We start from the raw sequence: 560528 nt of genomic DNA, 5'->3' as shown, positions 1-560528 counted from the left end.
TATGCTTTCTTTTGGTCTACCTACGTGTTTCAGCCAGGTGTCCCTAAGTGTTCATGTTTCTAGTCCTCTATGTCCCTTGTTCCATTGCCCTGTCATCTCCTTATATGAAGGAGTTCCATGGTCCCCATATTTGACAATACGTCCCATAGGTTTTTTTTTTCCCCTCCTTCAAAGTTTATCGATGAGGGAAGGCATACATGAGTAGGGTGATATATATCTGTATTTGCACATGAAGCGACAAGGTATTGTAACATCTGATAGGGTAGATATGACATCGGGGGTAACAATACAGCCTTGCAACGCTCTTGTTTGGAGCTGTATTACGTGTCCTGTGTTGGTGAATGTAACAGATGTAAGACAGAAGTAATACCAAAATACAGCTAGGCCCATAAGTGTCTGGGTCAAGGTACATTATCATAATCTTGCACATTTGTGGGCTGGATTGTGCTACAGTAGGGAAGCGTGTTGGTAGACCGTGCTGTTTTGTGTGGGGTGATATGGCTAATGGTAGCGGTGTGTGACTTTAGTATTAAGCAGTAAGAAGTTGGTCAGGTATTTGACCAGTCGGCTGTCTTGCATCGTGTGGAGTCTAAGTCTGATTGCAAGGTTCAGGCGCGACCAGGGTTGTTTGGTTCGCTCTTTGCTTGTTGAAAGTCTTCGGTGTCCATGTGTGCATGGTGACGGCTGGGTGGCTTCCCTGAGGAGGGAGGAGGGGTTGTGTATGTGAATGTCTCTGCGTGAGTTTGTGTCGCCTTTCAGGTGTGTTGCTGGTGGGTTGGGTAGGGAGGGAGCTGCAAGGGCAGTTCGTTTGGCATGGGGGGGGCGTTAGCCCTTTGTAATGTGTTCATTCAAGTGTTGATAGATGTACCTAGGTGGATGTGCAATGAGCAGTATTGATGTTACCCCTTTTGTGGGTGGTACAGCATTCGCAGCATGAGGCCAGGTCAGTGATATACACACTTTTCGCTTTGACGAGTGTCAGGGGGAGGGTATGGGAATGGGCCGGTGTATAAAGGCCTCCGCCTTCACACCTCCTCGGCATATGAGCTCCCCGAGGCCCGGTCTTTTGTAGGTTCGCTCTCTGTTTATCTTGTCATTAGCCATCGAAGCCAGTGAAACCATATCTTCTGGTAAGTCTGGTTTCGTCTTCTAGCAGTCAGAATTAATTCTATGGACCTCGTGTCTTCAACCCTCGTTATCCAGTCCGTCATGGATGGGGTTGTGGTTTTCTTCCAGAACACTGGCATCAGGCTGCGTGCCACGTTGATCAGATACGGGGTTGTCGTCTTTTTATAGGTAGCCAGCTGTAGGGGTGTCAGATGCAGCAGGTAGTTTTCTGGCGTGAGCTTGACCGCGTTGTCCGTGAGCATTGTGACCGCCTGATGTTGTAGCCTTCATGGGGTTGGTAAGCCCAGGTGTAACGGCTACCCCAGTGAAGAGAGGGTATCAGCTGATGGAGACGTCCTTTTTCCCGGCAAGATGCTGTGCAGTAATGGAGTAGCCTTCTTTCTATTAGCTGCATTCAAGTAGAGAGAGAGAGGTAGAGCTCTTGAAAGAGCTAGTGAGGGGAGGCGGGGCTGGACCGCCAGGCTGAATGTAGGCAAAATGGAGTAGCTCCTGTAAAAACCTCAAGTTTTGGCCCCCAAAACTTGGCTACCTGACAACTGGCTGCCGTGCACCGGTACAAGAGGCCACCCTGGTCCCGAGGAGAGGCTTGCTGAATAGTTTTAGTCCCTCGGAGAGGTGATCTAAGTCACACGACGCGGACCGCTCGGGCGGTGAGTGAGGTGGACGGCCGCTGCCTGGCTATCCTGCCCACCAGCGGTAAGGCAATAACCCGGGGTTAGGCGGATCTGGCTCCGTTCCCCCCCCCCCCCCTCTGGGCCGGTGGGGGTGATCCCGGTCCCCACCCTGAGACCCATCGGAACACCACAATGCTTGGAGCAGAGGCAGAGAAAGCACGGCGCACAGGCCATTTCGAAGATGGCGGAGACCACGTGGCAAGCGACACTGATCACAGCCGGGCGCACTCATCTCTCCTGCGACCACACTAACAGACCGCTGAACCAGTCGGAGGGGGAACTGGCGGAGTAGGTGATAAGACCCTATGAGCAGAGCAAAAGATCAGCTAACAGAAGAATACTGATAGTGCAGCAGACATCTCAGCTTATCGCACCGAAGAAACCATCCTCACTGAATAAAGACCGGTCTCCTGACAGGCAAACACAGACCTTTGACAGCACTTAACCCTCTTGAGCCTGCATGTATATCCAACCTGGCAAGCCCAGTGCTCCAATGTCCCTAGGTGGTTAAACTGAATCACACTAATGTATGCTAGCGAGTAACTATAATTATCTAAGGTTAGAACTATTAAGCTAATCTAACATGCTAACTTATGTCAATGCTACTATATCTTGCATAACTCCTGTTTAGATGACATGACAACTTCTCTGATAAGCTTGTTTGTTTCCTTTGCATAAACAAAAAAAAAAGCGCAACATACCATCTGTACCATTATGTCTTTGCCTTAACCCGTTAAATGCCATAACCACACAATGTAACTGACTATGAGCTTCAAAAATAAAGAATTAAAAAAAAAAAAAAGAGCTAGTGATTATCGGAGCATGTTCCCTTACAATAACGAGACAAAGCTACGTTTTGAAGGGTAAAGTAGAACTGAGGTTTAATGACCGGTACTCTCCTTTTATGCAGTGCTCCCATGCAAGGGAGACACCCACAACCAATTAGACGTTAACCAATCAAACAATGGTTACAACCCACAGATTCCCTCCCCTCTGCTTGGGAGATAATTGAGTTTCTTACTGTATCTACTCAATTATCTCCAAGCTAAAACTTATACTTTTAATGCATTTTTATAACTTTCAGATTTTTCATCACACAGGAATAACATTAATATTTTTATGAACAACACAACTTGGGGAAAAACATATTAAAAGTTCGTACAAATCTGTTCAGGGGTTCCAGAAATATTAAAAAGTCTCTTTGGACCGACTGCTCGCCTGTTTGCATGCCCAAAACAGTTCCACAGATTCAGGCTGTGCGGTCGGTCTATTTCTGCCCTGAAAAATAAAGTCCCATCCGAAGGCGGCGTTCGAATCGTCGAACGCACTTAGACTTCTGTCGAAGTGTCGAAGTGGAACCAGGGTTTTGTTTCAGCGGTGTTCAATTGTCTAATGGAGGTTTATTTTACACCAGAATGACAAAGTCCCATTCGAACGTGTGTTCGAATCTTTAAACGGGACTTAGTCTCCAGTCGCAGTGTCGAAGGGTAGGGGAAGGTACACGTCAGCGGTGTTCGTTCAAATGTGTGGCCGATTTCCGTTCCAGGGATTTGACGGCCCACACCGCTAACCGAGTTCGACTGGATTAAAATGGCAGCCGCACGTGCTCGTTTGTCTAACGGCGGCCACTTCTACTGTATCCGAAGTGCCATATCAAATGTACCAATCCTTTGTACAAAACAGTTAAAGGGCCAGACGTAGTCTTTGTTCTTTAGGTACAGGCAATGTGGATGATGGCAAAACAAACAAAAGGGAGAGGTTCCCAGGCAACATGGTAGGGGGTTGTTACACCAGGCTTGTCATGATCTGGCTGCTATCAACCATGTGGAACAATGTGTTGCCCGTGATATGGTACAGGTGAGATACTGAAGGAGCGATGTCCGGTTTGCCTGATATACTTTTCCATACTGCCAGGGTGGCTGCTAATGTGGGGTGCATCCTTTCGTGTCCCCTCATCTTTTGTGGGGGTTGCCAAGGGAGAGAGTGTAGTAGAAATGATAAGAAGCTGGCGTCTATAGCGATCCAAAGCTTGTCTTCTGTTCCTAGAGTCCATTCGGTGATGCGTTGTAGGTGGATAGTTTGGTGGTATTTAACTAGGTCTGGGAGTCCCAGCCCGTCCTGTAATTTAGGTTTTGTGAGAATGTCATTTTATCCTTGCTGTACGGTTCCGCCAGACACATTTTGTGAAGGCTTTGCGTATCTGGGTTAGAGAGGTCTGGGGAATGAGGATTTGGAGTGTTTGTAGCGGGTATAAAAAGCGTGGTAGGACATTCATTTTAAGAACGTATACTCGTCCCAGCCAGGTTATGTGCGGTACGTCCCGTTAGGTCATTAAATATGCGTTCTAAGAAGGGAGGGAAGTTGTGTCTGAACAAGTGAGATGGATCGGCGGTGAGCCATATGCCTAAATATTTGATTGCGTCTTTGCACCAGTGGAACGGGAATCGTGCTTTTAGGGTAGTGATCAGTGTGCGATCACAGCCAAGGTGCAGGATCTCGTATTTTTTAGAATTGATTCGGAGGTTGGAGAGTGCGCCGTAGTCTTCGATTTCTTGCATGATGGCCGGGAGTGACGATCTTGTCTGTAAACAGCAGGTCGTCTGCGTAGGCTGATATTTTGCTCCCCCCCCCCCCCCCCCCCATTTTCCTTGTATGCCTCTAATGTCCGGTAGGTTTCAGACCGCGTTTAGGAAAGGTTCCTGGCTTAATAAAAATAGCCGGGGTGAGAGGGAGCATCCCTGGCGGGTGCCGCTGTGTATCAGAAACGGGCTGGACAGTGTGCTATTCACATATACACGCACGGACGGCCCGTTGTATAGAGCCCCGATCCATTTCCTCACATTAGGGCCGAATCCCAGATTTTGAAGCATCGCAAAGAGGAAAGTCCAGTCTAGCCTGTCAAATGCCCTTTCCATGTCGGTGGAGATTAGGAGTGCGGGTGTAGATCCAGTCCTGGCCGCTTGTATTAGGTTGATAACTTTGGTGGTATTATCTCTAGCTTCTCTGTTTTTGATAAACCCCACCTAAGCCAGGTGGATCAATTTCGGTAGGGTGGGTTGAATGCAGAGCACTAGGACCTTCGCTAATAGTTTTATGGTCGGCAGTCAACAGGGAGATCGGTCTGCAGATTTGCTGGATCATTGTCCTGTTGCATGACATGATTTCAGCCAAGCTTTAGCTGTTGGACACATAGCCTCACATTTGACTCTAATACTTTGGTGTACAGGGGAGTTCATGGTCCGCTCAGTAACTGCAAGGTTCCCATGTACTGTGGCTACAAAACAAGCCCAAATCATCAGCCCTCCACCACCGTGCTTGACAGTTGTTATGAGGTGTTTGTGTTGATATACTGTGTTCGGTTTTTGCCAAACGTGGTGGTGTGCATTATGGCCAAAAATCTCCACGTAGGTCTAGTCTGTCCAAAATACATTGTTCCAGTAATCTTGTGGTTTGTTGAAATTCTATTTGGCAAACCTAAGTTCTTTTTAGAGAGAAGAGGCTTCATCCTGGCATCCCTTCCAAACAAACCACATTTTCAATATTTTTCTTATTGTACGGTCATGAACTTGAACATTTAACATGCTAACTGAAAGGCCTGTAGAGTACGAGATATATCTATTGGGTTTTTTGCAAATTCTCTGAGCATTGCACAGTCTGACCTTGGGGTGAATATGCCTGGACATCCACTCCTGGGAAGATTATCAACTGTCTTGAATGTTTCCCAGTTTTGAATAATATTTCTTACTGTAGAATGTTGGACTTCTGAATTTTTTGGGAAATGGCCTTTCTAACTTAAGTTTGAAGGGCAGCAACAATTACATCTCTAAGATCATTGTGGATGTCTTTCCTCCTTGGTATTGTGTTATCACACACCTGAATGCTCAAGATCAGCCAACTGCTAAAACACTGGCTTTTATAAAGGTGGTCACACTTGCTGATAATCAATTTTATGGCAAGGAGGCTTTATATTTTGCTGAATCATTATTTCCTGAACTTTTCAGCAGCAAAGAAAGCTTTACTCTGTTTGTGCTTCAATGCATATGCTTAGGATACTTCTAAATTAATGGGGTAACCAGATGTAGAGCCCATGCTCACAGTGCCTAGAAGGGTATTAGCTGATGAGGCATAATGTAGGCAGAAAAAAATTGTCCAGGGTTACTGTATCTCTCATGCAGAGAGAACTTGCTGGCATTTTGGATCTGGACTGTCCTAGTGGGTATTTGAGGAGGACATTTCTAAACAATTACCACCATTAAGAACAAGTTTTTTTTGTTTGTTTTTTTTAAAAACACTATACACAATGTACACAGTAGAAAAAGACAAAGTTAACCAAACTTGCTCCAAACAGTATAAATAAAAGATCTATAAATCTTTTTTTGAAGTTGTACATACAATTGACTTCAAAAACAGAAGATTTTTCTATACTTTAATACTCACAAGGTTGGGAATCCTTGTATTGGTCACTGCTGCCCACAATTATCCTAAGTTGAGCACTCTAGTGAGCGCCTAATACTCTATTTTTTTTTTACGTCTAACACCAAACTTGCTGGCTCCTAAATTTCTAACAAAGCTTTCTTCTATCCCAGTCTACAGTGCCTTACTAATTCCTGGCCGGACTATGGCAATTTGTTCTCTGCTACGTGAAGGAAATTATGAGGATGAATATATCCTCGGAGTAGCCTGGAGCATTTCATAAACTGGAACTGGTGTAGCAGGGTCTAGTAACCACCGCCATTTAAACCCATTTAAACCCATTTCTCAATTATTGGATCCCAAGACAGACTTCTGCTTACTATTATAATACTACAGACGCTTTCACACAGGAGCAGGGACAAACAATGCACACAAAACGCAAAATACTGCAATTACATCAGTGCACACAGAGTCAGCACATAAGCACATTGTGAATTTACAGGTGCACACAGCTTCAGTGTGTGAGCAAGTTGCACACATGCAGGTCAGCAATCTGTGTACTCTTTTTACACAAACTATGCTGCATCTAATTTTATTCCCTCATTCACCTTCTCAAAAAGAATTATCAAACAACCTTAGTGGCTCCCTTTAATCTTTTATTGTCAAAAAAAACAAATTGTTGACCTTTTCACTGCGGACCTAGATTAACCCTGAGCAAAAACTAAATCTGCCCTTACGCTTTTTTAGGATCCAGACTATGGCAGAACTAACAGGATTGTTAACCTGCCGTTTCACGTATCTTTGGAATTAACGCACATTGTTTTAGGATTTCTTTGGTGCAAGTTGTTTCTGAGTAGGATAAAGGTAATACTTGCCATCAGGGTCATTTTCCTACACGGTTCCATTTTTCCCACACCACATTACATTATAGCATTCATGATGTCATTCCAAATGAACTGCTGAGCAGTAAAGAAAGCCATTATCAGGAGAGGTGAGATAGAGGACATAATGGAGGATGAGAAGTGAAGTTGAATGTGTGTGTTTACTTTTCTTGCAACACATCTTATACTCACAGCAAATATGTGTCAAAGCAGTTTATTCTTCAATATTACTCCCCAATCAATTGCATGACTACAGCACAATATTTAAAAGGAGAAAAAAATTTATTAAAAAAAATATATATATATATATATATATATTTTTAGATGGGACTATTTTACAGCACTGTGCAATCAAGAGACTCAATAGATGTGACAGGCAAATATTAAATTACCGTCGTCTACTGAGAAGCCTATTTCTGTCGACTTACAGTCTATAGGGAATAGGAAGCACAGGTGCAAAATGAGGAGGAAAAAAATGAATCTGAATCACAGACAACTAATTCAACAACACACAGCTGATGCCAATATTTACAGTCAAGAGGAACCAGTCTACCAAATATAGATACAGCCTCAGAAATGCACAAATTAAAAAAAAGACAAGTAAGATGTGTGAGATTCGGTGTACAGAGTTTAGCCATACAAGCTTTCATCCTGCATTCCACGTGATATCTTACAGGCACATCATGTCTGGGTGTCACAAGGTAAGACAGAGATCCTCCCCGAGCTGCATTCACGTGGCTGGCCCAGCAGGTGGAGCAGCTGATAAACAATTCCAGCTCTTGCAGCCATGAGGAGTCCGTCTTTTTCCTTCATGTAGCTTTTAGCATTAGGGGAGGGCTTGGGAGCAGCCAATCCTGACACACACTGTTATAGCAACAGAGCAGAATGTGCTGTAGTGAAGTGAGATAGGAAAGCAGGGGAGGGAGGGGGGGGAATGAAAATTAAAACTAATAAAAAAAGCAGAGTGGAGTTGCCCAGGTTGGAAAGAATCAATGGATTAAATAAAAGAGCCGTGCTGGAGGAAAGTTTCTCAGGACTCCTGCGAGGGGGCTGCAGAAAGCAGTGACAAGGGGGCTCTGCACAGATAAACACTCTACTGTATCTTGTCTGCGCTCAGACACCGTCCCTATTGTTTTGTGCATTTCCAAAATATGGCAAAGGTTCAGGTGAACAATGTAGTGGTGCTGGATAACCCTTCTCCTTTCTACAACCCATTCCAATTTGAAATCACGTTTGAGTGCATAGAGGACCTGTCTGAAGGTGAGTTGCAAATCATTGCTTTCAGGAATGGCAACCAGCTGAGGCTGCGTCCTGGTTCACACAAGGTTAAATTCCAATTCCCACAGGCCTGCTGCTTTTTGGTGGAGCAAGCTGGGACAGAGAGTGGGAAGGGGAAGGACCATGCGGGCGTACAGTGTAGCAATGTAACAAGAAATGCAAAACTTGCCTGTGAGTACATGGGAATGCGAAGCTCATGTGAGAGCAGGAAAAGTAAGTTTGGGGTGCCCTGGTGGCAGAAGCCATGTTAGGAACGTGGTGGGTACAAGGAATAATGACTTTCAGGAAAACACAGCTGCACACATAACAGACAATGCTGGAGGCAGGGAGGCTGCACTGACCCCTGCACTTGTCATCTTAACATGCCGTGTCAACAAATGCTAAATAGCAGGACTCGGAAAACACAGACAGGAAATTCAATTCTGCACACAGCTTAAATTCAGCTGATGCACGCACTGGAAATTACAAAAAAAAAGTGTAATGATGTCATTTAGGGGATTTCTATTGCTTGAATTTAAAGAAAGAAAAAAAAACAAGACTACTTTGCTTTTTAAAACACTCAAGTATTAATCATGCCATATGTCACACTGCATATATGTACAAAAGCAGTGCTCTGTGAATTTAATGAATAAGAATAAAGCAAACATGTTAATTACTAATTTACTTACATAGGCTAATGACTGCTTTAGTACTGTAATTTAAAGTGTTTGATGGCACACGGTTTTATTGATATTTATTTGTACAACAATTAATTCTTGCATGGTACTTTATATAAAGTATGCATAATTGTGGGCACTAATGTAAATGCATGGGATTCTATAGATTAATCCACTGTAATTAAAAGATTATTCAGATAAGTATTTGAAAGTTGCATTCCAACTATTATATGCAATATATATATATATATATATATATATATATATATATATATATCACACATACACACACACATCTGTGTGTGTATGTATGTGTCAACACGACCAGAAGGGCACATGGTATATTACTAAGGGCTACATAGTATGTTTAGAGTCTTTTTGCAGAACCCTGCCACTATGAAAGCCAAGTTGTAAACATTGTATCCATTGCTAGCACTTCCTCTATCTGTGATATATTATTCCCTTTAGGATCATCCACTAAAAATGATCCCTTATATACATTAATACATTCAGCAATTTACCAAAAAAAAAAAAAGCAGCATCAAAAATATAGGTAGTTTACAAATATATCTGTTTTGATGTTGGGAATATTCTAAAGTAATAAAAATAGCAGACTATTATTCTGCAAATGTTGCTATTGGATAAATTAAAAAAAGAAAAATTTTAAACAAATATTGCGGCCACTTTTCCATTTGGAAAATGGTTACATATAAATTATGAAAAAAACAGGTTTACCTGGCTAAAAGATGTTTAAAAAAACCAACCCAAAACAAAACTAACTGGCACATCAAAGTTTAATCCAATAATTTGTCTATTTCATGCAGCAGATACAAACCTTTTTTTTCTTTTTTTTTACGTGTCCATTCAGGTTTCGAAGATTTGAACAGAGTTCAAAATACCCAGAAAACAATCGTTTTGTCTCCTAAGTAATCCCCACTATTATAAACTAAATAAACAGGTTTAAGTTTATGTTTACAAGTGAAAACATGCTCTAGGTACATCCAACAATAAAAGGAAGATGTAAATGTATAGTTGTTTTCTAAATAACTCATGAATTAATATTTTATTAAAATATAATTGTAAATACCTACATGGTTAGCACACATTTATTTAACTTTTGCAACAAGTATTTTTTTATTTATTGAGAAAATGCAGGAACTACCTACATGATAAGATCATTATGTAGATAGCCAGCCTTGTACAATAAGGCGAATAATGCAAATTTTGCTGCATTCCCCAGTTTGTCCCATTACTTGAGTCCCCAATGTGCTCAAATGCTCCATGTTGGACCGGTGACATGATTCTTGCATTTGTAGAGCCGCAGAAGTCAGAAGCCGCGGCCATCGCCATTCATTGGTTGAGAGCTTCAGCTGGCCGCTATCAGCTCAAAATGAAATTTACATTAGCCAGTCCGAAACTCTGGTTTGGGGCTGGCTGATGACAACCCCAAAGATCAGGTAGAGTTACGGCAGTTAGAGTCCAGCTATGAAACGCTGCACATACGGAGATAAACCGCTCTGCTGCCGAAGTGGACAAGGTGCTTGGAGAAACACTGACATTTTGCTAACCTCGCTTGAGCAAAGCATCATTATTGCTTGATTATGTGTGCCAAAAGGCGTTTATCACCTGCTGATACTTCTCCTTTAAGAGATGGGATATATGTGTATATAAACATTTAATACACACACTGTTTATTGTTTCATGCAGACTTGGAATGGAAAATAATTTATGTGGGCTCAGCAGAAAGTGAGGAGTATGACCAAGTGCTAGACTCTGTGCTGGTGGGACCTGTGCCAGCGGGACGTCATATGTTTGTGTTTCAGGTGAGGAATCTTTTGGAATTAATGACAGGATACATAATGCTATACTAAAAACAGCAATAAAGTTATCACAGAAGCATACCACCTACAACCCTAGCATGCAGACGCTCTTGTAACCTTCTTGGCCTTTGAGAAAACATACTCAGAAGTAGCAAATACTGCATGTTATCATACAGAGTGGGTTCTCAACCATGGCAAGAAGATTCTGCATGCACGGCTATAAACATACCTCTGGCTGCCCTTTTTGAACACCAGAATATTGAAGCAGGTGCTCTAAAATGGCAGCATTGGCTTGTAGTAAATCTCTGATATTTACAGTACCTTCAAGGTTTAGGTTTAGCTGCTCATCTTGCTCCAAAGCAAATATTGCAACAACACTTTATAAGTAAAAACATTGTGTCAGAAGGAAACTTTACATAAGATGAAAACTGAAAAAACAAGTGTGTCCATTACCCCACTTATTAAAAATGATATCCCTGCATATAATGTTTTTGCAAGTATTTATCCATTAGCAGTTTGACATCTGTACACACACAGATGAAACAAACACCATTACAGGTAGAGAATTCCACATCCTTATTGTTCTTACTGTGAAAAAGGAAAATGTATTCCTACTTACCGTAATTTTCTTTTCCTGGTCATAGGCCATGACATCACAACAATGGATAGCTCCTCCCTATCCCTAACCAGACAGGAACCTAATTAAAACAGAAGGTATAAGAAACACCTCCTACCCGTCCCTCTTGTTTCCAGCAATATCCCAGGGCGGGATCTTTGTGCTGCCATGGCCTATGACCAGGAAAAGAAAATGGCAGCACAACAATGGGTAATACCCAAGCAATAACCAAGGGAGGGAAAGAAGTACACAAGACTTCCAAAATATGAATACAAATTGACAACACACACACACCACACACACACCTCATAAGGACATTGGAAAAACTGATTGCCCACTATTGGCACATTATCAAATTGACCAACTCAAATGTACCAAAAAAAAAAACAACAAAAAAAAATGCCTGAAAATTGATTGAGGACCAAACAGCCATTTACCAAAAGTTCCAGGGAAACTTGGCCACCGATGCTCAAGAGGGAGAAATGGCTCTAGAGCAAACATACCTTTAAGTACTGTAACCCCTAGGGTTTAGTAGCATAAAAAACAGCCAAGACTATCCATCCGCTGATGGCTTTTATAGAGGCTTGAAGATCTTTATGGTCGATTAGTAAAGTTAAACAGACTATCAGAAGAAATCGGATCTATAAAAATAGATCTTAAGGCATCTATCTAGGACAAGAGGAGAAAGTTTTATTACGACTCTACATTTGATGCAAAATAGTGCTTGAGGATCTAATATCCTTTAGTCCATGCCAATGTCACCGTTAGAGCTAACAATATTAATCAATTGTGGAGAGATATACTCTCATGGTTAAAAGGGGTGAAGATTTCAGAGCCCTAAAAAAGAATTCCACGGAGAGCAATAGATAACTGTGGGATCATATAAATACAGCCAACAGAAATTTAGATACTTCCATATTAAAGCACTTTCACGAAAAGAGAGATCAGAGAGTGCGGAGACATATCTCTGAGGGGATGTGGCCAATTCCAAGATAAGTCCTGGATTGAAGAACTTAGAACCTTCTTGGTAGAATGAATTTGAATGAAAACCTAATTAGAAATAGACCAGGAAAAAAAGGCATCTCAACTCTGTAAAGGTAGCCAAGGATATAAGTTTTTCATGGCCCTCAGAAGGGTATGAATTACTGTAGTTCAAAAACGCTTATATTTAAGCCCTTCTACATTATCGAAACCTTCAGAATGAGGAAAGTTGAACTGGACCTGATGGAAGAGGGAGGAACTATTTTGGGAGATCCCATGGAGGTACCGAAGAAGATAAGTAGAAGGGGTTATATCCATATATATGCTCCGTATGTGCCTGCCCAGCCTGCTACTCCTTGGTCACAGCAGGAAATAGGCTGATGGCAAAATCTTGCTACCCCTAGGTTCACAGCAAGTAAATCCATGAGAAAGTACAGGATACCAGAGTTGTACTTTAACCCTTTCAGCGATGGAATGCTAGCCAGTCTTACATTAACTCTTTCAGCGATGGAATGTTAGTTGATCTCATAGAATCCTTGCAATCCATGTGCATGTCTGGTCTGCTACCCCTTGTTCACTGCAGGAGACAGGACAATGGCATAATCTAGCTACCCGTAGGGTCACCGCAAGTAAATTCATATGCTCTGTATGTGCATGCCCGGCCTGCTACCCCCCTTGGTCACTTCAGGAATCATGGTGATGGCATGATCTTGCTACCCCTAGGGTCCCAGCAAGTTAGAACCCCTGGCCACTAAAGGGGTCTCTTGAGGGGGTCACCTCTGCACAGGGCCGTGTACTGTAAACTGCCCAAGGTAGAGAGGCTGGAGTCCCTTGAGGGAGAAGGTAACAAACCCTCAGGTTAGCCAAAAAGAAAAAAATCTCTAGTCTTAGAATGACTAAGTCTGTCCTAGGGATAGGACAGGAACAAAAAGACTGAGGGTTGGAGGGGTAGGGGGGTTATTTATACCTTCTGTTTTAATTAGGTTCCTGGCTGGTTAGGGATAGGGAGGAGTTACCCATTGTTGTGCTGCCATGGATATGGCCAGGAAAAAAAAATGTGTAGCCTGCTTTTGCATTATATGCTAGTACCATAATATAATTTTTTAGAATAGGTGCTAAAATTTGCACAGCATATTCAAGGTGTGATCTAACCATTTATTTTATTAGCAGGCAAGCTTCCGGTTCTCCTTTAACAGTAGGGGGAGGGGGAGGGGGAGGAGGGCAGGGCTGTATTTACTGTGTTATCCTCGTTTTATGGGGGCCCAAGAGCTGGCCGGCTGTCAGATATTCAGATAAGGCAAGGTAAGACCTCTAAAGAAAATAAGAAATCCTTTTTTGCTTTTTAAAATCATTATAATATACATTTCTTAAATTAGAGTTTTTCTTTAATGTCACTTAAATACGTGGATCAGAAATCAGATGAAGGCCCCTTAATAAACAGAAAAGCATTAATCAACAACCAACCGAGTTAAAGGGTTACTGCAAGCACCATGCCCACTTTGCCAGCTCTTCGTAAAAAAATAAAAATAAAAAAGTATATAATTTTTAACAACCACTTAATTCAGAAATATTTAAAATTCCTCAGTTACATAATAAAAACCTTGCACATGTACAGTTTTGGGCATTGAAACACACACTTATTTGTCTGTCCCTGCAAAGCTTATGGATCCTTTGGAGACCTCCTTAATGCACACACAAAAATTCTGAGAAGCGACAGGAACAGTTGTATTTTATAACGTAAATATTCTACATGCAATAAAAGTACATCTATGCAAGTGCTAGCAAGTGACTAATACAATGCAGATGTTCAATGTTTTGTCTACAAACTACTACTACAGAAAGCTATATATAACTACAGTTAATACTAAACACTTGGAAATCCTAACTGCTCTATCTCCTACACTTTGTAGGCTGATGCACCTAACCCAGGACTTATTCCGGATGCAGATGCAGTTGGTGTTACAGTGGTGTTAATAACCTGCACATATAGGGGTCAGGAGTTTATCAGAGTGGGATATTATGTCAATAATGAATACACAGAAACAGAGTTACGGGAAAATCCTCCTGTGAAACCGGACTTTTCTAAGGTAAGAAATATCTTGAAATGCTACTAAATGGTCTTGCGACACAAACAAATTTTGACATATAATAGTGGATATTGTCATTATTTTTCATAATATTTATTACAAATGGTTCAATTACATTGGAATTTTATTGAAATTCCCAAACTATTAAAAAATATAACAAAAACTATGGACTACTGTGTTTTATAAATTTATGGTAAAAAATGGCAAAAGGCCAACCTTTAAAAGGGACACTACACCAAAACCAATACATTAAAGGGACAGTTTAGGTATCATAAGGCACCATAACAACTTAATCTTAATGCATTTGTTATGGTTCCTGGATGCCGACAGCGCATTCTTATCCGCAGGGGTTAAACAGGTTTTGAACGGTTTAACCCGGAAGTTCCTTCCAGTGCCGGTCTCCCCCAGGCAGCATGAGGCTTCTGAAATTTTACTTACACGAAAAGCAGTGGCCCTGCTGATTGGTTGAGAGTAGTCAGTTTCACACTCAGCCAACCAGTGACTCCCCATTCACAAAACTGGCATGGGATAAGGTACGTTTCTTTCCAAGACTATTTTGTGAAGGGGGGGGGGGGGGGGGGGGGGGGGAGATCAGTGGGTCACTGGGCATGCATGCCCAGCGGCACTCCATGCTTCCTGTACGGGGGAAGCTGTGACTGGCGCTGGAGGAAACTTTGTGGTTTAACCAGTAAAATGCATATCTAGGAGGAGATGGTAATTGCCATCTGCCGTATGGGGCTTGTCACCTACACACAACAGTCCAGCCCCCACCCCCAATGCTTCTCTATAGAGAAGAGCTGTATTGGTTAACAGTAAAACCAGCATGGCATGGGATAAAAGGTAATCATTTATCTATGGAGATGGCACAGGGCTCAATCAGAAAATAATGAGAATAGAAGTCAAAAGGCTTCATGTGGTCAATATACATGGAATTAATTTTAAAGGTTTTTTTTACTGTTGGGCTTTCCCCTTTAATCAGTTTAATCTGTATGATGCCATTCCGATCAGCCATAACTAATTTCAGCTGATGGAACTGCATCTTCTTGCGTGATGCATACGGTCCTAATGAGATTATACACTGCATTCCTTGAGCTCTATGGAGCTAGTTTTGCACTTTTCTGCAAGATTATGAAGATAACACGGTGTCTTGTGACTTAGTTTGCCAGGACCAAAGACATAGAGCTTTAGGTAAGTATATATCCCTTCCCACACACACCACATGCAAGCAGACATGAAAAATGCAAATACTTCAGATGTGGAATTGCCACTTTAAATAGCTTTTTACTGTATCTTTGCATCTAACCTTTGTTCTGTTTAGAAATATTAAACATTATTATTAGTATTATTATTGGTATTTATATAGTGCCAACCAATACCGCAGCGTTTCAAAATACTTTGACAATTACACAGTGACACAGGAACAAAAGGAATGAGGACCCTGCTAAAACGAGTTTACAGTCTTCTAGATAAATTATAACCCAAGAAACTAAAATGTCAGAAAATGTTTGATTAGACTTCATATGCTTCCTTTAAGTTCAACAAAAGCTGAGCTACTCAGTAAAAAGCCCTAAAGCGTAGGTTGTCATTACTATTATTTTTAATTATATAGTGTCATCATAGGATCGTAGGATACCTGACAAAACCAGTGCAGCAATTGAATCTGTCTCACATGCCTGGTATTGGTACCATCAGAAAAAAAGACATGCAAACATATTTCTGGCCTAACCCCCTCCTAATGCAATGATATCCGTGGTGTGATATTTTTATCTCGACCATCACATATTAGAAGTTGTGAAACAAAACAAAGCAGAAAATTCTACCCAGAGATGGCACGGGGCCCAATCAGAAAATAATGAGGATAAAAGGCTGCAGCAGAGAGATGCCGAGTACTGCATAGGTTAATTACCAGGCACACATTTAGATAGGATTTGTAAAGGGAGTGTTATTCAGCATATCTCAGGAAGCAGGGAAGGTACTTATTTGTAATTATTAGCCAAGCAGTGTGACAGTGCCACTTGCAAAATCAACGGAATCTATTATTGGAAGTCATATAAATAAAGTCAGGAGGGCAGTGACTAGCAGCCAGGTTGATTAAAGATTAAATGAATAGCTGTATCATAGGATGCTCTTGTCTTGCATTGCAAACATTATCAACACTAATATTACCAACACAAATATTATATTTAAAAAAAAAAAAAATGTCAATTCAGCTTCCGTAGGCAGATTAATGAACGTAAGCATTACTTGCTCAGGATAGTGCACTCTACAAAATCAGTGAAGAAATGAGATTGTTCTAATGTCAGTGTTCTCCCAAACAATTCTCAAAGACACACCAAAATACTAGAATTTCTTGATTACCTAATTTAGCACAGGCTGGTTAACCAAGAGCTGGGTGTTCAAGGAGATGACGCATACACTGATCAGCCACAACATTTCAACCACCTGCCTAATATCGTGTAGGTCCCACTTGTGCTGCCAAAACAGCTCTGATGCATTGCAGTGCAGATTTTAATAGAAATTGGCACTTTTATGAATTAATCTTGTAACACACCCCTGGCTGTCAAACAGACAACCAGCCCTGTTACGTCCTGCTTGCTTAGCTCAGCAGAGCTAAATTCAAGAGGCAGGCATTTGTTAAGAGCACCTGCCTTGCAAAGACTTCTCATTAAGTTGCATTGGGAAGTCTGTGATATGCAGCATAACTTCAAATCTAATTTGTATTTTATTTCGTATTTAGACAGTGGAACGTCCCTTAAACTCCTAAATAGCAGAGAATAGAGCAGTGAGAGATTAAGCTGTAGTGGTTCTAGTGTCTACAGTATCTCTTTAAGCTAAATTCGTTTTGGTGTTTAGGGTACCCATTTGAAATTTAAAGGGATGCTAGTGTCACCAGAACAACTACAGCTTATTGTATTTGTTCTGGTGAGTGGAATCATTCCATTCAGGCTTTTTTTGCAATGAACACTGTCTTTTCAGAGAAAAAGCAATGTTTACATTACAGCCTAGTGATAACTTCACTGGCCACTCATCATATGGCTACTAGAGGCAGGGGCGTATTTGCCGCGAGGCAAACAAGGCATTTGCCTTGGGCGGCATTTTCCAGGGGGCGGCAAAAAAAGCCGCCCCCAAACGCCCAGGGCAAATGCCTTGTTAGCCTTGCGGCTAACAGACATCCTGGGCTGGTGGCTGCTGGGATGGTTGCTGGGCGGGCGGGCGGCTGGCGAGGGAGCACTTCCTCTGGGCTGTCTGCTCAGCTCCCTCGCGCGCCGCAGAGTGAGGCTGGGAGCCGGAATATGACGTCATATTCCGGCTCCGCCTCCCAGCCTCACTCTGCGGCGCGCGAGGGAGCTGAGCAGACAGCTCAGAGGAAGTGCTCCCTCGCCAGCCGCCCGCCCAGCAACCAGCCCAGCAGCCCGACCGGCAGCCCCACTAGACCCCGGGGAGAGGGAGAACCCCCCCAGCATTCCCAAAGGTAAGGAGGCTGGGGGGGTAAATTAAAAAAAAAATGAGTTAATGTGAGTGAGTGTGTCTGTTAGTGTGTGTCTGTTAGTGAGTGTGTCTGTTAGTGTGTGTGTGTGTGTGTCTGTTAGTGTGTGTGAGTGTGTCTGACTGTGTGTGTCTGTTAGTGTGTGTGAGTGTGTCTGTTAGTGTGTGTGAGTGTGTCTGACTGTGTGTGTGAGTGTGTCTGACTGTGTGTGTGAGTGTGTCTGACTGTGTGTGTGAGTGTGTCTGACTGTGTGTGTCTGTTAGTGTGTGTGAGTGTGTCTGTTAGTGTGTGTGAGTGTGTCTGTTAGTGTGTGTGAGTGTGTCTGTTAGTGTGTGTGAGTGTGTCTGTTAGTGTGTGTGAGTGTGTGTGAGTGTGTCTGTTAGTGTGTGTCTGTTAGTGAGTGTGAGTGTGTCTGTTTGTCTGTTAGAGTGTGTGTGTGTGTCTGACTGTGTGTGTCTGTTAGTGTGTGTATGTCAGTGTGTGTGAGTGTGTCTGTTAGTGAGTGTGTGAGTGTGTCTGTTAGCAGCTAACAGACACACTCACACACTCACTAACAGACACTCACACACACTGACATACACACACTAACAGACACACACACTAACAGACACACTCACTAACAGACACACTCACTAACAGACACACTCACACTCACTAACAGACACACTCACACACAGACACACTCATACACTCACACACACACACTGACAGATACGCATCCATTAGCTAACAGTTAGCTAATGGATGCGTATCTGTCAGTGTGTGTGTATTTAGAAGGCGGGAGAAGGGTTGGGTGGGGGTGGCGGGGGGGAGGGTGCCTGAGTTTTGTCCTGCCTAGGGCAGCACAAAACCAGGATACACCCCTGACTAGAGGTGCTTCCTGGGGTAGTGCTCCACCCTATGCATGGAGATACTGAACTTTCCTCATAGAGATGCATTGATTCAATGTATCTCTATGAGGAGATGCTGATTGGCCATGCCTGTGATTGGCTTGTGCTGGCTCTGCCCCTGATCTACCTCCTTGACAAGCTCAGCCAATCCAATGGGAAAGCATTGTGATTGGCTCAGACACAAACTCTGATGATGTCAGCCAAACAGGCAGGTCGGGGGCATAGCCAGCAGCAGCAGACTGCAATAAAGATAACAGCTATATTTAGGGGGTGAGGGGGCAGATGGTGTTTTAACACTATAGGGTTAGGAATACATGTTTGGGTTCCTGACCCTATAGTGTTCCTTTAAAGAGTCCCTTTTACCACATAGGTTCCCTTTAATAATGTGTCCCAGGGTGAATTTTATGTAAATCAAGTAATCTTAAATCACAATTTAAATCACTTGTCATTAAGGCTTGCTTCCATTCAAGATTCATTCTTACTGATTGTTAAGAATGAATCTTGTAAAAGCAAAAAGTTAAGAAACCACTGTGGTACTCCACAGATGTAGCCAAAATAGTAAAAAACAAAAAGTTAGCATTTAGTAATTATAAAAAAACCCAGAGTGAGGAAGACAGAATGACCTATAAGATTAGGCAGAAAGAGGCTAAGCAAGTTATAAGAGCTTCCAAATCACACACAGAAGAGAAAATAGCACAGTCAGTAAAAAAGGGGGACAAAACCTTTTTTAGATACATAAATGAGAAAAGAAAAGTAAAACAAGGATTAGTTAGATTAAAAACAAAAGAAGGAAGGTATGTAGATGAGGATAAAGGTCTAGCTGACTGCCTCAATGAATATTTTTGTTCGGTATTTACAGATGAAAATGAAGGAAAGGGACCTCAGTTAAGAAAAAGGATAAATGAGTCATTTATTACACGTGAGTTTACAGAGGAAGAGGTTCTATTTCAACTGTCAAAAGTAAAGACAAATAAGTCAATGGGACCTGATGGAATACACCCAAAGCTATTAAAAGAGCTTAGTGGTGTACTAGCAAAACCATTAACAGATTTATTTAACCAATCATTGATAACAGGAGTAGTCCCAGAAGATTGGAAGTTAGCGAATGTTGTGCCCATTCACAAGAAAGGTAAAAGGGAGTCGGGCAACTATAGGCCAGTAAGCCTAACTTCAGTAGTGGGGAAAGTGATGGAAACCATGTTAAAGGATAGGATTGTTGAACATCTAAAAACACACGGATTTCAAGATCAGAGACAACATGGGTTTACTTCAGGGAGATCATGCCAAACTAATCTTATTGATTTTTTTGATTGGGTAACTAAAATTATAGATCAGGGTGGTGCAGTAGACATTGCTTACCTCGATTTCAGTAAGGCTTTTGACACTGTTGCACATAGAAGGCTTATCAACAAACTACAATCTTTGAGTTTGGATTCCAATATTGTTGAATGGGTAAGGCAGTGGCTGAGTGACAGGCAACAGAGGGTTGTAGTCAATGGAGTATATTCGAAGCTTGGGCTTGTCACCAGTGGGGTACCTCAGGGATCTGTACTTGGACCCATTCTCTTTAATATTTTTATTAGTGATATTGCAGAAGGTCTTGATGGTAAGGTGTGTCTTTTTGCGGATGATACTAAGATATGTAACAGGGTTGATGTTCCAGGAGGGATAAGCCAAATGGAAAATGATTTAGGTAGACTAGAAAAAATGGTCAGAGTTGTGGCAACTGACATTTAATGTGGATAAGTGCAAGATAATGCATCTTGGACGTAAAAACCCAAGGGCAGAGTACAGAATATTTGATAGAGTCCTAACCTCAACATCTGAGGAAAGGGATTTAGGGGTGATTATTTCTGATGACTTAAAGGTAGGCAGACAATGTAATAGAGCAGCAGGAAATGCTAGCAGAATGCTTGGTTGTATAGGGAGAGGTATTAGCAGTAGAAAGAGGGAAGTGCTCATGCCATTGTACAGAACACTGGTGAGACCTCACTTGGAGTACTGTACACAGTACTGGAGACCCTATCTTCAGAAGGATATTGATACCTTAGAGAGAGTTCAAAGAAGGGCTACTAAACTGGTTCATGGATTGCAGGATAAAACTTACCAGGAAAGGTTAAAGGATCTTAACATGTATAGCATGGAGGAAAGACGAGACAGGGGGGATATGATAGAAACATTTAAATACATAAAGGGAATCAACACAGTAAAGAAGAAAAACTACCACAACAAGAGGACATAGTCTTAAATTAGAGGGACAAAGGTTTAAAAATAATATCAGGAAGTATTACTTTACTGAGAGGGTAGTGGATGCATGGAATAGCCTTCCAGCTGAAGTGGTAGAGGTTAACACAGTAAAGGAGTTTAAGCATGCGTGGGATAGGCATAAGGCTATCCTAACTATAAGATAAGGCCAGGGACTAATGAAAGTATTTAGAAAACTGGGCAGACTAGATGGGCCGAATGGTTCTTATCTGCCGTCACATTCTATGTTTCTATGTTTCTATGTTATTTTGATATTTGCAACCAAATGAACATTTTGTTATAAATCATTAGATATACATAGATAATTATTAAATCATTAGAAATTAAGTCACTAGGGGTAACCAATAAATGTACAGTATGTACACAAAGTCTAGGGTGCAAAGGATATTAAGAACCACCACCTCTACTGGTATATCAACAATCATATAATTAGAAGAAATACCCGCACCACCAAAATTAATACAAAAAAATCTAATTTTATTTCAATACATCTATATATACCTATAACAATAGCATATGTCCCTCAATCAATCAGCCGATGTCAAGGGTCTATAGCCGTACTTTTTAAAGCTGTACTTTTTATATCTGTAAGATACCTGTATATCGGGGTTGATTGATTGAGGTACATATGCTATTGTTATAGGTATATAGATATATTTGTATTTACTATCAATTATGTATTGAAATATTTTTATTTTTTTTATTCATTTTTGTGGTGCGAGTATTTCTTTAATTAAATGATAAAATCATTGCAAAGTTCACTCCAGTTTAATAGGTATATCACCAACATTTGAAGAACAATTTAAATTGTTTTATTTAACGAAAATAATAAAATTATATAGCAAACATATTCTTGCATTTTCTTGAACATCATTGTTTGTTAACTGCAATGGTTAAAGAGACACTCCAGGCACCCAAACCACTTCTGCCCATTGGAGTGGTCTGGGTGCCAACTCCCATCACCCTTAACCCTGCAAGTTAATTATTGCAGTTTTTATAAACTGCAATAATTACCTTGCAGGGTTAAGTCCTCCTCTAGTGTCTATCAGACAGCCACTAGAGGGACTTCTGGCTTCTTAGAACACGAAAAGTGTTTTAAATGACGCTAGACGTCCTCATGCTATGCATGAGGACCTCCAGCGTTGCCGGAATCCCCATAGGAAAGCATTAAATAATGGTTTCCTATGGGGAGGTCTTATGCGCGCGGCCATTGCTGCGCATTAAGTCTCCCCCTGCCGGCTGATGTCGGCAGGGGAGGAGAGTGGGCAGAGCCTGACCCAGCACCGAGGGACATCAGCGCTGGATTCAGGTATGTCACAAAATGGGATGGGGATGTGAGGGAGGGAGGCACTGAAGTGTAATTATATAACCAATGCTGATGACTGCAACAGTGTCCCTTGCTTTATATCTTTCAGCTTCAGAGGAACATACTGGCATCGAATCCTAGAGTAACGAGGTTCCACATAAACTGGGAAGACAATGCAGAGAAACTAGATGAACTAGACAACAGCAACCAAAACCTGCAATCCATGCTATCTACAGAGGCTATGCCATCAGCCTCCAAAGGCTGGCCCAGCTCTGAGAACTCACTGAATGTTATGTTAGAATCCCACATGGACTGTGTGTGACTAGCAAGCCGCTCAATTCTATGGTCAACCAGTTAAAGTAAACAGGACTAATGTGCTGGGTCATGATGATCCTTTGTATGAAGGTCACAAGAAAAAAAGAAAAAAAAACTTCAATGAATTAAGAAAAATGTTAACTATAAAAACTATTTTTAAGTAACCCAGCCATGTTAAAGCATTCATTTTTTTCTCATCCACAACGCAATGCAGAAAAAAGGATTACAAGATTCTGTTCCCCAAATATTTTACTTCATACTAGCTATTTTCAATAAATCTGCTCTTGTTACAAGCATATATGGTATGTCTGTTGAGCAAAGCACAGTACGATCTTTTAAAATCAAAATCTACAATGTAAACAGAAGTGGGGTCCATCAATCCTAAAGAAGAAAGCAGTACATTAAAAGTAACCTCCAGAGATAAAGGGACAGCCAAAGTACACAGAATTATTAATAAAGTTAATTGCAGAATACATGCTGCCCCACAGCATGGCATATGAAAACAGTGCAATTTTAAAAGATACACCACTGTTTTCTTTTTGCAATCCCCATGCCCTTAGTGGTTCTATAAGAAGCAATTGATTGGAAAAAAAGTAATCAATCTTGATGACTTCAGCAAGGGTTGATTGGTCTGCTGTGAGGAGCCCGTCTCGGAGCTGGAATACTAGAAGGAAGGTAAGTTGGAGGGTAATTTGAAATTACTTCATATATAATAATATTAAAAAAGGTGGCCCATAAATCAAAATACAATAATCTGTATTCCTAACACAATAGTGCCCTCTGGTCAACCCATCCCTCGTGGCTCCCCCCTCGCCCCCAGCACAGAAAGGGATAAAAACCCTTTAATCAATTACCCGATTCCAGCGCCGACGTCTCTTGATGCTAGGTCGGCCCTCCGCCTCCTCTAAAGTCATCCGACTGGGGGACCTAATGTGCATGCATGGCGAGTGCGTTAGGCCCTCCTCATAGGTAAGCACTGAATCAATGATTTTCTATGGAGATTTCACTGATGCTGGATGTCCTCATTTTTTTCATTTCAGGACTAAAGGGGATTGCTACACGTGCTGTACACGGGATGTAAAAAAATGTCTTGACTACAAGTGATAAATGTAGCCCCTGGGTCAATCTGCAGACGCTTTACAAACATTTTGTCACATCCCAGCGTGAAACTAGCACATGTAGTAGACCTCCGCTCACTGTATTCTTCAGACACAGCCTGACCCCAGTGTATTGATCTATACGTGATAGCTAGAAAGCAATTACGTTCGTTGATTATAGGTGCCCTTGAAGGCACAGATCAGCTAACATTACAAGCAGCATTATTTATTACCTATTCCTCTACCTTATGTACTCGCATACTGCTTAACCAGTGACAGCTAGATTTTGTTTACCTTTGGTAAATACAGGTGCCCTCGAAGGCACAAGATTAGCCAAGACAACAAGAAGTATTACTTTATCTCAAGCATCTAGGTATGATGATGGTAATCAGGGCTGCAGATCAGAGATAGCAAGCATTAGTCCTATAGACTCTAGCACAGGTTCCCATGAAGGCACAGATCAGACAACAGAATTTACAGTTTACCGGTACTATTCATATCACCATTACCTTTGCTAGCGATATAGTATTTGTCTTTTACTGGTTATTTTGCACTATTAGTCCTCCTTTGGACTTTTCTCTACATATCCCAGAAGCTGTTATCCAGAGACTGAGCACTGTTTAGCCGAGGGTTTCCCCTGGCACAATATAGCTAGTGTGATATTACGTGGTATACTATTGACATTAGTGACAAATTATACCTTAAAGGACCACTATGGGCACCCAGACCACTTCAGCTCAATGAAGTGGTCTGGATGCCAGGCCCATCTAGGATTAACCCTGCTTGCTGTAAACATAGCAGTTTCAGAGAAACTGCTATGTTTACAAATGGGTTAATCCAGCCTCTAGTGGCTGTCTCATTGACAGCCGCTAGAGGCGCTTCCGCGCTTCTCACTGTGATTTTCATTGAGAATGCTTTCCTATGAGACTGGCTGAATGCGCGCGTGGCTCTTGCCGCGCATGCGCATTCAGCCGATGACGTCAGAAGAGGGATGACGTCAGAAGAGCCCGGCGCTGGAAAAAGGTAGGAATTTAACTCCTTCCTCCCTCTAGAGCCCGGCGGGAGGGGGCCCAGAGGGTGAGGGGGACCCTATAGAGCCAGGAAAACGAGTATGTTTTCCTGGCACTATAGTGGTACTTTAATCCTTACAGGACACGTATTACCCACAGGTGTTGCTACTAGCACATTTTTTCCGTTTGCTTTTTTTAGCACTGTACATATTGTTAATAGATCACTTACTATCATTGTGTTCAATTATTACATTATTTCTTGTGTGATTACAGTCTACTGCCACCTAGTGATTATACTATAATGTTATGTCATGTTTTATCACCCAACTATTTTCATTTGGGCTACAAAAGTTCTCACTCCTCTAACGTTTACTCACTAATTGGGTTCATGCCCTACCCCTTTAGCCCAGAGATACTCTAATTATTCTCCCACCTTTTTTCCTTTTTTGTAACTTTTTGTGTCTGTGTGAAAAACTAAAAAAAAAAAATTATATTAAAACTTATTCTGGCCAGGTTATGCGACCAATAATAAAAAAAATAAAAATATTAAAGACTGGGCTGCTATACAGCTTCAAATGCAACATAGGTAAAAGTAATACATTTGTCTAATTTCCGTTGCACTGTTGCTGGGGGCCGATTGGCACATGTGACTTAGGCAGCCTGGAACTCTGATCGCTGGGGGCATGCCTTTTAGGGGAAGCTTGATCTCCCCTCCCTCTGTGCACTACTTTCAGTTGTTATTTTGTAACTTATGCCATCTTTCCCCTGTCCATCACATTACTCCCTCCACTCATAAGCTCAGAGCATGGCTCTCAGCCTGTAAAAGTGGCCAATCAAATGATTCTATACGAGAGACATTTAATTGGACCACACAAGGGAGGCAGAGAGGTCACAGGTAAGGACAGTGTACACATTTTGACTGCTTTGCAATGCTTCTAAAATAGAAAAAACAGTTAAAGGAACACTATAGAGTTAGGAGTTAGGACTCTTCCTAGAGTTAGGAAGTATTTATTCGTAATGCTACTGTGTTCTACTCACTATTTAGATTATGCTCGCCGTCTGGGTGCATTAAAAAAAAAAAAAAAAAATAAGATTTACTTACCTTATAAACTGCAGCATGCTGCTGAACCACATCTCCAGCTGAGATCATCAATCCTATTGATCACATCCAATCCAATGCTTCCCTATAGAGAATCATTGGGAGGCAAGTGCACATTCGCAGCAAATGCATCATTATAGAGATGCATTGAGTAAATTAAAGTTTTTGGGAAGCATTCAGCATCTAAATGCAGAGTGTGCATATCTAGACAAGGTCTTTTTTCAGAACTGGCTGTGTTAACAATGATTAGCTAACTGGGACAGGCTGCAATCACCAGAACCATTAAGCTGTAATGTTTCTGGTGGCTATAGGGTCCCTTTAAAATATAGCTTACTCATTCCAAAACAAAAGGGCATTTTAGCAGATAAACATTTTTTTACACTCACTGCAGACTGCCTACTTATTAAACTAAAGCTGCTTGTTGACAGCATCCAGCCAAGCAGCAGTGCTAAACAGCAAAGGAGTGCTTAGGTAGTAATTTTTCTCCCGCCTATTGCAGCAAAATAGTTTTTGCTATGAAATTGGTACTGGCTGTCATTCTATTTATTCCCAAACAAATGATAACTTCAGCTCATTGAAGTTGTTATGCGGTTGTAAGAAGCGTCAAGGCACCATTTTACCTTCGGCTGGTCTCCTGACACCCGATACACGTATCACTCACAGCTTTACTCTTCTCTGCTGCAGCAGTATGAGGAAGGTATAACTGGGTGGCTAGTGACATAGAGTGTCAGCTGAGGAGAAATGGTGACAGTTTAACTCATGAATGCAAGACATCGGACTGCCTCTCTTGCCCCCATAACTACTTCAATAATGTGAAGATATTAAACACATGGTACTGTTATTTTAAATGACCCGTCAAAGCAATTTAACCACTAGATGTAGCAGTTATGTTCCAGGAGGCTACAGGCGAATATTCGCATAATTTTCATTGTAATTTATATAGCACCAACATGTTCCGCAGAGCTTTACAATAATGGAAAGGGGATACTTGAGAGGTAAAAAAGGCCCTGCTGAAACATGCTTACTATCTGGGAGTCTGTCTGTCTGTCAAAACATTTTGGAGTGGGTTAACAAAATTCATGGCTCCATAGACTGTCCCTACGGCAGTGCTTACACTTACGCATTACTATTATCATGTCAATATAACCTGGACTGCAGTGATAGGATGATCATTGGGCTAACTGTCTACATAAAATAAAAAAAATTAAATTAAAAAAAAAAGACAACAGACATGGCTGCTGCACACTAGTGTGAAATAAGCTGCCTACGATAATATAACTGTCATACATTTGCTATTTTTACTGACCAATGCAATGTGTAGACTTTATTTTTTTTTCACACCTGCCTGAAACAGACATGGTCATTCTTGGAAGTCAGATGCACTTTACACATGTATGCTACACAACACTGCAGCACCGAACACACTATTACAATATGTAAGTGCTGTCCTCTATCTCTAAGTGAAAAATCTTTAGTACACTCTACACACGGCCACAAACACAAACAGCAATAATACAATGGGCAATACAGCATTGCTAAAAAAAAAAATTTTTTCTTTTTTTAATATTTGGATACCAGCCTAGTGGTTAAGAACTAATACCATTATATTTGATACCATGTACTTATGGACTATAGACTCTGCAATACACACATTATACAGTATATTGTACATGCATGCTCCACATGTCCCTAGTATGTAGTATGATTTCTTTCCTTTGATTATATTTTCCTTTTTTCATCTGATGTGGTCTAGGTAATCTTAAATGTCAACACTCACAGACATAAGGAAGTGTATTGTTGATGTCAGTTAATGAACAGAACAAAAGGTATGTAACTTATTTTAAGCGCCTATATGTGATGCTAGCAGACAGAAAAAGGACAGATGACTGATTTCAACCAAATCAGAATCAGAAAGTAATGTTAAGGCATACCTGCACTGGTGGATCCAATGCCTGCAGTAAGCACTGATCTTGGAGTGATCTTAACCGCATACTTCAGAAACTGAGATTTTCCCGTACCAGGATCTCCCACTAGTAAAAGATGAGATTCTCCTTTAAAGAAGAAAAGTGATATGTTACTAACATAATACAAACTACATTGCATGTACGCTAATGTACTGTTTACCAAGTGGTGTATAAAAACACACAATTATTTATAGAGGAAAGGCTATTAATTAGTGCATTTATAAAAATATACAGAACAATTTCTTGAGAATAAAAGAATAGCTTATTTTTCCCCAAAAACTAACAGTCCTGTGACAACAATCGCAAAAGACATGTTCCCAATTTGAGGTGTGCACCCAAATGACACAAATGACTTCAGAAGGTTTATTACTGGGTGAAGGTTTTCAGAATGCGTTACAAACTTAAAAAATAAATAAAAGCTTAAAGAGCATTAAACAAATTACACATGAAAGGAGTCCGTCATATTTTTGTCACGGTTTATAAAAGTGCCGGTTTCAGTAGAAATCTTTATTTTTACAATAGTAAACAGAAACACCTCGCTTGCTGTGAGACAGCCAAGTAGGTTACCTCCACAGAGTAACGGAAGCCGCAGGAGAAATGTGCTTAGGAGCGCCTGTCTTCGCCTTTCTCGATGAGCAATACTACAGCTTATTGAGAAGCATAGAAATGCAAGTGCCCACGCATCTCCAGCACAGACTAATAATCTGTGCCAGTGAAGATGGGAGGGTTTGCAAAGGCTACAGACAGTAGGCCTGAAGCTATTGCATGCTATTTTCATATACACTCCAAAGAAAATATGCAGAATTAAATGCATGCATGTTTTAAGTGAACGTATATCAACCAAATAGTGATTTTTAATTATTTATTCCAATTGAATATGCCTTTAATATAAGATAGAAGAGAATAATTCCCGTGTACAGAATGAAAAACAAAAGGAAAGTGGTCCTAGACTTTCAGTAAGGGGTGAATCATACCACACATGTTACCATATTGACCCATGCTATTTTATTAATTATGGGGCAAGTCTATCTGCCTAAATAGAATTTGTATATAGCAGCCTGTATAACAACCAGGTACAAAACATAGCTACAAATTCATGAAATAGCTTTTCCTAATACTAAATACTAGGCTGTTCTAGCATACAATGTAAATAAAATGTAAATTTGAAATATCCAACAATTATTTGGGCATGCACATGTCAGCTTCATATACATCTATATATCTATATATATATATATATATATATATATCTATATATCTATATATATATATATATATATATATATATAGGAAACATGGGGGGATGGTTGCACTCACCTAAACATGCTTAAATGGGGTGCTGCTGGGGGCCATATTATACAATAAACAATACACAAGATCCAGCGCACTCTCCTATCCACTAAACAGCAACTTCAATGTTGACAGATTTTATTAGTTTGTAAAAGTTTTTTTTAAAAACACCTAATCTAGGCAAAAAAATGGGGATTTAGTTACATTATATGATCATACATTGCATAAGCCTGCCATATATATTTGGGAGTCTAGCCAACTCCTTGGTTTTGCACCCCTCCCTGTTACAGGTGCCTCATCTCAGGTCCCTATTTAGCCTTGTACTGCAGAGAGCCTCAGATGGAATTTTTTCCCAAGTAAGTGGTTAATCTCATAAGAGCAGACATTAGACTGTGAGAGTAGGACCTGCCAAAGATGGGGTACATTGACGTTGTGGCAGGCTTATGCAATGTATGATCATATAATGTAACTAAATCCCCATTTTTTTGCCTAGATTAGGTGTTTTTAAAAAAACTTTTACAAACTAATAAAATCTGTCAACATTGAAGTTGCTGTTTAGTGGATAGGAGAGTGCGCTGGATCTTGTGTATTGTTTATTGTATAATATGGCCCCCAGCAGCACCCCATTTAAGCATGTTTAGGTGAGTGCAACCATCCCCCCATGTTTCCTATATATATTTGGGAGTCTAGCCAACTCCTTGGTTTTGCACCCCTCCCTGTTACAGGTGCCTCATCTCAGGTCCCTATTTAGCCTTGTACTGCAGAGAGCCTCAGATGGAATTTTTTCCCAAGTAAGTGGTTAATCTCATAAGAGCAGACATTAGACTGTGAGAGTAGGACCTGCCAAAGATGGGGTACATTGACGTTGTGGCAGGCTTATGCAATGTATGATCATATAATGTAACTAAATCCCCATTTTTTTGCCTAGATTAGGTGTTTTTAAAAAAAACTTTTACAAACTAATAAAATCTGTCAACATTGAAGTTGCTGTTTAGTGGATAGGAGAGTGCGCTGGATCTTGTGTATTGTTTATTGTATATATATATATATATTTTTTTTTTTTCTCTGATAACTTAGTTTAGCACATACCTACCTCTTACTTTGGTGCCTGCCGGATCAATCCTCTGTACACCACCAGCCAATACCATGCTCACAGCTAGCTTCACCACAAACATGCCAAAAACTTGAGGGCACAGACTAGCCAAAATCTCATTTCTTCCTATGAGAAACAAAAATGAAATGAATTTCAATATATAATTCCCTGCATAGTAATACACAAAGGTAACCGCTTAAAAAGACACTCCAGATCCCTAAAGCACAATAGCTCACTGAGGTGTTTTATGTGGGAATAGGTTTATTAACCCCTTAAGGACACATGCCATGTGTGACATGTCATGATTCCCTTTTATTCCAGAAGTTTGGTCCTTAAGGGGTTAAAGGTAAAGACCTCTCACTGAGCTGCATTGGAATGTCTGATTGGATAGACATTGGATTGGACAGAAAGTCTGGGTGGGGAGAGCTTGCAAAGACTTCAGAAAAGAAACCTGCAGCTTTTGCATGCTGTTTTTAGATAAAATGCATGCATGTTTTCATTTGGGGTATATCTACTAAACAGTGCTTTTTTATATTTGTGTTGTGGAGTGTCCTTTTAACAACGTAAACACCAATGGCATACTATGACATTCTACGCTAGCATCTCAATCATTTATACATTATTCAAAAATGGAAAGCACTGCAAATTGTAAACAGATATGAGCAGCTCTGTACAGCCCCCTCTCTAAATGAGTGTGACATTCCAGGCTGGGTTATGGATGTTAAAGATCATATTTGTATTAAGACAGAATGTTACAGGTCTATATGAAGTTAATATATGTAGCAAGAAAGAGAAGGAGACACCATAGATTCATATACATATGTCACAGGAATGTATGATTTGGATGAATACAAAGTCAGGAAATGCCTGGCACCTACATGCAGCTCAATGCCAAGAAGAACATAAAATCACTAAGTAAGGATATAGGGTATAAATAGAATGAGCACAATACATTGACCAACTGAATTTTATCTGGTATCACAATTTATATTTGTTTTTATTTCACACTTTGGACTCACTGAAAGATACTATAAAAACCATAAGGTAAACACACAAGGCAAGCATGTTCCAGAAATAATGGTAGGCAAAAAAGTTTTTCTGCCACCTTCAAAGAGCAAAGTATTAACCATAACTATTACAGTGTATTGTAGTAGTTATGGTGTCAGGCTGGACTTAAAACAAAGTCCCACACCACTAGTCAGGCCTCAAAGGTTAGTCGCCACTGCAAGTCTGGAGAGTCCATGGCATACTTGCCAGGGGTGAATTTTTACTTGCTGGGGACAATATTTGAAATGTTGAGTCCTGGTGCCAGGAGTCTACTGGTGACATCCCATGATAAGTAGTCAATTGGTTTCAAACTACACCTGTCAGATCAAATGACGTGTCCACTTTATGATCACTACTTTAGAATGCAACATATTAATGTATATTTTTCATTTCTTTACCAGTAATATTTGGCTTTCCACAGAACACCACCATTAAATGAATGCCAATCACATATGACTACTATTTTCCTGCAGCACATCCTCACAATGCTCAATCATATTACAAATGACTTTGTTTTCCTTCTTCAATAATTCTCTTCCAGCTTATACAAAAACCCAGATTCTGTTTCTGATTTGTTTATTTATATCTACCTTTTAGAACTGCTATAGAAGTTAAAGTGACCTTGTCATGACAAGTTTGTGCTTCTATTTTTTATAATTCCCTTTAAACTACAGATAAATGATATAACCATTTACTACATACTAACATTTTTATGGAAAATTCCACACCTTTCATTCCCACATTCTGCCCAATTTTTAACTTAAGAACTTTAAGAAATAATGCTCCTCACATAACATATGATGCCAACATGCAGGCTTCACTGCCAGCACATACGTGTGTGAACAGAGCCATCACCACCTAGCAAAGCTCAAGACACTTTCTGTCTGGAAATTTAAGACACAGCAAAGCTTAAAAAAATATCATTTATTTACCTGTTCAATAGAGATCATGTGGCTATTTGGGATAAAAATCCAATTACATTGCAATAAAGCAATCTTTGTATATTTGGGTTATGACCTAAACACAGCAAGAACCAGGCAAACCCTGTATATCTGTTCTACAATGCATCTCTTTTCTAGCACTGCTACAATATCAGTTATAGTTCTAGTATGAAAAGAAGACGAAAAAGGGGGGTGGGGAAAGAGTCTCCAGAAACTCAACAAACAAACTATTGTGGAAGTCCTCTGTGTGGTCTACTAAAAGAACCATTTTACAGTTTATTTCAGCCTCTGCTGCTGTTCTATGAGCACTTAGCGATCAACTGAACCCTTGTTATCATCTCTATACGTTTGCATAATGGCCTCCACTTGTGTGGAGAACATTACTTGCAAACACAGTATTCCAGTGGTGCTACAAGCAGCTATAATGACACTCGGGCAAGATCTGTTTAAGGTCCCCACTTAGATTTGGGGGCTAATCACTGGCATATTTACATCCAGGAGACAACGGCAATTTTCTCTTTCACAGAAAGTCAGAAACATAATTCAGTATGGGCGGCGCTTTGCCTGCCCTGCAGTGTTAGGAGTCTATTTGTTTAGCAGCATGGCAAGTCTCACAATGACAATCTTTGTGACGTGCCATCCATTTGAGAGATGTATGGTAGATTTATCAGCCCAATTTTGACTAGCATATAGTACTTATGGAGAATTAAATTGAATGAGAAATGGATTACAGATAAACATTTTTATCATACATTGTATTCTTATGCTATAGCCAGTCACAATAAGTTACCTGCTAAAGGATTATTTTTAAATGTCTCCCAGAACTCATCATACTCCTTGCGGACCTCTTCATTTATGACCACACCACAAGGTTGCTCATTATTAACTGCAATATAATTGGCCTTCAGGACTATTTCCAAATCACATCTTGAATCCACAACAAGAGGTTTCCATCGCTGCATAACCACGCCATACACTGTTACATCATCACCTGTAACAAGATTTGGATAGAAGTATTAATCTAGTACCCGAACAGAATCAAAGAAAAAAAACAAACAAACAAACAAAAAACAACAACTCGTTTTTGTCGCTCTGATCCGTGAATGGGCGGGTTTGCACTTGATGATGCAGAGGTGTAATGCCTAAACTATCAGTGTGGCTCCAGAAGAAGCAGCTTATGAATGAAAAACAGTTTGTTATGGTGCAAAGAACATCAAGAGAATTTACAGACTATTTATGAAGCCATGGAACATTTGTATTTTTAATGGGACTGGAAACTATACTGTATAAAAGATTATGGGGTTAGTATTAGTTTATCCAGGACTATGGAACTTTGTCCAGTGAGAAGAATCTCAGTTGCAGCTATAGTCTTCTGCCAGAAAACAAATTGGACCTCAAAGAGTTCTTTTTATTCCTTCAATTTTCTTTTTTGCAGCCTTTCTGTAAACTATAGGGCTTTTTGAAGTAGCTATGCTTAACAGGAATATTAAGCTTTTTTTATATGTACTGAGAGTGTTTGCAAAATCCATTTTTATCAACTCATTGCTGACACTTTTAATAAGGCTGGGTGCATTGTCTTACCGGACTTACAGCTGTCTACCAGGTCATCTTCCAAAACCACAGTCATTGATCGGGGGATGCTCCCAACTGACAATCTCTGAACCTACACAAAAGCACATGTATATTTTTTTATGTTTTTCTTGGTTCCAGATCAAGTTTCTAGAATTATTCAAATGAAAGATCCATGCAGCGGAAGCTATAGTATACTATAAATGCCAAACTAGCAATAATAAATCAGATTTTCTTTTGTGCCTTGCTTCCTGGTTCTCAAGACAATATGTATGGGAAAATTAAGCTTTTCATAAAAACGAATACAGTGAAAAATGTACACTGTACAGTCCTTGGGAAAAGGTTGTGTGCTTGTGAAATGTCTGCTAAAGCAAACCTTTTAATGCTGGATGTATCTGTAGAATGGACATGTCCACAGGAATCGTATGTTGTTGGTATGCTATACACTATATACTTGTTGATAAAAGGTAACAAGATAAGCATATAATAGGCAAAACAGTTATTCTAGATGCAAAAGTGCTACATTTTGAGAGACAATTTATTGGTTTTCATGTTTTTTTACCCTTATTTAGCACTTTTGCCCAGGAAAACTTGTGTTTATGCCTTGTTTTGTCAGAACGGGCTCTACCAAGATGGATGATGGTTAGTTGGTTACCCAACCTACACCAGGTGGAATGTGTGGTTTTCTTTGTTTTCTGACATTGATGTGTTACTTTTTTCATATTTGTGACATTCCCTTTTAAATAAAGTATTATAAAAAAAAAACACAACAGGGTCAAAATCTGAGTTTACTGAGCAGCACTTTGGGCTTCATTTAAAACCAAAGCCTCTTTTTTAAGGAATTTTAAGTAAGTGAAACAAGCTTCTAGAAATTGTTTTTAGATATTTTTTTGTATTGGAACTTCTTTCCAGTACTGCAGTGAGACTGCTCTCCAGTGAATTGTTAAAGTGTTGATGCATAATTTGATCTCATCTCACAGCATCTCGAGAGTATTATTGTCATTTTACAAATTTGCACTGTGCCATTTTAAGAAACTTGATGATTTGACAGCTCAAAAATACTGCACCTGTAACATATATACCACTTATAAGGGAGGTTTTGCTGTAGATGTTTTTTTTGCTCACCAATTCACTTTAATACCTTATACCTATGCCTCAGGAGATGTTTCAAACAAACATCTCTGATTTTGGTTGCTATGCTGAACTTTTAACACTATACATGGCAGATAGATTATACCTGCAGGTAACCTCACCAAAACTACCCCATCAATACAAATTGCTTCTCTATCAATACAAACATATTTAAAAGAATCATTACGCAATTATTATTCAAATTATTGCCAGGTTTCCTAAAAACTAAACAGGGGTCGGGGCTATCCACTCAATTATCGTTCACCAGCCTGACCAAACAATACAGAATGAGACTTACCTGTTCCTGGTGCCAGCCAAGGTACCCTGGGTCACTTCTGTGGCTGGCATTCTGCTTGGCGGCAGTGTCAGCTAGGCCTAACGGAACCATCAGGCGGGTGAGGCAACAGCTCCCCCCTGCTGTACAGTGCTGTGCTTCTCCAGGCTTACCATAGAGACCCATTTCTTCACCCGCTCTGGGCCGGCGTGGGTTCTCCCAGTCCCCACTGGGTTGCTACACACAATAGCTTGAACACTTGCTGCTACATCGGCTGAAACCCCAGTGCTGCTTAACTCCACAAGATGGCAGCCATGAGTCCTTCACGTGGGCTCGCATTCCCTGATCTGGTGGCACACTCCCTGAGGCGCCTCAACGTCATCTTTGACTGCTTTTGGGCTTCCCTGGCAAAATGGCAAGCAGCCTTACAGCTCAATCCCGGGAGAGAGAATGTGCAAGCAGGAGCCAGGCGGTGATTGGACCCCCTCTGGCACTTTCCTTCCACAAACACCAACACTTCTCGCTACTAGCCTGCCTGGGCCAAGGGCCAACAGGAGCAAAACCTTGTTGCATCGTCTACACAGACGGAAGACCGCCCACCACCAGCGAAGACGCACCATTAAGGCCTTCCTTTCCTCCCCTAGGGGAATGGACTTGGTCACCAGGATCACTAAAGTCTGTGGCACGAAGATGCCTACCTACTACCTGGCCTGGAGTGATGCCCTGCACCGCACCCCTGGCATAGCTGCCTCGCAGACCCTTTACACAAATGAACTGCATTTTCTTGGGTATAAGCTGAAGGCCTGTTCCTCACCAGGTACAGCATAACCGCTATGGGATTTACCTGCGAGCAACTGCTGCTCCCCCCTCCTCACCAACTCCACTTAGCTCACATACGCTTCAATCTAGATGTACCCACTTAACTTTGTGTTCCTCTATGTGTTATTTCTTGGAAGTTAAATGTTGGTACATACATTTAGCAGTAAAAGGCAGCATTGTATATATGTTTTGACGCCCAGTGGCTTACATATATTAAGGTCTGACCATCTCATGACTAAAATCAATAGGCTGAACCGCACACACATCGCCTGTCTATGACATAGATGTAATTCCTATTGAGGGTACACACTCCTAGAGTCTCACTATTGTCTATCACCTAAGCTGACTAACACATTAAGAATAAGTCTCCTGGTGGGCACTCTAACACACGTTAACATTTATGCTGTCACTAGACACTAGCTTAGTTTTAAATATACTGTTTGGATAATCGGTTGGCACATACTGATCCACTATGTCATTTATATATAAAAAACAGTGCAATTTTTCCTGATATTGTATGTCATATCACTGTGCTTTATACTGCAGTCAATCCTTTACAATGTTCATGCAAGCCTATATACCTAATCCTGCACTGCAAAAATAAAGAATCACTAAATTAAAAAGGTGCTGGATCATCTCCTGTGCAAATGTACCAATTTCCCTCAGCAACTTATCATGTCCTTGCTAGGCTCTGTTAATTATTGAAGATAAAATGTCAGATGTTGTTTGCACAATGTTCATATACTCTTTATACAACCTATTTCCATATTGATTTTTTTAAAATGGAAGAGGAAAAACAGAAATTTTTACTTACCGTAAATTCTTTTTTTCTTAATATGGTGGCAGTAACCTCTGGGTTTTGCTCCTCCCTGTGGACAAGACCTTTTAACAAGCTATTTTAAAAGGATCCTCCCCCTTTAGGTATAAATACTGAGCCCGCAAAACCTACCCCAGTACGTGACAAGTAAAGAAACCAGACCAAGCAAACATCAAATGCAAAAAATTCTTTAATAAAGAGGGAGGGTAATAATACTGCCACCATATTAAGAAAAAAAGAATTTACGGTAAGTAAAAATTTCTGTTTTTTCTGTCATATGGTGGCAGTAACCTCTGGGATATAGCAAGAATCCCTCTGGGCGGGACCTATGCCACGACGGCTTGTAACGCCTTACGCCCAAAAGCAGCTTCAGAGGCAGAGAATATGTCTAGCCGGTAGTGCTTGATAAAGGTGTTGAAGGACGACCAGCATGCCGCCTTGCAAATGACTTCTGGAGATGCAAGTGCTCTTTCTGCCCATGAGGTAGCCATGGCTCGAGTAGAATGGGCCTTGATTGTAGCAGGAGACTGAAGACCTGTGGAAGAATACGCTAAATCGATAGCTTGAATGAGCCAACGAGATAAGGTACCGCGGGAAGCTACCTTGCCCTTTAGGTGACCCTGAAAATTAACAAACAGGTGATCCGAAACTCTGAACTCCTTTGTTCTGTTTAAATATATACATAACGCTCTTCTGACGTCCAACTTTTGCCATCTGTGTTCTTGAAGGGATGAGGGCGCACTAAAAAAGGAAGGTAAAATAATAGGTTGATTAACATTTTTTGAAGATAAAACTTTCGGAAGAAAAGATGGTCTCGGGTAAAGAACCACTTTGTCCTCATGAAAAATGGTGAATTCATCTGAGGAGGATAGGGCGTGAAGTTCTCCCACTCTTTTGGCTGACGTGATGGCTACCAAAAACAATACCTTAAGAGATAAAATTTTTAAAGGAACTTCCTCCAAAGGTTCAAACGGGTTAGTACTAAGGGCCTGAAGGACTAGGGATAAGTCCCACGTCGGAAACACCGATCGTTTAGGAGGTCTCTTGAGGCTGATGGACCTAAAAAATCTTCTGACGAAAACATTGGCTGCCCAATCCTTAATAAGAAAAAAATTCAAAGCTGAGATTTGAACCTTGAGAGTTGAGACTCCCAGGCCTGCGTCAAAGCCGTCTTGCAAAAACTGAAGAATGTTATCTATTGACGGTTGCAATATCGAGACCCGGTGATCCCTACCCCAGTGAAGAAACTTGGACCAAAATCTGAAGTATATCCTAGAAGTTGATCTTCTAGTGGCGTGGAGTAAGACTGTTATTCTCTCATCTTGCAAGCCCTTGTTTCGAAGGATCAGCCTTGCAGTAGCCAAGCCGTCAACCTGAACATTTCCAGTACTTTCAAGGGTAGGTTCCTGTTCACAATGAGATGAACTGAAATGGGAAGCTCCCAATAGTTGATAGTCATCTTCTTTAGTGCCGCAAACCAGACTCTGTTTGGCCAATAAGGGATTATCGCCAATATCCTCGCCTTGTCCGTTCGTATCTTGAGGAGGACCTTTGGGATCAGGGGCAGAGGTGGGAAGATGTAAGCCAGCTGAAAATCCCACCTTATCGATAGAGCGTCTATCCAATTGGGTTGATCCGTTCTGAATAGGGAGGCGAAGTGGAAAACCTTCTTGTTTGATTCTCTTGCCATCAAATCTACTTCTGGAACTCCGAATTTCCCAGTCAAGATTCTGAATACGTCTGGGTTTAGAGACCATTCCTTTTGGTCCCACTTCCTTCTGCTTAAATCGTCGGCTATTACATTGTCGCTGCCTCTTATGTAAACCGCTGCGATGTCTTCTAGATTTCTCTGGGCCCATTCCATAACTTCTGTACAAAGACTGTAAAGCCTTCTTGCTCTGGTTCCTCCCTGTCGATTGATATAAGAGACTACCGTGCGATTGTCTGACTGTATCTTGACCGCTCTTTGAAGTAGCCAAGGTCTGAGGGGATGAAGAGCATACAGAACCGCCAATAATTCTTTGAAATTTGTCGATTCCTCTGCTTCCCTGGAAGACCATTTTCCTTGGAACATGGTGGAGCCTAAGTGGGCACCCCAACCTGAGTTTGAAGCGTCTGTGGTGACCATTAGCCAGACCTTTGGTAGAAAGGATAAACCTTTTAAAAGGCACTCTGAGGTTTCCCACCAATCTAGTTGCGTCTTCACCTGAGGGGACAGCAGGAATATTTCGTCCAGATCTTCCTCCTTTTTTGACCAGGAAGTCAGGATGTTCCACTGTAAGGGTCTGACCTTTGATCTTGCCCATTTGACCGCCGGAAAGGTGGCCGTAAGAAGACCTAACACACTCATGGCCTCTCTGAAGGAACAAGTTTTCATCCTTTGGAGGCTGGAAATCGTTTTTCGGATCTTTTTCCTCTTTCGTTTGGGAAGGAATATTGACATGGAGTCTGAATTGATCTCGAAGCCGAGAAACTCTATAACTCTTGTTGGAACACAAACTGATTTCTTTAGATTCAAGATCCAGCCATGGTCCTGAAGAAACCTTCAGGACCGAAACGAGTTGTCCGGTTTTGGAACCAGAAATAGTCTTGAATAGACTCCCCGAAATTCCTGTTTTCTTGGAACTCTTTCTATAACCCCTTTGTGTAGAAGCAGCCTGGTCTGATAATCTAGAGCTCGAGATTTTTTTGCAGACTGGTAAGTTGATAGTAGAAACCTTGATCTTGGTTTTTCCAGAAAAATAATCTTGTGTCCCTTTCGGATAATCTTTAGAACCCAGGGATCCTCTGTGGTCTGTTCCCACACCGGAAAAAAATATTGGAGCCGTCCTCCCACACCTCTGGCGTCAAAAACGTCTCCCCTTGTCTCTGAAGGATCTTTTGACCTCATTACTTTCAAATTTCCGGCTTTTATCCTTTCTTTGAAAAAAATGTGGTCTCTCTTGAAAGGATCTCCTACCCTTAGATTGGTAATTTCTGTACCCCGGTCTCCAGGAGAACTTTCTATCTTGCGGAAGTGCCTTCTTGGTTTCAGACATCTGTCTTATGATTTCCTCTAAGGGAGCGCCGAATAATTTAGATTTTTCCAGAGGAAGTTCACAAAGGACTGCCTTAGACGCTGTATCTGCCGACCAAGACCTCAACCATAGGGCACGTCTTGCCACAGAAGACAAACCCATGATCCTGGAGGCCAATTTCAGCACCTCAACCGACATATCCAAAAGGAATTCATTCGCCAAATGCATGTTCTGAAACATGTGACTCAGATCATCAACATGACCAGACGATAAATTTTCTTGTACTAAATTTAGCCACACTTCATTTGCTCTGGCTACTGCTGCTCCTGCCAGTAAGGCTTTGCATTGGAAGCCGGCTGTCTGATAAGCCCGCCTACACGAGGTTTCGGCTCTTTTATCCATAGGATTCTTTAATGCTGCAGTTTCTCCTATAGGGATAGTGGTTCTCTTGGCAATCTGTGCCACCTGAACATCAACTTTTGGGAGATCTTCCCACATAACGTCGCTAGCCAGCCTGAAGACATCCTTGAAGTGTCTGGAAATAAAGGCACGTTTTTCCGGGTTTTTCCATTCCCTAAATATAAAATCAACTAGGCTCTGTTGCACAGAAAAGCCTTTCTTTGGATTTTCTGATCCCTGAGGTAGGATTGTCAGATTTACTTCTTTAATAAATTTATGGATTGCCTCAGAGGGAAACCCCACTGGTTCACTCGACGAGGAACCTGAATCCGCTGATTCGAAAGAAGAAGAACATTCTCCCGAAGATGATTCAGATGAAGAAACTCTCTTTCTTTTATTAATCTTTTGTTGAATGGGGGCTTCTACCCTTTTTTTTTTTTTTTTTTTTTTTTTTAATTCTTTATTTTTGTTGTGCATATTATGACAAAAGAGCTTGCACAGCCATGACAGCATGGGCAAGTACAATAATGACATTAAGGAGAGACATCATCATGGCATACGTAAAAACAGCACAATTTTTAAAGTTAAAGAAATCTAGATGTTAACAATGTATGTTCACGTTTAGTTGAAGTAAGTTATACTTAAGAGGAAAACAGGCTTATGGCTCAGGTATATGATAAGACAGGTTTAAAGATCACGCTTATAAAGCCGGCTCAAAGAGCAGGCGTAGAGAATGTGTCTCATAGCAGTTTAACAGGATAAACAATAATGCCGAAATGGTTATACATGCTTATAGCAAGAAAAAGAGAAAAGAAACAATAAGAGTGAATAACGAAAATGTTTCGCCAGCTTGTTGGGTGCTTTATATCAGACATGCCAGGGGATTGTAAGTCACAGCATAGTGAATCAGGATGGGCTTTACTGCAGGTGACCCTTGGTGGTGAGGGCCGCAGGAATGCCTGGCAGAGTGGTTGCGACCAGGTAAGGGGCTGATAATGCTTTCCTGATAGAGGTAGTCCCTGGGTCAGTCCGTGCCCTTCAAGCCTTTATCCCTTGTGGCTGGGTCGTTCCGCCGTGGGTGAAGGCTATTAGGGGCTGGAGCAGTATGCTCTGGTGTCGTACGTCCGCCGCTCCCTTCTGTGTGCCGGTGCTTGACATTTAGGGGAGTGAGTGAGGGTTCTTGATGTAGGGCATTCTCCCCTGATTGCTTTTGTGGTTTGGTTGCCACCAGCCTCTGCAGTTTCAGCTGCTCGGACGCTGCCCAGCTCATGGAAGCCGCTTGCTGCACTGATATTTGAGTCAGCTTTGTCTGTGTGGGATTTCACGGTGAGGGCTGCCGCCATCTTAGACGTGTGGCCTGCGGTTGTGTTTAGGCTTTCCACTCGCATAAATAAATTTTTCCGACCCCACACATACGCCACCAACCTCGCTTTGTGTAGCGCAGTGTAGTGAGCTGATCTATCCCTGCAGCAGGTTACTGTGGTGCTCCGATGGCGCTGGATGGTTCCTTCTGTATGCAAGCTCCAGTCCGTGGGTACTTCGCTCATGTGGCTGGTGTGCGGCGGCCATCTTGGGAGGGTGCTGCCGTTGAGTTTTCACCCGCAGGGTTATTGTGTGCCGCCAGGCTTGGCATGATAGGAGTTGCTGGAGGAGATGTAGACCGGGATGACCCCCCCGGTCCAGAGGGGGGGGGGAGGAGGCTGGCCCCCAGCTGGAGACCCGGGAGAGCGGCCGTCTCTTCCCGGCTCAAGCTCCAACACGCTTCGGGCCTACTTCGGGTTACTGTAGGTCCCAGGTAGGGTCTTGAGGGGTATCTCCTCGTACCCCAGGGTCTGGGGCTCTGCTTGATCCCCGTTGCCGGTTGATAGGGAGAGTTTGCCTCTAGTTTGCGCCGGTTTTCGGTCTCCCAAAGCGGGAGCTCAGACAGAGCACGTCTGATCCCGCTGGCGGTCCGGCCCCGCCCCCGGCTTCTACCCTTTTAGATTCTTTAATCGTGTCCAAGGTCTGGGACAAATTCTCCTGGAACCAGGATAGGAAAGATTGCATATCCTTTTGCTTATCTCTTTCCAAAGAGTTTGCAGTACACTGACTGCATATTTTCTTCCTAGACCCGTCTGGGAGAGGAGTTGCACATTCGCTACAAACAATATGTTTGGACTTCACCGTAGCCTTTCTAGGCGTGGGGGTTAGCTTTTCCTTATCCATCTCTGGTGGACTAGACATATCTGTAAAAAATAAATGGAGGCTCTTAGAATATAGATCTTCTTCAGAAAGTATTTCAAAGTAAAGATTTCTTTATTAATCTTACCTCAAAATACCTCTGAGCCGTGTGGGGGGGCAGGTGACACGGCGTACCACTTCTGACCTGCATCCATGCTGTCAGTGGGTACCAGCACAGCTTTTAAATTTAAATTTCGCGGGTTTTTTTTTTTGTGTGTGTGTGTATTTCTTTAAGCTTCCGTTTGCGCATGCGTCTTTGCGCACCCGGAAGCTTAGGTGGAACGCAAACACCACCAGGGCGTGCATTCCACCGCTGTGCGCTTGCTCAGAGCGAGCTCCGCCTCCCGGAAGCGTTTTGCCGGAAACCTTCTCGGCATAAATTCAACAGCCTCTGTACACTCCGTAACGGTGTGACAACGGAGCATGGGCCACTCAGCTTACCACCAGGGCAGCTCTCGGACCGGATTCCCCAGACAACATCCCGTGTGCCTCACCAGACGACGAAAGTCCTGTCCATCCCTATCGGGACAAGAAAGAAGACTGGGGTAGGTTTTGCGGGCTCAGTATTTATACCTAAAGGGGGAGGATCCTTTTAAAATAGCTTGTTAAAGGTCTTGTCCACAGGGAGGAGCAAAACCCAGAGGTTACTGCCACCATATGACAGAAAAAATTCCATCAATAAGATTTTATTTATACTACCAAGTATTCCACAAATACTCCCAAAACACATGCACAGCTGGAACAAACACCCCATTCACATACCAAACACTAACAATAAAACATGATTGTAAGGTCAGAGCAAACAGCACTGACATCAATCATTATGACTCCATTTTATCAATGTGACATGAACAAATGGAACAAAAAACATTTAGGATTTGGGTTGAAAAATATACAGACTTTGTACAACTCTCACAAGCCTAGTGGCAACCAGAAACTATGGATTATGAAACAGAATAGAGAATTTTAAAAACCCTCGCGAGCTGCATGTTGGACACTTATGTGTTTCTAAGAATCATACACCCACAAATATGTACTTAGAACAACCCTTGAAATCACCTGTTCCTGAATTTTGATCTCCTGGTAGTCTCTGCAGCTGGCTGGGGAGGATATATCTGAGAGGCAGGTGAATTTACAAGAGTTGCAGCCTTCTTCTTCATTTGTGCACGCAGCAGGGGGTGAAAATGTGTAATATTGTTCAAAGTCAGCTTTGACTGTAATAACATGTTTACATTTGTTACACATAAAGTCCTGCTCATACTCTAGAACTTTCGCCAGACTTGTTCGAATCACTGTGCCCGTAACAGAAAGGAAATGCCCCACGTCTTTGGTCCTAGGGATGTGCTCTCTTGTTAACTCTGGGCAAACAGGTAAACCTAGGGTAAATTATATGATTAGTTGCATTTGAAATTCAGAGATGTATGTATATACACTGTGATGGTCAATTATGTTTCACATGATTTAATGTACAAACAGTAAAAAGGGTTAGCACATGAGAAGACAACTAGGGGTATTCTAACTGTCGTGGAGAACTTTTACAAATCATACAGTGGGCATACAATCTAGAAGTCTAACATTAGTAAACGCCCGAAAGGTTTGAACTACCCTTTAAAAAAAATTATATACCAACTGTTTGAGTATTTTAGCCTAAAGTTGAATTTCCTACAATCTGAAGTGTAAATTGCCAAGAATTCAAACCGAATTAAACATTTTAGGCCAACATAGCCATACTGGAATAATTCAGCTATATTCTCAGTGTAGATATTTTGTGTTAAAAATTGAAATATCCTCTGGGTGTGCTGAAGGGCTAGTGATAGCACATCTGCAACAGAGCTGAACAGCACCCAGCTGATGAGTAGTTATGGCTAGGATTTAAACAGCCTCGAAGGTCCTTAGTGTTAAAATTTGGTCCCAGAGTAAAGAAAGCATTGTGCATGAGCGCAGCACACCGCAATCTCCAGCGGGAACATATCATCAACAGTAGGTGCATTCCACCTTAAGGACCTCCCAGCAGTACATCTGAGCACACCCATGCCACTTTTGGCACGTACTAGATGGAAGTTATAAAAGCATGGAACGCAGGCACCTGAAGTGCATTCCAACGCTTGAAAAGAGAAAAGACAAGTCCACGAGCAGAGCTAGTCTTCGGACAAGCAGAGCCCTCCCTCTGCAGCCGTATCACCTCAACTGAGAAGAGAAAAAAAAAAAAAAAAACTAAAACATGAATCCTACCTACCCTGCATTAGGGAGGCAGACAACTGGGACATATTGGCTTTTGTGGGGTTTTACAATCTAAGAGCATTCTAAGTTTTAAGATTTCCTCTAGAGTTCTTACCCATCTTTCCCTGAAATGTTGGAGATATCCCTAATGTTGTGCACTGCCTCTAATCTGGTTTGAAAATACTTTGACCAAACATACACAAAAGGAGATTGACATACCAGTTATCCGAGCATGTAAATTCTGCTTAATGGTAAATTTCCCTTGTTGTGAAGAGGACTGTAGGAAGCTCATGGCTGCTCTGCGCAGAGCATTGTCGAAAACAAGAAGAACTTCATTGGGAAAAGCATTAAAATACTCTCCGATTTCCATATTGGCTTCAAAAAGGGTCATGGCATTCACAATCAGGGAGTAATGTGCATCCTTGTCATTTTCTGCTAGTATCTGTTCAAGTTGTTTCTGATGATGCTCCTGCACATATGATTCAAACACCTGACCCACCAGGTTTACTTGTTCTGAGTTGAGATACATGGTTCGCTTTCAGGAACTAAAAATCAAAGAGAATGGAAAGGAAGAATTAAATATTGTTTTTGCTTTCATTCTCAGTTACATGTGGGCATGTTTAAAAGAACACTAAACTGTTAGGAATACAAACATGTATTCCTGATGCTATAGTTCCCCGACACGATCTAGGTGTGCAATGTAATAGTCATGGTGTCTAGATCCTGTCCCTGCACTGTGACAAGTATGACACGGTCAATCTGACAGTTACTAGAGGCACTTCCTAGTAAACACTAACAAGTTTACAGCCTTCACCTTCAGCACTATCATGATGCTGAATGCAACTATATTTCCCCATAGAAAAGCATTATACTGTTCATAATGAGGAGATTCCTATAAGCTCAGCGTGGCAAATGTTGCTTACCTATGAAGAAACATTCGGTTGGCTGAGAGAAGGAGCAGGACGCTGCAGGATGTGAGATTTAGCTTTGTACAGTGGGGATTCTGAATTTAAAAGTCACCAAGAACACCTACATATGTGTCAAAATGCATGTATTTACATAGTACATTGTGTTTATTTAATAATTATAGGGCTGCAGTGATAGAAGCCAAATATATTTGTGTCAAGTAAATTGAAAGCGGACCACAGCAAGTTGCTAGAGAGGTGTCAGTTCACCTTGGTAGACATCAGCTGAAGAAAGATATCAGCTTAGACAGATGCCTGAGCACAAATTGCACATATTTAGGCAAAATATCTGAAATATCGCTATATTGATGTCCTCCAGTAATACACCAAAGAATGGTACCTACATCTGAGCTCAACAAATACATGGTGACAAAGAAATGGGACAATGATCATTTATTTCCCCTCCTGTCATGAGAGATCAAAAGTCTCACTGAACAGCTCCAATTAGATATAAAGAAGCAAACAATATCCAGACTCACAGCTATAGGAGAAAGTAGTATGACGTGACACCATCAGGGCACACTGCCTGAAAATGGCATGTAAATGTTAAGCCAAAACTGTCAAACTGGAAAAATAGCAATCCTATACGTTGTATGCAGGAATATGTTCAGGCTCCTAGAATATATAGAAACTGATCAAACTCAGCCGTAATGATTAAGGATTTAAAATTCTCAGAATCAGAGCTTTACAAATACTAAATCCTGTGTTGTTATTTAGTTTCAATCAGAATTCCAAAGACTCTAGTTACAAGAATCCCTAGCAAATAAAAGCAGTTTCACTATGATTTCCCATCTTGCCAGCCAATTCTGTCAACTACCTATACAAATATCATTTTATCTCCATGTTGTGGGCTATGAATGGTACTTCAAAGGGACAATATAGTCATCAAAACAACTTTAGTTTAATGAAGCAGTTTTTCTGTATAGATCATGCCCCTATAGTCTCACTGCTTAATTTTCTGCCATTTTGGTGTTAAATCACTTTGTTTATGCATCCTAGTCACACCTCCCTGCATGTGACATAAACAGTCTCCTAAACACTTCCTGTAAAGAGTCATCTAATTTTCAGACTTCTCTTTTAAAGTAAGTTACATTTGATTGCAAGTTAAACCAATTTAGTTTTCATGCAGGCTGTGTCAGTCACAACCGGTGGTGTGTGGCTAAGGCTGCATAAACAGTAACAAAAGTGATTAAACTCCTAAAAGGCTGTGAATTGAGCAATGAAACTTCAGAGACATGAGCTATATACAAAACTTGCTTCATTGTTTTGGTGACTATAGTGTCCCACTAAAGCCTTATGACATCGGTGGCAAAAGGCCTAGAAACGTTGTCCAGTAGCAAATAAATAAAATTTTCAAAAGTGTTTGATTCCTCCCCCCCCCCCCCCTTTACTACCGATCTAAAAATCAACCAGATTTGGGGGGCGGGGCCGGACCGGACCACCATGCTAGCTGGACGCAAATAGCTATGGCTCCGCAAGTTCTAGGCTATTTAGCAACAAAAAAATCAAATTTAAGCACTGAATTTAAGCAGGTAACCTGCAGTACATTGCCCTGACACCTCCCAGCACAGCAGACAGGTCCGACCTCGGGCAAATTCAACGGGAGAGTCGGGGGCTCAGAGGCTGGGGCCTACCTGAGCATGGAGCGAGGTGGACGGCCGCTGCTTTGCTCCTTGCCCAACTGCTGCGCTCCAGCATCTTGAATTTCCTTCTATCTGGCTCCGTTTCCCCTCCTCCCCTCCTTTGGACCGGTGGGGGATATCCCAGTTCCTATTGTGGAGGTTGCAAGTGTCACCTGACTGGGGCAACCACGACAACTAGAGGCACAGGGGCCTATTCTCCAAAATGGCTGCGAGACTGTGTGGTGCTGATTCATGCCTGCAACTGAAAGACATCATGGCCAAATACGACCGACTATTTCAGAAGTTCCTGGCTCGGATGGGGGAGCGACAGGCATACCCTCCAAAACACCCATGCAGTTTCTCAGAAAAGAAGCCTTCCTGGGCAGAGAGCCCATACCCTCAAAAGGCTTTGCGACGTCAAAAGCCATGGCCCACAGGAAAAGTCGCCTTGGACTTTGTTTGGGTGTGGAACAGTGGAGCAGGGGAGATGGCTCTGAAGCAGGCCAGGGGCTGGCTTGGCTTGGCTCCGGTGTTTGATCTCCAAGATGGAACTCAGCTGGACTCATGCTTGCTCTTCCCTAGACGGGGTATGGTTGATCTGTTATGTAGTGAAAGGCTATCACATTCATCAGGCCAACAACATGAGTTTCCACTAACCTTTATTCAGGGTCTTAACATATCACCAGTCAGGCGACTCTAAGCATTCAATTCTGCAAAATGTATGTGGGTCAGGCAGCCTGCCGCATGGCATACTTTACAGTTGCACCGGCTACTTAATTCAGAGGCCACATGGGTCCCCCTTGGAGTTAGCTAGCAGGATTCTCTCTCAAACCTTATTTGGTGTTTACTTTCAGCCCGTCTCCTCTTGCATGATGACTTGAAGTGGCAGAGATAGTTAATTTAGTACGATAAGCCCATGGTGTGGCAATTTACACCACAGTTTCCCTAATCTCGTGTGCAATAATATACTTAAACCATGTGCTGTATTTATGATTTCCATGCTCTGTTTTACATTGGTTTTTTTTCAATAATCTTGCAAATGTTGTTGTGGCATTGCAAGATTGTCTGTTAAGCTCAAGCACATGAAAAATAAAGATTGACAAAAAAATAAAATCAAACATTTTCCCACCAACCTCATAAAAGGTTGTCAACATAACTTAATTGCAATTATGCTGTTATGTTGCAAGGATGCCCTGCTTTAAGGGTTTAAAACATTAACCCCTTAAAGACGCAGCTTCAAAAACTGGACTTACCCTTAAGGACACAAGCATTTTTTGCTGTTTGTGTTCAACCTCTGTTTGCATTTTTCTTATTTATTGCACCAACACATGTTATATATCGTTTTTTAAAGGACAAAAAGGGCTTTAATTAGATGTGACATATATAAATACTTATTTATTAGAAAAAAATCCCCCCAAAAAATTTTGCCCCACAGTTTAGGCAATGATAATGTGTGTATAATTAGTGAAGCTTAAGGAAAGTAATGAAAAAATATTCAATTAGTTGTTCTGATTTTCAGAGTACATAAATGTCTAGGATTTCAGCTTATTTTGAAAGTTACAGGTCACAAAATACAAGGAGTAAAATAAAATTTTACGGTGGAGCTATTTTAGAATTTGGTATGTTTGTCTTGTAAGCTTAATAAACATCACAGAAAGCAAAATTGCTGCACACAAGTATATATATTTCTATAAAGCACAGATCACACGCTATTTACCAAATGGTATTCTGACACTTTTTAAGTAGTCATTTTGCCTCCAATCTCTGCTAAATAGTGTAGTAAAATTGTTTTTTTCAGACTTCTAACATACACACATAAAACAAGGATTTTTAATGTGCATTTCATAAAGCTGATATATACTACTGCTGTAGAAAACCCCATATTGTTTTCAGCCATATCAACTGAGTAAAATGATACCCCCAATCTATGCCTTTGCCATTATCCTGTGAAGTTATAGTGCCATAAAACAGTGATAATTTTGATAGATTAATTTGATGGGGGCAAGTCTCATTTTGGGGCATTGTAGCAGTTTAACTGTTGAATTTATCCCTCAAGGACCCATCATTCGTGAAAGTAGACACTACAGTGTATCTCATATGGTGTATATTGTGCCTTAACGTGATGCCATTTTTTCACCAGTTTATGTCAAACTTTGTGGTAAAATATATATTTTTTGCATTTTTTACATACACATTACATTTTTTGGGGTCATTTTTCAAGTCTGGTATGTGCCACTGTGATCAATGCCCCATAATTCTGCTCAGCAAACTCTTCTGAATAAGACAATACCCCGATGTATGTCTTTGCCACTATCCTGTGAAGCTACAATGCCTTAAAATAGTCCTGACCATTACAGATTTTACAATTAGAATTTTGATAAATGGATTTGATGTGTATCACATTTTAGGGCATTGTAGCAGTTTGACAGTTAAAATTACTCCATAAATGCATACCATTTGTGAAAGTAGACACCACAGGCTGTCATATGGTATATTTTGAGCTTTATTATACAGTTATGTTAGCATCAATTTCATTAAAATGTTATCATATTGCTTTATTTTTGCATTTTTATACACACGTATTTTAGTGTTTAATTTTGGAAACTTGATATATGCTATTGTAAATTAAATCACAAAATTATTCTCAGCTATATTTCCTGAGTACAAAATGACCCCCTTTGTATACCTTAGCCAGGTTTTTGTGAAAAAAAAAAAATACAGGGCTAAAATCATACCCGGCCCAGTAAAGTTTTTTTTTTAAATGGCAAATTGACGATAGGTCTTTGTTTCATTATGGGGCATTTTAGTTGTTTTATATATTTACATTACGCCATCAATACATACCATTTACTAAAGTTGACACCATGGGGACTCTCACATAAAATATTATAAGCTTTATTGAAGTGACATTTTGTTACCATTTTGTTTTAAAGTTTGTGGTATTCATTTTTTTTTTTAACATTTTTACATACACATAGTATTTTTTTTTTTTTTTAATTCTTTGTTTTACTGTGCAGGAGGTTACAAACAAATCATCTGATGCCACAACAGCGTATGTCAGGAACAACAAAGATTAGACAGTGGCATTCTAATTTGCACATTTTTATATAAGTTGCTCGTGTACCTAAGCTGTTGTATCCATCGAATAAGGGTTAGCTAGAATAGCTAGTACCAGGCAGGGTGAGAGATACAAGCAATCATCGGTACGTCAACAGATATGGTTAGGCGCTTGGCAGGCTAGGGTATTAGCTGGAGGTATACATTACTGGTCTAGTGCGCTGCATCATTTGCGTTTTACATAGGCACCGCTAAACCTTTATAGTAGTATAATGTGCAGATGTTAAGATTTCGTTAGCCAAGGATTAAAGCATATTAAAGGGTGCAGGGGTGCGGCTATCGCCTATCAAGACAGGTCTAGTAGTAGAGTTGAGCTCGTGATCCGTAACTAGTCTGTGAGAGGGGAGATTGAGTGTCTATTTTTGATTGTGATGGGGCGCCCCTACATCTGGACACGTAGGAAACAAAATAAGAAACGCGGAGAGTGAGTAGGTTAATAAGGCCCTACGCTTGAGAGAGCTAACAGGTAAGGGGGTTGGTTCATAGATCGGGTGTGGTGTGGGTGGGCTATTTAGTTATTGACTGTGTTGTAATATGTTAACCTGTTGTTACCTAGCTATGTGTGGGTAAGGAAAGCATTAGACATACTGGTTATATCCAATGTTGGCTTGTGTGGGTCGGCTTGTCCAGTGGTCGGCTTGTGTGGGTATGCCTGCTGCCCCAACGGTGGGTCTGGTAGAGTGGGTGGGGGGGATTTCGCTCATGAGCGGTGTGTGCTGGTTTAGGCGATATATAGTAGTAATGGGCTATTTGTGGTGGTGCGCGGTTCTGAAGGCATGTCATCAGGTAGATTAGTGAGTGAGGATCTGGCAACTATGTACAGAGAGCATTGAGGCTAGCTAGGGCTTAGAAACATGGCTGAGAATATCCGCCGGGTATAGGGGGTCATGTTCCAACATGGAGAGGCCTGTTGCCTGGTGAGCCACAAAGTATGTGGGTGTCTATGGAGGCATTAGAGAAGGGCGGTCTTGCCAACTGGGGGGTACTATCAGGTATATTTATGTGCTAGCCTACGGCTGTGGTCTCATGGGGACTGAGCGTGGAACATTCAAAGTAATATAATGCAGTTGTAACTATTAAAAACAGAAAACAAAAAAAAAAAAAAAAAAAAAAAAAAAACAGTCCACTGTCAGAAGAGGAATCACAATAAGAAAAAGAAGAGTTCCATTCGGGCCAGGCAGTGATTAGACGGGCCCAGAAGGAAAGTCATTTGCAGTACTTCACGTGTTGGCCGTGCTTGCAGGCACTCTGGACGGTAGTCTGGGTACGAATTCCGCTGCCCTGGCCGGGTCCCAGGACGGTGGGTTCTTGGGTCTTTCCGCCGGTACTGGTAGCGGGTCTGTGGGTAGGTCCAGCTGCCTCAGAAGTGCCGGTGCCTCAGTTATACAGCGTGCTGAGAGTGTGGTGTCCCCCTTAGTGACCAGCAGGGTGTGTGCCGGGCCCCAGCGGTAACGTATGTGGTGAGCCCGCAGGGTGGAAGTTAGCTGTTGGAAGGTCCTTCTCCATGCTAGGGTCGCCCCCGAGAGGTCTGCATAGAAGGTAAGATGCATATCTTCGAAGAGGTAGGGTGAGTTGTTGCGGACGGCCGCCAGGACTGCAGCCCTGTCCCTGTAGGTCTGAAATTGTATCACGACGTCTCTCGTGGCAGCAGTCGGCGCTTTGGCGGGTTTTGGGACCCGGAAGATGCCGTCGATTGTTCCAGCTTTTACCATCTTTGGTTGTAGTAGGGCCGTGAGAAGCCGCCGGACGACATGAGGCAGCTCAGCTTCGGGTATGTTTTCACTGATGCCCCTGACCTTGAGGTGCTTTTGTCGTCGTTTATCTTCGAGTTCTGCAAATCGCATGTCACTCAGAGACATTTGCTGCCTTATCTCTTGTACCTCCTGCTGGAGCTGACGGAGTTGACCAGTGTGGGTGCTTGAAGTGGTTTCAACAGCTCCCAGTCGTCCAGTGAGGCCCCGCAGGGTGTCCCTAAGCGATGCGACGTCCGCTGAGATTTTGGCATGGTGGTCCGCCATGAGGTCCCTGATGGCCTCCATGCTTACTGGCGTGGGTGCCGAGTTCGGCAACTGTTGTGTCCTCGCTGGCGGCGAGGATCGGCTTGCCTGGATGTGTTCCCCCCCCTTCCTCATCCGACGTCTCGGTATAGAAATCCGAGCATCCGCCATGTAGGGACGCCATGTTTGAACCCGCGGCTCCTCGGGCCTGCCGCCACATCTCGTCGATGTTCATGCTGGACGCAGGCTTCTCAGGTTTAAGCTTTTTGTTTTTCTTCCCCATTGGGAGCGTGTGGACTTAGTGATTGTTCTGGGGAGATTCCAACCTTTAAAGGTGGGTATAATGGGTCAAATTCACTATCTTCGCTCAGAGCCGAGCCGACATGCGACCACTCTCCTCCGTTCCACATAGTATTTTTGATGCTTATTTTTAAAATCTTGTGTGTCCCACTGTCATAAAATGATCTTAGCTGTACTCAGCAACATCTTCTCAGTACAAATATACCCCATATGTATATCTTTGGAAAGTAGCAATCTTAATCCTAACCTAAATCCCTAATCCTAAACCAAGCCCTAATCCCAAATCTAACCCTCAATCTAATAATAAACCCTTACCACAATCCTAACCCATACCGTAATCCCATGTGTAACCCTAATTATAACCTTAATCCTAATCTCAATCCTACCTTTAGCAATAGTGTTAAAATGATTCCCCCTGATTATGTCAGCAGAGGAATTCCCTTGCTTTATTCAGCAAGGGATGCCCGTGCTGACCCTGACCCTAATCCTAATCTGAACCATAATCTGAATCCTAATCTGAAACATAATCCCAATACTACAATTAATTATAAACCTAACCTTGACCATAAACTTAATAATAAACCCAATAATGAACCTGAGAACAATCTCTAGGTACATGTCCAAGTAACATCAACATCAATACCCTGACCAAAGGTTTTCAGCAGAACATTGCCCTCCCCTGGCCGGTCCTTGTCCCGTAGTGCGGCCCTGCTGCCCTCTCTTTCCCAGGTAAACAATGCACACACACCCGGCCATCTACCTGATCTAAAAGAAAAGTGTGATTCATAAGCCCAACTTTCTTCAATTGCTCCATGGTCCAGTACTGACGCTCACGTCCCCAGTAAAAGGTGCTTTCAAACGTGAATAGGGATCATCATAGATCATGGGCACACTGACCGGTCTGTGGCTATACAGCAAAAAGCAATGCACTGTGTGTTCTGACACCTTTCTACCATGGTCAGCATTAAGTTTTTCAGTCATTTGAGCTACAGTAGCTCTTCTGTGTGATCAGACCAAACGGGATAGTCTTCACTCCCCACGTGCATCAATGAGCCTTGGGAGCACATGACCCTGATGTCTGATCACCGGTTGTCCTTCCAGAGCCAGCTAACAAAAAAAAGTTAGTAGCAAGATTTTTTAAACTTACAAAGCTTCATATTCTATAGCCTGTTTTCAGAGAAAAGGAAGTGTTTACATTGTTTCCAAGTGACAGCAACTCAGATGGTCACTAGAGGTGCTTCCCGTGTCAGTGCTACAGTGTGCAGCACCTACATTCAGCGTCTCCACACTGTGCATGGAGGCGCTGAACATTTCCCATGCTCTGCTCTCTCGTGCACCACTTAGTGATGCTGGAATATTACTTTTTTTGCCCCAGTCTCACTAAGCGGCGTTCGAGGGAGCAAAGCACGGCCATCACAGCTCCCTCACTGCCCGGGAACAATACAAGCAGCCAGCCCATCGCACGCCTTCACGATCCCCTAGCATGCCGTCTGCCTCCATAATCCACAAACTTGCCGCCTGCTTCCACAATCCTCCAGCCACAATTTCCCAGCACTTGTAGTCCCTGGAACTAGGCTTCATCACTGCTGTGCTCCTTCCCCTGACCACTCTCCTTGTTGAGTCTTGGGTGGCAGCGGAAGCCCCACACTATGGGTTTTCAAGTATGGCTTCCGTTCAATGAGACTAGGCAGGGGAGCAATCAGGACAGAATGTCAGCGCTCCTGGTACTGGCACCACAACAGAATGCAACTGTCAGTAACTTCATAATCATTTAGTATATTGCCAAATGGGGGCCTTGACTAGTGGAACTCGAGGGCCCAATCACAATAGCGACCATTGTGACCTAGTAGTTCTGCCACGGTGTGTAGCTAGGCAAATGAAATGGAACTTTGCTTAAGGAAACACTATCTTGTTAGGAATACAAACGTGTTCTGAATGCTATAATCTTCCCATACCTATATACCGTATATACTCGAGTATAAGCCGAGTTTTTCAGCACATTTTTTGTGCTGAAAAACCCCAACTCGGCTTATACTCGAGTCAATAGTCTGTTTTATGGCAATTTGCATTGCCATAATACAGACTGGGGGAGAGGGGGGCTGGCAGAGCTGTACTTACCTTTCCTGCAGCTCCTGTCAGCTCCCTTCTCCTCTGCGCCGTCCGTTCAGCACCTCGGTCAGCTCCCAGTGTAAATGGCTCTCGCGAGATTTACACTGGGAGCTGACAGAAGAGCTGCACGGACGGCGCAGAGGAGGAGAAGAGAGCTGACAAGAGCTGCAGGAAAGGTAAGTACAGCTCTGACAGCCCCCTTCTCCCCCCACTGAACTGCCAATGCTGGACCACCAGGGAAGGAGCCCCCCTCCCTGCCATGAATCAAGCAGGGAGGGGGGACGAAAAAAAAAAATGAATAATAATAAAATAAAAAACTTAATTAAATTAAATAATAAGAAATAATAAATAAAAAAAATTAAAATATATTTTTTAAAAAAATAATAAAATTGCCCACCCCCCACCAAGGCTCTTCAACACACACAGCACTACTACACACGCTGCACTCATACACACACGCTGCACTCATACACACACGCTGCACATAAATATTCAATTAATATATTTTTTTAAGATCTAATTTTATTTAGAAATTTACCAGTAGTCACTGGTAACACAGCCTCCACGTGCACCAAGACAGACTGCAGGACAGCACGTATAATTTTCGGCAGATTTGACCAATTTTTGGCTGAAATGGGATAGGCCCATTTTCAGCCGAAGTTTCGGTGCATCTCCCTAGCTCTAAATAGGTGTGTCACCCGCCACAGTTTTGCACAAAAAAAAAAAAAAAAATACATTATTCTCACCTGTTTCCAATTGCTGAGGCTACCTCGGTGCTGCCCAGCTCTCCTCCTTCCGCAGGTTTATTGAAGAGTATGGCCTTTTAAGTACCATCTATTGCCAAAAAAATCCAACAATCATGCCCCACATAAGAAAAAGTAGTGACTTTGTCTTATGTATAACTAAAATCCATCTTTAATTTAAAAAAATATTTAGAGGAACAAAAAAAAATTATTAATTGGAAAAGAAAACCTTTAAAGTTATAGAGCTGCTTTTAACGTCTTTATTGTTTCCACAATGTACATGTTTGAATAAGGAAATGCTGGGAGGGGATGTTTGAGGCAATAAAGGCTTCAATGGTAGTTATGGGTACTTTCATTTTCCCTCCAAGAGACCCCCTCTAGTGGTTAGTTTTCTACATGAAAAACATGTAAGAGCAGAGAGAACTACTTAGGATACATCATTACAAACAGGCAGACATGCAAACAAAAGTTTGTGTATTTCCTCTATATAACTCTTTAGCAAATGTATACTTTATTTCTACAATAAATGTCACAATAACAATGCTAATGACATTTGCATGATGACCTCCTTTAAATAAAAAAATAAAAACCAACAACAATATAACCCAAAGTTAGCAGATTGTACTGGCAACATAGATGGAACTATAACAATAAGAGACCCCTAAATTGAATGACTGGCAGAAATGTACATTATTAGTCCATACAGGGAACCAGTGACATTTTAATTGTGACAAACCCAATTCACATGTTCTGTACAATTTAATATCGGTCCATTGCCAGGTTGGTATTAATGTATGACAGACTAATCTAAAGACCAGCCATGGTATTGTCTGCACACCCCATATCTACAGCCCTTGTGAAACTGCTTCCACTCCCTGCACTTACCCTCCGCACAGTGTCACTGGTCCCCAATGCTCCTCTGTCACATTGCCTACCTGCAGCTGGATCCCAGGCGGGGAGCTGCACTGCGCACGAGCAGCCAGGCCTTGCGTTCCACGCCTCGCTCTCACTGGGCATTCAGTGAGCAGACATATTTACATTGGGCAAGCCTTCCCCATTCACATGTCTAGCACTACAGGATATAAACAAACTAAGGCCCCTATATTGCACTATACATGATTAAGGAGGCAAAGGTAGGATATAATAGACCCAATAAAAATAATAGGTTTAAAAATATATACCTTCGCCACACCCGCCCTGATCCAAAATGGCGGCGGTGTCGCAGACAAGTTTCAACTAGCCTTCAGTTCTATGTGTTTACAAATCCGCACGTGAGCGAATGGCCACTCCTTCCAGTATGTGGGTGTGACAAGGGGGTGGCAAACTGTGTAGTGAGAAGTACAGTATGTTTGACTCCTTGTCTGGGCATAATGAGAAGTAAACCCTGGGAACCCTCAGCTGGGGGTAGTGAGGAGTGCAGCTTATTGGAAGCCTTGGTTGGGGGTAGTGAGGAGAAAAGCTTACTGGAAGCCTTGGCTGGGGGTAGTGAGGAGAACAGCTTATTGGAAGCCTTGGCTGGGGGGGTAGTGAGGAGTGCAGCTTATTGGAAGCCTTGGCTGGGGGTAGTGAGGAGTGCAGCTTATTGGAAGCCTTGGCTGGGGGTAGTGAGGAGTGCAGCTTATTGGAAACCTTGGCTGGGGGTAGTGAGGAGTGCAGCTTATTGGAAGCCTTGGCTGGGGGTATTGAGGAGTACAGCTTATTGGAAGCCTTGGCTGGGGGTAGTGAGGAGTGCAGCTTATTGGAAGCCTTGGTTGGGGGTAGTGAGGAGTACAGCTTATTGGAAGCCTTGGCTGGGGGTAGTGAGGAGTACAGCTTATTGGAAGCCTTGGATGGGGGTAGTGAGGAGTACAGCTTATTGGAAACCTTGGATGGGGGTAGTGAGGAGTACAACTTATTGGAAGCCTTGGCTGGGGGTAGTGAGGAGTGCAGCTTATTGGAAGCCTTGGCTAGGGGTATTGAGGAGTACAGCTTATTGGAAGCTTTGGCTGGGGGGGTAGTGAGGAGTGCAGCTTATTGGAAGCCTTGGCTGGGGGTAGTGAGAAGTACAGCTTATTGGAAGCCTTGGCTGGGGGTAGTGAGGAGAACAGCTTATTGGAAGCCTTGGCTGGGGGTAGTGAGGAGAACAGCTTATTGGAATCCTTGGCTGGGGGTAGTGAGGAGTACAGCTTATTGGAATCCTTGGCTGGGGGTAGTGAGGAGTACAGCTTATTGGAAACCTTGGCTGGGGGTATTGAGGAGTACAGCTTATTGGAAGCCTTGGCTGGGTGTATTGAGGAGTACAGCTTATTGGAAGCCTTGGCTGGGGGTAGTGAGGAGTGCAGCTTATTGGAAGCCTTGGTTGGGGGTAGTGAGGAGTACAGCTTGTTGGAAGCCTTGGCTGGGGGTAGTGAGGAGTACAGCTTATTGGAAACATCGGCTGGGGGTATTGAGGAGTACAGCTTATTGGAAGCCTTGGCTGGGGGTAGTGAGGAGTGCAGCTTATTGGAAGCCTTGGTTGGGGGTAGTGAGGAGTACAGCTTGTTGGAAGCCTTGGCTGGGGGTAGTGAGGAGAAAAGCTTATTGGAAACCTTGGCTGGGGGTAGTGGGGAGTACAGCTTATTGGAAGCCTTGGCTGGGGGTAGTGAGGAGTACAGCTTATTGGAAGCCTTGGCTGAGGGTAGTGAGGAGTACAGCTTATTGGAAGCCTTGGCTGAGGGTAGTGAGGAGTACAGCTTATTGGAAGCCTTGGCTGGGGGTAGTGAGGAGTACAGCTTATTGGAGCATTGGCTGGGGATTGTGAGGAGAACAGCTTATTGGAAACCTTGGCTGGGGGTAGTGAGGAGTACAGCTTATTGGAAGCCTTGGCTGGGGGTAGTGAGGAGAACGGCTTATTGGAAACCTTGGATGGGGTCAGGGCTGCCATCAGAAATTTTGGGGCCCCTGACAAAGCACAAGGTCTGGGCCCCCCCCCACCCGACCCCTCCCTCCCGGGCCCGCCCACGCCCTACCTAGTCCGCTGACAATGATGCGGGACTGAATGTGGTGTGTATAGTGTAAGTGAATTAGAATGTGTGTAATGGATGTAGTGTTTGTGTGTATTAGATACTGTTTGTGCAGTGAATGCAGAGTGTGTTAGTGTAGCAGATGCAGTGTGTATAGTGAACGCAGAGTGTGTTTGAGTAGTGGATGTAGTGTGTGTACAGTGATGTAGTGTGTGTTTGTGTAGTGGATGTAGTGTTTGTATGTACTAGATGAAATGTGTTTAGTGGATGCAGTGTCTGTAGTTGATGTAGTGTGTGTATTAGACGCAGTGTCTGTGTATAGTGAATGCAGAGTGTTTCAATTTGTGGTGGATGTAGTGTGTGTACTGTGAATACAGGATGTTTGTGTAGTGGATGCTGTGTGTACAGTTAATGCAGAGTGTGTGTCGTATAGTGAATCCAGAGTGTGTGCATAGTTTAGTGAATGCAGAGTGTGTGCATAGTTTAGTGAATGCAGAGTGTGTGTTAGTGTGTAATGAATGCAGAGTGTGTGTTAGTGTGTAGTGAATGCAGAGTGTGTCAGTGTAATGAATGTAGTGTGTGTGTGTTAGTGCAGCGAATGCAGAGTGTTTGTAAATGTGTAGTGAATGCAGAGTGTGTGTTAATGTGTAGTGAATGCAGAGGGTGTGTTAGTGTGTAGCGGATGCAGAGTGTGTGTTAGTGTAGTGAATGCAGAGAGTGTTTGAGTAGTGGATGTAGTGTGTGTACAGTGATGTAGTGTGTGTTTGTGTAGTGGATGTAGTGTTTGTATGAACTAGATGAAATGTGTTTAGTGGATGCAGTGTATGTAGTGGATGTAGTGTGTGTATTAGACACAGTGTCTGTGTATAGTGAATGCAGAATGTTTCAATTTGTGGTGGATGTAGTGTGTGTACTGTGAATACAGGATGTTTGTGTAGTGGATGCTGTGTGTACAGGTGATGCAGAGTGTATGTTAGTGTAGTGAATGCAGAGTGTGTGTCAGTATAGTGAATCCAGAGTGTGTGCATAGTTTAGTGAATGCAGAGTGTGTGTTAGTGTGTAATAAATGCAGAGTGTGTGTTAGGGTGTAGTGAATGCAGAGTGTGTCAGTGTAATGAATGTAGTGTGTGTGTAAATGTGTAGTGAATGCAGAGTGTGTGTTAATGTGTAGTGAATGCAGAGAGTGTGTTAGTGTAGTGAATGCAGAGAGTGTGTTAGTGTAGTGAATGCAGAGAGTGTGTTAGTGTAGTGAATGCAGAGAGTGTGTTAGTGTAGTGAATGCAGAGAGTGTGTTAGTGTAGTGAATGCAGAGTGTGTTAGTGTAGTGAATGCAGAGAGTGTGTTAGTGTAGTGAATGCAGAGAGTGTGTTAATGTGTAGTGAATGCAGAGAGTGTGTTAATGTGTAGTGAATGCAGAGAGTGTGTTAGTGTGTAGTGAATGCAGAGAGTGTGTTAATGTGTAGTGAATGCAGAGAGTGTGTTAGTGTGTAGCGGATGCAGAGTCTGTGTTAGTGTAGTGAATGCAGAGAGTGTGTTAGTGTGTAGCGGATGCACAGTGTGTGTTAGTGTAGTGAATGCAGAGTGTGTTAGTGTGTAGCGGATGCAGAGTGTGTGTTAGTGTGTAGCGGATGCAGAGTGTGTGTTAGTGTAGTGAATGCAGAGTGTGGTAATGTGTAGCGAATGCAGAGTGTGTGTCAGTATAGTGGATGCAGTGAGTGTGTTAGTGTGTAGTGTATGCAGAGTGCATGTTGTATTAGTGAATGCAGTGTGTGTATTGTATTAGTGTATGCACTGTGTGTGTTAGTGTATGCAGTGTGTGTTGTATTAGTGTATGCAGTGTGTGTGTTTGTGTATGCAGTGTGTGTTGTGTCAGTGTATGCAGAGTGTGTTGTGTCAGTGTATGCAGTGTGTGTTGTGTTAGTGTATGCAGTGTGTGTTGTGTTAGTGTATGCAGTGTGTGTTGTGTCAGTGTATGCAGAGTGTGTGTTGTGTCAGTGTATGCAGTGTGTGTGTGTTAGTGTATGCGGTGTGTGTGTTGTGTCAGTGTATGCGGTGTGTGTGTTGTGTCAGTGTATGCGGTGTGTGTTGTGTCAGTGTATGCGGTGTGTGTTGTGTTAGTGTATGCGGTGTGTGTGTTGTGTTAGTGTATGCGGTGAGTGTGTTGTGTCAATGTATGCAAAGTGTGGGTTGTGTAAGTGTATGCAGTGTGTGTTGTGTCAGTGCATGCAGAGTGTGTTGTGTCAGTGCATGCAGAGTGTGTTGTGTCAGTGTATGCAGAGTGTGTGTTGTGTTAGTGTATGCAGTGTGTGTTGTGTTGGTATGTGCAGTGTGTGTGTTGTGTCAGTGTATGTAGTGTGTGTTAGTGTATGTAGTGTGTGTGTGTGTTGTGTCAGTGTGTTGTGTCAGTGTATGCAGTGTGTGTGTGTGTGTTGTGTCAGTGTATGTAGTGTGTGTGTGTAAATTTGCAATGAGGAGGGAGAGGGGGGGTCATTTTAACATTATTTAAAAAAAAAAAAAAAAATGTAATTAATTAAATTGTTTCTCCCCCCTCCCTGCTTACCTGTGTCTAGGGAGGGGGGAGATTCCATCCCCGGTGGTCCGGTGGCATGGTGGGGCCCCCCGGCTCCCTGTTACCGCAGAGGGGGACCAGGCCTCCAGCTTCTCCTCTTCTCTCCTCCAATAACTCTCGCGAGACCCGCGGAGCGTTGCCATGGCAACCGGGTCTCGCGAGAGTTATTAGCAGGGAGGAGAAGAGAAGAGGCTGGAGGCCTGGGCCCCCTCTGCGGTAACAGGGAGCCGGTGTTCTATCAAAAAGACATACCCCGTAACGAGGGGTATGTCTTTTTTACGGGGTATGTCTTTTTGATAGAACACCGGGGGCCCGCGGCTGCACACATAGATCGCGATATTCGCGATCTATGTGTGCAGGGAGGGAAAGTGGGGCCCAGGACTGCAAGAGCAGTCCGGGCCCCCCAGGGCCGCCGGGCCCGTGACAACTGTCACGGTTGTCACCCCCTGATGGCGGCCCTGGATGGGGTAGTAAGGAGTACAGCTTGTTGGAAGCCTTGGCTGAGGGTAGTGAGGAATACAGCTATACAGCTTGTTGGAAACCTTGGCTGGGGGTAGTGAGGAGTACAGCTTATTGGAAACCTTGGCTGGGGGTAGTGAGGAGTACAGCTTATTGGAAACCTTGGCTGGGGGTAGTGAGGAGTACAGCTTATTGGAATCCTTGGCTGGGGGTAGTGAGGAGTACAGCTTATTGGAAACCTTGGCTGGGGGTAGTGAGGAGTACAGCTTATTGGAACTGTTATACTTGGGAGACTTCGCTGAACACAAATATTTATGTTTCAAAACAGTAAAATGTATCACAACAATTATATCGTGAGTGTAAGTGCCATTTATGTGTGAAAAATGCTAAAAAATTTCACTTTCACTGACGATATCATCGTTGTAATTCGTTTTAATGTTTTGAAACACTAATATTTGTGTTCATCGAGGTCTTCCGAGTAAAACAATACCCCCCATGTACAGGTTGTATGGTGTCTTGGAAAGTTACAGGGTTAAATATAGTGCTTGCTAATGAAATTCTCTGCACTTTCTGCCTGGGTTGTCATGCATGTCAGTCAAATTTTCATTTAATAAAATCACCTGATTATGCTAAAAGATTACTTAAATATACACATATAATTTTTAAATATATACATATATGTATTTAAATTGTATTTTATATATAGATAGATATATATAGAATGTCATTCTAAGTGTATTTTGTTACCTATATATATATATATATATATATATATATATATATATATATATATATATATATATATATATGTATGTGTTAAAAACAAAATACAGTTAGAATAAAATTACATATGTATATATAATTTATTTTCATTTAAAAAAAAATATTTTATTTATTTATTATTGCAATTTTACGAATATATATAAATATAAAATATATACATGTAATATATATATATATATATATATATATATATATCTTAGAATGAAGTTACATATACATAAGTGTATTTTTATTACTAATATATGTACTTATATTATTAAAATACACTACGTATGACGTCACATTTAAATAAGATGTGTGTGTATATATATATATATATATATTATATTATTAATATATGAAATATATGAAGATAGACAGAGTTAGGGAGAGGAAATCTGACGCCAAGTTTGCATTGGTTGTAGGGTAATTAGGGCATAACCCAAAATGAAGATTAGACTAGGCTTGCAAAAAACAAGACCAATACTAATCCTATTACCCTTGTTTGAATTAACTAAACAGGTATTAGGCTAGGTGCCTTGATTAAAAACACAAACTTTGAGTCCCTGTACGGGTACAGAAATCACACTCAAAAAGAAAATAAATGTAGTGAAAGTGTCAAAATAAATGTGCTTGAAAAAGTAAAGTAAATATACTTGTTTAAAAGTGTTTTTTGCAAGCCTTGTCTAATCTTTTTCTGTATATTATTAAGATATATATATATATATATATATATATATATTATATATATATATTTAATTTATTTTAAACATGTTTAATAATTTTTTTTACACTACCCACCAGCAGGGGGACTGTCTGACAGCCTAGCCCTAGACAGTCTACCTGCTGGCAGATCCACAGTCAGCTATAGGGGGCCACGTGCTCGCTCTTTGAGAGCGATCAAATGGCCCCCGGGGGCCTGATTTGCCGTGGGAGGGCTGCCTGGGCTGTCAGGCAGTCCTCCCGAAGAGGATTGCGGCGGAGGTAAGTTCCGTGGACCTCCTGGGGGCTTAAGCTGTTATAGGTAAGAGGTTGAGGGTGGGGGATCTGGCAAAGTTATGGAGGCAATTTTAAGTCATTAATATTAATTTTGTTTATATACTAGCTTCTCTGAAAGTCATGAAAATTCTGGGAGCAAGCTTGGCCAAACATTATTATAAGATTTATTCCAATGCTCAGCAAAGGGAAACTTTATACTGGAGGCTCATTTATGTCAGGGCTCAACATTTGCGGCGAGTAAAAATGTAACTTTGGTGTATATGTTATGGCTTACAGTGGCGAGTAACTTTTAAGCCCTGATTTACGTGATATACATATATATAGTCAGGGAACTGTTTTATGTGATTACGACCAGTTACAGGTCTATATGCAGGATTTTAGAGATTTATTTTCTTAGTGAGAACATGTTAACACCTTAAAGGGACACTCCAGGCACTCCAGACCACTTCTGCTCATTGGAGTGGTCTGGGTGCCAACTCCCACTACCCTTAAACTGCAATAATTACATTGCAGGGTTAACTCCACCTCTAGTGGCTGTCTACTAGACAGCCACTAGAGGTCACTTCCTGGGTTCTAGCACAGGAAACCTGTGCTAGAGCGTCGCTGGAGGTCCTCACGCTGTGTGAGGACCTCCAGCGTCGCTCAAAACCCCATAAGAAAGCATTGAAATGATTTTTCAATGCTTTCCTATGGGGAGACGTAATGCGCATGCGCGGCATTTCCGCGCATGCGCATTAGGTCTACTCGGCCGGTGGGCGAGATCAGTCTCGCCCACCGGCCGTCGCAATCACTGGGAGGAGCGTCGCGGAGGCGGAGACAGCGGCGAGGGACATTGCCGCTGTCCCAGGTAAGTCACTGAAGGGGTTTTCACCCCTTCAGTAACCGGGGATTGGTGGGTGGGAAGGAGAGGGACCCTCCAGTGCCAGAAAAACGGATCGTTTTTCTGGCACTGGAGTTTCCCTTTAAGGACCAAACTTCTGGAATAAAAGGAAATCATGACATGTCATGTGTCCTTAAGGGGTTAAAGGATAAGTGTCGCTTCGCAGGAGATAGATTTACATACACACACACACACACCACTTTTTATTTTATTTTTTTTAATTATTTTTTTAATCAATATAATGAACAATATTAATGACATACAAATGTTACAATATTATATAAACAAAAGTAAAACTGTGGAATAATAATACAAAATAATCGTCCGGAAATGTATGTGTAATATCTTCAGTAAATTATTATGGTGCAAAATGTTATAAATGTTTATAATACCTTACCTCATATTCTTCGTCTAATATAATTTCCCATTTAACAATTGATTTAAATTTGTTTCAAATGTGTAACAAATAAAAACAGTTTGTTTACGGGCAGGATCGGAAAGGTATTTTTTTATCATAGTGGAAATTTACAATTTACAATTAGCAAGATCCTGTCCGGAAAGTCCACATCTATCGATAATGGTGTTAATCATTGTCTAATATATTGGGGCATCTGAACTATTCAAATCAAACTTGTCCTTTAGTTGATGAAAAGCAAACAGTTTGTTAGATATAAAAAAATTGTCACTATGTATAACAGAGTGAGATGTCCCACACACACCACTTTAACACAGAACACAGAAACTTTGTGTAAAGTTAGTAGTAACCCATGAATCCCAGGACAAAGTACTTCAACTCTTTAGGTCAAACAATGTTGCTTCTGCTGCACTTGGATGAATTTGATTGTCTAGATTCAAATCCAGATTACAGAATGCTGTACCTTTTTTTCATCTTTCAAAATGCGAGTTGATCGGAAACAGATGGGGAAAAAATACCTTATGCACTTGGAGTCACCTTTTGTTATCGGAGTTTAGATGTTATAATGAGAAAGTATCACCTTCGTGTCCCTTATGTATATGACTATGATGTCATCAATCAGCATAATTTTTTATTTTTTAAAAAAAAATATTTTTATTGTTGTCTCAGTATATATGCGGTTGCCAAACATAGTACTGGTATAGCAAATAGTTGCCTACGCAGAGGCGCGCTTATCGGAATTGCAAATGACATAAGAGCTTACATATTGTGGACTGATCAAAGTAGCATATGGTTGCCTGCGCAGAGGCGTGTACGACATAGTTATCAAGCAATGACCAAGTTTGAGTATACATAGGCTTTGCATAGTTAAATTTATCATTAAACATACATAAACTTTGCGAGGATTTATATATCTTGGCTTAGAACAAACATGTGTTTGCCATGTTCTGGCGCTGTGTTCCAATGTTTATAACAATATAAGAGGCAATTAATGGCTTGTGTCTGGCTAATTACTCGGTCAAGGTTGCTGATGTGGATTTTCATATCATGAACAGATAACGTATATCGGTCTGCATGTGACCAAAGTATAATTATTAGCTACATCTTAACCGAAGTAAGTATGCCGTTGCATTGACAGGTCGAACTTAAGTATGTCAGTTAATAATTTAGGGCAATCCTCAAAGACCCTTTAAAGAAATGCAGTGTTGCAATAAGGAGGGATATATAAGCAGTATCATTTGTGAAGACTATCTAAAAGAATAATGTAGAAGCAAGGCTTGTTACGTTGCTTACAGCTAGTCCGAGATAGGCATTGTGTGCTATAATTAACAACCTGGAACTTTAGCCTGTATGGGCACTGCAGCCTATATAGCTTATTCATGGCTAATACAAGTTATCCAGCATGCCTCATTGGGCAGTGAGAAGTCATAGCTATCTTATAACTGCGCCTAGTGAATCATGACACAGGCATGTGATAATAAGGAATGCATAAAGAATAATAATTAATGATAAGTACTATAACAATACGGGAGCAAGGCTCGTCTTAATATCAGTTCAATGAGGGCCTCCCATGGCTTGGACGCTGTGCGTCACTCAAGATGTCGAGTCTCCATCCGTCCTTCCCAAGACGACCCCAGCCCACAACCCGAGTCCTCCGTGGTGCTGTGGGCACTCGGGAGCAGAAACAGTCCACTCGACCCCCACACCTAGAGTCCGTGGGCCACTTACTCCCTGCACCTCCCCATCACCACCTCAGACCCAGTGAAGCACGTGTGCCAATGTGTCTCCCGGTGCCGGCCACACACTTGGAGCCGGTGCGCACCGCTCCCGGCCACTGGTCCGCCGGAAGGGATGCGCTGTCTCGCTCCACAGGGCTCGCGGCATCAGGGACATGGCTCTCTGGGGACCCCACACACCCAGAGGCCAGGGCACTCACTTTTCCTGCGGGCCAGTAGTCATCGCGGGGGGTCCATCCGGCGCTCAGCAGTGCCAAATTCCGCACGGGCCGTCCAGATCAGCTCCCCATGGTGGGTATTCCTCATATTTACTCCAACTCTGGTCGTTCAGATGTGTCTTTAAGTAGAACCTATACTGGCTGTTGGACGCAGCCATGTCAGGTAACCAACCTCCTTAAGCTCTGTGATGGCTTGAGTCACCTCTTTCCCTGCCTGGGTGCTTCCTCTGGAAAGTGTGTCCTTCCCTCCGTGTTAGTGTCCTTTTCTGCTGGCTGGCTGTCCATCACACAGCTATCGCCAGTGTAGGCATTCAGCACATAGCACACGCGGAGGTTCCCGCTGTGGCCTGTGCCGTCGCCATGAGGCTGGGATAACCCCCACCGGCCAAAGGGGGGGGGGCAGGGCCGTGCCCCGGGCCGGGGGTTTCCCTGCATCGGAGCACTTATCATGTGGTGGGGTGTCTCAGTGATGCGCAGTTCCACGGCGCCATGTTGCAAGTAATGGACGCCGGCGTTCAGGTGCCGCGTGCAGGCCAGACACGGCCCTCTCTGCCTGCCTAGTATGCGGTGAGCTTCGTGCGGGTATCGAGTGGGAGCCGGAGCCTCTCCCCTTTCAGGGATGGCGGGGAATTCGGCTTTTGAGCGGTCTGGTGCTGTATTCAGTGCTTTTTCAGATGTTTAACGCTGGAGCCCAAGCTGATGGAGTCCAGTCGGCCCAGCGGTCCGGCCCTGCCCCCCCATCAATCAGCATTATGACCTCATTACTAAGTGATGAACTACATTAAGTTTAGGCTTTTTATGAGTACTTACCACGTCTATCCTATTCCAGAATTGATTATTTTTTCACAGATCCAGTAGTTTTTTAATCTTGTGAGAGATCTAGTATCATGGATGTGGTCTGGACAGATCATTCAGCTCTTATTCCTGACATATTTATAGGATGTAGAGGGGAAAACTAGATCATCATGGTGCTTGAATGAGACACATGACAAAACTATACTTTGAAGAAAACACCAGGGAAGATGTCTCTAATGACACCATTTGATGTGAGTATAAGAACGTAATAAGGGGTCATTTGATAAAATTAGGCTCTGAAATTAAAAAGAGAAAAGGTTGCTCCTTAAAACCAGTTGTATGTTGAGCTCATAAAATTATCAAAGGAGAATAAAAGCACTCCCTCTTTATGAGTTAATGAACAAATTACTAAGATCTCCTATATTAGAGACATTTTAATAGAAAAAGCTAACTTCTCGGTCTGAAAAAATGCTTACAAGTAGGCTGAGAAAAAGAACGGCTGGCTCAAGGATTGCCAAATTGATATATGAAGGAGAAATATATAAAAGTCCAAAGCCAGTTGGTAAAGGTTTCAATAAGTTTTACGAGAGACTATATAATCTCACCAATGGTTCTTCTTCCTTGGAAAATATTAGTGATTACCTGAGAAATAGATAAAAAAAAAATTGGAGGATTTGAACATGCCATTTGAGATCTTTGAAATTTCTTGTTATTGATAATTTTTATAGGTGGGCAAAGCCCCTGGACCAGATGGCTTCTCCAACAATTTTTATAAGCAATTTAAGTTGGAACTGGCAGGTCAGCTGACAGGATTGTTTATTAATATTAAGGATGCAATATAATTAAAACGTAGGCACACTAATTGAATAACATAAGGACAGGGCCGGTATAAGGATTTTTGCCGCCATAGGCAAAAAATTTGTTTGCCTCCCCCCCACGTAGTGATATCACAATGTCCTACCCATATGATCCGCCCATGTCATGACATCACATATGCCCAATTCCTGAGGGATTGCTTCTACATCAGTCTGACCATCTGGCCAGTATTAACGGTCTTTGCTGGGTCTGCCTGGGCAGCTCATTTGCCCAGACTCCAGTAAAGCCGCCACATGTGCGCATAGGCATATGTAATGTGAATATTTTCAAAATGTTGAGCGGATGTGTGGTGTGGGTGTGGCTGTGTCTGCTGTGTTGGGTGGATGAACGTGTTATAGCTATGTGTGGAGTGTATGTTGTGGCTTTCTGTGCGTGATGTATAAGGCTGTGTAATGTGTGTATAGCTGTCAGTGTCTGCGTGTGGGTAGCTGTGAGCGGTATGTGTGGCAGTGTGAGAAGCTGTGAGTGATACGTTTGGGCTGCTCTGAGTGTTATGCGTGGAAATGTGTCATGTGTGGAGAATTTATGTAGGAAGTAGTGGAATTTCCATTTAGTACAAGATGGAAAGGGAGATTCAAGTTATCTCCCCCTCAGCCCACGATAGCTTTGGGGGGGTGGGGGGTGGGGGAGTTTAGGTGCTGTAGTGAGGGTTTAAAGTAAGAGGCTGTAGTGATGGATAGGGACAGTAGTGGATGTTATGGGTAGTGGTATAGGGGCTGCAGTAGGGGTGTAGTGGGTGTAGTGAGGAGTTAGGGGGTGTAGTGAGTGGTTAGAGGATTAAATAAGGGATTAGAAGTTGTAGTGGAGGGTTAAGGGCTGAAGTGAGGGGTTAGGGGCTAAGTGGTAGGTTAGGACCTGCAGTGGGGGTGGGGGGGTCAGGGGCAGTGGTAGGGGAGCAGGGGCATAGTGGGCGGTTAGGGTCAGTAATGGTGGGTTAGGATCTTCGATGGGTGGCTAGGGGCTTAGGACCTGTGGTGGGTGGTTAGGGGCAATAGTAGGGGGTTAGTGGCAGTAGTAGAGGGTTAGGGCCAATAGTATGTGGTTAGGGGCAGTAGTGGGTGGTCAGGGGCTTTAGTGGGGGGTTAAGGGAAGTAGTGGGTGGTTAGGAACATTAGTAGTGAGGGGTTAGGACCTGTGGTGGGTGGTTAGGGGCAATAGTAGGGGGTTAGTGGCAGTAGTAGAGGGTTATGGCCAGTAGTATGTGGTTAGGGGCAGTAGTGGGAGGTTAGGGGCATTAGTAGAGGGTTACGGGCAGTAGTGGGTGGTTAGGAGCATTAGTAGTGAGGGGTTAGGACCTGTGTTGGGTGGTTGGGGCAATAGTATGGGGTTAGTGACAGTAGTAGAGGGTTAGGGTCAATAGTGTATGGTTAGGGGCAGTAGTGGGTGGTTAGGGGCATTAGTAGAGGGTTAGGGACAGTATTAGGTGGTTTGGAGCATTAGTAGGGAGTTAGGGGTAGCAGTGGGTGGTTAGGGGCAGTAGTGGGTAGTTAGGGGCATTAGATGAGAATTAGGGGCAGTAGTGGGTGGTTAGGGGCAATAGTAGGAGGTTAGGTTAGGGGTAGTGGTAGGGGGGCAAGGGTAATCTGGAACTGGAAGTGGTCCATTGGATTCAGTTGGCTTTGTCACTTGCCTTTTCCCTAAACACCCTAATTGTGCTCAGTTCCTCAAGTACAACTGCCCTTATGATCATTTTAGGTCCTGCATTTTGGATGGGGTGTGAATTTAATTTATATTTGGGGCCCTTTGTATGGCTGCACCCACCCTGGCTCTGACTGGGGGGCTCTAATCCTTGGTTGAGATGTTTGCAATGACTATATTGTTCTGGTTGTAGTTGTGGTGTGTCTCCTGGTGGGAAATTGAGGGGGGGGGGGGGCATAGGGTTATTCCTTTGTGAGGTTTTTCCTGTTTGCTTGCGCAGTGTCGTTCCACGCTTAGGTGTTCCTTGTTTGTGGATGGAGCGACTTCACTATACATGTCTTCTGAGTGCTTCCCTCTGTACATAGTGCCTCTGGACAGAGATGGTCTCCTTGTAGATATAGTTCCAGAAATGGGTATTTTTAGTAATGTTCTTTTAAATTACTATGTAAATGGTTTACATTTCCCCCGTGCCCACAGTGACTTCTCTGGTCTAGGGGGAACCACTGCCCATAGTTCCCTCTCCAGCCTCGGTTCTGCATTGCTTCAGGTGATGGGCTTATGCAACACTTCATGTTTCATATGTTATTTTAGTCCTCTATTCAGTATCTGATGGCTTCAGAAGGCATTGGTTTTGCTCTCTACATATGCATTCATGAAAGGGGTCCCTATTCAAGAATGCATCTTTTTATTGTTATACAAATTTTTGGCCTGTTTACCATCGCCTGCTGCATGGTTCCCACTAGAGTGTCCTTTGGACTGGGTGCTGCCTCAGGTGACTGGAATGAAAAACACCTCAACATATACAGTTGTAATCAAAATTATATAACCATCATTGAAAATCAGTTTAATTGTCATAATGTACAGACTTTCAGCTGTTTGGAATGAGCAAATCAAACAAAAGCAATTGAAATTGCTCACATACCACAACGAATGCTTCAAGTGGTTTTCCTGAAAAGGCAACTTAAAACTACTTCTCCCTCTCAAAATTATTTAACCCCCTGGATAGTATCCCTCACAATAGCACAAATATGCAAAACAGGCATATGCTTAAATACACATGATGCAACTAATCTACAGCTTCATTAGTTTCGCTTGAACTAGAACACGTTAATACCTGAACTGGGTAGGGGTTTGTTGAGTGTCACGTGTGACTGCATGTTAGGAATATGGCTATGTCAAAAGAATGGCTAACAAAATTAAGAGAAGAGATCATCGCCCTTCACAAACAAGGAAAAGGTTACAAAAAGATAGAAAAGGCACCGAATGTTCCTAGAAACACTGTTGGAAGCATAGTACGCAAGTTCAAAGTTGAAGGAGGAGTGGTTACACTACCTGGACAGTGCAGTGAAAGGAAGCTATCAATCATTGTAACCATATTTTTATGAAGGCAGGTTGTAAAAAATCCTTGAGTGACTGCAAAATACATGCAGCAAAACTTGGTGGCAACAGGCATGGTGGTTTCAGTGAGCACAGTATGGTGTGTACTAAACGCAGAAGGTTTTCATGCCAGAACTCCAAGACGTACACCACTACTGAGCCAAGAGCTCAAGAAAAGTTGGCTCCAGTATGCTCTAAATCATATAAATAAGCCACTGAAGGTTTAGGATTCTGTCTTGTGGGGAGATGAAACAAAACTGGAACTTTTCGGCCCAATGGATCAGCAGTATGTCAGGAGAAAAAAAGAACAAAACATATGCTGAAAAGAACACGCTACCTAAAGTTAAGCATGGTGGTGGCTCGGTGATGTTCTGGATCTGCTTAGCATCCTCTGACACTGAAAACCTTCAGAGAATGGAAGTCAAGATGGACTAATTAGAGTACCGGGAAATCTAGGAGACTAAAGGAACACTATAGGGTCTGGAACACAAACATTTATTCCTGATCCTATAGTGTTTAATCCACCATTTAGGTGACACCCCCCCCCCCCTTAGAAAATGTTAAAACTCACCTTATTTTCAGCATCGCGCAGGTCCAAAGATGCTGGCCCCGTCCCAGATCAGCCTCCTTGGTGACATCATCAGAATATAGTTTTTTAGCCAATCCAATGTTTTTCCGTAGGGAGAAGTCGTTATAAGTTGCATTTTCAGTTTAATTTGGGGAAACCACTTAAAACATTTGTTCTGTTGAGCTGAACATCTGTATATTTTGATAATAAACCTTGTTTTTAATGGTGGTTGAATAAAACTCTTTTATTTCCAGTTTTAATCCAGTTCACACTGCCTTTTCAGGGAGGTGGATGTGGTACTTGGGTCCATTAACAGGGCTTCCACACTGTTTATTACTGTTAAACTTACTGTTTATTACTGTTAAATTGTCAAAGCTCAGAATGAGAATGTAATCGTCTTTTGTTTCTATGAAAACTAACCTACCGTATATACTCGAGTATAAGTCGAGTTTTTCAGCACATTTTTTGTGCTGAAAAACCCCAACTCGACTTATACTCGAGTTATTGTCTGTATTATGGCAATTTACATTGCCATAATACAGACCAGGACTGCCGGGCTCATTACAAGCCCAGCGGTCCTGTTGGGGGCTGGCAGAGAGCAGTAACTTACCTTTCCTGCAGCTCCTGTCAGCTCCCTTCTCTCTCCTCCGGTCCGGCCAGCTCCTCTGTCAGCTCCCACTGTAAGTCACGCGAGAGCCGCGAGAGACCGCGAGACTTACAGTGGGAGCTGACAGAGGAGCTGGCCGGACCGGAGGAGAGAGAAGGGAGCTGACAGGAGCTGCAGGAAAGGTAAGTTACTGCTCTCTGCCAGCCCCCTCCTAAACAGCCATTCCACTGGACCACCAGGGAATGAGAGCCCCCCTCCCTGGCCATGAATCAAGCAGGGAGGGGGGACGAAAATAAAATGAAATAAAAAAATATTACAATAAAAAAAATTAAATTCAAATAAAATAAAAATTAAATAATAAAATAAAAAAATACTTAAATAATTTGTTTTAAAAAATATTAAAATAAAAAATTAAAAGATTAAAATAAAAAGATTAAAATAACAAATTTTAAAATAATAAAAATGCCCTTCCCCCACCCAGTTCACACACACAAACACACACTCATACAAACACTCACTCTGCATTATATACACACACACACTCTGCATTATATACACACACACACACTCATACAAACTATCTGCATTATACACACACACTCATACAAACACACACACACACTCTGCATTATATATACACACACACACTCTGCAATCACACAAACACACACACTCTGCATTATATACACACAGAGTGTGCACATATAATGCAGAGTGTGTGTTTGTATGAGTGTGTTTGTATGAGTGTGTGTGTAATGCAGAGTGTGTGTTTGTATGAGTGTGTGTGTATATAATGCAGTGTTTGTATGAGTGTGTGTGTATATAATTATAAAAATCACAGAATTTCATAGCCCCAAGTTTTACCCTCGACTTATCCAAGAGGCATAGTATATTTCACAATTGTTGGTCACAAAACTGCACTCGACTTATACATGAGATCGACTTATACACGAGTATATACGGTAGGCAAAAATGTAGATTTAGTTACGGTATTGATTATACATTACATCAGCCTGCCACAACTTCAATGTAACTCATTTTAGGCAGATATTATCCTAGCAACATAATGTATGCTCCTTTGAGGAGTCTGCACACATAGCTTGTAGTATCAATTCAACTTTTTTCCATCAAAAGTAGAAGTTTCGGGGGCAGAGCCTGGCTGCCATGCCGAGCGGTCGCACTTCGTGGAAGCGAAGTGCTCACAAACTCAAATTCAGCCACTTTACAACAAAAACCTCACAATCTACCGGTTTATACGACCCGGAGACGGAGACACACAGCTGCGACAGCTGGCGAGAGGTCCTTTGACCGAAACTGGTAGACCCATCCCGGGGACAGACCTGAGGCCTACGGGAGGCCTATTCAGGCTGCGCGGGGGAGGCGGCCGATCCCTCCGCTGCCTGGAGCTCACTAGCCTGAAGGTCCCCCGACACACCTCCCTCCCCCCTGCCGGGAGGGATATCCCGGTAACTGAAGCACATAAACCAGCCACTAAACCCCAGCGGGGACATACCTGCGCAGCCGGAGCAGAGGGGAGTAACATGGCGGACGCCACGTGTGACCCAGAGCCTGCTTCTCAGCTACCCTCCCTGGAGGAACGGCTTGACCAACTATTTGCCACCTTCTCGGCCAAGCTTAACCCTCATGAGGACGCTGCTGTAATGGCCCCACCAAATATAACCCCACTCGTGACTATACCACAACCGGAGGCTCCTCAACATGGCAGTGGCGCAGCCTGGAGAGCGGGAAGGAGAAGGCAACCAATCCGGCGAAAGATTACACGCCACAGGCCCAAACCAATACCCCTTTCTGTCTCATTAGAGATATCTTTGCCAGAAGCTCAAGGAAGCAGGCTGAAGGGTCAGTGTTAGGACCCGCTTAGGGGGGTCTGCCTTGACGTTGGCAGGCGGGCATTCCCTCCAATGGCCATTGGAGCAACTAAATGACCTCCATTTGTCTAAATATACATAGGGATTAAGGAGAAAGCGCAGGTAAAATTTTTCTTTTCTTTTTCTTTTCCAAACCAACAATGTGCCACACCACGCTCAAACGGGACTACCCCCATCAAAGCTTCACCCCCCTACCTCCGGGGAAACGCCACTCCAAGCAAGAGAAAGCAACATACTGGTGGGCCTCGAGCTCTGGCGGCAAAATACAATGGGGCTGCAGCTCAGGTGCTCGGAAGGGCGCTGAGATCTGGGGCAGGAGGGGAGACCACACAAGAAGCTCCCACAGCACATATCAGGCCGATGGCTATACCCAGAGTCCATGCACACCGAGAGGATACATCCAGCCCAGGCACGGCATCGGCTGACCCCACAGAGACTAAGATCCAATATAAGGCAGGACGCTTACGGTACCAATATGCCATCAATTGATCATCCGCAACCACTCTGTTGACTCTTAAGTTCTATCTCTTATTTTACTTTCTGTCATTATGTTAGCTAGCACGGGGGATCACAAGGGGGTCTCACTCATTGGTAAACTGTTTGAACGCTTACAGCAACAAGACTCAGACACATAAGCAAGCAAGTTGAGGATTTAACTAAACACTCATTATGTCTGTCGCACCTCGCCTACCATACAAATATTGTTGAAGCATGCTAAACTCACTGCCTATTTTTGCTATCCTTAGGTGTGATAACACGCTTAGCCAGCCATACTGCAATCCTAGGCATCTCTTCCTACACTTATGCAGCCTCAGATCATATGCACAGACCCACAGTTTAGCCTGCCTACTATGCCTATACAAATACGCACTTGCCTCATATAATAGATACACTAATTTACTAATAATCTGCTCTAATCAACATTACTCTAACGTATAAAAATGTGCCGATAATCCTAATGCTCCAACTGTTTTGTTTGATAATTTGCTCGAGGAATGCTATTGGGGCACAAAGAGCTTGTATGTTATGTCAATCAAAGCACAATAAAAATAAAGAATTATAAAAGTAGAAGCAGTGGCGTACACATGACCTATGGGGCCCCGGTGCGAAAATTGATCCGTGGGCCCCCCCCCCGCACGCTTACTCTGCGCGGGCCAGGGCCGCAACATATGGCGGCGGGCACCTGGTCGCAGGGGTTGCAGGGCTTCGACCCCTGCGACCGCGGTATGTACACCAGTGCATGCAGATGCACACACACTTAAAGGACCACTACAGACACCCAGATCACATCAGGTCAATGAAGTGGTCTGGGTGTCAGGTCCCTCTAGTTTTAACCCGGCAGCTGAAAGCATAGCAGTTTCAGAGAAACTGCTATGTTTCACTGAGGGTTAATCCAGCCTCTAGTGGCTGTCTCACTGACAGCCGCTAGAGGAGCTTCCGCGATTCTCAGACACTGAACGTCCATAGAAAAGCATTGAGTAATGCTTTCCTATGGGCGGTTTGAATGCGCGCATGGCTCTTGCTGTGCATGCGCATTCGGAGCTGAGAGGCGGAGGGATCCCCAGCGCCAAGGGAGTCCGGCGCTGGAGAAAGGTAAGTGCTGAAGACACGCACATACACACTCTCACGAACAGACGCATACACACTAGCTAACACACGCATACACACTAGCTAATAGACACACACATTTACTGACAGAGACACACTCAGCGACAGACATACATACACACTCACAAAACATACACTCACTAACAGACATCAAACAGACTCACTAATACAAACACACTCAGTAACAGACACACACACTAACACACACACTAACACTCACAGTAAAACACACACTAACACTAACACACTGTGAGTGTTAGTGTGTGTGTTAGTGTTACTGTGAGTGTTAGTGTGTGTGTTAGTGTTACTGTGAGTGTTAGTGTATAACACTGACACACACACTAATACTCACAGTAAAACACACACTAACACACACAGTAACACTAACACACACACTTACACTCACAGTAAAACACACACTAACACTCACAGTAACACTAACACACACTAACACTCACAGTAAAACACACACTAACACTCACAGTAACACTAACACACACGCTAACACTCACAGTAACACACACACTAACACTAACACACACACTAACACTCACAGTAACACTAACACTCACAGTAACACTAACACACACACTAACACTCACAGTAACACTAACACACACACTCACACTAACACTCACAGTAAAACACACACTAACACTCACAGTAACACTAACACACACACTCACAGTAAAATACACACTAACACACACAGTAACACTAACACACACACACACTAACACATTTTTTTTTAAATTTAATCCCCCCAGCCTCCTTACCTTTTGGAGTGCTGAGGGGATTCCCTGGGGTCCAGTGGTGCTGCTGGGCTCCTGGGGGGCCAGTCACCCGGCGGGCGGGCAGGTGGGCAGGCAGGCGGGCGCGCGAGGGAGCAGGCTCCCCTGAGTGCTTCCTCTTCAGCTCCATCGCGCGCCGCGTACTGATACCGGCGCCGGAAGATGACGTCATCTTCCGGCTCCAGTATCATTGCGGTGCGCGAGGGAGCTGAAGAGGAAGCACTCAGGGGAGAGAGCTCCCTCGCGCGCCCGCAGGACCGGCCAGCCGGTTGACAGCAGGGCCAGCCTCGGGGGGCCCGGAGGTGGCCAGCTCCTGGGCCCCCCAGGAGAAGAGGCTGGCCAAGTGACATACATACCGGGTCGCAGGGGCGGCCGGGCCCCCTGGTGGGCCGGGCCCGGTCGCAGCCGCGACCCCTGCGACCCTGGTATGTACGCCACTGAGTAGAAGTTTCAAGACTCCATCAGAGTTTCCACAAGAAAAACAGGTCAACGTTTCAGTCCCGGATCAGGACTTTCCTCAGGACAAACTTTAACACTACCCAGTGCATAGAACTGCCTCTGCTGAGCTGCCTTCTTCACATCTACATATAGTGCATCCTGCTGCCACCTCTTCCCCAGGTAGATAACGCACACAAATCCGGCCATCCACCTGATCTAAAAGAAAACATGATTCATCAGACCAGACAACCTTCTTCTATCGCTCCATGGTCTAGTTCTAAAGCTCACGTCCCCATTAAAGGTGATTTCAGTGCAGAGGGATGGGAATCATGAGCACTCTGACTGGTCCGAAGCTATGCAGTTAAGAGGACAGAGTCACTTCACCCAGACCACTTCAATGAGATGAAGTTTTGAAAATGCGAAAACAGCTACAGCATTTCTGGATAATCTCAATGTCCTCCACAAAAATATAATTATCAGATGACCACATTTCGATAAAAGTGGGAGTGAAGTGTGGACACCTGATAATAGTATTTTGTGTATTACTTTCAGGCCTCTCCTGGCAGTGATGATTGGCTGAATTCATGCAGTTTGGTTGCAGTTCAAGAAATCAAGGGATTAATCTATCTAACACAACTCCTTATCATGTCACACTATCTGTGAAGCAGTCTAAGTGGCATCATGTAATATATATCAAAAGAGGGGAGGCAGAGCCAACAACTGAGCCGAGCAGACGTGCTTCTGGTGTGCTCCCCACTCAACTGAGCCTAAACGCTGAATAAAGCGGATTTTACGCACCCAAAGACTCCCAAACTCAAGGGGAATCGTGCTCACGATGATGGGTTGCAAAAATAAGAAATACAGACATGAAAAAACCCTGGCGAGCTGTTGTGGAGGCCACAGAGACCTGTCATGGTGCCTTGCTCCGACGAGCTCTCCCGATCATCCAGTGAGGCTTCTCTAGCGCATATGGAGATGGCTAGCCAGCAGGTTGTACATACCCCCATGCCTCCTGCACCAGATCTCCTTGGCGAACTCCGTCGCAATATCACGGCCGACATAGGACAGTTCCAAGAGGAGCTTGGAGGAGCCTCTACACATCTCCACGATGCGGAGCTGAACACAGCGGCTCACAAAACCCAACTTTCCAGTCTTGACTTTCCAAACTACAGGTGTTACAATGCAAACACATCCTAGTTCAAGACCACATGTCAACTATGGAGGACAGGAGGAGGTGGAAGAATGTAAAGGTGCACGGCCTAGCTAACAACATGGAGGCTGCTGAAATTCCCCACTTCTTTAGGAGACTGCTGTCTGTTGAATCGCTTTAATGCCAAACAAGCTAAAGCTATGCTGTTGGATGGCTGCTACAGAATACCAGCTTCACCCAAACCTACAGCAGAGACCTGCAGAGACGCTATTATCCGCTTCCAGAACAGACAAGACAGCCTGACCTTCATGACAGCAGTTCGCAACAAATCACCATATAAGTTTGAGGATCACTCTTTAACATTCTACCCAGATCTCTCCATGGCCATGTTGGACTGGCGGAGAACCTTGTGACTTCTAACCAAGGAGCTTGCTACCCACAAAGTGCTATATAAGTGGGGCACTCCATGATACCTGATCATCCCTAGAGACCCTGGAACTTTAAAGATTATGGATGCTTCAGAGATCCCTGCTGCCCACCACACGCTGGGACTGAAAGCTGACGCAGCGGAGCTAACTCCTCCAACGACATCGCGACCACAGAGGTCCTGGGACCCTGACAGGGTTCAACCTTTTGTGCCAACTGCGCTGAGAGGGAGCCCCGCAATGGCAGTGATACCGTGAACGCAGACTGCAGGCAACCTCTGCTGCCTCTCAATATCAATGTTAATGTTATCACTCATACATTAAGTTTCACTATTTTATATGTTATGTTTCTCAAGCTGTAATATGCTGAGTGCCCCTAGAGGCTCACCTTTTAGTACAGCCTAGCTGTACCTGCTGGCAAATGGGGTATAATCCCCCATACTATCCTTACCCCACACCCCCGACCCAAGTCACCCCCATTTTGACGTATCGACCCTCTTTTAGCACATGGGTGATAGCCTATGGCGACCTGTTCTAATATACCTACCTTCAGGCTTACATGTCGCTAAGGCAGCTGGCATTCTCTACTCCAATGCAAATACCAAACCGCACATGTCTTAACTCCCTCTGGGGCGAGATACCTCCAATACTACATTTATATCTTACGATACTTAACTTTTACATTTAGCTTGTTTGTCTACCAAAAGGAAAAGAAGCTTAGCTTGTGTGTCTCTATATACGCAATTGTGGCATTTGACGTTGTCTTGTAATCACCTGCACGACAAAAAAATATAAAGAATAAAACAATATATATATCAGAACTAACTTCATTTTGTTATATTTTTTTATTACCATTAAAACCAGAAACATGGTATATAGTTATTTTTTGTGTATGATAATGAAATCCCAACATGTAAAAACACATATCAGGGAGGTGGCTTCCCCAGATATAGCCCTCCCCACACACACACAGCCATCAAACATGTATGAACACCTTGACACAAAAATACACACACTGGCGCATGCACACTAACACGAACACAGATACACACACTGGCATACAAACTTGCACATACTCACTGACACACACACTCAGATACACACTCTGACATACAGATACACACTGGCACATACACTCAGATAATTACACACACACACTATCACACACTGATACACAGACAATCTGACACACATAGACACATACATGTCATGCTTTATTTGCAGCCACTCTTCTGTTGCAACTGAGTGCATGATTCTGAATGCATGTCTAGTCCCCAATTTATTTTTCCCAGCATATTTGTCTCCTTATCTATGTTTCTCCATCCATCATTTCTGTTCACTTTTGTTTATCACCCTATCACCATTTGTATCCCCCCTTCTACCTTTTTTTTTTTATCCCATCTCTCACCCAGTTCTGCATTGGTACACCCACATATTCTACCCATTTGTGCTTCTTTTCCCCAGTTGTGGGGAACACATTTGTTCTCTCCACTGTTTCTTGCCCTTATTTTTTTATTACCGCCTTGTGTTGCCCAGTTGCTAGTTTAATCACAGTGAGCAGCTGCGGGTGGGAGCATAAGGAAGATTTTATACCAGACATATACTAATATGAGGGTCATACTGGCCTCCATAAGCAGTCTACTCATGATTAATTCTTGCTCCACTGAGTTGTTTAGGCGTCCAAATCCATTTAAAAAATTCAGCTAAACTGAACCATGACATTAATGAGCGTTAGATTTCCCAAACAAAATGTCTAACTCAGGAAACTTTGTTTGGACAAACTGAACAAGTGTAGTCACAGTGAAGTAATCATATTCTAGAATAGTTTATTATGAGTATCAAAAAGAAATACCTCAGTTACCAAACTTGTTTGTGATGTGGGTTTAATAGCAAGCAGAGGATAATTATTCGCTGGTGTCAGAGAAATTATGCCACAATGTGTACAAATGTTGTCACAAGAATATCGCAGCAATTGCTCTGGCATAAGAAAGGACCCATTTTGGAGTGGTCTGTTTCAGATATGACACCAAAATGATGCATAGCGTCACAATGTGTGGCACATTGGTGCATTAAAAACAAGTAAAATGACACCTAGTAATGATAATTTATCTATATGCCAGGAATACTTTCTAATCCCCAAATACAGCAATATAATATGGGAAGATTTGACTAAAATATGATCTAGGCTGAATAATTTAGGCAATGTCATATTTAATGAAAAAATCAATAATTCCCTGGTCTCAGTCTTATTTATTGTGATTACATAATAAAAGCTTTCATATTGCCACACTTCGGTAAACTATAAATTAAGAATAAATCTGCCAGGGCAAGACATAGTTCTGTAACCGTGTACACTGCTGGAATCACCCCTTTTCTCTACCTACAGCCATCATAACAATAAATTATTATGTTGATAAGCGGAATGCACTAACAGTAGTGGCCCTCAATTTAGTTTACACTCAAAAAAAAAAAATGTTCACTGTTTAAATAAGGCCTGTGTGAATATAAATATATATATATTTTTTAAAACAAATGATTTGTTATTGTAAGACTGCACACTCCTTCGGTCAGATTGAGTATGGTAGCACTTTGTTCTCGGGATAAGTTTTAATGAAATAAACTATGCTGTTTTCCCAATAATTATCACCGGACTGGGCTTGCTTTCCTTTCTTTGTTCCTGCTGATTGTGCTAATCCTGAACAGTAACAGTTTTGTCTAATATTTTACTTTTACGCCTTAACTCTCATATACAAGTAATTATTTCGAGGGAGGGGAAATGTGAATTGTGTCATAGTAAAAGGAATATGTATTTAAGTAAGCCGGAACTTTTCTCCATGTAGACATGATATTTCCCTTCACTCTGCCCTTTTCTTCCAGATAACTACAAACAACATGTAATGTTATTATGGACATGCCCCTTTAAAAAGTTATTATTTGTTGAACTTATATAGCACCAATATATTCCACAGCACTTTACAATTATTGAAAGGGGATATCGAAAAAATGAAGAAGGTCCTGCTCAAACAAGGTTACTATATATGACATTTTGAGGTAGGCAAAAAGTCCGTAAAAAGTCCAGCTGTTGTTAATATACTGAGAATGGTTTGTGCAAAATCAATGTAACCTGGCAGCCAAGGAGAGAGGATTGGAATGTGCATGAGTGAACAATGACGTCTTCATTGTACTAGTCAAAGAGGGCGTTAGATGCCATTGAGTGAGCTTGTGTCAAAATGACTGAGTAAGTAGAACAATGAATCTGCATCAAATTTTGCATTAAGTTTGAACATTCCTCTGTGGAAACTATTTGGATTACTTAAAAGACTTTGGGGGACGATGCAAAAAGTGTAGCGCAAATAAAAGTGTGGCACAAATGCTTTGAAGATGGTCGAGAATCTGTGGAAAGATTTGGCGCCCAGCCAGCTTCCTTCCTTAGGATGGGAAGAGATTTCATACCATCAATGAGCTTCAGGTAAATATAACAAAGCAGCTGATGTTGATTACAACAAAGGATTTTGCAAAGTGTTTTGAACAGTGGAAGAGACACTGAGAGAGTTGTGTGAGGTCCCAAGGTGCCTGAGGCGTCATTGTCATATGTACAATGTTTCTTGTAACATGTATCTTCTTCAATAAATGTCTATATTTTTTACATGGCTGGATACTTTCCAGAGAGACCTCATATGCATGTTATTAGGTATGTTGCCCAAACCTGTCTTCTACCACAAAAATCCATATTTATGTAACTGTATCACAGTGTTTTATTGCCTCTGATATTGCAAAATATTGATTTTACTAATTTGAGCTTCACTACACCAGTGTGCTACAACGCATCTGATTTCCCTGCATGATTCCAGAAACATGATTTGTTTTTCCCTTCAGAATTAAATACTTTATTTTGGAAACGCTCATGTCTATCACTTTTGCCCAATTTGCTAATTTCTGTTTTACAACGATATGTGCTGCTGTACATGATGGCATCAGATCAGGATCCAATGCCATTCTGCACTTTACGCACATGCATATAAAAATAGTATAAGATGGTGCAGGAAGAACAACATGAAGAAAACTTGTATATCAGCAGCACAACTGTTGGAACTTTTATTAATGAAACACCATGAATGAAACTACTTCCAGCTGCGCAAGCACCATGAATGAAACACCATGAATGTAACTACTGAATGAAAATGCAGATATCCAAAGAAAGTTATTACCTGAACTACATAGCTCAGAAATACCTGCTGTGTTTGTAGGATTTCAACAGCACAGAGTAATAATGGAAAAAACAGGATTAGTTGAAAAAGTTTTGCCACTTTATGGTCAATGCAGTGGAAATGGAACCCTATGTATTTGCTTCAAACTCGTAGCATTCAAGGGTGATTATTCTTTTTAGTTTTTAATATTTAATGCACTTTTTAACATTTTAATCTAAATGTATATCAGATAGAAACATAGAATGTGACGGCAGATAAGAACCATTCGGCCCATCTAGACTGCCCAGTTTTCTAAATACTTGTATTAGTCCCTGGCCTTATCTTATAGTTAGGATAGCCTTATGCCTATCCCACACATGCTTAAACTTCTTTACTGTGTTAACCTCTACCACTTCAGCTGGACGGCTATTCCATGCATCCACTACCCTCTCAGTAAAGTAATACTTCCTGATATTATTTTCAAACCTTTGCCCCTCTAATTTAAGAATATGTCCTCTTGTTGTGGTAGTTTTTATTCTTTTAAATATAGTCTCCTCCTTTACAGTTATCCTGGTTTTGATGACTTTATGTTCTTTTTGATATGTAGGAAGGTATGTGAGATTATTAATACAAATCTACTAATGAAATGTATTAGACATTTGTGTCTCAGACTAAAAAAAATATCCCTTAGCTTAGACGTTTACAGAACACATCATATAATACAAATATTCACATATGATACTGCCACAACTCATTTCAATAAAATCACAAACCAGGTATATTCTTATAAGAAAAAAATATTTTTTTTTAATCAGAAAAGTGACTTCCATAGGAAATAACACACTGGGATATAGGGTTAGATGTTATTACAATAGGAATACAATTGCCATACATAGTATATACATACCAATCAGAAGCTGAGAATCTGACTCCAGGCACATTGTTATTTCTGGCGTCAAACTATGAAAAGTAATTCAACGTAAACTAAGATTAAGCTCAATAAACTCCCTTTTATGGCAGGTGGTTCTTTAAGAAGGCATTCATATCGCTTCAGTACAAATCAATGTGTTGCAACTCATTCTAGTACTGAAGCAATGTTATGGCGCAATATTCTAGTTTCTGGAAACAACGTGTTACTACAGAAAAAAAGGAATAGGTTGTACAAGGAGGTAGCACAGTAATTCTAATAGATGATAAATCTTTACCAAAGTTGTCCAAAGAAAAAAAGAAGTCATAAAAATAAGTTATCACTCACCTAAATGAAAAAGGAACACAAAGTATAAGAGAAATTAACTGGTACAGTGCATTTTCAATTGGAGACAAATAACTCTCAGTCACAGTGTTTGACAAACAGTATTTACGGCAAAGCTTGATCACATAAGGATTTGGTCAAGGTCATGCTCTTACAAACAGTCCACATCAAAGCTGTGCCACGATAGAAAGAGAAACAGAATCAAATGTTGTCTTTAGAAAGTGAAGTATCTAGCAAACCATTCCTGGCGTTGTGGATCAGGAGATGCCATTGGTGAAGTCTCAGTCTGGGGATGGCTATATCCCAGAGAGAAAGAAAAAAAAAAGAGAGAGACATTATGAAGAAGTGTTAAGAATAGGGCAGAGCGGGTCTGGAAGAAAGCAGACTTAATAAGCAGACATACAGCATTGCTGTGCTAGAACAAATGCAAATGCACCGTCGTTCATTTCCTTCTTATTGTCCCTGTGTGACACCTTGACATCCACTCCATTGTAATACATCAGCAGCACAAGCTACAAAGCAAAGGGGAACTGGCAGAATGCAATTAAACAAATGTGTTTTACGAAAGAAATTTATAAGTAGTTTTATCATTTTTACCTACGTGTCTGTATTGTAGGCCCTCTTTTAGCCTCCTTTTCCATTAAAACAGAGACTGGTGACAAATATGACAGAAACCCTTATATGGGTTCTTATATGGTTCACACAAACACAGTAGATATTTGAATCAGGGGTATACACACTTGACTCAAATGACCTGAGTTGTATCATGCAGTGATAATTATTTATTACAATTAGAACAACATAGGGTTTAATTGTGCATAAGAGAAAGGGCTTTTATTTTACATGTTCTAAATGTATACAGAAAACTATACTGGTAATAAAAGGTATAGTTGTTGTTTTTTTTGTACTGGCTCAAGAGTACAATACATAAAAATACCATACAAGGTGTCAATACGTAAAACCAAACACACAGGAACAATTAATGGGACGTCGCAAATTAATGCAAACTTGCATGCAGGTCAATACCTGGGGAAACACCAAACATTTCATGCTTATAAATATGAGCAGTTATGTGATATAGCATTGAAGACATGTCATTGGTAGGTTCTGTGTATACCGTTTGTAGACTGTAAGCTCATTGTCTCATTTATTGTAAATTCATTTCATAATATTCTAAAACACTGCAGAATTAGTTGGCGCTATATAAATACCAATAATAGTAATAATATTATACGGTTTACAAAAATATATATTTGTATAATCATCTGTATACAATTTTATAGTCTGTCACTAGAGGGCACTTTAAGAGTATAAAAAAGCCGTAAGGTGACAATATTCATTCCATCAAAATCTAAAGTACGTTTAGAAAAGAATGTTTGTCTCTGCACCTTTGGCATAGTTTTGGCATAGTTTTACAGAGGTATAAAACACCCACTCGTGTCAAGGTTATTTTTTAACAGGATTACATTTGCATGTTTTAGCAGATGAGAAGACACAGAGTACCAACAGCATGTCAAGTGCCATTTCATTTCCATTATAATGCTGATTTATCATTCCGTAAAAACAAACTAACAACATATATACCTGTATACATATTTATTGAACACATATAACATATAACACATATAACATTACAAGGATAATATATAAACAGACATGCTGGTAAATGTGCAATTACATGCAGTACATATGCAGATTAACAAGGGTGATATTACATAGGTTAAGTAACAGATTCTTATAGGGCAACTGTCGCTTTTCAGAAAATTACACCATAATAAACCACTTATATTAACCTGACTTGTGTTAACCTCTTTCATGGGATGCTCTCTATTAATAAATAAAAACAGTTCACTTCTGGCACAGCTAGGGCACGCTTTGGGAGGAGGAACAGAAACCCTATTCAATGACAAGAAAAGTCATTAACGAGGAAAGGGGACAGCTTGTAATAATGGCTGACAGAACTAAGGCGGAGCTCAGTTCCAGGATAGAAGTGTGGATTTCTACATTCGATTTTGTTTTTTACATTTCATAACTACATATTTGTTTAAAGTGGTTAAGCAATGCTGAAAAGATGCTGAGAAGCAACAGTTTCCCTTTAAGAGAAAATTACACCAAAATCTTTGCAGGTCAAAATGAGATTAAAAAACTGGTAGTATTTCCTGCAACCTACAGTTTTGATGTGTGAAGTTGTTATTTTCTGTGAGCAAAGTCAAGTGTGTAAACCATTAGCGATTAAACCAGTCACGAACAGTTTAACCCAGAGGTTGGCTCTGTTCCTCGCTGTTTCTGTCCACATCCAATTTAAGAAAATCAACTTGAAGACATAAGGCCGGGCAAGAGTGCTACTGATAGGATTTGAGCATCAGCTTACTCTTCTAAGCCATTCATAAAACAGGTATGTACCTTATTTGTGAATAAGGAGCTACTGATTGGCTTATGTTATCAGCTGTCTGTTCTAAGCCAATCAGTGGCGCTCCAGCCTAGCGGCAGTCCGTGTTTCCTCAAGCTAATTTTCTGAAACTGAACGTGGACAGGAAAAGCGAAGAACAATGCTTGAAAGTCAACTTTGAGGTTTAACTACTCATGAACAGTCAACCCTTTATGGTAAGAAAGCGCCTGGGACCTCCTGTCACCATAACAACTTAATTTTGATAAACTTGTTACGGTGCCAAAACTGTTCCTTTAAGGCCATTTTAATTGTCTTTTCCAACAGTACAGTTAGAGCTAATATCGCATGCAATATCAGAATTTTTTACTGAATGTTTGAAATGTGCGTATAAAAGAGTTCTAGAACTAATAATAAATCTATTTTGTACTAGAAAGTTTAAGCATACACTTACTGTATAGTTACAGGAAATACTACACAATGGCAAAGTTTATTAACCCCTTTGTAACAAGGCATTGTAATGGTTCTGCCACGTCATTTGTCTTGAAGGGGTTAAGCCAAACTTTGGAGATAATTTTTTTCTTTTAAAAACAGATATATAAAAGGAGCTCTACAAAGAGGTAGTAGATATAAGAAAATGAAGTATATATCTTTTGTTCTGCACTTTTACGACCAGTGACACTATGACTGGTGAGGCAGTGCTCACCTCAAAAAGGTCTTGGCCTCTTTGGGTGGAACAGGTGTTGGAAGAGGCTTGCTGCTGTTGAACTCAATATCGTGGATGGGTGAGTTAGGAATGGGCTCCAGGCGGTTAGGGTGTCCGTTTCCCACTCCACCAGACTCCAGGGCACTTAGGTTAGGGGCACTCACAAACCTGTTTGTAGATTTATCATTCTTCTTCTTTTGCTGTATTGAAAACAACACAGGTGAGGAAAGTATCTATTATATTTATGCACCATTGCACTATATCAAATAGCCTACCATTTATCTAAATAAGCATAGCTCTACTCAAATTTTAATGAAAAGCTCTAGATAATTCTTTAAGAACAGCTACCATAATGTATTGTCAGAACTGTGCAAAGCTTTGTGGACACAAACTTAAAGCCCAAAATAAACAGTTGCTTAGTAATGATTTGGACATACCACCTTTATTTTAGTTTTATGTTAAGTGCTTTAAAGGGACACTATAGTCACCAGAACAACTACAGTTTATTGCATTTGTTCTGGTGAGTAGAACGATTAACTTCAGGCTTTTTGCTGTAAACACTGTATTTTCAGAGAAAATGCAGTGTTTACATTACAGCCTAGTGATAACTTCACTGGCCACTCCTCAGATGTCTGTCAGAGATCTTTCCTGCGTCATGGCTGCCTAAAATGCATCCAAACATTTAGTGTCTCCACCCTCTGCATGCAGACATTGAACTTTACTCATAGAGATTCATTGATTCAATTAATCTCTATGAGGAGATGCTGATTGGCTAGGGCTGTGTTTTAATTGTGCTGCCTCTTTGTCAGTGTCAGCCAATCCTATGGGGAAGCATTGTGATTGGATCAGGCTACCACTTCTGCTGATGTCAGCAGGCAGTGGGCAGGTCTAAAGGAAACAGCTGCAGCTGCAGACTTGAATACAAGTAAGATTTACTATATTTAGGGAGGCATGAGGGGACCAGGGTGGCTAGATGGTGGTTTTAACCCTATAGGGTCAGGAATGCATGTTTGTGTTCCTGACCCTATAGTGCTCCATTAAATATTCTCTTACAAAACATTATCATATAACTAATAGTTTTCTTGCTTTTTTATTGCTGTTTAGCTTTCATATATTCCAATCACTAGTATGAGAATCCCTTTAACGATTTGAAAATAATCCCTTTACATTTAGAGTTGCACTATAACTATTTGTTACAAAATTCTGAAGACAATATTTTTAGAAACAGATTCCAGATTTTTACCATGATGTTTCCAGTTAAGGATCTTCTGACAAAATTGAATTGCAAAGAGGAGGAAGTTAAATCTATACTTCACAGGCCACTAGTGAGCTTAAAACTACTGTGCTCCCATGGCTGGCACTGTTCAACTGTAACCAGCTGCACAATAATGTACCTAGATGCGTGCATATACTTATGAGTTTGCCCATGTGTATTGCAAAGTATTTAAAAATTCTGGAAATCATCCCCATTCTCTCAAACCCAAAGTTTGGCATCTGGTTAGGATGGAACCTGTTAACCTTGGATGGAGGCCTTTTACCCTCTGGGACAAACCATCTTCTCACACTGTAATATCATGATCGGTGGACCTCCCTAGAGGACCTTTGTTTAGCTCAATGCGGTAGTAGAAAAAACTATCCTTGTTAGCTACATATAATGTTTATTTTTTTATTTTCTACTCTGTTTCCTTTTTTTCCCCCTCATCCTCCTCTATCCTTTCATTTTCCCAATTTAGTGAGCACGACTGCTTTGGTGTCTATCAACTTAACTCTTATATGTATATATCTCTTGATATGTACATTGAATTGCTATACTTACCACTTACACTGTACACATCTGATGTGTTATTTCCTTCCATAAAAATTTCAATTACCAAACTGTAGTACTATTACAAATGCAATGTAAAGTTTTATTTTTTGCCATGTATTTCTTTTCCTGACTTTCTCATTTGTCAGACATCCAAATGTTATCCTGGATATCGTTACCTTTGTTGATGTACAATGTAATGGACAGATTCATTTTCTCAAACATCCATCAGATTTATCGAATATTAAAGGACATTATTTGATAAGATTATATTATAGACAACTTGGTTTGAAAGAAACTATTTATCAAATGCTCATGAGAGTCATCTCAGACTATACGCACAGGTTTCCATGGTGGAGGCCTTGAGTTGAAGTCAAACTGAATTCAGGGGATTCAACTAAGGCAGATGTAGGGTTACCGAAAGTTGTTCACCAAAATTGTGAGCTGGACATGACTAAATGTTCTATTAGTACACTTTGGGTAGGAGAATATGATGTTTGGTGTAAAGTATAACATGTAATTCTCACAGCAATATGTGTACTTTATGTTTACTAAAACATGAGAAATTAAAAAGAATATGATATTATACAAAAGTCTGGTTAGTGCACTCAAAATCTTTCCCAATGTTGGAATCACACGGTGGCAATTTAGAAATACATATTAGATTTATTCAACTCTTTTATAAATCAGCCAGTTTATTAGCAAAGGAATAGAAAAAAAATCTCATTAAGCTCATCATGTTTGCCATGTTTTCTTTTTTCTCTTTAGCATGCAACAATGCTTGATTTTGTGATCTCAATTAATACATTAGCAGGTCGCTACACTGTCGATCTTCTTGTTTAAATCACAAAAGCTGCCTATGACGCTAATTGCATTGGCATAAAATAATCTGTGGGAGACCCCTGTCACTATTGTTACAGCACCCCCTGACCGATAAATACTCCTAAATGAAGACCTCAATAAAGAAGAAAATGGTGGCACTAAGAAGCAAACGGGTGATGTAAATATATCTACTTCTCCCTTGTCCTCTGTGAGTGCCCTGTGGTAAGTAAATATGATGCATTGGGGAAGTCTTGCAAAAACTGCTAAGACCCAGAGATGACCACTTTAAGATGTTTGAACGGTTTTTAAACGTGGACGTGGCAATGTTGGATTTGCTACACAATATTTTAACTTTAATTAATGGAAAAAAGGCTGCTGAAATTATGTGATGAATTGGGTATGCACTCAGAGTGTCTCTAAATTACACGATGCCTTTGTAGAAAGTACCTGTTGTAACTATATATTTCTGGATTATTAATAAGAAAATGTTTGCATTATTTACATGAAATACTTTAGTAGGTGCTTAGTTAGTGCTTAGTATCTGTTACTATTTGTTGAAATAATTAGAATCACACAAAAAGCACATCCATGATATACTAGCAACGTTATAGGACATTTGTCTATATTTGTTTTAAATAGACTTTAAATTGTAAAAATGTGAGTTAAAAAAAGTAAAAAAAAACACAAATACTGATGCATTTAAAATAAATTATATTTCTTCCGGTACCAAAAAAAACTGTGAATTAAAGTAAAGCTCTTCATTATATTACCGTACTATATATATATTTATAAAAGGCAACCAATTGATGTACTGTTTACACTCTGTCTTCAGTTTTAAAATGTCTAAAAGTGTGTGAAGCAGTAATTTAACTATTCTTGTAAAATAATATATTTTGATGCCTAAACTTGTTCAATGAATTACAATACAAATAGTGATAGGGGATTTAAAAAAATGTAAGGATGTCTTAAATAAATTAAATCTGATGAATCATTAGAGCATGAGCTGATTACCCACAGTCATCTAAATTCTCATTACGTACCTTTACTAGTGGATTAATGACGCCAACATTTGGACTTGCATTAAAAACCTTGTTGAAGTTCGTCTCCCGGTTCACTAACTCTAGCTGGTAGAATTTTTTGTCTTCCTGGTGGGAAAAAAAGTATTACTCTCACTATGTTCCCTTTAGCCAACTCTGAATGTCCAGATAATTGCTTTCAAACATTTCACTAATTAATAATTCAAACTCAAATTGCACATTTATGAATGCCTCTTGTTCAATAATTGATTGTGCCAGTTATAATTTATGAACTGTTGAACATTTAAAGATTACTGAATTGTTAATGTCAGTGGGCCCCAGTGGTAAGCACATTCTTTTTTGTTAAAGTATATGGAAAAATACAGAAAATTCTTACAATCAATTTTTTGATAAGTTGGTCCCGTTCTTCAACCATGTCCTTAAGCTCTGAGATAATTTGAAGGTCTTCTGGCCTAGATTCTCTGTTCTGATACTTTTCTTCCATTTCTGTTAATCTTATAGAGAAAAAAAGAAAATCACAACATGATGAAATCATACCTAACTACATTACAATTTTAGAAACAAATATAAGCTTTAGTATTATTGTATGTAATGTATTAACAAAACCTAATGGTGTGCACCCTGCTACTGATTTGCAGATGTTTTAAAGGAGATCACAACTGTTTAGCACATATCATAATCAAATTGAATGATGTAAGGACCAAGATATCACATTAAATAACATGTTGCTTTTTATTGATCAGTATGTTATTTAAAAACAAGTTAAAGTTTCAAGATAAATAATCTTCCACCGTAAAACATCTGACTAGGGAATAAGTATAGTGACTGTAAAGCATCAGATATATTGTATATCTGTGAAACTTTAGTTTCTAACTCTTGAGCAAAGTTGAAGCCTTCTTGGGACAGTATATTTAAAAATGCTTTTAACCCCCTACTTTGTGAATGTGGAGATTGGAAAGGACTCTTCCGGGAGTGACTTTGTATCTTTCCCCTCTATAAAACAGTAAATAAAATGAAAGCATAAAGTGCTACTTGTGCATACAAAATGCCACTACATCACCTTGTGCTTTGTCACTCCCCGTAAAACACTGTGTCATATTAATTTTAAAATTTTACCTTTCAGTCAATTAGTTCCAGCAGCAATTCCTGTTTTCTGCCACCAGTGGCCTCAGTAGCCACTAGTCTAACCAAAAACACTCTCACCTGACTAGCATGATCATCCAAACATGCTACAAGAGGCCACACCAGACTTCAAAGGGTGCCTTTACACTGATTGAAGTTTGTGCTCTGAAGTGGACAAGACTTCTTATCCTGGCTCCTACTCTGAAATCCTGATACTATCTAAACCATCCTAATTCATCCTTTTCAACTTGCCTCACTTACTGAACACTGCTTAACCAACCTGAAGATCCTGATCGTCTATTCCTACCAGCTTTAGTCAATACTAGACCTTGTTTCATTATTACTTTATTCCTACAAATTACCGGTAACTATTTAACCAACCTTGATATCCTGATCTTCTGTTCCTACCAACTTTATTCAAATACTGGACTTTGATTTATTATTGAAAAAGCCTGCTGAACAACCTTCAAAACCAAAGAGACTGATTCTTTAAACGTTAAACTTATCAGTATAACTTGTTCCTTTATATTGTTGTTTAATTTCTATTATAGGTTTCCATACTCACCTATAATTTCATTTATAGGTTCTCCTTTGTGCTCACCTATAATTTCGTGTATAGGTTCCACTTCTACTTCTTACTCACAGCCTGTATCCTGATAACCTGCTTTGGGCATATTGCCTAAACCTCTGTTTCTGTTGCCTTTCCTTATATTACCTATACTTTCATTCACAGGTTCTACTTCTATTTATTTTAAGACTCCTACTAAATGCAGATAAGTTGCTAATTTATAGGCATTGGAAATCCGAAATCTTCCCTATGATTATGGAGTGGATAGATGAAGTTAGACAGATCCATTTATGGAGATTCTAGTAGCATTTTATATGGTCCAGGGCTCACTTGTGGCAATGCAATGCTACCACTGGGAGTGGTTCTTGAAATCACCCTCCGTTCCTTTACTTTTATGACCTTCCTTGTGATTGGCTTTTATGTGGCAGCACGGGTATCCTGTCCCTGGAGGCAACATCGTATGTCTATTATGTTTTGGGGATTTTGGTTTTCTCTCCCCATTTCTCACTCTAATTTTTTCTTCCTATTTTCCCCATCATTTGGCTACTTTATAGTATTGGTACACTGTTGGTTTTTTTTTTTTTATTTAAGTTCTTTTTATTGAAGCATTTTTGATATAACAAGAGTGAACAATAGGAATATCCATCATAATCATCAAGTCATAATACATCAAAATGTATGCATTCCTGTACAACGTTTAACATAGACTCGTTCTTTACAGTAATCCATTAACATAGTATAAGGGGGGGGGGGGAGGCAAAAGGATATGGGGTAAAAAAGGGGGGAGGGGAAGGGTGAAGGGGAGAAAAGAGAGTAAGGGGGGGGGGGGGGAGAAAAAACAGTGTTTTTCTGACTAACATTTTGCATAGCCTGAAGTTATACCTTGATTTATTAATGTCTCTTTCTGGTATGCAATTTGGGTGTGTGTGGATGAGAGAAACAAACTAGGCAAGACCACCGTTTCATATATTTAAAGCGTTTCCCGTTATACAGTTCATTATGTTCTGTCGGTTGCAGAGTCCCCAGGGGCTAATTGACTTTTACAAACACTATACCAATGAGCAGTCATGCAACTACCCTAGCGGGGTTAGCTCCATTCTTATGTAATCTTTTATATACTTAATTTTTTGTTTGTTTGGATGCATGTCGAATCCACAGTCACCCCTCTGTTAGGAAATTTGTCACCCACATATGTGATCCATGGTTTCCATATGTCAACATACCGTGTTGCCCTCCCTACAGATGTCCATCTGAGTTCCTCCATTACTCTAAAGTGTTCTACTTTTGCGACCCACTCCCTGTGCCCTATTTGCTTTGTATTTTTCCAGCTAGTCGCTATCCCTGCCTTAGCAGCCGCAAGCATAAATAGAAGGAGGGAGTGTTTGAATTTCTGCATAGGAATATCTATGTTGAGTAGTAACATCTATTATCTATTTTGCATGGAATTGCATGTCCAGAGATCTCCCTCAGGTTTGAGTTAATCATGTCCCAGAATGGTCTTAAATGGCTGCAATACCACCACATGTGACCTATGTCCCCAATCTCTTTCCCACAGCGCCAGCATAATGAAGACTTTTCTGGGTGGAACCTATGTATGTCTTTTGGTGTTCGGTACCATGTTGATAGAATTTTGTAATTGGTTTCTTGAAGGGAGATACTGAGGTGGGCATAGAAGGTCCTGCGGAAGATCAACTCCCACTCCCTGTCGCTAGTGTACAGTTTAGATATTTTTCCCATTTGCGCGTGAACCATGGAAGCCCCCGGTATGTGTGTGTCTGTAGTAGGTCAAGGCATTTGGATATTGCTTTTGTCACTGGTGTCGTACTCATACATAGTTGCTAAAATTTGGTTGTTTATCTGAGAGGGCCCTCAGGTATTTTAATGGATTTAAGAAAGTGAGACATTTGGAAGAACGGGAATTTCTGAGTTAGAGTATGTGTGAATGCTTGTGTTATGTCTGTTAATGTTACTTGTCCTTGGGTGTTCCATACACTGTCCAATGGCACGTATGGGGAATTTTCAGTCTGGACAAGTATAGGGAGTGAAATACCTCTGACGCCTATCGGGAACCTTAAATTGTGGGAGATGGGGTATCTTGGTAATATTCCTGGGGAAATGTTGGGGAGGTGTACTATTTTCTTCCACACGTATATTGTGGCATCGATAGTGTGATGGTTGGGCGTGGGGTAGTCCATGGATCCTGTGTATGTCCATGGTAAGGCTTCTAAGGGAGTATGGGAAATTGCTTGTTCTATGGCAATCCATCAGTCGGTTTGGGACTGACACGACCAATCTATTATTCTAGCCATGTGTATAGCATAGTAGTAATGGAGGATGTCTGGCAGTCCCACCCCTCCTCTGTGCTTGGGTCGTGTCAGAATGTGGTAGGCAATACAGGGTCTCTTCCCGGCCCATATGTATCTGGTGAAGAGCGTTCTGATCGTACTGAAAAATTTGTGTGGGATTCTTATTGGGCTTGTGTTCATTAGATAGAGGATGGTCCCTATGATAATAATGCCTTCTGCGGACCTCCTAACCCTCGTTAGTATATGTAACGGCTACCCAGGTAGTGAGAGGGTATCAGCCGTTGGAGACGTCCTTTTTCCCGGCAAGTTGCTGTATAGTAATGAAGTTGGTTATCCCACGAGATCCAAGAGGAGAGTTAGGTTCAGCTGTTAAAAAGCAAAGTAATAATGCAGTAAAAATCCCCTTCCAAGAACGAGACGAGGCTACGTTTTGAAGGGTCAAGAAGAACTAAATTTTAATGACAGGGATTCTCCTTTTATGCGATTCTGCCCATGAAAGGGAGACACCTACATATTAGGACAGTAACCAATTAGAAACATGCTACATCCCACACATTTCCTCCCCTCAGATAAACAGTTAACATAATTATCACACACACATTTTTACCCGAGTTTTGGAGGTACCCCAAATACTTGGGGTACATTCATAAATCCAGTATCCCCAGATAGCCCCAATCTGGGGGAACAACATATTTAAAAATCATCCCATTCGGTTAAGGGGTTCGGGAGTTATGGGACTTTAAAGTTTTGACCGAATAGTTCCATAAGTTTTGGCCTTGCGGTCGGTCCTCATTCGTGTGGTGAAAAGGCATGAAAATCCTGCCATCCGTGAGTTTCCTGATGGTCGCTAAAATCCCTGTATGTGGTATAGTCTCTCTACCGAACGGCAGCACGGTCGGTAGTTCCAGCACAAATTTACGGTGTTATGGAGGTCTCAGCGGTGTTCGCCTACTCGAGTGTCCGATTTTTGTTCCAGACACTTGACGGCAAATCACCGCTGTTCGTGAACTAAGATGGCCGCGAACACATGTAAAAGTCCCGAAATGGCGGCCACCTAGTAACTGGAACAAAGAGTTTGTGCGTTTCATACGGATGAATACCACATAATTGAATAGCAGGGTGGTCCGGTGTTCGGTAGTTTGTGTTCATTCTTATACATGCTGAATCTCTACCGTACGGATTGCATAAAATAGACGAAAGTGGTTAAATGTCCCGAACTGTGTTTAAAGTAATCCACATGAACCAGGTAAGCACATTCCATTGTGGTTATAGTCTCTGTTAATGTGCATGTACCTGGTTAGTGGTTAAAGGGCCGGTTTAGCAATAAATGTTCCCAGGCAAAGGTAAGGTTCTGTTACACTGCTCCCCTTTTGTGGAACACTCCGGCAGACCCGGATTGATCCTTTTCGGGTCAACTTGGGGCTGTCCGGCCGGCTGTCAGGGTAGGAGTTCTGTTTGCCTGGACAGTCCATCCGCGTTCCCATTAAACTTGTCAGGGCTGTATTGTATGGAAAAATTGTATGGTTGTAGCGCTAAGCTCCACCTCAGCAAGCGTCCATTATCTCCAGCTTCCCTGTTTAACCATACCAGGGGATTATGATCTGTAATAAGGGTAAATTCCTGGCCATACAGATATGGTGTAAGTTTCTTTAAAGCCCAGACCAGGGCCAAACACTCCTTCTCCACTGCCGCGTAGCTCACTTCCCTGGGTAACAATTTTCTACTCAGGTACGCGACAGGGTGTTCCCCTCCATCTTCCCCGATCTGGCTTAGAACTGCCCCCAGTCCTTACATGGACGCATCTGTATGGATGACAAATCTTTTGTTAGGGACGGGGACAGATAAAACAGGTGCGTTGATCAGAGCTTTCTTTAAGGCTTGAAAGGCTGTTTCACAGGCGGGAGACCACAGGACTATTCTAGGCAGGTTCTTTTTAGTCAGGTCTGTCAGGGGTTTAGCGATGGCGCGGTAGTCAGGGACAAATTTCCTGTAGTACCCGGCTGTCCCTAAGAACGCCAATACTTGAGTCTTGGTGTGGGGTGCGGGCCAGTTGGCCACAGCCTCAACTTTAGCTGGTTCTGGTCGCTGTTTCCCACACCCTACCCTGTGTCCCAAGTACTGTACTTCGGCCATACTGAAGTGACACTTTTCTGGCTTCAGCGTTAGGCCTGCGGCCCGAATCTGATCCAGTACGGCCTCTACATATCTCAAGTGTTCTCCCCAAGTTTCGCTATAGATCGCAATGTCATACAGGTACGCGCAAGCGAAGTCCTGGAAGCCATCAAGGAGTCAATCCACCAAGCACTGAAATGTAGCTGGGGCGTTCTTCATCCCGAATGGTATGACCTTAAATTGGTACAGGCCAAACGGGGTGACGAACGCCGACTTGGGGATAGCTTCCTTGGCCAGGGGAATCTGCCAGTATCCCTTGCACAGATCAATGGTGGTCAGATATCGCCCCCTGGCAATGCGATCTGATAGTTTGTCTACTCTGGGCATTGGGTAGGCATCCGTCACTGTACGGTCATTGAGGCGTCTATAGTCCACACAGAACCTGGTAGTTCCGTCCTTTTTGGGCACTAGTACCACTGGCGAGGCCCAGGGGCTGTTGGATGGCTCTATGACTCCTAGTCTCAACATCTCCTGGATTTCCTTTTTCATTTCCTCCTTCACTGCCTCAGGGATTCTGTAGGGGGTCTGTCTAAGAGGGGTTTGTCCTGGGGTTTCTACGTAATGGGTCGCTAGCGGGGAGTATCCTGGTTCCTGGGAAAACGTTAATCCCTTTTCAGTTAATAACTGTCTGAGCTGACCCTTTTCTGCTGGGTTTAAGCGCTCCCCTAGTTGCACTGTACTAAGCAAGCTATTGGGTTCTGTGCGTGCTAACAGATCTGGGATAGGTAAGCTATCGGGTCCTCATTAGCAGGAATACATATGGCTGCAATATCCTCTGGCCTCTCTTGATATTCTTTCAACAGATTAACATGGAATGATTTCTGAATCCTTTCATCCTTGCTGCTGGCAATCACATAAGTAGTGTCGCAGACTTGTGCTACTACTTTGTAAGGGCCCTGCCAGGAGGTCTGGAGTTTATTCCCTTTACCGGGTCTAAGCTACACAACCTTCTGTCCCACCTGGAATGTTCTTTGCCGGGCACCCCGATCGTACCAACGTTTCTGTCGACCCTGGGCCGCATGGAGATGGTCCCGTGCCATCCGAGCTAAATGCTCCATGCGGTCCCGCATCTCCACAACATATGGCACAATGGGGACCCCCTCGTGTTCCATCTCTCCTTCCCAGTGCTCCGGGATGAGGTCGAGAGGGCCTCGAACTCTCCTTCCATAGAGCAGTTTGAACGGAGAGAACCCAGTGGATTCCTGCGGCACCTCTCGATATGCAAACAAGAGGTGCGGTAAGAATCGCTCCCAGTCTCTGTATTCCGCTGTAAAGGTCCGCAGTAACTGCTTCAGGGTACCATTAAAGCGTTCACAGAGACCGTTAGTCTGGGGGTAGTATGGTGAGCTGAGGAGGGTCTTAATACCGCAGACCTTCCATAACTGTTGGGTTAGGTCAGCGGTAAACTGGGTCCCTCTGTCAGACAGTATTTCTTGAGGGAACCACACTCTGGTGAATATCCCGACTAGAGCACTGGCGACAGTGTCCGCCTGGATATTAGTCAGAGCGACGGCTTCAGGGTAGCGGGTAGCGTAGTCCACCACGGTAAGAATATATTTCTTACTGGAGGGACTGGGGTTAGGTAAGGGTCCTACCAAGTCGACTGCCACCCTGCTAAATGGTTCCTCGATTACGGGCATAGGTGACAGTCGAGCCTTAGGATGATCCCCTCTCTTCCCTACTCGTTGGCAGACGTCACACCTACTGCAGTAGCGCCGCACATCCTTCGAGATCCCCGGCCAAAAAAAAGTTTGGGTGATCCTGTAGGTTGTGCGGTTACCCCCTAAATGCCCTGCTAAGGGAATATCATGGCCAATTCTGAGAAGTTCCAATCGGTACTTTCTGGGTACCACTAATTGGCGCTTCTGCGAAGGGACACAACCTCTCTTCCTACCTTCGGTCAATCTGTACAACCTGTCGTTATCCCATACAAAACGTTCCCGCTCATCCCCCCCACTGTCAGCTAGTTCAGGGTACTTTTGGAGGGTTGGGTCCTCTCTGGTTTCCCTCCCAAACTCCTCTGGGGTATCCCAAGCTAGAGGTCTCTCTACTGTAGTGGGTCTAAGGGGCGGTTCTTTGCTTACCTGGGTCTCCCGTCCTGTTGTAGGATCGTCTGCGATACGGGTCTGTAAACGGGTGGTCACGGGGCAAGCAGCAGCAGTTGTGGGTAAGTAGGCTGAAGCCAGGGGGCCAATATCGTTGCACAACACAACTTCAGCAGGCAGGTTGTCCATGATGCCCACAGTAGGTTTCCCCGACCCGACCCCCCAGTCCAGGGGTACCCGGGCTGTGGGTAAGCGAAACACAGCCCCCCCTGCTACACGTACAGCAACTGTGCGATTCGACAGATGCTCTGGTTTCACCAAATGCCTTTGCATCAGTGTGATGGTAGCCCCAGTGTCTCTCAAGCCTTGAGCTACCTGTCCATTTACGCGTACCTCCTGACGATGATGCTGTCGATTATCGGGGGATGCAGCTTGTATCGGGTCCGCCTCATATAAGATTCCCAGGCATTCCTCGGGGCCCATCTCGTTCTGCAGGCAGTGGGCAGCAGAGGTCTGAGGTGTGTGGTTCTCTGAGTTGGGGGAAGTGCGCCTCCAATTGTTAGCTGCTGATCCCAAAGGACAGTAACGGGCAATATGTCCAGTGTTGCTGCACCGATGGCAAGTCATTCTAGACAAGTCCCGGGGGCAGTTGTTAGACCCCTGAGGTGGCCCTGGGAGTACGAGAGCGCGGAACTCCGGGCAAGGGGTGATGGCTGGGGTACGAGGTTCCACTTTGTTTGCTGGTCGTCTGGTACCCTGGCTCACTTTCCTAGTTTCGGCGTATTCATCTGCCAGCCGAGCCGCCTCGTTGAGGTTGTTGGGGCGCCGGTCTCTTACCCAGTCCTGTAAGTCAGCAGATAAATCTTGGAAAAAATGTTCTAGTATAAATAACTGCAACACCTCCCCGGTGTTTGCGTTGCACCCTCGTACCCAGTGTGATGCCACTCTTTGTATCCGGTTAGCCCATTCCATGTGGAAATCCACAACCTTTTTCTTGGACTCCCGGAAGCGGCGGCGGTAGGTTTCTGGGGTTACTGCATATCTGGTTAGCAGCGCCTCTTTGACCCGCTGATATTGTAAAATATCCTCTGGGGTGAGAGCCCGAAAAGCCTTGTTTGCTTTGCCAGACAATTTCCAGGACAAAATAGTGACCCATTGCTCTGGGGGTACTTGATGTAGCGAGCACTGTCTCTCAAAATCTGCCAAATATCCATCAATTTCTTCTTCGTTCTCCACAAATGCCTTAAATGCAGTAAAGGGTACTTTCTTTGCTGCGTTAGTTGGAGGGGGAGTATGAACTGTCTGTGTAATGGGCTGTTTTGCTCTTACCAGTTCAATTTCGTGTCCCCTCTTCTCCCGAATCTCTGCTCTCACTTCAAGGAACAGACGTTCAATCAGTTCCACTGATGTTGCTGGGTACATGGTTAATCTCCTCTATACAATGCTGGTAACTTCATCCCCCTCGCTGACAGGCGCAAGTGGCTCGGTTACTTCCTTGGACCTATCCATTTCGTCCAGCTCCAGCAGGTTAGCTATCAGCTCTCTCCGTGTTCTGTTACTGGCACTCCTTCCACGACTCTCCAATAGATCTTTCAGTGTGGGTCTCTTTACTCTTTAGTCTGGCGTACTGAGACTCCATTCAGCACTTGCTCTGTGGATGAAAGGACCATCCTGCCGCTGCCACCAATGTGACGGCTACCCAGGTAGTGAGAGGGTATCAGCCGTTGGAGACGTCCTTTTTCCCGGCAAGTTGCTGTATAGTAATGAAGTTGGTTATTCCCATCCACAAGATCCAAGAGGAGAGTTAGGTTCAGCTGTTAAAAAGCAAAGTAATAATGCAGTAAAAATCCCCTTCCAAGAACGAGACGAGGCTACGTTTTGAAGGGTCAAGAAGAACTAAATTTTAATGACAGGTATTCTCCTTTTATGCGATTCTGCCCATGAAAGGGAGAAACCTACATAATTAGGACAGTAACCAAACATGTTACATCCCACACATTTCCTCCCCTCAGATAAACAGTTAACATCACACACACATTTTTACCCGAGTTTTGGATGAACCCCAAATACTTGGGGTACATTCATAAATCCAGTATCCCCAGATAGCCCCAATCTGGGGGAACAACATATTTAAAAATCATCCCATTCGGTTAAGGGGTTCGGGAGTTATGGGACTTTAAAGTTTTGACCGAATAGTTCCATAAGTTTTGGCCTTGCGGTCGGTCCTCATTCGTGTGGTGAAAAGGCACGAAAATCCTGCCATCCGTGAGTTTCCTGATGGTCGCTAAAATCCCTGTATGTGGTATAGTCTCTCTACCGAACGGCAGCACGGTCGGTAGTTCCAGCACAAATTTACGGTGTTATGGAGGTCTCTGCGGTGTTCGCCTACTCGAGTGTCCGATTTTGGTTCCAGACACTTGACGGCAAATCACCGCTGTTCGTGAACTAAGTTGGCCGCGAACACGTGTAAAAGTCCCGAAATGGCGGCCACCTAGTAACTGGAACAAAGTTTGTGCGTTTCATACGGATGGTAAGTGCTGACCTGGGAGGTAAAATACCACATAATTGAATAGCACGGTGGTCCGGTGTTCGGTAGTTTGTGTTCATTCTTATACATGCTGAATCTCTACCGTACGGATTGCATAAAATAGACGAAAGTGGTTAAATGTCCCGAACTGTGTTAAAAGTAATCCACATGAACCAGGTAAGAACATTCCATTGTGGTTATAGTCTCTGTTAATGTGCATGTACCTGGTTAGTGGTTGAAGGGCAGGTTTAGCAATAAATGTTCCCAGGCAAAGGTAAGGTTCTGTTACAGTATACGTCTCAGGGAGGCGCATTGATATGTGTTTGGTAAATATATATTAACTAGCGTGACCGGAGAACTTCCTATGTGTCCTATTAAGATGATGTATCGTCCTGTGTCATTGGTTATCTGCTGTGTATAAGTAAAGGGGACTTGTGCCCCTATCAAAATGGCCACTCCTCTTATTTTCTTAAGATTGCAATTGTTATAAAAACACAGTGGGAATTTCTTATGTCATAGCTTTGGAGCCTCCCTGCCCCTAAAGTGGGTCTCCTGTAGAAATACAATGTCCGCATTCATCTTATGAAATTCTCTCAGTGCCATGTTTCTCTTTTCTGTTGAATTAAGACCTTTAACGTTGTAAGATACTATCTGCAATTGTTTATCCATACTATGTCAGAGAACGTCGAACCAAACTATGTTCAGTAAGTAATTATTCCCGAAGGGATAGATTAATGTCTTATCCTTGAACAATGTCAAATAAAAAGAGAAAACTATCTACAATAAACTTAAAAGATTGCTACTAGTAGCAATACGTATAGACGCAGGTGCGTCAATATAGGAGTCGGTGTGTGTTCCGTTTTCCTCCTCCTCAGTTGGCTGAGAGGGGGTGGGGAATATAAACTTTGTAATGTATAAGGTTGTTACACCGCTCTGTCCCAACTAGGTTGGGTGGGGGGGGGGCTTGGGGGGGAGGGGTGAAGTGCCGCTAAAGACCACTTATGGTCTAGCTTAGGTGTTATTTCACTGCGCCCAAAACCTATGGGCAAGGACACTCCCACCCAAACCACTCAAGGCCTGTTCCACTGCTTCCTGGCAAGATTAAAAAGGTTGAGCACGACCTCTGTGAAGTGAACTCCGTCACCCCCCAAAAAATTAGCGGCCTCCCGTTAGAACACCCTGTGGCGAACCAGAATCCCTTTGACCCCCAAGATGAACTTAGAGACCCTACTATTTAGTTTTATATGGCAGCGTTCCATGGCTCTCTGACTATGGGCCCACTGCCAGTAGTTACGTGAAATGACCTCCAACCAAATGAGTCCACGTCAGAAAACGTCAGATTATAGTGATCACTGGCAAGATAGGGGTTAATGGCTCTGAAAAGAGCCTTTGGGTCTCACAATTTTACAAATCCCTACCTAAATCTCTCTACCTAAAACACAGATTTATCTTCCTCTCTCACTAAAACACAAGTGAAGAGAGGAAAGGAGATCCACACTGATCAGAGTAAATATTTACTAATATTGACCTGATCAGACAAATGGGGATCATAGTTAGAATAAAATTGTTATGGGGCAAGCTCTGATTGGATGTCCCTAGCCTGCCTCTATGATGAGGCAGGCTAGGGATATCCCTCAAGCCCCATGACACACTGCCTTTAGAAAGGCAGTGCCATCATGGGAGCCACATGGCTGGAGAAGGGAGGGGGGTTAATAGCAATTATTTAATTTAATTTGTATTGATTTTTTTTTTTAATATAGTTCTTCACTGAGTGCCTCACCCCTCGAGGCACTCAGCACAGGAAGAGCATCGGAAGCCTGCCCTCTGCTTAACTGCCGGGCGCCACGTGGAGCAACCCGGTGGTCTCCGGGTGCCTAGCAGAAATGAGAGATATTGCACGATGCCTCAACATCGAGGCATCGCTGCAATACTATCAGAGTGGCTGGAAGTGATCACAATCGCTTCCAGCGCTCAAAATAGCCACGGACATATCAGGTACGTCCAAGGTCCTTAAGGACCGTTTTTGTCGGACGTACCTGATACGTCCGCGGTTGGGAAGTGGTTAAAAGAAGAATAACTACCACAACAAGAGGACATAGTCTCAAATTAGAGGGGCAAAGGTTTAAAAATATCAGGAAGTATTACTTTACTGAGAGGGTAGTGGATGCATGGAATAGCCTTCCAGCTGAAGTGGTAGAGGTTAACACAGTAAAGGAGTTTAAGCATGCGTGGAATAGGCATAAGGCTATCCTAACTATAAGATAAGGCCAGGTATTAATGAAAGTATTTAGAAAATTGGGCAGACTAAATGGGTCCTTATCTGCCGTCAAATTCTATGTTTCTATGTAAAGATGAAGTATAGATGGAGATGTCCTATGTATCTAGGTATATAATAAGGCACATCAAAAGCTTCAGTTTAAGTCTCACAATGAACTGGCATTGTATTTGATATAGGGCTATTGCTAAATGCCAAAAGTTAGTAATAATACTAGCATTTTCATCACGTTGCTTAGTGTAATATGCCAATAGAGTCCTGTCTTTTAGTACAGAAATAAGTTCACATTGACAAGCTGGTGTATTATATATTGATCACAGTAGACTACTGAATAGCCTCTCTGTATATGACCATACATGCTGCAGGCAATCATAGCTCAATAACCACCAACAACTTAATCAATACTTAGCTGGAAAGCACAAAATCGAGGGGCAGAGATTATTGCCATTGTTCAATGAAAAAGCCCTGCTGATAGCTATAGCTTATCAAATATCAACCATTCTAAGCAATTACCTGAACCAAAATTGTCAACATTCGGAAAAAAATCAAGGGACACATTGGGGGAGATTTAGCAAAGTGTAGCCATCCTTTTTACGTGTCATTTACTGCAAATATTAAGCGCAATTGATTAAAACGGTCAGTTTTTTATTTATTTTTAATCTCTTGCACAGCTGGTGAAGCGTTCATGTAATTAGCAGTCCACTAACTCTCTGATAACAAAAAGTGAGCCCTGAACTGCCTCCTCTATCCTTATAAAATTTGTGTTGGACAATGGGTCAAGTGGATATAATGTAGTGAGCAGAAGTCCCCTATTCACTGACATCTATAGGCAGTGGTAAGATAAATAATTATACTGAGTGCGTAGCAATACGTCTACCTGCTTCTAACTCATCCTGTCCTATGGGGCAACGTCCTGGCACCCTGCTTAGAATAAAACATACCTTTGGGGAATTGTTGTACCCTCTACCTGAGGGGCAATTGACACTATAAATGACAAATGGATTGGCCATCCTTTCCAGTGTCCTCGATGTTTGATTTTGGCCTACAGTTTGCAATTTGGTTTTCATTTTGTTACAGTTTGTTGTTAAGGCAACTAAACCCCGAAGTCTTCATGTCTGAACATCCTTTTTTAGCTGTTCCCCCCCCCCCCCCCAAGTTTCCATTCCTGACTCTTAACAAGACTGTCTATATACACCCATGCTCTCTTATCTTATTTTCCACTTTACTTTCCCTTTAGTATCCCTTTAATGTAAACCATGCTTAGCATTTAGGCAGCTGTCATCAAAGGGTATGGCTGAAATAATTAAATCCACCAAATAGAATGTGTGTTCACTTATTTATTTGGACATGTATCTACCCATCTGTCTATCTATATTTGAGAGTATTCAAACTAGAATGAAGCTAAGCTATGGAGTGCCATATATAAACAAAAATAAAAACTTGCAGAATGTAACATAGTTTTGGCAACTCATAAATGTATTTTGTAGCTTCATTATAGTGGCTATTTTTGTGTTCTGTGCTTCCTCCTTTACTTTTATGCCCCTTCCCTTTGGATTTAAAAAAAACAAAACTGCTTATTTATACATACAATCTTCCAAGCAATGCACGTTAATCAGAATATTTAGTTTAGTTCACTAAATTAATTTATTAAATATATTAAACTAAATGTAATATGAGGGTAGCAAAATAAATTTCACTGCCAAATTAATTTTGTCTACATTTAATGCTTTACATTGAGTTTTAATACAAAATTAACAAATGTGATATAAAAAAAAAAATTGTATTAACACAATTCCTTGTCATGGATGAAGGAATGCAATTCATCATCACCATGTATTGTAGTTAGGGTTTCCATAATGCTGTATTCATTGTGGAACTCCTGGTGTTAAATTGACCAAGTAATAGTGTAGGTTTCTTTGAAATCTCAGCCTTGATGAATTGATTTCACATAGGAATATATTCCATATTGTATGACTTTAGGCCCTGTCCACCACAATGCAGAAATCACACGTGTTCTGCAAAAAGGTCTTCATTTTCTAGCTACCTAATAGACTGAGTCAAAGTTGGACACATCAATTACGTGTCTTGTTCCCTACTGCTATATTTAAAAAAGTTAAAAAATAAATACAACTAAAATAAACCCAAACAAACAAATTACTCAATCTAACTCATTTTTACATCTCCTTGCCGTCAATCCCACAGTGTGCTGTGGATCTTGGCTTCACACTTAGTCTCCCCACAAACATCTTGCAAAACAGACGAGGAAGAGAGTATCCTAAATTCTTACAACCAACAGTGCTCACTCAAGGGATTAGTATACTCTCCGTACGTGACTGCAAAATGTTTTTTTTTTTCTTCTAGGAGATGTAAAAATAACGCCAAGTTCTTAAACAAATCACCTGGGGTCGTTTGCTTTGTTGCAGATGATAAATAAGCAAAGGTTATTTCTAAGCATATCCCACCCTAGCCAATTTCATTATCATTTCTAACTTTCAACTACCGTTTTGTTATCATAAAGCTTCTCTAAAATGTTTTGTGGGAAAATCCATGCCATATCAATAAGGAAATTTAAAAACAGATAGAGATGTTAGTATGATTTGAATTAAGATTATTTTCTAGTAGATTAGTTTAGTTCACTCCAACTTACGAAACTTGTAATGCTGCATTTTTGTCCGTAAGCATTGCTTGAATCTTTGCAAATTCTGCTACTATTGTTTGCTTCTCAGTGTTGTGGGTAGCTGCTATGTCATTCATCTCTTCCCCATGTTTCTTGTTTAATTCTTGTTCATGCATCCTTTTTTTAAAAAAGTAAATATACACATGCATAAAAAACTGTTTTTTTATGGTGAATTCTCACTTATTTTCTACAGCATTTACATTTTATTTTTGGTGTTTTTAGTGTGCCCTCATCACACTTTTTCATTTATTAAAACAGGTTGCAGACCTCGCACAGTTGGTAGTTTGCAGACATAGTTATATACGGTAAATGTGATGTGAAAGAATTGCTCGCTCATAGAAGCACAGCTGCAATTTGAGGGATGAATTCCAACCCAACTGAAAAACCCTCACAAATTAAAAACTAGGCAATTACTTTTATGCAGCACAGAAAACAGGCACAGCATGTAATAGTATTTTACTTCTTCACAAGAGCCTAAATGTATTCAGGAATTTTGATAATGCATTTATAACCAGCGTAAAATACCAATCTATGAAATACAGCAGCGTCCAAATATCTTAATTAACGATTGCTCGGTAAGCCTTGGCACATATGTGATAAAGTGGGATTTTGTAGGAGTGGGAAGTGGTTCATGTAATTTAATGTAGCATAAGTCAACAGTGCTTTCACTAATGGTTTCATATATTAAGTGATGTTTGCAGCTGAACGTTACTCCCTCGCAATAGCAAGATAAACATGCTATTAAATCCAAATGTTAATCTTACAAAGAAAAAAAAAAAGTCCATTAGTTTATAGTTTTTGCTTTTGGTATTTCTAAAACACTCTTTATAAGGGAGGGCACCAGGTGGTGAGTCAGACACTGTCAAGAAGCACTGTATGCTGTGAATGATATTCATGGTACTAGGCAGCTGTTAACCTGCACTGATGTGCATTTCTTTGTTTTGTTAATATGGCTGCACATGTGCATGATGGCCAAAGCTGGCATCAACCTGTATTATTTTCTATTTCTACCTTAGTGAAAGTCAAACAACAGAGTCCATATCAAGATTATCCCAATATTGCATTTTCAAATACTATTGAATAAATAATGTTGTGCTTAATTACAAACAGGTTATTTTAATTAAACGTTTGAATCACAAATTGCACATTAAAATCCATAGGTTTTCTTTATAGTTACAAAGTATTATGCATTGGTGAATCCTGCTTTTTATTCAGAAAAGGCTTTATTTTCCCCTTAAACTAGACAAACTGGACATGCATTTGTGCGAATCTCCATGGCATTGCGTTGTAAATTACAGGGTGTGCACGTGGCATCTTACACACTTGCATGCCTTTTTGTTTTGCCAAGGGTTGTCTAAAATAGCCTAGTCACTTCTCTTGCATCCTGCATGTTGTCAAGAGACCTATGAGGATGCTTGGATTGCTGCTGTTAAAAAGTGGTATGGTTAAAAAGAGGCAAGATTTTGCTTTATTTTCAAGAATTATGTACATTACAAAGCAATACCAAATCTGGGTAGTATGTCTACTGTGGAGAGTCATTACATAATAAGAAAATATGTATCTATCAATATTTTTAATTCATTTTCCCTTCCCCTCTGACATCTTTTTACCTCTCTTTTTAGTGTCCCTCAGAACCTTTAGTATTCATCAAGTGTATTTCACAGCTCCAAAATAATAAAACAGTTAAGTAATTGAAATGTAGGGAGCTTAGAAACATATATTAACTTATATATTTGTAAAGAAAGAAGGAGAGAGAGGTTATGGGTGTGAAATAAATCACCTCCAACCCTCAAAAGGAGGTTACAGGGAGTAGTAGGGGCTTAACCCCAGGTAGAAAAATTAAACAGAAGAAAAGAAATGGGAAAAAGAAAATCCGCCCCTTAGAAAGTGGGTGGAGTCTATTCCCATTAATTGGCTACTCCCTTGAAAGTTCAAGGTCACATAAGTGTGGTAATAAATCTGTGAGGAACTGACTCTGCTGGGTTTCGAACCCTGGTTTACATGCTGCTAAACCTCTTCCTTACCACTACACCACCCTGCCTTTTGCAAATGTACCTGAGATCTGGTAACCTTGACTCTATAAGCATTGGTATCAGTGACAAGTCTCTTCAGCTGTGTCTGGTCATGTGTCTGGTTCTTGGCCTATAAAAGCCACTTCCTGTCTCTGTACCTTTGCCAGATTATTGTGGTTCCTGTACTCTCTAATCAAGCTTGTTCCTGTTTCTCCTACCTGTTGCTGATTTTGGACCGTTTTGACTTTGCTGCTTCTCCTTCCCACTGACCTCGGCTTGCCTCACTACGATTATCATCTCTCTGTTCCAGTCTCCCATCTCTGCTTAAGACCAGAAGGCCACTCAAGGCTCAGGGGCTCAACCACCTGGGTAACGAGTGGCTACCTCTGGCAGAAAACATTGCTGATCTGGCTACTGGACTCCACAACTTTGTAACATCAATATCATTACAGAATAATCTGGCCCATTCATGGAGACCGTCGGATCAGATTCTGCATTGGCCCAGCAGGTTGCTTTTAATGCACAGACCATTCAAGTGCTGCAGGATCAGGTAGCTGAACTGCAAAATGAAGTTCGATCAATGCATGGTGAGCTTACCAGCTACAGGGCACATGATGTTGCGGCTGCTGCTGCTACTACTGTTACACCTGCACAAGATGCCCGCTTGCCCCTACCAGAAAAATTTGGAGGAGACCGCAAAAAATTTAGGGGTTTCCTAAATCAATGCCGTTTGCATTTTATGATGTTACCTAACCGTTTTCCATCTGAAAGAGAGAAGGTGGGATTTATTTTCTCCCTATTCAAAGATGAAGCCCTGGCTTGGGGCTCCCCTTTTCTGGAACAGGACAGTCCAGAAAGTTCAATTTAAAAGACTTTCTTGAGGCCATGTGCCTAGTTTTTGATGACCCCAATCGCTGTGCTACAGCAGAAGCCAGTCTCCTTCATTTACATCAAGGGAGGCGCTCTGTGGCTGAATATGCTGCTGAATTCAGACAGTGGGTTGCTGATACTACTTGGAACCAATCAGCCCAGAGGTTCCACTTCAGAAGGGGTCTCTCAGAAGCTATAAAAGATGAGTTAGCTCGTGTTGATCTTCCTGTTGAGTTTGATGCATTTGTACGGTTGGCTATCCGTATTGATCGGAGACTTTCAGAAAGAAGATTGGAAAGACAGGGCTCTTTTAAACCAAGTGCTACTCCTACTTTCTATTCAAGAATTTCTACTCCGACCCCACAAACACCTACAGAATCTGAACCTGAGGCTATGCAGGTAGATCTAATAAGAGGGTCACTATCCAATGAAGAAAAACAGTGGCGACGCACTCACAATTTATGCCTGTATTGTGGTAGTGCAGGGCATTATGCCATCAATTGCCCTAGCAAGTCTAAAAGAACAATAGCTATGACTGCTGAGGGTGCACAGATTCAACACCAATCCCAGATTTCAGACCAACTGGATTCTGTCACACAACCCTTGTTTTCTCTGGCTCAGGGTGAAGAGGGTATGATGACTCAACATCCTCATTTGGTGGTGCCTATCACTTTGCAATATGGTGATAATAAAATTTCAACTACAGCTATGATAGATTCTGGAGCAGGCGGAAACTTTATGGATATCAAATTTGCAGCAGGAAATAAAATTCAGTCTATCCCTAAATCTTCACCTGTGTTAATGGAAACAGTAGACGGGTCTCCACTCATGTCAGGCCCGGTTACACATGAGACTGTGCCCTTAAAATTGATGCTGGAAGTGAATCACCATGAGTCTATATCTTTCCACCTAATTTCCTCAACACAGTTTCCAGTGATTTTGGGTATACCCTGGCTTGCTCTGCATAACCCACAGATTGATTGGAAGACTAGAACTTTGTCCTTTCCTTCAGAACACTGCTTAATAAATTGTCAACCCTCTAAGGCAACAACTGTTGCCACAACAATTAATGAAATGGTTGATACAAACTTAACTAAGCTTCCTCTACAATATCGGGATTTTGCAGATGTCTGTGATAAGAAGAATGCTGATCAGCTTCCACCTCACAGGCCTTATGAGTGCCCCATAGAGCTGCTACCTGGAGCTGCTATCCCATTTGGCCGTATATACTCCCTTTCTGAGCCTGAATTGAAAGCACTTCGTGAATACATACAAGAAAATCTTGCCAAAGGCTTTATTCGACCATCTACTTCTCCAGCAGGAGCTCCTATATTCTTTGTAGAAAAGAAAGATGGCAGTCTACGGCCATGTGTCGATTACAGGGGCATTAATAAAATCACTGTTAAAAACCGCTATTCCTTGCCTCTCATTCCTGAACTTCTGGAGAGACTTCGTTCAGCTAAAATATTTACGAAGCTTGATCTACGGGGGGCATATAATCTGATTCGCATAAGACCAAATGATGAATGGAAAACAGCTTTCAGAACCAGGTACGGACATTACGAATATCTAGTAATGCCATTTGGGCTTTGTAATGCCCCTGCAACTTTTCAGCATCTAATCAATGATGTACTACGGGATCTCCTGGATCAGTTTGTTGTGGCATATTTGGATGATATCCTGATATTTTCTGATAATCTTGAAAATCACAGAAAACAGGTCTGCATTGTTCTTGAGCGCCTTCGTACCCACCACCTATACATTAAACTGGAAAAATGTGAGTTTGAACAAACAGAAATTCAATTCCTGGGATATGTAATAACTCCTAAAGGTTTAAGTATGGACGCAAGTAAAATTAAAGCTGTGCTGGACTGGCCCATCCCCAAGAATGAAAAAGATATTCAGAGATTTGTGGGGTTTGCCAATTTTTACAGGCGTTTCATTAAGAATTTCTCTGCCGTTATTACACCGATCACTGAATTTACACGTAAAGGGACTTCTTTTCAGTGGTCCAATAAGGCTGACACTGCATTTTCCAGATTAAAGACTCTGTTTACATCTGCCCCTATCCTGGTACATCCTCAGCCAGAATTGCCATTTACTGTAGAGGTAGATGCTTCTGATTCAGCTGTTGGGGCTATACTGTCTCAAAGGACTGGACCTAAGATGTTGTTACATCCATGTGCCTTCTATTCCCGCCAGATGTTACCAGCAGAAAGAAATTATGACATAGGGAATAAAGAACTTTTGGCTATAAAAGCTGCCTTTGCCGAATGGAGACATCTCTTGGAGGGAGCCACCCATCCAATTACTGTCCTCACAGATCACAAAAATCTGGAATGTATTCAATCAGCTAAGAGACTGTCAGCCAGACAAGCACGCTGGTCCCTATTTTTCTCAAGGTTTAATTTTTTGATTTCATACCGCCCTGGTTCCAGAAATGGCAAGGCAGATGCCTTGTCTAGGATAGCTGACCCCCTCCATACTACAGTAACCAAAGCCACCATCTTGCCTGAGAGTAGATTTTTAGGAGTTACCTTTCCTTCTGATCTAATGTCTCGCATTAAAAAGGGCTACGCTGATGATCCAGTTTTTCGTGATCCTCCTCGTGATCTTCATATGACCATGCTTAATGGGTTTTGGATTTTTCAACAACGTCTGTTTGTTCCAGAATCAGTGCGACTGGACGTTTTACGTCTCTACCATGACTCAAAACCAGCAGGTCATCCAGGAATCCGAAAGACACAAGAACTACTTACCCGATCCTTTTGGTGGCCTAAATATTATGAGGATGTTAAGAAGTATGTGTCCTCTTGTGATGTATGTGCCAGACATAAGAATCCTCGCTCATCCCCTGTTGGCATGCTTCAGCCTCTTCCTATTCCTCATCGTCCCTGGGGATCTATTTCCATGGACTTTATTGTGGAACTACCTCCCTCTAAGGAACACACTACCATTCTTGTTGTTGTGGACCGGTTAACTAAGATGAGTCATTTCATACCAGCTCGTGGTCTCCCTTCAGCTAAACAGACTGCTGACCTAGTTATTCGGGAAATATTTCGCTTGCATGGAGTGCCTGATGAAGTAATTTCTGACAGGGGAGTGCAATTTACATCTCATTTTTGGAAATATTTTTGTTCTATTCTAGGTATTAATGTAAATCTGTCGTCAGCTTTTCATCCACAAAGTAATGGACAGACTGAGCGAACCAACCAGACGTTAGAACAATATTTGCGGTGCTATATTAGTTACCTGCAGGATGACTAGCTGGATTTTCTACCCACGGCGGAATTTGCCTATAACAATGCCCAACACTGCTCCACTTCTCTGAGCCCATTTTTTGCTAATTATGGTTACCATCCAACCTTTCTAGTGAGTCTCCCAATTACTACTTTCATTCCTGCAGTCACTGACCGGCTAACCGCCTTACGAGATTCCCAAGAACTGTTGAAGAAGACTCTTTCGGAGGCTCAGGAATGTTACAAAAGAGCTGCTGATAGGCATAGAAAGGAGGCCCCAGTTTATCATGTTGGTGACAAGGTTTGGCTGTCAACAAAGAATCTTAAACTTAGGATTCCTTCTCATAAATTGGGTCAAAAGTTCATGGGTCCTTTTGAGATCATCGCTCAGATCAATGCTGTCACCTTCCGTCTGCAACTTCCAGATTCCATGAAAATACATCCAGTGTTTCACGTTGCACTGCTTAAACCTTTTCATGAAAATACTTTCCCTGGTCGAGCCCTGCCTGCCCCACCACCAGTCCTCGTGGATGGTGAAGATGAATACGAGGTGGAAAAAATTCTTGACTCCAGGATATTCCGCAACAAGCTTCAATATTTGGTTCTTTGGAAAGGCTATGGTGAAGAGGATAGATCATGGGAACAATATTCATGCTCCTGATCTTCTTCAGTCTTTCCATGCACAGTACCCTGCTAAACCAGGAAATAGGGCATCCAAAGGCTGCGCCTGTAGAGGTGGGAGTAATGTGAGGAACTGACTCTGCTGGGTTTCGAACCCTGGTTTACATGCTGCTAAACCTCTTCCTTACCACTACACCACCCTGCCACACATTGTGTGTTAATTATCACACACAATGTAGATATAGGTCTGCCATAATCAAGGGAGCTGAAGGAAGCCATATGGACATATCAGGGCGAAAATATTATCGCTCCGTCCAAAGAAAGGGGCCAACTCTCCCATAGGCGGCATGTTCCAGTATAGGGGTCTATCCCATGTGCAGTAAAGTCACCATCCACATTATGGCACCTATAAATGCAGCTTTTTGTTGCAGTGCTAGCAGTGCCAGAACGGTGTGTAGATTCCCTTATTAGGCGATAGAAGTAGGGTTCCACGCCCTCTCTCTTCCCCAGACCAATCCTGGAGGGGCGGGGGGGCGTGTGGAAAGGTAGGGGGATCAGTACTCAACAACTCTAATGCCCATCCGTCTGTGTACCGGAATAGGGGCGGTGACAGATACAGATGGATATAAAGTGTCCACATTGTGTGTTGATTATCACACACAATGTAGATATAGGTCTGCCATAATCAAGGGAGCTGAAGGAAGCCATATGGACATATCAGGGCGAAAATATTATCGCTCCGTCCAAAGAAAGGGGCCAACTCTCCCATAGGCGGCATGTCCCAGTGTAGGGGTCTATCCACTGTGCAGTAAAGTCACCATCCACATTATGGCACCTATAAATGCAGCTTTTTGTTACAGAGCCAGAACAATGTGTAGATTCCCTTATTAGGCAATAGATGAATGTTCCCTTGATTCAATAACTATAGGGATATGTTGTCAGTGTTGATCCCTCAGTAGGGAGGAACAGCATAGATAAACATCGCTGGTATTTAGAGATTATTACTACCATGAAATGTGTACACAAAATGATCACTATTAATAAAGAAACACTGAGTAGTGCTTGCCAGTTAAGTAAAAATAATAAATAATAAAAGGAAAAGAAAATGAAAAAGCAAACTATATACAGGGGCTAGTGCCTTATATGAATGGGGAGAAGGAAAATCCCTCATTTAAACCCCTTGGGTTCAAGGTATTAAGTTTATAAATCCACCTACATTCTTTTTGGCGTAGGACTTTGTCATAGTCACCCCGTCTTTGTTCACGCTTCACTAATTCCAAGCCACAGAAACGTATGTCTTTAGAGGACCCGCCATGACTCTCTTTTAGATGTCTGGAGATTGGGGTATCGACACGATTTTTTGGGGACCTAACGTGTTCCTTAATACGTTCTTTAAAGGCCCGGAAAGTTTTACCCACATACATCATTTTGCAGCTGCAAGTGAGAAGGTATACTACCCCCATTGAATTACAGTTGAAGAAATGGGGTATCTGGTAGGTTTGTTTGCCTTCACTATCACTTATTTTCTTTGAGTCTCTAAGAATGTATCTACATGCCACACATCTGCCGCAGGCATATGAGCCTGTCGGGACCTTCCGTCCCAGCCAAGTGGGGTTTAGATTTTGTTTAGTCGTGAAATGGCTGGGAACCAAGATGTCCCTAAGGTTCCTGCCTCTGCGAGACGTTATTAAGACCTGATCCTGAATTTACAACTGCCCATACCCCTAAATTGCAAGTAATTAACCTATCATCTTGTCAACTAGATGAATTCCAGCTCAATATTTTGGGAAAGGGTCTTTCTTTTGTTCCCACTCCAGCTTTCGACAGATTTATGTGGACCAAAGATCTACATTTATTTGTACGAAAGTTGGCACTACACAAATTTCACGAACTGAACAAAGAAAAGAAAGCCAAATCCTTAGGCCTCTCTAGCAGAGATATCGAATGCCTTAACACTCTAGTCTCTCTCCTTGATGAAAATGACCTACAATCATCAATTAAACACACCGAATTAAAACCTAAAAGCCACTTTACCCCCAACTTGTCATCCTTCAGGAATAATGATTTATTCCTTGAAGCCGTCAAAAGCGAGATTGATGGTATAGAACACAACAACCTCCACTCCCTCCCTAATGACAACTTGTCTAAGAGGGAACAGACTGCGCTAAAATCACTCAAAGACAACAATGATGTGATTATCAAGCAGGCAGACAAGGGGGGCAATGTTGTGGTCATGGATACATCTAACTACGAGAAAATGGTGAAGAGGGTTCTGAGCAATGAAGACACCTATACCATCATCCCCTCCGACCCTACTAACACCTTTCTCAATAGTTATAAAGCGATTCTGGATGAAGGCCGCAGTGGAGGGTTGCTATCGGATGGGGAATACCACTTTATCCTCAACCGTCAGCCTAGGATAGCAACCTTCTACTGCCTGCCCAAAATCCACAAATGCCTAGAGGATCCACCAGGCCGCCCAATAGTTTCTGGGATTAACAACTTAACCCAGAATGGCAGCCTTTATATTGACCAGATCCTTAGACCTTTCGTGGAACGTCTACCCTCATACATTAGGGACACAAAACAGACCCTATCTTTGCTTCTAAACCAAAGAATGGAACCCACCGCAAATCTGTGTAGTCTCGATGTGGAGGCACTCTACTCCTCCATCCCTCACCAAAGGGGGATTGAACACATTAAACACTTTCTAGACAGAAGAGGGCCCGAATACCAAGCACACACCACCTTCACCCTAAAACTTCTCAACTTCATACTGTCTCACAATTACTTTTTGTTCCATAATAAATACTACCACCAGGTGAGAGGTACGGCGATGGGCACAGCTTGTGCGCCATCGTATGCCAACCTCCACCTGGGCTGGTGGGAGGAACAAATTTGGGCTTCTGACATCCTCTCTCCCTTTAGACCTAAGATTATTTCTTGGTACAGGTACATTTACGATGTCATTATAGTGTGGAAGGGTACCTGTGAGGAATTTGATAACTTTGTGTCCCTCCTTAACATCAACGACGACAATCTTAGATTTACGGCAGAATTCGGGGGCTCTAATCTAAACTTTCTGGACCTAACCATTTCGGTCTGTGACGATGGCTCCTTGAAAACTACCTTATTCAAGAAACCCTCGGCATCTAATTCCCTACTTAAATGGGATAGCTTTCACCCTAGCCCTCTTAAACAGGGCATCCCCACTGGACAATATCTCAGATTACGGCGTAACTGCACGGATATATTGGACTTCCAACTGAAAGCCAAAACTCTGAGACAACAGTTTAAGGAGAAGGGATACCCTAATAGGTGCCTTAAGAGAGCCTATAAAAGGGCGTTGCTAACTGACAGAGAGGACCCATTGACAGAATCACCCTGTATTGAGAACACTACCAAGAAAATAATCAGGATGATAGGGACTTTCGACACCGGCTGGAATGAAGTTAAACGTTCTATACAGAAATTCTGGCCTATCCTCCTAAAGGACACCCATCTCAAAGATGTATTGAGTCCCCAAGCCACCATAACGGCTCGCAGAGGCAGGAACCTTAGGGACATCTTGGTTCCCAGCCATTTCACGACTAAACAAAATCTAAACCCCACTTGGCTGGGACGGAAGGTCCCGACAGGCTCATATGCCTGCGGCAGATGTGTGGCATGTAGATACATTCTTAGAGACTCAAAGAAAATAAGTGATAGTGAAGGCAAACAAACCTACCAGATACCCCATTTCTTCAACTGTAATTCAATGGGGGTAGTATACCTTCTCACTTGCAGCTGCAAAATGATGTATTGGGTAAAACTTTCCGGGCCTTTAAAGAACGTATTAAGGAACACGTTAGGTCCCCAAAAAATCGTGTCGATACCCCAATCTCCAGACATCTAAAAGAGAGTCATGGCGGGTCCTCTAAAGACATACGTTTCTGTGGCTTGGAATTAGTGAAGCGTGAACAAAGAGGGAACATTCATCTATTGCCTAATAAGGGAATCTACACATCGTTCTGGCACTGCTAGCACTGCAACAAAAAGCTGCATTTATAGGTGCCATAATGTGGATGGTGACTTTACTGCACAGTGGATAGACCCCTACACTGGGACATGCCGCCTATGGGAGAGTTGGCCCCTTTCTTTGGACGGAGCGATAATATTTTCGCCCTGATATGTCCATATGGCTTCCTTCAGCTCCCTTGATTATGGCAGACCTATATCTACATTGTGTGTGATAATCAACACACAATGTGGACACTTTATATCCATCTGTATCTGTCACCGCCCCTATTCCGGTACACAGACGGATGGGCATTAGAGTTGTTGAGTACTGATCCCCCTACCTTTCCACACGCCCCCCCGCCCCTCCAGGATTGGTCTGGGGAAGAGAGAGGGCGTGGAACCCTACTTCTATCGCCTAATAAGGGAATCTACACACCGTTCTGGCACTGCTAGCACTGCAACAAAAAGCTGCATTTATAGGTGCCATAATGTGGATGGTGACTTTACTGCACAGGGGATAGACCCCTATACTGGAACATGCCGCCTATGGGAGAGTTGGCCCCTTTCTTTGGACGGAGCGATAATATTTTCGCCCTGATATGTCCATATGGCTTCCTTCAGCTCCCTTGATTATGGCAGACCTATATCTACATTGTGTGTGATAATTAACACACAATGTGGACACTTTATATCCATCTGTATCTGTCACCGCCCCTACTCCGGTACACAGACGGATGGGCATTAGAGTTGTTTAGTACTGATCCCCCTACCTTTCCACACGCCCCCCCACCCCTCCAGGATTGGTCCGGGGAAGAGAGAGGGCGTGGAACCCTACTCGGACCAACCCCTAATTTCGAGACGACGGATTGGAGGATTAACGAGGGGAGGAGCTCAGTGGACCCCCCTTTATAAACAGGTCCGGGATCACTCACTGGTTAGCTCCTGACAAAGGCGTTTAGAAACGCCGAAACGCGCGTCGAGCTGATGGGCTGATTTGCTAAATTACTTACCTGGGCTTCTACGCTGTCTACACTGGTTTCATTATGCAAGCTTGAGGGATACTGCTAGGCTGCCTTGAAGCAGCAGTTTACTTGGCGGGGGAATTGTCAGTTAGTTTCAGGGCATTCACAGGCATGTTACTTTGAAAACCTTAGGTCCTGCTGGGAAGCTCTCTCTGTGGTCTTCGAGCACGGCTCACTATACGGAGGGATAACCTCACAGACCTTTAATAGGTCACTTCGAACTCTCCTGTATGCCCCTCTTTTGAGTAACCACTGCATATCCTATTTTTTTCCCCACATTTCACTCGCTGCCTCTACAGCAAGTATTCATACTAGTCTGTGCTGCTAGAACTAGAATACTTTATCTGCTACGTTTATAGCAAGTATCCACAATATTCTGTGCTGCTAGAACCAGAATAGACAGTATTCTCACCCCGATTAGGAGATATGGATGTCATTCATTTGATCCTTTTATAGGTCTCTCGATACTTATCCATCTAGGCTCCTTGTGCAAATATCTGGGTGCTTACTATAGGAGCAACCTTCCAGGTTTTTAATAGGTGGTTGTATTTATATTTTCACTTTAAACACTTGTAGGGTGTATTTGATATTAAAATTTATTTATTTTTTCTGGTAAATTTATTACCAACTAATATTATTCTAAATGTTTATTAAAGATTTATTACCACACTTATGTGACCTTGTACTTTCAAGGGAGTAGCCAATTAATGGGAATAGACTCCACCCACTTTCTAAGGGGCGGATTTTCTTTTTCCCCATTTCTTTTCTTCTGTTTAACTTATATATTTCTTCTTATTCTCAATAAATAATTAAAATATAGTCAGAGAGATTAGACAATATATGTGATCTCATATATTTCGTCTCATTGTAACTTACTTTTTTTTTCCATTTGAATAAACACAGTAACAAAACTGTAGGTAGAGACTGCGCACGCCAACCGAACTCTGAAACAGGGTTCTCAATGACCAGCTAGCGGGAGTCAAGTAAAAGGAAGCAGCATGCACTCCAAGTTACATTTATCGTTAATGTATTGAAGGCTTATCAAGACTCGAGAAAGCCTGCTGCTGCATCCAAATTGCTGCGTTTGAAACCCTCTATAAATTGCCAATATATTGAGCTTGGAATGTCTGGTCTTTCCTTTCACTTAAAGCAGGTCAATAAGTTACCAAAAGTATTCCATACACAACTACATTCTATGTATCACTTTTTTCATGATTTCAGTACATTGTCTTATTCACCGTTATATACTCAAGAGCCCTATCACTGTTAGGACTGTTCTTGCTTATTGTTGTTCAGTGTAACCCGCTTCATTATTGAATTTTTTGTTCTAGTCTATATTATTAAATTAGAAAATGAATTAAATAAATAAAAATAAAGCATTCCACAACAGTTTTGCCTCCTGTAGCTAAAAATGTCCTCTTTGGGAAAGTTTTTGATGTAACTTGCTATAATAATCCGATCTTACTCTTATAAAATGTCATATTAAACACCCTAGATATGGACTTGATATTCTGTGCACTCTTGGCCATGTGTGTTTTGAGAAATATATATTTTTAATGCAATTGTGAAAAAAAGATTGTGTGCTTCTTGTATATCAATATCATATTAACTTGCTGGTAGGTCAGCAATTTTATTGTTAAGCCCTTTCAATTGGATATGATAAGTATTTGAAGTGGGCATGAAAATGGCTTATTTATGGTAGTGATTGTGGAAAAAGAAAAGAAGGCTAGGAATTACGGGGTAGGGATAGCGGAAGCTACATTTTACTTAAAACATCGAAGCATAAGAGAAATAAGTATTTTTTTTATCATTTCAACACAAAAATATTCTCAGAATGACTCATAACTTTAATTCCTAAATTTCATGTGAAATACAAGGTTAGTTAGTTAGATTGTGTGGCCATACCTGGAGAATTTGACAAAATTAGCAATTTTTACCTACCTTGCAATGGTTTTCAATTCATTATTTTGTGAGTAAACTACATTGTTTGCATGCATCAAATGTAAGCATTTAAATGTACTATCATTGTTTTGTCATTGTAATATCCCTTAAAAGGTACATTCCAGCATTTCACCTCTAATCCATCAGCAAGAGGGTCTCCTCAACACAGTACTGATGTTTTCCAGGCCAACAGAATGCTTCTCATAAGAAGCAGTGGGAGACAGGGTGCATGCGCAGCATTCACTATGCTGTACCTGCAATGTTTCTCATAGAGGATTGATTCTTCAGCACAAAGCTATTAGGAGGAGCATTGTTCCAGCTGTCTGATGGAATTATGGATGGATGGAGCGTTGGAAGGATGAAACCTAGCACCTTTAGAAAATTGTGGATTTCTCTTAAAATCGGGACTTAAATAAAGACACTCTGTTAACCCTAAAGCACTTCAGCAAGCAAAAGTGCTTTAGGGGTTTATAGCTTTTCCTTTAAGTAAAAAGAGTAAGTACTTATTATATCATTCCTATTTCCTATAATTTGTTTTAAATATAAATAAAGAGGTTACATTATAGCTGAATAGCATTTATGCATTTCACAGTTAATTAAAAGTCAGGCAAAGTGGTAAGCATTATTGTACAGATAACAGAATATCTTTAATTTCATGCTCCACAGCTAATGTAAGAGGACATACTGTTATTAAGCATGACTAACTACTGTCTACTGTACAATAACAATAAAAAACAGAGGTTTATTCTCCAAACATTAAATACGTTGCCAATACCTCTACTGTAAAAACTCAGTAAATTGTGTGCAATTTATTTCTAAAATATTCCCAAATTTTACTGTATTTGTTAACAACCATTAAAAAGTAAAACCAAAAGGCCAATGGATGCATAATTTGGCAACAGGCTTGCAACAAAATATGTTGCATTGATTGGTAATTTATTGAAGGCTTCTCAAGGCTTCCGAAAGCCTGCTTCTGCATCCAAAATGTTGCATTTGTAGCCCTCTATAAAATATGTAAACAAAGAAATTAAATAAAATATGTAGGGTACAAATGATACTATTATAAAAAGAGGAAGCTTGGATTTCTTTCTCTTCTTATCTCGCCTGAAATATAGAAGCCCTTTTTAACAATGTGAGGAAGGCTGAACTTGATGGACGCAAGTCTCTTTTCAGCAATGTAACTATGTAGCTATGTAACAAATTGATGTATGTAGTGTACTTGGATTAATGATACATAGGATTTGCAAGGTCTGCAGTGAGGTCAACCAATAATGTTCTTTCCATAGCTTTCTGTGGATGCATTGAGCATCTACCTCTTTGCTCAACAGGGTTTTACGTTACTTGTAATTCTGTATTTAGTGAAAGCAGCATAGCCTACAATTAGATTTATTCATAAAAATTAATGAAAATATTTAGACAAAGTAATAGCCTAAGAATGCATAGCCTATATTACACATTGTGCAAAGCACGTTGTTGCCTGTAGTCCTTGAATACTGGAATTAGAGGTTTCTGTCCAGTAAGGCTATGATAATTTGAGTAATTCAGTTGATATTTCTGATTTTTGCGAATAATCCTCTTAAATACTTATGCAATATTCATGCCCTTCTCCCTTTGTCCTCAAACAGCTTCAATTTCAGATACAACAGCATATCCTTAATTCATGAAGTTAGATACATTTTTAAAGCATACAAGAATATGTATCATGCGTGACATTTGTCAAATATAAATGTACTTAAGCATCAATGTTGTTGAAACTGCTTTCTTTACCTTTTTACTTATTAACTAAAAATTTAATGAATATAATGACTTTGGTACCTTTATATCACAACCTATAAACAGGATACGAATACAACAGTCTGCTAGTTGCAATTATACTTTCGTTCACCTTTCTCTATCGATTGGAAAGTAATTAAAACTATAAAATGGATGACTGTGTTGTTCCTGTACTAACACCTCTTGTGGAAATACCTGCATGTTATGTGATGATATGAGCTGCATGCAAGTAGCTGACTTAGGTTAGATATTTCTTCATGTATCCAACAGACAGCAGCTTTTCCCTTGATGCACCTAACTTTACCATGTTCTCTCTAATTCATCTGTGAGCACTAGCCTAATTACGGACTATGGCACTAAAGCATTAGGAATACATGTTTGTGTTCCTAACGCTATAGTGTTTTTTTAAGGGACACTGTGGGCACAATAACTCCTACATCTCATTGAAGGGATTATAATGTCTGGAGTCCCCTGATGTCACCCTTCCATTCCATATTGTAATGATCTATAAAATGGTTTCCAGTAGCACATCCACCTGTGCTGCTTGGGTTAAAGAGGAAGCATTCACCTGAGCAGCAATGGGTGGCTGTGATTGAGACTGGGAGCATCACCTGACAGTTTTCAGCCTATCACAGTGCCTATTCGGATAATGGGAAGCAAGGGCCCTCATTCAGTGCTTGAAAATAGAGGACCAATGGAGGACCAATGCCAGGGCACTCTGGGCACTAAAACCAATTCTGTCAGATGAAATGGTTACAGTGCCTACAGTATCCCTTTAAATAGCTCTACTGACAGCACAATATATTTTAATGCAATACGCTGTACACTGACTTAGCCAGTCCCAGTATTTGTCTCCATACTAGTTTCTACTAGACATTTTAGTCAAACACCCCTGCTATGTGAACAGAGTAATAGGAGATAAGCAGCTACAAACAGTATAAACTTTATCTCAGCAAATTGGGATATTTAAAGGGAAACTCCAGTGCCAGGAAAACAATCCGTTTTCCTGGCACTGCAGGTTCCCTCTCCCTCCCACCCCCCAATCCCCGATTGCTGAAGGGGTGAAAACCCCTTCAGTAACTTACCTGAGGCAGCGACGATGTCCCACGTCGCTGCTTCTCCCTCCGCGCCGCTCCTCCTTCTGAGTGAGACTGATCCCGCCCAGCAGCCGGGGAGACCTAATGAGCATGCGTGGCAATGCCGCGCATGCGCATTAGCGCTACCCATAGGAAAGCATTGAAAATGCATTTCAATGCTTTCCTATGGGGAAATGAGCGACGCTGGAGGTCCTCACACAGCGTGCTAGGAACCAGGAAGTGCCCTCTAGTGGCTGTCTAGTGGACAGTCACTAGAGGTGGAGTTAACCCTGCAAGGTAATTATTGCAGTTTATAAAAAACTGCATTAATTACACTTGCAGGGTTAAGAGTAGTGGGAGTTGGCACCCAGACCACTCCAATGGGCAGAAGTGGTCTGGGTGCCTGGAGTGTCCCTTTAAGTATGATTAAGAGATATATGCCTAAAAGATGTCATGGTTTTCTATAGATTAACGCTGAAGCTGCATTTCTATAGATAACACTGCAGATACCAACACAGGACCGTGGCAAATTGTACGTTAATGTTTCTTAGGGATTTTGTTTCTTAGGTTTGTAGATGCAAAATGTGAGAAAACTCTGTTTTACTATTTAGCCTGGCAAATGCTATATTTTTATGTTGACAAATACAACAAGAATTTGTCTGTATTATGGAAGATGCTAGTATTTAGATCTGAATTATATTCCAGTTTGTTGTTTTACTGTATTGTATCTCTGGGGTTTGAAGTCACAAACAGTGATTATATGTAATGGATAGGGTTGTACAAGCATACCTAATCTGTTGATTGGCTTCACTGCGTATTCGGAGGATCTCTTTTCCCTTGAACTCCAATTCCTTAGTTAACGTGTTAATGCTCTCGTGCAGTATAACCAGTTCCTTATTCAGATTAGATACATGATGTTCTTGATGCCTCTGCTGCTCCTCGAGTTCTGATATTCTTCTAAGAAGCTCAGCCTCCTTTAAAACATGTCCATAACATGACACTTTATTCAATTAAACCTTCAAAACCGTCAAAGATTTTATTAGTAGATAGGGTTTAGTTGTCAACCAAACCAGTATCCTTGATTCATAATTACATTCTGGAAAATGAAAAGACTCTATTACTATCGGCATATATAAAGCGCCAACTTATTCTGCAGAGAAATTGGATTATTTAAAAGTTGCACTACTGAAAGCAACAGAAAATTCAATTAGCCTTGTCAGTAAGAGCAGCAAAAAAAGAAACGACTGTGGTACTCCACAGAAGTGGCCAAAATAGTCAAAAAAGCTAGCATTTAGTGATTATAAAAGAACCCAAAGAGAGGATGACAGACAGATCTATAAGATTAGGCAGAAAGTTAAAGGAGCATCAGTCAGTTAAAAAGGGGGGATAAAACATTTTTAGATACATAAATGAGAAAAGGAAAGTAAAACAAGGATTAGTTAAATTAAAAACAAAAGGAAGATGTAGAAGAGGATAAAGGTCTAGCTGACTGCCTCAATGCATATTTTTGTTCAGTATTTACAGATGAAAATGAAGGAAAGGGACCTCAGTTAGGAAAAAGGACAAATTAGTCATTTGTTACATGTGAGTTTACAGAATCAGAGGTTCTATTTTTAACTGTCAAAGTAAAGACAAATAAGTTGATGGGGCCAAAAGGGATACACCCAAATTATTAAAAGAGCTTAGTGGTGTACTAGCAAAACAATTAACAAATTTATTTAACCACTCATTACAGGAGTAGTCCCTACAGGAGTAGTCCCAGAAGAGTGGAATTTTAAGATTGTGCCCAATCACAAGAAAGGTAGTAGGGAGGAGTTGGGCAACTATAGGCCAGTAAGCCTTACTTTAGTAGTGGGGAAAGTGATGGAAACCATGTTAAAGGATAGGGTTGTTGAACATCTAAAATCACATGAATTTCAAGATCAGAGACAACATGGGCTTACTTCAGGGAGATCATGAAAAACTAATCTTATTGATATTTTTGATTGGGTAACTAAAATAATAGATCAGGCTGGTGCAGTAGACATGGTTTACCTAGATTTCAGTAAGGTTTTTGACAATGTTCCATATAGAAGGCTCATCAATGAACTACAATCTTTAAGTTTGGATTCCAATATTGTTGAATGGGTTAGGCAGTGGCTGAGTGACAGGCAACAAAGGGTTGTAGTCAATGGAGTATATTCTAAGCAAGGTTTAGTTACCAGAGGGATACCTTAGGGATCTGTACTTGGACCCATCCTCTTTAATATGTTTATAAGTAATATTGCAGAAAGTCTTGATGGCAAGGTATGTCTTTTTGCTGATGATACTAAGATATGTAACAGGGTTGATGTTCCATGAGGGATAGGCCAAATGGCAAACTAGAAAAATGGTCAGATCTGTGGCAACTGACATTTAATGTGGATAAGTGCAAGATAATCCATCTTGGACATAAAAACCCAATGGCAGAGTATAGAATATTTGATACCCTACTAACCTCAACATCTAAGGAAAAGGATTTAGGAGTAATTACCTCAGATGACTTAAAGGTAGGCAGACAATGTAATAGAGCAGCAGGAAATGCTAGCAGAATGCTTGGTTGTATAGGGAGAGGTATTATCAGTAGAAATAGGGAGGTGCTCATGCCATTGTATAGAACACTGGTGAGACCTCACTTGGAGTATTGTACGCAGAACTGGAGACCATATCATCAGAAGTATATTGATACTTTGGAAAGCGAAGGGCTACTAAACTGGTTCATGGATTGCAGGATAAAACTTACCAGGAAAGGTTAAAGGATCTTAACATGTATAGCTTGGAGGAAAGACGAGACAGGGGGGATATGATAGAAACATTTAAATACATAAAGGGAATCAACACAGTAAAGGAGGAGACTATATTTAAAAGAAGAAAAAATTTCTTCAAAAATGGCATATATATATATATATATACAAATAAAAATATATATAACTTATGATATAAAGATTACATTAATATGGTGCATTTTAGTATCACAGTTATCATTTAAATTTGTCTCTATAAATATGACTTTGGGGTACAGGCGGCCTAAAGTGCATCACAGCAGAGGATAAGATGCAGGAGAATGCACTTTTTTTTAGAACCTACCAATACTGTTTGAAGCATCTAAATGGAGAACAATAATAAGCTAAATGTCAAAAGAGATATTTACATTTACAGGTCTCCACAGGAAAATCTGCCATTAATAGTTAAACACAAGCCCCAACTGGGAAGTCTAGAAGTCCCTATCAATAACACAATGAGCCTCTATTGGACAATTACATGACTTCTGAACTTCATCAATTTGTTTTTTTTAATCTAGCATCTTTATCTTACATCTCTCTGCATACTTGTTTACCTTGCCCAGAATCATCCACTTGATTCAACCCTCAGGCTATGATTAATTCCTCAAACTCAAAAATGTTACTGTATCATTCTTACACTTACTGCTGCTGAGTGCTATGAACCTACTTTATGTAAGGAAATTTCCAGCACATCTTTTTGACTAGAGTGACTAGAGTAATAATTGAATAATTGAATAATTGACTAGAGTGTTTTCCTATTCTATGAATTTATCCTATCTTCTTCTCTGTAGACGTCTAATAACCTATATCACCAAGAATAGTTCTTTATAGGCTCACATGAGAAACTGAAGAAAACGTCCAGTGAATAAACAATGTTATTGATTTGTGTAATACATTGAAACACTATAGGTGATAATATCTAGAATGTTGTGTAATATAACTTGTGATGTAACAACCTAATGTGATATAAGATGTCATTCTCTATTGACATTGAAATGTTTAATTTTTGTTACAATTATTAGGGGATAATTAATGAACCTCTGAAATTATGTTCATTTATTTTAGGGTATAGGAAGACAAGGAAGCAACTCTTGCAACACTCTCTCCTGCGAATTTTTTTTTACTTTCATAATTACCTGCCGTCGACTGAGCTCCTTTTGCCTTTCAAGCTCCTCTGAAGCCATTTCCATTTCCTGGAGGTGATTATTCCTCAAGTGGTCAATTGCTGCTGCATGTTGGTGATTGAGTTCAGAGCGCAAGGATGCTACAGTGCAAGATAGAATTAACGTATCGATCTTAAATTATCTTTAAACAGGAGCATTGCAATGATTAAAAGTGTAAATGTTAAAGACTAGAAGCAATTTTCAGACATTCTAATAATACTACCTAAAACTGTAAATAATACAAAGTATCTGGGAAACAGATAAACCTTCTAAGGCCTATTTTTTTCAACTTGAAATTCTCAACTCTGAATTGTTTACTTTCACATCTTGCCACCATTCCATGAATCTGTTTGTGAGCAATGACATTCCACATTTGTAAAACCATGTGCCAGTTGTTAGATTGTCTGAATAGCAAAAAATGTGTATCATTCTTCGTAGATTTCACCTGACAATGTGTAATAACTTGATCTAGGCATCTGTCTTATAAACAGGTCAAAATGGGCATCACTGATGGACAAAATCACCTGAATTATTAAAGTAACACAAATTTGTATTCCTAACGCTATATAGTGCCCTGGCTGTATTAGTTACCGGCCCCCACCTGCAGGGAGTAAAAATAGGTATTTTTCTTAACTGTTCTCCCTCGCAGTGCTGGTCCCTGTGCTGCCATCCTGACTCCTTGGCTGAGATTACAGAGATCGATGATCTCAGCCAATCCAATATTTTCCCAGAGGATAGTGCACATGCAGAGTTTTACAATGCTATTTCAGAGAATTGCCTCTAGAAGCTGTCTGAGTGACAGTCACTAGAGGCATTTAAACCCTACAATGAAAACATTACTATTCTGCAGAATGGCAATGTATTTATTTGCAGGGTTAACACGGGGGAAACATGGTACCTAGGCCAATCAATTGAGATAAAGTGGTCTGAGAGCCTATAGTGTACCTTTAATAGGAGGCATGTAATGCTGTGCTCACACAGCATCTTACTTTATATGCTGAAGTTATAAGTTAAGTAAATGTAACTTTTCATTGCACTATACATACTGTTATACTGTGTTTTTATCTAAATCTTTTTTATTGCTGTAATATTTCTCAGTACTTCATGCTGCCATTCTCCCTTTGCAATAAAATGAAATCTCCAGTGCCTTTTCTCCTTTAGTAGTTTCATGTCTGTTCTATCTTACCTCTTTTACACATCATACTTAAATTATATTTCTGTTCCTGGGCAAAAATATAAGACGAAACTTACTTTGTTTTAGTCACATACTCTGTGACTAAAACAACATGGGAAATGAATGGAGCCTACCTAACTTTCTGTATAATCAGTTCATACAACGCGCATACATAGGAGTGTTAAGAATAAAACCATGTATTCCTAATGCTAGAGTGTTAGATTATCTAGGAAGTGATACAAAAAAAAAATAGTTTCACTTACCTTTTTTCCCTGGTCTCTCTGCAGCCGTCACTCCTTCTCCAGCTGAGATCATCAATACTGATAAACTCAGCCAATGAAATTTTTGGTGGACTAGTGCGCATGTGCAGCAATCAATGAATATGCCCTTCTATGAGAAGTGCCCAGCATCTCAAAGCAGAGAGTGGAAATGCCAAATGTCAGTCCTGTAGTATTTTGCAGGACCGCATTCAAGAAGTCCTTCCAGTGGCAGTCAGTCGGACAGTATTAGGCAGTAATATTAACAATGCCTTTACTCAGAAAAGCTAGCATTTACCTTAGCATATAGGGACAGCCTCTTTGCCTCAAACCCACAACAGTAAATAATCCTGCAGTGGTTCTGTGCCTGAACTACAATTAACTGATATGGTTTTAAAAGGATAATTGAGTTAAATAAATGTGTAAATAAATATTTATGGAAAGGCTAAATTACATTAGCTCAACCCATTTAAATCCTCTGTATCTTAGTAGCCTGATCTTCTGGTAAGATGCTGAACATTTTCCTAAATGCCAAGTATGATAGCACTTGGCATGTCAACTAGATTAAATTATCTTAAAAATAAGTTAAATAGTAACCACGGTCTAACAGCTAAAAGCAAATATACAGTTGCAAGAAAAAGTATGTGAACCCTTTGGAATGATATGGATTTCTGCACAAATTGGTAATAAAATGTGATCTGATCATCATCTAAGTCACAACAATAGACAATCACAGTGTGCTTAAACTAATAACACACAAAGAATGAAATGTTGCCATGTTTTTATTGAACACACCATGTAAACATTCACAGTGCAGGTGGAAAAAGTATGTGAACCCCTAGACTAATGACCTCTTCAAGAGCTAATTGGAGTGAGATGTCAACCAACTGGAGTCCAATCAATGAGATGAGATTGGAGGTGTTGGTTACAGCTGCCCTGCCCTATAAAAAACACACACCAGTTCTGGGTTTGCTTTTCACAAGAAGCATTGCCGGATGTGAATGATGCCTCGCACGAAAGAGCTCTCAGAAGACCTACGATTAAGAATTGTTGACTTGCATAAAGCTGGAAAGGGCTATAAAAGTATCTCCAAAAGCCTTGCTGTTCATCAGTCCACGGTAAGACAAATTGTCTATAAATGGAGAAAGTTCAGCACTGCTGCTACTCTCCCTAGGAGTGGCCGTTCTGTAAAGATGACTGCAAGAGCACAGGCAGACTGCTCAATGAGGTGAAGAAGAATCCTAGAGTGTCAGCTAAAGACTTACAAAAGTCACTGGCAAATGCTAACACCCCTGTTAGCGAATCTACAATACGTCAAACACTAAACAAGAATGGATTTCATGGGAGGATACCACAGAGGAAGCCACTGCTGTCCAAACAAAACATTGCTGCACGTTTACAGTTTGCACAAGAGCACCTGGATGTTCCACAACAGTACTGGCAAAATATTCTGTGGACAGATGAAACCAAAGTTGAGTTGTCTGGAAGAAACACACAACACCATGTGTTGCGAAAAAGAGGCACAGCAGACCAACATCAAAACCTCATCCCAACTGTGAAGTATGGTGTTGGGGTCATCATGGTTTGGGGCTGCTTTGCTGCGTCAGGGCCTGGACGGATTGCTATCATCGAAGGAAAAATTAATTCCCAAGTTTATCAAGACATTTTGCAGGAGAACTTAAGGCCATCTGTCTACCTGCTGAAGCTCAACAGAAGATGGGTGTTGCAACAGGACAATGACCCAACGCATAGAAGTAAATCAACAACAGAATGGCTTAAACAGAAGAAAATACGCCTTCTGAAGTGGCCCAGTCAGAGTCCTGACCTCAACCCGATTGAGATGCTGTGGCATGACCTCAAGAAAGCGATTCACACCAGACATCCCAAGAATATTGCTGAACTGAAACAGTTCTGTAAAGAGGAATGGTCAAGAATTACTCCTGACCGTTATGCACGTCTGATCTGCAACTACAGGAAACGTTTGGTTGCAGTTATTGCTGCCAAAGGAGGTTCAACCAGTTATTAAATCCAAGGGTTCACATACTTTCTCCACCTGCACTGTGAATGTTTACATGGTGTGTTCAATAAAAACATGGCAACATTTCATTCTTTGTGTGTTATTAGTTTAAGCAGACTGTGATTGTCTATTGTTGTGACTTAGATGATGATCAGATCACATTTTATGACCAATTTGTACAGAAATCCATATCATTCCAAATGGTTCACATACTTTTTCTTGCAACTGTATCTGTAAAATATTTTTTTGCATGCATCTCTCTTGTATTTGTCATGTCATATTCCCATTGCATTTCACTTTATCTTACCCACCAGCCTTTTAGCATTTAATTTCAAGCCCATTTACCTTTCACTGTCCTTCTAGAAATGTGTTTTTTCAAGAAATACAAATTAAGGGATTGCAGTCAGTGACAAGTGACGTTGTTGATACTTATTTCTCATCCTTTATCATGTACCACAAATGATACAATACAAAGATAAGCACAACTAATGTTTATGTTTGATTAGGACAAACTCCCCTATTCCCCTAATGGCATTAAAGGATCACTATAGGGTCAGGAACACAAACATGTATTCCTGACCCCATAGTGTTAAAACCACCATCTAGCCCCCCTGGGCCCCTCATGCCTCCATAAATATAGCAACATCTTACTGTATTCAAGCCAGAAGCTGTAGATCTGCATGCTGTTTGCCTAGAAAAAACAAGCAGTCTGCTGACATCATCCGAAGTGGTAGCCTGATCCAATCACAGTGCTTCCCCATAGGATTGGCTGAGACTGACAAAGAGGCAGATCAGGGGCAGAGCCAGCATGATTCAAACACAGCCCTGGACAATCAGCATCTCCTCATAGAGATGAATTGAATCAATGCATCTCTATGAGGAAAGTTCAGTGTCTGCATGCAGAGGGAGGAGATGGTGAATGTTTGGATGCATATTAGGCAGCCATGACCCAGGAAGGATCTCTAACAGACATCTGAGGAGTGGCTAGTGAAGTTATCACTAGGCTGTAATGTAAACACTGCATTTTCTCTGAAAAAAATGCAGTGTTTACAGCAAAAAGCCTGATGGTAATGGTTCTACACACCATAAAAAATCAATAAGCTGTAGTTGTTCTGGTGACTATAGTGTCCCTTTAATATCTACAAAGAACCAATTATTTATGGTACCACTTATTAAACTGTAAATGCTATCTTTCTCCTTTCACAAAAAGATGAACTAAAGGTTAGAGATATGTTTGCTGACATTAACCAAAGATACACAAATCTACCTAGCATTGCTTTGCCTTCGTCTTCCAATTCAAATCGCAGAGTTTGAAGCTCCTGCTCCATTTCCACCCGTAGTGCTTCCATAACCTGCTTGTGAGCATCTTTTACAGTCTGAAGCTCCTCTGTGTATTTCTTATGCAAGTGATCTTCAAGGTCCTATGAAGCAGAATAAAGGGATATAGTAAGAGAAAATAACTTGTATGAAGAATTAATTTTCAGCTGAAAGATAAATTACACTTAAAAACACAAGATAGGAAAAGTAGGCATATTATTTTAAAGCTCTGTACAAAGTGCTTTACTGTCAGGAGAGCAATCTCCCTGTAAAATGGTGCATCCTGCCTTAAGGCTGGTAAGCTATCTTGGTCAGACTACACAATGCACTGCATGATTAATCCTGCGTAACAAATTACGGAAAGTATTTCATCTATGTTTTCAAAGCTAGCGCAGTTAAATACAGTAAAAAAAAAAAAAAAAGCAAGATGATTATAATATGGGAACTTAGTTTGGCAAAAGAATAGATATTTATATCTGCAGTCCTTGAAATTAGCAACAATACTGTTAATTTATTGGCAGACATACAAAAGCGAGGACATTTACAGACTTTAAGACTCAAATGGAGTTTGAGATAAGATACCCCTTCAGAGACAGTATATGTATATATTTTATATACATACATGTTTACTATTTATATACGGATATATTTATTATATTATCGTTCCATTCTTTCTGTCTCTGACCTGTTTGTTTATTTCTATATAAATACAGATTTCATTACAGAGAGCCCATACAAGGATTTCACAGGCAGGGGTTCTGTGAATCTGCACATTCTAGCATCGATTACTGAGGTCTTTAGATACCTTCTTGCCGTGGTGTTCAAGCAGATGTAAAGGCTGACTTGTTGGTTAATGCAATTTATTAAAACATAAAGCAGGAGATTATTCATGATATATTTACAGTTAGTGACATATTTTTTTTAATGAACTTGCTTTTTGTTCTTGAATTTTTGCCTCCTCCATGCTTTGAAACGCAATCACGTGGGCTTCTTGTAGTGACATTTGCCGCTGTTGATGCTCTACTTCCAGCTCTTGCAGTTCTCGTGTCAGACGCTGGCGCTCTTGACTGGACTGTGACTGCAGCTGCTGCAAAGCGCTCTGGGACTGGCACAGCTGCATCTCTAGATTCTGTTTGAGCAAAGAGATCTATGGTGCAGCAAGGGAAGTAAAAAATAAATAAATAAATAAAAAGACATCTGAATTACAAGGAATATGCAAAAAAAAAAAAAAAAATGTCCTGATTGCAGTTTTCCATTCCATTTAGATAAGCCTTATTTTTCTCATTTGGTTACCACAGCAACCAATGGATCAAGTGCATTTAATTCCAGTACTTTTCTGCTGCTATTACTGTAGCAATTTGTGCTAGATACAGCACTAGTTAGATACAGATAATAGGAAAGATGTTAAGATTTATAAAAGTGTCGCTGTGACAAAAGAAGTGCCATTGTGACACCATTACCAGCTGTACGCCAGTAAAAACTGAGAAAAGCAAGTGTCAGCAGTCTTGTATATAAAAATGATGTAATTAGTGATTACATTATTGTTGCAGATGATCTATAAAACTCACAAAGCATTATTTATTGTTAAATCCTTTCATTTCTTCATCTATGCTCTTGTAGTTATAAATATATTACAATGAAAAAATAGTTTTTCAGAAAAACAATGAAATTGTGCCTATTTGCTTTTAAAATCCATTGATACATGCCGTTCAATCCAAATAAACACAGTAGCAATTAAGAAGAAGCATTTAGGTATAATACTAGAAACATCACCTTTAATAATGCAGTACCCACAATGTATCTGTACTTTAGGTTCGGTTTGTGCTTTCTTTATAATTAGATTCCTTTTAAACTAGAGAAATCGGTAATGCATTGTAAAACAAAACTGTTACCTCTGTACTCCTAAAAAACAAATAAACAAAAAACTTACCAGCCAAATGACAAAACATGTTTATGGCTTCAATTTTTATGAAAAATCTTTACTTTTTTTTTTTGCTAAACACAATAATTAGATAAATTTGAATGTAAACAAAAAAGTGCATTTAATCCTGTTCAATTGTTCCGCTTTTGAAAGAAACTATGTAAGTCGCTATCACATGCTGACTCAACAGTCAAATGTTAATTTCTGCCCTATACCCAATTTATTTATCTTCTTTCTTCTACAGATGCCAAACCCAAAATGTTCCCCTGGATATCACCCTTCATACTGAACATCAATATAGATGGATTGCATTCTGCAGCTCACCGAAATTATAAACCCTGCAGGGCAGCACTCTAGTCTACACCTGTACGGGATATATTCAAAGTAATATGTGGTGGATCTAATATCCCTACCTTCAAGCAAAATTTCACAACTGTTCTCACAATCTCGCAGAACTAAAAAAAAAGCAATATTACATCCACAAAAGACCCCTTACATTTACGTATATCAATTGTTTGCAAACAAAAAAACAGGGTGCTCCAGAAAGGGAGGGCCTATCCATGAAGACATCAAATGGAAGAAAAGAAATATCCAGGCACACCTGAGGTTTCTTCTAAAAGACAGTCTTTTTACTTGAAACAAGAAAGTGAAGACTATGTTTTGGCTCCTCTCTGAGCCTTTATCAAGTCTTGATAACTTGATGAGACATGATAAAGGCTCAGGGAGGAGCCGAAACGTTGTTCAATGTATATCAATGATACCTGACACACGACAAATGTTTTCTCTCTTGCATGCTAACGGTATTGAGAGATGCTGGACAAGTATCTTTTCTGCCCCATTAATAAGCACTGTGATCGTAAATATTATAGGGAGAGAGTACAGATTGGTTCAAACGCTTGTTTCAACCAATCAAAGTCGTTTAGTAAATAATTGATAGATTGGCTAGATTTTTTTTTGCTTAATATGCTTGTGTTGTGAGTCCACTGTTTGTCTACGTGGAACAGCACAATTATACTGTACAATCACTATGTATTCGATATGATCACTATGCCGGTTACATACCTGATAAACATGTTTTCATTTTTAAATAAATAATTTAGATTTAGTCTTTAAAATCAACTTCTTATCCACTAACTTTCTGTAAACCTGAGCAAATTAAAAAAAAAATGTAATTTACAGACTCAAAACTCCTTTGCAAATATTGTTTATATAGAAGCCATCCTGCCTGATAACTCTTTGTGAAGAAAGGCGTGCGGTTTGGAGCATATTAACATAGTTGAACAAATTTAAAGCTGACATTCAGTGGCAGAACATATTTTTTTTAATCCAATGCTAATCTACCGGAGACATTCTCCTATCTTCCTAGGGATGCAATCTTCTGAAAAGTAAATCAACACTGTATTTACACAGGATTTGCAAAGTGGCATATGATGAGGAAGAAATGCTGGCTCATGAAAAATACAAGGCAACAATATGAAGCTTGAGTGACTGGTAACAATGAGAACATGAGCACTGGCCACTTATCAACGCCAAGGCTTTCCCGACTGCCAGTTTTTACAAATAAATAAATAAGCAACCAGTCACACAAAATAAGTACCATTAAAATTCAGGTCTTCGTTCATTTTGTACATATATTTTTTTTTTTTTACCAGTTTTCCAGAGCACTATTGTGTGACTGACCGCACTTCCAATTACATTAAAACAAGATATCACACTTTACAGATACATTCAAAACCAAGGCAACAGATAATAGGTCAATTGAAACTCAATCTATTAGGCTGCCTTGCCGCTCTACAGGCTAGGCTATTAAATACATTGTATAAAACAATTTCTGCTACGATGTGCAGTTTTAGAAATATGACCTTATGCAAGCCAAGAACCAACTTGTTTAAAAAACACTTAGTGTGCTTGAAACATTGGCATCTAACACATGTGCCACCTCTACTCCACTTGTTATTTTTCAAAACTATATGTCTGCAGTTGCTGTACTTTTAAGTCTGGCTGTAAGTTTTATTATTATTATGATTGTTTTATTCTTTTTACATACAGATGGTGGAGTGATTCGAAATAGGTGCAAAAATTGAGTCAGATATTCACTGCAATTTGATGCTAAAATATACAGTTTGCATAATCTACACACCGTAAATTAGATTCTTATAAAAGGGTTACTTCAACTCTTTTTTAGCTAAAATCTTTATTTAATGTAGAATGCCCAATTAGGCATTATCCACTAGGTCCATCACCCCGTCATTGGGTAAAAAAAACCAAAAACAACAACTTAATAAATGAGCTTTTAATTTACCTGGAATCCAATGCTGGGCAACGCTCCATTCGCTGCGTTCCACCCAATATCTGACTTCTTTCCTCCCACTTCGAGGTCCAGTCTAATGCTTCTTATAGAGAAGCATTTGATCGGATTATTCTCAGCTCATGTGCTCTAAGCTGAGGGGGGTGGACGAGGGAGGGAGAGGCGGCATGAATAATAATAATTAAAAAAAAGTACAACTGTCAATGGAGGGAGCGCACCAAAGGAGAGAGGGGACTTATACATTTCCCTTGCTGGCATGCTTCCAGCGCTGCATACAAGGGTAAAACCTTACTAAGTCTGTTGCCAGTGCCCAGTGAACACCGAAGACTGATGCAATTTTTGCACATATTTAACATTAGGCAAGCTGGAACAGAATTCCAGGTGCCAAGCCACCTGCGTCAAGGTTGTAACTATTCCCCAACACAAAGGGGCATATACCTGTAACTTGAAAAATATACAGTTGTCCTGAAAGTATGTTTTCACAACACTCCCAGAATACATACTATTCATTATGTAATATTTGCACATATCAAAGCTCATCACTAATACTTTATGTTCAACCAAGACATACTTTAAAGAATCTATGAAGGTGATGATCTGTATCTCTCCGTGATTTTCAGCAAGACTTGTCATAGCCAAAAACACTATGAGGGTCATTAACTAAATGTTAGTGAACCTGAACTGCAAAATGTAAAGTAAACATAGCATATTTTGAAAAATTCCACAGTTCAGCTATAGTCACAGCTTGGTATTTTTACCTCGGTTTTGTCATCCGGTTTTAATTTGCTAAGATTTGATGTTAATTTAAAAATCTTTTATGATGGTCAAATGTATTCACTTTTAATGACTTATCCTAGTACTTCCCTACCCGCATTTAACAACTGCTTTAGTCATTACTAAAGCAGTTGATGTTCTAATTGTATGGGATTTAAGTACACCTGGTGATATTATGTAAACTCTAAAAGGACACTGTAACTGCTTCATCTCTTTGAAGAGGTTGTAGTGTCTGCAGTACCCTGTCACAATCCTTCTATTCAGTATTAAACCATATTTTATGTTTTAATGATAAATGAGAGTACCCAGCAGCCCATTCATCCCCTTTGTACTGCTTGGGCTAATGAGGGAGATTAGCCTGAGCAGCAATGAGTGACTGGCTAAGACTATCACCTGATTACTTTCAGCCTATCACAGTGCCCATTGCAAGTATGAGTCAGAATGGCTAAAGGAAGTGTGTTATGTCTGTCTCAGTTATACATCAGTGGGGGTTGGGCTGTGGGTGGGTGGCCCTCATTTAGTGTTTAACTGATCGAAAATGGATTATCACTGGAGGAAGAACATCAGGGGACTCCAGACACCTTAACCAATTCAATAAGATGATTTAGTTACAGTGCCCACATTGTCCCTTTAACTTTCCCTGCTTCAGGAGCCAGACTAATAATTAATATTAGTCTACTGATAGAAACCCTTCTACTTCACGAAATTGTCTTTTGCTTAATTTCTGCAGTTCTGTGTAGGATTAGTTACTATGGAAAATGTTTCATTAATACTACCTTTCACTCTGCTGCTTTTTCTACATAACCAATTACATATATTTAGCAGGCTTCTTACATTCGACCCATTTAATCCACAGTATATTAATGATCTAATTTAGTTATTTAGCAATGTCATTTGTCATTTGCAATTTTATTGTTGGTGTTTAAGCAGAATTAATGGAATGCAATTCAAGTCATGCTTTGTAGCAAGCTTTGCACACAGTCACTCCAACTTGTATCTACATCACAAAGCATATTCAGCATATACAAACTGCCCAAGCAAAACAGAGGACTCAATGTCTAATGTGCGGTTCTATATACACTACTGGATTCCACTGCAGTTACTGCTTATCCACTTCTGCAAATGTTGAAATTTAATGGACAAAGATTAAGGTCTGTGCTGTACATACAGCCGGAAAATGTGGAAGGCAGCAAGCGATTTGGAAACAAGCTTCTGTGAATGATAATGCAAGCATGCCTCTGTGCAAATACTGTAAGTGCACATGACTTACATTGCTGATGGATTTATGTAAGGCTTCGCCCAGACAGTGCCGCTATGGAGGAAAAGAGTGTAGGGACAAAGGGAAATCAGAATTCACAAAATGGGAAATAAAGGGGTCTTGAAAACACAGAACAATAATTACAAATTGACAACAAAAACAGGCACCATTTTATAAGATGTATGTAAGTCAGACACAAACCCACAGTGTGCAACATTATTGAACAATATTTTCAACACTACACAAGACAGATTTGCCAAAGGGATATGTGCTTTGATATATGTTGCCTAACCAAACTCAACATCAGCCTACACAGCAATGTGATCCAGAAACAGTAGTTTGTATTCAGCATTGTGACTAACTGGGGATGGCATGGGAGAAACTGGAATAAGGTCAGAATGATTTAAGGATTCAGAGGGGGCGTCTATCAAAATGGTTTTGAGACATAGTTCTGATTGAATATAAGTAGATATGTAGTACCACCAAAGTACCTCTTTAAACATCTGCTATAAGTTTATTTTAAAAAAATGGAATACAAATATTCTAAATATTTAAACATTTAAAATATACTTTATTACAATATTAATATGTATGGATATTATTTTTAAGTCATTAGATACAGTTGTGTACAAAATAAAACAAGATTTAGACTCTCTATTCAATTTCTTTCTGTATGGTGGCGGCACATACATAGCCCTTATCTGTTGGAGCGGTTACTGGCCTGTGCCCAAGGGCAACCTCACAGAGGTGTTACCATTTAATCTGTAATATCGCAGAAGTGGTCTGTGATGCCCCACAATTGCTAAAAAAAAACATTGGAAAAAAATCTGGCAAGATTTGTCAAGCACCTCTAGAATATAAGGCCTGAGGTTGAGGCCCTGCTCACCCTCCGTTCTGTGGTCTTCATAGAGGAAAGAAAAAGACCAGATGCAAAACAGGGGACATCAAAGAAAGGGACTGTGGTGGAGAACCAAAAGGAACTAAATATTTATTTCTATATGTTGCAAATGGATTGAAAGGTAGTTAATGTGTGTGTGTGTGGCTTTAGGAAATTGGATTTTGGGGAAGGCACAGACAAAACTTTGGACCCAGCATATACATTTAAGTGTTGCAAAAATGTGAAAGAGGAGTTGTCAATGGAATCTACCTGTTGGCTTAGAGGGACACTATAGTCACCTGAACAACTTTAGCTTAATAAAGCAGTTTTGGTGTATAGAACATTCCCCTGCAGCCCCACTGCTCAATCCTCTGCCATTTAGGAGTTAAATCCCTTTGTTTATGAACCCTAGTCACACCTCCCTGCATGTGACTTGCATAGCCTTCCATAAACACTTCCTGTAAAGAGAGCCCTACTTAGGCTTTCTTTATTGCAAGTTCTGTTTAATTAAGATGTTCTTATCCCTTGCTATGTTAATAGCTTGATAGACCCTGCAAGAGCCTCCTGTATGTGATTAAAGTTCAATTTAGAGATTGAGATACAATTATTTAAGGTAAATTACATCTGTTTGAAAGTGAAACCAGTTTTTTTTTAATGCAGGCTCTGTCAATCATAGCCAGGGGAGGTGTGGCTAGGGCTGCATAAACAGAAACAAAGTGATTTAACTCCTAAATTACAGTGAATTGAGCAGTGAAATTGCAGGGGAATGATCTATACACCAAAGCTGTTTTATTTAGCTAAAGTAATTTAGGTGACTATAGTGTTCCTTTAAAACGGGTTTTAAGGAATCTTTATGAAATACTAATTTTAACTAGGATAAATATCACTGAAATTCCAGGCCAGTTAAGAGATATACTGATACTAAGTAGGGTGTATTTTTCTGTATATTTCCTACACCGGACGAAGCAACTGCCGTCAATCAGTGATGACTGCACAGAATTGGCTTTATCTATGGAGGGTCCCGTGTTCTTAACGTTAACGTCAAAGCATCCCTTCAATTAAGCCCTCTCCCTGTGCAGCCGCCGTTCGTATTCTCGAAAACGGCAGCCATCTTGTTTGTGCGAAACAAAGGCAGCGGGACTTGGTCGTCGAGTGTCTGGAACTAAAATCGGACACTCGACTTCCCGAACACCGGTCCCAAACACACGAACGCTGGATCTTCATTTCCTGAACAGCTAGGAGAGTGCTATTCGGTACTTTTGTTTATTCATATGAGGGGAACAATCACTGCTAGGAGCCAGGGGGAACCGTTTGTGGATTTATTCGTTTTTTACAACTTTACAAAATAGACCGGCAAAACCACCCAAACTTGTGGAACTGTTTTGGGCAGGAGCCTCGCGGTTAACCGGTCACCTAAGACTTCCATAGAATTCGAAAACCCCTGAACTGATCTGGGTGATTTTTGGATATGTTGGTGTATGTGGGGATATGTTTTAAGGGGTGTTCTGAAAGTTGGGTAAAATTTTACTTTTTTTTGCCTGGAGATAATGAAGTTACTACTTTATCAGACTTAATAATCTCCAGGTCTAGGGGAGGGAATTATATGTTTGTACTGGGAGTGTTTAACTATTTCTCTGTTCCTGATTGTTTATTTGATTTATGTCTTGTGGGTGGCCCCCTTGCATAAAAGCCGGTGTGGCATCAGTAAAAGTTAGTTCTGTTGTACCCTTCTTGTAGACTTCGGCTGATGTTTGCGTATCTGTCTACTTCACTAAGGGAATTTACTTGGGAAGCTGTTATTCGTATGGAGATTGCTTATTTTATTTGCCGAATGGAGAGTTATAATCACTGACACTCTGCCCGTTCGGGAGGAAACTACTGAATAGGTATTGGATATACCAGGTTTCCTTACAGTATTAAGTATCCACAGACTTCAGGTGGAAGGGGTTTTCAAACACAATTTTTTCCCCACCATAACGTATTTGGACTTTGCTTCCCAAACACTACCAAGCCTCAAAAGCAAACCAGTAACCAACCTCATGCTGATGATGTGCATTAACAATGAAACAGCTGTCCATGAGTGGTTTACTGGCTTTGCATCTTTTCCTAAATTGTGTTTCAATGCTGTTGTATACAGCAAACACAAACTCAAAGGAATCCATGTTTAAACTGGAATGAGGCAGAAATGTGATTCTTTGTTAAACTAATTTGCATATGCCCACCCAGAATCGTTTGCAGTTGGGAATAAGAGAGGAGGGCAGATAGATCTTATATATGATTGTCTATATGAAAGAAGGCTATATTATTTTGTCCATTACACACTGGCTGGTGTGTCTAGTATAAAAAAAGGTTTCATAAATCCAGGGACTGCACTCAATCCATTCCAATCTAAATGTTTCCCCAACGGTGCAAAAGTAGAGCCTTTATAGTATTTCAATAAGAAAAAAGGATCCGAGCACTCCAGGTGGGATTAGATGCAGAGTTTAATAGGAATCAGCCACAATAGATAAAGTTTCAGCATTCTCCAGCAAGGGGCGAGTGCCGTCAGCCAAAGAGGACAGAAGGAAGGCATCCACAAGAAAAAAAAGAAGTAAATTTAAACCGGATGTTTTTATTTTTTAGTATTTGGTAGGCCAGCACAGAAGGGGTTACTACAACCTAAAACAAGTTACGAAAACACAGTTTTTTGGTTGGAGTAGCCCTTCAATGTGGTGTTTTGTAAATATATTTGTACTTTTGTTTCTAAAAATGCAGTCACTTTTTTGTATTTTTTCCTATCCACCTTGAACATTATGCATATTTGAATTATATTATGCTATTTTTGGGTTGCTATGGTAGGGGATACTTTCTACCTTAGTCCTCAAATCAAAGAGATTATCAAATATAAGACTGAATAAGAATGTTGTCTGCATTTTAAATGTTTCCCAAAATAAACATGGGAGACTTTGTGCCAATTAGAAAAAAAACACTTGCATGAAATATTAACCTTGAAAGATATTTGGGAAGCCACCTGGGCATGATCATTATCATATTAACTGTATAATTTATTTTAGATCCAACTAATTTACAATAAGCCAAGCAGCATATTATCTTAACACTTAATTAAAAGAAATGTATCATTAAAATCTCATGAATCAGTTTTAACTTTAAATACAGCGGTATGTAGTGTATGTTTTTTAATTGTTGTGCTCCTTTTATAGCTTAAGAGTACACTCCGAGCACCATACAGAGGGCTGTAGTGGTTATGATTTTAGTAATGCCCTTGCCGGTGGTGCAGGGCTTACTGAGGCCACCGAGCTAGCCCTGTACTACAGCTCAGCAGAGCTAACAAAAACAACTGCAATATGGGAGGCAGGGGTCCATATAGTTTGACAACCTAAAATAGGGGAGTGCCAGGGCACTACTGGCACAATAACCCCTACATTGCATACAATGTGTACAATGGTGCTTGTTGTGCTCCTTTAAGAATCATATTTTGATAGTATTTGTTTTTTCTTTAACACTCTTCTTAACACTATAGGGACACTATAGTCACAAGAACAACTACAGTTTATTGTATTTGTTAAGGGGAGTATAATCATTTCCTTCAGACTTTTTGCAGTAAATACTGTGTTTGCACCTCCACTGGCCACTCCTCCGATGACTACTAGAAGTGCTTCCTGGAGCAGTTGTGTTCCTTTAAGAATCATATTTTGATAGTATTTGTTTTTTCTTACACACTCTTCTTAAAGGGACACTATAATCAGCACTGTGCAGCACTGATATTATTATTATTATTATCGCCATTTATATAGCGCCAACAGATTCCATAGCGCATATTCAGTGTCTCCACCCTATGCATTGAGACATTGAACTTTTCTCATAGAGATACATTGATTCAATACAGGAAATGCTGATTGGCCAAGGCTATGTTTGGCTTATGCTGGCTCTGCTCCTGATTTGCCTCCTTGACAGTCTCAGCCAATCCAATGCTTTCCTATGGGAAAGCATTGTGACTGGCTCAGAACACCACATCTGATTATGTCAACCAAGCAGGCAGCTCAGGGGCAGAACCAGCAGCAGCAGACTGGAATAAAGGTGAGATTGTGCTATATTTAGGGGGATGAGGGAGAAATGGGGGCTAGATTGTGGTTATAACACTATAGGGCCTGGTATAAATGTTTTATATGTTTTATATTTTGTGTAACTTTACCTAGTGTAATTTAATAAACATTTAATATATGCATTTCCATGTGCAACTGCAGTTAAAGGGAATCCATGATCCATACTGTTACAGAGTAATGCATAGACAGCTGTGGTTAGATACATAGAATTTCAGGCAACAAAAATGAACAAAATGAATGAAGTATAATGGCTCAGCACTGTACAGAATCCAATTTTAAGAATTTTCAATGTACCTGTAGCAGCAGTATTCCTGGTCTGTAAGCAATTATACTGGCAACAAATAGCACAATTATTGCACACCAATATTACAACACTCCAATATTCAAGAGCATAAAACTCCACACTCTTATTATGAAGTATCTCTTCAAGGTTCAAACTCCGGCATACAGATAATGGTGGACCCCAGTAGCTTATATTCACCAGTTTTAATCAACTCGGCATATAAATAAATAAAATTAATAAAATACCCACCCCCCCACTCTACTGGGTGGCAGTAGGATTGGTGTTGGGTTATTAGTAGGGTCAGTAGGTTTGGGAACACTCTATTGTACGGCATTAGGACCAGAAGACTAAGTCCATCAGACCTCAACATAATATTAATATCCTCAACCAAACTCCTCATCCACAATCACCACATAAAAAAGCAACACTTTTAGTTAGAGTATTTAACATTGTTCTATAATTTGTGCCACTTCTTAAATAACATGTAAATTTAGGAATCTACAAACCTTCTATGTACTGTCATGCAAGATATTTACTATTTACAATGACAAAAATTGGTCAAAAGATAAGGTGGTAACCTCTGATTTCAAGGTAGATGGGCAGAGAAACATATGCAAACAAATTTCAATCATTCCTATGGCAATACATCTAACATAATCAAGCACAGAACTCATTTCGGGGGGGGGGGAGGGGGGGGGAGGTTAGTCTGTGCCATATACCTATCCAGCTTCTTCAGCACACTTTGAGTTTACATTGGGCTTCTTCCCTATTCGTGACAATCAAGCCACTTATGTTCCTTTTGGATTGGGTACACGTTCGCTCTTTATGAGATGTATATTCTTATATAAATGTTATTACACTATCCCTGCCCCCTCAATCGGGATTGATGTACTCATATCACTCTCAAAAGACATAAGCCGAAACTCCGCCCCCTCGGCGGCTCACACGTTGTACCTCCCACTCAACCAGCTGCATCTGAGATCACACTTATGGCTGATTAGCAAGGTAGTTAAATGCATCATCTGGGTTTGTTTACTGACTTTGCCCCTGACGATGGCGTGTGAGCACCGAAACGTGCGTCGGGCGTTTTAGCTCTTAGCACTTGTATCTTCACTTTGGTAGCACTAAGAGCACTTTTTACTAATTTGAGTTTATTTTCTTTTGTTTCCACTAGGGCTAGTTGGTTCAGGTAGGCACTAGCTTTGTGCGGTGCCGAGGTTACTCAGGGATAGACCTTGTATTAGTATCTACTCCTCTCTGTTAGGTTTACCTCACTTTGTTCCTATAGTGATATGTGTAGGGCGTGAGCCTCTATGTCTACATCATAGCTCTGTAGAGACTAATTGAGTCCCCTCTACCTATATGGTTTAACTTTAGGAAATATCTGGCTCCTATAGGGTCTGTTAAGGGCTCTAGCTTAATGTTGTGATACTATTGACTTTCAGAGACTAGGGACAGCTCTGAGCTTGTACCTATATACATGTGTGGTTTACCTCCTAGATTTACGTGTTTTTCATTGGGTTTATGATAGAGATATCAGAGTAACAGTTAGTCTCCTGTAGTTATAGCCCTGCATTTATCTTCCTGAACCACTCTCCTGCCAAGAGGAGGATATCAGGGATTTCCCCTTTTGTATATATCTATTTCCCTGCTTTTACACCACACTTTTGGTGTTTATCCTCCCCTAGTGTCTAGAATCTTTTTAAATCTAGAATCAATAAAGGTAGGGCTCCCACCGTAATATATCCCCTTGTACGTTTTCTCTCCTCTTCAGTGTGCTCTCCCTCGCTGAGTTTCCTATCCTACTGAGGAACTCATTGAGACCTACTGTCATTTGCTGTACTTACAAAGACAGTCTATAAAGTGTAAATCCAAAAATGACGTAATGCATTAAACATTCATCAAATACATAATCTGAACAAAAATAATAACATTAATAACAAAAGCAAAATGAATATCTCTACCTGGTCGAGAAGATCTTCCACTTTCTTTTGCCATCCATCCTTTGCTGTATTTATTTCCCGCTCCTTGATCTGCAGAAGCTTTGCCATAGCACTCTTCTTGTCCTCCTCATGCTGTAACTTCAACTCTTCACGGAGCTTGCTACATTCTTGCCTTCATTGTCAGCACATTAATATTGAAATAAAAGAAAGAAAAAAAAAAAACAATACTGTAATAAATTACAAAGAGCATGCAACTGTGTTTGTTGGTTACACTCTTAAAAATCCTTACCTCAGAGTCTCTGTCCATTTCAGTTCTAGGTCACGAGCAAGTTTGTCCATCTTTAACCTCTCTTCCTCTCGATTTGCAGACAACATAACCTCTTGTTCCTTTCTGTCTTTTTCCAACTCCCCCTGTAAAATTGAAACACGTTTAATTAACATACAGTTTTTGATTTGTACAGTAAAATGTTAATTACAAAACATTTGAATTATCTGCCATTTTGAGATTAAAACATATGTTATAATGTCAAACAACAGCTTTTCCCTGTAGATATTGTTTAAATTCGTCGCCATACATCATGTCATGTTTATTAGGGCCCATTGATTATGTTGCAAGCAGCTGATTAGCATAACGCTAGTTAAGGAATTTGCAGAGCTTGTAAGCAAGATGTTTTTCACTTCCTCTGGGACAAATAACAAACTAGATCTAATGATCTTTGTGCAAACTAATGCAGCTCTAATGAGATCTTCAGCAAGTGTTTTGTTTTTTCAAGTTGGTTTTTATTAGAGCACACATATTCTCTGCTCAGACACAAAGACTGGAGATACCAAATTCAGATATGCTAATAGATATTTATTAATTAGCAAAGAACAATTTGATTGAAGAAAACATAATGTCTCGGCTAGTATTAGGTGCTGTAAGTCTTGTGATTGTAAATCTTAGAACATAGAAGTAGAGAGGAGCACACTCTTTAGAATCACTCCTACCAGGAATACCTGTGTTGAGAATCCTTAGACTACACTCAGGAATTGATCAGTACTAAAACACATGGAAAAAACAGAAGTGTATTACTGAGGGTTAGAATGTTGTGCTTAAAGCGGCACTGCCGAACTTACCTTTCCTCAATCTCTTCCTCTTCTCCCCCTCTCTCGGGATCTGTTATTCTTTTCTTCCTGTCTTCTTTAGTTTTCTTTAAAATCATAAGACAAAGTAGGGACTCTTTGCCTTATGGAGGATTCCTCCGCTTGACCAGCTCTGACCAGCGGAGGAGCAAAGTGTGCTTCATTTCCGCTGGTCAGAGCAATTTTCCCATGATCCCTAGCTTTCCTCCCAGTTCCCACAATGCTTCCTGTCAGTATTGCCGAACGTCCTGTCACTTAGACAGAACGCCGGCAAAACTGCCGAATTGCATCCTAACAGAATGAGAAGAGTTTCTCCATTGGTGTTAGGATGCAATTCGGTACTTTGTTCGGATCGGAATTTCATTCTAATGAATGAAACTCCGATCCTATTCATTCCTGTGGCTGCATCTTGCAGCCGCTTAGTAGATAACTCCCTAATTCCCACGGTATCAGGGAGCTATCTACTAAAAGGCTGAAAGACCTAAATTGGTCTTTCAGCCAAATTTACTAATACTAAGTAAAGACTACTTAGTATTAGTAAATTATGCCCCTACTCGCTATACCGCGAGTAGAGGCATGTCTAGTAAGCAGTGAGCAGCCTGTGGCTGCTACCTGTATAAAAAAAAAAAAAAACAACAAAAAAAAAAACTATTTCCCCCCACCCCTAAACGACGGGTGGGGCCCTAAAGTAAAATAAGGGAGGGAGACCTATTGTCCCCCCCCGGCCCCCACCCCTGAGCGGTGGGTGGGGGCCATAAAGATAATGAGGGGGGGGGACCTACTGTCCTCCCCCCCGGACCCCACCCCTGGGCGGCGGGTGGCGGCCATAATGGTAATAAAGGGGGGGGACCTACTGTCCTCCCACCCGGCCCCCACCCGGCCCCCACCCTTGGGCGGCGGGTGGCGGCCATAATGGTAATAAAGGGGGGAGACCTACTGTCCTCCCCCCCCGGCCCCCACCCTTGGGCGGCGGGTGGGGGCCATAATAGTAGTAGAGGGGGGAAGCCTTGAAATCTTGAAAATCCAATCACAGTGCTCTGGGTCATTTTACAAGCGTGGGAAAGTTCTTTGGAATTTTCCCACGCTTGTAAAATGACACAGAGCACTGTGATTGGATGGATTTCAAGCCATCCAATCACAGTGCTCTGTGTCATTTTACAAGCGTGGGAAAGTTCTTTGGAATTTTCCCACGCTTGTAAAATGACACAGAGCACTGTGATTGGATGGATTTCAAGCCATCCAATCACAGTGCTCTGGGTCATTTTACAAGCGTGGGAAAGTTCTTTGGAATTTTCCCACGCTTGTAAAATGACACAGAGCACTGTGATTGGATGGATTTCAAGCCTTACCATCAAGACCTTCTGCAATATCACTAATAAAAATATTAACTAGAATGCGTCCAAGCACAGATGCCTGAGGAACACCACTGGTGACAAGACCTTGCTTTGAATATACTCCATTGACTACAACCCTCTGTTGTCTGTCACTCAGCCACTGCCTTACCCATTCTACAATATTGGAATACAAACTTAAAGATTGCAGTTTATTGATAAGCCTTCTATGGGGAACAGTGTCAAAAGCCTTACTGAAATCTAGGTAAGCAATGTCTACTGCACCACCCTGAGCTATTATTTTAGTTACCCAATCAAAAAAATCAATCACAAGAGTTTATGCAGACTCCTCAATTTCTGTAAGATATGTAACAGCCTGTTATGGGAAAAACATCCCAGAGTGCAAAGGGTAGTACAGGGGTTATAACAAACAAGAATAACAGAAAATAAAAGATTTGAGCATCTGGAACCAGGACTAGGAAGTTGAAGAGATAGATATGTCAATGCTAAAAGAGGTTGAACAAGAAATATGATCAATTTAAGTCAAGGTCAGTGAAGGTATTGACTGCTTGTAACGTACAAAACAAGTCAAGGGTCAGATATCCATAGACCAAATAAAGAAGCAGGAACGTGAAAGCACTTGTATTACAGGAGGAGGATTAAAGTACTCAGGGACTCTGTCTAGTTCACCCAATCCCCTGACCAAGACCCCCTATTACCACTCAGACACCCAAAATTATTGGTGGCCTCTCAGCCGTCCTACTTGGGATATATCAGGGATATTCACTAAAGTGATAACTTTAAATTTAAGAGCATAGTAGCTGAACTGGAAAAATAGAGGACTTGCAGACTAGTTCCTGTTTGGCTCATTTGGACTTATATATTAAATTCACTTCAAATTCAGTTTTAATTCCAGACAATTCTCATTTTATTAAACAATCGTGAATGTGCTCTGGCAGGTTTCTGGCCAATTCTCTGTCCAGAGCGTTTAAACTGTGTGTTGCCCTTTTAAGAAGATATTTAACTGGCGCTGGTTGTGGCATGATAGGATTTTCGGATGCCCTTTAGAAGGTTGTCTTTGGTTCAGTATTCTTTGTCCTGTTGTTCTCGCTACATTAGTGTTTGTTCCATTAATTTGTCCATTCATTTAGTTATGCCGAAGTTCAAATGTACCCTCCTGTCAAGTCCACCCATTCAAATCCTGGCTCAACAAACCCAATCTGGTTCAGCGTGTACCCTTAACATATCATATTTCTACGTATACTTTAGCTGCAATGTTACCACATTTTTCTTTCCCATTTTCCTGTACCACCTACCGCAATACATTTAATTCAGACACAGAATTATAAATAAACCAAGAATGTCATATTTTTATATACACATTAATTATATTGTGTCTTTCAAAACTACTGGACATTTCAAGCACTGTTCAGAACAATGCAATCAAAATGAGCTATGGTTTTGACAAGAATAGACAAATGAGGATACAGGCAGGCCTTTTCTTTATAAAAATCCAAACATGCATTTTTATAGCCGAATAAAACAATGCTTTTAATAGCGGGTACATATTTCTAAAAGGATTCTTTTTTTTTTTTTTTTATAGTAAAAGACTTAGCACAAAGATGGTTGTGAAAGGAGGGTGAATAGTTAGCAGCATGTTCTCATAATGTGCATGGCAGATGTAAACACATGTAAAATATGTATGCTTTTATAGATGTTGGAACTCCTGCTGCTTCATACATTTTTGAAGATCCACTGCATTTGAGTAGGATGTTCCACATACTGAGTTAGGGGACATTTTAACTATTTTTAATCAGACTACTATCTCATGCAGACTAACTCATGCATACACTGGGAAATGGCAATGCTAATGGTTTGTTTTATTCAGTTCTTACCTGGACAGCAAATAAGGAATCGCTGGTATCTCTCAGTCTCTGCCGGGTTACATCCAGCTCATTCTGAAGTCTGTCTTGAGCATCCTTGAGACTTGTTATATGGCACTCGGCTGTACCAAGCCCTTGTTCACTTTTTTTCACCAGATCCTGAAGGCGGCTATTCTGTTTTGACATAAATACACTTTTTAATATTTTAACATGTGGAATCATGCTCTGTGTATGTGTATATTTGTATCCCATCCTTCAGTAAGTCTAAAAACCAAAACCTGTTGTATAATATTATATGTATTTCCTAAAATAAAGTTGTGGCACGGTACAACAACTTTGGGTAAAATGAAAGTTGATTAACATTCACCTATATATTATGCTAGTAGAATTGTTATCAAACATACAGAATTTAAGAAAAGCATGTTTAAAAATGTGGTCCTTACACCACCTGTCAATAGTTTTTTTGCACAGAGCCACCAATGCCATTGACCTCTAAGCTGAGGAATGGGTGACAACAGGAGGTCTCTCCTACTTCTGGTTCTCCTGATCCCTATCACAGTAACGACATCACACATTCTGTAGTTGGTGTAATGCTCCTCTACAAAATAGAGAGACAAATGTAATTCCGGTCAGATGCCAATGTGAAGGCCAGCTAGCATTCCAGCATTAATTGGAGATCATTCTGCATTGGGAAGTGTTCCCAAGTAGGGAAAATAGTGCAGTAACAGGGCATGAGCAGAGGGTGGGTGTTACATTAAAATAACAATCAAGGTGGTGATGGCAACCCTGTAGTGAAAGAGTATTAATTAGTATCTCCTTGGGTCACAGAAAATATTTAATTTGATAAAATATACTGATTGCATGATGAGATGTTATGGTTTATACTGGAAATATTTAAAGTGAAACTAGCACAATAAAACTTTTAACATTTTGTAAAATATGAAATACATGTTCCTGCAAGGTTGTAGTGGCAGTATCCATTTAATTCTACTTTTTGGTATTAGTTACCTCCAAAATACAGCACCTGTATTTTCTTAATAACCTACAGGCAGTAGTTGGAATACTAGCATCAGTCCAATAAAGAAGTGCTATAAAAGTAGCAGTGATCTGTGCAAACTGATTTTTTTTTAAAGTCATAGCATCAAGAAACGGAGGAGGAGAGAATAAATCTAGATTCTCTTCTGACCTGAATACTACAACAAATCAATACTTATTTTCAGTGTTTATTCCCCTTCAAATCCAACTGATCGTGATAAGAAAAATTATGTACTACATTAATTTGAAATGCCTTTCTCGCTCTAACTATTAGTAAAGAAATAAATAATATTTGAATTATTAAAAAAAATCACTGTAGTAGTTCTGTTTCTAGATAAATGCTGTGAACTATTTTCAGTTAAACTGTTAGAGCGGCAGTATGAGGAGCAACGTTTTGTAACAGCAGATAATCCAAGAAGCTAAAAGCCAAATGTGGAGATTTATGAATGCCGAGAGCAGTGGTGTCTATTTTTTTTTCTTTAGGACAATGAATTATGAAATAAAACATCTCTGTCTGCTCACAGGCAAAGGGTGTAATGAAATAGTAATAAAAAAAGAAAGCGGTGATCATAAAAACGGTGCCATGATGATGCAGAGTTAATAATACACATAAGTAATATTTATGCATGCATGGCAATGTTGCAAACTTTTTTTAATAAATGGTACAAAAACACTTTTATGTTTATCCTTATTATACTTATATTTTAGAACCGCTGTTCTTAATGCTTATTTACTATAATAGCTATATCTTCCAAAGTGGTAATTATTATTATTAGCAGTATTGGTATTTATCTAGCGCCAACTAAATATGCAGCACTTTACCATATAAAAAGTGTATGTCCCAGTGTGGCCTTCGTGTCAGCTGAGAATACATGGATACTAGCATGCCACACTCCCATTAACAGACATACTATTCCAAGTGTTAACAGTTATATGTATATGTACTGCTGTACATACCTCTCCTTTTGTCCTTGTGTCATATTTCCACCATCCAGGGCCGGTGCAAGGATTTTTGCCGCCCTAGGCAAAAAATATTTTGCCGCCCCCCCATATGTCCTGCCCACCATGTGACATCACAATGCCCCGCCCATATGCTCTGCCATATGGGCCAACGTGAGTCTGCACAAAGTGTCTTTTATCTGAAAAGACAGTGTGTTTACATTAAAAAACCTACAGGCACAGGCTATAGACACCAGAACCACTACATTATGCTGTAGTGCTTCTGGTGGCTATAGTATCCATTTAATGTGAGGTAAATTAGAGATTAGTGCCACTAATAATATATTGGATTGCCTACTTACCACCAGATGAGGACAAGAGGCTGATGATGGGCTCAGTCTGGCTTCACAGGTCTGGTGTAGAAGAGGCTCTCTAGAGACTGTTTTTAACAGTGCTCACAACAATTAACGAACAGGAAGCAGCTCCATTTTTTAGGGCCCCTTACACAGCTCAAGGTCTGGGCCCCCAGGGGGCATACGCCTACAATGCCGACCCATAAATCCACCTACATGGCCCATCCATGAGTTGGGGATGTTTTATGTGTGCAATTTGTGTAAGGGATGTAGTGTGTTTATAGGGGATGTAGTGTGTGTTTACGTGTAAGGAATGCATTGTATGTTTCTGTGTGTGTGTGTGTGTGTGTGTGTGTAAGGGGTGCAAGGTTTGTTTCTGTGTATGTAATTGAATGCAGTGTGTGTCTGTAAGGGGTGCATTAATTATGTAAGAGAACGTAAGGGATGCATTGTGTGTTTCGGGTGTGTCTGTGTGTGAGTAGGAATGCATTGTATGTTTCTGTGTGTGTGTGTGGGGGGGGGGATGCATTGTGTATGTGTGTAGTGTAAAAGAGAGGGTTTGTGGGGTAGGATAGGGACCCCCGTTCCCCCTGTGTTCCTTCACCCCCCTCCCCCAGTGGTCCTTACCCTCCCCTCCCCTAGTGGTCCTTACTTCCCCCTCCCCTCCCCTAGTGGTCCTTACCCTCCCCTCCCCTAGTGATCCTTGCTCCCCCCTCCCCACCCCTACTGGTCCTTACCTTCCCCTCCCCTAGTGGTCCTTACTCCCCCCTCCCCTCCCCTAGTGGTCCTTATCCCCCCTCCCTCCCCTAGTGTTCCTTATACCCCCCCTCCCTCCCCTAGTGTTCCTTATACCCCCCCCTAGTGGTCCTTATACCCCCCCCCCCTCCCCTAGTGGTCCTTATACCCCCCCTCCCCTAGTGGTCCTTATACCCCCCCTCCGTCCCCTAGTGGTCCTTATACCCTCCCCCCCTCGTGGTCCTTATACCCCCCCTCCCTCCCCTAGTGGTCCTTACACACCCCCCCCCTCCCTTCCCTAGTGGTCCTTACCCTCCCCTCCTGGCCATGTAGCGTGGCCGGGCGGCGCGGAACGCGGGACAGGAACCTCTGTTTCCTGTACCCGGCCGCCGGCGGAATTACACTTCCTGTCATTCCGCCGGCGGCCGGGTACAGGAAACAAAGGTTCCTGTCCCGCGTTCCGCGCCGCCCGGCCACGCTACATGGAGAGACCGGCAGGACGGAGCGCTCTGCGCTTCCCTCCTGCCGGTCACTCAAACCCGGCCGCCCTCCATGCAGCAGTGCTGCGCCGCCTGGGGCTTGTTAAAGCGCTCAGGCGGCACAGCATGAGGAGCCGCAGCGGGGACAGGGATCCGGCGCCCCCTGGTAAGTTGCGCCCTAGGCGGCTGCCTAGGTCGCCTTACAGGTGGCGCCGGCCCTGCCACCATCTTATGTTCTTGTGTCATAGATCCAAAAGTTGGGATGTAGTTATTACTTTTTCAGTATATTCAGGTATTAAAACTGAATTTTCAAAATTACGACTAAAACAGCTGAATGTTAAACAAAAACAGCTATACTGTCAGCTTGTCTCTTTGGTCCTAATTTTAACAACAGGATTGTGTATGTTTATTCTATAGCTTTCATATGTCTTTATACCACAGTCATCCTTAATCAGAAGCCAACTTTCTTAGGTTGGATAAATTAGTATCTAAGCCTTCATTTAAAGTAGACTTAAAATGACACACTATGCACCATAACTATTATAGATTGGTGTAGTGGCCACGGTGCAAATAGGCTATAGACCAGTGATGGCTAACCGTGACACCATAAATTGTTTCTGGACTACATTTCCCATGATGCTCAGCTAGCTTTTAGAGTCTAAAAGCTAGCTGAGCATCATGGGAAATGTAGTCCAGAAACAATTTATGGTGTCAAGGTTAGCCATCACTGCTATAGACACTATCCTACAAACTGTTTGGCCGATGTTATTTTGGTCGATCCATATATCATATAGTATTGAATGTACTATAAAAACACGGGTGTAATTACCATTTGGAGGACTTTTCCCATAATAACTACAAGTCTGTTCGTCCACCCATTGTAAAGCGCTGCGGAATTTGATGGCGCTATATAAATATCATAATAATAATAATGACAGCTTCCTAATGTTATTGAAGAAAGTGATGTACAAGACTCTAAGGCAAGACTCCCATTTACTTAAAAAATATAAATCTCTATTCCTGTTATCCTCTAAAAAAATAAATATCTGTTAACAGGTCTAAATTTGCAATTATATTCATAATTCTACACAATCCTCACTCCTCTGTTTACTGAAGGAAGGAATACAAGTTTATATAGGGTTTTGCATTCCCATAATGCAGAATGATAATTTTGCTCTTCTTAGTTATTTATGCCAAATAACCGTTTTGGGAAATATTGTGAAGTGGTGTATGTAATAATTGAAAAGCAAACACTATTCATATTGTATTTTTTAACACAAGCACCACTTACTGCAGTGGAGAGTGCATCATTAAAAACACATAAAAAGGTCAACAGCGGCACAAACTCTTGTCAAAAGGCAGGATTTTTCACAATTCTGTAATAGCAGGAGCAGAGATAAACTGAAACAAGGTGAAGGCCCTAAACATTTCTGGATAACATTTGGATATAGGAATTCCTTATGTCAAATTATAGATATTTTCCATGTACAATGTTAAAGGAAAAATGCAGCAGTAGTAGACATATTTTAAACCAGGGGCGAATTAGATGTTTGTCAAGGCAGCTGCAGAACAAATATGAAAGGGAAGGACACAGTCTTGCTCAAACATACATAATTAAAGGAAACCGTTTTGGATTATGCATGACCAATCTCGCACAGTGACTGAATACACGAGTTCTGATAATTATTGCGCAAATTAAATAAAAAAATAATCTATAACTTAAATAATCGTATAAATTAAAAAATAACTTATTTTTTCAAAAAATACATACATAATTAAAAATAAAGTTCAATAATAAATATGTCAATTAAAATACAATGCTATATCACTTAAGATAATATCCCCCAATTTGTTTGTGTTTTTAAATTCAATATGACCTTCTTGTTTAATTATTTATTCATTTTGAAATTGTGATAGGTAATTAATATTGTCTGTCCAGGACCAATATATATTTATATGATGTCATCCGGTAGTCAGTTAGTTTTGTTTGCTTGGTTTCCTACCTCCTGATTGGCAGCTGTCAGTTTACTAGTCAATTCTTCTTTTAGTGTTTCCAGCTGTTGTCTCAATTGATTCTTTCCATCTTCCAAATCCAGTTTCTCTTTGTCAAATCGTTGTTGGAGCTCCTGTGAGAAATTAAGCAGAACCAAACTGAGTATCTACTGTACTCATAGAACCTGCTATTAATTGTCAATTCAGACAGCAAATGTCACCGCACACATGCCTGGAAAAATAAATAATTGAAGTAGTGGTCAAATAAGACTAGCAATCAACTCTCCAGGTTAAATGTGTATTGGCTAAATAGAAGGATGTGTTAAGGGTACGGATCCCTCCTTCTTTATGTGAATTGGTTTTCTCAAAATACTTTAATGTACATTGTACATAGCTGAACTTATCGCATTCTATAGATTCTGTTGCTTATTTATAGGCTTCGGCCATTGTATTTTACAGTGGGTATGCAATTTCTCTGCTATAAATATTCCCAGCGCATGGCAATACATTCTGATGAGGATGGACATTAATTTGCTAGATCCATAAAATGTTCTATTTATTTAAAAAGTGTTTTGCTAGGAGAAAAACCGCTTTCATTTATTTTCTGAGATGCTTAACCCCGATAGTGATCAGACTACTTTTCAATTTTCTTACAGTTTAGGACCAGGGCTGTTTTTGTGTTTAGCTGTAATTTTCCTCTTACTCATTTACTGTACCCACACATATTATAATTTATATACCATTTTTTCTCACCATTAAATGGTCTTTATAAAGATACCATTATTTTCATCATATTATAACATTTACTCTAAAAAAAATATATAAAATATGATGATTTTTTTTTTTTTTTTTTTAAACCCACACCTTTTCAAACCTTGACCCCCAAAATCTGTTACGCATCTACAACCGCCCAAAAATATGCATGCTAAATAGTTTCAAAATGTTGTCCTGAGTTTAGAAATACCCAATGTTAACATGTTCTTAGCTTTTTTGGAAAGTTATAGGGTACAAGTAGCACTTTGCTATTTCCAAACCATTTTTTTTTTACATTGTAACACTGATATTTGTCAGGAATCCCTAAATAACCCGTCACATGTATATATTTTTTTAAACAAAACAACCTAAGGTAATTAACGTGGGGTATTTTGACTCTTTTCATGCAACCATTTCACCACCAATCAATGCCCAAAAAAATAAATAAAAATGAAATAATTGGTGATTTCTTTGACACACAGAGGCGGCTCTAGACTTTATGAGGCCTTAGGCGAAACGCAAACATGAGGCCCCACTAACAAAAAAAAGTGTCACATATACACATTGATGCACTGTCTACCTGTGTATGTGCCTGAGAGTGTGTCTGACAAAGAGTATCCTTGTGTGTGTGAATGTATGTCTCTGAACATGTTTGCGTTTTTGTCTGAGACCCTATGTGTATGGGGTAGCTGCTTGAAGTGTGTTGTGTGTATGGGGGGGGTGGGGGGGAGAGGCAAGTGATGGGGGGAGAGGCGGGTGATGGTGAGTGATGGGGGGAGAGGCGGGTGATGGTGAGAGGGGGGTGATGGTGTGGGGGTGATGGTGAGAGGGGGGTTGATGGTGAGAGGGAGGGGGGTGATGGTGAGAGGGAGGGGGGTGATGGTGAGAGGGAGGGGGGTGATGGTGAGGGGGGGGTGATGGCGAGAGGGAGAGGGGGGGTGATGGCGAGAGGGAGAGGGGGGGTGATGGCAAGAGGGAGAGGGGGGGTGATGGCGAGAGGGAGAGGGGGGGTGATGGCGAGAGGGAGAGGGGGGGTGATGGTGAGAGGGAGAGGGGGGGTGATGGTGAGAGGGAGAGGGGGTTGATGGTGAGAGGGAGCGGGGGGTTGATGGAGGGAGGGTAATGGTAATGTGAGAGTGAGAGGGGGGGTAATGTGAGAGTGAGAGGGGGGTAATGTGAGAGTGAGAGGGGGGATAATGTGAGAGTGAGAGGGGGGATAATGTGAGAGTGAGAGGGGGGTAATGTGAGAGTGAGAGGGGGGATAATGTGAGAGTGAGAGGGGGGATAATGTGAGAGTGAGAGGGGGGATAATGTGAGAGTGAGAGGGGGGATAATGTGAGAGTGAGAGGGGGGATAATGTGAGAGTGAGAGGGGGGTGATGCTGAGGGTGGTGGTGGGGGGTGATGCTGAGGGTGGTGGGGTGGTGATGCTGAGGGTGGTGGGGTGGTGATGCTGAGGGTGGTGGGGGTGGTGATGCTGAGGGTGGTGGGGGTGGTGATGCTGAGGGTGGTGGGGGTGGTGATGCTGAGGGTGGTGAGGGGTGTGAGGCTGAGGGTGGTGAGGGGTGTGATGCTGAGGGTGGTGGGGGGTGAGGCTGAGGGTGGTGGGGGGTGAGGCTGAGGGTGGTGGGTGGTGAGGCTGAGGGTGGTGGGGGGTGATGCTGAGGGTGGTGGGTGGTGAGGGGTGATGCTGAGGGTGGTGGGGTGATGGTGAGGGGGTGAGGCTGAGGGGGATGATGCTGAGGGGGGGTGGGGGGCGAGGCTGAGGGGGGCTGAGGGTGAGACTGAGGGGGGCTGGGGGTGAGACTGAGGGTGGTGGTGAGGGTGGTGGGGGCTAGGGGTGGTGAGGCTGAGGGTGGTGGGGGGTGATGGTGAGGGTGGTGGGGGGGTGAGGCTGAGGGTGGTGGGGGCTAGGGGTAGTGAGGCTGAGGGTGGTGGGGGGGTGATGGTGAGGGGGGTGATGCTGAGGGTGGTGGGAGTGAGGCTGAGTGGGGTGATGCTGAGGGTGGTGGGGGCTAGGGGTGGTGGGGGGTGATGGTGATGGTGGTGGTTGAGGCTGGAGGTGGTGATGGTGAGGGTGGTGGGGGCTAGGGGTAGTGAAGCTCAGGGTGGTGGGGGTGAGGCTGAGGGGGGCTGGGGGTGAGACTGAGGGGGTGATGCTGAGGGTGGTGGGGGTAGTGGTGAGGGGGGTGATGCTGAAGGTGGTGGGGGTGAGGCTGAGTGGGGTGATGCTGAGGGTGGTGGGGGCTAGGGGTGGTGGGGGGTGATGGTGAGGTGGGTGATGGTGAGGGTGGTGGGGGGTGAGGCTGAGGGTGGTGGTGGCTAGGGGTAGTGAGGCTGAGGGTGGTGGGAGGTGAGGCTGAGGGTGGTGGGGGGTGAGGCTGAGGGGGGCTGGGGGTGAGACTGAGGGGGGTGATGCTGAGGGTGGTGGGGGTAGTGGTGAGGGTGGTGGGGGCTAGGGGTGGTGGGGGGTGATGGTGAGGGTGGTGGGGGCTAGGGGTGGTGAGGCTGAGGGTGGTGGGGGTGAGGCTGAGGGTGGTGGGGGTAGTGGTGAGGGTGGTGGGGGCTAGGGGTGGTGGGGGTGATGGTGAGGGTGGTGGGGGCTAGGGGTGGTGAGGCTGAGGGTGGTGGGGGGTGAGGCTGAGGGGGGCTGGGGGTGAGACTGAGGGGGGTGATGCTGAGGGTGGTGGGGGTGGTGGGTGATGGTGAGGGTGGTGGGGGCTAGGGGTGGTGAGGCTGAGGGTGGTGGGGGTGATGGTGGTGAGGCTGAGGGTGGTGGTGGGGGGATGGTGAGGATGGGGGTAAGGCTAAGTATGGTGATGGTGACTGGGGGGGTGAGGCTGAGTGTGTTGGGGGGTGATGGGGAGGGAGAGCCTACCTTGATTTCCCTGGTGGTCCAGTGGGCTCCCTGGTGGTCCGGTGGCCACTGCTCTCGGTCTGCAGCTCTGCAGAGCTGCAGACCGAGTAGTCTCGCGAGATTTCAGAGCGTTACCGCGGTAACCCGCGGCAACGCTCTGATTGGCCAATTCTCGCGAGTCACATGGTCTGCAGCTCTGCACACTGCGGAGCTGCAGACCAGTGTCTGCGATGGTGGCCGGGCAGCCAGGAGGGGCCTCGCACCCGGCGGCATACCGGGCAAGCCGCCGGGCCCCCTCCTGGTGTCAGGTCCTCGGTCACTGACCGAGGACCTGACACACTCTGCCAACAGGCGGTTTAGGCGGCCGCGAGGCCCCCGCCAGCGCGAGGCCTTAGGCGGCCGCCTAAACCGCCTAATTAGAGAGCCGCCTCTGTTGACACACGTAGCAATTTAAGAATACATGTACTGAGAACTTTCAGGGTTACTGCCAAAGAACACCCCAATATGTGTTCAGCAACATCTCCTGAGTACAGCGATACCACCCATACCTTATTTGGAGGGTGCGCATTCCAGTTTTCCTACTTGGAATTTTCACAGATGGTCATCATGCACCCATGTCCTATTTGGGAATTTTTTGAAGCCGGCCAATGTAATTTACTCCATCAAACCATATATTTTTTGAAAAGCAGACACCCTAGGGTATTTCAAATGGTGGTATTTTAACACATTCCATGCACTAATTCTACAACCGGTCTTTGTCAAACTTTTGGGTAGTAATTTTTTTTTGTGTTTTTTTTTTCTCTCACATTGTACTTTAGGCATGGATTCTCAGTTCCTGTTATGTGTTACTGACAAAGAACACCCCAATATGTGTTCAGCAACATCCCCCGTGTACAGCAGTGCCCCCAATGTACATGTTTTATGTTTTTTTGCAAACTTACAGGGGTCAATTGTAGGGCTTTCCCCTTTTCCATGTTTGCACATTGAAATTTGCAAGATTGGTTTGCTGGGCCTATGTTGCCTTTGAGACGTATAGCAGTCCAGGAATGAAAATTAACCCCATAGGGCATACCATTTGTAAAAGTAGACAACCCACGTTATTCAAAATGGGGTATGTCCAGTCTTTTTTAGTAGCCACTTTTCTGTCCATAATAAGCATTTATATTAGTTTTTTGCATTTTTTTTTTTTACACAAAATCTGCACTTTTACTGGTGATTTCATCGATGTGATACGTTTTACTGTTTTAAACACTCATATTTGTGTTCAGCGAAGTCTTCCGAGTATAACAATACCCCCCATGTACAGGTTTTATGGAGGGCTGGTCCAATTCAGTTTGCTGGGTCTGTGTTGCCTTTTGATACCATATGGTAGCCCAGGAATGTGAAATAACCCGATCATAGTATACCATTTTCAAATGTAGACAACCCAAGGTATTAAAATTGGGGTATTTCCAGTCTTTTGTAGTAGCCACTTAGTCACAAATGCTGGCCAAAGTTAGCGTTTTTTATTTGTTATTTATATATAATACGTGAGTGTGTGTATATATATATATATATATATATATATATATATATACACACATAATATGTGTGTGTGTGTGTGTGTGTATGTATATATATATTTCCTGGCCATATCCATGGCAGCACAACAATGGGTAGCTCCTCCCTATCCCTAACCAGACAGGAACCTAATTAAAACAGAAGGTATAAGTAACCCCTCCTACCCCTCCCACCCTCAGTCTTTTTGTTCCTGTCCTATCCCTAGGACAGACTTAGTCATTCTAAGACTAGAGGATTTTTTCTTTTTGTTACCTTCTCCCTCAAGGGAGTTCAGCCTCTCTCCCTTGGGCAGTCTCCAGTACACGGCCCTGTGCAAAGGTGACCCCCTGGAGAGACCCAGGCCCGGACTGGCCATCGGGCACACCGGGCAACTGCCCGGTGGGCCGCGGTGGCCATGGGCCCAGGCCGGCAGGGAGATCACAGGATCTCCCCTGCCGGTCTTTGCAGGGCTGGCACTATCCGAGCGCCGGCCCTGCAATAGTCCATGGCGGGCCGGTGGGGAGATCAAAGATCTCCCTCACCGGCCCACATACAGTATATTCCGGCCGCCGGCGGGGAGAGTGTGAGGGAGACAGGAGAGGAACCCGGCGGAGCTCTAACTTGCAACTCCGCCTAGTTCCTCTCGCGAGATTCGGAGCGTTGCCATGGCAACGCTCCGGGTCTCGCGAGAGTGAACTCTAGACCCACAGGCTAGAGTTCACTCACCACTAAGACCACCAGGGATGGATGCCAGCAGCAGGATCCCCCCTCCCAGGCATAAGGTAAGCAGGGAGGGGGGACATAATCACCCAAGTCACATCAGCCTCACAGACACCCCTAACACTCACAGCGCACACACACACACACTGCACCCCTAACACTCACAGCACCCTCACTCACACAAACACACACTACACCCCTGACACTCACAGCACACACACACTGCACCCCTAACACTTACAGCACCCTCACACACACACACACACACAGCACACACACACTGCACCCGACACTCACAGCACCCTCACTAGCACACACACACACACACACACTGCACCCCTGACACTGACAGCACCCTCACTCACACACACTGCACCCCTGACACTCACAGCACCCTCACACACACGCACTGCACCCCTGACAAACACAGCTTCCTCACACACACATAGCAACCTCACGGGGGGGCAATAGTTCCCCCCTTTAGTTTAAAAGCGGTGGGGGCTCGGGAGGGGGGACCCTATTTATTTATTTTTTTAAAACAGTGAGCAGCCACAGGCTGCTAACTGTTTACTATACATGCCCCTATTCGCGGTATAGCGAGTAGGGAGAAAATTTACTAATACTAAGTCATTTTTACTTAGTATTAGTAAATTTGTCTGAAAGACCAATTTAGGTCTTTCAGCCTTTTGGTAAATAACTCCCTAATACCGTGGGAATTAGGGAGTTATCTACTAAGCGGCTGCAAAAGAAGTCCCGAAGTGCCGAAGTCCCAAAATTCCGAAGTTGCCGAAGTGCTGAAGTTCCGAAGTTGCCGAATTTCCGAAGTGTCTAACTGCCGAAGTGTTGAAGTGCCGAAGTGCCGAATTCTCGAATTGCGAAAATCCCGAATTTCGGAATGCCGAACCGAACCGAAAATTTTCCCCATGCACATGCCTAGTGCCAGAGGCTTTGGCCTACTATGGCCCATTGTAAAGCACTGCGGAATTTGATGCGCTATATAAATAACATAATAATAATAATGTAATAGGGCCAGAGGATGGTCACTTTTCTGACTCTGTATAGGCCCATGGAGTGTCCCCATCCCTGGCTATAATATTAAAATAATTCCACTCCCCCAGTGACAAGGGGCCTCAAAGTACATATTAAGCCCCTTAGTTATGCTTTATTTAGCATATTCACTTTTAATTAGTGAGACAGTAAAAAATATATAAAAAAATTAAACATGTAGAAAGAAAGTTTTTATTATACTATTGAGTGTTAATTAAAAATCACCAATAATTAATCTATTTGTATTTATTTTCTCAATGTTAAATTAACTTATACAGTCCATGGCGGCATATATAAAGACTTGAAGACTTATCACTGCCTAGCTTAGTCTGTGTTCACGGTGACTCACCATCTGCAGCTTCTTTTTTTCCTTATTTGTTGCGTTTTGGACAGCCTCGAGCACTGCTTGATGTTTCCATGACATCTCTTCTAACGTCTTTGCATGAAGCTCTTTTAGCTGTACTGTCTCCTCCTCAAATTTGATGCGCAGGTTAATCAGCTCCTTCTCATAGCACTCTCGCTGGGTCTGCTTTGCTTCATTGATCTTCTGCAAAGAATCAGACAAGACAAAGAAATTATGCAATTGCTCATCCACAGATCACTTGCTAGACCCATCACTCAAAACAATAAAAGAAAGATTTAAATTCCCCACTTACATTTTTGCTTACTTTGCTAATGCAAAATACATTTATAATGCAAACTCTAGAGTTTTTAATTCCTTTATTTATAGTAACCACTCAAGTGGCAAGGAGAAATTCAATTATCAATATATAGCATGTATTTGTAAAATAAAAACTGAAATTACTGTACTCAACAAACATAAACTAATTAATTTAACTGGTTTGATTTATTTGCAAATGATGTGCTTTTATGCTCTCTTTTGGCACTTTGTATTGTCCTACCAACTGTACTGGGATGCTCTTTCTGAAGATTTAGTAGTTGTATAATTGCTCCATAAATGTTCTCTCTCTAACTAAGTGACCTTGAAGAAAATATAAAAGGTAGCTTGATGACTATCAAAAGAAAATCGTTGACATACCCGAAAATAAAAAAACATACCATAAGAAAAATGCTATTTTGTAACAAAATCATGTCCAGTATGCATATAGCTCTTTTTGTTCTGTGCTTTTGTAGGTATCCCTGGGCTTCCTCCTTACCCTTATATACAGTGAGTAAGCGCTCACATCAAACAATAGAATGCAGTGTCCACCTAGTAATAAAGAATGCTGCAAAATCTTCCCCACATGTGGTGCATGAGTAGTTAGTTAATACCGTTTCAGTACCCCTACAAACATGGGAGATAAATTTAAGCGTAAAGAATGTTTAAACAGGTTTGTTTTTGGCTTAAATAATACTAATTTTTTTTCCTCTATCTACATTAGTGATGTCCCGAACGGTTTGCTGGCGAATAGTTCCTGGCGAACATAGCGTGTTCGCGTTCGCCACAGACCGCAAACATATGCGATATTCGGTCCGCCCCCTATTCGTCATCATTGAGTAAACTTTGACCCCGTACCTCACAGTCAGCAGACACATTCCAGCCAATCAGCAGCAGACCCTCCCTCCCAGACCCTTCCACCTCCTAGACAGCATACAATTTAGATGAATTCTGAAGCTGCATTCAATTTTTTTTTTTTATTATTTTTTTTTTGTGTGTTTATTATACATTATCCTCCATAGTCAGTAACCTGTGTTTATTATACATTACCCCCCATAGCCAGTAACCTGTGTTTATTATACATTATCCCCCCATAGCCAGTAACCTGTGTTTATTATACATTATCCCCCCATAGCCAGTAACCTGTGTTTATTATACATTATCCCCCCATAGCCAGTAACCTGTGTTTATTATACATTATCCCCCCCATAGCCAGTAACCTGTGCTTATTATACATTATCTCCCCCATAGCCAGTAACCTGTGCTTATTATACATTATCCTCCCATAGCCAGTAACCTGTGTTTATTATACATTATCCTCCCATAGCCAGTAACCCGTGTTTATTATACATTATCCTCCCATAGCCAGTAACCTGTGTTTATTATACATTATCCCTCCCATAGTCAGTAACCTGTGTTTATTATACATTATCTCCCCCATAGCCAGTAACCTGTGTTTATTATACATTATCCCCCCCATAGCCAGTAACCTGTGTTTATTATACATTATCCCTCCCATAGCCAGTAACCTGTGTTTATTATACATTATACCCCCCATAGCCAGTAACCTGTGTTTATTATACATTATCCTCCCATACCCAGTAACCTGTGTTTATTATACATTATCCCTCCCATAGCCAGTAACCTGTGTTTATTATACATTATACCCCCCATAGCCAGTAACCTGTGTTTATTATACATTATCCCCCCATAGCCAGTAACCTGTGTTTATTATACATTATCCCTCATAGTCATTTATCGTTGGACCTAGGCAGCATGATGTCTTAGGCCGGCCCAGAGAGTGAGTGAGTGAATGAGTGAGTGAATAATATAATATATATGTTCAGAAACATATTAGTAATATACAGGGAGTGCAGAATTATTAGGCAAGTTGTATTTTTGAGGATTAATTTTATTATTGAACAACAACCATGTTCTCAATGAACCCAAAAAACTCATTAATATCAAAGCTGAATATTTTTGGAAGTAGTTTTTAGTTTGTTTTTAGTTATATCTATTTTAGGGGGATATCTGTGTGTGCAGGTGACTATTACTGTGCATAATTATTAGGCAACTTAACAAAAAACAAATATATACCCATTTCAATTATTTATTTTTACCAGTGAAACCAACATAACATCTCAACATTCACAAATATACATTTCTGACATTCAAAAACATAACAAAAACAAATCAGTGACCAACATAGTCACCTTTCTTTGCAAGGACACTCAAAAGCCTGCCATCCATGGATTCTGCCAGTGTTTTGATCTGTTCACCATCAACATTGCGTGCAGCAGCAACCACAGCCTCCCAGACACTGTTCAGAGAGGTGTACTGTTTTCCCTCCTTGTAAATCTCACATTTGATGATGGACCACAGGTTCTCAATGGGGTTCAGATCAGGTGAACAAGGAGGCCATGTCATTAGATTTTCTTCTTTTATACCCTTTCTTGCCAGCCACGCTGTGGAGTACTTGGACGCGTGTGATGGAGCATTGTCCTGCATGAAAATCATGTTTTTCTTGAAGGATGCAGACTTCTTCCTGTACCACTGCTTGAAGAAGGTGTCTTTCAGAAACTGGCAGTAGGACTGGGAGTTGAGCTTGACTCCATCCTCAACCCGAAAAGGCCCCACAAGCTCATCTTTGATGATACCAGCCCAAACCAGTACTCCACCTCCACCTTGCTGGCGTCTGAGTCGGACTGGAGCTCTCTGCCCTTTACCAATCCATCCATCTGGCCCATCAAGACTCACTCTCATTTCATCAGTCCATAAAACCTTAGAAAAATCAGTCTTGAGATATTTCTTGGCCCAGTCTTGACGTTTCAGCTTGTGTGTCTTGTTCAGTGGTGGTCGTCTTTCAGCCTTTATTACCTTGGCCATGTCTCTGAGTATTGCACACCTTGTGCTTTTGGGCACTCCAGTGATGTTGCAGCTCTGAAATATGGGCAAACTGGTGGCAAGTGGCATCTTGGCAGCTGCACGCTTGACTTTTCTCAGTTCATGTGCAGTTATTTTGCGCTTTGGTTTCTCCACACGCTTCTTGCGACCCTGTTGACTATTTTGAATGAAACGCTTGATTGTTCGATGATCACGCTTTGCAATTTTAAGAGTGCTGCATCCCTCTGCAAGATATCTCACTATTTTTGACTTTTCTGAGCCTGTCAAGTCCTTCTTTTGACCCATTTTGCCAAAGGAAAGGAAGTTGCCTAATAATTATGCACACCTGATATAGGGTGTTGATGTCATTAGACCACACCCCTTCTCATTACAGAGATGCACATCACCTAATTTGCTTAATTGGTAGTAGGCTTTCAGCCTATACAGCTTGGAGTAAGACAACATGCATAAAGAGGATGATGTGGTCAAAATACTAATTTGCCTAATAATTCTGCACTCCCTGTATGTAAATCGGGTTCATGCAAAGAGGGTGAAAAAGTATTAAAGAAAAACACACTTATTGCGGCAAATTTACAAAGCCAAACTTTTAAAAGCTTTCCTCATTTCTTTCTCGGGATGAGGAATATATCGGTTGTAGACTGAGGATTTCCATTTGTCCAATCTTTTAATAATATGCACTGAAGTGTCAGTGTTGAAGGAGACCGAAGCTGCCCCTATTCTAAATGAAAGACCCAAGACATGGATACAACCCAATCTTAGGAGTAGTGTTCTGATGTAGAAGATGAATTTAGCCGTAGTCAGAGGGATTCAGTGAGAGTAGTGGTGAAATGTGTGTGGCATGACTGAGTGTGGGTAAGTAAGAGTCAAGTATTTCAACTGGGCACTAGTTCTAGGTGGGATAAAGTAGTATAGCGGATGGATGAGTAGTTTGGTTCGTTTTAGAGGTTTGTAGAGAAAGTATATAGTAATCATGATTTTTAGCGATATCCAATATTTTTAAGGTGGTCCCAGTGCCACCACTCATATCTCATATTCCTTCACAGGTGTGCGTTTCAGGGCCTGCCAGGGCACAGTGTCACACCAGTGCAACTCATATCTGGTGTAACAGTAGTGTACATTAAAACAAAATTAAAAAAAATACAGGGGGCTTGTTGTAACCTTTCGGGGACCCTTGGTGTTGTACGTGGCTGGGTGGAGGAAGAGACCTTCAATGACATCAGTAAGGACAAGGAACGGGACATGGTTAGCTTGGTATCCAACCTTGTGCAAATGGGGAGTTTGAGGTTGTGCAAATGGACTGTTTGCGGTTGTTTGCGATGCGTTAAACGGGGAGTTTGGTCTGTCACTGTGAAGCGGGCGTAACCCTTACATTACCTGATCGATACAACATCATACCTGATGTTTTAAAGCACGTTATTCCAAACAATTTGGGAATGTTAGGTGATGTATGCCCTTTATGGATTAAAACCAGACTCTGCATCTACTATGTATTTTTCCATGGGAGTTTTGCCATGGATCCCCCTCATGCCACAGTCCAGGTGTTAGTCCCCTTGAAACAACTTTTCCATCACTATTGTGGCCAGAAAGAGTCCCTGTGGGTTTTAAAATTCGCCTGCCTATTGAAGTCTATGGCGGTTCGCCCGTTCGCGAACATTTGCGGAAGTTCGCATTTGCGAACGGAAAATTTCATGTTCGCGACATCACTAATCTACATACATCTCTATGAATATTTCATACCTCTCAAGTGTACCAGGTCAGGAAGGACAGTTCTGATTTTGGATCTAAATCATCCTGTCCCTTTTTACTAGGAACCCCATATTGTTAGTGTCTTTAACAGAGCTCCACAGTTATAATACTCACAGTAATGTGTGTTATACTACATTAAATGTGTTAATAAATCAGTCTTTGCAAGTAAAATGCATTATTACTGCCCTAAATTACACTTTAGATGAATAGATTTTATTAGTAAGACCCCTAAAATTTCTTAGACCAGCCACACCCCCAATCACACCTCTAAAATGAAAGTGTTCCTCTTTATCCATTTGAAATGTTGGGTGGTATAATATATATTACATTTCTGTAATTATATTTGTTTTAACACTGGGCATGGGTTCCAATATACATTAAAGTGTACAGGTTAATGCATAGACATTTGTTACTTCCTTTGACTAAACTTGAGTATCAATAATACATTATGTCTATTAAATAATTTAGACATTGCTACACTCTCTACAGCTATGCTCTCAGTTAACCTAATCTGATCTTAAATCGGAATTTCACTTTGAATACACTCTTTAGTAAATAACCATGTACCGGTATTTCCAATTTGCGCCAATCCACTTTAAGTATTATGAAGAAAAAAAATAATCAATTGCAGGTAATATTAATGAAAGTGAAATCAATTTCATTCCTCAATGTTTTAATATATGTAACCTTTTTATGCGAGACACACATAACCAAAAATAGACGTATTAATGTTTTGTCACTAGCCTATCACTCTTTAAGTAAGTCATTAAATTGAACATGACAAATGCCCTCCATTCCTGTCAGGATAATGCCAATATGAAACATAGAAACAGCCTCTCTTTTAATACAAAAGGCTAATTAGCACACCTTTATGAACTATTCATTACCACCAAGACCTGACTGAGAATAAAAAGCCCTCTGATGCATTGCATCAGTATTGTGGGCAGATATTACTCCAATTCCATCTCCCTCTCTCCTCCAGCTCCATCTCCCCTCCCCTCCCATCCAACTCCATCCGATTTTCCCCCTCCATCTGTATCTCTTCCCTCTAGCTTCATCTTCTTCCCTCTCTCGACTCCATCTCCATCTCTCTCCCTCTCTCCACTCTAGCTCCATCTATCTCTCCCTCTCTCCAATCCAGCTCCCTCCCTCTCTCCCCACCATCTCCCCTGCAGCTTCCTGTTGCCTCCAGATCCATCACTCTCTCCCATCCAGTTCCATCTTCCCCCTCTCTCTCCTCCAGCACCATCTTCATCTCCCTCCACCAGCTCCTCTTCTTCCCTTTCTCTCCTCCAGCTCCATCTTCCTCCCCTCCAGTTATTTCCTTCTCCATCTCAACTCCCCTCCAGCTCTTCTTCTTCCCTTTCCTCCCCTCCAGCTCAATCTTGCTCCATCTCCCCTCCAGCTCCATCTTCCCCTATGATGTTTTCTAGAAAGCTGAACACAATTTCAATTAGCTGAACTATCCATTCAGACTTCGCAGATCTAGCATTATATGATCTGCAAACAATCATTTTGTTTATGTTTTAAAACTTTAATAAAAATGATTGTATTGAAAATCAGCTAGAACCTTTGGTAACCTTTTCTTTTTTAAGTGAAATTCTGTGTACTTTTAAATATGTACTAAAGATTTAGCAACTGACATTACAAAGAAATTCCTTTAAATGAGGGGATAAGTAAACATAATATTAAAAAGTGGCATTTTCCTTTTAAGTGAAGCAAACAATTGTATACAAGAGATGTGGGAACTCCAAAGTTTGCACTAAATCCCATAATGTCTGAAAATCCTAGTTCTAAATAGGCAAGTCAACTGGTATTTAAAGTATATTGAAGTAAAATACAATACAGCAGGAAACTGAGGAAAAATATGAGGTTAATTTATAATAAAAAAAACAAACCTTTTCTAGTGCAAGGATCTGTTGTCTTTGACGTTCATCAAGGTTTTGATTTTTGTTTTGTAATAAAACTCTTTCGTCTTCTAGGCGGGATATTTTTTCCTTTATTCTGGATTTTTCTGATTCAAGATCTTGTATGGTCGCTTCTTGCGTCATCTGAGTGGCTTGTAGCATTCCAATATGACCTGTAGCATGGGGTGAATCATATACGTTTGTGAAATCAAACAAGGATTGTATATAAAATATAATATAAAACTTATTGGCAATAAAAACAAGCAAACTAACTGTATGCACAACACACCAGTAATGAGACATATTAAGCTGCATAGATCTCTTGCATTAATAATTTTAAGGAATGAATTAAAAGTATGCATGTGTCATATAATAAATACCTCTTCCTCATAATTCCTCAATTATGCCCCTTCTATGCCAGACATGTAACCTTACAATCTGCCTTCCAGAACCATTTTTCCTGTAGGAAGGTGAATATTTTGGCTATGCTATGTTTCTTTTCATCACCACTATGTGTTGTTACTATCAGATATCCTGTGGCTGACTTTGTAAATGAACTTGCCTCTGCCCGTATAGCATTTATGCACATACAGCCACAGGCTCATGATATCCAAATATTCACGCTGAAGCCTTGGAGGTGGGTGGTTGCTCTGCTGTGGGTCCTGGCTGGCCAATATTTACCGGTAAATTCTGGGCTCTTACATTATCTCTAAATCTGTTTAATCTTCAATCAGCAAATCGGCAGATAAACTGATTGTGAGTTAGAGAATTTAAGAGAGAATTTAGCTGATGCTAACGAAACAAGAAAAAACCCAACATGTTAGGTAGAAGATAGAGAAATAAAGTGTAAAGGCTGAAAGCAATCAAGTTTAAAAAGCACACAATGGGTCACAACAGGAGTTTCTGCAGATCAGAGGCTTAAGCCCAAGGGTAACTTTGAAGACTCCTAAACCTCCCACACATTAAAGGGACACTATAGTCACCTGAACAACTTTAGCTTAATGAAGCAGTTTTGGTGTATAGAACATGCCCCTGCTGCCTCACTGCTCAATCCTCTGCCATTTAGGAGTTAAATCCCTTTGTTTATGAACCCTAGTCACACCTCCCTGCATGTGACTTGCACAGCCTTCCATAAACACTTCCTGTAAAGAGAGCCCTATTTAGGCTTTCTTTATTGCAAGTTCTGTTTAATTAAGATTTTCTTATTTCAACTACTATGTTAATAGCTTGCTAGACCCTGCAAGCGCCTCCTGTATGTGATTAAAGTTAAATTTAGAGATTGAGATACAATTATTTAAGGTAAATTACATCTGTTTGAAAGTGAAACCAGTTTTTTTTTTATGCAGGCTCTGTCAATAATAGCCAGGGGAGGTGTGGCTAGGGCTGCATAAACAGAAACAAAGTGATTTAACTCCTAAATGACAGTGAATTGAGCAGTGAAATTGCAGGGGAATGATTTATACACTAAAACTGCTTTATTTAGCTAAAGTAATTTAGGTGACTATAGTGTTCATTTAAAGACTCCTAAACCCTGACCTGTATCATGCTCCATGTCCATCCCTTTACCTTAAGATGTTCTGTGAATCACATTATGACGACAAATCTTAAACTAAGAGTATTATATTATTTATAAATTCTACATCTACTTTATCACCTAGACGCATATTTACTTAGCGGAATAGCTTGGCCTATCAGGTTTAAAGGGACACTCCAGGCACCCAGACCACTTCTACCCTTAACCCTGCAAGTGTAATTATTGCAGTTTTCATAAACTGCAATATTTACCTTGCAGGGTTAACTCCTCCTCAAGTGGCTGTCTACTAGGCCCCCACATGCGCAACAGGTCTCCCCCGCCAGATGACGTTGGCGGGGGAGGAGCGTAAGCGGACCCTGACCCAGCGCCTGGATACAGGTAAGTCACTGAAGGTGTTTTAACCCCTTCAGCAACCTGGGATGGGGGGTGGTACCTGCAGTGCCAGGAAAACAAGATAACCAGGTACAGAAAACAGAATTCTCTAGCAAAGACTGATGAGAAACTGGACCTAGAAAGAATCTCCAGTCGGAGAGATAAACAATGCAGTCTTTCTAGTTTCAGATTGATAAGGTGCATAAGACATTAAAGGAGAAAGACAAGCACTCACAGTGAAGACATGATCTAATGCAGTTTTGGACAGCTGATGACTCATAACTCCTTGGTTGTGTAAGATCATGAATAAAGTCTTTGTCATGACAGCGGGTCCATGGTAAAATGCACACATGCTCCTTGTTTTTGTTTTTGTTTTTTTTATAGCTTGCATATTTATATAAAGTCCATTCACAGTGAAGGGCATGCAAAAGGCAAGCAGATAAGTAACAAAGCTGGTACATCACCAATGGACCGCACAGCGGGCAGGATTGCTTAAGTCTATTTTAACTGGTGCAGAGAGATCGGGGTTCCCAGTCATCTCCACTTTGCACTCTAGATTCCAGAAATACTCCAGCAAAGTAGTATTTAATTGCAAGGTTTGCAGTTTAAAGGAACACTTTAAGTGCACCGTAGGGGCTATGGTGCCACGAGTACCCTGGTGCCCCAGAATGTAAGTAGTCAAATCAATTTAGAACTGTTTGACCTCTTACCTAAGGACCGCAAGGCACCACTTCCCACTACATGAACTAGAGAGTTGAAAACTTTCTTTCAGATGCTGGGCTCAGCTTATTTGATGAGAGTGATCATCTGACACTGCACTGCAGGCTTACCTTAGGTGAACTAATGGAATCTCTTAAGCAGGACCTTCTAGCACCCTGGCTGATGTAATGAAGAGCAGCAACGGCATCTGGCGGACACCAAGTAAGAAGCAAAACCGTTCTAAAATGGTTCCACTACTTATAATGTGGGAGGTGCCAGGGGACTCCTGGCACTGTAGTGGTTATGGCACTTGGATTATTCCTTTAATACCAAACTGCAAAAAACAACAGTTACATTTTGGAAAGAGGAGGTTGCTGGCTGCCAGATCTGCAGCACAGTACTCAGCCATGCTATTTTGTAGCAAGCAGAAGGGAAGGGGTGCTCCTATTCCTTTTACTATACCCTTTCCCACCCTAAATTCCTGGAACTAAATATAATTATCCTAACTTTAGTTACAGTTTTGGTCCAACTTAACCCTAATTATCCTGACCCCAAATCCCCTAACCATAACTCCTCTAATAGTAACAAACCTCCTAATCCTGATTCATCTAGCAGGATACTCACTAAAGAGAGAATTCAAGGTGAATTCAAAGTATATTTCAAATGTAAGGTCAATATAGCTGAAATGGAAATATTCTCTAGGTCAGTTATGCTTTCATTTGAGCTTTTCTGGTTTTACATTAGAAATTCACTTTGAATTCTAACTTTAGTAAATAACCCTGTAAATCTAACTGTCTTAAAGCGGCACTGTCATGCCGAACTTACCTTTCCTCAATCTCTTCCTCTTCTCCGCCTCTCTCAGGATCTGTTATTCTTTTCTTCCATTCTTCTTTAGTTTTCTTTAAAATTATAAGACAAAGTAGGGACTCTTTGCCTTATGGAGGATTCCTCCGCTTGACCAGCTCTGACCAGCGGAGGAGCAAAGTGTGCTTCATTTCCGCTGGTCAGAGCAATTTTCCCATGATCCCTAGCTTTCCTCCCAGTTCCCACAATGCTTCCTGTCAGTATTGCCGAAAGTCCTGTCACTTAGACAGAACGCCGTCAAAACTGCCGAATTGCATCCTAACAGAATGAGAAGAGTTTCTCCATTGGTGTTAGGATGCAATTCGGTACTTTGTTCGTATCGGAATTTCATTCTAATGAATGAAACTCCGATCCTATTCATTGCTGTGGCTGCATCTTGCAGCCGCTTAGTAGATAACTCCCTAATTCCCACGGTATCAGGGAGCTATCTACTAAAAGGCTGAAAGACCTGAATTGGTCTTGAAGCCAAATGTACTAATACTAAGTAAAGATTACTTAGTATTAGTAAATAATATGCCCCTACTCGCTAGACCGCGAGTAGGGGCATGTCTAGTAAGCAGTGAGCAGCCTGTGGCTGCTCACTGTAAAAAAAACACAAAAAAACACCTAATAACCCCCCCCCCCGCGCGGGGGTTAAAGATGGGGGGGACCTACTGTCCTCCCCCCTGGCCCCCACCCCTGCGCGGTGGGTGGGGGCCCTAATAAAATAATAAGGGGGGGGACCTACTGTCCTCCCCCCCTGGCCCCCACCCCTGCGCTGTGGGTGGGGGCCCTAATAAAATAATAAGGGGGGGGACCTACTGTCCTCCCCCCCTGGCCCCCACCCCTGCGCTGTGGGTGGGGGCCCTAATAAAATAATAAGGGGGGGGGACCTACTGTCCTCCCCCCCTGGCCCCCACCCCTGCGCTGTGGGTGGGGGCCCTAATAAAATAATAAGGGGGGGACCTACTGTCCTCCCCCCCTGGCCCCCACCCCTGCGCGGTGGGTGGGGGCCCTAATAAAATAATAAGGGGGGGGGACCTACTGTCCTCCCCCCCTGGCCCCCACCCCTGCGCGGTGGGTGGGGGCCCTAGTAAAATAATAAGGGGGGGGACCTACTGTCCTCCCCCCCTGGCCCCCACCCCTGAGCGGTTAGTGGGGGCCCTAAATGAACCCCCCCCCCATCAAGGTGACTAGGGGTCCCAAGCCCCTAGTCACCCCCCCCACCCAAAACATTCTATCCCCTACCTACCCCCCTCACCCTAAAAATAGTGAGGGGGGAATAAAATAACTAACCTGTAAAAAAAAAAAAAATTAAACTTACCATTTGACGTCTTCTTTTTTCTAAATTCTTCTTTCTTCAGCCCCCAAAAAAGCCAAATAAAAATCCATCATACCCGTCGCACTTTAAAAAAAAAAAAAAAAAAAACGAGCGCAAAAAAAAATTAATCCATGTTCACCCATGGAGGGCACGCCGCGTACTGAGCTCCGCAGGGCGGATCAAGGCTTATATAGCCTTGCCCCGCCCTGCAATTAGGCTTAGAACACACTGATTGGTTGGTTTAAGCCAATCAGAGTGCTCTGTGTCATTTTACACAGCGTGGGAAAATTCAAAAGAACTTTCCCACGCTGTGTAAAATGACAGATCACTGTGATTGGATGGTTTTCAAGCCATCCAATCACAGTGCTCTGTGTCATTTTACAAGCGTGGGAAAATTCCAAAGAACTTTCCCACGCTTGTAAAATGACACAGAGCACTTGGATTTCAAGCCATCCAATCACAGTGCTCTGTGTCATTTTACAAGCGTGGGAAAATTCCAAAGAACTTTCCCAAGCTTGTAAAATTACACAGAGCACTGTGATTGGATGGCTTGAAAACCATCCTATCACAGTGCTCTGTGTCATTTTACAAGCGTGGGAAAGTTCTTTGGAATTTTCCCACGCTTGTAAAATGACACAGAGCACTCTGATTGGCTTAAACCAACCAATCAGTGTGTTCTAAGCCTAATTGCAGGGCGGGGCAAGGCTATATAAGCCTTGACCCGCCCTGCGGAGCTCAGTACGCGGTGTGCCCTCCATGGGTGAACATGGATTAATTTTTTTTTTGCGCTCGTTTTTTTTTTTTTTTTTTATGGAGGATTCCTCCGCTTGACCAGCTCTGACCAGCGGAGGAGCAAAGTGTGCTTCATTTCCGCTGGTCAGAGCAATTTTCCCATGATCCCTAGCTTTCCTCCCAGTTCCCACAATGCTTCCTGTCAGTATTGCCGAAAGTCCTGTCACTTAGACAGAACGCCGGCAAAACTGCCGAATTGCATCCTAACAGAATGAGAAGAGTTTCTCCATTGGTGTTAGGATGCAATTCGGTACTTTGTTCGTATCGGAATTTCATTCTAATGAATGAAACTCCGATCCTATTCATTGCTGTGGCTGCATCTTGCAGCCGCTTAGTAGATAACTCCCTAATTCCCACGGTATCAGGGAGCTATCTACTAAAAGGCTGAAAGACCTGAATTGGTCTTGAAGCCAAATGTACTAATACTAAGTAAAGATTACTTAGTATTAGTAAATAATATGCCCCTACTCGCTAGACCGCGAGTAGGGGCATGTCTAGTAAGCAGTGAGCAGCCTGTGGCTGCTCACTGTAAAAAAAACACAAAAAAACACCTAATAACCCCCCCCCCGCGCGGGGGTTAAAGATGGGGGGGACCTACTGTCCTCCCCCCTGGCCCCCACCCCTGCGCGGTGGGTGGGGGCCCTAATAAAATAATAAGGGGGGGACCTACTGTCCTCCCCCCCTGGCCCCCACCCCTGCGCTGTGGGTGGGGGCCCTAATAAAATAATAAGGGGGGGGACCTACTGTCCTCCCCCCCTGGCCCCCACCCCTGCGCTGTGGGTGGGGGCCCTAATAAAATAATAAGGGGGGGGGACCTACTGTCCTCCCCCCCTGGCCCCCACCCCTGCGCTGTGGGTGGGGGCCCTAATAAAATAATAAGGGGGGGACCTACTGTCCTCCCCCCCTGGCCCCCACCCCTGCGCGGTGGGTGGGGGCCCTAATAAAATAATAAGGGGGGGGACCTACTGTCCTCCCCCCCTGGCCCCCACCCCTGCGCGGTGGGTGGGGGCCCTAGTAAAATAATAAGGGGGGGGACCTACTGTCCTCCCCCCCCTGGCCCCCACCCCTGAGCGGTTAGTGGGGGCCCTAAATGAACCCCCCCCCCCCATCAAGGTGACTAGGAGTCCCAAGCCCCTAGTCACCCCCCCCCACCCAAAACATTCTATCCCCTACCTACCCCCCTCACCCTAAAAATAGTGAGGGGGGAATAAAATAACTAACCTGTAAAAAAAAAAAAATTAAACTTACCATTTGACGTCTTCTTTTTTCTAAATTCTTCTTTCTTCAGCCCCCAAAAAAGCCAAATAAAAATCCATCATACCCGTCGCACTTTAAAAAAAAAAAAAAAAAAAAACGAGCGCAAAAAAAAATTAATCCATGTTCACCCATGGAGGGCACGCCGCGTACTGAGCTCCGCAGGGCGGATCAAGGCTTATATAGCCTTGCCCCGCCCTGCAATTAGGCTTAGAACACACTGATTGGTTGGTTTAAGCCAATCAGAGTGCTCTGTGTCATTTTACACAGCGTGGGAAAATTCAAAAGAACTTTCCCACGCTGTGTAAAATGACAGATCACTGTGATTGGATGGTTTTCAAGCCATCCAATCACAGTGCTCTGTGTCATTTTACAAGCGTGAGAAAATTCCAAAGAACTTTCCCACGCTTGTAAAATGACACAGAGCACTTGGATTTCAAGCCATCCAATCACAGTGCTCTGTGTCATTTTACAAGCGTGGGAAAATTCCAAAGAACTTTCCCAAGCTTGTAAAATTACACAGAGCACTGTGATTGGATGGCTTGAAAACCATCCTATCACAGTGCTCTGTGTCATTTTACAAGCGTGGGAAAGTTCTTTGGAATTTTCCCACGCTTGTAAAATGACACAGAGCACTCTGATTGGCTTAAACCAACCAATCAGTGTGTTCTAAGCCTAATTGCAGGGCGGGGCAAGGCTATATAAGCCTTGACCCGCCCTGCGGAGCTCAGTACGCGGTGTGCCCTCCATGGGTGAACATGGATTAATTTTTTTTTGCGCTCGTTTTTTTTTTTTTTTTTTTTTTAAAGTGCGACGGGTATGATGGATTTTTATTTGGCCTTTTTGGGGGCTGAAGAAAGAAGAATTTAGAAAAAAGAAGACGTCAAATGGTAAGTTTAATTATTTTTTTTACAGGTTAGTTATTTTATTCCCCCCTCACTATTTTTAGGGTGAGGGGGGTAGGTAGGGGTTAGAATGTTTTGGGGTGGGGGGGGGGGGGTGACTAGGGGCTTGGGACCCCTAGTCACCTTGATGGGGGGGGGTTCATTTAGGGCCCCCACCCACCGCTCAGGGGTGGGGGCCAGGGGGGAGGACAGTAGGTCCCCCCCCTTATTGTTTTATTAGGGCCCCCACCCACCGCGCAGGGGTGGGGGCCAGGGGGGAGGACAGTAGGTCCCCCCCCCTATCTTTATTTAGGGCCCCCACCCACCGCGCAGGGGTGGGGGTCAGGGGGGAGGACAGTAGGTCCCCCCCCTATCTTTATTTAGGGCCCCCACCCAGCGCTCAGGGGTGGGGGCCAGGGGGGAGGACAGTAGGTCCCCCCCCCTTATTGTTTTATTAGGGCCCCCACCCACCACGCAGGAGTGGGGGCCGGGGGGAGGACAGTAGGTCCCCCCCCTTATTGTTTTATTAGGGCCCCCACCCACCGCGCAGGGGTGGGGGCCGGGGGGGGAGGACAGTAGGTCCCCCCCCTTATTATTTTATTAGTGCCCCCACCCACCGCGCAGGGGTTTGGGCCAGGGGGGAGGACAGTAGGTCCCCCCCCCCCTTATTACCATTTATGTTTTTACAGTGAGCAGCCACAGGCTGCTCACTGTTTAGTGGACATGCCCCTACTCGCGGTATAGCGAGTAGGGGCATTGGGGAGATTTTAATCTCCCTTGTGCTATTATGGGGGTCATATTGACCCCCATAGAGTGAGGGGGGGACCTGGGGGGCTTATGAAGTGGTGGGGAGCACAGTAGGTCCCCCCCCTATCTTTATTTAGGGCCCCCACCCAGCGCTCAGGGGTGGGGGCCAGGGGGGAGGACAGTAGGTCCCCCCCCTTATTGTTTTATTAGGGCCCCCACCCACCGCGCAGGGGTGGGGGCCGGGGGGGAGGACAGTAGGTCCCCCCCCTTATTATTTTATTAGGGCCCCCACCCACCGCGCAGGGGTGGGGGCCGGGGGGGAGGACAGTAGGTCCCCCCCCTTATTGTATTATTAGGGCCCCCACCCACCGCTCAGGGGTGGGGGCCGAGGGGGGAGGACAGTAGGTCCCCCCCCCTTATTGTTTTATTAGGGCCCCCACCCACCACGCAGGAGTGGGGGCCGGGGGGAGGACAGTAGGTCCCCCCCCCTTATTGTTTTATTAGGGCCCCCACCCACCGCGCAGGGGTGGGGGCCGGGGGGGGAGGACAGTAGGTCCCCCCCCTTATTATTTTATTAGTGCCCCCACCCACTGCGCAGGGGTTTGGGCCAGGGGGGAGGACAGTAGGTCCCCCCCCCCCTTATTACCATTTATGTTTTTACAGTGAGCAGCCACAGGCTGCTCACTGTTTAGTGGACATGCCCCTACTCGCGGTATAGCGAGTAGGGGCATTGGGGAGATTTTAATCTCCCTTGTGCTATTATGGGGGTCATATTGACCCCCATAGAGTGAGGGGGGGACCTGGGGGGCTTATGAAGTGGTGGGGAGCACAGCTCCCCACCGCTTCTGTCTTTACATATTACAAGGAGGGAGCTGCACGTCTGTAGCTCCCTCCTTGTAATAAACTGATCGAACAAACGAACACTGATACTCAGTGTTAGTTTGTTCGTCTGATTTTTTCTATTCATTCATTCGTCTGTCTGATGAATGAATAGATGAAATTCCCGTTCGCATGTCCAGGTGTTTCACTGGGCATGTGCGGGAATCTCACAGTCTGTCTAGTGTGGGTAGATGACGTGTCCCACAGGGACTTCACCTACCCACACAAAGATGGCGGCGCCCTGAATAAAGATCGGGGCAGAAGATACAGATTTAAAAATAGGTAATCTGGGGGGCTTAGGGGCATTTGGGGGTGACTAGGGGGTCAATTGGATGTAGTGGAGGCGGGAGGGGGGTTAAAAAAAAACGGGATTCGGCATGACAGTGAATGAATGAATAGATGAAATTCCCGTTCGCATGTCCAGGTGTTTCACTGGGCATGTGCGGGAATCTCACAGTCTGTCTAGTGTGGGTAGATGACGTGTCCCACAGGGACTTCACCTACCCACACAAAGATGGCGGCGCCCTGAATAAAGATCGGGGCAGAAGATACAGATTTAAAAATAGGTAATCTGGGGGGCTTAGGGGCATTTGGGGGTGACTAGGGGGTCAATTGGATGTAGTGGAGGCGGGAGGGGGGTTAAAAAAATAAACGGGATTCGGCATGACAGTGCCGCTTTAAAGGACCACTATAGGCACCCAGACCACTTCAGCTCAATGAAGTGGTCTGGGTGCAGGTCGCTCTATTTTTAACCCTGTAGCAGAAAACATAACAGTTTCAGAGAAACTTATGTTTCACTGAGGGTTAATCCAGTGAGAAGACACTGGACGTCCATAGGAAAGCATTGAGTAATGCTTTCCTATGGGCGGTTTGAATGCGCATGTGGCACTTGCCGCGCATGCGGCACTGATGTCGAAGGAGGAGTGGTCACCAGCGACGAGGGAGCCCAGTGCTGGAGAAAGGTAAGTAGCTGAAGGAGTTTTAACCACTTCAGCCCAGCGGGAGGGGGGCCATGAGGGTGGGGGGGACCTAATGAGCCTATAGTGCCAGGAAAACAAGTTTGTTTTCCTGGCACTATAGTGGTCCTTTAACGAAAATCCTTTAACTTAAAGGGACACTATAGTCACCTGAACAACTTTAGCTTAATGAAGCAGTTTTGGTGTATAGAACATGCCTCTGCAGCCTCACTGCTCAATCCTCTGCCATTTAGGAGTTAAATCCCTTAGTTTATGAACCCTAGTCACACCTCCCTGCATGTGACTTGCACAGCCTTCCATAAACACTTCCTGTAAAGAGAGCCCTATTTAGGCTTTCTTTATTGCAAGTTCTGTTTAATTAAGATTTTCTTATCCCCTGCTATGTTAATAGCTTGCTAGACCATGCAAGAGCCTCCTGTATGTGATTAAAGTTCAATTTAGAGATTGAGATACAATTATTTAAGGTAAATTACATCAGTTTTTTTTTGCAGGCTCTGTCAATCATAGCCAGGGGAGGTGTGGCTAGGGCTGCATAAACAGAAACAAAGTGATTTAACTCCTAAATGACAGTGAATTGAGCAGTGAAATTGCAGGGGAATGATCTATACACTAAAACTGCTTTATTTAGCTAAAGTAATTTAGGTGACTATAGTGTTCCTTTAATTCTCCTAGACCTAGATCTAATTCTTGTAATCCTGCATTGTAAATAAAATAAAAAATATAAATATATACAAACACTATGCACAATGGACTCTTTTCTATGCTTGTCACAATCTTTTACAGACAAGTCAATTTTCACTAAAATGGCTGTCGCTAATGTTACTGAATTTTTTCCGTTTCCATTCTTAACTGTTAATGATTGGTAATTAGTGGATGCTTTAAGTTTTGTCTTGCATAGAGATTAGCAGGAGATAATAAATGCTATGCAGCATCTTGTTTCTATGCTACATGGAAAAAAATACCACCTGTTCCTATAGGACTAAACATTACAAATGCCTCATCTAGATGTAAAGACAATGACAAGTTAATGACTGCACACGCTTAATACATTCAACATTAAAAATACATTAATTTTATATTTAAGTGCTTTTATGCCTACCTAAAAGCATTAAGTATGTAATTTTTTAATAAATTACTATTAAGATGGGCAAGCCAGGTGCCAAGTACTACATTCTGAATTGTTGTGAATTAAAAACAAAAGTAGGCTAAAATAGCCTGGCACAAATCAGTACTTTTAGTCTAAATTTTGCAATATACTTCTTAGTTCACAACAATCATTGTTTAAACAAATAACTGTTAAATTGACTCAGTAGAACCAAAACAACTTCAATGTCACGTGGGTTTGATATATATATCATGCCCATGCAGTCTAACTGCTTAATTCTCTACCTTTCATGAGCTAAATCACTATGTTTATGTAGCATTACACCCCTTCTGCATGTGACCAACACACATTCTCCCTATACATTTCCTGTATAGCTATATCTAATGTCTAAACTACCCGTATTGCACAGTCTGTTTAATTAAGACATTTTTATCTTCTTCTCTGTTAATAGCTTGCTAAAGCCTGAAGAAGCCTCCTCTAAAGTTCAATTAACAGAGCAGGAGATAAACAATTCTAAAGTGAACACACTGTGCGGACTGAAAATTAAGCCATTTATTCATATTGGCTGTGTGACTCAAAACCAGGGAAGTTGTGGCTATGGCATACTAATGAAGTTACATCTCTGAAAGCAATAGAAAATATCTAATTTCAGTGTGTGCATAGTTTCATATTGAAAGTGGTCATGATGCTTGGAGTAATCTATTAAAGGGACACTCATGCTACATACCTAATCCCTTTGGACTATAAATATTGTTTTCTCCAAAAGCATTTTATTAAAAGAAACTGGATTAAAAAGAAGAAAAAAAAAGCCTCTACCAGCTGTTGATATTAACAATGCTCAATGTCTGCCTTTTATCAACACGCATAGAAACAAACCCAATCTACAGAATGATTGTCAAAAATATAATGATGAAAAATCTTAGCACCCATGGAAACTGTGCGAATATGAATATATACGGGGAATGTAACATGGTATATATTGATAGAATTATATAAACCCACTGGCTTTGAGTACGAGCTCTGTTGCCTGCTGCTGTAGACGTTCCCGAGCAGCTGCTAGATCACATTCCATATCTTTGTGTTTGCTTAGTAAGGACATCTCCTCCTGCTTCACACTTTCCAGCTGTTTTTGAAGAACCTAGGGGGACATGTAAAATTCATGAAATTTACACCATCACACTGTCAAGAAGGGAAAACTTTGCAAGCTACAGAATAGTTATGGAATACAAACAGTATCATAAGATACATGGGGTTTTATTTATTGTGTTGCAAAGAGCCTAACAACAACCTAGTTCCAGTTGCAAATTTATGTCAGCAGCAGAATTTAAATAGCTGTTACAGAATACAATTTTAATATTCACTTCAGCATTACAAAGCAATTCACTTTATGATTCAAGCTTTCTAAAATAGTATTACCTACTTTTATATGAACTATGAATTGACTGTACAAAACAATTCATAAATAAATGAACAAATGAATAAATACACACAACAACCAACAACTGTGTAAATAACGCAACAAGCCTTACTGCAGCATGAATGGTCCATGTGGGAAGATGGTGTGAAAAAAGGAATACAAACTTAACCATGTTCCCACTTGAATGCTTGTTCTACTTACTGACGTCTTGTTTGGTACCATGTTATAACTTATCCTTTGAATTTATTTTCATAGTTACATAGCTGAAAAGAGACTTGCGTCCATCAAGTTCAGCCTTCCTCACATTTGTATTTTGCGGTTGATCCAAAAGAAGGCAAAAAACCCGGTTTGAAGCACTTCCAATTTTCCAACAAACTAGGAAAAAAACATTTTCTTGACCCCAGAACAGCAGTCAGATTTATCCTTGGATCAAGCAGCTATTACCCTTCATTGAAAAATTATATCCTTGAATATTATGTTTTTGCAAGCATGCATCTAGTTGCTGTTTGAACATCTGTATGGACTCTGATAAAACCACTTCTTCAGGCAGAGAATTCCACATCTTTATTGTTCTTACAGTAAAAAAATCTTTCCTTTGCCTTAGACAAAATCTTCTTTCTTCCAGTCTAAACACATGACCTATGTCAAGTCCGGTTTGTAAATAGATTTCCACACAATGGTTTGTATTGGCCCCAAATATATTTGTATAATGTTATCATATCCCCTCTCAGGCAACGTTTTTCTAAACTAAAGAGGTTTACATTTGTTAGCCTTTCTTCATAGCTGATATATTTAATTCCTTTTATTAATTTTGTAGCCCGCCTCTGCACTTTTTCTAGTGCCATATATCCTTCTTTAGAACAGGTGCCCAAAATTGCACAAAATATTCAATATGTGGTCTTACCAGTGATTTATAAAGAGGCAAAATGATATTCTCATCCCGAGAATGAATGCCCTTTTTCATGCATGACAATACCTTACTGGCCTTAGCCACTGCTGATCGACATTGCACATTGTTGCATAGGTTGTTGTCTATAGCAATCCCTAAGTTCTTTTGTGTGTTGTAATCCCTAATTCACTTCTATTAAGGGTATACGTTGCTTGTGCATTCTTTACGCCAAAGTGCATAACTTTGCATTTTTTTTTAATTCTTTATTTTTGCAGTGTATCATTATGTATACAATTTCAAGTAAACATTGTAAAGTATAAAGTAAGATAATGCAATGGTGATGTAGAATTATTAAAAAATCTTATTGTATTTATATTGAATTGCTGCTCTAACTCTGTATTAACCTGATACTGTGACAAATCCTCCATTTTGTCCTCATAACCTGACTTCTTCATATAAAAACTACATTACATGACAGTATTTCTCAGCACATCTAATACAATAGACAAGGACTGTATTCTCCATAAGGATATGACTAACCCAGGAACTGTTGAATTTCCCCTAACTCGCAACATAATATAATTTAAAGGCCATGAGAACACAGTAGTAATGAAATGTTCTATTCATAAGAGACCTTGCACCTAACCACGAGATTTGACATCACCGACCGAGTAAAATGACGCTCAAGACCCCTTGTCCCCCACCCGTGTCCGAAAAAGTACCACCTCTTGGTGGGTGGACACGGAACTAACCACTTAGCTGTTGATCCAATTAATTATATTGATAGGTGGACACTAACCCAGACACTTAACAATTAATCCAATTAATGATGTTTATTCACTGATATCTTGATAATCAATGATGACGAAAATGTCTCTTAAAAGGGCCTGCGCGCCCGCTGATTCTGCACTTGCCAATAAATTTCCTCGAAGTTATTTTAACCTGAACTCCGTGTGTCAGACTGAATTACTTCAGCGTATATACGCAATTCAATTCTCTTTAATTTGGACAGGAACAGATAGACACTTAAACATTTTGGTTTACTGAAAAAGTACCATAACAACTTTGGCGCCCGAACAGGGACTCCGGGCTATGTCTGGCCGGTGAGCCGTCCTAAGGAAGACAAGGGTGGACGGAGGAATCCAGGGGGAAGGAAAGGGAGACTGATCACCTCCAGTTACACGGTAGAGACTTCTGCAGAGCCACCGGTACGTTCCGGCCCCTTTGATTGACCCGTCCACGTGTCTGTGACTGCTTCCCGGGAGGACATCAAAGACAGGTAATATCTTGCCCGGAGTCTTATTACCCATTTGTTACCTGCATTTAGTCTATCTGTTGCCTGGGTGTGTCTAGTTTGGTTGCCCGGGCTGAATGTTTATTTGTTTCCCCTTTTTGGGATAAAGGGGGGTGGTGGACCAGTGGTAGTTTGCTTGAGGGTCCTGTGTTTGTCTGTTTTCCCCTTTTTGGGATAAAGGGGGGGTGGACCCGGGGGATTTGCCTGGAGTCCTGTTGCCTGTTTTACTCCTTTTAGGAGCCACGTGTTTGTGGCTGTAGGGAAAAAGGGGGGTTGACCTGTGGATGTGTTCCTGGGGGTCTTCTTTGCCTGTTTACTTCTTTTAGGAGCCTCGTGGCTGTGGCTGTAAGGAAAAAGAAGTTTGTGGAATTGTGGGATCTGTGTAGAATCATAGTTTCCTGTGATCCAATTTTGTGTCACTTTGATAGCCTAGCTAGCTTCACTGTGCGCTTTCGGACCATCCAGCTCTAGTTGAGTTGGGGACGTCCTGACCCGGACCATCCAGCTCTAGTTGAGTTGGGGACGTCCTGACCCGGACCCTTCGGCTCTAGTTGAGTTGAAGGTCCACTGATTATTTTAACTGTGATAGGAGACTTAGCCTTGTGGCAGGGGACTCAGTTTCCTGGGGGGATTCAGGCAGGCATTGCTTGTTTTCCGCATCACGTGGTAGTGAGACTTATAGAGTGGGTTTTATAAGGGCACTACGGGAGTGAGGGTGGCGTGGCCACTTTAAGTGGACTGCTGTAACGAGGGAGGCTAGAAAGGATTTCGGACCGGTGTTAGCTGTTATCCTTGGCCGCTGGTAGTGAGACTTGAGGAAGTCATTCTCCGAGCGGGGACACTACGAGGTTGAGAAAGGTGACTTTGGAGTAAGCACATGTAGAAGGAAAGGGATTACTGTTGATTTCATTTGAACTGTGATGCATGCACTGTATTTCAACTGTACTGTTGTCTTGTTTGTTTAATGTGGAGTCATTTAAACTCCTGTATCTGTCTCTAAGGATTTTCCTTCCCTTACTCTTTACCTTTTCTACACTTCCTGTACTATTGTACTATCCACTCCCATTCCTCTTAATAGAGAAGTGATTGGTCACACACTTCTCACCTCGCTCCAATCCGTGTCTACCACCCCGGGTAGGCGGATTCAGTGACTAGTCTACGTTTTGGGAAGACGCACTTGAGAAAGACCCACGATTCTCAGGTGGCAGTCGAGCATTGTAGACGTTCCGGTTCAATTTTCCTTATCTTTCCCTATATCTGGGACGCTGGTGTAGGGGAGAAGGGATCATGGGGCAGGATTTAGGTAAGCCCAGTAAGGGCTGGTTAGCATGTGATTTAGTTGATGACAGAGAGGGTGAGGAGATGGTTAAAGGTGTTGAAAAGATTGCAAAAGTTTGTAAAATAGCTGTGCCGACATGTGGTAGATTACAACCAGAAAGTTGGCGTAGATTGTTGATGGAAAAGAAAGGCAAGCTTGCAAATTATAATTTATTAAAAACAGCTGAAGCATGGTACAGAGTAGCAAAGGCTATTCAGCAAGAAGGTTGGGTTGAGGAAGAAATAATTCACAAGGGTGTGAAATTGTTTGTGTACCATAATAATTGTGTTGCTGGGGCTCTTCCTCAGCCAGCGCCCCAAAATGGCGCCCGGGGGATGTCTATCCCAAAGGTCCAGTCAGCAATGGGAGATTGCCAGCTGACTATGTATCCCACTCCCAATCCTCCCAATCCCCGTCCCGTCACCTCTCCCGTTTGCCCGGTCCTAAATTCTGATGGATCCTACTTTTCCCCTTCTCCCTCCCTAACATTCCCATCATCCTCATCCATCCCCAAGCCGCCTTCTGAGTCTAATGCTAACATCTCATCTGCCATTCCTTCCTCACACTTTGTCTCCGTAGATAATCCTACCCTCCCATCTGCATCTGCCCAGTTCACTAACCCCTCCTCTCCTGCCACTGTCAATCTTGCTGATCCCACTCCGGCTCCTCCTCCTTCAGGCACCTTTACTGACTCTTCCCCACCCTCTCCCTCGCCCGCCCCGACCACAGCCCAGTTTCCCACCCCCTCTGCTAATCCCTCCCCAACCTCACTGCCCACTCCAGGTTCCGCCCCAACTCCCACCCAAATGGCCTGGCCATACCCCTTCCCATACCCCTATCCTCACTGGCCATACCCCTTTCCCCAAGCCACTCCCCAGGTTCCGGTCATGCCCAGTCCGGTTCAGTCTGCCCCGGATGTGCCCACATCCAACATGGCCGCCACGTCTTCCCTTAACCCCAATGCAACTTCCTTCCCTGCCTCCAATGTGGCGGCCCCCAGCCATTCAGCACCCCTGATGCCGGTGCTTCCCGGTGATTACCGGTCCCAAGATTATGACCCAATGGCAACTCCCGCCTCCGGAGCTCCCTCCTATCCCCCGGCCCTGTCTCCTCAGGTGATCCCCTCACGCAGAAGGTCCCAGATAATAGAGCTAGATGAGGGAGAGGATGACAGGCTGTCCCAGGTTTCAATGGAGGCTGCGAGAGCCCACCGTTCTATTGAAGATCCCTTCGGCCATCAGGGTCGGGGAGAACAGGCCCCTCCTAAATATGTCGCTTTTAACCCCACACAAGCTAGTGCTTTAATGAAATCTCTCCCTGACCCAGAGAAACAGCCTATGCCTTTTTACCGAGGGATAGTTCAGATACAAAAGACTTATTCCGCCGCCTGGCGTGACCTACTGAGCATTTGTGCTATTAAAGCAGGGGATGCATATTGGCCCAGCATGGCCCGCCACCTCAGTACAGATCTGCTTACAAGTGATGTTGATTATCCCTCCGGAGTAACTTTTTGCAATCAATTAAGAGATTGGGCTAAGGATAAACTTGCAGATCAAGCTGCTGGCCTTACTGATGTTGTGCAAGACAAAGGAGAATCAGTGGAAAGGTTTCATGCAAGATTATATCAAATGTTTACAGATTTGGGATTTGATCTCACTGACAAAATTCATTCACAAATGCTATCAGGTGCGTTTGTCCAAGGTGTTAAAGATTCCATACGCAAGGGAATCATTGCTGCACGCCCTGAATACAAGGTTGTTCCCCTAGATACGTTACTCCTAGTTGCTAGAGGTTTGGAATCTGCCCAAACCCCCAGAAGACCCAATTCAGCTCCTCTCATGGTGGCCCGTGCCACCCCCATCACCCCTGGCACCATGGGTGTCAAGTTAGAGGACGTAACATGTTTTAATTGTGGGGCTAAGGGACACTACAGAAGTGACTGTCCAGAACCCAAAAGGGAACCGGGGGAGCCCAAAAAGTTTCCTACAGGGGAGCCCAAAAAGTTTCCCAAGCCTGCCCCGGCCCCTAAGACCATGAAAACGGTTCCAATTGTTGAGGAACCAGATGATGATTAGGAAATTGGCAAACCTGTGTCATTAACCCCTGTCATGGCAGTGTTTACAGGGGATAAGGGGGGGGGGGGCACTTGCCACAGTAACTTTACCCATTGAAGGCCAACCTACCACATTTCTTATTGACACAGGCGCAGCCCGAAGTGTTCTCAGAGAACAAGACCTGCCAGACCCATCTTTCTTGTCAAGTATTGATGTCTCCTGTGTTGGAGTGGATGGCCAACCGAGACACAGTCCTCTAACAACCCCTCTGCGGGTTGGCACAAGCTTACTTGCTCGTTTTGTAGTTTCCTCCACATGCCCAATTAACCTGTTAGGCGCTGATGTCCTTTCACGCCTGCAGGCGTCTATAACCTTCACTCCAGATGGACAGGTAGAAATGTCTACACCTCTATCTGTTTCTGACACTTCAGCCCTGTGCTCCATACCTTTGATGCTGCAATTAGATATATCCAATGAGCAAGCAGTAGAACCTAGGTCCAATTTCCCAGATGAGTTAAAAACTCAGGTGCCTGCTAAGTTATGGTCCTCAGGCCCAGAGGATATAGGTCATCTAAATGTCCCACCTGTGGTGGTTAAGCTTATCCCAGGAGCTAAGTTACCAAGGAAACCACAATATCCTCTAAAACCAGCACAGGCTGCAGCCATTTCTATTCACATCAAAGCGCTCCTGGAAAAGGGTGCTTTAGTGGAGTGTAAATCAGAATGTAATACTCCATTATTTCCTGTGAAAAAGAAGACTCTAAAAGGTGAGCCAGTAAAGTACAGGATGGTTCAGGATCTCCGTGCAGTCAATGAAGCCACTGTCCTGGACACCCCTCTTGTACCAAACCCCCATACCCTGCTCTCTGGCGTCCCACCTTCTGCAAAATATTTCACAGTTATTGATCTAGCTAATGCCTTTTTCAGTGTTCCACTAGATCCATCCTGTCAATACCTGTTCGCCTTCACCCATGAAATGCAACAATATACATGGACTGTCATGCCCCAAGGGGCACAAAATTCTCCAAGTCAATTTGCCAAAGCCATGTGTACTATTCTTGACCCATGGCAAGCTGAACACCCAGAAGTTGTTTTACTCCAGTATGTGGATGATTTGTTGCTCTGTGGAGATGATATACCCACTACTGAAAAATGTTCAATCAGTCTGCTTTGCTATTTGGCAGAACAAGGATGTAAAGCTTCGCTTCTCAAGCTGCAATTCTGTCAACCCTCTGTGATTTTCCTTGGACATTGCCTATCTCAAGGTACCAGACATCTCACTCGGGACCGAGTCAGAACAATTCTGGACATTCAACCCCCAAGGACTTCAAAATCTCTTCATGCCTTCTTAGGCCTCATTTCCTACTGCAGAGCATGGATCCCAGAGGCCTCTCTGCTTATGCAACCTCTCTACGATGCACTCAAGTCAGATCCATTCGGCCTGACCAACGAAGCTCTGGACAATTTCAAATCTCTTAAGCGTGCCATTGCCTCTGCTCCTGCCTTGGGCCTACCTGATTACTCCAAACCTTTCAAATTATTTGTCTCTGAAAGACAAGGCCACGCAACAGGAGTTCTCACCCAAACTAATGACTTAAGAGGCCGCCAGAGGCCTATTGGATATTTCTCATGTCAACTGGACATTGTGGCCAGAGGGACCCCTTCCTGTCTCAGGGCTGTTTTTGCTGCAAGAGAGCTCATAGAAAGAACCTCAGACCTGGTCCTTGGCCACCCCCTGGTTGTTTTGGCCCCTCATGACATTTCTGCCATCATCAACCAAGTCCAGCTCAAGCACGTGTCTCCAGCCAGACACCTACGCCTCCAGTGCCATCTTCTTCTACCTGACAACATTTCCATCCAAAGATGTCAAGTTCTTAACCCATCCACTCTTCTTCCACTCCCTGAGGGGGGTATCTATTATGGATTTATCACAGATGAAACCTACATTTACCTGCTTTGTGGATGTATCAAGAAAGTCATGCATCCACATTTGACATTTTATGAAGATGAAAAGCCTCTCTGTGAAGGCCCAGATTACGCCTTCTGTACCATGTGGTACAAACCAGACATTACTCCCGAGCCTTGCTATGAAGATGAGCTCTACCATTGGACTGATGTTAAGCTCACTGCTCAAGATTTCTATTGTGACTCTGAAGGCAATAGCATGGTCTTGGTCCAATTACCTCAACAACTTAACTACCTTTACCGCCATTGGGATACTGCTATCCCACATATTCCTGTTACCAAATTGAAGACAAAGTCATGGAATGATCTTGGGCCCATGGCAAAGTTATGGGCCACCATGGATGAAGAACAGCTACAGGAAAATGGTATTGTCAAATACCCAACAACTGACCTTCTGGAAGCATGGCCACGCCACTTCCTAGAAAAAGAATTTAAAGACCTAGTTATAACAAATGACTATGACCCAGAAACTCCTCATGACTGTTTCGAACAGATGAAAATGGAAACAGTACACTTACCAACTGTGCATGAGAATCCATTACCGGATCCGGATTTTACTCTGTTTGTGGACGGTTCAAGGTATGCTGATGAAGAAGGAAAATACCATACAGGATATGCCGTAACCACAACAGGGGAAGTTCTCAAGTCATCACCTCTACCGCCAGCAATGTCTGCGCAAGAAGCTGAATTGCAAGCCCTGACTTCAGCATGCAAGATTTCCAAGGGAAAGCGTGCCAACATCTATACAGATTCAAGATATGCTCTGGGTGTAGCACATGACTTCGGCCTCATTTGGAAGACAAGAGGATTTCTTACCACTGCCGGTACACCAGTCAAACACAGCTCTGCAATCAAGGAACTAATGGATGCCCTCCTACTCCCTGAAGAAGTGGCCGTTTTGAAAGTAAAGGCACATGGGAAATTGGATTCAGATGAAGCAAAGGGCAACCATTTGGCCGATCAGGCTGCTAAGCAAGCAGCCAGAGATTTGCAGGAAGTGGATGAAGAAGTGTCCGGTCAAGAAGAAGAAATTCCTATCTTTACCTTACAAACTCTTCCTACTGACCTAAGAATTCTACGAGAACAACAGGCTATAATTACCCCTGAAGAAATCCAGAAATGGAAGAAGAAAGGAGCTGTCCTAAAGGACGGAATTTACTACAACAATTCTAAATTTTGCCTTCCAAGAAGCTTATACCCAGCAGTTGTCCAATGGGCCCATGGGCCTGCACATCTGTCAAAAGACCTAATGGCCGCCCTCATTCAAAAATATTATGAAGCACCTGGAATCACAACCCTGATCAACAGCTTCTGCAGGGCCTGTGTCATTTGTGCAAAATGTAATCCAGGAAGACCAATCAAGGTGCCTGCAAAGCACCTAGCAAAACCCATGTACCCATTCCAGAGAATTCAAATTGATCATATCCAAATGCCCAAGAGTGGGTCTCATGAATATGCACTAGTAATGGTGGATATGTTCTCAGGCTGGCCAGAAGCCTACCCTGTAGCCAATATCACTGCAAAAACAACCGCAAGACGCCTACTTACAGACATTGTATGTAGATTTGGACTTCCAGAAGTCATTGAAAGTGATCAAGGCCCAGCCTTTACAGCAACAGTGACTAAAGAAATTTGGACTGCTCTGGGAGTGACCCTAGCCTTCCACACCCCTTACCACCCACAAAGTAGTGGTAAAGTAGAGCGCATGAATGGCACTCTAAAAGCCAGAATGTTAAAAATGTCACAAGAAACAAAAATGCCCTGGCCAGAAAGTCTGTCAATAGCTTTGTTCAGCGTTAGGCACACACCTAGAGGGAAACACTCGTTATCCCCATATGAAATTCTATTTGGGACAGCACCCAGGCTAGGTTGTTATTATCCACAGCAGTTACAGCTTCAATCAGATGTTTTAGTAGACTATGTAACTGAACTTGCAAGTGCCTTGAACAAAATACATGCCCAAGTTTTCTCTTCAATTCCAGATCCTGATCTGAACACAGGTACCCATAACCTGCTTCCCGGAGATTGGGTTCTGGTTAAGAAGTTCGTGCGGAAAAGCTCCCTGGAACCAAGATTTGACGGGCCATTCCAAGTTCTCCTGATCACCGCAACTTCCGTCAAATTGGCCGGCAGGCCACATTGGATCCACGCTTCCCACTGCAAGAAGTCTCCTGCCCCAGAGGAAGCAGATACCGCACAACCATGTACCTCTGGTACATTGTCTCCTTAATTAGTTTAATTAAGGCCCAGCAAGTAGCCATCACTAAAGATGCTAGTGGGTACACCTTCTGGTATAATTCATCATGTACCCGTGTGGCTACCTATACCTTTGATTATTGTGACATCGTAGAATGCCCATTCACTACAACACAAATCCAGAATATCTATAGAGATATCCCTCATGTAAAAGATCCATATGTTTGTGTAGTTGACAAACAATGGGGGCATGATTGTGGCCATTGGGGGGCGGCGGGATGGAATGCCGGGCCTTCCTGGGGCTACAAGCCAAAAAGTGCCTTATCTATAGTAGATGATCATGGTAGGTCCCTCCTTCAAAGAATGACTCTGAGAAAGCCTGGAGGAGGCACACCAATGAAATTAATTCTTAATGTTGAGCATCCAAGCCCAACAGATGCAGACCAGTATGTATTGGGAATGTACTGGAAAAAGGGTTCCTATACTAAATTAGGGCATTTCTACCTTAAAGATATGTGTAATTCCCCTGAGTGGCGAGGAGCTACTCATATGGTCACAAACCCATTAAAACCACACATCCAGTCCTTTAAGGACATGATGGCCATTGCTAACCCCACCTTTGAAGATACTATGGCCGCTGAAACAGGTTTTAATGATGTTAACCTATGGTTAGAATGGATGAAATATAATGCCAACAAACATAACCGAACCGCATGCTATGTGTGTGGTGGTGCCCGGCCTCATCTGGGCACTGTACCTTTAACCCTGCCAGTAAATGAAGAAAATTGCATTTTAAGTCTTTTTGCCTACCAATATAATTTCAACAGGTCTCAATGTCAAGCATGGACAGCGGAGTATCCTCTTATAGCCAAAAATGTAAGACCTCCTCATGGTGTTACCGTATATAAAGGTAATTACACTTGCTATGTCAAACATGATGGGATTGGTAAATTTGTGGGTAACTTTCCCGCAGGTTATTGTACTATATACAGAACTGTTCCTGTACGTTTGCTGCAGCAGCACACTAGGTCACTGGGAGATATTTACTGGTTGTGTGGGGATTTACAGTTAAGATCCAGAATGGACACAGAGTGGTGGGGGGAGTGTACATTGGCCAAGGCCATTATGCCTATACACATTATTTCTGACACACACACCAACACCCATGAGTCCAGCCACACTAAGGCCAAGCGTGAAGCCCCAGTAAAAGGAAGTTTTGACCCTCACATTTACATTGATGCCATTGGGGTGCCTAGGGGGGTACCCAATGAATTTAAAGCAAGAGATGAAGTTGCTGCAGGATTTGAATCAATTTTTACCATAGTTACTGCAAACAAGAACTTAAATTGGATAAACTACATTTATTACAATCAACAGCGTTTCGTTAATTACACCAGAGATGCCCTCCAGGGATTAGCCGAACAATTGCAGGCAACATCCCAAATGGCCTTCCAAAATAGAATAGCCCTGGATATGATCCTAGCCGAAAAAGGAGGGGTATGTAAAATTTTGCCCGACACCATGACATGTTGTACCTACATCCCAGAAAACACAGGTCCTAATGGTAAAGTTACATTAGCCATAGCAAAATTAAATGACCTCTCAGAAGAATTAAAAAGGAATTCTGGGATAAAAGATCCCTGGGACAGATGGTTTGGTTGGATGACGGGTTGGAAAAAGGCTTTAATGCATATTGGTATGGCAATATTAATTTCTCTTTTTATCTTTGCTCTTCTCTTTTGTTGTGTCTTCCCCTGCCTGAGGAAAGCTCTCACGAAGACTATTGACCAAGCGGCACCCACTTTCACACTACTTGATGTTGATGACCAAGATTTCCAGGATCTCAACTCACCCTGTTTGCCGCTGCAATCCATCCCTTTTGATGATAAAGTGCGAGAGTTCTAGGAAGGGACTAGATTAGGGACAGCATCTGTCGGTGAATGGTAAAGGCCCCATGTGGAGAAGTGGTGGGTTAGCTGCCATGGGATACCCTTGGGTGTGAAGTGTTCGAGAGCCATACTGACAGATGAGCTAGCCTAGTAGGGTCAGAAAATAGGGACAGACTTGCACTTTGCATTAACACCTAGCTAGCGGCCACGGGGTTTCTGTGCCTTTGGGCTAACACGTCTTCTGGTATTAACAAATAAAGTTTTTATCTCTTAGAATCTAACATTTCATAGGGGGGACTGATGTAGAATTATTAAAAAATCTTATTGTATTTATATTGAATTGCTGCTCTAACTCTGTATTAACCTGATACTGTGACAAATCCTCCATTTTGTCCTCATAACCTGACTTCTTCATATAAAAACTACATTACATGACAGTATTTCTCAGCACATCTAATACAATAGACAAGGACTGTATTCTCCATAAGGATATGACTAACCCAGGAACTGTTGAATTTCCCCTAACTCGCAACATAATATAATTTAAAGGCCATGAGAACACAGTAGTAATGAAATGTTCTATTCATAAGAGACCTTGCACCTAACCACGAGATTTGACATCACCGACCGAGTAAAATGACGCTCAAGACCCCTTGTCCCCCACCCGTGTCCGAAAAAGTACCACCTCTTGGTGGGTGGACACGGAACTAACCACTTAGCTGTTGATCCAATTAATTATATTGATAGGTGGACACTAACCCAGACACTTAACAATTAATCCAATTAATGATGTTTATTCACTGATATCTTGATAATCAATGATGACGAAAATGTCTCTTAAAAGGGCCTGCGCGCCCGCTGATTCTGCACTTGCCAATAAATTTCCTCGAAGTTATTTTAACCTGAACTCCGTGTGTCAGACTGAATTACTTCAGCGTATATACGCAATTCAATTCTCTTTAATTTGGACAGGAACAGATAGACACTTAAACATTTTGGTTTACTGAAAAAGTACCATAACAATGGTGCAACATACAATATCAGGATAAAGTACACAGTTTTTTTTATATATTTATACATGACATGGTGGGTCAGTATGTGTCAAATGATTTTCCAGATGAGCTAATGACAATTTAGTGACAGCATTATAAGCGATTAAGCTACGATGTCCCCCAGAAGTATTAATCTTAAGACTTAGTCAGGCTAAGTGGCTAGTGGGGTGTAAAGGTTAATTAAAACTTTAAGTATGCATGCTGAGTAGGTCGAGTTATGGCTACCTGTAAGTTGCATTAGCAAGAGTTGAGGTTACAAGCATATAATTAGTTGACCAGTCTGGCTAAAATGCAAGCGTGCTTGTGTTTTAATGTATCATAAAGTAACATCGCTATAACAGGGTGGCTTAAACAGACTGTTCCTTCATTTCGATTGTCTAGCTTAGCTAGCAGATTTAAGTACTAAGGGGTACTGGTCGCTATTGGTGAAACGCGTTCTGGAGGAACAGTGAGCACGCAGTATTATCTATTGGACTATAGCCGAATAAGTGTTATTCTGATTATATATATTTTTTATACTATATGTTTAATTATACTTTTTACAAATAAATTATATTTTTTACACTTACGGCTTTTATTTTTACCTGCTTTTATAAAGAAGGAATGTGGTCCTTAACCACATACATCCTATAAAGTGAGACGATATATTGGCTCAGGGTTTGTGAGTATATAAGAATTACCTCATAATACATACCCAGTATACAGACTGTACTACGCTATATTTTCCTCCTATACTTATTATCTAGGATATAACCCCTGGAGAAATTTGGACTTAAAGGAGGGTGAGGGTCGCCTCTACGGACCCAAAGGCGCATATACCTGAGCTAGTGTTTTAGCTCAGAAAAGTGTGTTATCTACACATTTATTTTCTATTATTTTATTGTATACAGGTTACACTATGATCTGTATATTTGTGTTTTTTATTTAAGGTATATCTGAATACATTGGGACTACATATAAGTGCATATGACCCCCTAAGGTATATCCAGTCTGTTTTATACACCAGTATATCCACTACTATTAGAGCGCTACACCTGATATTCCTTCTCTCCAAAGTAATATCTTGCTCACATTGTATTACTTTACAGAGTTTTGTGTCATCTGCAAACACTGAAACATGACTTTCAATGCTTTTTTTCAAGATCATTTATAAAGATGTTAAATAGAAGGGGTCCCATAACAGAACCCTGAGTGACACCACTTGCCACCTCTGTCCAGCTTGAAAATGTACCATTAATGACAACTCTTTGTACTCTATTTTCATTCTTGAATATTATCCCTTAATAACCTTTTAAATATTTCCCAGCCACAGATGTTAAGCTCACAGGTCTATAATTTCCAGGCAAGGATTTTGAACCCTTTTTGAATATAGGAACCACATCTTTCACTTCTGTACATACTTTATTTATCTCATTTATATAGGAAACTATAATTTTTATGTGTATTCCACTTATCTGTTTTATTTGACAACAGTTCATACATTGTTGTATTTATGTCATTATTATATCTTTTATACTAAAAAAACATTAATAAAAAAATGTGATATGGCAGATTCTACATTGATAATGACCCAATGTAATGTTAATAAAGCAACAAGCCAGCCACTAAAATCTCCTTGTTAAATCAGTTGGCAGAACTTTCCAATAGGAAATACATATATGTATGAGTACTCTTAAATGAACTACTGAGAAACTACCGTCTATATACTTTTTAGATTTAGCCCCTTCCTTTAATAAAAACACACATGTAAAAAAAGCCATTAAACGTACCTTTATTCCAGCACTAAAAGTTCATTTGCATACTGTAACATTACACTGTGCAAATGCGCAATGCACAGACATCCCAAGTCTCACAGTAGTGCCGGAGACTCACGCATGCGGAGTGCGGCTCCCTGACACCTGCAAGTCATACACAATATCCCGGAAATTACAAACACAATATGATGTGTGTGTGATTTCCATTATATTGTGTATGATTTTAGAGGTTCAAGGTATACGTACATTAGTGCGTGCAGGCCTTGTCTATTGTGTAGCTTGTTTTTAATTACCCCTGTGCATGTGGGAGGCAAGGGTAACAAGATTAACAAGTCAGAGAAATCCGATAGCTGAGTTTGAATAGTAGAGGGCCTAAGGTTATGGCCTAGTCTGTGGTTGCTTAGGTGATGCCAGGCTGAGCCGCCCTTTGTCGCTTAGGGGCTTGGGGCATGAGTCCCACTTCGCAGCAGGTGACTAATGTCATGGATATGGGTGGTCCTGACTAGTATCAGCCTTGTGTAGGGGAGGCATAGGTTGTGGTCTGTGTCGAGTTTGATTTGTGTTGATGCTGTCTGGGGCCTGTGTGTGGGATGGTGTGCCTCAGTTTGTCGGGACATGATGGGAATCCCAGGAATTTGTCTGTGTGTTTGAGGGTTTGTGTCTCTCCCAGCTGTTGAGGGCTCACTTTGTGGTTTGTGGGATCGTGTGAGAGTGGGTTTTTAGCATATCTGGTTGTGGCAGGCTTTTATGCATTGGTCAACTTAAAACTTGTGTGAAAACTATGTAGAACTGATTAAGGAAACTATATAGTAAGGTGTATGTAGGCACTATATGGTGCCCGAGTTCGTTTGGTTTCAAGTCAGGTCTACTCTGTTGTCTCTTCCTCTGGGGACGAAGGGCCGTATTCTTTCTGGGTTCCATTGCGGTGCGGCTGAGGAGGTATTTGGTTGCCTGGGTTGTGGTGCTATCCCCAGGGCTTGGAGGAATGGCTCCGCTTCGTCTAATGAGGACAGTCTCAGTGTGGTGCCTTCTTTGTTGACGGTTAGGGTTCTGGGAGTTTTCCATCTATAGTCGATGCCCACTTCTTGTAGACAGTGTGTTACTGGGCCCAATGAACGTTGCCACGACAAGGTGTTACTTGTCAGATCGTGATAGAAGGAGAGTTGCGATGATTCAAAGGTGAATGGAGTTTTACCCCTAACTGCGGCCGTGATCTGATTCTTGTCCGCCAGGGATTGGCACCGGACGATGACGTCTTGAGAGGCTGCGGTTTGCGCCTGTTTGGGCTTCTTGATTCTGAAAAATCCGTCAAATGTTATTTTCTTCGCCTGGCTATGTGGTAAAAGCGTGTTAGTGAGGCGACGTAGGTAGTGAGGCAGTTCTGTTGCGGTGATGGAGTCGGGGATGCCCCTTAGCTTCAAATTGATGCGTCTGGTACGTTCTTTGGCCAGATCAACTCTTGTTGTCAGGGTAGATTGGGCTGATATCAGCTGCTGAACTGTTTCTTTTAACCCCTTTACTTCCTGCTTCAGGTCCAATATGTCCTCCTCAGAGGCTTGTGTGCGGGCTGTCACTGCTTGCAGTTCAGTGCGCATTAAGTCTATGTCCGCAGCATGCATCTGCCTCATCTCATTGTGTATGATTTTCACCGCCTAACACACCCATACTACTCATTAAACAGGGGGCTGGTCAGGTGCTAGCCCTTTAAAAGCTGACCGAGTCCCTGTGATATCAGTCGGCAGGGAGAACTGGAGGGAGGAGGCAGCAGCATGGAGGTACAGGAGAGTCTGGAGTGCGCTGCTGCTGCATGCTCACTCCCATCAGCCTCGGCCAGAACTCCAAGCAAGCCACCCTCCTGTACACAAATGTAAACAAACAGGAGGGTGGGTGAGTGCCAGTGTGTGTATCTGACTACCAGTGTGTGTCAGTGTGTATCTGAGTGTATGTGCGAGTGTGTGTATATCTGAGTGCCAGTGTGTGTTTGTGTGTGTCAGTGTGTGTCTGAGTGTATGTGCCAGTGTGTGTATCTGAGTGTCAGTGTGTGTGTTTGTGTCAGTGTGTATATCTGAGTGTATATGTCAGTGTGTATCTGGGTGTATGTGCCAGTGTGTGCCTGTGTGTCAGTCTGTATATCTGAGTGTGTGTGTGTTTCAGTGTTTGTATCTGAGTGTCAGTGTATGTATCTGAGTGTATGTGTTAGTGTGTGTCAGTGTGTGTATCTGAATGTATGTGCCAGTGTGTGTTTCAATGTGTGTCAGTGTGTATGTGCTAGAGTCTGTGTATGTGCAGGTATGTGTGTCTGTGTGTGTGTTGGAGGAGGGGGGAGGGCAGTATCTTGTGAAGATACCTCCCTGAAATGCATTTTTGCATGTTGGGATGTCTGAATGCAGGCATTTACAAATGGTAAACTAAGTGACGACTCATCTTGCTGGTCATTTAGGACAAGCAGGTGCACTGTCTACAATGTCCTAAAGTTTCTTTTGGAGTCATCATTCAGTGAAAAGGAAGCAGCACTAATGGCTGTGTGGTTGACACTAGAACCAATATTTTAGCCACACGTAAAGCATGTCAGAAAATAAAAATAAAATATTTGATAACACATGAAGACCAACCATGTCATTTGTGGGACTGGATTATTTATTTATTTTAAATTTCCACCTCACATTCTAAGTATTATGGGAAGGAGCATGAGCCACTGTGAGTCAACCCACTTGGAAATATAAATCCTCAGCTTGCCTCAAATGGTATGGGCAAATAGAGAGGTGGGGCACTACTCTTTCTTCACAGGCATCAAGGGACTAAGACTATTACATTTAGATTTTTGAGAGATTTTCACCTCCTACACTATTCCTCTGGACAATAATTCCACACAGTGTCCCATTCTAATTAGGAGTCCTGAAAACCTCTGCATACTTTAGAGCAATGCATTTATTTGTTTTTGTAAAATGTTTATAGAGCAACAGAAGAGTACCACACAATTCATAATATTCACCTTACAAAGTATAGTTTTTAAGACAGTGATAGACTTATAATGTGAAGACAGTTGCTTGATATTTTGTTTTTCAAAATAAATACATCAATAATCAGCATTAGCAACAAGACAGACAAATACTGTGGAAAGAGAATAGAGAGGGTTATGAAAGTATATGGGTTTTATTACATGGGATTTCTTTCCAAGATGAATCTAATGCATATACAATGGGATTCATTCTAAAGAAGATTTAAAGGTTTACTCCAGGCACCACAATCACTTCTGTGATTTGAAGTAGTCATGGTGCCTAGAGTTTGTATGTCTAGCGCTTCACAGTGAAACAATGCAAATACGACTATACCTTTTTACTCCCAGAGTTTTAACTCCAACTTCGGCAGCATCATGGGTGTCATTAGCAAACCTTGAGCAAGATCTGAGCTGGCTATTGTCAATTCTGTGTGAATGTAGATCCACAGCCACTCATTCATTGGGTGACAGCGGTCAACTGATGCTCTCAGCCAATGAATAAGCATCAGAATCGACACCTGGCTTCTGCCAAATCTGGATGTCATAAACCCTGCTCACCAGGAGACCAGGTTCTTGTGAGGGCAAATATGGTAGTTGAAAAATGGTTTGCCCCGTTACTGGGGAAAGGCACCATCATAACCAATACAGTGAGCTATAGAGGTTATGATGGATGGAGTAACCCTTTCATTTTTGTCTGGAATATTTGACTAAAAGTAGGTGTATTGTATTGCCGGCATTTCAAAAAGAATAGAGAAATGCTTTGTGGTTCCAACCAATCCATTGTAAATGTAAAATATTTTAAGATTTCTGCTCACTCACAGCTTGACAAATATTTATTTCAGTAAGTATTTCTATTTACTACAAATTTATATTAAAACATTGTTATTTTCTTTAGTTTAGCTGATGGCAAAAAAAATATATATAAAAAAAAAAACCTAAGCTGTATTGAACAAACCAAATTGTACTGAAACTTGACAGGTGAATTGTATTCTGCAAGTTTGGCCTTTAGGAAATACTCTTCATATTCCAAATATTCTTTATATTGTGTCTAATTTCAATGGCATTGTTTTGGAAACTGAATACGTGCCTTTTCTTGCTCCATGCATCACAATTTCTGACAATCTGTAATGCGCCACTAATGCGTGACATGTTTTTAACTGAGCAGTGAGAGGGCAGCACCTTTACTCTAATCTAGAAGCTGTGTGAATAAACATTGTAAAGAGAGTGCATTCCAATATGGTGGAGATATAATCCAAAAAGTGAAATTGCAGATTAGCATTACCACTGGCGTTTTACCTACAAGAATTTATTGTGTTTGGTTTGAGCTGCCAGTCTTATTTTGGAAACACATTTTTTTAAAAAAAAATTCTTTATTTTTACTGTGCAGGTGGTTACATGTTATCACATACGCCACAACAGCGTGTCGCAAGGTTCACAAGAGTTAGGTAGTGGCATGGAAATTTGCACTTTTTTATATTTATAACAAGCTTGGTTCAACAATAGACTGTGTGCACTTCTATGTATTGACATAAAGGTTATCAGGTATAGTGGGTTTATGTGCACATGTTTAAATTTGAAGATTAACGATGGTGTTCTGGCATTACATCACAATTTTGATTAATTCAAGATGATGCATAGTATCTTAAGACATACCCAGTGGATTACAGGACGCTGGTATTGCGCCTGTGACGAGAGCAATCTCGCCACATTACATTGGAGGAGCCTGGTTGCCCGCCTGCTGCCTTTGGACTATGGCCCTGGGAGATTGGGCCCTTTAAAAACAGTGTTCGGCACCTAAACTATGGTACTATAAAGGGATACTTATCTGTACGAACACCGCTGAGACGTCCGTCTCCTGGTTCCCATTCGTGAGGATGTAGCCGAACAGCCATACCTTCGGTATTTCTATGTGAACTGTGGTAACCCAGATAGCTAGGCCATGGAGCCTATTCGTGTGATTAAAGACTTTAGCTCCATGGCGATTAAACTGTATTCGTGTGGTCTGGGTGCCATTCACCTAATAATGTGCACCCAGACCTGAGCTATCTGGGGATATGTAACATGTCTGTGTTTGGTGTAATAAAAGTGACTTTATATATTTTAAAACATAATCCTGTATTTAGGTCCCCACATGTGTAATGGAGTTTTGTCTTTGACCTGGGAGATAATTGGATTACTTCTCCAATTATCTCCAGGGCAGAAGGGAGGAAGCCAGGATGCATTGTGGGGATGTTTTACTTCTATTTGAGCCAGATTAAAATACTGCCAGCCAGGGGGAACAAAAGATACTTTTACTAACTTTTGAACCCCTGGTCTGATTCATGCCATTTAATATGTTGTTCCCCTGAATGGATTGATTGTGGATATGTATTTTTATGTGAATGTGATGTATGGTTTTAGAGTTATGAAAGTTGGGTAAAAAGTATGTTTTAACTGTATGTATAATGGGATTATGTGTCACACTAAGGGGAGGGGATGTGTGGGTTGCACCCGTAATACTATTGGTTATTTTATGCCTCCCCCTGGGTGTGGCTTGTATGTGTACACTTGTAATAAAAAACAGGCTGGGTGTGCCAGCACCTCAGACCACTGCTTGACCCTCAACACGGAGCCTTGTCTCGTTCTTGGGGGGATTCACTGTATGCTGCTGGAGATTGATTGCTAGGAGTGTAAGCTGATGTCTGCTTTTCCTGTTCGTCTGCTGGCAGCTATTCGTGAGGTTCCAGTTGGAGTGCCACCTTATTCCCTTGTATGCCGTTCGGGAGTTGGGTGCATTCATTTATATCCAAATTCGTGAGTTTTGGTGTTCTGCAGTAGCTGTGCCTGTATATCTGGAAGGGGAAGATCTACTAAACGGCGGTTTGACCCTTTTATGCCTGGGGGTGCCTTATAAGGTAGCCAGCCCAGCATCTAAGTGCACAGATTTAACTAGGTGGCGTGTGTCGCGGTGGCGAGTCAGACCTCAAGTTAGGGGTGGTAGTAGTATATACTTAGGTAGTAAGAGAGAGGGGGCTCTCTCTTACTACCTAAGTATATACTACTACCCCCCCTCCCCCCCCATATTGCTTGGAACCCTGTAAACTGGACTAGGCAATGATATTATGCACACATACGTTCATATGTCAGGCTACTTTAGTATGTTAAGTTAGTTTACGTTAGTTTTGAGTCCTGCATGTTGCCTCGGTTGCCGTGTTAAGGGAGTAGTATTGTCCCGTGGAGCCCAGCATCCTGGAGCTCAGTTATCTCTGTCCCACCATGCCACACTTTGCCGAGATAGGGGAAGTCCTTGGGGTCTGTGTATATCGCTGATGGGGTGTTGACAGTGTAGCCCTGCAGTCTGTATGCTTTGCGACGTCTCCCGTCGTGGTGCAAAGTACATCCTTGTGGTTCCATGCGGTGCAGGTACTAGTTTGCTGTGCCCTCGTATCTTCTGTTTGTTTCGGGCCCGCCATGGAGCTGGGGCCTTGAAGTGCATCCCAGAAGGTATTAGTTGTGTTGCTTTCGTGTGGGTCTGCCTCTGGGTGCAGTGGGTAACCTGCAGGCTTGTGCTTGTGAGCGCTTAGTGTTACAAGCTGTGTTTTTTTGCAGGCCCTCTTTGTGATTTCGGCACACATAGCGCCCGCCATCTTGTTGGGGTATTTAGTCCACGGCTCGCGATGGTGAAGCTGCCGGGTCCTGGTTGGCCTGTTGTTGTTGTTGCCACTGGGTCGGACTGGGATCACCCCCGCTGGCCCAGAGGGGGGGGGCGGGGCCAGGTCCGCGCCAATCCAGGCCTCCGGTCGGGTGCTGCTGGGCAGGATAGCGGGGCGGCGGCCGTCCCTCCACTCAGCGCCTGAGAAGGCCACATCTTGGGATACGAAGTCCTCTCCCCCAGGGGACTGTAGCTCCGGGAGCCAGCCTCTCCCTGGGTCCAGTGACCCTTTTGCTCCGAAAACCCATGCTGTCGGTCTGTATTTTCACGGAAAAACATGGTTTTGGAAGGTTAAGAAATGTTAGTTTGCAGGAGCTGCTTGTGTTTGCAACCTTCCAGCTCGGCGGTCCGGCCCCGCCCCCTGGAAACACATTTTCATACAATAGTTAACAGAAGAATTATTCAACAGTAATAATATTGTAAAAGTCTGTAAATTACAAAAAAATTGCATTTTATTTGTTAAAAATCACAAGTGTCATAATCACAGTGTTATTAGCTAAAATATAAAGTGTCTGGAATTTAAAATGAATTCAGAGTGAATTTAACATTTTAAACCAACATTACTAAATTAGAAAACTCGTCATCAGCTATGTAAATTTTAAATTCGCTTTGTATACCCAACCATTCACACTTTATTGAATAACACTGTCAGATTTTGACTTGTCATTGTTCAGGCCCCAGGGAGAGTGCGCAGCTTAGCGGACAGGGGCCCATGTATGAGTGTGGGATGGATAAAGCATGATTGGCTATATGCTACATGTGGGAGTGTGAGATGTGAGGAAGTGGGTGGTGACAGATTAGACTGACCTCAGTGCCATTTAGGAGCCAGGCCAGCAACAAGTTTCCCGCCCACCCTCCCTTTGCTGTTTTGGGCCCGGGGGGTTGTCACAGCGAGGCGGGGGTGTGTCCTTGCCAAATAAGGGATGGTTTGGTAGAGTATATGAAAAAGGGGGATAATGGCCGGGTCTCATCCTCCCCCTGTCTCTTATGGTGAACCTGGAGGAGGTACCAGGTTGGACGTGTCCCCACTGGGTTGTAAGTCGACCAGTGGGGAGCATTATGGTTGGGCCCCACCGAGTGGGTGGGGAGCCCTGAAAAGGAAGATGTTTTTATTATGCCGAGGGGGGGAGGTGAGAGCCTTGGGGAAGTTAGATTGGCAAGGACGGTTTCTTTGGTTACTGTATGACTATATGCAAATTGTTTATGTTAATTTATGATAATTATTATTTCGTTATATGTTAAAAGGAGTTATACAGTATTTGGTTGTGTTAATAAATGCTGTGGCCTGTTTTCTCCAAGAAGTTGTCTGTCGTTATTTGAAGGGGTAAGTTATGGTTTTATGGGGGATGAAGGGAATGCTATCCAATGCCCACTACGTACATACATGTTTCCAGTGTGACGTACCAGCTGATTTGAAGAAGACTAATCCTGCAAAGTTCATGAGCTCCAGCATTCTTTGAGACAGTGTCTTTTCTCTCTATTACTCATGTAGTCTACCAAAGATCCAGTTATAAGCTTAATAATAAACAGAATTATTTATTTTCTTCAATAGTTTAAGATTTGGTTCATCCACCGCTAGTTTCTACAATAAAATATCACACTTTGCATTCGGTTCTAATGGAAAGTGCCTCCTTAACTAGCCTCACCATGATGATTACAGCAATGTATGCCCTAATATCTATTCCACTTGAAGGATCTGGTTGAAGCTGTCCAAAGCAAGAGGCTAATCTGAATCAGACCTTTGCAAAATAATCCTGGATATCGGGTTACTATCATCTCATGACAATAGCAGAATAAAATCATAAGCCCCAGTTCCATTGTGTGTTTAGACCCTTTTACTCCAAGGATCAGAACAAAATAGCATTGGAAAGACTTGAGGTGATATAGTAATATAACAGCATTAGCTAATCTATAAATAATTTATAGATGAGCTGAGTGCTGATACCAGGAGATTTTCACACTTTTCCTGTCTCTTTGTGTATATACTTTGATTTCATTATTTTTATTTCTTTAGAATTAAAAATATAATGGGATTTTATTCTGATTAAAAATATATATATTTTCATATTTGCAACTTTACTGGCTCCACCATATACACCTTTGGAGATTGCTTGATTCCCCTAACAGAGGTTTACATTGCTAGTGTGTTATTCATTTTAATTTCTTGATATACGAACATTGCTGCAAAAACAACTACCGTGTGAATTGGGCAAAGACATTCACCTGGGGCACTGTTTCGCTATGGGTAGAGTATCCAGGTATGTTTATTCGGACTGCAATTTGTAGCCTTAAATATAGGCTTCCACAACAATTCAGGATGATGTTTTATCTAATGTAATGTAAAGTCATTAACATTTTTTTTCTGAAAACAGTGTAATGTTGTATAGACTCCTAACATTTTTTAGGAATTGCAAATTTTAGACTATAAACGGCCAAGTGTGAAAAACAGCTGAGATGGAGACTTATCAACAGCTGAGATGGAAATCTGTGGTTAACTGTGGCACACACACTGCAAGACACACAGAAACACAATGCTTAACACCCACACACAATTGCACTGCTAACACAATTACACTGCTAAACACACACACTACTACGCCCATACACTGACAATGCTGTTATTTTTAGTCACCCTCCCTTTTTCTCACCATTTAGCAGCAGGAGTGGGACTTCCCTATGGTCCAGTGGGGATTGGCTTGGCCAAATACTGGACAAGAACAGGCGTTCGGCAGTCTGCTCTCCTCTTGTTGTTCTTCTTCTCAAGCACTGGAAGGAAGTGATATGGAAGTGATCACTTATTCCTAGTTGACAAGTGAATTGAGGGCTACCTGTCACCATCCACACCGATTGGAGACAGATATCTGAATAAGTTTCACTTAGACTAGTGATCTTGTTTGGGTCTGGCAGCTTTGCGTACCATGCAAAAGCACTATAGGTTGCCTACCCCTGGTCTATATCAACATGCCATTGTGACAATAAAAGGCTATTGAAATTGTAATAGTTGATTTTTACACTTTTGGTGAAATTCCCCTCTTTTAAATAATAGGCAGAAGTAGTGAATGTACTACTTGGCAGTATCAGTAGTATTGACCCCAGCAACAATATGTGCCCACTCCAGTGTATAAGTGCCAATGCTAATAAATTCAACAAAATGATGCTCAGTGTTGCATATATGGATTCTGGAGGGGGGTGGGGGGGGTCATAAATTGTGTTACAGGGATGCTCCACACCAGAGTTGATTTCTTGTTCTCTATGCTTTCTGGAGAATATGCATTAGAAGAAAAGGCAGCAGTAATACAAATATAATATATATATACACTAATTTCTGAATGTCCACTTTTTTTGTTCCAAATCCCCAGGATCTGTAGTTTACTGAAACACAAGCATTGACTGTTAATGCTAAGAAAATCCTTGCCTGTTCACTGTTTTTAAAGAAACACTCCAGGTGCCAAGAACTTGGTCATCAAAATAAGGTTGTTATGGTACCAGAAGGTGCTGGCTCACCTTTAAATAGTCTGTGTTCCAGTCTGTGATCTCTCTGCCCCTCTATTCTTCTGCTTGCTGAAATTCTGGATACTGTAAGGCTCGGGCAGGGGCACCGCTGATTGGCTGAGAGGGCTCAGCTGATGCTCTCAGCAAATCAGTAGCTCCTCATTCATAAAAAGGCCTGAAAAGAGTGAGTTCCTTTCAAGCCGCATTTATATGAATGGGGAGCCACTGATTGGCTGACAGCATCAGCTGGCCCCTCTCAGCCAAACAGCAGTGCCCCTACCTGATGCTCTCCAAGCCTTTTGGTTTTCAGAATTTCATCAAACAGGAGGACAGAAGAGCAGAGAGTTCTAGAGCTTGAATACAGACTTTATTGTTGATCTGAAGGTGAGATGGTGCCCGGAGTGTTCCTTTAATGGAGTACTAAATATATCCCAAACAACAGCAAAGGTTTCTGGGGTATGTAGTTTACGACAGCTTTCAAGTGAAAGTTCTAAAGACCCTGTAAAGTCTATTAAAAGAGCAGTTTTTTGTATAACCGCACAGTAAATTTTATTACATGGCCGGAGGCTTCACATTTTGCTTAAAGGTACATCATAGGCACCCAGACTATTTCAGCTCATTGAAGTGGTCTGGGTGCAGTGTCATAGGTCCCTTAACCCTGCAATGGTAATTATTGCAGTTTTTGATAAACTCCATCTTTAGAGTGACTTCCGGGTAGTTAGGCGACTTTTGGTCACCTAAGTGAGGCTGGACTTCCTCACGCTCTGCATGAGGACAACCGGCATCACCCATAGGAAAGCATTATAGAATAGGAGGAGGGGAGGAGAGGCAGAGCCTAATCCAGCACAGAGGGACATGGATGCTTGAATCAGGTAAGTGACAGAAAGGGTTTTTTACTCCTTCTGCACTACAGGGTGGGGGGAGGGAGGCACTATAGTGAGCTACAGTTTTCCTGGCATTGTAGTTTCCTTTTAAGTCGCGCTTTACTTAAACTCCACAGCAGCACCCCTAAGCTCCTGACCCCTAATTATTCATTTACTGTCATTCTTTTCATATAGTACTATATCTTGCACCTCTGTTTAGTTGCTTGACTTTACTTTGCTCTACTTATTTCTTTCTCCCTCCTTTTACTAATATATATTGCTTTCTGACTAGCTACAAGTTTCATTAGAATGTTTCTTTCCTAGTATATTTGTCCCCCTTTTCTAAGATTCTCCCTGTTTGATCGTTGTGCCTCCTTTTTTAGGCTTTCTCTGAATGTATCAATACACTGTTATATATTATCACTGGCATATTATCAGTGTCACATACAAGTGTCACATATAATATTAAGGTAATAGATTATCCTTAGATACTTCTCTTCCTGTCATACCTTACACTACTAGGTTTGAGGGTGAGCCCCTCTTCTTTATATACAGTCTACAATTAGGGGTGAACCCCCTACTGTCACAATCTGCTGGTGCAACTATCCCTAGGGTTTGGGATGCGCACCCATTTACAGTATATTTTTTCACTGGACGCTCCAAACCTACATAGTGGCCTGTTCTTAACGCTCGACCTACTTCTGTCCTTAGGTGCCACTCTATCCCTCCCTTCTTCCACAATTGATGCACTTACTCAAGAGCAAAACCTGCAAGCCCTTATTAAAGCGGCAGTCGCCACCTCCATGAAGAAGACCCTGGCAAGTCCCTAGAGACAAGACCCCACCTGGGGCGCCCTGCTCTGTAGATCACACGCTACTGGAAAGGGACAGTTCAGAACCGCAAACCCAAAAGGGTAAAGTGTCTGCAAAACACTATAAATGGCCGGTACCTCTAGAGAATCCTACTATCCTCCTGAATTGTCGGATGATTGCTCGGCCTCAGAAGACAAGACTGGTTGTCCAGGAGCGGATTTAAAAGGATTCACCCTACATTTAGTATTTGTTAGCCGAACCCTCACAGTACCTGCCATCCTCATTGCCAGTTTCATCAGGAGGCGATGACATTTTCCCAGAAGCCTTGCTTGGGTCAACTCCTATTCGACCCGCATTACATAAGACACCTTCAGTCAAGTGAATGGCTGCTACCAGACCATCTTGCCCAATATATCCATTACTGGATCCATAGACTAGATCAGGAGGTACGCAAGTGATTACGAGCAGAGTGCCCTAGACCGTTATGACCCCAGAATTTGACATCTTGGTATACATTTTTTTGGACAGGACTGGCTGCGACCCTAGCTGGCTGCTCACTCTGGACAAGCTGCTGGGTGTCCTTGGCCCCCTGGCCAAAATACTCCTATTGGCCGATGAAGCCCTCCCGTAGGGCGGATCCCTGGACCCGTCCATGATCAAGGGCTGTGCCTGCTGGGCAATGCAAATGTATGGCTGCCTGCGCATGGCTCCTGCGCATGGCTGCCAAAGTTTAGGACCTCAGGTCCAAGGAGCTAGGTCTCTTGGCCAAGGGCCTGTTGTTTCGAGAACTGTTCATTAAGGAGTTGCACAAACATGTCAATCTATACACCTGTGCTTAATAAAGCACAATCATCTATGAAGAGAGTGATCCACTAAGCTACCTCTCCAGTTTTTGGCAAGGCTGGCCAAAAGCCGACTAACGAGGATCCCACTCTCCATCCTTCTTCCCAAGCTACCCCTCACATTGCTTTTCCAGCCAGAGATCAAAGCGTGGAAGCAGAGCCGGAGGGCAGGTTAGACTACCTACAGGTAATCCCTGAAAAAGTCCCCATCCAGTGGGACAAATCTCTTTGGATTATTGGACTCTACCTGGAATTTGAGATTTATTTTATAACTGTTTTATTTTGTTTTTTTATCTACTGCCTGCTGCTATCTATTTACCTCTGTGGGATTGCCACGGTCCCCCGTCTGTGGAGATATGCAGTTTTATTTGCTCTGTTTGTAAGTTCAATATTTCTATTAAATTGATTTTGTACAGTACAGGATTGCACTATTTTTTCTTCTTTCATATTATCATATACACCTATTGGAACAAGACACTGGATATTCCTGGATATATTTTTCTGGTCAGAAGTCATAAACCTGCGGAGCCTGAACACGTTCATTGTATACAGGCACTTCAAGATGGAAGGCATTCATCTGCTTCAAAACATGCTCCATCCTGCAGATTGGTTCACTCGACCTAAAGGACACGTATCTGTCTGTACCAGGGGATCCATTGAGTCATTGTTTCCTTTGGAAGGACAGGGCCTGCCATTTCACTTGTCTATCCTTTGGCCTCAGCTCCGCCCCTTGGTGTTTCACTAAGCTGTTGAAACCAGTCACACACGCCTGCGTTCCAAAAGCGCTTGATGTCTCATTTACCTGGTCAATTTATTACATTTCTGCAACAATGTCTCCAGGCTGAAATCTCAGACCCACTTTCTAATCTCCTTATTCAAATCTTTGGACATCGTAGTCAATCTGCAGAAGTCAGCCCTTGCTCCATCCCATGGGTTTTGAGATAGACGCATGTGTTTTCCCTTTCCCTCAATCCAAGATCTCAGCAATTTGGAACGAGCTATGGAGAATCCAACGGCAGGAACAGATTCCTCTCCGCCTGCTAGCTCACTCATTGTGGGTCTTCTCTCAGCCTCTATCCAGGCGATCTACCCAGGACTCCTCCATTATCGGGCCATGCAACGCCTGAAAGCACTCCTGCAGGAATCATCATATGACCAAAATGGTTTCTCTCACCTCGGACGTCAAAGATGAACTCTGATGGTGGCTCCTCCACATGTCAGTGTGGAACGGCAAGTTGATCTTCGGTCCCACCCCAGACCTTATCGTGGTATCAGACATAAGCCTATAATCATAATATTATTAATGAAAGGAGGCTAATATTTTCCCATCCAGTTTATTCCCATCCCTGTTTTTCTTAAGGATTCACTTCTGGATGTGATGGGTAGGTATACCTTTGAATCTATTGGTTCTGTTTTTATTGAGTATGTCATGTTCTTGCTCATCTGACACGTCGCTTATATGACGCTTATGTTACTGTACTTATGCCTGTAAGGTTTGCATACTTTTAGAATTCCATTTCCTGATTAAGCCTTGTTTTCGAATCGTTTCAGTTTAACGTTTTCTCCAGATGCCAAGCTTGAAGACCTTTCTACTGGCTGTGGAATCTTCTCAACTTTTCTATGGTTATTTCCCAGTTTTTACGGCTGGTTATCTTTCGTTCTCTGTTCCTGTTTGTTTTTAGTTTGCAGCTGGAAAGAGGAGGAGTCAATAGTGGGAGGGTAATTTAATGTCTGTTGTTTCCTGACTGGTTTGTTCTGTTTCTAAGTTAAACTTGTGCTGCTGTGGAGTTTAAATAACGAGAGACTTAAGCAAAATATTCATTAACAACATGGAGGTGGGGAGCGACATGAGCAACCACATTTGAAGGTGGCCCGTGGACCGTTGTGGAAACCGATTTCCATATCAATTATCTGGAGTCCCTCGGGAAGTGATGAAACATTTACAGTTTTTGTTTCCAATGCAACATCAATGAACTTGACAGTGGATTGGTTCTCCGGGCATTGGAGAGACGCCAGCAACTGGCAGTTCCACCAGCCAGTCTTCCTCTGCACCTCACATTTGAGTGGCCCATTCAAGGTGGACCTCTTCATGTCCAGATGAACTACAAGATTTCTAGGTTCTTCAGCTGGCTTCTCGATCCCGAATACTTGGCGGTGGACGCCTTTATCCAGGACCTCCTATCAGACTCACAGGACCAGCCTCATCCTTTGGTGGTTGAAGGCCAGCTCTGTTTTGCGGCTTGGACTCTTTCAGGGGAACCTGGAACATTGGAGGCCTATTCCAGATGACAAGGGACCTTCTCTGGAATTCCTGGGCCCCAGGAACTAGGACATTGTATTTGTATGCTTGGAACACTTTGCATAGTTGGTCCCTGACCAGGGCAAGACCCTTTAGTCTGCAGACTCCTCCGAGGCATTAAACTGTCTCACCCTCCGACACCTAAATATTCACGTTTGGGATGTGAGCCTTGATTTCATTTTCAGAAGAATTGGCCGGATAAGAAGTATCTCTCTTTTCGCCAGTGAAATTCACCCTGCTGTTACGTCTCGTTTCTTTTAGTCAGGTTTTGGACTTTCATTGCTGATGCCTTCTTTTTTTCTCCTGAAGGAGTTATATTTTCTATTTCCAGGCATATGAAGTGGGGCACATCTGCGATTTTCTACCGTTCTTCAATTAATTCCCTAAACCAGTGATGGCGAACCTTTTTGAGCCCGAGTGCCCAAACCGTAATACATGGCAATTTTTTTCCTCAAAGTGCCAAAACGGCAATTAAACCTGAATACTGAGGTTTAAGTTTAGAAAAAACTCATACAGTTGTCCGAACTAATTAACATGTTTGTGTGTGTGCTCGGCAGTCTGTCTGTATGTGTATTAAGCAGTCTGTCTGTATGTGTATTAAGCAGTCTGTCTGTATGTGTATTTAGCAGTCTGTGTGTGTGTGTGTGTGTATTTAGCAGTCTGTGTGTATGTGTATTTAGCAGTCTGTGTGTATGTGTATTTAGCAGTCTGTCTGTGTACTTAGCAGTCTGTCTGTGTACTTAGCAGTCTGTCTGTATTTAGCAGACTGCTGAATACACACACAGACTGCTGAGTACACAGTCTGCTGAATACACACACAGACTGCTAAATACACACACACAGACTGCTAAATACACACACACACACACACACACACAGACTGCTGAGTACACACACAGACTGCTAAATACACACACACACACACACACACACAGACTGCTGAGTACACACACAGACTGCTAAATACACACACACACACACACAGACTGCTGAGTACACACACACTGCTGAGTACACACACACAGACTGCTGAGTACACACACACACACACACACACAGACTGCTAAATACACACACACAGACTGCTGAGTACACACACACACAGACTGCTAAATACACACACACACACACTGCTGAGTACACACACAGCTGAGTACACACACACACACAGACTGCTAAATACACACACACAGACTGCTGAGTACACACACACACAGACTGCTGAATACACACACACGCTGCTGAGTACACACACAGCTGAGTACACACACACAGACTGCTGAGTACACACACACACAGACTGCTGAGTACACACACACAGACTGCTGAGTACACACACACACAGAATGCTAAATACACACACACACACACACACAGAATGCTAAATACACACAGACTGCTGAGTACACACACACACACACACACACACACAGACTGCTGAGTACACACACACACAGACTCCTAAATACACACACACAGACTGCTCAGTACATACACACAGACTGCTAAATACACACACACAGACTGCTAAATACACACACACACAGACTACTGAGTACACACACTGCTGAGTACACACACACAGACTGCTGAGTACACACACACACACACACACACACAGACAGACTGCTGAGTACACACACACACACACACACAGACTGCTGAGTACACACACACACACACAAGACTGCTGAGTACACACACACACACACACACAGAGACTGCTACGTGTACACACACTGCATTGAGGGGTACAGTGTATGTGTTTGCGTTTGGGGTGATGTGTGTGTGGGGGGGTGGTGTGTGTGTGTGGGGGTGTGTGTGTGGGGGGGGGGGGTGTGTGTGTGTGTAAGTGGGGTGATGTGTGTGTGGGGTGGTGTGTGTGTGGGGGGGTGGTGTGTGTGGGTGGGTGGGGTGTGTGTGGGGTGATGTGTGTGTGTGTGTGTTTGTGTGGGGTGATGTGTGTAGCGCAGGGGTGCTGTGTGTATGTCCACCCTCCCCCTCACTGTTTTCTTTCCCCCATCCCTCCCTCAGTTTTTTTCACCCATCCCTCCCTCAGTTTTATTTCCCCCATCCCACACACACTTTTCTCCCCCCCATATCTCCCTCAGTTATCCCCCCCTCCCCCCCCCATCTTTCCTCGGTTTTCTTCCCCCTCTCATCTCTCCCTTAGTTTTCTTCCCCCCTCCCATCTCTCCCTCGGTTTTCTTCCCCCCTCCCATCTCTCCCTCAGTTTTCTTCCCCCCTCCCATCCCCACTTGTCCTTGATCTCCTACCTTGTAGCGTGGCCGAGCGCACCGCGGAGCTCAGTTTCCTGTAACCGGCCGGACAGGAAGTGCTCTCTCTGTGAGCACTTAATTTCCGTCCGCCCGGGTACAGGAAGCATGTACCGCGGCGCGCTCGGCCACGCTACACAGTGTGCCTGGCAGGCGGGAACGCTATGCGCTCACCTCCTGCCGGTCACTCCGGTTTTGCGCCCGCCGGGCCGTTGCACCCTAAGGCGGCCACTTGTGCCGCCTTATGGATGCGCCGGCGGAGCGCACCCTCCCTCCGGCGACCTGTGGCCGCGTGCCCACAGAGGCGGCTCGGCGTGCCACCTGTGGCACGCGTGCCATAGGTTCGCCATCACTGCCCTAAACTATGTGTGGTTTCTACTCTCTCGTTACTTAGAGGCTACTTCTCTCGTTTACCCTCCTTCCAGTCAACTTCTGATTTCCTACATCCGTTCTCACGGACCGGTCTCTGCCACTTCTTTGGCATGCTGGATGAGATGGTTGCTGTCCTTAGCAGGTGTAGATTCTACCTCCAGAGTGCAGTTGGTCAGGGGTGTGGTGATTTCAGAAACCTTGATAGCAGGAGCCTCTCTAAAGGACATCCTATATTAGGTGGACTGGTCTCAGGAAGATACTTTCCGTTGTTTCTGTTTCTGTCCTACTGTTAAGGCATATTTTGCATTACTTGCTGAGCGTTAAAACAGCAAAATATGAAGCGTCCTGCCATGTAATAAAATTGTACATTTTAGTGTACCTATAATCGTAATTTTATTAATGAAAGAAGGCTAATATTTTCCCACCCAGTTTATTCCCTTCCATGTTTTTCTTAAGGATTCACTTCAGGATGTGATGGGTAGGTATACCTTTGAATCTATTGGTTCAGTTTTTATTGAGCATGTCATGTTCTTGCTCATCTGGCACATATGTCGCTTATATTACTGTACTTATGCCTGTAAGGTTTGCATACTTTTAGAAGTCCATTTCCTGATTAATCCTGGTTTTCAAATCGTTTTGGTTTAAAGCTTTCTCCAGATGCCAAGCTTGAAGACCTTTCTCCTGGCTGTGGTATATTCTCAACTTTGCCATGGTTATTTCCCAGTTTGTACGGCTGATTACCTTTCGTTCTCTGTTACTGTTCATTTTTAGTTTGCAGCTGGAAAGAGGAGGAGTCAATAGTGGGAGGGAAATTTAATGTCTGTTATTTCCTCATTGGTTTGTTCTGTTTCTAAGCTAAACTTGTGCTGCTGTGGAGTTTAAATAAAGAGAGACTTAAGCAAAATATTCACCTCCTGTCATTAACAACATTACGATTATAGGTACACTTAAGCTAGCATAAACTACAATTGTGGGTTGTGCATTATTTTATATTTACATCATGTACCACACTTTAGTGGTCCTACAGTCAAAGACAACACTGCAAATTACTTTTATCTCTATGGGCGCACACATACATCACTATGAAAGAAAGCTAGAACAGACATACAAGCATTAGAACCATCTTAGAGCCGTGGCGGCATCCCAACGCAAAGGTCCTGTGGAGGTAAGTGTGCTTCATACTTAACGCCGATCACTTGTCACCAGTAAGGGCTTCAAAAACATTTAATGAGGTAAAAGAATTTCAGAGAAATGGTAGCTCCATGTAAACTTCCTATGTAGCTTTATTCATATTTTATTTTTATTTTTTTATTAATTCAAAACTGAGCAACTATGCAAGCATATTGCTCTCATGAAAAACTAAAGAGAGACTCTTACAAGATTTGTAAAGCTTGAGCAAGCCATGAGGAAACACACTATAAACATAACTGCCTGAACGCAAAGAAAATGAGTTAAAATTTCTTGTGATTTATTGGAGTGTACAATCAGTAGATGTTTTGTTGTGCAAGTTTTCCAGTGCTGACTTCCATCACAAACATAATAGGTTCTCTTTAAAGCATAGTAGAGTCAAATAGTAAGAAACATAAAGAAATGAATGCAGAGCTTTCATTCAGTAATTCATCAAAAGAAATATGTAACATTGGTAGTGCTTAGGAAGCAAAAACTAAAATAGATCAACTAAAAACAACCTTTTTGTTTTTTTATTTCCCAAGCACTACCAAGCCTCAATAGCAAATCAGTAACCAACCTAATGTTGATGATTTTTAATAACAATGAAATAGCTGTCCATGAGTGGTTCACTGGCACTTCCTGAGTTGTGTTTCAAAGCTGTTGTATGCAACAGACACATACTCCAAGGAATCCATGAAGAGGTTTTCATCCACACTTTTCCACACCACAACTTATTTGGTCTATATATATATATATATATATATATATATATATATATATATATATATATATATATATACATATACACACACACAATTATGGGAAAAAGAAAGTACACCCTCTTTGAATTCTATGGTTTTACATGTCAAGACACAATAATCATCTGTTCCTTAGCAGATCTTAAAATTAGGTCAATATAACCTTAGATGAACAACAACACATGACATATTACACTGTGTCATTATTTATTTAACAAAAATAAAGCAAAAATAGAGAAACCATGTGTGAAAAAGTAAGTACACCAGCTTGTAGAACCACCTTTAGCAGCAATTACTTGAGGTAATTGTTTTCTATTTAACTTTATCAGTGTCTCACGTTGTTGAGGAATTTCTGACCCACTCTTCTTTACAATGTTGCTTCAGATCATTGAAGTTTGCTGGCATATGTTTATGCACAGTTCTTGCTTTTGGAGAGATGGCCTCACATTTGACTCTAGAATACTTTGGTATACATAGGAGTTTATGGTCAACTCAATAACGGCAATATTCCCATGTCCTGTGGCTGCAAAACAAGCCCTAATCATCATCACTCCTCCACTACTATGCTTGGCAGTTGGTATGAGGTGTTTGTGCTGATGTGCTGTTTTTGATTTGCGCCAAACATACAGCTGTGCATTATAGCCAAACATCTCCACTTTGGTCTTGTCTGTCCAAAGGACATTGCTCCAGAAGTCTTGTGGTTTGTACAGATGTAACTTTTCAAACATAAGTTGTGCTTCCATCTTCTTTTTAGAGATAAGAGGCTTTCTTCTGTCAGCCCTTCAAATAAACCTTACTTGTTCAGTCTTTTGCAAAAGTGTACTGTCATGAACTTTAACATTTAATATGCTAAATGAGGCCTGTAGAATCTGAGATGCAACTCATGGTCACGGTCTGACTTTGGGATGAATTTGCAGAGACGTCCACTCCTGGAAAGCTTGGTAACTGTCTTGAATCTTTCTCATGGTAGAATGATGGACTTTAAATTGTTTGGAAATGGCCTTATAACCCTTCCCAGTTTTATGGACAGCTACAATAGCTTCTCTTAGATCATTGTTGATGTTTTCCCTCCTTGGCATTGTGTTAACACACATCTGACTCCTCCAGAGAAGCAAACTGCTACAACTTTGGTTTTTATACAAGTGCTCACAGTTGCTGATGATCACTTAACCCCTTAAGGACTGGACTTTTTTTGCGATGTTGTACATTTGCGACCAGGCATCTTTTTGACACTTTTGTGGTGTTTGTGTTTAGCTGTAATTTTCCGCTCTCTCATTTACTGTTCCCATACAAATTATATATTGTTTTTTTCAGGACAAAAGGGGCTTTCTTTACATACCATTATTTATATAATCTCATCTAATTTAATTTAAAAAAAATGAAAAAATATGATGAAAAATTGAAAAAAATACACGTTTTTTGAATTTTATGTGAAAAATCTTTTACTCATCTACAAAAGCGAATGAAAAAAACTGCTAAATAGATTCAAAATGTTGTCCTGAGTTCAAAAATACCCAGTGTTTACATGCTTTTTGCTTTTTTTTTGCATGTTATAGGGCTATAAGTACAAGTAGGATATTGCGGTTTCAAAACATACATTTTTAAAATGTATCAATAGTGACATTGTAACACTGTTATCTGTCATAAATTGCTAAATAACACCCCACATGTACATATTTTTTTAAAAGTAGACAACCCAGGGTATTCAATATGGGGTATGTCCAGACTTTTTTAGTAGCCACTTAGTCGCAAACACTGGCCAAAGTTAGCGTTCATATTTGTTTGTGTGTAAAAAACTAAATTGAACGCTAATTTTGGCCAGTGTTTGTGACTAAGTGGTTACTAAAAACGACTGGACTTACCCCATTTGCAATACCTTGGGTTGTCTTCTTTTGCAAATGGTATGCCATCATGGGGGTAATTCTCATTCCTGGGCTACCATACGCTCTCAAAGGCAACGTAACCAACCTGGCCATTTTCAATGTAAAAATATTTGACCTATATATTTGACCCTGTAACTTTCAAAAAGGCTATAAAACCTGTACATGGGGGGTCCTGTTCTACTCAGGAGACTTTGCTGAACACAAATATTAGTGTTTCAAAACTGGAAAATGTATCACAACAATTATATCATCAGTAAAAGTGCTGTTTGTGTGTGAAAAATGCAAAAAAAAGTCACTTTCACTGACAATATCATCGCTGTGATATGTTTTACTGTTTTGAATCACTAATATTTGTGTTCAGCTAAGTCTCCCGAGTAAAACAGTACCCCCCATGTACATGTTTTAGGGTGTCGTAGAACGTTACAGGGTAAAATACAGTGATGGCAAATTAAATTCTCTGGTCTTTCGGCCTGGGTTGGCAGGCAGGTCCCTTAAATTGCAATCAATAAAATAACTTAATTATGTAAAAATATTACCTAAATACGCACGTAGAATTTAAATATATATGCATATTTATATATTTGAAGTCTACGTGTATATTTATATAATTATTTATGTAATTTTGTATATCGACATATGAATAGTTCGCATTCTTTTTATTTATTTAAATATACATAGATATATATACAATTTCATTCTAAGTGTATTTTGATATAAATATATATATATTAATATCAAAATACAGTTAGAATAAAATTTCGTATAGATATATAATTTTTTTCAATTTTTTATTATTATTTTTAATTTTTTTAATTTAATTTAAATTATTTATTATTCGTATTTTATAATAATATATATATACAATATATATAGTTATTATATATATTATATATATACGTGTGCAAATTAATTATAAGTGTATTTTTATATTAATATATGTACATATTAATATAAAAATACACTTAGCATGACATTATATATATGATATATAGACATATATTATATAGGTATAATATATGTCTATATATCATATATATATACACATATATAATAATATTTTTTTTTTTATTACCTTTCACTTTACATTTTTTTATGATTTTACACTGGCAGGGAGACTGCCTGTCAGCACAGACAGTCCCCCTGCAGGCAGAGACTAGGACACCTATTGTGACCATGTGGTCGCCCTGTTGGGCGATCACATGGCCCCAGGGGTCCTAAACCGCCATGGGGAGACTGTCTGGGCTGCAGGCAGTCTCCCCACACCGGGAGCACCGCCGATCGCCGCCGGGGGAACGACGGCGATCGGGTAAGTACATTTTAAATTTAGGACGGTTCAGGACCGTCGTCGGTCGGCAACGCAAAAATGCCGATGACGGTCCTGAACCGTCCTGCGTCCTCAAGGGGTTAATCAAGGGCAGTTGAGTAGCAGCACCTGTCTGTTACTTAGCCTCTTAATTACTATGTAAGCAGTAAGGGTGCACTTAGTTTTTCACACATGGCTTCTTCATTTTGGCTTTATTTTTTGTTACATAAATCATGACACGGTGTAATATGGCATGTGTTGTTGTTCATCTGAGGTTGTATTTACCTAATCCTAAGGAACAGATGTTTCTTATTATGTTCTGATATGTAAACCATATAATTCAAAGTGGGTATATTTTCTTTTTCCCATGAACGTATGAATATATATACACACACATATATATGCATATATTTATTTTGTGTACGTTTATGCATAAGTTCCATTCACAGTTATGCATAAGAAAAACAAAGATATAAAGTAATTATAACCAGCTGCAAAATGAAGAGGAATATGTTGGAGTGCTGAAGATGATACTAAAGTAGGTGATGAAGAAAATCTAGAAAAATCTAGAAAATGTAATGGAATGGATTATAAATGGAGATGAAAAGAATATTATGAGACAGTGGTATGATTTCAAGTACTGAAGTTCAATATTCAAGTGTAGTACATTATCTTTAGCTGTCAGAATATAACCTACAGGTTCAATAGAGATAGCAATTGCTTCAGGCAGCACGTATGCGTGTGTGTAGCGCTCATAAGATGCAAGTGACTTTTATAGAGATAAAATGCAATCATAAGTATAATCAGTTCCAGATCTGAAAATATGTGTAAAAGAAATAAACCTGGCACATAAATTTGATATAATCCCAAACACTTTTAAAAGTACAGAATATACAGCTTCCTGGCTGTCCAACTGCTGAACTCCTGCATAAGAGCATTCAAGCCTTTTAAAAAAAAAATAATTGTCACTTCTGAATGTCACAACTCCTTGTTAATGCTTGGAATAGCTGTCATTTTTGACACATATCAAATTTTTTTTCTTTGTCACCACAGACTCCATGACATCACTGTTCCGCCTTCTCATCTTACCTCATCTGATGTTCCTCTTACCATTTTCAGTTGGGAATCCCCAAGTTATGATCTGGGGTACCTCAATGTCCTAGGTCTCCTAGGCATTTCTTTGTCTGATTAGATTGATGTCCCTGTACTGGAACTCAGCTATGTGTAGCGATGTACAAGCTCATATTAACTCCTTACAACCACTTTGTTTACTAAGATTTTGCAACTTTGTAAAATTCTTAAAGTTCCTTCCATAATTAGTTTAGGGTTGAAAATAAAATCCTAATGATATCCTGAAATGCTCTACACAATTATACCTGAAACTACATACCCCTGTTGGTCTGCAAGCACAAAACAATACATTCACTGTGCCAAAAGGGAATGCAAATACACTTACAACGCTAACCTACATTTCTTGTTCATGGCTGCCACAATCTTATGGAATGCCCTTCCTCAACTTTCCATGTGTAATGATTCCCAAAAAATCAAATTCAAAAAAGGAAAACACATTGAAACCCTGATCCAACAGCAAAACATTTTTCTCATTCCGCAGATTGCTTAGAAGAGATCCTCATGAGTGTACCTGAAACTTACTTTTTAGGGCAATGGTTTCCAAACTCTTAATCTCTAGTTGATATCATGACCAAATCAGGATTACCTGAATAAGGGGCTACATAAAACTATTTTTTCAGCATAGTTTGATGTTGCTCTCATGTACTGATCACAAAATTGTGAACTCAAACAACGTTTTTCTTTGCTTCTCCAATACAGGAAATGTTATTTTCATGAGTTGTCTAGCAGGAATCAGTTTATTTACCAACCTTTGCATCTTCTCTGTTCCCATTTTAAATTATTCATATGCTCACTTCCCAACTGTGGCCACCTATCATTTTTATTTATCATGCCCACCCCCTATACATTGCTAGCAATCCCAGTTTCTATCACATTCTCTTTACATTCTCGCCATGATTTTGCTTTCTTCTCCTATGCAGACTTCTTATGTCCTTTTCTCTATTGTTTCCACCCTTCAGGGTAGGTTCCCTTGTAAGCACATGCCCTAGATCCTTTATTTCCTCTGACTCCATTATACATGTTTTCTTCTAATATGCCCAGATACCAGTTTCTCTCTTACGGGCTCACAAAGCCTCAAAATGTTTGGATATTTGGGAATGCCAGACTACTGCTTCCTTATACTGGTGTCAGCATAAAGAAAGTTAAAGGTAGTACACATATAAAGATTACATATCAGCAGTTCAAACATCATCTAACTGCATTTTGAATATTATATGTTTTAAATTGTGATATTTGTCTCACCTGAACATTGTTTTCGGCTGTGGTGAGTGAAGATTGAAGTTTTTGGCACTTTTCTCTCAGGCTCCCTGCTTCTTCTTGTACAACTTGAAAGTCAGTTCTAAGAATTCCAAGGTTCTTTTGTAAAACAGCCTCTTGGTTTTGAAATTCTCTTTTTAACTCTGCTTCTTTCTGTTTGCTAGCATGCAGGCTCTCAGCTGTAAAGAGCTGAGATCTTTTCAAAGCATCCAACTCATGTTCATAAAACGCTTGGGCTTTACTGAGTTTTCCTTCATAGTCTTCAACTAATGTTTTTCTTTCAAGACGTAGGTCTTCCAGCTTCTTGTTAAATTCCTCTATCTGCAACTTGTGCATTTCCTCCAGAGTTTCCTGACCCTTGTTTATTGTAGCATTTTGGCTGTGCTGGGCTTTTAAGATATCTTGGATTTCTAGTCTATGAGTAGTTCTAAGTTCTTCAAGGGCTGAGCGTTTGTCTTTTTCAAACTGTAACTGAAGTTGCATGAAACTCCGTATCCTCTCCTCAAACCTTTTTCTTATCTCTTCCACCTCTCGGGACATGGTCACAACTCGCTGGACATGTTGGGCTTCAGCACAAAGTTGCATATCTTCTACTCTGTGTTTGTACACCTCAAACTCTGTAAGAGCTTGGTGCTTCATTTTTTTGTGCTCCTCTAATGACTCTTCTAGAGCTTGGATCTTCCTTTTAAGATCAGTTTCCTCTGAGACTTTAGTCTTGTATTGCAGTATTTTCTCACGTGTTTCTGCTAGTATTTGCTGTATTTCTTCTTCATGAGCTTCTTTGATGGCTTGTATTCCTGATTCATGTTCATCATTTCTAGTGTTTAAGGCATATATGACCTAAAAAGAAAAAAAATCAATATGTAAATAATATTTTAAGTAGAATGCAAAATTACACAGTCATTTATGCAAACAGTAGTACTGAAATACACACTGGTTTATTGTCAAATTAATATAATTGTTATAGAATGAAATAAAACAATAATATTTTAGATAAATACTCAATATAACCATATAAACTAAATTTAAAAATTACTGTCTTATTTAGTATTAAAATATTTTCTCAGCATATAAGGCACACCCAAATATTTTATCTAGAAATTTAGAAGGAAAAGTTCAATAACCAGTACTATAATTTTAATTCAGTATTTACGTGTATAGAGGATGTAGCGTGTGAGGATATAGGGGATGTATTGTGGACGTGTGAAGGGAGGGGATGTAGTTTGTGTTTGTTGGTCATGTTGTGTTTGTTTACAAATGTAGGGCATTTACTGTGTGATTAAAGATTGTAGTTTATGTGTGTAGAAATTTGTAGAGTATGTATAGGGAATCCAGTCTTTATATTCGATGTAGTGTGCGTTTAAAGAATGTAGTGTATGTATGCATTTGAGTATATAATGGAGGAAATGTATGTAGGGGATGTATTACGTCTGTGTGTACAGTGGCTGTAATGTGTGTGTAGTTATGGAGTTGAATAGAGCAATTACATTTTTTATGATTATATAAATCTGTTTTATTTATTTTATAATTGATCCCCCCCACTGCTTCTTACCGTTGGGCGATCAGAGACATGGTGATTGCTGGTTGTGTGGGACCATAGCCTGCACTTCTGCCGGATGCAGACTAAGTATTCTTCTTGTAAAGACTGGCACTGTAGTATTGGAGCGTTGCCATGGTAACCCACGGTTATGCTCTAAATGGCCATGGGTCGCAGGACGCATACTCTCAGTCTGCACCCAGCAGAAGTGCAGACTACAGTCTCCCAATACTCCCCCAACAATAGAAGACTGCCCCGCAGCTGTGTGTGTACATATAGATCTCTCTTTTCTTTTTATAAAGCACATACGGAAATACAGGGACTACTTTTTCTTATGTGTAGGAGTCAAGTTGACAAAAGTTGACAATGGGCGGAGCTTATATCAAGGTTCTTTTTCAGTTACCAATCAAATTTACCCATAATCCATCAGTAAAATTATACCACAAAAGGGCAAACAGCAGACATCATGGGCAGAGGAGAACAAAATGCCTACACCTAGGTATCTGGCACAAAGAAGAAAAGATGCTACATACAGTTGCTACATACAGTTGCAAGAAAAAGTATGTGAACCCTTTGGAATGATATGGATTTCTGCACAAATTGGTAATAAAATGTGATCTGATCATCATCTAAGTCACAACAATAGACAATCACAGTGTGCTTAAACTAATAACACACAAAGAATGAAATGTTTTTATTAAACACACCATGTAAACATTCACAGTGCAGGTGGAAAAAGTATGTGAACCCCTAGACTAATGACATCTCCAAGAGCTAATTGGAGTGAGATGTCAGCCAACTGGAGTCCAATCAATGAGATCAGATTGGAGGTGTTGGTTACAGCTGTCCTGCCCTATAAAAAAACACACACCAGTTCTGGGTTTGCTTTTCACAAGAAGCATTGCCAGATGTGAATGATGCTTTGCACAAAAGAGCTCTGAGAAGACCTACGATTAAGAATTGTTGACTTGCATAAAGCTGGAAAGGGTTATAAAAGTATCTCCAAAAGCCTTGCTGTTCATCAGTCCACGGTAAGACAAATTGTCTATAAATGGAGAAAGTTCAGGACTGCTGCTACTCTCCCTAGGAGTGGCCGTCCTGTAAAGAAGACTGCAAGAGCACAGTGCAGACTGCTCAATGAGGTGAAGAAGAATCCTAGAGTGTCCGCTAAAGACTTACAAAAGTCACTGGCAAATGCTAACATCCATGTTAGCGAATCTACAATATGTAAAACACTAAACAAGAATGGATTTCATGGGAGGATACCACAGAGGAAGCCACTGCTGTCCAAACAAAACATTACTTCACGTTTACAGTTTGCACAAGAGCACCTGGATGTTCCACAGCAGTACTGGCAAAATATTCTGTGGACAGATAAAACCAAAGTTGAGTTGTTTGGAAGAAACACACAACACTATGTGTGGCGAAAAAGAGGCACAGCACACCAACATCAAAACCTCATCCCAACTGTGAAGTATGGTGGTGGGGGCATCATGGTTTGGGGCTGCTTTGCTGCGTCAGGGCCTGGACGGATTGCTATCATCGAAGGAAAAATTAATTCCTAAGTTTATCAAGACATTTTGCAGGAGAACTTAAAGCCATCTGTCTACCAGCTGAAGGTCAACAGAAGATGGGTGTTGCAACAGGACAATGACCCAAAGCATAGAAGTAAAAATCAACAACAGAATGGCTTAAACAGAAGAAAATACGCCTTCTGAAGTGGTCCAGTCAGAGTCCTGACCTAAACCCAATTGAGATGCTGTGGCATGACCTCAAGAAAGCGATTCACACCAGACATCCCAAGAATATTGCTGAACTGAAACAGTTCTGTAAAGAGGAATGGTCAAGAATTACTCCTGACCGTTGTGCACGTCTGATCTGCAACTACAGGAAACGTTTGGTTGAAGTTATTAATGCCAAAGGAGGTTCAACCAGTTATTAAATGCAAGGGTTCACATACTTTTTCCACCTGCACTGTGAATGTTTACATGGTGTGTTCAATAAAAACATGTCAACATTTCATTCTTTGTGTGTTATTAGTTTAAGCAGACTGTGATTGTCTATTGTTGTGACTTAGATGATGATCAGATCACATTTTATGACCAATTTGTACAGAAATCCATATAATTCCAAAGGGTTCACATACTTTTTCTTGCAACTGTATAAATAAAGGCAAGTAACAAGTAAGATACAGGAAGCTTAAGGAAAATAAAGCTGGAACCAGGTGAGGCCAGCCGCTACAAGACTAGTGTGGCAGGGAAGAAAAGGTGAGTAGAATCACCTTTTCAGAGCAATCTAAGGAGGGGCGGTGACCAAAACAGTCACACTGGGACTATAGTGACATGGATACATGTTTGTACAATACTGACAGAACAGAGCCCACAACTCTAAGATTGAGCCCCAATCTAATCTATTTAATCCCCAGACACTATAGTTACTGTAGCTTATTGAGGTGGTTAGTCCCACTTAGTCCTGCAATGTAATGATTGCAATTTCTCAAAAACTGCAATGATTTACACTGCAGGACCAAGATTGTCTCTAATGGCTGTCAACCATATGGTCACTAGAGGCACTTCTTGGTGGCTAACTGACACTGGATGGCCTTACACTCTGCATGAGGACATCTGGGGTCAGTAAAATCCCTGTAGAAAAGCATTGAAGCTCCAGGGGCACCCTAATTATGAACCCAGTCCCAGTGATGTATCCCACAAGTAATTGATATGTACTGTAACACGGCTCAATTTATTGTCTAATCTATACCTGCCTATCAGAGTGGAAAATCCTGTAGTAATCCATAATTATATAAAAATGTGCAGAGTCCTCAACACCATAAATATGTTTTACTATGTCTGTTCATATGTTTGTTTCAGCTGTTGTGGCGAAACAAATCTGTATGCACAAATATGCACAAATAAAATAAAGAATAAAAAAGAAAAGAAAAAGGAAATTGCTTTCCAATGGGGGGGTGGGGGGGGGGCATAATGAGCTCACTGCACATGAGCATTAGCCCCCCGTCAGATGACGTAATAGGAGACGGAGTGCCGCCGACCCAGCACCGATGGGAAAATCAGGTAAGTGTTAAAAACGGGGGTGCGAAGGAGGGGTGGACCAAATATATTTCTTCTTTATGTATTTTGATCTTTTTTTCTTAAGCTCACACTCGCAGCTCCGCAGATCAGGTGACCCGACCCGTGGCACCCTCTTGGCACTACTCCTTCTCCAATATATTATATCACAAAACCCATCGTTTTTACACTTTAATGCATTAATAAAGCTTGTAATATTATTTTATCCTTTATAGTTGGCTTTGTGTTTTACTTGTGACACTTTGCTAGAGCCCTGTTAAGTGTTGAATGTGTCAGTGTTATATTATTATATTTTGTTTTATTGTTTCTACTGCTTTTAAAAGCATACTATAGTGTCAGTAATACAAAGCTGTATTTCTGGCACTATTGCTCCCTCTGCCAATCCCCCTCCAGAAAATAAAGGGTTAAAAACCCTTTATTTACTCACATTTTCCCAGCGTCGATGTCCCTTGGCGCAGGGTCAATGCTCCGCCCCCTCTGATGGCCTGCTAGTAGCGGGCACAATCTGATTGCAGTATGTAAAATTCAAATATAGACGTAAAGGAGTAATAATATAAAACTCACATTTGCCAGAGCTAATAACCAGCTCTGGGGTGAAGCGCATACAGCGGTTTAATCCCCGCTTGTGGGATATAAATGGATTCCTCTCCGTCACTGTTGTCCAATTCTCGGATAAAAAGAGACAACCAATAGTGCTCACTGTATGGTAATATTGATAAAAGAATAAAAGAATGTACTTACAAGAAAAGAGCAGACCAACTGCTCTGTGATGACAGCGTGGGTGGATTTATCCCCACCTAAGGATTTCTTTAGGTACAGGAAACTTCCAAAGATGTATTTCAGAGGTTTTACATAAAACCAATAAAAGGTGAATAAGATAATACTAAAAAGCCAGGGTAAAATAGATTATGTGTCTATAAAAAAGGTAATTGGCACAATAAAATGACCAAAAATACTTTAATATATATAAAAGAACACAATATTAGATATCCATAACGCGTTTCGTCAAAAAGACTTTTTCAAATCCATTTGAAAAAGTCTTTTTGACGAAACGCGTTATGGATATCTAATATTGTGTTCTTTTATATATATTAAAGTATTTTTGGTCATTTTATTGTGCCAATTACCTTTTTTATAGACACAATCTATTTTACCCTGGCTTTTTAGTATTATCTTATTCACCTTTTATTGGTTTTATGTAAAACCTCTGAAATACATCTTTGGAAGTTTCCTGTACCTAAAGAAATCCTTAGGTGGGGATAAATGCACGCACGCTGTCATCACAGAGCAGTTGGTCTGCTCTTTTCTTGTAAGTACATTCTTTTATTCTTTTATCAATATTACCATACAGTGAGCACTATTGGTTGTCTCTTTTTATCCGAGAATTGGACAACAGTGACGGAGAGGAATCTATTTATATCCCACAAGCGGGGATTAAACCGCTGTATACGCGTATACGCTTCACCCCAGAGCTGGTTATTGGCTCTGGCAAATGTGAGTTTTATATTATTACTCCTTTACGTCTATATTTGAATTTTACATACTGCACCATTGGTTGTCCTTCTCTCTTTTTATCTTTCATATAAAGTGGATCCACTGCAATAGTAGAAGACCTCATCACTAAAGACCATTTGTAAGGATAATATATTTGGACTTTTGCCTTTTAACTGGACTTTTTATTACCGATTGTGGTGCAGCCTTTTTTATTGTTTTTCTTGTCTTATTTTAAAGGGTTTGAGGGATTCCTTTTAAGGTTGCTGCCTATAAGTTAAGTAAGCGCTGTCTCATTCTTCCATTTTTTTCAACAATCTGATTGCACTGCAAGTGCTGCGCGCACATTGGACTTCCCCATAGGAAAACATTGAATCAATGCTTTCCTATGGAGAAAAATCTGATGCTGGATGTCCTCATGCAGAGCGGAGTGTTCAGGCAGTATCAGCAGGACCAACCTAAACTCAAAAAGGAAACGGTAAGTGGGGAAAAGTTAAAAAAGTGCAGGCTAGCCACTCAATAAGGGATCACTTCCAAATCCCACAAATGCAAAAAAACAGAGGTAGTATAGTTTGGAGAACGTAGAACGGTGAGGGCGCCACTATCACAACTGTGTGAAAATATTAACTCGGACGGCAGTGTATAGCAAGCAATAGAAACATAAGAGAAGAAGAGAAGAGAATACATAGTGAAGTATTTAATGGTAGACAAAAATAAATGTAAAAACAATAAAGATAAACTCACAAATAAAATGGCACAATACAAAAGCTTTTTAGCCACTAATGGGCTTAGTCCCCATGCGCATGCACAGAACAGTGGAGAATGCAACGTCAAACGTTGCTACGTGACCCTCCGAGCATGCGTTAGCTTTCCAGTCTGAAACACAATAACTTTATGGATTATATGCGCCCGGAGACATGAGTTCCGAACCGAACATATAAGTCGTACGGAACATAGTGTGATAGCGGACTGGAAAAGAGACTAACAGTTTGGGTTGCTCTAGTTGCCTTCTCCACTCCACCAACACACCTCAAGCGCTAGAAACCTATTATCTCCTACATTCTTTACCCAGGTCATGTGTGCCAGGTGTGCAACTAGCCCCCAGCACACAAGTTTCAAGCAGAAACACTACACGCACTACAGATTGCTACTACGATGACCAGAAGCAGAATTGTTCTTTACAATTGTTAAAATGTGAGATTTTGTATGTTCTAAGTAATTATGGAAAGATTGCACAATGAAGTGTGAATTGTGTAAATGTTCAGAAGAATACCTATTCCAGCAGCGGGGTTTTATCTGTGCCACTAAACTGGGCACTCTTTGTTAATCCACCAACTGATGATATTACATTTTCATTTTGGCTTCATTCAACCCCCGGCATGAATCTGCAACAGAGGGTGCTGGGCCGACATAAACATAGTAGCAGCTGGCATGTGATTATTTTCCTTTGCAGAGCTTGCAAACTAGCACATACAGACAGATATTATATGGAGATAACAAGGACCCTGTTATAGTCTGCGATTGGTTCATCCACCCCTACATAAAATAAGATAAAATTAAAAGAAACAAGTCAAGAAAAAATGGAGTACAATACTATGACCATTTTCTCCTCACCCTAAAAGGCAGACGTACAGCAACTGCTGTAATTAAACATTTACCTCCCCCCACACGCACAAAATGACAGGGCATGGTCTTTGGGACCGTTGCACATTATTTTTGAGTGAACCCACCACTGAAAATGTCCTTCTGGTCTCATGAAGATTTCTGACATCCTTTTTAAATTGCATCTATAGTTTTTTGTTTGTTTGTTTTGTTTAATATTGTACTGGTTTGCGGTGGTTAGATGAACTCAGCTGTTCTTTCCACATCACTAAAATGCATATAAAGATAGCAATCAGTGTTATATCAGGAATGTGCAGGACAAAAACCTCAGGCTCAGATATTGCAAGAACTCAATTATGGCTAAATCCACCTAGCTGATTACTATTTTTGTCACAAAGTAAGGGCAAGAGAAGGCAAGAAGCCTGACAGTGACATGACTGACAACCTGGCGACATACTGTGATAGGCACAACAAACAGTTTGAGAAGCCTGACTTTGATTCTAATCATGCCGGATAGCTTTGCTAAACCAGCTGTCAATGTACATAATGCCTTGGGAAATTCCAAATGAATAAAACACGTTGCTTGCAAGTCATCATATAAATACATCAAATAAAGGAAATATGCATACATGAATCAAAATCAAGGCACGGGAGATTACATTTACTTAGGCCAATGTTATCGGCTACTGATTTACCTAATTTTTTTTTACCTAATTAACTACTTAATCAAAGTGAAAGACAGACCTGCCATTGTGATGAGGACCCATTAATATTTTTTCAGTGGATTTGAGTAGATATGTGTCCTCATGGCTAGCTCATTACAAAATACTTGCACTTGCAATAACCGCATATGAATCTTACTGATGTAGAAACCCTGAAAACATTAACGTTGATTTTCCTATTGTCAACCCTGTAGCATTTATCCAACTAATAAAACCTTCAAATTGTCAGGATGGACTATAAACCAACACGAAGTACTTAAGGGAACTAAGTAAAATAAATAATAAACAAGACTACTAAATCATTTTACCGGGCCTTAGAGTGGCCAAGCATAATGCTATATAGAAAAGCTCAAGACAGGCTAAGGTCAGGGAGACAGAGACTGCATAAACAAGTATACAAGCCAAAGTTGAAGGAAAATAGAATGGAAAATGGTCATGACACAAGCCGAGGTCAGATAACTAAGATACAACTATAATAAATGCGCTCTCGGATAACCACTAAGGGAAACCATGACAGGTCAAAGCATAAGAGCCAAAATGAGCTTATATAGCCCAAAAAGGGCAGTAAGTGGTTATTAGCAGTCATGTGATGTGTCAATAATCGGGTCAGGGAAGGAGGAACAGTACAAAGGATTCAATTTGCAGCGGCTGATGTCAGGAAGAACACTGAAGGAGAGTATGGTCACAGAGGGAGGAAGACGGAAACAGTGTTACAGGCAAGAAATATGCCGTGCAGTAATGCGCCATACCGGAGCACACCCAGCTGTCGCCGTGACACAACTGCAGCTGTATGTCTGCCATGTCTGCATTAAGTAAATCTAAAATGCAAATGGAAACTATTTATTAATTTATTAATAGACGCACATCAGCTACTATGACGTCAGTAGGGGGCTTGGAAAGCCACGCTGGGAGCTCTGCCCGCTGCTGCATTCCACACAAGTAAAAGTTACTTGAAAATTATTTTTTATTGTAATCAGATAGGGGGGACTTAAATAATAATGCCCAATATGATTTTTTTTTAATAATATGTTTGTGTTGGAGTAACCCTTTCAAACAAAAAATTGGAAATAACTGTAGATGGATTGAGCAACAAAGTACAGTCAGCCAGCAGCTACAAAAGCCATCAATATTTTGTTATGTTGTATAAAAAGTATATTGATTCACATGACAAAATATATTTTTGACACTTTACAATAAAAAAAATAAACAACAACCAAATCACCCACCCATAAATTTAAGTAAGTAAAGATAAAATGACTACAATTCAGACACTTTTCTGTGAAACTTTTTTAAATATATTTTAAAAATATATCTGTGTCAGTGTTAATTTTAGCGGCAAATTTCTATTTAGTTTTAGTTATAGTCTTTTGACTAAAAAGCCGTTTTAGTCGTATTTTAGTCATCTGAATTGTTTTTGTTTTAGTCAACGACATCTCCAGCAGACATGACTAAAATCTAATGTGTTTAGCTAAAGGCTCTATCTGTGTCTTTTGCCCCTTTCCAAGCCCTTCTGTGTCTCTTTGCGTCCTCCCAGCCCCTCTAGGTGTCTCTCTCCCAAGCCCTGGTCTATCTCTTTGCCCCTTCAACAGGCTCTCTGTGCAGTAATAATTGTGGTGGCAAATTTCTATTTAGCTTTATTCATAGTCTTTTGACTAAAATGCCATTTTAGTTTTAGTCAAATTTAAGTCATCCTAATTTTTTGTTTTAGTTTTGTCTAGTTTTAATCGACTAAAATTGTTAGTCGATAGAATTAACACTGCTCTCTAACATGTCACCTTTTTGTGTCTGTTTCTATGGGATGTATTTTTGTGCATGTAAGTTGTGTTGTCTCTTACTTATAAGAATCTATCTGTGTCATTACTATAAGATAATAAAAACAGATACAAATCACAACTCTGTCAGCTTTGTATGTTTTCTTCTGCATCTGTCAGAATCCCAAATGAATTTCCTAAAAAAAAATATCTATGATGGCATCAATGTTTAATAACCTGGATGATTCATTGACTTGCTATGTAAAGGTTCTACATTTTCATTCACCAGAATTACACAAATGTTCTATTTTAAAAAGAACTACCACAAGCCAAATTTTTAAAATTCATTATTTATTATTTAAAAGTGCAATACATCCCAAAGCAACATAAGGGTTAATTATATGGTGGAAGTTGCCAGCCAGCCTTAACATAGAAAATAAACAAAAATAAACAAAAATACTATGGGGGTCCAGAAGGTCTCCATATTACTATAATGGATGTATTTTACCTCACTGCGTCTCCAAATGCCATTTGGGGCATTTCTGCTAACATGTTAAACTTTAGACTAGAAGCCATTGCTGCCCAATTGCTAGAAAAGGCCCATTCACTGTCCACCACCCTGTCCCCAGCCGCAGCCAGCAGGTGGTGATATGTATTAAAAATAAATATGGGGCAATCCCACCGCCCCCATCCTTGGTCAACAAGTAAGGGCTTGTATAAGATTCAAGCAGGCACCCTACCCATTGGTGGTGGGTGCAAGCCCTAATTTTACAACTGGTAAGGTGGACATTCTATTGCCACCACCCAAATAGTTTTATGTATTTCCCCAATAAAATAAATAACTCTACCTTCCCTCCCCACCTAATAATAGTAAGGGGGGTAAGAATTTTCTAGTGATTACGCAGCAATGGCTGCCTAGGCTCTAGTTTTACATGTTTATTAGATATGTGGCATATAGGGGCATCAGAAGGTAAAATATTTCCATTATAGTAATATTAATCCACGTAGGCTTTTTATTTATTTATTTGTCATTGTTTTTAACCTATTTAATATGGTGGCTAGCTGGCAAGTGCTGGGCAGCAACTATATGCTTTACCCTATCGCAGCCAAGGGTTTTTGAACTATTTGTCCAGCGGGCAAATAGTTCTGATTTAATTTACTCTGGGCCTGGATTTGAAGCATCTAGGTCAAGCATGTCAAACTCAAAGGCTAGCATGGGCCAAATAAACAAGGTTTAAGTTTATGAGGGTCGCAAAGAAGCAAAAACTAAAATTTTTATAGAAACGTAGGTTTATTTTGAAAAGTACAGTATAAAAACCCCAGCATCCCCCTCTACTATATTCCAGCCCCCCCTCTACTAAATCCCAGACCTCCCCTCTACTAAACCCCTGCTCCTGTTTAAAAAAAAAAAAAAAAAAACAATAATAGCCAACAAGCAGACTCCACTCACATTGCCGCTGCCAGTATGCGACTCCAGAGTCTGGCCTCTGGTAAACCCCCAATGGTGCCGTCCACACCCTGTGCCAAAGCGGATCCTCCCACTACTCATTGAAACCCTGTGGGGATGGAGCACGTCGACATCACGTCGTAATGTGATGTGGCTTTGCGTGCCTAGGTGCACCTCCACTGTCCAGCTGCGGCCATCACAACACTGACCGACACATTCACTGACACACACACTCGCTGACAGACAGACAGACACACATTTACACATTCTTGCACACACTCACAAATCATTTTATTTATTGCTGATTGCTCTTTACCTTTGGGACCTGGGGCCTCTCCCTGGGGTCCAGTGGGGATCTTCTATCTGGAGGTCTCACCTTCTGCTCCTCACTGCTCAATCACGCATGTAGTTTAGTGATGCCAGGCCAGAATGATGTCATATTCCAGCACCCGGCATCAGCACAGAGGGCGCGTGCGAGCAGTAAGGAGCAGGAAGAACAGACTGCACTCGCTGCTGCCAGCTTCCTCCTTCCTCTCCACCCGGCCTGGTACATTTTAGCAGAATAGGCACCTGCAATGTGGGGAGAGCAGGTGCCTACTGTGTCTTAACAGTAAGCATCTACTCTTGGATCTCTGGGTCGTAAAGATATTCATTATGGTCCGCATGCAGGCCGGGGGCCGCGAGTTTGACATGCTTGCTCTAGGCCCACATGTAATTTATTCGGTCCAGATTTCAGTCATGCAGCTACATTCGATCTGTCTGAAATCTAAACTAAATTCAGACCCATTCGGGGTCTGACAAAAAATGCAGAGATTGTTGAATAGCATGAAGTCGGATGCAGCCAGATGGTTTAGACTCATTCTGCTTAGTGCCATTCAAACTTTAGAGAATAATTTAAATGTAGAAGTAGATTAGATAAGTGTATTTTTGGTGACAGATTCATTTCAAATGGCAGATAATTGAGCAACTAAACTGCAGGATTATAAACTATACACCAACACTTTTTAAATTTAGGCAAAGTTTTGATACAAACAAACAAAATTAAGCCCTGAGCTCAAAACTACAAACATACAAAATTACAGTTACAGCGCTCCACCCACCCCAGGTGTTTCCTATCAAGGGTTGATAGTTTTGTAGGAAAGCTATAAAAACACCCTATCCTCTGTCTCATTAGATATTGTATCACTTAGCTGAAGACAGCAAGGTGAAATGTTAGTATAGGATACACCTTAGAAGTTCTGCCTGGACGTGGCTGACGAACTTACACTTTAACGCCATTGGAGTGATACTGAAACACCTCCAGTTATTTAAATGTGCATAGTGATTTGGGATAGTGGGCAAATTACTTTTGTCTTTTTTTTTTTTTTTTTTTTTTACTTCTGCATGGCATTTTTTTTATTCTTTATTTTTGCTCCACTCACAAGCATGAGAGAGCTAATGCAGAAAGGGTGTAATAAACATTATAGTGAAAATATGGAATGCATGAACATAAACAGTGAGAGACAAATGTAACGTCCTGTATAAGGGGCCCGTGAGTAGAGGGTTTTTAATAAGTATGCTAGATTGGTCTTCCCTGCCAAGTCCCGATACCCAACCTTTTGTTGGGTAGCTGTTGGCTAGATCCCTAGGGGACCATGTAGGGTCAGATATTGCTGTGGGAGGATAGGATGGGTCATAGGGTGAACTACCACTTGGGTTTAGTGGTGTACCTGGATGGCATCGCTATTCGATAGCACCGGTTGTTAGGCTAAGATGCAGCGCACGCGAGAGGGGAGGCAAGTGGCAACCAGCCCTTGAGAAGGGAAGTTTTTTGTCCAAAACCAGGATGCACCACTGCCCTTGAGGTGAGCCTTGTGACACCCCCGGGTATTGCTTGATAAGTTAGGTTGCTTGTGGTTAGTGGGCGTGTGGGGGGTCGATTGCATTGGGCTGTGGTTCTAAGTGCCTTCTGGTGGCTTGGGACTTAGCACAGGACGTAAATTATAAGAAAATGGAATGTCTAACAGAAAGAGAAGTCAACTTCAAACCGCAATGGTTTGTGATCCTGGGTAGGAGAGAGGTGTGGTACAGGTGTCAGTCCTTATATCTCAGGTGGTGATTGCAGCATATGCATTGGCTGTTGCACTTTGCGACACGAACGGTTTGATTGTAGCCGGGTCTCAGTTGTGTGTGGCAGGGTTTGTCCCGCTGGTTCCTGGTTGAGGCATGGGATTGTCAGATAGTCTCAGCTGGCTGAGGAGGGCGTTCGCTCCCTAGAGGTTAGTTACTGAATGGGTCGCATCTCCTTGGAGATCTTGGGGACCTCCACCTATACAGTAAGTTGTGGCTTCTGAGAAGAGCAGTTACAGGCTGCATGTGCCTCCTCCACTGTAGGGTATCCCCAGGTAGGTCAGCGTAGAACGAGAGGGATGCGTTCTCAAAGGCGCTCTTCGGGTCAGGTGCTCTTCGGGTTTCGGGACTCGAAATATCCATCGAGGTTCACCCGTTTGGCTTGTCTTGGGACCAGGAGGACTCCTAGTAGTCGCCTAATGAAATGCGGGAGCTCTGCCACTGGGTCCTCTTCTGGCACCCTTCTGACCTTGAGGTTGTTGCGGCGCCCTGAATCTTCGAGCATGGCATACCGCTGGTCCGTTAATGAGTGTGCGACTTGCTCGTTCAGTGGCTAACCTCCGCCCCCTTGTCTTTGGTTAATAAAGATGTTTTGATGCCTGAAGTGTCCCTTTAATCAATGTACTTTCTGTTCACATCATTTAGGGATCTTTGCACTTAAATAAATAATATTTGGATTCTGTTTTGGAAAAATGCTTTTACATCTTAGAAACCATTTATATTTGTAAATTTTAGCTGATATCATGATAATACCTTGTATTATCTGTATTTTCCTTTGTTGATATAAAGGAAGTTACTTGTTAGTCAATCATGCCATGGTTGGATCATCAAAATAGAAAGATTGTTGAGCTCTGTTACATTCACTGTGTGATAGAGGTTGGCAGATTAATGGATTCTAATTTCAAAGTCTTGTTTCCTGTCTGTTCTGCTCGGAGGGGAGCCGCTATCCAATTGGATTATACTGCCTTATTTTTAATCAGAAAGAGACAGTTACTCTAAGTCTTAAAAAATAATTTTCTATTTTTGATATGTTGTAGCTATTTCACAAAATTGTAATGGCTAAAACAATTTAGTTGCCCACAAACATATCTGATAATATCTGTTTACATTGCCCCTGGCTCAGTGCTGCACAGAAGGCAGCAGTGCCGTTTAGGATCTCCACACTCTGCATGGGGACGCTGAATTCCTCATAGATATGCCATAGAGATACCAAAGGGGCCAGTGCCGGCAGACCCGCACGGCGCTGGAAATAAGGTGAGTTTTTCATGCTTTTAAGGAGGGTAAAGGAGGGGGGGCAAGCCACCTTAACCCCTTAAGGACCAAACTTCTGGAATAAAAGGGAATCCTGACATGTCACACATGTCATGTGTCCTTAAGGGGTTAATGGTGGGTTTTGCACTACAGGGTCAGAAATACATGTTTGTGTTCCTGACCCTATAGTGTTTCTTTAATAGCATATAAATTATTCTAGAATTAATAATAATGAGTATTGTAGCCAGAGAAGTAAATAAAAGTAGCCTTTCTGCTGTTTGAAACCCAACAGTTATTCGTGCCATCTGGCTCACTGTATATTTAAATGTTCCGCCCGGTTTTGAAATTAGCTTGAAGAATTAAAAAAAAGAGTAATTTTGTTCTTTAACTATTACTAAAGACTTCAATCGTTTCGCTGCGTAATCTCTTGTCCCAGTTTGAAGTAAAATTATTAGTACTATAACAATGTAACTTTACAGCTTCCTAACCCAATTTAAAACTTGGCAATTACTAGATATGCTCAGCCAATATTGCGCCAGATGGCAACCCTACCTGTAACACATTGCAGAGATTAATCGGAGGTTCCTGCAGGTTATTTAGTTTAAAGCAGAATTATAAATGTCTATAAATGGTAAATGCATCATTTATTTATGGACTCTAAGCTCATGTGTAACAGTGTTCATTTTGTCAACTAACAATTTTAGTCAAAATGTAGTCGACTAACAATTTTTGAGATTTATTCAACTAAAAATAGACTAAAACTAAAATGGCTTCTTAGTCAAAAGACTATCACTAAAACTAATTTGACATTTGAAGCCAAAATTAACACTAATCAGAAAGGGAGTCAGTAAAAGGTGCTTATTGTATTAGTGCTAAATAATTTTCTGGTACTGTGGGTATATAATAACATGCTCACTGTAAGATATGTTTCCATAAAATAGAACTACCGTATATACTCGAGTATAAGCCTACCCGGATATAAGATACACTTATTGTGTATAATCTCCAAAGCGACTTTTATCAACTGGCTTTGATAAGGGATAAATATGACAGTTAACCTTTATAAAAATGTAATGCTTACACTATCACTTTAATGCTTTGTAAGCAGTCTTTGATCTGTCATTTAACTAAACTTGGTAGTGGACAACTCCACTCTTCAAGAAGGCTTACATAGTTCCATCTCTATTCCTCTAATCGCTATCATGCAATACTTTCTACCTGTAACCCAAGCTGTTGTCAGAATGCTCAAGCATATATGTGGCAAGGAGTTCCCCAAGGGATTCGTCACAACTCTTTGCTAAACTACGGCGGATAGAGACAACTAATCCGTCAATCATATGATGTTTCCTCCTACCGACTCCTCCCCTATTGCTACCCCGGACCATGTGATATGGTACGTCACACGTGACGCGGGTACATCCCGAAAACGTCACCGATGACGATGGGGGAATCCTGCACCCGATTGGTTAACGGGCGTTTAAAAGTCCCGGTTTTTCGCCAGGAAAATTGCTCAGCCCCTGACGAAGGTGTTACTATACACCGAAACGCGCGTCGGGCAACAAGCTCGTTGTTTTTCTCCTCACTTCACCAATGCACTTATGCACTTGATGCACCTAAGGATATCTACTTGCACCATGGGTTTTTAGACCCATCTCTCATTTTTAGTGCTAATCCTAGCGAGTAAAGCTTAAGGCTGATTAGGCAGGTTGTTTTCTAATACCCAGATTCAGACTTAGTTTAGAACACCCTCGAAGGTGTTTCCAGGAGACTAGGGACTAGTATAGAGGTTTCTTCAGTAGGGGATGTTTCCTTCTCCCCTTTCACTATTTTACTCCTCTACTAGCCTAGCACCAGTGGTAATTACTTAAACTATAGACACTAAAAGGATTGCCAGCTACATTGAGATAGATAGCAATCCATCTCTCTTTTTTCAAGTACCAATCACTGTGTCACCTGTATCTCCTGCCTGCAGCTATATACAGATATAGGGAAAGTTCGTGTTTCTTTGTTACTATTTAAAGACCCAATAAAGATTTATCACTACTATTAGTGTAACAAAGGGCACTACATTGATTATTTAGGCAATATATTCTTGCTCCCTTATAATCATTATTATTTTTTCCTTTTTCCCTCTTATATCCATGCTATACTCTCTAGGACATGTAGGCAATTGTTATTGTTACTTTAATTGTCATTGTTTCTTCATTGCCAGCACAGGAATACCCCTTAGGGGATTTTTCCTCTTTCTTTTCTCTTTTTGGTTCATTAATCTATCTGGGTACAAGCCCTTTGGTGGGACTGGCACCACCTCCTGACCACACTCCCTTGTCGCTCCTGCCCTCTCGATACCATCTTTGAGGACAGCTGGCAAAGACAGGGTAGTAACTGTTTATCTATAATTTATTCAACTAAACCTAGACTAAAACTAAAACAATTCAGATTACTAAATTACGACTAAAACTAAAATGGCTTCTTAGTCAAAAGACTATCACTAAAACTAATTTGACATTTGAAGCCAAAATTAACACTAATCAGAAAGGGAGTCAGTAAAAGGTGCTTATTGTATTAGTGCTAAATACTTTTCTGGTACTGTGGGTATATAATAACATGCTCACTGTAAGATATGTTTCCATAAAATAGAACTACCGTATATACTCGAGTATAAGCCAACCCGGATATAAGCTGAGGCCCCTAATTTTACCCCAAAAAACTGGGAAAACGTATTGACTCGAGTATAAGACTAGGGTGGGAAATGCAGCAGCTACTGGTAAATTTCTAAATAAAATTAGATCCTAAAAAAATTATATTAATTTAATATTTATATACAGTGTGTGTATATAATGAATGCAGTGTGTGTGTATGAATGCAGTGTGTGTATGAATGCAGCGTGTGTGTATGAGTGCAGTGTGTGTGTGTATGAGTGCAGTGTGTGTGTGTTGCAGAGCCTTGGTGGGGGGTGGGCAATTTTCTTAATATTTTTTTTTAATTATTTTAATAATTTTTTTTATTATTATTTTTATTATTATTTTTTCTTTTATTTAATTATTATTTTTAATTATTATTTTTTCTTTTATTATTATTTTTAAAAAAATCATCCCCCCTCCCTGCTTGATACATAGCAGGGAGGGGGGCTCTCACTCCCTGGTGGTCCAGTGGATGGGCACTGTGTAGGAGGGGGCTGGCAGGGAGCTCTTACTTACCTCTCCTGCAGCTCCTGTCAGCTCCCTCCTCCTCCGTGCCGGTCCGGTCAGCTCCTCTGTCAGCTCACACTGTAAGTCTCGCGAGAGCCGCACTATGACCCCGCGGCTCTCGCGAGACTTACACTGGGAGCTGACATAGGAGCTGAACGGACCGGCGCGGAGGAGAAGGGAGCTGACAGAAGCTGCAGGAGAGGTAAGTAAACGCTCTGCAGCCCCCTCGTACACAGCCCCCTGTCTGTATTATGGCAATGTAAATTGCCATAATACAGACAATTGACTCGAGTATAAGCCGAGTTGGGGGTTTTCAGCACAAAAAATGTGCTGAAAAACTCGGCTTATACTCGAGTATATACGGTATCTAAATTTTGTGGAACAAGGCAATGATCACTAGAGTTTGCAGCCCAGTTGTTTTGGAGTTACATTTTCATGATACTCAGTCAGCCTTCAGGGTGAAAAAGCATTATTGGTAATGGAGTTCAAAAACATCTGGGGCTCTAAGGTTACCCATCACTAAACTAAGTTTAAAAACATCTTACATGTTTTGGCGTTAAACCTGGTTGCAGGTTACCCCAAGTAATGACATTAAACAAGCTCATCACAAAGACGTGTGTTCAGTAGAAAAGAGACGTTGGAAGCTTATTAATAAGGAGAGGATCCAGGACAAAAAGTGAGGGTAACCCTAGTAGTAAACGTAATAGATAAAGGAGAGCAAAAACTGTCCTTGCTAGAGGGTAAAGGTAATATTAAAACATTACTTTTATTAGATACAAAGGCTGAAATAAGACAAAACTAAATAAACCAAAATACGAAAAATGCTAAAATGGTTGTGATGATAAGTCGCTCAGAAAATACTATTTATATGTACCAGTGTTAGATATACAAGTAGTGGTAAGAATAATATAGTAATATTACAACAATTGCAACAATTAAAGTAGTGTGAGGTTGCAACAATGTACCCAAGGTCAGCACAAGCCCTAAAGGAGAGCATTTGCTATTAGGTAAATGTTCAGTACATCAACCACCAACAAATGAAATCTGTCCAGGCTATATGCAATAACCTTTGTGGTTACGGGCTCTAGCAGCCCTAAAGTGCATTCCTCTTGTCATTCTTTTTACTTCATCCAAATCGTATGTTGTTGTTTTTTTAACTAACCTTAATTCTGGTCAGATTTATATTTAACTGGAGAGATCCCCCAGAGGAAGGCTTCACAGCCGAAACGTTGGGGTTTCATTTCTCCTGCTCTTGGTCAGTATACCTTTATTAATGGGGTTTTGCATTTAGCACTTTACTTACATTGTGGTTTTGGTACTATATACTGGTTTAGCACTATACTATGCACTTTCTCTCTGCTATAATGATATCTTATTGTATTTTCTATGCATGAATAAATTATCTTTTTATGTGCAAAACTGTGGTGTACCTTGGGATCATTTCTTATTTTTTTTAAATTATATTTAACCTGAACCATGTGACACATTTTTGTGCACCTCTGAGACCTCAACTTCAGATTCTTTTAGAAAACCATCTTCCAATAATTACAAATTATGTTTTTTATGAATTCCCACAATCTTTTTTTTATTTTTTTTTTTACAATTTTTATTTTTGTTGTACAGAGTTAAACAGCAATAATCGTCGACATATTCTCATAATATCAAAAAAAATAGGTAACAAAAGTAATAAAAGTAATATTAACGTACACGTCTAACCGTAACCGAACAATTTTTTTTCTAAAAGCCATGCTTATTTGTAAATTGTAGGCTGCAAGCTTTATATCGGGAAAATACATTTAGAAATAAGTTCTACCTGATTTAGCAGTAGGAGAGACAGGATAAATTAGAACTGTTGTGACAAACAAGAGGGAAATACCACTGGGCAATACAAGATAGACTTCAGCATACTTTCAGTGCGAGCAGAGTAAGAAATAAAGCGAAATAAGCATATTTGAAAGTATGCATGAATTAAAGAAACACAGCCTTGCTATGGGTAGAGATTATGGACCATTCAGCCAACTCCTGTAGTGGGAGAGACACTGCCACAGGGCGAACATAGTCCATTCATGCTGATAGGGCCGGCAACATGGGCCCAAGCCTCCAAGCCAGCCAGATGCTTCCCTGGGACCAATCGTGTCCGGCAGCTGTAGCTTGTACCTGCAATCTCTCGGTCCCGTGTACCCAGTGCTGCAATGCTGAGATCCCCTGAGTGGGCAGGCTGGGGTCTGATAGCCGGCGCTCGATTCCCTGTGGCACACTGATGAGCAAGAGCAGTTGTGGAGTCTGTGCCTTTGGAGCTTGTTCACCCTTTCTGTCGGTCTACTGCGCCTTTGTGATGCCATGCGGGAGCAGCGTTGCCATGTGATGGTGGCTCACTGACTGGTTCCAGAAGGCTTCAGCATTTAGCTTGGCCCAAAATTGTGCACACAGGCTATCAAAAGCTTGCAGGAGCGGGATCTCACTGATGGATGGCCGAAGGAAGGCCTGTGTGGCGGCCATCTTAGACAGTAGGCCTTGATCCTTCAGAATGCCTTGGGGTGTAATGCTGTGTAGTTTAGGCCGAAAGAATGCCCCAGTGGGGATCGGGATAACCCCCACCGTTCCAAAGGGTGAATGGGGAGGAGGGGGGCAGAACAGGGATCAGAAGCAAGCGGTCTCCAGACCAGGGCAGAGGAAGTGGCTGGAATATGATAATGCATTGATAAAGGAGGAAGTTCGGACAGTGACAGACAGGGTTCGCACCTCCGAGGAGGACATTTTGGATATACGCAAGGACATGACCACAAGACACCATCAGGCAAGTACAGTCTTTCCAACAGACAATCAACACACAAATGTCTGCTATGGAAGATCGTTACAGACGACAACATATTAAAATTCGTGGCATACCCGATAATGTCCTATTGGAAGAATTACTGCATTACCTGAAACGACTGCTCGCAGTAACACTACCTCAGGCTTTGGCAAGAAAGATAACCCTTGATGGGGCATACTGCCTTCTAAAATCCCCTAATGCGATTCCTAACGTAATGAGGGATGTAGTGGTTCGCTGTTCCTCATTACACGACAAGGGACATATCATGATAGCAATTCGAGACAAGACCCCTTACTCATTCGACAACTCTCACTTCACATTCTATCATGACCATACTAGGTCCATGCTCCAGTGGCGCAGATCCCTCAAGCCAGTGACAAACCGTCTGAAAGAATCTGGAGTGGCCTATAAGTGGGGTTCTCTAAGGTCCCTCATGGTGACCCAACAAGGGACTGTACATCTTCACCATCACAAGGCCCCTGCTTTCTTACAAGCTTTGGGACTGCCAGCCCTGCCTCCAGAGGCGATACACACAACACCAACCTGGGATCCCTTTGTCCTGCGAGGTCAAATGGGGGTTCGCCCGGACACCCGACTCTTGACAAGCCCGAAAATGTCTTTTTTATTTTCATTGTTATGATTTGTTTCATGTTCAAGACTGTTCGGTATTTTTTTTTTTATTTTCTCTTGCCGCACCGTAGATTGCCATCTTTATAAGCGAGTCACCCAAGTCGGGTCAACTCACCTTATCCACTCAAGGGAGCACAGTTTCAATAACATAAGCTGAGTTACATCCTTAACCCCCCCCCCCCACACCCCCACCTCCTTGGTTAGGGGCAACCCAAGCATCCATGAGCACAGGTGACAGACCTTCTGTAAGGCTCACGATTCCCTAACTAAGTTCTATGTCCACCTTGCCTTTATTCTCCTGTCACTCTACGCTCATGTCATATATAGCCTATCACTTGAAGAAGGATGAACAAAAGATGGTCTTCTCCAGATGAATTAAATTAAACAGATTTTTTTTGGATAAAGGTTACAAAACTGATCTCCTTGATAACGCATTCAAAAAAATTGTTGAAATACCTAGAGAAGAATCTCTGATTAAGAAGACCAAATAAGAAGATTTTATAAAAATTCCCGCTTTTATCACTAAATTTAGAAAGCATTTGAAAAAAATTAGGTTCAATTTAAATAAACAATGGAATATCTTACAAGAAGATCCTGTTCTCAAGGGTTATCTACTCTAAATCTTAAAAACACCTTTTAGTTTAGTAAAACCAGAACCATAAAATAGGTTTTTATAAATGTATAAAATGCCTAGCATGTAAAAATAATTCTAATTGTGAACCTATAAGTAAGGAATTTTATGACGGCAAATTAGAGAAAAGATATACAATTAAAACTAGGGATGTGAATGGGAAAAATATTCAGTTTGACATTCCGAAATTCGGCACTTTGGGTAAGTGTAGGGCTAGGTTGAGGTAGGGTTAGGGTTAGGTTTAGGGGTAGGTTTAGGGTAGGGTTAGAGGTACGGTAAGTGTAGGTTTAGGAGTAGGGCTAGGGGTAGGGTTAGCGTTAGGAATAGGGTTAGGGTTACCCTACCCTAACCCTACCCCAACCACTAACCCTACCCCAACCCTATCCCAACCACTAACCCAACCCTCTCCTGCCACTTTTCAGAAATCCAAAGCACTTCAGAAATTCAACAATTCGGTTCGGCATTCCAAAATTCGGCACTTCGGAAGCATCAGAAAGTCCGAAATTCGTCAGAATTTGCATTCGGAACAAAGCGAATTGCACATGTGTAATTAATTAAAACCCATTTAAATTGCAACACTTCTGGTGAAATTAATTTATTGGAATGTCCTTGCAAATAACTATATGTTGTATGTACCAAAAGAACCCTAAAAACAAAGATAGGGGAGCACCTCAAGAATATTAAAATGTTGACTGTCACATACCCTTTACAGACATTTTAACTTAACACACAATAAAGACCTATCAGGTCAACAATGTATGGGTATATAGAAAATATCCCCACATTGGCGAGGAGGACATGTAGATAAAGAAATTGACAAAATAGAGGCGTTTTGGATTTACATTTGCTTTAACCTGGTGGTTTAAATGTGGATTTTGTACCAATTACTTTTTTTTTTTTAAATCTGTTTTTATTAGATATCTTGTTTTTTTAAGAAATTAATTGTCATAAGGAACAAAAAAAGAAAACAGCTCAAGACACACAGGTCTCACTGTAAGGACAATATTACATATTACAAAGTGCAATACAAATCATGAGCAGCAAGCTACGGTATATAAAGTACACCTGCAAAAGCAATATTACAAGATTGGCAAATTGGCATATTCCCTTCTAGCAGTCGGTCTATCAAGGAGACCACTTTTAAGTGCCACATTACCCTACTTTGCAAAGAAGGCTCCATACGATGTCACATTATGAGGGATGACTATGTGGATGAGTCCCGTCACCTGTGTGCATGCATAGTGGGAATCAAATGTAAAGGAGGGCTGTTCTGGCACAGCATGACATAGCCATTAGTGTCCGAGAGTTTATAGTCGAAACTTTCTTCTCCATTCAAGCATGGAGAGGTTTCTGAAGAGAATGTCCAGAGAAGTACAAGTCAAAAAGTGAGAGAGAAAGAGGGACATAGATAATTAAATAAAAGAGAAAACAAAAAGGAAAAAGAGATTAGATAAAGCAAACAAGAGATTGAACATGGACCCAAGGTAGATGCTTCCCCCCAATCCGCCAGTCAATCTTTCTTCCCCTGTCTTGCTCTGCCATTAACACAAACCATGGTTGCCACCATTCTACATGTTTGGTACCTATGCCAGCAGGAGCAGCATCTGCTGCCTCCGCATTTTGAATTTCCTCAACTTTCTGTAACCAGCGTTTTCGTGGTACTTATTTCTTTTTATGACCTCTTTCCGCAATTTGTTTTATATCATTTGACCACTCATTTGACCACTCTTTTATATCATTTGACCACTCTTTAAGTTGCTTCTTGTCTTAATTTTTTTGTAATCAGGAGATATTTTTTTGTACTATTGTTTATTGGAGAATAGCCCTCTTTTAGATTAATTTAGTTTTTCTTATTTTAGGTAAGGGAACAATACGTATATCCAATCTCTCAATTGGAAAACATTATGTTCTCTATCCAAATAATTTTTATTCACTATAATTAGGAGTTTAGATTTTATTTATCATATTTATTTAAAATTTTATAATACGGTTTCATATCATATGTGTCTAGCACCTTGTTCCACTTCACAGTATGATGTAAGTCTTTGTACAATTATTTTAATTTATATATTTTATAAGGGGAATAATCCTCCTTTACATTCACCTAGTTATTCTTTTAGAATACATGAGTACGTGGTAAATCCGCAATCTTCTCTTATTTAAATACTTTTTGTTCCTGATCTAAATCTTATTATTATTTTATCTTAAAGAACTGTATATAAGATCCTTTATGTTATGTTTCTTTTAACATGTGTTATGCATGCTTAAAATTATTTGCTGGATGGCTTTATTTTTCTTTTTTAGTATCAATCCTATTTTAAAAAACTTAGTTTAAACAATTTAAATGGGTACCTGACCCTTTAAAATATGCTTTGTTTTCAGCTATAAAAGACAGGGGAGGAGAACAAATTCTACCTCTGATGAACTGTCCCTGGAGTCACGAAATGCGTCAGGAAAAGTTCCTTTGTCATCAGTTACTCATGACAAAGGAACTTTTCCTGACGCAAAAAGTCCATCAGACGGAGTGCCCATACTGCTCTTACCCAAATCAAGATCACGATGGTCTGAGTGCTGTTCCTGAATAAAGCATTCTTTGAATTTTTTTTATCCTCCTAGTACATCGAGCCAGCAGAGGGGGAAGAAGAATTTTGATACGACCTTTGTAGGAACGGTACTCTATGACATGCAATTCCTGACTTGGCGAATTGCTAGTGTTTTTAATCTAATTAATAATAAACAAAGTGATTTTACACTTTATTCTTGGATATTCTTGGATATTTAATACAAGACTAAGTTCATTGCCAATTTTTACTACCAATTTGATGGTTTAAAGGGAATTTTTTCATTTTGAGATTCGATATACTCACTGTATTGGTTATCTCTGTGAGGTACTATAATAGACAGCAAATAGTGCTTTGAAATTTGCTACAATTTATGTCTACTTTGTAGCACAATATAACATTTCCCAAACCTGATACCCACATTTGTGACTGTATATAAGAGAACTTGATTGAGTGGACTTTACTTTGCAGTATACCCCACTGTACATGTTTTAATATTTAGATTTTATTTATTTTTTTATTTATTTTTTTTGCCTTTACAGGTCTGGTATTTTTTATACGTTTTATTTTTGACAATGATGTAATGTGATTATTCTAAGTTTTATTTTTGACAACGATGTAATGTGTTACAGTGGAAAAAAAACACACAAGGCTGAATGGGGATCTACCGCGGGATCAGATGGAAATCTAAAGCAGCAAAACCAGTAAAAACTGTTTAGCCATCAACAGCAATGGCCAATAAGTATTCTAATAACGTGTTACGTTTCCTTCAATGTTGGTTCTGTCATGTACTGCTTAGCAGAAAAGGCAAAAATCATGTGCCTTTTTTATGTATAACTTTTTTGTTTTTATTTTAAGTACCTAGGTGTCAAGAATAGCAATAACTCAATATGCAAAATGCAAAGTAAATCTTAAAGGGAAACACACAGGTCATTTGAGTGGTCAGGCTCTTGGAGGGCAGTTAGACTAAATGTCTGCAGGCAGACAGAAAACATGAGATAGGCTGATGACAAGGCTAACAGAGAAACACAGAATCGATAAACAAGCCAAAGGTCAGGATAACAGACAACAGGAATGGTCCAACAAGCCAAAGTCATAAATCAATATAGACAATAGATACTCGGAGGCACTCTCGGGTAACAAGAACGACGACAGGCCAAGAAAAAAAGGACAACTTAAAAGTATATATACCCTATACTTGTGATTCGTTACAGAAGGCTGTGGTTTCATAAGTGAATACCTGGTGACAAATGGAAGGGTTCCATGTCATAAAAGATGTCAGAACAAGGCATCGGGAAGCTAGTTATAAGTGGGGGTTGTTTCATGTGCATTGGAGTACAGAAGTGACGTACCTTCAGTGATCGCACGGCATCACAAGGGACAGGTATTGTGACATCAGTTAATACCTGAAGTTAAGTGAATTCCATTTCTGCAAAAAAATTTACAAAATGCTCCAGTCTAGTGCAACATACAAACAATATGACAACCATTATTTCTGTAACATTTCTCACCATCAAATTATACTTTCTATATTAAAGTAAACAGTTGTATCAATGTATGTCTACTATTATTGTTACCCTAATTTTTTGTATCTCTGATTCTGAAATGTACTGAGTTTCATATCTATCTAGTTCATTGTGTTTTCTCAGAATTCTTGTGTCTCATCCTTAGCTAAAGGCCATACAGACCCAAGAACTCAACTTAATGGAGGCACGCCTTGGACGATGAAATACTCAAATAGAAAATTTGAGTTAACACTATTTTGCTTAGCACCCAACTTCGGCATCCATTGGTTTAATCTCCAGTACTTAGTTTTAACAGAATCCGGACTATTAACCCTACTACATTTAGATTTTGGTTTCCACTCAACAGTCTTCAAGGTTTTACATGGCGCAAATTGTTAATACTACATAAGCTACATTTCCCTACACGTATTTAAACAATTGTTGTGCTAATTAAAAGCCAGAATGTTAATGATCTTAGAGCCACACATTTGGAATCCAAGTTCTGGGTACCCTAAATATTTCAATCAAAGTGATGACCTATGTACATTAATGGAGTGTAGTTTCTCTGTATTGCTAAATAATAAAATAGCTGCAAGCAACAGATTACATTTCAGTACAGTGTGTGAAAGATTAACATGACAGCGTTATCAAAAGGAATTCATTTGGATCTATTCAGCCTTGCAGCAATGCTAAATTGTGCTATTTTAATATGCCCCACCCTATGTGTCTTTCCAAAAACAGCACTCTAGCATTAAATGATCTGTGAGTTCTTTCAGCCCCCTTAAGACCATTTCACAGTTTGTAACCCAAGTAAATTATTGCTAAAGCCAATATTTATGTTAGTGAAATAGTTGATTTCATGCAATTCTACCCCATACTCCTTACATTGAACAGACTTAAAGGAACACTATAGGGTCAGACACAAGCATGCATTCCTGACCGTAAGGACACAGATATGTATACCTGAGCCTATAGTATTAAAAAGCCTATCTGGTTCAACTGTTCCCCCCTGCCCTCCTAAATATAGTAAAATATTACTTTTATCCCAGTCTGGTGGTGCCGGCTCTGCCCCTGGTCTGCCTCCTTGGCTGACATCATCAGAAGTGATGATCTCAGCCAATCACAATGCTTTTCCACAGGAACATTTTGATTCTCAGCCAAGGAGGTTGACCAGGGGCAGAGCCAAACACAGCCCTGGTCAATCAGCATCCCCTCCTAGATATGCATTGGTGCATCAATGAATCTCTATGATGATAGTTCAGTGTCTCCATGCAGATGGTGGAGACACTGAATTTCAGTGCTGCACACTGTGCAGCACTGCCCCATGAAGCACTTCTTGTAGCCATCTGAGTGGCCACTGGAGGTGCCCCTAGGCTGTAATGTAAACATTGCCTTCTCTCTAAAAAGACAGTGTTTAGACACCTTAACATGCTAATCTCAAGGCTAAGAGTAATGTAGTATGGGTAGGAAACCAATGAAATACAAGTAATCCTAGGGATGAAGACACAGACTAGCTAATATCTATGGCTATTAGGAAGCTAACTTCAATATGTAGCATGGATTTTGAGAGGCAAACTCCAAGCACTGAATCCAGGATACTCTATAATAAGCTTGTATTTTTCCAGATTAAAACGTCTCGAATGACCAAACACAATCTTTTACACTTGAAAGGTAGCATTGTTTCACAGTAGGGTATTGTTGACATTGCTGCAGTAAGCCAATACATGGTAATACATAGTTTATAGGCAGACATGGTGGTTTGTAGTAGCATGAATGTGGGTTGTAGTAGCAAGGGCATGAAACATCTGAGAACAGATTCATTTTAACAATATGTATCTAATTCTAGCCCAACCTGAATGTTCAGTACCAAGATTTCAGGTCTATATAAATAACTAAAGGTTGAACAAGACATTTCTAAAATATATGTGAGATGTCTTATGAGATTATTGCAAAAGGTGTCTAAAAAAACATGTGCCACAGACTGTGGTAAACAGATGGATCTCTAATTGGGGAATTGCTTTTTTCCCGCACCTTCTGGGGGTTGAGCATATATTAATGTTAATGAGTTGTATTTTGCAGGTTCTGAATGATCCAGGTGGACCAAAATAAGGATTACTGAAGATAGCTTATTAGGATTCTCACAAGCAACTGGAAATTGTAGAGTTCAATTTGGATCTTTACCCTGCTTTAGAGAAAGGCAATAAGACAATTACAATGGTTTATATAGCACCAACATATCCCACAGCGTTGTACAATAGATAAACAAAGACAAAAAAATTAATCCTAACAAAACACATTTGACATGTGAGAATACTGTAAAAGACCTTGGTAGTATATGTCATTATGACACAGATGTAAAGAATTATGATGTCACTTAGATGAGAGCATATCTGGAGAGGCTGAAAGAAGAGGAACTGGAATAAAGTCAATGCCTGGTACCCTAAAAGACGGGGGGTAACCCCAAATAGGAAACTAATAAGCAAGGAAAAATGATAAATTAGTGTACTCAGATAAGAGTAACAGCTAACTACAGGATAAAACCATTAAGTAGCTACCAGACTAGGAACTTAGGAAGAGAAAAAGTAATAAAAGAGAAAATAAATAAATGTTATTGAATATAATAGAATAAAAACTGGGTGCTCGTGTACAAAAGGTGAATAAACTAACAGGTGTTTGATGAAACTCAACCAGTTTGCTGTAACGTGAAATGCTGCTATTACTGCAGAATAAATCTCGAAATCTCAACTAGTCTATATTACTATAATGGGCTGCCTCATATGATTATATAAGTAATAGCAATAGATTAATACTCCATTGTAGACTGGTTAAGAGTTAAGTAACAGCACAACCTGTTTCGGGATCATGGTGAGCTATGGAGCAAAACCTGATATAGGTATTACCATGCACACGTCTGTGCCCAGGTATGTTACTCAGTCTGATGCGGTAAGCGGGAAAATAACATTGCAGTATGAATAATTAAATTGTACACGAGCACCCAGTTTTTATTCTATTATATTCAATAACATTTATTTATTTTCTCTTTTATTACTTTTTCTCTTCCTAAGTGGCTAGTAGCTACTTCATGGTTTTATCCTGTAGCTAGCTGGTACTCTTATCAGAGTACACTTTTCCTTGCTTATTATATCTGGAGAGGCTGTAAAAGTCCTGATAAAATTGCTTATCCCTGCTATAGAGTCTCTATAAGCGCTCCTTCAACACAGCACTACATTACAAAAGATAAAAGGAGAAATTAAATGTGCTAGATTTTATGGAGAAACTTTCTTTGAATAGAAAAGCGGATATGCTTCACTAGCTTTATTGTATACCAATGTATGAATTCCTGGGCAAAGGCTAAATTCTACTGTTTAAATGACTAGCAGTGGTTAACTTATTAATAAAATCACTACCAGAATCATGACATATCCTGAAAAGCCAAAGGAAACTTGCAAATTTGTCAGATGGAATCACAGTCATTTAAATTAGGCTACAGTAAAGCAAAATACCAAATGAAGTACAATGACTATCATTCATTAAGCTGCAATAGAATGAGTAACACAGATAGACCTCCATTTTAAATAGGTGATCACAGTTAAAGGAACACTGTACTATCTTTCAGTTTATTATAATTCAGATGTATTTTATATATATTTATATACTGTATATCACCAAACACCATTCCAATCATTTAATTATTAGTAATATTTACATTCAAAATAAGTATTTACCTTGTTTTCTTACAGTTGTTTACTTGACCTCGTGGCATTACACCCCGCCCCCTTTCAAGTCATCAGTTACTTATCGTTCGGGTCCGATCACTAGCTTTTCATAGAGAAGCTTTGCGGACCATACGTGCATGCTACACGCCAATCAAATGACACTCATAGGGATTCATTGTATTCAATGATTTGCTATGAGAAACTGTGAAAGCTCTACTGCGCATGCGCTTCAATTGTGCGTTCCCGAGCAGTGAGCTGAATCAGAGATCGGCTCACTGCTGTAAAGTCCTCCATAGTTAGATTGTTCAAACGGGTGAAAACCGGGGGGGAGGGTGGGGGCCCTATTGTTCCTTTCCCCCCTGGCCCCAACCCAAGAGCGCTCTTCAAAGCCTTCATAAATAATAAAGAAAATTGTTTGAAAAATAAGAGAAGGATGAAAATATTTAAGGCACTCTAACAACTTAAATTAGATAAACTTGTTACAGTGCCTTCAGTGTTCCTTTAAAGCAGTGCAGCCCAAATGTTTTGTTAATAAGAAAACTAAAACATGGCATAGAATATTACTTGTACCGTAAGACCAGTTGCTTATTAAAATGTAAAAAAAAAAAAAAACATGAAAAAGAAGGGAGGTGATGGTAAGGTGTGTGTACCCAATAACAGATACAGGTGGGTCACAGGTGAAACAGTGATGTGTGAGTGTATGGTTGTGATGTATGATACTGTGTAGACAGAAAGTCAGTGTTAAAGGTCATTTATGCGCTCAGATGGTTGACAAGCTGATTATAACCTTTTTAAATAATGGATCTAGGAAGGTTTAGCTGGGACAGTTTGACAAAGACGAAAGGTATTGTAAATTCTCAAATGCCAAACCCCAAATGAAATGTTAGCTGGATGCTGTATTGTTATGAAACATTATTCTGCAAGAAAAGTAACAGGCAAAACATTACCTTTGATTTAAATTATTAACAAAGTCAAAACCAATTGGAGAGAGAATCTTTACTGTTTATGTACAATGTGGGCTTATTAGTGCAGGGGGACATATATCTAACACTTGTACTTGCATATTAATATTGATCCAGTCATCTGGAGTTTTTGCAAAAAACACAGATAATAGAAGTGACTGTAGTGGTTCCCAAACCAGCGGATATCCATCATTGGTCTGACCCTTATTTAGTGTTAAACTGCTTGACTCCAGCCATTATAACTATTTTAATTAGATAAAATGGTTATCGTGTCTACAGTGTATTTTTAACCCCTTAAGACCGCAGCCAAATGTACAAGTTGTGATCCAAAAAAACGTAAACAAAACCTGGCATTTGCGCTATATGTCTGTCCAACCATAATTCACCTCTTTCATATTAAATGCACCCCCCATTATAATATATCATTTTATTCAGGGGAAACAGGGCTTTCGTTTAACATCAAATATTTAGGTATGGAACATAATTTAATATGAAAAAAATATTTAAAAAAATGGGAGAAAATAAGAATTTTTTAAATTTTTTTAGTTCTACGTGACATTCTAACTGTGAATGTCATAATACTGTTTGCTTTTACTGCAATACAATACACATATTTGTATTCAGCGATGTCTCGCGTGTAAAACAGTACCCCCTATGTACAGGTTTTATGGTGTTTTGGGAAGTTACAGGGTCAAATATAGCGTGTTACATATTTCAGTTTTTTTACATTGAAATTCGCCAGATTGGTTACGTTGCCTTTGAGACCATATGGTAGCCCAGAAATAAGAATTACCCCCATGATGGCATACCATTTGCAAAAGTAGACAACCTAAGGTATTGCAAATTGAGTATCTCCAGTCTTTTTTAGTAGCCACTTGGTCACAAACACTGGCCAAAGTTAGTGTTAATATTTGAAAATGCAAAAAACTAATTTGAACGCAAATTTTGGCCAGTGTTTGTGACTAAGTGGCTACTAAAAAAACTGAACATACCCTATTTGCAATACCCTGGGTTGCCTACTATTGCAAATGGTATGCCATCATGGGGATAATTTTCATTCCTGGGCTACCATACGGTCTCAAAGGCAACCTGGCGAATTTTAATGTGAAAAAACTGAAACGCAAACCTTATATTTGACTCTGTAACTTTTGAAAACACCATAAAACCTGTACATGAGGGGTACTGTTATACTCAGGAGACTTCGCTGAACACAAATATTAGTGTTTCAAAACAGTAAAACGTATCACAATAATTATATCGTCAGTGTAAGTGCCATTTGTGTGTGAAAAATGCAAAAAATGTCACTGTCACTGACGATATCGTCGTTGTAATATATTTTACTGTTTTGAAACACTAATATTTGTGTTCAGCGAAGTCTTCCGAGTAAAACAGTACCCCCCATGTACAGGTTTCATGGTGTCTTGGAAAGTTATAGAGTTAAATATAGTGCTAGACAATGTAATTCCCTGAACTTTTGGCCTGGGTTGGCAGGCAGGTCCTGCAAATTGTAATTAATAAAATGACCTAATTATGTAAAATTATTACATAAATATATGCGTAGAATTATTATATATATATGTGTGTATATATATATGTGTGTATATATATGTATATAATTTTTTTTTATTATTTTTATTTATATATAGGTATATACATAGTGATATATACGTATATACTTATGTATATAGATATATATATTATTTCGTTCTACATGTATTTTGATATCAATATATATATATTAATTTTAAAATACAGTTAGAACGAAATTACGCATGTTTATATATTTTTTATCTATTTTTTTTATTATTTTTTTATTATTTTTTTATTTATTTTTTTAACGTATTTATATATTTATTTATTTTTTATTATATATAAATATATATATAATGAAAATTATATATATATTTAATCAATATCATTGTACGTGTATTTTGATATTAATATATATATAATTATGTATATATTAATATTAAAATACACGTAGACAGTGTATGCATATTTATGTGTATGTGTGTATATGTGTGTATATATATACTTAGATCATATATATAATAAATATATATATGATCTAAGTATATATAATTTATTTTTACACTGTTTTAACATTTTTTATTTTTTTTTCAGACAGCAGGGGGAGTACCTGCCATTACAGGCACTCCCCCTGCTGGCAATGCCTTGGACGGCTATGCCGTCCATGTGATCGCGGGGTCCTCGCAAGGACCTCGCGATCACATGGCCCTGGGCGGCTGAAGAGGACGCAGGGGGACTCCCTGGGCTCCCAGGTAAGTCCCCCATACCGCGATCGCCGGCGTGGGATCGCCGGCGACCGGGTAAGTACATAAGATCGCAGGACGTACTATGCCGTCCTGCGGCTTTTAGAGCCACCAAAATAAGGACGGCATAGTACGTCCTGCGGTCTTAAGGGGTTAAAGAGGCACTCCACTGGCAAAATATAAACAAAAATAAATAAAATTACATTTTCTGTTTAGAATAGCCCAAATGAAAACATGCATGCATTTAATTATGCATTTTGTCATTAGGTCAATATCTAAAAACAGCTTGCAAAAGTTGAGCAGAACTATTGTCTTCTATACAGACCAGACTAGTTGTACGTGTCCAATCACATACTTTCCCATGCAGCTTAATGAGAAGTCTTTGCGAGGCAGGTGCTCAGAATTAGTTGCCTGCCTCTCCATGAGCTAAACAAACCAGGAATATGGCATGCCAAGAAGTGTAAAGGAATGTAGAGCTACTCAGTCATATGGAATCCATGCAGGATGCAACAGAGTATCTGGAACAGTGGAAATTAAGAGAAATGTTGCCTACCAACAGAAAATTAAATAGATTTACTCTGGGGAGGGGAATCTTTGCTGAAAATGCAGGCACCAGAGGCAGAGGGACACTGTAGTATTAGAAATACAGTTTTACTTCCTAACACCCTAGTGTTCCTTTAAGATCAGTGGAGTTAAATACTATCTGGACAATAATTTAAAACTAAGTTCCTGAATTGGCATACTTGGAGAAGCACAATGAGTAATTTGAAATGTCAGAGGTGGCATTATTTTGCACTAGAGAGCATGCTCTTTTAACATTAATTAATGGCCGAGGGGCCTGGATCGGATAACAAACTCTTTGCCCTTTATATATAATATTTCACTTTCATTAAAATTGCCAAGTCCAAATAATAAGAAAGATAAAATGTCAAAAAGTGTTTTTACTATCCAGAAATGTTTTAATTAGTTTGCATAATTCAGCCACTGCACCCAAACAAGGAGAAAAGGCTTGTACTGGATCAAGACTCCACAGGAACCAATCTAACCGTGACACCATTCAATATTTAAAGAGGCTCTGTCCCTTCTCAATATTTCATAAATTTAAAGTAGATACTTATAAGTAAGTTTTACTTGTGTTCGGGGCTACATGGAATATGATATGAAATAAGATTGTTGTTAGCAAACCTGTGATAGGAAAAAGTCGGTTGAGGTGTGCCGAAACCGACGTATGCTGTAGGCCGGTAAATAAAGTGGGCAAAAAGGAATACATATCATGCTCAAAATACATTAATTGAGTAAAGAACATTATACCACGTAAGTACATTAAGATGACATTTTCCACACATGCCCTTCGTGTTTCCTGTACTGGTTGGGATATGTATGTTGTATATGCTGATGACTTTCAGTGACCTAGAGTTTAACCCCTTAAGGACACATGACATGTGTGGCATGTCATAATGCCCTTTTATTCCAGAAGTTTGGTCCTTAAGGGGTTAATGACATGGACTGGAACGTACTGGCTCGATGCCGTAGATGCGGCCATTATCCTACACGAGTGTCATGAATAAAGGCTAGGGTTCATTCAGAGCCCTGTTAAATGATAACCGTACATATAACATGCCTTAGAGGTAGTGAGGATAGTCCCATGAAGTGACAGTAACGGAAGAGATGCAATATATGGTACGGTGAGGAGGTAGGAATCGAAAACCTTCACCGGCACCATTATTATTCATGGGATAGTATATAATGTGGATGGGTTGACCCAGTTGGTCGCGGGTAGAGTCAGTATATATATAATGATCTTGATGTTTAATTAGGTAGGAGCTTCAAAGGCAACCTTGTGGATTGTGTTGGTGACGGTTCACCAACACAATCTCTGATGGTGAATTCTCGTGGCCTCATGAAGCCTTAAAAGGCCAGGTAAATAGCGGTTTCAGAATTAGTGAGGGATTTGAAAGGGGCTAGCAAACTAGACAGGTTTGGATACCCAGTTATATTAGTTATATTAATAATTTCATGTCATGGGAGCAAATATTGATTTGATGTAGATTGTTCTTAAGTTTACTCACTTTGCATTTTGTTAATTGATAAAAATTAAAAAATTAACATTTCTATTCTTGCAAGTATTCTTACTTTGCATTTTTTAACATCTGACTAAAACATTTGCACAGAAGTATAAATATGAAATCGTTTTTTTTTTTTAAATTGTTTTATTAGGCTATGCACTTACTTATTAGAGGGAGGTGGGTAGGTAGCCACAGGGTGGGGAGTAAGCCCTGTATCAGTGGCAGAGGTTTAGCATGCTCTGGTACTATACTTAGCAGACCAGAGGTGTAGCACCCCCTAGTCTCTACCTACTAGTGCCAGAGAGATTGAAAACCTCTGGTCCTATACTTTTTTTAGGGCACGCTCTGGCTTGTTAAAAATATGGAAGGAATGGTTGATTCTCTTTTGTTACTTGCTGGTTTTACAGACCATAGCACGTATTCTTTGCCATTCTGCTATTTTTTTCCAGGCACTGTGCAAACTGTGCATTTATTCTGGAAAATAAATAGTTACTATTGTAAGTGGATTCCAGAGCCGTACTTTTGAATGATTTACAAGCATAACTCATTATTTCAGATATAGAGGTCTCTGTGGTAAATCAATGTGGTGGTGTATTAATGGTATTGCCAATTTATTTGTTTGGTTGCTAAAATGTGTAAACATTTTTTAATAAAAAAATATTTGAAAATAGGCTATGCATTACTAGATATCTCATAGCTCAATGATTTTTTTTTATTCTTTATTTTAAAGATTTTGTTTTGTGGGGGAGGAGTACATAAAAAACGAGTCTGGGGGTTATAGTTTATAATACATACTTTGCATAACATGCATAAAATTATTGTGACCATCATACAATTTGAACACGTATGCAGGGGTTTCGTCAGTGATAGCTCCAGGTTTTAACGGGCTACTTTAACCATCATAACCACTACATACCAGTCTAGTGACAATAATGCTGGGAGTACATTATTCTGGTAATGGGGAAAACTGGGCTGAGCAGTAAAAGCATCAGATCCTGCTACTCATTCACTGGTGTCCGCTGAATGACATTCTGTACATATATATATATATATATATATATATATATATATATACATACATGCACAGATTTGGAATTAGCCTGCCCAAAACTTTTGTTTGGGCTGGTTAATGACACCCCAGTGATGATGCCATAAGCACCATAACCACTTCAAATCAATGAAGTGGACATTGTGTTTGGAGTAACCCTTTAACTGAATTACTAAAATAAATAAATGCTAAAAACAAAATAAAAATGTTAGTGGGTTAATGCCAAAAAGCCAAGAGCCACCTCTTCAGATGTTACCTTAAAAATGTTTAATAAATAAATAGACGTAAACACACACGCACGCAAACATGCACACACGCGCTTAGTAGCAGAATTGACACTATAATGCCCAATTTAGTGATTAAACTGTGTGTTTTGTGAGGGATTGGGAAGGCCCAATAAATAAAAGATTACTAGATTACTAGAGCGAAAATTGCCTAATGCAGCTTATCGTTCCAGTAGAAGAACGTGTATATAATAATACAGAGAAAGACATACAAATACACGTCTCTTGATTAAATGACAGACTTACAATTCTCTGCAAGGGTAAAAATAGCTCAGAACATGGATTGGTACTTTGCAAATCACGATAGCTTTTGCACAGAATGAACGAATAAACAGATATACTGATGTTTGCAGTAAGCATCCCTTTTGAAAAACTACAAAGATATAATTTATTCGAAGTAAAATAATGCAGCCTTTTCATCAGCCTTGGATTTTCAGAATTTAGATCATGTGATGGATACAATCCTGGATTAAAATCAATCTAAATCTGTTTTCTGATATTTAAACTGGATTTCTATTAATTTAATCCATTTTAATCCACCTTTTATTAATATAAACCTTAAAAGAATGCATTCATTCTTTGCATTAGTTTTTTTTCTATTTTGTTTTTACAATAAAGCATTCAACATTCAAAATTGCAATATTTGCATTTGCATTTGCATCTACAGTTGCAATCAAAATTATTCAACCACCAGGTTTGTTGTCAACATTTACAGACTTTCAGCTGTTTGCAATGAACAAATCAAAGAAAATCTATTGAAATAGTCCAACACAACGAATACTTCAAGTGGTTTCCCCAAATTCAAATAAAAATGCAACTTATAATGACTTTTCCAGTCTCAAAAATATTCAACCCCCTCAATAGAATCCCTCACAACAGCAGAAATATGCAAAACAGTTGTTGTCTCAAGTACACCTGATGTAACTAAGCAAGGGCTTCATTAGTTGCACCAGGTGGAACACTTGAAAAACATGAACTGGTTAGAGGTTTGTTGAGTGTCACGTTTGACTGCATGTTAGAAATTTGGCAAAAGTCAAAAGAATGGTCTACAAAGTAAGAGAAGATCCCTTCACAAAAAGGGAACAGGATACAAAAAGATAGTGAAGCCACTGACTGTTCTTAAAGACACCGTTGGAAGCATAGTTTGCAATTTCAAAGTTAAAGAAACAATGGTTACACTATCTATACAGGGCAGAAAAATGAGGCTATCAATGGCTGCAACCAGATTTCTGAGAAGGCAGGTTGTGAAAAACCCCTTAGTGACTTCAAAAAACCTGCAGCAAAACTTGGTGGCAACAGGAACTAAGGTTTCAGTGAGCACAGTAAGGCGCGTACTAAACGAGCAAACAAGGCAAGGTTGTGCATGGAGCAGTATCAGGTGTCAAGCAGCTGAGAGCCGACCACCCGAACATCTACACAGCCATGTTTACTAAGATGTTTACTAAGATTGACACCGCTACACTAGATTCTTTGATCAGAGGTGCTGTATGGCAGAAAATGGTGGATCTCTTTGAAATTAGTGTTTTTATGTCACTGGCTTTATTATCTTTGTTTTAAATAAAACTAGTTTTTTACCTTACCTGGACCCTGATGTTATCCTTGAAAATTTTATCCGGAAGAGCCACAATTTTTACCTCATTGCTGGGGAGTAAACCACCTATGCTACACAGGATTGAGCAAAAATCTAATTTATTGCTCTTATTAGGTGAGTTTACCTCCTTTTATTTTACTTTAACACTAAAAATGCAGAGAGCACTATTTGCTATTCACATAACCACCCATCTGTTTTGGTGAACAGAAAAAATCTGGTGCTTCAATAAGTCCGTATTCCTGGACCAAGAAGTAATTCAAGAGGTGAACTCCTCTCTCACTAGTTATTTTGAAAAAAACACTAATTTAGATACGTACCCAGGATAACTTTGGATACCACACAAGTGTGTAGTCTGAGGGCAACTGATACATGCATACACTGCAAGAACATCCAGTCAGAGAAGATGCTGGATATTCTACACAAAATTACAAACCAAGAGACTTGACACAAACATTGTGCGAACCACTCTAGCAAGAACTCCTCCTGGCAAGGAAGGAATTGCCAGCTCTACTCACACATAAACATTACCTCTCACTTCAAAAATCCCAGCACCTGTTTTATTTGCACTCCAAAAAGTGCAGTAGGATATGAGCCCGTAAATTATGAAAGAGACAGGAACAGTTAAATATAATCCATATAAAAATTAACCCAGCAATTCCACCTCCTGCCCACGGAAGATTACAGCTGCGTTTTATTATTGCTGTAAACTCAGGTTCTTAGATGGAAGGAATAACTATGAAGCATGCCTACATTGAGGAATATCTCTCTACAAAAGTGGCACATACTCTTTAGGCTACCAGAAGCAGAAATAACAATCAAAGAAATACAATAGGCAATCAAGACCTCCAAGACAAGACAAGCTCGGGACTGGATGGATTTCCACTCAAATTATTATAAAGTAGCATTTGGGGAAACCTTAATTCAGCGCCTATTGTCATCCTTCAACTCCTTACTTCAGAGGTGACACAGATTCCTTCAGGCCATATCACTATTCTGCCCAAGGTAGGTAAAGACCCTGAACTGTGCTCCAGTTATAGGCAATATCAATGCTGAACTTGGACTTTAAAACTGTTGGCCAAGATACTGGCATTTCACACAAAGCCTGTTTTTTTTCAACCTCGGCTCAGATTGTAGCAGACTCATTTCCTTTCTGTTCGGTTGTCCGTACCCCCCATGTTCATTTCCCGAATGGATGATGTGTGGTCCCCCTTTTACACTCCCCCCCCAAACACTGACCACGCCTGGCTGTCAACCACAAACAAGCAATTAACTCAAGTGCTTTCCCTGGGTGGCCGAAATTTGTATAACCGAACGTACGTGCTCCAGTGAATAGTGGGCATTTTGTCTCCCGAACACAGGCAGCGGTACCTGGTGGTCGAACACCTGGAAATCTTTTTGTCTATAGTATCCTGTGAACCCAGGCACAGATTGTACCGCTGCACGCTGCCAATATTTTGCCGTCCTCCACATGTTCTGCCCACCATTTGACATCACAATGCCCCACCCATATGATCTGCCATAAGGGCCAACGCAAGTTCTGCACACAGAGTCTTTTATCTGAAAAGGCAGTGTGTTTACATTTAAAAGCCTGCAGGGACAGGCTATATAGACACCAGAACCACTACATTAAGCTGTAGTGGTTCTGGTGACTATAGTGGCCCTTTAACAAGGTAAATTAGAGATTAGTGCCACTAATAATAAATTGAATTGCCTACTTACCACCAGATGAGGACAAGAGGATGATGATGGGCTCAGGCTGCAGTCTGGCTCCACAGATCTGGTGTAGAAGAGGCTCTCTGGACAATGTAACAGTGCTCACAAAAATCAACGAACAGGAAGCAGCTCCATTTTCTGGGGCCCCTTACACAGCTATAGGTCTAGGCCCCCAGGGCCTGATCGTGTGAATGCCTACAAGGCCCGCCCATAAGTCCACCTACATGGCCCACCCATGAGTTCGCTCACAGGGAGTGGAGTGGAGTGTATGTATGTAGGGGATGTGTTATTTTAGAGGATGTAATGTGTGTGTGTTCTTATAGAATGTAGTGTATAGGGATACCAATTTGTGTAAGGGATGTAGCGTGTGTTTGTGTGTAAGGAATGCATTGTGTGTTTCTGGGTGTGTAAGGGATGCATTGTGTGAATCTGTGTTTGTAGGTGTAAGGAATGCAAGATGTGTTTCTGTGTATGTAATGTAATGCAGTGTGTGTCTGTAAGGTGTGCATAGAGTGTGTGTAAGAGATGCATTTTGTTTTTGTGTGTAAGAGAAGCAGTGTGCGTGCGTAAGGGATGCATTGTGTGTTTCTGTGTATGTGTAAGGATGCATTGTGTATGTCTGTAGTGTGAACGAGAGGATTTGTGGGGTAGGATAGGGGCAGCTCCTTATTTTTGTTATAGTGCTCTCCCCTCCTGTCAATTAGTGATCTCCCCTCCTGTCCCTTAGTGCTCTCCCTTTCCCCTCTTTCCTTTAGTGATATCCCCACTGTTCCCTCCTTAGTGTTATCTCCCCCTCCCTGTTGTGCTTCCTACCTAGTTTTGTAGTTTGGCCGGGCGTCACGGACCACGGTACAGGAGATTCTGTTTCCTATACCTGGCCGGGCTGACAGGAAGTGCTCGGTCCGCACTGCTCGGCCACGCTACACTGAGTGACTGGCAGGAGGGAGTGCTGTGCGCTTCCTTCCTGCCGGGTCACCCAAATCTGGCGCCCTAGGCGACTGCCTAAGTTGCCTATAGGATGCGCCGGCCCTGTTCGGGGGATAGTAACTACCAATTGGGGGGAGCATTCACTTCCTAAACGTCAGGGGGAACATTCGTCAGTGTTCACACAGGAACTCCCGAAAGTGGACCGGCCATTGCCCCCTCTTCCCTGGAACAGTTTTGGGCTATCACCTCATGGCCAGCCGGTCAGAACTTTATCCGGATGGCAATTCTGTTCTACCGAATGCATCTGAGCGCTTTTTGGACAACTTGGGAACTCAGATTCGGTCTATTCAGGTATATATGATTTGTGGGGTTCCTGTGGATTAGGGCTATTTTATGTATTTTTCATATAGTTTTCTGTAACTGAGAGATAATTTAGTTACTAAGTTTTGACTTACCGTAATTATCTCCCAGACACAGGGACGCCTGGGAGGGGTTAGGGTTGTTTTAAATGGAGACCCCATGCTGGGGGTCTGTGCATAAAAGGCTGAGTTTGTGCTGAATAAAACCAGTTGTACTCCCAGAACTGCCTTCCGTCCAGTTACTGGGGAGGCATAGAGCTAATCACTTCCCAGCACCTTGTTCCAGAGATCCAGTGGAGAAAAGTCCTTGTCAGGACTAGAGTTTCGCTACACAGATCAAAGTGGTTTTGTACACGGCAATACAATACGACTTTTCAACATAACTTGAGTAATGAGTAAGATAATGTCACAATGAGTAAAATAATGTCTTATTCCCACAGCCACCACTAGTGACAGCTCTGGGAAGTGACAAAATCTGAAGGCGGCTGTAGCTCCACCTTTTGTCTAATTGGGTTTTTTACAAAAAGACAAAATACTTCATTGTATATCTTTTGACTGCATTGGAATTTCAAGTAATCTTTATGAAATGCCAATTATTATTATTATTATTTATTTTTTTACAGAGCCCCTTTAAAACATTGTATTACGGTTTGAGCTATGATTACACAAATTTGCTAAACTACTTACATGCTAGCAACAAAATATTACAACTTTTATTCAAATCAATAAATGGACAATACTAATGTTGTTTCATGTTTCCAAAAACGCATTGATAGAGCAGTTCAAAGGGTCTGATATGCAAACATTCATTTCCAGCTCAATTATAGCACAGGGTAGAAATCTATGAAATAAGGCCAATGATAATGACATTTATAAAGCCTAACCAATCACAACTCCCATACCTGTCCACATTAGTTTCTCACAATGAAAAAATTATGTTAGCTAGATGTATCTCATATTCTTTTTATGTTAATTTTTAAGATTATTTGTAGTTTTAAATAATACAGCTGATAAGTTAAAAATCAATAAATAACAAATGTATACCAAAGAATAAAATAATGTAATTATTAGTGTAATCTTACAAAAAATCTGTCTATTATAATAATAATAACAAAGTATTTAACCAGGAAAGGTACAATCAGATTACCCTGGAATCCAAGTACGTCCATGGGATGTTACTTTCACCCAACATCCAGGGGATGTTATAAATCAGATCGCTTTGTGAATTCAAATTAACTGAATTCCATAAGGCAGTGGTTTCGAAACCAGTCCTTAAGGCACATTTATCAGTCCAGGATTTAGGGATTACCCAGTTGTGTCTAGGGTGTTTTTAGAAAGAGGGAAAAAAACACACCTTAGACACCACTGGGTAATCCATACATCCCAGACTGGTGGTCATGCCTTGAGCACTGGTTTGGAAACCACTGCAATAAGGAATAAAGTGGATGTCTGGTAAGGCTATGCTATAAATTGAAAATCTCTTGCAAATCAAATTAAAACGGTTAGAGTTATTCCAAGAACTGAAGAGTATCGGCTACGAAATGTCATTCTTTAAAGGGACACTACAGGCACTGTGACCACTTCATCTCAATAAAGTGGTCTCAGTGCAGTGCTACTGACTTTTAAACCCTGCAATGTACAAAATTGCAGGGATAAGTCCATCTCTAGTGGCTGTCTTCCAGAGGCACTTCCTACTCCCTAACGGAGTTTTACTCCATAAAATGATGTTGGATGTATTCACACTTTGCATGAGGATATCCAACGTCTTCAAATTCCCCATTGGAAAGCATTAGATCAATGCATTCCTATGGGGACGCTTTATTGCTCACGGCTAGCATAGCTCATTAGGTCCCATAATTGCAGGACATTGTGGAGGAGACCAAGCAAATTGAGGTATGTAAAATATAATGTTTAACCCTTTAACCCAACGATGTGTGTGTGTACAAAACTAAGGACAATGACACTATAGCGTTAGATGTCTATGCCTAACTGTAGTGTTCCTTTAAGCCACAAAAAAATAAGTTGAGAAATTTGTTGATTTGGAGACATTTCCCCATTCACCTCACTTGACTTAAAATTCACAGTCCCCTTGTTGATTCTCCACAATTGTTTGGTTAGTAAATTGCTACGTATAATGTTCACAAAAGGAGCAAGAATAGATCAAATTCTGTTATAGCAGCTACTCACTAGACAGTCACACAAATTAATTATTCTTGTCTGCGACATCTGTGGTAAGAGTTCACTTAAAGCAGAAGAACACAATGATCAAAATAAAACAACTCTGTACACCTGTCTGACTGCTTAACCATCATAAAATATTTATGTTATAGCATATTAAATACAAAATGCATAAATCTTAAGTGATGGAAATAGGTCAGTATGAAGCCGCCTAAGCCTTCTAGTAAAGCCTTTATTCAAAAGAAACACAGAGGACCTTACTCGGTACAAAAATTAAATGTATGTATGTATATATTTATACACATACATACATATACCTAGATGTTTGTCTATAAAAAGCATAGGATCACATTAGCGATACACAAGTCTTAAAATTAAATTGCAAAACATTGCCATCCATATTTGATAATGTAATTATCTCCGTACTCCCTGCTGCAAGTATGCCACGTACATTAGTATAGTCCTAGCAAGGACTGTACACTAGAAGAATAGACAATGCTTCTCGCACAGTTTGTGATGTATGCCCTTTCCCTCCATCCAGCCCTTGTTTTCTATCTGTAGCAATTTGCAACTTTAGACTGTAATGCACAGTTTAATGACACCATGCTTTAGAGTGGATTCTAATTAGTCTACATGTCCACATTAGCCCAAGATTAGTGGGAGTTATGCACCACACTCTGCAATTTCGTTCATCCCTTGTCTCCATAATGATATTGCCTTATGATGGCATTACTTTTATGAACATGTTGAAAAGTACTGCAGCGCAGAAGGCAATGATGTACTTTTCTGAGCTAAACTTGTTCTAGAGTATCTGGGTAATGGAGCAGCAAAGCAGCATCAATTATAGTCATCTCTGGGAAAGGGAGTGATATACAAAACCAACAGTGTAGTAAATGTGTATACAGAAAGACAAGTACTTCATGAAGCTCAGATTATACATGTATATAGACAGGAAGAACTGACAAACAGAAACATCTGGTTTTACAAACCCTGCCACAAGCTTGCAAATAATGCATAATGGATAGACAAAAAAATGTGTTATATATGAGAAAGGGTTATGAACGAAAATTTGCATTTTCTTTTTTACATATTTATTTAGGTTTTTTTACATACCAAAATTTCCCTTGCTACACCTTTCCCATCATCTTTTTATTATTGTATTAGTTTTGTTTATTCTTTTTCATTGTACACACATTTGCCATTTCCATTATATAAAAACAAGTGCATCTTTTCTTTACAATATTTTTGTTTTTAGACACTGTCATAGGGGCACATTTTCAGAGACAGGAAATCTGCTTTCACCTTCTTCCATTTTGTTTAAAGTAACACTATATGCACCCAGACCACTTCAAGTCAATCAAGTGGTTTGAGTGCCATGTGCACCACCTTTTAACCCTGCAGTTAAAAACATTGCTGTTATGCAGGGGAGACCAACACAGCAAAGGGAAAAAAAAGGTAAGTTAACTACCTAAATGGTGACTAGGGCACTGCAGCGTTAAGAATACATATTTATGTTCCTAACGCTATATTGTTCTTTTAATGTACAGAGAAATAATTCTAATTGTGAATGCACCTATTTTTCCTAAAAGTTATTTTGTGAATGTAAGCCAGTATAAAATCATCATGATTAAAAGGGGCAAAGTAACAAGATAACAATAATAAGAGAGGAATATAAAGTAAAGGAAATACGGATAATTTTTGCATACAACAGAAAAAGAAGTTGCTATAAATGGAACCTCTGAAAGTTCTTATAGGTTCAAAGTACATTAGCCCAGGACCTTATGTAACCTGCATTGATTTTGACAAGTACTGTTTTTGAGAAGGGTAGAAGATCCCTTGATATGAGAATTTGATTGGAGTAGGAAATAATCCAAATGTGAAGAGCTCAAATTCAATCAATTCTGAAAAAGGCAGAACTATTATTGGGGAATTTTGCATAGGAGGAGCAGATATAAGGACGATCTAAAGGTTTATTGGGATTGGTTCAACCTCTCCAGTTGGTAGATTTAAAGGGAGACTCCAGGCACCCAGACCACTTCTGCCCATTGGAGTGGTCAGAGTGCCAACTCCCACTACCCTTAACCCTGCAACTGTAAATATTGCAGTTTTCATAAACTGCAATATTTACCTTTCAGGTTTAACTCCTCCTCTAGTGGCTGTCTAGTACTTCCGGGTTTATAGCACAGATTTTAGAGCTATAGAGTCGCTGGACGTCCTCACGCTATGTGAGGACCTCCAGCGTAGCTGAAATCCCCATAGGAAAGCATTGAAAGCATTTTCAATGCTTTCCTATGGGGAGGTCTAATGCGCGTGCGTGGCATTGCTGCTCATGCGCATTAGGTCTCCCCCATCGCCGGCCGCGCTTGCGCAAAAGGTCTCTCCCACCGGATGACGTCGGCGGGGGAGGAGCGTTGGCGGACCCTGAACCAACGCCAAGGGACATCGGCGCTGGATACAGGTAAGTCACTGAAGGGGTTTTAACCCCTTCACCAACTTGGGATGCGGGGTGGGAAGGAGAGGGGACCTGCAGTGCCAGGAAAACGGTTTGTTTTCCTGGCACTGGAGAGTCCCTTTAATATTCCACTAGACTTAGTGGACTGGGTGCAGTAGTCCTGTAATTTTAACCCTGCAACGTAAAACTTTGCAGTTTTGTAGAAACTGCAATGTTTACTTTGCAGGATTAAACACACTTGTGTCGGTTTTCCAGATATCCACTAGAAGCAGTTCTGTTGCACTGACCGAATAATAATCGGTCACGTGACGCTGCAGCTCATAGGAAAGCATCATCAGGAGAGGTAGAGAACCTGTCGCGGGAGGCAAACGGGTATTTTGTCTTTTATCTGGTATAAGGTAAGTCAAATTTATTATTTAAAATTTTTATGGCAAACGGGGTTGGGAGAGTGGAGACTGAATTTATATAGGGCCTGGGGCCCTATAGAGTTAGAAATACATGTTTCCATTCCGAATACTATCATGTTCCTTTAAAAAAGGAAAATCCCATACAATGCTTTTCAATAGCCCAATGGGGTTTGAACCCTTGTCAGCAACATCCCCTCATTATGTTCATTTAAAATATTATTAAGATATTAAATTACCATAAATGTCTTACACTGTCCATACCGCTAACATTTCAATACCATTCTAAATTAAGATTTAGAGACCTCTTGTTCAAACTAGGATGGTATTTGGCTGCTCATATATTTTCAGTTATGGCAAATCTCAACAGAATTATATCATCTCTATTGGCTTTACCCATACATCAACAGCTTCTGTGTTCAGGGGCGGACTGAGAACCCTCAGGGCCCCCGGGCAAAATAAATCAAGGGCCCCCTTACAGGCCCCACCCATACTCCGTAGCAAGCGCCACCCATGTCCCGCCTCCATGCACCGCCTCCAGCCACACCCTACACAATCTTTAGACACAAGGAACAAAAGTGCAATAATCCCTTCAAGGCCCCAGTAGAGACTACAATTGAGGGCTAATGGGCCATGGAGGGGGGTCTTTCTAGCAGAGGCTATCTCAGTGTCCTTTAGAGAGTGTGTTAGAAAGAATCCCCTCCAGGCCCTATTAGAGACTACAATAAAGTCTAATAGGCTTGGAAGGGGGTCTTTCTAACAGAGGCCATCTCAGTGTCCCTGCTGGAAACAGTCGCCTCCAGGCCCCAGTAGAGACTACAATTGAGGGCTAGTGGGCCATGGAGGGGGGGGGAGAATTCTAGCAGAGGCTATCTCAGTGTCCTTTAGAGAGTGTGTTAGAAAGAATTTCCTCCAGGTCCCATTAGAGACTACAATGGAGTCTAATGGGGCCTGGAGGGGGGTCTCTCCAACACTATTCACAATATAGCAACACAACATAGCTCGCTGATACCTAGGCCAAGTTGGCTCCTCTTACCTTAATTACTGTTGTTGGCTGGCAGTCTGTGGGCTTGCTGGAAGGCTGTGGGCTTACTGGCTGCGGCTGGCAGGCTGTGGGCTTGCTGGCTACTGCCGGCAGGCCGTGGGCTTGCTGGCTGCGGCTAGCAGGCTGTTGGCTTGCTGGCTGTGGCTTGCTGGCTGTGGTTGGCAGGCTGTGGGCTTGCTGGCTGTAAGCCTAACTGGTGGCCTGTGGGCTGGCTGGCTGGCCTGTGGGCTGGCTGGCTTGCTGGCTACTGGGTCACTTGGAGATTATTTAAAGAAATAATCCATGCACAATAACCACTACTGCTCTGTGTAGTCGTTATGGTGCAAGGAGGGCCGGGCCCCCCTCCCAGAGTAAGTAGTCAAACCGTTTAAGAACAGTTTGACAACTTACCTGGGGTCTGCTGGGATATGAGGCTGTTGTAGGGTATAGGAGCAGTGGTGCAATGTGTAAGGGGTGCAGTGTGTGTGAGGGGGTGTAGTGTGTGTGAGGGGGTGTAGTGTGTGTGAGGGGGTGTAGTGTGTGAATGTGTAGGGTGTGTGGGGCAATGTGTGTATGAGGGGGCTGTGTATGTGTGTGGCAATGTTAGTATGGGGGGCTGTTTGTGTATGGGTGGGCAGTGTATGTGTGTGTGTGTGAGGCAATGTGTGTAAATGTGTATGGTGTGTGGGGGTAGTGTGTTTATGGGGCTAGAGTTCACTCTCACCACTGCAACCACCAGGAATCCCTGGTGGTCACAGTGTTGAGAGTGAACTCTAGCCCGTAGCTCCAGGGCTAGAGTTTACTTTCGCCAGAGCCGTAACGTTGCCGTGGCAGGCTGAGCTCCCGGGTCCTCTCTTCCTCCCTTCCTCCCTCCCCTGCCGGCTGCCTGCACGGTGCCTGCGGACAGGGGAGGGGGCAATTGCCCTCCTCTTACTCCCCCCTACCCCTCTTACCCCCCCTCCCCCCCTTCTTACTCCTCCCTCTTCTTACTCCTCCCTCTTCTTACTCCTCCCTCTTCTTACTCCCCCCTCCCCCTCTTCTTACCCCCTTCTTACTCCCGCCCCCCCTCTTCTTACCCCCTCCCCCTCTTCTTACCCTTCCCTCCCCCCTTCTTACTCTTCCCTCCCCCCTTCTTACTCTTCCCTCCCCCCTTCTTACTCTTCCCTCCCCCTTCTTACTCTTCCCTCCCCCCTTCTTGCTCTTCCCTCCCCCTCTTCTTACCCCCTTCTTACTCCCCCCTCCCCCTCTTCTTACTCCCCCCCCTCTTCTTACCCCCTTCTTACTTCCCCCTCCCCCTCTTCTTACCCCCTTCTTACTCCCCCCTCCCCCTCTTCTTACTCCCCCTCTCTTCTTACTCCCCCCTCCTCTCTTCTTACCCCCCCTTTTCTTTTTACCCCCTCCCCTCCGTTTCTCTTTTTGCCCCCCCTCCCTTCCCTTATTGCCCCCCCTCCCTTCCCTTATTGCCCCCCCTCCCCTTTTCTTTTTGCCCCCCCTTCCCTCCCTTTCTCGTTTTGCCCCCTCCCCCCCTCCCCTTTCTCTTATTGCCCCCCTCCCCTCCCTTTCTCTTTTTGCCCCCCTCCCCTTCTCATTTTGCCCCCCCTCCCCTTCTCATTTTGCCCCCCCTCCCCTTCTCATTTTGCCCCCCCCTCCCTTTCTCATTTTGCCCCCCCTCCCCTTCTCATTTTGCCCCCCCCTCCCTTTCTCATTTTGCCCCCCCTCACCTCCCGTTCTCATTTTGAACCCCCCACCCCTCCCCTCCTCTTTTTGCCCACCCCTCCCCTCCTCTTTTTGCCCACCCCTCCCCTCCTCTTTTTGCCCACCCCTCCCCTCCTCTTTTTGCCCACCCCTCCCCTCCTCTTTTTGCCCACCCCTCCCCTCTCCTCCTCTTTTTTGCCCCCCACCACCCCCACCTGTAGCGTGGCCGAGCTGCTGTGCGGTCCGCGCGCCCGGCCGGAGTGATAGGAAGGTGCACACACACTGAGTGTGCACCTTCCTGTCAGTCCGGCCGGGTACAGGAAACAGAAACTCCTGTTCCGCGCGGAACTGAAGTTTCTGTTTCCTGTACCCGGCCGGACTGACAGGAAGGTGCACACTGAGCACCTTCCTATCACTCCGGCCGGGCACCGCGGACCGCACAGCTACCGGGGAGGGGAGGTGAGAAGTTGCAGCCGCCTGAGGCTCTTAAGAAAGCACTCAGGCGGCTGCAGCATTTAAAGGGGCGGCTGGGCCCCCTGATGGCGGGCCCCCCTCCCGGCCGGGCCCTCGGACCATGTCCGAAGTGCCCGACCGGTCAGTCCGCCCCTGTCTGTGTTTGAGGACTTTCTAATGCCTAACTGCCTCCAGCTGCTTTACATACCATGTCTGTAAGATGCCCTGCCAACTGCCTGTCTAAAGAATTAATTTAATCATTTTATGTACACATTCCAGTTGCTTTAGTAACGGCTCTGCAGCTATTGGCTGAACCTGTTCTGTAAATATGAATTACTGCCACTGGTAGAATAGTTAAACAGATCTAAAATTATGTTATTATATATTTATATATTCTTCATTCATTATATGGCACCCATGTTCAGTTTGCATTACATAGATCAGTAAATATACAATACACAAAGGGCTAATTAAAACATTAGGATTAAGTGGAGCCGGAATAGATAATTAAGGACAATTAGGACAGGACAGACAGATGTCAGGACAGTAGGCGCACAGTTGAGCAGCAAGGATCCACAGACATGGTTCTTATGTTCTAATTATTTCGGGATCTTGGGACTATTCTCTTACTATCCTACTATAAGTTCTATTACAATAAAACACAAAGTCTTAAGGCAATAAACAAAGTTTATTCTTAATGTTTCAGTCAGGGAAACAATTACATGCCTCTACATTTTATAAATGTTTTAGCAGTCTTACATCATTTATTAGACTTCTCAAACACATCAAGTTGGATGTTTCTGAAAAATTCACATCAAATAGGCAGGCAACATTTGAATATGAACACGTAAGATTATCATAATTTCCATTCATGGTTAATCAAGCATATAAATAATGCTTTTCTGGTATCACATTGAGACACAGCCTATGCTCATGCATTTTATGAAAAGTGTAGTATAAAAGGTTGGATACTAGTAAAAAAAAAAAAAAAAAAGCTTCAGACAAATCACCCAAAATCTGAGAGTCATTGCAGTAAATATCGGACATTAGCTTTTTTTTTTTTTTTGGTTATTATTACGTTTTCCCAAGGTGCATTGACGAAGATGCAATAACTTCAAGGGACACCCCAGAAGCCGAAGGCACTTCAAATTGCTGAAGTGCTTTCTGTGTGATTAGGATGTCCCCCTGTGGTCCCAATACATACAAGTGGCTATTTCAAGGGAGATAGTCATTTTTATTAAATTAAATGCCCTCCTTGCCAGCCAGGATAAATTCCTGATTCAAGCATCGCCTGCATTCGGTTCTACAACACTTAGAAATGCACTGTTCGGTGGAAACGTTCCCACTAACAAGGGGATCAAACTCCAGGGTAAGACTATATACTCTGTTCGGTAGTTTTTTTTTCTACTACCGAACTAGACCGACCACAAGCCCTGATTCTCTGGAACTGTTCTGGGCATAGGACCATGCGGGCGGTCAGTCGGTGAAACTTCCAGGAAATTCCTGAACCCCTGAATTGATCTGGGTGATTTTTGCACATGTTGGTCACCCAGATCAGGGGATGTAACTTGCTGTGGGGATTTTGTGTGTTTTAAGGTATTTTGGGGGTTTTGTAAAAATGTTTGTTTTGTTTGCCTGGAGATAATTGAGTTTAATACAGTGCTTGACTCAATTATCTCCCAGGCACAGGGGAGGGATTGACCTGTTTTGTATCGGAGTGTCCTGGACCTGAGAGCCAATGTAATCGTGTGTATGTTATTACTGACGTCTACTCTGTAGTCCAGGGGGGAGTGCCGCTTGCATGGGGATCTGCATATAAGGCCAGTTGTGGCTGCCATTAAACAGATTTTACCCTTCATGAAGTCTAGGCTCATGTTTGGGGGATTGGAGAGCTATATTCACTCTGGGGATTGCTATAATCACTATACTCACTTGAATCACAATGATTGCTCTTGTAAGAGCAGTCTGCTTTGCTCTCTGGACTAGGGGAGGTCTACCCATTGAAAGTTGGATCCTAGTCTTGGGTCCATGCGTGGGTGGAGGACAGCGAAACCTCAACCAAGCTGCGGCGGTTTGTGGGGGTTTACGGGGGTTATGGTGTTCCAGTGCGGTGCTTATGGTACTCAAGGATTACTAGGAAGCAGCGATTGACCGAGGTACCCGGTCGGGGTGCCAGGTGGTCCGTCACACAGATCACTACCATACAAGATTAAATGAGCTAATGAAGTTCTTTTCCATTACAGCTGTGTAACAGGAGAGGAGCTAGGGTTAAAACTGTTTAAAGGACCACTCCAGGCACCATAACAATACAATCACACTGACCAGGCGGTCCTTTGCAATGTCATTCCCAAAGGGGTTAAATCGTTAACAAAGGTTTAACCCTAAACTTTAAAAGATATTCCTGGTGAGCTGTAATGGTGCTTGGAGGGTTCCTTTAACAAAAACATGTATAGAAAAACACTCAAATCTTAGTGAATGATTTTGTGCACACCAAAATTGTGGAGTTTGGAAGTATGCCAATAATAAGTGAAAAAATGTAAATACTGGATAAATATATATCTAGTTTGGGTTTAACTAACTTAAAGGAACTGTATAGGTAAAAAAAAAAAAGCACTTCCCCCCCAACATGAAACTTACAGTCACTAAATGCTTTTTTCCCTACATAGCGTAAAAATGAAGTTTAGAAGTACCTTTTTAATCTTTACATTGATCAGATTTTCTGCTCCTCCTTGGATTGCATGTAATTTCCCCCTTTGCTTTTTCCCTGCTTCCTGTATTTCTGCTGGATTGTTCACCAATGACAATGCTCCAGTTATTCTTTATGAGAATTAGTAATGGCACACTTTAGTGGGTGTGTCGGTGCTTTGTGATGAAATTTCCGTCACTCAACACATGCCCACAATGCCTGCCCAAGCGTCCTCGGGGTCTTAAGCAGTCAGACATTAGAACTTTCATACCACATCATACACACGAAACACTTCCTCACCATGTTAGGTATCATATAGTGTCATATGTTTATTATAAATAAATATAAAGAGACAGACAAACTCATAAATACCTGTAGAGTTTTGTGTTATCCATATCTATCTCTAGCGTACTGTGTGTGTGTGTGTAAAGCTGATGGGCGTACTGCGAATGAGTATGACCGCCGCAGCGTTGGCCTCTCCAGTCCCTGTTAAAAAAAATAACCATTCTGGCTCCCAATAAAAATTAATTGAAACAAAAAATATATGAGTGCCTCCAGTCCCTGTTAATCAACCTCCCTACCCCTTGTTAACACCTTATCTGCCAATCCATGTTAATTACCCTCCCTACCCAATAAATATATTACATTCTGTGAGACTTGAAATTGCTGTTTAGGGAATTAGTGAGTGCGCTGGATTTTGATGACTTGACTTGGCCCCAGCAGCACCCTTACAAGTATGGTATGCATATTCAGGTGAGTGCAGCCCATATATATATATATATATATATATATATATATAGATAGATAGATAGATAGATAGATAGATAGATAGATAGATAGATAGAAGTAATAAGCCCTTGCACTCCAACTCAAAAAAAACAATAATACCCGGTGCTTTGGTAGCTAAGCAATATATACAAAGAAAATACCGGCACTCCAAGGATTTCCAGAGTATAATCTTCTTTATTCTAAATGACATCTAGAATAAAGAAGACTCTCTGGAAATCGTTGGAGTGCCGGTATAAATATATATATAGTCAATACAATGTTAAAGCCATAAAACTTGCTTTTCCCACAGAAATCACAAATTTGAAACACAATTTAGGAAAAAAGCTGTTGTATACAGAAAACACAAACTCAAAAGAATCCATGTTTAAAATGGAATGAGGATTTGCCTCATTCCATTTTAAACATGGATTCCTTTGAGTTTGTGTTTTCTGTATACAACAGCTTTTTTCCTTCTTTGTTGAACTAATTTGCATATGCCCACCCAGAATCCTTTGCGGTAGTAACAACACTGCAAATTAGTGATTTCTTATGGCTTGACTGGTGTGGGGATTTTTTCTAACATTGTATTGACTATCCACAGACTTCCAGTGGAAGGGGTTTTCAATCACAATTTTTTTCCCCACCATAACTTTTATGATTTTTGCTTCATGTATATATATATATATATATATATATATATATATATATATATATATACACACATGTGTATATATATATATGTATGTATGTATGTATATACATGCACACATGTATACATACACAAACATATGTTAAAATTCTATGTGTGTGTGTGTATATATATATATATATACACACACACACACACACACACACACATATATATATACACATAAATACATACACAAACATATGTTAAAATTATATATATATATATATATATATGTGTGTGACGAAGTGCCCTTCGCCACTTGGGCCTGGAGAGGACTGCTTGCCAGCCTCTTGCCATGTGATTATGGTCCCTGGGAGATTGGGCCCTTTAAAAACAGTATTCGGCCCTAACAGAGTGCATGTCACTCATTCTGGCCCTTTAAATACAGTGGGGCCATTCGGTACTTGCCCTGTGTGACCAGTGATACCCCCAGATAGCTATGCCATGGAGCCTATTAATATAATGAAAGACTATGGGAAAGACTTTGGCTCCATGGCAATTAAACTGTATTTGTGTGGTCTGCGTGCCATTCACCTAATAATGTGCACGCAGACCTGAGCTATCTGGGGATATGTTACATGTCTGTGTTTAATGTATAAAAAGTAACTTTGTGTATTTTAAAGTGTTTCCCTGGATAATTAGATTACTTCCCCCCATTGTCTCCAGGATAGAGGCCTCTGTGAAACCTGTGTGAGCCAGATTTTGCCATGCTGCCAGGGGTTAAAAGATACTTTACTAACTTTTGAACCCCTGGTCTGATTCATGCCATTTTTTAATATGTTGTTCCCCTGAATGGATTGATTGTGGATATGTATTTTTATGTGAATGTGATGTATGGTTTTAAAGTTACCGAGTATGTGTGGAAACTGTATTTTTACTGTATGTAATAATTATGTTAATTGCTTATCTGAGGGGAGGGGATGTGTGGGTTGTACTGTTACTTGATTGGTTGTTTTATGCCTCCCCCTGGGTGTGTCCTGTATGTGCACAACTGTAATAAAAAGCAGGCTGGGTGTTCCAGACCTGAGACCACTGCTTGACCCTCAACACGGAGCCTTGTCTCGTTCTTGGGGGGATTCACTGTATGCTGCTGGAGATTGATTGCTAGGAGTGTAAGCTGATGTCTGCTTTTCCTGTTCGTCTGCTAGCAGCTATTCGTGAGGTTCCAGTTTGGAGTGCTATTTTGTATCCAGTTCGGGAGTTTGGTGTTCTGCAGTAGCTGTGCCTGCCTCTCAGAAAGGGGCATATCGCCTAAACGGATTTTAACCCCTTGTCTGCTGAAACGGTCCGTTACAATATATATATATATATATATATATATATATATATATATATATATATATATAGAAAAAATATATGGATTGGGCACTCACCCTTAAGTGACTGGAACAATTCTTGCCTTTGGTGCTACCGGCGTCCAAGGTATGTATACAAACGAAAAAATCAGAGCACTCAAAAAGGACTTCTTATTCAGTGTTTACTGTGATAAAGGTTACATCAAATCATATCAAATCGACGTTTCGACCCCTTAGGGTCTTTTTCAAGATCAAATGTGGTGTGTGAAAACAACGTTTAAATGGCAAAACATTAATGAGCAACTCACCAATCTCGTGTGTGCGGCTACTCGAACCCGGAAGTGTTACACCCCTTCGTGTGACTCCTATGACGTGCGTGCGTGTGTACGTCATGGTTGCTAAGAGATGGAGTATAAACTCCGTGAAAATGACCGTGTGGTTGCTAAGCGATGGAGTGTAAACTCAATGGATCAACAGTGAGTATACCGGAAAGCCCGTGTGACAAAACATATGGTGCAGGACGAATTACGAGATCCCACAAGGAGATCATAACGTGTAGAGTAAAAACAAATGAATATGAGCACATATTCAAACGGAGGATTTCTGGTATGTCAAAAAGTATATCGAGTCCGGCCCAATGCCGGAACAGCTAAACCACCTGTGACAAGTGATCTAAATATGTGTGTGAAGGAGCGTGAATATAAAAACGATATACGGCCAAGGGCCTCAATGACATATATATAAAGGGGTTAAAAAATATCTTTTTACATAACTATGATTTTATTCATTTCAATTTGAGGGACCTGTCTAACAACCCAGGCAGAAAGTCCAGAAATTTAGTTTGAAAGCATTATATTTGACCATGTAACCTTCCAAAACACCACAAAACCTGTACATGGGGGGGGGGGGGGGGGGGTAATTCTTGTACTCAGGAAACACAAATGTGAGTGTTTTAAAACAGTAAAATGTATCATGGTGATGATACCATCAGTGAAAGTGATGTTTACGCATGGAAAATCAAAATAACAAAACAAATATGTGCTAATTTTTGCCAGGGTTTGTGAATATTTGGCTACTAAGAATGACTGGACATATCCCATTTTGAATACCCTGCATTGTCTGCTTTGCAAATGGTATGTCATAACAGGATTAATTTTCATTCCTGGGTTGTTATACAGTCTCAAAGGTAACATAACCAATCTGGCAAATTTCAATTTATAAGCCGAAAAAGGGAATGTGCTATATTTGGCCCTGTCACTTTCAAAAACCCATAAAACATGTACAAGGTGGGTACTATTGTACTCATGCGATGTTGCGGAACACAAATATGTGTATTTTATTGTAGTAAAAGCTAACAGTATTATGACATTCACAGTTAAAATGCCATAGAACTAAAAAAAAATGACTTAATATCTCATTCTTTTTAAAATTTTATTCATATTAAATTATGTTTCATATATAAATATTTGATGTGAAGTGAAAACCTTGTCTCTCATGAACAAAATGATATATAATAAGTGTGGGTGTACTTAATATGAAAGAGGGGAATTATGAATGAACCGACATAGTGCTCAAATTCCATGTTTTGTTTTGATTAGACCTTGTACAATTGCCTCTATCCTTAAAGGGTTAAAGGATAAGTTAACTGTTAAATAATGTGTCTATCATTAAAATACTTTGCGAAGCATGCATAATAATAATAATAAAACATAATAATTTCTATAACAGACTTTACTTAGCCCACGGTTCGGGAGCAGAAAGAGGCAAAACAATGTGTCAGAAAAGTAGGTTATCAGTCATATTTAAAAAGGACAAGAGAATGAAATCTAAATTAAAGTTCAGATCAAAGAGAACATCTAGATGAACGTCTACTACAGCGATGAACATAGAGGAGGACAGGAAGGAGCTAACACATAAGAAAACCTATTAATGCCAGAAGGGCTTTTTTTGCAGGCATTCATAGTAAGGAAACACAAAGATAAAGCAGCGCGCTTACAGCAGCAGTAGCTTAGTATCCAACAGCTCAAAATACATAGTAAAAACAAAGAGAAAGTTACCTGCGCTAAATAGGGCTATAACGCATGCACATCACTTTGCCGATATCAGTTAAAAGGCAAATCTGTTGAGATAGGAAGGGGTGCTGCCCTTATAAACTCTTATTAAGACAAAGATATCTTGCAAAGATTTTTGTATGTGTAGAAGGTAAGTTAGAAAACCATGCTAAAACAGTTTGACTTATTACTATGGATGGTGCAAGGGACTACGCCCTCCTTACTTGGAGTGTCCCTTGAATAAGACTGGAAACAATGAATGAAGAGGGATTTAGATATACACAGTGTATTCAGAAAGTATTCAGACAACTTGGTTTGTTTTTTATGTTCTTGTGCTACAGTTGTTTTCTTTTTCCACCCAACTCAATCTACACTCAATACCTAAATGCTAAAACACAGATTTTGAAAAAATATATTAAAGAAAAAAATTAAATATGACATTGACATAGGTTTTCAGACCCTTTCCTAAACCACTCGAAATTTATCTGAGAATCCCATTTCTCTTATTTTTGAGAGGCTGCACTTTGAGTCAATCTGTGTCAAACTCAATTGATTGGTTATAATTTGGAAAGGCACACACCTGTCTATATACAAGGTCTCACAGCTGTAATGCATATCTGAGTAAAATTCATAAGATCAAAGAAACCGCTTGCAGAGCTGAGAGACAGGATTGTGTCAAGGAGCAAATCTGGGGAAGGCTACAAAAACAAATCCGTAAAACTGAACGTGCCCAAGACCACAGTGGCCTGCATAATTTCTGAATGGAAGAAGCTTGGAACAAGCACTCTAAGGGCTTTTCTTGGCTTCCTGGCCAAACTGAGCAATAGGGGGAGAATGGCCTTGATAAGAGAGGTGAGAGGTAATGTGTCAAGATAGGAAAAACTTGCAGAAGGACTACCATCACTGCAACATTCGCCCAATTGACCTTTATGTCAGACTGGTCAGATGGAAGACTCTCATCCCTCGTAATTTGCACACAAAAAAAACACCTAAAGGACTTTCAAACTCTGAGAAAGAAGATTATCTGGTCTGGAGAAACAAATGTTGAACAGTTTGGCCTCAATTTACAGCATCATGTAGTAGCCATGGAGTAGTCAACCTTTTAATACCTACCGCCTACTTTTGTATTTTTGTTGATGGTAAATGTTCCTAACCGCCCACCAGTGCCGCAGTAACTAATTTTATAGTACAATATTTTTTTTTTAAATATCTACTTACATTTATCTATTTATTTATTTTTGTACTATTTTCTATTCTACTTTTTTTTCTATGTGTGTCTGTGAGATGCTGTGTGTGTGTGTGTATGAAGGGTATAGTGTGTGTGTGTGTGTGTGTGTGTGAGAGAGAGAGAGAGGTGCAGTGTGTGAAGGGTGCTGTGTGTGTGAGAGGGGTGCTGTATGTGGGTGAAGGGTGCAGTGTGTGTGTGAAGGGTGTGGAGTGTGAGGGGTGCAGTGTGTGTGTGAAGAGTGTTGAGTGTGATGGGTGCTGTATGTTTCTGAAAGGTGCAGTGTTTGTGTGAGAAGTGCTGTGTGTGAAGGGTGCTGTGTTTTATGAAGGGTGCTGGGTGTGTGTGAAGAGGGTAGTGCTTGTGTGAAGGGAGTAGTGCATGTGTGAGGTATGGAGTGGTTGAGGGTGCAGTCAGTGTGTGTGTGTGAGATGGGGCAGTCGTGTGTGTGAGGGGTGTGGTGTGTGAGGGTTGTAGTGTGTGTTTGTGTGTAAATGTTGCATAGAGTCTATGCTGTGTGTAGGTGGGTGAGATTTGAAAATCTATCTTATTGTCTACCCATCCCTTTTTCTTACCTTTTACCGGGGGGGTGGGGGGAGGGGGCATAATGCTAGAAGCCCTGGTGGTCCAGTGGTGGCATGTTCACTTAAGCCTGCAGCTTCTCCAGCTGACTCTCCTGTCCTCCTGCGAGCACAGCATTGTATTGGAGCGTTTCCATGGTAACACGTGGCAACGCTCCAACCAGCCTGCTTGTGGGAGGAACACAGAGCCTCCCAGGTCCTTCCCTCACTCTGCTGGAACTAAGTGCCAGCGGACCAGTGAGGGAAATCTTTGATCTCCTTACCAGCCCGAGAGGGCTTACACCACCGCTCACCTAAAATCACAAACCACCCACTAGTGGGTGGTAGGGACCAGGTTGACTACCCCTATACTAGCTCAACGTTGAAGCATGGTGGTTGTAAGATTATGCTTTGGGGGTGTTTTACAGCAGAAGGGACTGGGAGAGTGGTCAGTGTTGAGGGAAAGCTGATCTCTGAGAAATACATCAATATCCTTAATGAAAATCTGGTGCAGAGCGCGAAGTCAAAGGTTGTACAATGTCCCCAAGTAATTCTTGCATTGTCTTGGCTTAGGGTTAACTATGTAAATGTCCTTGAATGGCCCAGCCAGAACCCAGACTTGAACCTATTTGAACATCTCTAAAGACACCTGAACATGAATTTCCACCAAAGGTCACCATTCAAAGCTTGAGAGAATCCACAAAGATAAATAGCAGAAACAAAATTACCCATAACCAGGTATGCAGGTATAAGTTTGTCGCATCAAACCCTCTAAGAACTGAAGCTGCAATAGCTGACAAAGGTGCTTTAACTAATTACTGAGATAAGGGTCTGATTACTTATGTTGAGGTGATATTTCAGTTTTTTGCTTTGTCATTATAGAGTATTGAGTATAGACTTACCGGTATGTGGGAAAAATAAGCCCAAGGCTGCAATATAATTTAAAAAACAAAATATTAAAGGGTCTGAATACTTTGTGAGTGCACTTTAGTTCTTTTCATATGATTAATCTATGTAGAAATTGACAACAAATATTGCAGCGTTCTGAAATATGTAATCAAACATATAAATAATCAATAACAAAACAAACTTAACCCCTTCAGGACGGAGTCAATAGTGCACGTTCTGATCAAAACAAAACGTAAACAAAAACTGGAATTTGCGCTATATGTCTGTTCACCCGTAGTTCCCCTCTATCAAATTATATGCACCCACACTTATTATATATCATTTTGTTCAGGAGGAACAGGGCTTTAATCTATCATTAACTATTCATATATGGAACATCATTTATTATGAATAAAAGTAAAAAAAAATGTGAGAAAATAAGATTGTTTTTTAAATTTGCATTTCTGTCTGACATTTTAACTGTGAATGTCATAATACTGTTAGGTTTTACTGCAAAAAAAAAATGCACATATTTGTAATCAGCGATGTCTCACGAGTACAACAGTACCCCCCATTAACAGGTTTTATGTTGTTTTGGAAAGTTACAGGGTCAAATATAGAACATTACATTTTCAAATTGAAATTTGCCAGATTGGTAATGTTACCTTTGAGACGGTGTGGTAGCCCAGGAATGAGAATTACCCCCATAATGGCATACCATTTGAAAAAGTAGACAAGCCAAGGTATTGAAAGTGGGGTATGTTTAGTCTTTTTTAGTAGCCACTTAGTCACAAACACTGGCCAAAGTTAGCGTTCATATTTGTTTTTGTGTGAAAAAAGCAAAAAACGAATATTTGGCCAGTGTTTGTGACTAAGTGGCTACTAAGAAAGACTGGACATACCCCACTTGCAATACCTCAGGTTGTCTACTTTTGCAAATGGTATGCCATCATGGGAGTTATTCTCATTCCTGGGCTACCATACGCTCTCAAAGGCAACATAACCAATCTGGCAAATTTCAATGTGAAAAAAATGAAATGCAAGCCTTATATGTGACTCTCTATCTTTCCAAAACACCATAAAACCTGTACATGGGGGGTACTGTTCTTCTCGGGAGACTTCACTAAACACAAATATTAGTGTTTTAAAACAGTAAAACATATTACAACAATAATATAGACCATAAAAGTGCTGTTCGCTTGTAAAAAATGCGAAAAACGTCACTTTTACTTAAAATATCATCGTTGTAATACAATTTACCAGTTTGAAACACTAATATTTGAGTTTAGCGAAGTCTCCCGAGTAAAACAGTACCCCCTATGTACAGGGTTTATGGTGTCTTGGAGAGTTACAGGGTCAAATATAGTGCTTGCAAATTAAATTCGCTGCACTTTCTCCCTGTGTTGCCAGGCATGTCAACCAAATTTTAATTAATCAAATCACATAATTACGTTAAAAGATTATTTAAATATGCATGTAGAATTTTAATATATATGCATTTATAGGTATTTAAATTCTACGTGTATACTAATGTAATCTTTTATGTAATTATATGTATTTATCTATATATATATATTTGCGGTTATTTGTATTTTATATATATATAGATATATATAGAATGTCATTCTAAGTGTATTTTGTTACCGATATATATATATATTAATAACAAAATACAGTTAGAATGAAATTACATATGCATATATAATTTATATTAAATTTTGTTTCAATATTTTATTTATTTATTTTATTATTTTATTTATTTATTATTTTAATTATACGTATTTATATATAATATATATATGTACATCTATTATATATATAATATATATACATATTATATATATGTAACGTCATTCTAAGTGTATTTTAATATTAATATATATACTTATATTAATATTAAAATACACTTTGTATGACGTTACATATATAATATGTATATATATTATATATATAATATATATACATATTATATATATATGTAAAAATATATTTAATTTATTTTAACACTTGTATTTTATTTATTTTTTATACTTCCCACCAGCAGGGGGACTGTCTGATATTTCAAACAGTCCCCCTGCTGGCAGATCCACAGCCAGCTATAGGGGGCCATGTGATCGCTCTTTGAGAGCGATCACGTGGCCCCCGGGGGCCTGATTTGCCGTGGGAGGGCTGCTTGGGCTGTGAGGCAGTCCTCCCGAAGCGGATCGCGGCGGAGGTAAGTACATCTTACCTCCTGGGGCTGCAAGCCGTTACGGCGTGCTATGCCGTCATAACGGCTTTAAAGCCCACTTAACCCGTGACGGCATAGCACGCCGTTAACGGCGTTAAGGGGTTAAAGGGACAATTTAGGCACCCAGACCACTACAGCTCGTTGAAGTGGTCTGGATGCATAGTTCCAGGTACCTTAACCCTGCGAAGGTAATTTTTGCGATTTTTAATAAACTGCAATAATTACCTTTAAAGACTAACTCCACTTCTAGTGGCAGTCTACCAGACAGCCATTATAGGGACTTCGGGGTCGTCAGGCGACTTTTGGTCACCTTACTGATGCAGGACGTCTTCACGCTATGCATGAGGACATTCAGCGTCATTTAAAACCCCATAGGAAAGCATTAGACATGCTTTTCCATGGGGAAATACTAATGCAAGTGCGGTGATTGCACATGCACATTAGGTCTTCCCCGCCTGTTGACATTGGTGGTGGAGAAGTGGAGGTGGAGCCCAAACCAGCGCCGGGGGACACCATTGCTGGAATCATGGAGGGAAGGGGTGCAACCGAGAGGGGCATTAACGTGCCAGGAAAACTACTTTTTTATACTGGCACTCAGTGGCGTACATACCAGGGTCGCCCCTGCGACCGGTATGTAGCCACTGTGGCCAGCCTCTTCTCCTGGTGGGCCCAGGAGCCGGCCACCTCAGGGCCCCCCGAGGCTGGCCCTGCTGTCACCCCACGGCCGGTCCTGCAGGCACGTGAGGGAGCACTCTCCGCATACTGATACCGGAGCCGGAAGATGATGTCTCGCGAGGGAGCTGAAGAGGAAGCACTCAGGGAAGAGTGCTCCCTCGCGCGCGCGCCCGCCCAGTGACCGGCCGTCCAGGAGCCCAGCAGCACCACTGGACCCCAGGGAATCCCCTCAGCAACCAAAAGGTAAGGAGGCTGGGGGGAATTAAATTAAAAAACACGTGTGAGTGTTAGTGTGTGTGTTAGTGTGAGTGTAAGTGTTACTGTGAGTGTTAGTGTGAGTGTGTGTGAGTGTTAGTGTGTGTGTTAGTGTGAGTGTGTGTGTGAGTGTTAGTGTGTGTGTTAGTGTGAGTGTGTGTGTTAGTGTGAGTGTGTGTTAGTGTGTGTGTGTGTGTGAGTGTGAGTGTTGGTGTGTGTGTGAGTGTTGGTGTGTGTGTTAGTGTGTGTCTGCTAGTGAGTGTCAGTGAGTGTGTCTGTTGAGTGTGTCTGCTAGTGAGTGTCAGTGAGTGTGTTACTGTGTGTATCTGTTACTGAGTGTGTTTGTGTGTGTGTTAGTGAGTCTGTTTTTGTCAGTGAGAGTGTATGTTTTGTAAGTGAGTGTGTATGTATGTCTTTCGCTGAGTGTGTCTCTGTCAGTAAATGTGTGTGTCTGTTAGCTAGTGTGTATGCGTCTGTTCGTGAGAGTGTGTGTGTGTGTTTTCAGCACTTACCTTTCTCCAGCGCCGGACTCCCATGGCGCTGGGGATCCCTCCGCCTCTAAGCTCCGAATGCGCATGTGTGGCAAGAGCCGCGCACGCATTCAAATCGCCCAGAGGAAAGCATTACTCAATGCTTTCCTATGGACGCTCAGTGTCTTAGAATCGCGGGAGCGCCTCTAGCAGCTGTCAGTGAGACAGCCACTAGAGGCTGGATTAACCCTCAGTGAAACATAGCAGTTTCTCTGAAACTGCTATGTTTTCAGCTGCAGGGTTAAAACTAGAGGGACCTGACACCCAGACCACTTCATTGAGCTGATGTGATCTGGATGTCTGTAGTGGTCCTTTAAGTGTGTGTGCATCTGCATGCACTGGCGTACATATCGCGGTCGCAGGGGTCACAGCCCTGCAACCCCTGCGACCAGGTGCCTGCCGCCATGTGTTGCGGCCCCGGCCCGCGCAGAGTACGGGGGGGAGCCACGGATCAATTTTTGCACCGGAGCCCCATGGGTCATGTGTATGCCACTGCTGGCACTATAGTTTCCATTTAAACATAAAAGATATGCCCTGCTCACATGAATTTCATATTTATAAAAGCTATTGAGTGCTGCATGCTGTATGTCAAGCAAACTGTGGTTATTGTACTGAATATGACATTTGTTATAAAACATTAATAATACTCTTTTCTACACTGAATATGGCCTTTGTAGTAAAACATTAATATGCTTTCATGACACATACATATAAGAGAGCTACATAAAAACCATATATGGATAAAAAACATGTATGAATTTATTTGCTAAAATGTAAATTGTAAGGGAACCATAAGGGAAATGTTGAATTATGTCTTAAACTGCAGAGCTGTTTCAATTCAGCTATTTCCAAAGTCCAGCTGTTTTCCTAAATGTGCCATTCCTTTGTGAAGTTTAGTGAACAAACCTCTATTCTTATTTTTACTTTTATGTCTAACTATATGTGCCCCTATATCAAAGAATCATAATTTAGACAAATTCTACCCTTTTTAAAGATAATTTAAAGGGGCATTAAAAGGAACATAATCACTACAGCATATTGTAGAGCTTATGGTGACAGATGTGCCCTGGTGTTGTCCCCTGGGTAAGCATTCAATTGTTTGCAATTTTTCTGGTTTCTCTAGGTATCCAGCATCCCCCTCAGATATTGCGAAAGTGATTATAATGCGTAGTGTGCATCTTTTAAAACTGAAAAATGCTATATTTAATTGCAGACACTCATACTGCAAAATACACATTCTGTAAATTTTTCAACATAATAATAGTTACTGTATGTCTAAATGGGTATCTGTATGTCTGTATGAGTATCTGTTTGCATGTGTGTCAGTGTGTGCCCCTATGTATCTGTATGTGTGTTACTGTTGGTATCTGTCTACATGTCATTCTGTGTATGTGTGTCTGTGTTTGTATCTGTAGAAATTTCATTTTGTGTGTCTGAATGTGTGTCATTTTGTGTGTCTGTATTTGTTAATATACGTATGAAGGGAGTGGGCATGAGGCAGGAGGGAAGATGCATGGGGGGGGGGGGGCAGGACAATTATCGCACAGGAGCTGTGGTTTCTAGTTACGCCTCTGTGTGCACCTCATATTTAGCGGAAGGTGTGAAGGACAACCAAAGTCAAGATAATAGAACAAGGGTACACCATTTGAATACAAGGGAAATGGGCTGCAGTCTCACACCTTCCTTCTATAGATAAAAATGGAGGATGGTCTGTTAGGAAGTATGTTGGCATAGTACTAATGAAGTGAGGCACCAGGCAGAATCTGTGCGTGGCCATTTCTAACTCAGCAGTGAGTTTATGCATGGGCTGGTTGCCCACAGTCCAGAGACTAGATTAGCCCAGTTGTATATTCCCACGATGTGCTACAGCACAAGCTGCCAGACTCTGATGAGTATATATATGATATCCCTGGAGGTTTTTGCATGTGACCACATGGTGGAGTGAGACAGATTTCATGCTTTTCATAACACACACTAGTTGTCATTGGTGGCAATGGAGTAACGGTAAACAAACTTTGCATCTCTTTGGCATACACAGATCACTGTGAATGTTTGTCATGCTGTGCAAGTCAAATTTATGGAGGTTGCAGAAATAACTGGTGACACACTTCACAACTCCAGTAGTCTCCATCTGTCAAACCTGTATATCGCATGCTTTGTGAGTTTTAAGTACAAAAAAGGCAATTCATTCGTACTTGCTCTACAGGTCAAAATTTGACTGTCCTCCCCTGAATGGAGAGAAGAAAACTTGCATTATGGCAAGGTAGTGTCAGGATTATCTATTACCCAACATGAAGAACTAGTCAGGCTACCTAGGGGGGTGTAGAGCGATGACGTAGCGTGAGCGTGTACGTCCTCGGGGAACTTGGTTGAGGGAACGATGGAGGGAGCTGACTAGGAGTCAGCGAGACGGTGGATCTCCATGGCATGCCACGGATCCCCACTCAGGACTAAACAGGACCTGATGCCAGGTCAAGAGAGGGGGAGCGACCTGCAATCACACAGCTAGCCACGACAGGAGGAATTGGCAAGCATGACAGCCCGGGAAAACATCTAAAAGCTAAGTGTTGAATACATCAAAGTATGCTGACAACAACCAGGGGAACATGGAATTATCAATACTTAAAGGTTTGGTCAGTAAAACTGCAAGGTCCTGGAGAGAAAGGATCTAAAGTCTATGTAAAATTTGATCAAAGGGTTGTTTGTTTACTTGATAGTTCTAAGTAGGCTGGGGTAAAACCCCATGGAATTTCTGCCTTTCCGTTTTTTTTTGTTTTTTTTTCTCTGGGCTGCTCCTTCCAGCCCCTCTGCACACCGTCCTTATTCATTTGCCAAGTATCCTGGCCCTATTTATTTATTTATTTATTTTCTTCCTGCACTAAACCCACTACCACATCAATAGTGGAAATTAGTGTATGCTTATAAGCAAAAGGTAAAGGGAAAAAAAAGGGTAGAAAAAGGGAAAGATAAGAAGGGCTAAATATAATTGGGCATAAGCGGAAACGGGAAGGTATGGGGGAAGATAACACAACAATTTAAAGATACTAACATACCAAACAGATAATAATCTTTAGGAGAAAATAAATAAAATGGCCACAAAAAAGACACAATATGGTAAACAACAAAAAGAAAAAGAAAGAAAACCTGAAAACAAAACAGAAAAACGCCTCTCCTTTTTTTTTCACCACAGCAGCAAGGCAATAATACAAATATGGAAGAATCTCTCCTGTCAAATATCCCAACAGAGCAGGGCCGGATTAAGAGCACACTGGGCCTGGTGCTGACAATTATGATGGGCCTAATTACGGAATCTTATTGACCAAAAACACTAAAACAGTCATACCTCCCAAGCGTCATGGATCTGATAGAGATGGTGCTGGAGGGAAACTCATAGGATGCGGCTATAAGAAAACACATACTCTATTCTAATCTCTCTCTAATTTTTGCTTTCATCTTTCAAGTAAATCCATAACCCCTAACAGCAGTGTCCAGTGAAGCAGGAAGTCAATGGGCGGGGTAAAAGGTGGGCCACTGGTGCGAATCACGTGACCAGACCTGCCAAAAGGGGAGAACATGCCCAAAAAGGGGGCATGTCTGTCCAAAGAATTTGAAGGACAGCCTGGCATGAATGCATGTCAGGCTGCCCGCCAATCCTGCAGGCTATCCAACTAAGGGCATACTATGCAGGCAGCACCCTAAGCTTGACATAAATGCGTCTAATGTTGCGCTCACTCCATGCTTTCTAAGGACTGTCCCCTAGCACTCACATGTCCACTTGTCTCCTTACCTTCTTACTAGCAGGCAGAAGTTCCTGGTATATAGTCTGAGACAGAGAAAAGGTGTATGTAGTGAGTGTAGAAGAAAGGGGACATGCCACAGTGTTAGAGAGACCAGCGTCTGCATTACCTAAACTAATTTTATTGTCAGCCAGTCCACACAAGTTTTGTTCCCATACATCCCTCTTAAGCTTTCAAACTTAAAGGAACACTATAGTCACCATAACAACTACAGCTTATTGTATTTGTTCTGGTAAGTAGAATCATTCCATTCGGGCCTTTTGCAGTAAACACTGTCTTTTCAGAGAAAATAACTCCACTGGCCACTCCTTAGATGGCTGCTAGAGGTGCTTCCTGGGGCAGTACTGCCTAGTGTGCAGCACTGCCATTCAGTGTCTCCACCCTCTGCATGCAGACACTGAACTTTCCTCATACAGATGCATTGATTCAATTTATCTTTATGAGGAGATGCTGATTGGAATTGTGCTGGCTCTGCCCCTGATCTTCCTAGTTGACAGTCTCAGCCAATCCTATGGGGAAGTATTGTAATTTGCTCAGACCACCACTTCTGATGATGTCAGCAGACAGTCAGTTCAGAGGCAGAGCCAGCAGCTGCAGACTTGAATACAAGTAATATTTTACTATACTTAGGCAGGCAAGAAGGGGCCAAGGTGGTGGTTTTAACATAATTGGGTCAGAAATACATGATTGTGTTCCTGACCCTATAGTGCTCATTTAAGCAAGAGTATGTGAAGAGTAGTTAGGGTTGCCACCTTTCTTGGAAAAAAAATACCAGTCTTAATCATTTGTTTAATCACAAGGAGTGACATCAGAGAAAATTCTGTAAAATCACCAACAAACTACTCACAGTTTGATTCTGCTGTATAGATGGATTGCTCCCAGTGTCTCAGTCTCGCAAGTCACCCAGTGTCTCAGTGTCCCTATGTATAACAGTGTCAGTGTCCCCATGTCGCCCAGTCCCCTAGTCTCTGTGTCCCCATTTATCCCAGTGTCCCAATGTCTCAGTGTGTCCCCATGTCACAAGGATACTGGGGACACTGAGAGACATGGGGACACTGAGAGACATGGGGACACTGAGAGACCCGGGGACATAGAGACATGGGGACACTGAGAGACCCGGGGACATAGAGACATGGGGACACTGAGAGACATGGGGACACTGGGAGACATGGGGACACTGAATCATTTAGGGAAACTGGGAGAAATAGGGACACTGAGACAATAGGGACACAGACACTGGGAGACATGGGGACACTGAAACATTTGGGGACACTAAGACACTAGGGACACAGAGACATGGGAACAGACACTGGGAGACTAGGGGACACTGGGAGACTAGGGGACACTGGGACACTGGCTGGGAGACAGACACTTGGGGACAATGGGAGACATGGGGACAGTTGTGGACATAGACATGGGGACACTGGGACATATAGGGACACTGGGAGACATGGGGACACTAGGCACACTGAGACACGAGGGACACAGACACTGGGAGACATGGGGACACCGAAACATTTAGGGACACTAAGACACTAGGGACACAGACATAGGGACACTGGGAGACATAGGGGCACTGGGAGACTAGGGGGACACTGGCTGGGAGACAGACACTTGGAGACACTGGGAGACATGGGGACAGTTCTGGACATAGACATGGGGACACTGGGACATATAGGGACACTGGGACACATGGGGACACTTGGAACACTGAGAGACATGGGACACTGGATGGGGGAAATGGGGACACTGGGAGAAATGGGGACATAGTGTCTCCGTGTCCCAATGTCTCAGTGTCTCCCAATGTCCCTATGGCTCACAGCATCCCCATGTGTCCCCTAGTGTCTCAGTGTTCCCATGTTTTCCAGTGACCCCTACTGGCCGGTGCTGGTATTGCAGAGTAATCTCCATTTATTTTGAGAAAAATACCTGTATTTATACCTGTAATTTGTATTGCCAGTATTACTGCAATACTGGCACGGCCAGGCAGCCTCAAATACCAGTCAGGTGGCAAACCAGTAGAATACCAGTCAGATGGCAAACCTAAGAGTAGTGTGTGTAAAAAAAAAAAAAAAAAAAATATATATATATATTTTTTTTTTTTAATGGGCCTATTCCATGGGCCTGGGCCTGGGCCTGGAGCTGCAGCTCCATCAGCCCCTATGTTAATCCGGCCCTGCAACAGAGGGAGATATTAACAAGGGACAGACGGAGGACAGCCAAGAGACAAGAGAGGGAAGGAAGGAATATAACCACCAGGATAATCAATTTGAGAAACTTAGAGAGGGAATACAAGCCAACACCATGGATATTAAGAAAGAATTGCTAACTCTCAATGCACGAATACAAGGAACAGAAAGAAAAACTAAAGGCAATGAAACACAGGGAAAAAATCCACAGAGAAGAACACCTGACATTAGAAAGAAAAAGAACGGAAATGGAGAACAAACTGATAGACCTGGAAGATAGATCAAGACGAAACAATTTAAGATTCAGAGGAATATCAGAACAAGTAGCTTCAAAAAAACCTGGAGCCGTACATAGAAGTTTTTCTCAAACATCTAGATGTGGAATGGGACTCCAGAATACCTATTATCGAGAGATGCCATGGAGTAAATAAACCGAGAGGAGTCCCAGACCACCCTCCAAGAGATGTGTTGATATGCTGCGCTTCTTTTAAACTCAAAATTTAAATAATAAGAGCTATAATAAGTAAAAAATGCGCAGAATAATATGAATCCCTGAAAACATTTTAGGACCTGTCATGGCCAACCGGACAAAAGAGGAAAACCTTCTCTGACAGTACGTCAATTTTGAGATACAATAACATCAAATACAGATGGGGGTTCCCCACGAAAATGATCATATCACATGAAGGAAAGGCTATACCTATTGACCAAGCAGAGAGCAGAGGATCTAAAAAATTGCCTAACTGCAAATAATATTGGAAGTGGCACCAAGCACCCACCAATGTACAATGCGGCTCCAACTGAAGGAAAGAAGAAGAAAAGGAGAAAAGAAAGAACACAAGAGACACTTAATTTATAAGCATGGGAGAGGTTGTGAAAGCACAAAGGGAAAATTGATAACACAAATAAAGAAAAGGAGAAAAGTATAAATACGGTAGGATAAGATGAAGCACACAGATAATAAGTTAACCCCTTAAAAACTGGACTGTTTTTGCGATGTTGTACATTTGCGACCAGGCCTCTTTTTACACTTTTGTGGTGTTTGTGTTTAGCTGTAATTTTCCGCTCTCTCATTTACTGTTCCTATACAAATTATATGTTGTTTTTTTCAGGACAAAAAAGGCTTTCTTTACATACCATTATTTATATAATCTCATGTAATTTAATTTAAAAAAAAACAAAATATGATGAAAAAAATGAAAAAAATACATGTTTTTTGAATTTAACTTGAAAAATCTTTTACTCATCTACAAAAGCGAATAAAAAAAAAACTGCTAACAGGTGGACTCAGGGGCGCGCGATGATGACGTAGGCACGCTACGTACGGGCGCTCGATAGGGCGGAGCTATGAAGGGCTACAGCGGGTAAGCGTGGCGTGGCGGGAAGCGGCGGGAAGTTAGGAGAGGACCTACGCGGTGAGAAGTATCCAGCATCCAGCATCCAGCATCCAGCAACGCTGAGCAGTGTTGGAGAGAGGGTGCCCGATATTCGGCAACATAGCACGGAAGAACGGAAGAACACTACAGAGGAGCTACAGAGGAAAGGGGGAGGACAAGCGGAAAACCGCAGCACTACCTCAGCAGATAAGTGAAATAATATTGCAAAGAGTGTATAGAGCGTATGTAAGTAAGAAGGAGTCATGGTGGCACTATAAAGGCACTATAATTGTACTATTAGCACGCTGAATAACACTCTTGGAAGTCACTAAGCTGAAGGTAGTAGCCAATTAAACCAATCATAATAGTAACGAGTTGACCGGCCCCTAAACCTGGATAAGCTGCATAAAATCCTCAATTAGTATTTTTCCCTCCTCTGTTACAAGCTGGCAAGTTCCTTACTTTGCAAATCCCCTTCCCACTTTTCTGGCACATTTTCTGGCGGATCAGCTAAACAGCTAAACAGCAGACTAAACAGCAGACTTAGATAGTAGAAGTCTAAATGCAGAGATGGCCTCTAAAACACAGGAGAAAGTTACTGTAAAAAGGGACAAAAAAAACCTTAAAATGGGAAGAGAAGTAACTAATTTTTTCTCACCAGAAAGTAAAAAAAAAGCAGAAGAGGATGTTTTAACAATTTCAAGATCAGACCAGACATTAAACAGTTCAGAAATCTGTGTGAATAATCAAATTTCGGCAGAATTTCTGGAGAGTTGTCTAAATTCTCAGTCAGAAATACTAATGAAGCAAATAAATAAGAATTCAGAGGAGATTCTAAACCAAGTGAAACTCCTAACTGAGAAAATAAACATGGCTGAAGAAAAAATAAACTGTCTGGAATTTCAAGAGAAAATATTGAAAGATCAACATACCCATTTGGAAAATAAAATTAAAAATTTAGAGACAAAAGTAGGAGATCTAGAGGATCGCTCTAGACGAAATAACCTGCGACTAAGAAATATCCCAGAAAAAATCACCCAGGATAAGATTCCAGAATTTTTGGATAATTTATGGAAAGCCTGGGGGATAGAGAAAGAGAAATTCACCTATTCCATAGAAAGGTGTCATAGGCTGTACAGAGCCAAAAATATCCCAGAAACAAAACCAAGAGATACAATCTGCTGTTTCCAATCATTCCAATTCAAAGAGGAAATTTTAAAAGCAAGTAGAGTCAGGAAGCCACATGGGGAAGAATATAAGGATATAATTGTTTTCGCAGATTTATCTTATCTCACCAGAATGCAAAGGAAAGCATTCGCCCCTGTTACAGAAACTTTGAGAACTAAGAAGATCAAATATACATGGGGGTTTCCCACTGCAATAAGATTATACATATACGATCAGTTAGTGGTCCTAGACTCAGTAGAAAAAGCAGTTATTTGGTTAAAAGATAAGAAGCTGATGGAATAGGATAAAGCAAGAAGGGTGGGGAGGAGAGAGGGGGTGGGAGGGGATAGAGGGAATTCTTTTTTTTTTTTTTTTTTTTTTTTCCCTTTCACTTGTACTGTATATAGACTTTTACATGTATATAGAACAATATAGAATTAATTTCATCACATCTGGAACTGAACTAACATATAGAAATAAGGGTAATTTGAAGCGATTGGTACACCTATAAATTATGCAATTTAGTAAGGACAACAGAGACACATGGTGATGAAAGGAGAGATATCACACTATCACACGCATCCATAATAAATAGAACTAGCCTAAATATATGGAAATTAGACATGAGTAATTTGAACCAATAAGGCACATTTAAATAAAAGGAGAGAGGCACTATCACCCGACTATAAATGAATAGAATTAAATATAAAGCCAAAAGGAGTGAGGCACTATAAGAAGAGAAGAAAGAATATCACTTGATTAATAATGAAATAAAATTAATTTTTAAGTTAAAAGGATAGAGGTATCACAAGAAGTTAAGGAAGATTACCACTTGATTAAAAAAGGAAATAGCATGAACCCATAAGATAAAGTTAAGATTTAGGGTTTTTTTTTTTTTTTTTTTTTTTTTCTCCCCTCCCCCCGTCCTTCCAGTTACCCACACCACCACGGCGGCCCAACACAGCTCGCCCATAAGTTCTAAATAGAACTTAGTGATTGCCTTGATAAGGCAACCAAGTATGTACAGAAGACAGTCCCTTATAATTAGAGACTCCAGTATAAAAGTTAGTATGAATGGGTGTGACTGGTGTAAGAATATGAATGGTGTATTGCTACGAGTTTATAGAATCTTCCGGAAAAAAAAAAGGGCATAGAGTCAATGAACCAGAATAGAATATGGTAAGATTTGCTACGATTAACATACAGGGCTTAAATATCCCACACAAGAGAGTGGCCTTCAGAGAGTATTTAATGACAGAGAAAATACAAGTATTTTTGATACAAGAGACGCATTGGTTATCAGGAGACAGTATTGGGTGGCTTGGCAATAACTTCCCTTTAATAGTATCCGCCTCTAAGAAGGAGGAAAAAAAAGCTGGTGTGGCTATAGGTTTTTCCAAAACACTTCAAGTAGAAATCAAACATAAGGACATCGATATAGAGGGTAGATATATAGTATTGATTTGTGAAATTAATGGGGAATTATATACAGTGATTAATGTATACTTACCGAATGTAAATCCGATGAGAGTGTTCTCTCACATATTAGAAAGAGCGGATAGAGTAGCCATGGGCTGTGTGATAATAGGGGGAGATTTTAACTGTGTTTTTGATTTTGAGTTGGACAAATCTAATATTAACAAGATTTGTGTGGATAAAAATGCCTTGAGAAACGCCAGTTCCTTTCAGAATATAATTTATAAAAATAATCTCTATGATATTTGGAGGGTCAGGAACCCGCTCGCAAAGGAGTTTACATTCTATTCTTGGCCGCATAATACCCATTCAAGAATTGATTTTTTCCTAGGAGACCCAAAAATAATAGATAAAGTAATAGACATACGTATAAATATAATGATTTGGTCAGATCATAATAGCGTCATAATGGATATAAAGGACGGGACACGCCCCTATCCTAGAACTACTTGGAAACTAGATGATTCAATACTATATAATAATGAATACCTAAATTTATTAAAATCAGGGTCACAACAGTTTCTAGAAGATAACAGACCTGAAGACACCTCAGAATTAAATAACTGGTGTGCATACAAAGCCTTTATTAGGGGACAATGTATAAATATCAAGAGTAGAGTAAGGAAGAAAGACGGACCGGGTTTATCTGAATTATATATTCAGCTGTACAAAGTCTTTAGAGAACACAAATTAAATCCAGATAAAGAAGGACAAGTAAGGATCAATAACCTTAAACAAACTATTAAGAAAAAAATATTAGCAAATATCGAAAAGAAAATGATTAAATTAAAAATTAGATATTACTACCGACAAAACAAAGCAGATAAAATCTTATCAAATCAACTGAAAAAGAGAACGGCAGAAAACCGCATAGATAAAATGGCATATGAAGGAAATATATATAGAGCCCCAAACGAAATCGGAGAGATCTTTAATAATTTCTATGGATCACTCTATAATTTACCAGGCAGATCTACGGAGGAATCCATAGACAGCTATATAAAAGATCTTGAACTACCAAAAATATCACAAGATCAGCTAGACTCAATAAACAAAGACATCTCAAAAGAAGATGTAATTGAGGCAATAAACAACTTGGCGAACTATAAAACCCCAGGACCTGATGGTTTTAGTAATAAGTTTTTTAAGTTAATGAAAGATGTAATTGTTGAGCCACTAACAAGATCATTTAATGAAGCCGTAAAAGTAGGAGCATTCCCACAAGAGATGCTAAGAGCCAACATCTTACCAATTCTGAAACCAGGTAAAATAGCAACAGATGTCAAAAGCTACAGACCGATCTCACTGATAAATGTAGATGTTAAGATCTTTGCTTCAATCATTGCAAAAAGATTAAAAACAGTTCTGCCTGAAATTATCAACTCTGATCAGGTTGGATTTGTTCCTGGCAGAAATTCAGGAAACAATGTCAGAAGGCTATTAGACTCAATGGACCTGTCTGATAAGACATGCAATACCCTCCTGATCCTGTCATTAGACGCAGAAAAAGCGTTTGACAGGGTCAGTTGGGGATTCATGTTTAAAGCGCTGAAGGCCTTTAATATAAAAGGATGGGTCAATGAAGCGATAGGTTCCTTGTACAAGAAACCAATGGCAAGATCCATAGGCCAAAACATTTGTGCAAACTGGTTTAGTCTGGAAAACGGCACAAGGCAAGGGTGCCCCTTGTCACCAATTTTGTATGTTATAACAGTAGAAATTTTTGCTTCAAAAATCAGACAAAATTTACTAATCAAGGGTCTACCAATCCCTAAAGGGGACCTAAAGATCTCTCTATACGCGGATGACACTCTATTGTATATTGTCGACCCAGAAAAATCCCTCCCACATGTCATAACAGAAATAGAACAGTATAGCACAGTATCTAATTATAAATTGAATCTCTCTAAATCTACTGCAATGTATAGGAATGTGTCATCGGATAAGATAACCAAACTACAAAATGAATATAACTTCGCCCAACCAGAAGAATTTACTTATTTGGGGATAAGAATAAATAAAAAATTAGAAAGAATCATGGAATCTAATTTTATCCATCTTTTGAAAAACACTAATAGAGATTTAAAGGAATGGCGTCAGGCAGAGATATCATGGTGGGGTAGAGTGAATACCTTGAGGTACTATGTGCTCCCTAAGTGGATTTACCTATTTAGGATGCTACCACTATCTATCCCTAAACCTTGGATAAAAATGATTAAATCTTCTTTTGCTAATTTTGTGTGGAGGGGAAAAAAACCCAGAATCAAATTAAAAACAATGAGCTGTAATATAGACAAAGGGGGACTAGGTTTCCCAGACATGGAAAAATTCTATGAAGCAGGAATAATCTATCACACTGCAATGTTACAAAGGGAGATATATCAAAAGGAGGCCTGGGGGAGGATAGAATTAGAAGTATGTCAATCTAAAAACGTATCTAATATCATATGGAACAATAAAGCATACGACTATTCGCTTTCATTCGTGCTAAATCAAATTATCCCTACATGGGAAAAAATAAAGAAGAAAGCAGATATTAGTAATAAGATTCTGGGGTTCCAAAATATAGAGAGTCTTGAAATAGACATAAGTAATATCTCTTTAAAAACATGGAGAGAAGTAAATATTGGGAAGGTAGAAGACTTAATGCAGAATGGTGAATTAAAAACTTTCGAGACATTGACAAGGTTATTTCCCCTCCCAGACATAGAGGTTTTCTCTTATTTAAGAGTTAGGAATTATATGAAGCATAAAACTTTTTTAAACAGCGGTGATACATACAATGTCTTAAAAGGGATATTCTCTCAAAAAGAGTGTAAAAACCTTTTCGCTAAATGTACAAAAGTATGTGATACAATACAAACAGAGAACCGCCCCACGGCAATAAAAAGCTGGGAAAAAACTCTGAAATGCACTATTGAACTAGAAGAATGGTACGATGCTATATCAAAAACAAATAAATATGTACACTGTCTCTCTCTGTTGGAAACTCACTTTAAAGTGATTAATAATTGGTATCTGGTTCCTTCAAAAATATCAAAAATGTTTAACAACAATAATGATCTTTGCTAGAGATGTGGAAAAGAGAAAGGAGATTATCTCCACATTTGGTGGAGGTGTAAAAAAGTAATTACCATATGGTCTATGACAAACTCATTGTTAATCAGTTTAAACGGCGTAGGATTAAAAGTTAATCCAGATATGATGTTACTCCATATAAGGTGGCCCGCTCTTAGTAGAATGAATCAAATTTTGACAACACATGCCTTAATAGCAGCAAAGATCATTATTGCTAGGAATTGGAAAAAGACACAAATATTTACAAAGATTCAGATTATTCAGCAATTAAAATACCAGATCCAAATGGAAATAGGGATGAAAAAAATTAAAAACCAGTATAAAGAACTTGATAAATGGGAAGTATGGCTCAAAAATTTGGAGAAACTAGAGACAGAACTCTCTTGGTAATAAGCTAGAAAAATGAAAGATAAGAGGATAGCAAGGGCACAAGAAATAAGAAAGCTGAGAAGAGGAAAAGAGAGAAAGAAAAGGGTAAAGAAAAGGAGAAAGATAGGTAGCAGTACTGTATGGTGTGAATGAGAGTATGAATGAGGTCAAGATGCTGTTTTTCTTTTGTTCTTGGCAGTTCTTTCCTCTTCGTTCTTCCCTCTTTCTCTCGGCTGGTCCCGTCCCCTCTCTAGATAGAAGACCCTTGAAAAAACAATGACAAGTAATACGAAAGGAAGAAGAGAGGGAGGCAGGGAGAGGGAGGAGGAGTAAGAGGGGGAGGGGAGGGAGGGAGAGGATAGGAGAAAATAATAAAAGCTCAACTTGGGTCATGTAGTTAACTGCTGTGTTTATTAAGTAGAGTTGAGCCAGCAAATGTTTATGATGACCAAGATACCCGGCCACATATGAAGATATACTTGAATTACAAAGAGGCGGGTATAGTCTGAAACAAAAGAGAAAAAAAAACAAAAAAAAAAAACAAAAAAACAAAAAAAAAAAACTGCTAAATAGATTCGAAATTTTGTCCTGAGTTTTAAAATATACAGTGTTTACATGCTTTTTTGCAAGTTATAGGGCTATAGGTACAAGTAGGATATTGTGGTTTCAAAACATAAATTTTTTCAAATTTATCAATAGTGACATTGTAACACTATTATCTGTCAAAATTCTCTGAATAACACCCCACATGTACATATTTTTTTTAAAGTAGACAACCCAGGGTATTCAATATGGGGTATGTCCAGTCTTTTTTAGTAGCCACCTAGTCGCAAACACTGGCCAAAGTTAGCGTTCATATTTGTTTGTGTGTGAAAAAGTAAAAAACTAAATTGAACGCTAATTTTGGCCAGTGTTTGTGACTAAGTGGCTACTAAAAAAGACTGGACATACCCCATTTGCAATACCTTGGGTTGTCTTCTTTTGCAAATGGTATGCCATCATGGGGGTAATTCTCATTCCTGGGCTACCATACGCTCTCAAAGGCAACGTAACCAACCTGGCCATTTTCAATGTAAACATATTTGACCCATATATTTGACCCTGAAACTTTCAAGAATGCTATAAAATCTGTACATGGGGGACTTTGCTGAACATAAATATTAGTGTTTCAAAACAGGAAAACGTTTCACAACAATTCTATCATCAGTAAAAGTGCTGTTTGTGTGTGAAAAATTAAAAAAAAAGTCACTTTCACTGACAATATCATCGCTGTGATAGGTTTTACTGTTTGGAATCACTAATATTTGTGTTCAGCAAAGTCTCCCGCGTAAAACGGTACCCCCCATGTACAGGTTTTAGGGTGTCTTAGAAAGTTACAGGGTAAAATACAGTGCTAGCAAATTAAATTCTCTGCAATTTCGGCCTGGGTTGGCAGGCAGGTCCCTCAAATTGCAATTAATAAAATGATTTAATTATGTAAAAATATTACATAAATACGCACGTAGAATTTAAATATATATGCACATTTATATATTTGAAGTCTACGTGTATATTTATTTAATTATTTATGTAATTTTGTATATAAACAAATGTATATTTCGTATTATTTTTATTTATTTATATATACATAGATATATATATATATATATATACAATTTCATTCTAAGTGTATTTTGATATAAATGTATATATTTTAATATCAAAATACAGTTAGAATAAAATTTCATATAGATATATAATTTTTTTTATTTTTTTATTATTATTTAAAAAAAATTATTTAATTTAATTTACTTATTATTTGTATTTTATAATAATATATATATACAATATATATAGTTATTATATATATATATATTATATATATACGTGTGTAATTTAATTATAAGTGTATTTTTATATTAATATATGTACATATTAATATAAAAATACACATAGTATGATATTATATATATGATATATAGACATATATTATATATATATATTGGAAGGCATGGCCTGAAGTTGTGGGAGGGGCTATAGACCTACAAAAGGGACTCCCCCTTTCCCTACTTACCTTTGTGGGTCAGACGAATAGCACTTCCAGGTCATACAAGACGCCATTTTGATTTCACCTTTGCTCCATGAGGTCTCATACTCCAAGCTGTGTCCAGGAATCCTGCTGCAGGGCTTTCCGTTAATCCAGTGGCTTTCTTTCCGGTCAGCATCACATTTGGTGCCTCAGGGACTCTCAAACCGTAAGTTGACCCACCTCTCGTGCCAGGATTAGTTCCCACGGCGTTCAGCACAGCACGGGTCCTCACTTAACGGTTTCCTTTCGTTTTGCACAGTTATTTCATTACCTAATACTCACCTAGCTGTTCATGTAAAATCTGTTGTTTAAAATCTGTTGGGTTAAAATCATCTGTGCGGTTAAAACTACAAACGAAATACAATTTTTCTCCTACACACTGTGCCCTACCGGTCTTTGGGTGTACTACAGGCTTCTGAGACATTATCGCATTTCATGTACAAACCAACGAACCACTGCATTTTCGCCCACATACTGACCCCTACTAGTCATTCGGTATACTACAGGCTTCTCAGACATTATTGCATTTCATGTACAAACCAACAAACCACCGCATTTTCACCTACACACTGACCCATATCGGTCATTCGGTGTACTACAGGCTTCTTAGACGTTTTTCATTTTCATGTACAAACCAATAAACTACGGCATTTTCACCTACACACTGACCCCTACCGGTCATTCGGTGTACTACAGGCTTCTCAGACATTATTGCATTTCATGTACAAACCAACGAACCACTGCATTTGCGCCTACACACTGACCCCTACCGGTCATTCGGTGTACTACAGGCTTCTCAGACACTATTGCATTTCATGTACAAACCAACGAACTACTGCATTTTCGCCTACACACTGACCCTTATCGGTCATTTCGGTGTACTACAGGCTTCTTAGATATTGTTTGAATTTTCATGTACAAACCAATAAACCACTGCATTTTCACCTACACACTGACCCCTACCAGTCTTTCGGTGTACTACAGGCTCTCAGACATTATTGCATTTCATGTACAAACCAACAAACCACTGCATTTGTGCCTACACACTGATCCCTACCGGTCATTCGGTGTACCACAGGCTTCTCAGACATTATTGCATTTCATGTACAAACCAACGAACTACTGCATTTTCGACTACACACTGACCCCTGCCAGTCATTTCGGTGTACTACAGGCTTCTTAGACATTGTTTGCATTTTCATGTATAAACCACTAAATTTTCACCTGCACCCTGACCCCTACCAGTCATTCGGTGTACTACAGGCTTCTCAGACATTATTGCATTTCATGTACAAACCAACGAACTACTGCATTTTCGTCTACACACTGACCCCTGCCAGTCATTTCGGTGTACTACAGGCTTCTTAGACGTTGTTTGCATTTTCATGTATAAACCACTAAATTTTCACCTACACACTGACCCCTACCGGTCATTCGGTGTACTACAGGCTTCTCAGACATTATTGCATTTCATGTACAAACCAACGAACTACTGCATTTTCGCCTACACACTGACCCCTGCCAGTCATTTCGGTGTACTACAGGCTTCTTAGACGTTGTTTGCATTTTCATGTATAAACCACTAAATTTTCACCTACACACTGACCCCTACCGGTCATTCGGTGTACTACAGGCTTCTCAGACATTATTGCATTTCATGTAAAAACCAACAAAACACTGCATTTGAGCCTAGACACTGACCCCTACCGGTCATTCGGTGTACTACAGGCTTCTCAGACATTATTGCATTTCATGTACAAAACAATGAACCACTGCATTTTGCCTACACACTGACCCCTAACGGTCATTCGGTGTACTACAGGCTTCTCAGGCATCATGGCATTTCATGTACAAACCAACGAACCACTGCATTTTCGGCTACATACTGACCCCTATCAGTCATTCGGTGTACTACAGGCTTCTTAGACGTTTTGCATTTTCATGTACAAACCAATAATCCACTACATTTTTACCTACACACTGACCCCTACCGGTCATTCGGTGTACTACAGGCTTCTCAGACATTATTGCATTTCATGTAGAAACATACGAACCACTGCATTTTTGCCTACATGCTGACCCCTACTGGTCAATCGGTATACTACAGGCTTCTCAGACTTTATTTCACTTCATAAGCAAACAAACTAACTACAGCATTCTCGCTTTTATACTGACTCCTACAGAATATTTGCATGGTTGCACGCTTAAAGTCCTTCCAATTACATACTTTCCATTCTGCTTCTTTTTTTGATTAATTCTTGCATTCTATTCCCTCCTCTCCAATGTACATCTATCTTGTCGATTCCAAAGGCACGAAAAGTCGACCATTCAAATAAACTGCATGTATTACAGTGTCTGGGTACACTGTGGTCGGTTTTTGTTTTATTTCTTATATTAAGAAAATGTTCTCTGAACCTAATGTGTAATTTATGGGTGGTCCTGCCCACATATTGTGCCCCGCATCCACATTGGAGCAGATAAATAGCATAAGTGACAGTACAATGTAAAAATGTCTTAATTGAATATGTTTTTTTGGATATATGTGCCCTTGAAATCGACAATCGTTTTTTCTAGATGTGTACATGTGGAACATATTCCACATTTGTGGAAGCCAGGAGTTTTTGAAGATTCTAAAAAATGTTTCTTTGGTTTAATAGTGTTTAGAAGACTAGGAGCCAGTTGAGACTTTAAATTATCAGCTTTTTTATATATGACAAGGGGTTTGTTTGGTAAAATTTGACCTAATACTTCATCCTGTTTGAGAATGGCCCAATGCTTTTTTAGAATATTTTCAATCTTTTTAGCATGTGTATTGTATTTTGTTATAAATGCGAATTCGAACTTTCCTTGATTGCCATTCCCTTTTTGTTTGTCTATCAAAAATTCGGATCGATTCTTTGTTTTTATACTTTGTATCTAATTATCAATTCGTTTCTTATTATATCCCTTCTCTACATATCTTTTTTGTATGATTCGAGACTGCTCTTCAAAAGAATGTTATTCGGAGCAGTTTCTTCTCATCCGGATAATCTGTCCCTTAGGGATATTATCCAACCATAATGGATGATGTAAACTATTATTTTTTATTGCAGTGTTACAATCGTTTTTTTTAAAAATGTCTTTGTTCTTAATGCATTTTTTTCGATGTATATAGTCAAATCTAGAAAATCTATTGATTCATGGTGTATTAAAGAAGTACATTTTAGATTGTAATCATTTTGGTTAATGTCCCTGATGAAATCTATGAGGCTATTGTGATTACCTTCCCAAACAATAAGCACATTGTCTATGTAGCGTCGCCACAGGACCAGGCTCCCCCCAAGATGGGATCTTAAAGCCATATGATGCGACTCCCAATGGGCCACATATAAGTTGGCAAAACTTGGAGCGAACCTGGTCCCCATGGCGACGCCACATAGCTGTGAAAAGAAAACCGAATCGAACCCAAAAATTTTTTTTGTCAATACAAACTGAATGCACATAACCAAAAAATCTATTTGCTGGATGCATAGACCCTTTTGTTGGATCAAAGTATCTTTTATAACCTCCATTAGGTTCAGAGAACATTTTCTTAATATAAGAAATCAAAAAATCGACCACAGTGTACCCAGACACTGTAATACATGCAGTTTATTTGAATGGTCGACTTTTCGTGCCTTTGGAATCGACAAGATAGATGTACATTGGAGAGGAGGGAATAGAATGCAAGAATTAATCAAAAAAGAAGCAGAATGGATATATAATTTAAGAACATTAAAAATGGATTTAAACCGGCGGAGCCTAGCTTCCAAGCGGAACAGACGTGCAGAAAACAAGCTCCTGACCAAAACTGCCATTTGGGCACAAAAAACAACAAATCTCGAGCACGTCTTCGCTCTGGAGGACATCAAGCATAGAGGGGACACCCGGGGGAACATTTTAACACCCGAATCAAGTTTGTCAGTAACCGGGAACCCTGAAACCCTGCCGAGGCCTACCTGGGACCGAAACGGGGAGAGGCGGCCGCTCTCCTCGCTAGAGCATAGGCCTACAAACTACTCTCACCTCCCGAATCCTACCCCCCCCCCCTCTAGACCGGCGGGGGTCATCCCGGTCTAAACAGGGCGACTGGACCACAAGCTACTAAACTAGAGCCAAGAGGCCAGACCGGGGAAACCTGGTGAACCGCGCGGCACCTCAAGATGGCCGCCGCAACGCAATTCCAGTGCATCCCTGCAAGCCAGACAGACCAGAGCTGGAAGGAGGCCTTTGAGGCTCGCTTCGACGCTATTTGCCAAGCCTTCTGGGACCGCATTGCACAGCGTGAATCCCTGACTACACCGTCCGAGATGGAACCCACCCACCAGGCAGCAGCGGACTCATGTCCATTTTCTGGGCTGGGAGCCCAACTGGAGAAACCTCCAGGCCGCAGTCCAACTACCCGCGGGGCAGACCACGAGTCGGAAACCCCGGGGACCCACGATCCAACCTCACGTCGAAGGTGGATCCACGGACAGAGGGCGCCAGCTCCCAAAACAGCCCGGAGCCGTATGGACGGGGACCCGTTCCGCTACACACAACTTCTACACTACGAGCAGGGCAACCCACACTCCCGCATACCGGAGAAAGGCATCGATATGACCGACCGGGATTCAGACCTTCCACGGTGGCAAGCAAAGGGCATTGGCTGAAGACGGCTAATTATACACTTAATGGCCCATCTACTAAAGCCAAACACCGGTCTGGACTCTGACAAACCCAATGTGGACACTGTTAACCTATTAATAAGCGGTATTTTTCCTTGTCCACTGCGTAACCCTGTATAACCCTGTATTAGCCTGTATTAGCATGTATACTTGTATTATACCTGTATTACACCTAACCAACGCTGTAGCTTCAAGCAGATAAGCAAACTATTTTACATTCAGTGCTGACGCTTTATAGCATAACCAACTGTAGTTTGACTAGCATCTTCACTGTATGACCCTCTTGTATCTAAAAACATAAAATGGTGCATTGTTCCTATATACCCCATGTTACTTATGTTTTGAATCATGCAAGTGGACTGCATTTGGGGCACCACATGCCTGTATGTTATCTTAAAATGCACTGCAAAAAAAAATAAATAAAAAAAATAAATAAAAAAAAAAAGGGTTTAAACCAAGACATTGATTTAACCAGTTTAATTTAGCTTTATCCAATGAGGCATAGACCTGTTTTCCTTTTCTATCTTTTTCCTTTTTTTTCTCTTTTCTTTATTCTCATTTCATTAAGTGGAGTTTGGGATTCTTCATTTTATTTTATTATTAATTTTTAATTTTTATATCCATATATATAAAGTCCACTATTTGGACATATTATAATATGTACAACAATATATGGATACTAATCCTTATTTTTATTTGATAGATGGATATTGAATCAAGTTCATTCTGCATGTATTGTATTCTTTGTCGTTTTTTTATACATTCTGTAACATATTTATATTTACACAAATTTTGCTATGTATCAGTATAATAACGTTATTTGTGTTGTTCACCCTATATATTGTGGGTCAGAATTTGAAGATTATAGATTATAAATCATATCTGGAAAGAAAGCAATGATACAACCATTTGTATCCATTCAAAAAAAGTATCTATGTTGTCAAGCATGCCATATATTTGATATGACATGCACCACATTATAGTATATTTCAGTAAATCCACTGGGTCCACATATATATAATCTTGTTTCTTTATATAGACCTTGAGGGTTTATGATTATTATAATCTTTAGATCCATATTTTTCTTCCCCCTTTTTTTTATTTAATTTTTTTAATTTTTATTTTTGAAGGATTCTATCTCTCAGTTATGTATAGTGGGAACTTATTTTATATGCTGCTGTAGAGGGGAAGCCTTTTTCTGCTGCACAATCACCAGTGTTAGCAGAGGAGGGCTCCTCTCATTTGGATGCATTCTATTCGAAAACCGGAAGTGATGTCATGCGTTGCAAGGTGGGGCGCAGGAAGTCGGACAACCGGAAACCGGAAGTAACATGTGATCGGATAAATTTTCCCAGCGAATTTGAAAACTGACATGGTATATAAACCAAGAAGTGTACAACATGATTACATCCCTGAGGAAGTCACTGCAGTGACGAAACGCGTTGGATACCACACCTTGGACTTTTTTTATTATTTACTATTCCAGTTCTATGTTATTATATTCCACTTTTGATTTTATTTCATTTTATTATTTTTCTGCATCTCTACCCTGGGATTTCTTTCCATTTCCAGCTGGAGTCCTGGTCATTTTATTGTGGAGATATGCTGTTTTACTACTGATCTATTGTAAGTGCAATCTGTTTGAATACATTTTGTTATCTTTACCATCTGCACTATTCTTCTTTTTCTTTCATCTATGAGTCTAAGAAGAAATCATATTATCGTGTAAACAAATGAGTTTGGAATTCTCCTTTTATACATCTTGTGGGATTACCATCTGTGTCCACTGCTATCCAGTCCCAATCCATACATCTGGTCTCTGGTTTGGACAGTACCCCTGAAAGGGTGACAGGCGTGAACATAATTTCTCTTTTGTAAGTTCTCTACCACGTGCGCTACTTATCCTATTCTTACATACTTCACAATATTTTGTCTTTTGTCATTTTGTAGATTACACGTTCATTATCAGCCATATCCAGGTTGTATTGTTCTGTACCACCCTCTACTAGTGTATACTACCCTTGAGCTAGTTTATAATCTCATTTGGTACATCTTTAATAGAAATGTAAAAGAAAATAGAGCATTGCATGAAAAAAAACAACTTATAGGTGATTTCCAATGTTTTATCTAATGGTACAAATTCCTTGTTAACTTCAGCTATCGGTGTCCAAAATATACTAAATGCTTGGACTGGAATTGCTTGGCACTGTGTCCGACATTTGCCATCCAAAACAAAAAAATGCCAACAGCTCATTTATTATCTGCTCAGTAAATGAAAGACTTGAAATTGTGGAACTAATTTTTGCATTTAGCAATGGTAATTATTTATTAAACAAACTTTCACGTCAATCAAGCCAAGTATAATCACATTAATCAAGAGGCAATCTATAATAACATATAACACTACGATCAATGAAAAACAATGCATATGAAATCTGCTGTAATAGTTTTGGCTGGGTAATTTATTTTGTGCACGTGCCTTTCTTGTAAGTGCACATTATCCTAAATATAGGGATTTTTCTTTGTTTCCATACAAATCCTTTATAAATATTCCTCAGCATTTTAAACCACAAGAAATATATATTTTCCTATCCTGAAGCACACAGGACTCATTAAATATTCTTAAAACATAAGAAAAAGTATCCCTACTGGGATTAGTTATAGGGGGTGTTGCTGTAGTTATCATAATTGTATGTGGCAGATCCTTCACTCCTACAAAATAAACTGCTATTACTGATGCTAAGAGCATCAGCATTATTGAAGTATTAGTTTTGTTGGTGCTCCTGGCCTTCCACATATTTGACCCCAACTGAGATGTAGTATCAGTTTCATAATGGATGGGGGACAATTGTGTCTAAACTTATTTAAATTGTGAGCAATCACGCTAAATGTACCTGAACAGGGTAACAATGCAATAACTTGTTAATGGATTTTTAACGGATTACCTTAGGAGAACTATCACAGTATGAATATTTGTTAAAAGCATTTTCCCTTTAACCCGATAAGGACAAAGGCAAATGTTTCTGAACCAAAATAAAACCACTTTTTTTTCCTTAAGTGCCCCTATACATAAATTATATTGATTTTAAAGGACAAAAGGGCTTTCTTTAACATCCTATATGTGCATCTAATACATAATTAAAAGTGAATAACATGTTAAAAATTAGGGGGAGACACATTTTTGCTTATAATAATTTGTATGCATCCAGTACAACTAAAGAAAAAGAGTTATATATAGATTAATGTATCAGTTCTGACTGTTAAATGCCTCCAATGTCCAGGATATAAATACATTTTTGGTAGTTAACTCGAACCCTACGCCAATCCCCTCTCCCTTAACGCTATATCAAACTTAACCCTACACCAACTCTACCCATTTACCTGCCCTAACCTTAACCTTACACTATCCCTAACCCTAAAACAGCATTAACCCTAACCCATCTTTAAACCTTACCCGAACACTTCGCCTACACAAATACTGACACTAACACTAATCATAATCCTATCATAACTCTACTCCTAGCCCTAACCCAAATTTTAAATTAAACCCTAAATAAACCCTTTGCTAATATCAGTACTAATAGCAGCAGATGGGCTTTCTAGTTAAAACAGTAGAGAGTTAGATGTTGCTGCCATTACATTTCTATTGTTGCTGAGCAGCTGGCAAATCAGGATGGGAAAATGTTGGGAAACCCTGTCAGAGTCTGTCTAGACACCAATGCCTTGAGCACCTACTAGCCCAAAAACAAAGCGACTGAGTGTGATCTGCTCAGCTGCGGTGTTCTCAGTGCATTTAAAGGGCTGCATGCAGTGCTCAGTTGGAATGTTGCATACAGCTTATCAATCAGCCTGTGGCCACCAAATGTGACCCAGGATGACAGTGGGTCTTCAGTTATCGATTGATACCTGGAACTCCCTCGTGTTGTCAGGGTATTTATATCGGCAGACATTTTGTGCTATGATAGAAATACAAAGTGTATATTCTGAAGTCAATCTAAATAGACCAGACTCCATTTTGTATCTGCAAGTTAACAAAGAGACACAGAATTTCTATCCTTTCTCTAAAACTGACTGCTTTGCCAGAGCTGAATGGAATGTGTAAGATAAACAACCAAATAGATAAGAGACTGTCTAGGTACTAATGCAACTATAATAAATTCTATTTCCAGACGTAGGTGACAGAGAGGATTAAATAACTAAATTTTACTTTCGATATTGTACAACGTCCCATTATAGTTTAAGGTGAAACTTAGTTCACAAACTATCAATTTTAGGAATTACTACAGAAAATGGAGACGCATAGTCTGGATAAGTCCGAAGAAATCCTCTTGATCTGACAGATTAAGTTATTGGCTACATAAATGACGTCAAATATAGCCACCAGGAGAAGTTAACTATTTCCTGGATAGGTATGTTTAGTGGAACAAGGCTGCCCTCTTGAGTCCAAATATTAAAATGATTACCTAGAAGGCAACCACACCCCACATTTGTGATTGGCTATTATTTAGAGGAATTTCCCCTTTAAAAAGTTAAGACAAGGGAAGAGAGAGGAGAGATTCGGAAATTCAAAGATTGAAGAGAAAGACATTACAACACTCTGGGGATTGAGAGAGATCCAGGCAGAATCGGGCGATCAGAGTAACCAAGAAACTCTTACACTCCATGCAGAGAAAGAGACCCATGACACTTAGCTACCTGAGAACATCTGATGAAAATATCTACTTAACTGGTAAATATACAGGCATTTAATTAATTAATTTAAATTAATTAAAATTAATAGCATGATATATGACTGGATAAATCATGATTAGATTTCATATTTAGAAATCTTAATGATTAAAGAATATATATGGTTATAGCATCCCATCTGCAGCTGGGATTAATATAGCCATTGATGTATTTGTGTGATTAATATCACGTTAGCATATCATGACCATTTATCCAGCTGTATTGATTGGCTCTAAAATAAGATAAAATATCTGTTTAGACAAATTAATAAAATATCAGCTAATATAACATAGTAGATTTCTCTCATTGGATAAAATCAAGGAAATGGTTGATGACTGGTTAAATGTTATTTTAATTAAAATCACACAAGAGTAGATCTTAACTACTTAGGAGGTCTAGCCAGCACTGCAAGGGTTATTTCTAACTGCTAGCTAAGTTCTATTGCCCTACACTGCAGCTCAGTGTGAAACTCACATTCCTTCTCTGAAACCTATCCTAAATCAGTCTTGACAGCGAATGGAGTCTATGCTGTACTAACCAGGAAGTAAATTGCCTATTGTATTGCATATTGTTTTATACTGAATATTCATTGATTATTGCCATATTGTATTGCATATTGTTATACTCGAATTCCATTGATTATTATCATGCATGTTACTCATCATTATTAATTTAAATTGTTAAAAATAAAATTATATTTTTATAACAATTTGTGATATTAATTATGTGATATAAATTTCATTTAACACGATAACGATTAGGGATCTGAGAATTGAAATAGTGGGCAATTTCTCATCTGTTTACTATTATTATCCCATAAATATCCCCACAAATTGGAGGCACCGCTGCTGAGATCGTTTAAGTTGAAATTATATTCCATATACAATAATAATATTTGTGTAATTCATGCAATTAATCTTAATATAGAAAAGAGTTTTGTATTGAGATTAAATCATTGTATAAAAAATGGACAGCGATAAATCTGTAACAGATAATTGTGAAATAATTGAAGACTTAAGAAAAAATGCTCTAATCAATATTCATAAACATATGAAAATTGATTTAAGCTATGATGTTTGGTTAAAAAGTATTGAATGGGATGCTAAATGCACGATGATAACTGATGAACACATACTAAGACACCTTAAAGTAATTGCTGAACAAAAGAACATAGAGAAAAAAATGGGGTACATAATACACTCCTGGCCTTTCTTTATATCAGCACTTCTTAAGGCGTTAGATAAAAACAAGGTATTGAATACCAAACTGGACACGTACAGTAAACAATTTGGCATTCAAGATGGGAAACTCCAAGATTTACTTGCTGAGCATAAAACTCGTCAGGCTGATCATGAAAAAGAAATGACAGCTTTGATGGATAAATATGCACAGGAAATAAATCAGCTCAAAATGCAATTGGGTGAATATGAAAAGGAAAGCCAGGAATCAGGCAGTGAGGTTGATAGCCATCATTCTGTGCCAAAAAGTTGCACAAAAATGAAAGAAAAGACTATCTATAAATCCCCTCCTTGTCATGATTTTCCCACACCAGACCAGGTTTTCATAAAACAGTCTGTAAGGAATGAGGTGAGTAATTCAGGAATATCACCTGTGAAACAGAATTCTCCATCTCCTGGCATTGCCAAACAACCTTGGCAATCTTGGGCAGAACAGTTTGAAAAAGCTGTCTTGGACAAACTTGAGAGGGAGAGTCCAGTTCAAGGTGATAGGAATGAAAACAGACATGATTCTGTACACTGGCAGGATTCTGATGCTAATCAGAATTATGACAGTGAACGAGAAGCTCAGAGTGATGAGAGTGAAAGTGATTGCACTGTCCACTCTGAAGGCCATGTGACTGATATGCCATCTGCACTGTTATACGGGTCTAATTCCTCTCCAGCAGCCAGATCGCATAGACGCGTACACAGAAACAGAAGTCGTAAATCAACGACGCCTGTTTATGAATCGCCAAAGGTTGTTAAGTTCCTTAGAGAGACTGTCCCACAATTTTCTAGAGGTTCAGGAAACATATCTGAACATCTGGAAAATTATGATAGAGCAATGAATTCATTGGGCATGTATGATGACATTCAAAAGAAATGGTTCATTACATGGACCTTTGATTCAATGTGCCGTGTTTATCTTGAAAGTCTTCAAGCTATGCAATTAATGTCCTGGTCCAAGATGAAATATGAAATAATCATGGAATATGGTAAGTATAAAACCGTTGCTTCTGCAAAGAAGGCGCTTTATAACTTAAAGTGCCGTCCAGATCAAAGCCCCAGAGAATTTTTAGTAATTCTTAAAAATGCATACTCCGTGGCCCAAAGAAAACCCAGGTATGAAAGCACAGACTTCAAAGATCTGTATTTTCATGCCATGCCGGTAAACATACAAATGAATCTAGCAAGAAATTATGACTGTAAGTTACCATTAGAATGGCTAGTCAGTCAGTGCATGAAATTGTATACTATACACCATGCACATGACGAAAATCAGCCAAAGGTTAAGAAACCTGGTGATAAAATGGTATCAGAGACTAAAATTCAGTTAGGTTTAGAAACCCAACAGAAAAAGAGGACCTATTCTGAGGTTTTGAAAACACCAAAGCCTCAGAAACAGGAAAATACCAGAAACAATTCTGCAAACTCCTCTGACAATAACTCTGAAAAATCCAATGCCAATGGGAATAAACGCCCCATGGTTAATAAAAACCAAGGCAATTCCCAATGGAGAAGGAATCCTCAGGGAAATAGGAGATATGGAAACAGAAACAACCAATCTGCTTCCAATAACTCCCAACAGTCTCAGCCATCCCAGACAAATTCTAATGGGCAAAGACAAAACGGCAATGGGGGAAATAATTTGCGTCGTCAGGTTGGTCAATTGACAGATCAGATGGGCAAATTAATGGAGCAAATGACAAAGATCAACCAAGTCTTTGAAAATAATCCTTTTTTAGGAACAGCTCCCAGGATAGAGACACCTGTGCAATTGCAACAGCATCAACAAGTGCCGCAGCAAATATAGCTACAGTGACTAAACAGGATAGGTTGTCAGTAGATGTAATGCCTAACCCTGTTTCCTTTCCAGGTACTAACAGTCAAATAAACAATAGTTGTGTTAGGAAACCTATTGCCAATCCCGTCACTTCACTTCCGGGTGAAGGAGGCGCAACGTGTTCCTCTGTTTTTTCATTTCAGCCAAAGGCTAAAATAGCCCCAGCAACCACTAGTTTCCAGGATCCAGCCCTGAAAGGGTTAACTGATGAGATGTCGACCACTAGTTCCCGCTTGACAGTTCAAGATAATCCTAAAAAGGATGGGCCTGTGGGTAAGACTGAGCATTCCTCAGTACAGGTGGAAACTACTGCTGTGACCGGTAATGTATGGAAAACAAGTAATATGTTGACACATTCTAAATTCTTATGTGAATTAGAAGAACATGAAGGAAGGTACTACATGTCTGTAGAAATACAGGATTCGCTACCCCAGCCTTTCAAAGGGTTAATAGATACTGGTTCACAAGCCACGATCTTATCCAATACCTACTTCCAGCAGGTAATGGACTTAGCAACGGATAAGCCGAAGCTAAGAGATTTCCCCAATGCTCTATTGAGTGTTGGAGGAAATGCACTTCATGTTATTGGCAATACCTGGTTAAAGTTTAAAATAGGTAACAAAACCTTTAGACACCCGGTGATAGTGGTAGATCTCCCCTATAACCGACTGATTCTGGGTATAGACATACTCAGAAGACACAATTATTGACTGTGTGAATGGAATTGTATGGTCACAAGCTAAGGTTCCTATAACCTATGAGAAATCACATGTACAATCTGATCGTAACTGCCATGTGATAGAAGAAAGACCTGACTCGATAGAGGTACATTTTAGGAATAGTCAGTCACCTGACGTGACTATCCTGCAGGTGAATGATGCAATCGCACCTGTAGACGAGCATTCCGTAAGAATTGCTCCAGAGAGAATCCAGAATGTCTCTCTGGAAGGTGATGTTTTAACCATTTCTCTCCACAGGGACTATGTTGAATCTGTAGATCTGGCAGGTCATGCTCAATTCCTTGCCAGAATTGAAAGGGTTAATAACAACTTATTCTTTCCTATTCAAATAAATGACTTAGGAAGAAATAGGAATGCAAAGCTGGTCTTACAGAGTGAGAACAGCTATATTAGCAGAAGTCTGTTAAAGCAGATCGCTAATCCTAAAATGATCAGGTACGCTTCCCCACATGACAGGTGGATCCAGAACCTGGATGGCGAATCAGAGAGTCACAATGTGATAGCAAAATGTTTACTATCTATTTCCATGGGAAATAAGACAGTTAAACATTTATTCCTAGTGATAGACGAACCTCGCTATCAGGTTTACATTGGCAATGATGTCATACATCGCTTTGCCATACACCTTGATCTGATTAATTCCAACTTGTGGACAAGGTTAAAAGGTAATCCTTGTGGATACCTACACAAGGAAAACGCCCTGAAATCAGGACAAATACTCCCATATGCGGTAAGTATCCAAGTTCCTGATGACATAACCATTCCACAAGGGACAAGTAACTTTCTTTTACCCCTACAGCTCAAGGAGGGTCAGAGATTAGAAAACTCTGATGCCCTAATCTGTTTATCCAACAGGATACAACAATTAGGGATGGTGGTAACACATACACCAATGGTAAGTATTGGTAAGAATCCCACCTATATAATGGTCAACAATGTTACACCCAATAGTGTTAATTTACCAAAAGGAACATTATTAGGTCTAGCATTGGATGCTGAGTACTATACATTTGGTTTCCAAAACCAAATTATAGGCCTCATCCCTGAAGAATACTTAACTGAGGACGAAATTGTCGATCAAATATTCCATTCCTCCCCAGAAGGATTATTCACTATCCTATCTGTGTATCCCTTCAACGTCGAAGACGGCTCGTGTAAAATCGAAGAAGCATCAATCACCTTCGATCATCCGCTCAATGAGCAGGAATCACAAGAGTACCACGACCAAAGAGAAAAGGTAAGTCAACACCGAACTGACCTAACTTCTAGGCTTGAAGAAGCTTATGAGATAGGCCAGCCTGAAATCTTTCCAGGATTTCAGGAAAGGCTAGAAGAGCAAATATCTTTAGTTGACGGTTGCTCCAACGATGCTGAGCGACAGCAGCTAAAGGAAATCCTTTTGGAATTCCAAGATATTTTTGCCAAAGATTCCTACGACTGTGGGTTAACTAACCTCCACGTAGCCAGAATACAAACTGATCCAAATTTATCACCTGTATTTATCAAACAATATAGACTCCCATTAGCGTCATACGATGGTCTACAAGACATCATTCAGAATTTAAAGGAAAGGGACATTATACGTCCAGTGCACAGTTCGTATAATAATCCGATCTTGGGGATTCTGAAACCTAATGGACAATGGCGTTTATGCGCTGACTTACGACAGCTAAATAAACGCGTCTATATGTCTGGTTGGCCAGTGCCATACATAGACCAATGTTTGGTACAAATGCAGGGATCCAAAATATTCACTGCCATTGACTGTGCGCAGGGATATTGGACTGTACCCGTCCATAATGAAGATCAATACAAATTGGCCTTCACATTTGGAAAACAACAGTATACCTGGACCCGTATGCCATTCGGTTACATAAATTCTGGTCATGAATTCGCTGTGTTCATGCATAAAGCTATGCCTGACGCACTCGAGAGAGGAACGTTATCATATGTCGACGATGTCTTGCTGAAAAGCACTTCCTTTGATAGGCATATCATAGAGATTAGACATGTTCTCACTCAGTTAAGAGAGGCAGGGATTAAACTGTCTTTACATAAGGCGCAATGGTGTCGCACCCATGTCAATTTCCTCGGACATGAGGTAACCTCTGAAGGATTAAATCCCCAGAGGAAGAAGGTTGAAGCCGTACTAAAGGCCAAAACACCTTCAAACATCAGGGAATTAAGATCGTTCCTTGGTATGACTAACTACTCCGTAAGTTTATAGATAACTATGCAGAAATAACGAAACCACTCTTACACCTGCTTAAAAAGGAAACTACCTGGAACTGGAGGGAGCCTCAGGACCTAGTGGTAAGTGAACTGAGGAGGAAGCTCACTCAGGCACCCTGTTTAGCATACCCAGAGGGGGGTAAACCCTTCTATCTGGAGACAGGATATACCGATTTAAGCATAAGTGCTGTACTGTATCAGAAGCAGGACAGTTTAAACAAAGTTATTGCATATGCTAGCAAGACTTTGTCACCTGTTGAAGTTAAATTCAACACGTGTGAGAAGGCGTTATTGTCGACTGTCTGGGCACTACAAAATTTTCGTAGCTATATCCAAGGTGAGAAAATAATTGTAGAAACAGCTCACCAACCTCTACAGTATCTGCAGAGTGAAAGAATTAGAGACGGTAATCTCTCTAACAGTCGGATTACTGCATGGACTCTATCCTTACAGGGATGGCCGTTAGAAGTCCGTTATAAACATAATAAGAGAAGCCCAGTTGCCCAAGGTTTAGCAGAATTACATGACTGTACTGCTCCATCTCTGGATGATAATGACACCGGAGATGACTTCCTAGAAGAGCAATTGTTATCCCCTTATAAAGTTTATGACGAGGAATACTGTGGACCACTACCGTGGGTATACATTGATGGTTGTTCATATCACCACATCGCTGGTGCTGAACGGAAGTTAGTTGCAGGTATCGGAATCGCCTGGATAGGTGATTATCCCAATGTATCCATAGGATACAGTATTGGTCCCAAAAGCAGTCAGATAGCCGAACTCTGTGCAGTATATAAGACCATTCAAATGGCAATAGAATATAGTATCACAGAATTTGTTATCATAACTGATTCCAACTATGTTCGCAACAGTTTCGTCAAATATCTGCCTAGCTGGAAACGTAACCAAATGCTAAAAAGCAATAACAAACCTGTTAAACATGGGAAATTGTTTTGTAAAATAGATGAACTGGTTAAGGAACATGGTTTAACCATATATTGGAAGAAAACCAAAGGCCATTCTAAGATAGAAGGTATTGACAAGGATGGTAATGACTTAGCAGATTCACTGGCAAAACAAGCAGCCATCAATGGTGAAACCCTAAACATTGATGATCTCATGGGTTCAATTCACATTGAAGCCATAACTAGACGACAGGCTAGAGATAATGCCGACTTAAATGTCGTGCAATGGAGTCAAGAAGCTCCTAGTGAGGACCTGATTACCAGTCAGAAGAACGATCCTGTCATTGGTATATTCTATAAACATATAGAAGACCCTATTGTCAATCCCATCACAGATGAGGATTGCAAAAATAATGAAGGTTTACGAATCTTGATGAGATATAAAGTCCAATTTAGTATCATGGATGGGTTGCTGGTCAGAACTTCTAAACATGGTATTCAACAATGGGTAGTCCCAACTGTATTCCGAGGGTTAATGCTCCAACACGCACATGATGCACCTACATCTGGGCATCGTGGTGATAAGATCACATATGAGATATTGCGTGATTATGCATATTGGCCACACATGTTAAGAGATGTTAAGACATACTGTCAGGGATGCTTGATTTGTCCGCAATATCAACCCCATGGTCCAACCCATCGTGCACCACTTCAGAAGAGGGGGGTGTCATTACCCTGGTCTGATATCCAAATTGACTTTATAGGTCCTGTAACAAGATCTTCAAGAGGTAACAAATACATGTTAACCGTTACATGTATGTACACAAAGTGGATAGAATGTTTGCCTTGTAAAGAGAACACGAGTACCGTGTGCGCCACTTTGTTGATTAACCATGTCTTTTCCAGGTTCGGTCTGCCTCAAAGAATTGAGTCAGACAGAGGTAGTCACTTTACCAGCGAAGTAATGGCTAAGATGTGGAATATTCTAGGTGTTAAACGAAAGCTACATATTGCATACCGCGCTGCGTCTAGCGGGGGGGTAGAGCGTAATTAACCAGTCTATCGTTAATATTCTGAAAAAGTACGTTAAGGAGTCTGGTAAAGACTGGGACATTAAATTGCCCCTAGTTTTAATGGCGATTAGAGCTACACCTAGCACTGCTACCAAATTGTCACCTTTTGAATTGATGACAGGAAGAAAAATGGTTTTACCACAGCATTTATAATATCGTACTTCGGATCATAATTTGATCAATGCTGCCACTACGCATCAGTATATTGAAGATTTGCGCAAGCATTTACAGCATGCGTTTGCTTTTGCCCAAAAGAATCTAGAAAAAGCAGCGACAGGGGTTAAGACCTATTACGATTTAAAAACCACGAAAAAGGAATATGAGATAACAGATCAAGTCTATCTGTATAATTTTGCACGAAATCAAGTCAAGGAAAATAAATTTTTACCTTCTTGGAAAGGGCCATATGTCATCATTGACAAAATTTCCCCAGTAGCGTACAAAATAAAAATTCCTAAGGATGGTAATTTTATTGAAAAGTGGGTTCACATTAACCAGTTGCGTGCTTGTCATCCAAAATCTCAATTAAGGATTATAGGTGTGGATTCGGATGCAGAAGGGTGAACGACTAACCTGGATGAATGCTTGATTCACGTGGTATAGTATGATGTGAAATGTTGTGATGTGTCATGATCTCATGTACGTTCATGTCATTAACCATTTCCTTGCCATCCAATAACTACATTTTCTAAGCAGGTTACCAGCTTGTTTAGTTGCTATAGGCATATCGCTGAGGAGTCAGTAACAAATGTAGTGAGGGATGAAGTTATAAAAATAGAATTAGAGAAAATACATATATTGATGTATCGTAATAATGTGTTGTCCTAGGCCAAGTGATGTCACACTGTTATAAGTTTGTATACTTAACAAACCTTGAATCATTAGTAGATAAGTCTGAAACCAGTTCCTAATCCGTGACTGTCGAAAGATGTCCAAGAAGGATGTGGCGTGTTTCTGGATCGTACTGCTCCTGTGCCAAGAGCTACGGACCGACCCGATCGCAGAGATGGGACCATCCTCCGGCATCCTGATTCAAGAGACACCAGGATTCATCTTGACAGAGAAGAGGATCCTTACCCAACGTGTGTTCGTCAGCTTGGACCCCAAGATTTCCATCGAGAAGGCGTACAACATTTCATCGATGCAGCTTCCTGAGTTACAGACTTGGTACCAGATGCACCTCCAAAGAGCACAGGACCATGTGCAAAACATCTTGGAGCAAGCCCGGAAACCATTTGTATCCAGTTCTATTTCAATGAGCAACCGACCCAAAAGGTTCCTCACCGCTATAATTGTTGCATTAGTTTGTGCCACTGTTGGTGCAGTTGTCGCAACTGGAATGTCTGCAGCCAACTCTATTACTGTCCAAAAGCTGGATATGGAAATCTATGCGCTAAAGCAACACATTAACGACATTCATCAGGTGATAAAACAGCAAAGAACACTTCTCCAAGACGTGTTAACTATTGTGGAAGACACAGTTGTTACAACAAATTTGCATTCGGAGTTAATTGCCAAATCCACTGAGTTGCACCAAAGTCATGACTTATTTAAGCGTGAACTTCTATTTCTGCATGACCCAATATTGTTCCACACACTTGCTTTTCTCGACGAAGTGCAAACTGAAATGATCGAATTGGCAGGGGGACGCATACCTCTGTATTTTGTATCCAAGGATATTGTTCATGCGATGCTTGCCAATGTGGATGGAGAAACAATTGAGCCCATGCAATTAAATCTGGCCTTTGAGATGGGGAGCGCTATACCTCTCTTAACCCCTTAAGGACCAAACTTCTGGAATAAAAGGGAATCAAGACATGTCACACATGTCATGTGTCCTTAAGGGGTTAATTGACCCGGAACGTATGGAGATTTGCTTTTTATTGGCCATACCATATGTAACTCCCAAAAACATTTTTCAAATGAAAACAATTTACAATGTTGGTACATGGAAGGAAAATATCCATGTAAAAGTCCAAACCCCAGATGTTTTGGCTTTTCAACCGTGGATACCAGATTGGTATTCAATACCCATTTTGAATGACTGTGAGAAATTCAAAGACAATAATTTCCAATGTGATGGAAAACCTTTTGTGTACGATTCTACCAATGCTTTGTGTGGAATCGAGTACCTTAAACATGGCTCTGAAACATGTCAAGTGACTATGTCAAAAACCGACAGTAATTCGTTAGTACATGCTATCTTAGTAAAAGATAAATGGTTGGTAAGCACGTGTCTTAAAAACATGAGTGTTTTTCGCAGGGACCAGGTGACTAATAAAGTAATTGCCTTACCAGCACCTGTATCATTGATCAAGGTTCCCCACGACTCTCGTATCACCATCGGTGACGTTACGCTATACCCAGTGTACACTGACGTCCTTGAAAGTGCTATTGAGATGGTGGATCCCTTCCAGAATCTAGATATCCCTCTAGATCCTAATCTAAAGTTCTTGCTGGACCATAAGCCCAACCACACTATGCAAATGTCAATCAAGAAAGACAACATTTCTGTGGACACATTTAAATACTCTGAGTTAGATACTGACCTTATTGATCGTGTTGACTGGTTCATCCATGTTAAGATTGTTATTGGGTGTGTTATGATAATGATGTTATTATGGTTAATTGTACTAAGCATAAAGTTCAAAACACTTACAGGTACAAAAACATACGAAAATGTTCATTCCACGCATGAGCCTGTGTCAGAAATGATGTGATTGCACACTGTCTTGTGACTTCCATAGTGCCTATTCATAAGCTAAATTATTTGGCTATGACAGGTACTAAAGGGGGGTTATGTCAGGGTATTTATATCGGCAGACATTTTGTGCTATGATAGAAATACAAAGTGTATATTCTGAAGTCAATCTAAATAGACCAGACTCCATTTTGTATCTGCAAGTTAACAAAGAGACACAGAATTTCTATCCTTTCTCTAAAACTGACTGCTTTGCCCGAGCTGAATGGAATGTGTAAGATAAACAACCAAATAGATAAGAGACTGTCTAGGTACTAATGCAACTATAATAAATTCTATTCCCAGACGTAGGTGACAGAGAGGATTAAATAATTAAATTTTACTTTCGATATTGTACAACGTCCCATTATAGTTTAAGGTGAAACTTAGTTCACAAACTATCAATTTTAGGAATTACTACAGAAAATGGAGAGGCATAGTCTGGATAAGTCCGAAGAAATCCTCTTGATCTGACAGATTAAGTTATTGGCTACATAAAGATAACGTAAATGACGTCAAAAATAGCCACCAGGAGAAGTTAACTATTTCCTGGATAGGTATGTTTATTGGAACAAGGCTGCCCTCTTGAGTCCAAATATTAAAATGATTACCTAGAAGGCAACCACACCCCACATTTGTGATTGGCTATTATTTAGAGGAATTTCCCCTTTAAAAAGTTAAGACAAGGGAAGAGAGAGGAGAGATTCGGAAATTCAAAGATTGAAGAGAAAGACATTACAACACTCTGGGGATTGAGAGAGATCCAGGCAGAATCGGGCGATCAGAGTAACCAAGAAACTCTTACACTCCATGCAGAGAAAGAGACCCATGACACTTAGCTACCTGAGAACATCTGATGAAAATATCTACTTAACTGGTAAATATACAGGCATTTAATTAATTAATTTAAATTAATTAAAATTAATAGCATGATATATGACTGGATAAATCATGATTAGATTTCATATTTAGAAATCTTAACGATTAAAGAATATATATGGTTATAGCATCCCATCTGCAGCTGGGATTAATATAGCCATTAATTTATTTGTGTGATTAATATCACGTTAGCATATCATGACCATTTATCCAGCTGTATTGATTGGCTCTAAAATAAGATAAAATATCTGTTTAGACAAATTAATAAAATATCAGCTAATATAACATAGTAGATTTCTCTCATTGGATAAAATCAAGGAAATGGTTGATGACTGGTTAAATGTTATTTTAATTAAATTCACACAAGAGTAGATCTTAACTACTTAGGAGGTCTAGCCAGCACTGCAAGGGTTATTTCTAACTGCTAGCTAAGTTCTATTGCCCTACACTGCAGCTCAGTGTGAAACTCACATTCCTTCTCTGAAACCTATCGTAAATCAGTCTTGACAGCTAATGGAGTCTATGCTGTACTAACCAGGAAGTAAATTGCCTATTGTATTGCATATTGTTTTATACTGAATATTCATTGATTATTGCCATATTGTATTGCATATTGTTATACTCGAATTCCATTGATTATTATCATGCATGTTACTCATCATTATTAATTTAAATTGTTAAAAATAAAATTATATTTTTATAACAATTTGTGATATTAATTATGTGATATAAATTTCATTTAACACGATAACGATTAGGGATCTGAGAATTGAAATAGTGGGCAATTTCTCATCTGTTTACTATTATTATCCCATAAATATCCCCACAGTGTGAACAGGGATTAAACCCTGCTCAACCAAAATAATAGGAAATTCCATACCGTCCAAACAACATTAGAGTCTACTGTGTGGAGGACAGCATAGAACATCCTAATGTTATGGAGTTAAAGGGACACTATAGTCACCAGAACAACTACAGCTTATTGCATTTGTTCTGGTGAGTAGAATCATTACCTTCAGGCTTTTTGCTGTAAACACTGTCTTTTCAGAGAAAATGCAGTGTTTACATTACAGCCTAGTAATAACTCCACTGGCCACTCCTTAGATGGCTGTTACAGATCCTTCCTGGTTCATGGCTGCCTAAAATGCATCAAAACATTCAGTATCTCCTCCCTCTGCATGCAGACACTGAACTTTCCTCATAGAGATTCATTGATTCAATTCATCTCTATGAGCAGATGCTAATTGGCCAGGGCTGTGTTTGAATCATGCTTGCTCTGCCCCTGATCGGTCTCTTTGTCAGTTTCAGCCAATCCTATGGGGAAGCATTGTGATTGGATCAGGCTACCACATCTGATGATGTCAGCAGACTGCTTGTTTTTATGAGGCAAACAGCATGCAGAGTTACAGCTTCAGGCTTGAATACAGTAAGATATTGCTATTTTTATGGAGGCATGAGGGGCCCAGGGGGGCTAGTTGGTGGTTTTAACACTATAGGGTCAGGAATACATGTTTGTGTTCCTGACCCTATAGTGATCCTTTAAATACAGCATTTAATTATCAAAATATAGAAAACGAAGAAATTCCCCTTAGCCCTAGATCAACAAGGTTTGATCTGTGGTTAGGGAAATGGGTCAGAGTGGGTGGTACCAGCTCCACCTAATGGGCATGAACCCTTAATTGTAGATATAATGAAGAAAGCGCACTGTATGCTGTGGTAGTGCCCCTTGAAAAAAGGGGAGACTACCCAGCAAGCTGGTAAGATGACAGATGAATATTGATATGAGCCTAATCTACCTTAAGATTAGGAGTCCAGTGGATAGGGGTGAACTAGGGGAACAAAAAATATATATAGGAAAAAACAGCAATAGATGGTGCTGGAAGTAGTGGATACAGTGCAAGAAAAAGTATCTCGAAATCAACAGTGTTACACTGAAACTTTATTAACTGCTTATAGAGAGGGATACACTTGCCACTGTGTATCCATACATACTTCTGTATCCTATAAATGTTTGAAAAGTCTGTCCCTGGTATGCAAATGAATACTTTGTTCAGAGTGCTATTCCCAGGGAAGTATGCGACAATCAACCCCTAGACAGTATAATCCCTTAAAGATATAAATTGTGCCGTCTATATATGTAACAATGAGAGGCACAATATTCCATAGGGAGAGAAAAAGGGAAAACGTTTAGCCAATACTGATGCACAGTAGTAAAGTAAAAGAGAAGATGTCTAATGACAGACACAGGTAGCGATGATAGTACTTTATAACGAGAGAAAGATCTCTTTGATAACACAGTTAAATCGCTAAACTGCTGTGATTCTCTTAACTTCTAATATGATCCCTTAAAACTATCAATCGTGCCGTCTATACGTATAACAATGAGAGGCACAGTATTCAGTAGGGAAAAGAGGAAAGAGAAAAACGTTCAACAAGTACTAATGCACAGTAATACAGCAAAAAGGGAGGATGTCTGCTGACAGACACAGGCAGCGATAACGGTAAAGTGTAATGAGAAAAGGTTAATCTTGGGTAACACCAATCGATCGCTAAACTGCTTAAAATCCCTTTGCTTCTGCTAATAGACACCTTCGTGGGTGTTCTAACGCTAGATGGTTAAACTAGAAACTGTTCCTATCAATGGTATCGGACTCCAAACCAAAATTAGATGATCAATAAGAGTGGTTAACAAAAATTAAACATAATGAAAAAAGTGCAGAGAGGGGTTTCCCTTAGTGCATATTCGGTGGTGCACGTGAAGTGTCCAAGTACCGTGAGTGGGAATACCCCCCGTCTTAACCCGACGCGCGTTTCGGAGTCTGAAAACTCCTTCGTTCCCCTAGTTCACCCCTATCCACTGGACTCCTAATCTTAAGGTAGATTAGGCTCATATCAATATTCATCTGTCATCTTACCAGCTTGCTGGGTAGTCTCCCCTTTTTTCAAGGGGCACTACCACAGCATACAGTGCGCTTTCTTCATTATATCAGCATTTAATTATCATCTGATTTTTTTCCCTGTCCCTGTGTAATCAAGCAGCTGTTTTGTACTCTGACTTCCCTAACATTATCCTTTCACAATGGTAACCTAAATGGGCACACTAAGCACCATAAAAACTACAGCCCTATGTAGAGGTTTTAGTGCTAGCAGGCTCAATCCCAGGTTTCAAAACAGAAGCCTTTCCATGTGCACTGGTGTGGCTGGCCAGAGCGATAACCATTAAGCCTTGCATGCATTCACTCCCTTTGGATATTGACAACTTGCACCATGACTAAACTCCTAAAGGCCTACCCGCCCTATCCTGACGTCATTCCTCCGAATGTTGGCTTTAATTAACCAAAGTAGATCGCACAAAAGCAAAAAATTCCCAAACTGCCACCTGCCCCAGATTATGGTTTACTATCAATAGAAGAAAATGTGTGGGGCTCTACATCCATCCCCACTGATAAACATAAAGACATATGTGTAGCCACATGCACATACAAACAAAGATAACTAGCCACTAGCACAAATAAATTACTTGATAGATAAACTAACCTGCATGCTCACATGCAAGGAGATGTACAATAATGCATACATAGACACAGATTAACATGCATTAATAAATTCACACTAATACACATACACAAACTAAACACAGACTCACTGTGACACTCAGGCACACAATGACACTTACACACAGGCTCGCACAAACTTTTACTCAGACTCACACTAGCACTCAGATCCAAACTTACACTGACACCCAGACGAACACTGACACAGACTCAAACTTAATCTAACACATACACTGATAGGCATATGCATTGTAATCACCTCATCCATTTTATCTCTGCCCAAGGAGTGGAAGAGGGAGTTGTAAGGGTATATAGAGAGAGAGAGAGAGAGAGAGCGAGAGCAAGAGAGAGAGAATTTTCTATTCTCAGTCAATACAACAGCCAAAGCAAAGCAACACAAACCAAAATGTACTGCATATTCACATTGTCATGTTTTATTCCTTTAAAATAGCCCCCATTATTTTCATATATTTTTATCGACAATCTATTTCTCCAATGCTTTGTGTTAACATTGTTTATTATAATACTGAATGTTTTAAAATTGAGTCAGGCTTCATTTGAGCCCTATATTTACAGGCAATGTCTGTAATGAGCATGCACATAAAAATTGCTTTTGATATTTTAAATTTGCATTTCAAAAACTGTATTTTAACTTTGTCAACAACACCCCAGACAGATTTATTGTATTAATTAAATTGTATTAATGTTTAGATGGATTTTTCACACCTTGAAAAATGAGAAAAGCTATTTGTCAATTGTACATCTCCATTACACAAGAGACAGAGTAGTCTTAAAATAATTGTTGTCCCTTCATGCACTTCTACAAATTAAAAAGTAAATGCAAAACTAATATACTGTATATCCATGACACACGATCCTTCTCTGAGCTGTTTTTTATAAATGCAGCAGACACCTCCTATGTTACGGATACAATTGAGGATGAGCTCATTGCCACTGGAGAATGTTCTCTGTGTGCTAGAATAATACCCCCAAAGTTGGCATCCCAAGAATCGGGAAACCAGTGTGCAGGGTAGCAGGGGGCTGGCCATTGATGCAACCTGAGTCACGGGCTCAACTCAAAGAACTGGCAACTCTGCCTGACATGAATGTACCCAAGACTGTTCGTAGTCCTCTTGAACGACAACGACTTAAATCTGAGATTTATCTCTGAATTTGGGGGTAGAACACTAAACTTCCTGGACTTGACAATCTCAATTACTAACCAAGCAACTATCCAGACTATACTTTTCAAAAAACCTACAGCCTCCAATAGCCTCCTATATTGGGACAGCTTTCACCCAAGGCCCCTTAGGCAAGGCATACCCATTGACCAATACCTCAGGGCCCGCAGAAACTGTAGCACCATTAAGGACTTCAAGAATAAAGCAAAAGTCATAAAACAGCAGTTCAAAGATAAGGGCTACCCCAATAAATGCTTAAAAACTGCATAAAGGAGAGCTTTGGCGGCTGATCGAGATATGTAACTTGGCAGTAATCCACCTGAAACATCCACCAACACCCCACGTAGGATTGCAACATATGACGAAGGGTGGGACCGAGTCAAGACTGGTATTCAAAAATTCTGGCCCTTCCTAACGGATGACACACATCTTAAACGAGTACTTGGTCCAAAAGTTGAGATCACTGCACGCAAGGGAAAGAACCTAAAGGACCTTTTGGTCCCCAGTCATTTCCAACCCCAGCGTCCCAGTACATATACTTGGCTAAACACCACCGTCATGGGCTCCTTCAAGTGCGGGCGATGTGTTGCCTGCAAATTTATCAAGCGCGATTAGAAAAAAGTTAGTGACAGTGAAGGTAAACAGTCATCTTGTTTTTTAACTGCACGGAACATGTAAGGTCTCCTACACTTACTATAGAGACCCCCGTCGCCCGTCACTTGAAGGAACACCCCAAAAGTTACTCAAAAGGTCTCCGATTTTGTGGGCTGGAACTGGCGAGACGTGACAAAAGAAGGCGTGACTATGATTCTTGAGACAACGCAAAAGCTTTTGGATATATCGGTTGAAGACCCTCCAACCCAAGGGTCTAAATGAAGGCTTCTCCTTTGCACCGTTCATCTAACTCACCTGCTGGCCATATTGCCACACATTATCTATGGAAGTGCATCAGACAAATTGGTTGGATTTGGCATGTGTCACATCATGCCATGTTCTGTGGAGATGTCTGGCTTTGGCTTCTGGTATCCAGTACTCTTTTTGCATTTCTTGTTTAGTTTTTCTTGTTTTTTCTGGTCTTCTATTCTATGTCTGGTTTTCTTTATGCTGTTTTTTTCTGGGTTCATTCCTGTAATCCGTCCCTGGAATTCCCAGTGTCCAAGTTTCCTTTAAATGTTTGTTTGATGTTGCTACACCCGTTTGTTTTCCATCATTCATTTTGTTTCAGTGTCCTGCAGGCAGTTGCTTAAGCCTTTTATCCTTTCTTGCAGGTAAGTGCTATATGTCTTTCTTATGGTTCTTTTAGCATACATTAGGCAGAGTAGGACCTGCCAGATATGGGGTACATTGGCGTTGTTGGCAGGCTTATGCAATGTATGATCATATAATGTGACTAAATCCCCATGGTTTTCATATATAGTACTTAGTTATTTCTCCTCTTGTTTTGCCCATCATATCTTGTCTTGTTTTAGTTTGTATTCCCAGTCCATGTACAGTCCTGTCCTGTCCCTGTTTAGTTAATGTTCCCTTATGTATTGTGTACATGTTCTGGGTTTAGCGTCCTATCCTTCTCTGGTTCTGGGTTCTACTAGTTCTGTCTTGTTTTCATGTTTGGTGCCTGTTCTAGTCTTGCCTTGTTTCTGTACTGGATACATTCTTGCTGCAGAATGTATCCTAATCAGCTCCTGGGAGGTCTGCATATCTTCTAGGTCTTGAGATCTGCAGTAGCTGTATCAGGGACCTGGTATGTGGCCGCACAAACGCTGGTGCTCAACACCAGGGGGCGTGTGGTTACCCTACACCAGGCCCTGATATTCCACTTCCACGCTGAAGACTCCCAACATCATCATCAGGCACTCAAGGGTCCCGGTTTCCAGACCGCCACCCGTGACAGCATGTAAACCTATGACACTTTATTTATATATGAGCTATGTTTGGAGGTTGGACCATTAGTAAATACAGCCTAACCAATATACATTACCATTCTGTCACCTTAACGATTAAACACTATTACTCCGAATTTTCTGTGTAAATATAATCAATTTTCCTTATTTAGGGTTTTATTAATTTTTAGATACATTGTGGTTGTATTTTGAGGTTTAAACATTAGAAATTACATTCTAACTAATATACATTTATTGTTCAACCACTTCAATGATCAAATAATGTTGCTTTGAACCAACTATTTATACAATATTCCCCATTAGGGATCTATAAGAACTGTCCTGTACATTAGCTACGTTTGGAGGTTGGACTATTAGAAAGAACAACCTAACCAATATGCATCTTAATGATTAAACACTATTATTACGAATTTTGTGTGTAAATTTTATTTATTATCCCTTATTGGGGATTTACACGTTTTTAGATACACTTTGACTGTATTTGGAGGTTGAAACATTAGAAATTACATTCGACGAATATACTTTCTTAGTTCCACCACCGCAATGATCAAATAATGTTGCTTTGAACTAACTATTTATACAACATTCCCCATTAGGGATCTAAGGGAACTGTCCTCTCATAAGGACTACTACCCAATTGAATATTTGGCCCTGGAGAAGTTGATATTGAAGTACCTCTCTCAGTGGTCAATTAGATACACGCCACTCATAGCGAGTGGCCTGCCTCCCTGTGGACGCAATTTGCGATTAACGCTGACGTCACAGAACAAAGGGGCGGGTCCCTATGGCTATAAAAAGTGGCGCGCTTAGTCTACATCCGGCTCTTGACAAACGCGCATTTCAGCGCTGAAATGCGCGTTGGGCTAGATTCCACAATTGTGGATTTTTTACTTTAGGATCACTGCTGGATGCCTTTCTAGTTTAGATTCTCTCTGTAGAACTGTGGGAATTTAACCACTATATAGCAGCTATCATTCTAGCTAGACTTAGAGCTGCCTTGAAGTAGCAAGTGCTAGGCAGTTTATTCAGAGATTGCTAGTTGGAATAGATGTAGCTAGAACAGGGACAACCCTGAACCAGCTGGAAGCTACTATCATTAGATCAGCAAGTTTGATACTAGCTACTGTTCTGTCTTTCACACTATGAAAGATATCTCTGTTGCACCTGCTATCTAGGCAATATATCTGGGGGTTTACTTTTGCCGGTTTAGCAATTTATTTGGAGTACTCCAATAACAGATGTACTCAGGGCTCCTGATAGAGTATCATACCAAGCATTTTTTTCCTTTCAGAACATATTAGATAGTAAATTTGGTTTATATTCTTAGCTGTCTAGTACTATCAAAGCACTTTCCCCCATCTAACACCGTGTTCCTTTGCAGGCTACTGAGCGAGTTCCATTAATGGCTTGCAGTATAACATCGTACTAATCTATTGCACTGTGAGTAATTGGAATATACTAATAGGGGATTTATTTACTACTATTATTCTTTGTACTTCCATCACTAGCTTCCGATTGCTATTTAATTCAATCTGGGGCCTGCTGCTTTGGATCTCCCCACGTATCCCCTCACATCACCACCAGAAATTCTTTTGAGTTCTCATATTGTTTCAGAGATACCCATGCATCATGTTATTTGTAAATTTGTAACTAAACTTGATGGGTATCCTCCATAACATATATATTTATAAACTCTCTTTACATTATACTTTCCGACAGTATCCAATTTCTATCAACTTCAGACCAGATCGGTTTTTATTTTCGTTGCAATCCTTTGCAATATTATATGAGGCTTACTATAGTCTGCATCTTCACCAAAAGTAGAAGTTTAACTTTTTGGATACCATCATTAGGACCCAGCAGTCTGTCCTATTTTAATATTTTGTTTTCCCTTTCCTATTTATCCAGTTAGGGATTTAATAAAAAAAAAATCTAATAGTTTTTTTGCTCTTTATTTAATAAGGCATCTTATGCCTACTACTGGACCAGCCGCCTATACTAGGGTATTAGGACTGGCACCGGGGTTGCCTTTTCGTAAATCTGTTCCAGTCTTCCTTATCGTTTTCCTGTTGGGTTATGTCCTTAGTACAAACAGAAAAAATAAGTGCGCTAAAACAATTTTTTATAAAGTGCAGATTTCCTCACAATATCAATAAAGTGAAAATAGTGCAAAAACTCATTCCACTCTTTGAAAAGTGCAGTGTGCATATATATTCAAAGTGCTTGATGCAAAAACATCTAGTGCCAAAAAATCCAATAGAGTACACTTACTTTAATCACATATTTGAAGTGACTCTCAGTTGCAAATAATAGTACATAAAAGAGAATAAAATACAAAAACATATATAGTGAAGTATTGTTTTAGTAAAACAAAATTTAAAGTGTATTTAGAATGCTCACTCACAAGTGGAGAGCAGATGAGCCTGCTCTACTTGAGATAGCTCCAAATATAGAAATATCCACTGCCGCCAATAAGGTAAAACAATTTATTTCCACGATTATAAAATCACTGGGTATTCGTGAAGACTCTCCTTTCCAGAGTTCATGCAGCCGCCGGCTGAAACCAAACAGTCTGTGCACGCTCGAGTTTGGCAGTGTCCACTGAATACTTCCGGGAGGCGGGACGTGCATGATGACGTCACGTAGCGAGTCAGATGATGCGTTTCACCAAGGGATTGGCTTCTTCAGATCTTCTGGGGAGGCGGGACGTGCGTGATGATGTCACGTAGCGAGTCAGATGGCGCGTTTCGCCGAGGGATCGGCTTCTTCAGATCTTCTGAGATCTGAAGAAGCCGATCCCTCGGCGAAACGCGTCATCTGACTCGCTACGTGACGTCATCACGCACGTCCCGCCTCCCAGAAGTATTCAGTGCACTAGGATTTTTGAGCACTAGATCACTTTAAACATTTTGCATCAAGCACTTTGAATATATATGCACACTGCACTTTTCAAAGAGTGGAATGAGTTTTTGCACTATTTTCACTTTATTGATATTGTGAGGAAATCTGCACTTTATAAAAAAATTGTTTTAGCGCACGTATTTTTTCTGTTTGTATTCTATTTTGTGTTTCATGACCTAATACACATATAGGTGCTGCTTTTTGTGTAATAAGGTCACTATTATTATAATTTAAGCGCCTTTTTTACTTGTTTATTGATATTTTATGCCCTAAGTACCCTACAACCAGTACAATCTCGGTGAAAGTTTTTTTCTCTCACTGTTGTTGTAAATTCCTAAATATCAGTAATACAGGCCAGTCCACTGAGGACAGACAATGCAGACACTTCAGTGCACTCTGCGTGCCTTAGTGCCCATAGCATAGTGCATGCTACACATTTTGGTTGCAGTTCCCTGGTGTCCCCAAAAGCTGAACACCAAAGAATGGATCCAGGACAGGACCATACAATCTGAGTAGTTGGGACGCCTGCAAAATCCACAGATTTCTTACATTTAAAGGAACAATCAACACACATAAATCACTTCATCTTGATGGAGTCAGATTGCCATTGGGGGAAGAAACACCTCACTGGCTGTGAGACAGTGAAGGAGATTTTCTTCCTCTTCTGTTAGCTCTACACATTACATGGAAACAAAGTAGAAGAACTTCATTAATTCACACATATCATGGCAGATTCCCTTTGGAAGAAATCCCCCACACACAATGAATATACCATTTATCATGGTGATAAATGAAATAGTGTACATATTTTATATTACCGTACCCACCTTTGGTCCAATGCTCTGATGGGCCCAGCTCTTAAATTAATGTAACACCCACTTATGGTCCCACCTGCACTCTGGTTTGATTTACTCTGATTAATGCAGTCTGTGGTTGCTATACCAGAAGGCAGGAGAACTGCCTGTAGGAGGGTTCTTTTACTCTCCCCATCAGTCAATTTTGTTTGTATAGAGGTCTATGCCATCTATATGCTGAAAAAATGATTGACCGGTAGAGGAACGACCTATTCTAAAGTAGTTTATATTCTTATAAACTATACATTTTCTAGAAATTCTGCTAGCACAAGGTAAAGATAAATTTATAATACTTTCTGTCATGGACCATGGCAAGGAGTTCTTCTTGCCTGGATGGGAATTCTACAAGGGACATTCATTGTTTCATGTTGTTTGATTATATGGACAAAATGGAGTTCAGTATTTGTTTGCTTTGGTGAGGCTGAGGCTGAGGGTTGTTTTCAGCATGAAAAACAAGGGGTTATGGGAAGAGAACTTGATGGGGATCTGTATGTCCTGTTAATTACTCTACTATGTAAATCACCCTCTGTGGGTATAAATAACTCTGCACAGTTGCAGTAAAGTCAGTTCTGTTTAGCCCCTACAGGTAGTGTCTACTCATGGTGTGGTGCAGGTGTAAGCAACCTTCGGCACTCCAGATGTTGTGGACTACATCTCCCTTGATGCTTTGCCAGCATTGTGGTTGTCAGAGCATTATGGGAGATGAAGTCCAAAACATCTGGAGTGCCGAAAGTTGCCTAAGCCTGGTGTGGGGTAAAGCTATAATCACTCGCTACATTTTACATCTGGATAATGCTCAGAGTACTTTAAAATGGGCATCTGAGTGCCCCTAAAGACATCAAATACTTTGGCTCAGCAAGGCTATACAGGATTGGCCAAGAATAGCCTAGGAAGCCGGAAAATAACAGGGGTACTCCACTGGAGTACCCACAGGCTTTCCAATTTAATACGTTCTAATTTAGTAAATCTATAAGTCTATAATATAATGGTAATGATGAGATCTATTTAATACTAAGCAGGGTTGATGTATTTGGGTAACTCCTGTGTTTTGACTCTAGAATCTCTAGAAACATACATATTTAGCATTTTGCTGCAAGGACTTGCTTGCCTTGTTTATTTCAGTGATAAGCCCATGACAAGCAGAGCAGAGTGCTGACACATTACCAGAACAGGAATGTCTCATCTCACTAAGTCACATTAATGTACAAAACTGTTCATAATATGCCTATGACTTTCCAGAAAATCCACACATTTTATTGACCGCATTATAATATTTGTTAACCTGCTGTGCTGTAGAGCTCTCATTTAATTGAAACATTGTCCAATCATTTGCCTACAACAGCACAGAAACAATATCCTTGTAATTAGACAAGAGCAAACTGTGTCAAACTCAATCAGATCATCACTACTCTGGGTCCTGGTTTAGGTTCAAAATGCTCAGTATAAATTCCTGTATATCTTTTCTCTTTAGCATTGCAAAACATACATGCATTTTTATCATCTGTTTATCTAAACAAAATAAAAATTGCCCAATTATGTACAGGTGGTCCTACCTGCTTTACGACTGCTTGGATTTACGACTGGGGATTCATAGAAACATAGAATGTGACGGCAGATAAGAACCATTCGGCCCATCTAGTCTGCCCAATTTTCTAAATACTTTCATTAGTCTCTGGCCTTATCTTATAGTTAGGATAGCCTTATGCCTATCCCACGCATGCTTAAACTCCTTTAGTGTGTTAACCTCTACCACTTCAGCTGGAAGGCTATTCCATGCATCCACTACCCTCTCAGTAAAGTAATACTTCCTTGATAAATAGAAAACAGAGAGGGTGGAAAACATGTTTTGTACACTATTAAATTCTTCCAGAAGCAACAATAGATAATAAATCAGATGGAATTATGCAAATATGTGGATTTACAAGACAATCCTTTCTGCTTGAATTGTTTTATCCTGGATTTTTTCTTGAGAGATCAAAGAAAGCAGACACTACATGCAAATGTTTGATGTATAAGGGACAACTCGAAGTCAGCCAAATATACAGTTCACACAGCTCATTCATGTTTTAGGCAATATAGAAGATAAATAAATAGTCTAAACCAGTACACTTTCACTAAGAGAACTGTCTATGAAATCTAACAATTGAAATTGAAAAATTAAAACAAACATAAAAAAAACCTTGGCCTTTCCTGTTTGCGCTGGAATCTGATCCCCAGCTATGTGCAATCGTGCTTTAGTTCACGAAAGAACCTATTGTCACTCTCCCTCTAAGTCTGAACTTGTACTCATGGGCTGCTTAGAGTCATGTCTCCAGGAGAAAATAATCTGAAAGGTACACTATAGGCACCCAGACCCCTTCAGCTCATTAAGTGGTCTGGGTACAGTGTCCCTATTGCACTTAGTGTTGCAATGTAAAACATTGCAGTACTAAGTCTGCCTCCACTAGAGGCGCTTCCGGAATGTTATCGGCCTTTCGGTCTACTAACCGCCGCTGGACGTCCTCACACTCTGCATGAGGTAATCCAGCGTCAGCTATTTCCCCATAGGAAAGCATGTATTCAATGTGTGCCCTCAGAAGAGGACTAGTGTGCCCTCATCGAGATACATTTCTAACCCTTTATTCACCACAGTGTGGGGGGAGAGGTGGGTGGATGGGGGGGGGGAGGGGGATGAGGGGCAGAGGGAGCTATAGTACCAGGAATACAGCTTTGTATTTCTGGCATTATAATATCCATTAAATTCAGATTAGGCCTATCCTGTCTCAGGGCATTTGCAGTGGGTAACCTGTGATCCTGCTTCTAATCCTAGGGCCAGCACACCCAAAATACCTCGTATAAAAAAGAAAAAAATGCTCAGGCACTCACTGTGTTGAGGTATAAGCAGGATTTTAATGCTAGACAAAGACCTGAGTGCAGTTCAAACGTTGCTGTGCACTTGATGTTCCATTAAAATCCTGCTTATACTTCAACACATTGAGTCCTGAGCATTTTTTCTTTTTCATTCCATCTTCTTGTGACTCAGGTTTGCTTGCACTATTCCAGTCCAATACCATTATTGCTAGCTGTACTACATGCAAGTACATTGCCTCTAATTCTTGCTATTCTGAAAAGGACATACTAAAATGCATTTCTCTCTCTGTACTCTACTAATTTAGCATTGATGCTGCCTACCTCATCCACTGTTTGTCAATCATACATTATTCTAGCAATCCTAGCCAACACATACCATGGTAAAATAACAAAAATAGCCTGTTTGAACGTATTCTTAATAAAATTATTTGAGAAAGAATTCCAACTTCCGAGGCCAGTTTTTTTTTTTTTGACAAATACTTAAGGACTTACTATTAGTTTTGCTGCCTCATGATTACCTCACAAACTGGATGTATTCACTTCCTCCTATGAACTGTGCTCCATTTTCATTTGCACCTAGTCAACTTATGCCTTCATATGTTGATTATATTGTATACTACAAAGAATGTTCCTTCATATGTGTATTCAAATACAATTGCGTGTTTGTTTCCAAAGCCAGATACCTGATATGTAAGGGTTTCTTAAGGGAACTTGGCATCCAGACCATGTCATTGAGATGAAGTGGTCTGGGTGCATACAGAGTTCCGTTAAAGGGACACTGCAAACACCATACAAAAACTGGTGCCAATTGAATGTTTACTGGTGAAAGGAGATCTCTTGATTATGTTTGTCTACACGGTTGCTTAGAACTACAATCATTAGCTAAATGTGCTGCAGCTATAAGCCTGCCCTTCACCTTCTTACATCAAAAAAGAAATCTACTCTTCCATCTTAGCAGTCAAAATATATGTATTGTGTACTCACAATACAATATTGGCACATATTCAATTACCCACCTCTTTCTAGCTCTTTGTCCTGTTATGGCTGTTATTGGCTTATTCATCACTTCCATTCATCAGAGCTAAAAGTCTGTTTTCTTTGTACAGAGTAAAAAAAAAAAATCAAGGATAAAAATATTCCTTTTGACTACCTATTACCACACTGGCACTTCCACTAACTTTGACTGTTAGATCGACTGTTTCATTCATTCTAGTGTGAGACTGGTGGTTGCGGTTAGTGCACAGGGTACTACTGCTAGACACTGACAGTTAACACCAATTTGAAAAATAAAAAAAAATAAAAACAAAAAAAAATATATATATATATATATATATTGTAAACAAAGGGTGCACTCACAGGTCTCCCCAATTTTTTAACTGTGTTTTACTATTAAGCAAAGAAATTCCAAATCAACTGTGCATAAGAATCAATGTTTTGGCTCCTTATATACAACGTGGGTTGTACCACATAGGCATTGCTTTATTTTTTAGTCTATTTAGTAGTGGAGTGCAAAGCCAATTTAGTATGTGTGTATATATATATATATATATATATATATATATATATATAGATATATAGAGAGAGAGAGAGAGAGAGAGAGAGAGAGAGAGAGAGAGAGAGAGAGAGAGAGAGAGAGAGAGAGAGAGAGAGAGAGAGATTGTAGCCATATTAGTCTAGTGATGTAGATGTAAAAAACAGATAAAATGTGTATCTTGTAATACCTTTTTTATAGGACTAAAATTATTTTTTAATGACAAGTTTTCGGGAGAACCTCCCTTTCTCAAGTCTGAATCATTTCTGAGCAAGACGACACTTAGAATTCAAAGTTGAGTTGTGATACAGGGGTTATAAAGTGACATGAGTGTAGATAAGACACAGGTTTGTTAGAAAATAGACACCATTTTTGCATAGGGTCATAAATATCTTTCTGAAGAGCAGAGTGAGGGGGGAGAGGGAGAAAAAAAAAACAAGCAGACAGTGCAGAAGATGGTACACTTTATACATACACACACACACACATAAATATGTATGTGCAAAAGCATAAACGCATGAACACATATACATACACATAAACACATATACATACATGCACATGAACTCATAGACACAAATATAAATGCACAGTCACATATGTAAGCATACATGCATAAAAGTATGGGAAAGCATAGGTCTACACATAGTACTTCTAATATTGAGAGGAAAGTGGCACTCCACTCCAGCAGCCTGACATACAGGAGGGACAGATGTATTAACATGTTCCTGATTTGCAGTGAAAGAGGCATGCTGGTTGAAGAAGATGTGTACATTGAACCTACCCATACTGTCATTGCGTGCTATTCCCAGCAGCAACATAACAGAGCAGTTCAATTACCCACCCCTTTCTAGCTCTCTGTCCTGTTATAGCTGTTATTGGCTTATTCATCACTTCCATTCATCAGAGCTAAAAGTCTGTTTTCTTTGTTCAGAGTAAAAAAAAAAAAAAAATCAAGGATAAAACAAAACAAAAATTATGGCATAAGTTTAAATCTACACTTGGAGATTTGATTTGGCCTGAACTGCAATTCATACAAATTCAAACTAAAATTAAATCACTGTTGTTGTAAATTCCTAAATATCAGTAATACAGGCCAGTCCACTGAGGACAGACAATGCAGACACTTCAGTGCACTCTGCGTGCCTTAGTGCCCATAGCATAGTGCATGCTACACATTTTGGTTGCAGTTCCCTGGTGTCCCCAAAAGCTGAACACCAAAGAATGGATCCAGGACAGGACCATACAATCTGAGTAGTTGGGACGCCTGCAAAATCCACAGATTTCTTACATTTAAAGGAACAATCAACACACATAAATCACTTCATCTTGATGGAGTCAGATTGCCATTGGGGGAAGAAACACCTCACTGGCTGTGAGACAGTGAAGGAGATTTTCTTCCTCTTCTGTTAGCTCTACACATTACATGGAAACAAAGTAGAAGAACTTCATTAATTCACACATATCATGGCAGATTCCCTTTGGAAGAAATCCCCCACACACAATGAATATACCATTTATCATGGTGATAAATGAAATAGTGTACATATTTTATATTACCGTACCCACCTTTGGTCCAATGCTCTGATGGGCCCAGCTCTTAAATTAATGTAACACCCACTTATGGTCCCACCTGCACTCTGGTTTGATTTACTCTGATTAATGCAGTCTGTGGTTGCTATACCAGAAGGCAGGAGAACTGCCTGTAGGAGGGTTCTTTTACTCTCCCCATCAGTCAATTTTGTTTGTATAGAGGTCTATGCCATCTATATGCTGAAAAAATGATTGACCGGTAGAGGAACGACCTATTCTAAAGTAGTTTATATTCTTATAAACTATACATTTTCTAGAAATTCTGCTAGCACAAGGTAAAGATAAATTTATAATACTTTCTGTCATGGACCATGGCAAGGAGTTCTTCTTGCCTGGATGGGAATTCTACAAGGGACATTCATTGTTTCATGTTGTTTGATTATATGGACAAAATGGAGTTCAGTATTTGTTTGCTTTGGTGAGGCTGAGGCTGAGGGTTGTTTTCAGCATGAAAAACAAGGGGTTATGGGAAGAGAACTTGATGGGGATCTGTATGTCCTGTTAATTACTCTACTATGTAAATCACCCTCTGTGGGTATAAATAACTCTGCACAGTTGCAGTAAAGTCAGTTCTGTTTAGCCCCTACAGGTAGTGTCTACTCATGGTGTGGTGCAGGTGTAAGCAACCTTCGGCACTCCAGATGTTGTGGACTACATCTCCCTTGATGCTTTGCCAGCATTGTGGTTGTCAGAGCATTATGGGAGATGAAGTCCAAAACATCTGGAGTGCCGAAAGTTGCCTAAGCCTGGTGTGGGGTAAAGCTATAATCACTCGCTACATTTTACATCTGGATAATGCTCAGAGTACTTTAAAATGGGCATCTGAGTGCCCCTAAAGACATCAAATACTTTGGCTCAGCAAGGCTATACAGGATTGGCCAAGAATAGCCTAGGAAGCCGGAAAATAACAGGGGTACTCCACTGGAGTACCCACAGGCTTTCCAATTTAATACGTTCTAATTTAGTAAATCTATAAGTCTATAATATAATGGTAATGATGAGATCTATTTAATACTAAGCAGGGTTGATGTATTTGGGTAACTCCTGTGTTTTGACTCTAGAATCTCTAGAAACATACATATTTAGCATTTTGCTGCAAGGACTTGCTTGCCTTGTTTATTTCAGTGATAAGCCCATGACAAGCAGAGCAGAGTGCTGACACATTACCAGAACAGGAATGTCTCATCTCACTAAGTCACATTAATGTACAAAACTGTTCATAATATGCCTATGACTTTCCAGAAAATCCACACATTTTATTGACCGCATTATAATATTTGTTAACCTGCTGTGCTGTAGAGCTCTCATTTAATTGAAACATTGTCCAATCATTTGCCTACAACAGCACAGAAACAATATCCTTGTAATTAGACAAGAGCAAACTGTGTCAAACTCAATCAGATCATCACTACTCTGGGTCCTGGTTTAGGTTCAAAATGCTCAGTATAAATTCCTGTATATCTTTTCTCTTTAGCATTGCAAAACATACATGCATTTTTATCATCTGTTTATCTAAACAAAATAAAAATTGCCCAATTATGTACAGGTGGTCCTACCTGCTTTACGACTGCTTGGATTTACGACTGGGGATTCATAGAAACATAGAATGTGACGGCAGATAAGAACCATTCGGCCCATCTAGTCTGCCCAATTTTCTAAATACTTTCATTAGTCTCTGGCCTTATCTTATAGTTAGGATAGCCTTATGCCTATCCCACGCATGCTTAAACTCCTTTAGTGTGTTAACCTCTACCACTTCAGCTGGAAGGCTATTCCATGCATCCACTACCCTCTCAGTAAAGTAATACTTCCTTGATAAATAGAAAACAGAGAGGGTGGAAAACATGTTTTGTACACTATTAAATTCTTCCAGAAGCAACAATAGATAATAAATCAGATGGAATTATGCAAATATGTGGATTTACAAGACAATCCTTTCTGCTTGAATTGTTTTATCCTGGATTTTTTCTTGAGAGATCAAAGAAAGCAGACACTACATGCAAATGTTTGATGTATAAGGGACAACTCGAAGTCAGCCAAATATACAGTTCACACAGCTCATTCATGTTTTAGGCAATATAGAAGATAAATAAATAGTCTAAACCAGTACACTTTCACTAAGAGAACTGTCTATGAAATCTAACAATTGAAATTGAAAAATTAAAACAAACATAAAAAAAACCTTGGCCTTTCCTGTTTGCGCTGGAATCTGATCCCCAGCTATGTGCAATCGTGCTTTAGTTCACGAAAGAACCTATTGTCACTCTCCCTCTAAGTCTGAACTTGTACTCATGGGCTGCTTAGAGTCATGTCTCCAGGAGAAAATAATCTGAAAGGTACACTATAGGCACCCAGACCCCTTCAGCTCATTAAGTGGTCTGGGTACAGTGTCCCTATTGCACTTAGTGTTGCAATGTAAAACATTGCAGTACTAAGTCTGCCTCCACTAGAGGCGCTTCCGGAATGTTATCGGCCTTTCGGTCTACTAACCGCCGCTGGACGTCCTCACACTCTGCATGAGGTAATCCAGCGTCAGCTATTTCCCCATAGGAAAGCATGTATTCAATGTGTGCCCTCAGAAGAGGACTAGTGTGCCCTCATCGAGATACATTTCTAACCCTTTATTCACCACAGTGTGGGGGGAGAGGTGGGTGGATGGGGGGGGGGAGGGGGATGAGGGGCAGAGGGAGCTATAGTACCAGGAATACAGCTTTGTATTTCTGGCATTATAATATCCATTAAATTCAGATTAGGCCTATCCTGTCTCAGGGCATTTGCAGTGGGTAACCTGTGATCCTGCTTCTAATCCTAGGGCCAGCACACCCAAAATACCTCGTATAAAAAAGAAAAAAATGCTCAGGCACTCACTGTGTTGAGGTATAAGCAGGATTTTAATGCTAGACAAAGACCTGAGTGCAGTTCAAACGTTGCTGTGCACTTGATGTTCCATTAAAATCCTGCTTATACTTCAACACATTGAGTCCTGAGCATTTTTTCTTTTTCATTCCATCTTCTTGTGACTCAGGTTTGCTTGCACTATTCCAGTCCAATACCATTATTGCTAGCTGTACTACATGCAAGTACATTGCCTCTAATTCTTGCTATTCTGAAAAGGACATACTAAAATGCATTTCTCTCTCTGTACTCTACTAATTTAGCATTGATGCTGCCTACCTCATCCACTGTTTGTCAATCATACATTATTCTAGCAATCCTAGCCAACACATACCATGGTAAAATAACAAAAATAGCCTGTTTGAACGTATTCTTAATAAAATTATTTGAGAAAGAATTCCAACTTCCGAGGCCAGTTTTTTTTTTTTTGACAAATACTTAAGGACTTACTATTAGTTTTGCTGCCTCATGATTACCTCACAAACTGGATGTATTCACTTCCTCCTATGAACTGTGCTCCATTTTCATTTGCACCTAGTCAACTTATGCCTTCATATGTTGATTATATTGTATACTACAAAGAATGTTCCTTCATATGTGTATTCAAATACAATTGCGTGTTTGTTTCCAAAGCCAGATACCTGATATGTAAGGGTTTCTTAAGGGAACTTGGCATCCAGACCATGTCATTGAGATGAAGTGGTCTGGGTGCATACAGAGTTCCGTTAAAGGGACACTGCAAACACCATACAAAAACTGGTGCCAATTGAATGTTTACTGGTGAAAGGAGATCTCTTGATTATGTTTGTCTACACGGTTGCTTAGAACTACAATCATTAGCTAAATGTGCTGCAGCTATAAGCCTGCCCTTCACCTTCTTACATCAAAAAAGAAATCTACTCTTCCATCTTAGCAGTCAAAATATATGTATTGTGTACTCACAATACAATATTGGCACATATTCAATTACCCACCTCTTTCTAGCTCTTTGTCCTGTTATGGCTGTTATTGGCTTATTCATCACTTCCATTCATCAGAGCTAAAAGTCTGTTTTCTTTGTACAGAGTAAAAAAAAAAAATCAAGGATAAAAATATTCCTTTTGACTACCTATTACCACACTGGCACTTCCACTAACTTTGACTGTTAGATCGACTGTTTCATTCATTCTAGTGTGAGACTGGTGGTTGCGGTTAGTGCACAGGGTACTACTGCTAGACACTGACAGTTAACACCAATTTGAAAAATAAAAAAAAATAAAAACAAAAAAATATATATATATATATATATATTGTAAACAAAGGGTGCACTCACAGGTCTCCCCAATTTTTTAACTGTGTTTTACTATTAAGCAAAGAAATTCCAAATCAACTGTGCATAAGAATCAATGTTTTGGCTCCTTATATACAACGTGGGTTGTACCACATAGGCATTGCTTTATTTTTTAGTCTATTTAGTAGTGGAGTGCAAAGCCAATTTAGTATGTGTGTATATATATATATATATATATATATATATATATATATATATAGAGAGAGAGAGAGAGAGAGAGAGAGAGAGAGAGAGAGAGAGAGAGAGAGAGAGAGAGAGAGAGAGAGAGAGAGAGAGAGAGAGAGAGAGAGAGAGAGAGAGAGAGAGATTGTAGCCATATTAGTCTAGTGATGTAGATGTAAAAAACAGATAAAATGTGTATCTTGTAATACCTTTTTTATAGGACTAAAATTATTTTTTAATGACAAGTTTTCGGGAGAACCTCCCTTTCTCAAGTCTGAATCATTTCTGAGCAAGACGACACTTAGAATTCAAAGTTGAGTTGTGATACAGGGGTTATAAAGTGACATGAGTGTAGATAAGACACAGGTTTGTTAGAAAATAGACACCATTTTTGCATAGGGTCATAAATATCTTTCTGAAGAGCAGAGTGAGGGGGGAGAGGGAGAAAAAAAAAAAACAAGCAGACAGTGCAGAAGATGGTACACTTTATACATACACACACACACACATAAATATGTATGTGCAAAAGCATAAACGCATGAACACATATACATACACATAAACACATATACATACATGCACATGAACTCATAGACACAAATATAAATGCACAGTCACATATGTAAGCATACATGCATAAAAGTATGGGAAAGCATAGGTCTACACATAGTACTTCTAATATTGAGAGGAAAGTGGCACTCCACTCCAGCAGCCTGACATACAGGAGGGACAGATGTATTAACATGTTCCTGATTTGCAGTGAAAGAGGCATGCTGGTTGAAGAAGATGTGTACATTGAACCTACCCATACTGTCATTGCGTGCTATTCCCAGCAGCAACATAACAGAGCAGTTCAATTACCCACCCCTTTCTAGCTCTCTGTCCTGTTATAGCTGTTATTGGCTTATTCATCACTTCCATTCATCAGAGCTAAAAGTCTGTTTTCTTTGTTCAGAGTAAAAAAAAAAAAAAAATCAAGGATAAAACAAAACAAAAATTATGGCATAAGTTTAAATCTACACTTGGAGATTTGATTTGGCCTGAACTGCAATTCATACAAATTCAAACTAAAATTAAAATTTCCGAATCACAAACAACTTGTTCCTTGTTTTGGCTCAAGATTTGTAGTGCCATTCTTGGCTCAAAAAAAGGGTGATGGAATGGAGAAGACATTTTTTTTTGTTGTGGGGACAAATAGGCAGATTAGATTAGTTTGCCATGGTGGACAACATGTCTGCCAAATCATGTGGGCTGTATCTACTGTACGAGCAAGATGTAGGATAAAAAGATGATTGATGGTCAGTGGATATCTAGTAAATGTTGAGATTTTATTCACATATTAAATGACACCTTACCAACAGAGTGATAAAAACAATATATACTTCTAACACTTGCACTGCAGCTATAAACCATGGTGAATGTTTCTATATTTAATGTGTGTGTATATATATATATATATAAATATACATACACATTAACTATAGAAACATTTATATATATATATATATATATATATATATGTATATATATATATATATATATATATATATATATATATATAAAACTAGTGGACTGTTGGTCTTTGCTATAACTTTTCTAGTTTAATTCATGTGGTTATAGTTCAGAATTCACTATTAGTTCAGTAGACTTACTTGGCTACTGGTTGTTTGTGACCTCTCTTGCCTCCAGGGCACCATACACTCTTATTAAAAGACAATCACTTCTCCAAAACTGACTACTAATCATCTATTTAAGGGGAACCTGCACTCCCCGTAAGTTTTCATATTCTGTTTAATTATTCCCTATATTTGACAAATTAAGTTTTTGTGAGGTCTGAAAAATAAAATAAAATGTAAAATGTATCAACATATATCCTGGAATTGTCAATTATCATTATTAATGTTGCCCTTTCCTGCTACTGAACGTAGTTACTGGAAAAGGAAAAACCAAAACAAGATTTATGTTCTTTTTCTCATTTGCATTGCCTGGACTAAACTACATTGTTATGTTGCTTGCAATATATTTCAAGTATTTATTTTAATTAGATGTGTTCTATTTAAGGTTCTATTACTGCTGAAGATTGTTTTCAGACAAATATAAATAATGTTGTTTCTTAGAAATGGCAGTTGTTTACATTGTCCAAGAAAATGGAGGGCAATTATGTGCTAAAATCACAAGTTAAAATGTAGTGGTTTTGGTACTTCCCCCTGATCATATATTTAAAATAATAATAATAATAATAAAAAAAAAAAAAAAACAGAGCCCCTGCCCTGCATTGCTCTAACATCTCGCTCCCAAGCTGCGCACCTCTTCTCTCTCTGCAGAACCTCAGGGTGGCTCGGTGGCCACTCTCCCCGAAGTCTGCTCTTCTGACGGCTGGACTAATTCGCATGGCATTCGGAAAGATGCTGCGACATGCGATCTGACCCGGTCAACACTCAATTCAGAGGATTGCAACCTGATATCATACCGCTGTGTTCCCTAAGTACGTGCCTAGCCATGTGCATTTTTAAAGGGAAAGGTGAGTTTCTGTTACACAGGGCATGTTGGTGATGCAAGCATGATGTGGAGGAAGCGTACTCTCTCTTCCCTATAAGTAGACAGCGCTCCCAGTCTTTCCTGCTCAGTGTTACTGTGATTCTTGTTCAGTACAGTTGTCCATTTTGCTGCTGCTGATTACACGTGTTGTCTTCCTGGTATTGAACCCTTATTATTATTATCATTGCGATTTATATAGCGCCAACAGATTCTGTAGCGCTTTACAATATTATGAGAGGGGGGATGTAACTATAAATAGGACAATTACAAGAAAACTTACAGGAACGATAGGTTGAAGAGGACCCTGCTCAAACAAGCTTACAGTCTATAGACCCTTGGTCTGTTATCTGTTAATTAAAGGGAAACTCCAGTGCCAGAAAAACGATCCGTTTTTATGGCACTGGAGGGTCCCTCTCCCTCCCACCCACCAATCCCCGGTTACTGAAGGGGTGAAAACCCCTTCAGTCACTTACCAGGGGCAGCGACAGGTCCCACGTCGCTGCTTCCTCCTCCCCCGCCGCTCCTCCTTCTGGTTACGTCGGCCGGTGGGCGAGACTGATCTCGCCCGCCGGCCGAGGAGACCTAATGCGCATGCGCGGCAATGCCGCGCATGCGCATTAGCGCACCCCATAGGAAAGCATTGAAAATGAATTTCAATGCTTCCCTATGGGGAATAGAGCGACGCTGGAGGTCCTCACACAGCGTGAGGACGTCCAGCGACGCTCTAGCACAGAAAACCTGTGCTATGAAGCAGGAAGTGTCCTCTAGTGGCTGTCTAATAGACAGCCACTAGGGGAGGACTTAACCCTGCAAGGTAAATATTGCAGTTTTAAAAAAACTGCAATAATTACACTTGCAGGGTTAAGGGTAGTGGGAGTTGGCACCCAGACCACTCCAATGAGCTGAAGTGGTCTGGGTGCCTGGAGTGTCCCTTTAACCTGTGCTGCCCAACCTGTCCTCTCGCTATCCTGAGTACGCCTTTGTCTCATCCTTACCGGCACATTACCTTGATTTCTACACAGCCTGCTGCTGCATATTGGGCTCTGTCTACTAAACCCTTGACAAATCACATGTAAAAGCAATAGGTATTTTCAATATTTTATTTCCTCTCCGGTGAGTAATTTCCAGAGACGTGACAGTTTAGCCTTAAATCCAGTTTTCTGATCTTTCCACGTCAACTTCTTCTATCTGATTTTGTAAAGAAATCTACTGTTCAATTTAAACACAAATTCGGTTTTTCAGATTTTACCCCAGATAACCTCTGCAGTTAAAATTCATGAAGAAATAGCTTTACATGTTTCAGAAGTTCAGATTATGTTTATTATATTTGAATACTTAGTTCCTACTACAATTGAAAGATAAAGTTATATGTCATCTGCAGTAGACCTTAGGCAGTGCCATCTGAATATATTCCCAAGGGTAGCATGTATATTACAGATGCCACTGATAATAAAATACATTGTTTTTTTTTATAGGTTTTTGGTGCTAAAAATCATATTTCTGATTACCCCCTTTGTTAGCTTTGTTTAAATGATTCCACTATGACAGATAAGAGTCATGTCACACAGGCCACTATACTGTCTAAATGCTAGATTAAGATTCTATGTTTAATGGCAAATGCAACTGAAAGATCCAAGAGAAGATACAATTGCTGTAATCACATCTGAGTCTCTAAAATATTTGCAAAGACCACTTTAGGTAACATGACTAATTAAATGAAAGAGCTTCGGAAGCTCAAGGAATCAAGGTGAAGGGTCAGTGTAGGACCCGCTTAGGGGGGTCTGCCTTGACGTTGGCAGGTGGGCATTGCCTCCAATGGCCATTGGAGTAACTAAATGACCTCCATTTGTCTAAATATACATAGGGATTAAGGAGAGAGCGCAGGTAAACTTTTTTTCCTTTGGTTTTTTACTATATATTGGGGCTGATGTGTACTGTGGTCGTTGCTGCTGCCCAGGAGTGATGGGAGTGAGCGCAGGACTTATCTTTTTGTATTTGTACAAAAAACTGCATGGCGAGCAAGGGAGCACACTTCCATTCCACATAGCTCCATCTGGCTTGCCAGGACAACATTTCTCATCGCCATTGTGACCTTTTGCGTGGGACTTGTCGAGCCCGGTATTAAAGGGTCACTCTAAGCACCATAATCAATTAATCTTACTGAAGTGATTATGGTGCAAAAACCCTGTCTCTGTTTTCTAGAGATAAATCAGATCAGTTTTGTGATATATGTATGTCTGATGTCAGCACATAATGCACAGCACACACAACATGCTGATCCCATGCACCGTGGTAGGTAGGCAGGGTGAGTTACATACAAACTATCAAAGCTCCTGCTTCCAATCTCTTTAACTCCAGATGAGCAAAAAACATAAATTCCCTTACTAGGTGCTGAGGTCAGAGTGGATAAAAACAAAAAATAAGTCAATCTGTTGGGAATTTATGTCCCATCCAACCGAGTGCAAGAAGTTGCCTGCTTCTGCTGGATTGCAAGTCCGATCATGCTCAGTGAGATTCTAGTTTAGGCTGGTGGGAGTTAAACTATACATGTGGTGTAAATTGACAGTGAGGATTGATCAACAACATAAATGGAATAGAACTCCAGTAAAACTCATAAGCTGCAGAGGTCAGTGCTGCAACTAATGAAAAGGTAAGTTTTTAGGGCATAGAAAATATATATATTTTCCACATTTTAGTAAATTTATATTAATTGTATCCATTTTTTTTTACATACAGTGTCCATTGAACGCACTGCCTTTTTCCTTTTTTTTTTCTGTCTCATTGTGTACATTACAGAAAATTAGTGCCTACATTGACTTATTGCAGGTAAGAAAGAAAAAAAAAAATCATGTTAAAAATATTCAAGAAATGGTTTCAAACCTACTGTTTTCGGTATATCTGGAAATAATTTAGATACTGGATTATTTTGTTTTTAAAACTGGACCAACTATTTTAATGCATATTGAAAAGAGGCTGTGCACACAATACATAAAATCTTTAGTTATCAACACGTTAAAGGTTGCTGATTAGCTGTTAACACAGTCAACACTATTACAATATTACAATCTCACTGTTTCAATATTTGTTGACAGCACTTTCGCCATTTCTGTTTCGGTGAAAAAGGGCTCTATACCTTACATTAAGTAGTCAAGCTTAAGCGATCACATTCCTTCCGAAGATAATTTACCATTACATTAATGGAAGCATTAGACACTTATTGAATTCAACATTACAAGGCCTTGATAAGACACAGAAAACACTTTTCTAACAATTAACCAGTACCATATACCGTCAAAGTATTAATGCATGAGCAGAACAAACACTACAACCAACTCTCCTGAATTGATGAAGTGTAGAAGAAATGTCAACAAACATATGATTACGTATTCATCATTTAAAGCAAATAAAATACAAATTGTAACAATAAAATTACAGCAACATCTCAAACACAACAAATACACAGTGAAAATGTCTAATCTGAAACACACAAGAATATCAATGTCACCTATTATCACCACTGCATTATAAAAGCTGTCAAAGAGGCAGGTTATATTATTCCAAGATGGATCTATTCTGCTTGTCATTAACCTTGCGAACTGGAAATATCAAACTTGAGATGACACCTGACAATACTGAGCTCTAACTTTTGGAATGTTCATTTAACCCTATCACTGCCCCCCTTCCCTCTCCCCTCCCCCCTGCTGTCAGGGGAGAAAGGGACATAAATACATATATAATGCACCTGTCCATTATATATAGACAGAAGTAAACACACTAATATCAAACATTTTTCATAGACATTTTTAGCTACACCTGTAGAGGGAACGACAGCCAAAGAGCAGAGACTCTTAAATATGATTAATATAGCAGGGTGTATAGCCATAGCACAGGCATGGCTAAAACCTGAGGTTTTAACGCAGGTCATAGACAAAATAAAGGAAACACCTTATGGACAAGTTGACAGCACAGGTCAGAATTTCTTTCATAATGCATAGATAGGTACCATGGGAACAACATAGCGATTAATAAAGTGGAGAGCTATTGTGTCCGTGAGCACTTGACCCCCCCCCCCCCTCACCCCTCCACTCGGCACTTATGTTTTTATTTGTGTTTACCGTTTTGTTACTTGTTTACTACTAATGGTGCATTTAAAATCTAGGTTGATAAAATCTAGGTTTATGAAGGACCCCAGTCTGATGAACTGACTGGCATGTTAACGTGCAAAATTATACATAGAATGTGGCCATTCACCCGCATTGTGGTTAAAGAGAGTGATGGCGGCAGAAAGGTAGCAACTACGAAATGATTATAACAGAACTAGCTTTGCTTAATGTACATAAGCATGGCAAGTCCTTAAAGGGACACTAAAGACACCCGAACCACTTCAGCTAATTGAAATGGTCTGGGTGCACTGTCCCAATCCACTTAACCTTGCAATTGTAATTATTGCAGTTATTAATAAACTGCAAAAATTACAGGGTTAACTGCACCACTAGCTCTGCATGAGGACATCTAACATCATTTAAAACCCCATAGGAATGCATTGAGCAATGCTTTCCTATGGAGTAGTCCTAATGCGAGCTCAGTGGTCGCTTGCATGGAGCATAAACCCCCCCTGCCGACATCGGTGGAGGAGGCATTGAAGGTCACTATAGTGCTTGGAGAACAACTTTGTGTTCCTAGCACTATAGTTTCCCTTAAAGAATAATTGGAACATACTACGAGAACTACATGGGGACACTTGAACCAAAGGAACCAGTTGTGTGTTATATTGTTTTTATTATAGGTTATACTTATTGTAAAATCTGCAGGCATCTGTAACCCACTGTATAACAAACAACAATATTTAAATAAAGAATGAAAAAGAAAAAAAAGAAAATAGGAACCGAGGGGTTTGTTCCGAATATATAAACAGTAGGTACTAAGTATGGACACTTGAGAGTTATGCATCAATAATGATTTCGGACTTCAGTGCTGATACCAGCAGAAAAAGATGGTGAACTTTTTTGGATTGTGACTGACTTAAAACCACTCACATGATAACGACCAAAATCAGCCAATGTTATTGACTGGATACAAATGCGACCTTAACATTTAGATGTTCTATGCAATAAATGCATCAATGATGAGAAAGGCCTTCAGTACAGATCAATTCAGATCCTTGTGTTCTTAAAGGACCACTATAGGCACCCAGACCACTTCAGCTTAATGAAGTGGTCTGGGTGCCAGGTCCATCTAGGTTTAACCCTTTCTGCTGTAAACATAGCAGTTTCAGAGAAACTGCTATGTTTACAAATGGGTTAATCCAGCCTCTAGTGAAAATCACAGTGAGAAGACGCCAGCGTCCATAGGAAAGCATTGAGAATGATTTCCTATGGACTGACTGAACACGTGCGCGGCTCTTGCCACGCATGCGCATTTAGCCGATGACGGCGAAAAGGAGGAGGAGAGTTCCCCATGCCGAGGAAGCCCGGCGGGGGAAAACAGGTAAGATTTAACCCCTTCCACCCCCTAGAGCCCAGTGGGAGGGGGGCCCAGATGATGGGGGGGGGACCTAGAGACCCTATAGTGCCAGGAAAACAAGTATGTTTTCCTGATACTATAGTGGTCCTTTAAAGCATTACTGTGTTAGAGAGTGGAGTAGATTACAATTTATTATTATTTTTCTCCAAAGCTGCTGATTGGTTCAAAATAAATAATTATTTATATACAGCCGCAACTTTCAGAATAGATGTCACTAAATCAGAATTGTACTTTTTTGAAGTGAACATGTTTGTGCTTAGTGAGTGTTTTTTTTTTTTTTAAATGAATAAAACCCTAGCAGATTAACTTGGTTAGTAATCATAACAGGGGTCTACCGCTTTTTTTTTTATTCTTGGGATTATAGTTTTTTTTCAAAACAAAGAACACATCTTTAAAAAACATTCACCCTTTATTAGAAATATTTATTTATTTTGTTTGCATGATTGAAAGGGACATTTTGTCAACCATCTATAAGCAAACATACATGTTTGCATACAATAAATGAGTATGGAGAGGGAGGAGGTTATTATTTAAACCATACTAAACTGTTCTAATATGAAGTCATGTTTCTAGTTATATAGAGAGAAATTTAGAGGCAATGAGCTGGATATGGAGCAATTAATATCTCCATTCCATCGTTTCCATGATGGGTACCAGACGGAAGGGATGTACCGAATTTAGACTGCAGCTGGACTTTGACACATATTTATTTTTTCATTTGGCGCACCTATGTCACGAATAAGACAGTTAAACAATATGTGTCTGTACATAGATGTTTTATGTTCTGCTAATTAATAAAAGGAATTTCCAGCTGAGAAATTCTCTTTAAAATATAATTATTTTCCTAATGCAATAATAACATTGAAATTTGAGTTAAGATTTTGGTATGAGTATGATTTTTTTTTTTTTCTTTATAGTTTTGTTCACATCAAACAAAAAGGTGTATTCATGCCCACATGATCCTAGCTGAAAGACAGGCATGGACTGGTCCAATATGTGCTCAAAATTCCAGGGAGGAAGCTAAGTGTACAGTGATAATGACAACAGCTACACAAACTTGGTCACACAAGACAAGATGCAGTCACTAAGGTGAATTTAAGGAAATAAATCTGACAACATACAATGCACTTGCAAAGGGGTTGCATAAATCGTCAGTGCAAATGCAAATGATGGTTATTTATTTTGTAAAAGTCCACACTGCTCAGAAAGGAATGGCGTGCTTGAAAATAGAAATAGCATCCAATCACTATTAAAATCCTCTTAAAAATACAGTGTATGTATCTGAAGAATAGCTTTCATTGGATGTAATTGGTACCATCCACAGGAATTTGTATCGCAGTAGCAGTATTTATCAGTGTAGGTTACCTACAGATGACATCCGAACAAAAAAAACTTTCTACAGGTATGATAATAAACTAGTAATTTATTTTTTTCATTGTAATTTGTAATTTCAGAGTATAAAAACTACCTTCTTTAAAACAAAATGGATCATATAACTCTGGATCATATAACTCTAAATACATTTTATAACTGTAGACTATACCCACATCTGTCTTTTGAGCAGATGGGCAAATAATACATAAAAAAAATTAAAACTTATATGTACTGGTTATTATCCTAAATATGCAAGAAACTAACAGTAACCGCTTGGCAGGATACATATATTAAATAACTTCAAATAAATAAAATACATAAGAAATCAGTTTTGTTTCTTTTCAGATACTAATCTGTTCGACAAATTAAATGACCTTATATATCATTCTCATTACAGGAAACATCAAAGAAATAAACTACAATAAATGCTCATGCATAGTAAGAAATTACATTTATGATATATTTGTATATTAATTTGCATAGGTATATTTTTGATATGAGCTATTGTGAATTACGTGAACCTTTTTAACATATACTTTATCAACTAATAAAAGGATAGCATTTTCCAGTCTGAGCATCAATGGTACCTCTTGATATAGAGATGCTATTGTCAAACTTCTGAGCAAATATCAGTGGTGTAATATGTGCTTGAAATTAACGTCTGCTCACCCAGCTCGTCATGGTAGAAGCAGCGCTTTGCTAATAATGTAAGTACCATAATTTGAATTTAGATACAGATGTTACCACTTATCATGTCCTGTACAAGTGTCTGCATGCTCTACCTTGGTCAGCTGTGCTATTTTCTTGCTCATCTTGAGATGCAGTTCTGCAGTATACTCCATGCTCAGGCCGGCTTGATGTGCCATCACGCCAGGAGAAGAGGGCACAAACTTGGCAGCACCAGCAGAAGCCCCTCCACCGTAATAATGCTGTTGCTGCTGCCAGCTCATTCCAGTCGCCATCTTCACGTCTCTAAAGCCCTCTCTCACCTCCCCTAATAAAATAGTGAGGGAGGGTATGAAATTAATGATACTCCAGTGATAATAAAGCTGCAAAGGAATATGAATTAAAATAAAGCAGTGTGCCGATGTGCAGCCTGAGGGAAGTGACTGTGCAGAGTGACTGAAGCAAACACTGCCCTCCACCCCCCAGTTCTGTGTGTGTGCGTTTGTGTGTGTGGATAACACAGGCTGGAAAGGGGAATCCAATGAAAGCAGAGGAAGAGAGTGAGGGAGGGAGTGCATAAGTGAGCAATGTGTCTGTATGTAGCCACTGTGTACACACACAAATATATATATATATATACACACACACACACACACACACACACACACACACATACATACATACATACATACATACACACACAGGAAGATATGTACACTTGGCTTAAAAAACCCCACAAGAAAACTAGGTTAATTATTTTAAACATTCACATAATCTCCATATTAGTGAAACATATTCATCAGGGATTACATTACCGTTTTTGAACTATCATGAGAATACTAAAAGAGAGAATATTTATTTGTGATGACATGCATTACATACAGCTGACATAACACAGATATGTAGATTGGATGAGCCATATTCACTAATTCTGAATAATAATTACAGGGAGACTTGGTTCTTATCTGTAAACACAATTTATTAGGTGTAATATATGTTTCAATGTGCAAAAAATAAAATAAAAATCATAAAAGACAACAAGGGTATATGCTTGCATGCAGTGTTCACATGTCTAGTGTAGTGCAACTTTTGTTTTTATTTTAGTTGGATTAACCCCTTATAAAGGACCACTCTGGACACCACAACAACTTTATTGCAAGGAAGTTCTAAGGCGTAAGGAGGTCCACATTGAGAAAAGAGAGCGTAAAATCTTTTTTACTCTCTTTTCTCAATGGGGAGCAAGGCTGACACTATCAGCATTTCAGCAGTGCTGGTCAGAGTCTTACTGATTGAAGCTTTGGACATTAAGTGGAAGTTCAGGGATTAAGTGATCGGCACCAGTTTAACGATGGTGAAGTTAAACCAATCGTTAGTTATTTAAACCATTCAAGTAAACTGGCATCCAGGACCGCACTATACCAACTTCTTGTTGATTAAGTGGTTATGGTGCCCAGAGTGGTCCTTTAAATGGCAGTGAAACAAACACATAGGAAAATTGCACTGAATCTTGGAAATCTTAGAAAAGCAAAGGGACACTCAGGAAACCAAAACAACTTTATTGCCTGTTTGCTCTGCCTCCATTACCTAAGGAAGCCTCAGACCGGGCGCCACTGATGCTCTCAATCTTTCACTAGCTCCACATTTACAGAAATTAGTGAATAAGATATTTATCTCATGATTAACAATATTCTGATTAAGTTATTATGGTACTCAAAGTATCCCATTAAATGAAAACTATAGTGCAAGTGATAAAAAATATGTCTAACACAATAGTGTCCCTGTTCCTACTCTTATTCTGGTGCCCACAGGGGCAAAATTGAAAAAATAAATAAATTTTACTTGCACTTCTTCAGAGCTGTGGCTTACTTGGCACTGCTCACTTCCCCACCTCCCGAAGCGTGGTCCAATCCAATGTTCCTCAGAGAGGAGCGTTGGGGGTCTAATACACCTGCGTTCGCATTCAAACTTCCTCATAGGAAAGCATTGAATCAATGCTTCCTTATAGAGACTTCCATATCACATGACCAAGCTTTACTTGGTCATACTAACAGCGACTATAGGTGGACCTAACTGCAATATTTTACATAACATAAAAGGACAGGGACATGTCACTCAGATCACTTCATGGAAATGAAGATATCTAGGTAACTGTAGTGTCCTTTAATTCACCTCTTTCATATTAAGTGCACCCACACTTATTATATATCATTTTATTCAGGAGAAATAGGGCTTCCATTTAACATCAAATATTTAGCTATGAAACATAATTTAATATGAATAAATTTTACAAAAATGGTGGCGGAGCCTTGCAGCAGCGGCGAGCCTGTTCCCAGCTACGAATCCCATCAAAACAGAGATCTCTTCACAGATCTCTCGGCGAACACCCTAGCATGGAGATGCACCTTCTGTCCACTCACTACTCTCTTGCGACAACACACCATTCAATACAGGTGTCTACCCTCCAGAGCTCTATCAGTCCTCCACAGAGACAAGACGCTCACAATCCACATGAGAGCGAGGCTCTCGTCCAGAAATTGGGACTCCCAGCTGCAGCACTGACCCAAGGAGAACAGAGAATAGAGCCCATGAAGGCACACATGGAACCCGGCAGGGGCCCCCACATTTGTCCAAAGAACATCTACACCGGACTCATACGCTCTAGCCACAACCTAACTGCAGGACTGACCCCAAAGGACACAACCTACTGCATATCTTTCAGTGCACACCACTAGATGAGTATACTACACCTAGTAACATGGGCGCAGCCACTACAGTATAATAGACATGACCCTCCCCAGGCCACACAACAGAATACCGGGAGACACATCCCCCCTGCCCCCCCATCAAGAAACTACCACGTGAAAAAGAACCCCCTACTCACAGATAAAGCCAGGCCCGACTAGATTCCCCAAGAAAATATACCAAGGGCGCACAACACATACACACCAGGGCCCCACAATGAACCCGGTCACTAACTATGTCCTCTCAGTCACCACACAAGTTTTCTCTGTCCAATTCAGTGTCCATGAGCATACACATCCTCTCTGCAGCACGCAACACACAAGCCATCAGGGCAAAGCCACAAATGGGACATACCCAGGCATATACCTACTAGCTGTGAATCTCAACCGGTACTCTAGTTCAATAAGGACATGGGGCAGACCTCTAAGGTATCCTGCCACGGTTCACCCCTGTGCCAGATAATGGGACCCCAATCTAAGCAAACCAAGCTAGCATTAGCCTACCTCTATGGGCCCTTAAGCTAGCCCATCCTAAGCATTAAGCGACCAACTTGAGCCTACCCTTATAAAACTAGGTAGCATGGGTTACTGCTTGCATACTAACACGATGATGCTGCAACTATTACTACCACACGTTTCATGTTTGTTATATGTTTTTATTTTTTAATTCTTTATTTTTGCTTTGATAGACAAGCAATGAGACGATAATACAGTCTTATGCAAGGCTGTGACAGTATAATGTCGGTTTATGGGTTAAAGAAAGCAAATTTGGGTGGTTAGTACAGTCACTATACATACATTATGCGCCATGTTTGCATTGTCATCAGGATTTTTCTTTTATGTTTTCAAGCAGGAGCAACTATATACAATGGTAGTATTTTTGAGGAGTAGGCTTTGTTGGCTGATTGCCGCGATGAGACTCTTATGTAGCGACAGTAGTTTCAAGGTCGTTAAAGACAGTGGTGGAATAGTTACTGTACGCATTAATGTCATCAATCTTTCGATAGGTTTGTGCCAATTTACACCAGTCCCCCTGAGTGGTCTGCTAATCTTAGCTGTACTCTAGCCTTTCTCTCCTCCTGCCGTGTTGCAAGTCTAGTGTGCTTGCAGGATGGATAGAGTGGATAGGAAAGTAAAGAAGAAGAATATAGTGTGAAAAAGAAAAAGAAATCATAAGGCAGTAAAAAGGAGTGATCTCTTGGTGGCCAAGAACAAGTATTTGTCAGTCGTAGTAGTCTGCACCCTGTGTCTTGGCGTTAGCCAGGTACCCTTCCTTTAGTGGTGCCGCTGCCACCCGTCGGGGTTCTGGTATGTCTGTGGCAGTGGAGTGAATCCCATCTATTTCCGCCAATGAATACATTGTGGATGATGTTTTTATTTTTTAATACCACTTGAATACTCTTCTCACAGATGTATAGGATGTTGCCGCATTCATTATTGCTCTACCGAATAACCCATCCTAAATTGTTAGCCTACAATATCTATGAATTGCTTTTTGATCTGGAAATGTTTAATTAGCCTGTTACGTACTACTACAAAAATGTGCAGTACTACCGCTTGCCATGTACAAGTCTCTTGTTATATGTTATTGCGTTTGTGGCTGCTGTTGTGGCAATGCAAACACCAATGTATCACACAAAATGCACAACAAAAAATACAGAATTAAAAAAAAAAAAAAATATATATATATATATATATATATATATATACAAAAATGTGAGAAATGTTGTTATTTCTTTAGTTCTGCATGACATTTTAACTGTGAATGTCATAATAATACTGTTTGATTTACTGCAATAAAATACACATATTTGTATTCAGCGATGTTTCTCGTGTAAAACAGTAGCCCCCATGGACAGGTTTTACGGTGTTTTGGGAAGTTACATTGTCAAATATAGCATGTTTTTTCACATTGAAATTCACCAGATTGATTACTTTGCCTTTGAGACCGTATGGTAGCCCAGGAATGAGAATTACCCCCATGATGGCATACCATTTGCAATAGTAGACAACCCAAGGTATTGCAAATAGGGTATGTCCAGTCTTTTTTAGTAGCCACTTAGTCACAAACACTGGCCAAAGTTAGCGTTAATATTTGTTTGTGTGTGAAAAATGCAAAAAAACTATTTGAACGCCAATTCTGTGGCTACTAAAAAAGACTGAAACCCATTTGCAATACCTTGGGTTGTCTACTTTTGCAAATGGTATGCCATCATTTGGGGTAATTCTCATTCCTGGGCTACCATACGCAGGGCAGGACTTAGGAGTGTGCGAGATGTGCGGCCGCACAGGGCGCCATGGACCAGGGGGTACCATGTGGCCGACACAGCTCGCACATGGCCGGGTGACCGGAGTGCAGGAGAGCTAAAACAGGTACCCGGGTGGAGGAAAATAAAATAAAATAAATTTAAAAAATCGAGGCGGTGTGTTGGCGGGGCTTACCGAGCAGCAAGGGCAGGGCTTATTTGAGGCGGAGGCGGGGCTAATACCTACCACAAGCCCCTGATAACTGCTGCACAGGAAGAGGGAAGAAGTAAAGAGTCCCTGCTTTCCCAACAACCAACTGCATCCACACCCCCTTCCCCATGCCTGCCTGTGTGTGACTGCCTGCCTGTGTGTGTGTGTGTGTGTGTGTGTGTGTTTGCCTGCGTGTGTGTGTGCGTGACTGTCTGTCTGTGTGAATGTCTGCCTGTGTGTGTGACTGTCTGTCTGGCTGCCTGTGTGTGACTGTTTGCATGTGTGTGTGTGTGTGTGTGACTGTCTGTGTGTGTGTGAGACTGTCTGCCTGCGTGTGTGTGTGTGCGTGTGTGTGTGTGCGTGTGTGTGTGTGACTGTCTGTGTGACTGCCTCCCTGTGTGTGTGACTGCCTCCCTGTGTGTGTGACTGCCTCCCTGTGTGTGTGACTGCCTCCCTGTGTGTGTGACTGTCTGCCTGCCTGTGTGTATGTGTGACTTCCTGCCTGTGTGTGTCACTGTAGCTGTGCCATTGTGCCTGTATGTGTGACTATCTGCCTTTAACTGAGTGTGTGTGTGCCTATCAGCATGCGTGAGTGTCTGAGTGTGTATGACTGTCTGCTTGTAATGGAGTATGTGTGACTGTCTGCTTGTGACTCTGTGTGTGACTGTCTGCCTGTAACTGTGTGTGTGACTGTGTACTTGTAACTGTTCGTGATTGTGTGCCTGTAACTGTGTGTGGCTGTCTGCCTTTAACTGTGTGTTTGGCTCTGTGACTGTCTGCCTGTAACTGAGCATGTGTGACTGTCTGCCTGTAACTAAGCGTGTCTGACTATCTGCTTGTAACTGTGTGTAGGCCGGCCCTGACCATACGGTCTCAAAGGTAACATAACCAATCTGGCAAATTTCAATGTGAAAAAACTAAAACACAAGCCTAATATTTGACTCTGTAACTTTTGAAAACACCCTAAAACATGTACATGAGGGGTACTGTTATACTCAGGAGACTTCACTGAACACAAATATTCAAAACAGTAAAACGTATCGCAAGAATTATATCGTCAGTGTAAGTGCCGTTTGTGTGTGAAAAATGCAAAAAAAGTCACTTTCACTGATGATATAATCGTTGTAATACATTTTACTGTTTTGAAACATTAATATTTGTGTTCAGCGAAGTCTCCCGAGTAAAACAGTATCCCCCATGTACAAGTTTTATGGTGTCTTGGAGAGTTACAGGGTTAAATATAGTGCTAGCAAATTAAATTATCTCTGGGTTATCAGGCAGGACCCGCAAATTGTAATTAATTAAATGACTTAATCATCTAAAAATATTACATAAATATATATGTAGAATTAATATATATATATATATATATATGTATACACACTTATATATACATACGTATTGTGATAAGGTGAATGGTGTTGTTTGTGAGGGAGTTTATATTTCCGCTAAATTGTCCAGAGAGGCATATGACATTTAACCCCAGGGGGAGTATGTGTTGTATGTCATATAAATTAATGTTTAGATGTGGGCCCCTGGGGAGGAGCATTCGGAGAGTAGGGTGGGCCGGTGCTCCACTCCTCAGTTTACAAGTAACTGGGAGAAATAAGGCCCAGGCCAGGGTTTTGGATTGTCTCCAACCCATTGCTCAGCTGCAGGTAATCAGCTGCAGAAGGGGGAATAAAACATGTGGACATGTGTGTCTGTGTATCTGCATGTGTGCATCTGTGTGTGATACAGACACTAACACATCCTCACGCACAGATACTTATCCTAACACACAGATACACATGCAGATACACAGAGTTACACACCCTGACACACAGATACACACTGACACACGGGCAGATACACAGACACATAGATACATACAATAACACTTAAGTATACACACCCTGACATACAGATACACACATTAACACACTGACACACACATGCAGATACAAAGAGATACACACACTGGCACAGACACAGACACTGTTTGTGTGTGTGTGTGTGTGTGTGTGTGTGTATATGTGTGTGTGTGAGGTGCTTTGTTTGTGAGGGGTGCTCTGTGTGTGTAAATGATGCTGTGTTTGTGTGTGTGAGGGTTGCTGTGTGTGTTTGTGTAAGGGGTGCTCTTTGTGTGTGTGAAAGGTTCTGTGTGTGAGGGGTGCTTTGTGTGTGAGGGGTGCTGTGTTTGTGAGGGGTGCTCTGTGTGTGGGGTGTTGTATTTGTGAGGGGTGCTGTGAGATCTATTTATAACACATATAATCATAGCCTAACTTTAACAATGCTTACTTTAGTAGATGGGCCCCCGAGATGCAAATCACAGTGATTACATTGTCTTAGCTGACAAGTTAGGCAAGTGACTACTGTGATTGGATTCCACAATGTCATACAGGCTCGGAGCTAACCTATTTCTATAGTTGGCTGCCTCACAAGTGACTTGGCCAGCAATAGTCTGGGAACCGACGATCTTGGCATGTACCAGGTAAAGAGACTGCCATTAGCCCAGCAGCTTGAGCTAACAGGAAACAGATCACTGTGACAGTAACAGCAATCTGATTCTGGCGTAGTCTTTGTCGCCATATTTCTAAATTTCTCACTTGTGAAGGGTCAAGCAAAAGTCAGGTATTTAAAGGTACTTTAAACCAACAACATACGCAGTAGGTTGTTAATGAATACAAGCATAAGTGACTACGATGTACACTGAATGGCCTTGGTCACTAAGGAGTTAAAGATAGATCATAGTTAATTAAAGTAAATTTCATAACATGAAAACAACTGTAGGGAGAAAATGTATATGTATACAGTGAGCTATCCAAATAACTAGGATATGTATAGATGAAATTGTATTTTTATCAGATGTCTTTAGATTATATCTGTATTCTATCAGAAGCTGGCAGATGTGATAAATTTGCATAAGAATATAATTTAATATATACATTTGCTAGCAGTTAACCTAGCCAAGAATGATCAGGAGATTAAATTACCGTTTCTATTTGAAACAGACCCCTTCATCCACTAATCTCTGTCTAACAGACACACTTTAAAACACTGTATTTGTGATGTGAGACAACCTAGTTCATTATCATTATCCTTCAACTAGGGCATTCGTGTGGATATATATTGAATAGGCTGGTTATCTTCAGCTTCAGGAAATTCCTGCATCAATGTGTATGCAAGTGTAAAATTGGAAAATGACAAACTGGTTATAATCTGATTAGAGCATTCTTATTCTCTGTAAACATAAAACAATAATTACAGATTAAAGGAATGCTGCAAGCACTGTATCATAAACTTTCACAACCCATTGTAGTCATTATGGTGTCCAGTTGCCATTCCAGCATAACTTGTTAAAAACTTTTTGTGCAGTTTGACCACCAGGTACCTCCAATTCTCAGAGTTGGAGAGGCTGGATGTCAGTCTACTCATTCATTGGCTGTGAGCAATCAGCTGATGCTCTCATCCAATATAATGACCACCTACATTAGCACCCCGCTTCCTGATAAGGCAGGATGAGCATGCATCCGGACCACGGTATATATTATGTCAAACCATGCTAAAAATACTCGGGCACGGTGCCTGAGCACTTCTTCTTAACTACAGTTGGCTGTAGTGATTACGGTACTTGAAGTGTTCATTTAAGTGTAAGCTGTGACTTTTAGGGAAACATGTAATATTGAGTTACAATTGATAAAATAATGCCAACATTTTTAATAATTATGTTATTTAATTTGAGCTCCCCTTGGATCCCTGGACCTATGAAACGTTGCTACCTAACAAGACCCATAGAGTTGGAATGACTGTGGATTAGCTCCTCCCCTTCGTGACCTGTCATACTGGCTACTAGGGATACTCTAAGCTCCAAAAATGTTTTGCTTAGTTTAGCACTTTAGCAGTTTTAGTGTATGGAGCACACCACTGCAATCTCACAGCTCAATTCTCTGACATTTAGTTTATGCAGCTCTAGTGACCCCTCTCCTGGCAGTGACTCCCACAGCCTAAATTAAAAAATGGTTTAATTTTCAATCAGATGTAACAGCACAGTGTCAGATAAAATCAGAGTGGACCGTACTTTCAATAAATAGACAGCTTCGGTATTGCAAATTCTTCAAATTACCGGTTTATTCAGATATAGTAAGACATAGTGAAGACTCAGTAAGCCACATACAAAATAGTGAGTCAAAAAGTGAGTGCAGAAAAACAATCTAGGTATGAGGAGGATAATAATAATATTGTCTGCTTGTAAGATGGTATTGCCCCTCTCAATTTTCTATAACCTTATGACCTTTGTTTGATGGGATCCAACTTAAATGTAAGTCTAGAAAGTTAATTTCAATTTTGTTGATATATCCAGTAAACATTAGATTTCCCTCTTCATTGTTAAAATTGTGTGCAAAGAGGGAGCAAGATTCCTCTTTCCCATCACAAATGAAGAGGAGATCATCGATATATCCCCCATACCAAACAATGTTCGAATGATAGGGATTACCAGTACTAAAAACATGGCACACATTTTGCAAATTTTGGTGCTCATAATGGCCTCAATATAGAGTGGGATCTGAGCCAGGTGTTTAGACATTGATGAACATTGAGGTATCTGTATGCCGCCCTGTCCCCCGCACCCTGCATTGGTCTTTCCCCTCTCTCCTCATTCCTCCTTTCATTTTCTTTTCCTTCTTCTCTTCCTATGAGTCCATAACAGTCCTGTTGTGGTTACCATTTATCTGATTATATATGAGGTATTGTCCACGTGATTGCAATCTGTCCACAATATACAGGACTGTGGTTTTAGCAGTCCCCTAACAGCCTTAACTGAAACATGGCTCTCTCCCTCTGACACCGCTACACCCTCCTCTCTATCCTTTAGTGGTCTTTTATTGGTCAATTTTCCACAACCCAAGACACTCTGAAAGCAAAGGTGGTGGAGTATTCTATCAGAAATTCTGCTCTCACCTCACTGCTCCTTCAAACCTCTACCCCCCCCCCCTATTTTTCCCATCATTTGAAATTCATTCAATTCGCCTTTCATTCAACTCCCCTTCCCCTACCTGTCAGCAAGCTCCGTCCTCCTCCTCGCCTCCCAGCATGTATAATGCTGCACGCTGGGACCCAGCGCATTTATGCGAATGCCGGGGTCACTCACGTGACCCGGCATTAAAGTCGCAGTACCATAATCACAGTGGGAGTTGTAAATATCTCCCACGTGTGTTTGTTAATTCTGATTGGAAGTTATCCAATCAAAATTAGGCACAGGATTTATATACTTACCTTTCCTGTCTCTCAGTGCCCTGTTGTGGTCTTGTGATACCAGTATTGCAGTTTGCTCGTGTTTCTCTCTGGTTACCGATTATTTGGCTTGTTTTTCCGATATTCCTGTATTCTCCACTCCTTTGAACTCGGCTTGTTTCTCGCTCCTGTTTTCTGGCTCTCTTTACTTGGCTTGTCTCCTGACTTTTCTTAGTGTGCTTAACCCAGTCATTCTAAGGACCGGTATTGCACCCTTCCTGTGACCTGTTAGCGTGTTAGGTTCCCGAATCGTGACACCCTTGTCCTCTTCCTTGACCACTTTGCTGCTTGGCTTCCCTACTTCCTCTCCTCCAATATTCCATCCCTAATTCTTGGGGACTTCAACATTCCCATTAACCTGCCCTTGTCCTCAGTAGCCACAAAACTACTTTCAATGATCTTCTCCTAGGGCTATCACAGTTTGCTAAGTCCCCCACCCATGCAGCTGGCAATATCCTTGATCTTATTTTCTCTCATGAATGTACAATCTCTAATCTCTGCAACACTCCATTTCCACTCTCAGATCACCACCTCTTATTATTTGCTCTCAAAAGACCCTCACCCCATCATCCTCAACCTAACCCCTCTCAACTAAGAAGACATTTGAATTATATTGACCTCCAGCAGCTATTGGCTAATATTGATCCCCAACTTCTATCCATCCCTACTTTCTCCTGTCCCTCACTGGCTATCTCCTCATATAACACTACCCTCAACTCTGCCCTGGACTCTGCAGCCCTACTCCAAACCTGCACCTTGAGGAGAATTTTGGCCAATAATTCTCTATTGCCAATATCATAGTTCTTTTCTCTGGTAAAGGACAGCTCCCACACCGGATTCAGAAGCGTCTACTTCTAGGATGAAAGGTCTAGAGGGATTTGGGTGCACCAAAATGGGAGCAGAGGCAAAAAAAATCTTTAAGTGAGTGAAGGAAGCCTTGGCTTCCATTGACCAGTTGATATTATTCGCTCCCTTTTTTGTCATCGCAGCTATAGGAGCTATAATCTGAGAAACATTTTTGATAAACCGTCTATAATAATTAGCAAACCCAATGAATCTTTGTATGGCCTTCAATCCAAGAGGTAACGGCCATTTGAAATAGAGGGAAGTTTTTGGCGGTCCTTTTGAAACCATTTAGCTAAAATGACGTAACCCAAGACTTGTATGGAAGTTTGATCGAATAAACACTTCTCTAATTTACAATACAAGCCATTGGCAAGAAGGATCTGTACTATGGTTCTAACATGTTCGTGATGTGTTTGTACATCACGAGAGTGTATAAGTATGTCGTCAAGATATACTATATCAAAGGTGTGTAGATAGTCTCTTAAAACATCACTAAAGGACCACTATAGGCACCCAGACCATTTCAGCTCAATGAAGTGGTCTGGGTGCCTGGTCCATCTAGGATTAATCTTTTCTGCTGTAAACATAGCAGTTTCATAGAAACTGCTATGTTTACTTTAGGGTTAATCCAGCCTCTAGTGGCTGTCTCATTGACAGCCGCTAGAGGTGCTTCTGTGCTTCTCACTGTGATTTTCACAGTGAGAAGACACCAGCGTCCATAGGAAAGCATTGAGAATGCTTTGCTATGAGACTGGCTGAATGCATGTGCGTGTGCATTCAGCCAATGACGGGGAAAGGAGGCGGAGAGTCCCCACCACCGAGGAAGCCCGGCGGTGGAGAAAAGGTAAGTGATTACCCCCTTCCTCCAACTTCAGGGTGGGAGGGGGACCCTAAGGGTGGGGGGGACCTAGAGACCCTATAGTGCCAGGAAAACGAGTATGTTTTCCTGGCACTATAGTGGTCTTTTAATGAGATCTTGGAAGACAGCAAGGACATTACATAGGAATATGGTATATTCATAATGACCGCTTCGAGTGTTGAATGCTGTCTTCCATTCATCTCCTCCTTTGATGCGAATAAGATTGTATGCTCTTCTGGTAAAAATTTTGGAACTACGAAGTCTATCAAAGAGTTCCGTTATCAAGGGTATGGGGTAAATGTTCTTAATAGTAATTTTATTTAATCCCCTATAATCTATACAAGGACGAAGGTCACCTTCTTTTTTGGAAACAAAAAAGAAACCGGCTCCTGCTGGTGAGGACGAACGTCTAATAAACCCCCTTTTTAGGGATTCCTTTATATATTCCTCCATGACTTTATTTTCAGTTTGGGATAGATGGTTTACTCTTCTCCTGGGTGGCATAGTGCCTGGTAGAAGTCTGATGGCGCAATCGTAGGGCCTGTAAGGAGGGAGACGGTCAGCCTCCACTTTATCAAACACTTTCTTAAGGTCTATGTATTGTGGTGGTATAACAGTGGTGGAGATGTGGGAGCATTAAGAGAACAGAGGGGTCTAACATGGCTGATACATGCATGCTTACATGAAGGGCTCCAAGATCACACCTGCCTTTCTTTCCAGTCAAGAGTAGGGTTGTGTTTCTGTAACCAAGAACTAGAGGGCAAGAAGGAGAAGAAATGGCTTGGAAGGTTATGTTTTCTTTATGCAGTAAGCCTACCGATAGGATAACAGCCTTCGTTTGGTGTTTAACAAACGGAACGGTTAAAGGTCTACCATCTATGGCCTTAACGGCCAAGGGTGTTTCTTTTTCTTCCAGAGAAATAGATGACAAACAGGCCCGGACTGGCCATCGGGCACACCGGGCAAATGCCCGGTGGGCCGCAGTGGCCAGGGGCCGAGGCCGGCAGGGGAGGTCCCAGGATCTCCCCTGACGGTCTATGCCGAGCGCCGGCCCCGTTGTGTTCCATGGCGAGACGGTGGGGAGATCAAAGATCAATAAAGTTGTCAGCAGAACCAGATGAGAGCCATAGTTTGATGACAAACCTTTCCACAGGAAGAAACCTGTATGGAGCGGGTTTAGGGAACAAAGACATTACACCCAAGACCGGTCCCCTGAACGAACTTCGGCGGTGGCGTTTTCCGGACGAGATGGGCAGTTATTATGCAAATGCTCTTTTTTACCACAGTATAAGCACAAACCTTACCTCCTTCAGTAAGTTTTTCTGTAAGCTTTTTTTGGCTTCAGAAAGTCTGGTAGCACCTAACTGCATTGGTTCAGGTGCAGGGCCAGGTGCTGGTAGGGCAGGTAGCTCGGTTTTAACAGGACGAGGAGTAAGCCTTCCCAGAACCATTCTTTGCCTATCTAGATTGAGATGCTTCTGCCTGACCCTTATATCAATGTCTGACATGAATTGTATTAAGTCATCCAGGGTTTCATTAAGATCCCTAATGGCCACTTCATCTTGTAAGGACTCAGTAAGGCCCTCAAAGAAGACGGCGATCAGGGCACTATTGTTCCAGGTTACTTCAGAGGTTAATGTACGAAATTCTATGGCGTAGTCTGACACTCATCTGGAACCCTGTTTAATTTTCAATAAAGTCTTGTCGGCTAGTCTCTTTTTGCCTGGAGGATTGAATACATTCCTGAAAGTCGTGAGGAATTGTTCAAAATTGAACACGTCATCATCTTTTCCCACAGGGGATTCATCCATGCTAAGGCTTTGACATCTAATAGGTTCAAAATAAATGCTACCTTGGACCTATCGATGGGGAATGAATTGGGAGCCATCTCAAAATGTACTCCCACTTGTTTAAAAAAAAATCTGCATAAAGATGGATCCCCGGAGTAACGGGGAGGAGGGGTTAGACAAACGGATGGAGTACAGCTCTCATCCACTTTCTGCTGGAGACAAGGTGTTCTTGTTAGGATAGGTTGCAAGGCTTAAGCAAACTGACCCATCCTATGGTCTAAGCCTTCCATTCTAGATTCATAAGCTGCCATTTGTTGCCCCAAGTTTGCAGGGTCCATGGCCCTGTCATAATGTCAAGGTTAACCGCCCCAGCATGCAAACTAAGGGGCTCAAAAGGTACACAAAGCCAGATGTAGAACCAGTCCTTCGAATGGCCGGAATTAACGTGTGAAAGTACAGAGATGAGAACAGAATGGTCGGACGAGTCAAGGTCAGGATAGGAGACGGAAGAAAAAACGAACAACAAAGCCAGGGGTTAAGGATGCCAGAAGTACGGATAACCAGGAAACAAACCAAAGTCAGATACCAGAAAAGACAAACCACGGAGAACGCACTCTTGGACTACAAGAGACCACAACAGGGCAAGGAAGTTATGAAAGAGGGAGGTATAAATAGGGCTAAGTGAGAGCTGATAGGCTAGGGAACCTAATAGGGCAGTAATTACATAGATATTAATAGAGAGCCAGTTCAAAGGTAAAAAATGTTACTTCCCCTTTAAAAAGCCTGAGACAAGACGCATGCCCCTAGCTAGTAATAGCGTGCTGTAACACTTTCTGTCATACACTTTCACCAAACATTATAAATCATTCAATTTTCCGTCTTGCATTTTATTATGGTTAATCCAGAACCCCTCATAAAACATGGTTCCCAGTTATGTTTTCTCCCTCACTATAAATAATATAGTTTGAATTTGAAGCAGCTCTTTGGATATTACACCATTTAATAAATGTGTATATATTAAAGAAATAGCAGATATATTATAGCACAGATTATGATATTAACTGTTGAAACCAGTTACACTGCTGACTCTTACCCACAACTGACAGCTAGCCATACCATCACATAATACAGACACTGTCTCCATCTTTACAGGGGTGGATTCAATATTTAGCTCTGTCTGTATATATACTCCCATACATATAACTGGGTGGAAGAGAGAGGTTTATAAAGCTGTTCATATTAGAATGGTATATATTTTTATTAACCATTTCCCTGTCTCCCAGGTTACATTTACATGCACTGACACACAGATCTATACACCACTTCTCATTATTATTTTCATGTTAGAATATCCATATAGAGCCTACATATCGTCTATGTACAGCTATGCAGCCCATACCCCCATCATCATGCGATAAATACAGTATGTACTATAGGTACCTGGCTCTGTGTGTTCATATGCTGTTGTTGCTAAGGGGAGTTAGCTTGCGTTACTAGGCACCATACGTCATCCGTCACGTTCGAACACTCTGTAGCTCCTCCCCCCTCTCCCGGCCCGTCAAGACAAAAAGGCAGCCGCGGCAGTGAGGGGGGCGGGGTTACCTGAGAGACGATGCTCACAATGACCGTGACGTCGCTGGCACGTCTCCAGCTTTCACGGAAACTCAGTGATGCTGAAGCTGTGATTTAGAAAGGACCCTGAAACAATCCAGGGAGCATTTTAAAACACGGGAATTTAAATGGGGTAGCGAAAACGGATAGCGGCTGTTAGAAACGAAGACGAATTGGTTTCCTCTCTGTGACGTCATCATGCAATGATGTCATCTTGCCCACAGACAGGTTTCCTGTGTGTGCACAGTAATGTATTTATATTGTATGATACGATTATAATGGACGGACTGATTCAGAGTTATAAACCAAAAGTGCGGATGGTTTCGGTATTAAAAGGGAATTTAAAATTCCTGGCTGAGAGGATTATGCCAATTAAGCTATGGTGGACTGATAGTTTAGTTTAAAAATAATTCACATTTTAATAGGGTTACTCACTAAACACAGAATTTTCACAAATTAAGTTCAAATGTCAAAACTAAGGCAGAAATAGCCAAGCATTATTACTCTGCAGTACTGATATCCCTAGACTAGATCCAGGGCCGGACTGGCCCACGGGGATACAAACCAGCCCTGGAAAAAAATCCATGCCAGCCCCCTCAGTCATTGCGCCATATATTGTCGCATGTAATATGTATGGCTATGTCTTGCCACGCCAGAGATTGGGTTATGTATATATATATATATATATATATATATATATATCTCAAATATATATTGCTTTTTCTAATATAAAATATTGGTCCTTTCAGAGTAAAACATTTAATTATACAGTAAGCATACTCACATGCAGACAGACATTCTCACTGACACACACAAGCTCATTGATACACAGCCTCATAGACAAACAATCTCACTGATATACATAAACTCGTTGGCATAAAAACACAAGCTCACTCACTAGCAGGCGCACACACACACATGCAAGCAAGCTCAAATACATTGAATTATTTCTATTCCTACTCATATAGACACCCAGACCACTTCATCTCATTGAAGCCAGACATCCCAAGAAGCAGAAATGCATTTCAGATAGGTAGCATCACCAGCTACTGTACTGCCATATAAACACACGCAAGCCTCCTCCTACCTCCACTCTTCCTGAGCAGCACTCTGCAAAGCAGGGAAGAAGTGACAGGCGTCTCGGTGCTGTGTCCCAGTCACACTTAGTTCTTTAATGTAAAACATTGCAGTTTTTGAGAAATTACATTACATGACTAAGGCAGCATCTAGTGGCTGTCAATCAGACAGCTACTAGAGGCACTTCTTGGTTGTTAACTGACTTTTGGTTGCCTAACTGAGTTGGAGGTGCACAAGGACATCCAATGTCAGTAAAATTCCCATTACTTCAATGCTTTCCTGTGGGGAGGGCCTAATGCTGTGATGTCCCACTTCTGGGAAAGCTATGGATTTTCCCCCAATAGTGAGAGCATTCACAGCAATCAACTCATTGCTCACATTTCCTTGCAAACATTGTACTCATGTGTGGCCCTGTGTATGGTAAGCCAGGAAAACTGTCAGTCAGCCTGGCATGCATTCACGCCAGGCTGACACGCTCCCTTTGGGCATTGCTAGAAACACACACAACATCAATCCGCCAGGCTCACCAATTCCTGTCCTGACTTCATACGTTCTACAGGATTTTTTATTAGAAATTGGCTTTTGTCTGGGTGGACAAAATCTGGTGATATTGGTAAAAATCTGTCACAAGCAACTCCTCCGCTATTACCCGTATGCGTTCGGTATCCAGATTAAAATCAGTGCTTCTGCATCTAAACCCTATATAAAGTATAGGATTCATAATATTTAAAAAGCACCAATTTAACTACAAATCAGAAACAAATGCATCCGTCAGGATACACATTCCCATCACATAGCAGCCAGCAGGGCAGTAGTTAAAAATTATTGGTGGAGGGAGGATTAATTATCTGGCAGTTGCCACATTAAAAAAGTTAAAAAATAAATACAAATATTTAAAATATTTAGATTATATTAAATATTACTGTAAGGGAGGTTTTAAACCTCCCTATACCATCACCTGTCATGGAAGCATATCTACTAAATGACTAAAACTAGCGACTGCGCAACCATTGCTGAACAGTCACTATAAAGGCTCCTTCCCATGGCATAGGGCCAGTAAAAAACAGTTAAATAATTTTGATTACAAATGTGTGTTTTCCTCAGGGATGCCATATAGTGCTGGGGAATCTGGAGAAGGATTTGGAGAACGTTGCTTTATTTTAGAAATAGGACACAGTAAATTGGTATTGTCTCGGATATGGAATTCTTAATGTTACTATGTATAGTATATAAGTTGGAATCAGGAATACTAAACAGCAATCCAGGGTCTGAAACACAATACATTTTTTGGTGAGGTACGAAATCTGCAGGGCCATACTTACCCAGCGGGACACTGGTAAATTTCCCAGTGGGAAGCTCTTGTCTTGGGCCGTGCCATTTTACTGCGCTAAATGAGTGGCTCCTTAGCCAACCCATAGCACAACAATCTCCCCCACTGTATCCCTCTACCTACCTTGACTCCTAGTAGTCACTATAAATACACAGCCGGCGCCTACTTTTACTGCGCTGGGTATCTGTTATATAACCCCAGCAGTCAAGGCAGCAGATTCCAGAATGTGAATTGGTATCCCGGGTGTCCCCAATCTTGTCAACCAGACGTATTGCAGACGGAGCAGGAATTAGCCTGTGTACCATCAATTTATGAACTAATTTGTGCAGCTAAGCCACACACTGTGGGAAGTGTTGCTAATTATCTTACACCTCATTAAGTTATAGCTGCTGCCACTGTGTGAATTGTAATAATGCTTTCTATTCTGTAACATTCACACACCTCAGGACAGGCAGAACCCTCTAAATCTGAGATGTCATAAACTGCCAGACTGATTTATCGTATATACGTGGTGAAGTGTCTCTGTGGCAAGGCATATGTAGGAGAAATTTAGACCAATCTCATTATACAAGTTGAGGAGCACAAAAAGAACAATTGAAATGTAAATAAAACTCTTTTGAGGCTTAATGTTTCAATGCATGTAGATACACTGTACCACAACCTTACAAAGGTTTAGTGCTAACACGAACACAAAGCCATTCAAACAGGGGGTTGTTGCAAAGTGAAGAAACTCAAACAGTGTGAATTGTACAGACTATATAAATTTAAAACATTGTACTTTAAATGATTAAATGTTGAGTTTTTCACAACAGTTTTTCAATATTTTCTATTCAAATTGCACATAATTGACAGATCCCCTTTAAATAATACAGTGCATAAACAATTCAAAAACAATAGAGGACATAAACTAAAATGTAGGGAAAAAATAATACAAATAGCCCTTGCTAATGGTCCAAACAAAATTAATCCAGGCAATTCTTCAAATGATAAGTTAAATTAATGATTTGTCCCTTTGTCTGTGTGGAACCTGCCGAACTCAAGTCACATGACAGAAGTCGACTCAACTCATGAAGGGTTTTTTAACCTTATATTTGTCAGGTCCAGGATATAGTTATACTGGAAAACACAATAATATTGTACAGAACAGACAAAGGTATGTAACAATATTATTATATTCCTAATCATCATGATCCTGTGAGCCTACAGACACCAAACATAAATCACATTTGTTGTCTAGTGATTCTCTACTATATCATTGTGGCATGTGGCCAGTCCTGCATTTTGAAGTATTTTAAAAAAAATTGAAACAGCTGTGTTTCATGTCGGTGGGATATGATTTTTGAAGGGTTACTACAACCAATACTGACCATTTCAGTGATTTGAAGTGGTCATAGTGGTAGGACTCTGACCTATTCATAAAATACGGCAGTCATCAGCGCATGCAGCGTGGTGACAATGTACGTATTGAGCTTCCCCTTGCAATCAGAGCCTCCCAAAGGCACTTGGGTGACGTCAAGTGGAGGTATGAAAGACAGGTAAGTAAAACATCTTTTTGCCGATTCACTCCAAAAAAAGGGGGTGCTAATTAGTAGTGCCCTTTACATACCTGCCAATTGTAGGCCGTAGGAACTAGGACAATGATTGCGTCTAATGATGTGCTTGCACTGTGCTGCCCAGGGACATAACCCTTGTGTTCCCGAAGATGGGACACCAGGGAACTTATGTGGGACAATGGACAGAATCCCAAATGGGGACTTTAGAAGTGCTCCCTGCATGGTCTTAGAGATTGCTGCAAAGCACAAGCCCAACTAATGATGCATTCGAGCTGTGCTGCCTTGGGTCAGTTCCCTGGTGTCCCCAAATGCAGGACATAAGGGAACTAAAATGGGGACTTGAGTAGGGCTGTCTGCTGCACAGAGTGAGCCTGTATAATGATGTGCTCGCATTGTGCTTCCCGGATAGTTCCCTGCTGTCTCCAAATGTGGGAAACAAGGGAAATAAAGTGGGGTGGTGACAGGACCCCAAAATTGGTTTGGAGGCATGCCATTAGAGCCATTAAAATAATAAAATAAAAAACATACCTCCCCCCAAAAGGATTGGAGTAACCCATTCAGCTTTAGATCCTCAATAACACATATGAAACTGTTCGTAGAAAACTTTGTCACCTTTCTTTTTAATTGTCCCCAAGGTCCCTAAATTTCTCTTCCTACATTATTCATACATTTAATAAAAATCATACAGGGTTATTCAATAAAGTAAAAACATTTTCTAAGTTAGTAGTAATTCACTTTTAATTTTTACTTTAGTGAATAATCCTGATAAAGTAAGGCAGTTATTTTTTTCATGTCAAAGAACAAAGGGACAGGGCAAAAAAATGACGAGAGGAGAAGCAATAATGCAAACAAAATTCAATTACATTTTTTAAAAAATATTTTTTAAGTTTATTTGTTTATCCTTGTTTAGTCTGCCTGCAACTACAAGCATACTGTACCCTAACAAGATAAAATGTTATCCCAAGAGAGTTTTATGGGAAAAGCAGCTAGTCCCCCAAGAGCAGTTCCATTCACCACGTAGGACGCGTGGAACTGGTCTGTGTGACGGTAGTTGCCATCACCAGGAGCTTCAGAGAGCCTATTCATGTAGGTCTTGTCAGGATCGGGACAGGGATCCAACACGCAGAGTACAAAGAGTGGAAAGGTACGTATACCGGGCCTTAGAATGGCCGGACTAACGTACCGAGGGTAAAGAATAGTCAGAGACAAGCCGAGGTCGAGGGAACGAGAAGACAGATAAGCGAGAGACAAGCCGGGTCAAGGGATAACAGAGAAGCAGGGTAGTACAACGAGCCGAGTCAAAACCAATAGAGCAAACAAGAATACCAGAGCACTGAGTGACTAGACAAGCTAGAACCACGACAGGGCAATGAGCTGAAGTAAGGAGTAAGCTTAAATACCCTGGCTCTGGATGGAAATCACGCCTCTGACAAGTACCGATTGGATATCGGACACTTGAGTGACAGATTGCTCGTGATAGCGTCATGACGTCACGTATTGAGCGTCCTGCTAGAAAAGGACGTGGATTCCTCGCGGCCGGTGTTTAAGTGACTGGATGAACCGCGAGGAACGGAGGAAACAGCTCGCCTGGACGGATAAACCACCAAGTCTCTACCTCCCTTAGAGGTAGAGGCCTCAGGTACCCTGACAGTACCCCCCCTCTCAGATACGCCCACCGGGCGGAATGAACCGGGGCGAGATGGGAAGCGGAGGTGAAATGCTCTGCGAAGGCGAGAAGCATGGACGTCCTCCTGAGGTACCCAACTCCTCTCCTCAGGACCATATCCCCTCCAGTTGACCAGATATTGCAATTTTCCCCTTGAAATTCTGGAGTCAATGATGGAGCTGACCTCGTACTCCTCCCGACCTTCCACCTGAACAGGACGAGGCGAGGGGACCTTAGAGGAGAATTTGTTGCAAATGAGGGGTTTCAACAAGGAGACATGAAAAGAGTTAGGAATGCGTAAGGCAGGTGGCAGAGCAAGGCGATACGCAACCGGATTGATACGAGTGAGAACCCTGTAAGGGCCTATGTAGCGAGGAGCAAATTTCATAGATGGAACTTTTAGGCGAATATTCTTGGTACTCAACCATACCCTATCCCCAGGAACAAAAACAGGAGCCGCTCTTCTATGTTTGTCAGCGTGTTTCTTGAACAGCGAGGAACTATGTAATAGAATATGCCGAGTCTGATCCCATAATTTCTTCAGGTTGGCGACATGATCATCAACCGACGGTATCCCCTGAGAAGAGGAAACCGAAGGAAAAATCGAAGGATGAAAGCCATAGTTCATGAAGAAAGGGCTAGAGCGAGTTGAATCGCAAACAAGGTTATTGTGTGCGAACTCCGCCCAAGGAATCAGACCGACCCAATCGTCCTGGTGTTCGGAAACAAAGCAACGCAGATACTGTTCGATCTTTTGATTAGTACGTTCAGCAGCTCCGTTAGACTGAGGGTGATAGGCAGAGGAGAAGTTCAATTTGATGCCCATTTGAGAACAAAAGGATCTCCAGAAACGTGAGACAAATTGAGAACCTCTATCAGAAACAATCTCTGAAGGAATCCCATGTAGGCGAAAAACCTCTCTCGCAAAAATCTCCGCCAATTCAGGAGAAGTCGGAAGTTTAGGTAATGGCACGAAATGGGCCATCTTAGTAAATCTATCCACCACCGTGAGAATAACAGTCTGTCTCTTGGAAGCAGGCAAATCAACGATAAAGTCTATGGACAAACAGGACCAAGGTTTCTCAGGAATGTCCAAGGGGTGTAACAGGCCACATGGAGATGCATGAGGTAGTTTAGTCTTGGCACAAGTCTCACAAGCTGCGACGAACTCCTCAATATCTTTTCGAAGTGAAGGCCACCAGAAATCCTTGGATATCAGAGAGTATGTCTTGCGAGTACCAGGATGACCAGCTATTTTACTTTCATGAAAACATTGTAAGAGCTCCAGTTGAAGTTCAGGAGGAACAAAGTTTCTTCCCTCAGGAGTGTTTCCGGGAGCTAGATGTTGTGACTTCAAGATCTGGTCAAGTAGCGGAGAATGAATTTTGAGACTGGTATTAGCAATAATATTGCATTTGGGTACAATGGAGGACAAAAGTGGTTCAACTGAAGCAGAGGGTTCATATTGGCGAGATAGCGCATCAGCTTTAGAATTCTTTGACCCAGGTCTGTAAGTCAGAACGTAATTGAAATGGGTAAGAAACAACGACCAACGAGCCTGCCTGGAGGACAGACGCTTGGCCTCTCCGATATAGGACAAGTTTTTGTGGTCTGTCAGAATGGTAACAGGATGTAATGTACCTTCCAATAAATGTCTCCATTCTTTCAAAGCCTTGATAACCGCTAGTAATTCTCTGTCACCAATGTCATACCTGCTTTCAGTACCGGTCAATTTTTTTAGAGAAAAATCCACATGGATGTAATGGTTTATCAACACCCAACCTTTGAGATAGAACAGCACCTAAACCAGTCTCTGATGCGTCTACCTCAAGCAAAAAAGGCAGAGAAGTGTCAGGGTGAACTAAAATTGGAGCGGAAGCGAAAAGCTCCTTGAGAGTCTTGAACGCAAGGAGAGCTTCAGTAGTCCAATTCTTAGTATCAGCCCCCTGTTTGGTCATGTTAGTGATAGGTGCAATAATGGAAGAATAGCCCTTAATAAAGCGCCTATAATAATTGGAAAAACCAATAAATCTCTGTATGGCTTTAAGACCTGTGGGTAAAGGCCACTCTAGAATGGATTGGAGCTTATCCGGATCCATCTTAAATCCCTCCCCAGAGATCACATAGCCGAGAAAGGTTACCTGGGTTTGATCAAAGCTACATTTCTCCAACTTGCAGTACAAGCCATGCTGGAGAAGCTTGTGCAAAACCCTCCTGACTTGCTTGTGATGAATCTCAATCTCACTAGAATGAATGAGTATATCATCTAGGTATACAATGACGCAATCTTGCTGGAATTCCCTAAGAACCTCATTTATCAGATCCTGGAACACAGCTGGCGCATTGCATAACCCAAAAGGCATAACAGTATATTCATAGTGACCATATCGAGTATTGAATGCCGTCATCCACTCATGTCCCTGCTGGATTCTCACCAAGTTATATGCCCCTCTGAGGTCTAACTTGGTGAAAATTGTAGAGCCCTTCAAACGATCGAAGAGTTCGGTGATCAAGGGAATCGGGTAGGCATTTTTAATGGTTATTCAAGCCTCGATAATCAATACAAGGTCTCAAAGAACCATCTTTCTTTTTAACAAAAAAAAATCCAGCCCCGGCAGGGGAGGAGGACCTCCTGATGAATCCCTTGTCTAAATTCTCGTGAATATATTCCTCTAGGACTGAGTTCTCCTTTATAGATAATGGGTATACATGACCTCTGGGAGGCATGGTACCAGGGAGTAGGTTAATTTTGCAATCAAAGGACCTGTGTGGGGGTAAGGTATCGGCTTTCTTTTTGTCAAATACTGCCTTTAAATCTAGATACTGAGACGGAATTTGTGTTTCTGTAGGATTATCAGAGGTATTCGATGTATTAGTTAATCCAAGAGGTAAGACCTTCCGCAAGCATTTTTCTTGACAATTCTCTCCCCACGAAACTATCTCCCCTGATTCCCAATTAATAATAGGGTTGTGTCTCCTCAGCCAGGAGTACCCCAGGACTATGGGAATAGACGGAGAAGAAATGAGCATTAAGGATATATCCTCTTTATGCAGGATGCCAACAGTCAAGTTAATCGGTATGGTCTCATGGAAAATAACAGGCTCAAGTAACGGTCTACCATCGATGGCCTCGACAGCCAGAGGTGTCTCTTTTAACTGGGATGGAATAGCATGCTTGGCAGCAAAACCCTGATCTATAAAGCTCTCAGCAGCTCCAGAATCGATTAGTGCCATAGTCTTAACTACTCCCTTCTCCCACTTTAAAGAAACGGGTAACACAAGCCTGAGCTCCTTGTAGTTGTGAATAGAGGACAAAGTAGAAACACCCAAGGCCTGTCCTCTAGAGGAACTTAGGTGCGAGCGTTTCCCGAACGATTGGGACAATTTAGGCGTAAATGACCCCTGACTCCACAATACATACATAAACCCTCCCTTCTCCTGTACTGTCTCTCCCTTTCAGTGAGATGAGTACTGCCTATCTGCATAGGTTCAGGAATACGTAAGTCTTCGAACTCAGAGATTTGAAAGGTAGGTGCTAGTTTAAAGGAGGGTCTACGGGTCCTATCTCGAGTGTTCTGCCTCTCTCTTAAGCGTTCATCAATACGAGATATAAAAGAAATTAAATCCTCCAAATTTTCAGGGAGTTCTCTAGTAGCGACCTCGTCAAGAATTACATCTGATAACCCATTCAGAAACACATCTATATAAGCCTGTTCGTTCCACTTAACTTCTGCCGCCAAGGATCTGAACTCTAGTGCATAATCCACAAGTGTTCGATTGTCCTGTTTAAGGCGCAACATTAATCTAGCTGCATTGACCTTTCTGCCAGGAGGGTCAAAAGTTCCTCTAAACGCAGCTACAAAGGCATTATAATTATAGACTAGTGGATTATCATTCTCCCATAAAGGATTGGCCCATCTCAAAGCTTTTTCAATGAGTAGAGTAATAATAAATCCAACCTTTGCTCTATCTGTAGGATAAGAGCGGGGTTGTAATTCGAAATGGATGCTAATCTGGTTTAGAAAGCCACGACACTTCTCCGGTGACCCGCCATAACGTACTGGTGGGGTAATACGGGAAGAAGCACCTACAGTGGCTACCTCTAGACCTGAGACTGCAGGAGAGATAGAAGGAGTACGTGTCTCCTCAGGTGGATTACTAGCACGAGACAAAAGTGCCTGTAGTGCCAAAGCCATCTGATCCATCCTATGTTCCATGGCGTCAAACCTGGGATCCGAAGAACCAAGCTGACTGTTTGTACCTGCAGGATCCATTGGCCCTGTCGTAATGTCAGGATCGGGACAGGGATCCAACACGCAGAGTACAAAGAGTGGAAAGGTACGTATACCGGGCCTTAGAATGGCCGGACTAACGTACCGAGGGTAAAGAATAGTCAGAGACAAGCCGAGGTCGAGGGAACGAGAAGACAGATAAGCGAGAGACAAGCCGGGTCAAGGGATAACAGAGAAGCAGGGTAGTACAACGAGCCGAGTCAAAACCAATAGAGCAAACAAGAATACCAGAGCACTGAGTGACTAGACAAGCTAGAACCACGACAGGGCAATGAGCTGAAGTAAGGAGTAAGCTTAAATACCCTGGCTCTGGATGGAAATCACGCCTCTGACAAGTACCGATTGGATATCGGACACTTGAGTGACAGATTGCTCGTGATAGCGTCATGACGTCACGTATTGAGCGTCCTGCTAGAAAAGGACGTGGATTCCTCGCGGCCGGTGTTTAAGTGACTGGATGAACCGCGAGGAACGGAGGAAACAGCTCGCCTGGACGGATAAACCACCAAGTCTCTACCTCCCTTAGAGGTAGAGGCCTCAGGTACCCTGACAGGTCTCTCTTATGTTTTAGTCACCATGTGCCCATTATAGGTGCAGGGTGTGTAAAATATGTGCTGTTTAGTGTTAAATATTAATGTGCTCTCCTGTCTTGCTAACGCCTGCAATCAACTAGGTGGATTTGGCTGTGGAGCCTGTGCAGCGCCACCTGTTGGCTGCAAGGATCTAGCAACAGCTGTATGCACTACCTGAATAGCAAGACTTGCACATTGTAAATTCTGCAGACAGGATAGATGTTTTGTGTTCATTATTTTCTTCACCACCCCTTTATAAATAGGTTGTTATGTTATTATAAGTTCCAGTATGTTTGTCACAGCAAGGTTGATGTAACTAACATATGGACTAGTCCCAAGTAAAATAAAGTATTGCATGTAAGTTCAATTTGGAACTGGGTGTCCTGTGTGTTTTTTTAAGGGATCCCAGTGACAGAGTCTTCAGATCTTTTGGCTGGCTGCATTATCCCTCTAGCCCTGGGATAAATCAAGAGAGCTAGGCCTAGGAGCCGAAAGTTCCCTTGTAAAGGCAATAGCAATCACTGTAAGCAGAGCTTCAGAGGGGAAAATACCTGCCTGGAAGAAAGGCTGCAGCCTGGTCGGGAGGAAAAGCCCCAGAAGAACTCCAGTCAAGATGCAGCGACTGGGGCAGAAGCGCTTCAGGATTCCCAGTTTCAACTAGGAAGTGAGCTTGGTGGAGGTACAAAGCTGGGGTACAGGGAGCTCCATCACAGTCTGTAAGCTGATAGCAGCTATACTGCAGCTGCTGACAAATTCCACATATAGTCCAGATTGTGGTTTAGTGATAAGGCATCCACAAATTCTTCTGGGAGTAGAGGAAGTTCAGTCCAAATTGACATGTCACCTTTCCGAGTCTGTGTGAACAGTGATAGACATTTATATATGCCAAGGAAAATGACTGAGATGTGGACTAACTTAAAGGCCTTCTTTGATAACAGGTTGGGAAAGGAATGCTGTTAACAAAACTACAGTGTGAAAATGGTAAGTATCCTTACGCCACCTGCTGTTCTTTCTATAAAAAAACATGACTGGTAAGTAATACACACCTAGCTTTAGGAAAGATAACTTCTCAAGTCAAACATTCCAGCAGTAATGAGCTGTAAGAACACATTTAGACATAATATTGCGCATGTATATAACTGAGTTTCCTCCGCAAAGGAAATGTAACTTTGTGAGTATGAAGCTCTGGTAACCTAGTAGGCATTATACTTTTTACGTTTTTGTTTGAATTTCCTACGCAGAGAGGTAGCTTCTTGATCAGAGTGATCTCATCACTATAGGCAGTGTTGTCACCTTAGCCCCTAAACATTGAGTCATAACTAGTATAGCTGTTAACTTTGGGTTCTGTCAAATGGGTACCTCCCCACCCATACTGAGCATGTTGCTATCATGTAAGGCAAGCACCCTCCCTCACCCCCCGCGACAGTCCAGGTCGCCCCAGGCCAGGCGGAGCACTCCGACCCGGAGGTACCTCGGGCACCAGCCGCACAGCACCCGGGTTTGTGAGTTGTGGTCAGGGGGGGGGGGGAGGGGGTGAGGAGAGGAGAAGGTGAAATGAGAGATGATGATGTAAGTGGAAGTGTCACGATTCGTAGGGAACCTAACACACAGACAGGACACAACAGACAAAATTGCAATACCGGTCCTTAGAATGGCCGAGGTATGCAAAAGAATAGTCAAAGGGAAATAGAGAGATGGAATACGAAGAGAGAAGCCGAGGTCAGGGAGCAGAGAGAACAGAGTAAAGGTAAGACAAGCCAAAGTTCGGTAACCAAATTATCAGAGTATAATGCGCTATTGTGCTAAACAAAGACCACAACAGGGCACTGAGGCAAGGGGGAGGTTAACTTATATACACACTCCAATTAGTGTCAACCACAACATGGAGGTGTTTCTTCCCTCCCTTGTGGTCTCTAAAGTCATCACTGTATGCCGGGTCACATGACCGGGTCTGGCACACATACAAGGATACTGCTCTGGAGCATGCAGCATCAGAAACACGGAGCACGGCAGCAGGGACAGCTGCATGCAGCGGACAGGGACCAGATGGCGCCACTCGCGGTGACTGGGTAATCAGATGAGATGTATCAGTTGGAGCATTGTTAAACTGAAAATCCGATATATATTTTTAAATTAGATTAATATTAGTGTTATTGTGAAGTAGATAGTCGTTTAGGCGCCAACTAGGTATTTTCTTGAGTATTCCCTCCTTCTTTATTTCCCATAAAAGTATGTCATGATCTGACCAGGTGTTATTTTTGATTTCTACTAATTTTTTTTTCATTCTTTATTTTTCTCATAGACAACAGACATTCGGATTACAATATGGCACACACATAGAAGAAAGTTGCGTTACACCACTGTAATATATGGTATAGCCGAGAGGGATGTACAGACAATATACATGCAAGTACAGTACAAGCATTTACATTTGACAAAATTTCAGGGCGTTGATGACCGAGTGGTTATCGAACATTCAAGAGAGCTTGGTAGTAGCAATATACGCCTCTCTCCACTCTATGATAAACTGGTTTATATAGAGACTAAAATACCAGATGCTAGTTGGGTATAATACACTGTCTCAGGTCCTGAGGATTTTTAACTTTTTTTTATGTCAATCTTTCTTTTATTGAGGCATATGGTTATGGTGGTACAGAATAAAGAGAGGGAGACTTGCAGGGGTTATACAGGCTAATATCGTCATACCAAGTTACAAAATCTCCTAGAATTAGCAGCCTCATTTTATACTTTTTAAACAAGCTTAAAACATTGAGTTATTCAAACAGGTGGGTTATAATGTATGTCTCGGTTATCCAGCTTAATTAATGTAACGTTGATACATCGATATACATTTTGTGTAAATACATAGAGATATCAGGCTTTATAACAGTAATAGATTGGTTTAAACACGCTAAGCTTGGCAGATTTATAATTGGTCTAGTAGACTATTATCTAAGTCGGCATTCTTGCTGGGCAGATGTTGTGAATAACATAACAGAAAGCTGCGTTTTGTCGTGAAGACGCGAGTTAAGGTCACTATTAATAATAGATTTCTGTAGGCGTAAGTTTATCCACCAGGGGGCAGCAGAGCGACAGGCTCAGATATTGTAATTAGAATAAGCAGTAAGATAGGGAACTTATAATGCCTAACACAAACTTTTTTTTTCAATTATACACTTTTAAAATATGCAATAAACAAGGTGCAGTAACAGTGACCACAAAGACAAATTGGGTGAGTCTGTGATCGCAATATTTGGGAGGTTAGCATGAACTGTGCCAGGGGTGCAAGTTAGTCATTTGACCGTGCACAGTGGCTTATCAGACTGCCATTTTGTTGCCAGTGTCCCCATTTACCCGATACCAGAGTTCGGTAGGCTTTCGGTGTAGGTCTGTGAGCCGTCCGCGGCTTTCTGTGTAGGGCTGTGCGCCGTCGCTGGAGCTCGGTTACCATCTTGTCTGTGTGCGGCTTGGCTGTGCTGGAGCTGGGCAGGCGTTTGTCCTGGGGCTTTCTCCGCCGCTTGTGGTCGCTTGGGAAGGAGAATGCTGGCGCCTGAGGGGCGATTCGCCGCCACCCGTTGCTTTGCTCTCTGCCTTCGTCCCCTTCTGGAGGCTGCCCTGGGGGCTCGCTGTGGGTGCTTATATAGTTGCCGCCTTGTAGCTGGTCGGACCCATAGTGCTAGTGCCTGGACCGCTCGGTTAAAGGGCCGAATCTTATGCCGGAGTTGTGACCATAAACTAGAGCAGAGTCGGTCAAAAGACTCCTGGGTGCTTTTGGGTGGGGTGGCAAGGGTACTGCTTTTACCATGTTTTGCCCTCTTTCTCCCTACTGCTGTTTGCTTGTCATCGCTGTGTCGTGGCTGCAGCAGGCCACGTGTAGTGATGCTGAGCTCCTCCGCCATCTTGGGCGCCACCGTGTCCATTCTGCTTGGAAGGTCAGTGGCGTCTGCTATGCTGACTTGCCTTGCAGTGTCTCGTGCTGGTGGGGACCGGGATATCCCCCACCGGTCCAAGGGGGGGGGGGGGGGTTAAGTGGCGTGTGAGTGTCTCCTCTTCAGCCTGAGAACCGGGAGAGCGGCCGTCTCTCCACGGCTCCCACCCGTGCAGGCCACGGGTTGAGATAATGGCTTTTCCGCGGCGGGGAGCCCCGAAACGGGTGTCTCCGGGTTCAGCATTCCCTCCTGGATACGAGGGTGATTGTCCGCTGCCGGCACGATCCGGTGGTCGGGCGTAAGGCCCCGAATCAAGGCTTCAGTGTCGGGAGCTCCCGCCATGAGCGTCCAGCTTGCTCGGCTGGTAAGCTCCGCCCCCCTTTTAACTTTTTTTTAAAAGAACCGGAAAGAGGGTTTTGGGAAAGAAGAGAGAGAATGATTAAGAGAAAGAGGAAGAAGGAAAAAAGTAGTGAGGTAAGGAGGTCTCTGGTTGGCAATGGCTGAAGGAGCATCGTCTAGATTTAGGAGAGGGAGAGGAGGCAAGAGTAGCTTTAGTTGCATTGATGACTCCCAAACTCTAAAGAAAGCCTTCATGGATCCTCGAACTTGTGCAGTCAGTTTATCCATGAGAGTTTTCCCCAAGTTTTTGAAAGGACCATGTGTATGGGGTTGTGGTGGGTTTCAGTCAGGTTTGGCGAGTAAGAATGTCCAAGGGTTCAGGTCAACCCGTTTAAGAGAGTATTTGGGCTATTGGTGTCCGGACCTCAGTCCAAAATAATGTTACCTTTGGGCAGCTCCACCAATGTGTTCATAAGTTCCCCTAGCTCCGCAGTCTCTCCAGCAGAGATATGTGGGTGTTTTCTTCATGTGATACAATTTAACTGGTGTAGTATACCACCGGAACATTATTTTGTAAGATTGTTCTTGAATTGCGACACAGATGGATGTTTTAGAGTTAGCCTCCCAAATGTCCTGCCTGTCAGTACTCTCTAGAGTCTCCCCAAGGTCTGATTATAATTTAACCATGCAATGTAACTCTCCCAATCCTTTGTGGTGGAGCAGAGGTGGAAGTAGAGCTGAGTGATCATGCCTTTTTGATAAATTTCTGCATTGCATATTCGTTCAAAAAATGTTCGCTGGGTTTTAGCTGCTGTCTTAATAGCGGGTTGGCTAGCAAAGTCTTGGATTTGGAGATATCTGAAGAAATCTGACGGGTTTAATGTAGATCTGTTTGATGTTTTGTAAAGTAGACTATTGTTCATGGATTGCAGGATAAAACTTACCAGGAAAGGTTAAAGGATCTTAACATGTATAGCTTGGAGGAAAGACGAGACAGGGGGGATATGATAGAAACATTTAAATACATAAAGGGAATCAACACAGTAAAGGAGGAGACTATATTTAAAAGAAGAAAAACTACCACAACAAGAGAACATAGTCTTAAATTAGAGGGACAAAGGTTTAAAAATAATATCAGGAAGTATTACTTTACTGAGAGGGTAGTGGATGCATGGAATAGCCTTCCAGCTGAAGTGGTAGAGGTTAACACAGTAAAGGAGTTTAAGCATGCGTGGGATAGGCATAAGGCTATCCTAACTATAAGATAAGGCCAGGGACTAATGAAAGTATTTAGAAAACTGGGCAGACTAGATGGGCCGAATGGTTCTTATCTGCCGTCACATTCTATGTTTCTATGTTTCTATTGTATCTCCATTATATAGCTGATGAATCCTCTGGAGCCCAGCATGTTCTATACCCATAAAATATCTGTCTCTCATGCCCGGGGCAAAAGCTCTGTTGCGATATATAGGGGTGAGAGAGGAAGAAATCACCTGATATTTGTGAGCAGCCCTATCCTAGATCTGGATCGAGTTGGTCACAGATCGGCAGGTTGTATGGAGCAGTGCCCTAAACTCCTTTGGGGCTCCATTGCGGAGATCTGCTCCCATCAGTAGGGATTCTAGATCCACCCAATGTCTACTCTCGGGGAGGAGTGCCAGAGAGCTATTTGTGTATAATATAATTGAGCGGCTAAATAATAAAAGTGTAAATGAGGCAGTCCCAGTCCACCTCTTGTTTTTGGACAATATAGTATGTTACGAGATGCCGTTGGCCTTGCCATATAAATCTATCAAGGCTTTCTGGAGGGGGCCAGATCTTGTCTTAAGATCAGGGCTGACGCCAACGTTAAGCGAACTAGGCATTCGCCTAGGGCGTCTGCCTGCTGGGGGCGCCCACCAGGATGTTTCCTGGTGGGCTCCCCCATTTTGAGGCCGTAGCGCTGGGAGAGCGGCTCTCGAGCCACCCCCAGCGCTGGGACAATCCTCAAGGCACCCAAAGGTGGGGGCGCCGAGAGGATCCCTGTCACAGGGGGACCAGGAGGTGGCCATCTGGCCACCTCAGGGCGCCCCCAAACCTGTATTAGGCAAGGCATGTATTAGGCTAACCTCGATGACAGGTGCCTGCTCTACCAAAAAATGCCGGTGCCTGGAGGAGAAGGGACAGAGCAGGAAGGCGGCAAGGGAGGCTATTTTTGCAGCCTCTCACTCCTCCCACACGCACCCTCTATAATGCCGGGAGCCGGAATATGATGTCATTCCGGCCCCGGCATACTAAACGTTGCGCTGGAGGAGTGAGGAGCTCCCCCACACTGGACCCCAGGGAGGTGAGTTTTGACTGTGTGTATGTCAGTGAGTGTGTGTCTGTGAGTGAGTGTGTGTGTGTATCTGTCAGTGAGTGAGTGTATGTCCGTCTGTCAGTGAGTGTCTGTGTGTGTCTGTCAGTGAGTGAGTGTATGTATGTCAGTGAGTGTCTGTGTCTGTCAGTGAGTGAGTGTATGTATGTCAGTGAGTGTCTGTGTCTGTCAGTGAGTGTCTGTGTCTGTCAGTGAGTGACTGTCAGTGAGTGAGTGTCTGTCTGTCAGTGAGTGTGTGTTTGTGTGCCTGTCAGTGAGTGAGTGTATGTCCGTCTGTCAGTGGGTGTCTGTCAGTGAGTGAGTGTATGTCTATCAGTAAATGTCTGTCTGTGTGCGTGTGTGTGTCTGTCAGTGAGTGAGTGCATTTTTGTCAGTGTCTGTGTGTGAGTGAGTGTCAGTGAGTGTGTGTGTCTGTGTGTCTGTCAGTGAGTGTGTGTGTCTGCCAGTGTGTGTCTGTCAGTGAGTTAGTGACATGAGAGGGCGGCAGAAATCCTTGCATCGGCCCTGCTTAAGATGGGAATAGGTAAGGCTTGGAATAGGAATAAAATTTGAGGGAGGATGTTTATTTTTACTGAGTGAATTCTTCCAATCCATGAAATAGGCTTATCTGTCCAGGTTTCCATTCTGGCTTATCATGGGTGTGTAGTTCAGTCAGTGTAGTTGGGACCGGTCAGCCGGTAAGTTAATACCTAGGTATTTGAAAGTGGTGTGTAAGTGGTAGGAGTTCCCATTCTGGATCGCATCTACTGATGAAAAGGTTATGGGAAATGCACTAGACTTTTCCATATTAACCTTGTATCCAGAGATAGCGCTATATGTTATGAGGAGAGGAGCCAGGGCTTGCATGGAGGCTACGGGGTCTGTTTAGGTGTGGAGAACATCGTCAGCATATCCAGAGACCAGGAATCCTTTATCTCCTACCCTTGTGCCATATATGAGGAAGTGTTCGCTTATCGCCAGTAGAAGAGGTTCGAGCGTCAGAACGAAAAACAATGGGGAGAGGGTACAACCTTGACGGGTGTTGTTTCCCAGGGTAAAGAGTGGGCAAGTCGCTCCCGAGATTTTTACTTGTGCCGTGACGTTGGTATACAGCGCTCGTATCACAGTAATAAAAGGTGGGGTGAATCCCAGGTGGCGTAGTAGCTTGAACATATATGGTCATTTTACTTGGTCTAAGGCTTTCTCCGCGTCGAGAGCACTAAAGATGGTGTCTTAGATGATGCCAATTTCCAGATTACGTTTATATTAACGCCGATTGTTCTCAAAGAGCTGCCTGCCAGGTATGAATCCAAACTGATCTGCGTGGATTAGATGTGATAAGAAGGGATTCAGTCTCCCTGCAAGTATTTTGGCTAGGATTTTGCTGTCATGGTTTATTAGGGAGATGGGTTGGCATGCCTGAGGTAGTGTGTTATCTTTTCCTGATTTAGGAATCAGGACAATATTGGCCTGTGTTATGTCACTATCAGGGATACTTCCTGTCATGATTTTTATAATTTTTATAGTTAATATTTGCAAGTTTCCCCATACCATATCTATCCTGAATGAGAGAGATGTACTCTCGAGAAATGGGTGTAGTCCTTTTTGTCTGGATGATAAGAGCGCCAAATATCAAACCAATCATATATTAATTTAAAATTTTGGACAAGGCTGTGGCTTGTTTGTTTAATTTTTTCTTTAAGGTTTCTCCTTTCATTTGTTTTCTATCCTTATTAGGATCTAGAATGAAGTTAAAATCACCCGCAATGATGATACGTCCTGACTTATATGTTTCTACAATAAAAAATGTTTTTCAAAGCTGGAATTGGTTATTTGGTAAGTAGAGATTTAATAAAGTATATTTTACATCGTCAGATTACAAATTAGGAGTATATATATCCCTTCAAGATCTATAGATTGGTGGAGAATTTCTACCTTTAATTCGTTTGAGAATATAATTGCTACTTTTTTTTTTCCGGGTGGGAGGAACAAATTATGTTTGTGTAATTTTTCCACCAAAATTGTTCCTATCCCTCAGGTACCAGTGGGTTTCTTGTAGGAATGCAACATGTGTGTTGAGGCTTAGTTATTAATCTGTGGGTAAGTGTTAGTGTTTCTTTTGTATATGATACTGGAGCACAGGGGGTTTTCTTGAGGGCTGATGACCATTCATATTGAAATACACCTTACCCAGGAGAAAATCAGGACATATGGCAGGTGAGAGAGTTGGTTTATACTGAAGTCCGACTTCCAGGCCACTTGTTTGTGACTTCTCACACCTTGCAGAGTGGCTCAGTTGGGGTCCCAGCTTCAAAGAGGAATTTGGATTGTAAGCTCTGACCTCCCAGGCAATCAATTTAGCTCCTTTTGAAAATATACTTTTGAAAGTGTTTAGAATATTGTATAGTTTTCTGTAGAGGGTCCTGGAAGGAAAAAACCCTGTTTTCTTGTATTGTAAACCAATACAAGAAAACAGGAAACCATGCAGGGGACTGGGCATTAGACATGTGGGTTCCAATAAACCTCAGTTGACTCCCAGTGTTTTGTCTGGTTACTGGGGGAATGGGTATTTACTTGTGTTGATGGTTCCAGAGTGGCTGAAGGAAGGTAATAGCGGAGGTAACCAGTCGGGAAACCCAGGGTCTGCTACATCTAGTGGCAGCGGTGGGATGGTACTTCCTAGCCGAACAGAACCAGTATTCGTTAATCGAACAAGCATGGTGCCCAGGCAGAGTTCGACAACATGATGAAGGAGCTGCTCGCTCTCTATGAACTCAACCCCTTCTAGTATCTCATACTGCATACGAGGAAAGTAGTGGGCGAGTACGGCAGAGTATGTTATTGGGAGTAGAGACAGTCTGTCTCCCTCCCCAGCGGCGGTGTGCATTCCAGGGAGAGAAGCATGTCGTCCTTTCTCCCCAGCGGCAGTGCGAGTGGAGACAACCGGTCTCACTTCCCAACGGCAGTGTGGGGTCCAGGGAGAAGAGACAGTTGGTCTCTCTACCCAGCAGCAGAGTGAGTTATTGAGAGTGGAGACAACCGGTTTCACTCCCCAGCAGCAGAGTGTTACAGGGAGTGGAGACAACCAGCGGTGGTTTGAGCTCGAGAGAGAGGAGGTGGTCGACCTCTCTCCCCAGCGGCAGTTAACCATTGAAACGGTTTCGTGGATGAGACTTCAGTCGCCATGGGCACCCTGCAAGTGGAAGAGTTGGCTCCTCCGACTCTTCCTGAGGCTGATCCCAGCAACCTGTTATGGTCTGGTCAGTGGATAGCAGAGGAGACTACAGCCGCCGCTACCCCTTCCCTTAAGGATGCACCTGCATCAGAGCAGAGCACAGCCAGCATCTGCTCTCCCCTGGTTCCTGAACCTAGCCATCTTGCAGGGAACAGAAGGCAGTTTGGTATGGAGGTTTTCAATCACATTTTTTTCCTCACAATAACCTTTTTGGTTTTTGCTTCCCAAGCACTACCAAGCCTCAATAAGCAAACCAGTAACCAACCTCATGCTGATGATTTGCATTAACAATTAAATAGCTGTCCATGAGTGGTTCACTGACTCTGCATCTTTTCCTAAGTTGTGTTTCAAAGCTGTTGTATACAGCAAACACAGACTTATTTAAATGTAATGTTTAAAATGGAATGAGGCAAAAATGTGATTATTTGTTAAACAAATTTGCATATGCCCACCCAGAATCCTTTGCGCTTGTAACATTACTGCAGATTTGTGATTTCTGTGGGAAAAGCAAGTCTTATGGCTTGACTGGTGTGCAGATTTTTGTTTAACATTGTATTAACTATCCACAGACTTCAGGTGGAAGGGGTTTTCAACCACTATTTTTTCCCCCACCATACACTTTTTGGTTTCTGATTCCCTATATATTTAATTATATTTTTAATTTTTCACAAGTTAATTATCCTATTCTTTCCCCCCATTTTCCTTTGTTTCTCTCTTCTTATCCCTTTAATTTGTGTTTATATTGGTGTACTTAATTTCATTACCTCCTTTTGACAAATCCCACTATTCTATCATACCCCTCTCTCAAAAAAAAAAGTGTATCTTCTTTCTTCTTAGCCACCTTCGCCTCTTCTCTCCCTCTCCGTCCAATTTTTTATCTTGTGGCATCAGAGCTTCTAGTTGCAGTTAGAGACCATTACATTGACAGTGTCTTTTGCTTTGTCAATAAAAGAGGACATTTTCATTGATTCATCATTTTTGATACATTTTCAGGCGAGTCGATTAGTTCCTGTTGATTTTTACAAAACACTTTTAGGTTAGCTGAATAGCTCCATTGATATTTTATGTTATGGCTTTTAGTGTAGTTAAGTTTGGTCCAAAGCTCTTTCTCCACAGACGAGTTTGAAAGGACAAATCTTGAAAGATTCGTAATGTCTTTAAATTTGCCTCTCGGTTTGTCTCTGAGAGCTTTGAATAATTTGTCTTTAAATGCAAATGAGTGGAAATTTGCCAGGGTGTATATTGGTTGTTTCTCAGCAATAGCCTTTGGCTTCTATAGCTATGTGTCCTATTTCCATAGTAAAATCATATAGCTCGAAGTCTGGTGATATAAACGTAAACATTTTTTCAACTCTTTGATCATTTTTTGAGTTATATTTTCTGAAATGTTACGAAAGCGAAGATTAGATCTTATTTTTTGTATCGGCTCTCAGTCCTGCGTGTTGGGTTTAATTTTTGGCAAATTTTTCTTCTAATGAGGACATCCATGCTGCCATATTTCTAATGTCTTCTTTTATATCAGCTAAACTTTGAAGAATTTCATCTTTCAGGATTAGGGCCAGATTGTATAAAGACTTTTTTAGAAAATCGTGTGATATTGTTGGATTTCCTGCTTGTGACTCTCCCTCTAAATAGCTAGAACACTCTATATCTTGTGCTTCTTCTCTTATTTTTTCAGAGGGTGGGGTGGGGGAAAAAAGCCTGATAGTCTTTTATCAGGTTTCATGTCTTTTTCTGCTTTTTTTTGTTCTCTTTATATTGGGGTTTCTTTGTTGCCATGTTATTTACTGCTTTGGTTTCATATACTTTAAATGGGTAGTGAATTGTCACTTCTAATTGATCCAAGGAGCTGTTTAGTCAAATTGCTCTGTTTTTTAACTTTTGGTCATCTTGTGCTTAGCTTCTAAATGATGTTCCAGTATTGGTTTTAGGCTAATCTGCTTTACTTATTGTCCTGGTGTTTTATAGCAGTATTACCAAAAAGCCAAACCGTAGACAGAGAGAAAACGTATTTTTACACTACACCTTACCCCTTCCCCTCTCTGTACCTTTAGTGTCCAAAGCTGTTAATTCAGGTTTAATGTCTCTTCTGTATATCCCACCGTTTGCTGCCCCTTCCAACGGCCCTAGGAGGATTGGGTGCCCGCTCTAATTGCTCTCACTTTCTCTGCTCAACTGCGGCCAAACATCCCACCCGTCTACACCACATGTTGGACCTCCGTCAGCCTGAGCACAGACTCCTTCGCTTGGTGGCGTATGCATGCTTACGTCATCACCGCCCGATCGCTCTATGCTTTCAAAGGACTGTCCCCTAGCACTTACATGTCCACTTATCTCCTTACCTTCTTACCAGGGGAGGGCTGGCAGCCTTAGGCCTGGGGGGCAAAACCAGTCAAGTGGCCCATTGCGCCACCAAATCAGTTCACCATCCATGCCCACCTTTTTCTGGTATTATAACGGATATTGATGTTATGCTAATCAGTAGCTCTTTGCCATACCCGCTCCTTCACGGCTCTGACTTTCAATGTTGTCAGAGCACAGGCTGAGAATCTCTGAGCCTGTGCTCTGACTCACTAACTGAGTGCCGGAACCACGAGGGAGAGGATATGATCTGACTGCACCTACTGCTGGTGCGCACCAGTGGACCACCAGCGAATCGTTTAAATTAAATATGCTGGTGTCCCCAACTTGTGAGCTGTGTTGGCTACCGGGCGCCTCTGTTGTCATGGCACCCTGCCTGACCGCACAGCTTGCATACCCCATGGCTGGCCCTGCTGACACACACTGACGTTACTACTTAGACATCCCTCAATATTAATACAGACATCAGAGTAAACACCAATAAACTGTGGAAACAGAGCTGATCCCCCCAAATTTATAAAGGTTTGCTTAGAGGATTTATTCAAGATTAAATCATGCCTCCTCCTCTCTCTCCCCCATGCGCTGCTCTGTAGGCTGGGAGGAAGTGAAGAGTAATCACAGTCTCCCAGCACAACGCCACCTGTGGCTGCATGGGGAACAGCTGTTTAATGTAATGCTTGCAGGACGGCTAGCTGCCGCAGAACCTCTTTGTTTCCGTCTCTGCAAAGGGCTCCAGGCACTGCTTGTTGTGAGTGTGAGCCACTGTAAATTAGGGGCAGAGGGCACTTGCACTGCGGTCAAGACGGGTCTGGGCAGAAGGAGAGTGCAGTGCAATCAGTGCACTCCCCTCCTGTGGGTCACCAGTACACTGGTGCACCTGCCCAGGATCAGAGCCGGTGCAAGGTTTTTGCCGCCCTAGACAAAATATAAATTTGCCGCCCCCCCATGTGACATCACAATGCCCCACCCATATGATCTGCCATATGAACTAACGCCAGTGCTGCACACAGTGTGTGTTTACATTAAAAAGCCTGCAGGGACCAGCTATAGACACCAGAACCACTTCATTAAGCTATAGTGTCCCTTTAATGTGAGGTAAATTATAGATTAGTGTCACTAATAATATACTAGATTGCCTACTTACAATTAGATGAGGATGATGATGGGCTGCAGTTTGGCTCCACTGGTCTGGTGTAGAACAGGATCTCTGGAGGCTGTTTGCAACTGTGGTCACAAAATTCAATGTTCTGGGAGAATTGGAAGCAGCTCCATTTTTTGGGGGCCTCTTACACAGCTCAAGGCCTGGGCCCCAGTGCCTGACGGTGAGTATGCCCATAAGGCCCACTCATAAGTCCACTTATATGTTCCACCCACCCATGAGTTCGCTCACAGGGAGTGGAGTGTGTAGGGGATGTGTTATGTGTTATAGTAGAGGATCTAATATGTGTGCTTATGGTATGTAGTGTATAGGGATACCAGTTTGTGCAGGTGATGCAGCGTGTATTTGTGTATAAGGGATGTATTATGTGTTTCTGGTTGTGTGTAAGGGATGCATTGTGTGAATCTGTGTTTGTATGCATAAGGGATGCAAGGTGTGTGTCTGTATGTGTGTGCATTGAGTGTAAGAGATGCATTGTGTTTCTGTGTGTATGTAAGAAAAACAGTGTGTGTGTTTGCATGTGTGTGTAAGGGTTGGCATTGTATGTTTCTGTGTATGTGTGCAAATGATGCATTGTCTTTGTGTGTAAGGGTTGCATTGTGTGTTTCTCTGTGTGTAAGGGAAGCATGTTCTTACTACCCTCCCCCTCTTCTTACTCCCCTCCCCTCTTCTTCCCCCCTCTTTTTCTTGTCTCCCCTCCTTCTTACACTCCCCCCTCCCCTCTTCTTACTCCCCCCTCCTCTTACTCCCCCCTCCCCTCTTCTTACTCCCCCCTTCTTCTTACTCTCCCTCCTCGCCTCTTCTTACTCCCCCCCTCCACTTACTCCCCCCTCCCCTCTTACTCCCCCCTCCCCTCTTCTTACTCTCCCCCCCTCCCCTCTTCTTACTCTCCCCCCTCCCCTCTTCTTACCCCCCTCTTCTTACTCCCCCCCTCCCCTCGTCTTACTCCCCCCCTCCCCTCTTCTTACTCCCCCCTCCCCTCTTCTTACTCCCCCCTCTTCTTACTCCCCTCTCCCCTCTTACTCCCCCCTTCTTACTCCCCTCTCCCCTCTTACTCCCCCCTATTCTTACTCCCCTCTCCCCTCTTACTCCCCCTCGCCTCTTCTTACCACCCTCCCTTCTTCCTACTCCCCCCCTCCCCTCTTCTTACTCCCCCCCTCTCCTCTTCTTACTCCTCCCCTCTTCTTACTCCCCCCCCTCCCCTCTTCTTACTTCCCCCTCCCCCCCTCTTATTACTTCCCCCCTCCCTCCCCTCTTATTACTTCCTCCCTCCCTCCCCTCTTATTACTTCCTCCCTCCCCTCTTCTTACTTCCCCACTCCCTCCCCTCTTCTTACTTACCCCCTCCCTCCCCTCTTCTTACTTCCCCCCTCCTTCCCCTCTTCTTACTTCCCCCCTCCCTCCCCTCTTCTTACTTCCCCCCTCCCTCCCCTCTTCTTACTTCCCCCCTCCTTCCCCTCTTCTTACTTCCCCCCTCCCTCCCCTCTTCTTATTCCCCCCTCCCCTCTTCTTACTTCCCCCCTCCCTCCCCTCTTCTTCCTTCCCCCCTCCCTCCCCTCTTCTTCTTACCCCCTCCCCTGTAGTGTGGCCGAGCTGCTCTCCGGTCCCGGCCGGAGTGATGGGAAGGTGCACGCTCAGTGTGCACTTCCTGTCAGTCCGGCCGGTTACAGGAAACAGAAACTCCGCGCGGAACAGGAGTTTCTGTTTCCTGTAACCGGCCGGACTGAAAGGAAGGTGCACACTGAGCGTGCACCTTCCCATCACTCCGGCCGGGACCGCGGACCGGCTCGGCCACGCTACAAGGGAGTGGAGAATCTGTTATGCAGCTGCCTGAGCTCTCTTTACAGAGCGCTCGGCGGCTGCAGCATTTAAAGGCCCGGCCCGCCGCGGCGGTCTTAATGGGATTTAGGGCGGCCTGGGGGGCAATTGCCTCCCTGCCCCCCGGCCCAGCCCGCCCCTGCTTCTTACTAGCAGGCAGAAGCTACTGGTATATAATCAGGGACAGAGACATAACATTACATACATATAACATTATATACCTTAAAATAACACTAACATAACCTTAACATGGGGACACTGAGACACCAGGGGCACTGTGGGACTATAGGACACTGGAAGACACGGGGACACTGAAACACAATGACACTGGGAGACATGGGGACACTGAGACACTAGGGACACCAGTTGGGAGAAATGGGGACACTTAAAGACTAGGGGACACGGGGAGACATGGGGACACTGTGTCCCTAGTGTCTCAGCGTCCCCATGTCTCCCAGTGTCCCCTAGTGTCTCCCAGTGTCCCCTAGTGTATTGCAGAGTAATCTCCGTTTATACTAAGAAAAATACCGGCATTTGTATTGCTGATATTACTGCAATATCGGCAATGGCCAGGCAGCCTCAAATACCGACTGTGCCAGTACAATACCAGCCAGATGGCATCTCTAAGAGTAGTGTGTAAAAAAGAATCAGCCCCTATGTTAATCTGGCCCTGGGTATATAGTGTGTGTGTGTGTCTAGTGTGTGTGTGAGGGCAGGGGGTGTAACGTATGTTTAGGGGGTATCGAGTTTCTGTACTGTGTGTGTTTGTAGATGGTATAGAGTATAGTATGTTTGTGAGTAAAGGGGGTGTAATGTGTGTGTGTGTATATAAGGGTGCAGGGGGTATAGTGTGTATATTGCGGTATACAGTGTATGTAGTGTGTTTGTGTGTAAGTGCCCATGGAGAGACGGCCCCGTTTTCTTCCTTTGGGCCCTCTTGGGCCCGTGGGGAGATCAAAGATCTCCCTCACTGGTGCAAAGGCCCTCAGTTAGTGGGAGAGTAAGGGCAGGAGGGACCTGGGAGGAAGATTGCTCCTCCTGCAAGCATGCTGTGTGGAGCGTTGCCGTGCGTTACCATGTCAAAGCTCAGGCACAGCATTCTGCTCGTGGGAGTGAAGACAGCCTGCAGCCAGAGGAGCTGCAGGCTATAGATCATAGATCACCACCGGACCACCAGGACTGGCAGTGCCCTCCTCCACCGTACCCAAAGGTAAGAAGAAGAAGAGTGGGGGGACGACTTAAAGATTTTATAAATGGATATTTATTATTATTTTAAAACATTTTGCATAGTGCGTCTTATGATGCGCTCGCTCCACGCTTTCTAAGGACTGTCCCCTAGCACTCCCTGGTCCACTCCTCTCCTAACCTTCTTACTAGCAGGCATAAGCTCCTGTTGTACAGTCTGGGACAGAAAAACAGTGTATGTAGTGAGTGTAGAAGAAAGGGAACATGCCACAGTGTTAGAGAGACTGAAGCAGCAAGAGCATTTGCATAGTGCACAAAGTCAGCTTTGCCATAACTAATTTCATTGTCAGCCAGTCCACACCAGTTTTGTTTCCCTACATCCCTCTTAAGTTTCCATACCTAAATAAAAGCACCTAAATCACTGGGCCTATTCCATAGGCATGGGCCTGGAGCTGCAGCTCCAACAGCCCCTATGTTAATCCGGCCCTGTATAGCAGGTAGGATGGAAGGCAGTGCAGAGTGTTTGTTTATAGGGGGTTTGGATGGCAGGGGTTGTGGTGTTAAAATAAATTAAGCAACTATCCTACCTCGGGAGAAATGAGTAGCCCCTAATAGCAATAGGTTTGTTTTCTCAGGAAGTCCTGCGTTAGAAAAATGTGGAGCTAGATGTACAGGGAGAGGGCACAGTGTGTTCTTTAAAACTTGCTTTTAACAGATTCTTGCATCATTCAAGGTAACAGTCTATAATAGCGTCCAAAGTTTCAGGTAAATCATTAGCTGCCAATTTATCAATGAGTCTGTCAGAAAGGCAATTAAGAAAAGGTCCAATAAACCCCTCATTTGTCAAATTTACTTCAGAGATAAGAGTTTGTTCTATAGGCTACATTGTTCTATAGACCTGGACATTTGTTTCATGTTCATTAGAGCTGTAGAAGCAGAGGAATGCCTGTCTGGAGCATCATAATTGTTTTTAAAGACTGTACTGTATCCGTTATAATGATAAATTATAGGTTTATTTTTCTCCCATAAAGGTGTAGCCAATTCTAATGCCTGCCTGTAAGGTGCTTCAAAACCAACCTTACTACAATCAGTAGGAAAAGCAATAGTTTTAAATAAATCCCACATTGAGCCATACACCCTCTGCATGTTTGATCACTCCCAAAATGCTTAGGATGAGTAATATGAGCGGGAATATGATGCACCTTGAATTGTTACAGCTCTAGCCACAGGTGTAAGAGGTACATGTTGAGGCTGATTAGCAGGATCAGTTATGGTTTACAAGGTGTGCATGGCTTGTGTCAAATAATCTAGATTGATCTAAATAAGTGATTCTGCTCTCATAGTTGGCAACAGCTTGCCCTATATGTGTGGGATTCATGTGGACAGGTAACCAGGGGCCTTGACAGGTAAGCATAAGATGCCAGACGCATTATAGGTGTGCAGACAAAGTAATCAAGTGCAGGTAAGTTGCCCCTAACTAATGGGAAATACAGGGAAAGAAAGGAGTATTAGCAGACGTTAGAAGGAAAGAAAGACAGCAGATCGGTGTAAAAACTAAAATTAGCCAAAGTCATGAACCAACAAATCAGGTAGTCAGACAAGCCAGGGTCAGTAGCAGGAAATTGGGTAGTGAGCCAAGCCAAACTCGGTATATTGGAAATAGTGAGACAAACTTGCTTCAAACAGGAATGGTCAGGTACAAGCCAGTTAAAAATCTGTCAGGATTACAGTATGATCCAGCACGTAGAACTGTGTAACAGAGGAGACTAATAGGTAACGTATACCAGGCCTTAGAATGGCCAGACTCGCGTACCAAAGCATAGTCAGGAATAGCCGAGGTCAGGGGACACAGAAAGGGACACAACGATAAAGGAAAGCCAGAGGTCAGGGATACCAGAAAACAGGGAAGTCAAAATCAATGCCAAAGTCAAATAACCAGAATAAGGAACGCGCTCTTGGACAACCAGTACGGAAACCATGACAGGGCAATGATGAGAGGTATATTTTGGTTTAAATACCTGCTTTACTTTTCTGATTGGCTGAAATCGCTCTTTGAGCCCAAAACGTGCGCGGGCGTGACGTCACATGCACGCCGCCGTCGCCAATCACGTGAGCGGACGTGGGGGTATATTTTGCCGTGGATCCGCAGCGGCCGGCGTCCACCAACATGCCACAAGTGCCAGACATGCAGACGCACGCCCGCTGACCACAAGGTGAGGAAGAATATGTTACAAAATCAGGAACAGAATAAACACCAAACTTTGAGCCAAAGGAAAAAGCACCAAACTCTGAGCCAAACGAACAGCACAGAAAGGACCACAAACTGGCAGATTGCCAGAGGAGAGACATCCTCTTATAAAGGCTTTGATTGTGATGTCATAATCATGAGCCCTAACATTTAAAGAGACAGTGCCAACAACAATGATGGAAAAACCTGACACAAAATTCATAAAAAAAAAAAAAAAAGTAATAATAATGAGGTACAATAATACAATCAAGAGATTTTACTATACTTGAACACTATCTTAAGAATCACATTATTGATAGTGTGGAGAGAACAAGAAAATAAGCTATGTATTGAAAAAGATTTGTATTAGTTGTATGAATAGAAATTAATTTGACAGCTCTTTCTTTTTCTTTCTAGATTACTTAAAACGCAACTGAAATATATCTACAAAAAACAGGATACAACTAATAGGGTAATAAAGTATGGAAAATGTCAAGGTCACACTCACAAAATTCATTAAAATTCAGGCTCATCAATATGATGTTGATTTCTATATCAGATGTTTGTAGGCATATGTAAAAGGAAACAAAAGCAAACATAGTGCAATACTGTATATATAAAAACAAACACTTTATTATGTTACACTCTGATAGAGAATGAATTATTTTACCTATGCAATGCAGAGTGAATATTCCCTTAGACATACAGGGCTATAAATATAACATACAAAATACACAATCCAGCTCACTCGCTTATTCACTAAACAATGATTTCAAATCCTACAGATTGTAATAGTTTTATTTAACCCCTTAAGGACTGTGCCAAATGTACAGGTTGACAGGTTGTGATCAAAACAAAAACCTGGAATCTGACTTTATGTCTGTTCAACCGTAAGTCACCTCTTTCATATTAACCCCTTAACGCCGTTACAGCGTTCTATGCCGTCCCGCATTAAAAGGGCTTTAAAGGCGTTGCGGCGGCATAGAACGCTGTAACGGCTTAAGCCCCCCGGAGGTCCGGTGTACTCACCTCCACCGCGATCCTCTTCTGGAGGGCTGCCTGACAGCCCAGGCAGCCTTCCCCCGGCAATTGAGGCCCCCTATAGCTGGCTGTGGATCTGCCAGCAGGGGGACTGTCTAAAATGTCAGACAGTCCCCCTGCTGGTGGGTAGTGTAAAAAAAAGAAAAAAATTAAACATGTTTAAAAATAAAATATATATATATATATATATATATATATATATATATATATATATATATATAATATATATACATATTATATATATGTAACGTCATACAAAGTGTATTTTAATACTAATATAAGTACATAAATTAGTATTAAAATACACTTAGAATGACGTTACATATATATAATATGCATATATATTATATATATAATAGATATATACACACATATTATATATATATATATATATATATATATAATTACAATAATAAATAAATAAAATAATAAAATTAATAAATAAAATATTGAAACAAAATTTCATATAAATTATATATTCATATGTAATTTCATTCTAACTGTATTTTGTTATTAATATATATATTGGTAACAAAAAACACTTAGAATGACATTCTATATATATCTATCTATATATATAAAATACAAATAACCGCAAATATATATATATATATATAGATAAATACATATAATTACATAAAAGATTACATTAGTATACACGTAGAATTTAAATACCTAAATATGCATATATATAAAAATTCTACGTGTATATTTAAGTAATCTTTTAACATAATTATGTGATTTGATTAATTAAAATTAACATGCCTGACAACACAGGGAGAAAGTGCAGAGAATTTAATTTGCAAGCACTATATTTGACCCTGTAACCAAGACACCATAAAACCTGTACATAGGGGATACTGTTTTACTCGGGAGACTTTGCTGAACTCAAATATTAGTGTTTCAAACTGGTAAATTGTATTACAATGATGATATTTTAAGTAAAAGTGACGTTTTTTGCATTTTTTACAAACGAACGGCACTTTTATGGACTATATTTTTGTTGTAATATGTTTTACTGTTTTAAAACACTAATATTTGTGTTTAGTGAAGTCTCCCAAGAATAACAGTACCCCCATGTACAGGTTTTATGGTGTTTTCAAAAGTTACAGCGTCAAATATAAGGCTTGTGTTTTATTTTTTTCACATTAAAATTCGCCAGATTGCTTACGTTGCCTTTGTGACCCTATGGTAGCCCAAGAATGAAAATTACCCCTATGATGGCATACCATTTGCAATAGTAGACAACCCAAGGTATTGCAAATGGGGTATGTCCAGTCTTTTATAGTAGCCATTTGGTCACAAACACTGGCCAAAGTTAGCGTTAGTATTTGTTTGTGTGTGAAAAAAGCAAAAAACTAATATTTGGCCAGTGTTTGTGACCAAATGGCTACTATAAAAGACTGGACATACCCCATTTGCAATACCTTGGGTTGTCTACTATTGCAAATGGTATGTCATTATGGGTGTAAATTTATTTCCTGGGCTACTGTACAGTCTCAAAGGCGAATTTCAATTTCAAATGTAACACGCTATATTTGACCCTGTAACTTCCCTAAACACCATAAAACCTGTACATAGGGGGTACTGTTTTACACGTGAGACTTTGCTGAATACAAATATGTGTATTTTATTGCAGTAAAAGCAAACAGTATTATGACGTTGACAGTTAAAATGTAGAACTAAAAAAATAACAACATTTCTTATTTTCTCCCATTTGTTTCATATTAAATTATGTTTCATAGCTAAATATTTGATATTAAATGAAAGCCCTGTTTCCCCTGAATAAAATGATATATAATAAGGGGGGTTGCATTTAATATGAAAGAGGTGAATTACGGTTGGACAAACATACAGCGCAAATGCCAGGTTTTGTTTACGTTTTGTTCTGTTCACAACGTGTACATTTGGCTCAGTCCTTAAGGGGTTAAAGCGTAATAAACGATATTGTGAAGATAGATAAAAGAAGACATTCTACTTTAGACCATAAACGTAAGGATCATAAAGTAATACTACTCTGTGTTAGTTATAAACAGGCAACACTCAACAGAATAATAGTAGTCATGTCGGTTGCTAAACAATAGAGTGCCACTCAGGCATATAACAAATCGCTAGGTTCGCCGTTTAGTGTATGTGGACAGGCTTACTCATTAAGTTAGGGCAGGTGGTGTGGTATGCCCCATGGGATCACTTGAAGGCTGTGCGGCCAGGGAAGTATTAGCCGCAAGGCAAACAAGGCATTTGCATTGGGTGGCATTTTCCAGAGGGCGGCAAAAAAAGCCACCCCCAAATGCCCAGGGCAAATGTCTTGTTAGGCTTGCGGCTAACTGACAAGCCGGGCGGTCAGTCGACACTGGCGAGGGAGCACTTTCATCTGAGCACTCTGCGATCGACCGCCCAGCAGCCACACTAGACCCCAGGGAGAGGGAGAACTCCCCCCCCCCCCCCCCCAGCATTCCCAAAGGTAAGGAGGCTGGGGGGGGTTAAGTTATAAAAAAGTGTGTGTGTTAATATGAGTGTGTGTCTGTTAGTGAGTGTGTGTGTGTCTGTTAGTGAGTGAGTGTGTGTATCTGTTAGTGAGTGTGTGTGTATCTGTTAGTGAGTGTGTGTGTGTGTCTGTTAGTGAGTGAGTGTGTCTGTTAGTGAGTGTGTGTTTGTCTGTTAGTGAGTGAGTGTCTGTTAGTGAGTGTGTTTGTTAGTGTGTGTCTGTTAGTGTGTGTGTCTGTTAGTGCGTGTGCGTGTATCTGTTAGTGAGTGTGTGTGTCTGTTAGTCAGTGTGTGTTTGTCTGTTAGTGAGTGTGTGTCTGTTAGTGAGTGTGAGTATGTTTGTTAGTGTGTGCATGTTTGTCTGTTAGTGTGTCTGTCGGTTAGCGAGTGTGTGTTTCTGTTAGCGAGTGTGTGTTTCTGTTAGCTAGTGTATGCATATCTGTCAGTGAATGTGTGTGTGTGTATTTAGAAGGCGGGTTGGGTGGGGGTGGCGCCTGTGTTTTGTCCTGCCTAGGGCAGCACAAAACCAGGATACACCACTGTGTGCGCAAAGGGTAGAAGGGCAGAATTGGGCAGTCCATGTGGGTTGTTGGCGTGCAGTGGGGGATGACCGTCTTGTCACCGAAAGTAAGCCTCTTAGGAGGGAGCTGCATGATAGAATGAGTGTCCGATCAGTTTGTGGGTAGTAGGTGCCACCAATGCATTGGGCTAATTCTCTCTCCCGTTTCGCCGGTCAGCCTATGCCTTGTGTGGATAAAGTGCAGGTCTGCGCCTGCGGATTGTGGGTCAGGTAGTTCATGCCTTTTGGTGACGGACACTCACTACCCATTGAAAGAATTGTTGCACGTTTGGTAATAAATTTTTCCTCTGCTTATGTAATTCATACTAGTTAAGTGCTTACGGCAACCCTTTAGACTTATATACCTTTTGGTACCCTGGCGTCCAGGGCTCCCTGTTCGGTACTGGCCTATTTCAAGGAATGTGCATTTAGGGTGGGGTGACTGTAGCTGGAGTTTTGGACACAGGTCACCCACTTATAGGACAACTATAGTGCCAGGAAAACAAGCTTGTTTTCCTGGCACTATAGTGCCCTGAGGGTGCCCCCACCCTCAGGGTCCCACTCCTGCTGAGCTGAAGGGGGAGGAAGGGGGTTAAACACTCACCTTTCTCCAGCGCCGGGGACTCCCTCGGCGCTGGGGACTCTCCTCCTCCTTTGGTCATCATCGGCTGAATGCGCATGCGCGGCAAGAGCCACGCAAGCATTCAGTCAGTCCATAGGAAAGCATTCTCAATGCTTTCCTATGGATGCTGGCGTCTTCTCACTGTGAAAATCACAGTGAGAAACACGGAAGCGCCTCTAGCGGCTGTCAATGAGACAGCCCTTAGAGTCTGGATTAACCCATATGTAAACATAGCAGTTTCTCTGAAACTAGTCGCGTAGTCACATGTTCTGATCCCAGAATGGAAAAAGTGCGATGAAGAAAATGTTCTCAGTTCCAATAGTTGAAAAAGGCAAATTAAAATAATACAAATGCTGCAAATAAAGTAAATTAAAAAGTATAAACAGCCCTATGCGTTTTGTCCTATACTTAAGACTTCATCAGGGGACATAAATAGTCTGTGTCTGTTTCCGTGATGAAATCAAAAGTATTTAAATGTGCCAATTTATAGGTCTCTTCCTCCGTTGGCGGACGGCCATTGAAACAATCCGCTTGTGTGGTCTCACTTGATAAGTTTCCCTAAGTGATCTCCTTATATTGGAGATCTCTGGGCTCCAGTGGAACGCATATGCGCTTCACTAACGTCATCATTGTTGTCCTCAATCAAAATTTCCTCTCTTAAACCATGTGGCAAGGGTCAGTCTATAACTGCAGAAATCTTCTTTGGATCCATATGAAAGCCATTAGCAGAGATTAGAAAGTCCAGGAATTGTAGTTCAGTTTGATCAAACAGACATTTCTCAAGCTTACATTGAAGACCATTAAGAAGTGTCTGTAATACTTGTTTGACATGAATGTGGTGAGTACGTAGATCAGGGGAATAAATCAAGATGTCATCTAAGTACACAATCACGAATGAATGTATAAACTCCCTTAAAACATCATGAAATATAGCTGGAGCATTACAAAGACCAAAATACATCACAGTATACTTAGCAAGAGTGCAAGAGTTTTCTAGATGAACTGGGCACTGCATTTTTACCACTGCCATGTGTTTCATAGGTCCTGGGAAAAGTCCTGAGAAGACCCTGGTAATAATGAACCAAAGACCCATTCACTTCCCATAGGAAGTCAATAAGACGATATATGATATAACCCTCTCTGAATCTATCTGTGGGAAAGGATTGAGAAGACCTCTCAAAGCAAAATTATACCTGATTAATAAACCCCTGCAAGTTTGAGAATCACTTCCATATCTGTGAGGAGGGGTAAGCTTAAATGCCATTATGTGAGTTTTGATTGGTCCATTTCCAGCTGGAAGTGACATGAGGCCCCCATTGCCCCTTTAAGAATGTGCACTGGACGCAAGCAATATTCTTTTCTTTATAATTTGTAATGTGCAAATGCCTGTTAGATTCGGCATGTGAGGCCCATTTGGAGTTTCCTGAGCTGCACATATGACTGGGTAATTAATGCTACATTTACATAATTAATTTTATTGTTTTAACTCAAAATTACTAAATATGTAAGTAATATTGCTACATAAATTCGAAAAAAAAAGTGACTGGTAGGAACACTCTAAGCAGTGGTGTAGTGGTTATGGTACCAGAAGTGCCCTGATACCATTGTAGAATAGTTTGACAATTTACCTGGGACACGCCAGGCATGCAGGCCACACTCATTAGCTGAGAGTGGCTAGCTGTCACTCTGCGTTTAATAAGCGGCCCTGCATTGCAAGACTTGTTGATAATAACAGAACCTTCTTGCATTCGCTTCTGACACAAGGGGAGTTGGCAAAGTAAGCTGTCAAACCACTCAAATGTTTTGACTACTTACTCTGGGTGGGTGCTTATGGTGCTTATGGTGCTTAAAACAGAACAATAAGGACATTTTACAAGCAGACAGAAATGTGTAGTTTACTAAAGAAGTAGTGAGATTTAGATAAAATTATCTTCATAACAGACATACGGTACATAATTTCAATGAGAACAGCCAATGTGTATGGAATCTTCAACATTTCTGCTTTGACTTCATTTTGTAATTTAGTTAACAACTTAGGAATTCTTTGAAGCATTATAAATGGTCATATTAATAATTATGGTGCTGTACGTTTTCCTTTAAACTATGGATTTGCTGATAATTTTAATAGTTTGGATGGCTACAGTGACATCTAATGTTGAACAGTGAGTATGCAAGATTGAAACTGTTTGAATGGCAAACCTTTCTAGCACACAGAAGACATCAAAGAGTTAGGTCATTAATTAGTTAATTAAAATTTTCAAAGCCAAATAAATTGCAAACACCTGGTAATGCTGAGATAATTAAGAAGTCGATAAAGTTAAAGTCACCCTAATACATTTGATGTAATAATGTTTTGTCCTCATTTAAATGCTGTATTTTTGAACGCTTAAATATTTGATATTAAAAAAAAAAATCTTCAGTATTTTGCACCATATACCTAAATCCTTTGCCACACGGTATCATATCTAGAACAATCACGCACTTACCAGTATATGTAGACAACTCATCCACTGACAACATTGAGTACGGAACTCTCGGAAGCCAAGCAGCCAAAAAAAATAATATAAGAGAGCACCCAGGTATAGCTTAGTGAGAATATCACTACATATATGTATGTATTTTTCTGTGACTATCTATTGCTCATAAACCAAACGACCTCTTAACATGACAAAACTAAGTTCTTGGACATTTGAAAGGTCAATTCAAATGCTAGGTGTACCTTTTGTATAACAGTAACTATTTATGTAAATATGTGTATAGTATGAAAGCATGTGTATGAAAACAAGTGCGTTTTGATAAGGTTACTCCAAAGGTTACTCCAAACATAATAACCACTACAGCCCACCAGATTAAGGAACATCAGACACACAAAAATAGATTTACATTATCTTAGCAAACAAATATGGGGATTCAGATCCACCATATGGCCATATTGTGTAAAGCCCACCACTACATCACAGTACCCCAATATTGGTGGGTAGTGATGTCGCGAACATAAAATTTTCGATTCGCGAACGGCGAACACAAACTTCCGCAAATGTTAGCCAACGGGCAGGCGAATTTTAAAACCCACAGGGACTCTTTCTGGCCACAATAGTGATGGAAAAGTTATTTCAAGGGGACTAACACCTGGACTGTAGAATGCCGGAGGGGGATCCATGGTAAAACTCCCATGGAAAATTACATAGTTGATGCAGAGTCTGGTTTTAATCCATAAAGGGCACAAATCACCTAACATTCCTAAATTGTTTGGAATAATGTGCTTTAAAACATCAGGTATGATGTTGTATCGATCAGGTAGTGTAAGGGTTACGCCCACTTCACAGTGACAGACCAAACTCCCCGTTTAACGCACCGCAAACAACCGCAAACAGTCAATTTGCACAACCGCAAACTCCCCATTTGCACAAGGTTGGATACCAAGCTAGCCATGTCCCGTTCCTTGTCCTCACTGATGTCATTGAAGGTCTCTCTTCCTCCACCCAGGAAGCGGGAGATGGAAAAAGATGCTTTGTCGGTCCTCCTACTTCAAATCTGGGGCACTGCGCGTGCAATCTAATGTGCCACCAGATAGGAGAGGTGTGTTAAGTAGTACTATTCCTATCAGTTTAATCCCTGTTACGTCTCCTATCAGGGGACGTGTATATAAGGCATCGATTTTAGGAAGCGGGAGATGGAAAAAGATGCTTGGTCGGTCCTCCTACTTCAAATTTGGGGCACTGCGCGTGCAATCTAATGTGCCACCAGATAGGAGTGGTATGTTAAGTAGTCCCCCTCATCAGGCCTTTTTTAGTCAAATGTATCGCCCATTGTCAGTCCCTTCGGGATCCATCCCTCATTCATCTTAATAAAGGTGAGGTAATCTAGACTTTTTTGACCTAGGCGACTTCTCTTCTCAGTGACAATACCTCCTGCTGCACTGAAGATCCTTTCTGACAGGACACTTGAAGCGGGGCAGGCCAGAAGTTCTATCGCAAATTGGGATAGCTCAGGCCACAGGTCAAGCCTGCACACCCAGTAGTCAAGGGGTTCATCGCTCCTCAGAGTGTCGATATCTGCAGTTAAGGCGAGGTAGTCTGCTACCTGTCGGTCGAGTCGTTCTCTGAGGGTGGACCCCAAAGGGCTGTGGCGATGCATAGGACTTAAAAAGCTCTGCATGTCCTCCATCAACAACACGTCTGTAAAGCGTCCTGTCCTTGCCGGCGTGGTCATGGGAGGAGGAGGATTACTTTCACCTCTTCCCCTGTTAGATTCCCATTGTGCTGTGACATCACCCTTATACGCTGTGTAAAGCATACTTTTTAATTTCTTTTGGAACTGCTGCATCCTTTCCGACTTGCGGTAATTCGGTAACATTTCAGGCACTTTCTGCTTATACCGGGGGTCTAGTAGCGTGGACACCCAGTACAGGTCGTTCTCCTTCAGCCTTTTTATACGAGGGTCCCTCAACAGGCACGACAGCATGAAAGACCCCATTTGCACAAGGTTGGATGCCGAGCTACTCATGTCCTGTTCCTCGTCCTCAGTGATCTCTCTGATGGTATGTTCTTCCCCCCAGCCATGTACAACACCACGGATACCAGATAGGTGACAACGAGCACCCTGGGATGCCTGTTGTGGTTGGTCTTCCTCCTCCTCCTCCACCTCAAAGTTACATTCCTCCTCTGACTCCTCTTCCTCACAATCCTCTTCCAGTGTTGCTGCAGGTACAGCAAGCAATGCTGATAAGGCTGTTTCTGGTGGTGATGGTGACCACAACTCTTCCTCTTCATGCTCATCTACAGCCTGACCCAGCACTCTTCGCAGGGCATGCTCCAGGAAGAAAACAAATGGTATGATGTCGCTGATGGTGCCTTTGGTGCGACTGACTAGGTTTGTCACCTCCTCAAAAGGACGCATGAGCCTACAGGCATTGCGTATGAGTGTCCAGTAACGTGGCAAAAAAATCCCCAGCTCCGCAGAGGCTGTCCTAGCACCCCGGTTATACAAATACTCGTTAACGGCTTTTTCTTGTTGGAGCAGGCGGTCGAACATTAGGAGTGTTGAATTCCAACCGGGCTGTCGCAAATCAAGCGCCTCACTGGCATGTTGTTTCACCGCTGGATATCGGAAAAGTGCGCCATGGCCGTGTAGGAACGCCTGAAATGGCCACACACCTTCCTGGCCTGCTTAAAGACGTCCTGTAAGCCTGGGTACTTATGCACAAAGCGTTGTACGATCAGATTACACACATGTGCCATGCACAGCACATGTGTCAACTTTCCCAAATGCAATGCCGCCAACAAATTTGTTCCGTTGTCACAAACCACTTTGCCGATCTCCAGTTGGTGCGGAGTCAGCCACTGATCCACCTGTGCGTTCAGGGCGGACAGGAGTGCTGGTCCGGTGTGACTCTCTGCTTTCAGGCAAGTCAACCCCAAGACGGCATGACACTGCCGTATCCGGGATGTGGAACAGTACCTGGGGAGCTGGGGGGGGGTGCCGTTGATGTGGAGCAAGACGCAGCAACAGAAGAGGCCTCAGCCGAGGAGGTTATGGAAGAGGATGGAGTAGGAGTAGTAGAGGAGGTGGCAGCAGGCCTGCCTGCAAGTCGTGGCGGTGTCACCAACTCCTCTGCAGAGCCACACATTCCATGCTTGGCAGCCGTCAGCAGGTTTACCCAATGCGCAGTGTAGGTGATATACCTGCCCTGACCATGCTTTGCAGACCAGGTATCAGTGGTCAGATGAACCCTTGCCCCAACACTGTGTGCCAGACATGCCATTACTTCCTTTTGCAGAATCGAGTACAGGTTGGGGATTGCCTTTTGTGCAAAGAAATTTCGGCCGGTACCTTCCACTGCGGTGTCCCAATAGCTAAAAATTTTTTGAACGCCTCAGACTCCACCAGCTTGTATGGTAAAAGCTGGTGGGCTAAGAGTTCAGTCAAGCCAGCTGTCAGACGCTGGGCAAGGGGGTGACTTTGTGACATTGGCTTCTTACGCTCAAACATGTCCTTGACAGACACCTGACTGTGGGCAGATGAGCAGGAACTGCTCAAGGCGAAAGGCGGAGGGGTGGATGTTTGAGAGGGTGCAAGGAGGACAGCAGTGGTTAACGTGGCTGAAGATGCTGGACCAGGAGGAGGATGGCGGCTTTGAGTTTGTATGCTGCTTGTACTCATGTGTTGAAAGTAAGATACATTTTTAATTATGCATTGACTTTTGTTAATCAACATATTAATTGCGTGTATGTGAAAACAAACAGAGGCTCCTCATTGGACTCAGATTAAGAATCAACTTATTTTTCACTTAACCTTGTAAAAAGGATCCAATGTCAATTACTCAAAAATACCAAACTTGACTACAAATTGGATTATAAGAGAAAGAAGTCCCTTTAAGGTTTAAGGTGTTATAGGAACCTAGAGAGGTTAACCCTTTAAGGCAATAATGTAAAAAATGAAATGTCTATTGAGCTATGAAAGACCCAAAAGGCACAATGAGGTCCCTTTAAATAATCAAAAGAAATAATTTCAAAAATCAGTTTATAGAATACAATTATAAATACTGGGACTATGCAAAAAGAAAGTTGAAAGAACCAATAAAAAAGCCAATAAGGCTTTGTGGGTAACGTGGGAGGGTAAGTAGGGGATCACTTAGGTAAATCAATGTACATATACAATGAGCAAAAACTGGAGGAAAGGCTCTATGGTGCCTATAATTGTAAAAAGGGAACTGAATCAGAATGGCTTAAATCCTTGCTGGAAAAACAACAGGCTGTTCACTTTTTAAACAGATACATTTAAATAATAATCAGCCCACTTGAAACAATTTGGCTAGATACACAGTCAGTCAGTGCTAGTGTATAGACAGCTTATTGTCAGTGACAGCAAGCCATATACAGGCAGTGGTAGTAATCACATGGAAGTTGTTTGTTTCCAATGTCTACATAGACATGCCCTTACATGTTTACTACTAGATAAGGGTTCATTCTGGATTGTTATAGCAAGGGCTCGATGATATATTGGGCATTCACTAGCAGGGTGTGTATCTATTTTTTGTTTTACCTTTACCACAGACTAAGAGTTTGATGAAGAGGATCTATCAGGATATCAGTCTCTTCCATGAGTAGTAGATAGGTTTAAGCTGGGGAACTTTTCTGGATTTAGCAAATCTCTTCTCTCCCTTTGCTTTTTGACCCTGTCCTCTGTGCCTTTTAAATGATTTTTCCCGCCTGTCTTACCCTGGTATGTAGGTGTACCCTCTGCTCTATGGTGAACTGATTGTAGAGCTATGTTACACTAATTTCATCCAAAGTTTATGAAATTTTTTATTTTTTTTGAACATGCACATTGCTTATTTTGTAAACATGATATGTACAGTATGACCCCCTTAGCATACCATTGCATACCAAATTTAGCAAGATAACAGTTGTTTCAGGAGTATTGGTACCTCTGAAAGACCACTGTACTGTCTCCTTTGCTAGTGATGGATATAATTGTGGTACTTAATAAAGCTTTACAGTATTTGGACAGTACTAGGGTATAAGAACACTCACCAGAAATGACATCCCTGCGTCAGTCTTTCCTTACACCAGAAACGGTGCTTCTGCATCAAATATTAAATTACCTGACAGAAACAAGGTCCAGTAATGTCCCTGTTGTATCGCACCTATTGTACTTTTTGCTAAGGGTTCATTTTTATCTTGCTCAGCATCGACTAACATTGGCTGAGTGAGTAGGTTATTTTCATGTGATAGATTTGGTTGTTACTTTTTTTTCATTTCTTTTTTCTTTGCTTGTAAAGTAGTATAATAGGTTTATTGTGCAGTGTATGTATTTAATTCAAATCAATTAAACTTCTTGGTAAAAGTTTAAAATCGAACATGTGAATGTTTGAAGATGTATTTTTTGAAGATGTATTTTTCTCTTTTGATTTTTATTGTGAAGCAAACAACAAATAGGACAAAATAACAGAAATAGTCAATCTGCATAACTATTCACCCCCCTAAAGTCAATACTTTGTAGAGCCACCTTTTGCGGCAATCACAGCTCCAAATTGCTTTGGATAAGTCTCTATGAGCTTGCCACATCTTACCACTGGGATTTTTGCCCATTCCTCCTTGCAAAACTGCTCCAGCTCTTTCAAGTTGGATGGTTTGCGCTTGTGAACAGCAATCTTTAAGTCTGACCACAGATTTTCTATTGGATTGAGGTCTGGGCTTTGACTAGGCCATTCCAACACATCTACATGTTTCCCCTTAAACCACTCAAGTGTTGCTTTAGCAGTGTGTTTGGTGTCATTGTCCTGCTGGAAGGTGAACCTCCGTCCTAGCTTCAAATTACGCACAGAGTCGTACAGGTTTTGCTCAAGAATATCCCTGTATTTAGCACCATCCATCTTTCCCTCAACTCTGACCAGTTTCCCAGTCCCGGCTGCTGAAAAACATCCCCACAGCATGATGCTGCCACCACCATGTTTCACTGTGGGGATGGTGTTCTTTGGGAGATGTGATGTGATGGGGTTTGCGCCAGACATAGCGTTTTCTTTGATGGCCAAAAAGTTAAATTTTAGTCTCATCAGACCAGTGCACTTTCCTCCATACATTTTGGGAGTCTGCCACATGCCTTTTCGCAAACTAAAAATGTGCCATTTTGTTTTTTGCTGAAAGTAATGGCTTTCTTCTGGCCACTTTGCCATAAAGCCCAACTCTATGGAGTGTACGACTTATTGTCGTCCTATGTACAGATACTCCAGACTCTGCTGTGGAACTCTGCAGCTCCTGCAGGGTTACATTAGGTCTCTGTGCTGCCTCTCTGATTAATGCCCTCCTTGCCTTGTCCGTGAGTTTTGGTAGGCGCCCGTCTCGTGGCAGGTTGCTGTTGTTCTTTCCATTTGGTTATGATAGATTTGTTTGGAGAGTTCCTTGGTCTTCATGGCAGTGTTTGGTTAGTAGTGCCTCTTGCTTAGGTGTTGCAGCCTCTGGGTCCTTTCAAAAAAGGTATGTATATGCAGGGCTGCCATCAGAAATTTTGGGGCCCCTGACAAAGCACAAGGTCTGGGCCCCCCCGACCCCTCCCTCCCGGGCCCACCCACGCCCTACCTAGTCCGCTGACAATGATGCGGGACTGAATGTGGTGTGTATAGTGGAAGTGAATTAGAATGTGTGTAATGGATGTAGTGTTTGTGTGTATTAGATACTGTTTGTGCAGTGAATGCAGAGTGTGTTAGTGTAGCGGATGCAGTGTGTATAGTGAACGCAGAGTGTGTTTGAGTAGTGGATGTAGTGTGTGTACAGTGATGTAGTGTGTGTTTGTGTAGTGGATGTAGTGTTTGTATGTACTAGATGAAATGTGTTTGGTGGATGCAGTGTCTGTAGTTGATGTAGTGTGTGTATTAGACGCAGTGTCTGTGTATAGTGAATGCAGAGTGTTTCAATTTGTGGTGGATGTAGTGTGTGTACTGTGAATACAGGATGTTTGTGTAGTGGATGCTGTGTGTACAGTTAATGCAGAGTGTGTGTCAGTATAGTGAATCCAGAGTGTGTGCATAGTTTAGTGAATGCAGAGTGTGTGTTAGTGTGTAATGAATGCAGAGTGTGTGTTAGTGTGTAGTAAATGCAGAGTGTGTCAGTGTAATGAATGTAGTGTGTGTGTTAGTGCAGTGAATGCAGAGTGTTTGTAAATGTGTAGTGAATGCAGAGTGTGTGTTAATGTGTAGTGAATGCAGAGTGTGTGTTAATGTGTAGTGAATGCAGAGGGTGTGTTAGTGTGTAGCGGATGCAGAGTGTGTGTTAGTGTAGTGAATGCAGAGTGTTAATGTGTAGTGAATGCAGAGAGTGTTTGAGTAGTGGATGTAGTGTGTGTACAGTGATGTAGTGTGTGTTTGTGTAGTGGATGTAGTGTTTGTATGTACTAGATGAAATGTGTTTAGTGGATGCAGTGTCTGTAGTGGATGTAGTGTGTGTATTAGACACAGTGTCTGTGTATAGTGAATGCAGAATGTTTCAATTTGTGGTGGATGTAGTGTGTGTACTGTGAATACAGGATGTTTGTGTAGTGGATGCTGTCTGTACAGTTGATTCAGAGTGTATGTTAGTGTAGTGAATGCCAAGTATGTGTAAGTATAGTGAATCCAGAGTGTGTGCATAGTTTAGTGAATGCAGAGTGTGTGTTAGGGTGTAGTGAATGCAGAGTGTGTCAGTGTAATGAATGTAGTGTGTGTGTAAATTTGTAGTGAATGCAGAGTGTGTGTTAATGTGTAGTGAATGCAGAGTGTGTGTTAATGTGTAGTGAATGCAGAGAGTGTCTTGGTGTAGTGAATGCAGAGAGTGTGTTAGGGTAGTGAATGCAGAGAGTGTGTTAATGTGTAGTGAATGCAGAGAGTGTGTTAGTGTGTAGCGGATGCAGAGAGTGTGTTAGTGTGTAGCGGATGCAGAGTCTGTGTTTGTGTAGTGAATGCAGAGTGTTGTATTAGTGAATGCAGTGTGTGTATTGCATTAGTGTATGCACTGTGTGTGTTAGTGTATGCAGTGTGTGTTGTATTAGTGTATGCAGTGTGTGTTGTATTAGTGTATGCAGTGTGTGTGTTTGTGTATGCAGTGTGTGTTGTATTAGTGTATGCAGTGTGTGTTGTGTCAGTGTATGCAGAGTGTGCTGTGTTAGTGTATGCAGTGTGTGTTGTGTTAGTGTATGCAGTGTGTGTTGTGTTAGTGTATGCAGTGTGTTGTGTTAGTGTATGCAGTGTGTGTGTGTTGTGTCAGTGTATGCAGTGTGTGTGTTGTGTCAGTGTATGCAGTGTGTGTGTTTTGTCAGTGTATGTAGTGTGTGTGTGTGTGTGTTGTGTTAGTGTATGTAGTGTGTGTGTGTTGTGTTAGTGTATGTAGTGTGTGTGTGTGTGTGTGTTGTGTTAGTGTATTGTCAGGGTACCTGAGGTCTCTACCTCTAAAAGAGGTAGAGACTTAGTAGTTTATCCGTCCAAACGAGCTGTTTCCTTCGTTCCTCGCGGTTCATCCAGTCACTTAAACACCGACCGCGAGGAATCCACGTCCTTTTCTAGCGGGACGCTCAATACGTGACGTCATGACGCTATCACGAGCGACCTGCCACTCAAGTGTCCGATATCCAATCGGTACTTGTCAGAGGCGTGTCTACCATCCGGAGCCAGGGTATTTAAGCTTACTTCTCACTTCAGCTCATTGCCCTGTCGTGGTTCTAGCTTGTCTAGTCACTCAGTGCTCTGGTATTCTAGTTTGCTCTATTGGTTTTGACTCGGCTTGTTGTACTACCCTGCTTATCTCTGTTATCCCTTGACCCGGCTTGTCTCTCGCTTATCTGTCTTCTCGTTCCCTCGACCTCGGCTTGTCTCTGACTATTCTCTATTACTCTCGGTACGTTAGTCCGGCCATTCTAAGGCCCGGTATACGTACCTTTCCACTCTTTGTACCCTGCGTGTTGGATCCCTGTCCCGATCCTGACATTACGACAGGGCCAATGGATCCTGCAGGTACAAACAGTCAGCTTGGTTCTTCTGATCCCAGGTTTGACGCCATGGAGCATAGGATGGATCAGATGGCTCTAGCACTACAGGCACTTTTGTCTCGTGCTAGTAACCCACCTGAGGAGACACGTACTCCTTCTATTTCTCCTGCAGTCTCAGGTCTAGAGGTAGCCACTGTAGGTGCTTCTTCCCGTATTACCCCACCAGTACGTTATGGCGGGTCACCGGAGAAGTGTCGTGGCTTTCTGAACCAGATTAGCATCCATTTCGAATTACAACCCCGCTCTTATCCTACAGATAGAGCGAAGGTTGGATTTGTTATTACTTTACTCATTGAGAAAGCTCTGAGATGGGCCAATCCTCTGTGGGAGAATGATAATCCACTAGTCTATAATTATAATGCCTTTGTAGCTGCGTTTAGAAGAACTTTTGACCCCCCTGGTAGAAAGGTCAATGCAGCTAGATTACTGTTACGCCTTAGACAGGACAATCGAACACTTGTGGATTATGCACTAGAGTTCAGGTCCTTGGCGGCAGAAGTTAAGTGGAACGAACAGGCTTATATAGATGTGTTTCTGAATGGGTTATCAGATGTAATTCTTGACGAGGTCGCTACTAGAGAACTCCCTGAGAATTTGGAGGATTTAATTTCTTTTATATCTCGTATTGATGAACGCCTAAGAGAGAGGCAGAACACTCGAGATAGGACCCGTAGACCCTCCTTTAAACTAGCGCCTACCTTTCAAAATTCTGAGTTCGAGGACTTACGTATTTCTGAACCTATGCAGATAGGCAGTACTCATCTCACAGAGAGGGAGAGACAGTACAGGAGAAGGGAGGGTTTATGTATGTATTGTGGAGTCAGAGGTCATTTACGCCTAAATTGTCCTAATCGTTCGGGAAACGCTCGCACCTAAGTTTCTCTAGAGGACAGGCCTTGGGTGTTTCTACTTTGTCCTCTATTCACAACTACAAAGAGCTCAGGCTTCTGTTACCCGTTTCTTTAAAGTGGGAAAAGGGAGTAGTAAAGACTATGGCACTAATCGATTCTGGAGCTGCTGAGAGCTTTATAGATCAGGGTTTTGCTGCCAAGCATGCTATTCCATCCCAGTTAAAAGAGACACCACTGGCTGTTGAGGCCATCGATGGTAGACCGTTACTTGAGCCTGTTATTTTCCGTGAGACCATACCGATTAACTTAACTGTTGGCATCCTACATAGAGAGGACATATCCTTACTGCTCATTTCTTCTCCGTCTATTCCCATAGTCCTGGGGTACTCCTGGTTGAGGAGACATAACCCTATTATTAATTGGGAGTCAGGGGAGATAGTTTCATGGGGACAGAATTGTCAAGAGAAATGCTTGTGGAAGGTCTCACCTCTCTGCTTAACCAACACCTCGGCTAACTCTGACAATCCTACAGAGACACAAATTGCGCCTCAGTATCTAGATTTAAAGGCAGTATTTGACAAAAAGAAAGCCGATACCTTACCCCCACACAGGTCCTTTGATTGCAAAATTAACCTACTCCCTGGTACCATGCCGCCCAGAGGTCATGTATACCCGTTATCTACGAAAGAGAACTCAGTTCTAGAGGAGTATATTCACGAAAATTTAGACAAGGGATTCATTAGGAGGTCCTCCTCTCCTGCCGGGGCTGGATTTTTTTTTGTTAAAAAGAAGGATGGTTCTTTAAGACCTTGTATTGATTATCGAGGCCTAAATAAGATAACCATTAAAAATGCCTACCCGATTCCCTTGATCACCGAACTCTTCGATCGTTTGAAGGGCTCTACAATTTTCACCAAGTTAGATCTCAGAGGGGCATATAACTTGGTGAGAATCCAGCAGGGACATGAGTGGATGACGGCATTCAATACTCGATATGGCCACTATGAATATACAGTTATGCCTTTTGGGTTATGCAATGCACCAGCTGTATTCCAGGATCTGATAAATGAGGTTCTTAGGGAATTTCAGCAAGATTGCGTCATTGTATACCTAGATGATATACTCATACATTCTAGTGAGATTGAGACTCATCACAAGCAAGTCAGGAGGGTTTTGCACAAGCTTCTCCAGCATGGCTTGTACTGCAAGTTGGAGAAATGTAGCTTTGATCAAACCCAGGTAACCTTTCTCGGCTATGTGATCTCTGGGGAGGGATTTAAGATGGATCCGGATAAGCTCCAGTCCATTCTAGAGTGGCCTTTACCCAAAGGTCTTAAAGCCGTACAGAGATTTATTGGTTTTTCTAATTATTATAGGCGCTTTATTAAGGGTTATTCTTCAATTATCGCGCCTATCACCAATATGACCAAACAGGGGGCTGATACTAAGAATTGGACTACTGAAGCTCTTCTTGCGTTCAAAACTCTCAAGGAGCTTTTCGCTTCCGCTCCAATTTTAGTTCACCCCGACACTTCCCTGCCTTTTCTACTTGAGGTAGACGCATCAGAGACTGGTTTAGGTGCTGTCCTATCTCAAAGGTTGGGTGTTGATAAACCATTACATCCATGTGGATTTTTCTCTAAAAAATTGTCTGGTACAGAGAGCAGATATGACATTGGTGACAGAGAATTACTAGCGGTTATCAAGGCTTTGAAAGAGTGGAGACATTTATTGGAAGGTACATTACATCCTGTTACCATTCTAACGGACCACAAAAATTTGTCTTATATCGGAGAGGCCAAGCGTTTGTCCTCCAGGCAGGCTCGTTGGTCGTTATTTCTTACCCATTTCAATTACGTTCTGACTTACAGACCTGGGTCAAAAAATTCTAAAGCCGATGCGCTATCTCGCCAATATGAGCCTTCTGCTTCAGTTGAACCACTTTTGTCCTCCATTGTACCCAAATGCAATATTATTGCTAATACCAGTCTCAAAATCCATTCTCCGCTACTTGACCAGATCTTGAAGTCACAACATCTGGCACCCGGAAACACTCCTGAGGGAAGAAACTTTGTCCCTCCTGAACTCCAACTGGAGCTCTTACAATGTTTTCACGAAAGTAAAGTAGCTGGTCATCCTGGTATTCGCAAGACATACTCTCTGATATCCAAGGATTTCTGGTGGTCTTCACTACGAAAAGATATTGAGGAGTTCGTCGCAGCTTGTGAGACTTGTGCCAAGACTAAACAACCTCATACATCTCCTTGTGGTCTGTTACACCCCTTGGACATTCCTGAGAAACCTTGGTCCTGTTTGTCCATAGACTTTATCGTAGATTTGCCTGCTTCCAAGAGACAGACTGTTATTCTCACGGTGGTGGATAGATTTACTAAGATGGCCCATTTCGTGCCATTACCTAAACTTCCGACTTCTCCTGAATTGGCAGAGATTTTTGCGAGAGAGGTTTTTCGCCTACATGGGATTCCTTCGGAGATTGTTTCTGATAGAGGTTCTCAATTTGTCTCACGTTTCTGGAGATCCTTTTGTTCTCAAATGGGAATCAAATTGAACTTCTCCTCTGCCTATCACCCTCAGTCTAACGGAGCTGCTGAACGTACCAATCAAAAGATCGAGCAGTATCTACGTTGCTTTGTTTCCGAACACCAGGACGATTGGGTCGGTTTGATTCCTTGGGCGGAGTTCGCACACAATAACCTTGTTTGTGATTCAACTCGCTCTAGCCCTTTCTTCATGAACTATGGCTTTCATCCTTCAATTTTTCCTTCGGTTTCCTCTTCTCAGGGGATACCGTCGGTTGATGATCATGTCGCCAACCTGAAGAAATTATGGGATCAGACTCGGCAAATTCTGTTACATAATTCCTCGTTATTCAAGAAACACGCTGACAAGCATAGAAGAGCGGCTCCTGTCTTTGTTCCTGGGGATAGGGTGTGGTTGAGTACTAAGAATATTCGCCTAAAAGTTCCATCTATGAAATTTGCTCCTCGCTACATAGGTCCTTACAGGGTTCTCACTCGTATCAACCCGGTTGCGTATCGCCTTGCTCTGCCACCTGCCTTACGCATTCCTAACTCTTTTCATGTCTCCTTGTTGAAACCTCTTATTTGCAACAAATTCTCCTCTAAGGTTTCCTCACCTCGTCCTGTTCAGGTGGAGGGTCGGGAGGAGTACGAGGTCAGCTCCATCATTGATTCCAGAATTTCAAGGGGAAAATTGCAATATCTGGTCAACTGGAGGGGATATGGTCCTGAGGAGAGGAGTTGGGTACCTCAGGAGGACGTTCATGCTTCTCGCCTTCGCAGAGCATTTCACCTCCGCTTCCCATCTCGTCCCGGTTCCTTCCGCCCGGTGGGCGTATCTGAGAGGGGGGGTACTGTCAGGGTACCTGAGGTCTCTACCTCTAAAAGAGGTAGAGACTTAGTAGTTTATCCGTCCAAACGAGCTGTTTCCTTCGTTCCTCGCGGTTCATCCAGTCACTTAAACACCGACCGCGAGGAATCCACGTCCTTTTCTAGCGGGACGCTCAATACGTGACGTCATGACGCTATCACGAGCGACCTGCCACTCAAGTGTCCGATATCCAATCGGTACTTGTCAGAGGCGTGTCTACCATCCGGAGCCAGGGTATTTAAGCTTACTTCTCACTTCAGCTCATTGCCCTGTCGTGGTTCTAGCTTGTCTAGTCACTCAGTGCTCTGGTATTCTAGTTTGCTCTATTGGTTTTGACTCGGCTTGTTGTACTACCCTGCTTATCTCTGTTATCCCTTGACCCGGCTTGTCTCTCGCTTATCTGTCTTCTCGTTCCCTCGACCTCGGCTTGTCTCTGACTATTCTCTATTACTCTCGGTACGTTAGTCCGGCCATTCTAAGGCCCGGTATACGTACCTTTCCACTCTTTGTACCCTGCGTGTTGGATCCCTGTCCCGATCCTGACATGTATGTAGTGTGTGTGTGTGTGTGTGTGTTGTGTCAGTGTATGTAGTGTGTGTGTGTGTTGTGTCAGTGTATGCAGTGTGTGTGTTTTGTCAAGTGTATGTAGTGTGTGTGTGTGTTGTGTTAGTGTATATAGTGTGTGTGTTGTGTCAGTGTATGTAGTGTGTGTGTGTCTTGTGTCAGTGTATGTAGTGTGTGTGTGTGTGTTGTGTCAGTGTATGTAGTGTGTGTGTGTGTGTTGTGTCAGTGTATGTAGTGTGTGTGTGTGTTGTGTCAGTGTATATAGTGTGTGCGTGTAATGTCCAGTGAGGAGGGGGAGGGGGGGCATTTTAACATTATTTAAAAATAAATAAATAATTTAATTAATTCAGTTGTTTCTCCCCCCTCCCTGCTTACCTGTGTCTAGGGAGGGGGGAGATTCCATCCCCGGTGGTCCGGTGGCATGGTGGGGCCCCCCGGCTTCCTGTTACCGCAGAGGGGGCCCAGGCAGCACACAGCTTCTCCTCTTCTCTCCTCCAATAACTCTTGCGAGACCCGCGGAGCGTTGCCATGGCAACCGGGTCTCGCGAGAGTTATTAGAAGGGAGGAGAAGAGAAGAGGCTGTGTGCTGCCTGGGCCCCCTCTGCGGTAACAGGAAGCCGGGGGGGCCCGCGGCTGCACACATAGATAGCGATATTCGCTATCTATGTGTGCAGGGAGGGAAAGTGGGGCCCAGGACTGCCAGAGCAGTCCGGGCCCCCCAGGGCCGCCGGGCCCGTGACAACTGTCACAGTTGTCACCCCCTGATGACGGCCCTGTGTATATGTAATGACAGATCATGTGACACTTAAATTGCACACAGGTGGACATCATTTCACTAATTATGTGACTTCTGAAGGTAATTGGTTGCACCAGAGCTTTTTATGGGCTTCATGACAAAGGGGGTGAATACATATGCACATACCAATTTTCTGTTTTTTTATTTCTAAAAACTAGTTTTATGTATATATTTTTCTCATTTCACTTCACCAACTTAGACTATTGTGTTCTGATCCATCACATAAAATTCAGATTAATAAAACATTGAACTTAAGGCTGTAATGTAACAAAATAGGTAAAAAGTCAAGGGGAGTGAATACTTTTGCAAGGCACTAGTGATGTCGCGAACCCGAAATTTTCGGTTCGCGAACGGCGAACGGGAACTTCCGCAAACGTTCGCGAACTGGCGAACCGGGCAAACCGCCATTGACTTCAATGGACAGGCGAATTTTAAAACCCACAGGGACTCTTTCTGGCCACAAACATGATGGAAAAGTTGTTTCAAAGGGACTAACACCTTGACTGTGGCATGCCGGAGGGGGATCCATGGCAAAACTCCCATGGAAAATTACACAGTTGATGCAGAGTCTGGTTTTAATCCATAAAGGGCAGAAATCACCTAACATTCCTAAATCGCAATCAATATGGATTGACACCTGACATATGACATATTGGAACCTTGACATATGGATTGACACCTATCCTCAGAGCCCCTGATGCACACGGACACAGAGCAGAATAGGGACTGTTCCCCTTACATAGGGTCACTTGGCAGGTATGGATTGACACCTGTCCTCAAAGCCCCTGATACACACTGACACAGAGCAGAATAGAGACTGTTCCCCCTACATAGGGTCACTTGGGAGGTATGGATTGACACCTATAGTAAGGATCCCTGAAAAACACTGACAGAGCAGAATAGAGACTGTTCCCCCTACATAGGGTCACTTGGCGGGTATGTATTGACACCTGTGCTCAAAGCCCCTGATACACACTGACACAGAGCAGAATAGAGACTGTTCCCCGTCCTCAGAGACCATGATACACACTGACACAGAGCAGAATAGAGACTCTTCCCCCTACATAGGGTCACTTGGCAGATATGAATTGACACCTATCCTAAGGATCCCTGAAACACACTGACACAGAGCAGAATAGGGAATGTTCCCCCTACATAGGGTCACTTGGCAGATATGGATTGACACCTGTCCTCAGGGACCCTGATACACACTGGGGGGGACTCCACCCCCGGCCCCCACCCCTGCACAGTGCGTGGGGGCCATAAATCACAATGGGGGGACCTACTGTCCTCCCCCCCCGGCCCCCACCCCTGCGCGGTAGGTGGGGGCCATAAATCACAATGGGGGGACCTACTTTACTCCCCCCCGGCCCCCACCCCTGCGCGGTGGGTGGGGGGCATAAATCACAATGGGGGGACCTACTGATAGGAGTGGTGTACTATTCTTATCAGTTTAATACCTTTCGCGTCTCCTATCAGTGGACATGTATATGGCAGCCATTTTAGGAACCGCACACCTGGGACCCGAGCAAGGTCACCTCGTTCAACAGGCGACAACATTTGTCCCTGGAAAACTATCCTGGACATTCTGTACAATTTGTATGGATATGGCAGCGATTTCTGTAACAGGGAGATGGAAGAAGATGCTTGGTCGGTCCTCTTACTTCAAATTTGGGGCACTGCGCGGGAAATCTAATGTGCCACCAGATAGGAGTGGTGTGTTTAGTATTCGTCCTCAGAGACCCTGATACACACTGACACAGAGCAGAATAGGGACTGTTCCCCCTACATAGGGTCACTATGTGCCTTTTTTTTGGTTTGGTTTTTGAAGCCACAGTGCAGCACCAGAGGGTCTAAAAATTAGGCATGTACACATGCCTGAAAAATTTGGTATTGTTGCAGCCGCTGTAGCAGCGGCCAGAAAAATTGTTGTTTGTTTCACAGGCAGAAAGTGCCCTAAAACATGGCGGCTTGAACCCTAGTTGGTGGCGGATAAGTCACGCAAGTCAACCGGCATTCAGAGCTAAAATACAGCAGCGTGTGGACCATTTTTAGCCCAAGGCAGCTCATCTTAATCGAATGTATCGCCCAGTGTCAGTCCCTTCGGGATCCATCCCTCATTCATCTCAATAAAGGTGAGGTAATCTAGACTTTTTTGACCTAGGCAACTTCTCTTCTCAGTGACAATACCTCCTGCTGCACTGAAGGTCCTTTCTGACAGGACACTTGAAGCGGGGCAGGCCAGAAGTTCTATCGCAAATTGGGATAGCTCAGGCCACAGGTCAAGCCTGCACACCCAGTAGTCAAGGGGTTCATCGCTCCTCAGAGTGTCGATATCTGCAGTTAATGCGAGGTAGTCTGCTACCTGTCGGTCGAGTCGTTCTATGAGGGTGGATCCCGAAGGGCTGTGGCGATGCGTAGGACTTAAAAAGGTCCGCATGTCCTCCATCAACAACACGTCTTTAAAACGTCCTGTCCTTGCCGGCGTGGTCGTGGGAGGAGGAGGATGACTTCCACCTCTACCCCTGTTAGATTCCCGTTGTGCTGTGACATCACCCTTATACGCTGTGTAAAGCATACTTTTTAATTTATTTTGCAAATGCTGCATCCTTTCCGACTTGTTGTAATTCGGTAACATTTCCGCCACTTTCTGCTTATACCGGGGGTCTAGTAGCGTAGACACCCAGTACAGGTCGTTCTCCTTCAGCCTTTTTATACGAGGGTCCCTCAACAGGCACGACAGCATGAAAGACCCCATTTGCACAAGGTTGGATGCCGAGCTACTCATTTCCCGTTCCTCCTCCTCACTGATGTCAATGAAGGTATGTTCTTCCCCAAGCCACGTACAACACCACGGGTACCAGATAGGTGACAACGAGCACCCTGGGATGCCTGTTGTGGTTGGTCTTCCTCCTCCTCCTCAAAGCCACATTCCTCCTCTCACTCCTCTTCCTCACAATCCTCTTCCAGCTTTGCCGCAGGTCCAGCAAGCGATGCTGGTAAGGCTGTTTCTGGTGGTGATGGTGACCACAACTCTTCCTCTTCACGCTCATCTATGGCCTGATCCAGCACTCTTCGCAGGGCATGCTCCAGGAAGAAAACAAATGGTATGATGTCGCTGATGGTGCCTTCGGTGCGACTGACTAGGTTTGTCACCTCCTCAAAAGGACGCATGAGCCTACAGGCATTGCGCATGAGCGTCCAGTAACATGGCAAAACAATTCCCAGCTCCCCAGAGGCTGTCCTAGCACCCCGGTCATACAAATATTCATTAACGGCTTTTTCTTGTTGGAGCAGGCGGTCGAACATTAGGAGTGTTGAATTCCAACGTGTCGGGCTGTCGCAAATCAAGCGCCTCACTGGCATATTGTTTCGCCGCTGGATATCGGCAAAGTGAGCCATGGCCGTGTAGGAACGCCTGAAATGGCCACACACCTTCCTGGCCTGCTTCAGGACGTCCTGTAAGCCTGTGTACTTATGCACAAAGCGTTGTACGATCAGATTACACACATCTGCCATGCACGGCACATGTGTCAACTTGCCCAACTTCAATGCCGCTAACAAATTTGTTCCGTTGTCACAAACCACTTTGCCGATATCCAGTTGCTGCGGAGTCAGCCACTTTTCCACCTGTGCGTTCAGGGTGGACAGGAGTGCTGGTTCGGTGTGACTCTCTGCTTTCAAGCAAGTCAAACCCAAGACGGCGTGACACTGCCATATCCGGGATGTGGAATAGTACCTGGGGAGCTGGGGGGGTGCCGTTGATGTGGAGCAAGACGCAGCAGCAGAAGAGGACTCAGCCAAGGAGGTTATGGAAGAGGATGGAGTAGGAGGAGTAGAGGAGGTGGCAGCAGGACTGCCTGCAAGTCGTGGCAGTGTCACAACTCCTCTGCAGAGCCACGCATTCCATGCTTGTCAGCCGTTAGCAGGTTTACCCAATGCGCAGTGTAGGTGATATACCTGCCCTGACCATGCTTTGCAGACCAGGTATCATTAGTCAGATGGGCCCTTGCGCCAACACTGTGTGCCAGACATGCCATTTCATTTTGCACAATCGAGTACAGGTTGTGGATTGCCTTTTGTGAAAAGAAATTCCGGCCGGGTACCTTCCACTGCCGTGTCCCAATAGCTACAAATTTTTTGAACACCTCAGACTCCACCAGCTTGTATGGTAAAAGCTGGCGGGCTCATAGTTCGGACAAGCCAGCTGTCAGACGCTGGGCAAGGGGGTGACTTTGTGACATTGGCTTCTTACGCTCAAACATGTCCTTGACAGACTATGGGCAGATGAGCGGGAACTGCAATGACGGCATTCTGGTGATGGACACAGCATGCGTTGATTGGCGTGCTGTCTGGCTGACCCCGGGTGCCGATGCATGCTGTCTGACTGTGCCACTAGCTCCTTGCGACGACCTCCCCCTGCTTCCAACTCGTCTCCTCCTCCTCCTCTCTGTCTCCCCATCTGAACTTTCACCCTGTTCTTCTTTTTGCCGAGCGGGCACCCACGTGACATCCATGGATGCATCGTCGTCATCAACCGCTTCACTTGTATCTGACAACTCAGCAAAGGAAGCAGCAGCGGGTACAACATCATCATCATCACACCGTACGTCCATGTGTGTAATGCTGCCTGCCTGAGACATATCCCTGTTATCTACATCCTCTGGCAATAATGGTTGCGCATCACTCATTTCTTCAAACGGATGTGTGAATAACTCCTCTGACATACCAAGTAAAGCGGCTGTGGTGCTAGTTTTGGTGGTGGCGGCAGGCGGGTGAGTGGTATCTTGAGAGGTGCCTGAAGCTAAGCTGGAGGAGGATGGTGCGTCAAGGTTCCGAGCAGAGGCTGTAGAAGATTGGGTGTCCTGTGTTAGCCAGTCAACTATGATCTCAGAACTTTTCAAGTTCAGGGTACGTGGCCTCTGAAAACTGGGCATTATTCTAGGGCCAAAGGGAATCACAGCACCACGACCACGATGGCCCCTGCGGGGTGGCCTGCCTCTACCTGTCATTTTTTAGGGGATTAGTGGTACTATGCGTGCAAGCTACTGTGAGACCAGATATGAGTGGCAATGTGCACTGGCACAGGTCTGCAGAGCACAGGCTGTAGGCCTGACACACCCGCTTGAAGACAAGTAACTGCTCTTCAATCTATTACAGTGAAAAAAGTTTTTTGGTTTTAAATGCACGCTATAGAGACACCAGATACGAGTGGCAATGTGCACTGGCACAGGTCTGCAGAGCACAGGCTGTAGGCCTGACACATCCGCTTGAAGACAAGTAACTGCTCTTCAATCTATTACAGTGAAAAAAGTTTTTTGGTTTTAAATGCACGCTATAGAGACACCAGATATGAGTACCAAATTACACTTGCTGAGGTTGGCAGAGCACACGCTGAAGGCCTGACACACGCTTTAAGGACACTGACTGCTATTAGCTTACACTGGAAACCTTTTTTTCTTTGTAAAAGCACGCTATAGAGACACCAGATATGAGTGGCAATGTGCACTGGCACAGGTCTGCAGAGCACAGGCTGTAGGCCTGACACACCCGCTTGAAGACAAGTAACTGCTCTTCAATCTATTACAGTGAAAAAAGTTTTTTGGTTTTAAATGCACGCTATAGAGACACCAGATACGAGTGGCAATGTGCACTGGCACAGGTCTGCAGAGCACAGGCTGTAGGCCTAATAAAAACCTGCTTTAAGGACACTGACTGCTATTAGCTTACACTGGAAACCTTTTTTTCTTTGTAAAAGCACGCTATAGAGACACCAGATATGAGTGGCAATGTGCACTGGCACAGGTCTGCAGAGCACAGACTGTAGGCCTGACACACCCGCTTGAAGACAAGTAACTGCTATTCAATCTATAACCGTGAAAAAAGTTTTTTGGTTTTAAATGCATTCTATTGTGACACCAGATATGAGTGGCAATGTGCACTGGCACAGTTCTGCAGAGCACACGCTGTAGGACTAATAAAAACCCGCTTTAAGGACACTGACTGCTATTAGCTTACACTGGAAAACTTTTTTTCTTTGTAAAAGCACGCTATAGAGACACCAGATATGAGTGGCAATGTGCACTGGCACAGTTCTGCAGAGCACACACTGTAGGCCTGACACACCCGCTTGAAGACAAGTAACTGCTATTCAATCTATAACAGTGAAAAAAGTTTTTTGGTTTTAAATGCACGCTATTGTGACACCAGATATGAGTGGCAAAGTGCACTGGCACAGTTCTGCAGAGCACAGTCTGTAGGCCTGACACACCCGCTTGAAGACAAGTAACTGCTATTCAATCTATAACAGTGAAAAAAGTTTTTGGGTTTTAAATGCACGCTATTGTGACACCAGATATGAGTGGCAATGTGCACTGGCACAGTTCTGCAGAGCACAGGCTGTAGGCCTGACACACCCGCTTGAAGACAAGTAACTGCTCTTCAATCTATTACAGTGAAAAAAGTTTTTTGGTTTTAAATGCACGCTATAGAGACACCAGATATGAGTACCAAATTACACTTGCTGAGGTTGGCAGAGCACACGCTGAAGGCCTGACACACGCTATAAGGACACTGACTGCTATTAGCTTACACTGGAAACCTTTTTTTCTTTGTAAAAGCATGCTATAGAGACACCAGATATGAGTGGCAATGTGCACTGGCACAGTTCTGCAGAGCACAGGCTGTAGGCCTGACACACCCGCTTGAAGACAAGTAACTGCTATTCAATCTATAACAGTGAAAAAAGTTTTTTGGTTTTAAATGCACGCTATTGTGACACCAGATATGAGTGGCAATGTGCACTGGCACAGTTTTGCAGAGCACACGCTGTAGGACTAATAAAAATCCGCTTTAAGGGCACTGACTGCTATTAGCTTACACTGGAAACCTTTTTTTCTTTGTAAAAGAACGCTATAGAGACACCAGATATGAGTGGCAATGTGCACTGGCACAGGTCTGCAGAGCACAGGCTGTAGGCCTGACACACCCGCTTGAAGACAAGTAACTGCTATTCAATCTATAACAGTGAAAAAAAATTTTTGGTTTTAAATGCACGCTATAGAGACACCAGATATGAGTGGCAAATTACACTTGCTGAGGTTGGCAGAGCACACGCTGAAGGCCTGACACACCCGCTTGAAGACAAGTAACTGCTCTTCAATCTATAACAGTGAAAAAAGTTTTTTGGTTTTAAATGCACGCTATAGAGACACCAGATACGAGTGGCAATGTGCACTGGCACAGGTCTGCAGAGCACAGGCTGTAGGCCTAATAAAAACCTGCTTTAAGGACACTGACTGCTATTAGCTTACACTGGAAACCTTTTTTTCTTTGTAAAAGCACGCTATAGAGACACCAGATATGAGTGGCAATGTGCACTGGCACAGGTCTGCAGAGCACAGGCTGTAGGCCTGACACATCCGCTTGAAGACAAGTAACTGCTCTTCAATCTATTACAGTGAAAAAAGTTTTTTGGTTTTAAATGCACGCTATTGTGACACCAGATATGAGTGGCAATGTGCACTGGCACAGGTCTGCAGAGCACAGGCTGTAGGCCTGACACATCCGCTTGAAGACAAGTAACTGCTCTTCAATCTATTACAGTGAAAAAAGTTTTTTGGTTTTAAATGCACGCTATAGAGACACCAGATACGAGTGGCAATGTGCACTGGCACAGGTCTGCAGAGCACAGGCTGTAGGCCTAATAAAAACCTGCTTTAAGGACACTGACTGCTATTAGCTTACACTGGAAACCTTTTTTTCTTTGTAAAAGCACGCTATAGAGACACCAGATATGAGTGGCAATGTGCACTGGCACAGGTCTGCAGAGCACAGACTGTAGGCCTGACACACCCGCTTGAAGACAAGTAACTGCTATTCAATCTATAACCGTGAAAAAAGTTTTTTGGTTTTAAATGCATTCTATTGTGACACCAGATATGAGTGGCAATGTGCACTGGCACAGTTCTGCAGAGCACACGCTGTAGGACTAATAAAAACCCGCTTTAAGGACACTGACTGCTATTAGCTTACACTGGAAAACTTTTTTTCTTTGTAAAAGCACGCTATAGAGACACCAGATATGAGTGGCAATGTGCACTGGCACAGTTCTGCAGAGCACACACTGTAGGCCTGACACACCCGCTTGAAGACAAGTAACTGCTATTCAATCTATAACAGTGAAAAAAGTTTTTTGGTTTTAAATGCACGCTATTGTGACACCAGATATGAGTGGCAAAGTGCACTGGCACCGTTCTGCAGAGCACAGTCTGTAGGCCTGACACACCCGCTTGAAGACAAGTAACTGCTATTCAATCTATAACAGTGAAAAAAGTTTTTGGGTTTTAAATGCACGCTATTGTGACACCAGATATGAGTGGCAATGTGCACTGGCACAGTTCTGCAGAGCACAGGCTGTAGGCCTGACACACCCGCTTGAAGACAAGTAACTGCTCTTCAATCTATTACAGTGAAAAAAGTTTTTTGGTTTTAAATGCACGCTATAGAGACACCAGATATGAGTACCAAATTACACTTGCTGAGGTTGGCAGAGCACACGCTGAAGGCCTGACACACGCTATAAGGACACTGACTGCTATTAGCTTACACTGGAAACCTTTTTTTCTTTGTAAAAGCATGCTATAGAGACACCAGATATGAGTGGCAATGTGCACTGGCACAGTTCTGCAGAGCACAGGCTGTAGGCCTGACACACCCGCTTGAAGACAAGTAACTGCTATTCAATCTATAACAGTGAAAAAAGTTTTTTGGTTTTAAATGCACGCTATTGTGACACCAGATATGAGTGGCAATGTGCACTGGCACAGTTTTGCAGAGCACACGCTGTAGGACTAATAAAAATCCGCTTTAAGGGCACTGACTGCTATTAGCTTACACTGGAAACCTTTTTTTCTTTGTAAAAGAACGCTATAGAGACACCAGATATGAGTGGCAATGTGCACTGGCACAGGTCTGCAGAGCACAGGCTGTAGGCCTGACACACCCGCTTGAAGACAAGTAACTGCTATTCAATCTATAACAGTGAAAAAAAATTTTTGGTTTTAAATGCACGCTATAGAGACACCAGATATGAGTGGCAAATTACACTTGCTGAGGTTGGCAGAGCACACGCTGAAGGCCTGACACACCCGCTTGAAGACAAGTAACTGCTCTTCAATCTATAACAGTGAAAAAAGTTTTTTGGTTTTAAATGCACGCTATAGAGACACCAGATACGAGTGGCAATGTGCACTGGCACAGGTCTGCAGAGCACAGGCTGTAGGCCTAATAAAAACCTGCTTTAAGGACACTGACTGCTATTAGCTTACACTGGAAACCTTTTTTTCTTTGTAAAAGCACGCTATAGAGACACCAGATATGAGTGGCAATGTGCACTGGCACAGGTCTGCAGAGCACAGGCTGTAGGCCTGACACATCCGCTTGAAGACAAGTAACTGCTCTTCAATCTATTACAGTGAAAAAAGTTTTTTGGTTTTAAATGCACGCTATTGTGACACCAGATATGAGTGGCAATGTGCACTGGCACAGGTCTGCAGAGCACAGGCTGTAGGCCTGACACATCCGCTTGAAGACAAGTAACTGCTCTTCAATCTATTACAGTGAAAAAAGTTTTTTGGTTTTAAATGCACGCTATAGAGACACCAGATATGAGTGGCAAATTACACTTGCTGAGGTTGGCAGAGCACACGCTGAAGGCCTGAAACACGCTTTAAGGACACTTACTGCTATTAGCTTACACTGGAAACCTTTTTTTCTTTGTAAAAGCACGCTATAGAGACACCAGATATGAGTGGCAATGTGCACTGGCACAGGTCTGCAGAGCACAGGCTGTAGGCCTGACACACCCGCTTGAAGACAAGTAACTGCTTTTCAATCTATTACAGTGAAAAAAGTTTTTTGGTTTTAAATGCACGCTATAGAGACACCAGATACGAGTGGCAATGTGCACTGGCACAGGTCTGCAGAGCACAGGCTGTAGGCCTAATAAAAGCCTGCTTTAAGGACACTGACTGCTATTAGCTTACACTGGAAACCTTTTTTTCTTTGTAAAAGCACGCTATAGAGACACCAGATATGAGTGGCAATGTGCACTGGCACAGTTGTGCAGAGCACACACTGTAGGCCTGACACACCCGCTTGAAGACAAGTAACTGCTATTCAATCTATAACAGTGAAAAACCTTTTTTTGGTTTTAAATGCACGCTATTGTGACACCAGATATGAGTGGCAATGTGCACCGGCACAGGTCTGCAGAGCACAGGCTGTAGGCCTAATAAAAACCCGCTTTAAGGACACTGACTGCTATTAGCTTACACTGGAAACCTTTTTTCTTTGTAAAAGCACGCTATAGAGACACCAGATATGAGTGGCAATGTGCACTGGCACAGTTCTGCAGAGCACACGCTGTAGGACTAATAAAAACCCGCTTTAAGGGCACTGACTGCTATTAGCTTACACTGGAAACCTTTTTTCTTTGTAAAAGCACGCTATAGAGACACCAGATACGAGTGGCAATGTGCACTGGCACAGTTCTGCAGAGCACACGCTGTAGGACTAATAAAAACCCGCTTTAAGGACACTGACTGCTATTAGCTTACACTGGAAACCTTTTTTCTTTGTAAAAGCACGCTATAGAGACACCAGATACGAGTGGCAATGTGCACTGGCACAGTTCTGCAGAGCACACGCTGTAGGACTAATAAAAACCCGCTTTAAGGACACTGACTGCTATTAGCTTACACTGGAAACCTTTTTTCTTTGTAAAAGCACGCTATAGAGACACCAGATATGAGTGGCAATGTGCACTGGCACAGATCTGCAGAGCACACACTGTAGGCCTGACACATCCGCTTGAAGACAAGTAACTGCTATTCAATCTATAACAGTGAAAAACCTTTTTTTGGTTTTAAATGCACGCTATTGTGACACCAGATATGAGTGGCAATGTGCACTGGCACAGGTCTGCAGAGCACAGGCTGTAGGCCTAATAAAAACCCGCTTTAAGGACACTGACTGCTATTAGCTTACACTGGAAACCTTTTTTTCTTTGTAAAAGCACACTATAGAGACACCAGATATGAGTGGCAATGTGCACTGGCACAGGTCTGCAGAGCACAGGCTGTAGGCCTAATAAAAACCCGCTTTAAGGACACAGACTGCTATTAGCTTACACTGGAAACCTTTTATTCTTTGTAAAAGCACGCTATAGAGACACCAGATATGACTGGCAATGTGCACTGGCACAGATCTGCAGAGCACACACTGTAGGCCTGACACACCCGCTTGAAGACAAGTAACTGCTATTCAATCTATAACAGTGAAAAAAGTTTTTTGGTTTTAAATGCATGCTATTGTGACACCAGATATGAGTGGCAATGTGCACCGGCACAGGTCTGCAGAGCACACGCTGTAGGCCTAATAAAAACCCGCTTTAAGGACACTGACTGCTATTAGCTTACACTGGAAACCTTTTTTCTTTGTAAAAGCACGCTATAGAGACACCAGATATGAGTGGCAATGTGCACTGGCACAGGTCTGCAGAGCACAGGCTGTAGGCCTGACACACCCGCTTGAAGACAAGTAACTGCTATTCAATCTATAACAGTGAAAAAAGTTTTTTGGTTTTAAATGCATGCTATTGTGACACCGATATGAGTGGCAATGTGCACTGGCACAGTTCTGCAGAGCACACGCTGTAGGACTAATAAAAATCCGCTTTAAGGACACTGACTGCTATTAGCTTACACTGGAAACCTTTTTTTCTTTGTAAAAGCACGCTATAGAGACACCAGATATGAGTGGCAATGTGCACTGGCACAGTTCTGCAGAGCACACACTGTAGGCCTGACACACCCGCTTTTAGACAAGTAACTGCTATTCAATCTATAACAGTGAAAAAAGTTTTTTGGTTTTAAATGCACGCTATTGTGACACCAGATATGAGTGGCAATGTGCACTGGCACAGGTCTGCAGAGCACAGGCTGTAGGCCTAAGAAAAACCCGCTTTAAGGACACTGACTGCTATTAGCTTACACTGGAAACCTTTTTTTCTTTGTAAAAGCACACTATAGAGACACCAGATATGAGTGGCAATGTGCACTGGCACAGGTCTGCAGAGCACAGGCTGTAGGCCTGACTGTAGGCCTGACACACCCGCTTGAAGACAAGTAACTGCTATCCAATCTATAACAGTGAAAAAAGTTTTTTGGTTTTAAATGCACGCTATTGTGACACCAGATATGAGTGGCAATGTGCACTGGCACAGTTCTGCAGAGCACACGCTGTAGGCCTAATAAAAACCCGCTTTAAGGACACTGACTGCTATTAGCTTACACTGGAAACCTTTTTTTCTTTGTAAAAGCACGCTATAGAGACACCAGATATGAGTGGCAATGTGCACTGGCACAGGTCTGCAGAGCACAGGCTGTAGGCCTGACACACCCGCTTGAAGACAAGTAACTGCTATTCAATCTATAACAGTGAAAAAAGTTTTTTGGTTTTAAATGCACGCTATAGAGACACCAGATATGAGTGGCAAATTACACTTGCTGAGGTTGGCAGAGCACATGCTGAAGGCCTGACACACGCTTTAAGGACACTGACTGCTATTAGCTTACACTGGAAACCTTTTTTTCTTTGTAAAAGCATGCTATAGAGAAACCAGATATGAGTGGCAATGTGCACTGGCACAGGTCTGCAGAGCAAAGGCTGTAGGCCTGATACATCCGCTTGAAGACAAGTAACTGCTCTTCAATCTATTACAGTGAAAAAAGTTTTTTGGTTTTAAATGCACGCTATAGAGACACCAGATACGAGTGGCAATGTGCACTGGCACAGGTCTGCAGAGCACAGGCTGTAGGCCTAATAAAAACCCGCATTAAGGACACAGACTGCTATTAGCTTACACTGGAAACCTTTTTTTCTTTGTAAAAGCACGCTATAGAGACACCAGATATGAGTGGCAATGTGCACTGGCACAGATCTGCAGAGCACACACTGTAGGCCTGACACACCCGCTTGAAGACAAGTAACTGCTATTCAATCTATAACAGTGAAAAAAGTTTTTTGGGTTTAAATGCAAGCTATAGAGACACCAGATATGAGTGGCAAATTACACTTGCTGAGGTTGGCAGAGCACACGCTGAAGGCCTGACACACCCGCTTGAAGACAATTAACTGCTCTTCAATCTATTACAGTGAAAAAAGTTTTTTGGTTTTAAATGCACGCTATAGAGACACCAGATACGAGTGGCAATGTGCACTGGCACAGGTCTGCAGAGCACAGGCTGTAGGCCTAATAAAAACCCGCTTTAAGGACACAGACTGCTATTAGCTTACACTGGAAACCTTTTATTCTTTGTAAAAGCACGCTATAGAGACACCAGATATGAGTGGCAATGTGCACTGGCACAGGTCTGCAGAGCACAGGCTGTAGGCCTGACTGTAGGCCTGACACACCTGCTTGAAGACAAGTAACTGCTATCCAATCTATAACAGTGAAAAAAGTTTTTTGGTTTTAAATGCACGCTATTGTGACACCAGATATGAGTGGCAATGTGCACTGGCACAGTTCTGCAGAGCACACGCTGTAGGCCTAATAAAAACCCGCTTTAAGGACACTGACTGCTATTAGCTTACACTGGAAACCTTTTTTTCTTTGTAAAAGCACGCTATAGAGACACCAGATATGAGTGGCAATGTGCACTGGCACAGGTCTGCAGAGCACAGGCTGTAGGCCTGACACACCCGCTTGAAGACAAGTAACTGCTATTCAATCTATAACAGTGAAAAAAAGTTTTTTGGTTTTAAATGCACACTATAGAGACACCAGATATGAGTGGCAAATTACACTTGCTTAGGTTGGCAGAGCACACGCTGAAGGCCTGACACACGCTTTAAGGACACTGACTGCTATTAGCTTACACTGGAAACCTTTTTTTCTTTGTAAAAGCACGCTATAGAGACACCAGATATGAGTGGCAATGTGCACTAGCACAGGTCTGCAGAGCACAGGCTGTAGGCCTGACACACCCGCTTGAAGACAAGTAACTGCTCTTCAATCTATTACAGTGAAAAACTTTTTTGGTTTTAAATGCACGCTATAGAGACACCAGATACGAGTGGCAATGTGCACCGGCACAGGTCTGCAGAGCACACGCTGTAGGCCTTATAAAAACCCGCTTTAAGGACACTGACTGCTATTAGCTTACACTGGAAACCTTTTTTCTTTGTAAAAGCACGCTATAGAGACACCAGATATGAGTGGCAATGTGCACTGGCACAGGTCTGCAGAGCACAGGCTGTAGGCCTGACACACCCGCTTGAAGACAAGTAACTGCTATTCAATCTATAACAGTGAAAAAAGTTTTTTGGTTTTAAATGCACGCTATTGTGACACCAGATATGAGTGGCAATGTGCACTGGCACAGTTCTGCAGAGCACAGAAAAAAAAAAAAGCAGACTGATGTTCTAGCCCTAAAAGGGCTTTTTGGGGTGCTGTTCTTACAGCAGAGATCAGATGAGTCCTTCAGGATTGTATTGGACACTGAATACCCTAGCCTAGCTATCAATTTCCCTATCAAATCAGCAGCAGCTACCCTTTCCCTCCTCTCAGTAAGCATGCAGCTTCAAAATGAATCGAAAATGGATGCTGGGAGGGAGGTGGGAGGGCGTGGAAGGGAGGGTCTGCTGCTGATTTGCTGGAATGTGTCTGCTGACCGTGAGGCACAGGGTCAAAGTTTGCTCAATGATGACGAATAGGGGGCGGATCGAACCGCGCATGTGTCCGCCGCCGTGGCGAACGCGAACACGCTATGTTCGCCGGGAACTATTCGCCGGCGAACAGTTCGGTACATCACTACAAGGCACAGTACACACTGAGCACCTGAGAAAGGAGAGGGGGGAGGGAGTTGTTAAGAACCTACTCCTAACTGTTTCTCTGAGTTGCTAAAATATAACATCCTCTCTCACATGCTCTGATATTCCACAGATCTTCATGTTTTTGAGACCAAGCCCCTGGCTCATTTAACTTTAAAGTAACTTTAAAGTTCCATGTTTTGCCCTGTCATAGTTTCCATAGTGGTGCCTCTGAGGGTGCGTTATTTCTGTGTATTGATTCCTGTTTTTTCTGACTGCAACCTGACTTTGACTACCCTGGTTTGCTTACTCGTTATCACTGTCTTCTGTTGTTCCATATCTTTGCTAGTATTTGACTATTCTATGATCTGTTCTACAAGTCCTTGTTACTTTTCTATCAGCATTAAGCCTGGTCAACCATAAAGGCAGGTAATAACATCTGTCCATCTCTGTTTCCTACCTACCTAGGCGTGACCAACACTCTGCGTGTTGGGCCGGTGATATAGTGACAGAAGCTAATCACAGGAACCTGAAATATTAACTCACAAACAACGAACAGCTATAGCATTAACCAGTAAAGAAAAAAGAGTTGAATTAACCCTTGCTTATGGGACATTCTGACTCGTACTGAAAAATTTAACTAATGTATATACTTTGCATGTAAATGAAAATATAAAAAAATATAAAAAAAATAATGATAATTGCACAACAAATAACTAAGTTTTAATTAGCTATTTGTTAATGCAAATATTGTAAATGTAAATTGAAAAATAGTGAGAAACTATGTCAACCAATCCAATTTTAATGGGTTAGGGACATAGTGGTCAGTTTGGTGGTACTAGAACCACCAGTGGGCCTGGACCCTGGTAACGATAATTACAAAAAGGTGAATACACCCCAAACAAGGGGGGATTCTAATCTGGTGTGTAAAGACAGTAAATAAAGTGCATACAGCTTTGATAACTTCCCTTCAGAAGGGGGTGGTAGAAAGGCAGTCTAAATTCCCACAGCTATGCAAAATGTATCCAGTAAAATAGAGACTTTATTGAAACAATAGGATACAAATTGAAAAAGACAGGACGCAAAAATTGTTGCAATGTATATAAAGCTAAATCCTTGATCTATTAAATTCAAAATGCAGCCTTGTAAACTGCTAGAATAGAATGACAGGATAAACTGGTGGACGGAAGGTTCACAAAACAGTGAACTAGTAGTTATGGCCTAGAAACTACAAACAAAGGAGGTAGAGGGCAAAGAGGGTACTGGATAGGAGTTAAAGACTAGAGTGGAATATAATAGCTAGGAGTATTATTCCCGGGGTAAAGGCTGCATACAAGTAGTTCCCATTAGTAGCAATGAGGAACATAAATCCTGCAGATATCCTTTAGCCCATGCTAGCAAGTGATCCGTATCTCATAGAACCAGGGAGTGTAAAAAAGGGGAGGGAAGTAGGAAGGGGATAATCATCCATACAGAGCAGCCAAGTGTCGTAGATGCTATATTCCCTGCCACTGGTCCCTGAATCTCCTAGTAAACACCTTCTTGGGTGTTCTATGCTAGTACATCATCTCCCCTAGATAGCTACCTCTGCTCCCATCTACCAATAATCAAAAAGAAAAAAGGTACTAAACACTAAGTAAGTTCATGGTGCTTAAAGTTCTCAAAATCAAGTGAGAGTAAAAGAGGCCCAAATCGCATTTCGCTGAGCCTTTGTCAGGGGCTAATCTTTACTCCGCGGGAACCGGGTATTTAAATGCATGAGGACCAATCAGCTATTTCCACGTATCCCTCAAGGTCCCGTCTCCTAATCTAAAATAGCGTCACTGCCCGAAGTGGAAGGGGGAGGAGGTGGGGGTGGTGTCTGCAGACAGGCCGACCAGATCCTCCTCCCAAGTGACTCACCGTTCAAGCCGCAACCCATCTCTGAAGCTCAATTGTTGTGGGTGTATTAAGTGGTAGCTCCATCCCAAGTCTATCACGACGTTCCTACCCCGTGTATGTTCACCTTCCACACTTCATGTTCTTCCGTTCGTTGCTGCTGGATCTTGTTTGACATTCTGTATGGTTTTAGGACATGTTCAGAAAGAATCATTACATCTCCTTCCACCTGCTCATTACATGTCGAGCTGGTACTTGCTGATGTAACTAAGTATTGGGAGAAGCTGGACCATAGGTGAAAGTCACCTTATGATTTACAAATGATGCCCTTAAATAGTCAATTTAACAGTATTGTAGAGGCATTGATGACTAGATTATCTTATAGACCTCCTGGAGGTTAATATGATCTGCTGTTGGGTGTCCTCAATTTCTAATATGATGTATCCACATAATTGGGATTCAGTTGTCCTTCAAGTCATTGGTGAATATATTCAGTAATTGCATAAACTCTTTGTCCCATTATTTGAGATTTATTACTATGATAAAGATTAAAAAGTGAAAATTAAAAAATTAAAAAGATTAAAAAAAAAGATTAAAAAATGATTATTTACAGTGATAAGTTACAAACATTATCAATTGCTGTGATATTAATAATTCTGATATTTTAGAATTTTTCAGAGATCATTAATGAAGGGGGATCCTTTTAGTCCGTGGGGGGATAAAGTTTTCAAGTGGTAAATCCAGAAGCATTCTCTTCTCAGCAGAGGTTTTCTATAGATTGCCCTTCCTTTGGTCCAATTTGACTAGTTCAATGCCCATGAACTTCAGTACTATAGGGTCCCCATGGTGAGCGGATTTAACGTGCCTCAAGATGGGGGTCTCTATATTTCTGGTGGCCCTTACCAAATTGATATGCTCCAAAATTCTTTTTTTGAAGGGCCGAAAGGTCTGACCCACATATAACATGTTGCACTGGCACGTGATTACGTATACGACCCCTTTGGTGTTACAGTCAAAGAAAGACAACGATCAAAACTTTTCGGTGTGGGAGCTGTTTTCGAAGCATTTGGAGTCTTTGCAGAGAAAGTAGCATGCTTTGCATCGTCCACATTTATATGACCCTATCAGTTTATATGACAACCAGTGTGTGGAGGATATTCTTTGCTGGAAATGGCTGTGTATCAAGGCATTCTTGAGGTTTTTACCACTTCTTGCTACGATGCACGCGCTCGATGGAACTATATCCTTTACGTGTTCATCCTGTTTAAGGAGAGGCCAGAACCTATTCATAATTGTTTTCACTTGGTCCCAGCCTGCATCAAATGTAGCCACGCATCTGAGTTGTTTTTGATCAGTGTTGATATGAGTAGATACGGAATCTTATGAAGCTTTCTCTTTATGTTAATAGAGCCCGTAATGTAGTCTCTCTTAAGGCATTTGTTCGGATATCCTTTAGATCTGAACATAGCGTGTAACTCTTTCGCTCTCTTTTTGAAATCTTCAAAACCCAAACAATTTCACCCAAGCCGCTGGTACTGACCTGTGGGAAGTCCCCTTTTCTGCTGAACAGTGTGATAACTCCCCCATTTAAGTAGGCTATTGGTGGCTGTACTTTTTCTGAATAGATCAGTTTTGACTCTTCCATTGGGCTCAGGAGTCAAGGTTAAATCCAGAAAATTGAGGGATGGACCACCCACCTCCGCCGTGAATTTCAGATTCAGGTCATTGTTATTGAGTGTCTGTACAAATTGGAAAAAATCCTCGACTGTCCTTATCCAGATTATCACGATGTCATCAATGTATCTCTTCCATGAGTAGATACATTGAGTAAAGACATCCTGTGGATCAGCAAAGACTACTAGTTCCTCCCACCAACCCAGGTGCAGGTTGGCGTACGAGGGTGCAGAAGACGTCCCCATCGCTATCCCCTGCACCTGGTGGTAAAACACTCCGTCAAATATAAAGAAATTGTGAGCCAAGACAAATTTCATAAGCTATTGTAAGTAACAGTGTTTCATGAAGATGTTGGTGAGGTAGGTGCATGCTAAGTAAGACAAGTGTAAACCCTAGAACGGTGTCTTAAATACCACTATTAGACATTAATACACATATTGCTGTATGCATTTTATTCTTATATGTTTGCCAAAAATAAAGCATGGGCTAAAAATACTACACAGTACATGAAACATAATTAATCCATTGGATAGAGATTTTAACATCATTGGCGATTAAACTATTTTTTAAAGGTCAGGAACATTTTGTCTGAAATACATTTCAAATATATTGACATTAACAATAGGAGTAAATGTGTCATTTCCACTGGCTGCAACTGTATTATTTAATTACTTGGCTAGTATATGTTCAATCTTATCTTACAATTTACTTTCCTATAAAAAATAAAACCCAAAACTTGAGTTGGATGTATTTTCAGAGTTAAGTGGCGGTCATCAGAATAATTAATTCCATTTTACTACCTAAACTTGAAACGCTTTTGGTAACCGTATACCCGTTTCATATACAAATCAATTTGTAGTTTCCATTTTAACTTTTTCTAGTTTCTATGTCTTTACAAAGTTAATCCTTGTCTTGCCCTTGACACACTGGCACAATATAATGGAATTTGTAGTTTTGAGAGCTAGCTAAGGGCTACTTTTTCCTCTTACACATGTCAAATGAATTTACAGCATAGCCAAACAGATATCAACATTATTCTTATCATGCTCTGCGATCACCAAGTAGAGTGCCCCCTTTCTAAACCTAAATAATGTAATGCATGTTTTTTTTTTAATGCCTCATATCCATACATATTTACTATGTTTAACCTATTTATATAAATCAAACAAAACTTTAAAATAAACCATACTGCTCTGTGTATTTCACTTTATGCAGTATTGGTTCAGGGCGGAGAACACTATATATTGAGTAATGGCCCGTACCGTTTCCATCAGCACCCAGACCTGTGAGGTCTGGGGTAACAAAAAGTATTGGCTAGTGGATGCCATGCTGCCTAGACCAATGATAACTGAACCAAATTTTACCAGAAAATGGATAAACCCCCATCCCTCCATAAGACCAGGGGGTGACAGGTTCCTAGTTTCAAATAGCTATCCCCTGGTGGTTAGGGGTTCTCAAGAAAAATGCTTGAATAAACAAACCCACAAATAATCCTTGTTTAAAAAAAACCAACAAGAAATCTTTACTATTTAGCATGCATACTTGTTTATTTTTAAGAAATTGGGCATCCTCTGGTCCTTTGGGTTTCTTGAACAGGGACTGAGCATTACCTAGTCTAGACATGACTGATCTAGGGGACCACAATATCCTTCACCCCATACACCAGGAGCTCTCAATCCTTAGGTTGCAAAAAAAAATTTAAAAAAAAATCAATCAGAGGTATAGCAGGAACAAATGAACAGTTTAGTACATTCTTTTGAGGAAAAAAAAACAAAAAACACACCTGCAAGAATAAAATGAGGCCACTTTAAATAATTGATCACTTCATTGCCATGGACTTCTATGTAATGTAGCAATCTCTTGTTTGTCCTTCAGCGCTGGGAAGAGGCCACCATGAATTGACACAAACACAAAGTGTTCATAGTGACTTCTCCAAATATCTTTATTACATATCCAAATATATAGTATTTTTTTTTAACGGGGAGTGATTTTATTCTTTATCTAATCAGATAGTTACACCTGGTCTTAATTTATAGAGAGGGTAGTAAAAGGTGGGTGAGGAGTTTGGTTACTGCTGTTACTAGGCAAATCAGCAGTAAGGGGGGTGTTTAATTTGGACTTTACTGCTGTTACTAGGCAAACAGTACTAAGGGGGTAGGAGATAGGAAAGAAGGTATAAAGTCCAAACTTGTAAACAACAAACACCCTCTATACATTGAACAGAACTTAACTTGTGTGTCTATGGGCTTATACACCAACATATTAAAATCACAGAAAACAGTGTTAGGTGATCATAGGATTCATTCCATGGTAAATAAAAAAATCCTTCACAACATCCAGCCAAGTGAAGAACAATCTCCAGGAGGTAGGCATATCATTATCTAAGTCTACCCTAAAGAAAATACTTTACAGAATGACCAGATTAGACTTTGCCAAAAAAACATTTTTTTTTTAAAGCCAGCTAGTTCTGAAACAGCATTCTTTGGACAGATAAAACTAAGATCAATCTGTAACAGAATGATGGGAAGAAAAAGGTATCAAGAAGGCTTTGAACGGCTCATGATCTGAAGCATACCACATTATCTACAATCCAGCTGGAGGCAGTTTGATGGCATTGGCATGCATGGCTTCCAGTGGAATTGGGTTACTAGTGTTTATTGATGAGGTGACAGGAGACATAAGCAGCTGGATGAATTAGGAAGTGTATTGGGATATACTGTCTGCTCAGATTCAGTCAAATTCAGTTAAGTTGATTGGACAGTGCTCCAATCCACAGATAAGGCAATGACCCTAAACATACTGTGAAAGTAACCAAGGTGTTACTTAACCCCTTAAGGACACATGACATGTGTGACATGTCATGATTCCCTTTTATTCCAGAAGTTTGGTCCTTAAGGGGTTAGGTAAAGAAGTGGAATATTCTGCAATGGCTGAGTCAATCATTTGATCTCAACCTGATCGAGCATGCATTTCACTTTCTGAAGAAAAAACTGAAGGCAGAAAGAACCACAAACATACAACAAATGAAGACAGTTGCAGTAAAGTCCTGGCAGTAAAGGAGGAAACCCAGTATTTGGCGATGTCCATGTGTTTCAGACTTCTGATTTGTGATTCTCAACAAAGTATTACAATTTTAAATCTTATTTATGATTGTGTTAATTACACGATTTTGCTATTTCATGACGAAAAGTCATGATTTTATGAAAGACACGGAGGCGAGTATTGCTTAACCCTTTATTTACTGTCCACCAATAGCAGCAAAGAATACAACAGTAAGAAAAAAATGGTAGCCATAGTGATAGGCCACACCCATACCAAGTCCCAGTATAATAGTCAGCACATCCCCACACATTTCCTCTTTCTTTGGAGATGCGAGACAATAATAATCAAACAGGAATGATGAAACAGTCCAAACCAAATAGAAGAGGCAATCCGAAATCCAGCTGGACTCCGATCAAGAACCATAACGAAACTGACCGATTCATCAGTAAACAAGATTCAAACAGTGAGGGACCCATCACAGCATTGTCCACAAACTTCCTGGCCACATGGTAAAGCCAAGAGAGAAGTGCTGGAGACCCTTGATCAACAAGGTATCAACCTGTGAAAACACAAAAGACAGGAGCCGAACGGTTAAATCGGTACTTGAACCAGAGTGCGTATGCCAGGACATAATTTTATAACTAGACAGAAGCAACATAGTGTGCATAATTCATCATAGGCATTTCAAATAATCACGTAACATGAACAGGTTAATAAATGGTTGAAACTATACAAAACCCAGAGCGCATAATGAATACCTACGAACCCTGGAAATCTGCAGGAGAGAAGAAACAACCGGGTAGGGTAAAGCAGTAAAATAACAATGAAGGGTGGGACAATACTCGCCTCCGTGTCTTTCATAAAATCATGACTTTTCGTCATGAAATAGCAAAATCATGTAATTTTATGTCAAGACACGGAGGCTCATATTGCAAGTTTAAAGCTGATCAATAACTGGCGAAAAAACGTGCGGCAAAGGTCGAAAGTAAAACTCGCGAAAAGTGTATTCGTGCGACCAGTCGGCCATTCTCATCAGGTCTTCCAGACGTGCACCTGAATTCACCATGGACATGGCCGATGCCCCTCGGGTTGAGTGGGCACCAAAGATGGACGTATCCACACCGGCCAGAGACATCACCCATTTCACTCAGCGAGCCAATGTAGTACTGGACACAGGGGAGAAGGGGCGACGAAATGAGAGAAACAGCTGGGGAGACGACGTATCTCGATGTGCGCTCGTTCGAAGTTCCTATTCCCGTAGGCAGGCCACCGGACATAGGGCTGGAGTACCAGGGAAGCTTGGATAAGAAACCGATCGAATAGCGGTCTTGGTGCGTCTGGAGATGTTAAACATTACCCCGTCCGGAGTGAAAGACCTAGCATCATAGTCCAGGGCACGAACATCCGATACCCGTTTGCATGAAATGAGACGGAACAGGGAAACCAATTTGGCCGACAGCTGTCGCAAGGAGAGCTCTGCATTAGGAGGAGAACAGCGACAAAACGCAGGAGACGTCCAATGTAGATGAGTAACGAGGTCTAGGGGGGCGTGACAGGCGTGAGCCCCTAAGTAATTGGCACACTAATGGATGTTGGACTGCTGGGTAGCCGTCAAATCCTTGGTGAGCCGAGGATATGGCCGATCTGTATGAATTAATCGTGCGATAATCAGCAAAGTCAGGAATAGGAGGATCGCAGTCACAGGTGCAGAAACTGGATCCAAGTTCTGAGCCAGGCACCAGCCAGTCCAAGCTCTCCAAGCGGTCCCATATGCTCGTCTAGTACCGGGAGCCCATGCGTCAGCCAGGAGGCGTCGAGTTGTGTCCGAAACCCCTTTGATTTCCCAGGGACTCCCAAATCCTCCATGCTAGCAGTATTAACGACCCGTCCGCCAGGAGGGGATGCTGGAGGCCCGATGGGTCCAGGAGGAGGTTCGGTAGAGACGGCAGCAGTCTGGGCATGTCTACCGCCAGTTCCAGGAGTTGTGGGAACCAGGATTGGGTCCCCCAGAATGGGGTTAGTAGGATCAGGTCGGCCATTTGGCGGCAAACTTGGAGCAGGACCCGAGGTATCATGGCAAACGGGGGAAAGGCATAGAGGAGAGAGCCAGTCCAGTCTTGTAGGAAGGCGTCCACTGCCTCTGTGGTAGGGTCCGGGCGCCAGCTGTAGAACCGGGGTAGTTGGGTATTGAGCCTGGACGCGAAGAGGTCAATGGCAAAAGGACCCCATATGGACGATATAGCGGAGAATACTCCCACATCCAATCTCCAATCGCTGTTGTCCGACAGATCGCGTGAACTCCAGTCTGCGTGAGTGTTGTGGAGCCCAGGGAGGTATTCTGCCTGGACCACTACGTTCTTGTCCAAGCAATAGGCCCAGAAGTCCTTCGCCAAGCGGGCCAGGATTGCAGACTGAGTGCCACCCATGTGGTTGACATAGCGGACCGCTGAGATGTTGTCCATGCACAGGCGGATGCAAGAGCTGGCAGTCCCGTTCGCAAAACTCCGGATCGCGAATGAACCCACTAGGAGTTCCAGAGCATTGATGTGGAGGTGGGATTCGTCTGCCGACCAGCGACCCCCGGTAGTCACCCCGTTTCAATGGGCACCCCAGCCGTGGTTGGAAACCGAAGATGGCGTTGCCATTCCAAGCCGAGAGGTTGTGGATCCACCAGGTCAATTTGTCTCGAGTCTCCGAGTCCAGGGAGATCATGTCCGTATAGGGCGCCCCCCGCGAAGGTGTGCGATCTTCAGGCGCCGGAGGGCACGGTAATGGAGCGGGGCTGGAAACACCGCTTGGATTGATGCTGCCAGAAGGCCAATGATTCGTGCCAGGTGGCGTAGAGATAGCTGGGTGCGTGTTAAAGCGCGGTGCAGCTCCTTGCGGATTGTCCGTATCTTGGAGGTAGGGAGGCTCAGTGACTCCGCTTCGGAATCCACCTTGAAGCCTAGGAACTCCATGAGATGTGAAGGAGACAGGCATGATTTTTCCCAGTTGAGGAGAAAACCCAGGTGGGAGAGGAGGTCCATTGTCCATTGAAGATGCTTCCGAAGGACTGAACGATCCTGTGCCATGATGAGGATGTCGTCCAAATAGACGATTAGCCGGACTCCCCGACTGCGCAGCCAAGCCAAGTTTCGTGAAGCACCAAGGGGCTGATGACAGTCCGAAGGGGAGGCACGTGAAGCGCCAGGTGTCTCCCTTCCAGAGGAAACGTAACAGGTCCCTGGAAGACTCGGCCACTGGGACCGTCAGGTAGGCATCCTTCAAGTCCAATTTTGCCATCCAGTGTTTAGGGCACGGAGGTTGATAACTGGGCGCATTTGTCCACCTTTCTTTTCCACTAGGAAAATATTGCTGATCACCCCTGTGGAGAACACCGGGGCCATCTCTATCTCCCCTTTTGCGTGGAGGGCTGTTCTGCGTCTATCAAGGCGCGGTCGGTTGTAGAAAGCAAAATAGGTCGAGGCGGGGGTACGTGACATGGATTGTCGACCAGTTCGATGTGAAACCCCCGAACTGTGGTCAGAACCCAGACATCTGAGGTGATGGTTGACCAGGTGTGGAAAAAATGACGGAGTCTGCCCCCTACACACATATTGGAAGAAACATGAGGTAGATGTAAGCTTACCGTAAGGGCGTCTGGAACTGGGGTTCCCTCTGAAGCGTCTGGAGCACCATGGCCTTCCACGAGAGGGGAAGAAAGGAGACTGCTGTCTCGTCTCCTGGTAGGGTGTTCTCTGAGTGTAGGAGCCTCGTCCCGATCAACGGGCATGGTAATTGGAGCGGCCGGACAGACGACCCCTGAATCTGCCGGCCCTGGTAGCGACCCGCCCCTGAAACACCCTCTTCATGGAGGATTGGGCTTTATCTAGGGCCGTGAATGCACCCACGAAGCGCCCCAGGTCCTTAATAAAAGAGTCCCCAAATAAGAGGCCCTGGGCATCCTTGCCTGCCTCTGTGAGGGCGAGGTTGGCCAGTTTGGGTTCAATTTTGAACAGAATGGCTTTACGCCTTTCAATGGACAGGGAGGTGTTTACACTGCCCGCAATGCAGATAGCCCTCTGCACCCAACCACAGAGTTCCTCCGGGTCAACCTGCCGGTTCTCGGCTCTGGCGATTTCAGCCAGATCAAACAGTTTGGCAAAAGGGCCAAATATGTCAATATTATCTTGGCACGATTTTAGTGCAGAATCTAGACCCTTGCGGGGATTCCAACCCATTTTAGAGAGGAATTGGGTAATCTTAGGGTCCACTACAGGGGTCTCACAGACTTTGCTAGGCACCAATGGTCTTGGGCATTCTGCCCTAAGTTTATTACGCGTCGCCTTACTGAGGGGGAGTCATACCCAGTTTTCAAGGTACCGTGCCACATGGTCCGCCGGGAGCCATTCCGCCGACCTCGGATGATGGAGAGCATCCGGGTCAAACATGGGTTCCCCGGATGGATCCATGAGGGTGGAGCCCGCAGTAGCGGGGGAGTCGCTCCTAGGGCCACTCGCAACCACCGTGGAGTGAGCAGGGCCAAAAGGGACAGATTTCTGCCCACAAAATTCATCATCAGAGTCATCCACAGACTCAGCGTCAGCCTCCTCACTAGACCCGATTTCTGAGTCGGAGTCGCTCTCTTTTTGTGCTCTAGCACATTTCCACTGCCGCGCCCGTTCTGCCTGGCGCGGAAAGACTCTCTTGCGTGACATAGGCACGCTGTCATGGGTGGCTATAGTCACACCAGTCATGTTGGTTCTGGAGGCAGGGAGAATTGAGTGACTGGATTTGGCAGTAGCCTTTTTGGGTGCCTCCCCTATAGGGTCAGTAGCCGGTTGCGCTAAGCGTGTCGGCGTGGCCGAACCTTCTGCGGCCAAAGGGCGTGCAAGTAAGGCCTGTGATATGGTCTGGGAGAGGACAGAGGACATGGAGCCCATAGCAGCCATAATGGCGTCAGAGACTGAGCGCTGTAGCGCCAAGGACTGGGTCTCATCAGACAGGGGCATAGGGTCCCCAACAGAAGAAGGAGAATCAGAATTGGAAAATGGGTTATCCAAACCCTGGGGCATGTCCATCTCCCTAGGGGAGGAGGGGCTGGCAGGCACTTTAGATCTGGGCATGGTAGTGCTGTGAGATATCCCCCAACAAAAAACTTAAACAGCAATATAACCAGTATGGGATAAAGCTAAATAGAGCAGAGGAGACTAGTAGGAGTTTATCACCCCAAACTAGTATGACCTAAGAGGGTATAGATAGGGAGCTCACCAGGGTCCAGACCGGCAGATAGGAGAGAACACGCACAAAGTCAGAGAGACAGGAAGTCAGGAAATGGCCGCCGGCAATCTCGCGAGATTTGCGGCCAAAATACAGTCAATTCGTCAAGTGAAAACAGCCGAACGTTCGGCTAAAATTAGACGAATTCAATGGGATAAATAGATGAAAGTAATGAATAGGAAACAGACGAATTAAGCTAAGTGTAGAAAAAACAGGCGAACGGCATGTGTTCATGAAGAATCTACTGAATTGGTTAGAATTCTTACACGAAAACAGCCGAACAGGACGGAAAACAGGCACAAAATGGCACCAAATAAACGGAGAGAAGGAGAAAATGGAGCCAAAGGGTAGTGAGGAAAGCTATAATGAGATAAGTTAGTAATCAAAGGAGGCAAGTGAGCATGGATAACACACAGAATAAAGCATAGGGAAGGTCTGGAACCCTGGGCTCAAAGGTAACCAACATAATATATAGTATAAAACAAGCATGTAATAAAAATTCCTTAATAACTGGATAAATGAAAGCAGACAGGAATTATCAACAAAAGGAGTAGTAGAAGTTCAAATAACAATAAATAACTCATATAAACAACCAGAAATCAATAAGCGAATAGTAGTATGTATGAGAGAAAATTTGTCATGTACTTCTCTTTGGTCGGAGCAGCAAAGAAAGAGGAAATGTGTGGGGATGTGCTGACTATTATACTGGGACTTGGTATGGGTGTGGCCTATCACTATGGTTACCATTTTGTTCTTAATGTTGTATTCTTTGCTGCTATTGGTGGACAGTAAAGAAAGGGTTAAGCAATATGAGCCTCCGTGTCTTGACATAAAATTTGGCCACTTACATTTGAGCTCCTGTGGTGGAGGAACTGTGCATGACAATTGTTGAAATTCCTAAACGTTTCATATAATATTTTTGTTCAAACCCTTGAATTAAAGCTGAAAGTTTGCACTTTCAGACGTGACTGGTCCCTCCTCAACCACTTTTTCTTTTTGAAATTTATTTTTTTAAATTTACAACAGATAGGCCCTCTTTTTTTTTACATGCCTACCCGACAGTCGGTTCTGGCAAACCACTCCCAACTTTTCCCAATGGTTAATTGGGCCAATCAAGGCTTTGTTCACTGACCACAAATAAATATTTATACACACACAGAATCATTTTGTGTTGTCACATACTTTCTTATTTTTGATGGATGGATACTACATTATATGCAGAAAAAAAGTATATCACACAAGAAAAATTTTCTGTGAGAACCTATGGAGTAAAACACCCATTTTTGTAACATGTGTATAGAATATAGGGATGTGATAGAATCATAAAAAAAATATTGATACATTAAAAGCTAGTAGACAATCCACTCAGGAGGGATTATATGTAGGTTTCATGGGAAGCCTGATCATAACATAACATTGCATGGGAAACATAGGCATGAAATAAACATGGTTCCATTTTCAATCAGGAGTTAACTTACTTTAGGACTTTATTAAACTTTAATAACATATAAGAGGCTCCTGCAGGGTCTAACAAGCTATTACAGTGAAGGAGACAATGCATTTTAAATGAAACAGAATTTGCAATAAGGGTGTAAAGTGTAATCATTAGCTCTCACTTTTCGGGCCATGTTAGGAAGGCTGTGCACTTTATGTACAGGAAGGTGTGCCTAGGGCTGCATAAACAAAGTCATTTAACTCTTAAATGGCAGAGAATTGAGCAGTGAGACTGCAGGGGCATGATATATACACCAAAACTGCTTCATTAAGCTAAAGATGTGTTGGTGACTATAGTGTCCCTTTCAATTTGAGATTAACTTTAAATTCACCTTAAATTTTCACTTTTGTCAATAGTCCTGCTTGTCTCTAAGATGATCTGCAGATCAGTCTGTTAAGTTGTGTACAGTACATTATTCTTCATATTTTAGTATTCATTAAGACTGCTTTAGTAATGGTTTATGTGGAACACTGCAGTTATTGGGTGAACCTGTTCTGTAATTTTGAGTCATCAGTGTGTGGATGAACACATTTAAAAACAATGTATTCTCATATAAATACTTGAGATACCAACAAATACATTATGCTGTATGATTATGCAGAGTGAGTCAAAGTCAATAATCACCCAGAATGCAAGGAAGGCACTTAATGTTAGCGAGCTTAATCTTACATTCTGCATTTAACAGATAATTTTATTGTTAATGATATCTCACCCAAACTAACTTTAAACTTGCATATATTTCTTTAGATTTTGATTTGTGAGTGAACCAACTGTATTCTAGAAATCAAGCACATGATGGCGCCAGAAATCTGTGAAACTAATTGTGTGTCCCTTAACCGTAAATGGCACATGCAAACCTATATTACATTTGTATAACAGTAGTGTAATGTAAAATATTATGCAAAGAAAAACAAGTGTAGGTCAGGAAAACTACATATTAATGTGGTTACAACAAAGAAGCAATCATATTTGGAAACTAACAATGCAAAGCCAGGGGTGTTTCCAAGTCATAGTGTACTATATTTTCTTACCAACAAAATGCATGTAAAATGTTAAGATAGCTGTGCACATTATGTACACTAACAGGAGCAGGAAGTTATATTGTGTACTGTAGGCAACTATTATTCATTCATGGGATAGTCGTATTTGAATTCTAAGTATTCTAAGTGACCTTATAGGTCATGATTGTAAATCATCACATTTTCCACATTTAATGATCCCTATACATGTATATCATTAAAAATAGCACAGCCCATTAGTATAATTTTTTGGCAGGGTTATGCAAAAACCTCACAGGTTTGCAGATTTTCTAGGAAATCTTACGATCTCGCTCCTTATTCCTTATACTACCTGTCTCACCTCACACTTCTGTAGTTCTGCTATTTCACCTCCATACTCTGCAGCTATGTACTAACTGTGCTGACATGAGAGGAACTGCATTGCAAAGTGTCAGTCACACCATGCACTGTGTTCTTCTAATGGTGTGACATCACCCACCTTGACATATAGGATTTGAAAACCAATGACATTATCAGGCAGACCATGTAATATGCAGCAATACACAGACACACACACATAGCCATACCCGTGGCTTGGCATCATTAATTATGTCTCCATTTCTTGTAATTCATGGTTTTCATCCAGAAGTGAGACTCACATCACTCTCAAGCAGCCCTGGACATGTTTATTGGGTATATTGTGTATAACAAATGGCAATACATTACAAATAAAATACAAAAACAAAAAAAAATATTTACGGTTGTAACACTACAAAATGTGGAAATATCCAAAGAGAGGTAAAAAATATATACATTCTCTCTTAAATCTTGATATCGCAAATGTTTTTTCTTCAGTTTTTTTCTTGATTGATTTTTCTCCTCTCAATATCTGCATGCATCTCCACCTACAACTGTTGTTTTATCTAACCCCAGACTCTCTTAGAGCCTGTGCCCCAAACAACAGCATTCATAAGTTTTCACTCAGCACTCAAAAATAACAAATCTTGCAGCCAAAGCCATGTGCATAGGTAGCATTTCTGGAAAATCTATTCTCACCCACCCCAGTGTACCTTTATGGATAGTACCAATAACCTATTCATGCAAACACACCAGTTATGTCTGACAACCTCTCCTCACCTGCTCAAATATCACACTGCATGCCTTTTAAACAAACTCCTTATTTGCCTAGTAATATTTTTCTCCCTTATGTTTTACACTTTTACCTTCACTTCTCTAATTGCTAAAATCGCTCTGTCTTTTTGCTTACCTGCTCCTCCTGACACATCTTTATTGCCTCCACTTTAATTCGCTCCCCTCTCTGTTGATCCCATACACTTTTCTAATATATATCCACCCATTCTCCACAAATTTCATTTAAAGCCTCTAAATACCAGCCACACCCCAGATATTTAAATCTTAATATGATCTTCTTTGCCTGTCTATCCTTCTGCTTCCGGCTCCCATGACAACCTCCTTTGTCCACCTTTAGCACTGACCATTCTAGAGGTGCTTGTGGAATGTTACCAGACTTTTGGTCCACTAGCTGATGCTGGACGTCCTCACGCTCCGCATCCCCATAGGGAAGCATTGAATTAATAATTTCCTATAGGGATATAGCTGACAGAGTGCAGATATTTACAACAGTAGCCCATGTTTAAGGAAAGTGAGGACAATGCCAGATGCATTAGCCCCCGCTTGTTGAGTGACATTGGAGGAGGCGGAGCTGCAACCCAGTGCCGAGGGACATTGGTGCTGGGATCCGGTTAGTAAATAAAGGGTATTCACCAGGGTGGGGAGGTGTGAGGAAAGGGGAAGGCAGAGGGAACTATAGTGTCAGAAATACAGCTTTGTATCCCTGGCACTATAGTATCCATTTAACAATCTAATCATGGCTAAATCCAAAGGCAACTGTTCCATATTAATTCTTCTAGACTTCTTGGCTGCCTTTGAAACTGCTGATCATGCACTCAGCAATTCTTCATTCCCCCGGTCTCTGCGACACTGTCCTTTACTGGTTCTCATCCTGCCTCTAGCAATGTTTATTCAGTGTTTCCTTTTCTAGTAACAAAACCTCCCTTCACCCTGTCTTGATTCGAGATTCTGTTCTTGGTTCCCCTTTGCTTTCTGTTCATACTGCCGATCTTGACAAACTTATTAATTCCTTTGGATTCCACTACCATCTGTATGACACACAGATTTATCTCTCCCCCGATCTTTCCCCTGCTGTCCTAGAACACATCACAGGTTGCCTCTCTTCCTTCTCTGAGTGGATGACCTCCCACTTTCCAAAGCTCAAACTCTCTAAAACTGAGCTTCTTTCCTCCTCATAATCTCCTTGCAAGTTGATGGCACACGCATCAGCCCATCCTTGCAAGTTTGCTGTCTTGGTGGCATCTTTGATTCTGGGCTCACTTTTACGTCTCACATCCAGTCTGTTGCCAAATCCTAACAATTGCACTGGAAAAACATGTGCCGCATTTGCACCTTTCTTATGCAAGATTTTACTAAAAAGCTTGTTCATGCTCTTACAATTTCTTGCATTGATTATTGCAATTCTCTCCTAATTGGTCTCAACAGAAACCATACTGCCTCACTACAGTCCATAATGAATGCTGCTGCCAGGCTGAGTTTTCTGTCCTATCACTCCTCTGTTAATCCTAACATTGTCTTTCTGTAACCTATAACACTGTTTCTCAACCCTCCACAGAGAAGTACCCCTGCTGGTCTACAAAAAAATCCCAAGTACCCCACCTGGAGAATGTAATTTTTTTTTTTTTATTTAAATTACAAGTAAAACGTGTAGATCTGATATTTAAGTTAATCCTGATTAAAGGTAGTAAAGAATATTTTTTTTTAAAATAAATGACATAATGTGAATATTGTGTATGTAAGGAGGAGTCAATTAACAATTAATCATTAGTATAAAAGTCACAAAATGAAAATGCAATACACGTAAAATAATTACCCAGAGGATACTGACACACACATTTACACACAGAGGAAACTGACACACACATTCACACAGAGGAAACTGACACACACAAATTAACACAGAGGATACTGAAACACACTCACACACATAGGAAACTGACAAACACACATTTATACAGAGGATACTGACACATACATTTACACACAGAGGAAACTGACAAACACAGTAACATAAAGGATACTGACACACACATTTACACACAGACAAAACTGACACACACACTAACACAGAGGAAACTGACACATACATTTACACAGAGGATACTGAAACACACTTACACACAGAAGAAACTGACAAACACACATTTACACAGAGGATACTGACACACACATCTACACACTGAGGAAACTGACAAACACATTAACATTAAGGATACTGACACACACATTTACACACAGAGGAAACTGACACACACACATTTACACAAAGGATGCTGACACACACTTACACACAGAGGAAATGCACACTGACAGACAAACTCTGTGATTTAAAACACAATAACAGACACATACATACTTTAACACGCATATTCACTGACAGACACAGTCATACTGATCTGACACACACACACACACTGGCAGATACATTCACTGACTTCCTTTCTAATACTCACTGACACCCACTCTCACTTATTTAACATACACATTCACTGGCACACACACACACATTGACAGACACATGCACATTCTCTCACACACACTCACAACTTATTTTTTAAAATTATTTTTATTTAATTCTACCGAGCCTCCCTACCTTGGCAGAGCTGGAGTGGGTCATTTCCCTGGGATCTAGTGGGGATTATCTTCCAGGCCCTCTCTTCACTTCCACTTCCATCTCATGTATATTGGAACAAGAAGGAATAAAGTGCAAATTGTAAAATAAAAGCAAGTGTAGAAAGAAGTCTCTATTACTTACACATGAGTAAAAAAAAAACGGCAACTAAAACAGTCCTAAGCATTTCATCACCTCCAGGGACTTCCTAAGGGACAAATGCTGCTGAGTACACAATCAAATGAACAATAAAATGAAGAATAAAAACATATTTTAAAACATGTTTGCATGCAGACATAAAACCATAAGGTGGAAACTATACTTATTTTTTCTGTTTTAAAAGACCAGAAAGTAGCTCAATGTTTTCAAAGATTTAATTTATCCAGTACAACAAACAAAAAAACAAAAACCCTATACCCTGTTGCCCTGTTATATTTATCCAAATTGCCAAAAGCTAAGTGTCCGTGACAGAACGATTTTAAATATTATACTAAGAGTATCTGAGGGAGTTAATTCACAATATATACAGAGCATCATAAATTGAGTCATCTAATAACAACTTAATCCACCCCATCAGTGAGCTTGGTCCTTGTCTTCATTTGTTTCCAACTTACTGCCACCTATCTCTGTATCATGGTAAGTGGGCTCCATAGACTGTTATTCATGAAAGACACATGTTCTATCCTACTGCGCTATTTTCTCTAGCCACCTCACTACTAATCTGCCACTTGCCACATCATTGATTAACTAATTTGATGCTAGAGATTTGTTTTGCTCAAAAACAGTTCAATTAACAGTTTTTAGTAGAGTGTGGCAGTTCTAGATAGACAGCGCTTGAAAGAAATTACTTTTTAGTTTTTAGTAGGAGAACATCTTGTGACGTTGCAATTTTTGTGGCTCTGGTCCATTGTGTGATTACCAAAGTAAACTTCAGAACAGTAAAAAATTTGCATGTAGAATGCTTTAAATGACACATAGGGGATGCCAAGAAAAAAGGAAAAAGAAAGAAAACAAGAGATTAAGTAGAAATTGGTTGGGAGACAAAAACTGAAGCAATTTTATTTTGTTTTTAAGAAAATTGCAATAATGAACAGGTTGGGACACGCAAGTCCCTAAGGTTGAAGTTCTTAATTGTTCACGCAGGACCTTCAACTTGGCAAATTGGGCAAGTGAATAATTTATGGGGAACAATGAACAAGAGATGTTGTGCATATTTAAACACCATGACATAAAGACAAATCCGGCATGATTAGAACATTTATTTGAATAAACCACACATAACAAACATAATTGTTTGTATTATTGAGGGTGATGTATATGATTGAATTTTTTCAATAGTTAAGTTAAAAATGTAAAAGAAAGGTGTATACTATTAATTTGCACTGCTGATATTGTCCATCATTCATACTGGAAATTTATATTTCTTTACACTGACTGCACCCCACTCAAATCTCAGACTTGTCAGATGGATTTGAAATTGTTATATTTGCATAACGAGTACCTGACATTTATGTAAATTAAGCAGTGGTATCACAAAGAAGAAACTGTAGAGTTTATTTGAGACGTGAATCAGCTCTAGTGGGTCTTCTATAACAGTTCCTAGCTTTAAAGGTTGCAAAACTGACAAAGGGATCTTGTAGGACAGATTAGGGAAGAGCCACAGTATGAGCTGTGAGAGAGTCTCTATAGGCTAATGTTAAACTTCCGCAGCAAGGCTGTTTCACTGAATCCATGCATTTTAAACAGATAAATATAACACTATAGCTTGATAGCTGCTCTTAAACAAAAGGTCACTACATGAACCTGTAAATACACAAAATTAATATTCTTGAATTTACATATACTTTTTTTTACAGGCCAGGCTACGATTAGATCTTTGTTTTCCAATGCCTTGACCTTTTCCCAAATGCTATACGACAAGAATTTCAATATATGACAAGAAATGAAGAGGGCAAAAGAACGTTCCGACCCTTAAATTGAGAGCTCAGCATTTTAAATCTTTGCAGTTTTATCAAGATATTAAAGGACCACTCTAGTGCCAGGAAAGCATACTCGTTTTCCTGGCACTAGAGTGCCCTGAGGGTGACCCCACCCTCAGGGACCCCCTCCCGCCTGGCTCTGGAAAGGGGAAAGGGGTAAAAACGTACCTTTTTCCAGCGCTGGGCGGGGAGCTCTCCTCCTCCTCTCCGTCTCCGTTCCTCCCCGTCGGCTGAATGCGCACGCGCGGCACGAGCTGCGCGCGCATTCAGCCGGTCACATAGGAAAGCATTCATAATGCTTTCCTATGGACGCTTGCGTGCTCTCACTGTGATTTTCACAGTGAGAATCACGCAAGCGCCTCTAGCGGCTGTCAGTGAGACAGCCACTAGAGGATTAGGGGGAAGGCTTAACTAATTGATAAACATAGCAGTTTCTCTGAAACTGCTATGTTTATAAAACAATTAGTTAACACTAGCTGGACATGGCACCCAGACCACTTCATTAAGCTGAAGTGGTCTGGGTGCCTAGAGTGGTCCTTTAAAAGTATATTGCACCAGAAACAGCCTTATCAGCATCGCTTGCTGGACCTGCGGCAACGCTGGAAGAGGATTGTAAGGAAGAGGAGTCAGAGGAGGAATGTGGCTTTGAGGAGGAGGAGGAAGACCAACCACAACAGGCATCCCAGGGTGCTCGTTGTCACCTATCTGGTACCCGTGGTGTTGTACGTGGCTGGGGGGAAGAACATACCTTCAGTGAGATCACTGAGGACGAGGAACGGGACATGAGTAGCTCGGCATCCAACCTTGTACAAATGGGGTATTTCATGCTGTCGTGCCTGTTGAGGGACACTATTATAAAAAGGCTGAAGGAGAATGACCTGTACTGGGTGTCCACGCTACTAGACCCCCGGTATAAGCAGAAAGTGCCTGAAATGTTACCGAATTACCGCAAGTTGGAAAGGATTAAAAAGTATGCTTTACACAGCGTATAAGGGTGATGTCACAGCACAACGGGAATCTCACAGGGGGAGAGGTGAAAGTAATCCTCCTCCTTCCACGACCACGCTGGCAAGGACAGGATGCTTTACAGAAGTGTTGTTGATGGAGGACATGCAGAGCTTTTTAAGTCCTACGCATCGCCACAGCCCTTCGGGGTCCACCCTCAGAGAACGACTCGACCGACAGGTAGCAGACTACCTCTCCTTAACTGCAGATATCGACACTCTGAGGAGCGATGAACCCCTTGACTACTGGGTGTGCAGGCTTGACCTGTGGCCTGAGCTATCCCAATTTGCGATAGAACTTCTGGCCTGCCCCGCTTCAAGTGTCCTGTCAGAAAGGACCTTCAGTGCAGCAGGAGGTATTGTCACTGAGAAGAGAAGTTGCCTAGGTCAAAAAAGTCTAGATTACCTCACCTTTATTAAGATGAATGAGGGATGGATCCCGAAGGGACTGACAGTGGGCGATACATTCGACTAAAAAAGGCCTGATGAGGGGGACATAACAGGGTGTCGCGGCTGCCGGCCCGCCGAGTGATATTTAAATCCCTAGGTCACCCCAGTACCTTGCCCTGTCGTGGTTTCCTGAGAGTGCTTTATCATTGTGAATCTGATTTCCTGGTATCCTTATCTTGGCTTTTCCCTGGTTATTCTGAATTCTGGTTTCCCTGACTTGGCTTGTGTAAACGGTATTGTGTATTTTCTAGCTTCCTTGACCTCGGCTTTCCCTTTGACCATTCTCTGTCTCTAGCGTATTAGTTCGGCCATTCTAAGGTCCGGTTTACGCTCTGTCCTTTTATTTTCCTTTTCTTGCCTATGTATATGTTTATGGACTGTTTGCGGTTGTTTGTGGTGCGTTAAACGGGGAGTTTGGTCTGTCACTGTGAAGCGGGCGTAACCCTTACACTACCTGATCGATACAACATCATACCTGATGTTTTAAAGCACGTTATTCCAAACAATTTAGGAATGTTAGGTGATTTATGCCCTTTATGGATTAAAACCATACTCTGCATCAACTATGTAATTTTCCATGGGAGTTTTTCCATGGATCCTCCTCCGGCATGCCACAGTCCAGGTTTTAGTCCCCTTGAAACAACCTTTCCATCACTATTGTGGCCAGAAAGCGTCCCTGTGGGTTTTAAAATTCGCCTGCCCATTGAAGTCTATGGCGGTTCGCCCAGTTCGCCTGTTCGCGAACATTTGCGGAAGTTCGCGTTTGCGAGCCGAAAATTTTATGTTCGCGACATCACTCCATTTGATTACTAAATCTGAAGTATAGAAAAAGGACCAAACCACGGACAAGTTTAACACTGACATTAATTGATAAATCAGTTGACTGTTCTAGACTGTATGGCTGTATTAAAATGGAATTATGAAATGGCTTAGAGCGAGCCCTGTCTTTCCATAGTGCATTGGCTATTTGATTTTATTAGATGCACTTTCTTTGTCATTGGATATAGAATATATCCTGTGTTCATTAGATGTGTTTTGTGTCTGGCTGTAGTGAACTGCAGATCAGAGATTTTGCCAGGAGCATATTAAACGGAACTCGTACCTTAATTGTAGACAGACTTATTCAAAACATAATTGGGGTAATTGACTAAACACCAGATTTTGTCTGGATGTACAAAATGGGGTAAAAATAACCACATTCGTATAGCAATTTTTATATTTACTAACGCCAATTCTGGCTGGAATTCGGTCAGCCTAAGCAAATCTTCAGCAGCTGCCCTATTTGGTGTTCAGATTAAAGTCAGTGCTTTTGCATCTGAACCCTATACGAAGTATAAGATTTGAAACATTCATAAAGCATCAATTTTACTAAGACTTTTTATGAGCTGCATCAGCTCTTTAACTAGGCATTTAAATGACTATAGAGAGAAATTGCAGTGTGAGCAGGGTTATATGCTCACACCACTAACCCCAGATATCAATGGATACCTATGGCTCCTCTCAGTCAGCTGCAGACCTTTTTAGTGACCCAAGACTAAATGATAAGCATTGTGCAGTGCTGGAAGTCAACGGTGCACAGAGCCCTTTAACACCATTCATAAAATTGTGGCTGAGGGATTGGTCTCAGCCGTGGTTTTCTGGCTTCTGGGGGAGATCCCCCAGTGTCTAAATAAACCCAACCAGTGTCTCCCAGCCTGTCCTTAGCCGATTGTGACCGGTACTGGGCTTTGCCAGCTGCCCAGCACCAATCTCAGTATAATCGGCTGGGAACCCGACTTAATTCATAATACATTAAGTGTAATTATGAAAAAGTCCAGTAGATGGTGGTAACATACCACCATACACTGGGTTAAAGGACCACTATAGTGCCAGGAAAACATACTCATTTTCCTGGCACTATAGGGTCTCTAGGTCCCCCCCACCCTCTGGGCCCCTCTCCCGCCGGGCTCTAGGAGGTTGAAGGGGTTAAATTTACCTGTTTTTCAGCGCCGGGCGGGGGACTCTCCTCCTCCATTCTCGTGTCATCGGCTGAATGCGCATGCGCGGCACGAACCGCGCGCGCATTCAGCCAGTCCATAGGAAAGCATTTTCAATGCTTTCCTATGGACGCTGGCGTCTTCTCACTGTGAAAATCACAGTGAGAAACGCGGAAGCGCCTCTAGCGGCTGTCAATGAGACAGGCACTAGAGGCTGGATTAACCCATAGGTAAACATAGCAGTTTCTTACAGAAGAAAGGGTTTGATCCTAAAGGGACCTTGCACCCAGACCACTTCATTAAGCCTATAGTGGTCCTTTAAATAGTAACACCCATTTCTAATATCAGAACTGATATTATAGTGAGTTATCTTAGGGTTAGAAAAGGGGTTAGTGATGGAGTTAGGATTAGGGTTAGATTTAGGGGTAAGAGTAGGGCAAGGTTAGAGTTAGTGTTAGGGTACGGTTATAATTAGTGTTAGCTGTAGGATTAGGGTTAGGGTAAGGTAAGGTATAATGCTTGGTATGGGTTAATGCTGTTTTAGGGTTAGAGATAGTGTAAGGTTAAAGGTAAGACTATGGTAGGCAAAGATTAGCATTAATGTAAGCATTATGGGATATGGTTGGTATAGCATTATGGTTAAAGTTTTTTTTTAAAATTTAATATTTCTTTATTGGTATTATTGGGGGGAGGGGAAAGTTCAGAACAGAGGAGGTATGTAATATTGATAATTCACAAAAAGTACAAAAGACTCATGATAATATTAAATGTATGCTTACTAATGCAAGGAGCCTATATAACAAAATGGGAGAACTAGAGGCAATAACATACACTAAACAATATGATATAATAGGCATAACAGAAACATGGTGGGATGAGACACATGACTGGGCAGTTAATTTAAATGGGTACACGTTATTTAGGAAGGATAGGAAAAACAAGAAGGGTGATGGGGTATGTTTATATGTCAACCATGAGTTAAAGTCAAATCTTAGGCATTTGGAGTGTGACGAGGAAAATGTGGAGTCTTTATGGGTAGATATCTGCTTGGGGCAAACAAAGGGAAATCAATTATTGGTTGGGATATGTTATAAACCACCTAATGTAAATATTATTGAGGAAGAACAGCTGTTAGAGCAAATTGAGAAAGCTGCATATAGAGGTAACATGTTAATTATTGGAGATTTTAATTACCTAGGCATAAATTGGGATAGAGGGACTAGAACTTCAGCAAGGGGAATCAGGTTTTTGAATGTGTTAAATGACACCTTTATGTCACAACTGGTACAAGCAACTAGAAAGGATGCTTGTCTGGATCTCGTCATAACAAACAATGTTGATCTTTTAACCAACATTCAAGTAGGGGAGCATTTGGGAAATAGTGATCACAATATGGTAAATTTTGAAATAAACTCAAAAAAGCAAAAGCAAGTGGGGTATACTAAAACATATAATTTTAAAAAAGCCAATTTCAATAAGATTAGGGCAGCTCTACATCATATCAACTGGCATAAACTCCTTAGTGATAAAAACACTGAGGATAAATGGAAAATATTCAAACAAATATTAGAAAGGTACATTTCTCAGTATGTACCATTGGGTAATAAATATAAAAGAAACAAATTAAAACCAATGTGGCTTAGTAGAGAAGTAAAACAAGAGGTTAAAAATAAGAAAAGGGGGGGTGGGGCCGGACCGTGGAGCTGAAAGGAAGCCATCTCATGCAGCTCTGGTGCTAAGCCTGAATAAACACTGATTTTCTGCCCACAAACTGACTATTTACCCTTCAAAATAAGATATCTGAATAGGGTAACCTGCCAGCATCACAAAGAGACTACAGACTGCTGCAGATCTTACAAAAGTGAGGAAGCTGAAAACTCGGGCTTACATGATGGCATGAACCTGAGGCCTATTGCTGTGCCTGGAAGCACTCTGCACATGCTCAGTGAACGAGCATGATATGAAAGCGCCTGTCTCTCCTAACGTGCAAGAGGCGACCGGAGAGAACACGCTGCGGCCCTGCACCCCCCCAGGACCGGGGGGTCACCCCGGTCACCTGTTAAATTTTTTAAATTGTTTCCTGTTTTGAAGATGCAAGTTTTCATATACAGGCTTGCGGTTACCAGCCTGCAATTGCGGGACGTTGAATGCAGCTCTGCCAGTATGTACTCAGCCACTACAGGGGAGACAAGACATACATTGTGGAGCCCCCTACTTGCCTTGTCATCGAACGGATTAAACGACTCCTAACACACTCACGCAGGAGTCCGCCCAGAAATCACTCAGGAGCGCCAAGAGGACTGCCGACATGCAGTGGCATCATGGCTACCAGACTGTCTCAGGTCGGACAGGAGTGACCTCCATCTCTAGGAGATCCGGAGACCTGGAGAATGTTGCTTCCCATTGCTGCGAGCCCGGCCGGGCTGGTCTGTGGGGGTTTGCGGTGGACCGGTGGCCGCGGGGCCGAATGGACTAAGCTTCGGAGCAGTGGCCGGCTATGGAGGGGGCCCACGGAGGCACCCTCTCTTACCTATTGAGACTCTACCGGGACAGTGGAGGTGCAGAGGCCGCCCAGTTAGTGGACTCTAGGAGAGGGGGGTCTCATGGACTGGGGGTACCTTGAAGCTTATTGGGGGGCTTTACCCGGAGCCGGGTGTTAATGTATATGTTGGCACCCACGGGTGCCTGATGTTGGTGCACTGGGTAGGGCCCACACTTCACATATGACCCACTCTTGCAGGGATAGCTCCCACCTAAAGCAGGAAGTTATTTTTACTTATATAATTTTATTTCCTTAATTACTTACATGTGTTTTTATTTTTTTATTTTTTATTTTTATTTATTTTTTTTATTCATATAACCTGACCGCACGTGCTTGGACCAAGATCCCTGGGGTTCACAAGAAGACCTAACCGGGGATCTTAACATAGGGCCCTATTCCACAGGCCCCTTCACAACCCCGAGGGCACCCTTCCCATCTTTTTTATTTACCCTTCCCTTATACTATCACATCATGATTACCTGGAGCGCTAGAGGGAGTTATACTTGGTACAAACTTATAATGGAGTCTGGGCTATGGCTACATAAGCCTAACAGTAGAATGGAGTAGGCCATACGCCATAGTTATTGACACTATTTCTGCCACAAGATAAATCATAAGAACCCAGGGGCTCCCAGGTGGCGATAAACAGAAGAGCTGCTTCTTCTTCGCTGCATTCTTCTTCCCGCACATTAAGGCACAACGTTCATAACTGTAACCATGTAAATTTATTTCGTTTTTTTGGAATATACCCTTTACAATTGCAGGAAAACACACAGGAAATAGGATAGAGCAAACGAAAATGAACAATCAGACATACATAAGCGAAACACTGTGGGCTGACACTCGCCTTTAACCCCTTAAGGACCAAACTTCTGGAATGAAAGGGAATCATGACATGTCACACATGTCATGTGTCCTTAAGGGGTTAAAGGTTAACCTGAAAACTCACATAACTCCTACAACTTGGATAGCAGGTGGGCCTGATGCACAGTTGCAACGATGCGATTTTTCTACATACTTCCCCATACCGACTATTAGTTATCTTTATAAGACATGCGCTACTAAGCCTGCTATACTTATATTAGTATTAATTTAAATATTTAAAGTTAGCACTGATAGACTTACATATATAATATACTCGTTACTCTTGAGTTCATTAAGCACATCTTCATAAAAATGCCCACTTATTTTGTAATATCTGTCGGCAATGTCACAGTATGTCATATTTAACTGCATTACATTCGCACCCTTTATTATAAACGCCTGTATACAGATATGACACCTGTAGTACACTTCATGGATGCTTCCAGACTTGTACCGTATATACTCGAGTATAAGCCGAGTTTTTCAGCACATTTTTTGTGCTGAAAAACCCCAACTCGGCTTATACTCGAGTCAATAGTCTGTATTATGGCAATTTACATTGCCATAATACAGACAGGGGTCTGTGGGGGCTGTCAGAGAGTTTACTTACCTCTCCTGCAGCTCCTGTCAGCTCCCTCCTCCTCCGCGCCGTCCGTTCAGCACCTCGGTCAGCTCCCAGTGTAAATCTCGCGAGAGCCACGGCTCTCGCGAGACTTAGAGTGTGAGCTGACAGAAGAGCTGAACGGACGGCGCGGAGGAGGAGGGAGCTGACAGGAGCTGCAGGAGAGGTAAGTTACAGCTCTGACAGCCCCCCTCTCCCCCCACTGAACTGCCAATGCTGGACCACCAGGGAAGGAGAGCCCCCCTCCCTGCCATGTATCAAGCAGGGAGGGGGAATGAAAAAAATATATAGTAATAATAAAAAAAAAATATTAAATTAAATAATAAACAATAATAAAAAATAATAATAATTAAATTAAATACAAAATAATAATAATAAATAATAATAATAAAAAAAATTAAATAATAAAAAAAAATTAAAAAAATTGCCCACCCCCCACCAAGGCTCTGCAACACACACACACACACACACACACACACACACTGCACTCATACACACACACTGCACTCATACACACACACTGCACTCATACACACACACTGCACTCATACACACACACTGCATTCATACACACACTGCACTCATACACACACGCTGCATTCATACACTCACACTGCATTCATTATACACACACTGCATTCATTATACACACACTGTAAATAAATATTCAATTAATATATTTTTTTTAGGATCTAATTTTATTTAGAAATTTACCAGTAGCTGCTGCATTTCTCACCCTAGTCTTATACTCGAGTCAATAAGTTTTCCCAGTTTTTTGGGGTAAAATTAGGGGCCTCGGCTTATATTTGGGTCGGCTTATACTCGAGTATATACGGTAATTATATTATCGCTATCACGACTAACTTTACTGCACTGTAATGCTGCAATATTATTGTACAACAGCTTATATTGAAACAACCCCACTGTTTATGTATGCAAAATCATGTGAATAAAAGCCTATCTTGAATTAAAAAAAATAAAAATAAGAAAAGGACAAATCAGAGGCATCCTATTTAAGATATAAGGAAGCCAATAAAGCTTGCAAAAAGGCAATTAAACTAGAAAATGAGAAAATGATAGCTAAAGAATGCAAAACCAACCCCAATAATTTTTTCAAGTACATCAATTCTAAAAAAAAAAATAAATGAAAGTGTAGGTACACTGGAAACAGAGTTGGGTTTATTAGCTAATGAAGACCAGGAAAAAGCAGAAATTTTAAACAACTATTTTTCTTCAGTATATATTAATGAGGATCCTAGGGCAAGAGATATGCAAATGATTGCTGCAAAAAACTTGCAAATAACTTGTGATTGGATAACTCGAGACAAGGTGCTGCAGCTATTAAAGAAAATTAATGTAAATAAAGCTCCGGGGCCTGACGGTATTCACCCACGAGTACTTAAGGAGCTAAGTGGGGAAATAAGTGAACCTTAGGAAGGCAGATGTTCCTATATAGGGTTCAAAATCCTTGCCTGGAAATTATAGACCTGTGAGCTTCTGTAACTGGGAAAATATTTGAAGGGCTATTAAGGGATAATATTCAGGAATTCATTGGGAAGAACTTTGTTATTAGCAATAATCAGCATGGTTTTATGAAACATAGGTCATGTCAAACTAACTTAATTGCATTCTACGAAGAAGTAAGTAGAAATATAGATCAGGGTGTTGCAGTGGATGTGATCTACTTGGATTTTGCCAAGGCATTTGATACGGTTCCTCACAATAGGTTAGTCTTCAAACTAAAAGAAATTGGTCTAGATGAATATTCTTGTTCTTGGGTAGAACATTGGCTTAATGATAGAGTACAACGAGTTGTAATTAATGGTACATTTTCAGGCTGGACTAGAGTGGTAAGTGGTGTCCCTCAGGGTTCTGTTTTGGGACCACTTCTATTTAAATGATCTTGAAAATAGGCATTGAAAGCCATGTATCAGTGTTTGCAGATGACAAAACTTTGTAAAGTAATAAAATGTGAGCAGGATATTGCTTTGCTGCAGAGGGATTTGGATAGATTGGGGGACTGTGCACTAAAATGGCAGATGAAATTTAACATAGAGAAATGCAAAGTTATGCACTTCGGGGTTAAGAATGCACAAGCAACTTCCGCACTAAATGGTAGTGAATTAGGGATAACCACACACGAGAATGATTTGGGAATTGTTATAGACAACAAATTAGGCAGCAATATGCAATGTCAATCTGCAGTTGCTAAGGCCAGTAAGGTTTTGTCATGTATAAATAGAGGCATAAATTCTCGGGATGAAAATATAATTTTGCCTCTTTATAAATCGCTGGTAAGACCACACCTTGAATATGCTGTGCAATTTTGGGCGCCTGTTCTAAAGAAAGATATCATGGCATTAGAAAAAGTCCAGAGACGAGCTACAAAATTGATAAAAGGAATGGAGCATTTTAGTTCTGAAGAAAGGCTAAAAAAAATTAAATCTGTTTAGTTTGGAAAAACGGCGCCTGAGAGGGGATATGATAACTTTATACAAATATATTCGGGGCCAGTACAAACCTTTATCTGGAAACCTATTCATAAACAGGGCTATACATAGGACACAAGGCCACACATTTAGGCTGGAAGAAAGGAGATTTCATCTAAGGCAAAGAAAAGGTTTTTTTTTTGGTTTTTTTTACAGTAATAGCAATAAGGTTATGGAATTCACTGCCTGAAGAGGTGGTTTTGTCAGAGTCTATACAGATGTTTAAACTGCAATTGGATAAATACTTACAAAAACAAAACATACAGGGATATAAGTTCTAATTAGTGGGGTAATAGCTGCTTGATCCAAGGAGACATCTGCCTGCTATTTTGGGGTCAAGAAGAAATTTATTCCTAGTTTGTGGCAAAATTGGAAGCGCTTCAGACTGTTTTTTTGCCTTCTTTTGGATCAACAGCATATGTGAGGAAGGCTGAACTTGATGGACGCAAGTCTCTTTTCAGCTATGTAACTATGTAACTATGTAATTATACATACAAATTTGATAGCCATCATTATCATTATAATACACTTACCTGTGTCAAATTTTACAGTATAAAGCTATCTATAAACACATCAAAACAAAAATGTTCCCTCTACTCCCTTCCCTCTCCCCCATTCCCTGCCCTCCTCCTCCTCCCCCCAAGCCACTACGTTATCTGACAGTCTTATACTTATTTATCTACTACATTGATTTGAATCTTAATATTCTATAAATCTTGAACTGGTTACAAACTATCTTTATATCTGTGCCAAGCTTCCCATCTTTCATTGTGTTCCTTAATTCTTCCTTTATTCAAGAAAATTATCTGTTTAATTGAATAGATTTCATCAACAGTTCCTATCCATTCTTTCAACGAGGGGATTTGAATTGCATCCACTACTTAGGGATTAATATTTTTTGCTGAATTTATTATTCTAATTGTTAGAGAATGTACATAAGATCTTATTGATTGGTTTGTATTATGAGTTAGTATCAAAGACAGATTTACAGTCTGCAAACTATAATCAATCTGATTCAAAATACTTGTCATTTTTCCCCCCAAAAGGTTTATAAGAGAACATGACCACCAAATATGTACATATGTACCTTCTTCCAGGCACCGGCAACATCTATCTATATTACCATGTTTTATTTTATGTAAAAAATATGGTACCCTATACCATCTAGTTAAAATCTTTTATGAGTTCTCTTGTATTCTTATAGATAATGAATATTTATGTGATATGTCAGCAATTTTATTCCATTGTTCATCCAAAATCTATTTCCCACTTCCTGATATAATAAGGTTTGTTAAATATTTTATTTACATTTAAATTTCTATGTACATTAGAAATCAGCCCTATCTGAAGATCTTGTGTACTACCGTATATACTCGAGTATAAGCCGAGTTTTTCAGCACATTTTTTGTGCTGAAAAACCCCAACTCGGCTTAAACTCGAGTCAGTGTCTGTATTATGGCATTGCCATAATACAGACAGGGGGCTGTGGGGGCTGCAGAGCGTTTACTTACCTCTCCTGCAGCTCCTGTCAGCTCCCTTCTCCTCCGCGCCGGTCCGCTCAGCACCTCGGTCAGCTCCCAGTGTAAGTCTCGCAAGAGCCGCGGGGTCATAGTGCGGATCTCGCGAGACTTACAGTGTGAACTGACAGGGGAGCTGACCGGACCGGCGCGAAGGAGGAGGGAGCTGACAGGAGCTGCAGGAGAGGTAAGTAAACTCTCAGCCAGCTCCCCTCCTCCCCCCACTGAACTACCAATGCCACTGGACCCCCAGGGAGTGAGAGCCCCCCTTCCTGCCATGTATCAAGCAGGGAGGGGGGATGAAAAAAATAAATACATAATAATAATAAAATATAAAAAAATAATAATAATTAAAAAAAAAATAACAATATACCAAAAAAATGTAAAATAATAATGAATAAAATAAATAATAATATAACAAAAAATGATTAAAATAATAATTAATAAAACAACAATAATCAAAATGCCCACCCCCCACCAACACATACACAAACACACTGCATCACATATACACACACTGCATTCATATACACACACTGCATTCATTATATACACACACTGTAAATAAATATTCAATTAATATAATTTTTTTAGGATCTAATTTTATTTAGAAATTTACCAGTATTTCCCACCCTAGTCTTATACTCGAGTCAATACGTTTTCCCAGTTTTTGGGGGTAAAATTAGGGGCCTCGGCTTATATTTGGGTCGGCTTATACTCGAGTATATACGGTACATAGTTTTTCAAAATAAAGTACATGTTTTATAACAGGGGCTTTTTGTTTTAAAGTTGTTAAAAAATGATATATCTGGATTTCTAAATAAAATCTCTGAAAGTTGTATTCCTGATGATCATTTGAACTATTGTATTCTTTTATAAAATATCCGATGGTGTAATACAATACTTCAGATGTAAAAATTATTTCTAAGTTTCTTCTATCTAATCCTGGTGGGAATTCTATATTAAAGCAAAGCGGGGTCATTAGAGAATTTATAGAAATTATATTTTCTTTTTTATTTCCTTCAGAATTCTATATGTACACATAGCAGTAGGATGGTGCCTATCTTCAAGTACTGTCATGGAGTAACACTTCCGGGTTCAGCACTCAGCTGTGAGGAGCCGGACCCCGCCCCCCTCTGACACAGCTCTGACGGTATTTAGGGAGACTGGGCCAGAGGGAGGGTGCTTGGTGATTGATTGTGTGAGCTGCCTCCGCGAGACCGCGAGCTCCACAGGCTCAGCTACTGGGATCTACTTCCACCGGACTTACCTCTCCACAAGCTCAGACAAGCCGTTCCAGCCTTTGAGCAAATGCAAGGATTGAAGCATGCCATAAAGGATTACTGGAGAACGGATACTTTGCTACTTTACAAGTGGACCATATCTCTGAACTATTGGAGGACTACCCATATTAACCTTAAGTATATCTTTCAGCTATTTGTCTACAAAATCATTTATTAATGAACTAATGCTTGCTTACTCAAACCTTCATTGCTACAAGTTACTAATCTCATGAAGGACAACTCCCATCATACTTATTCACTATGAACTGTTTCTTGCTTTGCAAATACATTCAGTGCTTCAATCTACTAATTACATGAAGGACAACTCCCATCATGCTTATTCACTATGAACTGTCCTTGCTTTGCAAATATTCTTAGCTACTTGATTATTGTTCCTATTGAAGATTATTCTCATGAACTGAAAGAATGTTACTTAATGGATCTCTGAAGAAATACTTAATAATGAACTTTGTGTTGTTGATTACTTGCACTTCTTCTTATTGGATTATTGCCTAAATGCAATTCATTTAAGTTTAACACTCATTAAAACTTCGGTTGAATCAAGTTACCAGAGATTCTCTCTTTTCTTAAAGCTACAGTATTGATACTTAAGGATTCTCCATTTCTTCACTATTGTAATTAGGGAGTTTACAAGCTGCAGTTGAGTTCCAATCCAAATCACCCCTAGTAGCATAACAAGTACCAATTGAGTATTATATAACCATGTGACCAATTTAATAGGTATATTAAATGCATGTTGTTCTAATTCAATCCACGACTTTTTACCCTTATTCCAATGTATTACTCTAGTCCAGCATTTCACAGTTGGTGTTCCGCGGAACCCTGGGGTTCCACGAGAGCACAAATGGGGTTCCGCCAAAACAAAATGGCTGCGGACGGCGAGGGAGCACTCTACCTGGCTTAACTCCCTCGCATGCACAGCAATAATGGCCAGAGCCGGAATATGTCGTCACTACCGCTCCGGCATCTCTAAGAGGCGCGTAAGGGAACTTAGCAGGAAGATCCTGTTTCCAAGCCTCCCACACGCCAGCCACTCAGCAGCCCCACTGGACCCCAGGGACTGCACACCAGCCACTCAGCAGCCCCACTGGACCTCAAGGACTGCACGTCAGCCGCTCAGCAGCCCCACTGGACCATAGGTACATAAAATTGTGGCTGATGGGTTGGTGTCGCCGTGGTTTTCTGGCTTCTGGGGGAGACCCCCCAGTGTCTGAATAAACCCAACCAGCCAAAGGCTGGGTGAAGAAAATAAAAGAAATGGTATGATGTCTGAGTTTGTATGTGTTTGTGTGTCTGTCAAAGAGTGTATGTGTGTTTGTCAGAGAGTGTGTATGTGTTTGTCAGTGAGAATGTTTGTGTGCTTGTCAGTCTGAGTGTATATGTGTTTGTATGTGTGTTTGTCAGTGAGAGTGTATGTGTGTCTGTCAAAGAGTATGTGTGTATCTGTGTGTCAAGGTTTGTGTATGTGTCACTGTGTGTACATGAGTGTATGTGTGTGTGTGTGTATGTGCCAGTGTATATTAGTGTGTGTGTAGATGACATTGTGGGTATGTGTCCCTATGTGCATCAGAGTGTGTATGTGTATCTGAGTGTGTGTATCTGTGTGTCAAGGTGTGTGTGTCTGTGTGTCAGTGTGTATCTGAGTGCCACTATGTGCCAGTGTGTATCTGAGTGACACACACACACACACACAATGAGACACAGATACACACACTGGCACTTACAAACACAGATACACACACACCTTGACACACACTGGCACATACAAACACAGATGCACACACTTTGACACATAGATACACACACCTTAGGGGTTCCACAATGTTGATACACTATGTCAAAGGGTTCCACGGAAAAAAATAATTGGGAACCCCTGCTTTAGTCATATGTATAGATTTGTAATATTTCTCGATATCTGGGAGTCCTATACCTCTTTTACTCTTTTGGTGTAATCAAATATTTAAAACCCAGTCTAGCGCTTTTCTCTTTCCACATAAACCTGTTGGTCATTTTGTTATATCATATAAATAAGTTCTTAGGGATTTCTATTGGTACTGCTTGTAAAACCTATAGCATTCTTAAAGTAAAATTAATTTTAATCATGTTGACTCTTCCGAACCACAAAATATTCAACTTAGTTAATTTTTGGATATCGGTTTTAATCTCCTCTAACATTTTAAAATGGTTAAATTTGTATAATCTTTGTAGATTATCTGACAGATATATTCCTAAATATTTAATTTTATTTTTTACCCATCTGAATGGAAATTATTTTTGTATTATATTTAAATTTTTCTCGGGGGTTGAAATATTTAATATTTCCGATTCAAATTGGTTTACTTTATCACCTGCTAATTCTTCATAAGTTTTTAATTCTTTAATAATAGGGAGAGATGTATATGGCTTGGTAACAAAAAATAAAAGATCATCGGCAAAAGACGATATTTTATACTGTTTGCCCCTTATTTCTAAACCAGTAATATCTATGTTATTCCTTGTAGCACCAAGTAGGGGTTCCAAGACTAATACGAATAGTATCCGGGAGAGGGAACATCCTTTGAGTGTTCCATTCAATAGGGGAATTGGACCCGACCTATATCCGTTAATACAGAGTGTACTTATCCATTTTATCAGTCTAGGTCCTAGTCCTATATGCTTTAAAACTTTAGATATGAAGGTCCAATTCACCCTGTTAAACGCTTTTTCAGCATCTGTTGATAATATTAAAGATGGAATTTTCATTCTATTAGATTCATAAATCATATTGATCACCTTATTTGTAGCATCCCCTGCTTCCCTACCTGGAACAAACCCCACTTGATCTACTCCAATTAAACTAGTTATTGATTGTTTTAAATTCTTTCACTCAAGGGGGGCAGGGCCGGACCGCCGAGCTGGAAGGCAGCATGGCAGCTCAGCTCCTACACATTACTAACTAAATAGCCATAAAACGACGATTTTTAACCACACCAAGGACCTCCAGCGCCTGTCCTCAGGGTACAGGGGACACTGGATCCAGGGTGAGGCTGGCTCCCCGAGCTACAGTCCCCAGGAGGAGAGACCCTTGATGCCCTAATTGGGGCCTACTCCGGCGGTGAGTGGGGCGGATGGCCGCTGCTCCACTATCCTGCCAAACGGACCCAACCAGAGGACGGCAACCAGGTGGATCTGGCCCTGTTCTCCCCCCCCCTGGACCGGTGGGGGTGATCCCGGTCCGCACCGTGGGAACCACACCGAGACAGCGCAACCCGGGGCCAGGCACATTACCACCCAGCCTCGTGGCCCAAACGCCTCAACTAAAATGGCGGCTGACAGACATGCCGAGGCCAGAGGGAGGGCATGCCTTCTCCCCGAGCCAGAAGGGAGCCATGCGACCTCCGGGAACAAGCTGGTCCGCCGTCTATTATGGCAAGCAACAAGCCACTACTATAGCGACCAAGCAAAGCACCCAAGCAAAGAAAGGCTAACCACTCACAGCCACCCCTGGTGAGAACGCGCCACCAACTAACGACCAACCTACATCTGGACTGCAATAAACTCAAAGGGGGCACCGATAATGCAGAGACTCATATGACCTACATGCGACAACGCTACTTTACCCTCTTACCGGCAATGAGACCCAAAGCAACAGTCTCTCCACCAAGCCGCAAAGCCGAACGGGCGGACAACATCCACAAGGCAAGCGAATGGGCACAACAATGCTCTACAACCCACTGGATAATCCGGCGCCCCCACTACTACTCCTACCGGAGCAACCGGCGGAACATGAACATGACTGCAACCTTGAATACCAGCGGCAAGCATAAAACACTGTCTAAATATAAGAGACTGCCAACATAAAGGGGGTGCTTAGTGACTCCGTCGTTTTTACCAGCTACTAGTCAGGAATATGGGGATCTGCACTTAACTAGCTAATACTGTTGTGTCTTTATCTCGGGAGGTGGGGGGCATTGCTAGTTGATCTGGGTCCAGGGAAGCGCTTGTAACTAACTGCTTAACAACTGAAGTACCACATATGGCAAGGAGCAATGTTGATGTATAGGCTCCATCTCATATTAATCGAGTTACTCACTAAACCTAGCCTGATGCAATTAACGTTGACAGAACCCTATTACTTCACCTCTGTTCAGTTTTTATATGCCATAGCCTGGTCCTAGCCTGTATTAAATAATAAGCAACTGAGTAATCGTTCTATCCTAGCCTGCAATAACAACCAGTACAGGGTATGCAGATCACACTGTTATTGACACTGCTGCAGCACTGCCCTGTTAATCCTTTTGTATCGCTTTAGGCAATCACATAATTTGACACTTAAAAACAAAAAATGTGCTATGTTATCGATGCCATACCAATGTTATAATATGTTTACGAATTTGTCTGCACCAGCTGTCGTGGCAGTGCAAACCTATGTGTTCTTATTATGCATAAATAAAATAAAGATTGACCAAAAAAAAAAAAAATGATTTCACTCAAAATCTTAGTAAAGATCTTAATATCGCAATTAAGCAATGATATCGACCTATAACTTGTACATAATTCTTTGTCTTTTCCTGGTTTAGGAATGACTATAAGCTGATATATAGGTTGTGATTGTACTGGAAGATTTTCATCCTCTAATAGGGCTCCATATAATTTTACCAGATTGTGACCTAAGATGTCTACAAAAGTTTTATAATAGACCATTGTTAGTCCATCTGGTCCTGGACTTTTACCATTTGGAGAATTTTTTATAGTATTATTTATTTCTTTAAGTGTTATAGGTTGATCTAAACTATTAATCATGTCATTATTTAGTTTAACTTTCATATGTTCCTTCAAATATTGATTGATCTTTTTATTTCTTTCTTTTCCCAAACTGTGTGATGGCACACAGGGGAGCCGCAAGTTATTTTCCCGGTCCTATGATGATAGCACCGGGAACAGTGTCTGCCTCTCCCCTGCCGGCTCTGCAGGACTGGAGGAGAGATCAGAGATCTCCCTCTCTGGCCCGCTAGCACTTTGCTGACAGCCGGCAGGGGAGGGAGGGAGAGAGGACCCGGGGAGCTCTATCCTGCAGCTCTGCCAGGTTCTCCTCTCGCGAGCTCGGCAACACTCTGAATCTCGCAAGAGTGAACTGAGGCTGCTAGAGTGCACTGTCACCACCAGGGCTTCCTCAGCAGGACCACCAGGGATTGCAGGAAATGTCCCTCCTCCCAGGAAAAGGTCAGCAGGGAGGGGGAACATCATTTTTCTTTTTAATAAAAAAAAAAAGTATATATTTATTATTTGCCCTCCTACTCCCACAGACCCCACACCACACAATAGCTTCACCATACACACACCATACCCCTCACACACACCGTACCCCTAACACACTGCATCTGCCCACACACTGTACCACTCACACAACTGCCCCCCCACACACACTGTACCCTTCACACACACTGCACCCTACCACACACACACTCTACCCCTCACACAATGTACCCTTCACACACACACTATACCCCTCATGCACAAACTGCCCCACATACACACACACTGCACCCCTCACACACAAACACAAACTACATCCATCACAAACACAATGCACCCCTGTACACACACTGCATCCCTCACACACACACGCACACTGCACCCCTGTACACACACATGCACACTGCATCCCTCACACACACACATATTGCATCCCACACACACACATATTGCACCACACACACATACACACCCTACAGTCCTTATCCCGGCAGACCCCAGGTAAGTAGTCAAACTGTTCTTAAACAGTTTAACTACTTACCCTGGGAGGGCACTACTGGCACCATAACCACTACAACGTAATGTGGTTATTGTGCCTGGATTGTTTCTTTATATAATCTACCAGTGCCACTCCCAAGATTAGGGGCCCAGTATATGCCGCAGCGCTGTACATATATACAACCTAGAAAATTCTTTTGAAATGGGGTGCCTTGAAAAAATATTTAAATAGTAAGGGCTCCTCGATCTAAAAAGTTTGGGAACCACTGCGATAAATTATATAGTTCCTTATAATATTAAGAAAATATTTCTACTATTTGTTCTGTTGTATTATATGTATTTTCTCTTTTTTTAATATATATATATATATATATATATATATATATATATAATTTTGTGCCCACTTTTTTTTTTTGTGTTCTAGCAAGAAGATTATCTGCTTTATTGCCATATTCATAAAATCGGTTTAGTTATTTGTCCAAATATGGGAGGGGCAGAGTTAGTTATCCTCATGGAGATATTTATCTTAATTAACTTCTGTAATGTATACCTAACACTATAATGTTTTTTTTTTTATCCCTCCCCCTTCCCCAGTTTATCTAAAACAAGCATTTTACTTACCTTTCTTCCCACAGTATGGAGTCTCGCTCTAGTCGAATCACTGCATCCCTATGAGGAGATGATGATAGGTGCAGTGCGATTATGCAGACCTTGTACAGGAAGCCTCTCTAGTGACAGCCACTAGAGGAGGACACATCCAGCAATGTAAACGCTCCCTTTTCTCAGCGCCTGCAGGGACTGGCTATATGCTCCAAAACCACTTCTAACCTGTAGTGGTTCTGGTGACTATAGTGTCCCTTTAAACATTGGTTACACAATGCACAGTTCATTTCCTCCTATCTATAGTAAATATGCTTTATAGTAGGGTAACCTGAGAGCTCACATTGTCAATCAGGTTTATTTCAGTGGAAACTAAAAACAAAAACAAAAAAACAACTGTGCATGTTTAGGTTACCATTAACATAACATAAAATAATAATACATTATTTGGTTCTGCACAGTAAACAATAATTTTGCCAGTGTTGGCTTTCAAACGTATGTGAAACCTCTTAATGGTTAGTTGTTTATGTCCATTTAGCCCAACTACAATGTGGATACTACTTGACTTTATTGCATTAGAAAATCAGGATAGACAGAGCAACTTATTATGTAGTGCTTGTGGAATAAAAGTTAGAACTGTCAAGGAGGTGAAGAAATAAATGGGAAAAGACGGGTGTCAAGAGCCTTCACCACATTGTTAACATATAAAATGCACCAATCTTTTACTGAGCTTCCAGCTAAGATTTTTTACAGTGAATCATTATTCTTGGTTTGTATGCTGATGAGGCTATAGTGTTTCGGAAAACAAGAATTCTGGAGGAAACCAAATGTAAGTTTAATTTCCTTTGTTTTCTAATAATGGACAAATTTACCAAAGGAAAACATATTTATCCCAAATTAAAATTGATCTTATCTTAATTTGTGCTACCCAGTCAATACAAAACAGTTTAAAAACATGGGTCTGAGGTAAATCAAGCTCTATAGAGACAACATTTGTTTATCTAATGCCATTTATATGATTAGAAAACTCCTCCATTTTTCTGGCCGTGGCCAGGAAGCATTCAATACATCACAAAAAGTGAATAAAAATGATGGCATGAAACATGCTTTAATAACTATGGTTACATTTCTCCAAGTAACTAATTTAGTTTCTCAATTTGTTACACCCAAGAGTGATTTATTAACTCAAACTGGGATAAACAGAAGCAAAGTCTCTTGGCAGAGAAATACGTGCACTAATTAACTTTGCATTACTCTAGTGGATGAAACGGTATTGGCGAAGCTGAATATATTTCTTCTTGCTGTGATGGCTATCCTTCTCATGCAATTTGTACAATTTGTACGGGCTGGTTAACAAGGGGAAATCTCCTGTGTGGAATTTCATTCATTAAAGCTGCCTGTCTATGTATCTCTTTCTGGAAATAAATTAATAAAAAAAAAAAAAAAATATATATATATATATATATATATATATATATATATATATAATGTATGTGTTTGTGTATATGGCAGTGCTCGATAAATCAATTACACAAGTGTCTAACAACAATGCCAGGAGAATACTGTCAATCACAGTACTGCTGCCTGAAATGTAATTTTGGCAAATGCTGTCAAATGGTTGAAGGCAAAATGGAAGAGGCCCGGGGCCTAGAATAGCCTACACTGCTGTGTAGTGCATGCTGGGAACTGACATTTGACATCACCATCCTGTGATTGCATTCTGTCAGGACATGAAATAGTGAGCACTGGGTCGGATAACTGTAGAATATGATCAAAGGTGCTACAAGCTTTTCTTGAAGCGGGGAATGTGTAAGATATACAAGTGTTATATACAGAATTATCAGTATATACAACTAAAAAAATATTAAAATAGAACATTTTGATATAAATATTTTATGAAAGGGACACTGTAGGCACTGTAACTGCTTCATCTTATTGAAGTGGATATAGTGTCTGTAATCCCCTGATGCCATCCTTACATTCAGCATTAAACCGTTTTTAATGTCTTATTGTTAAAACAAGTACCCAGCAACCCATCCCCTCTGTGTTGCTTGAACTAACAAGACTTAAAGACTAACAAGTCTTAAACTGAGCAGCAATGGTCATCTGTGATTTGCTGAGAGTGTCAGCTGATTGCATTCAGCCTATCACCAGGGCCTGGTTAATATAGGGGCTGTTGGAGCTGCAGCTCCAGGCCCATGCCCATGTAATAGTCCCATTGGTTTTAAAATTGTAAAAAAAAAAAAATTCACACAGTGCTCTCAGGGTTGCCACCTGGCCGGTATTTATTTGAGGCTGCCAGTATTTATTTGCAATAATACTGGCAATACAAATGTCGGTATTTTTCTCAGTATAAACAGAGATTACTCTGCAATACCAGCACCGGCCAGTAGGGGTCGCTGTGTGTTCAGAGAGGCAGTGATAGAAAGTTACAGCATATACCTGCATCTCTCTTTACTCACTGATCCGCGGGGAAGCAGCTACACAGCACAGAGAGTCCAGACAGCAGCTTCCAGCCTGCAGAGACAGCCTACAGCTCAGGGAAGCGAGGGATGGGGTAAAGGCTGCAGGGAGACATGGAGACACTGAGCCACTAGGGGAGACTATGAGACATGGGGACACAGGGAGACCACTGGGGATGCTGAGACACTTGGGGACACTTGGAGACACAGACACACATGGGGACACTGAGACATGAGGACACTGAGACATGGGGACACTGAGACACTAGGGGACACTGAGACCCGGGAACACTGAGGACACTGGGAGAAAGGGGACACTGGGAGAAAGGGGACACAGACACTTGGGGACACTTGGGGACACTGAGACATGGGGAAACAGACACATGTGGGGACACTGAGACATGGGTACACTGAGAAACTAGGAACACAATGTCCCCAAGTGTCTCAGTGTCCTCATGCCTCCCAGCCAGTGCCCCTAATTTCTCAGTGTCCCAATGTCTCCCAGTGTCTCAGTGTCCCTAGTGTCTCAGTGTTCCCATGTCTCCCAGTGCCCATAGTGTCTGTGTGCCCATCTCTTCCAGTGTCCCTAGTGTCTCAGTGTTCCCATGTCTCCCAGTGTCCCTAGTGTCTCAGTGTTCCCATGTCTCCCAGTGTCCCTAGTGTCCCAGTGTCTGTGTCCATGTGTCCCAGTGGCTGTGTCCCCATGTCTCCCAGTGTCTCCAAGGCTCTCAGTGTGTTTTTTTTCCAAAAAAAGGTGGCAACCCTAATTTACTCTTCACATACTCTTGCTTAAGTATGGAAACTTAGGAGGGATATATGGAAACAAAACTTGTTTGGACTATCTGAAATGAAATTAGATAAGGTAATGCTGACTTTGGTCTCTCTAACACTGTGGCATGTTCCCTTTTTTCTACACTCACTACATCCACCGTTTCTCTGTCTCAGACTGTTTACCAGGAGCTTCTGCCTGCTAGTAAGAAGGTAAGGAAACAAGTGGACATGTGAGTGCTAGGGGACAGTCTTTAGAAAGCATGGAGTGAGCACATCATTAGACACATTCATGCCAAGATCAGGATGCTGTTGACCAGCATGCTTGATTGGCAGGCAGCCTGACATGCATTCATGCCAGACTAGCCTTCCAATTCTTTGGGCAGACATGCCTCCTTTTCTCCACCAGAAACATAACGCTTGAGAGTTATGACTGTTTTAGTGTTTTGGGTCGATAAGATTCTGTACGTAGGCCCCTCATAATTGTCAGCACCAGGCCCACTGGGCTCTTAATCTGGCCTTGCCTATCACAGCACCCACTGCCGTGATGAATTAGGTATGGATAGAAGGAAGTGTGTAATTTCTTCTTTAAATATACCTCCAGTAGGCTCCAACCTGTGGGTGTGTAGGGACCCATTTTTAATGTTAAACCGCTCAATTGGTTAAACACTGAATGAAGGGACAGTGCAGGGAGAACTCAAAGTACTATAACCAGTTCAATTAGGTGAAATGGTTATAGTGCCTACAGTGCCCCTTTATTACATTTTAATTAAATGTAATGTCTACTCCCTTTTAAATATATCACTATCCTCCAATTATCATTAACCTGACTCTCTGAAAATGGTAGTTATCAAAAGGCCATCTTGATCTCCTAACTAAATTCTGAATATTCTTTATTTTCCCCCCTATTTTTGCCATCTTTACTCACAAACCACTAGCTACATGCATGTTCCCCTACTAAGTTCTTTCCATATTATCAGGTGGTGACAGGAAATGCTGGAAGTAGAAGAAGAGATGTTGGACAGGGGGTCGACAGATACAAATCTATTCTGGTGGCTGGCTGCATTCTCAAACATTCTGCATTTGCTGATACTGTCAAAATATATTTAAATTTAACATATTAAAAAAACTAAAAAATATAAAGACAACCTGTTACCCCTTTCAAACTGCTACCATAGGCCCAGGTCATGTTAGACATACACTGGTCAGCCACAACATTGAAAACCACCGACAAGTGAAGTGGATAACATTGGTTAGACTGTTACCATGGCAGCTATCAAGGGGTGGGATATATCAGGCAGCAAGTGAACAGTAAGTTCTTGAATTTCATGCTTTGGAAGCACGAAGACATGGCAGGTAAAAAGATCTGAGTGACTTTGACAAGGGACACATAATGATAGTTAGATGACTGGAAGATAGCCACTAGAGGCGGAGTAAATCCTGCATGTAATCAGTGCAGCTTCTCAGAAACTGCATTATTTTACATTGCAGGGTTACATAGACAGAGGCACTTCACACAGACCATTTCAATGAAGTGTTCTTGGTGCCTAAATGGAAGAGAATTGAGCAGTGAGACTGTAGAGGCATGATCTATATACCAAAATCACCCCTTAACCCCTTAAGGACACATGACATGTGTGACATGTCATGATTCCCTTTTATTCCAGAAGTTTGGTCCTTAAGGGGTTAAAGGAACACTCCAGGCACCCAGACCACTTCTGCTCATTGGAGTGGTCTGGGTGCCAACTCCCAATACCCGTAACCCTGCAAGTGTAATTATTGCAGTTTTTTATAAACTGCAATAATTACCTTGCAGGGTTAAGTGCTCCCCTAGTGGCTGTCTACTAGACAGCCACTAAAGGGAACTTCCTGGTCCCTAGCACAGATTATCTGTGCTAGAGCGTCGCTGGACGTCCTCACGCTGTGTGAGGACCTCCAGCGTAGCTCTATTCCCCATAGGGAAGCATTGAAATTCCTTTTCAATGCTTTCCTATGGGGTGCGCCAATGCGCATGCGCGGCATTGCCGCGCATGCGCATTGGGACTCCTCGGCCGGTGGGCGGGATCAGTCTCGCCCACCGGCCGACGGAGGAAGAAGGAGGAGCGGCGGGGGAGGAGCAGGCAGCGACGTGGGACATGTCGCTGTCTGAGGTAAGTGACTGAAGGGGTTTTCACCCCTTCAGTAACCGGGGATTGGGGGGTGGGAGGGAGAGGGACCCTCCAGTGCCAGGAAAACGGATCGTTTTCCTGGCACTGGAGTTTCCCTTTAAGCTAACGTTGTTTTGGTGCTTGTTGTGTCCCTTTAAGAGTATCATGACTGCTGACCAGAAAACCCAACCACCCAATAAATACACGAGTACACTTGAAATGGGTAAGGTCAACGGCCACAGGTTTATTGATAACTTATTGCCAGCATCTTAACTCTGTCAGCTGTTGCGGTGTTTCACCAACAGACAGCTCTATCCAATATGAAACAAGAGTCTGGAGCAGCCTGCCCCCACCATCAGTTCTCAGCAGGCTGCAACTCCAAAAGCTGCTTGGGCAACTTATCCCATTTTTAACTGCACTGGCCAGGACTACCGCGAGCTGTGACAAAACAAAGAAGAAAACAACAGCACCCACAACCTACAAAACAAACATACGTACTGGCATTTTTAGGGCGGAAGGGAAAGCTAGCTTCAATACGCTTCTGTCAGGAGACTAGTGAGTACCCTCCCCTTTTACCCCTTCTTATTATGTCCCTAAGTTGAAACATCCCCTTATCCCTATCATCAGTCATGTCCTCCCTTCCTTATCTTTCCAGGGAGGTTCTTGACTGCTGACCAAGGGCAACACGGACCCTTCACTGTGTAATGCCCTCCCTGCTTACCAACAAGCCAAGAGAGGAGGGAGCCAGATTCCCATCACACTCAGCCAGATGCCACTTGACACCAGGGAAGCCACCCTCCTGAACCAAAAAGGTATGTAAGGGTGGTTAAAATATGTAATGTGATCAATGTGTGCATGCTATCTGTGTGTGTTAGTTTGTGTCTGTGTATCTGTATGTATGTTAGTGTGTATGCGTTAGTGTGTGTCTGTCTATCTGTATGTATGTTAGTGTGTGTCTGTACCTGTATGTATGTTAGTGTGTGTCTGTACCTGTATGTATGTTAGTGTGTGTATATCTGTATGTCTGTTAGTGTGTATGTATTAGTGTGTGTCTGTGTATCTGCATGTATGTTAGTGTGTGTCTGTATCTGTATGTATGTTAGTGTGTGTATATCTGTATGTATGTTAGTGTGTGTCTGTGTATCCAGTGGCGTACACATGACCTATGGGGCCCCGGTGCGAAAATTGTACTCTCACTGACAAACACACACTCACTAACAGACATCAAACAGACTCACTAACAGACACACTCAGTAACAGACACACACAAACACACTCAGTAACAGACACACACAGTAACACACTCACTAGCAGACACACACTCAATAACAGATACACTCACTGACACTCACTAGCAGACACACACACACTCTAACACATACACTAACACACAAACACACACACACTAACACTAACACACACACTAACAAACACTAACACACTAACAGTAACACACACACACACTAACACACACACACACACACGTTTTTTTTTTTATTTAATCCCCCTTACCTTTTGGAGTGCTGAGGGGATTCCCTGGGGTCCAGTGGTGCTGCTGGGCTCCTGGGTGGCCTCGGGGGGCCCTGAGGTGGCCGGCTCCTGGGCGGCCTTGGGGGGCCCTGAGGTTGCCAGCTCCTGGGCCCCCCAGGGACCCCAGTATGTACGCCACTGTGTGTATCTGCATGTATGTTAGTGTGTGTCTGTATCTGTATGTATGTTAGTGTGTGTCTGTGTATCCGTATTAGTGTGTTTGTGAATCTGTATGCGTGTCAGTGTGTGTGTGTAGGTGTAACTTTCTGCATGTTAGTGTCTGTGTATCTGTATATGTGTTGGTGTGTGTATGTATCTGTACAAGCAAAAACACCCCTGCATTCAAATATCAACACTACATACAGACACACCCCTACATTCAAAGGCAAACAGTACACACAAATACACCCGTACATTCACACACACATACTCCATTAAAAACATGCTTACAGTCAAACATACAAACACTGCTCGGGGCTAAGTACAACCCTGCAAGGATGGGAAAATGGTAGATACCCATCTGGCAAAGTATTATGGTAGTTGTATGAAAGATGGGGATCTACCTTTTTTTCCATCCTTACGATAGGGGGACCTAAAAAAAATCTTGCACCAGCACCCACTCTAATTTAGTGAATAAAATAACTTTTTAATAGAAGGAAAGGGGGTCTGGGGACCTAAAAACTACCCCACTACAGCCCCTGTCCCCCACAACCACCCAACACTACAGTCTTTATCTGCAATTAGAACCCCTAAACCCCCTCTACAGCACCTTTCCACCCATTAGAGCCCCTGTTGCCCATTAGAGCCCTTATATTCCCACTACAGCCCCAGTCCCACACACGACAACTCCTGTCCCCCACTGAAGCCTCTCCCCCCCCACATTACAACAACATTCTTTCTGTGACACATGCATGTGTGTGTGATGTACTTGCAAGTTGGTGGGTACACGGGGGCCCCATGATCTCCTATTGCCCAGGGGCCCCATGAGTTGTCAGTCCGCCCCTGGAGGTATTGACCTAACTGCTCCCCTGGTCGGCACCGCGCCCCCTGCAGACAGCGCAGCCTCGATACCAGCCTAGGGGCCGGCATCAAAGATATCCAACCCTATCAGTGAGAGGTGTACCCCATCTTTGCGCATAAGGTTAGAACTGTCCCCCTCTAATTCTGTGTGCCGGACCGCAAAACCCCAGAGGCGCAGCACAAATTTACCTATCAAAACATTAAGCTTGCTTCCACTATGCTCCACTCCCCTAGCATGCAGAAACGCTTGCCAACAAGGCCTAGATACCATGTCAGACCAAATTAAAGTTACATTTTGAATCAATGCTACACAATGGGCTAAATCAAGTCTAATCGCATGGATGAGATTCACGGGCTTACTGCGCCCTAAGTCGTTCCCACCCGCGTGGATGATTAAGGTTACCGGGCCTGTCACAAATCTGCATAAAGCCACACACTTGGAGTAAACTTGCTGTCACAGGAGACTCCTAATACCCCTTCACCTAACCTGGCTACCTCATACGGGAACGTCAAATTCCATCCGTAAGAGCAATTCTCCACTCTTACAGCCCAAAAAATTAAAGAGTGCCCCAGTATCCAGATGTACCTCGGCCTTGGATCTACAAGGAAACACGTTACAACAAGTGAGGCCTGACATAGGACCTGTAACAATTTGAGCCCCACCTACCTAAATGCCTAATCGCTGCAGCTGAGAAACCCAACAAACTAGCCCGGGTGGCCTCCCCATTGCGAAAGGAATGAGCTGAGTATTCCTGAGCATCCACCCCACACTCCACCAGCGCAGTGCGAAACATCGCCCATGGCCTCTGACTCAGATATGCCAAACACAAACGAATAGGACAAAACTCCCCACCTGCAGAACCTATGCACGCCCAAGCACCCCTACCTTCTTGATCTGTTTTAGACTGACAAATGAAGACGTCAACCGCTGCCTCGGACCAGTGAATATCAACTATCAACAGTGGTGAAACCGACCCCTGATTACGCAAGACCAATTCTCCCACGCGAAACTCCCCCCCAAAAAACAAAAAGAAAACGCCACTCAGAACAATAACGTCTCATATTCTGAATAACAAACCACCCCGATGGCTGCCAAACTACGCCACAACAACTCCGCTGACAAAGGGCGGCGCCGATCTTTGCCCCTCCTGAGTCTCCAACCCCGGATCACCCGTTGAATACCGAGAGACATCACGCCATCCCATAAACCTGCAAAGAAAGGACAATGCGGACAAAGACTTTTCGGCCGATTAATAAGACTTACCCTGCTCGAGCATCTCCTCCAATAAGGTCAAAGTCGCCTCTAATCGACCTGACTCGGTCACCATCCCTTGAGACTAGGGACAGCCAGTGCCACCACACTGCCCGATACGACCTCCAGGAAGCTTCCGACAATGAATCCCCTACCAATCCCCTCTATCTTCCAAATGGATTCCCCATAAGGATTCTAGGCATCTCAGACTTACTGACTCTGCTGCTGGAGCCGACTCCTTAAAATGGTCCCACTGAAAGCGAAAGAGAGAGTCAGCTACCACGTTTAACACACCCGACTTTTATCCAGATTTTAAACTTTAAACTGAGCAGAACCAACCAGCGCAGCAGGGCCAGTGCTGGGGGGGGGGGAGAACTCGAGGAGGAGCGATTTATCACATGGACAACACTTATGTTGTCCGTGTGAAAAACCACAATTTTGAAGGGCCTCGTCCCAGAGTTCCAAGAAAAACCACAATGGGAAACTGTGAAAATATGCTCCAAACCCCACCAAACCGGATGTGTCCATGAATAGGTCCAACGCCGAGTTCGACGTAGCCTCCCGCAGCCAGCAGGATTGCCCATTGCAGCGCTTCAAGAAGGAAATCCAGACCTGGAGATCCGCGCGCAGACGACGTGTGACCCGAATAAAGTGAAAGCTTTCCCTAATACCCACCGTAGACAGCGACAGTCACCTACAAAAAGCCCGACCCATGGGAAGGACACAGCAGGCAAAGGCCAATTTGGTGCAACTGAACCTTCATGGCCCCACGTACTAAATCCACCAGGCGCAAAAGAAACAATAATTTGCCTGCTGGCAAACGAAAAATCTCCACAGTGTCAATTTCTATACCTAAAAAGGACACGACCCTAACCTGACCCACCTTTTTACTCTCCGCCACTGGAATCCCGAAATCCGCCGTAATCGACTGAAATGACCCTAACAAACTCGCGCACTCCGATGAGCCCGGCAAACCAACGAACAAAAAATTGACAAACAAAAAAATAGAACAACCCATAGGCAAACAAATAAAAACAGGAAGGTTGAACCGGCAACAGACAGAAAGCCGATTCCATGTCGTATTTTGCCCCGGCCTCAACCCGTTGAACCAACTCCAAAGCCCTGTCAAACGATGCATAGCGAACTCGACACAGCTTTTTTCCAATTTCGTCATTAATGGAACCACCCGCCGGATAGGACAGGTGCTGGGTCAAACTAAAAGAACCCACCTCCTTCTTAGGAACTAGACCCAGAGGGGAACCCCACTGAACCTTGACATCCAATTTTCCCTGGAGGACATCCTCCTTGTCCCTAACTGAGCGGAGGTTGTCCGCAAACTGGGGAGATGAAGACTCAACAAACGGAATCCAGAACCCTAACGTAAATCCATCAAACAAAACCTGGGTATCGTGATTCCTTGGATACCAGTTGAGCTACGGACGCATCCTTACTACATCTCCCAGTGTCCTCTTCTCTAGGTACGTCATCGCGAGTTGAGCCCTTAGTGGCGGCCGGCTTGCTCTTTCTGAAGCAGCGCATCGCTGGATGCGCTCCTCCACAATAGGCACAATCGTGCCGGAACCTGCAGGAGCTGTACCAGCTGCACTGGCTCTCATTAAAGAGCCAACACATGTCTTTCTGTGACCTGCTGACGTGACAGAGCCTTCTTCGGCTGGCGCGCGAAAGCGGGGTGGCCTACTGGGGGTCATGATTAACAGCCATAAGTGACTCTGCCTTTTCGGGAAACCGGTGCACCAGGATGCTAGCAAAAACATTAAACTTCTGAAGCCACTTCCCAAATATTCTAGGGATATGCTTACCCTTCTCCACATCTGGAACCTCTCCCCGCCGTCGGCTGTCCACAGATTCTTTGTCCGGAGGAACCAGCGAAGGAAATTCAATGTACTCACCTCTGCAAATTTTCTTCTGGACATCCTGAGGCACATGGAGACCCAAAGGGGCCAGGTCACAGCCTACCATACAAGGGCGAAACGCCCCTGAGTAATGACTCCCACTCCCCTGCCGGACAGACTCCTGTACGTAACTCCAACTCCCCTGCCCGGCAGATTCCTGCAGCCGCCCCGTGGGACCCATGGAAAACCTATTCACTAAGGCCCTGAGCAAGCACAACTAATCATCTGACTGATACTAACCCCCAACAGACCCCCAGGCGCTAGCGCAATGTAACTCACCGAACCGCTGGGAACTGCAGGCACCCTACCGCCTGGAAGCTCCTGTTCCTCCTCCTCCTCCGATCCAGACTCCATCCAGAACTGGCATCTGCACTGCCATCCAGCCTCTCTTCTGGATCCTAGGCTCCATCTCCTGTTTCTTCTGTGTGTGTCCGTCCCGGTCGTTGTCCCAGTCTCCCTCCTCCGACCTGCCAACATTCTCCTGTGTCCAGCACCCTGCCACACTTCCACCGCATCCAGGGTACCAAAGGTGCGCATCCGGAAGAGACGGCAGGCTCCGAGACCTTCCCACCATGCCGCCATCTTGTCCTCTTAACCAGACTCCAGCAATAGGCCTCTGGCTCCTTCTCACCTCCCGAATAGGCCCTGGTGACCTAATGCCGCTTCCGCCTGACTCTCCTCTCTGCCGTCCGCCTCTTCTCGCGGGGCTGGAAGATAAGCGTGTAGGAGGCCACGATCGCCTGTCCCTATTACCGCCATCTGACACTCCTTCCATTGTCGTGGGCACTGAAGCCACTCTACACTGGCCAGCACATCCTCCAACGAACTGGAGCCATGTGAATCAAGGTACACCTGCAACAAGGCTACCACTGCCTCTCTGGACACCAGCGCCATCTTGGCCCGATACCCTCTCTTTCGCCTGTCACCTACGGAGATTCCTAAATCCTAGCCTTTATGGATATTTCTTTTGTTTATATATTTATGTATTTGTAATGTTCTTATTCTCCTCACCAGGATACCAATTCCTCACTTTTTTAGGTTTGCAATTAGTGATATTTTTGTTGTATTGTATTGCTTATTGTTTTCACTGATGAATGAATGAATGTATGATAGTTAACTGTGCTATATAAGTAATGTCAAAAAAAGCACAGTTAAATTTAAGTATTATGTATACTACATGATATTGTATATAGTGCAATACTTTATTATACTGTTTATTGTGTTCACTAATTATTGAATTTATGATAGTTAACTGTGCTATATAAGTTAAAATATCATCGCTAAGCTGTATAGTATACTGTATACTATATAATATAGCTAATCTAAACACTAGTGTGAAGGAATATGAACGTATATCCAAAAGAAAAAAAGAGAATTTACAGGAGGAATTTATAAAAAGATGATGGCAGTTCTGAAGGGTACAGCTGTGGATATTACAAGTTGTGGATGTAATCTCAGCAACAGAATGGCTCTTGACTACAGAATACAGAGCAATAAATTAAGGCTGTGTATTGGAAGCTTTTGACTTTTGAGACATCTGACATTCAATTCAAAAGAAATAGAAATCCCATCACCTTCAATAAATTAACACCCTGAAAACCGAATTCATTCTTAACAATTAATTGAAGCCCACATATATACAGTATTCCCATACATGCCTGGCAGGCTTTCATTCTGGCAAGCTTTAGGTACAAGGCGCAGTTCTTCCATGGGAAATGATGTGTCACTTTGGATGAAGATTATTCAATTTAATGGTGTCTCCCCATCATTTATATATGATACGAGCTGTTTGAATCGCTGCCAGCTAAACATAAAGGATGTTTGAAGAGAATGTAAGCAAATCGGACTGACAGTATATGTCCATCTGGCAATACGTAAGCAAATATGTAAGATCATTCTGAAAATAAATGTTACTATTGTCTAACTAGTGCTTACATAATTACTTATATTAAAAATGATATGAATGAATGAAATATTGATGATGTCATCAAGAAATAGATTTTTATAAAACTATTTAAAGGGACGCTCTAGGCACCGAAACCACTGTTGCTTTCTGCAGTGGCTCTGATACAAATAGACTTTTCTTCTGTCCCTGTAGGCCGAGCAGTGTAAATTCTGCCTTTTCTGACAAGATCAGAAAACATCAATTATCAGACCAGGCAACTTTCTTCCACTGCTACATGGTCCAGTGCTGATGCCCATATCCCCATTGAAGGTGCTTTCGGCAATGGACCATGATCGGTCTGCGGCTATGCAGCCGCATACGCAGCAAACTGCAATGGACAGCAGGCAGAGACGGCGGGGGGGGGGGAGGGGGGCAGACTTTGTCGGGTCCTAGGTCACTAGACCTAGAGGCTGCAATGCCTCTTCTGCACCATCGCAGACACCGGTCTGCAGGTCCGCAGTGTACAGAGCTGCAGATCATGTGTGTCGCAAAATCTTATCAATCACAGCGTTGCTGCGGGTTACTAGGTCTCGTGAGATGCATGGTCTGCAGCTCTGCACACTGCGGAGCTGTAGACCGGATATCACCACCGGACCACACTGGACCACCAGGGAATTAAATAAGGTATTTAGTCCCTTCCCTCTCACCATCACCCCCTTCCCTCTTACCATCACCCCTCTCCCTCTCACCATCACCCCCCTCCCTCTTACTTCCCTCCCTCCCTCTCATCATCATCCCCTCCCTCTCATCATCATCCCCATCCAGGGCCATCTTTAACATGGGACAAATGGGGCAGTTGCCCCGGGCCCAGTTACTCCTGGGGGCCCAAGGCAGCTGTCCCGTGGGCCCCGCTGCCACTTTAGGCGGGCCCCGCAATGTAAGGAGTCCCACTGGGTGGCCCATGCACTTAGGGCCACCCAGTGGGCTTGTACTAGCAGGGGCCCGGTCGGGTGCTGTGGCCCTTTCAGAGCGCGACCGGGCCCCTTTCTTTTCAGCAGCACTGGGAGGAAGTGAGTGCCGAGCGTCACTTCCTCCCATAAAGAGCTGCTGCACGGGAGAAGAAGGAGCTGCACGACAGAGAGGAGGAGGCAGGAGGATGGGGGCTCCTCACTCGCATCATCCTCATGCAGCACACTGGATCCCAGGGATGCCACCCTCCAGAAAAAGGTAAGAAACTGGAGGGTGGGCTTAAAATGTAAATATTACATGTATGTCAGTTTGTCTGTCTGTGTATGTGTCTGTGTGTGTCAGTATGTCTGATAGTGTATATGTCTGTGTGTGTCAGTATGACTGTGTGTGTATGTCAGTATGTCTGACAGTGTATGTGTCTGTGTGTGTCAGTATGTCTGATAGTGTGTGTGTCTGTGTGTGTCAGTATGTCTCTGTGTGTATGTCAGTATGTCTGACAGTGTATGTCTGTGTGCGTCAGTATGTCTGATAGTGTATGTGTATGTGTGTGTCAGTATGCCTCTGTGTGTATGTCAGTATGTCTGACAGTGTATGTGTCTATGTGTGTCAGTATGACTGTGTGTGTATGTCAGTATGTCTGACAGTGTATGTGTCTGTGTGTGTCAGTATGTCTATGTGTGTGTGTCAGTATGTCTGATGGTGTATGTGCCTGTGTGTGTCAGTATGTATGTGTGTGTATGTCAGTATGTCTGACAGTGTATGTGTCTGTGTGTGTCAGTATGTCTGACAGTGTATGTGTCTGTGTGTGTCAGTATGACTGTGTGTGTGTGTCAGTATGTCTGACAGTGTATGTGTATGTGTGTGTCAGTATGTCTGATAGTGTATGTATCTGTGTGTGTCAGTATGTCTCTGTGTGTATGTCAGTATGTCTGGGTGTGTCAGTATGACTGTGTGTGTATGTCAGTATGTCTGACAGTGTATGTGTCTGTGTGTGTCAGTATGTCTGATAGTGTATGTATCTGTGTGTGTCAGTATGTCTCTGTGTGTATGTCAGTATGTCTGACAGTGTATGTGTCTGTGTGTGTATGTCAGTATGTCTGACTGTGTATGTGTCTGTGTGTGTCAGTATGTCTGTGTCTGTGTATGTCAGTATACCTGACAGTGTATGTATCTGTGTGTGTCAGTATGTATGTGTGTGTATGTCAGCATGTCCGACCGTGTATGTATCTGTGTGTGTCAGTATGTCTGATAGTGTATGTGTCTGTGTATGTCCATATGTCTGATAGTGTATGTGTCTGTGTGTGTCAGTATGTCTGCCAATGTATGTGCTGGTGTGTCAGTATGTCGTCCAGTGTGTCTGTGTGTGTGTGTACCTGTTCTGTGTGTGTGTGTGTGTGTGTGTCAGGCACATACACTGATATACATACTGACACAGGCACACTGGTAGACATACTGACACACAGAGGCACATACAATGACAAACATACTGACACACAGATACATACACTGACAGACATTCTGACACACACACATAGGCACATACACTGATAGACATACTGACACACACACAAGCACATATACAGACATACTGACACACACACACACAGGCACTTATACTGATAGATATACTGACACACACACAGGCACATATACAGACATACTGACACACACAAAGCCACATACGCTGATAGAGATCCTGTGTGTGTGTTAGTATGTCTGTAGATATACCTGTGTGTGTGTGTGTGTGTGTGTGTGTGTGTCAGTATGTCTATCAATATTTGTGCCTCTGTGTGTGTCAGTATATGTATCTGTGTGTCAGTATGTTTGTCATCGTATGTGCCTGTGTGACAGTTTGTGTCAGTGTGTGTGTCAGTATGTCTATCATTGTATGTTTTTATGTGTGTCAGTATGTCTCAGTTTATCTGTCTGTGTATCTGTACGTGTCTGTGTGTTTATCTGTGTGCGTATCTGTATGTAGTCAGTGTGTGTATCTGCTTGTGTGTCAGTGTGTTTACCTGTGTGTCTGAGCACCAACAATAAATACAAATACACCCCTCCATTCAAACTTCAACATTACAAACAAACACACTCCTGCATTGAAAGTCAACACTTCATACAAACACACCTCTGTGTTAAACACCAAAATTATATATAAACAAACCCCTACATTCAAAAACCAGCACTACACTTAAATGTACACTTGCATTCAAACTCTAACACTACATACAAACACATTCACACAAACATACGTCATACAAAAAAATGTTTACATTCAAACACACAAACACAGTGCTAAATACAACCCTGCAAGCATGGGAAATTGGTAGAGCCCCAGTTGTCAATGCATTGTTGGAGTTGCATGACAGATAGGGTTCAACCTTCTTTCCAACCTTGCAATTGGGGGTCCAAATGAAATTCTTGCACCAGGGCTCTTTCTACTTTAGTTCGCCCACTGCGTTGGGGTGGAGGCATGATTGCATGCCAGGGAGTGGGTCCAGGGGGCCCAAGCAAATGCTTTCCCAGGGCCCAATCAATATTAAAGATGTCCATGTCCCCATCTCTCTCACCATCACCCCCTCCCTTTCATCATCACCCCCCTCCCTCTCACCATCACCCTCCTCCCTCACACCATCACCCCCCTCCTCTCACCATCAACCTCTCCCTCACAGTATTACTCCCCCCAGTGGTGTATCCTGGTTTTGTGCTGCCCTAGGCAGGACAAAACTCAGGCGCCCCCCTCCCGTGCCACCCCCGCCCCGCCTTCTAAATACACACACACACATTCACTGACAGATACGCATACACTAGCTAACAGAAACACACACACACTAACAGACACACTCACTAACAGACACTCACTAGCAGATACACACACACACTCACACTAACAGACACACACACAGTCACACACACACACACACACTAAGACATACAGACACACACACACACACACACACACACTAACAGACATACAGACACACACACACACACACACTAACAGACACACACACACACACACACTAACAGATATACACAGACACACTAACAGACATACCCACACACTAACAGACATACACAGACACAATAACAGACATACACACACACACACAATAACATACACACACACTAACAGACATACACACACTCACTTTTTTATTTAACCCCCCCAGCCTCCTTACCTTTGGGAATGCTGGGGGGGGGGGGGGAGGTCCCTCTCTCCCTTGTGGTCCAGTGGCTGCTGGGCGGCGCTGGCGGGCAGCTGGTGAGGGAGCACTTCCTCTGAGCTGTCTGCTCAGCTCCCTCGCGCGCCGCAGAGTGAGGCTGGGAGCTGGAATATGACGCCGCCCAGCAGATCGCCCGCCCAGAGGGCTTGTCAGTTAGCCGCAAGGCTAACAAGGCATTTGCCCTGGGCATTTGGGGGCGGCGTTTTTTTGCCACCCCCTGGAAAATGCCGCCCAAGGCAAATGCCTTGTTTGCCTCGCGGCTAATACGCCCCTGACTCCCCCTCCCTCAAACCATGAGCCCCTCTCACCCTCCCTCCTCCCTCAAACCATGACTCCCCCTTCCCTCCCCCCTCACAGTATTACCCCCTCCCTCTCACATCACCCCCCCCCCTTTACACCATTATCCACTATACAAGCACACATACTGCATCCACTACACAAACACACTGCATTCACTATACAAACACACACTGGATTCACTATACAAACACACTACATACACTATACAAACACACACAGACACACACTTATACATGTGTGTCTGTGGTATCTGTATGTCTGTGTATCTGTATGTGTGTTGGTATATCTGTATCTGTATGTGTCAGTGTGTGTATGTGTATCTGTTTTTATGTCTGTGTTTGTATCAGTGTGTCTGTATGTGTGTATCTCAATCTGTATGTGTGGCTGTGCCTGTGTCTCTCTCTCTGTGTGTCTGTATGTGTGTGTGTGTGTGTGTGTGTGTGTTTCTATCTATATGTGTGTTTGTACCTGTGTGTCTATCTGTATGTGTGTATGACTGTGTTTCTATGTAACTTCATGTGTGTGCCTATGTGTCTGTGTATGTGTGCCAGTGTGTGTATATGTGAGTATATGTGTGTATATGTGCATACATCTCAGCATTTCGCCTACACTACACACAAATACAACCCTGCATCTAAATGTCAACACTACATAAAAACACACCACCATATTCAAAAACCAACACAACAGAAAACACCTGCATTCAAATGCCAATACGTGCAAACACACTCGTACATTCACTCACACATACTCCTTACAAAAACATGTTTACATTCAAACACACAAACACTGCTCAGTGCTAAATATATATATTAAAAAATACAAACACTGCTCAATACATGTAAAAATGTGTGGGTGCTTTTTAAATTTTTAAGCTGGGGGAAGAGTAGCCTTCTTTCTATCAGCTGGATCCAAGTAGAGAGAGAGAGGTATAGCTCTTAAAAGAGCTAGTGATTAGGTTCCCTTTCAATAACGAGACAAAGCTACGTTTTGACGGGTAAAGTAGAACTGAGGTTTAATGACAGGTACTCTCCTTTTATGTGGTGCTCCCATGCAAGGGAGACACATACAACCAATTAGATGTTAACCAATCAGCCAATGGTTACAACCCACAGATTCCCTCCCCTCTGCATGGGAGATAATTGAGTTTCTTACTGTATCTACTCAATTATCTCCAAGCTAAAACTTATACTTTTTATGCATTTTCATAACTTTCTGATTCTTCATCATACAGGAATAAAACTTATATTTTATGAACAACACAATTAGGGGAAAAACATATTCAAAATTCGTACAAATCCGTTCAGGGGTTCCAGAAATATTAAAAAGTCTCTTTGGACCGACCGCACGCCTGTTTGCATGCCCAAAACAGTTCCACAGATTCAGGCTGTGCGGTCGGTCTATTTCTGCCCTGAAAAATAACCAAGTCCCATCCGAAGGCGGCGTTCAAATCGTCGAACGCACTTCGACTTCTGTCGAAGTGTCGAAGTGAAACCGGGGTTAAGTTTCAGCGGTGTTTGATTGTCCAATGGAGGTCTATTTTACACCAAAATGACAAAGTCCCATTCAAACGTGCGTTCGAATCTTCGAATGGGACTTAGTCTCCAGCCGCAGTGTCGAAGGGTAGGGGAAGGTACAGGTCAGCGGTGTTTGTGACTAAGTGACTAAAGTGGGTCACGTGACTCGCAGCAGGCGGCATCACCGATGACGTCACGATAGCCGCATAGGATCTTGGTAGCTGTAGTATTAGAGATACACAAAACGAAGAGGAAACCCATGGTGACACAAGTTAGTGTGCATAATACAAAGAGGGCAGGACTTAGTAGAAACATTTCCTCATTTGCTGGGAACCTGGGAAGGGTAGTTCCAAGATAAAACTTGCATGCACAGTGAAAAAACACTTCAGGCAGGATCATTAAACATACCATAGTAATCTCTACAAGGGGCACAAGGAAAAAGACAGTAGAAATGTCTAAAATTGAAACAAATAGATTTAAGTATGCAAAGTGTCTTAAGGAAGCAATATTTTTAAAAGGACATGTATTCATTGTAATGTTAAGACAAGTGGGGTAAGACTACTAAAAGATAATGATAATATTTACAGGACATAAAGAACATATATGAAGGTGGAACAAATACATGATGCAATTTGCAAATTAATGATTGACTAATTTAAAAACAAAAGACATATAAGTCAATGTATAGTATATAATAACGGTAATATATATATATATAAACACTCTTGACCTCATCTTCACCAATCTATGTGCCACCTCTAATCTCTCCACTGTTCCATTTCCTTTGTCTGACCGCCATCTGATTACATTTGACATCAGCATATCCCGTACCCAAATTTCACCACCCTCAACTCTCCAATCTTGCAGAAACCTGAACTGCCTTGAGCATTTCTCCACCAAACTCCAAACTCTCCTTTTACCCATCTCAAATCTAACTTGAAAATAGAGAGGGGGAGAATGTTAGTCTCCCCTATTGAGGGCGCTAATCACTGTGACAAAACGGATATAGTATAAAAAACTGCAAATTTATTAATACAATTCATATAAAAATCATGATTATAAAGCAGTACAATTCCAAGACCAATAATTAAAAAACACAAACACCAGCCACTAGCACACAAGTGTAAAGATGTTTCCAAATAGCCCTAGGTCGCGACTCTGAAGGCTAGATATACTTGCGGCATTCAATATAATCGTGATGGTGAAGTGAACGGTCTCTGGACTGCTGTAAAAACAAAGTTCAGGCTCAACGCGTTTCGTCCCGCGCCTTTCGGGACTTCCTCAGGAGCTGTGGATGCTGTTGTTCCTTTTCCGGCTTAAGTTACAAGTGATCCGGAGCTCATCTTGTAACTTAAGTTTTGTTACATAGTGTCCAGTACTCAGTGCCAATAAAGTTTTGTGCGTTCCAAATCGGCCACGCATGCGCACCGATAACTTCCTGAAAGCTACTGGTCCTTGAGGGTACCCGTAGCTGAACGGAATTTTGTGTCGCTTTGCGCATGCGCGACGGCGTTTTTGGCGCGAAGATAGAAGATTTTCGAAGATTTAAAAGAGAAGCCGGAAAAGGAAAAACAGCATCCACAGCTCCTGAGGAAGTCCCGAAAGGCGCGGGACGAAACGCGTTGAGCCTGAACTTTGTTTTTACAGCAGTCCAGAGACCGTTCACTTCACCATCACGATTATATTGAATGCCGCAAGTATATCTAGCCTTCAGAGTCGCGACCTAGGGCTATTTGGAAACATCTTTACACTTGTGTGCTAGTGGCTGGTGTTTGTGTTTTTTAATTATTGGTCTTGGAATTGTACTGCTTTATAATCATGATTTTTATATGAATTGTATTAATAAATTTGCAGTTTTTTATACTATATCCGTTTTGTCACAGTGATTAGCGCCCTCAATAGGGGAGACTAACATTCTCCCCCTCTCTATTTTCTAGCTTTTTGTCCATAGGCTTCTTTGGGGTGTGCCTATTATGGGTGGCAGCTTTTCTACTGTAGAATTCATTTTTAAAGCCTAGAGTCTGGATCTCTTTTCTATTTCTGCATTCAAATCTAACTTGCCCTTACTCTGCACCCTCCCTCTATAACTCAACTCTCTCCTCTCAACTCGACATAATGACACCTCTTGCAATTAAACGCAGCAAGCGCCCCCAATTACAACCATGGCACACCAAGCTGACCCGTTACCTCCAAAAATGTTCTAGAACTGCTGAACGCTGCTGGAGAAAGTCTCACTTGGCATCTCACTTCCTCCACTATAGATTTATGCTACACTCCTACAGCCTGGCTCTCTCCGCTGCAAAAGTATTCTACTTTAACACACTCATAAGTACACTGTCCCATCAACCCAAACACCTATTTCACACTTTCGATGCTCTTCTTTGTCCTTTTACTCCCCCTCCTTCTACCACCTTGTCCGCCACAAATTTTGCATCTCACTTCACTGAGATCTCTACAATCAGAGAATAGATCGCTAATCTCTCACCTTCCCCTACCAATACATCACCCAACCCCACTCCCTCCACCATTCTACACTCATTCACACCTGCTACAGCAGAAGAGGTTTCTGGTCTGTGCTCTGCTCTGGTCCTCCCGCCCCACCACTTGTTCCCTCGATCCTATTCCCTCACATCTCATCCGCACTCTGTCTTCCTCTCTTGCTCTTCCTCTCACTAAAGTCTTCAATCTCTCCCTTTCCTCTGGCACATTTCCCTCTCCCTTCAAACATGCAACTGTAACCCCAATTCTGAAAAAGCCCAGCCTTGACCCCAACTCTCCATCCAACTACCGCCCAATCTCATTATTGCCATTTGCCTCCAAGATCCTCGAGAGAGTTGTGTACATCAAACTGACTGACTTTCTTGAATCCAACTCTCTGCTTGACCTCCTTCAGTCTGTATTCCGCGCTGGTCATTCTGTCGAAACAGCTGTGACCAAAGTATCCAACGATTTAATTGCTGCTAAATCTCGTGGCCATTACTCTATCCTAATTCTCCTTGATCTTTCTGCTGCCTTTGACACTGTTGATCATCAACAGCGTCTTTGCATTCTCCGTAATTTTCTCCTGGTGCTCCTCCTACCTCTCCCAGCGCTCTTTCAGTGTTTCTTTCTCTGACTCTGTCTCTTCCCCCAACCACTCTCTGTCGGCGTCCCCCAAGGTTCTGTCCTTGGTCCCCTACTGTTCTCTATCCATACTGCCTCCCTTGGTAAACTCATCAGCTCCTTTGACTTCCGTTATCATTTATATGCGGATTACACGCAAATCTACCTGTCCTCTCCTGATCTCTCTCCGCCCATCTTGACTCGTGTCTCTGACTGCCTTTCTTCGATCTCCAACTGGATGGATGCTCACTTCCTTAAATTCAACCTGTCCAAAACAGAACTTCTGGTCTTTCCTCCCTCAAGTGTTACTACTCCTGTGTCTGTCTGTCTCCAAGTCAACGGCGCTACCATCACCTCTACCTCGAAGGCTCGCTGGGTGTTTCTTTTGACTCCAACCTCTCCTTCACCCCTCATGTTCAATCAATCGCCAAATCCTGTTGCTTCCATCTCAAAAATATAGCGTGCATTCGCCCCTATTTAACCCCGGACACGGCTAAGGTGCTGGTCCATGCTCTTGTTCTCTCTTGCCTTGATTTCTGCAATACCCTTCTTAGTGGTCTTACGTGTTCCCAGATTTCACCGCTGCAATCTATAATGAATGCAGCGGCAAGGTTCATTTTCCTGTCCGCTCGCACCTCACACGCCTCCCCGCTCTGTCAGTCCCTGCACTGGCTTCCAGTTAAATATAGAGGTCAATTTAATGGTGCTTACTTATAAGTCCCTACATAATGCTGCTCCAGCCTACCTATCTTCCCTAATACACTAGTATGTCCCGTCGAGGCCCCTACGCTCTGCCAAAGATCTAAGTCTATCCTCTGTCCATACTCCCACCTCTAATGCTCGCCTCCAAGATTTCTCCAGGGCTGCACCTCTTCTGTGGAACTCCCTTCCCTTCTCCGTAAGACTTTCACCCAGTCTCCACTCATTCAAAAAAACATTGAAAATTCACTTCTTCAAGAAAGGATATCAATTAAACTGTAAGCAGGTTTTTATCCCCCACCACCATGACTCCTCTCCTGCAACTGTCAAAATGACCTACTAAGCCCTCAATGAATACTTTTCTAACAACCTACTTTGTACCCCTACTTAAACCCTTTGTGTCACTATACCCCACTCCCTCTAGAATGTGAACTCATTGAGCAGGGCCCTCCACCTCTCTGTTCCTGTACGTCCAACTGTCTGGTTAAAATTACATGTCTGTTAGTCCACCCATTGTACAGCGCTACGGAATGTGATGGTGCTATATAAATAATAAAATAATAATAATTATATGTATATATATATATATATATATATATATTTATATATATAATAGTACAGACAGTTAATTAAAAAGCACTGAATAAAATAAGTGTACAATTATAAAATCTACTAAAAAAATGTTGATGTTTATAAATTTAAAAAATCACAAATAATCATAAAAAATTCAATAAATCAAAATCAGCATTGAGACCATGGGGTACTACGGTCTGCAGATTAAAAACCCATTCCATTTCTGTTCTGCCTAGGATGTTTTTAAATTCCCGCCTCTCCATAGGATTTTAATTTTTTTTTATTCCTATACATTAAAAAAATTTGGGATCTTTGTTATGAATAATAAAGTGCTTTGATACAGAGTGGTTCGGATATCCATTTTTAATATTCCTGCAGTGTTCTCCTAGTCTGTCCTAGTCCTAGTTTTTAAGCATCTGATAGTCATACCTACATATTGGAGGCCACACAGGCACTCCAGTAGATAGATAAAATTTTTAGTGTTACATCCGATAAAATCTTTGATGGTATAATTTTTATTAGTTCTATTTGATTTAAAATGAGTAACTTTGGACTGGCAGAGGGGGTCAGTACTTTTGTAGACAATACAACGTTTACATTTATAAAATCCTTTTGCTCCTTCTAGAAATGTAGGATTGATTTTTTATTTTATTTTTGGTGTAGTTGTTAGTTAAAATTAATCTTAATTTGGGTGCATCTCTAAAAACAATATTTGGTTTAGTGGGTAATATTTATTTAAGAAGGTCATCCTGCATTAAAAGATGCCAGTGTTTTTTTTATTGTCTTTTTGATATAAATACTTTTGTTATTGTAATTAAAAATAATAGGGGAGTTGGGGAATCTGAGGTCTGTTTGTCTTTATAAATTAAAAGATTGTCTCTTTGTTGGTTTTTGATACTCTCTATAGTGTTCTCTAATTTTGTGGGTGAATAGTTTTTTTCAATAAATAGTTTTTGTTTTTTTAAATTGGGCTTGTTCATTAAAATCCTCCATGTGGGAGGAATTCCTACGTATACGCAGGAATTGACTCTTGGGAGTGCTTTCAAGCCATGGTTTATAATGACAAATGGTTTGGTCAATAGTTGTGTTTGTACATACTTGTTTAAAAAAAGTTTTTGTGTGAATTGCCCCATTTTTATAAAAATGTGTAGATCTAAAAAATGTATGGATTCATTGCTATGTTCTCAGGATAATTGAATACCTTTGTTGTTAGTGTTGAGCTGTGTGATAAAAGAATTGAGGGAATCCACTGTGCCCTTTCATATAAAAAATAAATCGTCAATCTATCTAAAATAGGAGACCAGGTTTGAATCCCAGGCATGCCCACCCCAAATGGCGCTGGATTCCCAGTCTGCCATAAAGAGGTTGGCATAACTGGGGGGAAACCTGGTCCCCATAGCAGTACCTCTCTTTTGTAGATAAAATGAGTCAAAGAACTAAAATAGTTATTATTTAAAATAATATCAATAACTTCTAAGATAAAATCGATTTGGGCATTTGGAATTTTTTTTCTCATTAGATAAAATTGTTTTGGTAGCTTGACATCCTACATTGTGGGGAATTATTGTATATAGGGAAGTGAACTTCTAGGCATGTGCATGGGAAAATGTTTCGGTTCGATTCGGCATTCCGAAATTCGGGACTTCGGCAATACGGTATTAGGGAGTTATCTATCAAAAGGCTGAAAGACCTAAATTGGTCTTTCAGACACATTTACTAATACTAAGTAAAAATGACTTAGTATTAGTAAATTTTGCCCCTACTCGCTATACCGCGAGTAGGGGCATGTCTAGTACACAGTGAGCAGCCTCTGGCTGCTCACTGTTTAAAAAAAAAAAAAGGGTCCCCCATCCCGAGCTGGGGGCCCTAAATTAGAATAAGGGGGGGACGGGACCTATTGCCCCCACCCCTGAGTGGCGGATGAGGGTCCTAAAGTAAAATAATGGGGGGGAACCTATTGTCCTCCCCCAGGCCCCCACCCCTGAATGGTGGGTGGGGGCCCTAAATACTAATTGGGGGGGACCTACCCCTGAGTGGTGGGTGGGGGCCCTAAATTAGAATGAGGGGGGTAGGACCTAATGTCCTCCCCCTGGCCCCCACCCCTGTGCGGTGGTTGGGGGCCCTAAATACTAATGGTGGGGGACCTAATGTCCTCCCCATGGCCTCCACCCCTGAGCGGTGGGTGGGGGCCCTAAATTAGAATGAGGACATTAGGTCCTCCCCCTGGCCCCCACCCCTGAGCGGTGGGTGAGGGCCCTAAACACTAATTAGGGGGGGGACCTAATGTCCTGCCCCCTGGCCCCCACCCATGAGTGGTGGGTGGGGGCCCTAAATACTAATTAGGGGGGACCTAATGTCATCCCCCCTGGCCCCCACCCCTGAGCGGTGGGTGGAGGCCCTAAATACTAATTGGGGGGACCTAAGGTTCTCCCCCCTGGCCCCCACCCCTGAGCGGTGGGTGGGGGCCCTAAATACTAATTAGGGGGGGACACCTAATGTCCTCCCCCCTGGCCTCCACCCCTGAGTGGTGGGTGGGGGCCCTAAATACTAATTGGGTGGGACCTAATGTCCTTCCCCATGGCCCCCACCCCTGAGCGTCGGGTGGGGGCCCTAAATAAAAAAAAATAACCCCCCCTCCCGCAGGTGACTTGGGGTCCCCAAACCCCTAATCACCCACCCCCAAAACTTAACCCCTACCTACCCCCCTCACCCTAAAAGTAATGAGGGAGGACCATTTAAATAAGTACCTGTAAAAATATAAAATAAAACTTACCATTTGATGTTTTCTTTCTTCTAAAATCTTCTTTTTTCAGCCCCAAAAAGGGCAAATAACAATCCATAATAACCGACGCAATAAAAAAAACAAAAAAAAGCGAGCGCAAAAAATAATAATCCATCCTTACCCGGCGAGGGCTCCGGGCAGACTGAGCTCTGCAGGGCGGGGGAAGGCTTATAAAGCCTTGCCCCGCCCTGCAATTAGGCTGAGAGCACTCTGATTGGTGGGTTTAAGCCATCCAATCAGAGTGCTCTGACAGGTAAATGAAGAGACTGACAGGTAAGTCTCTACATTTACCTGTCACAGCACTCTGATTGGTTGGTTTGAAATCCACCAATCAGAGTGCTCTGTGTCATTTTACACAGCGTGGGAAAGTTCTTTGTATATTTCCCACGCTGTGTAATTTGACTCATAACACTCTGATTGGTGGATTAAGTAACCAATCAGAGTGTTATGAGTCAAATTACACAGGCTGCTCACTGTTTAATAGACATGCCCCTACTTGCGGTATAGCGAGTAGGGGCAAAATTTACTAATACTAAGTAATCTTTATTTAGTATTAGTAAATTTGGCTGAAAGACCAATTCAGGTATTTCAGCCTTTTAGTAGATAGCTCCCTAATAACGTGGGAATTAGGGATTTCTCTACTTATTCATTCCTGTCATTCCATTGACAGGCTAAGTAACTTACATTTTATATGAATGTGTGTTACTTGATTGTTGTAAGTGTTGCAAATGCTTACAGCTGAATCCTGGCTATGTTTGTATACTTTTTATTTAAAATTCTATACAGTGTAACATTCTTCTTCTTCCACTGGGTAAGTATATTAGTACTCAGGCAAAACTGTGCTTCGGAACTTCGGCAATTCGGCACTTAGGAACTTCAGCATCTTTGGAACTTCGGTAATTTCGGAACTTCGGGACCTAGGTAATTTAGCACTTCGGCTATTTGGACATTCGGAAGTACCCGAATGTCCGAATTGCCCGAAATTCGTCCGAATACATTAGATGTCACTAGACATGTGCATTTCGGCCCGAAATGAATTGCACATGTCTAGTGACATCACATGTAACTTGAATAAAGTATGATTGCCATTTAAAATGATTTAAAAATCTAAGCAGTGACATGAAGTCTTTTAAATAGGATCGCATTAATTTCACTGATGGTTGTAGTAAGGTGTCAATATATTGTGATGAGTTACACAAGAGAGAATTTATCCCAGACGCAATAGGTCTTCCTGGAGGGGCATTAATATTTTTGTGTATTTTGGGTAAAAAGTTTTGAGATCCTTAATATTTAGATAATTGTATTCATGTTTGTTTAGAATATTTAATTCTAATACTTTATTTAAAAAGGAGGAGAGTTTTTTTTCTATCATAAGTGTCGGATCTGCGGATAATTTCTCATATATTTCGGTATCATTGAGTTATCTATGAGCTTCTTCTATATACATGGTGGTGGATAGTACAACTAAACCTCCTCCTTTATCTGCCGGCTTTATGACAATATTTTTGTCTTCATGGAGTTGTTTAACCGCTAGTCTTTCAGTATAAGTTAGTGTAACAGATCCCCTTGCACCCCAACTGGGTACCTCCATTGAAGTATTCTCCTAGTGCTTCCTGAGGACTCTAAGCACTCCAGTAGACACCTCCAGGCACTGGACGTTACTCAGTCCTGGGAACTCTGGAACCGAATTGGAAATTAGCTCTAGTCCTTACAAGGACTTTCCCTGGTGAATCTCCTGTAAGCTGGAACAGCAGACACAGGAGCAAATCTTCCCTCCAATAACAGGACGACACACCGTTTTGGAGGATAAACAGGAACAGACAGAGCTGTGGTTTTATAGTTTCGTATATACACATTTTTACACAATGTTGCCACCCACCTGGTTTTGTAGCACAGACAATCAAATACACTATAATACAGTTAAATACTCCCAGTCAGGACAAACAACCCCTCCCCTCTGCCTGTGATATAATTACTGTACACAATGGGTTAATGTAATTATCACAGGCAGGAAAATATCGTTTTTACACAATTTTTATAACTTCTAAAATATACATCCAATCTCCATATTATTAATCAGCACACTTCAAATATAAACATATCCAAAATTCCGACAATTCCCTTCAGTGGTGAAAAAGTTAGTTGGAAGTCCTTTTTAACCGAAGAGGGACAAATCAGCCAGTTCTAACTGGTCTGGCAGGGTCCCTGGGACAACGCAATGCTCAAGAACAATTTGGGGTGGGGGGGAAGGCACACCTTCCCATGGATTCAAAGGGGCAGAAAAAGTGTCCCAAAATCCAATAAGCCCAAACAATGTTTATAAAAGGCCATAGTCAGAAGGTAGGAGGCAGGCAAACAGGCCCCTCAAAAAAACAGTGGCGAGGTCACTTTCGCCATAGTTAGATTATGGGGATCATATTTGTTGTACTTGATTTTGTTAAAATCATTTAAAACCAGTTACTAAGAAAGGCTGATTTAACCCCTTAAGGACACATGACATGTCTGACACGTCATGATTCCCTTTTATTCCAGAAGTTTGGTCCTTAAGGGGTTAAGAAGGGTAAAATTTGGATTTTTCTTTAAAGTTTGTGTTGATGATTTGGGATTCATCTGTAGGGGTGGATGAATGTGGATGTTGGGATTCATCTGTCAATGTAGATGATTGGGGAGAGGTGGAATTAGATAACACATTTTTTTTCCAGTAAAAAACCTTTTGAGGGTTGCTTTCCTTACAAACTTATTTATATCTAGAAAAGCTTTGAATGGCTTAAAATAATTGATTGGGGCATATTTAAAACCTTTACTTAAAACAGATATTTGTGATAGGTAGTGATGTCCCGAACGGTTCGCTGGCGAATAGTTCCTGGGGAACATAGCTTGTTCGTGTTCGCTGCTGCTGATTTAATAGGGAAATTGATAGCTAGGCTAGTGTATTCAGTGTCCACCACAGTCCTGGATGACTTATCTGATCTCTGCTGTAAGGACAGCACCCCAAAAAGCCCTTTTTAGGGCTAGAACATCCGTCTGCTTTTTTTTTTTTCCTGTGTAACCTAATTGCAGTTGCCTGCCTGCCAGCGTGTGTGTCAGGCTCACAGCATATACTGTGCCCACTTGCCCAGTGCCACCACTCATATCTGGTGTCACAATAGCTTGCATTTAAAAAAAAACAAAAACGTTTTTGACTGTAATATAATAGCAGTCAGTTTCCTTCACACGTGTGCGTTTCAGGGCCTGCCAGGGCACAGTGTCACACCAGTGCAACTCATATCTGGTGTAACAGTAGTGTACATAAAAAAAAAAAACTAGAAATTTGACTGTGAAATAATAGCAGTCAGTTTCCTTCACACATGTGCGTTTCAGGGCCTGCCAGGGCACAGTGTCACACCAGTGCAACTCATATCTGATGTAACAGTAGTGTACATTTAAAAAAAAAAATTACAGGGGGCTTGTTGTCACCTTTCGGGGACCCTTGGTGTTGTACGTGGCTGGATGGAGGAAGAGACCTTCAATGACATCAGTGAGAACAAGGAACGGGACATGGCTAGCTTGGTATCCAACCTTGTGCAAATGGGGAGTTTGCGGTTGTGCAAATGGACTGTTTGCGGTTGTTTGCGGTGCGTTAAACGGGGAGTTTGGTCTGTCACTGTGAAGCGGGCGTAACCCTTACACTACCTGATCGATACAACATCATACCTGATGTTTTAAAGCACGTTATTCCAAAAATTTAGGAATGTTAGGTGATTTATGCCCTTTATGGATTAAAACCAGACTCTGCATCAACTATGTAATTTTCAATGGGAGTTTTGCAATGGATCCCCCTCCAGCATGCCACAGTCCAGGTGTTAGTCCCCTTGAAACAACTTTTCCATCACTATTGTGGCCAGAAAGAGTCCCTGTGGGTTTTAAAATTCGCTTGCCTATTGAAGTCTATGGCGGTTCGCCCAGTTCGCCCGTTCGCGAACATTTGCGGAAGTTCGCGTTTGCGAACGGAAAACTTTATGTTCGCGACATCACTAGTGATAGGTTAAAAATGCCACAGTCAGATTTTCTGAGGGTAACTATTGTCTTTCTAGCCTCTTTTTTGTTGTCGTCTGCTGCTACGTTTTCCCCTGGCCTTAGGATTCTTTTTTTGGCTCTTATTGGATAGGGAGTATGTGCAAATAGGTTTGGATGAGTGCGAATCTCCTTAAAAAATGTTCTTCATGATCGATATCAGAATCGATTGATAATAATGATACTAATTAGGGGGAGTCGGATGATTCTTATATGAGAAACTTGGTCTTTGAGGTTTGGGTGAATATTGTTTGTTAGGGCTTTGTGCGTTGTAGTAGTGATTGGACGACCTGTATGAGGGTTTGCGTTGCTTTTGTGGGGGTGGGCGGTATTGGTAAGTGGGGGGTCGGTGTTGATAGGATAATGGACATAGTGATGGTTGTTGTATCTATAGGGAGTGCCTGTGTGGCCTCCAATATGTAGGTATGACTACCAGATGCTTAAAAACCAGACTAGGAGAACACTGCAAGAATATTAAAAATATATATATATATATATATATATATATACACAACTGTTATTTTATACTATATATTGACTGATATGTCTCTTGTTTTTAAATTAGTCAATCATTAGTTTGCAGATTACAGAATGTATTTGTTCCACCTTCATTAATTTTCTTTATGTCCTGTACATCTTATCATTATCTTTAAGTAGTCTTACCCACCTGTCTTAACCCTTTAAGGACTGAGCCAAATGTACACGTTGTGATCAAAACAAAACGTAAACAAAAACTTGAATTTGCGCTATATGTCTGTTCAGGCGTAATTCACCTCTGTCATATTATGTGCTCCCACACTTATTATATATCATTTTATTCAGGGGAAACAGGGCTTTCATTTAACATCAAATATTTAGGTGTGAAACATAATTTAATATGAATAAAATGTAAAGAAAATGGGAGAAAATAAGAATTTAGGTTTTTTTTGAGTTCTACGTGACATTTTAACTGTGAATGTCATAATACTGTTTGCTTTTACTGCAATAAAATACACGTTTGTATTCAGTGATGTCTCATGTGTAAAACAGTACCCCCTATGTACAGGTGTTATGGTGTTTTGGGAAGTTACAGGGTCAAATATAGCATGTTACATGTTTCAGTTTTTTCACATTGAAATTCGCCAGATTGGTTACGTTGTATTTGAGACCGTATGGTAGCCAAGGAATGAGATTTACCCCATGATGGCATACCATTTGCAAAAGATGACAACCCAAGGTATTGCAAATGGGGTATTTTCAGTCTTTTTTAGTAGCCACTTGGTCACAAACATTGGCCAAAGTTAGTGTTAATATTTGTTTGTGTGTAAAAAAGGCAAAAAACTAATTTGAACGCCAAATTTGGCCAGTGTTTGTGACTAAGTGGCTACTAAAAAAGACTGGACATACCCCATTTGCAATACCTTGGGTTGTCTACTATTGCAAATGGTATGCCATCATCAGGGTAATTTTCATTCCTGGGCTGCCTTATGGTCTCAAAGGCAACGTAACCAATCTGGCGAATTTCAATGTGAAAAAATTGAAACGCAAGCCTTATATTTGACTCTGTAACTTTTAAAAACACCATAAAACCTGTACATGAGGGGTACTGTTATACTCAGGAGACTTCGCTGAACACAAATATTAGTGTTTAAAAACAGTAAAACGTATCATAACAATTATATTGTCCGTGTAAGTCCATTTGTGTGTGAGAAATGCAAATAAATTTACTTTTACAGACGATATCATCGTTGTAATACATTTTACTGTTTTAAAACAATAATAATTGTGTTAAGCAAACTCTTCTGAGTAAAGCAGTACTCCCCATGTACAGGTTTTATGGTGTCTTGAAAAGTTACAGGGTTAAATATAGCACTAGCAAATTAAATTCCTTGGACTTTCAGCCTGGGTTGTCAGGCAGGTCCCACAAATTGTAATTAATAAAATTACCTAATTATGTAAAATGTCCAAAAGTAGATAAATGTCAGCGCTCTGCAATAGCCCCAAATCAGTGTTTGTGGGGAAGCTGGGTATTGATAATGTTTTTTGGCATAATAATGATATTTATCTCCAAATTACAGGCACAGCGATGGGGACTAGATTCGCACCCAGCTATGACAACATCTTTGTGACCTTTTGGGAAAATCTCTTCATCTGGAGGGGACATTCCTGGGTGATGAATCTAGTCCTCTGTAAACGCTATATAGATGATTGTTTTTTTTTATTTGGGAAGGGGAGGAATCAAATCTGAAGGATTTTCTGTTGCACATGAACAATAAAGATTTTAATTTATCTTTTACTTATAAATATAGCCAGTCAGAAATAGATTTTTTAGATCTCGTTTTCTATATGGAACAAGGTATTTTAAAATCTAGAACCTTTTTTAAGAGTGTCGATGTTAATAGTTTTATTCTTAACTCAAGTTGTCATTATCCCCCTTGGTTAAATAATGTTCCGCCAGGCCAATTCCAAAGGATTAAAAAGAACTGTACAGAAGAAAAAATATGTTTAAATCAAATAGAAAAAATTAGGAAACAGTTTGAGGAAAAATAATATGACTCCAATCTACTTGATAAATCAATACAGAGGGTGAACAAGATAGATAGGAATCATCTATTTTTACCCAGAAACAAGTGTGCATGAATACATAGTAATGATAAGCATAATTGTCCTATTATCTTCAATTACAGTTCTCAATCATCTCACTTAAAAAAGACGATTTCAAAAAAAATTGCATTTTTTACTTCAAGACCCTTTATTAGGTGCTATTCTACCTCCGAAGCCTAAGATCATTTTCAGGGGAGCCCCCACTATTAAACAGAAAATAGTTCACAATTTTAAGGCCCCTGATGTGGTTAAACATTTTCTAAATGACCAAAAAGGCTTTTTTTAAATGCAGGCAGTGCAATATTTGCAAAACTACAGGGCCCCCTTTTGGAAGAATAACCAGCTTCCAGTCACAAAAGACTAATAAATCATATATTATCAAAGACTGTATCACATGCCATTCGAAACAGGTTATTTATTTATTAGAGTGTAAATGTGGTCTGCAATATGTGGGCCAAACCAAAAGGTTATTAAAGACAAGACTCAGAGAGCATGTCTACAATTTTAAAAGAAAATTTGAAAACCACACTGATTATGTAAAAATGTCCAAAAGTAGATAAATGTCAGCGCTGTGCAATAGCCCCAAATCAGTGTTTGTGGGGAAGCTGGGTATTGATAATGTTTTTTGGCATAATAATGATATTTATCTCCAAATTACAGGCACAACGATGGGGACTAGATTCGCACCCAGCTATGACAACATCTTTATGACCTTTTGGGAAAATCTCTTCATCTGGAGGGGACATTCCTGGGTGACGAATCTAGTCCTCTGGAAACGCTATATAGATGATTGTTTTTTATTTGGGAAGGGGAGGAATCAAATCTGAAGGATTTTCTGTTGCACATGAACAATAAAGATTTTAATTTATCTTTTACTTATACATATAGCCAGTCAGAAATAGATTTTTTTAGATCTCGTTTTCTATATGGAACAAGGTATTTTAAAATCTAGAACCTTTTTTAAGAGTGTCGATGTTAATAGTTTTATTCTTAACTCAAGTTGTCATTATCCCCCTTGGTTAAATAATGTTCCGCCAGGCCAATTTCAAAGGATTAAAAAGAACTGTACAGAAGAAAAAATATGTTTAAATCAAATAGAAAAAATTAGGAAACAGTTTGAGGAAAAATAATATGACTCCAATCTACTTGATAAATCAATACAGAGGGTGAACAAGATAGATAGGAATCATCTATTTTTACCCAGAAACAAGTGTGCATGAATACATAGTAATGATAAGCATAATTGTCCTATTATCTTCAATTACAGTTCTCAATCATCTCACTTAAAAAAGACGATTTAAAAAAAATGGCATTTTTTACTTCAAGACCCTTTATTAGGTGCTATTCTACCTCCTAAGCCTAAGATCATTTTCAGGGGAGCCCCCACTATTAAACAGAAAATAGTTCACAATTTTAAGGCCCCTGATGTGGTTAAACATTTTCTAAATGACCAAAAAGGCTTTTTTAAATGCAGGCAGTGCAATATTTGCAAAACTACAGGGCCCCCTTTTGGAAGAATAACCAGCTTCCAGTCACAAAAGACTAATAAATCATATATTATCGAAGACTGTATCACATGCCATTCGAAACAGGTTATTTATTTATTAGAGTGTAAATGTGGTCTGCAATATGTGGGCCAAACCAAAAGGTTATTAAAGACAAGACTCAGAGAGCATGTCTACAATATTAAAAGAAAATTTGAAAACCACACTGAAATGGATTAATGAGCACCTTTCCCTTATATCCTGTGTCACACTACACAATTGATTAAGTAATGTCAGGATGCTCTATTATAACAGCTGGCCTTTGACCCTGATTTGTATCTTCTTCTTGTTTCCCCCCCTGCACTGCATATCCTGTTAACACCTTGTCTGTGTGACTATTGGAAAGTGTTTGTTTAACCCCTTAAGGACCGGACTTTTTTTGCGATGTTGTACATTTGCGACCAGGCAGCTTTTTGACACTTTTGTGGTGTTTGTGTTTAGCTGTAATTTTCTGCTCTCTCATTTACTGTTCCTATACAAATTATATATTGTTTTTTTCAGGACAAAAGGGGCTTTCTTTACATACCATTATTTATATAATCTCATGTAATTTAATTTAAAAAAAATGAAAAAATATGATGAAAAATTGAAAAAAATACATGGTTTTTTACTTTTATGTGAAAAATCTTTTACTCATCTACAAAAGCGAATGAAAAAAACTGCTAAATAGATTCAAAATGTTGTCCTGAGTTCAAAAATACCCAGTGTTTACATGATTTTTGCAATTTTTTTGCATGTTATAGGGCTATAAGTACAGGTAGGATATTGCGGTTTCAAAACATACATTTTTAAAATGTATCAATAGTGACATTGTAACACTATTATCTGTCATAAATTGCTAAATAACACCCCGCATAGACAACCCAGGGTATTCAATATGGGGTATGTCCAGACTTTTTTAGTAGCCACTTAGTCGCAAACACTGGCCAAAGTTAGCGTTCATATTTGTTTGTGTGTGAAAAAAGTAAAAAACTAAATTGAATGCTAATTTTGGCCAGTGTTTGTGACTAAGTGGTTACTAAAAAAGACTGGACATACCCCATTTGCAATACCTTGGGTTGTCTTCTTTTGCAAATGGTATGCCATCATGGGGGTAATTCTCATTCCTGGGCTACCATACGCTCTCAAAGGCAACGTAACCAACCTGGCCATTTTCAATGTAAAAATATTTGACCCATATATTTGACCCTGTAACTTTCAAAAACGCTATAAAACCTGTACATGGGGGGTCCTGTTCTACTCAGGAGACTTTGCTGAACACAAATAATAGTGTTTCAAAACTGGAAAATGTATCACAGCAATTATATCATCAGTAAAAGTGCTGTTTGTGTGTGAAAAATGCAAAAAAAGTCACTTTCACTGACAATATCATCGCTGTGATATGTTTTACTGTTTTGAATCACTAATATTTGTGTTCAGCAAAGTCTCCCGAGTAAAACAGTACCCCCCATGTACAGGTTTTAGGGTGTCGTAGAACGTTACAGGGTAAAATACAGTGATAGCAAATTAAATTCTCTGTACTTTCGGCCTGGGTTGGCAGGCAGGTCCCTTAAATTGCAATCAATAAAATAACTTAATTATGTAAAAATATTACATAAATACGCACGTAGAATTTAAATATATATGCATATTTATATATTTGAAGTCTACGTGTATATTTATATAATTATTCATGTAATTTTGTATATGGACATATGAATAGTTCGCATTCTTTTTATTTATTTATATATACATAGATATATATACAATTTCATTCTAAGTGTATTTTGATATAAATATATATATATATATATATTAATATCAAAATACAGTTAGAATAAAATTTCGTATAGATATATAATTTTTTTTAATTTTTATTATTATTTTGAATTTTTTAAATTTAATTTAAATTATTTATTATTCGTATTTTATAATATATATATACAATATATATAGTTATTATATATATTATATATATACGTGTGTAAATTAATTATAAGTGTATTTTTATATTAATATATGTACATATTAATATAAAAATACACTTAGCATGACATTATATATATGATATATAGACATATATTACATAGGTATAATATATGTCTATATATCATATATATACACATATATAATAATATTTTTTTTTATTAACTATAACTTTAAATTTTTTTTTTATTTTACACTAGCAGGGAGACTGCCTGTCAGCACAGACAGTCCCCCTGCAGGCAGAGACTAGGACACCTATTGTGACCATGTGGTCGCCCTGTTGGGCGATCACATGGCCACAGGGGTCCTAAACCGCCATGGGGAGACTGTCTGGGCTGCAGGCAGTCTCCCCACACCGGGAGCACCGGCGATCGCCGCCGGGGGAACGACGGCGATCGGGTAAGTACATTGGACGGTTAGGACGGTTCAGGACCGTCACCGGTCGGCAACGCAAAAATGCCGATGACGGTCCGGAACCGTCCTCCGTCCTTAAGGGGTTAATCAAGTAACACCTTTTGACCAGCTAATGCCAAATGTGCTTTAAGTTCTTTGAATATGCAACTGACAGGACATGACTGTATTATGTAAAGACAACCCCTTTTGGATGTGTTCAGAGATTTGTTATAAGATCTGTGTTTTCCCCATTAAATTTAGGAGCAGTATTTTGTCATACACTTGTGTGACAGAGTACTGCCCTCCGAGCTCGTATTTCTGCTGTGTCCATTCCTTGTCTTCATACCTGAGAGAAAACATTGCTGTCTGATGAATTTAAACCACAACACACACTGTGTCCAAACACTTTTCAGTTCACAACAATGACCCCAAAACATTAAAATGTTGTGGCATACAATTAGTAAAAACACCATGGAGAGGAGGAGATTCGAGTCAGAAATTGACCAATCAAGAAATGTTCTGGATTTTTAATTTAAAAACTTTAATTCCGTTTGGCTTAAATGCCGAACTAGAATTAATCAATATTTTATAAACTTGTATTCACCTTGATGTTGTACAGAATTGTATTTTTCTAAGGATAAGGTTTTAAATCCTCTCTTCTGCTATCAATTTCCTTGTGTAATTATATAATTAACACAGGTTTAGACACTAAGTCATTTCTACAGATAAGGTCTTGTGCATATGTCTGTGTATATATATGTATATATATATATATATATATATATATATATATATGTTTGAACCCTTTTTTAATAAATGTGGATTACTGAGCTCATTTATGTATTTTTATTTAATTAGTGTTTTAGAGTGTTTTTAAGAATATTTTTGATGCGTAAGATTAAATCAGATTACTTTGTGTTTGTAACATACACTGAAATAATTTTTGATGTTCAAGTATTTTTTATTTTTTATTTTTTTATGGACAAAAGCAAAAGGGTCCTGTTTACTAAATAAATATAAATTCATTGTATTGATGTGTTTTAGAAGAGGTACAATCCACCTTTGCATTGGCTGCTAAATGACAAGTTATAAAATTACTTTTATTACTGTTTAAACATAATGTAATTTATGTTTTTTTCTATACATTTGTTTAAATTTATATTCATTTAATAAACCTTGTATTGACTATAATGCAATGTTTGCAAAAAAGATGTTTTAGACATGAAAAGCTCTGCCACAGAAGGGAATCCTGTGTCTTTAAGAGAAAATGCTCTCTGCTACATCTGACAGGGTATATAAATCACAAGATAAGGCAGACTCATTATCTTGAAAAAGCCCCCTGAGTACAAAGTGGATGAGTTAGAAGCCTTTCATCTTATCTTTTCAGGCAGACACCTTTGGCAGTTAAGTGCTTTGTCATCCCTCCATTTGAACTTGCAGCATTTCGGCTGGATCCTTGGACATTTTCTGGATTTCTACTGCACCAAGGGAGTGTTAATACTTTCAGCACACTGCTTATCTGCTACATATCCTGGACTATGTTTGGATCCTTAGATGGAAAGTAGGATTTAACCCCTTAAACGCCATCTTTTTTACTGTGTATGAGTTTTTTAAAGGATTTGGAGTTTTATTTTTACATGATATTAATAAACTGTGTTGCACTTTCTCTGCTTGGTTTGTATCTTTGAAGATATGTTATTGTGACCACTGCTGTTGGATACAAAGTTTACACAGAATACTCCGAATTTCCTAAACCACCGCTGTGGAGGTGGAAATCAAACACATTTACCTCAATACCCAGCTTCCCCATAAACACTGATTTGGGGCTATTGCACAGCGCTGACATTTATCTACTTTTGGACATTCTATCACATAGGTTTGCAGAAAAACCTTTTATGTCTGGCAGCTAAAAATTTTGTATCTTTGGACTTTTAATATTTGGTGTCATACAGACGAATTAATTTTATATTGTGCTTTTTTGTTCTATTTTTTGTGTAATTATGTAAAATTATGACATAAATATATATGTAGAATTATTATATATATATATGTGTGTGTGTGTGTATATATATGTGTATATATATATGTATGTATATAATTACTTTTTATTATTTTTATTGATATATTGGTATATATATATAGTGATATATACATATATATTTATGTATATAGATATATATATATTATTTCGTTCTACGTGTATTTTGATATCAATATATATATATATATATACATTTTTAAATACAGTTAGAAGGAAATTACACACACATATATATATATATATATTTATTATTATTTTAATTGTATTTTTAACGTATTTACATATATATATTTATTTTAGATTATATATAAATATATATATACTGATAATTATATATATATATATTTAATCAATATTATTCTACGTGTACTTTGATATTAATATATATATCTATAGGAGGATGACGGAGTGCGGCGGGACGTAAGCGTACGCACGCACCAGGAGGTGGAGCTCAATGGGGGTATCGGAGGAAGGCGCAGCCACGAGGAAATGGCGTTTGTGCTGAGCCCGTGTTGAGCCCGTCGGGGAACTGAGAAGCAGCAGCTGCCTGGTATCTGTTCGGAGAAATGCGGACACATAACTACAAGGAGAGGAAGAATCGGGGTATATACTAATTTTGGCAACCAATGTTATGTGGATTTATAACCGGACAGCCAGACGTATACCGGAGCAGTAGCTGGTAAATAATTGCAGCGATTTCTATGTGGCTCGGTTTACTTTGTAACGTGGCCGATACCATTTAATGATATAACTGTTGGAAACTGCAAATCTGGAAACTGCAAATATAGATCAAATTCAATAACCTTGAATTTTTTTTTTTTTGGGTTTGTTCTTGGTTTGTTCTTTTTTTTTTGCTACAAACAACCTATTAGATAACAGCAATATATAAAATTTGGATGAGAAAGACAGTACAAAGATCAAATATATAATCAAATATATAATCAGTGGCTTAATAAAGTGGTTTAACAGAATGGAAAGGTTATGACCACAAGATTTGATGGCTAACTGTCTGAGAAACAGATGAGGAGATGAGGAGAAATCTAACAGCTTATAGCTTAAACTTTCAGTTGGTAAATAATTTACTATTTTGGTGCTATTTTTGGTGCTTCAGTTTGGTTTGTTCTTGTTAAGGTGGCTGATACCACTTAAAATATATATGTTGGAACTGCAAGATCATAGATGTGAATTTTATAACGTTTGATTTCCCTGACCGACATCACTGGTATCTTTGGACCTTTAATTGGATCCCTAATTGGATCATTGGATCAATAGACTTCTTGCAAAACGTGAAGATAATAAGACCAAGAAATTGGGGGGAGAAAAAACAGCATAAAGGTCATAAAGGTCAAAGCACAATAAAGCCAAGACCAGAGACATTGACTACAAAGACAGATTGTTTTCAAGATAAGATAAAGAAAAGGAGAAGCTGGTGAGAAAGTGAAAGTGGAAAGGATAAGGGTCCCTTGACACAATAGTAAATAAAGATGGCGATGCCAAAGATCTCAAAAAAAACCAAGGAGGTCAAAAAAGATAACAAAAATGAAAAAGTGGTTTCTAACTTTTTCTCACCACATAATAAACAGAATGAGGAACTATCCTTTCTGGATGAATCAACATTTGAAGATAAAAGAGTTTCAATAACCAATTTTCAAGATTTTATAAAAACAAGCCTGGACAATCAAACTGAAATTTTTAAAAAAGAATTAGAAAATAGCACAGCTCAAATGACAAGACAAATGGAAGAAATTAACAGAAAAATAGTAAAAGTGGAAGAATTTCAAGAACAAATAACTAACCATTATAATCTAATCACAGAAGAACAAACCAAAATAAAGGTGGAAATAAACAGTTTAGAAGATCGAGTAAATATGATGGAAGAAAGAATGAGAGCTAAAAATATACGGATAAAAAATATTCCAGAAGATATCTCTCATGATAAAATCAAGGACTATTTGAATGGGCTGTTTGCAGCACTAAACTTACAAACTCAAGTTTCGGCAGTGTGTATGGAAAACATATACAGAATTAAGAAGCCACAGGGAATCCAGAATGCTTTTCCTAGAGATACGATGGTTACTCTCCACTCCCTGATTGCCAAGCAGCAAATAATAAATGCAATAAGAAATAAAAAATTCTCAGAAGAGGATAAATTTAAAGATATCCAAATTTATCAAGATCTACCCAGAGCAGTAAGAATGGAGAGAAAAAGATATTTTGAAAAATTAAAACCACTGAAAGAAAGAAATATCGGATATCGATGGGGACCAGGCAAGGCCATTACAATAAATTGGAACGATACAAGGAAAGTCCTTCTGAACCCAAAAGAATTAGAAGAATGGACAGCTCAACAATTTAAGTGATAAGGAGAGAAAACGCAAGAACTTTGGCAAAAAAGGGGAAGAGGAGGGGAGAAAGAGATAAGAGATGGGAGAGAGGAAGGATTTTTTTTTTTTTTCTCTCCCCCGACAAGAGTGCTGAATATGAAACTGTGTATGGGATATGTTATCCCATGGATAAATTAATATGAGATTTTTAATGTACATATAATAGATGAATGATGGGATATAATTTAAAAGGAATTTTTTGGGAATAACAGTATAAATCACTAATGGAGGTGGGAGATGTATTTCAGGACTAAGGGAAGGGGCTTTGTACAGGGGGTATCACAAAAAATCAGAAGGATAAAATGATATTGTATATACGGAGGGGTGCGAATTTGAGTGTGATACTTTGATAAGGGATACACAAAGAGATAAATTAACAAGAGCTTGGTTAAACATAACTACACAATAGATAGAGTTTGGTACAGGGGATAGAAATGAATGAATTCTGTTTACGGATAAAATATGAGAGGTAATCTTTATAAGTATAAGAGGTAACAAGGGAGTAATATAAAAAAAATGTGAGCACTTAAATATTAAGATTTACAGTATATTTTCACTAATGGAGTGGGAAGATGCATTCCGGGATTAAGGGAAGATGTTTGCACAGGAGATATCATAAATAATCCGAAGGTTATAATGATACTGTATAACACGGAGGGGTGTCTGTTCGTGATATTTTGATATGGGATACATAAAAAATAGATAAATTAGTAAGAGAATTGTTTAAATATAATATAGAATAGATGGAGTGCTGTGTAGGGGATATAAATGAACACGAGAATAAAAAATTTCGCATGGATAAGGTGAAATAAGGGACTAAGGGTAAAACAATACGAACACTTAAATACCAAGGGAAAATATACAGTTTCACTAAAAGCCCTGTGAGAAGAATCAGTGATTTATGGAAGAGTATAAATAATTAGAATGGGGGGGGAGGAATGAGAGGTAAGGGTCTTTTTTTTTTTTTTTTTTTTCTCCCTCTCTTCCTCCTTCTCTCTCTGCCCAGTATGAGGGACAGACAGAGGGAAGGAGAAAGATTGGCTGCTTTTGCTCGGATTCCCCCTGAGTAGCTACCACTTTAAGGTCAGAGATAGACCTTAGCCCTAGACATAAGATATTGTCAAGGCTTACAGGTTGAAGAGATGATTAATTTTTATTATCTCTTGAAACAACAAGTAAGAATGTTTGGGAATGGGTTACTCTGTACTATGAGAGCTCAGACGTGTGTGAATGAAATGGGAGAGAGGGCAGCAGGAATAGGTGTTACAGGAAAACATAAACCATGAAGTGTATCTCACTAAATGTACAGGGGCTAAATACCCCATATAAAAGAGCTATGATGAGAGGATTGCTAAAAAAAAAAGGAATAGATTTAGCGATGGTGCAAGAGACACATTGGATACGGGAAGATAGGACTAGATGGAACGATGAAGGATATGAGATAATCTCACAAGCAGCCTTGATTAAGAAAAAGAAAAGAGGAGTGGCCATAATCCTTTCAAAAAGAATAAATAGAGAAATCATATATGAAGATATAGATATAGAAGGACGGTACCAGATATTAATATGCAAGTTGGAGGAGAAAGTTTACACTTTGGTAAATGTATACCTCCCAAATGTACTACCCACTAAATGTTTTAAAGAGATTATGGAAAAGGTAGAAAGGGTCAAGACAGGATTATTAGTTATTGCAGGAGACTTTAACTGTGTGGTGGATACAGCTTTGGAAAAAAAAACAAAAAATAATAAACCCATAACTAAACATTTGATAAATCAAGCTAGGATTCTGAGAAACTCACTTTTAGAAAATAACTTATTGGATATATGGAGAGTATATAACACAGAGGGAAGAGAATATACACATTTCTCAAGGGTACACTCTTCACTTTCCAGAATTGATCTTGTGTTGGGGGAAGCTATTTTAGTGGAACAAATAAAAAGCATATATATAGAAGAGAATGTCTGGTCAGATCATAGCTATATAATTTTTTCTATAACCGACGTCAAAAAGTACAGATCTAAGACGACCTGGCGTTTAGACGACAGTATTTTGAAGAATAGTAAAGATCAGTTACAAATTAGAGAACTGATTCAACTGTACTTTAGTGAGAATATCTCAGAAGAACTCCCGATAACCACTATTTGGTGCGCATTCAAAGCAGTGGTACGGGGGTATCTGATTAAACTTAAGAAAAGGATTCAAAGAGATAGAGGTCTGACCAGAGAAAAACTATATATAGAGTACTATAAGTTGGCCAGAAGAAACAAAAGATCTTTAAGTAATGAATCTTTCAAGCAACTCTCTGAGATTAAAATGAAAATAGAAAAAATGGAGAAAGAAAGAATAGAGAAAAATCTGGAGAGGATGAAATCCAATTTTTATTATGACAATAATAAGATTAATAAGTGGTTAACAAAAAAACTTAAAAATACAAAAAATTGTAAAAATAGGATTAGTTGTATCAGAACCGAATCAGGAATCTGTAGAAAACCAGAAACAATAGCTAAGGCGTTTCAAAAATACTATGAAAAGTTGTATAATTTACCAAATCAATCAAAAGAAGCAGCTATAAACGATTATCTGAGGGAGATTAGGTTCCCTAGGATTTCGGAAGAACAGAAAATAATGCTCAATGCCCCTTTACAAATTGTGGAATTTACAGGTGCAATTAAAAAACTTGTGAACTATAAGACTCCCGGCCCAGATGGTCTGACTAATAGATTTTATAAGGTCTATGGAGATATATTGGCAGATTACTTGACTAGAACATATAATGAAATCTCTCTGAAAGGTACAGGCCCTAGAGAACTATTACAAGCAAATATAATCCCTATCCATAAAAAAGATAAGGATCCGCAAGATCTAAAGAATTATCGCCCGATATCACTTATCAACGTCGATTCAAAGTTATTTTCATCTATATTGGCAGATAGGTTGAAAAGGATAATTATGGAATTGGTAGACAGAGATCAGATAGGGTTTGTCCCAACCAGACAAGCTAGCACTAATATAAGAAGAATGATTAATGTTCTGGATTGGAGTGATAGAATGCGAATTCCCCTCCTGACCCTGTCATTGGATGCAGAAAAGGCCTTTGACAGGGTCGGGTGGGGATATATGATGGGAGTACTGAGGGCAATGGGCATAGATGGATGGATGCTGTCGGCAATAGGCTCTATTTATCAAAATCCTATGGCGAGGGTAGTGGGCATAGATTTATGTTCAGACTGGTTTCCATTGAAAAATGGCACACGGCAAGGGTGTCCACTCTCACCTATTTTATACATTCTCTCAATGGAACCCTTTGCAATCAGAATAAGAGAGAACCCGGATATCCGGGGAGTACCAACTACGGATAGAGAACTAAAAATAAGTATGTACGTTGACGATACCATTTTGACTCTAATAGACACAATTAAATCAATTGATAATTTGATAAAAGAAATAGAAATGTTTAGCATTATCTCAAATTACAAAATAAACTCAGATAAAACGATTGTCTTATTTAAAAACTGTAGCAAAGAGTGGAAAAGTGAATTTTTGAAAACTTATAGCTTTGTGGATGCGAAGGGGAGTTTTGAATATCTTGGGGTAATAATATCGGAGAATTTGGATAAAATGGTGGAGATCAACTTTACTAGGCTTTTGAAATCCACTGGGATATCGTTAAAAAAATGGAACCCCTTGTTTCTGAGTTGGTTAGGAAGGATAAAAGTAATTAATGCGTACATAGTGCCTAGATGGACATACTTTTTTAGAATGGTTCCGTTAAAAATCCCTCTACCATGGTTGGAGATAACAGAGAGGCTTATTAAAAACTTTATTTGGAAGGGGAAAAAACCACGGATTGGATTAGATCAATTAACAAATAATACAGAGCAGGGAGGGGTAAACTTCCCGAACATAATAAGCCACTATGAGGCCTCTATTATATTCCACACTCAGTTATTAAATAAAAAAGATTCTGAAAAAACGGGCTGGTTTCGCTTAGAGACCAGAGCCCTAAATGGTAAAGAACTGACTAGGTACATTTGGCAACCCAAAAAAACTGAAAAAGAAGTCAGCAGTGTAATTCTAGAATATCTGTTGAATGAATGGAATAAGATTAGAAAAAAATTAAATATCCTGGGAAACATTTTTGGGTTTATGAGAATAGAAATATTAGAAGCCCTATTGCCAGACTTAAAAATAGACTCTTGGAAGGATAGGAAAATTGAAACTTTGGATGATATAATAATAGGAGATAGAATCAAAGATTTTGTAACTCTGTCTGGGGAATTTGGTCTTCTTCAGGATGAGGCTTTTCGATATTTAAGAATAAAATCCTTTATGGATAAATCACTTGCTAAGAGTAATATAAGTAGTAGTATCCTCATAAAACAGATCTTTGGAAATAATAGTACTCGAAAAAACATGGCAAAATGCTACGCCCTTATAAGAGCGACCCCCAAAAATATAAGGTCTAAACAAATAAAAAGTTGGGAAAAAGAATGTAATATAAAAATAGACCCAACAAAGTGGGGGGATATGTTGATACAGTTAAAAAGAAATGTTCACAACGATATATTGTTTGAGACTCAGTATAAAGTTTGCTATCGTTGGTATTTAGTGCCAATGAGACTAAACAGAATTGATCACAATGAATCTAAAATATGTTGGAGATGTGGAAGTAATTTGGGAAGTTTTGTCCATATTTGGTGGAGTTGTGGATTAATTAAGAGGTTATGGGATGAGGTTTTTAGAAAATTGTATGTTTGGGACAAAATTCTTATAGAACAATCTTCAGTAAGGGCCCTCTTACACCTTCAATGGCCTGAGTTATTAAAATACCAACAATTTCTGGTCTGCCATTCTTTTATGGCAGTAAAGATATTGATAGCAAGGGGGTGGAAGAGCTCCGTGACAATTGAGTTCAAACATTGGGAGAAACAATTAAAACTTCAGATTAATAACGAGATAGGGCTTTTTAAGAGGAAGGATAGTGTACAGAAATATGAAATGGGGAAAAAGTGCTTAAAACTCTTAGAAACTAATGAGCAACAATAGTAATCTTTTGTGATGTATACACAGAAATGTTAACAGATAAAAATGACTTTGTATGTTTAAATTCTATTGTAACTTGCTGCCTACTCCCACAAATGTAAGAATGTATGATGTATGAATGAACTGTGAAATATGTCTTATGATTTAGTTTGGAGGACTGGATGTCTACTAATATTGTGGAAACTGTCTACATGTTTATATGAAATAATGTTTTGATATGATGAGAAATTTTTTTTTAAAATCAAATAAAGATATATTTGAAAAAAATATATATATATCTATAGTGTATGTGTATTTGTGTATGTGTATATATATATATATATATATATATATATATACTTAGATCATATATATAATATATATATATATATGATCTGAGTATATATAATTTAATTTTACACTGTTTTAACATTTTTTTTTTACTATTTACAGGCAGCAGGGGGAGTACCTGTCATTACAGACACTCCCCCTGCTGGCACTGCCTTGGACAGCTATGCTGCCCCCCGGAGTTTAGAGCCAGGTCCCTAAGGATGGCATAGCATGCCCGCCGTCCTTAATGGGTTAACATTACAATGATTACATGTCCTTTTAATAATATTGCTTCCTTAAGACACTATGCATACTTAAATATATTTGTTTCAATATTAGACATATTTATAGTGTATTTTTCCTTGTGCCCCCTGTAGAGATAACTATTTGGTATGTTTAATGATCCTGCCTGAAGTGTTTTTTCACTGTGCACGCAGGTTTTATCTTGGAACTACCCTTCCCAGGTTTCCCTGCAAATGAGGCAATGTTTCTACAAGTCCCACCCTCTTTGTATTATGCACACTAACTTGTGTCCCCATGGGTTTTCTCTTTGTTTTGTCTATCTCTTATACTACAGCTCCCAAGATCCTATACGGCTATCGTGACGTCATCGGTGACGAAGCCTGCCACGAGTCACGTGACCCACTTTAGTCACTTAGTTCTAGGCAGCTAACCCTCGTTTTTACATAAAATTATATACAATAAAGTTAGCTACATGTATAAGTTAAACAAAGAAAGAAAAAGCCAGTGGCCAAAGACAACCAGCATATAAGTGTGTTAGGGGGATCCTAAAAGGGGATAACCCTTACATACGTTTTGAAAAAAGGACAAAAAGGAAGACCTATGGAGAGAAGAGGATACTCCTCATCCCTACACTAGGTCAACCAAAGAAGGAAACCCCATGCTTAATGTAATGCTAAAACTTAACCTTTAATAATCATTAGATAAAATGATGCAAATTCAAGAAAATTAAATAAAAATAGAAATAAAGAGTGCAGACACAATCACTGTGGATGTGGACGGCAGATATATATCATATGCTGCCCATTAAAACCCCCTAGTGATAAAGGTATAGATATAGCATGGAAGCTAGTAACTAGATAGGGAAGGTAATTATATTGTGCCTACATGGGTCAAGAAACCTACTAAAGGCACCTTCCACATACAAAGGAAGGAGGAGAGGGGGGAAGGAAAAGAAAAGAGAAAAGGAGATCCCCTGAGTCACTATTGAATTTCCTATAAATGAGAATCCTAATATGAACAGTGGCAAACAGTTACAAAATATATGAATATCTAGTGCAACAGAAACTAAGTTACACTTGTAGCAGTAATCCTTGTAATATGGGATGATAAAGCTGGATAGTGTAACCAGAATGACCACTGATACAAAAATAGAGGAGACTACCCAAAGGGAGAGGACTCATATCACGAACGGAAGAAACCCGCTTCCCTCCTCTTCACCCCCAAAATACTAAGACTAGTTGACGCTATCTAAATCATATCACTGGCTGCAACTCCTGTCTGAACTACCTAACGCGCGTTTCGGCGCTTCTAAATGCGCCTTTGTCAGAGGTAAAGCAGTGGTCTATCCCCTGCCCGGTTCTTTTATAGGTGTACCGAGCCGGCAGAAAATATGTGGGTGTGTCAAACCCGTTCACGCCGAAACCGGCGTTCAAACAGGTACCGCCCCCTTGTGTGTGTCACTAGATGATTGACAGAGCATGCAAATGAATTCCTGATGTGCCGTCACCTAACTACTTATCGGGTGATACACAGGAATTAAAAAGAAAGAAAAGGAATGTATAAATCCAAGTGTATAGCACATTATGGATAGGGTCAATGAAGTATTCAATGTTTGTGTAACATGTCAGAGTATATAGCAAGGATATAAGGGGTTGAAATGTTATGAACTTTGTACAGGAACTTTATAATAAGAAGGAAGGCTTATATCAAATTTTATATGACTCCTATCCTTATATAATATGAAGACAAAGCATTAAAAAGATACATTACTAGTATTTGCATTCTGTGTGTAGCATCACCCAAGTTTCCTGACACTGTGCCATAAAACTATACATTTTTTTATTTATTTTTTTGCTGTGCATTAGAGTAATACAGACAAGCTTGAGGTACCCCAACGGCAATCCTCAGGCTAGGCATCTTGTAATGCAATTGGAGTAGTAGATTATGCAAGCACAATTTTATATAATGAACAAGAGATAACAGGATGGAAAGGTGTCTAGTCAGGTCTGTCTAGCTACAATTCGTAATACAGGCTAGTTGCAAACATATACAGTAATTGGTAGAATCTATCATAGACACCATATGTCTGAGGAAATAAAAGAAAAATAAAGTGCAACAAGTACAGGCAAAGGGTTGGGGGTGGTAGAAAACTCTAGGACCACAGATATAGATAAAAATTGCAAATAAAAATACGTAAAAATCCCTGAGGAAGTCCAGAACAGGATGAAATGCGTAGGATTTTAATAATCAACTTGTTTACATATTTTTATTTGCTGTTTTTATCCATATCTGTGGTCATGGATTTTTCCCTGCTACCTGTTGGAAACCTGGATACCACTCTGATGTGGAGACATGCTGTTTGTCTTTTGACATATTGTAAGTGCAACTTGCAAGAATACATTTGTTACTTTTTATACAGTCTGCACTATCTCTCTTCTCTCTTTATGTTTTGAGTTATCCAAGATACTCCTATACCAGGATTTCTATGGCTGGAAGATTTATTTTATCCATGCAATTACCCCATTATTGAGGGAGACACGCCTGAATTTGCTATTTCTAGTGAGTTTTCTACCACCCCCAAGCCCTTTGGTAGTACTTATTCTATTGAACTATATATTTATTTTATTTCCCCAGACATATGGTGTCTATGATAGATTCTACTGATTACTATACAGGTTGTACCATTTGTTGTCACTTTTGGTGATTTAAACACACTTTTTTTCCTTTTGTTTTTTTCTTTGTAAATTATATAATTTTTAGTGATTTTTAGTGATTTCTGTGTGTCTCAGATCATATAGTGATCACTCTATTTTTCTAGTTGCAAACATATAGTGGGGACTGGCATGGCTAGAAGACAAGCTAGGGTAGATAACATAAGCTTAACAAGCTAAGCTGCCGCCATGCAAAATGCTGCTAGCTATAGGGACACAGCTGTTTCACATTAGAGTCTGCATGTCTGTATAAGTTCTGACATAAAGGGTCTCCACTGGGGCTATGCTATCGCTAGTAGTTTGCGTTACTTAAAGCTTGTCACGGAGGGGCATGTGGAAATGAGTGGGTTCTGACCTCGTGGTAAGAGAAAAATAAATAAATAATAGTAATAAAAGGTAAATTGAAGTATGCATGCACATTAAATTCTAGGTAGCTTATTTAGCATCTTGGGTACATATGTGTGTTGCTGTGGACAAACATGCTAGAGTCTCGGTCCTGCGATCAGCCAACTCCAGTCATGGGTATGTTACAGTGCCGGTATAGGTATGTGTAGGCCTGGAGCATTTACGGTCCCGCAGTCCTGCAAATCTGGCGGTACACGAGAGAGTCCAGACAAAAGGTGTTAGGTTAGCGCTAATAATATAATGAACAGGCAGCAACCTTTTAGAGGGTAACCCTCTAACCCTCTATATATGAAATACACAGTAAAGAAAAAGAAAGGTTGCGCCAAAAGATAAATAGATAAAAAAAACAGAATGAATAAGAATAAATATAAAAATAATAGTAAAAATATAGTAAAAATATAAAAAATAATAATGGGTAAGTTCCAATGAATATCAGGAGATAAAATAAATATAGTCACTGATTCCGCTGTGGGGGTGATTTCTCTTGTTGTAGTAGTTCACACCGTCTCGTGATATGGAAAACACAAGGAGAAAGGACCAATCGTACGGAGTGTATATAATTAATGTAGCAGTATTAAAACATATATATTGCACTCACATTTAGATGAGCTATGACCAGCTCAGCATTTGTAGGCATATAGCGGAATAATCCCCGCTTATGGGATGTGTTGGTGCTTGTCCTCCAGGGGGTTTGTCCAACTCTCAGGAGAAGAGGAGATAAAAACAGCAGATAGTGCTCTATGATAATATATATCAGGTAGTGAATAAAATAAAATAAAATATATAGGATATGTAGTTTAAAATGCCAGGAAAAAGTTGAAATAGTAATAATTATAATAGTGTGCAAAAAATGATACTGGTGCAAATATCTAACCAATAAATCATTTATTTTATAAATAACACAATATAAATAACCATAACGCGTTTCACTGCTGGGGCTTTATCAAAATGGTATAACAGATAACCTGGCACATAAAAGGTATATATAGGTACACTAGTACTTTAAAAAAATGGCGCCAAAATTACATCATTACTTGGTAGCCAATCAAAATCATCCATTGTACATTTAAAAAATCAGATTTTAAAATTAAAGTTAAAACATTGAAACAAAAGTATGTATCCTTAATAAACCGTATTTCTTATTATTGTAGGGAAGATTGTATTCTAAAACGAGGTTTCAAACCTTAAATAGAATAAATTTAAAACATGACGCGTCACGTGACTCGCACAGCATCTTGGGAAATGTAGTGCGCGAATCACGTGATCGGCGTCTATGGATGAATAGGGAGGGATAAGGAAGGATAGCCAGTAAGATCGTGCAGCCGTCCTATTGGTGGGCGGCATGCATGTACATGAGAAAACGGATACGAGCGTAACACGTGACCCGCGGCCAATAAGAAGATGGTCCGCGGGTCACGTGATCGGCAGATCGGCGAAAGGGCGCATGGGGGATGTAGTTTAAAGCGCCCTTTCGTCTAATGATTAGAAATAACCGGCAAATTAAGTATAAAAATTCATAATAAGTATAAAAAATCATAATACACTCACATATTATATATATACATATTGTGATTTGGATTAAAACACATATTCATTTTAAAAGAAGACAAAATAAATTAGTAACTTGGTCTATAGTTAGATACAGCATACATTGATATGTTAAACACATCATACATATACATATAAAAGAAACTGAATATAATAATACAAATAAGGGGATCCAAATTAATATATAAAATCTTAAGATGTTCAAAATAGTCATTGGTGTACTTAAAAGTAATAAAAGATATATAAAAAACATTTTAAGCACCATAGAAAAGAAAACAATTATTTTAGGGGTAATTTACAGTAATAAAAAGAAACACATCATATATAAGTGTAGGAAAGCTGTATAGAGAAATAATAATAATGAAAGCCATATAGGCTTCCATAAGCAAACTGCAGCTAAAATGCATAAAATAAACACGTTTGAACATATATATTTATGCTGCACATCATTGTGGTAGTGCGGTCAGGTTAGGGGTATCCTAGACTATAATGCCGTAGGTAACAACTATGAATAGGATAGCCCCAAACTGACAGCAAAAAACTTTAAAATGATAAAATTACTTTTACAAACCAGTGATATTATCATAAAAAAATAAATAAATCAAAATCAACGTTTAAGCCTTGGGGGGTTAAAGTTTGTAAATTGAACACCCACTCCATTTCTAATCTCCCTAAGATATTTTTTTATATTGCCACCTCTCCATGGCAATTTGCATTTTTTGATTCCTATACATTTAAGAAATTTAGGATCCCGATTATGTTTAAAAAAGTGCTTGGACACAGAATGATTGGGATATCCGTTTTTTATATTTCTGCAATGTTCTGCTAATCTAGTTTTAAGACATCTGGTGGTCATACCCACATATTGGAGGCCACAAGGGCACTCCAATAAATAGATAACGTTGGTGGTATTACATCCAATAAAATCTTTAATAGTATAGTTTTTGTTGGTAATGTTAGATTTAAAACTTGTAACTTTAGAGTATGTAGAAGGGTTGGTGCTCTTACATACAATGCATATTTTGCATTTGTAAAATCCTATGGCTCCATCTAAAAAGGTATGTTGGGTATTTTTGATTTCTCTAGAGTAATTATTGGTTAAGATGGATCTAAAATTAGGTGCAGCTCTAAAAACAATTTTAGGTTGTGTTGGTAACATTTCTTTCAAGAGATCATCTTGTCTTAAGAGATGCCATCAATATGGGAACAGTATAGTAAAGAAATAATCAATTTTTTAGATTTAAGTATTTTTATCAAGGAAGGTACAATACACACTAAAACATTTTTTTAAAAAGTATGTACCAACACTGCAATAGATCATACTAGTTGTCACTACAAGCCATGGCTTGAGAGTGCACCTAAAAGTCAGTTTTTACGAATACGTCGAAATTGTTCCCATATTGATGATTTTAACGAACAATCATTGTTTTTAAAAAAACAATTTATGGAAAAGAACTATTCACCCACAAAATTGAATAATACCATAGAAACAGTGAAAGATAAACCTAGAGAGAGCCTCCTTACCTACAAGGATAAAAATAATACAGAAGCTCCCACCCTCCCTATAATTTTTAACTATAATAACAAAAGTGGTTTTATTAAAAAAACAATTAAAAAACATTGGCATCTCTTAAGACAAGATGGTCCTTTCTCCTTGTGTTTTCCATATCACGAGACGGTGTGAACTACTATAACAAGAGAAATCACCCCCACAGCGGAATCAGTGACTATATTTATTTTATCTCCTGATATTCATTGGAACTTACCCATTATTATTTTTTATATTTTTACTATATTTTTACTATTATTTTTATATTTATTCTTATTCATTCTGTTTTTTTTATCTATTTATCTTTTGGCACAACCCTTCTTTTTCTTTACTGGGTACACGAGAGAGGACTGCGGATCAGGCCGGATCAGGATAGTAGTGCCGGGGTTGAGGGACCCAGTGCTCCACATTCAGGGTAAACAGTGGCTCATGCGTGGGCATATTAGCTGGAGTGCAGCTAACCTCGGCTTCGGCTTCATGCGCCTCTGAGACTCCCTGTATGTTCCTTTCCCCTCCGCTGCCTGAGTGGACATTTCAGGCCTTGATTCAGCATGCTTTGGTGCAGACCCATTAACAGCCCGTCTGGAGCTGAACCATCGCGGTTTGCGGCCGCCAAAGGTGCGCCCTCTGAGGGTTAGAGGCCACAGGTTGGGCCCGAAGACACTGGGGAGACTGCACAGGTGAGTGAAGTGGGGAGGTCTGCAGGACTGGTGTGAGGTGTCTGAGGCGCAGATTCAGACAGAATTCTTCAAAGAGGCTATCCAGACGTGTCAAAGTTACAGACCACATTCCCTGTTTAGATGGAGAGCATGAGGCATCTGCCATGTTGAATGTGCTGCTCGTAGTAGCACCGCTGGACATGGCAGGTTGACTGCTGCTGGCTCTAGATTTCTGGCACTTGGTCACCATAGGGGGAGGAGAAGGTGCTGGGATATCCCCCACTAGCAGGGGGGAGCTGCAAGGAGAGACTGCATGAGTAGTCGGCAGCATCATGATAAGGAATCGGCCGTCTCCCTATCGTATGAAGGCCGCAAGTCTGCTCCTCCGTGAAGTCGTTGATCTCAGTCTGGATCTCAGGTAGTGGTACCACTGGGTTCCTTCTGTCTCTGGGTTAGTTCAGTAAAGTGGAGTTCAGGCTGGAATCGAGTACTTAATGCTTTTTCAGAGCCTTTTACTGTGAGCTCCTCTGATGTTTGACCGATCAGCCCAAAGGTCAGGCTCTGCCCCCCCATAAAACTATATTTAACACATTTAACATACTACATCGCTAATACAAGAGCATCAGAGCAATAATTCATGGTTAACCATGCCTAAAAGGATATATTTATTGTGTATGTCAGTAAATACCAATTGTTTTAAGTGACCATTTTTATGGGATACTTGAAGCACTTTAACCATATATGCTTTTACATAGATGGTTAAACTTACATGTACATTGTAAATAATTTCCTATCCCTCTATTGCTTTATTCTATTATTTATTATTGGAACTATTTGTGCTTTGTGACTATACTTTGCCTTGACCAGTAAAAGCTTTTGTACAGAATGTGCATGAACAATAGTAATACACTCTAAAATAAAAACACATTATGGGCAAAAACAAAAAGCAAAAAAAGCTACAACATTGGAAAAAAAACATGTATTACTCCAGCCGAATGGCTAGAAGGTCCAATAATGAAAGGCATCTTAAAACAGGTGAATATATACTCCTCTGCAGGTTCTGGGTAATTTCAGCTGGCATTGTGATTAGTTGATTTTATAGCCAGAGAATCACAATGCAACGCCATTAAATGACCCAGTTTGTGTAATGTGAAGATACAAAAACTCTGGGATTCTTCTTCTTGCAGTGGTAAAACTACAACCATCAATATTGCTTAACAAGCTGCTGTCAGTGAATGACAGGAAATAAAATCCAACACAAGTTAATGAGGTAGATGAATTAAAAAAAACATGTAAGAGTTATTCACTAAACATTGAAATTTTGTGAATTAAATCTGGATGTAAAATTGAGCTCTGACTAGAGCCGAGTTGTAGAATTGCTCCAGATTACCTATTTTAATCATGTTTTTGCTATTTGGATTTAATCTGCTAACATTGAGAGTTCAGTAATTAATACTGCTAATGTAAGAAGCTTAGTTCTAAAAAAAAGCTAATCAATGCTTCCTTTGACAAAGGTATTCAGCAATCACAATGTTAGAAGGTCCAGCACCATGGACAGGGATAAGAAGCAATGGATTTCACAGTCACAAACTTTATATTAAAGGCCCAACTTTTACATTATTGGTATAATATAATGCTATTAATGTATTCATTCTTTATTATTTGAAGCAGTTATATATATTCTAACATAGTGAAGTTTTCCACATTCATATAATTCTTTAGCAAATAATTACAAGGCAACTAGATACGTTTGTGAGAATTAAAGGAAAAGTCCAAGAACCATAACTAACACAACCCACTGTAGTAGTTATGGCCCCAGAATAGCTCTGATCCCCACACAGAGTAAGTAGAAAGCTAATTGATGCAGGCACTCAAGCTGCAAAAAAGTATCAGATTTATATGGGGAGTCAGAACATAAATAGCAACGTTTCAACCTCCAATGAGGTCTTCATCAAGCTTGATAAAGACCTTGTTGGAGTTTGAAACATTGCTGCTTAGTGGAGCAAATGGAAGCTCCTGCAAGGTAACAGGTGCCTGGCATGATCCATCAAAACATTGTTCAACAGGTTGACTACTTACTCTGCAAGGGTGCCAGGGCACACCTGCCACCATGGGAACTACAGAAGGATGTAATGGTTATGGATATCGGAGTGTTCCTTTAACCCCTTAAGGACACATGACATGTGTGACATGTCATGATTCCCTTTTATTCCAGAAGTTTGGTCCTTAAGGGGTTAATCACTTAGCTGTGGATTTGTAAGAATTCACCAGTGCATTGCAAATTTAAGGCTAAAATAGCTAAGTTGCAAACGATACTGACTTGGAAATTAATTTACTTATTTGTCCTTAAATGTTTCATTCCCTGGTGAATTCTCAGCAATACACATGTTAATGAATATCAATCTACTTTAATGCAATAGGTGACAATACAGGTGAGCATAAACAATTAGTTTCAGCCTGTACATTACACTCTATAATAAATACATGTCTCTTCAATAATTTGATATTTAGTATAAAAATACGTAAATGTAAAAAAAAAACTTGTGAACTATAAACTAGGACATATTCTGATGCAATGGTTTAGGAAATTTAATCTTCAGATTAACAGGAGAAAACTACAAGCAATTATACCATTAGCCAATAATACATTGTTCACCCTAAGCTAGTGTACAAAACTTCTCTTTTTTCATTTTACAGAAATAGTCAATGAAACCTTGTTAATTAGATCCCTATCCCCAGTGCGAAGAAAGTAATTATATCCAGCAACTGGATAAATTGAGGTTTCTGGTTTATTACCATTGAAAAATGCCAAGGTAGGCAGTTAGGAAGGCATAGAAGAGAGAGCTATGCCTTTCACCTGTCTTGCTAGCCAGCAGTGTAATAAAAATGGCATTATAAGCACCTTAGCGTTACAGCTCATTGTAATGTTTATGGTGCGAAGCGTCTTTGGGGTCCATCCACCGAGTTTGTGTCTCACCATTTTGAGCTGTTTTTGAGAATGTCATTTTAGTTCTCTTTCTTCCCTATATTACGAAGTATTAAGTATTATCAAATATCTATTTAATAAATAGCACAATTAAATTAATTTATTTTAAATAAATACACATATTTGATATACAGTCAATACCATAAATATTGGGACATCAACACAATTCTAATCTTTTTGGCTCTATACATCAACACATTGGGTTTGACATACTGACACACACACACACATTGATCCATACAGACACACACACACACACATTGATCCATACTGACACACACACTGATCCATACTGACACACACACTGATCCATACTGACACACACATTGATCCATACTGACACACACATTGATCCATATTGACACACATTGATCCATACTGACACACATTGATCCATACTGACACATTGATCCATACTGCCACACACTGATCCATACTGCCACACTGATCCATACTGACACACTGATCCATACTGACACACACTGAGCCATACTGACACATTAAACCATACTGACACACATTGATCCATACTGACACATTAAACCATACTGACACACATTGATCCATACTGACACACACACTGATCCATACTGACACACACACTGATCCATACTGACACACACTGATCCATACTGACACACACTGATCCATACTGACACACATTGATCCATACTGACACACATTGATCCATACTGACACACACTGATCCATACTGACACACATTGATCCATACTGACACACATTGATCCATACTGACACACACACACATTGATCCATACTGACACATTGATCCATACTGACACACACTGATCCATACTGACACATTGATCCATACTGACACATTAAACCATACTGACACACATTGATCCATACTGACACACATTGATCCATACTGACACACACACATTGATCCATACTGACACATTGATCCATACTGACACATTGATCCATACTGACACACACTGATCCATACTGACACATTGATCCATACTGACACACATTGATCCATATTGACACATTGATCCATACTGACACATTAAACCATACTGACACACATTGATCCATACTGACACACACATTGATCCATACTGACACACACACTGATCCATACTGACACACACTGATCCATACTGACACACACTGATCCATACTGACACACACTGATCCATACTGACACACATTGATCCATACTGACACACATTGATCCATACTGACACACACTGATCCATACTGACGCACATTGATCCATACTGACACACACACATTGATCCATACTGACACACATTGATCTATACTGACACACATTGATCTATACTGACACACATTGATCCATACTGACACACATTGATCCATAATCACACACACATTGATCCATACTGACACACATTGATCCATACTGACACACACACTGATCCATACTGACACACACTGATCCATACTGACACACACTGATCCATACTGACACACATTGATCCATACTGACACACATTGATCCATACTGACACACATTGATCCATACTGACACACACTGATCCATACTGACACACATTGATCCATACTGACACACACACTGATCCATACTGACACACACACTTCAAAAATCCATACTGACACATTGATCCATACTGACACACATTGATCCATACTGACACACACTGATCCATACTGACACATTGATCCATACTGACACACATTAAACCATACTGACACACATTGATCCATACTGACACATTAAACCATACTGACACACATTGATCCATACTGACACACACACTGATCCATACTGATACACACTGATCCATACTGACACACACTGATCCATACTGACACACATTGATCCATACTGACACACATTGATCTATACTGACACACACTGATCCATACTGACACACATTGATCCATACTGACACACACTGATCCATACTGACACACATTGATCCATACTGACACACACACATTGATCCATACTGACACACATTGATCCATACTGACACACATTGATCCATACTGACACACATTGATCCATACTGACACACATTGATCCATACTGATACACACTGATCCATACTGACACACACTGATCCATACTGACACACATTGATCCATACTGACACACATTGATCCATACTGACACACACACTGATCCATACTGACACACACACTTCAAAAATCCATACTGACACATTGATCCATACTGACACACATTGATCCATACTGACACACACACACATTGATCCATATTGACACATTGATCCATACTGACACATTGATCCATACTGACACACACTGATCCATACTGACACACATTGATCCATACTGACACATTAAACCATACTGACACACATTGATCCATACTGACACATTAAACCATACTGACACACATTGATCCATACTGACACACACACTGATCCATACTGACACACACTGATCCATACTGACACACACTGATCCATACTGACACACATTGATCCATACTGACACACATTGATCTATACTGACACACACTGATCCATACTGACACACATTGATCCATACTGACACACACTGATCCATACTGACACACATTGACCCATACTGACACACACACATTGATCCATACTGACACACATTGATCCATACTGACACACATTGATCCATACTGACACACACACTGATCCATACTGACACACACTGATCCATACTGACACACACTGATCCATACTGACACACACTGATCCATACTGACACACATTGATCCATACTGACACACATTGATCCATACTGACACACATTGATCCATACTGACACACACACTGATCCATACTGACACACACACTTCAAAAATCCATACTGACACATTGATCCATACTGACACACATTGATCCATACTGACACACACACACATTGATCCATATTGACACATTGATCCATACTGACACATTGATCCATACTGACACACACTGATCCATACTGACACACATTGATCCATACTGACACATTAAACCATACTGACACACATTGATCCATACTGACACATTAAACCATACTGACACACATTGATCCATACTGACACACACACTGATCCATACTGATACACACTGATCCATACTGACACACACTGATCCATACTGACACACATTGATCCATACTGACACACATTGATCTATACTGACACACACTGATCCATACTGACACACATTGATCCATACTGACACACACTGATCCATACTGACACACATTGATCCATACTGACACACACACATTGATCCATACTGACACACATTGATCCATACTGACACACATTGATCCATACTGACACACATTGATCCATACTGACACACATTGATCCATACTGATACACACTGATCCATACTGACACACACTGATCCATACTGACACACATTGATCCATACTGACACACATTGATCCATACTGACACACACACTGATCCATACTGACACACACACTTCAAAAATCCATACTGACACATTGATCCATACTGACACACATTGATCCATACTGACACACACACACATTGATCCATATTGACACATTGATCCATACTGACACATTGATCCATACTGACACACACTGATCCATACTGACACACATTGATCCATACTGACACATTAAACCATACTGACACACATTGATCCATACTGACACATTAAACCATACTGACACACATTGATCCATACTGACACACACACTGATCCATACTGACACACACTGATCCATACTGACACACACTGATCCATACTGACACACATTGATCCATACTGACACACATTGATCTATACTGACACACACTGATCCATACTGACACACATTGATCCATACTGACACACACTGATCCATACTGACACACATTGACCCATACTGACACACACACATTGATCCATACTGACACACATTGATCCATACTGACACACATTGATCCATACTGACACACACACTGATCCATACTGACACACACTGATCCATACTGACACACACTGATCCATACTGACACACACTGATCCATACTGACACACACTGATCCATACTGACACACATTGATCCATACTGACACACATTGATCCATACTGACACACACTGATCCATACTGACACACACTGATCCATACTGACACACATTGATCCATACTGACACACATTGATCCATACTGACACACACACTGATCCATACTGACACACACACTTCAAAAATCCATACTGACACATTGATCCATACTGACACACATTGATCCATACTGACACACACTTCAAAAATACACACCAAACACACTCACAACTACACCCTCAAATATAAACACTCTAAGAATCAGTACAATTAAAATGAAATGCCCAGGTGCCTCTGCTCACTGAGCCTACCTTGCTCCTTCCCAGCAGCTTCCCTCCAGCTCTCTCACAGGACTCCTTGCCTGACAGCACTTTACACACAGGAAGCAAGACATCGGAAGACCCGTGTGGGCTGCCCTGCTCTGCCTGACTGCCAGGTCACATGCTTCCTGTGTGTGAAGGCTGTCAGGCAGGGACAGAGACTTCCATCCTTCCTGCAGGTACTCCAGGCTCCTGCCGGCTGTCTGCTCATTGTCTCACTCGCGAGCAGCATTGGAAGTTCTATTTACTGCACCTGCTGCTCACGAGTGGATAAGGAAAGCCTCTTCTAGAGGTAAGAGGAGACCTGTGCTCCCCAGTACCCCTAATGTGAGTGTGTGTACAGGGTGGGGAGAGGGAAATTTCCCGGTATCCCGGTGGGCCAGTCCGGCCCTGAGGCTGGCGGCCGGCGGCGGCTACACAGGCCACATGATGAGGACTGGCGGGCCGGATTCGGCCCCGCGGGCCTTGTGTTTGACACCCGTGCTTTAAGGGGTTAAACCGCTCTCCAATGGTTTAAACCCAAAGGCTTCCTTCAGCTCCAGATCTCCAGGTTACTCAGTGGTATTCGGCTTCTGAAACAGAGTGTCAGGAAGTGCAGATTGACATCAGGCATGGCTGCCGCTGATTGGCTAGAGTGGTCAGTTGATGCTCTAAGTCAATCGCTAGTTCCCGGTTCATAAAAATGTTTTACTTTTTTATGAATGGGGAGCTACTGATTGGCTTAGAGTGCCAGCTGACCGCTCCATCCAATCAGCGACACCCCTACCCAGCGGCACTCTGTGCTTCCTGACACTCAGTAAATAAAAGTTAATACATTAACACTGATATTTTTTTTACCTCGGGAGATGAGAAGGTCCAAAGTTTCCCTGCCAGGCCCTTATGTTTGGTGTCCAGAATAAAGTTTATGGTTCACTTTACTTGTCCTTCCTGCTCCAATCTCCTTTTCTTCTCCTTCATTTGACACTGTCTTCTCTCCTGCTTGGCTCCTACTGCTCCTTTACCTTTCTGCTACTTTCTGCTTATTTTGCACCCTTTTGTTCCTTTCTCTTTCTGGTCCCTTTCTGCTCCTTCTCCTAGTTTACATTTGTGCTCCTTGCTGTCCCTTTCTGCTCCTTGCTACTCTTTTCTGCTCCTTCTCCTACTTTACCTTTGTGCTCCTTCTGATTATTTCTGCTCCTTTACCTTTGTGCTCCTTCTGTCCCTTTCTGCTCTTTGCAGACCCTTCCTTCTCCTTGCAGACTCTTTCTGCTCTTTGCAGACCTTTCCTGCCACTTGCAGACCCTTCCCACTCCTTGCTGCCCCTTCCTGCTCATTTCTGTTCCTTCTCCTACTTTATCTTTGTGCTCCTTATGTCCCTCCCTGCTCCTTGCTGCCCTTTCCAGCTCCTTGCTGACCCTTTCTGCTCCTTCTACTTTACCTTTGTGGTGCTTTACCTTCCAGCTCCTTGCCGACCCTTCCTGATCCTTGCTGATCCTTCCTGCTCCTTTCAGACCCTTCCTGCTCATTTCTGTTCCTTTGTGCTCCTTCTCCTACTTTACCTTTTGTGCTTCTTGCTGTCCTTTCCAGCTCCTTGCTGCACCTTTCTGCTCCTTGATGTCCCTTCCTGCTCATTTCTGTTCCTTCTCCTTTCTGCTCCTTCTCTTACTTTACCTTCCTGCTCCTTGCTGACCCTTCCTGTAGGCTGTCTCCCCCATCGCTCACTTACCTGATCTATAGGCTGTCTCCCCCATCCCTCACTTACCTGAGCTATAGGCTGTCTCCCCCCATCCCTCACTTACCTGATCTATAGGCTGTCTCCCCCCATCCCTCACTTACCTGATCTATAGGCTGTCTCCCCCCATCCCTCACTTACCTGATCTATAGGCTGTCTCCCCCCATCCCTCACTTACCTGATCTATAGGCTGTCTCCCCCCATCCCTCACTTATCTCATCTATAGGCTGTCTCCCCCATCCCTCTCTTACCTCATCTATAGGCTGTCTCACCCCCATCCCTCATTTACCTGATCTATAGGCTGTCTCCCCCCATCCCTCACTTCCCTGATCTATAGGCTGTCTCCCCTCCCATCCCTCACTTCCCTGATCTATAGGCTGCCCCCCATGCCTCACTTCCCTGATCTATAGGCTGCCCCCCATGCCTCACTTCCCTGATCTATAGGCTGCCCCCCATGCCTCACTTCCCTGATCTATAGGCTGCCCCCCATGCCTCACTTCCCTGATCTATAGGCTGCCCCCCATGCCTCACTTCCCTGATCTATAGGCTGCCCCCCATGCCTCACTTCCCTGATCTATAGGCTGCCCCCATGCCTCACTTCCCTGATCTATAGGCTGCCCCTATGCCTCACTTCCCTGATCTATAGGCTGCCCCCATGCCTCACTTCCCTGATCTATAGGCTGCCCCCCATGCCTCACTTCCCTGATCTATAGGCTGCCTCCCCCATGCCTCACTTCCCTGATCTATAGGCTGTCTCCCCCATCCCTCACTTACCTGAGCTATAGGCTGTCTCCCCCATCTCTCACTTACCTGATCTATAGGCTGTCTCCCCCCCATCCCTCACTTATCTCATCTATAGGCTGTCTCCCCCATCCCTCACTTACCTGAGCTATAGGCTGTGTCCCCCATCTCTCACTTACCTGATCTATAGGCTGTGTCCCCCATCTCTCACTTACCTGATCTATAGGCTGTGTCCCCCATCTCTCACTTACCTGATCTATAGGCTGTCTCCCCCCCATCCCTCACTTATCTCATCTATAGGCTGTCTCCCCCATCCCTCTCTTACCTCATCTATAGGCTGTCTCATCCCCATCCCTCATTTACCTGATCTATAGGCTGTCTCCCCCATCCCTCATGTCCCCGATCTATAGGCTGTCTCCCCTCCCATCCCTCACTTCCCTGATCTACAGGCTGTCTCCCCTCCCATCCCTCACTTCCCTGATCTATAGGCCGCCCCCCATGCCTCACTTCCCTGATCTATAGGCTGCCCCCCATGCCTCACTTCCCTGATCTATAGGCTGCCCCCCATGCCTCACTTCCCTGATCTATAGGCTGCCCCCCATGCCTCACTTCCCTGATCTATAGGCTGCCCCCCATTCCTCACTTCCCTGATCTATAGGCTGCCCCCCATGCCTCACTTCCCTGATCTATAGGCTGCCCCCCATGCCTCACTTCCCTGATCTATAGGCTGCCCCCATGCCTCACTTCCCTGATCTTTAGGCTGCCCCCATGCCTCACTTCCCTGATCTATAGGCTGTCTCCCCCATCCCTCACTTACCTGATCTATAGGCTGTCTCCCCCATCCCTCACTTACCTGATCTATAGGCTGTCTCCCCATCCCTCACTTACCTGAGCTATAGGCTGTCTCCCCCCATCCCTCACTTATCTCATCTATAGGCTGTCTCCCCCATCCCTCACTTCCCTGATCTAGAGGCTGTCTCCCCCCTTACCACCCCTGTGGACACCCATGTTTGTAAGGTATGTCACCAGCACTTTATTAAATCTGTACCCTTTAAAACACCCGGGATTATTCCAAAGAGACAAAAAAGGGATCCTATCTGGACTTGGATAGGTTTAATAGGTTTACCTAAGAATAGAAAGGCCACTGAGTAGGTATGCATCACATATACAAGTATAAAACACATATTGAAACACATGAGAACTAACTCTTCTTTTTAGAACCTTGCCTGAACAAACAGGTTTTTTTCACTAAAGTGAGAATTAAAAATGAAATTAAAAATTTAAGGCCAAAGTAGCTGAAATGGAAGCACAGCTGACTGAATTTTTCTGGTTCGGCTATTTTGAACTTCAGTGTATGATAATTTTAATTATGGATGCATGAAATCTTAATTTCCCATGATGGCTTAAACACCAGAACGAGATTGTACCTGACCACACACAACAACTCCTATTATAGATACACACAACGTTCACAAATATTCTTGCAAATCATTCATCACAAGATATTTTATTGACCAATTGGAATTAAAGCTTTTTTTCCTCCTCTATAAAAAATATGCGCAGGATAGAAATTCTTCACCAAAAAAATAATAGCAAATGTTACTTTGAATTGCTTCTTTCTTTGGGTGACATAAAATCAATTTTAATCCTGAAATAGACCGGAGTAACAAAATTAACTCTCAGCTCGTCTACAAATCCCCAAGATAGTTCAGTAATGTCAAATCTTAAAACCGCTTCATTCACTTTTTTGAGTAGATATCGTTGTCCACTATCGTTTCACACCCCAAAAAAATGCCTATTCTGTAAAGGCTGACAAGGGAAATAATTTACAATTTGCTACTTTAAACAGGATGTTCTTCTGCAGTAACCTGCTGGATAACTTGCTGACACCAGGCATGTCAAAGCTGATACAATTCTGATGCTATATATATTTTTTTTTTTGACATGCCAATTATTAACTCCTTGCGATTGCTGGTTCCTATATGTAAACCTTACTGGCTCCAGATTATTGTACATGTTCCACAAGAATCTAGCAACACGTATTAAAGTTGTTGAATAGATGGATCAAGAGAACAAACAGTTATTTCTCTGCACCAAGCCCACCGGACCAGGGAAACTGATGTACTGCCAGGGAATGAAAATTAGAGCCTACCTCGCTGGATAAAAAGTAATCAGTAAGGAGGCTTAACTAATTAACAAAAACCAAAAGAAACAAATAACAAGCTGCAGTGGGTAGGGAGTCTGGGCAAAATGTTTTTTTCTCGTTACTGACCCAGCTTTATATTTGACTTTTCTGATTTTCTGGTTCCCTGAATTCGGCTTGTTATTTCATTTTTGAGTATCACTGGTCTCCTTGACCTTGGCTTTGTATTTTGACTCTGTATTTTTCGCCTATCTAGGGCACACGTTAACCCGGCCATTCTAAGGTCTGGTATACGTACCTTTTCTCTTTTTAGTCATTCATTCTGGTTACTGTTTCCCTATTATTTGTGTGTGTGGGTTACCCATTCTTGACACTATCACAGTCACACTCACTCTTTCACAATCACCCTGTTACAGTCACACTGCAACAGTCACTCTCATACATACAGTCACCCTGTCATACTCATCGGCCCATATTCACCAAACACTCTTACCTCTCACAGTCATTGTGTCAGAGACAACCTCCCACACTCTCTCCTCACACACAGTCTCAGTGTCAGTCATATTTCCGTAGTCAACCTGTCACACTTATGTAATTGGCACCCTCATACACAGACACCCGCACATGTAGTAAGCATCATGCTCACACTGTCACCCCTTATGCACACAACAAAGCCTGGCCATAAACACAACATATGCATCAAGACCACACGTAGCACCCCATTACACATAACACACTACAAGCAGTTACTCCAAACATAAACACGCTCCCAGACACATAGATGCACATGCTCACAGACACAGTGATACACAGACTATGGTATGCATTCCAGGCTCAGTCACCTATGTACATATACACAGATAAATATATATAGATAGACACTCACAGGATACTCACTAGCAGACACACATTCTCAGCCACATACACAGTTACACAATGTGATTGTGTGTCTGTATCTGTAAACGTGTGTGTGTCTGTGTGCATCAATGTATTTGTGAGCATTTATCAAAGTGTGAATAAATGTGCATGTATCAGAGTATATGCGTGCGTGTAACAATTTGCGTTCCTTTGTGTGTGTCCAAAGAGGCAACATGACTGCAATGTGTGGGAGATATGGTATGGGCAATGTCATGGTAATGACCAACCAAGAAATGTGTTTTGCTTCCATTAACTAATTTGATATCTATGCATACTGAAACAAAACACATTAAACATTACTTTCCAGGACACCTAGAATATTCTGGGGATGCTTTTTTTGTAATTTGCGTGGTAGTGAAACGGTAAATGGCCTTAAAATAAATAGATTTTTCCATTTGGATCCAAGAAAATAATGCCCAAAGCTAGTTCCTAGAGTTCTTTTTTGCAAAGCGTTTTACAGTTGAGAGGTTAAGAAATGTCTTCCTAACTCAGTATCTAGTAAAGTGATCACATTGTTGTGAGTCTAAACATTACAAATAATAAATATTTGATAAGCTGTAAAATCCATAGTAAATAGTAGTAACACAGCAGAAATTCACAAACTGGAACGATTCTCTGCAGCATCACTGAAGAGAAGATATAATGAGAAAAGTGAAAAAAAAAATGGTCATTCAATAAAGAAATGATTGGAATTTAAACACATCATTATAAGTAAAGTGCAAGTATATGATTACCTCAATTACCTTCATTACTAATAGGGTAGGAGATTAAAGAGGAGCGACATTAGTGTCAGGAAAACTATATGGTGAGATTCGTTAGCATGATTACCGTAGCTTGCACCTGGCATACAGTTTGCAAAGAGATAAAGTTTCAATTAAATCATAAGACAATCCTATGGAATTGCCTCACAGTGGCACCAGAAGCATACGTGATTGTCTTGTTGAGCAATGACATTGTAAAATCCTTGGGCAGGCACGTTGTTTCCTAAGTATGCTGGGATGTCTTTTATTAAAACTACTCATACCACTATGTCAATTCTAATTTATTGCGGCAGTCACTAAATGCAAATTGTTTTTCTATTCTTAGCAGTACTATGTATATAACCAGTACTTTTTATTATTACTCCCATGTACATATTTTTTATAATGTAATCTGAACATGCGGATAAAATCAGATTTGTAAAAAATGGCTGACTTTATCTGTGGATGCAATTGTTGGTAAATTCACTAAACTGTGTTTTGTGGAAAGGGACACGGGAATTGCAAATGCTAAGTAAAATAAGGAAAAATTCACCCACTCTGATATATTTACAGATGTATATTTGAGTCCTAAAATTTTAAGTTCCAATGTAATTTCTGCAAATGTATTTTGTAGAGGTATAGCGCTTGATAGGATCATATTAACATTCTAAAGTCAGCTCTTTAATATTGCTATGGTATTTCACCTTTCTTGCTTACTCTCCTCCTTTATCTTCTTTTTTTATGCCCTTTCTAAGTTGTTCCTTAAATCTCATGGTCTCCTTCATCCTGTTACCTATGCTCATTCTTAAAGGGTTATTCTAATGTCCATGACCACTTTTGCTTTTTGAAGTGGTCCTAGAGGAAGGATTCTGTATGTGAAGTTTTTTTAGCTTGAAACGCTGCACATCCAGAGATATTTGCACTTTTGTGTGGGGGCTAGTTACACTCCCAGCACATATGACTTTGGCATCCCAGAATGTTATTTTGGACTGCCTTATGTCCATTCTGTCAATTTATGTTGGTCATCAGCATGCACTGCTCACTGGCAAAAGACTTTCTCTGCTTCGCCCCTTGCAGAAGGGGAAGCTTGTGGCTCCCTTCCATCCTCTCTCTCCTTCACTGAAGCATTGCCCTCTCCCTAAACCCTCTGTTAACTTCCTTTTAAACTTCCCTCTATCCTACTTGTCTCCTTCCCCACTCCACTTCCCCTCACTGGTTCAGAACATGCGCATGCGCTCTGAGCCAGTTAAATGATCCAATCAAAGGATTCTTTATGAGATGCCTGTGATTGGACCACACAACGGCTGCTATGATGGCTGGGTGTGTGCTGAGCAATGCTGAGAACTGCAGTATATTATATTTTTAATAACTTAGAGGGGCGGTCCTATAGATTAATGCCCAATTATTTGTTTCAATGAAAACTTAAAAAAAAAAAGATAACATCTAAAGTGAGTTAAGCTTTAAAGTGAACTTACTGTGACACTTCCCAAAGCAGGGAACGCCAACAGGCTGGCTTCATTGCCAGCATATCAGGATCAGACATCTGCCACTCTCAGAGTTATTTACTAAGGTAAGATTTTAATATGAACGCAATGTGAAGTTCAAATTTAAGGTCAGAGTAATTGAACTGAAAGCATAGTTGACTTAGTGGGATATCACAGTGACTACAGCTACAGACAGCAGGGGAACCACTTATATGAGGATTTTCCTGCTCTCTCTCACAGCATACAGACGAGGAGAGGGAACATAATGTTAATAAGGATTATCTAAATATCTCCAAATGAGAGAGAAGTTCTGGTAGCACAATGTATAGATGGAATTTCATATATTTAAAATTGCACTTAAAGGGTTATTATACCTCCCAACAATTCAAAAAGACACTTTAATTTAGGGGTGTGGCCATGGGTTCTGAGAAATTGTAGATGATTTAATAATATAAATTCGTGCAACTAAAATGTAAATTAGAACAATACAAATTGACCTTATTTACACTGACAGATTTCTTAACACATTTATTGTAGTTTTTTTTTTATTCTTAATATTAAGAGTTTTAATAAATACGTAAGAAAATCTTAAACATGTCACCTGTACAGAGATTTATTTTCTAGTAGCTTGGAGTTGCACAATGTATAGCAATACATATCTAATTGAGATAGTAAGCAGGAAAAAACACATAAATAGTGAAGTCCCGAACGGCTCACTGGCGAATAGTTCCTGGCGAACATAGCGTGTTCGCGTTCTCCACGGATGGCGAACATATGCGATGTTCGGTCCGCCCCCTATTCTTCATCATTGAGTAAACTTTGACCCTGTACCTCACAGTCAGCAGACACATTCCAGCCAATCAGCAGCAGACCCTCCCTCCCAGACCCTCCCACCTCCTAGACAGCATACAATTTAGATTAATTCTGAAGCTGCATTCATTTTTTTTGTGTTTGTGTTTATTATACATTATCCTCCATAGCCAGTAACCTGTGTTTATTATACATTATCCTCCCATAGCCAGTAACCTGTGTTTATTATACATTATCCTCCCATAGCCAGTAACCTGTGTTTATTATACATTATCCCTCCCATAGCCAGTAACCTGTGTTTATTATACATTATCCCCCCATAGCCAGTAACCTGTGTTTATTATACATTGTGACGAGAGCAATCTCGCCACATTGCATTGGAGAAGCCTGGTTGCCCACCTGCTGCCTTTGGACTATGGACCAGACTTTAAAAAATACTTTATTTTCCCTGCAGAAAGGCTTATTTGTGCCTTTCTGCCGGGGGCTGGAGTGTGCTGCCAATTTACCTCCCTAAAGCTGCGGTTAACCGCATCTTAATTGACGAATACAGGGTGGTCTTTGTTCGTTTACCGAACACGTGGCGGCGGCCATTTTAAAAGTCCCGTACGGCCAGCGGTGTTCGGCACTTAAACTATGGAACTAAAAACGGACACTTATTTGCACGAACACCGCTGAGCCGTCCGCCGCCTGGTTTCTGTTTGTACAGTTTAACGAATACATGTCTATTCGGTATGTTATTTTATGTGAATGTGTTAACCCAGATAGCTATGCCATGGAGCCCATTTGTGTAGTTAAAGACTTTGGCTCCATGGCAATTGAACTGTGTGAATAGGATCTGAGCGCTATTCGATAGTTTTGTGCGCCCAGATCCCAGCTATCTGGGGATATGTGAAATGTCTGTGTTTTATGTAGACAAGGTGACTTTATGTATTTTAAAGTGTTTTACTGTCTTTGTGTCCCCACGTGTATAATGGAGTCTTGCCTCTGTCCTGGGAGATAATTGAATTACTTCTCAATTATCTCCAGGATAGAGGGAGGGAATTAGGATGCATTGGGGGGATGTTTTACTGCTGTGTGTCTGTAATTGGTGTATGTCTGTCCCTTGTCCCAGTCTTCCATCTGGTCCCCTAGGGGAGTGTCCACCAGGTGGGAAACTTGCATAAATACTGGGCGGGTATCCCATAATAAACCAGACCACTGCTTGACCCTCAACACGGAGCTCTGTCTCGTCTTTGGGGGGATTCACTGTATGCTGTTAGAGACTGATTGCCAGTTCGTCTGCTAGCAGCTATTCGTGAGGTTCCGGTTCGGGAGTTTGGAGTGCTACCTTATTCCCTTGTATGCAGTTCAGGAGTTTGGTGCATTCACTTGTATTCAATTATCCTCCCATAGCCAGTAACCTGTGTTTATTATACATTATCCTCCCCATAGCCAGTAACCTGTGTTTATTAAACATTATCCCCCATAGTCATTTATCGTTGGACCTAGGCAGCATGATGTCTTAGGCCGGCCCAGAGAGTGAGTGAGTGAGTGAGTGAATAATATAATATATATGTTCAGAAACATATTAGTAATATATGTAAATCGGGTTCATGCAAAGAGGGTGAAAAGGTATTAAAGAAAAACACACTTATTGCATCAAATTTACAAAGCCAAACTTTTAAAAGCTTCCCTCATTTCTTTCTCGGGATGAGGAATATATCGGTTGTAGACTGAGGATTTCCATCTGCCCAATCTTTTAATAATATGCACTGGAGTGTCAGTGTTGAAGGAGACCGAAGCTGCCCCTATTCTAAATGAAAGACCCGAGACATGGATACAACCCAATCTTAGGAGTAGTGTTCTGATGTAGAAGATGAATTTAGCCGTAGTCAGAGGGATTCAGTGAGAGTAGTGGTGAAATGTGTGTGGCATGACTGAGTGTGGGCAAGTATTTTATCCATCCGCTATACCACTTTATCCCACCTATAACTAGTGCCCAGTCAAGTATTTTAACTGGGCACTAGTTCTAGGTGGGATAAAGTGGTATAGCGGATGGATGAGTAGTTTGGTTAGTTTTAGAGGTTTGTAGAGAAAGTATATAGTGATCATGATTTTTAGCGATATCCAATATTTTTAAGGTGGTCCCAGTGCCACCACTCATATCTGGTGTCACAATAGCTTGCATTTAAAATAAAAAAAACTTTTTTGACTGTAATATAATAGCAGTCAGTTTCTGTCACACGTGTGCGTTTCAGGGCCTGCCAGGGCACAGTGTCACACCAGTGCAACTCATATCTGGTGTAACAGTAGTGTACATTAAAAAAAAAACTAGAAATTTGACTGAAATAATAGCAGTCAGTTTCCTTCACACGTGTGCGTTTCAGGGCCTGCCAGGGCACAGTGTCACACCAGTGCAACTCATATCTGGTGTAACAGTAGTGTACATTTAAAAAAAAAAATGTTGTCACCTTTCGGGGACCCTTGGTGTTGTACGTGGCTGGGTGGAGGAAGAGACCTTCAATGACATCAGTGAGGACAAGGAACGGGACATGGCTAGCTTGGTATCCAACCTTGTGCAAATGGGGAGTTTGCGGTTGTGCAAATGGACTGTTTGCAGTGCGTTAAACGGGGAGTTTGGTCTGTCACTGTGAAGCGGGCGTAACCCTTACACTACCTGATCGATACAACATCATACCTGATGTTTTAAAGCACGTTATTCCAAAAATTTAGGAATGTTAGGTGATTTATGCCCTTTATGGATTAAAACCAGACTCTGCATCAACTATGTAATTTTCCATGGGAGTTTTGCCATGGATCCCCCTCCGGCATGCCACAGTCCAGGTGTTAGTCCCCTTGAAACAACTTTTCCATCACTATTGTGGCCAGAAAGAGTCCCTGTGGGTTTTAAAATTCGCCTGCCTATTGAAGTCTATGGCGGTGCGGCGGGTTCGCCCGTTCGCGAACATTTGCGGAAGTTCGCGTTCGCTGTTCGCGAACGGAAAATTTCATGTTCGCGACATCACTACACATAAACAATAAAATGTGTTTTATTATTATTATCATTATGCATGTCTTCTCGTGGTCTTTGAAATTTAACTGTTGTCAACCGAGTGAAAACAATAATAACATAGCGACTTCAATCAATAGACAAGTTTAAAAGAAGGGCTTGAGGTACTATAGTTGAGTTGATAACAAAAACAAAAAGGAATATCTAACAGCAATAGGTAAGCAATATATATATATATATATATATATATATATATATAAAAAGAAGGATAGCAGTTGTAGGCTGTACTTGCAGCTAGATTGTGAGTAGGGTAATACTCGTGGCTCTACTTCACATTTATTGTAGTTTAAAGACACTTTACTTTGAGAATTATTGCCGTTGAGCTCTGTCATATACTTAGACACACCAACAATAAGGAGCTCTCAGAAAATAGGGACATTAGAATATAAAAAAGAACTCTCTCTCCTAAATAGTGACACATGGGATGTATGGGTTAATCTAATCGTTTTAAAATAATAATTTTTTAAAACTATGAATGCCCCCCATCACCCCTTCTAAAATCCTGTAGAAGAGAAAAAGCACTTGATTGGACCGTTCTTATAAGTATAGGAATGTGTGGATGGCAGGGAGGGCTGAAACAAGAGATGGAGGAAGACAATAAGGGAAGGGGTATAGAGGCTCCCCCTTGCTCTCTGCGATAACAACTAATGTATTTAATTCACAGATTTATCATTAGGTCAAGAGCAGAGTTATGGGCTGCCTGAATCATGGGTGCCAAGTGGCAACAAACCCTCTGTACAAAAGTGAATATATTTCTGTATGTGCAGCGTTTCAAGCAGATGTTTAGCTGTTACTCTCTTTCATCATCTTACTTACTCTTGTCCTTAATGCTGACTTTACTAGAAGTTTTATTATTGTATTATCTGAAATAGCTTGATGCCTGTTTAATCGTATGCTGCAGTCATAATGAAGAAACACAGCAGGAGTTTTTGCCATATTCTGCATGGTTTTCCGAAATCAACGGGTGGTGGCAGCGGCAGATGGTTTTTCTAAATGTAAATGTGAGTCTTTTGTGGCATATTGCTGGCGTTGTCACTATACAGTGGGAAGGAGGGACAGTAAATCAGACACTGTGCCAGGAGAAGGTGCATCCAGACTTAGTCTTGGAAGAAGGTGAAAGTTGTTTCTCAATTTCACATTTGGGATCCTGAGCCCAATTTAAAGCTTTCCGGGAAAATGTTTTTGGATAATTTTACAGCAATTATGCTAGTGTCATTAAAATCATTCCAGTGACATTTATAATGAATGGGGGGAGGGATGGGGGGGGGGGGGGGGGCTCAATACATTGGAGTCATGAAATTGTTATTTGGCTTTAAAACTTTTAATAATGAAAAATAATAAGAGAATAGAATAAAATCAAATCATTAAACTGCTTAGATTTTTAAGCCCTTTAGAGAAATGAGTGCTGTCAGCATCTTTCCATATTGTATTACTTGTATTGTACATTGTAATGTTCTGGTTATAAATAGCACAGATATAATTGGCATTGGCAAAGATAGAAAAAATATGTTGTTTTTACTGGAGTGGTACACTGTTCGAGCAGATGTACTCTTTCCATGAGGCAAACTGCAGACAAAAGCTTACTGTAAGCATTAGACAAAGATGCTTACTCTGTAAGCACAGTAATCTGGATATCCTTGCAAAGATAACCGTTACTTTGATAGAACCCAAGTAGAAGGGGATACGATGGCAAATAGCTGAGCAAACAAAAAGAATAAATGTTTGACATGAGTCCAATGCACAGGAAAACAGAAGGAAGCAAAACCCAAAAATGCACATAATAGTAAAACTAGTCCAATCTGGAACTGTACAACATTCTAAAAAATAAAATAAAGTTCATAAAATAAAAATGTTGTTAGACTATGCAATGTTTTTATAATTATATTCATTATATTGCACTTTCTAGATAAAATGGCCATGCCTGATTTAATTGATTATTTAAAAGTTACACCTTGTACATTGTGAAGGCGCCTCAGAAAGAGGTTGGCGAGGGCTTGCTCTTGTGAAGATGGCTAGCGTGGACTGCTCTTCCATCAAAACATACAGGGAGATTGTAGCTACAGCGTCTGAAGATGTCGCTAAACAGAACTCTCTCAGTTGAGAAGTGTTGGGCGCATTTAATTCTGTCATATTTTGATATTATTATTTTTTAAATTGATATATTGTTTTATATATGACATCTTTTTTTATATATCCTTATGTTAAAAAATAATTTTAGAAGTTTATCTTAAAAAGTTAAATCAGCTGAATAGCTTATGCAACAATATTAAGATATGATTCTTTTTTTCCTTCATATTTAACTGCTTATTTGTTTTTTTTTCTTTCCTCCCCACCTTCAGGGGGACACTGATCTAACCAATCAGAGTCTTTTCCCTAGAAATACTGGAAGAGTGCATTGTAACATCCCAACAAGAGAAAACAGGAAGTCTGATCAGTGGTGCGATTTATGAAGAGGAGGCTCTGGTGTCAGTTTTCTCTCTCCCTGTTGTGTCCGTGAGCACAGGGAGAATAAGGAGCTCCACGCATTGACAAAATATATTGATTTATATTTTAATGCAATAAATGTGCATTTTTCTATGATTTTTTTCTTGTATACTGTGTGGGATTACCTATAAGTGTGGATCAATACATCTTTTCTTTGCGTGTAATTGTGTATAACTACAGGGAGGATACCAGCACCGAGAGGGAACCTTAATATGCATTTGCTGAAATGTGTTAAGGATCATTACGATTAAACCGTTTATATAAAAGTTTTTTGGAGCTGCGGCAATTTTTTTTTTTTTTTAAATGATACATTTTTATTCTCCCTCATCTTTTTGAATGTTTACTGTTACCGTATATACTCGTGTATAAGTCGATCTCGTGTATAAGTCGAGTGCAGTTTTGTGACCAACAATTGTGAAATATGCTATGTCTCGTGGATAAGTCGAGGGTAAAACTTGGGGCTATGAAATTCTGTGATTTTTATAATTTTGTCAGATTTTACCTAGGTAAGATCCTGGAACAATCAAACATGTCAGCTAAAAACTGGATTAAAAAAAAATCAACAGTCATGAACAAGAACATTTAATTTATTAACTGTAACGAATTCCTTAAACTTATTACATGGACTTTTTATTTATGCCCTCCAAAATAGCACAAACTTAGTTTGGCCTATACAAATCCTTCAAACTCTGACTCTTCATCGTCAGAATGTCCGAATAAATCACAACATTGTTCTTCGGTGATGCCATCAGCGTAAACGTCGTCTTCGCTGTCGTCTTCTGTTGAATTGGTATATGAAGCCGATTCATCTTCCTCTTCATAGATTGCGTCGTCCTCTGATCCATCCATTGCGTTACTAATTCCGCATTTCAGGAACGACTTCTTGACCATTTCTGGTGATAATGAATCCCAAGCATCCTTTACCCATTTCGTTATCAAATCAATGTCTGGTTTCATCAAGTTCCCTCCTTTCGTTAACTTTGCTTGACCAGAACACATCCATTGTTGCCACATATTGCGCAATCGGTCCTTGAAAGGCTTGTTGAGACAGACATCCAATGGCTGGAGCATTGATGTTAGGCCGCCTGGAATCACTGCTAATGTGGTTGCCATTTTCTTTGCTTCGTCCTTCACATCCTCTGTTATATGCGCACGGAACATATCTCACACCAATAATGACGGACATTTTCTTAGTGCTGCGCCTGGTCGCCTGTCCCACACATTGCGCAGCCACAACTTTGTACCCTCCTCATCGATCCAGCCTTTAGGGTGAACACGAACAGTTACTCCTGCCGGAATTTTTAAGTTCTTTGGCATTGTTTTCCTCTTGAATATTATTACCGGGCGCAGTTTAGTGCCATCTGCCAGGCAAGACAGTACAACAGTGAAATGTGACTTTTCATGACCGGTTGTTTTTATAAGTACAGTTTTTTCTCCAACGCTTGCTACAGTTCGATTGCCAGGCATATCAAATGTCATTGGAGTTTCGTCCATATTACCAATGTTATTCAGAGCGAAAGCATTCTTTTTTCTCTGTTTGATAATGAATTTGTGAAATGACATGACCTTTTCGTCCAGCTCTTTAGGCAGCTTTTGAGCGATTTTTGTTCGCTGACGAAGACACAATCCATATCGGTTCATGAATCGTGTGCACCAACCAGACGATGCTCTAAATTGTGCCATACCTTCAGTCGCCAAATATTTTTCTTTTGCAATCTGAAGTGCTCGGATTCGAATGCTCGAGCGAGTCACAACATATCCATTTTGTCTACATTCCATTATCCAGTCATTCAAATCCTTTTCCATTCCATCAAAAGGTGTAGCTTTGAAACGTAATGCTTTCTTCAACTTTGGCATGGCTTGCAATTTAGCCTCATTTTTTCTCCAATCTCTTACGAGTTTTTCGCTGATGCTAAACTCTCTTGCAGCTACGCTATTATTGGCTTCCTTTGCACGTTCAATAACTTTCAATTTAAGCGCAGCAGTGTAAGAAGCTCTCTTTTTCTTTGCAAAACTAATTTTTCTGAAGACAACAAACAAGAGTAAATAGTCAATCAAGTTCCCTTATATGGTGTACCAGTATGTATCTTTTTCCCCCTCACTGCTCCTATGTGTCCATTTCTCCCCAGTCTCTATCTTCCCCCTCTGTCTCTTTTTCCCTCCCCCTGTGTCTCTCTCTTGCCCCTGTTTCATTATCCCATATCCCCTGTGTGTCTCTCTTCCCCTCCCTTGTGTGTGTCTCTCTTCCCCCTCTGTCTCTTTCTCCCCCCCCCCGCCCCTTGTGTGTGTCTATTCCCTTTCTCCCGAGGCTGACCTTGCACGTGAGAGACTGGAAATATAACACAAATGTCTCTCTATCATGCTCCCTCGCGGTACACCTTAACAGCGAGGGACCCTACACTATAAGGCCAGGAATACATTTGTGTTCCTGACCCTATACTGTTCCTTTAATATATACACACATGCACTCACTGGCATATACACAAATGCACTCATTGACTCTTGACACACACTCACTGACAGAAACACACATTCACTGACAGAAACACTCACTGACAGAAACACACACATTCACTGACAGAAACACACACATTCACTGACAGAAACACACACTCACTGACATAAACACACACACTCACTGACTGAAACACACACTCGCTGACTGAAACACACACACTCGCTGACTGAAACACACACACTCGCTGACTGAAACACACACACTCGCTGACTGAAACACACACACTCGCTGACTGAAACACACACACTCGCTGACTGAAACACACACACTCGCTGACTGAAACACACACACTCGCTGACAGAAACACACACACTCGCTGACAGAAACACACACACTCGCTGACAGAAACACACACACTCGCTGACAGAAACACACACACTCGCTGACTGAAACACACACACTCGCTGACAGAAACACACACACTCGCTGACAGAAACACACACACTCGCTGACAGAAACACACACACTCGCTGACAGAAACACACACACTCGCTGACAGAAACACACACACTCGCTGACAAACACACACACTCGCTGACAAACACACACACTCGCTGACAAACACACACACTCGCTGACAGAAACACACACACTCACTGGCAAACACATACACACTGACAGAAACACAAAAATTCACTGACAGAAACACACACATTCACTGACAGACACATACACACACTGACAAACACACACATTCACTGACAGAAACACTCACTGACAGAAACACATACACACACACTCATTGACAGAAACACACACTGACAGAAACACATACACACACACTCATTGACAGAAACACACACTGACAGAAACACATACACACACACTCATTGACAGAAACACACACTGACAAACAAACATACACACTGACACAAACTCACTTATAAACACTTTTTTTTTTATACATTAAACAAATGTGTGTACCAGTGGCCAGCCTTCTCTATTTAGAACACTTAGAACACTTGGCTGCTGGGATATGATGTCATGTATCCCAGCAGCCCTTAACATAATGTGAGCTGATTGGCTGCAGCTCACGTCCCCTCATTTGGCCGGCACATCTGGAGGGGTAAGAGAGTGACCGGCGGGAGAGTGGTTTTATGTGCTCCCGCCGGTCCGACGAATATAAATGTCCCGCCCCCTCCCTCCCCCTCCCTCCCTCTCCCTCCCGCTACCCTGAAAATCCCGCCGCCGCCGCCCTTCTCCTTCAGTTCGTGCTTTCTGACAGCTGCAGTCAGAAAGCACGAAAGTGATTATACCGCCGGACCGGCTAGGCGGCCGCCCGGTCCAGCGGCACCACTTTGATGCGGCCATCCCCCCTTACACCCGTGTATAAGTCGAGCCTGCAATATAACATTAAGTTTGCAGGCAAAATTTCTCGACCTATACACGGGTATATACGGTAAGTATAAGGAATTAGTTGCTGCTACACAATGATGCCCTGTTTCTGACATTAGTCGACTTGTCTGGACTGGATTAATTGGGGGAGGTGGGGTCAAAAGGGAGAGAGACTCCAACAGCTGAGAGGAGTGCCCAACAATGCTATCTGACTGAGTTTATAGTTGATAAATCTTAGGGATTTTTCTTTACATACTTTTCAAAGTTTTTATAGCTTTATTTTGGTTTGTATATTTGTTTAAAATTATTTGCTTGCTGGTTTAAAAAAAAAAAAAAAGGTTCAGCGATTTATGTCCCTTTGTGCCGGCCTTCCATCTGACCAGATTAGTCCTGTCCTGCTGTCCTGACAATGGCCTTGATTTATTATGTCATGGAGTAGCTTTCTAAATGATTTCATAATTTTGGGTAAGCCTTCAAAAATCAAAAATTCATATATAAAAATAATGTACATATATATTAAAAAAGACTATAGTTTCAGATGTACCTGCCTCCTGTCTTGGCAAGTCGACCCCCCTTTTGACAGCTTGCCCGCCACCCTTTTTCCATGCCCACTGGCGTCCCACGTTACTGAATTCCGAAGTTGGGGTATATGCTATTAAGCATTATGCCTCTGTGTAGCAAACTGATTTCCCTAAAATTACTTTAGAAGGCCCCAGCTTCATTCATGAGACATGCAATTGTATTGCTTGTCCTTGCTCTTGGTAATGCTAACAGTATATATGTCATTAGTCAAGGAAAATGAAGCCATTTTACATGAATCGACGCACCGTGTGGTGAAAACACTGCCCCATCATAATTTAAAAATGTTTGCACAAATCCTAGGTTGAATTCCTTATGTGTTGCACCCGAGCACACAACAGCAGATCTAAATATCCTACTTATGATTCATCATTCAGGGAAATTGAGCCTTTTCTTCTTAAAGAATGGTATAGTATGCATTGCACACAGAGAGACATGTTTAAAAGCATTCCAAAATAAACTAAAACTATTCTTACTGACAAACAAATGAAGGCTAGATAGATGAAGCATAAAGGTTAAGTGACATTGTTCACTAATGTGTGAGTATTTGACAGGGAGTTTGAATTGATGTTCAGTAGATTTGTTGAGGTTGGATTAAGCATCATAAATGGGTGGTTTATCTCTAAGTAAGCATAGCATATTCCCGGAGGTAGTTTGAAATGTCAGTTGTATTTTACACTTTAATGTATTGATATGTGCGTCACCATAGCTGGCTCATGTTCTCATGTCTGTTTCTCTTTAGAGAATATAATATATATATCCAATCAATATTTAATGCAATGCTGAGATTTACTTTTAGCAAGGAACTACTTATGCATACCATCTACAGTAAACATAGAAAGCCAGTTTCTAACTACCATGAATTTGATTTTTAAAACCTAATTAGTAAGGTAGTGAAAATCCAATGGTCTGTTAAGTCATCAGATGCTTAGCATGTTTATTAATTGGATCCAATATCTGAATAGCTCTATAACTACTGCGGTGATTGATAAACAAGTATACATAAATACTGAAAATGTAACCATAATGAAACAAAAAGATGACAAATCATGGTTTTCCTGACAGTACAACGACCAAAACAACAGTTAATAAACTGAGCAAAAATGCAGTGGTGGAACTTTTTTTTGTATCTGTGTGGTTAAATGACATGATTCAGTCTTTTCAAAGTTGTAAACTTTTTGAGAACGTAAGGTAGTCTCAAAGAAAATCCTATATTCATCTGACTATTTTATATGTAAACAGGGAATACCATCTACTGTACCTTTTCCTGATCATAAGTTTTATTACCCATTTAAATAAAATCAAACGTACAGCGTAATAGCTGTGGTGTATAAAAAGTTCTCTTACTTTACAGCTGAATTGGATTAATTGCTTAAATAGTTACATCAGCCTAAATGAATGATGATTTGGCATACCATTTAGAATCAATTCTTGTGTTGCTGTCTCTGTCTTGATAACTTAGTGACTTAATGACTTGCGTGGAATGCATTAATGCTGTTATTGTACAGAGTGCTTTAACTGTGTGTGTAAAAATCACTCAATAAACCCATAAACCTAATCAGGTAGATTACATTAAAATTGTAACATAACCAGGGATACACTTGCTTATATGCTAAGTATATCTCTAGTTATGTTACATTAAAATTAGATTTGTTATACTTTATGTAATATGCCTGGAAGTACCTTCAGAGCATTTCCTATGGCATAACACAAGAAGAAAATTAAATTGCTACTGTATATGTTTATATAAAACAGACTGATGAGCAGAGTGATATCATTAGATGTAGTCACAAATAGAGAAAATTTATGACAAACTTACCGTAATTTTCTTTTCCTGGCTATTTCTCATGGCAGCATCACTTATGGGTAGCTCCTCCTTTAGCAGTCACAGGACAGGAATTAATTAGATTCGTTAATTAGACTGATAGGTATAAAGAGTCCCTCCTCCCCTTACACCACAGTCCAATTATAAAGCTGAAACAAAAAATGGGCGGGAACCCTGATGCTGCCATGAGAAATAGCCAGGAAAAGAAAATTACGGTAAGTTTGTCATAAATTTTCTCTATTCCTGGCTAATCATGGCAGCATCACTTATGGGTAATACCCAAGCTCACAGAAAATAGGGTGGGAATAAAATCACGATAAAATACACAGAACAAATTATTATGCTATGACTGAATTTAATATCAACGGGACAAAGAAACCGTAGACAAGACACTCTTCCCAAATGAGGTGGAAGGAGTATCCACATCTAGTTTGTAGTGTTTCATGAACGTCATCGGGGAAGACCAGGTGGCTGCCTTGCAAATGTCATCGTATGGAACCTCTGCCCAATTAGCCCATGAAGTCGACAATGCTCTGGTTGAATGAGCCTTTATCTTCAGTGGAGGAGAGCGATCTTTATTGAGATATGCCTTTCTGATTACAAGAGCAATCCAACGCTTCAACGTAGATAGAGAGGCTGCCTCACCTCTCCTGGCCCCTGAAGGCAAAACGAAAAGCTGGTGAGTTTTCCTGTAAGGAGCAGAACGTTAAAGGTACATAGACAGGCAGTTCATGACATCCAAACGTTGCCACTTGATCTCCTCTGGTGAAGAAGGATTGGGGTAGAAGGATGGCAGGACCACCTCTTGAGATAGATGGAAACGAGAGACCACTTTAGGCAGAAATGCTGGATTAGGTTTCAGGCACACCCTATTGTGGTAGAATTGTAGACAAGAAGGCAAGGTGGAGAAGGCCTTGATATCTGAAATTCTCCTAGCGGAAGTAATTGCTACTAAGAACAATGTTTTGTAAGTTAGGAGGACAGCATCCAAAGTCACAAGAGGAACGAATAGATCCTCAGTCAGGTAGTCGAGAACAAGCGGAAGGTCCCAAGGAGGGGTAGTGGATCTCGAAGGTGGTCTCAACTTGAAAGCTGCCTTGAAGAACCTGGAGATCAATGGGTCTGATGACCAAGAGGTGTTGCACAAAGCTGACAGGGCCGAAGACTGAACTTTAAGAGTGCTGATGCTAAGACCCTTATCCAGACCTTCTTGCAGGAACTCCAAGATTTCAGTGTTGCGAGGGCGTATGAAGTCAACTCGCTTGGCCGAAGCCCATTCCTGAAACACATCCCAGATTCTATGGTAGCATGAGGACGTAGAAGCCTTCCTTGAGTGTAAGAGGGTATTGACCACTGCTTCTGAAAGGCCTAACTGTTGAAGTCTTTCTTTTTCAAGACCCACACCCCCAATTTGAGGCGTTCCGGATGAGGATGGAATATTGGACCCTGCGTTAGCAGATCCTTCAGAACAGGCAGGGGCCGAGGCTGTTCCTGGCTCAACATTGACAGTAGGGGAAACCACGGCCTTCGAGGCCAAATTGGGATTACGGCAATAACCTTATTCCCTTCTGACCAAACTTTCCTCAGGAACCTGAGTATCATGGGTAGGGGAGGGAACGCATACCCCAGATCGAACGACCAAGGAAGAGATAGAGCATCCTGGCCCAGTGCCTGACTCTCTGGGTGGAGGGAGTAGTAATTCTCCACCTGGCGATTCCTGAACGAGGCCATCAGGTCGATCTGGGGCATGCCCCACCGATGGGTGATCCAAGCAAAAACTGACTGGTGAAGTTTCCATTCTCCCGGGAGAATTTCTGTTCTGCTGAGAAAATCCGCCGCTACGTTCTCCGAGCCTGGGAGATAGATAGCCTTCAGTCCCTGGAGATAGGTCATGGCCATTTCCATTAGAGGAGCTAGCTCTTTTAAGAGCTGCTTGCTCCTTGTGCCTCCCTGGTTGTTTACATATGAGGCCACCGCTCGGTTGTCCGTCTTGATCAACACCCAGGAATTCCTGATCATCGGAAGGAACACCCGAATGGCCTTGGAAATAGCTCGTAGTTCTCTTAGGTTCGAGTGGAGCTGACTTTCTTCTCGAGTCCACCACCCGAGTCCACGAGGAATCGAGGTGGGCACCCCAACCAGAAGAACTGGCATCTGTCGTAATAACGGTCCACGGAGGCTCTTCCAAGGGAAAGCCCTTTGCTAGGTTCTTCCCGTTCTTCCACCAGTTCAACTCTCTTCTCACTGGCAGTGGCAGAGATATCTTCTGATCCCAATCCATTTCTTCTCTGTCGAACTGGAGAAGGAAACAACTCTGTACAGGGCGAAACTTCCATTGGGCCCACTTCACCAAACCTATCGTAGACGTTAAAGAACCCAGGAGACTCATGACTTCCCTTGCCGAGGCCCTTTCGAGAACCTGGAGCTTCTTGACTTTGTCTTGTATCTTCAAGACCCTCTCTGGAGACAAAAACACACGGGCAGAAATGGTATTTATCACCGCTCCGAGGAACACGATGGTCTGAGACGGAATCAGGGAGCTTTTCTCTATATTGAGAAGCCACCCGTGATCTTGCAGGACGTTCATTGCCATTAAAGTATGATGCTCCACTATTCTTTGTGAAGGCCCTATGATGAGTATGTCGTCCAGGTAATGGAATATCTCGATAACTCTCATCCTTATGACGGCAATCAAAGAGACAAGGACCTTCGAGAAAGTCCTTGGCGCTAAGCTGAGACCAAACGGAAGCCCTCGGAACTGGAAATGTCTTCCTAAAGCCCAGAACCGAAGGAACTGCATGTGATTGCTGTTTACAGGGATTTGGTAGTAGGCGTCTTTTAAGTCTATGGAGGTCATCCAATCTCCTGGTTTTATGCACTTTAGGATAGTCTGTAAGGATTCCATTTTGAATGTCCTTACGTCTAGAAAGGCGTTCACTCCTTTCAGGTTCAGGATGAGACGCCACTTTCCCTGGGGCTTTGGGGCCAAAAACACAGTGGAATACATCCCCTGGAACCTTTCGTGAGTAGGGACTTCCTCCAACACCTTCTGTTCCAGCAGAGTGGAAATGCAAGTCCTCATGGCCCTTCGTTTGACACCTTCTGACACTTTTGATTTCCTGAAATGGGCAGCATGTGGACGAGAGGAAAATTCTATCCTGTAGCCTTCTTTTATGATTGAGGTGACCCACTCGTCTGTGACATTTGCGGCCCATACCGGGTAAAAGAACTGCAGTCTTCCACCCACCGTACCCGGATGGGCCCGAGGACCTTCAGAAGGTCTTCCCGGAGGTTCTGGCACCTCTACCTCTGGAAGCCTTATTGGAAGAGGAGTGAGAGAAGGACTTCCACGAAGAGTTCCTGGAATACTCCCTTCCGGGCTTGTAGCTTCTACTGTCCCGAAAGGACCGATCCTTAAATCGCCTGGTTTTCCAGGAGGAGGAAAAACTCTTTCTGCTGACTTGCGGAAGAAACGCTTTTTTCCCATCAGCAGCTTTCTGAATGGCATCCTCCAGGATCTTACCAAACAGGAGGTCCCCTTGGAACGGGAGACCACACAAGGACGCTTTGGAGGCATAGTCCGCCCCCCATGAATGAAGCCATAAGGCCCTTCTGGAGGCCACAGATAGGGCCATACCTTTGGCAATCATGCGAGTGATGTCCAGGGAGGCTTCAGAGCAAAATTCAGTAGCAAGGCTCAAATCCTTGAGACTTTCCAGGAGATGTTCTCTACGGACACCTTGACCAATATCTTCCTCCAAATTAGCGAGCCAAACTCTTAAGGCCCTGGAGAGAGTGGTCAGCGCCACTGCCGGATGAAGGGCAGAGCCTAGCGCCAGATAGGCTTTAATTAGGTCACCATCCATACGCTTTTCCATAGGTTCTCTTAAGTATGCCATGGAGTCTATAGGAAGCGTGGTCTTTTTAGCCATATGGATCACTGCGGCATCAACCTTGGGAACCGAATTCCAAAGGCAGCAGTCCATGGCAGAATAAGGATAAGTCCTTGTGAATTTGTTTTTCAAGGTGGACTTCCTCTCCGGCTTATTCCATTCCTGAATGATCATGTCCCTTATAGAGGAATGTACTTGGAACGTTGGTCTATTAGGTTTCAAGTCCTCAAAAAACCTGTCAGCCTCTCTCAATTCAGATTTTTCTTCCGTGAGGCTAAGAGTGTCTCTGAGGAGGGTAATAAGTCGATCTATAGATTTAGAGTCCAGAGACCTGGAGGCATAGTCAGCCTCCTCCGCCCCCTCATCAGAGACCTCCCACAGGTCAGGATCCTCCTCAGAGCTGGAAGACTGAGGTTCCGCTCTGCGTCTCTTAGGAGGGCCACCACATCCCGTGGTAGACTTAAAGCCCTCAGCAATTGCACTGGAAATCCAAAGCTTAAGGTCGTCCTGCGGTGAAGTCTTACTGGGGACATTAGCCGCTTCCGACAAGCATTCCCTGCAGAGGTTCCTTCCAGGTGGAGCAGGTGATGAACAATTGATGCATCTGTTGGTCTTTTCTCTGGATTTTCTCGCTGGAGAATCCAACTGTTTGCTGGGGCTGAAATAAAGCCATATATAACATATATTACAGGCTCAGTATGGCACTCTTTTAACAACCCCCCTCTGAACAAAATAAATGGCTCACCTATGTTTTCTAGAGAGGGATCTAGCAGAGGCAGAGGGAGAATCCATACTATAAAAGGAACAAAGGCAAAATCAGAAACACATTCCTAATAAGTCCAAAAGGGCAAACTGGAAAGCAAACCCAAAGCCCCCAGCAAAAACCATGGAAACAGGCAATCCTACCTCATAACGTCAGAAAACACACTCCAGGCAGCCAGGAGACAGCAAGAAGGAGAACTGGCGAAATTCAGACCGCAAATCAGAAGTTCCGAACAGCTGACAGGCAAGTGTCAGTATTCCCCTGTTTAAATACCTCTGCGCCCGGTCCGCGCAGGCGCAAAGCGCTGGAACGCACGCCATGCGCTCCAAGCCTCGCGGCCGGCGCGAGGCACTTCCGGGTTCGGCAATTCCGCGGCTGGAACGCACACCTCGGCAAAACAGCAACGCTGCCCGAGGAAGAGCTGAACACAGCCCCCACAAGGACAGCAACTCCCAGAAAGCCCCCAGGGCATGCAGGCAAGAAAACACAACTCTCAATAGACCACAACAGCACCCTCCATTAGGCAGACTGCAGTATGGATCCCCAAAGCACTGCCAGCAAGGTAAGGGGGGATTTCAACCCCAATTACTAGGGGCACTTCCAGAACAAGGGGGAATTTTTAAGGATAACCAACCCCAGGAAGCTTAGAACAGTGTCTCCCTCATAACACTAGACATACATCCCACGCAGCAGTTCAGTACTTACTCTGAACCTGACCCAGTTAGTCCTGCTCATGCAGGCTGTTTACTGGGTCCTTCAAATGAAGAGAGGCTGAACTTCATTCGGAACGAACCCACGACAAACGCAGGAAGGTGGCCATAAAATAAAAACCAAAAAGTCCTGTAGAACTTGCTAAGGACAGGAAAAAAGACTGTGGTGTAAGGGGAGGAGGGACTCTTTATACCTATCAGTCTAATTAATTAATCTAATTAATTCATGTCCTGTGACTGCTAAGGGAGGAGCTACCCATAAGTGATGCTGCCATGATTAGCCAGGTATGTCATTTATAAAGTGTAGCATTTCACCAAGCAACTGAGCTCACCCGATTGTTCGAGGTGTGATGGACAGGGCCGGATTAACATAGGGGCTGATGGAGTTGCAGCTCCAGGAATAGGCCAATTGTCAAAAAATAAATATATATATGCCATTTTTGGGCATGTTCGCACCTTTGGGCGGTTCTGGTTACGGGACTCGCATCAGTGGCCCACCCTTTTACCCTGCGCACTGACATTCTGCTTCACCGAACCTGCTGTTAGAGGTATGGATTTACTTGAAAGATGAAAGCGAGAGATTAGCATAGGGTATGTGTTTTCTGATAGCTATATCCTGTGAGTTTCCCTCCAGCACCACCTCCACCAGATACATGACACTTGGGAGGTATGACTTTTGGTGCTTTCTGTCGATAAGATTTTGCAATTATGCACAACATAATTGTC

The 560528-nt window shown here is 41.4% G+C and overlaps 3 protein-coding genes across 8 annotated transcripts in view; 1 reads left to right on the top strand and 2 right to left on the bottom strand.

Moving 5' to 3' along the window:
- Nucleotides 1-56632, bottom strand: part of MCM9 (minichromosome maintenance 9 homologous recombination repair factor) — a 99527-nt gene extending 42895 nt beyond the window's left edge. For 2 of the 3 annotated variants that reach the window (XR_010086619.1, XM_063443468.1), the window contains exons 1-7: nucleotides 56543-56632; nucleotides 45024-45349; nucleotides 43644-43960; nucleotides 33920-34001; nucleotides 33129-33329; nucleotides 30351-30476; nucleotides 27935-28054 (exon numbers count right to left, since the gene is read on the bottom strand). Coding sequence is in view for 2 of the 3 variants with exons in the window: in XM_063443468.1 (XP_063299538.1) it covers nucleotides 27935-28054; nucleotides 30351-30476; nucleotides 33129-33329; nucleotides 33920-34001; nucleotides 43644-43960; nucleotides 45024-45333 (1156 nt within the window). In the remaining variant the exon portion in view is untranslated. Of the gene's footprint in view, nucleotides 1-27934; nucleotides 28055-30350; nucleotides 30477-33128; nucleotides 33330-33919; nucleotides 34002-43643; nucleotides 43961-45023; nucleotides 45350-56542 lie in introns of those variants that run through there. The other variant, XM_063443469.1, reaches the window with a different exon arrangement.
- Nucleotides 8017-23090, top strand: ASF1A (anti-silencing function 1A histone chaperone). Its single transcript, XM_063441267.1, has 4 exons — nucleotides 8017-8356; nucleotides 10738-10853; nucleotides 14358-14534; nucleotides 22592-23090. Exons 1-4 carry the CDS (start codon nucleotides 8248-8250, stop codon nucleotides 22802-22804), a joined length of 615 nt encoding a protein of 204 aa, XP_063297337.1. The 5' UTR covers nucleotides 8017-8247; the 3' UTR covers nucleotides 22805-23090.
- A 27202-nt stretch (nucleotides 56633-83834) lies between the features above and the next one.
- FAM184A (family with sequence similarity 184 member A) lies at nucleotides 83835-368068 on the bottom strand. 4 transcript variants are annotated; one of them, XM_063443471.1, is made up of 19 exons: nucleotides 368014-368068; nucleotides 352723-352934; nucleotides 221840-222694; nucleotides 181882-182017; nucleotides 169464-169645; nucleotides 162607-162804; nucleotides 155354-155476; nucleotides 149822-149983; nucleotides 145763-145884; nucleotides 145495-145645; nucleotides 132941-133153; nucleotides 131957-132110; nucleotides 127215-127342; nucleotides 124067-124251; nucleotides 106695-106841; nucleotides 91409-91526; nucleotides 91036-91140; nucleotides 87370-87569; nucleotides 83835-84573 (listed from the first exon to the last, which is right to left on the bottom strand). In XM_063443471.1, exons 2-19 carry the CDS (start codon nucleotides 352900-352902, stop codon nucleotides 84492-84494), a joined length of 3441 nt encoding a protein of 1146 aa, XP_063299541.1. In that variant the 5' UTR covers nucleotides 352903-352934; nucleotides 368014-368068; the 3' UTR covers nucleotides 83835-84491. The 4 variants fall into 4 exon arrangements, with proteins under 4 accessions (XP_063299541.1, XP_063299540.1, XP_063299543.1 ...); XM_063443470.1 differs by lacking the exon at nucleotides 368014-368068 and having other exon boundaries at nucleotides 352723-353067; XM_063443473.1 differs by lacking the exons at nucleotides 87370-87569; nucleotides 368014-368068 and having other exon boundaries at nucleotides 352723-353067.
- Between the last annotated feature and the right edge of the window lie 192460 nt (nucleotides 368069-560528).

The sequence above is a fragment of the Pelobates fuscus genome, chromosome 2, assembly GCF_036172605.1.
Source record: "Pelobates fuscus isolate aPelFus1 chromosome 2, aPelFus1.pri, whole genome shotgun sequence".
In the NCBI taxonomy this organism is placed as follows: Eukaryota; Metazoa; Chordata; class Amphibia; order Anura; family Pelobatidae; genus Pelobates; species Pelobates fuscus.
This window is presented reverse-complemented; position numbering and strand designations above follow the sequence as displayed.

Coding starts and splice junctions, on each gene's coding strand:
- ASF1A (XM_063441267.1), top strand. CDS start 8,248: ATGGCAAAGGTTCAGGTGAACAATGTAGTGGTGCTGGATAACCCTTCT. Junction 8,357..10,737: donor CATAGAGGACCTGTCTGAAG/GTGAGTTGCAAA, acceptor TGTTTCATGCAG/ACTTGGAATGGAAAATAATT. Junction 14,535..22,591: donor TGAAACCGGACTTTTCTAAG/GTAAGAAATATC, acceptor TATATCTTTCAG/CTTCAGAGGAACATACTGGC.
- FAM184A (XM_063443471.1), bottom strand. CDS start 352,902: ATGGCGACTGGAATGAGCTGGCAGCAGCAACAGCATTATTACGGTGGA. Junction 145,885..149,821: donor ATTCCTTATTTGCTGTCCAG/GTAAGAACTGAA, acceptor TCAATTTTACAG/GGGGAGTTGGAAAAAGACAG. Junction 145,646..145,762: donor AAATGGACAGAGACTCTGAG/GTAAGGATTTTT, acceptor CTGACAATGAAG/GCAAGAATGTAGCAAGCTCC.